Source organism: Dromaius novaehollandiae, chromosome 5, assembly GCF_036370855.1.
Source record: "Dromaius novaehollandiae isolate bDroNov1 chromosome 5, bDroNov1.hap1, whole genome shotgun sequence".
Taxonomy (NCBI): Eukaryota; Metazoa; Chordata; class Aves; order Casuariiformes; family Dromaiidae; genus Dromaius; species Dromaius novaehollandiae.
In genome coordinates this window covers 51,650,075-52,143,304 of record NC_088102.1, presented here as the reverse complement: position 1 = coordinate 52,143,304, position 493,230 = coordinate 51,650,075, and the positions used below count along the sequence as shown (strand labels likewise).

Genomic DNA, 493,230 nt, shown 5'->3' with positions numbered 1-493,230 from the left:
AATGTTAGCTGGGAGGCTTAGGTTCAAAGGCTGAGCTTTTTTTCCACCCCACATTCGCCTTCAGCCAGCTTGACCAGCTTTCTGTGTTACCCCCCCAGGGATTTTCTGGAAGCCATGTCGCTGCTTGGCAGGAACCGAGCCCGTGACAGGGAGGGGGAGACCTCAGAGGGAAGGAGGAATTGCACCATGCAGACTCAGTCCGGGCTCTTGTGTGCCATGTGTAAGCTTAATAAACAGCATTGTGGGGAAAAAAAAAATATACTGCAGTACTTCTGTGTCGAGGTATAAAATTGTGAGAAATTGTGTTACTGAAAGGATAAATTAGGTGACACTATCAGAAATGTTACGGGTACATTAAGTCTTGGGAGCTTATTCATGTATTGCCCCACATAATGGAGAAAGTTTCTTCTCTAATTTAAACTCCTAAGCTCTTCAGTGTAACCGTGTGGCAAGATGTTCCACATTAGATTGATTCGATATTTTGTCAAGTATATTCAGGTAACAGTGTTATGGCTGTATGATTGCTACTATGAGATTAGGTGTATTCAGGCTGTGAAGTTTTAAGATCACTCTTACTCATCAGCAGTACTTGCTAAAGTTACCTGAAACCCATACGCCTGGCCAAAAAAAAAAAAAGAAAACAACAAAAAAACCCACCACACCAAAGCAGCTGAATTTATCATCAGAATGGCTGGCTCAGCCTGCCTTGTGGGCCATAACGAGCACAGAAAGCAAAAACCATTAATTTCTGTTCCCGGATGTCTTACTGATCTGCGATCTAATTTGGGGTGAGCCACGTACTTTCCTGGCACCTTGAATTCCTCCTGCTCCAGCCCAGCGCGAGGTGTGTCACTCAGGAGCATGCTCAGGGCAGCCCGGGGGGGGGCACGATAGATTCATCTCATCTGATGAGTTTAAGCTTCCAAATGTTAGTCTTCTAAGTGGATTATAATTAAGCATAGAGTAAGAACCCTCCATAAAAATATATATTTTTGCATGTTTCTGTAACATTGCTAATGACAATAATGAGAGAAGAACATATAGTTTGAAAAGCAGTTATGATGTGGGAGGCAGAGAAATATTCTCACAGAAGCGCGTTATCCGTTATTTTCCTGCATTGGTATGCTGGTACAGCAGAAACGGGGATTACTGTCCACATTGTGCAGCTCCTTTCCCAGCATGGCACACTGGTTTGAAACACCAGCTACTTGTAACTGTGATAGAGTGGAGAGAAGTTTCATGTCATACAATCATGGTCTTTCACTATGTGCCTACATCAGTCCTACTTTGTGCCTGAGGATCTTCTCATGTTAATAGTAGGTAGCTAACTGTCTCCTTTTTACTCACTGAATAAATGGTCTGAATTATATCTGCTTTTCATGCCAGTTTGGCAACAACTTTGCTATCACAGAGAAAGAGCGAGAGCTCTTACCTAATGCAAAGTCTCTAGCCAGGCTATCTCTGACAGTTATGAGATTGCCCTGCACATCAAGCAGGGCCTGTATGGCCTGTGTGAATCAAGAGGCCGATGCAATGTGCTGTGAGCAGCATTAGCCTCTCAGAGTTGTTTTAAGAACCTGGCAGAGCTTTACCAATGCATTTCTCGGTTGCATTTTTATCAAACCTTTCCTTAAGCTGCTGCTTATTTTTAGTCCGCACAGATGGCAGGCCTAAGAGGATGGTGAAGAATGCTCTTGCATCCAATTTATTTTGTATAAAGCCTTGAAGCCGTGAAATATTGTGCTAGGTTTTTGTGTGCAATGAGCTATTTCCAATTTGTTAATTTGGGTAGGATTTTCAATATTGAGAATCAGCCTAACCAGTTTTTGACTTTTAACCAAGGCAGGGGAGCAGGAAGCAGGGGACATTACAATCTGAAGCGCAGAGAAGTTGCTCTGAAGAGGGGTTTTGGCTTAGATAAGGTGCATAAAAGAAGTATGACTATGCATACCAGTAAAATTTTATATTGCATGTGGTCTGTGTGTCATCTTCAGTCTTTCCTGATCCTAGAGGGTTGACTGTAGCAGTAATCTCAGCATTTTCCAGTTTCTAAGTCCCTTTTCTAGGGACTTTCAGGGAGTCACTTCCTTGTGATACAAAGTTCGAGAACTGCTGCCATTTCATATAGGTAGTATGTACCTTGTTGCAGACTTCATATGTTACACAGAAATGTGGCGCTTTCAAGATTCAGGCTGCAATAATCTACATGTGTTACTGCACGCTTGTGTATATCTACTTAGCAATGGCAGGCTGAAGACATGTTACTTAACTTTGCTAAATCTGAAGAAGCTTCCTTGGATTCTTGTCATGTTGAGCACAATGCTTTTAGTGTGATTTATGGACACTGCTATAACGTTAGTTGATGGAAGGGAAATTAATACATTAATTTGTGTAAAGGCAAAAAGAACAAAAAATCGATCTCAACTGTGTAATGCTAAGTGTACAGAGTAGTGTCTTGGATGTCTTCCAGACAAAGAATTTGAACTGATTAAAATAGCTTTCCCTGCCATGTTTGTCCCTGGGTCTGGAAAGTTCTGACAGAAAAGGGGCAATGCCTCTTTGACTGCCTGGAAATCGCCTTGCATGCAATGAGGGAACCTTTAACAGAGTTGCATAGTGGTATATTAAAGCTTTCCACAAAATCGGATTTTAATGGCCAATTTCTAAAGGTCATATGGAGTCAGGCAAAATTAATTTAGCAGTTACTGTTACTTAAGTAGCCAAAAAATCTAGCAGTTTCAGCTGTTCCCATTATCTAAGACCACTAAAAATGAAAAGTAAGTGTGTGTGTGTGTGTGTGTTTTTTGGGGGGGGGGGGGGGGGGGGGTGTCTGCCAGAAGGGAAAGAGATCTGACAGTTAGCACTTGCATTCAAGTTAACTGTTCGCACAGCAGTTATCTATACTCTTACCCGAAGCGAAACAGACAGTGACACTTCAAAGTTAAAAATACAGGCCTGCCAGCCTTCAAAGGAGGCATGGTGACAATTTTTGCTCCATAGATTTTCATTCTGAAGCACTGGCGATGAGGTAGCTGTGCAGTTAGAGACACATTTCCCCGTTTTCTTTTTGCGTGTGGCTGAGGAACACCCGACTGCCATACGAGTGGCAGTGCTGAAGCCTGGCCTTGGGTGTCCTTTCTGTCTCCTCCCAGCTGTGAGAGCTGCTGCTCCTGCTCAGCCCAAAGCCCAGAGGACTGCTGCACTGGTTTTGGCTAACCTTAAACTACTAGCGGAATTTCCTTCCTAAAAAGAAAGCGAGTCTTGTGAAGTTGGGCTTACTAGGTCAATGTTTTTTAGTGTTATGTATAAACTTCTGGTTTGTAGCTGTTTTATGCAGGGTGGCAAAAATACAAGGTGTCAAAGAAACTAAAAATTAAAAGCTAAACAAGATTAATGGATTAGCTAGATGGCCTGCTCCACTGAAACATCAGGCTAATGATATGGCTAATACCAAGTCAGGAGCCGGGGCACTGCTAAGAATCTGATTTAACTGATTTTCTTCTAAAGAGTTTGTGAGGCCTATACCTGCAAAAGCTATAGACAAATTTTGCTATCTGATCTGGTTGCCGAAAGGGGCCAGAAAGCAAAGAGGCTGACTAGTATTACTTTTGCCCACACTAGCTGTAAAAAATGTCAAGGAAAAAGCCTTATTGTTTATATTAATAGCACTTTTCCTCACTGTTTGATGACTAGTAAAGCTGTCATTGACTAACTATTAAAACTTTTTAATTGTATAAAGAAATACTTTGCTTCAGTAACAGTAGTGATGAGTGAGCAAGCCAGGAAGCAGTCAAATACATGCGCTTACCCTGGAGGCATGGGACCAAGCGTGATGCCAGGCTCTCTTTTCGTGCCTGAGTCGCCTGCTATCCTGGGGCTACTTAGTTCACCCATCTCTAAAATAGGGATGCTAAAAGTGCTTTGGGAGCCTCACACCGAAGCTGCTGTGTCACCAAAGCAAGTGCGTTTGCTCGGTAGCTTCTGTCACTTCCTCATCCCACCAAGCGCTGTCGTTGCTGTCACTGCGTTGCCAGCGTGCCGCCTGTTCTGAAGGTGGTGATTTTCTGTGGGATGGCTCGTTTGTTGGTGTGGTGCAGGGTATAGTCTGTGCTGGTTAATGTAAGTCATGATTCAGAGCCGGGCTGACAGGTCTCGCATACATACTAGTCTTTGAGCAGCTGTTTCACGTGACTCGGTGGGCATGTCTCAGCTGTTTCTCCTCTGCAGCCTGTACTAGCTGGACTCTCTTTTATGTTTAGAAGAAAATGATTTATTTTAAAGGTTTCAGCTGCATGTTTTCCATATCAGGCTTGTTTGGCCATTGTGGTTCTGAACGAGAAGCTCTGTGGTGGTGGCAGTGGCAATATACAGCTCTGTGGCTTCTCCGAGGAACCGCTTGGGCTTCCTCTTCTGGTGCTGGTAACTCATTGCACAAGCGGCAAGGCCATGCATACAACTGTCAGTCACTGCCAGCTGCTCTCTCTCCCCACCCCCTTCCTGGGTAATAAATCTGTGCTGAGGGATTCAGGGCAGCCTCAGAAACGGGAACAGAGCTTCCTTGGGGGGTCCGAGTTCAGCATTTCCTTTGTAGTCTGAACAAAGCGCATTCTTTTCTTGGTGCTAAGTAAAGCTACTTCTGTATTCTTCATAAATTGTAAAATAACCTTCTTTGGCATCAGAATACATTCATGTGCTGGGGGGGGGGGGGCAATTTCAGACCTCATAAAAGAACTTGGCATTTGCCTGAAACTGCTAATAATAGATGATGTTAGACAGTTGCTTGCATTTTTCTTAAGCAAGGGTATGTGGGTTACTTCTCTCAAAGCACCATTTTATTTTATAAAGACAACACTTTTTGAATGACCTACAAAATGTTAATTTAAAAAGCTACATTCTTTGGAGAATTAATGCCCAAAGCCTGAAAATCACAGGATGATGCTGGCCTAAAAGGAGTCCTGGGTAATGTTGTCGTCCTTCCTTGGTAATTTTATAGTTCTCTGAAGTAATTTATTAGTGTTCCTCAGGTTCAGCATAAATTATTACATGAGCAAATTGCTCTACAGCATTGTAAAAGGCTGCTCACTGATTCAGTGACATCAGCGCTATGTGCAAGGAAGAGTGGGACTGTGCCGTCACATAAGTAGACTGCAGTTCATGATCTGCAGCAAAGCTTCTTTACCATATTACAGTAGGGGAGGGAGCACCTGCTACAGCTGCGGAATGGCTTCTAGTGCCAGAAGCCTTCAGACATTCAAACTTGGAAATCTGTGTAGCTCTTGGACTGCCTATGAGCCTTTGCTAGGGTGTGATAGTTAAGGTAGGACTATAAATTGTGTCAGAAAGAATTTCTTCCTCTTTAGAACAAACGCATAGCTTATCCTTTCATGGCAGGTGCTGTCTGATCCCATACGCTTAATGCCCTTAGGTGTTTTTGCCAGCGAGGGTGTGCATGATGCCACCCTGCTATGCGGTCACTCCTGCCACCACGGTGGGTTCGGCGGCCGAGATGGGTGAGAGTCCCTTGTCCAGCCCATGTGGCTGTGGGTGCTGCACCTGCATGGGCACCCAGAGGGTCAGCCCTGGCCCGCGTCTGCTACCATCAGGGTGTTACTGCTGCGGCCCCTGGTGCTGCTGATATGGCGAGGCACTGAAGGCAAAGCACTGCGCTTATCAATTTGACTTGTTTTTGTATTTTGAACAGCTGGACCGCATAGCTTGCTTTTGATACAATAAAAGCCAGTGATGGTCAAAATGGTTTGACCTTTGTTTGCTCAGCATATATGTACTGAAACTTTGCCATAATTTCTGTGAATTATCAGCCATAGCTGGAGTGCAGTGTCCTTCCTTGGCAAGATGAGATCATGATGCAAGTATGCTTTAGACCAGCAGTGCTGGCAGCTAACAGAGGGTTGATACAAAATACTTGGGTAGCACCATAAGAGCCAGAGATTTCTGTCTTTCAGGATGGCTAGACCACCGCTAGATAATATCACTATGAGAGAAAAGTTGAGCTGGCCAAGTCTACTTGCGACTACTCAAATTCATTTTAATTTTTCTAAGCACTATTGGCAAGCCTTGCAGTTGATATCGAAGAAATATTTTGGATCCTGTTTAGATCTTTCTACAGTGATATGACAAGTATTTGCTGAAAGTATAAATGCTGTTATGCTGATGATGTAAGGAATGTCCAGAGTCTAGCATTTTTACATAAAAGACCTTTAAATTAAAGGACTGGCTTTTCTGGGATAAAGTGCACCAGTCTAATACAAGTAAGTAATATTCCTTTTTTTTTTTTTTTTTTTTTTTTTTTTTTTTAAGGAAGAAAAGTATGTGATAAACTAAAATTTAGGTAGGTCAGTAGAAATACAAAGACATTCTTAGCACACCTGTGAGGGAATATGGATGCACTTACATCAAGAAATAAGATAGGTTCACTTATACTAAGGCTCCAGCTAGGTACTTTCATCCTTCTTTTCAATAGAAATAAAGCACTTCTACACATTGACTGGAGCACTTTATTTAGGAGTTGATGGCAGACATCTAAAAAGCTCCAATGCGATGTGCGTGCTTAAACTTGGCTGCATACTTCTTTCTCCTGCAGCTTAGGTTGCTTCACAGGCCAGAGGAAAGCTATTACAGGAAGGAATTGTTCTGTGGAAGTTCAGACAAATAAGGCAGAAATATTAGGTATTATAGCAAATCTTGGATAGGAATAACTCTTTGCTAAAACTTAGGAAAAGGAAAGGGAGCTGTTACCTCTGGAGTACAGAGCAGGGTCAGAGCCAAGGAACCAGTACTTGTTTGTATTGGAGCTCTTGTATTTCACAGTAGAAACCCAGAAGAGCCAAGTTACTGTCTCTTACTAAAACAAAGGCACGCACTCCTACATGCAAAACCTGCTAATGTTCTTTTGCCTGCCATACTGAGAAATAACAAAAGAGAGTAGTGCTTTCCCCTGTGGGGTATTTCTCACCTCCGTTGGCCATCTCATCCTTAAGCACGCTGTTCCATGTCCTAGCTCAACTACTTACTCATTTTCTTCAATGGTAAATGTTCCTTTAACCCATACATTACTAAATAAATACGTGCTCATATACATTTGTATCACTTCTACTCTAACTTTATTATTAATGTTGTTATAAGTAAGTCAAACTTGTGTTCATCTGTGTCACACAGCCCTGGACACCATTAGCCTACACAAATTCCAACCTAGTAAGTGTTGGTAGCTTTATGCTGTAATACAAAAATCAATTACTTCTCCCAAGAACAGGGAGTTCTAGTACCCTTTCTGGTTAAACGTAAACTACTGCATCTATTGTCTTACCCTGAATTCATCTATTTGTTCCAGGAAGAAAAATTCCTAATTAACTAAGCCTTTTGGGGGTTTGGTTCTCTTATGCCTGCACTGTTAGAAACCTTAGCAGGGGTCAACGATCAAAATCTTGCTTAAGGTACCAATATAAGAACTCAAATATGGTCTGGTAGTACTCTAAATTTATAGTAGCATTTCCCTACTACATGTTGGGGTTATTGCCATGGCAAATCCTGGACAAAGATGCTCCAAAGAGCTGATTCTACTGCTTTTTAAATTGCATTACTGCTAATTTGCACTTGAATAACCTTTTCCTTCTGTAAACCCTGGATGTTAGTTTTGGCCTTTGGCTTTTATAGATGAAAGCCAGAAACATGCCAATTCAAATATTCTTACAGTGACGCTGCAAGTATCCATATTATAAAGAAACTGCTATTTGTATTGAAGGACTCTAAACATATTGGGAATGGTTGATTAAATCTTGCCCTTTATTATCCCTGTGCATAGATACTGTTGTTCTAATACTTGTCTCTGATTTTAAAATTTAGGCATACATGACATTTTCTGGAGAGTTTACTCATGCAGTCCACTTTCAGCAGCTCCTCTTTCCTCTAATTCTTCCTCTTTCAGCCAATTTCTGTGAAAAGAAATACCATAGAGCAAGGACGAATAAGGGCTTAGGAGGGAGAGCAACTGTCCTGAGTAGAAGAGGAACAGCGCTAGCTGACCAGCTCGTGTCGTGCTGGTTTTCCGTTTGCAGCGTTTCCACTTGTCCCTTCATTAGGCCCAGGAAGCAAGGGAGCGTAAACAGCTGTCAGCTGCCTGTCTGCCTCTTTGCATGCCTCAATGCCCCTGTAAATCTGGAAAAACTCATTCAAGTGCTTCTGGAATTGTTACTCAGATCTTTAACTAGTCTTGATGCACTGTCATTCTTACTGCGCTATAGAAAAATGTGCTCCAACAAGCTGAAATTTGTCTCCTCTCAGCTGCAGGTTGTCCTGGGTGGGTGTTAGGTACTGGAAACGATGAAGCTGATTGTTCTTCTGGGCTAAGTTGCACTTTTCTGCACCTCCCTTCCAGCTCCCCCCACTCAGCTCCCAGCCCCATGCCGTCTTCTCTGCTATGCTCTCCCGTCTATTTCCCGCTCCCGCGTTCCCGGTGCGCAAGCGTCTATCTGCAGTTCGGGGATAAAAGTTCCTCTCATAATAAACTCAAGATTCTAGAATAATTAAGGTACTGAAAGCACAGATTTTATGTACGTGAGCAAACACTATGAAATATTGGTGCTATCCAACTGTATGGCAACACTGACATCCGTATTAGCAGGTAACCCTCTCCCCCTTTGGAGATAAGCGAATCACCCACAATCTGTTCTTGATTTCTGTTTGTTTTCCTGTTTTGGGGTTTTTTTTTGCCTTTCAAATCTTTGAAAAACATTCTTTATAGGATTTGGTATTGTAGCTAAATAGGCAGGATTTTTCCCTATCCTGCCCCGGCTAGCGGGGCTGGCCCACTGTGTGCGCGCCCAGCCACCTGGTGCCCTTGCAGCAAGTCCGGCCTGTGGCCTCTGTATAGCGCTTTTCACAGCGGCCCTTGCTCCCTGGGTGAACAGCATGCTGCGAGTCACAACCACGGGGATTTTACAGACTCGGGGTGTTGGCGATCACGAATGCCCCCGCCATGCCCAGGAGGAGACTATTCCACAGCCCCACTCTTTCCTCCTGAAAACTGCCAAGTGTCTTGAGGGAATCACTGCACCTATCCTTGTTTCAGGTGTTCTCTGTAATGCAGAAAATTAGCATTATTATTAGCAATTTCAAGTATCCTCAGGTGACATGTACAACGTGTAAACTACTACTGTTTCTTTGTAAAGTCTCACAGGTGAATTAAACAGACTTGCAGAACGCACCCGTGTTAAACGTAATGGCCTTCGCCTTGTACAGAAAGAAACTGCAGAGATGGAGTGAAAGGAGAATAGGAGATACAACATTTCCTGAAGTAAGAAACACTCTAATCGCATTACTATATTACACATGACTGGACACAGCTCAAATTTGACTATTGTGTTCAGATTTCTAAGAATTTATTTTTATTTTTTTTCACACTGAATTTAGACTAGTGACTAAACAATACTTTGTATTCTGTTTTATCCACCTTTCTGTTGGTTCTCCTCTAATGGCAGATTTAGAGCTATCACCTGGACTTTGTCATGATACATCTTAAAAACCATGATATTAGCTTGAAATTAGACCCCAAGAAGCACCAACAAGGTCAAAACAAAACAAAAGATTAATGACGTGATCACAATAGTTTCTCACTAAATATGTTCCAGGGGGCAGGTTAAATGAAATTCGGTATGGAGTAGCATGCTTGACAGTTTTCAGAATTCATTATGGACAAATATGAGCCCACTTAAGGAGCTGTGAAGTAATTCTTTACATCCTCATAAGGAGGCTGTGTTTTCCTCAGGGTTGTTCGTGAAGAACATCCTCAAGAGGATGAATCTCAGGTTTCTGAAGTCTGTGGAGCAGAGAGGTTATCATCTCCCCAAAAATGCCGTTTCAGCTATCCCAACCTATTCTTTCAGAAATTATAAGGAATTGCTTTAAATTACTTTTAAGTAAATAAGAAAGCCAGGAGATTAGAGACAATTAGATAATGCAAAAATATCAGTGGAAAATAACCCACTAAAACATGAATTATATTTTGAGATTTCTGTATATTGTATTCTCTTCAGATTTTCAAAGCAAAAAGTACATAGCAACATTTATTCCAATACATTTTTAAGCACATGCAACACTGGTCTCCTATTTGTACATTAATTTCTAAGGCTGTCCAGGAACCTTTACATTAAAAGTATACAAGAGCTCACACACACGTGCATGTATTTCTTCTAGCATTAGTCCTGAGGAAAACTTAGATTTTACTTCAAAAATCAAACTTCAGTTCTGCATGTAAATCTGAGAAATAATCTACCAGCTATACTGAACTAATTCCTAATCTAAATACCTTTCACTCATCTGCAATTTGGATCTGAAATACCTGCTGCAAATCACATTGCAGTTGTTCAGATTGTTCAAAACAGTCCAAGATTTGCAGCAGTGGAGACAAAAACTATGTTCTCATAAAAACATGCTTGATGCAGATGAAAGCTAATGGGGATGGTAACATTTAAAACATAAAATTAATAAAACATAATCACATATAAACTAGAAAGCACCTTACAGTTCTTTAAAGATTTCTCATTCATTATCTAGTTTGTACAATTACACAGTCAGCCTTGCTTTCTGGCTTAAATATTCAGGCCAACTTGCAATAGTAAAAAGTTTGCTAAAATGACCTCTTGTAGAAAGAATGCTTATCATTTAAAATAAATACATATTTTCAAAGATCTTGTATTGCTCTGCGACTATGCCCACCAACTTCCACTAGATGTCAGCATTAGAAAACAAGTTCATTAAATGCGTGAGTCAGCTTGGTTTATCACTGTTACCTTGTCTTTGAAATATAGTGCATGTCAACTAAATAACTGAGCATATACTTATGGTGGTAAATTTAACAAAAAAATAACAGTCTCATCTAATTTTTCCCTTATTTATTTTACTTGATTTGAATAAATCACTTCAAATCAGTCTTATGATGCAGAAAGTGTTTCGAAATAATATGCAAGTAATTTCAGTTTTTAGAACCATTTTTGCTAATGCTGTGATATGGACTACTCACTTCAAAAAAAAGCACTACAAACTCTTTGCCAGGTACTGTAACAATACCCTGAAGATAAAGCTCTTTGTGTTACAGTATAGTTGTATCCAGGTTGAAAATTTTAAGGCACATTTTTTTTAACCACATGTTCTGAAGTATTGTTACAATCGTGCTATTCTGGATGTCCCATCATAGCTACTCTTTTTTTCATGGTTTTGTACAAAAAGAATGAAAGACCATGAAATGCAAGAAACACACAGAAAAATACAGAAAAACACGAACAAGACACAACGCAACATATTGATACAATGTACACTACAACAGCAATGATCAAATCTTCTGATTTCCTTGAAGAGCATTGACAATGGCAAAGCATTCTTTGTTTTGCACTGTAAATACCTGACTTACTTACTTAGACACCCAGATGTTAATCACTGCATTACCACAACACCTGAACAAAAATGAAGACTGCTTTTTTCTGATATCTTTCTTATCAAAACAAAGCTGCCAAGTAATTGTTATTGGAAAAATATGAGAGAAATAAAAGGTGACTACAGAAAGCATGAGCTAAAACATCTGAGAAAGAGAATAATAGTTAAGGAACATATGAAACCAAATGGCAACAGTTCCAGGCATTTATTCCAGTATCTTAAAAAATATATTTTTAAAAAAAAAAACTTACTCATTTCATCACCATTGTGAGATAGAAAAACAAATTTTTAGATTAAGCCAAAGATGATGTGAAATGTTTCCTTTCTTTTTCTCTTCATTTTAAGCCTCTTTTATTCACAGTACAAATACACCTTGCTGGTACATTTTTAGTCACAAGATGCACAAGTTCTGATAAGGAGTGCTGGTTTCTTCTCTCTGTAAAGCTGCTCTTTCCTACAAAAACCCCACACACCCCCCCCCCCACAACTTCTCAGTGCCTCATTAAATTGCAGAGTAAATCCACAACTGAGTGCTTTATATGATCAGTAATAGTTGTAATTTGAGAGCATGCATTCTCCCCACACACACACTCAGCCAAGGAAAAAAACCCGATGATTATTTGAAATCCACCTCAAGGCAAATAGAAACATATTTTCTACCTCTTGGCTCATTTTTTTTCTTTTCAGATTTCACACATGAGTCTGAAATTCAGTAAATGAACTAATGTTCAGCATAAAGAATGCTTTAATCAAAAAGAATAAATAAGAAGCATATATATTTTTTTCCCAATAAATCAATTATTTTGCCTTAATTCTATCTATGTTTTGTTAAAGCATTTTATGCTCTTTCATACATTAGATTGCAAGTTTGGCAACTTTTTTTTTTTTTTAATAAAAATTCAGACAGTGTTCTCTGTTTGCAATCAGAACCACAACCTTAGTGCAATATTATATTTATTTCTTACAGTAATTTTGGTTGCCATACAAGAGTATTAAGGATTGGGGAAAAGTGCAAGTTACAGGAGCTTGATTTTTAATCAGTTGAAATAAGAGGAATTAAAGCACAAAAATTACAGCAACATAGATAACGTGAACACAAGTTGTTACACAAACTATAGCGAGAAACATATTAATATCTAGAAAAAAAAGAAAAAATGTAATGGAAAAATTATCAATATTTGTGGCTCACACACATAATCATCGCCAGATCAACTGGGTAATGCTTTTTAAGAACTAAGAAAAAAAAAATCACTATTCTTATTAACTTAAGTACCACAAATAATTAACTTTTGTGATATGTAAATTCTGTAAATCAACAGTCACATCTAGTCATTTTATAATATATGAATCAAACTTAAAATGTTCTCAGACACCCAGGGAAAGGAGTCTGTGCAGTTATACACAATTTACATCTTGTAAGATTTTGGTATTGTATACACAAATATTACAGAAACTAGGCATGTAAATGCAATTTATTTAAATTACAGTATATAAACAAAAGTTGATCCTAAAACCCAGAATATCATAACGTATTTCATAGATCTCTAACAACGTGTTTTTTCACTATCATACTAGCATGAAATTATAGGGTCTTCTCTCCTCCCCCCTCCCCAACATTTCCAGACTGATGAAAATACTCGGAGGCAATGTTGTATCTGTTACTATTGCTTTCTGTAGCAAAATCAGCAAACAAAGCTAGAGACCAATTCATCTTGGCAGAGGTGCATTTTATTGGTAAAAGTAGGTCCTTTCAGGTCTCACTATGTTTAGTTTGTAAGACACAATGTAAAAATAAACTATTTCATTAGCTCTTTAATGTTTTAAATCTCTTTTCTACTAATTGTATAGTACCTATTCTTTCAGTACCTGAAAAGATACATGAGCAAGAAACACACCTGTTCAAGAAAGGGGTTACCATCAACTGTAATTTACTGTGTATGTCAGCACTCGTTAAACTTAAATTCAACAATAAGGTTGTGATTAAAAAGCAGCTTAAATGTCAACTTCTACATTTTCTTTTACTACCATGTTTTCTAATGTATTTTCTGGCACATATTATAGAGGTAATATCAACCGTACCCAAAGAAACAAACAAAAAAAAGAAAGAAAAAAAAAGAGCATGGCATTAGTGGTTTATTTACTGAATTCTGTCATATCACCAAATGGAAGACAATGATGGCTAAATTACCATTTTTACACTTCTTAAAGTATTTGATGGCCTCAAGTTGCCTGTATTGACTATCTGAATGAGACTGTCATTTTCTACAATAACTATGGAAAAATTCAGTACTCTTAAAAGTAGAATGCCTTACTACTTGGTTTTTATTACAAGGTTACTTGGAGCTTTCAAGTACAAATACAGCGTAGTAACAGATGTTAAGTCAAAAGATCTGTTGTTCCATAAAGGGGGCAGGAGGCTAAATACGTTGCTTTTTATAAGTATCCAATGCATTGGTAACTATAACCGCTTTTGAAGAAATATTCATCCTCCTTTGTAGAAGTTCTAGCAAAGATAGAAAATATAACACAGCTCTGCTGGTTCAGATGCATCCAAATGAGGTTGGTTTTTAAAAAGGTCAAGACTTTATAATTATTCCACAGAAATAGTATTAAACCACAAAAGTTTTTGTTGTTTTTAACTTTCTAGCACTGAAGTGGCACAAAGGCTGCCCAGTAGACCAGCCACTTATTTTCTTAAAATATTGTGCTTATAAACTATCTGTACAACTATTTAAACTTGCAGTAAAGAAAGATATTTAAAATGCTAAACTTTATGTACTCATACTAGGGCTGTTGCAGACCTAATTAGACACTTGTTTGTGAGCAAAAATAATCACAATAAAAAAATTAGAGATAGGCTGGACCATATCAAGGACCATAGCAAGGAAAGAAAGTTCAGGTACCTTGCAAAATGTAAGAGAACCTGAAAGTATGGTAGGTAGGCAGTCTAGCCATCCACGCACCACGTACCCACCTGGAACGTGTTGAATATTATGTTAATAAAGACCTACAAAACTCACAGATATTAAGAGGTGTTAATTACAAGGGGAGGTCAAACATGCAGAGAGAGACTTGTTAACTTAAAAAAAAAAAAAGAAAGAAAAAAAAAGTCAGATTAAACAAATCTGTGTGTTTCCCCCTGCTGGCTTGAAGTCTCCAGGAAAGGACAGGCTCTGGCAGCTGGCTACAGCACAGCCGGGTCCGTGCGGAGCCCCGTCTGCCCGGTCCGTCTGCCCGGTCCGTCTGCCCGGTCCGTGGCAGCGCGGGCACACCGCTCCCCGCACCTCGCCGCAGCTATGCAAAGAAATCACAGGAGGCCGGGGCGAAGCTGCCAGCTCCCTGGCGAGTGCTCAGTCTGCTGGCCTTGTCAAGAAGCCAGTACAGGTTAAAAATGACAAAAATGAGAAACTGGATACCTACCCAATTCTCCTGGCCCTTGGCACACTTACATTCTGAGACACTACGGCCCTCTTTCCAGCTTCGTATTAGCTTCTTTTACCTTTTTCTTTAACAAGCTGAAACATTTCCATTTCTACTAATGGGCCAGAATCCCTCTCTTACTGAAAATACTGGCAACCTTCCCACTGACTTCAATGGGAACATTCATCTTTCTTTATTTTTCTTTTCTCTTGACCTGATGTTCAAAATGGCCAGGCTCTTATGACTCACTGAATTAAACAGTATCTGTCTCTCAGGGTTCCGCATATTTGAGTATCTGACTGTGAAGTCTAAAAGAGGCGTCTGTACATAAACCCAAATTGTTTCTGGCTTGTAGAGTTCACGTTGCGCCTTAGCAGTAGTTCAGCTGGTTGAAAACTGGGGGTCTCAGGTTCAAACTAGCTTCATTTTGTTGTACCTCTAAGGGAGCGTCCTTTCTCAGTGCTTACACAACTTCTGCATCGTCTTACAGGTCAAGTCAATGGAGCATGTATTGAACTTGTTCTGCCACCTTGGAAGAGCACTAAATATAACTGCAGAAATAAAGAAATACCAAGTAAAACAGAGCAAGGTTACCTTTGAACTAATTCCAGCAGAACAACCAGCTTCACTGCTAATAAATTAGAGAGCTAAACTAGTTAAAAACAGTAATGTCCACTTTTGTACCTGGCTTAAAATTGTGCCTCTAATACTAACAAAAATGGTTTAAAAAGGTAATGAACCATGTGTCTCTCCTCCTAAAATGAATTAAAGGTTTGGGAAGGAAACCTGTTAGGAGACTGACTGAATGAATGTCAAGAAGTGAATATAATGCTTTTTAATTAAAAAAGTGAAACACTTGCAATTATAAATTGAAAGAAAACAACTAGTATGTAATGATTCCAGCAGAATGGCATTATCAATAGATTATAATATTTTTGAAGTTAACAATTTTCTCTCTCTCTCTCTCTCTCTCTCTCTCCCTCTCATATCTCCCCACAACTTTGAAACAGAATAGCCCCACTCATGTAACATGTTTAGATTTATGTTTGGGCATGTAGCGTACAGTCTGCGTTACCTGAGTACCAGGAATTAAACATTTCTCCCCCTCCCGCCCCAATTTGGCTGGCACTCGCAGACAGACAAGGCATTTGGGGTATTTCAGTACCAGCCCATCTCTAGTTATCAACAGAAGTTTATGAGGCAAAATAGCTATTCTTATCTGTCCAGCAGCTGCTTCAAAGCTCTTTCTATGTTCATTCTGTGCCCAACTCTAGTCACTCCAAGGTCTATCAGATCTTCCTTTTGTAGATTTGGTAAATGAGTGCCATCTATTTCATTGTCCATAAATGTTTCTTTATGTTCACCTAAGTTTAGACTTTCCAACCAATCTGCCACATCTGGTTTAGTCCACAGGTGGACAGGCTTAGTTGTAAAAGGCTTATTTGAGATTGGCTGTTGTAATATTGAGGGAGAAGGAGACCTGCTGCGCCCTGTGGTCAAGCCAAATAAGTCCCCAGAGGGGGGCTGGCTGGGTAGGCTAAATACATCAGACAGAGTTGGAGAAGGAGATGAAGCTGAAGCAGTCAGAGGAGCAGGCATGATGTCTTTATTAATCTCTGTAGGTGAAACCACAGGGCTTGGAGCATGCCTTGCTCCTGAGGTCCTACTGTCATAGTCTGGGGACCTGCTCTGCAGTGTGATCGGCTGGCTGGCTCCGGGGCGGACAGTGAAAGTGATTGTTGTACTTCGGGTACCTGAGACAGTACTCATGACTTCTGTGCTCCTGAAATCGTAAACAGATGAGAAAAATTAGATACATCTGCGACCAGCTGAAAGGTCTTCCATATCTACACATGGTAAACATGGTTTTGGAATGACCCTTTTTTTTTTCCTCATATGGACAGTATCAGGTTAAAACTACTCAGACGTCATTAAATCTCTCCCATAAAACAATCATCAATGGTAAGCCATGATTAAAAACGAAACCTTTGTTTATAAGCAGGTTAGAAAAACACCTTCCAGAGCATATTCTTCCTTTGACAGGCTACAATAAATTAGCTCATAGTTACATGAGAAACGCGGTGTATAATAAGCACAGAGGCTCTTTATGTTGCCAAGGAAGCACAAACAGGAGTTGATCTTCCTTTCACTGAATGGAGGGGTGGGATCCTTCCTTTCAGCTTTGGCCTATTGGTTTTACACACTGTAAGATAATGTAGCTAATAATACTCTAGTTATGGAAAACATTTGAAGAGTGTTATTAACTTGAATTTCAGATACTTAGGCATCTACTTCTTTGTGAATTTTAGGGTATATTTGAATTCCTATTCATTCACCAAACATGCTCCAGAGTGCTTCCTATTTCCTTTTCTGTTCAGCAGGCCTTCTCATGCTTTAAAAATGAAACAGTCCTTCTGACTAGGGTTTATAAAAGGACTCTCATGTTGCTTTTTACACAGAAATTATACTTTGGTAGCTTCACTACAAAAGTTGGGAGACAAAATTTTTGTTACTGTGCATGCCCAGAGGTGCTGTAGTTGTGATCAAGCCACTGGGATCTCTCTTGCCTAAAGGAAATTTGAGATTACAAACTCGGCAGGCACAAGACTTCCTGCGAAGCTAGTGCTGATGCTGAGACTGACAGTGGGTGAAGGAGCGGACAACTCTACTTTTGTGTAGTGGTTGTAGAACAGATTTAGAAGCAGAAGATCCAGATTTGAGTATGCTCAAAATGCCTAATCCCACAGCCTCTACTTCTCAGGGGAAACACTGCCAGTTTGTGTGTGCAGTTCAGGATCTCCAGCTGAACCTTCGGGTGCCTTAAACTCCAGAGTTTTTTACTTTTAAAATACCCTACCAACTAGAAACCTTCAACCAACTACTTTAGTGAAATACCAAAAATGGTCCACGCAGCAGGAGTCAGACTTACAGCAGCTCTCCCTGAGGTGTGTCCCTCACCACTAGATAGACTTTGTAAATCATACCACCCCCCATGCTCCCCTTTCCTAGGGGATTATGAAGCCCTGCTCAATCCTCCTGTGACCCCCCGGGAAGCAGGACATTGCGTGTAGGGTCTCTCCCATCTCACTGAATGGGGGCCCCAACGCAATGTAACTGGGAACTCCCACAGGTAGGGGAGTGACTTGAATTTGGTCTTCCACTTCCCGAACGGAGTAGTGGTTAAGACTTTAATTAAAAAAAGGGTAGTACCCACTTCCTCATCAGCTGGCCTAACCTGTACCCCCTAATCCTCCATTGCCAAAAAGAGAAAAACGTAGGCAAGGAACCCAAGGCGATGCTAATGAGCTATTAACCCCTCTCTCTCACAGCAACTTTACTGCAGCCACAGCTACTCTCCAGAGCCCTGGTAGTACAGAGCTGGAGGCCTCCCTCAGTGTTTCCTTGGTTTGCTGCTGGCTGTCGTGAATCCTATTCCCACCTGCTCCACAAACCATGCTTGGGGCTTCAGCACATAATTAAGGGTAGAGAAATCAAGAAGCTACAAACCTAGGCATCAGGAAACTTAGAGCACTGCTACGCTGAGATTTCAGAGCACGTTCATATCATAGTCCATATCTTTCAAATAAAACTCCAATACTCTGTTATTAGAAAAGCACCAAGAATAGCTCTCCGGAGAATATACATGCTAGCTATTCACACAAACAATCCCACCGACTTCCCACAAACTGTGCCATATATTTCAATGGGAACAGGGGGATCCTTTTGAGGGTTGAAATACCAGTACTTCACTTAAAACACAGTAGGAGCAATACTTTTAGCACTTATGTCATTGCAATTTTATAAAGAAAGGAAACACTTGGCAAGGTTTCAAGAGCTTCCTGCTATTTGTTTGGAGCTTAATGGCTCCCATTGTCTTTCAGGATGGGAGCTAAACATTCTTAAAAATAAGTCTGTGCAAGAAACTATTAAATTCTCCTAACCACGGGGGGCAAATTATTTCTACCTACTTTAACTTAGCCTTAGGAGTCTCACATACCTTAATAAGGCAGGATATCATTTCAAATTAAAAAAAAGTGCTTTGAAAGAGGTTGGGATAATGCTCCCTTAGTGATTATAAGAAGGGCAGGAAGAGTTCTGTATAAATGTGGGTCTCTCCCTATCTCTTTATTTGCAGTGAACCTTTTATTTAACTTTCCTGTATTGCAAGTATCAGAAATTACAGTTTTGTATTCATATCCATTGTGGCAATATCAAATGGATGATGAAAATTCATCCTCTATTATGCTGGACACTGGCAGATCACTTCTGTTACTTGACTGACAGCTCCGGGTTCAGTGTCCACCTCCCACTTAGCAACTTACTTTTGTGCTTCTTCTGTGTATTGTTCCTTTCACAGACTCCCTGTATACCCTTGTTCAGGAAACCATTGTCCCTGTTCCTTTAAACAAGTTACACTAAGCCACCAACACAAAATCCCAAAAAGCAAACTGTGCGCTGTCATTTTAAGCATTCCTCAGACTAGTGTTATCTAACCTCCTCAGTCCCATAGGCAATGACACCGGGTGAGCAATGCAATACAGGCAACATCGTACTTTGCTCTTCCTGTCAACCTGGATCACAGTAATAACTTCTTGTGGCTACAAGCAATATTGAAAGATCTGTGGGCATCTTGCTTTTTTCAAGCCATGGGTTCAGGACCATGTAGTAGTAAAATACAACTCTAAAATTAGGATAAGAAAAATGCTTGTTTTAGTTGATGAACGAGGTTGCAACACCAGCTCAGTTTATAGACACATCGGTACTCAAGGTATTATAAATATTAACCCTTTTATGGTGCCCTCATTGCAGAAAGCTCAGAGCACTTCACTAACAATACCAAACGTAATCCTACAGCAACACGGCTTCTCCGAGAAAGTCGTTAATGCAACTGCACACTTGGGAACACAGACACGGACCGAACCACAGATGTGTCCCCACTAAAGTCACTGCTGCAACAGCAGGGCTATTTAGGCCTGACTTTAAAGTAAGGAGCTGGAAGATGAGGGCCGATCTAACCACAGCAGTCTGGGGTCACTGCTGCCTGCAGCACTATCCAGCAACCTGGATGAGCAAGTGTGTGCTGAGCTCTACGGTGCCGTGCTTCAGCTGGCACTGGCACCAGCTCCAGCTGCGCATGCCTGTGCCGTACAGACACGGCCCTCCTGAAGGTCACAGAAGTCTGCCAAAACCAACAGCATTTCCAGATTTCCAGTCCAAAGTCCAAGACTCATTTTTCCCTTCTTTTTTCCCTTTTTTCCCTTCTTTTACTTGTCATGTCAACTCCAGTGTTACACAGACCGCTGTACTGTGATCGTAATTCATGAAAAAATACACACCCTTATGTAACTCCTATCCGTCCTAATTACAATTTCTGATATCTACAATACGATCTGCGATGCAGATACATCCTTGACACCAAGAGCTGTCTAGGATTTCATGGTTGATCAGTATCCTGTTCAATAAGGGGGCAAGTACATGCCAGCTGGAGAGCAGACATGTTTCTCTTAGGCTGTGGGTTTTTCAATTTTTTAGTAAGAGCAAATTTTTATGCCTTATTTGTTCATCTGTTATACTAAACATATTAAATCCAAGTTAAACCTGCCTAAACCTAAATTTCATTTTGAACTGTATAATTAAAAAGGTTAAAAGTATGATAATTATTTTAAATAAAATCTGTCTTAGTAGAATCAGCATATGGTAGTAATTTATAAACATTCACTGCTGTAAGACAGTATTGATTACAATGTCCATTATGTTGTCTCACATTAAAATCACAACATGTAATTCCTATGTCACAACGATGCCCTCTCCAAGTATAAAAGCCATCAACATGGTTTGGATGCAAGAAATTCTTTTAAATTCTAAATTAGATTTGCAGGATCAAAATTTACTGTTAACTTAATATCCAAAGCAACTCAGTGAAAGAAGGCATGCTGCAACAGCTCCTAGGAGCTTCCCATGTAAAACTCAAAAAACATTATGCTCTTCTCATGAGGGCTGTTCTACCCTGCAACTTGCCAACACTTGCTGTCTCTGACAAAGCTCTTCCACTGTCTTAGAGAAAAAAAACTTAACAAAAAAGACAACTAATGAATATACACACAGCTATAGTGTGATATTAGGTTTTTGCAGATTTCTGGGGACATACAAAACCAAAATTTTGTCTTTATCTCCTATAATAGTTGTATTGTATTTCTGTTTTTTTTTACAGTAGGAAAGGGCGGAAGGCAGTAAGTTGTCTGTTTTGGGGGGGAAGACCGAAAACAAGGGTTGATGTGATGACTGGCAGGATACAGCATTTCTTGTAATGGAGATATTTTAGTGAGAAGAACTGAGAAATGGTTAGTGTCTCTTGCAAGAAATACCGTATCAGCTGGAGCAAAGAATAACCATTAAAGGTCTGTGGGAGTCTGTTCAAGAACAGCAGTTTCAATGTGGATGGAGGAAAGACCTGGCAGCAGGCGGTAAGAGACTCAGCCCAGTGGGGGAGCGGACCCGGCGGCGGCCTCGGCAGGCTGGACAGTCTGCGCTCGGAGAGCTGAAGCTGCATGCTGGGAGTAGAAAGGGAAAAACCTCACAGTCTAAAATGAGGAGAGACTCGACAGCTACAACTACAGCAGAGCCTGATTATCTAGAGGGCTAGTTTGCCTTTACTTTTAACCTCATAAAAGTACATACAACTGCACTAATCATACCCCCTTTCAAAAACCCTGCAGAATTTGGGCACACTGGAAAAATGAACCTCCTTATTTAGGTGCCCAGTCTAGTTCAGGAATCCAGTCTTAGGTGCCTGTGTTATAAAAGTCTTTGCTGAATACCTCTCTGATAAAAGTGACTTTTATTTCCGTTTGAGATTACATGCTATTTCTGGTTTTTAGAATGGCTACCATTTCTGGATTAGGGCGAGCTAATCCACATAGCACTTTGTAACAAAGTCAAATCATTAAAATGCAATAACAATGAGTGAGCATTAAAAAAAAGCAGAATGCACAACATAGAATATTCTGTGCTTTATGGTCGTCACTTACTTCATGGCACTTCAGCACGACCCTCTTCTGACAACAGCAGTCATGAGAGCAAATAAAAATGACAAAATGGAATGACTGAAACACTGCAGAAATTACTTCCAAAGCAAGCAATCCTGTGAAATTGGCTGACAAACAATTAGCGAAATGAAATGAATCTAATGGACACAATAGTAAACTGAAAAACCAAGGCGTTAGAATTATCCCACAAGAGATGTGTTTCATAGTCTGTAAAATCCAGGGATTCCTTACAATAAACCAAATGCAGGATCAGTCACTACACAGGACTCACTACCAAGTTCAGTTCTGCCTTACCTGGTTGTGGAAAAATAGGAACTTTCCAGATACTTATTAAAAAAAAAATTCAGACATTCATAAAAACCTTTACCATAGGCAGTTTGACTTTTAAAACTATATAAGATATATCAACACAATACAAATTATTTTTCCTAAAGGACTTAATCCTGTGTGGTTAAGCATCCTCCGCAACTCCTTATATATAATAACTCCATTCATAATGAGCATTTACCACGAGTAAGAACGATGCCCAACCTGCCACAAAGGACACTAGAGCAGTCTGCAAACACAGCCAGAGAAACACCAGCACCATTCAAAATTTAAGTTGCTTCTTCCTATGGCAAAGCTACAGATAATTGTGGTATGCTGACAGTGAGACCAGTTCATTATTCCTTGTTAGTACACTGAATCAAGCAAAGTCATGGCAGAAAGATGATGTTTTCACTGGGGGCTGTGTTGCTTCTCCTTCACAGCCACTCGGTTTATTCTGTGTTAATCACGCTGACATTATTCAGTCGATCTTCCAGGTTGCACTGATCATTACGTTGCTAAGCAACTCCGTGGTTCACAGACAGAGTAAGCGCTAATCTGTTAGCCTGATAAAAACCTTGCATTAGTCTTCTCCCTCTTTCTTTTATCAGCTCCATATAAAAGCCAGTGGCTTTTTAAGTGAATTTATAGCACTGCTATATTTATACCATAATAGTCGATACTGTCATTACACTTCCCATGCCTTCCGTCCCCCTCTCCGACAACAGAGAGTCACCTTCCAAACAACTGGGTTTCTGTTCGTTTTTTTTTTCCTTCTCCTTTTAGCTCTGCACCTGGGCACATCCACATGCAGATATGGAAACCATGACCAGGATTCCCCATTAGAGGGAATTCAGCTCTTGGCTCCCAGAGGACACCATGCCCAAACGCACGGGGCCTCTCCTGCAAGGAAGCCTGGGCAAAAAGGGAGGAGGTGAGCAAGTGACACTTGCATATTGTGGCCTCTGATTCAAAACCGAGATTATACAGAGAAACTAGATCAAAATTTTACAGTCAAGACTGACCCCCCCCCCCCCAAATTTCTTAAAGTAAATGATGGTCAAGATTAGGAATGTGATTAACCTATGCCAGTTCAAAAGCTGCAGTCCGGTACCTTCTGATTAAATGCTTTGATTATGCTTTCACTAGTATTAAGTTAAGCAAGCACATCCTTTTGCTTTTTCCTCTTTTTCCTTCCCCTTCCATCCTCCTCTCTCCTTCCCCCCAGCTGGTCACTGCTGCTGAGAAGCAGATGGTTTCTAGCCAAATGTTTCCACACTCTATTTGAAATCTTTAAACTCAGTGTTTCCATAAGAACAATGGAAAATTATAAATACACAATATAGAATTCTTACTAAAACAACAGATGAAGAAAAAAAGCAGGTCTCAGTCTTTTCTAACTTAATAATTGAGAGAGAATTGCTGCTCAGGACTATAGAACAACCTCTTCATAGTCCTCATTTATCAAAAACATACAAAGATATACTTGGTGGTTTTCTGTAGCGAGCCATTACGCAACTATCTACAGTTTAATTCACCTCTAGGCTACCTTAACAGTACAACTGCCATGACTGAACTACAATTGTATGATTACTAGCTGTGCAAAAATAACTTCTAGTGGTATTCAGAAATGCTATCTGGGCTATAACTTCATACCTTCCACAATGAACAAATATATATTTTTAATTTCATCAGGCTGTTAGTGCTGAACGTTGCGAACATAACCCAAGTGAGCTTGTGAATAGCGTTACTATTTATAACTCTTCCCATTACCTCTCTTTGGCTGAAAGATAAGAACAGGCCTACTCATTTTCTATCTCTTTCCCTTTAGCAGAGCTAACAAGTGGCTCTTTAATCCAGCAGAATTCCTGCATCCTGTAAGCTAATTCCTGCATTCTGCCTCACAGAAAAGGGGGTCACAAGCTCTGCACTCGCTTCTCCTAGGTTTTAGTGTTAGAAAGAACTCTCTAAACTTTCTGTAAAATATAACATGTATGGGATTACTCTTGTTTCCATGATAGGTTGCTTTCCTCCAAAAAAGTGATTTAACAGTTCTTTAAAAGTTTTTTCCAGCCTTTATACCTGTTTAAGTTTCTCTTCCCCCCAAAAATTCATCTCCATTTGCTTCTACATTTGATTTTCCTCTCAGAAATGCAGCACTTTGACATATTTACAGTACCTTGTGGTTACTTGCCTCACAGTTATTTCCTAATAAAACAGGGATGAGAAGGATCTCTACTGTAACCTGGAAATAACAGTCTAACATATAAGCAATAGATAATACTATACATAATGAAGTCAGAGGCAACATTCATATGGCTTAACAAGATGACCAAGCTTAAGTAAAACTAGTATTCTTAAAGACATAAGAAAAATAGCATGGAATGAAACTGTCAGATTCATCTACAAGACAAGTCATATGTACAGTAAAGCTTAGTACATGAGAATCGAGGATTTTACAATTGCCCAAGGTAGTCTCAAAGGTACAGGGTTCGACTGCTGTGCTAACTTCTGTTTAAAGACTGTCTTCATCAAATGGCCAGTACGTATTATTTTTCTTACACAGTTTGCATTGTATCCGCTTTTCATGTATTAAGGCTTTTTCCTGTACAGGCAACTCAATTTCTGCTCCATTTAGGAAGCCCCACTGATGGGAATTCCAGAATTTTGGTCCTTTTCCTCTCTCTCTTCATTCCAAAAATTTTATATGAACCATCATACCTTCCTGTTACCAGCTTAACAACTTATACGTGGCAGGAAATAATACATCTACCTGACTGTGAGGCTTTTGATCACAACGCTGTGTGATCAATCTGAATGAAGTATCATTTGCAATTAACAGAGCCACGCTCTCCATAAAACCAAATCATCTTCTTTATGCATGCTTTTCAAAGACTGGGTTATTTACCATCCAGCAGAATAATTCTGAGAAAATTTACTTAAATGGTATATTTAAAACAGCCCTCCAAACAGTGCTATGTTTCAGCAAAAAATGCATTTCTGTGGAGCAGGCCACAGCAAACAATTTGCAATACTGCAGTGAACGATACTAACTTTCTGCTGTGTGTAAGGCCAAACCACTCCATGCCACAAAAAGAAATACCTCAGTCTCGCAAAAAACTAACAAAATCACTTTTCTTTTTTTCCCTTTTTTTTAAAAAAACAAGTGTGGATTTCAGGATATTATTGCACATCAATGTGACTACACAATTACTTGTACATTTACCTCAGGGGGTCTGAATATTTCACCACTGTTAGTTACATTTGTTTTCCCAAGTGTAGCTTTTGCTGTTCTAGTAAAAGCCGCTGTGTTTCGCACAGGACAATGCAGCTGCTCCTCTGTAGCAGGACATGGCGGCTCTCTGCAATCCCCTCACTTCTGTAAACACCTTTTGGAAACCAAGTCTACAAGGATGTGTTGCACTAAATTACCAGTGATGGTGCTGCTGGTAGAAATTAACCCCATCCTTCAACCTGTAAACATCATAGCCTATTCACTAAACGAACACATACAATACAAAACAAAAACTTAAAACCCATAATATTAAGGGGTAGAGATGATGAATTAACATTTTAGTAATCATATGAACAGTGCAAAGTGATTTCAGCAAATGATTAGCTGATAATCACAGATAAGTAGCTTTATAGTTCATAGTTCTGCAGATTATCTGAGATGTCTGCATGAATTAAACAATATCATGCAGTGAATGTGAAATAAGCCTCTACAAATATACTTTTTTACCTGTTTGTAGGCAAAATAACTTAAGGAACTGAAGAAAATTTAAATTACCACTACATTTTAAAAGAAAAAATATTAGAGAAAAGAGTGCTACTTAAACATAAATCTAAGTAATTCACATTGAAACAACTGAATAGTTTGTGGAAATCATCCTCAAAGTTGGAAAAGACTGAGAGCTGCTACCCACATAAGGGCAACCATTCTTGATTCAATTCCATCAAAAAAAAAAAAAAAAAAAAAAAAAAAGGCAATGTAGACTACAGACACACTGGTGATGTAGGAAATTCTTCCTCTCTGTGAAACTGTTTGTCACAGACTATTCATTAAGCAAATATGTACAATAAAAGGTACATTCTTGTTTAATCTATGAAATTTGCAGGGAAAATTAGGGGACTAAATCAACTTTTTATCAGTAAATTATGCTGTTAATTACAGTTACCTTGTACTGAGACTTGCAGTTTTTGTTCCAGTAGGTGACTCCAATCCTTCCCCTGGCTTTGAGGATTTCTCTCTGTTCATTTGCTGCAGTATTGAGTTCAACTCACTAATAACATTAGCCTTTGGGCCTGAGAGAATTGGGCTTTTCACCTCCGTCACATCACCCCATAGCTTAGATGTCCTTTGGGGAACAACTTTAGCCATGTTGGGCTGTGCACTGATTGGAGGTGGGGGTGGAGCGGGAGGAGGGATAACAAAGCTGTCTACAGTTTCTTCAATTAGCGCATCTTTGTAAAGTGCATTGCTTTTGCTGATTATGGGCTTCATTTTTGGCTTAGGAGGTACTGGGGGTTTGTCCACCAGAAATGTTTGCCCATCTGCATAGACTGTACAAGTATCCAAGTTCTCGCCACCTTCCGAGGACAAGGTAGAGATGCTGGACACTGTTGAGATAGTGCTGGTTGTCTCTAAGTGATGGTCACTACTACTTCGACTGTCTACCTCCTCAATCCCAGAGTCAGTGACGTTATCAAAGCTTTCGGGGGGTGGCAGGAAGGAGGCAGGCAAACAGTTTGAAAGACCCACTTGCTTTTTACTGTCCAAGGAGTTGGTTGACTGGCTGGGGGTAAATGGCGCAGGTGAAGGTGTTCCATTTTTCCTTTGCTTCATCAAGTCTGTCAGAGCAGAAGCGGGAGCCAAGCGGTCGTCGGGGATATCAAAGCTGTTAGCGAACTCCAAGGGGGGTGGTAGTGGCTCAGTAAACATAAAATCTTCATCAATATCGACTGATGCTAAGGGTGGGGGAGGGATGCGGAAGGGCAAGATGACAGGGTCATCGACGGAGCTCGCTGCGACGATGGTTTTGCAGGGAGACGCTGGTGGCTCCGGCGCCGCGGATACACTCAGCTCGCCCTCCGCATCCTCACTCCCTTCCGGTCTCTCTGGTGGGGAGTTTTCAGGGTTCGGTTCCATTTCCGCTCTCTTCTCCTCTTCATCTTCAGGTGTGTCGTCCGACTTTGCTGTGTCCACTGTGTGAACCATTAACAAACCAGCTGACTTCTGCTGTGAAGTATCCACAATGTTTATCAACATGTTCTTCTTCTCCTCAGCCTTCTTTTCTTTCCCCGCATCTGTTTCGTACTTGTTCTCAGTCTCCTGCCTTCTCAGCGGACCACGGGTGTTTTGCCTAGTGACAGTAGCAGTAACAGGAAACGTTGTTTCAATATTGGGTCGCAGCTTTGTATCGATGTAAAGTGGTTTGTTAAGGTCTGCTTTACCAGCTTCTCCTTTGCCTGGGATTTGCTGTGTTTGTTCTTTCATGGCTCTGTCCCTGGCAGAGAGAGCGAGGGCTAGCGGTGAGTTTGGGTCTAATAGCTTTCCTGTGACCGGGTGGACGTAGTTATCTGAGCTGGATGCATTTGAGGACTTAGCTGCCACCGTACTGTTTTCAGTACCTTTTGTTTTGGATGAAGCGTTTAATGTCCTTGAATCACTTTGATTGCTGGGTTCACTACTATTAAAAAGACTTTCAGACTCTCTGGGTGCGGGGATCGGAGATGGCGACATAAGCTGCCGAAAACCATCTTCACTACTAAACATTCCTTCATCAGTAAATTTAGATTGCCTCATACGTGGTGTTGGTGGTGTTAGCCCAACATCCTCGTCTCCTAAGTCCGTTGAAAGGAAGGCTGGAGAATTGCGCCTCGCTTCCAACCGCTTCTCCCGGTCCCTCACTGCTCCAGCAATAGCTGCTGCAAATGGGCTGCTGACGCCTAAATTATCATCAGGTCTGAGTTGCCCAGGTTGCTCTGAAGACTGAGGATCGATTTCCATGCTGCTGCCTTGGCTGCTCTTCCCACTACTGCTGGTAGATGGTTCTTTCACAATGATGGTTGGAATTGGAATAGAGCAGGTCTTCTCCGGACTGTCTTCAACATTAGACTGCTTCACCAGCATCCCCTTCCGCCGTGCTGGTTTGGCTGGCACGTAAACGGCTTTGCTTGCGATCTTCCCAACTTCAGAATATGGGTTTTCTGGCATCTGACCTCTCTTGTTCCTGAAATTTGCCTGAGATGTGGCACTCCTACTGTACAAGTCCTCCGAATCCAGTGAATAACGGTCCAGTTCTCGTCTGTAATAGATCCCTTTGTCCCGTATCATCGTTCCCACGTTTTCAGGCCTAATCAAAGAAATTTTTGAACCTGAATTCTGATTAAATGCAGGTTTAATTGTTCCATAGCTCCTTGATGTTGGGGACTTGGGAGAGTTGTACAGAGATGGAGAAGGTGGTGGTGGTGAAGGGGGTAAGGACTGTGGTGGTGGTGGGATATCTTCAGAGGTGTCAGGCATCGAAAGACTTCTGGTAAATTTCAACATAGGAGGAGCCAAAAACTGCCGTTCTTCCTCCGTTATTCCTAAAAATCAGAAAGTATATTTAAAACACTGTCTTCCACTGGTTTCCCTCATATTGTATTATTTCTGTATACAACCTAAATTGCTACAGTACATTTCACGTGGCATGAAGCATATGTGAAATTATGAAAGAGCTCTTTTGGCTGATTCCTACCATAAACATTTTTTCTCGTTGATCTTCCAGAGACCTAGTTGCCAGAATTTAAAAGAATGCTACAGAATTTTAATTAAACTGATCACTAATGTGTAGGCAAATGTTTTGGTTTTATGTATCATCAAGGTAGCTGTAGAGAAGGGCATTTTTTTTGAAAATTATCAAGCAGGGAAGACATTCTGTGCAGAAGAGTAGCTCATGACTGGTTCTCGCACTCTGAATGCATAACTTAATGCAACTCAGAAACATAACGAATTTTTAAGATGCACTGGAAGCTTAGCAAAGGGACTCAGAAGATTATGTTGGGGAAAAATCATAACGTTTTATTTAAGAAGATAGTATTATATTATTACAATATGGCTTTTAACATAAATAAACTTAAAAATATCCAGCTATTTTAGATGACCAATTTTATAAAAGCACAATGTGTTCTTAATTTGATAAATATCACTGCTAAGGAAGATTACTACCAAGAGGAAAACAAGCCCAAGTTTGGTCTGTTTTTTTCCCTCTTGTGTAAAATCATCTTTTGTCATCACTTGGAATGGAAAAAAGCTGCTTTTTATTCCATTTGATCAAGAAGGATTCCTTTGTAAACTGCACCTCAATAACAAGGAATAAAGAGAACAACATTTTGATCCCTAGGTAATTCATTACAATGGACTTGAACTGATCTTTTTTCCCTCTTCTCACTGGCTTTCCTCGTTAAAGGGAACTTTATAAAGAAAGGAATTAAATTATAATTCCATAATATTTGCCCAATGTCATCAAAGCAGAATGTGAAAATTATAGTATCTTAAATGCTTTTTTTTCCCCCGTGAACTGTGTAAAAAAATGAAGCAATCATTTACTGAGATAAAGATGTTGGAGACATAAGCTTTAAGAAAGAAGCAAAGTTACTATAAGTATGTAATTAATGCACAAGTAGACTAGGCATGAGAAGCATTTTACCTATAGATTTTTGTCTTCTCATTGTACCCCGAGGTATACCCAGAAAAGGACCTTGAGGACTCCCTGGTACAGTGGGCGTCATCACAGCAATACCCTGTCTCTCATACATGGACTACAAAAAAACAAACAAAAAACCCCACAAGCATTAGAGCATGCAAGTCTCTCTCTCACATGTAAATAACTTCCATTATAGTTTACTATCCCTCCTTCTTAGTTAAAATTCTTGTGGAAAATGACAAATCTGGTATCTTTTTTGGGAGGAGATGAGGAGAAAGGGAAGGTTGGGCTTTATTTATATATTAATAAAATGACAAGAGCTGTAAGTGGAGTTAGTTGAAATTGTTTACCAGGCAATATGTTAAATTTCTAGCACGTTTCATGCACTGTGAGAAAAAGCAAACATAAGCAATTGCATTTTCTTTCATTCACTTCCCAAAACCTCACCACACGCAGCACAGGTATTAAAGTTCACCAAGCTGGCTACTCTCTTCACCTTGAAGGACAGACCTACTCGTGGTCTCTTGCACAGAGCCAAGGTGTCTGGCATGAGGCTGCACAGGAAGGCAGCATTGCAGCTAGGAATGGAGTAAAGTCCCCTGAATCCCACTGCACTAGACCATCCTTCTTTCTTCTAGGCAATCAAAAGAATTTCTTACATCCTAGAATAGTCTCAGTTCATGCCTGAAAGCCCCCTTCCACACCAAGCTGCTGAGAACAGCAAAGTGCTTATATCAGGACTGGTGCTATTTTAGAGAAGCAGGCAGTGGAAAAATAAAATCTAGACTGTAGGAAAAACAATTATTTTTCCACATGTAAAGTTCTGCAGAAGCAAATTCTGCAATTGAGGAATCCAATTTTCAGAGTTTTGGTGTTTAAATTTTTAATACTTGCTATAGTATTAATGTCAATTCTTCCCTTACACGTCATCATATATTATTTAATCAAGATATTTTATATGCCATTAGGAATAATAAAAACCTGCAGCAGGAGAAGCCTTCGCATTAGTGGAAATCGTGTGGCTGCATGAATTGAACTAGCGCACCTTGATTTTTCAGCAAAGAATTTTAGCTTGGGTTTAGTGTCATACCAACACCTCCACGTTCAGATCTTACTGGTGCCTCACCAGCTCAGATTACAGGCAAATCAATTCACATCTGTTTGAATAACGCTAAGGCAGTAATGTTGTAGATGTGATAGTCTCAGGATAAATATAAAGATATAATAAGAAAAGGTACATAGGGGTACCTTCATGGTATCATAAAGTACATAGTATCTTCTGTTAAAAAAATTATTATTAGGAATACTGATAGACCATACCTTAAATTTACAAGATAATAAAAGCAGAATAAGTGCATGAGCCAAAGTTTTTAAATAAATTTCTCTTGTACGCCCAGCAGATTGCCAAAGTGCCCCCTCAAATCAAAGTTTCAGAAGCAAAAGCAGTATTTCATAGTTACCACTCACATTCATATCTGTAGCTGAGGGAAAACATCTACTAGAAGGCCGCTGTTTAATAGTTGCCACTCTTGAGTCCACAGTTGCATTGTCTGCAATTCTTGATGGCTTGGAAACTGGTACTATTTCATCCACCTTATCTGTAATATAAAAGTATTCAGTAAAATAAATATCATTTGTCCAAAAACTGAAAATCTAAGTATTGCAAGGTCAAAGGAAGAGATTTACTTTTCAAAAAAATGCAAAGAAAAAGTTTTTTTGGCATTTTAACAAGGCAACGCTTGAGCATCATAAGTCGTGCAAGCCGAGCACTTTTTATTGCTGCTACATAACATGCATGCTTTAGTTTTAAGCCTGCATGCATTTAATGTTTACTTAGTGTGACTCGAAAAACAATCCTCTTCTTCAAACCTTCAAAATGTGAAGGGAGAATATCTATATAGAAATGGAAAGAAGACCTTTAGAAATAATGAATCTGTACAGCACTGTTTCAAATAGAGATAAGCAGACTGTACTTAGTCATCAGAATTTCAGTGATATTTTGGACAATAACAAGTACTCCAGAAGTGCTCTTTTATGCCTATTCTCCTCAGGTAACTGCATTCTAATCTCTTCATGTTCTCAGATTATTAAATTAGCATTATTGGTAACCGCATCATTTGTTAAATGGAACTTTTATATGTACCTTATATTTTAAGAAGGGCACAATCTGGGATAATCCTAAATATATTTAGTTGTGGTCAGAAACAGACTGAATAGGCAAAGTCCAGATCTAAACGAGAACTTCGACATTTGGATTTGGGATTCTGATCTAGCATATAACGTGATGGTAAAATACAAGGGAAAATTTTAATCAAGATCTTCCAAGGTTTTGAGTGTTTGTTTTAGCCCCATCACCAATTCTGATCACAGACAAGATTAATAAGTATTTAATATATCACGTTACTCCCTCAGACTGAGGGCCTCAAAGTGCCCTCAACAATCAACTCATTATAGCCTGACAGCTCCTTTACTGCCACTCTCCTATTAGGATGAAACTAAGGCATGGAGAAATTAAATGAGTAGCTTAAGCCAAGAGAGTAATTCAGTTTCTGAACCTGTACTAGAGTCCAACTCGTATTGCACCCAACAGGATTCCTTACTACCCCTTTCATCGCTTTTGCTTTCCTAAGAAAGCACAGACTGCAGACTGGCACCACATCAACTATTCTACAGGTAGTGATCGTGTTAATTTAGTGTCTTTTTCTCTTGAAGCTTCACCAAAGGAAGGATTCTTTACATAGCCTATAGGTACCTCTGAGAGTACACCACCACTAGGAGTGAGTCCTTAGCCTGGCGCCTGGCTTCCACAGCCTGACTCAGAGCAACTGCTACTGCTCAGCAATTAGATTTCTCCCAATTGTTTATTTGCCTCAGCAGAAAAGCGTAGCTTCTTCATTAGCTTACTACAGACTTAAGAAAACAGGTCTCTGGTGGTCTAAAGATGGTGTTAGTATGCAAAGTATGGGATTTGGGGATTTTGGCTTTACCTCTCAACTGGAAAGCAGCAGCCCTGGAAATGGATATGGATGGGAATAAGGCAGGAAGAAAAGAGCTTTTGATCTCTCTAAGCAGTAGATCTGGCTGATGCAAGAGTGATTTTTTTAAACGGGAGCAGGTGGAGAGGGAAGAACTTGCAGCCTTGTGATTAGGAAGAAGGTTGTCCTAGCAGTAGATATTTTAGTGTCACAGAGGGTCAAGGAGCAGGCAGGAAAGGGAAAGTTGAGTGGAGTCAGTGAGCTGAACACTGTCAAAAGCTGTCTCACAAAAGTAGCGTTGCTGTTCCTTTTCAATGGAAGTTAGCATTCAGTATTTTCATTGGTCTACTTTATTTTTGTGTGTTTTAAATCATCCAGTGGAAGGAGAAAAGGAAAAAAAAAAATCTTAAAACCATCACATGTATTCAAAAATAAAACACTTCAAATCACATTTCATAAGACTTTGTAATACAAACTGTGAACTTCTAAAAGAAAAATATCTGCACTTCTGCTCAGCAAAAGGCATCAGAAAACAATGGTGTAACCATAAACATTTGAACTATACAGCAAAAATATGGCTAGACTGTAGAATCATACTCAGGGGAATCTATCACCAGGAGCTTCAAGGGTGCAGAGATTTCACGTTAAGTCTCTCCAACCCTTTTTATCATCCCAGAAGACCAAACAACTGGTCTTTGGGATACAGAGAGAAGGAAGCTTGGGAAACTGAAGCACTAGGTACTCAAAATCTGTAAATAAGAAATATAAATATACCATTTAAGAACTGATCCCCTTTATTTTTAACAGACACATGTAACCATACACCCATTCAGACAACAAAAAGCTACAGGGAAAGAGTGATGAGGCTATGACAGACACTTGAAAAGCATGAAGATATTTGTTCAGGGGATGAAACACACACACCCTCCAACTGCACTGATTTTGCTTGACAATACTAGAAGTCAGATCCTAATTTTGGATCTGACCAAAATATCAGTTGGTACCAATATCATCTGCTATCTCCACTTGGGAAAGCTTTCATTCTGCACGAGTTTATTGCAGGTTTCTGGTCTGTAGACAGGTTCTCAGTCCTTCTTACCCTATAGCTGCTCTCATTCAAGTGGTGCTTTGTGCCTTTCCAAATCTAGCTAAAGCACTTCGAAATGGGAGAGGAGATCAGGTTAAAAGCTTAAGGTGTTTCGCAGGAAACGCTTTAGGGGTTCCTTGCATATTATTTCCAACGGCAGCACTGCTACATCTGCACAGCTTGTTCCTCTGCTCTACTGTCTTTGATCAGAATGCAAAGGTAGGCTGGAGGGTGGCTTTCTAAAACTGCAACAAAAAAATTTGAAGCTACCAAAGCGGCCACTCTGTGGAGTAAGATTTATCCTAAATGGCAGCAGCTACATGGCGGGTCCTGCGGAATACATCAAAATCTTAGTATCTGGCCACAACTGCACCACACTTTTGAAGTGAAAGCACTATGTAAAATAAAAACATTCTCATTGTGTTATCATACATGTGCTAATTAGGCCAAGAAAATTAACTGGCTGACTTGTATTTAGCTTCATTCAAACTCATCCCAAAGAAATAAGGCGTAAGCATATTGGGACAAACTTTCACTTGCCTTTGCCTTTAACTAGGCTGTTCATATCCACAGTACCAGTGTGCAACCCATGTATGCACCAGAAACACATGTTCAGAAGGCGGCACATGCTGGAATAATTTGTCAGCCTTGCTAATGGACTTCTCCCCCAACCTTCTTGTGATCTTAAATATTTTGCAGCATAGGTTTCTTGTACCAGTGAGAGGGGAATCTCACAAGCTTGTATTGGAAATTCTCTGAGGATACCTTTACAAACAGCTTTAACAAAAGAGAGAGAAAAAAGCCACAGAAAGGGTGCAAAAATTTTGCACCTGGTCTGAGGTGTATTGACAGTGGCCAAAGCAGCACGCCTCCAATGACATTCTTCAAGAGGACGCAGCTGGATGTAGGTGGTAGGGAAGAAATGCCCTGTACGGGGAAGAGCCTACACTGGCGGTTGGCCATACCAGCTGCATTTCATGTTAAACTGGTCATTTAGCAAAGTACAGCCACAAGCACACACGCACACACACTTATACGGGAGCAATTTGTGGCTGACTAGTAGAATAACAAAATGTTATCTGCTTTATTTTGATTAACTCCAGTCTCAGAGAAAGACAGGGAAGAAGAGGCTACATGGCTCACTGGAGAGCGAGCGAGAGAGAGAGCGCAGCTCAACTGTAATCATAGAAGAGGATTTTTAGGCCTACAATTATTTGCTAAGATTTGCCAGAGGAGGAATTCATTACTGTTTTGCCATACAAACTCTTCTGAACCTTTACGAAAAGTTACAAAGGGACGTTGAGAGTCAAACACAGGAGCCATGCTACACCTGTGATAAGTAGTTACCACCACTCAAGGGGCTCCTGGTAACAGCGTCCTTTCAGAGAACTGTCAGGGATACCACATGTATAAGCCAGTCTGATGCCTCTGCATGCATACAGCAATTTGAGTGCCACTATATTAAATTCCCCCGAGAGAGGCAGCACCAATAGATATAAAATAATTTATTGCAAAGTGCACTTCCATCTGTCCTGTGGGTTACCAATTGCACCCAAGTTCTGCTCAGGGTGCCAGCCCTCAGGAAATGAGATGGCCTAAAGGCACAGAAAGTAGTTGCATTTTTTCAACATGTAGGTCATCTCTGATGAAAAGCTCTTAATCACAGACATAGTAGCAGAGTACCCAACAGCATGTCATGACTTTTACATTCTCCAGAGGTCTGGCTGCTAGGTAAGTTGCTTTTTTTTTTTTCTTTTTTTTTGCTGAAGTAATTAATATCTGATAATTATAGGGGACAGTCTCCTCGTAACAGATTTGTTGCAGGAGTGGTTCTTATCCCCATAAAATACATTGCTTAGTGACTCCTATTTCCAATCCCCAGACTCTCTCAGAGGAAAAATTATAATGCTGCCCATCAAACCACCAGATCCATCATAAAAGGAACTTTGAAAATGAGAGTCAGGTGCCTAGATAGATCTGGTGGCACGTTACTATACAGGCCCCCAAAGTTATATATGAGATATGATCCTGGCAACATTACTGATTATACGACATAGCCAAGACATGTGGATTAGCTCCACCAAGGGTCTTAGAAAGTGAGCTGGTGAGACCCACAGAGGGTAAGAATGATCATGGTCCGGTACAGGCTAACCCCAACACCTCAGGCTGGCATGCCAGAAACACCAGGCAAAGACTGATCGAACACAGTTTTGGAGGCGAGTATTGCCAAGACCTGTATACTTACCACCAAGTCCAGAATGCTTGCTCAGAGGGGATGGGATAATGGAGAAAGAAAACTCAAAAAACAGCTGCCTCAAGAAATGACTTGTATTTGTAAGAAAAGCAATGAAGGCCTGGCACAGAGTAAAAAAATGCTCTTATGAAGTTAAAGAACAGAGGCAAATGTTCTTCAAATACCAGCAGCACACATTGTTAACAGTGCAAATATAAACTACAAAATGTTAGACTAATCTAGTCAGCCAGAATACAATGTTAGCCAACGTGGAAATGGTTGAAATCTGCCAGTGATGGCCTTATGGCTAAGAATTAAAAGGACAGGCACATTAAAAAAAAAAAAAAAAAAAAACTAAAAATCCTATGGTGTGGTTATTTTTTCTTCCCTCCCCCTTTTGCCTGGCGTGTAGGCATGGGCAATGAGGCCCTCTCAGTTATGGCTCTCTGCAGCCGGCCACTGCGACAAGGCAGAGTGGCCTGCGGTGGTTCTCGAGAGTCGCTAGTCCCTTCACCCCCTGGTAAGCACACAGTGGAGGCTGCCACTGCATCCTCACCAGTCCATGTCGAGGCACAGGTTAACTCGACATGGGGAGTGGCTCTTTGGGAGATACGTGTCTCAAGGACCTGTGTCCTTGGCTGTTTGAGGAAAGCTAAAATCTCTGACAGGTAGTTATGGATGGCTCTTGTGGAGGTAGCCACAATGCCGAGCTGCAGCTCCATACGGCCCATGGACTGCGACATGAGACCCATGGACTGTGCATGCTCCCTCTTGATATTTTCCAGCAGCTGCACAATCCTACTGTTGGTTTCCATCAACAGCTTCTCTCCCTCTGTTAGCTGGGGCTGCCCTCTCCAACCCCGATCCCTAGGGACAGGCTCAACACCGCGGTGCTCTTCATTCATTTCATCATTTCCCTCCTCCTCCTCAGGAGAGTCACTTTCAAACTGAGGAGTCCTACTGAGTGACTGATCCCCAGGAGACTGTATGTCCATGGTACACTCCGGAGTCCGCGCTGGTGTTTGAAATCCCTCAAAATCTTCCCCAACGTTGCTGTGCGTTTCAGACGAGGACAATGGCCACTGCCAGCTCTCTGTGGTCCTGGCTGGCGAGTCTTCGTCAGAGGCGGGCACCGAGGATTCCTGTTCTTCTGCCGGCGTGGACGGCGAGCTCCCTCTGTGATGGCCGGCTTGCCCCGAGGATCCAGGAACCTCCCCATCTTGTTCCCCAGTGACATCTGGCAATCAAATAGAGGAGCAACAACCACTGTATCTGAGGCCAGGTAGATGGAGGTATCTACATGCATTGGACAACACACAGAAAGAAGCCAGTTGGGAAGCCAGAGTGTATGTGTTTGGGCAAACAGAAGGGTGGACTAAAGTTTAGTGACTGAATTGGGCACGTGGCAGTTGAAGTTATTAACTGCTCTTTTTTATATAAATGCACACTGTCCTGTACCCATAACACACACAGCCATGCTGCATCCCAAGGCAGGAACTACCAATTCACCTCATTGTGACTGTAACAGGAAATGTCAGTGAACCTATCGAGAAGCTCACCTATGCACTGCAGTGGTGTCAGTCAGACATCCCTGGGACGAGCTCAGGGCCAAGTGTCCAGTGGAGCTTCCTGTGGTGCCAGATGTGCTCCACCACTGGCCTGAGTGGCAGCCCTTTGTTGTTCTGCAGCTCTGCTGGCTATCTTCTCTTTTGTCCGACGTCTCACGTCACCCCCACCCCCAGTGCTTTCTCTCCCAAATCACTGCTGCAGAGCAATGGTGGCTGTCCACAGCACTTATCCTGTGAGCAATGCCCTCCCCAACATTGGCACGATTTTTCCTGTTGTTCTCTCCAAACAATAGTAATGCTTTCTGAGGGCATTGCTCACCAGGATGTCATTGGCTTCTGAAAATACACTTAGTTTTGCCCTCTCCTGGCTACCTCTTCCCTTGCCTGAGGGCATACGGTGGAAATGTGGGTGCAAGTGCTTCTCTGTGACAGCTTAGTGTGCAAAGAGGCATTGTTATTAATGAGGAGGATATTATGTATGTGCTTACTCTAAATCCTCCCCTATATAAAATGCACTCCCAAAGGCTAGAAATGGCTAAGCTTTTTGCACCCACAGCAATCATCGGCTCATCTTGGAGCATGATCTGCCCAGCACCACTCTTGATTACATGAATCAGTGGCCGTAACGCTCACCCTTTCCAGACTTGAATTAAAAAAATGAGTCCGCCTTGTTTTTTCGGGGGACAATTTGGTCATCAGAAATTAATCTGGGGCGGTCCAGCTAAAACGTGCAATACTGTAGCCTGCATTGCTCACTCTCAGGCAAGGGATATGTGAGAGAGGTGCTGTTGTAAGTAGTCAGTAAGACTATTATCTGAACAACAGCTGTTGACTGTCACTACCTGGCTGTGTTGTTTGCACTATGGTGTTCTGAATGCCAGGTCAGTGGCATAGCTGCTCTCTGGCATCCCAGTCTTGAAAAAATGTTATTTTTAAGGATTAATTTCTGCTCTTTGAAAATACTTATATGCTGCTCTTCAGAACTTAATTTGAAGTTATGAGCTTCTATCTGGAAGGTACTGCTGAGGTCAGGTTAAAATGATACTTTTTCTAGTTTTGTTTATGAATCAGGGTTTTTTTTTGATTTTATATATTGCTTTAAAGCTCCTTCTGACAGACCCAAGGATCCCTCTTTCTATGTATCGGTCCTCGTCTACCCTAATTCTAATATGGCACTCATTATTTCTATACCTCAGTGCCTCAAATATTAAACTGCTCCAAAAGGGATTCTCTCTGGTTTAATTATGATTTTTTTAATGCTAAAATCATGGATACTATTTGCGCATTTAGCATGTTCACTACTTCAAAGTATTCACATTCAAAGTATTCACATTCTGTCTGTGTCTGGCTGGACTGTCCAGTTGCATGTTTTATGGAAAGTGAGGATGAGATTGTATTTGTAAAAAGGCATGAGCTCCTTATGAAAATGAATTTTAGGGACAAACTGTCATGCAATCATTGGCTCTTCCACTCCATGGAGATTTGAAAGGGACTGTATATCAACCTAATTGCAATAACTGCTTCTTCCTTGCAATTCTATTCCCTCTTTGCCTTACTAATACAGCCATAGCTGCAATCCTCCATTAACAAATCTCTCTTAGCAACTATAGTGTAGGACCATGAAATTAAGTTTCAGCATTTCCCTACTTGAGTACACATGAAAAAAAAACCCAAAAAACAGGGGACCTATTTTTACCACACATAGCAAACACACATTTCAGTTAAATTCTATGGAATCGGAAAAGGATAAGGGATTATATATATTCATTCTGGTAGAGCCACTGGTCATACAAAAGATCTTTGTAATTCTTTTAACATGTCATCAGAAAATTCTCCATATTTGAAAACTCCATTTTCCTGACAAATGTTCTAAACAGAGCCCATCTAGCAATGGTAAGTAATAGAACCAAACTAAATTAATAGTCAAAAACTGAAACAAAAGAAAATGAAAAACTCCAAACCCCGCATTAATTTATGAATACTTCTGTAAATAGTATCACTGAGTTTAGTTTTTCAGATTCAGGGGGATCGTATCACTTTTGTTATTTGTGCTTGTTTACACACTTGCCAGAGGCCTGTGGAAATATGTTGTTCTGAAAAAAGCATAATAAATTTTTGCAGAAGTTCCTCATTCTCTAAGCAAATTTACCATTTGCTAAGCTCCTAATCAATATTTTCAGCCTCCCGATCAAAGAGCTGAAAGAACAGCATCTGGCATACGTGACCAATGACACAAATGACAAATAGTCTAAGCAAACAGTCTCTGAAAACCAATGGGCAGAAAGTTAATTGTGGAAACTATTGGCGAATACTTATGAATAATGAATACAGTCACAGGTATTGGGACAGGTTTGTTAACTTGTCTACTAATGAAAAGGAGGTATATTCATTCGCTGGTACTATTCATAGTGAAATGTTCAACAATTCTAGCAACTCCGGCCTATGGAAGCTTTTTGAAGCATTGACGTGGGCATGGGAAAAGCAAGGGTGCATTACAGGCATGGCCTTACACAAACTTTCGTTCGCTGCAGAGCAATCATGGGAGCTCTGCCTCAAGGTCAATGGCTGACACCGCAGTGATGATGTGTCAGTCTCTGCCCAATAAATCCATTCCTTGATGACCAAAGGTCGCCCTAAATTCAGACCAGATCTTGTTAAGATGATGGCACCAGCTGCTGGGCTGGTGCTGTGGAAAAGGTGTGCCAGTTACAGTGGGGGCACTGGAAAACTTGGTTTGGCAAGAAACTGTGTTGATCAGCCAGAGAACAGATGGGCTGATTTGGAAGGCTACTCTGGCAGCTGCCAACAGCAGCGTTAAAGCTAGCTGAAACAGTTACCTGAAGTAGCAGCCTTTACCTCATTTCTGTGGCAAAGGGGTGGCTTCCTAAAAAGAAAAAAAAAAGGCAAAAAAAAAGCACTAAGAGTGCCAAGCCAAAATTGGCTATATACCAAGCTATGTATCAACATGGTTGATTTTAGTTGGTTGTTAGCTGGCTTTAAAAAAATCTCTCTCTTTTTAAACCAAGTTTTAAATACAGTGGGTACAAAGAAGCACAGCTAGCTTCCTTCGGTGTGAAGCAAAGGGAAGAGGTCAGATTCTCTCATCTTTCTAGTTGTTTCCACCTTATACACCATTCCTACATGCAGCAGCTTGCTCACAGTGATATATACAACTTGCATGCAAAATAGGTCACTTGTGTCTTTTTATATATACCTTTATATTTAAACCTACTGATATCAGCCAACAAACTCTGGCAGTCTCCAAAGTCATGACTTCATGTTCCTGACTTCATGTCCCTTGCTCTAACAGGGCATGATTCCCATTTTGCTCCCAAAATGACCAAATAAGTGAACCAGAAAGGAGCATGCATATGGGCTAAAGGAAACATAAACATCTGGAAGTCAGTGACCCACTTCACTGAGTACTGTGCAGCTATTTCCAAAAGTCCCATGGGACTTTCAGGTCTCTAAAGACTGCTTTCTCGTTTACCTCACTCTTCCTAATACGTTTAAAAAAAAAAAGTGAGATCTGTTATTAAAGTGGTCCATGTGATAGCTGTCCTCCATTCTTTCCTGTTGTCAGACAAGTCCTCTGTTTCTGCAGCAAAGGCTGTAGCTGGCTGCCTGTACGGGTGTTTGTGTTGGGCTGACACAGAGCTTTGCCTAATGTGGCAGATCAGTGTTGGAATTTCTTCTGGCGGCCACAGCAAAACTGTTGTGTCTTTTGTGCCTGTGAGGTGGATTTGTGGTTGGCCCACTGCTCTCCTGAACACTGTGACTAGAAGCCAGGATTATGTCAGCCCTTCAGGTTCATGAATATGTACATCACTTTGGAGCACTACTATACTGTGCTGTCTCCTTGCACCATGACATTCATTATCCCACTTCCTTGGTGACAGTCCTTCAAGTTTGTCATCAGCCATGTTTAGGAGTCTAGAAATTATCAACAGTGCTTCACCCAAAGAACTGAACGGTCAATTCAGCCACAGGGATAGAGGACCAAGACAGAGGCCAAGAACAGAGCACAGGCTACAGTGGGCTTTGGATAAAGACAAACTTTAGAGACATCAGAGGTATTTCTTTAACTTTTGTTCACTGAAGAACATTTGAGACTTATGCCTGCATTGTGCCTTACCTGCCACTTGGACTGGCAGTTGATCCCTCCCCTGAGATGTGCTGCTCTTTAAGAATCCCTCCTTTTGAAATCCCACCATTTCTGTTTCACCTCTGCTACTGGATCGTTGCCTTTTCCATTATCTTTCCTTTTCAGATTGCCCACCAGTGGAGCTGGACTTGAGGGGTGGGGTAACGTCTTCCTGCTGACAGGTAGGTGGAGTTGTTCCTTGGCCACAACAAATGGGCCAGGAGCTCAACAACAGCGGTACCACAGTTGGGGAGCTTCCTGGGACCTGCCTCTGCTGCTCTGGACCTGGGCCTCTGCCTGTATCTGCATCATGCCTCCTGTGGTGGGTGCATTTTTCAAACTGCTTAGGTACCAAGGTGATAGATGCCTTGTAAATACCTAAGATAGATACAGACAGAAACTGTACCAGGCACAATCAGTTATGCAAAACTTAATACAATGCCAATTGCACCTATATGCTGTAGTATCACCCACCTTGTCTAGCATCTGCAGTCAATCACAGTCAAATATTTGGCACATGTATTTTTCCTTTTGAAAAGTGATGGGAACACAGTACATTCATCCTTCCTTGCTGCCAAAAGGTCTGGGAACTTAGCCCTCAATGTTAGATGCTGCATATGCACGTGCTTTGTTTCATCACCTGCCCTAGTATCAGTTTGCAAGTTTAGTTTAAGTTCTTTCATTTGCTGGTATAATTTGTGCTTGTCAATAATCTGCAAAAATCAGTTAGATAAGCAATACTAAAATTACAGGGGTAGTATTTATGTGTGATTATGCATAGAGATTTATTAAAACTACATAAAAATATGGCTTTGACGCTGCTTCTGTCTTAAGAATTTTTTTTTATTTTATGTATAGGTGGATTGTTTCTAGCATAAAGATCAGAAACTAATTTGAGTATAATTGATATTGCTCTTTACAAATTTGCATGAGTGAATGAAAGTAAGCACCTAGCAGAAGTGGGCGGACTTATTTCCATTGTACTCCTTTTGGATTTTTGTCACTTTCCATACAGAGGCAAAAGACCTTGCCCTGCTTAGTTTGTGAAAGGATGGCTGGGAAGAAACTTGATAAATATACCTCAGGGTGAATGTGTGTGTGTGGGGGGAGCTATTTTAAAGGGCAATTTGGGCAAACAGTAGGTATGGGAATCTGGATGAAGTTTTCAAAATTCTAGGACAGCTTTCCAACGGCAGTGGGAGGGGGTAATAGAAAGAAAAAAACTAACCGATTTCAAAAGAAAGCTTGATGAGAATACAGAAGTTCATATGATGGTGTTGCTTGTGATAGAAGCAATTCTGCTCAATGAATAGATCTCTAGGATCTTGGGGAAAAACAGGTGACTGATTTGTAGATGGTTAAAGAGGGATCTTTGTTACATTAGTTATGCCTACTGAAAACTAATGCTTTCGTTAGCTAGTCAAACATGAATAGACATACAAAAATTATTCAAAGATCAAAAGTAGGTAAGGTATAACTAGGTCTAATACTGCTAATAATTTAAAAATTAAACTTAGCTAAAGCATTGTTTCAGAGTAAGAATTTTAAAGGTTAAGATTTAAATTCATATTTGTTGTTTATGATCATATTTAGAGGTAAGAAACAACAAGTTGAGCCTACAATAACATCATGTAAATATTATAGTTAAAATACACAGAAATAGAATGATTTTGAGTTTTCATTTACAAAATTAGGCTAATCCTCACAAATCTGCCACCATGAGCACATCTTAATCTGGAATTAACTTGTTCCAGGAGCCCAACCCCAAATGAGCAGTTTGCAGGATTGTGCTTAAGTCACAGTGCCAAAATCATGTATTTACTACCATCCTTGCAAACAACAGGCAGAGATTATTACTTTAGCAATTAGCATAAGGAGGAAATAACAAAAGTGCTTTCCAATACAGTCAAAAACATAAGCCATTTGAAACACCTTCCTTTCATAAAAATTTAGTAAAAATACGTGTGTATTGCCTGGGTCATTGTAAACTATACAAAGCGCACTAAAATCCAAAAAAGGGAAAAATACATAAAATAAATCGGTAAAACATAAAAGCTGTTTAGTGACAAATTAAGCATTTAACATCTAATATCTATAAATATCATTACATGATTTATAAGAATGACTTGTATGTATTCACAATAAGGAAGAATCAAAACTTTCTCATAAGAAAGTCTTATTTGTGTTTCTAGGGTTGAAAATATCTTCACATCAGTACATATAAGTGACATTTACATATTATAATCACACCATCAAAAGATAATTTTAAGGAAGGCAGAAAACCGGCATGTTCAAATTCTTGCTTCAGATGCAATTTTCAAGTACCAGCTCTTTAACAGTACGTTCAATTATGAAATAATTATACAGGTATTTAAAATGCACCTGCAATCCTGAAGCCTTACAATTCAGCCTACCTTGAAAGAGGAATGGTCATTGTTTAACACTGGTTTCTGTTTAAGAACAAAAACAAAGCAGAGAATATAGTCAATACCCACTCCTATCCTGCAAGCCAGGTGGAATTTAAGTGGCAGTTTGATGTTCTGTTTAAGAGACAGCATTTGAAAATTGGGCCTAGTCACAAAAGAAGCACAATCGACCAAAACAAACCAAAAAGAAGAGGGGAATGACCTAGGACACTTGCAACCTTCGCTGTTCTGACACTTACTCTCACACTTCACACCGAGGGGAAAAAACAAGCAAACTATAATGAATTATCTAAAAACATTTATTTTTAATTATGTAAGAAGTTAATTAACATGGATATATGAACATCTGAAGGAAAAGAAAAAAGAGAAATAGCAGCAAAGGGAGTTTTGAGATGAGGGAGATAAGACCTTCATCTCCCTGGCTCCTGAAAAAGAGAGAGAACACATTAAAAGTGTTGAAAAGTCTTCCATTGACCTAATTGTACCACGTTGGGGAAAACATGCAATTTTTACTGTTCCTCAAGCACTCATGATTTTCAATATGTTGTTTGATATTCAATTAATATCTGAGTATAACCAGTGACACTCACATATGCCAACGTATTTCATTCATCTGGCTCCAAATGCTACAAAACCACGTTTCCCTTAACACTTACAATTCCTTTTCCAACTTCTTTTATACCATTGTCTTGTTTGACTGGCGTGGAAAGGCCTTTGAAAACCTTTTCAATTACTGTCCTGTAGTAAAGAAAAACAAGTATCATGAAAGGGCACTTCGTACTTGAGAATAATCTGCTAAACTCAGAATAATACTAGTGTAAATGAGGAGAATACCCACATAGAGCCTCAACTGCCTTCTGCTCAGGATTCCCAGGGTTTTCTGAATGTCAGTTAAAGCTGCTCTTCTTGAGCAATACAAACTCTGGTTTGAAGAAGTGTTCAATACTGAGAGTTACCCGTTAATTTAAGAATCTATGCCCAAAGTTGCTAAAAATCAGCCCATCTCCAGGTAGGTGCCAATTTTTTTTCAGTGGAAAACATAGGGTTAGCATTTTTCTCCTTGAAACATGCTAACTTTCAATACTTCTCTGTTTGAATGTGTTTTAAAAGCACATATGTCATAGGCGTGGTCCATATCCTATACCTTCTTACACCGGTGAGAGCTCCCCACACTTAGACTGCAAGTCATAAAACCTGTACCTTGCTACATCAACACAAATATGGGGCCCATATTTTGTCACACACATAATCAAAACTCATCCCAGAGTCACTGCTTCATGTTGTGAAAATGACAACTTGATGACAACCTTTATCTTATTACTACATTGCTATCTCATTAGAATTTCAAATATGTAATGCAAATCAATTACTTACAAGGACACCCTTCAAGAATTCTTCATTAAGCCTGATGCCTTTTGCTCTCATCTTCTAAAATACAGTGTCTGGTGAAGATCAGAAAACCTTCTTCCTATATACAATACTGGAAACTATCAAAGGAGTCGAAGTTGCGCGTGCTGTAAGAGTTGCTTTGATGGTACTTCCATTTTTTCCTGCAGACAAATCTCCATCATCAACTCCACCATATTGAAATACAAAAATGACTTTTGAACCCAGACGTCTCTGTGAGTGGTTTCTTCAAATACAATGTAACACTTTAAGCTAGACCACTGTTTGGCATTCATTTATATGTATTTGCTCTGCAATTTCATTGTTTCAGATGCCATTAGAAAGTGCCACCTTTGAAACAATGGACAACAGAAATGGGATGAAGTGTGAATGCTTACTGGAGACAGAGCTAATAATATTTCTTTTGAATGCCATCAACTGATATTTTTCTTTTAAACTGCTGCTAAAACTTGATGCCAGGTAACAATATTCTGTGTCGATGATTTCACAGTTATTCTGCATCTGAGAGGTGGTACTAACATCCAGAGTATGCAAAGCAGGGGAAAATCCTACATCTATATTTGATACTTTTGCCCACATCAAAACCTGAAGGTAAGTATCAACACAAATACTGGGATTATTTTACTTTGAATACCATACCAAATTTAAAAACAAACAAAAAAAACCCCACAGCTCAGAACTGATATTTCTTTTAACATCTTAAAAGGTCTTAATAAAATTTTTACCTTAGCTTTTTTTTAAGTTAAGCACTTTGTCCACTTAAGCTTTTCATACTTGTCCACAGTATTAACCCAGCACTGATTTCTCCAGATTCACTGAAAATCCCAAATTGCTCAATAAATCAAACCCACTTCCTGGCAGTAAAAGCTTGGGAGCATGAACCTTTTGAATCTTGCATCTAGACGTTTACAGATCTGTTTATGGATCTCTTCCTTAAGAATCATATCATTATAAAGTTGTCCATTCACACAAAATTATCCATAAACAAGTTAAAATAAAAACCAAAGGAAAAACCCTTCAAACACAAGATTTTCACAAGCCACATAAACTTTATAAGACCCGAGTTAAAATTATTATTTTAAAATATTAATTTTGAAACTCTAATGATAGTTGTTTTCTATAGTGATGATGAAAATTATGACTGAAACAAATGCATCAGGAGTTTCATGCATTTTAATGTCTTATTTTTAGAGTATTTTCAAATCTTCACTTTAATTTGCTGCATGAATATTTTGATTATTCTTTAGTATTAATGGGATAACTACACATTACCTAGTATTATGTTGTAGGTGCTGTCTCAAAAAAATTGGTGCAACAACTAATGGTTAGTTTGTGTTGCTACAGCTCACTCATTCTTGAAAACCTGCAAGTCACAAAAGAAGAAGAAGAAGAAAAAAAAAGGCCTCTCCCCCCCACCCCAACACCCCGCAAAAGCCAGAAAGTAGCTTTACTACTAAAAACACATCCCCTCCAAGCATGCATTCTGAAGTTGGATGCTCTCCCTCTGAGACAGGCAACTGCAGTAACCAGAAAAAGTCAGTGGCACAGATGAAGTACAGTCTACATTTTAGTAATTTGTGCTATGAAACTACAATAAAGTCCTAACGCTGCCCAAGTCATACTGCTGTGAATGTTCTGTGACCTAAAGATTTCACTGCCTATCTGCACTATTTAGACACAAATAGCATGTTATATCTTCTATCCTGAACAGACAAATGCGAGCCTATGCTCTTCCCTTCTCCTACCCTCCCGCCCAACCAGGAGCTGCCCCCCAGAAGACAAGCAGCAAAACCAGCCAAACGAAACCGCAAAACACGTATTTTCCTCATAATGCCTCTCTCACCTCTAACCCAGAAAACTCTCTTTTTGGTTAACAGAAAACTACAATAACAATGTAAACACTTTTGATATGCTGCCAAAACATATTTTTCAGAAGAATATGAGAAGCAATGGGGTTTACTCTGTCATGGTCTCCAAATGGAGAGAAAATATCACTAGCTGGAACCTCTGTTAGTGACCTGAAATGAGGTCAGGAAAGAACAGAAAAATAGAGAGGAGAAAATAACAAATTGGTCCTGTTTTACACTAAAAAGATGCAACCAAAAACTTCACTGCTGAGCGAAGCCACTGCCTGCAACCTGGCTTCCCTTTCAGTGACACTCAACTTCTTCTAGGAGCAGGACGTAAGCGTCCCGCTGGCTCTCAGCCAGGGCCCAGCGGGGTTTGTGGCTCATCCGCCACGAAAACAGGCACAGCGACACAGGCCCTGCTCAAGGGAGCTTACAATCTAAGGAAGCAAAATGACATACAAGGGTATGGAAAAAATGCAGCTAAACACAAACAAAATTTGTATACATATATATACAGTTACACTTTTAAAAACTACCAGAACAGCGTAACTATTTCTACCTGTCCCTCCACCTAACCATCAGCACTTAGATGATAACTCAATAGGGATCACGGGGGATGTGGATCTTAAGGAGAGATTTCAAGGAGAAGGTAGTGGCCATATGAACCAGTCCGGGGAGGGCTTTCCATGCATACGGGACAGTGTGGAAGATGTTATATCGGAAACTTAAAATTGTGCAGAGCAGCATTTCTCCAGGGCAAAAATTCAAGGTGTTGTGTGCAAGATCTCTATTTCCTGAGACAGAGACAGTGTGGTCGTGTGAGTAACGTCTGGCCATTAAAAAGACAAGCGAATCACTAATGCAGGACTACACTGAGGCTATGTTTCTTGCCACATAGTCTCCGTGGCCACCAGTTAGCACAGTAACTGCGAGGAGATGATATGGAAGGGTTTTCAAAAGAGTTGGATACAAAGAAGGAAAAAAAGGTAAGATGAAGGAAAGGAGACAAAAGGAAGAAATGGGGGGGAATATTTTCGAATGTAGTCTTCTGCTTTAGTTCTTAGTGTGTTTGCAATTCATTAACTAAGTAACTAAAAAACATATACAATAACTAATGTACATTTGACACCATAAAATAAACTGGACCGTATGTCAACATTTACAATTATGTCATTATCCTTCACTATGGAAAGGTGAGAAACAGGTTAAACAAGAGACAAAATGCTTCCCCTTACCCTTCTTCTTCCGTACTGAAGCTTGGAAACAGAAAGGGAATGAACTGTGAATCAATTCTGAAGGTAATTTTTTTATGCTATATCCTTGTCTGTTATTTTGAACATAAACATTTTTCTTCCAGCTCTAAGAAGTCAGTCTCTCCCCGCTAACCTGTACTAAGCATGTATCCATCCAACCACTGAAGATATACAGCTTGGCATAAGCCCAGTTTATCAGGGCTTATACCTCGACTATAGGAAATTGCTCCACTGCAGATATGAGAGACATATACAATTTATTTCTAAATTCTTTTTAAAATGCATTAATTTGGGCAACTTATTGATGCTAGGGCACTGAAATGGATTACGATGGTAGGGCAATTTCACGTCTTTGCAGATCCAAGTGGAAAGGAATTGTTAACACAGTATCTGCCATATTTTGTGTTAACTCATTTGAAAGAGAACGCCTAAGATGGTCTGATATAGCACTCAATATTATGGAGAACAGAGTAGCTAAAAGTATGTCAATAAAACCACAAATACAGTTCAGAGCCAGGCAAAAGAAGTGACTGGAAAGACTGCAAGATGTATACATTTTTTAAAAACTGGTATTATTTAGCTTAGCTAGGAGAAATGACAAAAATACATACTCTAAAAGAAAACAAATAGGGAATTTCTGTTTATCTTTTTCTTATACTACATAACAAGGGACATTCAATAAAATTAAAAAGCATCACATTTAGAACCAATAAAAAGGAAATACATTTGTACACAGCACATGATTAGCCTGTGGTATTCTTTGCCACGAGACATTATTGAGACTATGAACTTCTTCAATTCAGAAAAGATTACACATATATCGATGAGAACATCCACAGCGTTCATCCATAAACACCTCCTATTTTATACATATATTTTATGAAACAAATGCATATTCATTAAACAAAATAGTTTAACAGATATCAAAAATGTGGGTGTTCTCATAGTTTATACAGATGTCCAATATATACACATATACATATATAGATATATAAATTGTATGTATATATATACACACACACACAATCTGCATTTTATGTCAGAAGACAACTTTTAACTTATGATAGTGAGAACATTTTCTCCTTGGGAGCTTGTTCAATTGTTGTGCAATTTAAGAACTGTTTTTTCTTCTGATATTAGTCCCTTTACATGACAAGTATTAAAATAGGTAGACTACAGATGTTATTTATAACAGTAGTCATATTGTTTGCTAGGGTGGCAAATGTCCAGCGTATCATGGAACTGGTGCTCACAGGCCTGTTTAGGAAGAAGAAAAATTTGTGCCATGCTCTAGCACTATTACAGCTTTATTAGAGGACATATACTTCTGGAGCTGGCTTCAGTACTAGTCATCAGCTCAGTAAAGTCTTGCCATCGTAACATTTGCCCCATCTGGATAAAGATAAGGAGGAGGAACGTGCTTAAGGACTCAAGGACATCCCATGGCTGCTAGTCACAAGAGCTGCAATGGTTCCTGAGAGCGGATGAGAACAAATAGCAGACCAGGTACTATACCATGAACGAGGGGGAAAGTAAGCCCAACTATGATGCTCTTCATTGCAGAGGTAGCTTTACTATTATTAAGCTATTTTTCCCTAGGAAAAGAGTGTTGCTCCTCTCTGCTTTAAGAATGGCATCTACTATGTAAGACTGAAAAGTAAGAGAAATACAAGAATATCCTCAAGGACTTGCAGAAGGGGATAATGAAGGGGGAAAAATGGTGCCTACATTTTTCCCTCCCCCTGGGCCCTTTAGAACTGTTTGTTGATAAACCAGCAAGACTCTTAACGCTCCATGACAGGAAAACAAAACACTCCAAACCAAAAAATGGGGCACAGGAGAAAATTCTGTGTTTTAATCCTGGAAGAAAAATATGGAGCATTCATAAACCGTAGAAACCTTTAGTCAGGCTCCTGAAGTTCACGGCACAAAATAATCAAATTTTATGAGATGTTAGATCTAAACAATCAAAATGCTTCGTTTTGGTCTTCCTGTGGTTGTTAGCCCATACAAGAGACAGTAACTGGTTCAGCACCCCTTTCTTTGTCAGAACTCCCACCGCAGCTACGTGAGTTTTGACTCACTAAAGGATGGATGGGGTCCATCTGCCCCAGAAAACATTGATGTCTAGGGGGAAAAAGTGGCCATTTATCCACGGAGCTTTGATTCCATCCAGTTGGCCTTCATATGAGTCTATGTCAAAAATTAAAATGATTAAAAAATATAAGTATTTAAATCAATGTAGGATTACAGTGATGGGAAAAAGAGCTTTGTTGTATGATAAACTGTATTTTTCTGCAATGAGGGATACGGTTTGTTTTTATACCCAACATCACTTACTAAACACTCTATTCTAGGGGAATAGCTATACATAAATATGCATTGGGGTTTTGCCTTTGCATATATGGTCCCCTTCATAACATATTTGTTAGTCTAGCTGAAGAAAAACTGTCTTTTAATGACCTAACAGATAAACACCAAAAAGAAAAGAACTATTACTTCCTTTACTTCTATAAAATAAATCAAAACTCCTGAGGAATTATAAATATCTAGAATGCAGATGATCACACAAAGGAATCTATAACCACATTTCTTAAAATTAGCAAATAAAAGACTGAATGCTCAATACTTTTTTATTACGAATAGTGAGAAGAATTATGTTTATATCATGCACAGAAGTCAAAGCGATATCATAATAAGCACTTTTTCAGATCAGAGAGTCTAATGAAAACAAGTTGAAGTTGAAGCTGCTTTAACACTGTCAGCTTTTTAACAACAGCTTCTGGCAGCTTACCTTTATCCACTAATGAGAGGCCACAGAAATTTAAAATAAAACAATATTAGATGAACTGAAAATTTAGAAAGCAAAGCTAATAAAATATGATACGGCATTACTTCTTAGAAGATATGCCAAACTTTGATGATGCACAAAAAAGTATAAACATTCTCTTGCATAGCAGTAAAGGCACAAGTTTAAAAAAAAATTACTCATGCGAATCATGCATATTTGAACTCTCCAAAGATGCAGCATTCTTGAAACCTTTTCTGTCCTACTTGGTGTACACAGAGCAGATCCTTCTAATCAATTTAACATATATTTATATTTTTAAATTTCCATTATCCCAGCATGCTTGTCAAAAAACATTTTCTTACCAAGCTCTTCAAGCTCTGAGGTCATTGACTTAGACCGCAAGGTCAGTGCAGTGGTTGGAGCTCGCTTAGGAGGTGGTGGGGCTTTGCATTAAACAGAAGGATATAAAATATAAGTAAACATACATCTCAAACACTATATATTTGCAAACACAATTTCATATTTGGTCAAAAGAATATGTCACACTAAATAAGGTAATATTAAATCAATACATGCAGAAGAAAAAACCTCAGATGCTTTTCATGTATTGAATTTCTGCACCATTCTACTTTTAGCGTAGGTTGTTTGACACATCAGTAAGCTTTTATGTAACAGGATACACAGAAACATTTAAAGCTAAATAATTCTGCACTTCTATTTTTCACTAGGAAGAAGACCTTCTAGAGAAAGCACCTCGTAGCACTTATGCCCCTCCTTCTAAGAAGTGTACATAGTTCAAAATCTCTTGGAGACCAGCTAAGTCTCTGCCAGATTAATTTCATCTTTGAAGAAACTTTGCCTGCTGTTAAATCTGGGAAACATAAGAAAGAAGATTCAAAGTGATCTTAATAGTCATGGTGAAACTTAGGAAAACAGGTGATCGTCAGAATAAATAACACTTTAAGTTGATCTTGAAATATCAAGGCAATCATTGAGCACTGAACCTAAAATCCAGCATGTTTCTTGGGTGTCCTGATATATAATGTTTCCTGCTAGCTTCAAAGATAGCCAAGCCAGACAATATGTTACTGGAGGTAACATTTCTGGAGGCAGACATGTGAGTAACATCAGAGAAGAATCCACCTGCCATTAAGCCAATGTTGGTAGGAAAATATGGTCTCCAGGAAGCAGAAGCTGCTGGGACACCAGGAAAAATTAAGGATTCTGAAGCATTTTGGTCAATAATATACATCAGAATACTCCATCTAGAAAGCATGTTGGCAAACCAATTTAAGGATGAGAAAGAGGAAAGAAATAAACACCGTTTTCCCATAGCAACTACCCACTAGGTCAGCGCCATTTTCTCTGTTAGGCTCCATCCCCTACTTACAGAGGCTTGAATGCCTGTCATGAGAAGGCAAAAATGTAACTCGGGTTCAGTGCCAGATACAGAGCCGCATGGGTCCCACATTTACTAACTCCACTTTGAGTTCTGTCCTTGCCCAACAAGAGGGGTGACAACAAATTTGTGAAGGACACCGCACAAACTGGTAAATGGGCATGGTTGTCTGACACTTGCCGTCACCGTAAAGGAGACTGATGGGAACGAAATCCCTCCGCGCAATTCCCAAGTTAAAATGGCAACTGACAGGAAATAAGAAAAGCTACAAAATTGCATCAAAAAAGGAGAAGACTTCGAAAGTGAACGTTTTTGGGAAACGACACATTATCAAGAGAAGGCTCTGGAAAGATGACAAAGAGCGGGTGTTTGTTTTTATAGCAGCACTTTATCCTTCCCTTTGAGTTGTGTACCAAGGCTCCCTTATGCAAAGCCAGTAGGACACATCCCAACCAACCGAGGGGAAAGGTTTCCTCAGAATGTGCAAACAGTAGTTCTATCAAACTAAAAACAACACAAGACCCTCTTTGGATATGATTTACTTTAAGACTTTTTTCTTTTTTTTAAGCAGTAGATGTCAAGAACTCTGACTGTATAGACAGAGAGTTTTACTCATGGACAAAGAAGGAGCCCTTGGGTGCCAGTTTCTAGCCCCTCTTGTGTTGAAGAACGAGGCGACTGTGATTAACACGGAGCAACTGGCAGGAGAAACAGGACTCTCCAAAAATGTGATGCTGCTCTCTTGAACATCAGCAAGCAGCAGCAGCTATCTTTTCTGCTTAATGATAACGATGAGGATCTAACGACCTCTCAGGGTACCTTTTAACTGAGCAAACTCAGAAGCACCTAAGACAAAGAAAATAGTTCTAAATCCATTTCTGGAAGTATTTTTTGCATGAAGTTTTTTTTGGTGGGGAGGAGTTGGTGGGAAAAAGCAGACTACAATTCTTAAGGGACTAGTACAGTCTTATTATATAGGTTATCCCATAAACTCCATTAAAATTAATATAAAAAAGCCCTAATCTTTTAAATTGGGAAAAAACGTTTCCCTGGTTGCATCCGGACAATTCCTTCTCAAAGTCTTTGTGGCACATGATGCTGCACTGAACTTTCTTGGAGTAGCTGCTTTCTTACTAGGGGCCACGTGTCAGGAAGAAAGCTGTGCGTCTTTTCTACTAACAGCAAGAGGAGGGGATTTTCCCTGGTTGGTACGGTGATTTGCCCACTGAAAGGTATTATTTTTCTACTAGAACGTTAGTCTACATAATTTGGTTACTTTTCTTATTTTTACAGGTGTCCTTTCTAAAAGATTTGTTTTGCAAAATTTTAAGTTCTCAATGACTTCAAGAGGAGTCAAACTAACCCCATTTCAAGTACATTTGAAAATCCTATCCTTCTGCATATAATTTTCATTAATAAAAAGATATTCTGTTCTTTGTGATTTTTCTCTCTACTGCAAGACACTCATGTCAAAAAGTCTGGTTACAAGAACTTCAAACATCACTGCCTAAATGTCCACAAAGATGAAATTTTAAACATGACAAGAGAATGCTACCCTTCTCATCACAGGATTGCAAATTTAAAAAAGGAAACTTGTAAATCATAAGTTTTAAGGCAGCAACTTCTTGTCCATATCCTGCTTTCTGTGGAGCAACACCAAAATGACTGTTAGGAAAAGAGAAAAAAGTACCTTTCTTTCTAGCTGTGTCGTCTGGATCAAGATTCCTGGTTACTGTGACAACCTTAAGAACTAGGTGATTGCCCCCTTGTCGAATCATGTTCACCACCTGCCTGTGTCCGACTTTCACCACGTTCTCATTATTAACCTACAAAGAAAGAAAAGATTCTTTCAGCTCAAAATTCAGAAAAATTCTAGTCTTTCAGTTTTAAAAGCAGAAGTCGGAAAGAATGGGAAGCTACAGAATTTCTGATTACTGTCTTTTAATAGAAATGTATTTCTAAGAAACAGCAGATAGCTGACATGTTAACAGGAAAGAAAAAGCTAGCTCTTCATGAAATATGTATCTCATTTCTTTATAATTGCTAGTTTAAAAAAACACTGAATGACTTTGACCAAGTTTTTCCCTTTACATATTATTTATTTCCTACAATTAGTGCGCTACAATTCTATAATTCACACAGTAAAACTACTTTCTTAAATTACAGCCATTATTCACCACTGCACTCTTCACAAATGTTTATATGCATTCTTTTCTTTAATATGACCAATGAGATATTTAGAAGGTTTTTTTTTCCCCCCAGATCACCCAGGAACTAACATTTTCACTCCAGAGGCATTCTTTTATTCCAGGCACTCCTCCCCTTGTTTCCCAACATTTCCATTCTGCATGTTTCTAGACAGTGGTGCAGGATAATCTTCATGGAAAAAGATGAGTTAACTCATGAAACTGTGACCAGCTGTTACGGTCATACCAATGTTAAGTTCTGTAACATTAAACTTTAAAATGTATACTCTCCCCAGTAATTCCTCGTGCTATATCATCATTTCTGCTGTATACATCTTTCCGTAATATTAATTCATAGGCATAAAAGAAAGTGATATTAATAAAATCTGTAACTAACAATGTGCATAACAGTAATTTATTTATTCAATATGTAAGGAGTCACTGAAAGTTATTTCAAATGTAACCAGTAGCCGTACATAAGACTGAAGTGCCGCATGCATTATTTGAACATAAAAGATATTAAGGAATTGGAATCAGTGAAGAAGAGATACTGCCAGATTACATGTAGGGAATTTGATCTTTATCCAAAATTCAAGTTCTGACTCAGTTATATTGCATTGAGATCACTCTGTGCCTTCCAAAATGAACAGTCGTTTTCAAAGTAAATGTTTTTACCCTCCTCTATATATGCTGACAGGAACGGCATCTCACACTAAAGAATTTACAGTTTAGAGCAAAATCTCTCATTAAATATTATTGCTATTTAGCAAAGCAACAAGCATGAGGAGACTCATTCCAACTTGAAATCGTTTTTTCGTCCACTGTATCAAAGGAAAATCTTGACTTTTTTCAAGCTTTAGATGAGACAAGATGCATTACAATGAAATTACCTCTCTGTAAACTGTATTTTCAATATACCGCTGCAGTCAAATGTTTCAAAGCACCACCCATGTGCTATGTCTGCAAGTGTGAGATGCTTTTTAAGAGGCTTTTTTAGTTTCACATAAAATGATGTAGGTGTAACACATTAACACATGCTGAACATCCAGACCTGTTGAGCAGGCAAATATGAAGTTCTCTCATTCTGGAGGTGGAAGATATAAAAAAAATGTTGGTTTGAATAGGACTCTTGCTGCTTTATTATGCACCTTCTTAGCGTCTGGTATTTAATTCCAAGACATGATATTTATTTAGCTGGGCCAATGGCATGTACATGTAACATGCCTAAAATATTTTAGCAAACAGAATTATCATTTTACTTTCTAAATTTCTGCCAGTATTAAAACCTCAACAAGGTAACACTTTTCCACAGGGAAAAAGTATCCAAATAAAAACTACTGACTGGATCTACTATATTTTTACTGGAGTTAAATTTTAAGGGTTGAAGTCAGTATGGATTAGAATGTATCCCCTAATGTTTTCCAAAAAATAAATGGAGACCTGCAAATAAATCAACAGTTAATATTAATCAAACACATGTACACTTTACTAAAGTGATACATGTATAAAATGATAAACAGCCTATGCAGCATACCATCTGTTCGCATCGTTATGTGCAATGATGATATTTAACATTTAGAGCAAGAGCAAATATATATGACACATTTTTTAAAACCGTCTCAGAAACAGAACCTCTAATTGACTGTTTATAGCAGTTTTGTTTAAAAGGCATCGTTACAAAGCTGGTATCAAAAAGATTTCTATTACAAAAATAAAAATATTGATAAGAGATCTGAAGATTATTTGACTTAAAGAATTTACAGAAATATTTGTTAACAAAAGAATCATGAAGTCAGCAAAGTGGTACCTCATCTTTATCCTCTTTAGCACCTCAGTGGGTAAAACTGCAGCATGATTACAGAGAAATGATAATAACAGAAGTGTCACCAGCTTTTAAGGAGCAAGGATTTCAGTGACAGATTCTCTATTTCTCTTAGCCTTCTTCAATCCTCTATACTTAAGACGAATGACTGTAGAACTGGGTGTTAAATAGTACCATACCGGGGCTCTGGCAGCTTTGTCTGGTAGTTTTAGTCTGACATTATTGTGCGACACTTTTGCAGGTATGAATAATGTGATGATACTGGGTCTCTGCTTCCCCTCCAAGCCTTGGCAGTGGAGAGGTGACTACCACATCTCATGTAGGCTTTGTAAACAAGCGCAAGCAGGTAAGTTTTTATAATCAGTGAAATACTTAAGATACCTATTTCACCTGTACCAATTCCTTTAACAATAGCATGTGTTTGGTATTGAACGCGATCACATTCTTTGAAATACTATAAAAATAGTTTTGCTTTTATTTGTCAAGCGTTTAGAAAGATGTTCCATAAAGAGTTAAACTGGCAAAGTCAGTCTGAAGGCACAAATTTCTCTCTCTCTTCCTCTGCTTCAATAACTCACCTCCTTCTATGTGTTTTCTGTGATATGTCCCTGCTAAGCCTCAAGTTCCTCTTTTCCTTCCACACCTCCCCAAAACTTTCCTTCACAGAACTTTAAGCTTTCCCATGTCTTTCAAAAACAGGCAAGAATATAGAAACGGACTATACAGAAACAGGCACGTGCTGCGGCTGGTTCCACGCTACATCCATGCCAGCTGGTCATCCATCCAGCTGCAAAGCAGCTGTTTTCTTCACATTTGTCTTGATGGATATTAGGATTTTTCACCTATATGCCTCAGTATTCCTTTCCACCTTGCATACTCAACGTACACAGGTATCCCCGCACTGCCCCAGACCCCTGCGAGCACAGCAGATGCCCTCTGCTCTCTCCAGCAACCTGTCAGAGAATGCTGGAAACAGTGCAGTGCTGTAAAGCTTGCATTCGACATCCCTCCCAGTCCGGGCCTGCGACTTCTTAAAACTCCGGGAGCGAGACTGTGGTCAACAGTAATGTGCCTCTTGGACAAAGAGCTTTGAGCACCAACGATAAAGAGTTCTCCCTCCAACATGGGCATTTTCTCAAGAGATAATACAAAACTGTGGTATAAACCAGAGTCAAAGACATCTGACCATCAAAAATTTCAGTATCTTCAAAATCCAGGTCCATCACGCTGACTTTGTGTTATTGAGGATTAATGCATAGCAGTATCTAAAACCCATAAACCCACTGAAAAGATCATGAGACTTAAGTCAAGTATAGAAAATTATGTGAAAACAGAGTGGTTTCTAAGAAGAAAATATCAATCAAGTAATTAATCTTTTTCTGTGTGAAACACCTCCTACATGCAAGAGTCTTATATACAAATGATGATATATGAACACCCATGACATCCATAATGCCACAGATTTCTCCTGAACTTTACAAAGAAAAAGATGCTCCTGTTCAGGTAAATTTACAGTCCCGCAAACATGAGAGACAAGCACAGAGGACTGAGAATGACAACAGCCTCTGAAATGCAGGTAGTTTAGAAAAGGACGGGATGCAAACAGAAGCAAGGATGGAAGGCAGAAGTAGTAATTAAAGTGAGATGACGGATAAGAGAATAGAGGTGGGGAAGCAGTTATCTTTCCTTCCAGCCTGTCTTTACAACGATGACATCCTAGATAATCCCCAAAGCAACAAAGAGCTTAAATATGATGCAGTAAGAGAGAGGACCCCAGTTGGATCCACGACAGCGTAGCCAGAGAGGTGTTAATGAGAGGCATAGACAATCATAAATTGGTTACCTCATTTCTAATCATCATATTCACACACCACTAAATGATCACTATACTGCCTGCAGGGCAGTGTAGTGCTTGCTTTAGAAGCAAGATTGGAGATAGAATTACCTTGGAATTTGTTCAGGACTTTCCTGAAGATTAAACTTACATGCACACACAAAACAAAAAACATGTACTTCCACGTCTTTAAGAAAATGGTGGATTATTTTTCATAGAACATCACTGCACACATAAGCTGGATCCCCATTTTTTCGCCACACCCCAGCACTATGCAATATTTTGTTGCAAACAGACTCTTCACAGTATAAATACATGTATTTGGTTTACACATATGGCATAATTAGCACAGGAAAGAACGAATACAGTTATTTTAAAATGTGGATTTTCTGGAAAACAATGCATTAAAGGGTGTCCTACAGATGCAGGGGTAGATTTTCTGGATACCAGGCTGGGCTACATAAAAGGGCTTTGTTCTGGAATGTATAACCATGCAATGGGTTGCAAAAGAAAGTAAGATTAACCTGCACATTGTAGGATAGCAGATGCATGAGTTGGAACATATCCACCATAGCAGCCTTCCCGTAGGAAGGTGCAAAAGAAAAAACACTACCAGAGAAAGAGACCTTTGCAGATTTTGTTCTATTAATAAAAAAAATCTTAATTTCTTCAATGTATCATGCAGCAGCCTAATCCCTTCCATTATCTAAACATTCTCTCAGGGAAAAATGTAGTCAATCATTTTCAACAGTAATTAAAACGACAAAACTCAGTCACTGCGCATGATGGTCACTGCAACAGTGCAGCGGGGAATACATTCACCTTGCAGTTGTAAATATACATTTTCTCAGAATAAACTTCTCAGAAGCTCTTCCCATCCTTTCAACTAACTGAAAACCCCCCAAACCTGTTACACATGCTTACAAACCCCTGCCTACACACTTTTTAAAAATCCACCATTTTTGTAAACACTTGACACATGCTAACCCAATTACAAGTTGTACCAGCAAAATCAATAGCGCACAAACAGTTCTGTAGGCTCAGAACATACTTCTGCGTTTCAAGCAACTACATAATTGTGTGCATGACATTGTCTGTGCACCTCACAAACCTGTATGAATTTACCATCTGCGAAGTATTCTCACTGTAGACTAAAAAGTGAGACAACGAAAGACACAGTGACCTACCTAGACGATCTTTGGGAAGCTATTCAGTCATTTATTATAACTTCAGGGCCAATCTTGGATTCAGCTACAAGATTTATCTACTGAAAACCAGCAACTGGTTTTGGGGCCTATGGTTGTGCTGCTCTTAATGCTGGGCTGAACCAATACTTAGCACAACCTTAGCCTATGTCCAAAATTTGCACTCTGCAAGTATATTTAGTGTCTGAAATCCTATTATTTGCTTCATGTTTGAAAACCCTAAATTCAGCCTGGAATGCTGAAGGCTTTTACCAGTGAAGCTTTTCCTGTTTTCTGTTATCAGTATTGTAACCAGCATCATCGACAGGCACATTCACAGCGCTAAGGTGAATAGCCTCCCCAAGAAAGTTTCTGCATGAAGCAAATTTTCACACATTCTGTAGTCAGCATATTTTTCCCTGAGTATTACAGGAAAACACTGAACAAGTACATTTGCTGATAAGAGTCTGGGGATCCAAATGACAAGGAAAGTCAAAAGGGTCCAAATCCAGTGTTGAGGATTTATATGGTATTTTAAGTACCTATAATATTCATTAAACCTCAGAGAATTTCAAGATTCATTACTCAACAAGATGGCACATGAGTTTAATCTGTCTTATATTAAAATAGAAAGTAATAATACAGTATATAAATCAGTATCATAAGGAAAATTAATTCCTGAATTTGTATCTGGAAACCCAGTTATTCACACCATATTATAGAAGCTTAAACAAACAGAGCAGATAGCTTCAGTCCATTGGCTTCAACTGTTAATTTATTTAAACAAGTCCTGAAATAGGCCTTGAGCATCCTCTGGGACACTCCTGAAAAGTACCTAATACCAGTAGATAAGTTTCTGGAGATGCTGATCTCCAGCATAAACATCTTTGAGTGTTATCAGCGTTTGAACGTACCCTATTTAATCTAATCTAATGCAAAAGATGATTCTAAGTTTCCATGCACTCTGTCAACCTGTGAAGGCACTATCGACATTTTTTTTGGTAATATAAATTAGCTTCACAGGGCCAACAATACAAGCCTGTGGAAATGCCAACTGAAATCTTGCTTTAAATAGATTTTTTATACTAATCCACTTGCTCACAGGTTTGCCTGGATTGATGGCTTTAATACATGGGAGGGTGTAAAAAAGAGGGAGCCAGACTCTTCTCAGGGACTGGACAAGAGGCAATGGGCACAAACTGAAATACAGAAAATTTCATCTGAACCTAAGAAAACACTTTTTACTGTGCAAGTGGTTGAACACTGGAACAGGTTGCCCAGAGAGGCTGTGGAGTCTCCATCCTTGGAGATATTGAGAACCTGACTGGACACAGTCCTCAGCAACCTGCTCCAGCTGACCCTGCTTTGGGGAAGGGGCCAGACTAGGTGATCGCTAGAGGTCCCTTCCAAACTCAACTATTCTGTGATTCTCTGGGATTTCTTCAGAAGAAAAAATATCACAGTGAAGTACCTACAATCTTTCAGAAAAAGACATACATACAAATTACAGGAAAAGTATCAAATTCATTAGTAGTGCTACCACAACATAAATTTCTTTGCACAAGCTTAAATGCTATACTAAACAGACACAAGATACAAGACATTTAAAAAAAACACCCTAGAGGGATATTATTTCTTGGGGTTTTATATTTCATCCTGTCACCACAGCCTCAGGACACAAACGTGAGAATCCTGTGCCCTTGCCCTTGCAGCTCCCGTGGCAGGAGAAGGTGTGCTGCCCGGTGCCCACACTCGGCAAGGGTAGGACAGGCTCAAGTGCAGCCTCCCTGGTGAAACCCAGGATCTGCAGGGCTCCTCCAGCCAGGTGCCAGACTCTTCCTGGACTAGCAGGGGTAAAACTGTTGCTTTCTGAACTACAGCATGAATCTGGTCTCTGCCTAGAGAAAACTGAGCTACTCTGATTCACTAAAGCTAGTGAGGGAGGCTTTAGCCTGCATCTCTTCATCCCGTAGTGTAGTGCCAGTACTGCAAATCTTCAGCTGAGCTTAGGAACATCTATTTCTGTTAGAAGCATGGGAATGAAGAGACATCTCAGATCATAAACTCCAGATGCCTTTGTTGCCATGGCAACTGCATCACATAGTTTGTTTCTTAACATATAACCAAGCTACATCTTGTAACTACTTCAATTTCTTCTCCCCATTATTCCTGTTAGGCCCAGAACCTCTTGCAAGGACCGTTTTTCTAACTTCCATCCTGGGTCTAACTGTGGCTAATTCATACACATTGTGTTTTTCCTGTGCCAAACGGCCAATAGCCTGAATAACTACTTGCTCTCTACTGCCCATGTGTCGTATACATAGCTGGGTGGCAGCAGCGTCCTGCCTGAGCACCCCTTTTGCTAGGCTAAGCAAACATTTTTAATCACCTATTATATAAGGAGCCTAACGCCTGGATGGAGTACAACGGCTGCCCAGCACTTCAAAGCCAGCCAGCTATTTTTACATGCCTAACTTCAGTCAAGCGAGTTTAGAAAGACAAACTTTTGTTCGCTTGTATTTCGCCCAACTTGCACTGCGCTCGTGTCGGCACCTGACCTCCCTGAAAACAGGTGTACAAGTATTTTCTTCTTATCACCTCTTACATTACCCTCCTCGTCACAGTCATTGACCATGAGCATAGACACTTTTGAGCGTGTCAGAGAGCTACTTAAACATTGGCAATGGGACTAAGTTCTGCAACAAAACAAAACTCTTAACAATAGCAACAAATACTTAACATTTGATTTAACCTTGCTTAAAAACTGTTAAAGCACTGGCCTTTTTCCTTAAGAGTCATGAATTTTGCTCAAATAAGCATGTATGAACATATACAAACAATACAGCATTAAAAAAACCACAACTGAATATTTTAAAGGAGCTTCTCTTATTCTACAGCTTACTTAAAATGAGAGCACTCATTAATAATCCCTCCTTATTAGAAAAATTAATACAATAATATATCGAAATGATTTCTCAATAGACTCCTATTTTGTCCCATTAAAAGCACTGCTGAGTGACACAAAATGATAGCATTGCTGCTGCGCAGAACTCACTGGTTATATTATGTTAGGGATCAGGGTTGAAAGAATATACTATAAGAAGAGCAGGAGAGTTGCAGGTTGCTGTTTATCTATTACCCATGCCATAGATTGACAGGTGGAACTAAACTGGAGAAAGAGCTCATGTAAAACTAGCAATTTAATCTAAAATTTTGCATTTTGTGTATCTATACTTAAACTGAAAGCTGCTGACAGCAAGTAAATACTGTCCTCATGAGACGACGCTATACAGAGCATCTAAGCATCACTCAGTTACCTGGACCCATCCCTATTAAAAATAATTGTCTCCATTAATCATTAACTGTTGCTATTTTGAATCATTTGGCTTAAGTCACATTTCTTAGGAGAGGCTCAATTAACTTTATTGCAGTTGATTGAACTGCAATGTACTGCAATCAATTAAATTACACTTAGGATGAATTTGTCCAATGGCTTTCAGGTGTGAGAGATGGCATTTTTTCAAATGACAACTTCTCTTAGGAGAAAAAACAAGCGAAATGCGCACATCTGTTTTGCTCTCACACACACACCTGAAAAGTTTTCCATTTCTGAGAACTCTTCAGAATAGTACTACGCTCAGTTGGTATATACTGATACAAAGCAGTACGAGATGACCTATACTTGATATTTTAACCTACTTTAAAGAATGTGACTTACATTTACTATTTAATGGTTTATGAATGTGTAAGCCTGACAAAAAAAGTTCAGGGGTTTCTGGACAGGTCCCTGAGCAGGCCAGTACAAGGGTCAACATTAGCGACTGTCTTCCTAACAACGGATGGGTGGGTTGGACCAAGAACGTCGAGCTGAAGGCGTCTCCCTGGCTTCTGGGTGCGCGTGGATATTTCCTCAGTCACTGCATTAGAGCTGTGAAGCTGGCTGAAAAACTGACCGCAACACGGAGAAGTCAGAATCCGGGCTGATGGGAAGACCAGGTACGTGGACTGGGCCTAAGAAGAAATGGTTGGTGTGTGTAGGCTCTGCAGTGAAAAAGCCTGTGGGTTACTGTTTTCCTTCAACAGCTGTCTCTCTGGTATGCCTCGAGCATGAAGGAATGGGGACGGAAACAGGTCCTTTTGTGGTGAGCTGGGACTTTCTTTTCTTACACAGGAGGTCACATTATGCATTTGAGGTGGCAGGCAACAACCTTCGGCCTCCTAAGTTTCCGTGCCCAAAGAACAGTTTCCAGGCAGGAGGTTTGCACCTGGGGACACACCTCAGCAGTGCGCAGCTAGAAACGGCGACCGGGCACAGGTCAAGCTTCCACCCTTCTCTCTGCTGAATCTTTCTTTTCTCCCTTCCCCTCTGCCCTGATACCTCAGGAGCATGCGAGTGCCAAACATTTTACGTGGCTGGCTCTCAATATTCCTTAGGATGGGGATGGCCAAATTTGCTATTCCTCTTGTGTTTTCAGCGTATGCTTAATACTTATTTCTGAGTTCCATTAGTACCTGATGGCTTGTTTGCTTCTGTTTTTGTGCAAAATAAACTACATGAAGGTAAGTAGATAACTAAATTTTTTTTGCAAATTCTCATGCCTTTTAAAAATATTCTCCAATTTAAAATTCAGTAAAACTAGAATGAAGTTAGAAGCACAACAGAGTATCTTAATACTGACTTCATAAATATGCATCTTTCATTTCATTTGTTCCCGGATGCTATATATCCTATAAATTATGCAACACAGCCAGCTGTGTACTGTTCTGAGTACTAACACCAGCACACTAGAGGTCACCTATACACTAATGAAACACCTCTAGCATATCTGTCCTTCACAAAAGAAAACATGCATGAAAATCTAAAACTGCTTAACCATTGCAACCAGGAGCTGCTTTCACCTCATTTCTCTGACATATCCACACCACAGTCAGTCACCTCTTCTGAGGTTGCTTCTGAGGTCAAGAATACACCTTTTTTGCAGGGGAGAGCAAATACAATCCCAGCTGCACACTGAGGCTGCAGTTTTGTGGTGGGAAAGCAAGTTTAACCCCTCCTCTCTCCCCCGCTGTCCTCCCATCCCCACACCGGCTTGCCCTGCCCTCAGCCGAGTCACGACGGTGCTTTGTAGGCCCTTCTGTGGCCAAGAAAGTGTGGTGGGGGTGGAGGGATAATTTTGATGTGGACTCTTACGAGGGGCTGGCAGTCGGCGGTGCCGGGGGAGGACTGGGTGTCCAAGGGCAGCTTCTGCAGGGAGGATGGTCCTGGACGCCAGCGCGCTGCAGAAACGCGGCTCAGCAGGGCGATGGGGCAGCACGCGTGGTGGCTGCAAGGGGGAGAGCTGAAAAGATCTGGTCCTATGGCAAGCTTTATCCCTATGATGTATTTCATTAAGAGAAAAAAAAAGAAACGGAAAGAAAAGAAAATCCTTCTCTAGTCCTCGGCAGCCACAGTTTGACAAGCAGCACTAGCCTAAGCCCACGCAGTGCCCCTCAGCCCTCCCGGGACACCTCCTTGCAGGGCCACGTGCAGAGCAGGGGTCATTTCTCTCCCAAGGCTCCCAGGCCTGCTGCCGGAGCAGCTCCACGACCGGCTACCTGCGCCGCGGAGCAGGAGCCACTGGCTGAGGAAGCCTAAGGCGGCATCGCTGCTCTAAGAAGTGCTCGTGAAGCTGCACCCTGAGGACAGCATTCAGCTGCCGTGCTCTGGCCTATGAAGCAATTAAACACTTCAGACCCCAGTTACGCAATTCCCAACTTAACACCTGATAAAAACACGAAGCTATGTTCAAACTAAAAATGTACCCTTTCAAAAATGAGGAATACGGTGGAATTATGCAAGCGCAGAGAAGACAATAGATCTTTGTCTGAATTCTGAATGAACCACTTGATAAGTATTTACAATAGCTAGAAGATAGCGGGCTGACTCCTTCTATTTTTAAAACTGTACATACCTCTATTAAAGGCCTTTATGCAGAGAATTCTAAAATATGTATCAAAATATAGATCACTTTATGAATATTAATAATACAGTCCAATATTCTTTTTCATTAGGTAAATACACATTAGTCAGGATAACACAATTTGAAACTAAACATTATACATGTAATAGAAAATAGCCAGTTCTGTATGTTCTGATGATTTTCAGATAAGACCTTTACACAGATTACACAGATATATAGACAGATTGTGTTGTCATCAAGTACAGATAATCTGTATTTCCTCCTCCCACATACAGTCACTTTCCAGAAAATGCATCTGCACTAGCAACAATAAAAAATATATTGCTCATGTATTTCTCTTTATGTAGGAAAACCAAATCTTAGAGCATGCAGAGATAATCCTTTCTTAAAGTCATGTTAGTTTTATTACACCCTGCCTTCAACACAGAATCACTTACACTTTTTTTTTTTTTTTGAAGGCCATGTGCCATGTTGTTAAAACTCACAGAATAGTTAGTTTAGGATGTATATAATGGCATTTGCCATAGAAGCCTAGAAGAAAAAATAGTAAAACATTTATGTCTTAAAATGAAACATGTAGACAATTATTTTGTTCTTTAGAGATATGCACTGCAAAGAGATAAGAGCTACATAAGACAACTTTAAATATGGACAAGAAATCTAAGCCAATATATCTTATTCAGATATGCAATACAGTGTCTTTATGAAGGAACACAAATAGGACTGCTTCCAGAAAAAGAAACCTGAAAAGGAACAGCTCTAATTTGATTTTTCAATCACACAGACTCTGTGCCTCACAATAAAGTCCTTTTTCCTTGAAGTCTGTCTTCAGTGATTAATGCTGGGAAGGAGCATTTTCGTATTTTAATACTTACTACTACATTACTATCTCTGTGGGCAGGTCTTGTAATTTGTCACCCGTCAGACTCACCAAGCTCACGTGCAAGCCACAGTTTTGCAGTTTGTTGTTCTAAGATTACTGGATCATTTGACTGCTGTTTGCACAGTGAAGTCACACAGCTGACCTCTACTACAAAACCAGCATCCTTTAAATCAACAAAGCTCGGATTTAATTAACCTTATCCAAATGCTCACTGACTTCAGTAGCACTACTGGCTGAAGCAACGCTAAACGTGCGCCTGTGGACCATTTTGGCCCACCTGTGCCTGAGAACAAGAATGAATGAAGACTGAAGGCTAGGCCCGAGCAATGCACATACAGGAGCACACACAGAATTAGCAATCTCACATAAAAAGTTTTCTGTATTACATTAGCAGGTAGCTATACATATCTGTCAACTGAATCAGGAATTCTGTGATGCTAGGAATGCCGCACCTGAATTAAAAAAATTGCTAATTGCAATCATCAAACTGCAGTTTAATATTAACTGCCAAAAGAATGTGTTTGTTTTATGCAAGACTTGAAACTCAAATTAAAGGAAAAAGAGCTCTCAGTCATAGAATCATGGCACGTCAGGGTTACAAACATAAAAATGTTTAGCTTAAATTAACCAACCAGAATAACCTACAAGTAAATTTGAACTACCTATAAGCAAAGAATAGATTGGAAGAACCAAGGCAAAAAAAATCCACTCCGGTTGTAGCAGTTTGTCTACAGAAAGAGATCTTCCTCCATCTCAGATTAATGTCTGCCAGAACTCTAATGTATATCCTGCTGCGTAAAACTCAGCTACTCAAATGTGCTTGCATAGCAGATACTGTTTGTTCCTACTAATTCTTAACTACTTATATTCCATCTAGTCTTGATAACTCTGGTTCCTTGTTTAACAAGACCATAATTCCATCATTTTGTTTCAAATTACTCTTCCCTTAACACCTCTAAATGCTTTTAAATTAAATTGAGAGAGTCCTGTCAACTCAGCAGTGGGTATGAGCATCCTATCTGCCTGAAATGTTCCAAGTGATGCACATTAAACCTGCAAATTACTTGGTTAAGGTCTGAATGAATGAAACTCCTTAGGGGTCTGGATAGACTGGAAAAGAGCAGCCAAGATGATCTCTGCTCCAGTTCCCTACTTGTATGCTATTTGAGCAACAACATGATGGTTCTAGCAGTCTGCCTGCTATTAAATATAAAATTAATATGCCCTAAAAGCTTTCAATAGTAATTAAAAGAATTTCAGCTGCTTTATATTTGTACAGAAGCTTAGGTTCAAAGCCTTATTAGAATATGAAAAAAATTAGTAAAATATCTGTATCTTTGTTCTCTTTCATCAAAGCAAAAGTTTATTGCACGTGAATGAACTTGGCAGATTACTTAATATAAATACGTGAAGTTGCATCAGAATTGCACTATAATTCCAATACTAACTGAGACTGACTTTGTGACCTTTCACATCTGTGCTTTGGTTCATCAGCCTTGAAAAGGGAAAATAGCCCACTAATCCACTGTGACATAACTAATCAACCATCGTATACTAAGGCCTAAGCAATGGAGGTGCAAAGCTCTGATAGATTTGATTAGGAAGCACAACGCATCTCAAAAACCAGGAAGGGACAAGCCTGCAGTCCCTCTGCTTGGGCTGAAGCGTCCCACTTGCCAACGAGAACATCAGAATTCATCAGACGCATTCACAAGGACAACAACGAGAAATCCTGCTCCCTTTGTATGAGAATATTAGAATATTTACCCATAATTATAATGTAATGTAGACACTACCCACAAAGATACTGTGTTAAACAACATCAACAAGAACTCAAAAGCAACAAAATAAAAGACAAATTTTGCAGTTTTCTTTAAAGAAAAAGCTTGTTTATATAAACGACTCTGTTGATTCATGAGTCTTTCTGTTACTACTTCAAAGCAGCAAACTTTACTTACGATCCACAGAGAATGACATCTCATCTCAAGCAACACTATAAACGCAAAAAATTTTTCTGTTATAAAGGAGTGATTTAGTCTGGTTAGTGAACAACCACCTTAGAAGTATGAGCAGCATAATCCTCACAGCATTTTGTCACAGTGAATAAGAATCATACACAAACCTTTCATTATGTTCGATTTTATTTGTAAATAGTCAGAAGTAAAAATCTATTTTTGTGTGATCTGATGACTCATGGAGCACGAGGAAATTTTCTGGCCTTTAAAGTGGCTCCATCTAGCCTACACAGAACGCGAGTCCTGAGGCAATATCCTTGCAAGCAAAACCAAAGCCGGTTGAGCAATGTTTTTGCCTCGTGCACTGCTCCGAGTCTGTGGGTGCCTGCAGTGGCCATGAGACGATGCAGCTTGTCCTTCCAAACATTTGCTCCACAGCTACATGTTCGAACTATGCATCAAAACGAGCCTGAAACACTTCTTTCCTTTCAGCCTGGCCAAAAGGAACCAAAACCTGCCCTCCCCTTCCTTTCAACACCTAAAGTTAGCAACAAAATTGCCTGCTTCACAAACAGAAGTCGGCTGTGCAATGCACTGGATGAATCAGTGCTGTTACGCACTGACATTTCAGGAACACGCTGAGTATCGACAAGACCATATAAAAATGGAGCAACGTATCAGAAGCTTATTATTGAAATAAACATGCCACACAGGCACTGTGAAGAGGGAGAGGAAGCACAGGTGAAAATAAGCTTTTCTATTAGAAAACAGCGGTCTCATTTGTAGCAACAACAACTTTGCAGACTTGTTATCCTGCCTCTTTCATTTTCTGTGCATTAAATAACAAAACCCCAAAGATGAACCCAGAACATTCACAGATTGCAAACCCCAAGCTTGGTTCTATATGAAATCTTTGGAATTTGCGTTAATATTGAAGCAAGCAAGGAACGATCAGAAAAGGAACCTACAAAATACATATGACGAACGAAGAATAGAAAGGGATGAGGTGCCATACACTGAAGGGCAGAATTGCTAGGTGCTTTGAGAAGTAAGCAAAAGCAGCCTGGATTTAAACACCAAATATTATGCAAATCCCTTATAATTTAAATTAAATCACTTTGTAACTGAAGTGCTGTGGAACTTAAATGTCAACCAATGAGTTCTTATGCAAAGGTTTAAAACTTAAAGGCACTGGGGAAAGAGCCAATAAAAACCAAAAGTATTTTATTTCCCAGAAAGATACAATTTTCAAAAGCTTTTAGGTGCCTGGATGACTTGCGTACTACTTTTGAAAGTGCGACGGCCACCTTCAGTGAGACTTAGGAGCTCAAATTCCTTAAGCACTTAGGAATCTACATCCTGTCCGAACGAAGATACGACTGTAGCCGAGGTGTTGGGACGACTGCTGCGAGCACTTCACGTGCCAAAGCTTCATCCTAGCTCACCATCATCAGCAAAGGGCCAGTCGAATGCTCGCACCCTCACGGCCTTCCTGAGCGCTGGAAACCCTGCCGAACCGCCGAGCTCGGCCCCCAGCACCCCTGCTTCGCCTGCCCCGGCGAGGGCGCTCCCAGCCACCTCCCTGGATGAGGATTTGGGAATCGGCAGGGGCCCAGGACCATTTCCAGGAGGCCCCAGGAGGGCACTCCGAGCCACATCCACTGGAGGGTCTGGGAACCAGCATGGGCCAAGGACCACTTCCAGGAGGCACTTGGGATGCAGCTACCTCGCTTTGGAGGCAACTTCGACCAGTACCTGTACCAGTGACTTGTGCCATGTCAGCGGCCACCCATGCCAGAAAGCTTTTAACACCTTAATTGACTAGTGGAAATGATTTTTATATGCCAGATATGTGTCTGGGAAAAAGCTAAAGAACTTTAAACTTCCTCCCATAGCTAGTCATAACAATTTCTGCAGTGGCATACTGCTCCCACGATTTTGCACTGCGATACGCTCACACAGAAGCAGAACAGTCTGTAAGAAACAGGTACACTTACTTACAAATCAAATATGAAAAGTTTAGATAACTTTCGGGTAGTAATTGATTCTCTTTGAATGCTACCTTATTTATCCCAGCCTCTGAGCTCTTTGCTTAACTGCCAAAATTACAGTAGCATCACAACAGATTTTTCTCCAAATATCTTGACCTTAATCCGTTTTGTCCTAGTTACTGACATTGACCTGACAATTTTGAAGGGACAATTTCAGAATATCCTAATGTCTTTTGTTGATTTACATTTCTTTTTAACCCACATGGAAGATGGGCATGAAAGACCTAATTTAGATCCTGAAATGTGATTACGCTGACACCAAAGCTTCAGTTTAGGAAACCTGCTGTAAAAAGTAACCTTAATGTGCATTACTCACTCAGTAATACTAACGTGTACCCCAAATCCACCATGGGCAGCATTGATGGAATTGCTGAGAGGAAATATCTTCTGCCATTGAGTTTCATTATTCCATGTATGTCAATTTTTATAGTGTCTTCCTATAGAACATAAAAAATGCCTGATCCATAATTGAGGCTCCTGAGAGCTTCTGGAATTAAAAATATTTTTAGACATTCCAAATATATGTTCTTATTCCTGCCTGAAATAATTAAGTGATCAATTTTTATTAATACAGTTCCTTTTGCATGCATATATCATATATGCTTACCAGTAAAAGTACATTTCTTTCAGAGGAAGCACAATTTTGGCCAGAGAAATGGAGAAAAATGTAGGTGTGCATTTGACAATGTATGCATCTACTAGAAATAACTCAACTAATAGGCATCAGTTCAGTAAAAACTGTGTTGTGCTTAGAGGCAGCAATGTAAAAATAAATACATACATTCATACATCAGACAAAATATGCTATCAGTCCTTAATGTTTTCTAAGCAACAAAGAACAGCTATATTTTGATACAGCCTTTTTTTGATACTCGTTCCATCAAATGGCTAATCTCCGTACAACAAACATGGGCTACATAAAAATAACACAAAAGGACAATGGATTGGGAAAACAATTCAGTCTTCTCAACAAGATATTGACTCCAATTTTAGCATAGTCTCAACAGAAAGCTTTAAAGCAATTTTGGTCATATTTCCTTGGCAGTTCTTTCTCAGTGTTGTTGCTCAAAAAGAAAGGTTTGGAAATTTTACCCTCCTGGAGAGACTAAATTTTGGTATTTAATTCAGAAACAGATTTTATCCAACTCTGGAAAAAAGAAGTTGTAGAATTCACTGCTTTTGCATGCCAAGGTCAGGGTGAATACTGAGGGTTTCCTGAATTTCTGCACTGTTCCCTATGAGCTCGAGCATCCTCTCTTTGAGGACCCCCGCGATCCCCTTTTAATGTGCTAATGCTCCTGAGTATTTTTTCCATGCACCATTCTCTCCATGATGAATGTCCCTGTTCCTCTCCCTTCTCTGATGTTACAGCATAGTGTGCCCTTCATCCTTTCCCTCATTACAATTTATTTTCAGGACACGTCTAGGACACAGAGAACGATTCCCAAGGTGTCCAACACAATGCCGTGGCAGAAGCACCTGGGCGAGCTCTGAGCAATCTGGCAGGTCTAAAGGATGCAGTGTGACGCCATGCAGAGACACGAGCTCAGATCCTGGAAGAAATGCCGGTATACCAGCATGGTGCTGCCCTCAGGCTAATTAGCACCGCATCAACACATTTTTGTCACTTCTGGTTTCAGAGCTAGTACATTCAATGCCAGCTCAAGGCTCTCGCTATCGCAGGCCATTCACAGTGTTAATTTGCACACAGACTGTTAACGTTCAGTGCACCAGGACAATGGTCAGGGATGATATATGGAGGCTGCTGTTGAAGGTGCTAACTGTAATTTTCCAAATTTAATCAAAATCAATACGATTCTGTGCACTAACGGCAACAGTATTCTCCAAACATAAGGGATTAACTGGATAAGGCATTCAGAAGTTATCCCTCAGCAGTGGAAAGATGCAGATAAAAGTGACCACCTGGCTGCAAAGACTTCTCCTCACCCTGTCCCACTTCCTCAGAATTTGGATTTTGCAGCGAGAGAAAGAAGGGCTGAGGCTGTCTTTCTGTGGCCAGAATTTTCCTTAACTTTAGAGAAAAATATTTATGCTACTGATATATTGAAGAGCCTCTGGACTGCTCAGAAAATGTAGAGTTATCAAAATCCACTTCTATTCTTTCCCAGTATACTCACATTTTGGGAAAAGAAGTCGAAGATATCATCAGATATGTAGTTCATAGTCACTAATGAGGTAAAATCACTTTCCGTCCCTACAATCTGCATTTCAGAGTTAAAAGAAGCTTATACTATGATTCTAAATGTGAAAAAAGAGATCACAGACTAGGCTTTAACTTAGCCAGCACATGCACATTTAGCTGTTTTCAGCTGTATATAAGCAGTGAATATTCTTTCTGCTACAATAAACTATAATATAGATGGGCCACTATAATGTCATTTTACATATTTGGTTTCCACTTTGTCTTCACCGTAGTATTATTTCTATCTTCTCAGTTTCTTCAGACTGTTACAATATCTTGGATGTACTTCCTTCCTAGAAAGTGATAATTTTCCGTGCAAAAGACTCAAAATTTGCATTTGTTTCACTTGCTTTTTACAGTGCTCACTATTTAAAGTGCTCACTATTTAAAGTGCTCACCTTTCCTTTTTTTCCTTTTTTTTTTCTTTTTTTGTTAAGTAGTACCTTAGTTCTCCTTCACTTTGTCAGGGCAATTACTTGGGAAACCATGGTATGATTTAAATATAACAAGGGATGACTACATCAAATCTATAGCATATATATTCTGTTTCCTATACCAGAATTAGCAAATCATTTTTAGGAAGTCAGACTTGGAATAGGGAGCAATTCTTTACTGCAAATGAAAAAAAAAAACCTTCTCAAAGCCCAGGGATTTCCATTCATTCTTAACACTGACTTGCAGGTTGAAAGGTCACTGTAAGGAGAAAGACAGTGCAGTGATGTCTTAAAGAGTTGAGGTTCTGTATTCATTACAGAAAGATTAAGAATAAATATTTTTCTGGCTACATTTATTTTCAAAGAGAAGAAAAAAGAGACAGTAAGAGTATCGCACAGAAACTGAGGATATGGGAGAAAATAGCAAAAAGCTCTCTTGAAAGATGTCCTGCCTATGGAATAAGCAGCCGATTGACATAGTTGCGATTGACACAGCTGACCCCCAAAAGCAGGTGTTGTAGCATCCTGGCTATACATCAAGCACCCTCCCCAAATCATCAGATTCTCAATTTACCTTCTAGCATGTTTCCAACACTGCTCCACATCTCCTCCCATACACCCAGACCACATACCTTAGGATACAGAAAAACATACGGGCTTGTGGCAAGTAAAATAAAACAAATAAGTTGAATCTAAGAAACAAACTAAGCCAGAATTAGAATGGTATTGTTACTTAGTTGCACAAAGATTAAGCTGTTAATATCTCCTAATTAGTGAGGATCTTCTCGCTAGCTTTTTAGCAATTGAAATTTCTCTCTTTCAGAAGGTGAAGGAGGCTTAAGAGTAGGCTAACTTTTTCTGATTACTTATAACTTAAGGATTTCCAACATGTAAGTATAATTATGTTATTAGTTACAAATCAATCAGCTAAGATTTTACTCTATTTTGGGGAGGTGACTCCTGCTACGCCTGGGAAATATATGCCTGTTCAACAACAAACCTGGGTGAGTCTTTGTGAATTCTGAAATATAAGAGTATTTCATTAAAGCTTTACGCTGGTGCCATTAGAGTCTATCACCATTGAAGATGGCTCAGTTCTCTGCACTGCAACAATGGACTTCACAAATTCCAGATCCTTCTTACTGAGCAGGAATATTGTATTAAAGTATTGTAAATACTAATTCTTTTCCACTATTGTTACCCCATTCACTTCAATAAAATCAACTAATTAATCAGGGTAACAGGAGTGAATTAGGATCAAAGTTTGTCCTCTAATCACGGCCACGGTTTCTCCTAGCACTCAGGAGTTACACCACTAGCTAACGAAGGAGCGTAACTGATGAGTATGTACAACACAGTCGTCGTCTTGAGACAGAAAGATATATTCCCAAGGAAAAGGGTGAAATGGAAAATTTTTAAAAGTCAAAAATAGAAAGGAAGGATGGATCTCGTAGACTGTGATAAAAATGAAGGTTAGCTTCCTCCATCTGGAAAAGAGGAAGCAATCTTTCACTTTTCAAACCAGTATTAGGAAAGACAAATATTTTACTTTTTTGCCCGACGCTTTGCCTTCTAAATGGGAAACACGGACGTATTTTTTTTAATTCTTGAATTTTGCATTCATCACAGCTCCAACTGAAAAATTTGCACAGTTCGACTACTGCTTTCCATTAGGGGATCACGGTTATCAACTGCAACTTAAGGGTTTATCAGTTACCTTCTCTGCTCCTCTGGCTTTGCTTTTTGTTTTCGCTGGAGCAGTTATAATCACTGTAGCTTAAAAACACTGTGCTCTATGTGCTACTTATACTTTTTTCCTCTTCATGCTTTTTTAAACGAGTACTACCTGTTTAAAAAGCTACCTGGGCAGCCTCTCACGTGGAGCACGAGGGCAGCTTGCTGCCGAAGCCTTTCCGAGGCGCCCGCCCACCCGGCAGTCCCACCGCTGGCCCACAGGGAGAGAACGAACACCCTCGCTCAACTGCGTCTAACTGGAGTTATTCATTCTTTTGTCCCACCCCAGGGTTATCACATAATTTATCAAGGAGAGATGAAGAATTTTGTTTGACGTAACTGTAGCCCATCTGGAGATCTAACATGGCCGAAAGTTGTATTTTAATACAGTATCATGACAGCTAGTAAAAAGCAACGAACAACAAAAACCTCACTGAACATTATATAGTTTCAGAACTGTTTCACTGTAGATGCTGTATTAGCTAAAAGCTTCCTGTCTACTACATATTTACAGAAACCATCAACTGTAGTTGCTCATTTTCCTTTCCATTGTCATACGGCAAGAAACAGATTAAAAAGGCAGAATTATTCATCTCGAAGGAAGCACGGACTTTGAGGTTCTGCCAGTATTATGGTTAGTGGCCAAAGTCAGTGAACTGCACTTCGTCTTGTCTTTTATGTAAGAAAAAGGATGAGTCATGCAAGGCTAAAATAAACACTGTTTTAGAGGCAGTTGCGCTAATAATAGCTGTTACATCTTCGCAGAGCCTTCCTCGCTTGGAAGTAGTCCATTGCTAATATAGTAGTATGGACCACAGTACACTCATAACTGAATTTTACCTCAGCTGATTTTACCTTAGAGATTTGTTTCCATGTTGATACCAAAGCTGGTAATTCACACTAGGCGATGGAGCACAGCAGTTTTGGAAATGTGCTAGCACAGAAACATTCCTACCATCCATTCATCCTTCATGACAGCTAGTGATACCAAAAGGAAGCGGGATTTCTGACTGCAATACTAGCCTCAAACAAAGACATAGTGCCTATTCCTAGAACATAAATCACACTTGTGAGCTGTTCTATATGAAAAGAGGTATTTTCAGAATATACATTCCATGATACACACAGGAATTATATTTCAATGCTTTAAGAAAACTATTCAACCACTATATGTCCTTCACGTCTCATTTGCTAAGAACGAATATAACCAGCTCCAATGTTTGTTATACACCAAATTCAAATATTAAATATATGTAAAGTGCACAATACTACACAGCTAACATTACCTAAGGATAAAAACTCTCACATCACAGCAGAGCTCAATAAATAAAGTGAAAAAAAACCTTTCCGAGTTACTACTGGACCATGAAAAATTATTAGTGCTTACCCCAACAGACAAACTCTTCCAGCTTGGAAGTGCATTAGACAACTGTATTTGGATTTCTGTATATTGGGATTTGTGCTTCTCTGGATTTACATAGATACTGTCAAGCTCTCCATCCTCTCCATAACAACAACACACTTCCTCCTGCTTCGGAGGGAACACAACAGCTAACAACTGACCCCTGATATATCAGGGCTATCCTCAAAACAGCCTAGTCTGTTATCTGAGCAAGCATCATGTTTCCTGGGTTCTCCCAGCCTTCTGGATAGGCAAAGGCTTCTCTTAGTTACAGCTTACCACCGTGTCAGACCTATTTTATTTAAATATAGCCAGAATGCTAATATCAGAAGCCCAGTAGTTTTAAAAACATATTTTATAACTGTTCAAGGGGGAAAAACATTTTGTAGAAAAACAAGAAAATGCCCTGCAGGTTCAGCACTCCGCCCATCTTTCATCACAAGCCTCTGAAAGAGTTGCTGCCAGGTCACTGAGTTCTGTCCTCCAAAACGGACAACCACAACCGGCTTAGAGAAGCACTGTCAATGCCTTTCTCTAAGATTTAGATGCCTCAGTGAGCTACTAATTTCCTCGATAAAAAATCTTTTAATTATGTAGCCAGACTTGGAAAAGTACAGTAACAACAGAATCATTCACGGCTCTCATGGCCCCTGTCATATCATGGGCATATGCCATTTGCATTGTATCAGACACACCAAAACAATTTAATCTTCCCACACCTTGTTTCCTGGGCAATTCCAAATTGTTTCTGGCCAGGAGAGCTATTGGGACTACAGAAATGAGTTGGCCTGGCAGCAACAGCAGCGTGTTCCTAGCCTTTTTTGTATGTGTGTGTATATGTATACACACACACACATATATATATATTTATATTTTTATATATATGTGTGTGTTCCTAGCCTTTTATATATATTATATATATAATATATAAAAATTAATATACTATAATACATATAATATATAAAAATAATATATAGTATAAAAATATAACAACACAATATATTTTTATATATAATTATAATATATATATAAAAACTTGGAATACTTCCCACCCACACTCATCGTGCTACACGAGTAACAAACACAATTCATCTGGGAAGTTAGCAAGCATGTTGTTCACAGGCAGAGTGCTTTACCTGTGCAGCTGCAGTAAGACTGGGATGTCTGGTCACGTAGTGCAGGAAGAGGCACAGGACACCCCTCTTAGTACTGGCAGAACTGCGCACTCCACCTCGTTGCGAGGCTTGATTTATATCTTTGCATCACTGACTTATATTTTCATCTTTCTTTCTTTTGTTTCATAGAAACTTTAAGATCAAGCATGGTTGTCAAATTCTTCCTTCTTGGCTCTAACATACTGTGTTAGAGAGGTTTCTTCCAAAAGACGCATCTTCCAAATGAGTTAGGAAAAGATGATTTGGCACATTTTTTCTCACAAAGCAAAAGCAAAGTGTTTGCAGTAACCAGCAGGTTACTACACAAACTGCTAGCAGAGAATGCAGGTAAACAGACTAAACCACTGACATCTGCGAGAAACATGCACTGCACACTGCCCTTACTAGTAACACTCATGCAAAAATGGCTTGGTTGGTAAAACACAGCACTAGCACTGAAGTTATCTCTGAACTTCTACTTTTCCTCAGTAAAACACAAAAACATGCATCAAGCTGCCCTAGCATCAAGAGTGACAGAAATAGAAGCCTAGTTTATCTCATTTCTGCTAGCAAAGCAAATGGAAATACACAGACTCTGTATTTCAGGTTACTACGAGGAATAAGGTTCATTCGAGCACAGACTCACTCCCTACGTACTGCGTCAGGTTGAGGCTACATGTACAATCTTATGAATGTCTGCTGATGTAGAACACATTTCACTTGGTTCAGAGCAAAAAAGGACAAGTCTGCAAATCTCAGATGCCACAATATATTGCCAAAATACCAGATAATTTTGTTTGGGCCGAAAATTAGAAAATTTTGAAATAAGAGATGAATGGGATCCTGGAAACACTTGCTTCAAGACATGTGGCCAAACCCTAACAGCATTTAAGATGGAGCTTGAGAAGATTATGATGCAAGTCGTGCAATGTGCAGCGCCCAGCGTGGAAGAACTACCAAGTGACTCCCAGATCTTTCAGTCTTCAGCTACACATTCCTCCCATAAATTATACACTACAGACCTTACTTCCTCTACATAGCCTAATATCTATCAAAACATTAGGATAATCTATCAAAGGCTGGTGCCAACGCTCAGCAACAGTTTAACCATGTTACATCTTAAGTCCTCCCTCCTAGTGGTTCAGCTGCCTTTCCTCTGAGCTGCAAAACCTGCTCTGAACATAACTGTCCATCAAAGGAGCTGCCGAGAAAGAGATGTTTAGGTCCAGTGCGCTGAGGAACCCGGACAAGGAACCAGACATCTGTCTGGCTTCCGACACAGAGGCCTGATCTGGTCATTTCTGCCGTGAAAAGGGGATAATCAGAATCTGTGGAGCAGAAAGGTGAGGGAAGAAGAGGAGACACAAGTTTGGAGAAGATCCAGAACAGCAGATGAAAGAAAAAGTTAGGGGAATAGTGAGACAAGAAGGGGAGGAGGGAAATGGAAGAGTAGGGAACAGAAAGGTGTGAAGGGTATTCGTGAAGGACACAGACACATTAGGAGGAAGGAAAAGTCCATGGTAGTCAGCAGTAGTCAGACTACTGAGGGCACAGAGGACCACAAGACAAATTAACGTTTTTCATGACATAAGCTTCCAGACCTACTTTGGTGCAAAAAAAACCAACCAACCAACCAAACAAGCAAACAAAAAACCCTAAACACATCTACTGCAAGGGCTTAAAAAAAACAAAAAATAATTGCCAGAGATGGAAAAAGCTTTTGCAATTGCATTAACCACCCTTTGGGAATCTCTGCCATTCTTCAACAGAGCTTCACCCAGTATCAATAGGCAAATAAAAACCTCTACTTGCTATTGAGGCAGGAGGAAAACATAAAGCTTCAGTGCTTAAAAAGGTAAGAGTTTCCTCTGATGGACATCACCACAGAGACCACAGAAGAATCTACAGTGTGTTTTACGCAAGTTAATTGAATGCTGTGCTACAGCAAAAGCATGCAAAAATACAATCTTTGGAACATGCAAAAAATCTGGTTGGCAGATATCAAAAAACCTCCAGTAAAATTTGTAATAAGGACTTATGCATCCTTCTGCTGTCCACTAAGATTTCTCGCTGATACCATTTGACATTTTTTCCAGCTCTTTTCTGCAGGATCAGACATAAGTGAAGTGAATAACATGGAAAGGAATAGAAAAATCCTATGACTCTCTAAGAAGACCACACAAGCTGTAGAAACACATACTTTTTCTCTTCTTAGCAGTGATTTTTTACTGGAAGTTTTCTCAGACATACCCCTTTTCCACCACAGTCTCTATGATTGATAAACTGATGAAGGCAGCTTCCATCACTAAAACATTTCTAAATTCCTTCAGGGTTTTTTTCTGTCACTGGCATCATAAAGTGCTCTGACGTCTTACAGTGCCCTTTGAGAAAAGGCACAAATCACCTATAATCAATTTTTAACATTTATCTCAGCAACCTCTAGACAATTATTCATAAAATAAGAAAGTACTCATTGAAAGCTATCCATATTAGAAGCTTTTATAGCTAAAGAAATATTAGCATATATGCAGTCCATAAAAAAAAAAGAACAACAGTGAGGTATCTATTTGGAATTTCGTTAGTCAGTGGCTCGGATGAACAATTGATGATGGACAATTTAAGAAAGGACACTAATTCCAGAAGTGGCATCTCTCAGCTTTCATTGTACCTACAAACCAAGAAATGTGGCTGTCACGTGTATACTATCATCTTAGGTGTCAGTGGTGGTACTAGCTTCGGGGAGGCCACGCTAAAGCAGGATTCAGCTTGGACCAGCTGCAGCCCTAGTACTTACATAGGCAACTATCTTACGCAAATGCCTGAGTTGCCGTACGCTCGCTGTTCTGGTGCCTGGACTTTCTATAATCTAATCTTCATAATCTTACTGCTACCTTGTGTGTGTACGCACATATATATACATACGTACATGTCACACATACCTGCTGCAATAACATGATCAGCTGCAGCAGAGCTAGTCCAGCTGCATATCCAAGAGACATGATTAGGAGCTACAAATACATCCCCTTGACTAAGATATCTGCCACGTGACAAAGTAGAGCATGACACCGTCTTCCGTAGCACACGGCCCTGAGCTGTTGATCATCCAGGACTTCGGAAAACAAAGTACACTTAGTCCCAGAAAGGAAGATGAAACCAGTGCGGGGAGTAGATAACTGCTGTTCGTGCATACATACAGATTTGCTGTCTATGCAGTCTGAAGAGATTTCAGAGATAACCCCAGAATTCATTGGACTGGTCTAGTGACAAAACAGGAGACAACTGCTGCCAGCCCACACTAAAGAGAAGCGGCAAGAGGCTCCTGCGCGGCCCCAGAGAGCAGAGGACAGGAGGCCACTGCTGATGGAGGAAAGCGCCAAGACGGCTGCGGATCTAGCGGGATGTATTAGCATTTCGTATCTGCAAACTTGGCTTGTACTTCTCATTCTGTCTTGCATGTAATCATCTTATCACAATGTTTAGCTACTTCTGACCTAATTTTCTTGATGATCCTCTCTGCCCTAATAATGTTACTTGTGATACTCCTTTCATCTGAAGCATCCAGATAACTTAGTGAATAACTAGGCAATAATGTTACCCCTCTATCCCCTATCCCTAGTCCTTCCCACCTGCATGTTTTCAGATCCTCTTGATCTGACATTCCTTCTAGATGTGGCCCTCATTTTCACCTGTTTGAGAAAAGCATCTTGAAAAGAGAGAGTTTTAAAGAGTTTTTGGCTCCTCAAACCTTGAGGTGGAGGTGGCTACAGGGGACTGAAAAAGTTACTGATTTTCCTGAGACTCAGGAATCTGGCCCTTAAACTGTATCTAGTCTGGCCTTCCTGTTTATTGTGCGGGGGAAAAAAGCATATTTGCATCATTATGTCTTGATCAAAACTAAAATCTGTTAATCCACGTAGAGTAATGAATGGAAGTCCAGCAGTTTCTGTAGATCAGCATGAACAATTGTATAGAAAAATAGATCCTCTAAAAGTTTAAGAGACTCATCTGATTTTGACTGCTATCATGTCAAGAGGAGATATGAATAAGAAAACATATCTCTGTTTAAGGGTGTCTGTGAACAAATGCTGTTGCTGTAAGGAGTGTGTAGGTGAAGATGCTGGGATCTTTTTGGGATCAACTACTGTGCTATCATACACTGAACTAACACTACTGAAGTAAGTCCACAAATCATAAAATATGGTTTATTTATTTATGATCCTATCTATTAAATGGTATTAGACTTCAGTATTTGCTTCCCCCCTAAATAGCATTTTTGTGTCTATTAAACCCACTTCAATAAGAAACGAATAACAACAGCTACAACAAAACATATCACATCCATTTGGTTATCAAAACTTTTCGCTAAAGTCCTTGTGGTATGGTGATTATGATGTGGTAATTATGAAGTAACTGAAATAATTTCAAGTTTTTTTCATCTTCTTTCAAGCTATTACTTAATCTGCTTCACATATAATGCCCCACCTACCAAGCACAAAAATTTTGAGATGGCTACTGAAGACCAGCATTATCAAACATGTGCCTTGACCTACAACAGCTTTGACTTTTTGACTTTCAAAATGTTTGAGACAACCCAGACTTTAATGGAAGTACACAAAATGTGCAGGTTAGAACTTTTTTGGTGGGAGGAAAGTTAATAGACCTAAATAACTAATTACAGACATGTTCATTTGCAAACATGAGCTCAAAAATCTGCTAGCCAATTAAGTTTAGTAGTAAGTTTGATACTCAAAAGAATAAGTTAATTACCATTTTTATTACTTAAGAAAGGAAGCCTCTCTTTAAAAGACAGATGTTGATATTGTCAACAGTTACTGGAAATGACAAAATTATATAATATATATAATATTTATAATAATATATATAATTGTCATATATATATCTGTACCTAAATAGATACATGTAATATATATGTAACAAAATTGTATAGATTGGCTATGTCCAATATACGTATTAGAGAAAGGAAGAAAAAAAATCCTTTTATATACTCACATATAAGCAGCAATATTTGTTAATTATTCTTTTGTTAATCCTTTTAGCATTCAGGAAAAAGTTAAAACTATTACTGAGAACTAATGCTAACTGGATGAATAAGGCCTTAAAGCAACTACTTATTAGTTAATGCTGGAAGCAAAATAATCCTCTGTAGAATTTAATTTAAAGTCCTTGCTTTTAAGTTAGAGCAAACATATCAAGAAGCAAAGCAGAAAAATGAAAGTACACATCTTTGCTAAGAGTAGTAGTATATGGGTATGGAATGACATTGCAACACCTCACCATTTACTGTTTTCCAGGAGGGTCTTTAATGTGAGGGGGACCAAAGCAGACATACCCAGAAGCGGATTCCCTGCACCCCAATGATTCCCACCATCTCCAGTGGGGCAGTGACCCACACCCACAAATTCCAGTGACAAAGGTAAAGGCATCTAAAACTTCCATTCAAACGCATGAGAGGTCAACGGCATAAACCTTTGCATACCTATATGCAGAGGTTTGAAATTCTTCCTCACCTGCGCTAGCACTGTCATTTGATACACACACTTGAAAAAAATGGCCATCATCTAAGGAATACTCGTTTTCATAAACAGAAGAGCTCTGAGGCAATAAAACCAGCCTGAGGAGGAGTCTGGTTGCTGCAGTTCTGCTGTGAACACGCTTTAAAAGAAATGCTGGGAAGCAGCAGATTTGCGAGAGAAAACAGGGGTCATTCAGAAAAAGGAAGGCAGCCAGCATAAGAGACAGTATGCAAAACCACAGATGATTCCTAGAGAAAAAACAGCAAAGGCATCGATAAAAAGTGAAGGTTGCTTAGAGAGTAAAGCCAAGAGCGTCCGGATCTACAAAAGCCTTGCAGCGACACAGCATTTCGGCCCCGTGCAGGCCCCGCAGAGCAGAGCAACACCGCCCAGGTCCCCAGGTGGGGAAACGATGCTGAGCACAGAAATTTGTCAGGGAGATAGAGGGCAAAGAAATAAATAACTTCTGAAAAGGATGTAAAGCGAGAATGAAGGCTAGATGTCTGTTAAGGACTATACGAGAAGCAAAGCCAAGTAAGTTACTAAGCTTGTGAAAGTCAAGATAATGGAAAAAGACTAGAACATTTGGAGGTGATGAGGAAGGGGGGCTTGGCGAGATGTGAAGTATACTTCAGTGAAACAACGGAGCTTGCAGGACAAAAATACAGACAACACTACTTAAAGAAACTGGGCCACAAACATACGAGTTTGCAACACGAAGCTTATTTCATCTTCCGATGCAAGGATTTGATTCAAACAACAAAGACAAAGCTATACGCTATTCTGTAATTACAGAATGTGAATTATTTTAGATACAGCAATAAAGGAGAGCACAAGTACCAGATGAGAACACTGGAGTAGCAAGGATACACTGAATCGGCAGGGGATTCAAGCACCAAGAGTCTTTTCCTTTTTTATTTTGCTTTTTTGCTGAATATTATAAAATGAATTCTGTTTAGCACATGAACATTGATCTTTCTTTGGAATCTAAGCAACAAAAGCTTAAAGAGTCCACGCAAAATACTGAGCGGTACAGTATGCATTTTTCAAAAGCGTATGGAACACATTTCAAATTGCATTAGATTATTAAATGGATTAAATTCCACTTTTGCCAAGATATAAGTTGAGTTAAAATATCAGTGAACTGCAAAGTAATGCTTTAGCAATATTTTTGCAGGAACTCAGCCCTAGCCCATCGAATTCACTCTACAAGGCACTGAGGCACTTAGAGTAGCAGCACAATTTTAAAGCTCTATCCAATGCAGATACGTTTAAGAACGAATGATTATTCCTTTTAACATTATGCGGAATAAAATTCCAAAGAATTTCTGGCCTCTTGCATCTCTGCATCCCTGCTCAATGGCACAGATATATGTTACTACGGCTGGGAACGTGTTTGTGACAGCAACGCTTACGATCACACCGTGTCAGAACTAACACAGAACAGAAAGAGTGTTACCAAAAAAGTCAGCAACTTGGAGTTTTGTCTTCAGAAACAACCTGCTCTCTACAGCAGACAGTGGAGCCTACAATTAACCATGTGCCCATCTTTTAGACAAAACCACTAGAGGTACAACATAGCTTCCCATAAACTTCCATTTGTAACAGTACAGGCAAATTCTGCAAACGGGCATTACAACGTGAGTCTGTGGTGCTAATCCCTGCATCGTCTATGCATCTTTTCCCTCTGTACAAACACGTTAAGTTCATTTAAACAATAGCCTTTTTCTTTCCTCCTCTCCAAAGAGGCAAAAAGATAGGGCGATCAAAGCCTTTTTATTTTGGAGAGGAGCAATCTAATTTAAAAACTGTAATGCTGTCTCCTAAATTTAATGATTTTGCTATTTAGAATCATCTCATTATAGTCTGGGGAGCATTTAAATTTCACTTACATGTAAATGAACAATATTTGAAGGTGAGTTTCTTCTTTCAGATCAGTCCTCTCAATTGTCTAAATTTAATATTCTGTGCAAAGAGGTACAGACCACTATACCTCTCATCTCCCTGGCTACTGCATTTTGCATTGCTGTGTCTGATCACCAGAGTCTGCTAGCTGAGATGCATTTAGACAAAGAGATCATATGTTAACAAAAAGTCTGATGCACAAGACCGGTTTTCGTAAGTAATGCTTGCACCTAGATAGGCACAACCATAATCATTGCCATTGCTCTCTATACCTGTGAAGACTGAGACTTCATCCCATTTAAGTCCGGCTTATGTTTGCGTTTGAGGAACTCACGAAAGAACGTACGCACAACTCTGTCGCGCCCTCTCGCCCACTTGCGCTGGAAGGCACCTTGATGAAGATACTGCGGTAATATATTTGGGGCCCTATCTTCCTCTCCAAATGCTCTTGAGAAAAGGTAGTTAATATTCCTGTTGCATGTATCTCGACCTCCATCAAAGAGGAATTGAAGTGTTTATTCATGCTGAGATTCATGTCTGGTACGTGAAAATTCTGCAGTCTACCAGAAAAGATTTTTTTAAAAGTTTCAAACATCAGATCCTTAAAAAGCATCTGATGTTTGGAACAAATGAAAAATATCCTGGTCTCGTTTCCTGAAAAACGACGAACTTTACAAATGGCTACAGCTCACCACTGGCGCCGTGCTGCCATCTAAGGACAGTATTAACAGTCGAAACATTTCATCCTTCTTCTCCAAGCTGCTTATCCCCATAACTTGCTGCCATTCAGAACTGCTTGGTCACTAGGAGCAAATCATGGTGACTTTCTAAAAATTACCAATAAAAATGCCACAAGCAGTACGCCAGAAAGTCAGCAAGCATTTAAAATTATCTGCTGTAATCACAAAAAAAGTTCAGAATAGCTTTCACATCTTTATCACTCCTGAAATTATTAGCCTGCCTGAGGATCACTTTAAACTTAAGAAGGTAAATGCTGATGGAAATCACTTTCTCCTGGCAAAAATATGGCAACTGCGTGTGGTCATTTTTAGAATTAGTTTTCAGTAAAAATAAATAAATAAATAAACAAAAGGCCAACTTTTACAATCCCAATCTTGGGATATTTATAGGTTTATTTAATTGTGAGTAGAAAAATAATGCTTCTAATGCTTCAAAGAAAACCAGAGATACAAGCCATAAAGTACCTTAAAAATGAAGCTGTGAATTCATCTTCTATTGAAATGGAAAAAGCTCAGCTATTTGTCCCAGCCAAAGAGATTTTCTTAACAGCAGGGAACTGGCGCTTATCCTCGTGATTCCTACTTATCGCTAGCACCAACTGAACCATCTTTTCTAGGACTATTCAATAAAAACACTCCTCCACCTCCCATTATTTATTGATTAAAATTAATGTTATACACTATGTATTGCTACATAAAGGAGAAAGTTCATTTCTATGAACTTATTTTTATGCAAATGCATAATCCCCTGAACATAAATGCTGAGGTCACTGCAAGCCGTCCTGGGAGCGATAGTTTCCCTAGTGCAGTTTGCACCCGACAGCGCTGACAAGTGCTCAGAGCTCCCCAACCGTTCCCTCAACAACCTGTGCAGCAGGTTACACATCGCTTGCTGATACGCTCCTATTGTATGACGCTATTGTACGACAAACTGTACCTTCTAAATCCTGATGCACTTATGCAGATTAGATACCATTTTTTCAAACCAGTTTGATTGCTAATATTTTAGTATCTTGCAACACCCACAATAGCACAGACCTCCAGGATGCCCTGGCTCGACCGCATCCAATATACAGTGTTACTGGATACTGTATATACATATACAACCTCGCTAGTTTATATGAGCTCAAGCATTGCTGCATCATACTTTAATTCCTTCCATGACTGCAGAATCGACATACCAGCGATTACTTATCTGGTGTGGGACTTTGGAATGAACAAAGTCAGAGAAACAAATCAAGGATCTACCAGTATCGGTGGCTCGACTAGAAATAAATGTGGAGAAGCAGTTAATGATTGTGATTAAAGTCATTAGAGTGCATCTCCTGTTTACAGGAATGATACCTGCCCAAAATATATCTCAGATACATTAAATCTGTGCTAGGCTCCAGCACCCCAATCATAACATTGGCATTAGATTTTTATAAATAGATCAGCATTCAAAGAAATAATACCAAATAGGTTTCTTTAGTTTGTGCTACTGTTAATGGTGCAATTCCTAAAAAGTGCAGCTAAAGCATAGTAGTTAAAACATTGTGGAGATGACATCATTGAAACATGTCTGAATTTTTTTATAAGGATATAAAGTCAGAACTGCAAACCAAGCTGGGAATTTCAGGTCAAAGTTAATTTTGTATGTGTAACTGTATAAAGAGCATGAAATATGCTAGCAAGGAAGGTTTCTGAAAGCGCCTGAAAAAACGTGGATAAACTGCGAGTTAGTTATAAAAGCTATTGGAGAATGCAGGCATTCAAATGAAGAACTAAATGCTTAGCACAAATTATTTGTCTGAATACTCGTTTCCTTTCCTTCTCCCTCTTGGGGGTACATCTAGCTAGCCTTCGCAGAACGTACACTTTGAATCACAGACCGCACCTCTGATTTTGTAATGCAGGCACTTTCTGCTGTAATACCTCAGACCCAAGTACTCACCATTCGGAAAAAAAAATTACATTTGTGACACTTCCATGATGCAGGATGGATATTCTGACAACTTTGAACAGTACTGTGATTTCAATCAAGATCTCAAAATTTTGCTCTCCCAAATTTGACAAAAAAACAGATTACAATAACAATCCTGTTCCTGTTCATTTACAACCATGGCAAAAAATGAACAGTTGACTGCTGATCAAGAGCAAGAAAATATTTTCAGTTCTGTTTCATATCTTGTGCTTCTCTCTACTTCTCCACCTCAGCCTTCCATCTCCACGATAGTCATTACACACATCGCATCAGTCTGTAGCCCACACAGGCAGTTAACAATCCATCCCCCCCTTGTCTCAATCATAAGCACTTATGGAAATGGCAATCATTCTTGCTTTAAGATTCTGATAAGTGAACATGAATAATTAATTTTGTCCCTGAAGCCTCAACATTAGTTTCTACTGTCCTCTTAATTACTTGGACAAACAGGTTGGGATCATCATTCGTGTGCCTATTAAGCAATAAATCTTTTAGCATGATCAAAGAAACAGTCTTAATATCTTTGATCTCCCTATAAAATGTAAGCTAGCACTGAATCATGTCACAATCTTCCTCACAGTACGCTGCATTTATGAAATTTCAGGCATGCGTCAGCTCCTTCCGCTGCATCTGTTGAATCTACAACCAAGCTGACTCCACACCTGATGATTAGCTGTACAGTTATCCATATTAAAAACTCTGCTGTTCTTGTTCAGCCTGTATTGCTTTTACAGAGGTGAAATCTCGCTCTCACAATTAAGAAAAAGCCCATGCAGTAGACAGGAAGCTTCAACAACCAGAAAAATCAACCTAGCTTTTGTGTGAATTCAACTTGGATCTTTGTTCCTTTCAGTAGAAAGGTTTAAGTTGTTACTCAGATCCCTCTCAAATACCAAAATGCCAACTGTCACTAAAGATTTTGTCTGGCTTTTGCACTGACACTAGGATTTCTTTCAAGCTGGGGACCATATGAGATATCAAATGGCCCACCTTCACAAAAAGATAAAATATTCTGCGCCTGGCTTAGTCAGCATCTCCAAACGGGAGCACAGATGAAAACCAGCAACTGTATTATCATTGTACACTTAAGAAGTAATGGGATCCAGCCTTAGGATAAGGGGTTCGAAGTGGAATTTCAGCGTATGCAAGCAACTTCTGATCGTGATCATTTGACTGTGCCTACATGCGGCACCATGAATAGCAGAGTCTCATTAGTTCAAGCTCCTCTCATGACATTACTATTTAATCTGAAAATTCACTGAAATCCACAGCAACTTCAAAAGGGATAGATTCATCTTGGAAAGAATCAACGTATGAGCTGTCTCTTTGTTATTTATAGAAAAAGCCAAAACATTCCACTATTAGCTCATTTATCAGCATTAGCCAATATAAACCATGATGCATCCTTAGAGATTTCTAAAAGATTCAAAGCAGGTGAGAGAACTGAAGGGTTTTTTTTAACTCCATTACGCCTTCCAAGTGCACAAAAACTGCAAGTACTATGCATGCCCACATCGCATCACCAAAGCTTAATCCCAGCTTCAGCGGACACAGCTTGTTTTAGCAGTTCCACACTGAAAATGGAATACCATTTGTCCCAAAGCACTCATTTTATATGAACTATATATCTGCTTGGTATTAGAGAACAAATTACTGTCTTGCAGAAGGCGATTCTCATTTTTTAAAAATCTTATTTAATGGCTGAGGACTGTGCACTAAAAAACAGGACATCGCTGCTATATGGGATACCAACAGCTAATTAGACTGCTGAAGTTAACGTCATGGTTTAACACTGCTGGTGGTGGAGGACGCGGCCAAGCCCGTGACGTGGCTCCGGCGAGGCGTGCCGGAGAGCAGCCGTGTACCACGCTGCTCCGAGCCACAGCAGACTTTCGCCCCCCATTTCCCTGCGCCCGGCTCCCTTGGTGCTGGCGCTATTCCTCTGCCTCCCCACTCCAAGAGGAATATTCCCACCTCGGCCCGTGCCACGCGCGGCCGTCCAGCTGTGCGCACCAGCCAGCTCTGCAGCTTGGTCAATGGAAAAAAGTGCATCTAAATGCTGAGGCTGCAGAAAAGAGAAATCAAAAGTTCCTCCCCCCGCCCCGCCCTTTTGGTATAAGTAACTGGAACATTTTTAAACTTTTTGCATGTAAACTTGTCATCACAATTTATTTTAGGAATCTGGATGAGCATACCAGTATTAAGATTAATTATGTAAAACAGATAACAAGACAGGCTCCCCGGAGTTTCTGAAACACATGGTCAATCTGTGCAAACATCATCTCAGATCCTTCAGTGCGATGTACTGTTTTGATTTTCTGCTAATAACTGTATGGATTCAAGACAAATTAAGTGCATAAAGGGGACAGTGAATTACAAAGGTGTTAATTTACTTAATTTGATTATCTAAATATGATCATACAAATATCTAAGAACAAGAAAAAAACGATTATATTAAATGGAAAAATTAAGGAACATGTGAATTCACTCTTTCTATCACACACGGACTTTAGTAAGCCAGGATCCTACCTTCAGATTTTCAGGGACATGCATTAACCAAAGACACATGGATCTACTTCAGTAAGGAACCATTAAATTGTGCTGAACTAAGCTCAACTGGTAAAGAGAAAGATGGTTTGTCTTGTTACATAGTAGCAAACAGTCACTGATAAGAATGCAAAATTTTAAATAAGTTACTCGTTCTTACCAAAAATTTCCTTTAAGCCTGTAATCAACTCTATGCAATTAGGATATGTTCACTAAATGAATGAAGGAAGAACCAGAAATGGATGACAATGTCCTTGAAAACATCACTGATTGTATTATCTGTCCTTCCGGGACAAAAACTCTGGCTTTATAAGAAAGGTACACAACAAAAAAGGCTAGTGTTTACATGCATGGGCACACAATGCCTGTGAAACAGGGAAAATCATCTCACAGACTTACCTACTGTGCCATAACTGGCAGAAGAGAGGCAAAGAAACTCAGAAAAAAATCATTTATACAGAAAGCAGTCTACAAAGAAGCTACATTTGATTGATTTCGAAGTACCCACTAGGCAAGTTTTTGAAGTAGAATAAAGCAATACATTAAGAGGAATTACTATAGACTTAGGGATGCCCTTCATAGGCCTGAAAAACCATAACTTTTTCTGAAATGTCTTATAAGAGTTTAAGGAATCTATAAAAATACTTCTAATAAAGCTAAATAGGCAAGTTTACATTCAATGAGCCAAAATAATTTTTGTGTGCATGTAAATGCACAATGCAGAAGTCCAAGCCATCACCACCATAAACACCTTTTCTCTGTTTTGCTAGGTTAATAATTCAGCTAACTATATTTATACACTCACCATAATTTATCCCAGAGTATCAAAGCACAAACAAATTGCATATTATTATTCCCTTACAGTATCAATGGTCAGGTTCAGGAAAAACTGTTGTGAGACGGAGGCGAAAAGGTGAAAAGATAACTAGGCCAGTGACGACCCTCATTGCTGTACCTGAGTAGAAACACCTGTCCATACTGTACTGGTAAAAATAAAATCTATTCAGGATACTGAGATAGACCAGAGCATTAGATACTTAACTTAAAAATGAAGAAAAAAGGATGAAGAATTCTCACTGACTTTGGTTAAAAAGTCATGACAAAAATCAGATTTAGCTCTTTCATGAATGGACAGTGATTGGCACAAATCGAAACGTGGGTTTTGTGAGGAATTACCTCAATAACTTTTTCCCCAAACTGTTTTGAGGATTAGGATTCACCAGTTAACCTGTGGTTCATGATTTAGGATGGGGGGATGTCTTGTGAAAAAGCCAGGAAGCTGCACCTCAGCCTCCATATTGCCTATTATTGGAGTAGAGCAGAGCTTCAATCAAGAAGGCAAGAATTTCCTAGAGATGAAAAGATGAGGACCTACTACTAGTCTTCAGTGAAATAAGTTGCACAGTTTCTTAAAGAAATGGCTATATACTTGCCAAGAGAAGCAGAAGCAAGGAGAAGTCCCAATTTTTTTGATAATACTATCTTATTTTGCTTCCTTGTCATACCTATGATCACTCAATTATCATTTTTTGCCGGGGGAAGGAAAAAAAAACAAAAAACAGACTCACTTGGAAAGAAAATTTTAGTCAAAGATGACTTGCTTCATATGAAATCTTATAAGCACTTTTTCATTAATCTAGCTTAATTTATTCTTTGAAGGACCTATCAGGAACAGCAATAATAAGATGTTGAAGACCACCATCAAAACAAAATTTTAAAACCTGATACAGTATTGTTCTTACCATAAAGAAGATTAAAAAGATAGGATCTTGGCAGTCCACAAAAACAATATTCAACTAAAAAATGATTTTTAAAAATAAACTGAATCCCAATGCATTGAAGTCTGTCCACTTTAACTTCCACCTCTGTAATACTTTCTTTATATTGCATATTTCATTTAAGAAGACTACTGTGCAAGAAACAAAATAGTCTGTGGCTGCAGTAACTGCTCTCTCTTTTGCCCTTGCTGTGTGTCAGCCTTAACAAGTTAAGCCACGCGTTAAATGGCCAACTGGTTGCTGCCAAGCAGAGGTTCTGCCTATCTTTCCCTCAAAGTGGAAGGACTACTTTGGTTCTTTACCATCAAACCAACCACCAGATTTTATTAAATTTGTAGGAACAATGATCTTATGACTAATGAATTGCACTTAATGACTAGATCTTATGACTAATGACTAGATCTAATGACTTCTGGCTCTTTGTCGAATTTGCATGAAATTGGCCAACATGTTGAAAAATTGGGAGGAGGCTGGGTGGTGATAGATGGCTGAACAGGCAGATATGAAGTTTGCAAAGGTTGTTCCTTAGGAAGCCAGACTAAAAAAAATAATTAAAAAAAATCTGTGAGTGACCCATCAATTTTAAATTTCTTTAACAACCATTTCATCAAAAGAAGAGTCAGCTCTGCAATCAAAGTGTGCTAGAAAGCAAGGGTCAATTTAAAGCAGTTTCACACCAGCAGGAACTCACCCAACCTGATATCCATGAAATTTTCCACTCTTCCTCATTGTAGGGAGAATTAGAATACACTTTTAAAGAAAGTGTATAATAATCTTCTCTATAAATCTAAACCTTCTTCTGAGTGCATATCCCAACGAAGTAGGACATAGATGGAAACAGGAAATTTGTAGCTTGCTGAAGAGAGTCTGTAGCTGAATTGTGCTTGGAGTTCCAAAATTCCTTCCACAGGCCCTCTGAGACCCCGCTTCCAGAGCGCAGTAAGCAGTAGGTAGCCTCAAAACTTCTCCAGCCCATGCACAGAGCTACTTAGAAATGAAGTCTCCTGCTGAGCCTTGGCTGAAGGCCTTTCCACAGAGTTACTGGTCAGCAATGGTTGACCATGCACTAACCTGAGCCTTAAGCTGAGTTGCTGCATGCAGCTCCCTCCACTGCTCATGCACCTGTGCTTACCCTGCAGCCCATCGAGGATGCTGGCAGGCGTACGAGGATGCTAAGTTTAGCCTGGGTTTCCGGTGGAGAGACGGGCTTAGGGCTTGCTGGGGACAGCGAGGAAGACCAGACGGTAGGAGGAGGGGACTGCAGAAGTCCCCAGGCTGGCGCGAGACTAGTACGCCCCGTGTCCCTGCTCCCCGTATGCGAAGCCCCTGCCAAGAGCAGTAGCAAAGCCAACGGGGCCTGGGAACCAAGCCCAGGACACGGCTGCTGGGGGCTTCCCAAAATTCTTCTTAGTAATGGCAGCCACCATCTTATAGTACTAGGTTTGCAAAATAAGATGTTTATAACAAGATATGTGGCTACTAAACAACCTGAACAACACTCCCTCCCCCTCAACACAAAAAACATGCAGTGTACTTAACTGGTCAAATCACTCCAATGCTTACAAACAGCTAAAACAGGCTAGGTGCTCTTTTAAATACACAGGAAAACAAAACCCAGCACATTAACTTTGTAGTAAGATTATGATAAAATATCTTCTACTTGCCAACAAGCTCTGGATATGTATTTTCTTAAACAAGCTTAATAAGAATAATTATATATTTTACCCTCCATTGCATTTTATTCATTCATTTTCCCTCAATCTCTACAACTAAAATTTGATGTAACCTAAGTCAATTCCAACCTAGACACTTAAATAAAAGCAAAACACAGTAGTGAAAGAATATAGCTTTAAAAAATACTCAGTAGGCATCTTCAGTTAGATATAATAAAAAGCAGATTCTCTGTTCGCACGATGAAACTATGGCATCAGAGACATGGCAGAATTTAGATGGGCGGCACAGCAAGAGAATTTCTGCAAAGAGAGCTGGAAGCTGAATCCAACTATTTCTCCTAGCTGACAGCTGCTTTGTTAACCAAACATACTTTTGTAGCATAAGGATGTTTTCCTAGACCTCTAAAGACTCAGAAGATGTGACAAATGCAATACTGGGTTCATGAAGAAAACTATTTCCAATGCAGACATTTTGCTGTTTCTTTTGAATCTACGAAATATGCTACGTATTCTTGCCTGGCATTTATTAACACAACAGAAGAGACTTAGGGGACAGACAAATTGGGGAAGCAAGGCAGTGGAGGAAAACTGGGAGAAAGAAGGCAAATGCTGGGGACAAATCACATGAAACACGTGGAGGAGCTGATGACATTGTTGACACCAAATTAAATGTAGTTTTAATGAGCACTTCCCCCACAGGAGACATGGCTGTACAAAACAGCCATAGTTGTAGGAAAGTAGTAACTAGATGTAGATTTGGTTAGACAGACTTTTCTGAATCTAAATGCCATAATATAAATGTGCAACATTTTATAACGTGCCATATTTGCCATCACCCATAAACATCGCTTTTTATCTGAATCTGTCCCACAGGATAAGATGTGATGTAGCTGGGAAAAATAAATAACCGGGACCTATGAGTACACATTCAAAACTGGTTTGAAAACTGTCTTTGGATTATGTAGCTCAGGTGTTTGATTATTTTTTTTACCATCATTATTTTCAAAACACACCAGTTTCTTCTCAGAAGCTAAACGCCTCAACACCACAGGGTGCTTACTCAGCTACCTGACCCGCAGCCTAAAAGGAGGTCACTGAATTAAAGAAATCTCTCCCCACAACTGGTGATAAAATCCCCATTCATTCAATTGAATGGGGGAAGAGAGGGCGAAATCCCTGCTGGACTTTAAACCAAACGTAAGTAGACCATGGTCTATTGCATACTGAGTAAATAAATAATGTTAACCTCGCCATCCAAAACACTAAAGAAATGCTCATCTAAACGGAGTCTTCAAATTAAGTCAAGGCCTGGAGCAATTTCAGATGGGAGAAGTCAAGCGACACCGTGAGGGCAACTTTTTTTTGTTGCTGTTCCAAGATGTCCCACCCGTCAGAGCAGGCAGGTCCATGCTGGGAAACGAAACACACCCGCAGGGAAGGGAGAAGGGGAGAAGGCATCCGGAGGCACGTTTGCTCTTGACCCTATGAACACTTCAGGATATAGCCCTTACAGACAGAAAGCTGGCTAAAGCAAAGCATACATCGTGAGGCTTTCTGATCAGCCAAGACTGAGACAGAAAATCTTAAGACCGTCTATTCTTAGCAACCAAAAGGGATTTATGTAGTGTTTTGAAGCCAAAGACGTAAAAGGTACCAACAGAGTAGTGGCCAAAAATAGTACCTTCGTAGATTGTATTAAGCACTTGGCTCTGTCTATACAGTCCTTCTATTAACTTTCTTCAAAATTGAATTTACACTTTGACAGATTAGATTTCCATGTTGCCATTTTAGCACAGTTAAAATTTCCAATATTAATGGTCATAAATTAAATCTAGTTCAGCTCAAAATCTAGTTATGGATTTAATTCCATTAACTTGCTGGCATAGAGATTTTAGCCAGACAATTATGCGCTCTGTACACTTCTAAGCAACTATATTATTTATAAAAAAAAAAAATGTTGTTTTCTAGTAAATTCATGTCTCTGTTTCACAAAATCATTCAAGTTTCATAGCTTGTCCCAATAACCTTCTCTGTTTAACTCTGTGTGATTCATTAGCAACCACAAAGTTTAAAGACCAGAGACGGTGCAAACCTGACTGTGTTTTTTAGGTTTGTCTTTCAGCCACTCTCTCATTTCTATTCCGCCTGTGCGGGTGAACTAAGCTACATCTCCTAGGTAAAGATGGATGTTATATAACACAAAAGTGCTGAATGATGTGCAGTTGAATAAAAGCCAAATCATGTTTTATGTATGCTGCATTGTAAATTATGAATTCTTATGATTTATTAATGTATAATCAACTCAGCATTCTTTAGATGCTCAGTAGATAGGCTATACCCAAACAAGATTTTAAATATTTCTTTTCTTTAAAGGCAAAGCAAAAAGCATAGGTTATATGTAGTATAGTGGGCATGGCAAAATAGTAATGGCCTCTTTTTATTTATCTAGTTGTTATAGCATCATATATCCAGTCAACCTAGAAAAAAACATCACAGGACTATTTCTTTTGTGTATTCAAAATACATAATTAATCTATGAATCAAATAAAATCAACAAACCCAAGGCACTAGATAAGTCAAAACTTTGCCCCATAGCTCACCAGGTAACTGCTACTTTTTTGAAAGCAAACACACCAAATTTGAGCCTAGCACTTCCATTCTTACTTGGGATGCTCACGACTTTCACAGGACAGCACTCTTATCCTCAAGGCTGTTTTGTTCAGAATAATTAGATTTATTGAGAAATCCTACTGAAGTTTAAAAATTCACAAGTAGAGAAAAATTTCACAGGGATCTATATAACATTTCAACAGTGTCTTTTGCTAATTTTTTCAAGAAACAGTAACTACCTTTCAGAATCAAATAGGTTTTACCTCATATTTAATAAAAATCCATATGTTCACCTCTGGGTTTAACCCTGCTGTTACACCACATGCATAGTATTTCAACTTTTAAAAAAGTAATTTAAAGCAATTCCAAATTGTATCAGTAGATAACAGAGAACGTGGCAAGAGAAATAGGTGGTATGAATGTGGTAGAGAAAAAGGTCACGTTGCTTCGGATAGGGATGAAGAATACACACATACCTCTCCAAACGTACATTGTTTGTTGTCATTGTGAAAGAATAAATGAATCAACAAATAAAGCAGTACCAGGGACAGGACAGATGTTGTCAAACAGAAAAAAGACAGATGGCAGCTGCTGCTGATTGAAGAAATATGATGCAGGTGTGTTTTAGATAAAATCCTAACAGTGGAACCAACCTTCTTTGTGACTTTTTTTTTTAATCTGTAAAAGTCCTGACTCAAGGTGCTCAGGATCTGTGTCTGTACAGAGACACCTCATGCTAACACAGCCACTCGGCTGTGCTGTTGATACAACTGTCTGTGAAACGGATCTTCCAAATGGAGCCCTGAAGTGAATTTGGTTTAAAAACAGGATGTTTGCAGATGGACTATCAAAAACTGCAACAATAAATTTTACTGTAACTGCTAGGCTTAAACCAAGGTAGCAAAGACAAATGAAAGGCTCCGTTCGCAGCCTTCCCTTTACAGTCTCGTCACAGATGTGGCAGCTTTATACCCTGAAGTCTTGTGGGTTCAGCTCTTCCAGAGTAATTTCACTTATGCAAGTGTGGGACGCTGCCGAGCTCTGGCGGCTGCACGGCAAGGCTCTGTTAGCGCTCCTTACCGGGATCCGGGCTGATAACCTCAACTGAGGGGCTTTCCCAAGGTATCGCAGGGCGCCTGTAACGCCAAAAGGGTGGACACCTCTAAGACAGAGTGCTTACGTCTGCTCCTCCTGTTTCGAAAACTTGTTCAGACTTTAGCAAAAGTAAAAATGAGCACAAACTTCCATAAACCTGAAATTATGTTAAGAAGGGGACTCTGGATTCAGTATTTTACCGGTAGCAAGTGGCACACACTTTTACTTCTGCTTACATAATACATGAATTACATACATACTTCCAGCAGGAAGAGAAGAGAAAGGTTAGTTATTAAGGCGAAAACTGGGAAGCAGAATGGATTATTCGTCATTTAACAAGATGCAACAAACACTGCAGTTACTGTTCCTGAGTCTTTTCTACTTTCAAATACGGAGAACTGTTGGTACATTATACTCTTCCTTCCTCCCAAATGTTACTTTGAAGTTCTACTACAGTATTCCTAGTGTATTAATACATCAACATATTTAAGACCCTCATCATCAAATCTTCCTTCCAGGCTTTCAGTTCAATTTCATGCCGACCATTTCTTAAAACATTATGTATAGTTTTGTCTTTCCTTCCGGCAAGAGAATAAGGCTGCATGACCTCTTTGACATAAACTCCCTCCCCCCCCAAAAAAAAGTCTGAAAGGATTCTGTGATTCTTTCTTACCTTTTGGGTTAGAAATTACCATCATGGAATTAAGTAATATTGGCTCTGCTTTTCAACTAATAATTAAATCAGTTAGTAACAGAAGTAGCTTTAATTCTCTATGTATTAACGATATATATACACGTATCAAATATATATATAATATATACTACTGTGAGCACCCTGTCAGGGGCATTGTGTCCTTTAAGACAATTTTCCTGTATTCACAAGGAAATTTCTTAACATACATTGTGATCCTGTGTCAGAAGGGATTATTAACTCAAAGCATACCTCATAAGAAATGATTTGGTACAAAGATATATCTGATGACTTATTTAAAGCTATTCTGTTAATAACCTAATCTAGTAGATCAGTAAATATTTAAGCAGATAAATATAATACAGCACACTTTTTTCTCTTTGTCATCCTGTTTAAGTAACCAAGCACTATAAGATACGCTTGCCCTTTAAATACTGACAATATTTAACAGCACTTGGTCATACGTTTATTGAAGCTAACTTAATACTGGGCTGAGATTTACTCAGCAGAATATATAAAAATTAGAATGCAATTTACATGATTTTTAATTTCATGATATGCAAAGTACACCATTGCACTTACATAACTTACAACTAAGAGACTGATATTTAATTGCACAAAGATTTCTGCAGCTTGCACTTCACTGCACAAGCCAGAACATGTGCTTTGACATTCAAATGTCGATCCCCTCACAAAACCAGGAAGCAATTAATTCCATTTCTTCCTTTCAATAACGCACTTGCATCTACATAATACAGCTGCATTATGGATTACAGTACAGTGTGGATTATTTTGATTTTTTTAAACACAGCATTACTAAGCATACACACCAGCTTGGGCTCCGTGTCTCCTCTTGATCCTATATGCTTACTAGCTGCAGAGGCAGAAAAGGTTCTGTAATTACCCTCCTAGGGAGACACCAGAAATCTTTAAAATTTCCCTTTCCATGCTAATAACTATGATCTTTCTATTTCACTACAGGCTATTCAGACTGCTGTAGACCTCAACAGACTGTATCAGTCCTGAGAGAGTCTATCTGCACAAAATTCAGCAGATCACTCCAAGCAGTAAGGAGACAAACAGGCAGGAAAAAAGTCTTCCACCTTTTGTAGGGATACCCTAATTTTGGTCCTCTATGATCTGTTAAAATTAATCACCATATAGAGCAATTTCATTAAGACATGGCTTTAGAAGCAGATTTTCAATGTGGCTTGATAATCAGCTCTTAATTGAACCTCAGCTAGAACACACATTTTGCTCTTTCTCATCTTTTGATTTACACTGGATTTTCTCTGTTAGAGAAACCAATGTTTAATAGCTCTGTCTCCTTATAAAATGTCCTAGATACACTTTTTACTTCCCAAAGTTCCTAGAAGAAACAAATATTTTTAAAAGACATTTCTATAGTATAGTAAGACATACGCTGAATTCCATTAGTATCTTACCCTAAAGATCTGATCAGAAAAAGGCAATTTCAAAAGGAAATGGACTTTGACAGTGGAGCCTTCCCAAAGCTATACCCTTCACCTCCCAAGCTGATGAAAAAAGATGACAACAAAACAAAGAAAAGTAAACATGCAGGTCTCAGGAAAACATCACTGAGCCTTCAAAGTATGTTCGTTTTTTCCTTTTAATATTTCATTGCCCAAGAGGTGCTTTCTGCAAGGTTACTAAAAATGAATTAGGATCTTCTTGCCCTTCTTCAGGCAAACCTTTGTGAAAAAAATTACTCTATCCTACTTTGCTAGAAGACTAGAGTAAGTGTATATTAAAAACGCCTTCTTACAATTAGCCCACAAAATGAATAAGAAATCTCATGGTATTTACACATTTTTAAAGAAATGCACAGAAGAATTTATTTGAGGCTACGGCAACCATATCCAGCAGCCAAACAAAAACATCTGAAAGGAGCTATACTATTAAATTTTTAGGCAAAACCCACAAATGCCAAAACAATAGCATTCCAATCAGAAAGCTTACTGGAAATTAGCATTCCGTTTGGGATATTTAGCTAGCTTTTTATAAGCCTATAGCTCATTTTGTGGTAGGATTTTCAAAATTAAAAACGGTGAAGAGAACATTTAAGATACTACAACTGAAATAATTCTTAAGCATGCTGTTGTTGATTTAGCAGTGTACTGGATTACTGCCAAGACTAGAAGCTATATTCAATTAGTTTATGAACATATGTCTTAACGTGTTTAGAAGAACCAGGGTGCAATTAAATCCACTCATATTATTTAGCAGATGGAATCAAATTAATGTATTCATGTCTCATGTTCATATATTTGTGTTTTATTTTATTTTTGCTTACAAAAACCCTAACATTTCCATAAATCTAAAAAGAGATATAAAAATTATGAGTTTACTCTGCTGAGATGGAAAGATGGATATTAGAAGTTCTCTTGAACTCAAGGAACAGATCTGTATGATCTGGGTTTCCTCAATTACCATATATACAGTGTAGAACATTGTAGCTATGATAGCAACACCCTAACTGTACCATGATAGTATTTATATATGCTCTTTAGAGGTGCAAGAACGACTAATAGAGATATGCACTATGAAAATTTAGCACCATTCTAGAAGAAGGTAGCCAACTTGAAGAATTTGTGGCAACCCTGAGAAGACAATTCAGTTCACCTGTGACAGGAAAAATGATTAAAATTAAGAGTAAAACTATAAAATGACTGCATATTAGGAAGGAAAAGCTGTAAGATCAACCCTACAATGTGTCTGCTCTAATTCTAGAGTGTGCCAGAAGAACAAAATGTAAAAAAAGTTGAGCCCCCCCCAACAGTTTACTCAGATTTCCAAAGCCCTTTTGACAAGTTCCTTACAAAAGACGAATCAAACATGAGGTAAAGCCATGAAGTAGAACCTGGTTAAGAAACAGCTGAAGGAGGAGGATGGAGTCACGCCTCGTAGCACCTTGGAGGAGATGGAAGTGCAATGTCCCACAGCTCCACAGTGGAAACGGACACGGAGGCTGGGCAGCAGAGAGGCAAACACACGGAGCAGACGACGGTTCTTAGTCAGGGACAGAGCTTACGGGGATTTTTAAATCAAACTAGCAAGAGGAAGCAAACAGGTGGTCTAATACCAGAGAAAATTTAATCTACAGGTAACAGACGACATTCAGCGCTGACAGTAAGAGACCTGTGTGATAAAGCACATTTTCCAGTAAACGACAACTGAACTTGATCCTAAATGAGACGGAAATGCACTTCAAAGTGCCCATGCTTATTGCCAACAGGTAAGTGGATAGTAACCAGAGGCAAACGTGCCCAGTATTGAGCTCTAGGCTGTGTGGAGGCCTCGGCTGTCATCAGGATGGACACAAAAGCTCTACGGAGAATGCAGCAGCGTTCTGAGAGTTATTGGTATTAGTGTGGCTTAAACAGAAGGATATGTTAAGGAAAAAAAAATCATTTATTTACGGCACAGATCAAGGCAACTCATCTACCCTTTTAAGGAAGTCAGGCTGAGAAAAAGTTGGCATCAAGCAGGGCAGAAACCAAGTTGTTGCTACATGAAATTAATGCTTCCCTGTTTCTACTAAACATACCTCACGCAGTGCTGCTTAGAAATGCAGTGATCTTTCTGTGCTGCATAACTCCTGCAGCTGCAGTTACCCTTCAACACATCTCTGGCTTCCATGCCTCCTCACTACCTCCAATGTACAGCGTACGTTCTCAGCACTGGTGCACAACTTTGGTATTTGCCCTGTCACTTTTCCATATCCAACAACTCAGCTGACAGCTTCTTTGAATTTGTCCTGCGTGATGAGTTTTCCTCTGCTTCACCAAGTCCTCCTAGTTCTACATGAGCCAAAATGTAATGGGCAAACATCTACGAATACCTTCTAACCATTGCATAAAATCACTAATAATTGCTTTTCATCCTGAAAACCATATAAAATAAAAACAGATGCAATTTACTTGCTGCATCTTTTTCATGACACTCGCAAATGTCGAATTTCTTTTCTTGCATTCTTATGCACCTGCCTCATTTCAGTGTCTCTATATATTCATACTGTACAGAGTTTCCAAGCCTCTTCCAGCTTTCTCCACTAACTTCTCAACTGCGCTATATATACTTAGTCTTGATGATAAACTAATATTCCTTCAGTTATCTAGGTGATACTCATCCTCTAAGAAAAGCGACCATCTACAAGTATCTCCCATCAGCCAAACATCCCAAGACTCTCCTGGTAATATCGTTCCCTTCAGACTATTTTCAAAAACATATCATGATTCTGAATTATTTCTCTAAACCTCAAGTAAAGTTCACCATAGTTGCCATGACTTTGAACATTTTTCACAGCCTGGCATACCTGCTTCTGCGAGACTCTCGCTGTACTGTTTGTTCCAGCGTTAATAACAAAAAATTGCCACTTTTCCTTTCCTCAAACACAAATTTATGTTGCTTCACTTTGCTGTCAACATTTTTTTTCTAGATTTTCTCTTAACAGATCTGCCTCCTCTATTTATGATGAAGATCTCTTACAGGTGGTGCATTTTGGATAGCTATAACGTTCTGTAAAGTTACCCTCACATTTCATCCCTCAAAGCATTCCTAAACTTTCTGTGACTCTGACTCTGGACTCATTTCATTATTTCTTTTTTCTGATCTTGGTAGATTGGTCTTTCTTTTCCTCTACACAGTAGCTGCTTCTGGCTTTTGCCTCTCATTTTCTAAAAGAGCAGAACTATTCCAGTTCTCCTTCTCCTCACTTCTTTTGCCTTATTCTCATTAGTCATACCTTTCTTGCACTGATGAGCTTCTTTATATAGATGTTTACATTTGGAGACTTTAATATAGCTTCAGGCATGTTCTTGTATTGCAGATGCATACAAATTCTCAGTTATATCCGATTGCCTTGTTTATCCTTATTGCATTCTCAAAATCTCACCTGACGTCCATCTTAGTCTTCAGTTACATTTTGGTCCATCGATCTTCTCATCCAGAAGCTACATTATCACTATTGCTTGCATAATTTTGGCACTTCCTACATTACTTTTCACATTTGTCTTCTAAGGGAAATGGATAAAAAACTCCAAACCTTACCAGTTCCTCTACAAATTTTCCTGTAAACTCCCCTATTTGCTACCCTATTCACTGGCTATTACTTACTCTAGCTTAGCTTTTTAAAACCTGCTGCTTCAGCCAGCTCTGTTGCCTAGGTGCTGGAACCACACCTCAACCTTCACAGTCATAAGTCAGTGAGGCCTTACTCATGAAAAACCCCCAAAACAACACAAATTACCACCTGCCGCCAAGCAATGTGATCTCTTGGGAAAAACCACGCTCTACGCACCAAACACGTGCAGCAGCAGCTCTTCTGTTCTTACACAGAGGCACTTCTCTGCACCATACGGTCTTCACACGAGTGTTTATCCCTGACCAGGAGGAAGGAGAAAATGGAGGAACCCTTTCTTTGTGCACGTCACAGTCTGTCAAAACAGTTGCTCTGGCTGCCAGCACTCGCCACCTCCACAACTGGCATATCCAGCTGGTGTTAGCAATACCCAGAGCCATCAGCCACTTGAGAAAAATAATTTGAGTATGGATGAAAATGAAGGTTCACAAAACCAAGACAAATTCTTGTATTTTGCCACCACATTGAGGCCCATGAAGGTAATCCATAGGGTTGGTCTTGTCTCACCCTAGGACCACTCTCTCCTCAGACCCATTTGCCTCATCCACTCATCCCTGTTCCTTTTTCTTGGTTATTTAGCCATTCACCTCTCCTACCCACCGCGACCCATCACATTTTTCTCTTTGCCCACTCTTAGTTTGTCCTTTCTTTCCCCAGTTCCTCCTTTCTCTCTCCCATATCATCTCCCATCCATATACACATGGTTTCCAGGTTCTGTCCCCACTTCTGTCTAGGTCCCAGTCTCTCCTCCACCGCAGTTTCCAGACTCACTGCTCAATCAAGTCTTTCTTACTCCCCTTACTCACAGCCTTCTAACCAGGTGCAGCCACGATTCATGTCAGCATGCCAACCCTTCGCTTAACACGGCCCCACGGTGCCTAGCAGCTCCCCCGTCCCCTGCAGATTTCTGCCTCTACCTTCCTCCAAAGCTGCCTTTGTCCTCTCCGCTTTCAAATCAGAAGGTCTCCTTCTCTGTTTTGCTTAGACATCAGCAGAAAGAAATCATTGGAAATACAGGGGGAAGAAAAGGAAAGAAAAACATGCTCCTTTTTGCAGTCCAACCCAATCCTCAATCCTGGAGAAGCTACTGTGGCTTTGCTACCATACCCCTGCACTGGAGCACACATTTCTTCCAAGAAAGTAGGACATGCACAGCCTTATTAGCACTAGGGGAAAAAAGAAATCTGAGCTTTCCACCAGATTCTGAAAGGTCAACTGAGGAAACAAGGTGCAATTAAATAACTGACAAACACAACCAAATAATTTGAGTAGATTTTCAAGAGAAAACTTATTATCAAAAGCATAAGAACACAATAAATTTTTCCAGTCACAGTTCACCAGAATTTTTTTAAAAATAAAGAAATCATCCAACAAAAATTAAGCAATAACTAAAATAGAAAATATCAACTCAATTACAGTTTCAGCAAAAACTTAGTAACTTTAATAAAGTTTCTAATACTGGGAAGTATCTGAAAATCTTTATCATTAGCAGTATAACCAATCTTATCTTTTAATAAGACATAAATAAATGTCAGCAGTGATTATACAACACGCCAGAGCTGTGTTAGTGCATGCGAACTTCAATGTCAAATATATTCGGAAATGAGAAGTTAGGAAAGTGCGAGTTGACTCTTTTCTGCATCCAAAGCACAAAAACAAATAAATTGTCTGAGAGTGTTAGCTAAATTCCTACTTAAACTGGATAACATAATTACCTGAAGAATATAATTCCATCATGTAATTTACTTTAAATGTGTATTTGTAAAGCCGTGAGTACATTCTTCTTAAAACATAATCTAACCTGTCATTTCTCTTTAGAAAAAGGTTTATAATTTTGGGGGTTATGCATAGATCTTCAATGGAAGCAGATTCAATATTTAGTGTTTTCATTTTACCCCCAATTTATTTAGCATGTGTTACTCTCATGATTTAATTTGGACAAGAAAGCTGCATGGCTGCTCAAGCAGTAAATTTAAAGTGTAAATGGATTCTTGGCTGCTGATGGCCCAGTTTCTGCTTCTGTTTCCATAGAAACCCATGTAGGAGTGGTAAGAAGACATAACTTAAAATGTGAACTTAAGGGTTTACTTCCCCCTTCCTCCTCCCTCTCATTCTAACCTCCATCTCCAAGTAAATGGGGTGCAGTTTAACCCCCCCCCCCGCCTTCTTTCTCATCCCTTGATTTTACTCATGTAAGCATATAAAGCAAAAATTGCGCTGGACAGTAATTTCCTCTCCTAAACTAGAAAATCTGGGCTGTGAAAAGCGAGTCCTTAAACACGAGGCAGAAGTTCACACTCTTGCACACATGCGCTTGGTGCCATGTCCGAAGCCGCAGCTGCCCGGTGGGATTCTTACCTTGCTTCTCCTACTGATGAACGCAGGCAAACATGGATGGCAGAAAAATCACCTTTAATACAAGATGTCCCTCCCCCAGATGTGTAGGAGGAAGCGCTGCAAAGCCTCTGCACAGGTATTTAATATAGCTAAATGAGCCAGTTAGGCTAATTATAATTCCTTTATTTATTAAACATCACTCTCACAATATCTTCAGCCTTAAGATCCATTTCATAAATATTTATGATGACACCCAAGTATGGTGTATTTCCTACGATATGTCCTGTAACAAAATAGCACTTCATGGATGTAAAATCGAGGGAGTTTGGTCATTAGAAATGGTTCAGCCCTCAGACGTGACTAAGCAGTTCTGCAGAACTACTGACTGGGATAAACTAGACCTTGACTAAGATTTCATATGAAGTAACAGACAAAAAACCAAATCAAAACAAACAAACAAAACAAACAAAAAGACCCGCACACCTTGGAAAGAACATTAAAGTACTGGTTTGCAATCTCTAAAGAATCAGAAAAAACATTCTTTGGTAACTTACAGGCTCTTAAAATTTCTTCCTTTAGTTAATCAGACTTGAGAAGCTGGAAAACATACCTCTAAATGACTTGTGTGAAAGGTGAGATCAAATTAGCTGAAGAGCGACGCTAAATCCAAGACACTGCTGCTCGATGTACGCTGCTCTCGGGACCGTGGAGCCATATACCATATCTCAGCAACACCCAGAGCTGTGATGGCCGCTTGAACCATACCTGAGCCCAACCTTCACCAATGCCTTCTCTTAAAACCTCCAAAGTCAACAACCTTGCAACCTCTTTAGGCAATTTATTCCAATGCTTATTGTTAACACAGCAGATTTTTTTTTCTTTAACATATAACCTACACTTTTCTCCATATGATTTAAGCCCATTATAGCTTCTTCTAACATCAGCAAATGTGAAGAACAATGCAGGACCTTTCACACAGGCAGCAATCCTGTTTCTCTCTCCTCTCTCTTCTAAGGAAAATCCAACTATTTCAGATTTTTCTGGGCTTTCTGATCATTCTTCCTGGCTCCTCTGGACTTTCTTTATATAATCCACATCTTTTCTGAAATCCCACATCCCTAACTAGACTTGTTTCTCCAATTCAGGAATTACCATGCTTATTGCCCTAAACAGAGTAGAGAGGTTGCTATACCTGTCTGCACATAAAAAAGAAAAAAAAAGGAAAAAAGAATTCTTAGCTGTATTTCCTAATATTATTCAGGCTTTTCTTGAAATAACGTGGTATTTTTGATTTACAGAATCATAATATCATAAAACAGCCAGGATCTTATGCTAAGACTAAAATTTCTCACAGCATTTTGCCTGAAAATTCCAAGACACCTAGATCATGTGCATATGTTTTAAGGTAGAGATGTATTTATAGAGAGGATTGCCTTTGGATATTTATTTTTATTTATACAGTGCCTCTGGTACTTTGCAATTAAAGCAAATGAGATGTTAAAACCTATGGGGGGATGAGGGAATAATTAGGCATCAGAATATAAGGAAACCAATTAGAGCAGCAAGCATCCTACAGAAAAAAAACCAAAAACAAAAAAACCCACTAATGTTTCCAGACAATCAGGCTTTTTCCATATTTGTACAACATGAATTGGACAAATAGTTCCTGGGAAAAATCTTTGAGAATCTATTGCATGTAATATCTAGCACAGAGTGACGATTCAAAATGGAAATCACTTTCTAAAATATTTGGTATCCTCTAGGTGCTATTTATTTGTTTTGTTGCTCAGTGCTAAGATAGTGACTGTAACAAATATTGTTTCTTGCACCATTAGTCCTAAACAGAAATGTAAAAAATCTTTCAAATAAATACATGCTACACTTACTGAAGGCCTGGCCATACCTATATACAAAGGCAGTACTTTTTTATGGTAGCATCTTAAAGACTCAAGAGACTGAAAAGAATTAAAGTTGGGTTTGGAAAGACCATGATATTTTCTTTGAATGTTGTGTGTGATACAGGGAAAAATGTCCTCTGAATATAGAAAGGAAAGCTGTAAAATATCTCATGAAAAAGTAATATAAAAATCTTTATAGCTGATTTCCAAAACATGCAAAGAAATTGTATGCGTTCAACACTATATTAAATATTTAACAAAAACCACTAAGAATTTAGATTTTTTTTTGCTGTGTTATATGTAAGCATTCAAACAGCTTCCCCCCGCCCTAAGCTCAGTTTTTGATACTAAAAATACAGCAGGGGATACAATAAAATGACAATTATAATTTTGGTGCTATTATACAAAGGTTATGACTCATTCACTAAAATATCTAAATTAGCAAGCCTACTGCTAGCTAAAATGGAAGATGTTAATATAACCAAAGACTTAACACCTTGCATTATACATTACTAACAAATCTTTGTGCAGAATGATGCGTAAATGTTTCATACCAGGCAAGTAAGCTTTGTAAAAGGTAGCACGACCTGAAACAGACTGTAGTAAGCCAGAGCACAGCCGATGTGTATTCAAGATACGTTGGATTATGTATGGCATTGCAAGCAGAAAAGAGTGAGCATACATGCTGAGCTCAATTCAACAAAAATCCTGCTTTTGGCCATCAAATGGGACTGGCAATTTAGCTTTTATATGAAAATATATATATATATATATATATATCTTTTTTCCTTTCATCTTAAATTCTGAAGTAAACAATCTCTACTGTCACTTTCCCTTTTGAAAATATATCAAGTAGTACCACATGACCAGTAAGTCAGTGGAGAACTTTAAATGTCCTTAGAGATTAATAGTTCAGATCCAGGCCCTTTTCTTGTTTATTTTAACCAGGTCTCTGAGCACTGGCCATCGAACTGGTGGGAACACTACGGGCTGGAAGCGGGCTGGAAGCTCAAAAAGCCAACTAACACGATGCAAACGCCTTTAGGAAAGTCCTTCTCCTTAGAAAGGAAGAAATCGTGTACTGCCAGAGGAACAGGCTCATTCTCTCCCAAAACAGATAGTGGAAATAAAACAGGTAAATAAATCTGCAACAGCCATTTTCAGCACAGTAGCATTAATGACTCCCAGCTGTCCCTCCTCGGAGCTCAGGACAAGCTCAGTGAATGTTTTTAATTAGGAGGAACAGAATATATATGCCGTTAGTGAGACAGGACCAGGAAGATCTAATTCCAGGCGTGGTACAGCCTTCTTGCTTACTCTTAAGCACCTCACTGAACACCTCGTCAGTTTGTACCTGGGTCGTCTACTTTTATATAAGCACAGATATGAAACTGCCTGGGATTTTTTATTCTGATAGCGTTCCTGCACCGCGTTTCCCGTCAGAGTTAAACAAATAGCTGAGGCAGCGCAGGCCTGGCCACCCATCTCTCCTGCAAAGGCTGAAAAACCTCCAAGAGTTTGTTTTAAGCTCCCCCTTCCCTCCCGCAACGGCAGCAGTCCTCGAGGTGGCTGCTACTGAGCCGGCGAGGGACCTCTCCACCTGCAGGCCTAACTAACGCGTGCGTACACGAAACCAAAGGAGCAGTCTTCCAACAAAGCATAGCAAAAATCAGCTCAGGACCAAACTGTGAAGCGAGTCTGAAATGATCCTTTTATTCGTATCCTTTATGGTAAGGCCATACAGACTGCTGCATGTGAACACTTCAGATTTCACGTTTGGCTCCTACATTTTTAAGCTTTTCCTTCCCTCCCCCTTTGCAAACAAAAGGGTTAAAAATTCGGTGAAGCCTTGCCTGTGTGTATGCCCTATTCGCCTCTATTACTCATGTGGAGGAATAAGAAGAAATACAAGCCTCTATTAAAACCCAACAGAAGAGCAGCACAAGCAGACTTGGATCGGCAGCTTATTTACTGCTCAGCTCTACCTTCGCTAGTACTTCCTCATTATTCTCAGAATTTTAGCTTAACTTTGCACGTATTTATTTCATCTCACGGAGTCTGCGGCACCAGCGCTGTGTCAGCAGAGTCCCCTTAGCAAAGAGGCGGCCAACGCGGACAAGAGAAGCGTTGCTGCCACCACCAGAGCACCGTCTCCTCGCGCAAACCGCACAGCCGGGCAAAGCCAACGAAAGCTCCTCCATGTCGGCAAAGGTGCAGCCGCACCACGGCTTTCACCAGCAGTCTTTTAGCAACGTCAACCAAGGGCCACAGTTTCTCGCATCGAGCTGACATAAACACATCAAGAAAATGCTGTAGTACAGACCTGGCCCTAGAGATGAGAAAATTCCTAAAGTTACTTTGGGATGGATGTATTTCACCCCAAAAGGGGGAAAACCTCCCAGACTGCATCAGGAATTTTCCACTCAAATTTCATTTTCGACCAAGTAGGGGTGCTAGCAATTCTATGTACCTCACGCCCCTCACTAAATAGCAAGACTCTAACATCAATTTAATGAAATAGTGACGGCTTTACAAATGTCTTTGATACATGGAAGCAGAATCTGGTGTTCTAACATGACCAGTCCAAACCTCAACCACATACGAACCCTTTTTTCCAAAAACAAGGTTTTAGCTATTCTTTTTAACTACTACACTAGTCACTGTACCAAAGCCAAAAATGCAATCATATACAGACTGCTTCTGTTATCCATAAATGATCTAATCCATTAGCAGAGGTGTGTTCCACCCATTTTTTCCTACCTCTCCATTTCCCACAAATTGACAAATCTAGCACAAGATAATTGCAAGAAATTTAAAATATATTAAATTCCTCATGAAAAGCTCATGAAAAAATGTAGAGAGATATTAAATGCCATCCACAGGATGTAAGCAAAAGACTGTGAAGCATTTTCCTATGAAAAATTATTCTAGAAGTAGCCATTTAAAAAGTTTTTGCAACTTTCGTGTACTCTATTGGCTCCTGACTGAAATCAGCATGTTAATGTATTTGGACTCATGGATTTGATTCCATAGAAAAACATTTCTGTTCCTAAGAAATGATTTATACCAGTCTACCTATTTAAAACCTATTACCAAACTGGAGCAAAAGAACTCTTAAATTCAAAACCAAGGACATAGCAGTACCAAAAAGCCTCGAAAGCATCCAGATCTCAGGACACAAAACTTTTTCAGAAATATGGCAAACCTTTTTTGGACGTGAGTTGTACCTCGTATTGGCTGTACGCCTGCCTCCTTTCTACCAATGAGGCTATAACAAACCCTGCAAAGTTGCCTTCAGCCCAGTAGCTCTTCTCCAAGGGAAGAGAAACTTTATTTTCCTTCACAAGCTGATAAAAGAAACTTCTCACAGAGGCCTCAATTTCTTCCATCCTCCCCTTTTCACACAGTCATCCAGCTCCAGGACCCAGACACATACTGTTTTTTCCACCTACTTGGAAAAATGTTAGAAAAGGAAAGCTCACTGGATACAGACCAAATCTGCCTCACAGGATATTTAAACCAACCAAACAAAAAAAGCTCCAGTAAGATTCAAGCCTGCCTCCGGCTACTGAAAGTAGGAGGTGCTGACTTCAGACTTTGCAACAGAAGCTACAGAAAAACATGCTCCTCCAAAGCTGAAATTAAAACAAAACCCCGCAACGTGCTATAAAGATTAGAAGAACAAAAGAAGAAACTATCAAAGAGAGACCAATATCCTGATATTCCCTGTTGCTGGTGCGTAAGGTGATGCGCAAAATCAAAAGCTGCCAAGTGGGTGGCATCTTTGTAACAAAGATTATATTGAATTATATTTTGTATATGTTAAATTACATTTATAATACGTACACACACACACAGAGAATATTTTTCAGTCTTTCCTGATGAGTTTGTTACTGATCTTAGCTAAATTTTTGTTTCTTTAAATAGAAAGGCTGGTCTTCTCACCTATTTAAAGAGACTGTTCCAAACTAAAATAGGATCTCCCCAAGCCAAAATCATCTGATAGCCTTTACAGTACATTCTAGACCCACACAGAATATATTACAAGAAATATAAATCCAGACAGTCTGATGAGATACCTTTAAGTCAGAAAATCAAAGCAACTATCAAGATGATCTAGCAATGCAGACGGAGTAAGAGCGGATGCTGTCCAAGTTAATTTTTCAAGTTTTATATAGATGCTTTTGTATTTATCAGTCTAAATTAAGACCAATTCCACATTCCGTTTGCAAATCAAAGATTGTTTTTTTATAAGGAATGACAAAATAAACATTTCAATACCTTCATATCTGAAATACTCTTTGCCTGACCAGAATGTAAACCCTTCTCTACAAATAACGCATCACAAATAAAAGTACATAATTTGGTCCAGTATCTAATCTGTTCCATCTTTTTTTCTGAATTCTACATTATTTAGTTATATATAACTATGGAAGGGTTTAGCTTTTTTAAAAAAAAGTGGTTTTGCTCCAGTAGCTCTCAGCAAGAAACATGATACTTTCAGTAAGCTTGAGATAGATATAGGAGAAATAAAAGGTTGCCTCCTGTACATGTCCACATTTTTTCTCTCTACTGCACACCAGGCTTTTTCAAAAGGAAAACTACACTTCTGAAACTGGACTGCAAAGATTTTATTTCTCAGCTTGAGAACCCATTTTTTCAGTGTACCCATATATATAGTACATGATTATTTACATAAATATAGAATTATATTCATGATTATATAATGATTTCTACTGATGATACAGAAACTGAAGTCAAGTTACATCACGAGTACACTTATGGCAATGGTAGTATCATCAAGTGAAAACATGAATGGTAAGGATAATTGTCTGCTCACATTAGTGCAAAATGACAACACTTTCAGAAGTAGTGTGCCTAATTGTAGTGCTTTATTTTGGAGCTTGCTAGCCTTCTTTTATTCATTATTAACTTCAGCTTTATAATGGGCATCTGTGTACTAAGTTAGTACAAATTTCTTCATTTATGTTAAATTATTTAACAAATATTTCATCTGCTGTATGGACATTTGTTTAGCTAGTATTTAGAAAACACTAAAAGCAGGAAGAAAGGAAGAAAAATCTTTGCTGCTGTTGCTGAAATTTGTGCAGTTCACCTCCACTCAGCGTCTTCTTGCTCCTCCAAACGGCTAATAATCTGAAGTGTCTCCCCTCTTTGGGGAGCTGCACATTCAAATCTCCAGCAGCATTTAATAAGTGAGTTCACAGGATTAGTTCTTTTCATCCCTAGATAGTTAATATCACCTATTTTAGTCAGATATCTATATCTCCTCATGTTTAATATGTCTGAAACTCTAGTATAAATTACTGACAAGAATTTCTTAAGAACCAAGCCAACTATGTCTTCCAAAACACATGGAACTCTTTAGTATCCATACAGTTAGTTTAAAAATGTAATTAAGGCCATGCTTTTAAACACCATGATCTCTGTAAAACTGTAAAAAATTAGGCACTCAACAACATTTCAGTTTAGAATAGCCCCAGTCATTGGCAAAACTAGAGAGGAGGAGAACATAATAATCACCTTTTTAACTGTAAAACAGTAACGTGAGCACGAACTGCCTTCAGTATCAGAATGCTTAAAAGTCAATTACAGCCTATAAATGCTAATCAAAATAAACGAAGACAACAGTTAAGTAGATGCAGATAAGTTTTACTCCTCAAACTTTATTAGCTTCTACCAGCTGTCTCAAAAACATGTACATTCTCCTGTGGTAACTTGACATCCTGAAGGCAAGGATGCGCCCTATCACAAGCAAAAACCAAAAACGCCTTCCTACAATGCTGCTGTGCTAGAAGAATATAAACCCTGCTACTTCCACATGTATAAAACCTGCTACTTTGTCTGATATATATGCTTGCATATGTGTGCGTGTGTGTGCACGTGCACATGCATACACCCATGCATACTTCATAACAACATCTCTGGGCAACAGCTTATAGGAAAGATGTATTTAAAAGCTTGAGAGAAGAAAATTCAGTGCTCTTCCCAGCAGGTAGTGAATTAAATGCAAGAATTATAATACTAGTCTAAGGTCATAAATGGCATTCAGAAGACTCTCCCTTTTCCTGCCAAGCAAGCCAGCAAAAACAAATGAGTTCCTCCCATTTTGAAGCACATGACATACAAGATTTAGCATTATATGATTATCTTTGGTATGAAAAACCTATGAAACATAATATTTTTTATGGAATTAAAACTCTTTTGTCACAGGGTCTTTAAAGATGACATTTTGAAGGGCAGTTACTCCTTAAATACAGACACAATGTCAAAATTGAGGTCTAACAACTATGAAAATCACAAGTTAAAACTGTTTTTACATTTGTGATGTCTAAGGGTGACACATTTCATCTCCACTTTTATCAATTTCCCAGTAGATTAGCATAAGGTCAGTGACTATTCTCAGTAAAAGAACCCAATCCACTGTAAGTGTGGGAATTTATTCTTTATGGTACATACTGTTTTTGGATACAGAAAGTCACATTAAATGCCAAAGTTAGATAATATGTTTTTAGTCAAGGATAAGTCATTAAAAAGAAGTCAAGATCTTTAAGAAGATATCAATTCAAGGCACAGACAGCAGCTCACAGTAATATTTATGGAAACAAGTTACAAATGAGATTTCCTTAACCACCTATTTAATTATGTTCTTAATATTTGTATGCAGTAAGGGGTAGCCTTAATATTCTTTTGAGTGTAACAACTTTATTTTTGTACGTGTATGCATTGTAGATTTGTAATCACAAAGATGTTACAGCCAGAGTTGATAAATTATGAGCAGACCAAGAACAATGCAGGAAAGAATAAACTGCTACTTCTGTACATTTTTGTATGGAAAGGCAATTAAGGTCACATAAAATGCTGAAACCCTCTGTTTAGGTCTGAGTTAATGTCATAACTGATGAACTCAATATTGTGGAAAGCCTGTGCCATCTCACTGAAATTGACCTAAAAAGCTTAATTTAACAATAACAGATCTAACCAGCTGTCATGTTACATAAATTAACAGAATAAGCAAAAGCATCTGCAACAATAACAACGTACCCCAATTTGTGGTCAGAAAAACCAGATCATCAGGAAAACTGAAGGGAAGTCTGTGCCTCTCTAGAGACTATGGCCTACCTATCCTATTCGAGCTAAAAATGAGTTAGCAAAATTTGCAGGAATTGCCATACAGAGTCAAACCAAAAGCCCATCTCACTTAGCCCTCTGATGTTTTGAATAGTATCCAGCAAGTAACTCCCATAACGACTTAGGTAAACGAATCCCAGATGCAGTGCAAGTCTGTAGTCCTTCCCTCCTGTGCCCCTACTGATTTGCTTTGCAGCCTTGGACAAAGGAGGGTCCAGGAAAAAAACAAAGTCCCTTGACTCCCATTTTTTTATTTAAGCCATTTGAGAAAACACAGTGTTTAGAGTTCACCAAGAATCAAAGCCTTTGTAATATCAGAACCAGAAAGACAGCTGAGGCCTAGCTTGTGAACCTGAACTGAACCTGAAAATTTACCTTCCTTAGTTATTACGAGTCAGATGCATAAGACTTCCAAGTACAAATGTCAGCATGAGCATCTCTACCTAGTCTTTAAGTGGTCTTAAGCCACATATAGATAGAGAGACTAAAAATTCTGCCAAGTAAGAGCAAAAAGAGCAGCAAAAAGGTAACTGAGCAACTGTATGCTATTTCTCCCCTTTCTCCTCTTTTGGAGGGCGATGATACAGTGTTGGTGTCCTGGCAAAGGCAAATCCATTAGAAACATTACACCTTTAGCAGTTCTGCTGCATATTGTGCGATATAAGCACAAAAGTCCCTTTGGAATCCCAGCTTGCTCCTTTGCAAAAATTTAATCGGGGGAGAGAGGAGCAGCAAAAATACATTTCTCTACCTTCCATTTTATGTTCTGTAAAAATGCAAAGATCTGAAAACTACCAAGGACTGTAACACATTATTCAACTGTTGTAATGTGAACAATGACAAAAAAAGACAAAATAATGAGTTAAGAAAGAATTCTTGCAATTAGTCAGCAGCACTCTGTCTACGTTCTGTGAAAGAAGGGTTTTTGTTTTTAACTAAGCAAGCATAGGCCTGGTGTTTTAGAACTTTCCTGGGCCATGGTTCAGGTGCAAAATGCCTATGTTTTAGGACCACAGAAGTACCCACCCCTACTGATGGCACCTACGCTGTCTGAAGTCATCTTTCCACTAGTGCCGTGGAACGCCTAAGGCCCATCCGTCTGCTGAAGCGGCTAGCCGGTATTTAGGGCCTTGGAACGCTATCTGCGTTAGGATATCAATTATACGTGTCAGCTATGCTATCTGGAATAATTATTTGCTATGATCCTGCTTATTTACAAAAATATTGAGTTGAGCTGCATTTCCTGGGAACACAGTAGAAACAAACAGCAGGTAGTTTCCTTACGCAGAAGTCCCCAACTGTGCCACAGGCTGCAAAATGATATTTGAGTCTATATATCCATAAGAAAGTCGAAACAGAACCCAACAATAGACTGTCTCAAGATATTCTTGCCCCGCTGACCTCCTTTCCCTCCTTCTCACCTCTTTCCTTTCCTACGGCAGTATGGCACCCATACATTACTCTGCCTTCAGAGTTGAGCTACGAGCCTGGTGGACCTCCTCCCCACACACACTTATCTGGCTTTATTACTCCATATATTTTTTTTCTTTTAAAAAATGCTTGATCAGTTCCCTGCTGAGCTGTGGGGTGGGACTACCTCAAACTTATATCAGACGGCAGCTATGTCCCCTTGCTACATCTGCCTTGTTATGCAGCCTATTACCATGACTGGCTGGGGGCATCTTTATTGAGTGAAGATGCTGAATTGCTTGCTCCACTGAGACTGAAAGAAGGAAACTGGCCTGCCTCCAAGCTTGCTTTAGGAGCTCCTTCCTTAAAACCACTGCTCTATACCAGCAGCAATTACTGTCTTTCAAGAATAATTCTGGGAAAAAACTGATTTGATTTGGTGGGAGAACTACGTTCCAGGTTTAATTACTTTGGCAACAGCCTTACATAGATAACCATCCATCCAGTACATTTAATGACCAGAAAGAACTGTCTTGTTCAATGATGACAGGGAGAACTAGAGAGAGAATTTTCTAAAAAGTAAATCTCTCCTTATGCAAATTATTACATTTCAAGCATTATCAGTAAGCAAATATGGAAAACAGCCAGAGTATCTGGGTCATTACTACAGTTAGGCAAGAACAACAACAAAAAAGCCCAAGAACCATCCAAAACTAGTTGCATTTGAGGAGGGCATGATGTACTGGGGCATGTGGATGATGTACTGGGGCAGTGAGCAAAGTGAAAGAGCACAGGAATGGGGCTGGGGGGTGGGAACGGGGTGGGGGAAGAGCCACCAGGGAAATGCTGCAACCCATACGAGCTCATTGGCAAGAAGAGGGACCCCAGATCTCTCCTGACACTTGGAGCTCTATTGCAGGAAGAACATGGCTGAGATACAACTACACTATGTTTATCCCTTTTCTCCCCCCACTTGCTTTAACAGAGTAGAGCAGTAGCTGCACGTATGGATGAGAGACAGCAGCCTGCCATACTTCAGCTTTTCTGCCCCATAGCCCCAAACAGATTAGGCAGTGGAGCCTCCTGACCATTTTTACCTGTTTCTCCTCTCAGTACTCCCAGGAAAATCCACCACACCCGTATCTGAGGAACACGCACCCAGGTAAAATGAGACACCGCAGAATGACATCCACTTTGCCGCACACTGAATGAGGATCTACCCTGGATAAGAGGAAAGGCTCAAGAGGAGAGAGAGTATGGCTACTACCGTGCGCTTCTCCAAGCAGAGCTACCTTTGTCCATTTATGGGGGTTTAGGCTTCAGCAATCTGAATGTGGAAGCCTTAAATCTTCCCTCAGAAACAAGCAAGTGAGTATTCTTCAAGATAAGCAAGATTTTCCCTTTAATCTAATTCAGAATATGACTTGAATCATATTCTGAAGAGCCCCCTTTGCTCCAAACCTCTATCTCAGCAAATATTAATGCAAAATGCATTAAAAAAGAGCAGGAATGGGAACACAGGCATTCTCCCATCCAAACCACAGACCTACTGGATAAAGCTGTGGCCTGTTTTGGAAGGGAAAAATAACGGCACGATTCTGTGTTCCAGATCCTCACATAAAACCAAATTCCTGAGGCAACAAAAGCAGAACACCATTTCGTTGAACCTGGTGAGGGTTAGGAATGGGTTTTGTCCCTGACTTCACTGCCTTCCAGGCCTGGCAATCATGTGCACTCCCCGAACTGTATGACTGTTTGGAGGTGGAATCTGAGCCCTGGGAAACTCCAAATATTCACAGATTAGGTGGCAAATGAGTGGGGTTTGAAGCATGTAATTGTGGGCTTTAGCAGCTAATGCAAGTATCAGGTAAGATACTTTAGATCTACCCTCTATGCCTACGGCTGTGGTTCAAGGGTCGCCAACACTGATGTGTGCATTAGCAGGAATACATCTTGATCATGATTAATGAGGACGCGCGACTGCGCTTCTGGCAGCTCACCCAGCACGCGTGATCTCAAATTCCTGTCAGCTTTATGCCTCTCTGTGAACTCTGTGCCAGCTGACGGAGGCTGGACAACACCTGATCCAGCATAAAACCTGCCAGTACAAAGTTAGGTCATCAAAAAAATGTTCTAATAAATTTGAGCCACAGCAGCAAGTTTGTGCTGGATCAATACTTTGTGTCATCTAGCTGTGGCAGTTCTGAGCTGGTACGAGGAACTCTGACAGTGGGTTATCAGTCCACCTTCCTGGGATTAAAAAAGAAAGGAAAAAGCTTATTCAAAACCTTAAATCTGTTCGTAGAAGAGTTTTGACGTGCCTTTTGAAAGGGCACATCTGGCCTTAAAAACAGATAAATCCAGGAATTAGAGGTTAGCTCAAATAGAGAGAAACTCTAGAGAGAACAAAATACTTTTTGTTATTTCAGAAAATCAGTAAGTGTGAGAAGGTGGCTAGAAGTTGCACTGTGTCTTTAAACAGGGAAACTGAACCCAACACAATCGGAAACTAAAAATTACAGGTGCATAAAACTGTACTCAGCAACACATTTATTTGGGAAAAAAACAAACCATGTAAAATTTGAAATAATTACAGTCCATGACAGCTGGATGTATCAATCACAGATTAAAAATAATATCTAACACTATTTCCAGTTACCACCTTTTACCTAAGAGCCAGAAGGCCACTGCTTGCGACTTCTGACTGCTTCATCTGATCTTCCCAAAATCCCTCCCTGTCTAAAGGTTTTTTTTCTGCATGCATTTTGAAGCCTAACAAAAATTATTTAGTATTTATGAGGAAAAAAAATCAGTCAGATCAAAATTTTAACTCAACTATTTTCCTTCATCTCATTGATAACTTTTATATAATGCAATAACCACACGGAGTTCTTTTGACTAAAATAGACAGTATTATGATACAACTAAAATGATTTCAGCATTACCAATCAGCAGAATGAAATTAAACTCCAGGATATTTAAGAATATGGTCATTTGATCAGATTACTAGAACCAAAAGGCAGTTAAACCTCTTCCCGATAGCATCTATCTGAGTTTATTCCTAACTATTATGATGGATATTAATTGTATAGGCACAAGAAGCATAAGCATGAGAAGTATGGATGAGATTTAGTATTATACTAAATGTATGTTATAAATAATTCATATCACCATGCAAAGAGTGTATCTCGTATCACGCATATCTCAAACATTTATTTTTACACAGCATTCGATACACAGTAATATCCGGCAACTACTTTGCACTATGAGAAGTTCAAATTATGAAATAAGTGTCTTACAAGATATAGTGTCTTCAGTTTCACAACAAGCAATATGACTGACACAGTCTTTATGAGGGAGTTTTAGAGAAGGTCTTGGGCAAGGTCTTGGGTGCCCTCACAAGTCTACAGTGTTTTGGAGGGGGCTAGCGAGGGAGAGAAGACAACATTGTTACTATCACATTTAAGTCCTACTGAACCAAAACACAAAGAGAAAGGTACAAAATTCAGAGATGTTACTAGTGTGGGAGGGAAATTTTCTTAAAACTAAGATACTGGATGGAGAAACTTACTGGACGCAAGTAACACATGGAAAATATAAAACAATGAATAAATCCAAAGTTGTCCACTAAGTATGGACTTTAATTTAGAGCTATCACAAGCAAACAGAGGACTTTGGATTGATTTCTTTAGCTGTGCTGGACTATCAACATTTTTCAAATGCCTTAGAGTTTGTCTTTAACTTCAGGCTACAGTTAGGTTTGGGTCAAAGATACCACGCGCGATATACTGTAATCCTCTTCTAAAATCTTTGATGGCTATGGGCATCCAGTAACTTTATTTTTAGCAGTTTCCACTTCACTTGCTGTTGACTGAGAAGTTAAAAATATCCAGATGTATTTTGATAAAATAAAGCTTTCAAAATATATAAACAACATTAAACTTCTGTGAACTTTGCCTCTTAAGATACACGTATACGAAAACGTAGCTTCTATTAGGTAATTTCTATTTTATAATCTTATAAGAATAGAAGTTGTATACAAGGTAAAATACAGGCTAAAATACAGAAAGCCATTACTAGAATGCGTACCTTTAATACTAGTTGTACGTATGGTTCACCTAAAAAATTGTTATTGAACTATGAAGTCCTGCTGATGACTAAGTATAGGAACAGTGGTGTGATCCTTTCCTGCCAAGCCACAATATTCTCACAAGATCAAAAAACGAACAAACTTCAGAGTTCCGTAATATCAATAGTAACATCGACAACTTGTCCAGACTAAATCTGCAGTGAATGGTATCTTCTTTTTCGCTTTCCACCATTTCTTTTACATGGAAAATCACACAAGAAAAGCCTCATAGCAAGTCCCAGACGTACTTTACTTTTAAATTTTTCTGCTGAAAGAACATAAGTAGAGAAAGCATACGCATGTAAGTAAACTTCAAATGAGTTACCTACATCACTCACTTTTGTACAGTGAGGAGGCTTAACTAATTTAATGGGACAACTTTGCTTTTCAAATATTTAATTTTATATTGAAGCAGCACCTCTACCTGAAAGTTTACTGTGTAAGACTGGAAAAGATGGAAATCAAACTAATCAACTCAAATGCCACAATACAAACATTTCCAGATTCACTATTACCTATGAAAACGAAAAACAAAAAAAAACTATGCACGCATTACCACCAGTAATTGTACTAAAACTGGAAAGAAAAAAAAAGCTCTCAGATAAAAAATACTTGAAAATAGAACAGATCAAAGTGGCACAATAGGCAAATACTAACCTTTATTTCTAAGTTTGGAAACATTCGTAAGCATTCACACGTTTTGAGGAATATTCAGTATGTTGCCCTCACCAAAATATGTAATACAGCAACAAATTATACAAAAACAGCTATTTCAATTTTATTACAGTCCATACTGATTACAGAGTAAAAACTGTAGAATAATTTTTCTGATCTATTTCTGTAATAATTACACTTTAATCCATACCATGTGGATTTCAAAGTAAGCATGAAATGCCACAGTGATTCATGCTTTATTTTAATATAAGCAATTTTTTCCCCCATAAACCAAGCTATTATATTACCAGCTATTTTATTTACTTTCAGCGACTGCTTGCCAGTCAATAATGGATTTCCCATACTTACACTCACTAGTTTGCCAGAGATGATGATGATAGTTTCTGGAATAGTCAAACTATCGGTCAAAGTAGAGAGTAGAGATACCTCTGAAAAGTACTGTCCTCACTGGGGGCCAGAGCCCATCCAGTCTATGACTAGGGAATAAGGGACGGCTAAGTTACTTAACACTTTTTCCATACAATATACTCCTGAGAAGTAGCATGAAATTTAACATTAGAAGAGTTACCACCTGGTGGGCATTTATCAATGCAAGAAAACAAATATGTTATTGAGCCTTAAAAATCTGTTTGAAATGCGATTTCAGCAGTTACTTATAATAAGAGTACTCTTGTCAGCCCTAGAAGTCAACAGGTCCCTTGCTATTATCCTTAATGATTTAGGATACTGCTTATAAAGTAAGTTTACTCATTTTTATAAGCCTTTTTTTTTAATCAGGACAAAGTAGGATTTCACAAAGCCATTACTTTAAATGCACCCAATTAAAAATAGTATCTTCACGGGTAACAAAATGTTAGTAATAACACTGCTTCCTGCATTTTGTATTTTTAACTAATCGAAAAACGGATACTCTTTCAATAGATTTCTAGCTATTATGGTCTTTTTAAAACAAAATGGGAAAAGTTAGATGATAACAAGAAAACGGATTTGATATTTATCCATTTTATGAAAAATTACATTGAAATAAATTTAGTATCTGATCCTCTCATATAAGCCTACCTTTTAAGACACTAATTTTTTTTGAAAAGTGAAATTTAATTTCATAAATGATAAAAAGAGGAGATATCAAGAATGTAATAGGAAAAAACAGACAAAGAAAGCAAAAATCCTAGCTCTGAAGAGCAGAGAAACTTACATTAATAAATAGATAATCAGTTAAGGGAACAGCAAAAAAATCTAGATTTGATCCATCAGGTAGCATTAAAATAAGATGCCTGTATGTAAAAACTAATGTTTTCTAAGAAACTGAATGCTGAGAACGTACAACTGAATATTAATTGAGGGAAAATAATAAATACTTTCAGTTTAAGAGATAATTAAAGCTACGTAAAACACATACAGGAAGAAAGAAGGACAAACCCAGGATCACCAGCAAGGTTTAGGAGCTGGACTGCAGCAGTGTGGGGGGGTTTTCCCCCTGTTCCCTACATCTCCCCTAAAACAGAGGACACAACCCTTGCAGGCAGTTTGAGTGCACGTTCCCTCCTCTTCCCAGCATCACAAGGCAGCACCAGGCAATTGCTTCCACTCACTCCCCTTTGCTTTCAGTGGTCTATCCCAAAACCATTAGCCACCTTTGCTTCTAGGACATTTATTTATTTGTTGACAGATTTAATAAAAGCCACAACGCCCGGGCGGAGTGGGAGGCGGAGAAGAAAGGAAGGAGTGGGCAGCAGGAGTAGCAGATTGCCAGCACATTTTGCGTTTCTCCGGCGGGGAAGCAGCCGGGCAGGCGAGCCACGTGCCCGAGCGGCATTGCTGCTCGCTGCCGAGCCGCCCCGAGCCTCGGGCACCCCGGAAAGCTCAGCCGTTCCCTTAGCAACCCCGCGGCAAGGTTTGGGGCACCTTGGGCCTCCAGCTAGCTCACTAGTAGGCAGCTTTCCCTTTCTTGCTGCTACCTTGATCTAACGAGAATGAACTGTCTCTCTTCCCCGGAAAATGCAGAAAAATATTCTAGACGAAGAAAAGCTGGGAAAAAAAAAGAAAAAACAACGGAGCAGCCTAATCTATATTCAGAGAAACAGATTATATATATCTTATATTCTCAGGATGGAGATCTAATCGTGGAAGGGGTGGGATGGAGCGCTAATCTCTTGCTCAAGCAGAACGCAACATATATACAGCAAGCTACCAAACCATCCTTCAGAGACTAATACAAGGTAATGGCATCCTTAAGCCCTATTGGCAGAAACATGTTATTCATATCATGAAGTTTAGAAAAAAGTTTTGAACTCGGATAAACCTTTTCAAGGACTGCAAACAAAGCATGGCTTGCAAAAAACCTCTGGCTTGTAACTGGCTCTATTTAGCTACTTCACAACAGTCGTAAAGGGGAGAAAGGAAATCGATGGTATCAGCCTGAGAACGCAGACAGCTGTAATGCCATTTACGTTACCAATAAAAATGAACCACACGTACACACACAAAAGCGAACAGGGAAGAAAAGAAATCCAGCAGCTTACAGTGTTTAGCAACGCAACCTTTTGATGCCGCAGACCAGAAAGCATTTGGGAGAAAGGCCAGTCCTAGCCAGTTCAAAGCCCGCGGCCGCACGCCACGCGGTGTGCGGTCACCTGCTATCCCTGCACCGCAGCCTCTCCTCCGGCTGAAACAGCACAGCGTGAGCACAACGTGCAACTTCACAGCTCCTCCACTTGCCGAGCAGCCTGTCCGGCAGCACCCACGCCGAATCCCAAGCTCCTTGCGCTTCTGAGGCCACTCTTACAGCCATTCCTGCCCAGGAGGTAGAAATCCATTGTCTGAACCTCAAATTCGGATACCACTTAAGTAAGGATTAATTATGGGCTGAAAGAGACTAATCATAGAAGCTAGTACTCGTGAAGGCCTGACAGCGGGTGATGTGTTCCTGCAGCATAATATGCCATATTCTCTCACCTAGAAGCTTTTACTTTCTTTTAAACAATTACAGCTGAAGAAGGCATTTAATTTGTGATATAAAAACGTTTCAGCAGGCTTTTTGGATTGAGATATTAAGATCAGTAAAATAGTACCTTTGGATTGAAGAGCATTAATGAATGTCAAAACAATACAGAAAGCATCTACAGAATGAGTACGTGGCTACCCGCCATTAATGTATGGCCATTTACAGAGCTCATTTACTATGGACCTTTCACAACTTTGCTGCAAGCGCCAATAGCGAATAACACGTCTGCAGAAACAGGGAAAAGCAAGTCGAGCCTTCCCGCACATCTGCAGGCCTCACCCACAGGCCTGCTGACCTGGCTGCGGGGGGAAAGGACGGCAAGGCAACTTAAACAAAAAGCAGATCTAGCCTGACTTTTTTTTCATTCAAACCTATTGCACCAGGAAACGCATAGAACAGAAAAACAGAACTGCTGCTACCTGCGGTTCAGCAATAGAAATCCTGGTAGGAAGCACGATGTAGACAGGTTTCTCATCACTTGCAGTGGCTGAGGACTAGCACATTCGCAGGAACATGCTGGTGCAGCTGAACTGCAATTACTGCTGCTGGAAATGTTTTGGCCAAAGTCTTAACATCAGCACTGATAACAAAAGCGTAATATTGAAACAAACTTGCATTTGCTCCCATTCCGGGAAGAGTTCTTCCATCTTCTTTCCCCTTTTTCTATCTATTCATCCCTCTAAGCAAAGGATAAAGCTTTCAATCTTCTGAACTGTCCCCAGTGTTTTGTCACAAAATGGAGTTTCCAAGAAATATAACCCCCCAAATCAATCACCACATGATTTTAAAAGACTATATAAGCTATACCATAAAAAGGAAAAATCATCTTTAATTACTAGCTTTGGTAGCAAATTATTTCATAGCTTACAATTCCCTACTAAAAAGAATCTAAAACATTACACTGGAACCACACTCCCATAGAGGTGAACTGCTAGAGTCCCGTAGCTTATTTAACAGCTGGGGTGGGTCCTAAATGAAACATAATACAACAAATGGTACAGTAACAGGATTTATGGGAAGGACAAGGACAAAAAAGTATATTATTATCCAAAAGAAAGAAAAAGATTTCATACATGTATTGCTAGTTTTGCTTTTAGATAAGCCAGATGGGGAGAAATGAAATTAGACACATAGAATTTCTCTCTATGATGCATATTGGCTTTAGTAAATTAGACTAAATCTACACAAATAGTTATCTTCAGCTGGGCTTGCAAATGCATTGCTTTAGTCTTGAGAGCTCATTCAGATTCAGTTAGATGCAAAATAATGTTTTAACTAGCTCTGCTGATACAGATGAGAATGTGGAATTGATTAACATGTTAGGGTTATTTCGGCAAAAAGACTGACGTGGGCACCTGATGACCCAATCATATTTTTCACCTGCAGGAATAGCTGGAACTGAGCTCGCTAAAAAGGGCTATTCTGAATGCAGTCGAAGTCTGTCTATTTTTCCGCACAAGAAACAATCTGAAGACTCAGCGGCGAGCGATAAACACTGTAACAGCTGTCTGGATCCCCCCGCTCACGCCGGCGGTGCACGCACAGGTTGTACCTCCCAGCTAGTTACGCTGTCGCTAGGAGACAGTTGCTGAGTTACAACTCAACTAGCACTGTAAAACAGCTCTGCAAGCATAGAATATTTGTTAGACTCTATTAAAGATGACGTTTTTTACTCGTTGACCAGTTGCAGCTTTATTTCCTCGCTCTTGCAGATTTAGCTATTTAGGAGTAAATGATTTAGAAACTTTCCTGTCCTAACTGATACATTTTCTGATCCATACTTGGATCCACACCTTTTGAAACTGCACTGATTGTTTATCAGTGTTGAATTCTGTCCACTGTATTTTTCTATTAGAGTAGTTAACACAAAAATAGTGAAAGCTGTCATTACGTAAGACAAGAGAAGTATTTAATTTGCTCTTGATCAATAAATAAAACCGTATTTTACAAAATTAGTAGCTGTATTTTGTTCCTGTAAAATATTGGGATACAAAAGTTATTCTTCTCTATCTCATGAATATATATCTATAGATGTGTCAGTGCTACCTGATGCAAAACATGAAGAATTCAGTTTACTGCCACTCTTTGTCCCCTGTGGTACCCCATGTATCTCTGACATTTTTGCAGTTTGCATACATGCACACACACAATATTTTAGTTCAGCCATGAAATATAGCCACAAATGTATTTGAAGAATTAAAAGAACAGGAAATAGGAAGCAAAAGTGACCAGCTTTCATTTTCATCTGAACAGTGAGTTCGAAACTAGCTGGGTCTTAGGTGGCTGTCCATTCAGATTTCATATTCATGGTTCCCACTTCAGCTACCTAAACATTGGTATTTAATGTCATTTTAGGTGCCCATGGTTATCAGAGATCAGATCATGACCAGCAGATAAGACACAGGACCTCCAGGATACCTAAAGCCTTCTGGAAAAAAAGACGAAAGGATACGCTTGGACATCTAAAATGGTGCTAGACACCTGCATTTAGTCAACCGAACAGTGCCTTCAGTGACTAAAGCAGCTGCTCATCTACTTGGAAGAGGACATACAATCCTATCAAAGACATTTGTAGGCCAATCGCTACTAAAATTACCATCTTTGCATGCAGTACATTCTAGGGTGGAGCTTCCACCTAGGTGTGAGGACTGAACTCCACGTTGCTTGTTTGGAAGATATAAAACAGGAGAGTAGACTGTAGGCATGCTGTGCAGCTGCTCTGATACAAGCGAGAGGCGATTCTTTCCCGACTAAAACTGATGAATTTCCTTTTAGATAACTTCTGAGAGGATACTGATTGGTATTTGACCTACTTAAGAATGCCACTAAGTAGCCACGTGACTTTCCAGGAGATTTTTTTGCAGTGTAGATTTTTTCAGAACATCCCATTTTTAAGTAAAGACAAGATGTATTTGGTGAGATAATTAACAGGGGCAGCTTCATTTTCCTCATTTTAGAAAGAGGTTTGAGAAATAATTCAGAGACACAATGAGATCAATCTGTACACAATTTGGAAATCTCTTTCAGCGGGAGTTTCAGCTAAAGATGATCATCTGGGCTAAGTATGGGAGAGCTGCAACTGGGGCCTGAAATTTTCCTACCCTTTAAGCTGAAGACACAACCACCCAGCATGCTGTTTTTGTTGATGATCAGCAAAACCAGGACATGGAGATGGAATCACCAGTTCATCTAGATTTATTTTATGGTCTGAAAAAGAGGCGGAAAGGGAGAATAAGACAGGCTTCTTAGCAACATTTTGAATGTATGCAAATCTATGCTGAATGTGGCTTTTGATGAGAACTGAAGGACAATCAAATCCACTCTGTCCTTCATGTTTCTGGCAATCAAAGTCGATGTGAAAAGGCACACGGCAAGTGAGAGAGCATAATGTTCTAAGCTCCTAGAAGTGAAAGAGCTGTCAAGTAGCAAGTGATTCACAAAAGCATGCCGAATTCTTTGCGTACTCTTAAATTAGTTTGCCAGTGGTCTTGATGAAGAACCAGGCTGGAGATCGTAGTGAATCTTTCTATGATTTAGTATTTTATAAAGTACTGTAACGATGCTTGATAATTCGGTAACACACTTGGGTAAGCTCTGAATGCTTTATTTTCCTTGAGTATTGCCTAGGATTAAGGTGTTAAGATCATTTATGTACAAATTTAACAGGACAGTTCACAACATAGAGCCCTGTAAGACTGCACTCCTGTTCCTTCTATTTTCAAAACTATTTATTTCTACCCTACATTTATTATCTTTTAAGTTAACGCACGAGAAGTCATTTTCTCTTACTACATGACAGCCTGTTTTCTAAAGAAATCTTTCTTTTTGAAAATCCAAATCAAAGCTGACAGAGTCAATGCAATTATCCATATAACCACTAACTCTTTCAAAAACACGATTTCCCTTTATAAATACTATTTTGACTCTTTGAGATGCATCTTATTATCACATTTTTAGGGATTTGACTCTGCTGTGGTAGTACCAGCTCTCCAATACCAGAAACAAGCTCCCTAGTTTAGTTGTCAAGGTCATTTCTACAGCTCTAAGACCAGCAATACATTTGCTACTTCCCATTCCTCTGCTAGCAAGGCCAATATAAAAAACAGATTACTTCTAGTCAAAAATTTCATATCTGAGTTTCCCTTGGAATATCACCTTGTTCTGGTGATTTGTTACTGTTCATTTTGTCAGTTAGTTATGAAACCTTCCTATGAACAACCAAATCATCAGACTTTGTTCCTCAAGGTAGGCTTATGCTTAAACTGATCTAACAGTAAACTGCTATTCCTGTGCTGGGACTAGCAGTCATTCGACTTTCTAGGTGATTCTTGATGGTTAAGCTGATCACTGACCCTACAGTTTTTAATACTTTTACTTTCTAGCTGCACCAGCAAGATTATCACATAGTCCTATGACTGGTAGCACTAACCCAAGGGAGAAGGTGGGGACCCATATCTCGGGACACAGGTATGGTAAGGTAGCCCCCAGGACCTATTCTTCAGCAGCAGCCCAGACTGGCCTAAGCAAAATGCAGAAATACATCCTCAATCTCTGTCTTCAGTATCCTGAGATAGCAGGCATACCCCAAGTTCCCCCATAGTTAACACTAACGCTAAGAATTCACTGAAGTTTTCATCGAAGACATTATCCTTTGTGAGTGTTCACTTTTATAGCTCCATCATCTCTCAGGTTCACTGACGTCTGTCAGACCTTCTTATTTCTGGTATATTTGAAAGAAAAATCTATGGTAAGTTTTTATGCCTTTAGCCAGTTCTTCCTCAAAATCTGTTTTGGCCAGCTGTACTGCAGCTTCAAATTGCAGGATTTACACTCTTTTCTCCCTTCCTTGTTCACATTTCCACTTTTTGAAAAATCTTTTTAATTCTAATGACACTGTATAGAAGCCAGTTCAACTATGCTGCCTTTTTTGCCTTTTGTTTTGAAAGGTCTTCAAGATAGGCCAACCTGTGTAGAAGGATGTTAAGTTTCCAGTTCCACAAGCAAAACAAAGTACTTGAACAGCTGAAGAGGAGTACTGCTTAGTTGAATTCAGAATGTTGTCTTATTGCTTTTTATTTTTAACTGATTATAATTTAGCAAACAAGGTATTAGTCTTCTGCTTAGCAAGAACAGAATTCATTCTTCACCTTTAAACTTGTCGTATCGAGAGTTAGTCAGCAACCTGCTGTACTACCCTCTCTGCAGAGCCATTAATCTACATAAAGTGTACGCAGACAGCTCCTCGAGCAGCAACTCAGGACAATTTTATGACTCTCAGGACCTGGTCTATGTCTCTCTCAATAAATTGAAGAGTCAGTTGGTCCCTGGTGAATCCAATTTTCCTACAGAACTATTTCTCTTTTTTCTAGATTCTTCATTACTGTTCTGCAGATCAGAGACCACTAACTTGGCCTTCTTAGAACTCATGGCTTGAAACAGCCACAGTTCTTCTTAGACTAAGTAATGGCACTGTTAAGAGTAAAAAAAACAATATCCACTCAGAGAATCTTACCCAAAAAGACCACTGATGAAATTAATATATTTTAGTGATTGAGTCACAAATACATGATTCCCAACCCTTAATTATTAGGTCATATAACAGTGAAAGAATCTGATCATAACATTATAACACAGCTGTTTTATTTCAGATGTGATTTGAGTCCAAGTATTTGATAATCATGCTGCTTTGATCAGAGAGGTATTTAACAGGTATTGTTTGCTCCTAGGCAGGAAGCCTGGGTAACCTCACAAACAAGTGTGAGGATGTGCAGGTCTACTGAGCTGATACGCAAGGCTGCAGCCTATCAACAGTACGTACCTTGCTGTGCACAGTGCATACAACTAATAATTGTTAAGCACCAAAACGTACATCTTCCAGTAAAAGCGTGAGGAAGGAAGGAATAAGAGGAAGAAAGTTGTTGGATGGAAGAAAAGTGGCACTACCCTAAGCAGAGAAGAACAGTAAAGGATATCTGGCAAAGATGTCTGGGCATTCGTAGAAATCCCACATACTTGATGAAGGCTTTCATAATGAGATAGAGCTGACTACCAGATCAGCATATTAACAACATAGAGGTATTTGAGGTCTTCTATTTTTCTTGGAAATTCAAATGATTTTTTCCCTAGGATTCATTTCATCATATTAAAAAAATGACAGGTTATTCATGCCTATTCTCTCCTGGTTTTAACAAAATACAGTTGCCTTAAACTTAAGGCAGTGACATGCTGTCAATATTTTAATAATGTTATCACAGCTCAATCTTTTCTAGTCTGCAGCTTCCAGTACAGGATTAGTGACCTCTGATGATTTGGAAACCATGAAGAGCATCAGCTTTGAGTCCATCCAGGAAAAAGCCTACGTTATAGTGCTACAGCAAATTTTTCACTTCTGTAAGAGAGACAAGGATGGAGAAAGGTTGTCAGCATTAACCACTGTGCTTGCCATTCAGATTTGCCCTTGGCAGTGCAGTAGAACAAGGGAAAACACAGAATCACACTTATCTTTCCAAATTGCTAGAAAAAATACAGCAGGAGAATCATATTATCTTCCTTTTCTACACTATTACTTTCCTAGACTGCTTATCCATATTCAGCCCTATTATTTAACAATAGGAACTGTAATTCCAACTTCACATATGATTTACTGTCACCTATCTGTTTGGAAGTTATCACCTCAGACAACAGCAACAGCACAATTTGTGAACTTTGATAGGACAGTAAAGCCATTTTATAACATAAATGGTAATTTAATACTGTTTTCAGAAGGCAGCAGCCACTTCTATATTTAAGTTACCTAACACATACTGTTCTGTGACATTTTGGGGGGCGCAGAAGAGGAGAAAGCGTGAGCAGGGGAGGTTACAAAGCTGTCTTCTCCACAGAAGAATTCTGCTTGCGTTTGGCTAAGTTACAAAGGGGTTAAAATTACTATCCCCCATCATTTGTTTTACTCAGAAAAATGCTGGCAGACTGCCCTAACTGTCATATAACACAGTCTAAAGAGATGGATACGTATCATAACTGAAGCAGCTACAACCAGCTGATGCTACCACTAATATTAATAACACTGAGAGAAAAGCGATGTGGATTACGTGTCTCCATCATGCCCCAGGAACACCCATCAGCGCACATATGGGAGGTACTCTGCTCCCTCTACAGCAGCAGACTGCTCCTACCACTCCTTTTGGAGGCAGGAGCCAGAGGGGAGGAAAGACGAGATGTGGACTGACTCCTCCAAAGCTCCACAAACTCAGGATATGCTCAAAAAGAGCCAGGAACCCTTACCATTTAAGAAACATGGAAGCATTTCTCACAAATAGAAAACAGTAGCATAACTGGACACCCATTTTCCAACACCAGCTCTCCCAACACTGCCAAATTCTGAAGTCTAATTTTGACTGTGAGCTATGGGTCCCTCACCTGGCCTATCACTGCTTGAGCTACAGGATTAACTATACTAACGGGCAGGAGAAGCAGTTGGTACAGTACTAATATTAAGAGCACAAATCTTCCGACAAGACTCAACATGATGAAAGGAAAGTATGGTTTCTAACAAATACAGTTGCTGGTTTTACCCGTTTACTATTTTATTTTGACTTGGATGGCTCTCTAATGCAGGCTGATTCCGAAAGTTTCATCTACTGAAGATTTCTTAAAGCTAAGTCCCAGTCAGCCTTTCTTCAGTGTTCATTCTTGTTTGAAATAAGAATAATTGATATGTAATTTCTGCATGACATAATAGGTTCAGTAAATGCAACATTTTACATTCTTTTGTGTAATTCTAGATCTAAGACCCTAGATCTAGACCCCTTTTTTTTTTTTATTAACCCATGCCCGATTCAGATCCTAAAAATCCAACAGACCCATTCGGTCAAGTTGGTCATTCGAAAATAAAAAGTTGATCCTCAGACTGACATCTTGAAACTTTATACTCCATCACAAAGCATATCACAGTCTGTTAAAGCAGAGGATCAAAATGTCTTGATATACTGATGAGAATCATAATCATTCTTTCCCAGTTTTCTGTTTCCTCTCTACTTCTTTCAACATTTTGGATTATATTTATGTTTTTTTCCTGAATTTCTTTTCCATTTATCAAAAAGACTGAAAAAAGAAGCTGATAGCAGTTCATCTACTGTTTGGTGGATATTACTCAAAAACAAAGCACATTACTCAATGCTTAACTTAGTGAAGATGAGTAGAAGGAAGCGGGACATTTCTAGATATTACAAAAACTCATAATAACAGATTATACATATTAAAAGTTCAAATAAAACCAAATCCTCCTTGTGCTGGAAATGGATGGGGCTGGCAGAGACCAGGAGAATACTCTAGTAATAGGTTTACTAAGACTAACATAAGTTTTAGTCACTTCTGCTGATCCAGGCAAACTCATAATCAGAAAAGGTTCAACTCTACAGGTCTTGCCAACTAAATAAATACAATTGCAAAGACAGGGAAAACAGGAGTACAGTCACTTTATAGTTAGGATACAGAGGAACAGATGGGCACGAACCTTCGCTATAACCATGCAGACAGAGTCAGCATTTGAACTCAGTTCCTTCCTCCCAGTTCCAGTTTGCAGCATCAGCCTCAAGAGGGACACACCGTTAACCGAAGGAGAGGCAGCTGGGCTGCCCTTTTGTGACAGCATGTCCCATACAAGACAGATTTTCACAATACCCTACTCTATTTGCACAGAATAGCCTCAAGAGGACCTAATCTCTTTAAAAAAGAAAAAAAAAAGTCTAAAGTTCCAATGGGGCAGGTTTTGGAGTGAACTTTGTTGCAAGACAGTTCTCTGTATGCACAGGAGAGAACAACAACCACACAATAACGAAAGAGGCACTTCAGCCAAGGAGATTATTACAGAGCAATAAGAGAAGATGCTGTGCAAACACAGTAAATTTTATTGAATGCAGTTTTTTCACTCCGTTCAGAACCCTATGGACTGGAAATCAAAATCAGACGGGGGCAAAAAAGAGTGTTTTAATCTACAGAAAATGATGAAACTTAAATATTAGAAGGAAAAAAAATCCCAAAAGACAAAACAACACACTATTGGTAGTTTCCCATGAAGGCCTTGTGAAGACAGAAATGCCAGACAACTGTCAAACACCTTCTGCAATCTAATCACAGCTTTCCAGCTGTGAAACCAGTCCATAGGAGAAGGTAGCCAGTAAGACTGACAGACTCCAATAAGGCAGTCTGAAAAAAGAAAAGGATAACACAGAGCCACTTCTCAGTGCCTACTCAAAACATGAACACAGTTCAGCACCAGGCTAAGCACTACATATATTACTGCGTATTGCTAGGATCCAGCCAACAAAAACAAGATTTAAATAGAAAATGCAATCATGAGATTTGAATAAAAAGTTGAAAAACACAGAGAACTATATATTTTCTACTTAGTTTACAAAGTGATAGCAATGTTTAAAGATAAGAAGTTTTATATTTAAGTATGATATTTATACGATAATGACAATAAATCTGGGAATTTAAAAAAACCCATGAAGACTGGAAGTATAAAAATGCAAGAATTACAAATTAAAAAGTTGGTAGCACTAGAAACACCACCAAAAGATGCATAGCAACCCAACATGCCTGTTTAAAAGTCAAGTTACAAGTGTGGAAAGTAGTTCCATCTAGGCTGCTGGAGAAGTGCTTAACATCCAAACTATATTAACCATTTTGGAAAAAACATTCTGGCTATATTATTCTCCCTGAAGCTGTAGGCCACATTTTTTAAACAAAGCCACTCCTGCCTATTAGCTTAGATTACTATTTAACATGAAAAAATTAAGAAATTAAGCAATGGACTAAACTAGCTCTGACACCCATCTGCTCTGTATTTTGGCGAAGAATTAAAAAACAAAACAAACCCATCTATTAGTAGATGCCTAAATCTCAGCCTGGATAGTTCATCTGCAGTTACATGCCTGTCCTAAGTTAGACTATGTTAACTTATGAAGTGACTTTCAAACCTAAAAGCTTACTGCTTTTCTTTTCCAATCTCCATTTTCCAAAGCAGAGCAATGTGGAAATAAGACTGCATAATTATGCGAATTATCCTCACTCACCTTCCTAGACAAGCCTTAATTATCAGTCAAAATAGTATGTCGTGCATTTATTAGCGTGGCCATCGCTGATCCAGCTGTAGCTGTTCAAGGTGCTCCTGCTTACCCTCAGAAGTGCCCATCACTGCTCCGCTACAGCTCCACCGTGGCAACTGATAGCACAAGCTTCCTTCATCTGCTTGTGGATCAACTGGTTGAACTCAAACTCATTTCCCCCACAGCTTAAACTCAACCATATAACATCTGACTGAAGAAAGCCACCCTCTCATTCTGCTCTGCTGACTGACTTATGCAAGTGGTACCCAGGGAAAAAGGTTCACCTTAATTCAAGCATCTTCCTTCACCTAGTTCTATATATTTATGTTCCATAAACAGACTTGGATTTGCACAATCGTGTCAGTTTGAAAGTCAATACATAGAATGGGACCACTCATCTACCAAAAATTGTCATTCCACCACTGATCTGGTGTTTACTTTGAGTAACTGGGTTGAATGCTCTCTGGGCTGATAATTGCCTAGCAGCATCATTTTTGCACCTCTATGCATATTAGATCATTGCTAAAACAATAATTAAACAACTTTCACACCCTACTATATGACAAGGTCATTAGGGCAATATGCAAGACATTTAAAACGGGATCAATGACATTTGTTAGTATAATAAAAGCAGCAAAACAGACTATATATAGCTAGTTAAAATAACAATTTTTTTAAATAAATGAGGAGGCAACCTGATGTTTGAATAATAATCTAGCACTTAAATATGGATTACTATGCAAATTAAGGGAGAATTTCACTTATTCATAACTTCTCTGTTAAAATAAACAGGGAATTATGGGAATCAAATACCTACTCACAGGCAAAACACATCTTGAATTCAATTGCCAACCAGTATCTTATTTCTAATAGGCAGCATCATAATAGGCCCAGCCAGTGAAGAATATTCAGACACAAAACAATAACAATGAACTTTATGAAAATGCTTACAGAGAACATTTTGCTGGTCATTTAGAAGCAGTTTGCTCTTTAATTTAGCAGTTAAAGTGAGTCATAATAACTCTCAGCGTAAATAAATACACTAAATGCACTGTTAACTTACAAATCTGTCAACAGTGACTACTGCCTCACATGAATCTTTACAATGCCAAAAAGCCAAGCCACAGGTTGACTCTTCTAAGTGCAAGAACAGTTGCTTGAAGCCTGTCAGCAAAACAATTTTAAAAGTTAAGGATTGTAATAAAAATACTAGAGAGATTTATTTTGTGAATTAAAATAAGGATTCTTCAATTCTGAAGAGTTTCTATGTCTTTAAAAGAAAACACAACATAGTTAATGCAGGCCTTCTGCACTCTGCCTCACAGATTTTGTGCTCCTGTTTGGGAGCACAAAACAGGAACTTTACATATATCTTGACCTATACTTAACATGTAGGCTGCCATCAAAAATATGTATAACCACAAAGTTTTGTCACATGACATCAGTGCAAATCCAGTCCAGGTCTTTATGAAATGGCTTTCCTGCCATCTTTAATGACAAATTTTTTAGCAAGCAGTAAACTAGTAAATCACAGGTATTTCATGATGAAGTTTCTCTCTACAATGACTTACCCTCTCTTCTTTATTCTAATGACACTACAGAAGAACCAGATTTGTCCAGAATCGATGCTTTTTTTTTCCAGGTTGTAAACCAACTCTTACATGACTCCATCTTTACAAACATACATGTTTTTAATGTTCTCTTCACCAGCAGATAAAGATACATTTAGCTACCTAATGCTACCCTAACAGAAGTTTGTTCTTGAAATATTCCATTAAGCCTTTGATCTATTTGCTAGGACAGTCTTCCGTGCTCTGAGCCAGCAAAGCCTTCAGAGATACCTTCACGTCCAACTACATCCAGCATCACGAAGGAGGAAAGTTGCCACCTGCCAGGAAGACTGTCCAGGTTCTCCTACTATTTTGAGAACAGGCAAAACTCCTGCTGTGAGCCAGTAATGTTTTTGTAACAAGTGAAAACTTCAATACCATGAGGCAAAGAGAACTAGAAATCCTGGACCCCAAGTTACTGCTAAAATATATGAAGTAAAAATGAAGTGAGCATTAAGGATTATTCTTCTGTATTGCTATGCACAAGAGCCTCTGAGAAGATTGATATCAGTGTTATAACAGGATATAAAATATTATTTCTACTCTGATAGATTTAAAGTATATTTCAATTTTTTATTAGATAAATTTGCTGAGTCCCACAGTTACAAGCTGTAACAAATGCTTCGGATGTAACACAACACAACTAGGAGATTATTCTTTGAAAAGCTATCTTCTGTCAATACTTTATTTCTCACTGTCCTCTTAAAACTCATCTTCTCCATAGTTCTACAATAACTTTGGAGGAGCACAGTAACTCATGGAGGGATGACCACATGTTTACTGTAACAAAACTTAGCATACCTCCAACACTGAATGTTTTCATGCGCTAGAATCAGCAAGAAACTTTTTACTGGGTCATTTGGCAAACTATTTTGCCTGGCGTGTCCCCTTTTTGACCACTTCCATGGTCTATTATAGATGACAGAGCCATATATTATTCATACCTACCCTAATACTGTGCAAGAACCCTAATTAGACTGAGAGGTAGGTCAGAAATTTGTGATATTTTAATATCTACAGCTACAGTAGCGTGAGAAAAGGAATAGGGAAGGAAACCTTGTCCTGCTTTTTAATTAATTAATTGATTAAAGCTGAACCCATGTCCACCCTTCTATTGAGGACATGCACTAGAAATTAAATGCAAAAGAAATAATAATTAACTGAATTCAGAGCTTTCGCTACAAGAGCAAACTGAAAAATTCAGCATTTCCCTAAATGATGAGTGCTTCTGCGTTTACTAGAACCCACACAAAACCAGTGGGGAGTTTGTTCTGTATACCAACATGAAATGATTTATCTAACCCCTCCGAAACATCTAAAACAGTTTAGGAACACATTCAACAGTATTGTTAAAACATTACAATTAACAGGAAAACCTACCAAGAAAACCAAATGAATAGAATATACATGAAGTTCTAAAGTTTTCACTTGTTTGCTTTTTCAGATTTGGGGATGATAGCAAAGATATATTTGGATAGTTTGAGACTGCATATATTGGGAGCTATTTCTTCAGACAAACATAGAAGTTTTGGGTGGGGAGAAGAAACGGGGGAGGAGAGGGTAATGGTACTGCTCATGAAGCACGTGATCATCAGATGTCAAGCAACTTCCTGCTAACCTTTGGGCAGACTGCTGGTTCATAAAACACGACTCGCAGCTGTACTTGGTTCTTCAGCATCACACATGTGATTGCCAGTCTCAGAATAAAAAAAAAAGGAAAATTGGCCATAAATAAATTTTTAAAAAGTACATACAGGCAACTCCAACTTATAGCATTTCTCTTGCTTGTAAAATGGGAGAGGCTTAACCTAAAATACTTACAGCTCCTGAAAAAAGGAAAAAGAAAGATTCCAAACATTAGATTAGTTCTGCTGCAGCATTCACCAGCAGAAATTCTCCACCATTCAATACAACTTACGTGGTTTCTTCTGCCTATAACTTTGCAGGTTAGTAGCAATATCCCCTGATTAAAAGAAATTGTATTTTCTCCCTTAAAATACCAGGCACAAGTACCATTTTTCATATAGCTCCATTCCAGCAGCCAGGTTTCCATAGTATCAAGAGACGTAAAAAAAGGAAACAGGCTTCAGAGAAACTAATTTTAATATAACGTCTTCTGGAAATCTCAGAACTATACCTTAAAAACTGTATTTGCCTATATGGAGTCATTATTCTTATTAGCTAACCTCAGCACTGAAAAGCCAGAAATGAAAGAGCTATATTATTGTTATACGATTTGAATGGAGGATGCACAGATGCTGCAAGAGTGAAGACTATCCATAGCCGTGATTTCTGTGAAACACTGGATAGCCACTGTGGCTGGATGCCACTGGCTCCTAGGTGGCCAAGAGCTGGCTATTTATAATGAGCTTGTCTTTAAACAGATTGGCCATTTTTACAGGAAGTCAGAGAAATGTTGATTTTCACATTCACAAGAAATCTAAGAGCTCCCTGTGAGGAGCTCCAACTCCAAGATATTTCGCTTCAGCGGAATAGAAATGGTAACAAACATCCCTTAAAAATACTGTGCCATCTAGGTCAAGATGTGCCTTTAAAACTCTGATCATGCAGACCTGACTGGACACTGCCAGTTCTGGTTGCTGCTACCATAAACCCTGAAATTCCTTCCAAATCTTCCCCTCAAAGAAAGATGATAAAAAACAGTTCTCAGTATCAAATGGATACTTGCTACATCTCTGGCAAATCAGGTAAAATACTACCACTTCTCTTGCACCTTGGGACTACGAGCTCAACATAAACCTACTGTATAATCAAGGCTACTGGAAAACGCTCGCCAGTTCTGCTTGCACTCAGTTTTTGTATGACTGACAACAGCAAAGTGATTTCATTTTTGTCTGCCTTTCAGTCTTATCTTAAAGCATATTGTTTGCTTAGGCGTGAATAACTGAGCTCTTGTAAGAACCAGATTTTTTTCTGTCTGCCCATTTCCATCTGTGTCAAGAAAGCTAAGTTTTATTAAAGTATTTTTAGAGTTAAACAAGACTGGTTCATCTTTTTTATGATCACACTGAGCACATTTGGAATACCATCACTTCCTGCAGGTTAGAGGTTTTGTCTGCATTTAAATAGATAAAAAGAAAGATCCCAAATAGTTGTCATTTTTCTACAGGGCCTTTGTGCAGATCCAAAGAGCTTTGAAGGAACAATAGTTTCATTCAGCTGCTATCACCCATTAAAAAATAAATCAAAAAACTCCAAACCGAAAACCTCACTCAGTGAGTTTAAGTGGAAAGAAAGCAAAATACTTTTCCATCAAGTGAAAAAATGATCTGCTTCATCAGAGTCTGCTCAGCTACACCACTGTTCAACACTGGTACAAAAACCATTCTTCTTCCAAGGCCCCACTGTCCCACTTCTCCCATACAGCAGAAGAGTTTCAAAACTAAAACTTAGGAAGAAAATTTCCTTTGGACTCTGACAACTTCCATCTTAAAAAGGGTCAGCAGTTTGCTTGCGTTCAGTAAACATCATTTACACAATTCACCAAGAGGATTATGACTAACTGGTAAATGGAAGTTACCTTCATCCTCGAACTGGTGGTCAGATCAAACTCTGCATCAACTCCTTTTGTATCCAGGCTTAAGAAAAACAGGTGCCTGGTCCAGATGTGCAGGAATCCGCTGCACCTCAGAGCAGTGGGTTAGCAAAGGACCTGCTGCCCTCATGGTAACTATGTGCTTTTAGGGCTACGCAACAGACACTAGTACCAGGACTCAAGGCCCTCAAAAAAGCCCTGCCCTTATTTATTTATTTATATTTATGGCATTATATATATTTATGGCACTATATATATATATGCATGCATGCACTGAAAGCATTGCAGTGCTGCTGCAGTAATGGTAAATCGCTCATCATTAGCAAGATGCAAGACTACCACTTGCACAGTGGAGGCAAACCCAGGGTGTCTAGGAAGCGAGGAGCTGCGAGCTGCATGGAGGGAGAGCCTCCCTGCAGGGCAGCAGAAGCAGCCAAGCTGGCAGCAGCGGCAGGACCCGCTGAAAACCACCGAGCCAGGGTGGCCCTGCCGCCTCCCTCCACCAAAATACAGAAGTGTGACAGGTAACGAGAGCATACAAATGGGTCGGAATACGCTCTTTCTTTCTTTCCTCCTCCTACACACGATATTAGGGAGGCTATAACTAAAATACTGCATCAAGCTGGTGGCCACACTTTTCAGTGGATACGAACAAACTTACAGAAAACAACTACAAAAAAACTGCAACGTGAGAAGACATGTTATTATGAAGATGCTAACAAAAACTCTGTTTCTTTCAGAGAGAGAGAGAAAAAAAATAAATCATGTAGCTTTCAAATTTTCATCTATGTAGCTACCTGAAAAATATTATTTAGATAAAAGTACAAAAAGATCTGGTGGCAGAAGCTAGAGAGGTTCACACCAGAAATAAAATTCAGCCACAGGGTAATTAATGAAGCTTACCTAGGGATGGGAAGGTTTCTCTTACTAAAAGGATTTAAATCAGTATCAGATGGCCCTGTAAAACTCCAGCATTTCATCCAGTCAGCAATTGAATAAAGATGCAAGATACAACATTGCTATACTTGCCAAAAAGATTCATGACTACAGTATAAATTATAACAACAAAGTCGAAAGCTTGCTGTTCAGATCAGTTTTGAAGTTTGTATGAAGTCTTTACTGGAATAAAACAAAAACCTAGCCTGCTGCTAAATTTGAATCTAAAGTTACTCGTGTGTGTGTGTCTGTGTGCGCACACACGTGCATGTGTATGTGATTTTTTTTATTATTATTATTTCCAGCTATTTTAAAAGTCTGCCTAAGTGTTTTACTGCTACTTCCTACATGTAGTCAGAGGACAGATATCTTTATCTGATACAATGATAAAATAATGCTGTACATAATAAAATGATGCCTCTTTCTCACTTGGTACTTAGAAGAAAGGTTGTACTAGTAAATCCTATTAGCACTTGAGGAAAAAGATACTTAGGCAGTTATCCTACAGACCATGTTGTCTGTTTCAGCACACGTACCAACTGAATTGCACTGCAGTAAAATGGTATCTTCTGGTAACATCTCTGGTTTTGACTGTCAAATCAGAATTTTGTTTTCTTCTTTCTTACTAATAGTATACTGGTTTTATCTAGTTTACATTTTAACTGAATGTAAATAAACAGCCATCCTACTCTGGTAACAACAATAACAACAACACTTGAATCTATCTGTAAAAATAAATGATTATTTATAGGATGGTAACGCCAACTGCAATGCCTGACTTAGCGAACAAATGCGTTATACCGGTAAACATTACAGAATTAGTGTCACTTCTGAAGTAGGGATATTATGACATTATCTCTTGATATTAGATGTGCATTGTTGCAAAGGAAAAAACCCACATATCACATCACGCAACACCTGTAAAACAAGCTGGACAAGTATAGTTATGACAATAACAAATACTTATTGAATTAAAGCTCAGTGAATCAGTAAGATAGTCTATACTCTACCACATTAAAAAAAAAACCAAACAAAAAAGGATTCTGAGATAAAAAGCCCTCTTCCAGTTAAATGGATCTATTTTTACATAAGAGGGCTCTAGCTGTATACTTTATCAAAGCAAATCTCCAAAAAGGAAGTCTACCAGATTTCTCCTGGTGCAGCTGCAAGGCAGCACTGCTTGAACAGAAGTATTCAGTGATTCCTCTGGGTTTATGCTTAGCTGGACTTCAGCCCTAAATAAAGTTAACAAAGTGCTAGGTGCCTTAAGATCATTCATAAATAAGAGGTTCAGAGTCAGAGACAATACACCTTTTTCCTGCAAATGTTTCAACTAACAACTCAGATAAACTTGCTGTTTAATTTTTTTCTGATCAAGCATTTACAAATTTTAAAGAAGTGTACTACCAAAATCCAGTCACACTGATAACTTTACAGTGGCTTACAAAGGCTGTATAGTTTAATGATCGTCATAATTTTTGAAAACTCCTTCTAATGGAAACCATAATCTTTTAGCTTGGATAGCACTTGCACTAATATCTTGCTTTATTTTTTATCTGCCTTTTTAATTGGGTAGATACTAAACTTCAACAACACATCAACTCAAAAAGCAAAAAGGAACAAATAGGACAAGCTATGCAGTATCTCTCAGTTAGGACAATCAAGTCAAGCCCATACTCCTTTTCTGATCATGCATTAAAGCTAAGAAAAAGATCACATGAATTCTAAACTAGGGAGTTGCTTATGAATACGTACGTATCATGGCAGCTGCCTCTAGCTACCTCTTTCAGCCTTAAACCTACTCATGCACTTTTCCAATACATTTTATTTGTGCTCTATTAGGAAAAAGTCATTAAACACATTATAATTTTTACCAGAAAAAAATATGATCAAGTCAGAAATAAGAAGAGAGAACAGGTACTACCAGACACTTTAATGAAGAGTCAGTTAACACTGTACCTCCACAGGCAAGTTTAATATTAAACTCTGAAGCCTCATGTCAAAGCCAGCTGTATAGGTTGGACAAATCAGCATCACGCGGCTTCTCAAAAAAAGTGCAAACTTGCCAAAACAAGAAAAAAAGAACAAAAAAAAAAAAAAAAAGAAAGAAAAGAAGCAGCAAAAACAACCCTCAGTCAGATGGAAGGAATCGTGCCAACCCCAGTCCAGTTGATCGCCTCTCTGCATACCCCCTGAAGCAAGACGGTACCTTGTCTCCCCTTTTCGCTACATATCCTTTATCCGTTCTGCTCGACATAGGTTGCCTTCAACACCGAACTATTTCAGCACGCTCACGAGTGCTGTTGAAGTTTTACCCCTCAGAAGCGCCCTTCGGAGACCGTCATGACACGTGAAGGACCGTGCCCTCTCTCCACCTACCCTTGTGGCCTCCTCCACTTCCAAGGAGGGCCCCATCTTCCCGCCCGGCTTCCCTTCCCCGGTGAGGAGCAAGGGAAGGGGTCCCCACGCCACCCAGCCTCCGACAGCGGCAGCCAGCCGTCAGCCCCCCGGCAGCGTGCCCTCCGCCGAACCCCACTCCCGCTTCTCCAAAGCCTGACGCTGCCCCAGGTGTTACTCACGGGCCTAATAAGGATCCTAGGTGCCCATTAACTCCTCTGTTATTCATGTGACATTTATGATTAATGATTACTTCAGAATGGTTGAGGTGGCACTTACACACAGCAGCAGCATAAACTTTTGAGTCATGGAAGAAATCACTTGACAGTAAGACACATTAAATACACCAGTTATGATAACCATACACTGCAATATAAAGCACATTTAGTTCTTATTAATTCAACATAAGAAATAAAGTACTGTAGTTTGTTATTCCTAGAAGTGCAGATGTAGCTGACTGTATACCCATCATTTATATTTCAACAGTGGTATCTTTTTGCATCCATATCTTCAAAGATGGCTCTCTACTGCAACACAGTACTGTGCACTACATGTGTAGTTCAAAACATAGAAAAACCCTGCATTTTCTCTGACATAAAAGTCTTCCAAACAGCAAAGTTGTGATTTTTCAGGATTGTTATATCTCATTAATTAAAAGTTGCAAAATTCAGAACAGAATAACCCCGATCATCAGAAATCACACAGAAATGGATTTGATTTGCATGTAACAACTGCTTCTTTCAGAACTGGTCACAAATAAGCTGCACTGCATAAAGTATGGATTAACGCCCTGATTCAGCAGTCTTTCAGGTTCTGAAGAAGCACCAAGGTGCATAAGGCTAGCAGTCAATATATTGTCTGGGCAATTAATTATAATTCTTCTCTTATTTGCAAGAAAGCTAGTAAATCTTTGTTCAGAATTAGTTATGCAAGACTTTTTGGACCCTTTCAGGGACCTTAAAAATCCATATACGTAGTAATCAGCCCGTAATCTTCTCCTTAAGGTACACATTATCTGCCATCAAATGTATCTGTGAAATCAGCCAGTATGGACTATTCATGTTTCCTACAGGTTAAAAACCTAAGAGAAAAATCAACTTCTGGGGGGGGAAAAAAAAAAAGAAAAGAAAAAAAAAAAAGAAAAAAAAGATTTTTAAAAAGAATACCTAACATGTCAATAATGACATTTTTGAAAGCATCCGTGCACAAAGGGTACAAATTAGTACAGTTTTAAGTTACTGGCTAACAGACTACAAGACGTTCATTCTCAAGTAAACAAAGAGTATGAAAAACATACTTTGAAGGCTCAGACAAAAAAGCACATCTCTCTACTTTAAAAGCCTATGAAGCCTATTCTTTCATTGCGACAAAGTGAAGAAGCTGTGCAACTATTTTAACTCAATCATCGTGGGAGTTGAATGCACACAATAAATGAAAGCTGTACAGTTCTCTCCTCTCCTGAATGCAAAAGCCAGCTCTGCAGAAATAAACCTTACAGTACCAGTAAACATCTTAACCAAATGCATATGCACCTGAAGAAAAATCAACAGATCTTACAATCGAGACCTCGACTGTGTCGATCCATCCTGAAAGACGTATATTCAAATAGTTTCACAGAATCACAACATCACTTTATTAGTCATGGAAGGGTTGTGGAGGGAAGATGAAAAAAATCTCATATCATGATCATGTTGCAAGCCACCCAATAACACTAGAAGGAGTACCAACTATTTCATAACAGAACCTAAATGCCAATCAAAAAATCCACCAAAATATAAAATGTGAAGATACTTTTGATAGAAATGAAAAGAAAAGATAATTTAATTTACATTTTGCATAAAGTAATGTATATAGCAATAACATCCTTCCCTTATTTTTATGACTGACTTTACAACACACTGTTGCAAATATTTTATTTCAAGCCAAAGTCATTTGTTTTATTTTCTGTGGTTTCTCACCTGCACTACATTACTGATACTTCTGACTGCAGAAGTAGTTGCACAAGAAGTCATTAATTTTGGCGAGTCCCTCAAAAATAATTAGAAGGTAATTGGTAGCCCATGATAAATATTTGAATTAAATTAAATCTGAATTCAATAATGCAAAGTAGAATCGAGCCCTCCATGTTTCTCTGATAGTGTATACCCAAATACTAAAAGGAATAAACACGAACTTCCCAACTAATCTGAATGTTGTTCTTTTTACTGCTTTCCCAAATGCTGTATTTAAAAAATAAATAAATGAAGTGAAGTACATTATTGGTGTTAGTCCTCTGAACTTGCTATGAAGAAGCACCATATGCTTTTTCCAGAGTAAATTTTGCAAAGGGAGTGTCACTTTTTCCCCAACAGAGCATTCATAATCAAACTGCAGGATGTCCTACCTCGATCAAAAAGTCTCCAGTTCTCAAGCCAGCTTGCCATGCTACTCCCCCTTCGTCCACCGATTCCAAGTACTGCAAAGCAGGAAAGGCTGGAGTTGGGGTGAATTCTTCAATTGGTGTGTCAGCTTTAAAAATAAATACCACATTAAAAAAGAAAATTATGGAATGCTCACAAATACCCCTTGGCTTAGGCCTATTACTGGCCATTCACGTTTTTAGCTAAAAAATGGTGGGTGCTGAAAGTGAGAGGACTTTGCCTCAGAGAGTACCAAGATGCTGGGAAGAGAGTGCAATCTCTCTGCAATAGCAATCCACAGGTCGTCCATTCAGAGAGAAAAATACATGCTTCTTTATTGACACAGACAAATCAGGCTGCATGAGGCAGTAGCTGGAGTCTGATTATTTCAGCATATTCAGTATTACTTCACTATTACTTCCAGTAAACCTTTGATAAGCCTAGCAATATGCTTGTAACCCTGGAAACATCCAACTAAAAATGAATTATGTGCAGCCAAATGGGAGCCTCTGGGCAAAAAATGGGCGGGTGGGGAGTGTAATTAAAAAAAAAAAACTAAACTAAATTTCTCTTCTAGATTTAGATGCATATTACAAAGAAGATAACAGAAGAAACCACCTTTTTACAGAAAGAAGGCATAGCAGGCCTTGTAACAGCCCCCTCTCTCTGTCACATACACAGAGAAGCAGGAAAGTCCTTGGCTCTTTCACCTGAGGTGCCCTCACTGTCACAGAAAAATTAGGGGAAAATGCTTGGGTTCACACAGAGGGATTAACTTCCGCTTGATGCATACACAAAACTCTTGCCAACTGCTAACCTCAAAGGTAGAGCTATCGGCTTTCCTAGGAAAGCTGCAAAAATATTTATTTAGCTACAACTAGGCCAGCTTTTACAACACTGAAAATCCACGGTGTCATTGCCGGGGGGAGGCGGGCTGGTAAGGCAAAAATGATGTCCCAGGAATGAAGGCATGGAATATTTTTCATGCTTAAGCAAAGCAAGGGAGAACCCATGGAGAAATGAGGGGGAGCAAGAGATGGGACATACCATCATATTTATATTATTAAATACAAAAGAGCAAACTAGACTGAAAGTTAAAAAACAAAGCATTAAATAGAATGCTTTTTTTAACTCTTAAGAATGCCATTAATGTGGGTTTTAGTCCACAGAAAAGTAACATGCAGTTTAACACATGAACAGCTTTTAAAATGAGCACACTACAGGCCATGCAACATACGTGCAGCTTCTGAAGATACAAAAAAAGATCATATTTTCATACTAAAACTGCACCAATGTCACCTTGCAGAAGATCCACACCTATTTTAAACAAAACATCACTCTCTTGTCTATTCCTATTCATAGACCTATTTAAATAGACTGACTTTGAAATAAAGAAGCAGGTTTTATACGAGAAGCAGGTTTCCCATACTTAGGTAAACTGCATAACAAAACAGATAAACGACAAAATATTACATATGCCAATGCAGTAAAAATGCAAATAAAACTTTCTCTCCCCCAAACGATTATACAGTGCTTCTGCCGTGCAAAAAGGCAAACTGCTTCAGACAGAAGCCCCTAAAATCCACCCGAGTAGTACAGCATACAGAGAACCCTGTTGTCTAGCAACCAAGTGCACCAAGAATAATTCCTGCTTATATTCAGAGATGTATAAATTTCTTCATGCCAGCGCACATCACACACACACACACACACCCCGAGGCACCTACCTTTTGCCCCTCTGAGCACAAATCCGAATCCTTCATTGTCCTTTTTCTGCAGGACCACTGCCTTTTCTTCTATGATGCAGTCACTGTAGAGAGAATTCCGAGGATAGCGACCATTATTACATCCCTTCATCACCACTGTAGTAGCTGCTCCTCCAGTGTGCAGGTTCATCATCATCACAGCCAGTTAATCAAATAATATCGCAGTAACCAAGCATGGGAAAATATAGAACAAATAGCGAGGGGGGGAGACAAAGACTGAGCTTAAGGATGAAAGAGAACATGACAATGCAACTTAAAGGAAATAAAAAAGGCAGAGAGAAAAAAGAAAGAAGAAGAAATCATGCATGGTGGTTTGTGTTCTATATGAATGACTGCATGAACATGTGATCATGTAATCTGTGGGCTAGCCAGGACTCTAAAAGGAAAAAAAGTAAGTGAACTGAATGACAGTATCATTAATAAACTCCTCAATCGTGGATGTACCAGATGCATCTTCTAGTGAAGCCAAAATGAAACCAACCAGAAGAAAAATGAGGCAGCATTTTAAATTTAAAGATAATATGTTTTTATATTAGCTAACTAAAAGGCACAAATATATTCTGAAAGCTATGCCTTGCATCAAAAGCCCTTTTTCAATCCTATTGAATGTTGCATGCTGCAAGAATCCCACATGATCATCTGACAGCCTACAATGCTAACAACGTGCAGCTGCCTTGGCGTCATCAAGCACAAATTTCCACAGCATCGAGAATCTGCATAATCGAAATAGTAACAGGGCATGTGCAATCAGGAAAACACATTTCTAAGGAATATTTCACATCTCCTGATAAACAATTAATATTATAAAGCAAGGAGACGATTTAAAGGAATATTTATGTAAGCAGTATGCCCTTAAAGAGAAAGTAGCTTTAGGAATCTTACTCTCATTGGCTCAGAAAAAAGTAGACAGTGGAGGAAGAAAATGCATAAGAAACACATTAAAATGGAACCTTTCGTGTACAGGACACAATCTATAAAAGCCTTAAGTTGTTTAGTGTCTTGTCTTTCATTAAAGCTAACATTAGGTTACTAAAAATAAGTTAAAAAAAGATTCTGAAGTCTTTTAGGTATAAAATCATTACACAGTACAAGTTTCAAGGCATTCTTTGAGTAAAGACAGTGTCACAGGTTAAGTATTCATGAATCCTAAACAATGTAAAACACAGTGGTGAGATGGCTTTAGAACACCTACAAAAACTGTTTAAGACAGAAAGAAGTATAAGCAAGTTTTATTTTCTTAATTTTGTACTAGCCAACTAACGTTGCCACTGGTCACGCAGAGAACCTAGTCACTAAAGCATTCAGTACAAAAAGAGACAGGAACTGCTTTGGTGACACTAATAATCCAGAATGGAAGGAGGAAACTAATTAAAGAAAAATTGGTGTGACCCTTTTATTTGAAGCTCTGAACTGAGACAAGGATGATGATATCAGGACACCAATGGACAGCCTCCAAACTTCAGACCTTTCCTCTATTACAAACAATTCTTTTGGTGTTTTTCCAACTCTGAGGGATGCAGCTTCATGCTACTGCTGAAGTGATAATAAAATTACGTCTTCCAAACTACAAAATGTTTAAAGATTATTAAATAGAATAACACGTGAGCTAAAGCCACCGCAGTGGTGACCTTCTTTAGCTTTCTGACCAACAAATGAGCTGCGCAAATGTGAACAGCTTTTGAATGCTGTCTCTCAAATCACTGCTATTTAACCATATAATTCAGACATTAGCTTTTCTTACAATGTATACCCCTGCTATGGAAAGAATATAATATGAAAACTTATATTGCTTCAGAATGCTGAACACGCTCCTGCTCAGGGATATCGGGGTGGGATGGAACAGACAGCTCAGAAGTCATCTTACGTTGCAGCGCCGAGACCCTCCACCAACGGCTAACGTTACAGGAATTGCCTGAACGTACAAGCATGCTGACTTATTTTCTTCAAACTCCTAGTAACCCTTCTGTGATACACTGCCATCACATGCACACTTCCACAGTGGGGCTCCGTACTGGTCCACTGAAGAGTCAACAGGAAAGCTGTCTCCAGCATTTGGCTTAATACTGGACAAACTCAGAAGAACCATTTCCTTCAGCTGTCCTTGGAAACAATTGACAGCATAATAAAAGTTAGGAGAGTACTTTTGTGAACCTAATCATAAAAAGTCTTCAGTTCCTAGGAGAAAAAAACAACCTAAATCCTCATCTCGTCTAAATCCCTTAACATAAAGAATTCACAAGCCTATTGTCTAGGCACCTCATCAAACTTTGCTTTGATTCTCTCATTTTTGTCAAAACAAAACAAACTAACCCACAATCTCTCTCCTTAAAAAGCTGAAGGCTGAATTTCCAAAAGCTGTGCTTGGAAACCTTCTCGGGTGCCATCCATCTCATCAATATTAGGCATCTATACCTAACAAAATCATCCAGGGTCCCTTCACAATCAGTGAAGGAAATGAGCAGGCAATTTCGAGGTATGCTCATTTTATCCTAACACAGAGGTCTAGGATTGTTTCGATGAAAACGGTGAAACCCACCCGTTATTTTCTTTTCATGTACCCTACAGACTTACTGTATGCAGTTCTGTACCTCAGTTTACACATTGCAAGTAGGAATACTAAACCATCCAAATGTTAAGGAGTTCTGTGTATTGCATGAGAGGGAGAGGGGAAAGGGAAGGGAAGGAGAAGTAGAAAAAGAATTTTTGGTGAGAAAATGTACACAGTGATCCCTATTACTTGACAAATACAGCTTACTAATACATTGTTTCAGTGCTGTACTGCATAAGGAAAATTCCATCACAACCTGTAAAGCAAAAATGTAGGTTTAAAGAAATCAGATGTGTAACCATTCCTTCTCATTTATGCAGTAGGAGAAGGGGAGCTGCAATAGTCTTATGGCAAGAGCAGTTTAGAGTTGTTCAAACCGATCACAGAAGGCATAAATTGATTCCCTGCTCCAATGTCAGAAAGCTAAGAACCGGCAGCAGAAAAAGCATGGAAAACACACACACACACAAAAAAAATCCCCCACAGTCTCTCTGCCCCTTCTCCAGGCAAGCTTCCTTTGCAACCTCAAGAGAGAAGAGGCAAGAAAAAGTTTAACTTCTGCCTGTTTGCAATATTTGCTTTGCCATAACAGGGTTCCCTCATCTCAATGTCAGCCCGCGTGTCTTCACTGAAGATGCGCTGAAGGTCTGTTCACAGTCTACCTGGTCCTGGCAGGCTAAGAGGTGCCAAATGCAAAGTAGGTCAAATTTTCTCACAAGGAACCTTCTTGGCAGCATTTCTCTCATCCTGAAGGTGTTGTAAATACATAGCAACGGAATGAATGCAGGGTTTAGCTCCCAGTGACAAGTAAACGAGACGTTATGTCACAACCCTGTTCAGAGGTCTGATCTCAAACGAGAGGAAGCAGCGTTTCATCATGGATACTCTGAGTGCAGTACACGGCTCTGCGCAAGGCTGAATGGTCCCCGGCATTTGTGATATGACCTTACGCCAAATTTCAATAGGCAAAACCCTTGAAGTCCATTTCTGTCCCATCTCAAACTGAAATTAAGTAGTGTATATTTCAGAGATGAGTTTTCAGAATAATACTAGTTCTATATTACAGTAATAAAATGAGTAATTTCAAAATCAATAGCTCATTACTTACATAGGGCCCTCATTACTTTGACTTTGGGCTGATTAAGTCCAAGATACGCTGCATATAAAGTTGAATGCACAATACATCCTGTCAAGTACAGGATACTTCTGCATTAAATTCTGTGAAAAATCTTAAATACAAAAATATCAGGCAAAAAAAGTCAATCCAAAACCACTTTTGCTTTATCCAAACACTAAACAATAGAAAATATGCTTGTTCATCTGAATGTAGCTTCTCTAACACTAAAGTGTTTGAGAATTGCTTGAGAATTGGGCTTCCATAATTTTACAGACCTGCAAATGGTGAAAGGGAGATAAAGAGATTTACCATGGGCAGGCAGACACCGGAGGTTAGAACTCAGAACTCATTCAACATAATATCCATCATTTGTGTAGACTTTTCAAGACAGCAAGAGTTTCTACTACTTCTCTAACAGTCCATTAAAACAATACTTGAGGAAAGAGGCAGAAGTGCTAAATTCTTTATAAACACCTTTATGAAGAAAACATCAGAGGTTGAAGGACAGGTTCCCAATGGAGGCAAAACCATGAAACCTAGCTTGTTTCACAGCTAGAACAACCACACCCTATCTTAAAGCACAAATTACTCCAAAACAAAAGTTAAAACACTAAATTATGAAGACGGAAGCCATCAGGACCATATAATACACTTAGGTAAGTTTGTATTGCAGGTATCATAGCTGATTTCAATCTGAAAAATGGCATGTAGATTACCCCCCACTGAACTGATCATCTTTATGTGGAAACAAAAATGGCTATTTGGTATATTGTCAATCTTTCCCCATGGTAGAGGGAAAAAAAGAATTTAAAATGGGAAGTATTTTCCCCCTTCTCTCCAATCATGTATGCCCTAGATACACGATTTAGGTCTAACCCCTTCAGCTTTAACAAGCTGGACTGCAACCTGCCAAGGCAGAAAACTAACATGAGATTCAGACAACCAAAATTACAACCAAATGATTAGCCTTCTCAGCTCACAATCCCTTCAGTCAGATGGCTTGCTCTGTCCACGAGTGAAGAACTACCCTGCACAAGTTCGGTTCTTTCAGTAGCTCAAGTAAATCCAAATCTTTTCATCGAAACTATTTTTTTTTATATATATCTTCTCCTCAGTACTCCTGGAATTTCAGGTTTTTTTGAAAGATCTACTGAATACGTAGTTAGCACCCTGTTACAACAATCAAACCACAGACCAACAAACAAAAACTCTTTTTTAATCTTTGCCAGACACACACACACACACAAGAAATACCTAAACCCCTCCCTAAATTTACATACAATGTCTGAAAGCAATTGCACAAGTCCTTTCTTGCTATGACAGTCAATTTATGGTAGTTAGGCTGAGGTTCAAGCCCACAGAAGGGCATTCTGGAAGGATGTTCAAGAGGAGCTCTTGCTTCATATTCCAACTTTTAAAGCCCGTTAAAAGCTCATAAAGAATGCTTTCTCTGAAGGCTTTTCCTATTTCAGGAAGTTACCTGTCCTGATAGCATAGAAAATTGAAGTGACATTTAAAGCAAATCTTTTTGTAAGATATAAGAAACTTCCAGTGAAAAAACTTTTCCTGTCATTGCTGGAAGGGATCAACCTTACTATTTATAGTCATCTACAGTAATGATTCAGGAAAAGTGGTTAATCCTAGTAATTAAAGCCTTCAAGATTAATGAAGGCTCTGTATTTGATTGCTCAAGTTTTCTAGGCATTGATCACCCAGCTGAGGCCCTTACAGAAAAGCTTCACAACTCTTCTGTAAAATGTAGAACAGGAATCACTCATTCAAGAGGTATTAACTACAACACCAATTATGGCACTTTGCACAGCAAATGGGAAAATACACAGATGGTCCCTACCCAACCTGCTTACAGCCCAAACAGGAGCAGCAAGAGGTAGTCAACCTTATCTTCAGACTCATAGTAACCTCTCTGTAATACACTGCCATCACATGCAGAGGTTCACTTATGTGATGACACCTTTCATCACGCTACAATGCGATTTGTATTAAAAATGTGCTTTTTTTGGTAAATATATGATGCAGCTTTGAACAACTGGTTACTATGCTAAAGAATTATTTACAACCACCTACTGCTGCCTTTGATAGAATCTTTTTGTACTTTCTCATAATAAGATCTTAAGTAACCAATAATAATTTTTAGCTTTTTTGGTGAAAATGTTTTACCATTTTTGAAAATGTGTGTTTACTTTCTATATTTTGCTTTTCTCAGCTACTCATTCCCACCTTCTAATGGTGCTTTCTGTAAGCACAATATATTCTTAAGAAGACATTCAGTAAAAATATAATTACATATTTTGTCCTGCCTTGGATCAAAAACACATGCACAGTGCTTAAGCTGTACAACTGCGTAATCCTGCCACAATCGTTTCAGTTTCAGAAACAATTCTAAATTTCATCAATTTTCCTTTTCATACAGAAGAACCTATGTTCCTCTGGGATTTTATAGCAAGGTGTATTTGGGAGGAGGGCAGTAAGAAAATATTTTCAGGCAGGGGGTTAGTAATTACCTCAACAACATTACACTCAAGGAAGATTCAACCTGTCAGTAGAACAGAAGTACTGGGGAACACTTTAAGTTGATAAATCCTTTAGGTAACTGACAGAAGTCCAAGGAACATAATGATTCAGAATCTGGTGGTACAATAACTAAAATGTATGTGAGGGAACAGATAAACAGAATCACATAGAAGAAATAAAAACAAAACGGTTGTCCTTTCTGCTTTGCTATATCTAAGGCCAAGAGATTCTCAAAATAGGGCACATAAGTAAAAAATTGTCACCTTTCTTTGCAGGCATTCACTTTCCCCTTCCTTCTCCTTACACCAAAAATCATCAGATTTGTTTCTAGGAACGAACAGATATAACTGTATTCCATTTGTTTAGTTTGGATATTAGGGCACATCCTACACTTTCTTCCATGGAACTACTGCACATGAAGTGGAGTTATATTGAAGTTCAGCTGTTCCCCAAAACAATGTTCTCATTATCATTCAGCATTCTCAGACCAGTACAATGTTTATTGCTAAAACTAAATTAGAGGAACAGGTTATATTTGGAGATAACAAAACTGCCCATCCATAAAAGCTAATACCTTCCTTAAAATACTATTTAGTAGCTTCAAAATAGTTACACTGGAGAACAAGCATTATTTCAGTCAGGGATTCATGATGACTGGGACTTTAAGTTATGGTGCTATTTCACCAAAAAACAATTACAAAACCAGGTTTGCATATGGACATGCACATATATATTTTCAGTTGAAAAGAGAAAAATAAAACATTGTCTTATGGTGCTATTTCACCAAAAAACAATTACAAAACCAGGTTTGCATATGGACATGCATATATATATTTTCAGTTGAAAAGAGAAAAATAAAACATTGTCTTAAATTTATAATGGATAAATGCATCAAAAAAACAATTTCCAAAGATAATGGAATAATATACTTACACCTATAGATTCCAGCTTGACAGGTGCTCTCAGAGCAACTGCAGCATCCAGTGTCTTTAATGGCACTTCAAATGGTTGGCTGTGTGTCATGGCCTTACTGGCACACTTAGCACCCAAACAGAAGACAAGAGAAGGAAAAAAAGGCCAACAGCACCACCCTTACATGATTGTTTTCTCTTGCTCTACTATTTGCAGCGAATAACTTCAAATTGCAATAGAAAGGATATACCGTAGTTTATTCTAAGCTAACTTCACATTTCTCCATGAGGGAATGGCTAACTCAGCATACCTGTATCATCCTCAGCTGGCTATGCTGGGATCAAGTAAAGGAACGGGAAAAGAAAAGAGGATATTTCAGTGATATTCAACATATTTTGTATATCCACATACAGTCCATATATGATCTTTAGTATCTCCTGTACCAGTGCTGTTTCTACAGACTTCATTAAATGTCAAGTAAAAATCTCTGATCATGAGAAAAGCAAGGCTGCGCATTTTCCACTGAAATCCGTTTGTTGCCTAAAGAGGTACATGCCAAACTGTAAGATGCCATGACAGACATGCAGTCGTACCCGAACTCCTACACTGCCTGGGTCTCCATTGCATTGCGCAGAAATTACAGACAACTGTAAAACCTGACAAGGAACATAATTTCTTTCACTTAAAAAGGTGTTCCACACTTTTGAACAAGTAATACAGCCCACTTTATTGGACTTCGATTACTTGATGCCGCTGGTAAAAATGGACAGCTCTTCACCAAGTTACCAGAAAGAACAAATATCTGTCATAAAGTGATTTGATTAGAAAGTAGGGGAGATTATGCTACTTTTTCCAGCCCTATGATTGATAGAGTTGCCCAAAAGATTAACCATAGTTATAGAGGATAAAAAGCAATCTATTATAAAGAAAACAACAAATACTATATACTATTAACTTTATCCCATTGTAATATTACAAAGAAATACAGGTTTTAAATGAGAAACGTATCCTATTTTATGACACAAATAAAAACAAGTTACAAAATTTTTCTCTATGAAAAACACAGAAGAAATTCACACACACTATATATTTGTCCACACCGTTTTAGTCACCATTAATTACACTTAATATTGTATTCTTTAGTGTGTAAAACAAGGGATTAGGTAATCTAAAAATACACCCAAGTCAGTCAATTTGGCTGGTACTACTTTTGGTTTTTTCCCATTTTCACCTTAAGTTGCTGAAACCGTAACCAGTAAAGTAACATATATAGCAAAACAGGAAGTCAAAGTCAACTTCTTGGAAGTATAAATCATCCAGTAAAAGTCTGATTTTACATTATGGAGAAATCTCAGGATCACAAAGGAAAAAAAGTCAATGATAAGATCATGGTCCTGTTGAAATACACAATGTAAAGAGTACATTAGTCATCTTTAAGAGAAATGACATCATTCTCTGGAATCTGTACTGGGAGGGAGAAAACAAAAAAGCATGGGGAGGGTGGTGGTGAGGCGAGATTAAAAAAAGGAAGGCTTAATTCCCCTATTAATTTCAATTGTATTTAAAAATAAATAGTCAACTCTAATACCACACATGACAGAGTAAAAAGTAAACATGAAACATTTAGGTAGGTGTCCTTCAAGTACACAACATGAGGGTTTTGTAATGCAAAGTCCTTCAAACCATTTCATACAGATGTTCCAACAGTCACATTAGTATTTTGGGCTGCAGCACACTCCACTTATACTTGATACTTACTGGCAATTTTCAGTTGTAATTCTCAAGCCTTTGAGCAAGCTAAGCTTGTACTATGAAAATATTAATATTGATTGCTCATACTTTGTACCTTGAACAAATAAACAGACTGTACAAACACATACATATATTTAAGTAACTAGAACATTTATCCACCATGTTTTTTAGGCTTGTATTTGTCTATCTAAAAGCAGCTGCATTTTTAGCTCATGCTATTGTTGCCACCAAACCACATGGAAAGACGAATTTTCTCCCTAATCATCTTAATGCACAAAGTAATTACACAAAAGGAATACTAATAATAGCTATTATTATCAACACCACTTTTCTACATATGTTTTTTAAATCAATTATTTTGCTAAAAGTGGTCAGTATTATTACAGACAACCACAGTAACAGAAAGAAATTAACTTGTTCAAGGTTACCACACAGGACAGGCAACAGATGCAGAACCAAGGGAGTAAATCTAGGTTTATTCAGATTTCAGATAATGGTATGAATGGACAAAAACATAATTATATGGAACAATAAAGACTTTCCTCAGATGATGCAGCATCTTGGCTAGTTCATAAAGCCTGCTCATCAATCTCTATGCTTATCTCAGAGCTGGCATATATCAGACAGGATTTTGCATATCTCAGAGCTGGCATATATCAGACAGGATTTTGCACCTTTTTCCTTCCATTTTCAAAGAGAGCTATTCGAAGGTGAGAACAGCCACGCTGGGTCAGACCCGGGTCCGTGGAGCCCAGCGTCTGGCCTCCGTCATAGGCCAGGAGCACGCGTGCCAGAGACGGGCATGCAAGAAGGACAAGCGTATGTGGTGCTTCCCCAGAGTACTCCACCAGCCTCCAACGAAGCTGGGCTGCTTGCTCCATGTCTTACTGAAAAATATGATACACCTTTTCTCTTCTACTTGTACTATTTCTGTCATCATGCTCAGGCGTTCATGGTAATGCAGGGAATTATATCAGCCCTCCTCAGGATTTCTTGATCGATGTTTCTATAATACACTTCAGTCAACGTATTCCTGACTTCAGTTTTAAACTTTTAAAGATGCATTACAAGCCCTTTAAGGTAGCAATTTGACTTTGCAAGTTTTTATAACAATTATTAAACTTGCATTTCAGTATCATAACTTGCTTTGCTCATTCAGCAGTTGAAAGAGTCCAAACATACTAGTGGTTAAACATAAATAAATCATGAAACAGGGGAGAGGGACTGGCGTTAACTCTGAGTTTCAAATTAGTTTTCAGGGCTCCCTCAGGGGCTCCATCTGACCCTGTTCTCTATCATGAACAGGAGAAATTATCTTCCTCCTGTCTTGGACTCCTTGGAAACTAAGTACAGCTCTAACCATAAGACGCTCGAGTAACCCTGATTGTTCATTTCAACTTTATAGACCCAAGGATTTCACTTAAAATTCTACACTGTATGGAATTGTACAGTGTTTTAATTATCCATATTAAAATTCCTGTAAAATTTTATGACACTTGAGTATAAGTCATCTGTCCCAAACAATTTTGGACTCAAATTCTGTCCCAAAATGAGCAAGGTATTGTCAAAATGGGTAGAGCATAATTTTTCCAAAAACGTTTTCCCACTTTTTTTTTTCTCGTGCAAGAACTTTTAAAAGATAGTATAGGGTGGGAAAGTTGTACTATCTAGGGTTTTACTGTAAAGAAGTTATAGGGGCTTCAATTAGAGTTTAATTTGCACACATCCCTTTAAAAATCCTGACTAATCACCATATGATTTTGCAACCTCATGAATGGCAAAAAGGAGACTGCATCTCTCTACCTTTCTTCTGAAAGATATTCTTGCCTCTCTCCATTTCCCTAATTACACTATATCCTAGATTTATTTTAAGCCTACTCCAAATTGTATTTATGTATCTGCAGACAGCTTCAGAAATGTACATCTTAACAGTTTTCCTGACTAACGGTATCATAATTTTCATCAGTTCTGTCAAAGCATGGCCAGTGTCTACAAATCTTCAGCTTAGCCCACAACTTTGGTAGTAACAGTGAAAAAACACTGACTTTATAGATCCCAGCTGCTGAAGAGAAAGAGGTCTGCTTCATTCAAATTGGCAGTTACTTTCCTTAATTAAGTGAATGCTGAACTGGAATCACTCCATACTGCCCTCTTTCCTTTCACATACGACTATAGCTCACTGGTTGGATCAAAGCATTATTTCTGAACATGTGCAGCTTTTACAGGGTAAGTAGTGGAGACAGCACAAATTTTGATTTATCATTTCAACTAACCCTGGGTGACTAACTTAAGATGCATAGAGCTTAAGTGTATTTCCAAATTTACAATTTTGAAATGTTTACAGCAGAAATACAAACCACCGCTCAAAACAGTTATAACTGTTTTACAGATCACATAATGTTGCAGGTCAGGTAATTTGGCAAGTAATAAATCCACGCAGGCAGTATTTGGAAATGTTGGTTGAACTGACTTTCCCCAGGATCACACAAACTACTTGATGATATTGGTCTTAGTTTTCAGTGGCGGCATTAAACTGTTTTAATTCTGAGACCCGTTATCTGTGCCCAACATGTTTGCTTTCTTTAAAAAACAAAGAAAGCAGAAGATACACATATAACAGTCTTTTTCCTAAACTAGCCAGTTACCACTACTTCCTAGTGCATGTATTTAACTTAATCTTTGTTATTCTTCTGTTGGCAATTTTGCTGTGAAAGCAGTTTTAGGAAAATGCTTATTTGTTAAAACAAATCTTTTGTGGGTACATTTTAGTCTAAATTTAGCCTTCATTAGGGATTATTTCTCCAGAACAGATCAAGTGTTATGTCAAGTGTTACACAGCCAGCAGTATCACCAGCCGTTCAAACAGTATACCTGCCAGTCATTCAAATCTGACATCCCCACCGGCATGTCACAGCCTCTGAGGACAACACCAGGATCTATCTCCTGGCTCAGTGAAATAATAATAGTTTCAAACGACTTGATTAAAGAGGAAACTCTCTGTAGCTCATGCAGCCCTTGGCATTCATCAACAATACCTGTGGTACAGGTTTCAGTCAAAGCAGTCTCACAGGGACCTCAAACCCAGAACTTCTTCATCCCGGGTGAATAACCTGACACCAACTACTGCCATTTCTTTAGCAGGTCACTCTGTGTAGGTGTTCTCTCCCCTGCCCCAAACTTATAAAGAAACACAACTCCAAAAGCTCTATTCTGTCCCAAGACAAAACAAGACATCCTCCTCCCACCAAGCCTTCCAGTGACCAGCTCCACCTAGAGCATGGAAGTCAACCTCTCTGTGGCTTTTTGATAGCTTCTTCTTCAAGAGGAAAACAGACATACATTGCCTGCTAGTCACCCTTAGAAGTTGCCTTGTTGGTCAAATTCTGCAAATGCAACAAGTATTTGTGAAACTGTGGCTGGAGGGAAGAAAAAAAGTGATTTAAATGAGTGCTCCCACCAGAGGAAAGCCCACAGTGTGAGCTCAACAGTTATTTGTTCTTCGTGGCCTGCCAAAACTTAAACATGCAAAACGTACAATCAGAGGCACCATATGCTGGCTTTTGCTTATCTAGGTGTGAGGAAAACAGCCAAAGGTGTAGTGGGGCAGGGAATTAAAGGTCCTATACAGAAAGTCAAGTCATCGCAGTGGAAGCTACAACATGGGAATGTAGAACACTAATTGTTAGAAACTCATTTGTTCTCTTTTTCCCAGAAAAACTTTTTAATCTCTTGTTCTCCTCTGCTTTACCCTTTTATCTACTTACATGGCTCCTGCTTCTAATCAGCCTAGTACCATACCCTCAAAATCTTTTTTTCGCTGTCCTTACCTATTATCATTTCCACTCCCTTTTCCTATTTTTTACTGTCCTCTGTTGTAACTTGGAAAGGTTTCTTCCTCTCCATGCACAGGACAAAGGCTTCTGCTTTCAGTTCCAACATCTAAATCCATCCTGTCATCCAGCAGCTGATAGCAGGATTACAGAGAAAACACAGTTGATCTTGAGCAGATCAGCTGCTCTACAGGAATGGCACATGCACCAAATCACAGCCTTTGCAAACAGGATCTTCTATACACATAGTTAAATATTAGGTCTTCATTAGCATTGAAGAGAGATCCTTAAAGTTTTTCAGCAGGACCATCTTAGTTTTAAATTTGGAAAGGGATATATGTTTTTCTTTAACTTCGCTCTTGGAAACTCTTGGTCTCTCTTTGCTAAAGCTTTACCTCTAAAAACTTACACAACATCTAGCCCAGAAAATCTCTGACAAACCAATCATTTCTGCAAAATCATTAGCTGCTAAAAGCAAGACCTGAATGAAATACTTCAAACAAACTTCACTATTGGTAAAAAGGCAGCAAACAAATTAAAAGGGCACTTACGAATTCGTGGAAACTACCACCAATCACTGAACAGTTTTGCATCTTACTGTAATTGTTTTAGACTTTAATATGCATCTTTATACAATTATACTACAGATTTGAACAAAGAGACACTACAGTGCAGATCAGCAGAATTACAGTTCAGCCTTTTCATCTCCTATTTTAGCAATTAGTTTAAATGCCTTCTGTAGTCACCAACATAAAAAGCTCAGTCATGGCAGCATAAAATAGTGTGGGGGGGGGGGGCGCGATACTCTGGAAGGCATGATGTTGTTTACGAGAAGGTAAAATCATTTTCATTAGAAATTTGATAACTGTAAATGAAACCCCCACATCTCCTGTTCTACAAAATGCTATGATGCCTTATTTAGTGCTTATGCCTATATGTAAGTTCCTAAATTGTATTAAATTATATTCTTTAAGTTGATGAGGCACAGCGCAGTAAAAGTGAGGTGCGCTCACCTTGCTGCCTCACCCATGAGTAGAGTCGTCCAGCACTATCAGAGCAGTGTACCCAAAGCAGCAATTCAGAACAGGCATCAGGCACTAAATACCAGGCACTTCCACTAAAGAGAAGGAAAGCAGAGATACCGTCTAAAACCTATGACTGCAGCTAAGAACTGTAAATCACTTTCAGCTTCTTATCAATGTATGAGTCCCAGAAGAGAAGTAACAGAAATTACTAATTTATTTCAAAAAGTGAACAGCAGCCATTTTAACAGCTTTTCTCCAATTTCTGCAAGAAAAAAAAAAAAAAAAGAAGAAAGAAAGAAAAAGAAGGCAGCAAGCAGCACTTGGTTAAGCCTATGCTAGATTCACCACGATGTAAAGACACTGTACCACTGCTCAGCCTGAGCCAGGAAAAGGTTCCTTAGCTACCCGTCTAGCATTAAATACCTCATCACTTGCAATAGGAGGCAGAAACAGAATTCTTCAAAAGATACCAATCAATTTTAAATATATAGTGATGTATACATATGATATGTATGTGAGAACTGCATTTTTCCAAGAAGATTATAACATTTATATAAAATTTCCACATGAAACCAGATATCAAGCTACGTAAAGTATTTCTGCATCAAATTGACAGCTTGCACGAAAAACTAGTGCAATTATTGTGTAGCACACATAACATTTAAAGTATTTACACAGCACCAATTACATCACAGCTTTGGGACAAGGATCAAGCTATTCAGCCAGTAGATTCTGCGGGTTAAAAAAATAAAATAAAACAAAGACAAAAAACACTACATAGCATGCTGAATTACAGGGCTGAATAGTTCCCAGTGTCCCGAAGAACCTCTCGGAGCTGTGCAGGACTGAAGCTCTCACAGCTCTGCTGCACAATGCGGACGGCAACATCAACAGGCAATTGCTGGGATACACAACGGAGAAGCAGCTCTCATTTTTGGTATGTGTTTGTATGCAAATCGGCTTTTGAGGAATTCCCTCTGTCAGTTTCTACACTCCTAAGCTATGGATGCTGCCACCCAACTCTGAGCAGGGACAGCAGGGTTAATGAATTAAACTTTCATCTAAGCTTTCTTACACGTACCTTCCCAAATGACACAATCCAGTTTTCCTTCTTCTCCTTCATTCAAAAAAAGACAACTAAAACCAGAAGGCAAATCAGTTGGTCCCACCATTAACTTTGTGGCAGCAAGCCTTTGAACAGGATTACGTGGGCGCTTCATAAACTGCCATAGCCAAAGTCATATCATGAGGAGGCAGCAAGAAAACTTCTCTCGTACAGCAATGACTAGCAGTTAAAGCAGTTAGAAGAAAGACATGAAAGTTGACTGTATTATGACCAAAAGTTGGGAAGACGCAAAAAAGACAAAAAACCTTGCAGTTCCATGGTACACCTCATATTTGTATTCCATCTGGCAAGAACTTTTGCTATTTCACTATCTGGGGAGGGGGGAAGATGATATGGTTATAATGCTGTAGTAAAAGCGTCCACATTTGTGCTCTAAAGTTTCCCAATCCATGAGGGTAACTGAATCACATTTTTTTCCATCAAATCCAGTTTATGATCTACATATACTAACAAAATTGCTCGTATTTGTTATGCCTCCAGAATTTTAAAAGTAACAGTTAACACTATCATCAATCACATCATCTTTAAAAAAGTGCTAACACCTTACACCTGAAATAAAAAAAAATATATATATATTTCAGGCAACTTGATTTGATAACTTCATTTCTTGTACACACATTGGGAAAGATTTTATTTGCATTCTCTCTGGTTTTCTTGGCTCAACCATTCACTATCTCGTCTTGACAGAATTAATCAATTCCCTCACGTCAATTGAAAATGCAGGTAAAAATAATAATTTGTAAGAGTATTCCAACATCCGGCCTATGGCCTAACAGTAATTCCTGTTACTACAATACAATCCATCCATGACAAAATGTAACTTCATGAAAAAAGTGATTTAAGGCCTATAAATATTTTTCTTTGAATTTTGACTAGCCCTCTGAAGAATACTCACGACTCTTTGGAAGTTTTTGCTCCACCAGTGTGTGATAATGGCCATCGAGCCTAGTCAAGGCAGACCCAAACATTTTGCAAACAAGACACAATAGGTTTTTTCCTGCTGGAAAACACTCAAAAACAATGTCCCATGGTTGTCAGAACAACTGCTGACCACAAATGCAGGGAAGATATAAAACTCTAGAGACATGATGGAGCACTCCTGTGACATCTCCCTGCAACTTTGCTGGTGTGCCTAGTCCTCTGTGTCCAACAACGGCTCCCGCTAGGATACGGTATCCCACTAGGACGCCCTCTCTCCATGTGTGCCACTGCAACAAAGCCTGTCTTCTCCTTCATCACATGTGCATCAGATTAAAGGAAAGTCATTAAAAGCAAACTGTTTTTTAAAAAGTTCCATTAATATAGTAGAGGAATTTCTGCAGAGGAATTTTAGCCATAGCAGCACATGACAGCTGCAAAACCCAACATTTTTGCAGAAGAGAATTAATGCATCACTTCAGCATTTAAATCAGATAATACATTTGACCTGGTAGCTTCAAATACTACATTTGCATTGTATTTAATGATTATTTGTACTGGCAAACAACTCTCACTGCTTTTCTTCATGTTAGTAAGAGTACTATTCATTTTCCTGAAGTATTAATGTATGGATAAACCAACTCCTTATGCAAAGCAGAAACAGGGTTTAATGAACCTCCATTATGCAAGCTACACATTTTCCTAAAGACAAAAAATGCCATGTACAATGTATTATCCTGCATGTGAATAAACCCATTAATATAAATTTCTAAACATATTTCGGCTCAGTGGTTTTTGTTCTCTAGGAGGGGGAGAGGAGAGAGCGAGGGGAGCACACACTCCCTTCAAGGACACAAACACCCATCACCTCTGAAAAGGAACTGCACCAGATTTGTTAGTACTTTGGTTTCAAAACTCTTCTTAGTACACAGGCATGATTGCCTTGTAACAAATGTTTATTATAACTCAGTTGCAATCAGTTTACTATATTCTTTCCTTAATTTGATAGGACACTAACAGAAAAAATAATCAAAGCAGTGCAGAAATCGGGAAATATCTTACTGAGAATTGCAGTTAGTTTGACATCATTTGCCTCTTAACAGTCCCCCTCCCTAAAGAAGCCCATGTTAGGAATTAAATCTACTGTGCATGCAACCAAGACAAGTCGGATTTTTAACGTAAGTTCCCTTTCTTAAAGGCAATACACAAGCACCAGTAAAATTACCATTTAGATGTACAAAAAGCTCATCTGCAGCCTCAGTCAGTATTTGAAACTCAACTTTGCGTGCTACTGGAGTTTTAAGAAAGCAAGGCCTTCCACTCCATTTTGTTCAGGAAAAAAAAAGTATCTGAACAGCGTTTTGCTATATGGTATTCTTGTAAAGGATGAAAAAAGAGGTTTATCTTCATGCTATACCTCATCTGTAAATCCATCATTACAATAAATTATTACATGTGTCTCAGATAAACAATTTTCTTCCATTCCAGCAACTAGCTAGATGTGGAAACTCAGTGACTAGAAAACATTGTTTAGTTTTACTAGCATTATTTTATGTAAATTCTAAAATTACCACATTTTCTCTACATAAAAGCATGGTAAGCAAGCCTACCTTTCAGCTGGGTTTCTTAGAATTTCCTATTAATTCTACCCTTTCCTACCTCCCCCGCTCCATTTCCACTTGCACAGCGGGACTGTCATTACTCTTCCAGATGTGTCTGTGCTGGGCTTCAGATTCTCTCTGGAAACAACCCTTCAGTTCTCCTCACTGTTTTGTTTCCCTCGGAAGCTATCGGGAGAACTCTGCTGCTTTCCCGCTTGGGTCTTGGACAATTGCTACTGATGCCAGGACCAGGAACAACCCCAGACATACCCCCATTATCTCATTTCTCAGTTATTAAGCTGTATGAAACTTTTCAATGTATTTGATAAACCTCCTTGCACAGCTAAAGTCCTGAATGTGTTAACATGAATTTTTGCAAGCTTTGCTGTTGCACTACACAAGCCAAATACCTTAAAAAAGAAAAAAAAAAAAAGCAGCAACCCCAGCACACACACATTTCCTATGCTTTCCATTATGAATTAAAAGCAGACACTATAATCCATTCATCTCCAACAGCTTGTCTCAGTAAAGAGATATTTTTGATCACCACTGAGATGAAGTTCAAGCCCTTAGTCTGCATATAGCTTTTGGCTTCCCACTTTCCAAATAACCCATCTAAATAATGATAGGATACTGCCTATTTCAGAAAGGCAGATAGTCTTGCTCCCTCTCTGTAACGGACCCGAAGTTTCTTGGGAAAAAGACAACAAAAAATTCACATGCTTTAGAACCGATACACCCCCAAAGAGGACAGGGCAGGCATCCTGGATATACAAACTACATCTGTCAGCTTGAACTCTATCCTCTCTCCCCAAATTGTTCAGCCGCCATAGAGAGGAATTTATGAATCGTAGGACTATGCGTAACCCTCAGAACAAGGACTAAGAAGATCACATACTAAAAATAACAGTTGCCACATTTTCAGTATTTTTTTTAAAAGACAGCGTGCTACATGAAACTCTGCCATCATCGCTTTACACATTTCAGAATTCTTCTCTTACAAAAAAGGTGTTTTTCTTGAAAACCAAAAAAACCCAAGCTGTAATTAGACAGTCAGGAGAAAAGTGCAAGAGATTCCAGTATGCCACCACAATTTTCTCAAGACGATAGCAACAGCTAACTGAGATTCTGTGCTTTAAAAAAAATCATCCTTCCTACCAGAAGTTGGCTATACATCCAACGTATATGTGTGGGGGAGAAGAACCAGCTTAAAAATCAAGAATGCTCAGCAGAAACTGCAAATAAATAATTTAAGCATAGCCTAATTTCTACTTAGGATATAAGATACCGTTTAGAACAACAAATCACAAAATTTTATTTTGTTTTTCTTGTCAGCAAGTGTGATTCTTTGAACAGATTAAAAAAGTCTGATCTTCTGAAGTACCCAACAACGCAAATGCCTCCCGACTGCGGAAGCGGCAGGCGCACACAGCTCCCAGGGAATGCTGATCTCTGTCCTCACTCACAAAAACAAGATAGTGACAGTCATTATTAACTTCATTTTGTAGGCCCCTCCCATACAAAAAGAATAGTCTATGATAAAAAACAATTTAGCTATAGAATGACATCTTGAGAAGCTCAGCTTAACAATCTCCTTCCCTCTTCCCCTCAAAAGCCTAAACCAAAAGCAACAAGTAAATAAAACCCCAGAAGGTTTTGTAAACAGAGTGCGATCAAATGGAAAAATTCTTACCTTGAAGCATCAAAGCTGTCATAGGATCCAACTGTGTAGTGTCTAAACAGTTTCTTTGTTCTATCTGTTCGTGTTTCTGCACAAAGAAAAGGGAACTTTTAATAATACTTCATTTAGGAAAAGAAGACTAAATCAAGTGCTGCTTTTTTGCAATTTCAAAGCAGATTTTCTGCTGTGCATCAGTAAAGGCCAAATTACAGTACTTACAATGAATTAACATGGTCTCAAGTAGTTTTGATGAAAGTTTTGATTTTGCAATTGAGATATTCTTGTATACAGCACACAAGAAGTGAGAAAGGAGAACTTCTTGTAGATGATATATTACATCATTTACAAGCTTTAAAGTCCCACCCACATTCTCAGTGGCAAAACCTTTCAAGTCCAATCTTAACTGGTTATTTTCTAGCCTGGACTAAGAGACAAAATAAGAGAAGAAAGAAGAAAAACCAGCAACTCATTTCAGAAAGGTTAGGAAAATAGCCAAAGAATGCAAAACAGCTTTTTTTTGTTTTGACACATGCACAAAAAACTAAAGCTATTTCTACGGTTTTATTAGGCATACAGAGAATAGGATAGGGGGAAAAGTAAGTGCCCACGTTCATTGCCGCCTATCAAATCTCACAGAAGACATTGCCATGAAACTTGTACTCCCACGATATAAGCAGAAGCAAACAATCCAACCAACCAGAAATAAAAACACAAAAAAGATAAAGAGAACCCACTTTTGGGAATCATGTATACCCAAAGGAATAAAATTCAACACATCTGCTGAAAAAGCATTTATAACCTCAAATACATAAAAAATTTATATTTATGCCTTTTTTTAAGAAGAAAACAATCCATCCCATTGAAGGAACCCCCACACCCCACTGGTTTCAGCATTAATTTATAGAACCATAAACTTTATGTTCAAAAAAAAATCTATTTCCATGATCAAATTCACCAAGATTAATGCTGGTTTAGTATGCATATAACAGGTGAAGCACACAGTTTAGAACCATATGTGGAGAATAACAGACAACAAAGCTAAACATCTCTCTTTCTCTTGGATCAGAAAGAAGCTCTCAACACTCACTGCTTTGAATGGATATCTATAAGAGCATCAGTAAATTGAGCAAGAAGAGACTATAATCTAAAACTACACCAAAGGGCTATCACAAAAAAGTTATAAATTACACTTTTGGGGAAGAAGAAAAAAATTGTACGGTAAGTAGGTAATTCATTGTCACATTCTTCTGCAGAATAACATACAAACACATACAAGTTTACTCCAAAGGGGAATTCAAATAAAGTAAAACTTTAACAAAAGAAAGGGAGTGAGAAACCTTCTTTGGTAGCTTTATATATTACAATAACTGTTGTTAAAAAAAAGTGTCAGTTTTCTGAGCCTCATCCAACTTGGATTTTAGTACAATAATATTAGGTTATTTGTTTTTTCTCAGACAGTGATCTTTAGTACGGCCCCTTTTTATATGGCTTCTTCATTCAAAGGAAGATATGCTGTAACTAGAGTTTTTGACACACACAAAAGTCTTGCCTAAGTACAAGTTGGTCCTCAAGTGCCATCACATTAAGCTGGCTGAACAGTCATCAAAAATCAAATTGAAATACTTCTGGTTTAGCTTGTGACCATGAAATCCTCATCTGCATGGCTGAGGAATTTTTCGCTGAAGGCCAGACTGGCTCTACGCAAAAGGTTTTTATTAAGTCTCCAAGTGAGACATAGCCCTCAAGGTACACTGTCTCTATGTCACGGCTCTTCAGGATGTTAAAAATTCCTCTGAGAAAGGATGCAGTGCTGTCAGAAGACCAAGTGCTAGTCTGCAGAGAGAAAAAAACACATCGGTGCTGGGTGTCTGGCTTTGAAGATGGCTGAGGAGCATTTGCAGGACAAAGTACTGGGATTCGGACTTTGGGAAGAAGGCATGGACAAAGTGATTACTTCCTTGCTTCGGCTAGCATGGGTTGCAGCTGGCTGGCAGAGTAGACAGGTGACTTTGTCATGGTGCTGCACCAATTTCAAAGACACAAGAAAAGTAGGACTAAAATTAAAAAAATAAAAAAACATTTTGTGAAGACCAGCCAGCCTCCTTCCTACACGATGGCCAGAGAGGGAGAAAACCCCTATTACCATTCGAGCCCCACTACACAGTTTTGTTCAGGGTTATTTTGTCCCCCCTATATTTTGTGCCAGAGACACCTCACCTTTACCCCTTTGCTTGCCGCAGCAGCTGGGTACCTCCTGCCTGCCCTCACCCCGTCCCTTTCTGGAACACCCCGCAGAGACCCAGCCTGCACCCGCGATCACCAGCACCTACGCCTAAAGGCAGCCAAAGGTGAGCCAGCCGGCACGCGAGCCGCAGGACTGCGTGCCGCCTTTCACAGAACCGCAGCCATAGGCACGGCGAGCAGCAGCGTCACCCATGGCTGCGTGACAGCTCTGCAAGGAGATCTGGTTTCGAAGCCACTGTGTCACTGTGTGCCTGTGCCTCTGAATGCATTGCAGAGGGGTCAGCGAGTTTTACGGGTCACACCTTTGCTGCTAAGTTTATAAGTCTGGCTACAAAAATCCGATGACCTGCTGTGCCCTGGAGTAAAGCGACCTGCCTGAATTGCAGTCTACTCACCACTGAGCAAAATTCTTTTTCACATCATCCTAAAAATCATAGTTTAATATCAAGAGATATAACCAGAATGAAAATATAAATCTGGATTCCATTTACAGTTTACCACCGGCCTGTTTTCAGAAGTCAGTTAAAAAAATAATTAGAAGAACAAGATATGACGGAGGATATTTTGGAGATCTTAAAGCCATTGCATGAGCCTTTAAGGAGCCAGATGTTTCTTCTGCAGAAACTGTTTTCTATAGCATGATATTTCAGTGCTATTAATGAATACAAAGTGGGTGGGAAGAAAGGAAAGACGCAGTAAGACAGATAGCTTTGTTCAGCTACTTAGTACCGCACAGCCAGCGTTCGCTAGCAGCAGTTTGTATCTGCTCCCCGTCTCTCCCACCCCTCCGCCTTCCCTCACTCCTTTGTGCGCAATCACACAGTCACAGGGGTTGTTTGGGAGACCATCAGCCTTACAATCCCTCAACTCGAGGATAAACGGTACGTTTCTCAGGTTGCTGTGTAAGCCCTGCAGTTCTTTAATTACCGTCCTTCCCTAAACCCTGACTCAGATTCCAGTCTGTCCTATTATACAGCACAAATACAGACATCCATAAGTAGGGAAGGCTCAGGAGTCAGTCACCATAACGAACCCACATCAAGCTGTGGGCCACTTATATGTTCCCTTCTCTAACTTGACTAAGAATACAAAGAAACTATAGACAATTGTTTAAAAAATAATTTTGCTGAATTCAAGCCAGAATTACAAAGGAAACAGGTTTAATAGTACCAGTTGGTTACTTCCAGTTTCTAATAAGTTTTTATCTATTGCTATGGCCCCAGATTTTCTGAAGATCAACACTTCTAATCAGAGTGCTTTGGAGCAAGTCCTGACTGCCTGAGACTGCTCACCCCAGGATCATCGCTACAAGCATTACCATTGTGTCAAGATGAACATCATCAGTTCAAAAGTTATTTCAGAAGGTAGGAAAAAACATCAGTGTTTGCGAAAATGATCACTTCCTTTAAATTGACAGAAAAGAGGAACACTAGTACATCATTTGAGATGTCAACATTTCTTGCAGACCCAATATATTTTACTAGAGTAGTTCCACTACATTTTTTTCTACTACCTCTAGTTGCCTGGAAGGCTTTCTCTCTACAGGTCTCTATCCACTTCTAGGCTACAACAATAGGACATAGCTGGGCACGAAGCTTGAAGCATCAGCATAAAGGTCACGGATGACAACTCTGCTCTTGAAGTACTGCACTGCTGTTCACAGAGATCATTTATGCAAAAAGCAAAGCTTTCTCTACAGCTACAGAAACAATCTTCCATAAGAACATAAGATCACCATACTTCTCCCCACTTTCTGCTACAAAAAAAATCAGTAAACCACGTAAGAGGCTTTATCCACACCAATTAATAAGGCACCTAGGAGCAATTTCAGTACCAGTGTGATGGGAGCCACAGAAGGGCCTGGAAGGAGCAAAACAACATGGCAAGTTTTTTCTTGGTCATCAGCCACTGAAGCCAGAGTAGCAGCAGAAATAAGGTATTTGCACTGTGCAATAGGGGTAATACAAATCATACAACCCTAGCTTTGACCCTGTGTTTTTTTTTTATAAGAAATGTCTGATGTCTGCAGACACCTCAGTAAGCAACAGACTAAAACTGAGACACGCTAGAGTGTAGGGTTCAAAGAGCATTTAAAAGATGTGGGAGTAAAACACCTTCTCCTTTTCTTCTTCCACCTCAGGAGGAATGATGGTTTTCCTCAACTGAAAAAAACACATATGGCTTCCCTGCAGCATCACTCTGTTGGCCTCATAACTGACCACAGGACTCCAACGGCGCCTGCTGACAGCATCATCAAAAGCCGAAAATCTCTGGCAGGAAAAGCAAGGAATAAAATCCGGTCTCATATCCGCAAAGACTGGTAACTCGTTCTTGCCTTATTTCAACGGTGACTAGCACCTAACTACTGCAGACATGTTACAACAGACAACCTTACTCGTAGCAGATCGCTTATGCGTTCGATATTGTTCGGAAGAGTTCAGAATGAGGGGGAAAAATTCCCAGAGCAACCACCTTCCTTCCTCCCGTTTGTGCTCCGGCTCTTCACCAGGCACCTCGGCAGCCGCGTGCTTGTCACCCGAGGAAGCGGCGCGCGCGGAACACGGAAAGTACAAGTGCCACTGCCTGATCTGCGTGCGAGGTTGCAGAGGCACCACAGAGCATTAGACAACTTTCAAATGCCGCAGCTGGATTGTTAAATTCAGGTTATACTGCTGCTCCAACCAATTTATTGCACTTGTCACACGAGCAAACTTTAAGAAACAATTTCAGGCTGTTCTAAGGCAACCCCCAGGGAGGGGAGTAAGTCTGCACACTAAAAAATGGTTTTCCAACACATACGTAACAAAAAACATTCAAAAGTTACAGTGATTCACAGCCCTTCACTTTGTTGTTCAGCTGGCCACAGTAAATTCAGCAACTTAGCACAATGCCAAAACATGAAGCTTTTCTTTCCTCCCTCTTCCTCACCGATATCTGAGAGATATTTCATTACGGCAATACCTAGGTGCAGATGTTCTTTACTAAGAGAGGTTTGGGCACAGCAATCTGCGCACGCTGATCAAAAGCAATACCGAACAGTGGCAGGAGTCCAAGGCTTTCACTGCGTACCTCCCACAATCCTTGTCAAAAAAATGCTTTCACAACTATTCATGTTGAAGGCCAGGCCAAAAGTTATTCAAAGCTGAGGACAGCAGTCTAAAATTCTTTGTTAATACCAGGTACACAAATAATATGTAAGGTTAATAGGAATGCACAACCCATGAGTACTTGTGCTATACACTTATTTTCTGACAAGAGAATGCACCTACCTTATGAGCCTTTCCTAAAACTGATCCAACAGAATCACAAAAAAAATTTCACTCTACAAAAAATGTGGAGAAAGAGTATAAGGGATTGAAAATGTCACTAGGCATAGCACTTATGTTGCTATCTCAAGTACACACAAATTCAAAATATTTGCCATACTAAATGAAGCTGAACTACCTCTACTGTAAGGGAAGCAACAAGTAAAAAGAGGCAGCAGCTTTGTTAGACAGCAAGACCACGTCTCAAAAGAACTAACTTAGAGTGGATGGTCTTATCCTAAAACCTCATTGCTAGCAGCTGTGTTGAGTTTTTCCCATCTGTTAAACACAAGCAGATCACTGCACCACAAGCCCATGCTGCTGCAGGACAGCACACACTGCACCGTGTGCTGCTCAAAACAGCGCTATTTTATGCGATCAGATTAATGAAAGACAGATACCATAATTTAAGTACCCGCTTGCTTCACAAAGGCCAAAGACTATAAATTGTACCCACAACGTCACTACGTAATCACAACATAACTAAAGCCTTTATAAATCCCAGATTTAGGCGATAATGTAAAACATAGTATGTGCATGAAATCTCTCTCTCTCGCCTGCCCTCAACTATATATTACTATTCCTTCCTTCCTTCCTTGGTGTTATAAGCACAGCTTTTGTATTTTTACTGATTTTTTTCTGACTTTTTTGTATTTCTATTGATTTTTAGTGCTTACTGATTACTAGTAAAGTATGCATTTTACTTTCCAATAAAAAGTGATTTTCTTGATTACAGACACGCTATGAACATTGCTCCAGAAAAGAACCAAAAAACCTTCTTCACACTACATAGTGTGTAAAATCTCCGTAAGTTTTCCAGTAAAACCTCCCTTTTCCCTGTCCCCTTTCTCCTCCTTGGAATTGAGATTCATCAAATTTGAGATTTTCCATGATATTTGGTACAATTTTGGTGACTAAGAAGAATTTTCAGGCCCACGACACAATTAATCTTTTTCTTTGAGTAGTCATTTGAGTCACAGAAAACACAAGTTCATGGATCTTTCTCCAAATCAAGCAGAGTGGAGTCTAACCACCTGTACAAACTGTAAAACTGTGACCAAGAAAGGTAGACTGAATTTGACTCTAAATATTTGATATGATCCTTCTTATTTAAGGAGAAGTTGCTGCATTGAAGGGATCAGAGCATTAACAAGAAAACACAAGAGGGACTAAACTCGGGACCAGGACTTCTGTCTCTTGAGTATCAGTATGTACAATTTAGAGCTGGGATGAATAAGGAACTCATCAGGACTATAAGCAATTCATGCAAATACAGCCTGCCCCTGTTTAAGGGGTATTAAAACTCTTAAGACTGAAATCTGCAGTTACGTACCACTCAAGAATTCAGAAGAAACTAGAATTACCTTTTTCATGTCTTTGCAAATTTGTAGTAGCATTGGTGCTTCACTAGAATAGGCAAACTATGATTATCAAGAAAAGAGATAATTTATGAAGGCATTATAAATTGTAATCTCATGAAAAACTTTAAGTCAGAATTTGGTAATATGTTTTTTAACTTGTATATGATTTTTCAAATTCCCAGGGTTCAGTTCATGTGGTGCTCTCAGACAATTTTTCTTCAGATTGAAACTGAGAAATATCAAATCTTACATGGCATTTGAATTTTTTTAGATTTGCAAATAGGCATAAAAATGTCTCAAGGACAACTCCTTGACTGGAATAGCAATTCCTTGGTTGTCCGCCCCCCTGGCTTTTTCTTTGCTACTAAAAAAAAAGGAAGCAAAGTCTGATGTTGATTCCCTCCTGCATCCTTAGAAAAAGATTAGCTGGAATACAGTGAATTAGCTTATTCACAAAGGATGCTGAAATGGCTGATCAACGTAGCGAATCAGCAAGTTTGTTTGCAAGAGAAACCTTAATAACTGAAATATGCAAGTTAGATCTATTGGAGAGGGAGTTATGGAAGAACAGCGGTTGCCCATATCATTGCTTCTCCCTGTAATTACATGAGAAAGCTCACTTACATAGAAAAAACATCAAGCAGTTGCTGAAGCATTTACTTCTTATTCTCTAACACTGAATAATGCTTACAGAGCTTAATATGGGGAATCAGTATTCTTGTAACGAGGTTAAGCTATATATACAGTTCTACTGCTGAAATATAAATCTGACTGGAAACGTAACTTCATCTGCCTGTATTTACTTCTTATGAAGAAGCAAAGTTATACATACATCAAAACCGAGACAAATCTCTAAGGTAGATTTTATTTCAGAACTAGGTCTTTCCTTTATTAGGTATTAATCTGTCTGCAAAACACAGGCACAGTAGACAGAGCTTACTCTTGCATGGCTCTTCCTTCATTTTGCACAATATTTCCCCAAAGTGGCAGTGATCCCTTGATCTTCCCCTAAGCAGCATCTCCTGTTGGGTTGCTACAGGACCTCATTCCCTCCGCCCCTCATTTCCGACACACCTGCAGCAGCATAGTTAATCAGCCTCAGGCAGATGCCGAAAGACAGCCTTGCGCCCATGGCCCCCGCTGAAATGGCAGATTAAGTTATTCCATGTCTGGCAGGGACACAGACATAGGTCTGGGTCATGTCATCAAAGAGAACTAGTTGGGAGGGGAAATTTCTTCTCCCTTTGCCCCAAGATTTATTAGGCTTTTCAGGCTTTGTTGCTTGTAAAGAGGTGGATGCTGACCTGGCCTAGTAACAGACCTCTAAGATTCTAGCAATCAAGTGTGGAGTCGATTCATTTGCCTAGGTTTAGACCATTGCTGAAACAAAATCAGGTCCAAAATGAAGCGACTTAAATGCATTTTTCTTAATCCTTTTACTGTGGATAGCCAATATGTACTCTATAATTTATCCAAAACCATTTTCATAGTCTATGCCAAATGGCACCTGAGCACCTAATAAAGGTGTCTTATTTTTCCAGGTTACATAGAACAAAGAAATCTTGATTTATTGCTTTCTGGCAATATCATCTGCTGCAAATATTACCTATTCTGAAGATAAGGATGCTTTGTTTAGCTCCAAAGCTCAGGTGGTGTGATGCTGCAGTTCCTTGGAACTGATTTATGGTACAGAAGTTTGTAATTTTAACACCTTATTTCATATTTTCATTCCTTCCTGCAAATAATCTTGTGAGTGATGTTAATGATCTCACTAACAGCAACATAATCCAAGATGAAGGCTTGTAACAAAAGACAGGAGTCAAGATAAACTTGATTTAACAGCTTGTGCAAGCCTCAAGTATAATTTTAAAAATCTATTTGTGAGATTTTATTCTTTGCACTGAATGGAGGCAAATTTTGCAGCCCCAATCTTGCAATGCTTATGCACATGCTTAGCCTTATGCAAACACTAACTTCCCATATTTCAGCAAATTTCACTCATTTTAAGTCAGGAATACATGTCTATGAGCACTAAGGGCCATCTAAAGTCCTGATTCAGCATACTGAAAACAGAGACAACTTGTTTACACGTTCACAAGAAGTCAAGCCTTTGCAGGATTCATTGTTGACACACTAACACAAAATTCAGCCTATGTTTCTCCTAATCGCTTCCAAAAAAAAAAAAAAAAAAAAATCCAAGTAACATTCTAAAACTTCACATCTATCTCATTCCTTAATTAAATGTTGTTTTTCTAATGGTTACCACACTACCCTTTAAACTGGTTGCTGATTTTGTTTGCTTTTGTTAAAGAGATGAAGTTCTGTGGCTTCAGGCCAACGCAGAGCCACGTGAAACTGGATCGGCATAGTCAACCATTCAAAAGGCGCCAGACGCTGCTCTGTGGAACGTTTCCCGCAATCCCTGAAGAAGTGAGAGGAAGTGCCACCTTCCCTATGCCAGATAGGCTCAGATTCATAGAAATACAAAGACACGAACCAATAAAACAAAGCATCAGAATAGCCTTCTAATTCTGGTCAGTTACAATTATTGTAGTGTCAGCCTCAATATTTATTTTCTGATGAGGAATGACACTAGAGGAATGCCATTTTAGCAATCCGTTTTCAAGTGGCTATAAATCTGCCACAAGAACCTGAAGTGCATTCTGGCAGAAATAGCATTCATTTCTAATATTATTACAGCTATTGCACTAAAGAGCAGCAGATAACAATTTTCAGTGATTTTGCTCAAAATCAGAAAAACTCCTTTTATAAGTTCGTGAAGGAGCATTTGCTTGTGTGGTAGAAGCTGTGCTCTCGCCTACAGAACACAGATTATTCCTTTCTGATACCTGTCTACAATCATGCAAGCAAAAATAGCCAACTGCTTTGAAGAAGGTCATCCTAAGGAGGAAAGACCAGACTGAGAACTATCTTGGGCCAGATGAGGAAAAACAGGCCCTGAAAAGCCATTCTTCAATATCAGAAATCACTGATTTTCACATAGAGCAACTTTCAGCAAGAGTTATTACGGACTTTTATCGTTAACAGCGATACAAATGTTTCCCCTCAATTTCCTCCCTTATGGAAGCCTCACTCCAGTCTAAATCTTTGCCAGCTCCATTCAGGATCAATGGTCTGTCAAAGCCTCACACTTCAATAATAGATAAGATCTGGAATACCTAAGAAGCAGTCATCTGCCGTGCACAGGGGACACACGAGAAGTCCAAGGTCCCTCCGAACGTTTTTCCCCACAGCGCTCCCTGGCATACACAGTAGTTTCAACCCTGCCTTTTGGCCAGGTTTGCAGTAAGCTGGCAACTCGAACTTGGTGTAATCCTACTCTTCTTGCCACCGAACCGGCCTCAGGCCGCAGGGAGAGGCCAGCGGGGATGCCTGGGGAGCGTTTTTCATACCTCCTGCCACGTCAGCCATCTGGCAAACTCATCTGCCTGGTGCTGCAGCTCACTGATTCCCTCTCCCCTCACAGAGGGGCACAACAGGCACCGAGATGGAGTGCTTCGTCTTCATTCCTCCCCCCGATCCACTTGGAATATATTGGACTTCAGTAAAATTGTTTCAAAATACAACCTTCTCATTCTGTCCTGCATAAACAGATTTCACTTTTTCTTATCCTCCTTCCCAAATCTTGCCAAAATTAGTCACCCTAACATCATAAAAAAAATAGCATGGATGTTAAAATAGACTGCCAGGTATTTAAAAGATTAAAAAACAAGTATGACTTTAAAGAACAAGACAACACTAAACTAAATAAAATACAAGTAGAAGCCAAAACTTTAAGCCTTTGCTCAGTATCTTTTTCTTTCTCTACTTTGTGCCCATGTGCTTTCCAGTCTGAATTTCACTAATGATAAAATATACCATTAAAAAAACCCAAGAGACACACAGACAGATACTCTGCAACTTCTTCTGTAAGCGCCTCAGAGTAACTTCTAGTTTAATACTATGATCTTAGTCAGGGCGAACAAACAGCTCGGACGAACACAGCCAAATGTTGCTAAGCAATGTGGCACAGTAGTTCACCCAGGACAGGGAGGAGCAGAAGAGGGTGGACCGAGGAGAAGCAGAGACGTGCATGGTTCTCTGCTCACCAGGGACAACTCTTCCCTTGCCCAGCTACTCAACTCCTATGAAGTACAAAGGTATCAAAACAATAAATTACTTAAGAGCGCTACACTGCTTTTAAGGAAAATAGAGCACAAAACATTACATACTGAATTTGTGGTGCTTTATCAGAACATACAGAAAGAATTAAATAAAATACTTCAGTAAACAAGTTTCAGAGTCAGCCAACAGGGTAATTAATTTTCCCAAAAGGAACAACTACCACATCCAAAATTGAAACTTGACCATCGCTTTGAAAGCCTAGAGTTACGGACTTAGAAAAGCTATACTGGTATTCAAAATAGTTAGGACGACTGGAGTTTGAAATCAGAAAAATCTGAAAATATTTCTACATTTTAAAACGGCTAGAGGGTACTTGTCCTTTCAGCAATGTGAAAACAGATACTAGTAATTACCAGAACGCATTCTAACTTCTGTGACCTGTTGCAACCTTAAACATTGCCAAGTTAGAAACTTTCTATGCATCTCTGCTGAGAATAAATTTAAGCTTTTAGAGCATTCTTAAGAAAGCACCAAAAATTAGATTACTACAGAGATGCTGCAGGGTAGGCACTGCATGTAAAGAATGTACCAGATATTGAGAAAAACACTACAGCATGGTATAAAGTTTTAAAACAGGACCCATATTTTCCAAGCACTTTACTGACTGAGCTCACTATCTCCTTACACAAATCCTTTCTATTTCCCTCCACTTCAATAAACAATCAGTCATTCTTCATTAAAGTTATAGACAATACCTCCAAAGTGAACTCTCTTCTTGGATCTTGACTTTTCAGCCATAGCTGTTAGTCATCTTACTTGAGTTTTGCGTGCTTCTGCATCTTCATGAAGAAAAACATCCCAGGCATTTAATCTCAAAGTGTACTATTTTAACTACATAAGAAGTTAAGCCCTTTCAAGAAAAGTAGGATTTGAGAAGTGTTCTAAATTTTTATACAAAATGCTGCTGAAAACAAATTCTTACTTTTTAAGAGTACAGCAACAATAAAAATCCCAAATCAAGATGACCACAAACAAGAAGTCTTATTTTATACAAGTTAGAGACTCAAAGCCCACATCCCTTCAATTCCACACTGTACCAAGAGATTTTTTTTCCCCTGATGCAGGTTTCCATGGAAATGCATCAGTCAGTAATCTAAATAAGTGCGGGTGAAGGACGCCTGAAAACCTAGAGCAATTACACATGCCATCAGAGGAAAAGAATACGATTCAACCAGCTATCAGAAGTGCGGCACAGCTATCACTTCTACGTATTGTTGTAGTGTTCTAAAAACAAAACTGCTCCTCTATGTTTTTAAACCCACTCTTTTACTGCCTATAAGAGGGAGGAAAAAAAAAAAGAAAAAATTACAAATACTTCTCACATAACAAGCACACAGTGAAGTCAGACCACATTAGTTGCAAAACACAAATAGAATTAAATAACGCACAGTTGTTTTGCCATGCAAAACCATTGTACATGAATACTTGTCTTTCCATTACTGGTCAAAGATACTTCACTTCAGTTATTCTGATAAGCAATATGAGACTGAATATTTTGATCTGTACTAAAATAGTAATGATTGAAAAGTAAATATAAAATCTGATTAATGCATTACCAAACACCTGGTAGTAACCAGAGCGCACATATCAGCCCCAGGTGTGTCTGTATTTACAAGGATAACTCCAATTCGGCGCCCATATTAACTTGGTGTAATATGTAACAGAATGGGCACAAGTTCTCCTCTCTTTGGGCGCAAGCTCTTACAGCTCTGTTCCACCACACAGGCTCAACTCCAGAGACCCCCTCATGAAGTCTCACCTCTCTCGTGTGCCATATACTCCTCAGTCACTTCACGCAGCAGCCACACTAGCAGTTTCGTATACAGGTCAGCTGGTTTTCGTGTCCTTCTGCCTGCTTTACACTCAACCTGTTATTACCTCTCATCACACAGGAAAAAGTTTTAGAGATCTGGAGCAGGGACTGTGCTGTTGCATACGAACAAGTGTTTTGCCAAAAGGACAGAGCATCTAATCAGCTTTCTGGACTATCTGAATTGTGTTGCTGTCCAGTCGTCCCTCCCTTCCCTCACCCTTGGAGGGATGCGCTGTTACAGGACTACCTAGAAAACCCTGAGCAGTCTTGACAAGATCCAGTTTTAGTATCTTAATGACAATTTTGTCAAGTTCTCTGTGTCTGTATCAGGTTTTACAGAAAATGTCTTCCAAGCTGTTGTAACTATATGTAAGAAAGAGGCTAATAAGTAAATAGCGCTGCAGCTTCCAGATTCCGGAGCACAGATGTGAGGTGCAGCATCTATACTACCCGCATGCATGCCAGCAACGCGCTCCTTGGAGTCCCCTTGACAATCTACTTGAAATGGGTGAGATTTTGGCTGTTAAACATTGCAGTTAGGACATGAGCATCTGAGCAGGAGGAAGCACACTTACTGAGGAAAGGACATCTTAAATTTTGATTTGCTTTTAAGTCTCTGTTCTGCACAAGTACCATTTCCAGACCACAGCTAAGCACTCTCCACCTACCCCCAAGTGCTGGGAACACCTAGCGAAGCAAGCACGTGGGTGGTGGAGAACCCATCTTCCCTACGCGTCCAGGGCTCTCCTTGCCGACACCTAGGGACCGCTGGGAATAAATCCTCAGGAGCTCAACTCCAATTCATAGCACACAGCCGCTAGAAGAAGGGGACGGAAAGACAGCTTGGAGTAAAGCTGACAGAGACAGGAGCATGAAACAAGACAAGAAAAGCTGCAACAGAAGAAGCTACAGGGGAGAAGAAAGAAGAAGAAATACTAGCTCTATGGAAAAGCTATGTATGCCACCCTGAAATTATAGGAGATTGTGTATTCAAAGTGATGTGCTTTAAAACATGATTAATAAACATGAATATTAATGAATATTTGACTAGTAAAGAGTAGGAGACCAGAGAATATCCAAACACTGCAGTTAAAGACAAATATCAAATTGAACTCCTGGTGCTGCCAGTGACAGGAGCTTGAGCTTGCAGGTAACATACAGTTGAAGTAATTCATCAGTTTAAAAAAAAAATAGACTGCAAGATACACTGTTATCACTTTCCTACTGGCTAAGAAGCTGGTGAAGCGTACAGAAAGGGAGCACTAGACTTGGACTTGGGTTGCTGTGCAGGTCAGACTTGTGGTGTTTGCAAAAGCCAGTATTAAAACTGCTCTTGGGGTTACAAGACCAGCCCTGAACTAGCTAAGAGAAGGTTCCTGAAATGCCAGAGCGGGCAATGCGAAAGGCACAACGTGGGGAAGGAGCATCTGATTTCTGTTAGTTGCTTCTATTTCAGTATTTCCAGAGTTCGTTATTCCTCATTCAGGATAGACCTTTAAAAGGTGCAGTTAAGACATTAAAACAAGGAATTGGAAAAGAGGCAGATAATTTGTCTTTGCTGCTTCTGGTTTCATTATCTGAATGATAGTGAGTATGATTTTTACAAAGAGAAGGGTTATAGAGATGCATGGAAAAACTACATCAAGTAGCTTATGCGCTATGTTAACAGAACTGAATGCATTGCCTGGATATACAGTGAACGACAGTTCTAATGCTGATGGCCGAGTCTGCACATACACCTCTGAAATGGAAAAGAAATGTACAGCCATAGAAAGAACTACCATGAAATATTTTCCATAGTCAATGTATTTAATCATTTTTCTCAGAGTATATTTATTATTAATGATCTTCCCTTGCTGACTCCATTGCCTAAGAATCTTTTTCTTTTTTAATCTGCCAATAAAAAGCACTAATCTTACTGTATTTACTATTTCACTGCTTGCAGGAACAGCAGGAAATATATTTTAATTATGAAATCTAAAAACAAGATGAAAGAATATAGTTTTTTATTGCATAGAGGAGACTTTCACATTTGCGTTTTCTCCTACAATTTAATTTTCAAACCGAAGAGCAAAGTTTATGAAGATTTCACTACTAAATCCATATATTGTATTATAGGTATAACAGAGTTATTGTTCAGTTTGAAAATTCTATGTTTTTGCAGAAAATTTGACACTGGTTTTCTGAACCTCCAAATTCCTTCATATGCAAACACACTTAAAATCTACATAATGAGAAGACTGACATGATGAGAAAATGGTCACTGTTCACTGTCCAAAAAGAACTGAACACGACTCTCCTCTGTACTCTGTATGATTGTCAGACAAAGAAATAAAGTTTCTATTGGTACAAACTTCACCATTTCAATTTTAAAAAAGGAAAAAATACATGCACAGGTTAAGAACTCTAAAAGATCATACTCCAAATCAGCTTAAACATATATTAGCCTTTAAGTTTTCAGTTTTAGTTCTGTCATTCACACTTAAATGCCTTTTCTTCATCTGCTGAAGTCTTCAAAAAAGCAGCAGAAAGTAGGTCTTCCTTTTCAAATCTGACATTCTGTTACTTACAACTCATGCTAGATCCTTTCAAGTTTTATTTTCTAACATTTAGTCCAAACTAGATTAAGATTTTTTTAAAGTGATAGTAAATCACATTTCGAAACAAACATTTTAGATCTTTATGATGACAAAAGGCATATCCTTTAAAAGTTTTATTTATAAGACTCTTTGAAACTCTTAGTAAACACAGTGCCCTGAACAGATCACTAGAAAGTTACATGGCTTTAAACTGTATGCTGATTAAATTTGATAGTGATTTGTCCACTTCAGTGATCACAATCCAGTCTCACTTAAATGAAGAATAAAACAAACAGTGTATTACTGTATTCAGATTTGGACTCATACTCGAACGTGCAATTATAAGAATACATATTACAAAAAATAAAAATCCTTTACCTCAAGTAATGACTTTCACATGATACTGTTTGCATTTAAGTGAAGATCATCACTGGACTGATCACCATGAACAGCAAAAGCCAAGGTGATCAGTGTGATCAGCATTCCTGAAGTCACTGTGACCAGCTAAATCTCCAGGGTACTTCTCAGAATAGCACCGCAATCTAGAGATTAGGTAACCGCGGGACAGGGAGCATAAACAGCCTGCCAAAGACTACAGCGAAAGGCAAAAGCAAGGCAACAAACCTGTTTTAAAGTTGAAAAGGCATTTGAGATTTAACAAGTCTAATGATACAGATGTGCAATCTCTAAAAATTTTGAAATGTCAATACTTATTTTTTAAAGATATCTGAAGGTTAAAAAAGCAGGAATGGCAAGAAATTGTTAACAGCTCCAGAATTTTTTTTAAGTCTAAATAACTATTTCTTGGAAGCGAGTAGCACCATGGAAAGGAATTCTCTTAAGAGTGATACACTCTAGAAACACCATCATGCATCACGCTTAATGCCTATGAACTAATAACAAAAAAACTAATTATGCTGCATCTTCATAATGAGTTATGAGATTTGTAAAATACTGTAACTAAGGAAATCAAACACTCTGAGTATATTAGTCATGTGAAGAAAAAAAACAAACCAAACCCCCAACCTTCAGGAGGCTGGCTGACAAGGACGGGTGGAGACGGGAGGAAACGGGAATTCAAAGGCATTGCACACAGCCCCACCGCCAAGGGCTGCGCTGGCTGCTCGCCCTGCTGCTCCGTTCTGCAACACACAGCTAAAACAAGAAGAGTTTCTCCCCTGCAAAACGAAGGGGGGAAAAAAAGCTGGAGAGGTAAATGTAAAGGCTATCAACCCATCATGATTCATGAGGGTTTCTACCACCGAAATGCATTCCCCTCCCGCCCCCATCTTACAGAAGAATACTTTAACAGGCATGACTTAGTGAACCTCCCAAAACCACTTTACAACTTGTAACGCTTACTGAAAAGGTAGCCTTGACCTAATCACAACTATCATATTGTGGATTTTGTGACATCTAAAATTTGATTGGAAAAAAAAAGAAAAAAAAAAAGAAGCTGAAGAGATTTTGAATTTGTGAATTGTTGTTTTGTAGTGGTGTCTCAAATACAGGATGCACTTAATTGAGATACATACTTAACAGGTTTATTCCAGTCTAAAACCGTAATTGAGTGCATGAAGCCAACCTGGATTAGCCATCTCTCTATACCTCATAACCACGTTCCCCCCCCTCACCATTCTCTCTCATGCCTATCTCCTTCTTGCATATAAATTGTATCTCAGCATACTCAAAATTAATCCTCAGAGAGACCATGCAAATCTAATCCTCAAAATAAATCATCAAAAAAAAAAAAAGAAACCTTGCTTCATTCTATTTATGGGACCCAGCACACAGATAGCACAAGGATTAATCACATAGCAGTGATAAAGATTTGCACAGCTTGAGGAGTTCTTTTGACACTCAGAATGATCTAACTGGTTGAACAAGTATGCTTTAATACAGCACTGTCTACCTACCCTTTACGGAAGTGGTAGGGCACTACCAGTCTTTGCCCTACATAAAACATCCCAATCATTTTAGGGGAGAAAGGGCGTGCTTTTAGAACGACTTTTAAATAAGCTTCTTCCCCACCACATGCCACCACAATTGTAGAACACTATTGTTTGTAAGAAAAAGTCTCCTCTAGCAAAGGGTAACAGAATGAGATGGCTAAAGATAGACTTGCTATTCACAGTAAACTATTTAAATTCAGTTCTGTTAGATTTAAATGCATTTTGTTACCAGACACCGATGTGGAACGCTGGGACCGTAACCCAGGGTACTAACAAGACACTGCGTACCTCCACAGATGCTCAGACCTCTGCGGATGCTTGTGAAAGCCGCCACAGATTCAGGGGGATTTGTTCAAATCTGAAGTTCTTACTCATCTTGACTTACAATCACAAAATCAATAGAGGGCTGTTAAATATCGACGGCACTAACCCAACTCCGCTGAGATGTTTTCAGGACTGATCAGCAGGGTGTTCCTCGCAGGCCTACAGCAGCAGTGACATTTCTTGTTCAAAGCTTTTTAATCAAAGAAAAGTCAGAAACAGAAACGCTAGTTATGCATAACTGTATCTAATCCTGTTTGTAAACACAAAACACTCAAAACAGGTAGCAACTAAAACAACCTCCCTTCAACTCTGATATTCTGATTAAAGCAATTAATTTATGCTTTCACATTAGCAATGTTTATTTTACTAACTAAGCCTTGGAGATCTGACTTTTTTTCCCCCAAATGTGCTGGAAGTCATCTGTTTTATTCCAAAAGTAATAGGAGCCATCATATATTTCACTCTGAGAGCAAGCAGAGCAGAATGAAAAATCCTTTTTGACTAACTAAGTAAAAAACAAACTCCGGAAAGTAGTTTCCTGAACACATAACGAGAGATCCGATGAAATGGACTTCTTCAGCCAGATGGGCAGAGGAGCAAAAGTTAGCAGGAAGAGACCAAAGGGCTCATCAGCTTTGTGGAAAACACATTATAGAGAGGAGAAAGTTCCTGTAGATTTTATAAATCACTTTAAATATGCATTTACCAGAGATATTTGGAATATGCTGGAAAACAGGGGTGACCCAGAAGGACAAAGTTCTCTGGTTTACTTTGATTCTACTTTAAGACATATACTAACAGATTTATTCTCTTTCCATCTGTTATTATAGGTAATAAAGGACACCCCAGACTAAATTCTGCTCAAATTTTTTTTTTAGTTGAGTTCTACCATTGGGTATACTAAAAACACTTGAAACACCATTCGAATCCGTATATCGGTTAGGTGCTACAAAATGAAACTTAAGTATTGCATAGGAAGATAAAGGAATACTAAATATGATTTTTTGAGTTTTAAATACTGTGTATTATATTCATAGTAGCTTTCAGGATTTTGGGTTTGTTTTGCTGTCAATATGTAACAGTAAATCAACTCACAAATGAGAATAATTTCTGACTAAGAATTCAGAAGGAAATTCAAATTCCTCCTCACATTGACAATACTTGAACTTTAATGTCATTGACGGAAAATACTGCTATCATTTCCCTCTGAGGATCCATCCTTGCTTAAATGAACACAAGTTTACTACTATTTATATTGCTCATACTATTGAGGTGACACTATTACTCCAATAATATGCATTTGCATTCTTGCAAATTTTGAATGTATGCTCAAATCTTCATTTATTCAGTCATATGCATGCAGCTATTTGGAAAGAGAATTTCTCTAAAGATTTATTCAGCTATGCAATTTATAGCCACAGCTAGAAACAAAGAACACCAGGATCTACTTTCTCCACTTATCAAGAACAAGGCTATGGGCACTGGGAAGTCTAAGATTAGGCCTTTGATCACTGGAGATTTCAAAGATACTCATCAGGAGTAGGTGATGTGCAAGGTTCAGCAATTAGCTTGGTTCTAGAAGAAACGCAAAACTCCATTTTTAAGCAGTTTAGCAGCCTACAGGATTCTCAGGCCATTCCAGATGTAGCTCCGGAAATGATTTCTTTACAGCAATACCAGTATTTAAAAGAAAAGTGGCTCTTACTTTGCCAAATATACAAAATCTGTGTAGAACTGCACTACTAAGAGCTAACTGTTGCGCACGCTGTAGTTACACTCACTAATAGCTGTACAGAGGGAATAACATGGAATGGGAATTTGCACCAGTTCAAAGATATTTCCCCATGGAAATCAGCAAGGGCAACCAAGAGGAAGGGACTATACAGAAACAGCTGTCTGTTAAGTACCCAGCTCACACAAACACACAACTAAAAAAATCACTTTAGCAGACTTCCACATTAAGAAGTTTCTTGCTACAGACGCTATCTGTAGTGATCCTCAGCCAGAATGGGGCGGGGGTGAACCAGATGGTCTTAAGGTTCTTGTCAGCCCATATTTTTACAATTTTTATGTTCACAACAATATTAGTGAGAAAATATTAAAATGCCCAGTTCATAAATTTTTTAGAAGAAACGCAGGCATGTCACTCAACCATTTTCCCTCCCTTTACATGGTTCATATAATGTCCTGCCTTCACGCATGGGTTTGTTTTTGTGAATTTTTTCAGTGTCTTGACCCTACTGGAAAAACAAAAAAAAAAGCAAGTGACTTTATCTCAATGGCTGAAAGAGCAAAGTGGTCATAAGATTATAGCACATTTCACCTTATTTATAGCATCTACAGTAAAAACTTATGTCACTGCCTCACATGTTTTTTCAAAAGAATACCATTTATTCATTTGCAGAGTTATTTTCCCACTGCATAATGTCCTGCATGATCATTAAGTAGCTATTAGTATTGCATATTTTACTTTGGCATTTATGTTGCATAAAAAAGATTACAGAATCAACAACCATGTTTTTTTCATCGAATGATTTCTATTTCATTAACTGTACTTCCAGTAAATTATGCAGTAATGAAATTTTATCCTTTATAACAATTGCACTTATTACTAGTGGACAAGATAATCAAAAACAACACATATTTATTCAGGTGTGACAACTACAGTGCAGACAGGAATGTATTGTTTCTGCCACGCACTAACAACCTGTAATCCTCTATGAAGGACTAAAGGGCACAAGAGACCCACACTGACGAGGGTTTTTTGCAAGATATGCTTTTTTCCCCAGGAACTTTCTCAAACAAAATGAATATACAGCAATATCTATCACAAGCAAAGCCAGAAAATTGAAGAAGCACAACTAAATAATCCTCTGATATATATATTTTCCCTTCCCTGACTTTTTCTATTACAACATGATCATTTTTTTTTTAAATCCTACTATCACAAGAGTTACAGTATTTTTCAAACGAGAAACCATGGATCCCTTTCCTAAGTGACTCTGGTTGTGATTTTAAAGACAGACTTTCTTTATTCATATTTTGGGCATTACAGTAGTATCCAATGATCCAAAGAGCACTAGCTGAACAGCGAAGCTGAAGGCAGAAAAATGAAGGAAATAGGAAACGGTAGATTCTACTCACAAAAATGGAGCTAATAAAAAAAAAAATAGAACTTTATGAAAAAAATAAAATGGAAACAATGAAAGGGTTTTTTTTATTTCTGAAGATGATGCCCACAGGAATCCAGAACCCACCAATGCACAACCAGCAACACAAGAGCTACGGCCTGATCTAACATGGCCACTTCCAAACCTATCCGAACCTTGGCAAGGACACAGGTTCTTCCCAATCCCTCCCCTCCAGGCTCACAGTTATGTCAAGTTGCTCATATTAAAAAAAAAAAAAAAAAAAAAAAAAAAAACCACATCACCCTCACTCACAAGCCGCAGTACCAGGATCTGTGAAGGATTAAGAAAGTAATCGTTTGTAACTTAGTAACTCACGGCTCATTTAGTCCCAGAGTGTTCAGAGCACATCAGTGTTTTTCACAAGACACGAGTTTCCTCTCTCTTGTACACAATTTAACGCAAGTCATCATCAAGATGAATGATTTAAACCTGTTAAAAAACAAACAATCACCTCTCCCTGCCCCCAAACATATTGTATTTAAAGTAAATGCAGTAACACACAGGCAGACAGTGGAGCAAGAACCCTAAGTTTACGTGGGTTTTCACCTTTATATCCTCAAAGTGGTCTCCCTTTGAACATTTACTCCCTCAAACATCGCCTAGCGACCCTTTGGTCTAGGCTTTCAGTGACTTCCTGGAGACATTTTTATTTTTGCCACATTCTTTCCTGCAGTCACAGACCCTCCACGTGGCCTTCCAAGTGCGAGACAGACAAGACAAACTCACTGCCAAATATTACCAAAACCCTCCCTTCTACCTTTTATATCTGACTTTCCCCTGTGTTTCTACATCTCTTGACCAATTCTATTTGAGCAGCGTAAGCAAGTGATCAGAGCTTTTTGCCTCTAACACCCACATTTTCCATGATACATGAAAATAAGCAACTTTGGCTTTATTTTAAGATATCTATTTTATGAGCGTACTCCTTTCATGCAGAGGAGGAGTGGTTGTAGCCTGCTTAAAAGAGACCGGGAGTCAAGCAAGCACACAGCGGGATGAAGGCAATATGAATTATATTTAACATATTTAGAGCACTTACCTTTTTAAACTGGTAATGCTTTTGCTTATATTTTGAGGTGAGTGCATTCTAACATTATTAGTTTTCAAACAGTTTGCATACTGGGGGCACAAACTTATCAACTAATTAAGATAATCAAAAGTATCTAGTCTCTCCCTGAGTAACCAAGAGAAGCCTGAATCACAGAGAGGTCTCACGCACTGTCCATGACGAACACTAGCTGGAAGGAAACTGCTTGTGAAAACAATGCCACAGCGTAATCACAGCTACACGGAAAAGTTTTCTTGAGAGTAAGCCTGAAAGTTTGCTAGAAGAGCATAAAGGTCCGAATAGAATAGATCTGAGAGGAGAGAGGGGGAGAAAAAGCCTGACAGCAGAGCCTGGGACAGGCAGCTAGTACTGGAAACCAGTAAGGTGCGAGTGCCTTTGGGCCACCTGAAGTGATGAACTCGGCAGGTATGAGAAGAGCTACAGGAAATATATGGATTGATCAGAAGAATGCCAAACATGGATGTATTATGACTGTTGCAATTAATTTTACAAACAAATTGTCTTCTGAGAATGGTATAAAATAGTGCTTAGGAATGGTATTCAGGAATTAAGCTCAAATACTGAAAAATTAGGCGGAAAAATATGTAAACTCACTTAATAAGCAGGTTTTTTCATCTTGTACGGCATAGCTCCTCAACCACATAGAGGCTTATTATCACAATTTGACAGAACAGTTTGAGATTAAAAAGAAAAAAAAGAAACAACAGGGAGGACAGGAGGAATCCAAATAAAGGATGCAAGCAACCCTGACTTCAGATGACACAGAAATACTTAATAAAGAGTTTACACTACTTGAATTACAGCGCCTTACACTCACACTATTTCTTCTTTGGCTTAAGAGGACTGCCACCTACCGAGTTACCCACATCTTTATATGTTATTAGGAAAGAGAATACCATTACCTTCAAATAATGAGAGTTTTCATAACAGCTTTTACTTTCTCTTATTTACACATAAAGACCCCAAAATGTATTCAAATCTTGAAGGTTGAGAGTGCAGAACATCACTTTTCTTTGCTGCAGAAGTAGTTGTAGTATTAAACTGGAAAGCCTTGCTTGTAACTGGTTCAAAACTATACAGTCCTTTGGTTATGATGGGGACATGCTGGAGATTAGCCCAGAGAAAGCCAGCAACTTTACAACCTTGTATTTGAAGCTAGCTTGGTAACCAAACTCCCCCCAGCTGTACAGAAAAAATGTTCAAGTAGCGTAGACAGCAGGTAAAGCACAGCGTCCCACCTTCCCAGCCCCTCTCCCCAGTACAACCGAGGCAGGACACCAGCCAGCGAGGAAGCCCGGAGAACGCCACCCTCGATATACCGACGCTAACCAACGGCAATCCCCGAACAGCGACTGCCGCCACCTGACATACCTCAGCTCTCATTTTCAATTAGAACAAAGCAGATGATTCAGATCTGAAACTCAGCTTAAAAAAAAAAAAAAGAAAAAAAACAATCGGTGACAACTGCTTTTCTTCATCCTAAAATACGGCACTGACTGAGGAACAGCACCAGCCTGGTAGCTGGTTAGCACGTACACGTTTTACTAGAACTGCACAGTTGAATTGCTCCATGTATTCTGCAATACCACGATAGTTTTGCCGCAGTTTTTATAGAGAAGCGGTCCTCAGCACCAGACGGGATTTCTGCTTAGCTTCTGCGAGACAGCCACCAGAGCATGAAAATGCACTACTTTTCCTGACCCTAAAAAGACTTATCCGTAAGGATCCCTACTCACTCTCCGATTACCAGAGCTTTCCTGCTGCACAAGGAAAGCTTGGCTTGCTGGGTAGTTGGTTTCAGTTCCATACACAGGCAAGACGGGATCTTCTCTGGAAGATTTCCTAGTGATTGGTTACGTTACTGCCTCTAAGGAGTGTGAACAAACGGACACACAACAGATTTATAAATCTGCGTTAATCTATAATCCAGCAACCATTTCCCCTGTCTACTAAGAGAGTCTTCACAAACTTGTACGCAGTATGAGAGTTCAAGACAAACCACGCTGCTTGAAGTGCAGCCTCCGATTTAACACAATATAACAGTGCGCCTCCTTTCCCCCTCTCTCCCGCTGCCCTGGCAAGTCCTTTCTTAGGTCCTCATAGCCGAGCATGACGAGCAGCGGACTGAAAGGCGGCTGAATACGAGTTAAGCATTAGGGATTGTGCACCAAAGAATGCCATCTAGTGACCATCGCCCGGATACGGCACCGGGATCAGCAGCGCGGCCGGCTCCGACTGTTAAGATAATGCATTACAGATTACGTGTGCGCACTTATTTTGTTACCTTTTTCTGTGCGGATGAGGACGAGAAGGGATAAGATCTCAGCCAGAGTATTTTTAACCTGTACGGAAGAGAGCTCGTAGCGGACGAGGAGACATCGGACCTCCCTCTGCAAGTTTTAGTCACCTCCTCCGTGCTCCAAGCGCTCCATCCAGAAGGGGCTTCTGTCTCACACAATGCTTTTAAGGTAACTGCCTCCATGTGGGTCCATAAACAGCCCCAAATTAGGTCATGTATTGTTTCCCAGCACTCTGGAAACAGGAACAAACCCATTTTCTCTTGCTACCCCACTTTTCTCCTTTTTTTTTTTCTTTCTTGAAGAAAAAAACTGAGATTACTCTAGTACGTTCCTTATCTAAGGTATTTTGCATAGTGATCTCTCTTATACAGCACATTGTTATAAAAAACAGATGATACGCTATGTCTTGCCTGCACAGAAGCATGCAACACAGTATTTTACATAAATCTGAAAAAAAAAATTTTTTTTCAACGCAGAGGAGAAAAAGAAGGCCTAGTATCATAATAATAAGGATTATAACATGCTTTGATCTTGCAAAACAAGACTTTGTCTCAAGTACTAACTTGAAAGAAACATATTAGCATCCTAGCTGCCCACCTCCTGGTAAGGGCATATTTTGTGCTGCTACTGAAGACTGTCATATTTGATTGTTTTGACGGTTCTCTTGTTGGTCTTTACTTCCCTCCTTTAGAAGATCAGAAGCACGTCCTGCCGAGTGGTTAACGCTCACAATAATATCAAGTGTGATATACAAAATTATGCAGCATGCTGCTAAATAAAATAAGTTATGAAAAACAGAATGGGTTCACCCAAACCATTTCCTATTTCAAAAATATTCCTGTTTTTTACTCCTGCTTCTGTCTTGCTATTGGATACCAGATTTAGCTTTTGATTAACTTAGAAACGTACACTACTCTTTTCAGCTCAGTTTTGCCTTCACTTCAAACAGTAACCTTTAGGTAGCAGGTAACAGGAACAGTGAGGAGCAGCTGCCGCCATCAACCTCAGCAGCCCTCAGAACAGACTGCACCAGCATGATCGTAATCGTAAACTTTGCAAGCAATATACAGAGAGTCTCAAATCTCAGCTGTTCGCAAGAAAACCTAATCTCACCAGGGATGTCTCATAAGACAATTAAAGTGAGGTTATGTACTATATAGAGTTAGATAGCAAATATGAACTCTTTTACAGCCATCACAGTCTTGATGAAATTGCCTATTAGCAAACATAAAAAAAGGCTTTTGCATAATCAGATGGAAAATTGCAAGCTATGCCAACTTACAATTAATAATTACTATTAAAAGCTCTGCATTAAAGTTAGATGGTTCCAGAAGAACATGTATAGACAAAACCTCAATGCCACCCTTTTTGACACCTCACACAAAGTAGGACTATCTACACAGGGACTGACCTTCCTCCACACAGATATGATATAAACCACCTGTTAAAAGCGTATCAAACAATTCTGCACTCAATTTTATTAATATCTCTCCATTCACAGAAATTCACAGTTCGGTGGTTTTACTGCTTTGTAAGCTAATCAAGATACTACACTGAACACAAATAACAGTTGCAGTACTCTTTGGACAAAAATTATAAGGGATGCTACGAGAGATCTCGGAGAAAGAAGCACCTCCTTGTACTCATCTTTTTGCAATAGGGCAGAACACGAGGAATCTTTTCTGAAGCCCAAAGGGAATTTAAACAGAAGCACAAATGAGCCATGTACACACACAGCAACCAAAAGTTAAATTAGAGAACAGAATTCAAGCTTTGATTGTATCTTTTTAAAATTCTGCTACTGTAGTTTAGAGTAATTGATTTTCTGTAAGGAAAAGATGCAATCAGCAAGTTAAGAAAGTAGGAACATTTTTGAATATTGATATTCCACGTGAAGATACTAGAACAGTCAGATTTATTGAGGAATATGTTTCTAAACAGATGTTTGAGATTTTATGTATTAATGAAGTTAGCTTACTTGTGTAATACAATCTTTGAATTCCAAGAAGACTTAACTTACATGCTCAAACACATATGACAATTCAAAATATGTTATTGTTCCTAAGATGTTAAAAATATGCAAAGTAGGTATGTTAATGTATCGTCATAGTTAACTAGGGTTGTAGGACTATCTGAAGAGTGTTTTTTTCTTTTTGTACTCTAGAATAGCTTGCCAAAAAAGTAGGGGAACGGCTTCAGAAATGTCTCTGCATTCAGCCTTGATTAATAACAAGGCAGAGAAAAATCAATAGAAATCAGTGGCACATACATACGCACATAAAAGCATATCTGACCACATAAGCAAAAAGAATATTGCAAAGCCACTGCTAAAACATGACTTATGGCATCATGAACAAGCTATTAAAATACATACGGCATATGTAGGTTTCTTAGGAGGGGAAAGCACAGTGTTTTATTGCACTATTTTTATGAAAACATTTAAAATGTCATAGAGGTTAAAATTATGCTAGACTAAAATGCAGTTACGTGAACACCAACTAAAACCTAGAACTAGTCCATTTATCTATCTGCAGCCGATTGACTCGCACCTGGAAGGAAGCTGCAAGCTGCAGATGGAACTTCCTTCGCAGCGGTGACACCTACAGAACTTCTCTGCTTTGTTCTCTACTCTGGGAAAACTCTCTCTTCTCTACTCAATTGCTTATTTCATAAATCTTATTTAAAAAATCCCTTGAGTTATCTTTAAGAGGAATAACTCACTGTCAAAATGAACGAATAGGTTAGAAAACTAAATCCAGACATACTGATGCAATAATCACTTCAGCCTTGTTGCCCAGTACAGTTTGTGAATAGTTTAAATTGTCAGAATGTCTCATTTTTTATATATCCTCAAACAAAAATTTTTAAATTAAAAAGTTGCAAACTGTCAAGCCACTTCCTATTCATGCCTACATAAAACAAATTTAGGAATAAAGCTGGATAACTTCAGTTTTCTTTTTGACCTTAAGGCATTAACCTTCTATTAGAAAAGAAAGTAGGTATAACCTGTCTGGGTACCTGAGACACATTAAGTGAGATTAAAACATTTAGAAAGTCCAACTTAAAAAAAATAAAAAAGAAACAGCAGACTTGCACACAAACACTCATTCTTATAAGGTGTGGGCAGGTAGCTTTTACGCCTGTTGTCACACAGTAGCACGTTATTTTACTGCTCTTCAGGACACACGGGTGAAATAATGGCTGTGCAACAGGCAGAAAGAATGAAGCCGCATCCACGACAGCACGGGAGGCTCTGCCCTTGCCTGCTTCCTCCCCTCCTCGCCTCCCCTCATGCTGACAGCACACCAGAGATTGCTTCTCTTTGCTGCGGAGAGAGAGCACTAATCCGAGGCTTTTCCCTCTACCCAGTTTCAGTAACATTAGCGAGATGCAGGAATTTAGTTATTTGACACTTCTACTGTTATGTCAAATTTGATTTTAAGAAACTCGCCACGTGTTACAAAGTTATGGTGGGAAGGAACCAACGCATGAACAGACTGCAAGAACACGTGAGCCCTGCTTCTTTGGAAAAACTGAAGAAACGGAAAAGCTGCGCTTTCTTCTTTGTACCCTGAAGTCTTTTATTAAAAAAACCAAAAAACAAAAAAAAACCCTCTGCAATAGGCTACTTTTAAAATTAGAGCCTTAAAAATATCTTAAAGATGACAGCAATGATATTTTCAAATGCTCTAATGCTTGCTATCAGCCATATTCCAAGCAAAATGCTTTAGCGCTGGGCAATATGGTTCCCAGGAAGTCACTGGTCTCTCAGATTTATGAATAGCAGTAACTTTCATGTTTTCACACCCATGTATGCATTAAAGCTACTCCTTGCTGTTTCAGGGGTGAGGTGAACTGTGTTCCTTAGTATCATGCTCCTTAAATTAATGTATTTATAATCCTTATTTTAAGACTTGAGTATAAGCGGCTATGGGCTAAGAAGCATAAAATGAGAATGGATTAAGACTATTTTAATTCAAAGTGACATTTGCCAATACAGAGATTTATGGCAATTTTAATTCACACCTTCATTTCAGACTACTTTTCATCATATCCACAATCTTTTTGTAAGTCAAATACTCCTTGAGGTCCTAGCTGGACCACAGACTGGCCCAAGTCTGGACTGATGACAGTGCTGCGACCACACGCTGTGGATGTGGAACACACCAGCTTGTCAATTAAGTAATATTTGAACAATAACCATTTCAATGTTATTTATTTTCATTAAAAGCAATTAGCCGGTTAACAGGCTAGTATGTTTAGTATGCTTTGAAACAGTAGCTGCAAGTCAAACCATAAATCTGTCGCTTAATGCGGCTCAGTGACGGACTCCATGGTCCAGAGCCTGCACTGGAAAGGTCCTTCCAGAGGTTAATCTGAAAGTGTTGCTTTAAAAAAACAAAACAAATCCCCCACCACCATACACACACACACACACACAAAAACACAACTCCTTTCCAGAGCGAGATTCCAGCAATCAAAGATACATGGTATTTTAAGCCCACACGTTTAAGTAGTCAAGTAATCTGTTTAAGCTATCTGAAGCACGAGGATTAAGGCAGAATGGGAGCTTTGTCACAGGTGACTCTTATCGGAAAGCCCAGATCCTCTTCCCAGCGCTACACAGCCTCCCTGTGGTGCTGCTGGCAAGTGCCTGATTGCTGCCCATTCTGCCATCAGCTTGGCCGAAACACGGATGATGGTAGCCTATTCCACACGGGGGCCCGAGACACTAATTAATGAGCTGAAAACTGGAATTCAAACAGGCTGCATTACGTACAGATAATGTATTTCACTGCACTAATTCAAAGCAAATAGTGGTAGCACAAGAAGAGCAAAAAAAAAAAAAAAAATCCGTAAATGGATTTTTATAAAAGTTACTTACTAGCACTGTTGCTATAACTGTATCCAAATCACCGTGAGCTGACCTGCTAGTTACATTTGCATCATTTCTAATGCTTTTCGTGCATGCCGAGAGGCTGGGGTAACTGTGTGAGCCGAAGGGGCGCTGCGGGCAGAACCTCTCGCAGCTGCCCCCCAGAGCAGGTGCAACACATCCGCAGGGATGTGAACTACCCTGCCAGGAACTAGCTCTTCTGGTGCGGCTTCCCCCTCTCTCCTTGCATATTTTTACCTCATTTTAGGCAGAAATAACCAGAGTTTCCATGAATGCAAGTTAAAAATCCATCAAAATGTCTCATCCATACCTAGAAGCCAGGCGCTACGGGACAGAAAGGCAGACTGGGGCACAGGATACCAGGAACAAGAGGAGTGCACCTAACCTAGACTGTTTAGCCTAGCAGTGTATCAGTCCCAGCCATTTACTGTGTGCCTCAGACAATAAATAATTGCTGCACCTTTGCAATGATCCTACCTGAAAGTTTCCAAGTGATTTAAGAGATGTCCAGGTACACCCAACGGTGGATTTGACAGCAATACAAACTGACCTAACCATTGAATTAGAAAGCATCTTCCAGAGACATCTCTAGAGCAAAAACTGTGTATTTCCTCATATCCGGTTAGCAAAACAAGATGCTATCACCAGAAGAAAACCTGTTCATAACTGTATGTTCACTTGAGAAACTTCTATCAAGACTATCAGCAAGTAATATTTTTAGTCACTGAGCTTATAGCATATACACTCTTAAGCCGACATTACTGCTTCTGTGCATAACCTGTGATATTTTATTATTTACTTACTTTTTAAAAAATACCTTGCTCTGTCTGTTTGGTTCAAGAGAATATTCTATTTCTGCTTGCTAGCCCACACTATCACCGCAGTAGATCATTTCTCAATGAAAAGCCCTAGTTTTTGCATGCCAAGCTGTTGGTGTGGAGCTGCGGATACAGGCAGACACAACTCCTGGCTTTTGGCCTGTTGATATACACACCCTTCTCCCCAAAATTAACAAAGAAGTGCCCATAAGTACCTGTTACGTGGTTGCTGGAGCGCCTTCCTCCTCATCCTCCCTTCTAAAACTCTGCTTTTTTAGCTCTGTATAAACAGGCTCAGCTGCTTCCAAAAATCAAGCCTGGGGCTAACTTCTCTGACTTCCCCACTTCCTCTCAGCTTCATTTTCAAAAAATATTAAAAATTTTTTCCAGATACAGCTTCGGTTTGTCAGAGAGGTCACTCACTGCCGTCAGGCTCTCAGGACCAGCCCCCCTGCCCCTGCGGTAATCATCTGCTTCACCTGCAGCCCGGCCTCCTGCCCACCCGCCCCTCCCGGGCAGGTGCCGGCACCGTCCTCAGCCAGCCTCCAGCCTCCAGCCTCCTCCCCCAAAGGGCCGCCCCAGCCTTTTCTATGGGGAACGGCCTGGCCCAGCCGGCGGCACCTCCGCGGACAGCCCACACCCCACAGCTTTCTAGCTCTGCTGTGCTTTTAATGATTTTGCACAGGCTCGCGTATTTTTCCGTTAGGGCCACAACAGAAATCAGGACTTTCCTTTCCAAGCTTCTGTGCAGAATTAAAGTTCCTCCTAATGTTTAGTTAAATGCAGGATGAGGTATATGTAAACCTCACCTGTAAAAAGAGGGATACCAATGCATGTTATTTACAGAATTGCAATTTACTTATCAAGCGTTAGAGTCCATTCCAAATTGAGAAGAAGACATGGTGCAACGCATGCTCAGGAAGAAGATACACGCATTTTCATATTGGTATAATCTCTAGGTAGGTTATCACTAGAAGAGTACAAAAGCCTAAAACTCAAGTGTGATTTGAACTTTTTTTTTTTAAATGATAAACTGTTAATTGCCTTTGGGCTCTCAAAAGAGCATCCCATGTTGGTGTCTCAAAGAAAAAAGAAAAAAAAAAAGAGAAAAAAATCCACACATCACAGATTCCAGGGATGGGAATATCTTCTGCATAAGAACAGGTAGGAAGAAACGGTAGGGAATCAAGAGAAACACTATACTTTTCCTTATTTGTTGCTTTTTGTGTACTTGCAAAGTTAGAACACAAATATTACACCACTTCTGAGAATAACAAAAGTTACAAGAATCAAGGGGTAGAAATAAGTCTACATGTACCTTTATAATTACACAGTATATGTCAGAATAGCTCTCAGATGCTTTTGTCTTCAACAAGGTTCGAGTTTGTTGCTCTCATAAATAACATGTGCTAACTGGAAAAGTATTCATGTTTATAACTGTACTTCCAACACAGGGAGAATCCAGAGAATATTTATGCTTAATGACACTCTGGAAGAGCACTCATAGTCCTTCAATATTGTTTTAATATATTGCAACCTACGCAATTAGAAACTGTTTTTAAAGAAGAATTCTTTGATATTTTATTCTAAGCAGGTCTGGTAGTTTTAACTTTCTGCCTTACCTATTATTCAGATCAGTCTAGGAGAAGGACAATCAACTATTTACTGAATTTTTGCTTTTAAAAAGTTCAGTAATAAAAACAGATCAAAGCAGCAGGAAGAATCTCTGCATGCTGCTGTGATTTAAAAATCTAGCTACGTAAGAACTCAAGATGATTTCCAGTGTCCATTTCCCGACTAACTGAAACCAGAAACTAAGCATACTGCAGAGCAGCTGGTTGTGATATGTTGGAATTATGCATAAAAATACTTACATTAGGTCTACATTTTATAGAAAAGACTCAAATTCTGTGTGGTCTAAAAAAAATACTTCCCCCCCCCCCCATCTAATTGATCAAAACTGCTTTGCAGGAACCTCGTAAAGGTTCCTTTCATTTAAACTTCAAAAGTGATGGAGAAGTTGCAACATCCTACAAAGCCGGTTTAAGACTTCGTAAAACTCTACTGATTCACTTTTGAAGAAGAATATTTACAATGTATTTGAAACTTCCAGCTCTATGTACACAGTGAAACCTTACTGAGCACCCAGAAATGCAGCAACTAGGGTGTACCTCACAAATATCATTACAGGTCACCTTTCGGTTTATGTATTTTAAATGCCTGTCTTTTCAGAACTGAACCCTTGAACATCTAACTGAAAAAATATCTGGTTAGAGGTGAGGTTTCTGATTAAATAATCAGTATTACCTGTACTTCTTGGATAGCTGAGAAAATACATGCTAAAAAACTGAACTCTTGTTCAACGATGAAAAGAAAGTAACATTACACAGTGACATTTCCATAAGAACAGAAGCAAAACTAAGCACAAACTTGATTTCAAGATTACTTAAACTTTGGAAACGTCAACCATTACGTTAGAAATGACCTGCATAGAGTTTTACACATAGATTAACATAAAAACAAAATATATTTCATGGGTTAGTGCCACTTACAGCTAAAATCACTAAATGTACGGTTCAATATACACACAAAACAGACGGGAAGCTGGAGGTAGTGGTGCACACTGAAACACACAGAACTAACAGCACTTGCAACCACGTTAGCTCTTTTGCTTCCCAGGTGTATATTTTTCCCTACTTATCAGTCTTAGAAACACTTCCCACTGCAAGCACCTTGGAGTCATTAAGCCCTTGCGTCAAGGTCTGGGACTGCATCTCTAAGTCCTGCTAAGCGTCTGTACTTTTTAACAGTACTGCAATATGTTTTGGGGGAGTGGGGACCTGAGCACATCAATTCCTAAGAATAGTATCTTCTACACCAAAATGTAGAGGAGATCCTTGGGAGATAGCATCTGGCACAGAGAGAAAATAAGCACTGGTCTGTTCATAGGGCTAAGTTAGAAAAGATAACACATGTTGGGGATTACCTATTCTGAATCGCAGAGCAAGAATGTGTGATCCTTATGGCAATAATTTCCATCCTCCTGTTTTTCTGTGGACTCAACCATTGTCCCCATTAAGCAAGATAAGACAGTTGTGAGAAACGCAACTCTTCCTCTTTCATCTGTCCGTCTGCTGCCCAGAAAGGAGGTAATACACCTCACCATGTTGGTAGCATACTTCATGATCTTAAAGAAAATGGTATTTATTCATCATGAAAGAATTAAACCAAATGAGTGAGAACACCATAAATATTTCAAATGCTCCTAGGAAAACAAACAAAAACCTTTTTTCTTTTTTCTGAAAATGAAGCAAGAATGAGAGGGGAACAAGCAAAAGTTCACCTGATTTATCCATTTTCCTAACTAATTAGCAACATTTCTTCTTTTTTTGTTTCCTTGTAATTAAGAGCATATTGCAGGACGCACTTCCTCAAATATAGCACGCCTTGTCAAGACTTCTCACTGTTACTTAGCTTCGGGTACTGCTATATTTCTAAAAGATCTTTCACTTTATTTCCTTATTTGGGTAAACAAAAACAGGAAAACAGTAGAAAGAATATATTATTTTGTGTCCTAGTATCTGTAATAATGATGTCTGGATGTTTGGTAACTATCTTAAATAGGTGAATAAGGCTTAGGTGTTTAAGAGCTAAGTGCCACTCAACAGCTGGTTAAGGGAATGGGGGGAGAGTGAAGAATGATTCTCAATTAGTTCTGCGTTGGTTTTGATTAAAAAAGAGCAAAGCACCATAGAAGAAATGGCAGAAAGCTTAGCTGTATGGCAATTAAAGGAATAGAGGGAGTAATGACTAGAAATGACCTGAGCTCCAGGAGCCTTGTTCATTTAGAAACAAAAATTGATCTTTATTTTATAGCTATATACCGTTGAACAGAGATTCCTAGAGATACAGTTTTAGCTGTTTAAAATTAAACTAGATATTGAGATACTGTCACCAAAGAACTACAGCAACACCACAAGTCCCTCTTCCAGACTTATCTTGAAAGACCCACTTTCCTTTTCACTCTTTAGCCAGATTTTTCTTCCGTCTGTGAACGTTATTTTATCAGCAGCTAATATCCTACATCTAGGATCATAACCCTACTTGCAGGTAAATAGAAAAATTCAAAGGATTACATTTCTACTCTTATTTTGCCTTATACCTTTTATCTGTTTTTTATCAGCTTTTCTACTTGCAGCACTAATCTGTGCACTTATCTACTATTTGCCCTTCTGTTTTCTGGGGCAACCACTTAGCGAAAATCTCCATTATTTCCATTATCTTTTAAACCATCCTCTGGTTCTTACAAATAAATAAATCCTGGCATGGCTTTTTCTCACAGTCTTTCATTCACTGCATACAACTTTATCCTGTCTTCGGATGATAGTCTTATCAAGACAGATTTGTGATTTTTGTAGAAGTGCCTTGAACAATTCCTGTACGTATAGGCATTTCCTCTCATCCAAGGCCTAAGAAGTTGAATTCACTTCAAGACTTTATACAAGACCTAAGCAACATACAGGTTTTGTGCTGTGAAATAAACAGAGAAGTTTAATCTATTGCGATTTACAGACAGAAGCGTAACTGTTTCTTTCCTGTTTTTTAAGGGTTGATTAACAAATGCTAATATAAAATATAATGGAAATTGCTTTTCTAATTTTTTTTGAGAGGGAAAGCATGTAAAATGGAAATAGTAGCTGCAATTCAAAAAGTCTTTTTTTTTCCTCTAGAAGAGTTTTACCACAGAGACTAATTCTCGTAGCAAATAAATAACATCGTGAAGATTCCAGTCCTTCCTCCTGCTTCTTCATTTTCATTTGTTAAATCTGAATTGCAAAGGATTGGCTTGCAGCCCTAAATCTAGGTGCGAGTTGAATGTCTGAAGCATAATACAGACATAGTAAAACTTAGGTCAAGAACTGAGTAAAGCTAATTTATGCACAATGAGGACGTAGCAACCGACAGTATTGTGCAAACAATTTATCAGTATGCATCACTGTGAGTTTTCTATGTTCATTCAACATGTTTTTTTTCCTTTCAGAGAAACAACTGTGTAAGCTTTTAAATTATGGGTAGTTAGGATGTTTTCTGTATTATGTCTGTGAGTAGTTTCATACCACATGCGAGTCCAAAGCTTTGACCTGCTAAATTATTTTATCTGCATCTAAGTTAGACTCTTTTCACAACCAATAAAAAAGAATTAGTTGTCATCCTGAAGTATTTTTGGAAGGTGGGTCAGACGAATCACTCTCTTTAGGTGCCTATCTCTCTGTCTTAAGTTGAAAGGGAGCCGAAGGTGACTAGCTCAGGTGGAGATGTTTATACCATAGATGTTTACAGTTAGGTGAGATGAAGCTTGCCCACTGCAGCTTGGTGGTCTAACATTCAATCAAGAAAACTGCATGCATACTACAAAAGCATGATGGATCAGGCTGTTTTTAAATGCCTTATAACTGCCATCAGCTATTTGTTGCAAAGTAACTAGTGCTTGCTAGCCCCTGCTCTTCAGCAATTGCTGTGTCACCGGACCGCTAACTCAGGCCATGGTTTTATGCAATACCAGCTGATGGGACTCCTGTCCTTCCTTTAATCATTGGTTGTTTTACCAACTGAGTCTATTTACAGGACAGCCTTACAAATTAAAAACTTTTTTTTAAGCACTCTGTTTTTCCCTTTCAGTCCACAGTGCAGCCATACAAAACATTGTGCCAGTACAATTGTGGGGAAGAAAATAGGCAGTGGAAAAATAAAATTACAATTGTCAAAGAAAATATTGTCTCAAAAAACTTGCGCCCAAAAAGGATGCGATTACAGCGTTATCGAGAGGGAGATGTAAGCTTTTTAGCTCACTTTGCAGTTGATAAAGTGATTAATCTCATTGTCTTTCACATAACCACATGTAGGCATGCTTGCACTAATTTTAACTTAAAGCTTTACAGAAGTCTTGGATTATTCTTGTGCTTAGGTACTTTCCAACAGATAACTTGTAAACTGCAGATGTGCTAAAGCATGAAACCTCTTCCTTTCCCTTCCCTCCTGCAGATATATTCTGGCAAATGAAAGACTGGAGGCATTCAACCATTTTTTAAACACATCTTGTTTTCCCCTGCCAAAAACTTTTAAGTGATATCTGTTTCTCAGTGTTGCTGGTATCTGACTGGATTGTTTTGGCAATCCATTTTTGTTTTGACCATGCATATCTTTCATAAAGGAGACAAACATTTCCAGTGCATATTGAAACACCACCACTTTCATCTAGAGGAATTTTTCATTATAATGTGGTAGCAAAGACTCCTCCAGTTTTCCATCTCCTTGGTACATTATTAGACACAAATCAATCCAACAGAGTAGTACTTTTCTTAACTCATGCGCATTTACATGAGTATATAATCTAACATTTTAACTACTCAGCTGAAAGGTGATGTTATAGCTTCTAGTGGTTTCTTGTTAATCTTTAAAAAATTTGTGGAGTAATATAAAGAATTTTTTGATAAATGAAACATGGATACCTTATATTTAATTTCCTTAAACCACTGATGTGTTGTACAGGGAATTCAATAGAATTCCTTTTATTCTTTTCAGGAGGGCAGCCAAAATCTGCAACTTATTTAAATTTCTCTCTGGATAATGTTAAACTAGTGCTTGATATGTGTATAATGTATCTAGAAACACGAGCTAAAGACTCTGTGGCTTCCTGGGATTTTCCTGTAATCAGCAGAACTTTTTGCTACACAAAAGGCCCAAATAATACCCTGAAGTCCTTTCTATTTGTAAATCATCCACTAAATTATCTTGACTAGTGCAGCCTCATTTGGTAGTTGTGGAAGTAAGTCATTCTTTAAGCTGTTTACAAATTTCTCCCTTTACACAGCTCTGTAGTTTCTGACTGCATTCGTGAGAAAATCACAACAGCTTCCTCAACAGGACAACAGCAAACGACAAATACTCCATTGTCTAAACCTGAGTGTTTCCACCCCAGGACAGCCGACAATACAGGGCCTGGATCAAAGCTTAAGAAAGTTGGTGGGCATCTTTTGCTTCAAATCAGCAAGCAGACCCGAATTTCCAAACTCTTTTCCAAATTCAAACATGCTTTTATAAATAATGTAGCTAAGCTCAATTATTTAAAATTCAATACATTTTTGTGAGTGCACAATTAGAAACATTTACTCAGGTTTGTCTTTTCTTAACTGAAAGCAAATAATTTGTGCATGGCTTAAAAAACAAGACTATCAGTATTGATGTGATATTCTCCCGGTTAGCCCTAGCGAGATAAGTCTCAGCGGGGGCATAACCTTTAAAACCATGGCCACAGAAAACTGTTGCAGCTATGCTGATGGCTCCCTTTCAACACTGTCCTGCAGGCAGAAAACCGACAGTGGCAGCTACCTAAGAAGAAACACATTTGGAGATGGAGAAAGCCACCAAACAGAGGGAAAGGAGGGGACGCGAAGTCCCCAGCAGAATAACTTCCCTCTGCAAACTGTGGCCGTATTCAGGGCCACCTGGGGAACTGGTCAGGTCTGAGACTTGCCACCTAGAGCTGACCCAGCCCAAGAAAGGGCATGTCAAGAGAAAAAAGATCTCCGGGTGAAGGAATGAGACTTTACCTCACCAGTCTGGGTTACCGGCTCATGAGGCAAGGCGAGACTCCAGAGCTCCCCTTTGACGCTGATTCGACACCGACCCTAGCAGAGCTTTGTGGCAGGGGAGGCACTCCACGTACAGGGTTCTCCCTGCAGAAGGAAAGCTGCAAGTGGCATATACTGTAACAACTGTTTGAGGTTTCTAATGAATCAAAATAACATGTTTTCCTGCTACTTCTGCTATGATCAGTTACTGTCATCAAGCAGCATACTATCAAGTAGTTTTCTTGCCATCAGCCGTTTGTTGATCTCTTAGCAAGCTGGAAAAAAACCCACTTTCCATCCTCTTTTGTTGCAGGCAGGCGTGGATGCAGAAAGCAGCGACATAATTTACAACTTGAAATCCTGGCCAAAGAGTCAGAGTATGGATTCATCTACCAGCCACTCCTATTTAGGCCCCATTTTCTTGATCACTTGCAGCATGGCCATTACTGTAAGTAGATGCTCTATCATCTTCCATAAATTAGTATGAAATTTGATCTCAAACAACTGGGGAGACTTTCAGGAGAGTTTTGCAGGCTCTCTTGTCAAGCCTTTTATCTGAACCATTAAAAATAAGAGAGAAAACCCCCCCCACAAATGTTCAGTTAATACAGGAAACTACGTAAGACAAAGGTGATTTATTAACACTTTAGAATATGCATAGCTCTAGGATTTGCCTTATGTGAATTTGTGTCAGCCATTTTAAGTAAATGGGTGTTCAAAAAAAGTGTTAGGTTATAGAATTAAATGAAATATGGCACCGTATTTAATCCTGATATATATGTATTCAGAATGATTTTAACAGAATTTGTACTCTGATATAAATAATATTTGCCTAGGTGCATTGGTCAAACCTGATTAAGCAAAATCACTCAAAAAAATAAATGTAGAATACAAATAAAAGCTAAAACCTATTACCACTATAAAGCAAGATATTAATAGAAAGAACAAGATCAAATATATTTGATCATAAGATCATAATATATTATGAAGTGCCTCTAATCAAGAAAAAAGAACTACAGGTAGAGATGCTAATATCAAAATATATATTCTTAAGGAAGTTTGAAAATGCTCCAAAATTTCAGAAGGTGAATGCAAAGGATTTTCCTCACTAGCAGTCATGGAGATGTGTCAAGTAAATGGTTAAAATACAAGTAATTTGAGCCCAGACTTACTTTGATAGGTTGAAAAAATGTATTAGTATGTGTAGTTTTTACAAGAACAATGAGGAATCCCAAACGACTTAAGACAGGACAGAACAAATGGGACAACATACTTCAGGAAAAATCTAGCGCATAAAAGGGGATACACCAGGTAATAAAAAAGAGCATAATTGGGAATCATCTACTACATCAGTGTTTAATTATCAATTATCTAATAGGAAAACAAATGTGCACACAGTCTATTGTCAACTTTCAAGCGAAGATCTTGTAACGGCCACTGCTGACTGCCACACTGCTTGTTTTAATACTTCATACTCATTTTTTCATATGTCATAATCGTAAAACCAAAAAAAGCTATTTCATATTTCATTTACCATTTGAAATAACAAAAATTCAGTGAAACATTTTTAAAGGCTTGTGTAAGTGATTAACTATGCATAAGCAGTAGTCAGCTGACTGCGCTAGATCCGTACTCAAGGAAGACACTCGACTGGTGTCACTGCCACAGTATTACTCTCTGCAGTGGTATTGCCTCAAAGCCAGTCTTATCTCAAAGTGTGTCAAGACAAACCTGTGTACAAGTCTTTGCAGAACAGAGGCCTTACGCTGCCAGAATAATAATTTCCTAATTATCTTCAAGATTCTCCCATTTACAATGAGGTGTCTCCACTGAGAATAGGAGGTTAACAAGCTGCTTTTGCTGCTAGTTTGTGATGGAATAGGTTAGCCAGACACATTCTTCCTCAAAGCTATTTTTGCACTCCTTTTGCATCGTGGCAGTCAAGATGTGAGAGAAATGATCAATTAGTACTTTAAAATTTATTGTAGTCACTGCAGACTGTGGTTATGGCTTTCTTGATTTTAAATAATTTTTGATATAGTGCTTTAAAGACATAAAAGTTAAGTATTATCTCTAGATTACCTAACAGTGCTGCTCAAATTCTGCCACAGGCTGAAGTATTCTGTCCTGAGCCAAAAGCTGGGCTTAAATCCCTTAGAAGTTTGGACCACTTTAAAAACCATTCCTTTTATACCTGATTCTTTTCACACTTCTAAAGTAATTTATAACATTAAGAATTTTTGTTAGCTATATATGGTCTTATGCTTTAAAAGTTATTGTGTGAAGTTAGATGGACTGGGGGATTTGAATGGAAAACGTGAAGGCATCAGTGGAGGAAAAAGGAAGATGCTGTAATGATAATTGCATTCTTCTTGAGACACTACAAAGAGTTTATATCTTTTTATCCTGTATGGTTTCATGGGCACAGTTTTAGCTACTGGAAAAGATGCAGAAAGAGTCAGAAAAGGAAAAATTTGCACTTGTATGTCTGATTTCACACAGGAGCAATCCCAGATGCATTTGAAATGTTGAGTTTCCTACCGTATCAGTTTAATTTTATATTGCTGTGCAATTTATTTTTAGCCTATTTGGATGCTTTAGAGAATTGTGTTGCTCCTTTTCAGCTGATTAGAGTTATTCCCAAGTGGCTCTTAGCAAGCATGAGAATCAGAGTGAAAGGGCTGAAGTGCATGTCAGCCAAGGAACAGAGACTGTAAAATATTATGATTAAAAAACTACTTATTCAGAGGTAAAGACGCAGACAGGTTTACCATCATTTACAAGCTCTAGACCAAAAGATCTAGGCTTGTGTTTTCTTTCTTTCTGAAAAACTGTTTAATGTTTTTGCTTTACACTGTTCACAAAAACTGGATAAACGATGAAATTATAATATGGAATATTTTATTTTACTCCTTCTTCAAACCAACCTTAGATCATTAGCAGAAGAAAAGCACTAAAATTTGAAGCTGATTAGGTGATCAGAGAGATTAGTTGGTAGACTCAGTCTTCCCTTGGACAGATATCCTTCTTACAAATACTACTATTATAGCAAGAAACTTTTATTACAGCTTGGTCAGAAGACCAGTGACTGAAAGAACCCAATGTCTTTCAAGACCCTCTCGGGCAGCATCAGGATGCGTAGGAAGCACATTACCCCATCCTATAGCCTGACAAAAAAACAGCTCTCAGGTTACCTCTACTTCTATATTAGCATTGTTATTGAGTGATGGTTCATTTAAAAGTCCTTTCCCAAACTTCTGTTTATCATTACCGAGAGAGCAAATGCTTTGCTCAGCAAAGCTACGGTGCAGAAACTTGCTGTGGTTCATTCTTTAGATTTCCACCACTTGAGGCAAAAACTGCAGCTGATCTGCAGCCTCAGCTACAGGGAGTTGTCAGGACTAGTTGAATATGAGTGCAACAAGCTGCTACATCAGCTGTTTTTTCTGGACTGGTTTGCCAGTACTTCAGATCTAGTTCCTCACATTGACTTTTTCTTTCTACCCAGGATAGACTATTTTTTTCCCACTGTTTGATGGAAGGGAATGCAGCTTGTGCAGAAATACGGTGCGTAGCATATTGCTGAACCTTCTAAGTCACAGAACGGAACACAGTATCCTTGCAGATTATCAGTGGGCTGAGTTTTGTAAGCTATTCACACTTTTTTAAAACTATCAGTTTGTACACAGGAAACCTGTTTTGTAAAAGAAAATCACTTATCAACAGATAAACAGTTTTCAGAATCGTCTGAGCCATGTGCTTTGTTGCAGAAAATACAGAAGTGGAAAGAGTTGCAGAAGAGAGTATTTTGGCAGGTACAGCTGTGGACAGTACACTTCAAGGCAGCAGGACTTACTGACTGGTGTTTGATCTGCCAGTTTGAGGTCTGGGTACAAAGCTTTGATAGCTGGACAATGTTTCTCAAACAGGCATGGATAAATATAGCATTTTGACTGTAAGTCCCGTGTTCAGGACCCTGGCTGGGATTAGAAGATATGGCACAAATCCCTTGAGCTTGCTATCCATTTTCAAATGGCTGAATTTATATCTACATCATCTCACCACTTACAGTGATAAGCCCTCTTACATGTGAGATAATTATCTTGCACTTTCATTTTTTTTTTTTCTTTTTACCCAGTTTCCATCTCTGTGTCATACTAAGTCCAGCCATTGTCTCTGTCAGGAGTCAGAAAATGTCTCCACAGGTATAAGACTTCTTAGCTCTTTACACAGCTTGCTTCAGAAGGTTTGTGATTAACTGTGTTTAAAATGTAAAGTGACCTTTCCTTTTTTATATGTAAATTATTTTTATACTGCCTCCATTTAGCCCCTCTACCTGCAGGAACGCTTTGTAACTGATGCTGTTCACGTCAAACAGTCCGAGCTGTGCAACACTCGTGTCACAAACACACGGATATCTTCTACTCGAGGCAAAATCATCCAAAAGGAGCATTTGTCAAAGCTTATATTGCAATGCTCGTCTGATCAGATAGCATCTCTTACTTACAGACCCTGCTGTCCTGGTGAAACCCCCCCCTTCCTTCCAGAGGTTTTCAGAGTTCTAATAATCTCCAAAATATCTATTCTTGCAGTTCTCCCTAGTGAAATAATTACCCAGAACTGATCCTACCAAAACACAGAAAAGTTATAAAAAAAGATTTTGTTAATTTGAATCACTTATAAAAGGTGGGTAATTAAGGAAAGAGGCTGGATGAAAAGATCTTTTCTAATTTGGTCTTCTAGTGCTGACTTTTACATGCATAATTATATGTGATTAGGGAGCGCTCTTGCTGATGATTAAGTCCTGGCTATCTATTACGCCAAAAAGGGCAGATCTAGCAAACCAAGACTCCTGTCTGAAGCTCTGGACTGATCTTCCAGAAGGAACAGAGCTACAGCTTTGAAATCCAAGTTTTACATGTGCAAGAGGACCAGTATTTTGATAGAAACTCAGCAAAACCTCATCAGAGACTTTAAAAGCAATTTAAACAGTCCTTCTATGTAAATGTAGCCCCTGGCTGCCAAAGATCAAGTGACTCATAACTCACAGGAAGGAAAACGGTGATGGCTTTATCCAAGCACTCCAATCCCCCTATGTCATTTTACACAGACCTTGTTGAGACTTCAAAATTAAGGAAATCAGAAAAAGCATTCTTTCAAGAAACTATGATAGAACAGTGTGCTTCCTTCCTGGGAAAACGTGTATCTAAGACTGAAAGTTTCTTAAATAGAAATATAAAGATTCGCTGCCTCTAGTATGAATCGGCAGTAACAACGAAGTCTAGGCTGAGCAACAGGTTTATTCCACAACGAGTCCTCAGTCCAAACCCTTGAAGGCACGTACAAGCTGTGCTCTACCTGCACGTCACGACGGTTGGGTGCACCATATTCTATTTGTGAAAGAAACCCATATACGTGAACACGTGCTCCATCGTGTCCTCTAGTCCTGATGATTTGAGGATTGGGACTTACAGGCTCACCATATTAATTTCTGCTTCATGCTGGGATACCATGGCGTGCACGCACAGAGAGACCAAGTTTCTGGGGGATGCTTAGAGTTCCCCTGCCTCATAGCATACACCCAGCTAATGATGCTGCTGTGTAAAATACCACATCAATATCATGTAATCCATAAAAAAGCAGAAAAAAAGAACATCAAAATGTAATTTTTGGACAGCTGTCCTTCTCATGAAAGGTTAAACAGGATGTCTTTGGAATTACCTATTAGGTATGTAACAGCATAAGATGGAGGATTTCCATTTTTTAGAACTTCAGCCAGTCTGAACACATCCGTACAGGACTCCAGCAAGGCTAGAACTTGTGCTCTGGCATGTAAGCATCCATACGGTTCAACCCTTAGTGTGATCCCTGGCACAGCTTCCACTTATGCCAACTACTGTTCTCCCAGACAGTACCCAGATAGGTTTCAGGGGGAAAAAAGTGTTTGGGATAGCTCCTAAAGGCAGTGTGGAAAAGATCCTCCCTGATTTGGGAGGCAAGGGTAAGAAAACTTTCAGACATGATCTGTGTCAAGCCGCTTGTCCCTTGTGGACAGAAAACAGATCCTCCTCTGTTTTAGCTACTAGGACAGATGTAGCGCCTCAATCAACAGCAAAGCAAGTTCCATTTTGCAAGAAGGCAGATCAATTTTCCAGCAGTTGGACTAAATAGACTGTCTGGGAAAGTGTTGTGCTAATTATAAAAGGGGATGATGGAAATGGGAACAAATATGTTTTTACTGAATGCACAAGGCATTAAAAATAAGAATGTGTAATAAAGATAATTCTATGCTTCAGTAATCACAATCTGTTTAATAATTTTATTAACACAAATTTGACCTGTTTGGTAACTTCTGAAATTTAGAGGGCATGTGGGATAAGGAATGCAACAATTACTGCCTACAGCATCTGTGTAAGATTAAGTAGGTAAAAAGAAACAGGTATGGGAACTGTACTATTACTGTAAAATCTGTCACTGTATTCTCAAGTTGCTGGAAAGTCAGGAGCAAGCTACACTCAACGTTTGAGCACTGATGTTCTGAGAAGGAAATCACAGCTTTGACAGTAGGTAGCGTCTGCTGCAGAGCACCAGTGACACTAGAGGTCAGCACGGCTGCGTCTACATTAGCATCTCAGCGTGGGCCAGGAGGATGCTTTGCAGGGGCTGCAAACGGTGCTGTAGCCCACATGATGGAGCAGCCTCAGTGTTTGCAAAGTAGGGTCTTCCTGGAGGAAACTAAATGAAAAGATGCTATTACGCTAACCTGTTGCTAACGGTTGTTCAGGCCACAGGCCCTGAGTAGACCTAGTCTGAAATAAACTCCCAAGACTCATATGGTATCGACGCTGGGTCTCACCATCAACTGTTTCACTCTGCTGATTTGCTTCTGTCCTTCAGCATTTACTAATTTACTATCCTGTATTTACTAATAGCGATCAGAGTCACGGACAGCATGTAAAAAGTATACAGAAAAACACTGCTTTGTCAGGTGAGAAATTTCAGTCTAGCTTCCATTATATATAAGCATATGCAAAGACAGTATTGTAAAGGACAACCTGACAAAACTGAAAACTGCCTAGAGCCAAATGAGCAGAAATATTGTGAGCATAAAGACACAGATGATGGTCGGTAATCATTTGAGAACACTTTGCCAGGTGTCTAAAAACCACCAAAACACAAGCCTGCAAAAACTTAAAAGTATTTATAAAACTATGACAAAGGCAAAATGCTCAACCTCGTTTAGTGAAACAGCTTAAAATTAAGGAAATTGGATAGAAAATTGGGAAGCTGAGCAGTAAGTATAAATTAGAAATAAATTTTTGTAGAAAATTAGTAGGAGAAGTAAAAGGGCATTTGGAGAAGCTTGTGTGTTAAACTGAAAGGAAAGGTAACTAAAAGATTTGGATTTGCAAAGGAAAAATTTTGATAAATCAAGTAAACTAGCTAAAAAATCAGCTGAAATATAAAGCATGAAGATTTGAAATGTCGCATTTTCTCTTCCTTCTTTGAGTCAGACATACTACAAATACTGATAACGTACCCCCAAGGCCACAGGACAGAAAAATGCATGGAGGATGTGACCCAATGAAAAATCACCCCAAAGAGGATATTAAAAATGAGCATAGATCTCAAGGAAGAGTACACTGAGAAGGCCAAGGCTTGAAGAAAAGCGAGAATCACTAAAAGACAGGCTGGGTTTGCCTTCATTTTAGTACCATTTGTAAAGTCTGAAAGTTCTTCAGGCACATAAACAGGGAAAGAACAAGGAAGATATGAATAATACATGGTAAAGACAGAATGTAATTAAAGATAACTTGTAGCTTGAAAACTAAACGAACAGTTCACCTCAGTTTTTGGCAAAGAGGTAATAAGCATCTCTGAGTTCTGAAGGACATGGAGTATAAAATCACAAATCCAATAAAAAGTATTTTTGTAGAAAATCTCCCCAGTCAGAGTAATACCCTATGATGGAGGAAAAACAAATGGAAGTACCTATATTTAAGTAGGGTGAAGAAAATTATATTGTCCATTGCTGGGGCAGTTGATTTTATGGACAATGGATTTTTCTGTACTTCGTTTCCCATTGGAAGGTATTACATATGAGTTTTTATTATTTTAAGACGGACGATCAATTTTGATGAGGAGAATAAACTGATAAAAGGAAAAGCCTTGCACTTTTATAGGCAGAAAAATTTAACAAAGCTATGTCACATAGTGTATTCTCAGCAGATGCAAACTCTTGCTGCCAAAGATTCAGGATGACCTGTGATTCTCTGAGCAGCATCAATAGCACTTACCTAATAAGTCCTGTTAAGATGTCTATTAACCATAGTGCCTCACATTTGCATAGCTCTCAGTTACCTTCAATTTTATACCTATCAAGCTTGTCCGGCACAGAATACTTTTCTACCCAGAATATTTTGTCATGAAAACACAGTATTTTCACATATTTAGGAATAAAAAGAAACTTAACAATGTAGCTGGTTCATTAGTAAGTAAAATAGGAATACTGTCAATGCAGAAAGAAGAAATATATATATATTCTCTGTTTGTGTAGGGAAAAAAAACCAAGATGGTATACTAAGCTCACCTGAAGAAATACTTTCCATTCTAACAATAAGTTTGGAGAGTGTTAAAAGCTGACCACTAAAGCTATGCTTTTTAAAATGAGATGGTACAAAGATTTTGTATCTAGAGATTTTATTAAAAGTAGGCAATGGAGCTTAGTGGAGCACTAATAATGATTTTATTTATCATTATTCTTTTTTCATTAGATCTTGGACTACTGAGGAAACTGAGACTGAAAGACTGAAAGAAAGCAGGTGCTGTGCCAGTACTGCTAAAGGCTAAATGAGACAACCTGGATAATTGAGAGCCTGTAAGCCTGGCATCAGTCCTAGCAAAATAATGGAATAGTTCCTACAAGACTCAATTAATGAAGTATTAAAGAAGGGATATAGAATTAACGTCATTCAACATGATTTTTTTTTTGGAAAGCAGGACTTGCCAAGCTAGCATGATATCTTTGAGAAGTTCACAGGAACCAGGTGCCTTTCTGTACTGCCTACCTCTACAGAATACTCTGGATGGCAATGAAGTTTCCAGAAAATTCAACTTGTCGTAAGAGATGAGATTATACATCAGCACGACATGAAGCACCTGCTCGCCAGTTTTACTGGGCATGTAGTGTTTAATTGTGGTTTGTTTTTTCCAAGAACTATTTCTCTTTCTTTCATTCATGGCATGCAAATGACAAGCTACTATTAAACACAATTATTCAAACTTAATAGTGAAGGCAAGCTGCTTGAAGAAATGTTCCTAAATCTCATTTATAGGAAAGAATTGTTACTGCCCTGCTGGTCTGAAAAAGGCTGTGTTTGAGATTCATTTCCTACACATTAAGATGATCTACTTCCTAAATCATTATCAGAAGTTCTGCTGCTTTGCAAAGTCCATGATGCAAATTCTTGCAACTTGTACAAGTTTGTGATGTTTCTCAGCTAACATCCTTTCAACAATCCCAGTAGACCTAATTTAATTTCTAATCATTTCACCATGCTTAACACATTTTTTCTAAATTACTTTTGCATTTGCACTCAGAGGGAGTACTGACTGATTTTTCGCTTATAAAGTTCTCACCTTCCACTCCATTGTTTCCTATGCAAAAGGGAGAAAACTAACTCCAAAGAGCAACTCAGTGATGGGCTGCTTCCAGTCCATACCATAGTTCAATAATAATATGGCATTCATTATGGATTTCATATACTTCATATTCATATCTCCAACCTCTATCACATTACACAGAGAAGTACTGTACCTCATTTGTGCCTTCTGGATGGAGGACCGAATGCCAGATTGTGCACAACCCACAAAACAAATATGCAAATGAACAAGTTCACAGGTATTATAGAAAATGTGCCCATTTTCTGTTTATCTAATTATATTTTCTTCTCCTTTGGAGTGGAAAAATGGAATATTTAAAGACTTTAGTCTAGTGTTAACATTATTATTCACAATGTACAATATACATATAGAAAAACAGCCTGAAAGCCAATAAGATGCAATAGGCATAAATTAGAATAAAAGCTCTGCTATTTTGCCAAACACATGGTATAAGTTTTCATAATTTCATGTCACTAAGTCTGTAAGATGTTTCAGTTGATATTCTTTTAACATCTCCAGCTGTGGTAATCCTTTTGCTATGCTTGCAACAATTTTTTCTTAATTTTCATTTTCCGTAGAATGATCAAAGAATTACTTTTTTGCTTGAAAACAATCTTGTCATATACGAAAACAATCTTGTCATATACTGAATTTCTTGGAAATATCTTTAAGGATCTGTGACAACTAGATTTGATTACCTTCTTTTTTCAAAACCATTCTATTTATCTAAAGAAGACAAAAACTCCTTTTGTATTTTAGAACTTCACTTAATGCCTCTCCCCAGTATTTTCTTCAGATTTGGACACAAATACCCAGCTCAGATTTAATGCACAGTTGCAATCCTAGACTGAAGAGAGGTGTTTGTGCTGACTTACTTTATCTAGGCCTACGGCTTTCTGAAGAAGCAACGACAAGGTTTTATTGAAAAATCTTCAAAACAGTTCACACGCGGCTCTTCAGTAGCTCATGTTCCCTACTTTCTGACCAAATTCTTATTCACCTTCCACAATGTCTCCAACAAATGAAATCACACTAGAACTCAAACTCATTATTCTCTTTTTTTGTCTAGTTTTTGATAGCTGCACTGCTGCTAGGTTTGCCACTTCCACTTTCAGGATGAGACTTCTCCACACCTTTAAATTCTGCTTTGCTTTTTAGCCTTCCAAAGAGCTACACAATTATTATCTCTCTATGTTAGAGCCTAAATCCATTCTCTCCAAATATTGGACTTGTTTTTGTCCCTTTTTCTAGCTCAAAAGGCAAGTGGAAGAGGAAGTATAACATTTTCACACAGTGTTCAGTTATCCAGAATAGTGTCCCTAACGTCTCATGCACTCATTCTTTCATCAAGTTTTCATATCATAAAAGCTACCTTTTTGCCTCCTCTTTTGCTCATCCCTTAAATTCTATCCCAGTTCACCACAACCTCCTTTGTAACCAAAGAAATCAAAATAATCATCGAGTCTTTTATCTCCACTTTCTTACTACTGGAGCTATTATCTTGTCCCTTGCCTTCTAATCCATTCTACCCTGTTTATACAGCGCGTATACCAAAAATATATATATATACACACACCTGTGAAGTTTATAATGACATACATAAAATAATAATGTTCATGAATGAATGATACTACACATAAATTATAATGTGTTGTCTGTGCAGCCCCAGGAAGTTGTTAATCGATAACTCGGATATCCCAAACATATCAACAGTTAATTTAAAACTGCACACATTTTTGAAGAATTTTAATTATATTCTTGGAGTTCATTTATAATGAGCTTTTAATTACAGAGAATGTCCTCATATCTTAATTCTTAAATGCAGAGAAAACATGAGATGTTAGATAATTCTTAAAATAACATGCTTCAATTTACATATTTTTTCCTTTTATTATACCAGAACTGTAAAGACTGCTTGCTTTACTTCAGTCTTGCTTTACTTACTTATGGCAGTACAAATGTACGATAAAGGAAAATTCTGTTTCCTCTGTCATCGTTAATGACAGCAAAGGCTGTCATTCCACTCATGCATGCCTCCTCTAAAATTTAGTAGAGGGAACGTTACAGAGAGAACAGAAGGAACGTTATTGCTGTGAACAACCATTTAACACAGTCCGTGACTATCTCAGTTTGGGAGATCACTGACCAGTTTTCCTTCCATTGCTTAATTGTTTAATCAGCCATTCTCCTCTACTGTAAGAAAATAAACCGCAGCATAGTGCTTTACGCAATGTCTGCACGCATTTGTCTGCAAGAGCTTTAGCATTACTTCACAGCACAGCCCCTCATGAGAAAGACTGTTTGCTTGGAGAGCATCCAGTAAAATCTGATCAATAAACCCATCTTTATTTTTTTATTCAGCAGCTCAGCTTTATTTAATTCTTCAATTTCTAGTGTTGCACAAAAGCACTGCTGTATAATGCATTACAATCCAGGCTGCCGTTTTGCTTATCCAGATACATTGCATTTGTCATTGTGAGAACTCACCAAGAACTTGATCTGATTACCTGGTTTGCTTTCATTTGGTTTACACTGAACTTCTTCAACACAGTCTGCAGGAAACCATCCAATATGTCCCCGGGTACTGCCTTCCCAGAATCCACCTTCACCGATGCTTAAAACTAAATAAAGACAGACACAGGCAGCATTAGGGTTTTTCTCTTCCCATGTAAATACCAAAATTATTTACATAGTAGGTCAAATTAACATGTTGGTAAAAGCAAACACAGTACAATAACCCAAATTCTAGTTCCCCAAATACAGGCACAGAATAACCTGTAAATGTGACTCTTCCTGATCAGTCTTTGGATTCCCTTCTGAAATTATTTTTGGTCAAAAGTTTCCTTAGCCCTTACATAATTCTTTCTGTTTTCAGTGTTCTCATTCTTGCTTTTATCAAGGATAAATGCATGGTCATATTAAGACCAAAAATTTGTCTTGCCTGTTTGACTGAAGTTGAACTGCTGAGTCCACATAAAACTGAACCCACACTGAAACTGTTTTTCAGTTAATATTAATAAATATTAAAAATATATATATAAATATCTTGAATGTTTTGTACTTCCTAAGGAAACATGCTATTTTATTTAATGGCTAGCTCCAGAGATTTGAAATGTAGGTCAAGTAATATGAATTTAATGGTGTGAGCATACAGCAAATACTTGAATATCCCAATAGGTGCGTTACACGATGTAGATGCCTTCTGAAATATTTCAATGATTTCTCACAGTAGAATATAATGACAACGGGGAGGAGAAAGATCTACCAACAGGAGAAAAAGCTGTATATTGCACTTCTGATTATCTTGATATTAATCTTATGACTTAACAAGGATTGTGAAAAAGACTTGAAGAATAACAATGTATGATTTTACTATTAAGCAATTGGAGATGAATTACCATAATGAAAGCTTCCTAAATATTTTGTAAGTACTACGTTTAAATAAGTTTTATAGAAGTTCTTACAAATCACAGTATGTTCAATATATATTAAAAGAACATAAACGTACTATGATACACATACTATATATATTTAGTATTTAAATAAATGCAACGTTATACATTTTAAAAAACATAGTTATCACTTCTAAATAGGTTGATTGGGATTGTAGTTCAGTCATACACAGATCCTCAAAGTACATCTGTAAAAAACACAATGTTCAGTGCAGAGGTCCCCGGGCTACCAAAATAAAGCCAGTGACACTGGAGTGGCACAGCATATCAGCTGTGCGCTAGCTGAGCCAGCCAAGCTAACGGGCCCTGCTGAAAATCAAGGCTAATTAGGCCAGGCACATCTCTTTGCTAACGTATGCATCTGGTTTTCCAGACCTGGGATAATCTCTCTGCAGGGTATTGCAATATGTAGGCATAGTCGCTTGCTCAGAGCTACCTTGGTGATCTCCAAAGCAAGCACTCTTTGCACTTTTAAAACATACCTTACCAGGCTTTACAGTCATGGTCCCGGAGCCTGACTGCAATTGAATTCTGTAGCTGTGGCACAGCTGCGTCTCAGTGGCTTTGAATTTGAACTTTATTTGCGCTACGGTAGAGCAAGATGAAAATCAAATCTGTGATAGGCCAAAAAATACCCCTGCTAATACGAAAGGAATTGTAAAATATCTGGATTGACACACCAGGACCTGTAAAATTGCATCTGAAATTAAATGTTTGCCTACTTTGTCAAAAATGCAATCTTAAGCTATTTGTAATATTACTTACTAAGCTTGTAATATTATTGTCATTACCTGTGATATTACTTACCATTACGTACTATGTCTATTAGCATAAATTTTTAACAGAAAAATCCTTTTTTAATTTTAAGTCCTTTACTATAGTAAATTTAGATGTACAGATTCTATGAACTGCGTATTTACAAGTCATTTTCAGTAAGAAGCACACGTTAAGCCTTGGCACACAAATCCATTACGGCAAAATCCTACACCCGGCAATCCAGACCCGGATGGGTCTCACAATGCACAATTTATCAACGACCTTTCTGACTTTATGTATATGAGCAAACTCATACCTGCCTAGGTGGTTATGGGATAATGGTGGAGGGCACCATTAGAAGACACCAACTCCACAGTGACAGCTAAGCTGCATAAAAAATTTTTAGCATGTCTTTGCTTTTAGCCACCCAATACCTATTGATACTGTTTAGTTAAGCAGAAGCTATTGCAGCTCTACATTTAAATGACAGCAAAAATGAAGAAATCGTATCTGTGCTCTAATGATATCAAAAAAATAAATAACATGTAAATCAAAGTGTTAATAAATATAAATTTGGGGCATAATTAATGAAAAACATGTTGATAAACTCCAGTTATTCTTGCAAATATTTAAAGCTTGTGCACAGTCACTCACAAAGTCAATCTGATTACTCCATGCTACGTAAAAGAGAAGGTAATCACCAGCACCCGATACATTCCTAAGAATGTACCCTCCATTCATGTAACAACAGAGTGCATTTCTTCATATATCAGATAAGGAAGTAGTAAAACTTAGTTAATAACATATACAGATATTATAACTATTGTAGGATCCTACTGTACACTGACTTAACTTAAAATACTAAAAGCAAGTCTGGGATGCCATTCAGCTGAAAGAAATTGTGAAATGTGAGACAGTGAAAGACTCCTGTTGCAAGTAACTAGTTTTGTTGAGGAGAGTTTTGAGCACTGAATCTCAGTTCTGATTTCACTCCTCAGACTCACAAGATAGGGAGAATACAGACTACTACGCAACTGAGAAAGGCTTCCCTAATTCAGTAGTTTATTAATCTGTCATATCTGCTATTTTGATGCTCTGAATCACATAGGAAATCCAATGTCTAAAAAGCATTTGCACTGTAAGAAGGTACTTGGGTACTTCACACCCACAGAATAATTCGATGTGTTTATGGTAGTTGAAGCTGATAAAACATCCAAATCAAGATGAGAAATGTGCTTTGTAAGCATATATGTGAGTTCAAGATGAAAAGTGATTACTTCACAGCAAAAACATTCCCACTTTAGATCACTTTTACATGAATTACTAAAATGTTACCAATTACTAATAGCAGGAGCAAAGCAGAATTACACTTAGACCTGCCTAAAAGCATAGTGTCTATAGAAAAGAAGTAGGAGGAGAAATGAGGTATTACCAGAATGCAGATAGCCTTCACAATTCTGGTTCAAGCCTGTCTACATGTCACATGTACAAATAAAATGATGGAACTTTTGGACTTACTGTCATGGCAATTATGGGCATTATGGGTTCCAAGAAAGGTGGGAAAAAGATGGAGCTGCAAGAGGCACATGGATGACACAGGAGGCAAACGTGGGGAGGCCAGGAATAAAGTTGATGTACAGAGACAGAGATTAATTGTTGATGAGATGGAGAATAAGCAAATATGACATAAGACTCAGAACGTAAAGGTCGAGATGAAGATGTAGGTTCTGAACGAGTAAGAAATTTCATAAAATCTTTGTCATGCACCTCAGGTGGTGTTATTAATAAGAAATTCTGCAGCAGAAGGCAAAACCATAATAATCTATGTATCTATAAAAATGGGGCACATTTCATGTATTCCAATGTGGGTAATTGAGAGCTTACAAGATAAATCAAAAATATAATTTATCTTTCCTACCCATGGATGCTTTTCAGATTGAGGCCTTAATTTCTGTCTTTTCCCTCTCACAACAGTGCTTAAGAGACATGCTATGATGGATAATTTGGTACCAGCAAGAGATTTTCTAATCAACATCTTCCCTTCTGAAGGGCATAACAATAGTAAATCAAAGGATAACTTTCCCAAAATAAATAATTAGGCTTTATCATTTGAAGTATTTTTTTCCTTTTGCTTTTAATAAAAAGAAAAGATGTGGTTGCTATGGCAAGAGCAGGCCAGAGTCTCTTTACACACAATATGAATTACAATAAGGAATCTGATGTTGTAAGAGTAAAAATAAGGCTCTAATAACATCCTGAAGCCTGATGTGTCTTTTCACAACATAAGGATAGCTTAAAACAAGAATTATGTTTAATTATATGAACAAAACTGCAAATCAAAATTGGACAATTACCAAACAATTGAATAACATGAAAATATGTATAAGCAGATGCCTAACAAGACCTTATTTTTCACGTCTTGAAAGTATTATATTTAATGACAGCCAGATTCTGCTTTGCCAGAAGTCCGTCCCCCGTTCCCCCCCCAAAAAAAGAAAATCATTTGTAGTGCCAATTTAGTAGATGATGTTTTGTCTCTTGCAACTCTTGTAACTTCTAGAGGGTTTTTTTGCAATGTATATAACTAATTTAATATACTCATCTCTAACAGCTTAATTACTCAATATACTTTCAAAAATTCACTTTAATCAAAAACAAAAATATTTAGTTTTATTCATTCCCATTACAACTCCCTTCAATATCCAACAATAAAGAAACAGGGTATAAGAATGTACTTCCATCAGCCAATGTTGCATACTATTTCTAAATTTCTTGCAATAGTTTAGCATTGTAAGCTGAAATTTCAAACAGTGAATTTTTCCAGGTGTCTTTATTTGCAAAAATTTCAGTGAAAATTAGAACTAAATACGGGCCACTGTTTTTACAGTTGTTAAAGGACATTATCTGAAACAACTTTGTGTAAACTGCACTCTCAGTCCATCTCTGAGAAAGGGGAAAAGAAGTAGTGATACCAATTGGGAAAGACATCACCCTTCTGAAAAAAGAACACTCTTATAAATTGGAGGGAAAAAAACCAAACATAATACTAAAAAAATTGAAAATATGTTGAAAAATCTAGCAACTGAACTAGCTGACCCTGATGTAAGAACTGTCAGAGCTAAAAGAAAGTTATATCTGCTAAGTGAGAGAAGCTGAAGATTTCAATACTTGTAGTGAGAGGTGGGGTTACATAAACTGAAAGCCCTCTAAAACACAGAGTAGAAAGCAGAATTTTCAGAATTTTATTCTTAAGTTGAAAGGAAGAGTGATAAAGTATCCCTTCCATCAGAACTGCAATCAGAATGTTACTTGATTTGATTCCGCAGTTTGGTTATTGACAAAAAATGTCATTTCCCTAATGAAATATAAAGAGTTTTCATTTGTGTTTTAGCTATCAGGGTTCAGTGCAAATACAAACCACTTTTGTCTCTTGATGTAACAATCTATCTCCTGGATTTCACTTTTCTAGTACATTAAACTATATTTTAAAGTTTCCAATGGACAGAGACCTGATTTCTCTGTCTCAGGACTATTTAATATTATAATTTAGACTTCGCTCTTGTAGAAAAGTCTGCTGTCTAATGTAAATTCTCAAAATTATTAGGCCTTTGGAAGGACAGTCTATGGAAGGACAGCTTCCAAATGACAAATAAACTATACAAGAGCATCTGCTTCAATGAGGAAAAAAATTTTGCCTAAAACACTCCCTAAAAAAGATACAACTTAAAAATGCATGTCCTTAACCTTGAGTTGTAATGGCAACTTCTTTTCCCAAGCATGTATTTCAATACTTACATAAGGTCAATGTTTAATCTACTTTTGTATATAACCAAGTAAATAGAAAAGGATATTAATGGGCAGGTAGAGTGCAGAGTGACAGTTCTCTGTATCTGAAGCGCCGCTTCAAACTTTACACAAGTTACAATTTAATCTCGTTCTACCTCTTTTCTTAAAATTGAGGTTTAGTTTTAATTTTACTCCACATCTTTTTCTATCCCTACTTGTTCCTGAGAGATATGCCTCCCTCCCTGCCATTAATGATGAACAGGATCTGTCTGTTCTGCCTTATGGGCAGATCCTTTTTGGCTTTAAAATACATAATCGAGAGAGACAGTGATGCAACTTGAGATCAGTGCAACAAGACTGGAAAGGAAGTAATTGTCTATAGCCCTGATGACAACCACAATAAGGCCACCAGCACGCAAACAAGCGACTGTGCCCCAGCTGCCATGTAGAAAATGTTCTTGTGCAGTCCACGTACAATCTGGAAGGAAAGCTTGTGTATCTGCACATAATGATTTTGTATGATTGACCTGAGCCATCAGATTCAACTGTGTCTCCAAAGATTTCTTTTAGTGGAGAAGCAAATTCAGCAATTCTTTCCCATGTCTGGCTTCCTGTCTCCAGCTCCTTAACTGAGTGAAGACAGCTGTTTGTGGCAATTCACAGAGAGCTGAAATTCAGGAAATAACAAGGGCACCTCATTCCCCTCCTCTTTTTTCTTCCCCCCCAAACTTACTTTTGACTTCCAGTTTTGCCAAGTCCAAGTGACGACACTTCTCCAGAAAGCTACCTTACCTAACTGTAATTCAGTATTAAATTGTCTGACTTGCCTTAACAGTCTAACTGCTATACCCTGAGCTTACTTCATGTCTCACTGGTTGTGTCCCATGGCACTATGGCATCCAGACTGATGAGGCTTAGCTTGCAGTTTTGGGTGCCCATCATGGCCACAACCAATGTCAGGCTAGATGCAGACTCCAACCAACTTTCTTCCTTTATCACCTGTATTTTTTCAGGAAGGAAACTAGGGCAAAGAAGCAGTGTTTAGGAAAAGGACCTTGGGATGAGAAGAAGATAACAGCGATGGCCTGTTGATAGAGCAACCACTCAGCAAGTCAAAATCTGCAAATACAATAATTTGTCCATAATTCTCTAAATTGGAGGAAGGAAGGGTCAACTGAAATGGAGCTCGGCTGTTCAAGTTTGGCTCTGCATATCTTTTCCTTCCTTTTTTACCTTTGCATTTGGAACAACTTTCTATGAAGTCAGTCTTTTTCCTCTTGTTTTGGGAGTCTCTTAATTAGTTTGAGGGAAGCAAAGGAGAGAAAAAACACTGTAAGAAACAAATGTTCTGAGTTGACTTGAATTTTGGATAGAAATTCCAATCAAGCATTGCAAAATCTGTTGGTTCGTAACTTTTAGCACTGTCTCTTTTAAAGAAGGCTCAGAGTAAAGTTTGCTGTTCTCTGCACTAATCCCCCAAAGTGTAGGTTAAGGGAAGGCAAAGCAGAATTAAGCTGCGACCAGGTCCCAAACCAACTTAGATCCGGGAGCTGTACCACTATGCTGGACTATGCCAGTGTGCTTGTCTGCAGTTCATAGCTCCCACCACTCTTCCGCTATCCCATGTCTCCCGAATATTTCAGGCCAGCTCCTGACCACTGAAGGAAGGCTGGCTTTAAGTAGTCGACAGCGAAGACGATGCCTTGCACATAGGAATTTGTAGATGGTCTTATGTCCTAAACACCTCCTTGCAGCCTCCACAGCACTTACTTCCCGCTGGGGCGGGGGGAAGCAAGGTGCTGTGTTTGTTACAACACTCTGAAAGAGCAGCTGGGAGCCCAATTCTCTCTCCTGTTCTTCAAATGCAAGTGAGTTGAAGAAATGAATTAGATTATTATCTGTGATGAGTCATAATTATTTGTGTTAGGAATTTAAATCAAACTGATAAGTCAGGAGGCAGTAAGGAAGCTAAATAGACCAACAGATCTGAGAAAGATTAATATTTCACATTATTTTCATCTATAGAATAAAAGAGTAGCAAAAAAATGCTTCTGCAAGCCTCTTGCATTAAATTCTGCTTCCAAACTTATTCACACAAGGTACAAAATGCTGTTAAAAAAACAGAACAGCATTTCTGTAGCTCTTCCCTTTCCAGTATTTTATTTACTAAGTGCAAAAGCCTAGGAGACCAACTTGCTTCTGCCCAGAAGCACTGTCTGTTGGCAATATCTTCAGGCACAGCAGGGGTTTAATAGTCTTTCTTTTTCAAAATGACTTACAAGTAGGTTTCATAAGAAATGAAAATGTAAGCAATATATTTGGATTGCCCTACTGGCTCAAATCACACTAAAATAAAAGCAGCTTTGTAAGGGTCAGTATTTCTAATGCTGAGAATTGCTGACTTTCTGACCAGAACAGATGCTGGAATTACTACGGCTTCTCTAACACCAGTTCCCAGAGAATTTAGCTGAGAACAGACCTGGGTTGTGGTGAACTCTTTTCAGAGGTGCAGACTGTGCCGGAACAGGGTGTCCCTGAGAAGATTCACCAAAAAGTCTATGTTGGAGCATATTTGAGATACTGAAATATTTTTCCCAATTTTTCCAAATGCCAAACACTAGAAAATTTCTTTAATCTCAGTAGGAATCCTAGAAACTTAGCACTTTCCAGAACCGACCCACAAACCTGTTTGCCTTCCAGGTGAAATAGAGAGATAATGATATCACGACAGGCAATGAAAATAAAGAGAGGAATATAAAAATTTACTGCTAGAGGCCACCTATAAGGACAAACTAGATTATAATCTGGGACCTGAAAATTAGAAGGAATTAATAGAAATTATGTGGCAAAGAGAAACACTAGTAAAAAACATAGTAATAGAAAGACTAGAACAGAAAGAGCAAAACTGTGAGCAGGTGAGACTTCAAATATTCTCTAAGTATTTGCATTAGGCAAGCATGATTTTTCTCCTTCTAGGTCACCAGTAAGGGATAATTCACGTCCATTTCAGATAAGCTTTAATCTAATGTAGTTTCTGAAAATAACCTTTGATTATTTTGTTTCTAAGTGACAAGAGATTATCTGCATCATACTGAGTGGTACCAAGAACTAATATGTCTTACCATGTGTAATGAGGTACGCACATCTGCATCATGGGTAATCTGCTCAGGGACACACACCTACTTCTGTATTGCTTTATCTTCACGATATTCGCAAAGCACTTTGAAACACTATGTCCTCTTAAAAGCTCTGAGTTTTGTTATAAAGAAGCTGTTTGATTTCTTATTTGAGAACTAAATCTAGCGATGCAGAAGATAAAACACATTTCACAGATACATTACAGCACATGTATAAATGTTTGGACAGTGCCAGATTTATTACTATGGACTTTTAGGTGTAGAATGAACAAAGAAACAAAATATGTTAAAAATATTTCTGTGAGGAATGAAGCTCGTTCTTTTTCACTTGTTTTCAGTAAGATCAGGCAGGTTTATTTAGATTAAATAAAAATAACAGGTTTATTTTTACACCAGCCATGGCCCTTCTCTCATGAGTGGCAGACATAAATGATGTCAGTGTGTATGACTAACCAGTAAAAATAAGGTAGATATTTTTGTATAGGCTGTGTAATATCCTATTAATACAAGACCATTTTGTTTAGTTTACATTTTCTTTGGACCTGGTCCATTCACAGCTTTCTCTGAGCAATTTCCTTGTATCATAAACTTTGATCTATTGTCACTCACGCAGTTTTGAACAACTGCTTACAGCAAGACACACCTACTTAACTGCTGGCATCCTGTAACAATAAGAAAGCATCCTAAAAATGTATTTTATAATTACAAAGTGTAGGCAGAAGACCCTTTGTGCTTTTGCTTTTGGCTGGAGATGACTGGGCTCACGCTAAAAGAACGGAAGTCTTCCTAATTTGCTTCATTGCCACATCAGCTAAGTATCGCTAAACCACAGCTGTCTCCAAAGTGAGCACCCGAGGCACAGGAAAGTTAAGTAATTTGCTCATGATCAGACTGTAGAGTCAAGGGAAGAGTTGGGAACAGAACCCAGTTCTTCCGGTCATCTCCTCCTGTGCAGCTCCATGTTTCGTCCCTCATCAAATTATTGAGAATCATTCAGTTGAATGAGTACGTAGGTAGGTAGGTAGGTAGGGGTTAGGCAGGTAGGAAGGAAGGAAGGAAGGAAGGAAGGATCTAACACACTCTTCTTCATCCGATAAAAGCTCTTTTCATCAAGAATTTAGAAATTCGTCTCTGTGTCCCATCTTCCTCTATCAAGTTAAAAAAAAAAAAAAAGAAAACCTTCCTAAAAACATTTTTGAACTAATCCCTTTCTCTAATACGTTGTTCTGGGTTTTTGTCCCTGTGATGAATGTCTTGCTACATCTTTACTGTGATTATTCTCATGGGATATAAAGAGATGAGATAATAATCCCATCGCGAATTCCAGTATATGTTTGAATCCTCCTGAAGAATCCAAGAATCTGTTTTATACAGAACAGCAGCAATCAAATTGGCAGATGAATGGGGCTAAGACAGAGTTTCTTCATTTTTTAAATGTGAAGCTAGGGTGTTTCCAAAGTGAGGAAAAAATGAATTCCATGGGGGATTCAGTGTTGCCTCATTTCCTCCAAACACCACATACAGTGTTGCCTCATTTCCTCCAAACACCACATACAGTGAGTCCCTAAACTTTAAACAGGCAGGTGTAGCCTCAGAAAATCAAAACCTCAGTGCTGACTGGATCATGGTCTTGCTAGGCAAGTCTCAAGAGAACTTCCTTGTAGCCAGTGGTTCTGGCACTCACCTAGCATACAAGATATACTGAGGCTTAAAAGAGCTCCAATGCCTGTGCTTTTGGATGATGGAGAGGGAGTCTATCAATCTCTCCCACTGCAGCTATTTTTCATTCTGTATAAATAATTACATTTTCACTGAAACAGGGATGTGAATCCAGACTCAAGCTTCTGTTTCAATGAATGAAATCCTATGAGAATATGGAAGAGGTCTGGGTAGGGGATCCAGACTGGTACTCTCTTTTTTATGTCTGTGAGAATACATTCTTTGGAGGGAAACACTTACTGTTTTGGGTTGAGTTTTTTTCTTTTCGAAATGAACCTGGATTTTTGGCAAACATGTAAGTTGGAATGGCTTCCTCAATATTGTTATGCATCTGAGACCTTTCTAAAGCATCACTGGCTTTTTACCTAGCTTCTTCAATCTCTAAATGACCTTGATACGTTCCTTTTGACATATTTTTTGTGACATCTGAGGAAACAACGACATGGTAACATAAAATAAGATTTGATCTTGTTCTGAAAGTTTTTGCTTTGATTAACAATGAGAGTCTATGATATGCTGTCCCAGCCTTCCTGTGTCAACAGCCTTAATTTATTCTCTGCAAGATTTTGTCCTAAGTAGTAGTACTGGCAATTGCTATATACACTTTTTTTTTATCCAGATTAGGTCGTTTTTTGTTTTTTTTTAATAAGACTGACAAGTATAAAAATCTCTCAGTAGACTTTGCCACACCAAAGTTCTATCAAGTGCTCTAAAACAACTACATCTGCAAATACTAGATCTGTGCCATATTTTAATTCAGTGTGCAAATTATATATGTGGAAAAAAGTCATACCTGTTGAGATGACCTGATTTTGGATGGGCACATCCCTTTTGCTAACAAAAATAACTAATTTATAGCCAGTTTCAGTAAATACAGGTTTTCCCACAAATAAAGATGCAAAACTTACAGAGCAGACAAGATATTTTCTATTTCAGCTTTTTGGCATCCATTTGTTAGTGTCCTCTACACAAATCATTGGTCTCAAGTTCTGATCGTACTGCTTCAAGGAGATTTGAAAAGTGGACTAACCTATTCTTCCAGTTACCATCACAGTAACTTAGAACCTGAATTAATTTTTTTGGCTCCTGAACTAATTTTTTTGATATCTTACAGTAGACATTTTGGAATAAAATGGTCTCAAATTCCATTTAGACATGCAGGCTAGGAATGAATTTCCCTACAAACTTCAGCATCTCAGGCAGTCTGTCATACCATTTCCTCATTTGTCAGGGGAAACATTTTCTGCCTATGTCTTTCTCCAGAACCAGCTGGGGCCTCTACTGTTTTATCCTGGTGACAAGAGAAGGTCTATATTGATCTTATATCCTTTACATAAACAAAAATATTGTTTCATCTTCAAATCCAACAGCTCAGTTGAACACAATTGTCTAGGGATACAACGTACCCCCCATAGATTTGATGATGGTGCTCAACTACATTCATTCATTCATTCTCCTGCCAGCACCCTTTTAATTCACCCAGTGTAGAAAGTTACTTAGCATTACCCAAGCCCCCAGAATTTCATCATTTGTAGGTACTGGCAGTTCTTCTTGGTGCTGTTAAAAATTCTTTGGAGTTTATGCATTTGGCACTGTTCTTATGTTCACTGTTTTTATTACCATTCACGTTCCACTACATGCAACATTTCTTTCTCATTTTCTTATAATACACTGACATTCACCTTTCTCAATTGTTTTCATCCTCCACACTTTCAGTGAGGAAAAACTCCACACAAGACCCCAGGCCTTCACACTTTAACCCAAAGGCCATAAAAGAAAAGTTTTGTAAAACTATAAAAAGATCACATTTGCTTTCAATTGGCTTTACATCTTGCATGACAACTGTTCATAATGTAACTTTACATTTCTCTAGGTCATACCCATTCTTCTGGCACTTCAAGGCTTTTGTGAAGTGATATTATCCATTACTTCTCTTGCATTTATTTCCATATACTGGATGCTTGCATAGCTGATTCTCAAACCATGCAAAGCTCTATGTCGTCAGAACCTGAAGCTGAGTTCTGCTTTTTATTTTCATTTTAGTCGATATTTGGCATTCCCCAAAAATTCTATAAACCTGAGAACCTTGCTTGCCTGCTATTAATTTTACTCTAGTCTAGGTAACTTCCATTACTTGGTAAATTTTAAATGTTTTTTTCAAGTGTTTGTATTGACTCTTCCCAAAGTTCTTGAGCACTATTTTGTTTAGATGATAATCACTGCTTCCTATCTGATCAGAGCTCACTCTCCCAGAACTGTACAATTATCTGTTCAGTCCTACAGCAATCACAGCCTCTGCTAAGTTTTACCTTCCTCATTCATCCTGTGTTTAAAATGAATCTTGCATATGTTTCAACTTTAAGTACAGCATTCTTTGGCTTTCTGTACTACACCTTCAGAACGCCTGAGTTAACAAAAACTATTAAAACCCACAAATGTTTCAGAATCAGCCATGGCCAAAAATATAGCTACCTTCTAATGGCTCCCCATTGTTCCCACCTACTGTCTGCAGGCGCGGAAGGAGGTGCTACTTGAACTTTTCCATTTTTAAGATAAGTAGTTTCAGTTGCAGGGAAGTTTTCATCTGTTACACAGTTTTATTTAGAGTATTGAATTTACTTCTTTTCATTCTCTTTCTGTAAGTGGTATTTAGTTTGTATGGATTGAGCAGAAATGAGAACCATGACCAGTTTTAACTGGATGTGCAAAACCACGGCTGGAACTACAAAACAACCCACTCAGCCTCTTAGGAAGTTCAAGCCTGAAAGCCATGTCTCCCGCTCTCTCCTCTACGTGTACTTATTGTCTTCAAAGGAATAACACAAAGTCTGACCTTGATTTTAGCATATTCTTGGTTATAAAGTACATCAGTGGCCAGAAATTATACGTGCACCACTGTATTTTCTCCCCAAAATATTTCTAGTAGATTCCATCTACTCCTCCTACTTGTCCTAAATTGCACAAGGGGGTCTTTTTTTGTTTAACCAATAAATTGTTCCTTGAGGCAAGAGCTTGAAACAGATTTGACCACAGCAATGTTTTCCTCCTGAGCGGCTTAGATAGCTGATACGTCTATAAACTTTTTAAAGCTCTGGAGTTGTCCTTCTATAATGACTGCAGGCGCAAACTACATGCTCTGTGTAGAAGACAAGTGCACGTATTTTCAAATGTTAGTGGTACTTTGAAATTAGGTAAAATAGTACCTGAATATGCTTTGGTTACAAAATAGACCTGTAAATATTCTGTATGGAAATTCAAAATATTCTGTAATGGAACAAATGCATAAAAGCAGTTCTATTGAACATATAAAACAGACTTTCTTCTTCCTAAAATAGAAGATAATCTTAAAATGAAATTTCCCTCTAGCAGAAGAAAATGGTTATTCAAAATTAATTACATACTCACCTTTTACTCTGTCACCTTTGTGCAGATGAATTTCCCCTTCTCCTTGAGGTTGATATGGCTTTACGACAATAAAAAGTCTTCCAGGTACAGCACTGTAAAGTTTGCGCTTTGGACCCTGATAATCCAAGACAGAGAGAGTATCCTTGTTGGCACTAGGACTGTAACCGGCACTGGAAATTGAAATTAAGAAACATTAATTCATTATTGAAAATAGACAAAGTTGTTGTTTTATCATCACTTTGATAGGATTAAATTCAGCAGTGAAAGAATAATTATCTTCTGGTAAGACACTTAACACTGTAGAAGAAATACCAGTTTTTCATCTTACACATGCTCTTTTAATTTTTGAAGATCTTTTAGTATGAAACATGGTCAATATTCATCTGACCATAAAAAGACTAAAGTTTTTAGTTCTTCTACAAATTAAACTTGCACATTCACAGACCCAGATGAATTTTAAATTTACATACAAACCATAATTACAAGCATCACAATGTGTCAGAAAGACTTTAAAACTATAGTATTTGCAATTACTGTTGTGAATGGAGAACTTTGCAATATTGCAGTATTAACTGAACAATCAATTTAACTGAATTATTAACTGAATGGACTGAACAATCAAGTTACTTCATCACTCTGAGACCTGGAGCTAAATTTTAGGTCTGAATGTGCACAAAGCATGATTCTTATGGTTAACAGTCTTCAAAAGATCTTTTTTTTATTGATGGCAATCAACAACTCTCTCAATGACTTGAGAGCATATACTCGCATAAGTTGTAGGTCATCAAACAACACAGAATCTACCTAGGGTGAATAGAGAAAAAGTTATTGAAAACTGGTGAATAATATATGAAGAACTGAATGAAATGTTAAAAATACAATGTGAAGAAAAGGCATATATAATGCATTGCCTAATGCAAAATATAAAAGAGGGGGGAAAAATTATAGGAGATACCATAACAGACTTGCAATATGCTACTATTCAGCTATTAAGAAAAATGGAAAAGCTTCAGGTTTTATACTGAAAGTCTAGAAACAAAATATTCCTGAGAAAGAAGAATATTCTTAAATATTTTAGGAAAAAGATAAAGTACCAAAAAAAAATGAGTTAATGATGGTCTAGCATTGCAACACTCTACTTACTTTCTAGTAAGGGGAAAGAAATAATGCAAAACTATTACAAACAAAACAAATGACAAAGGGTGGAGTTCACTGTTTGTTTGTCCTTTTCTAACCAGTCTCCTACCAAAATAGGAGTCAATGAAGCTCTCAGTATAGATAAAGAGGAGGTTGTCTGGTTAAAAAAAAAAACAAAAAAAACCCAAAACAAACATAATGGATCTTTCTTACAAGGAACACTTCCATTTGGCTGCAGTAACTTCTTTATCATTTGGAATTGTGTCTTCCTTTCATCTTGTTCTACTCTTTTATTACTGTGAACAGGTGCTAATAAAGATAAGCAGTCCTTAGTGTTTAAAAACGAACATGGTTGCACGTCTCTGATGGCATTTGAATACAAAACCTCAGCTGACTAGCAATTGTTTAGAGGAAGACAGGAAACGATGACGGTAACTTTTCAATTCCTTTTGTCCATTCCTTTTTCCTTATAAGTGAAGAAGAAGCAATAACCGTAAACAAGCCAGATACATAAACTATTACTACACATCCAATTTCCACCTGTATCAAGCTGCATTTTCTGCCTAATCTGTTAGCAACCAGGCAGCAGCTGTACATGATGTTATGTCCCAGCATCTTATTTAACTCTCATCACAGCAGATTCAATCATTTTCTCTCTCACTGAAAGAGGAGGGGGGAATGGCACATTTAACCTTTACACTGAATGGATCATTTCTCAGGAGACAGACTTACGAATCGAAATCAGGGCTTCAACATGGCATGGATGACTTCTTAAAAACCGTCTTCCCTCTCCCCTTTGTCCCTAACACGGGCTCCCAGCCCAGCAAGGCCCTGCCGTGAGGGGCAGGAGGAGAAGGGGATTTCAGGAGATGTGGGCAGATGGCAGGAGTCCTCTCCCTCTCACTCAGGAGAACGTGGCCATCCTTGATGGCTCAGTGCTGACCGAGTCCATGCTAGCACGGCCTTTCGCTAATCACTGGGAACAAATCCCACAGAAATGGTGCCATCGCCCTGCGTCTCCAGCCCCCAGCAGATCAGTTTGGCTATGGAAAGCAGCAGTCTAGTGAGATGATAAAGAGAGAGGAACAGGCTGAGCCACAGGCTGCAAAGATCACAGGAAAAGTCCTCCCCGGCATAACTTTCCAGCCCTCCCCTTTGCACCAAACAACCCCCATGCACAAGATTAAAATGGAAGCTCATCGATGCCTCCGGTGAAGCTAACCCCTTCTGTGTACGCTCACCTCCTCCAGTGACCAAACCCCTTCTCACTGCGGCTGCTCCAGAAGCCACCACTGCGCTTCACCTACTCCAGAACCTACTGCTACAACAAAAGGGGCTTTTTTAATTTAAGGGGAAGAACAGTTTCATAGGAATGGATCATCTGCAAACAATAAGCAGCAATAACAACAACTACTACGATTAGCTGATAGTAAGTAGGTGGTCATACAGTTAAAATAAACAAAAACTGTAAGGAAAGTCCCATGTAAGGTGCCACTCGCGACTGCAAAAAACATGCCTGTGGCAAGAAAAGGCATTGCTTGCAGGAAAAATATATAAAAATGCTCTTATTTGTCTTTAAATTTAGAAGCCGGAAGTTAGAGACTCCAGCTCTTTTGAGTATTCGTATAAACTCTGGCAATCTCTAGAAGAAAATCACAGTGATTTTTCTACTCTGCAGACAGATAACAGTTTACACAGCTGTGATACTGATGCATTAGCAGAAAGAATAAAATTTTGTTTCCACAGTATTTCAGGCATGAAATTTTGTTTCTGTTATCACTTGTGCTGGTTTTCAAAAGCATGTGCTCCCAGAAAGGGCAGAGGCAAGTCATTTGAATAAAGCAAAAGCAAATAAAATAAATATTTGCTTTTTCAAAAAGTTTCAGAACTCAATGAACTGTTTATATTTTAAGATCTCACAATGCATTATCCCAGGAAAGTCAACAAAAAGCCACTTTTTATCACTTTGAGCTAAACAAGTCTTTGAATGGAAGGTAAAACCTCCCACTTTGGTAGCACCAGCAGTAGCCAGTAGGATATGAGGGCACCCACTGAAAAGCACCACGCAGGTGGACTTCCTCACCTAAGTGGAGCCTCATTATAGACAACACGATTTTATGCTGATATGGTTCTCTCTGAGGAAGTGTGATCCAAAGTTATTGATTTTTCACGATTACTGTAACACATGCCAATGTGACAGTAGTTTGCTAGTAGTAGTTCTACTGAGTGAAACCACTAGCCTAAGAAATTCAGAGTCCTGTTTCCTGCAATGATTCTTACAGTTCAGACAACTTTTTTTTTTCTTCTTTTTACAATGCAGTACATTCCAATATCCAGCACTATTGTTACTATCTCAAATAATGACTGTCAGTTTGGGTGCCTACAGCTAAAGAGGGAAGAAGAATGTGCAAAGTAACAGCAGATAGCTTTAGCTGACGGGAAAACTGAAGTAAAGATCCAGCATGCCTACGAACGATGAAAAAGAAAACCAACAGCTGCATTTCTTAACGATACTCTTTTCTTTTTCTACACTGAACAATAGATGTTCTTTTGGTATTAGGAAACTGGACAGACAAAGCCCGGTATTTTAAATGACCACTGACTGAAACGTGTTTGATCAAAACACTTCAGCTCCAGTTTATTCAGCTCTGCCTCCCTTCTCTTCTTCTCTGTAGCCCTGCCCTTCAACCCCTCTGGCTTATCATCCTGGTGCAGTTTCATTGCTTGCCTGCCTGACAGAAGCTGTTCGCAAGTCCTCCTCAAAGTGAAGCTGTAATTATCTATTCACAGGACAGTGGTTTCATAAAGCTGAAGCCTCCATTTGTGATCAAAACACAGACACAATCATCTGCTTTATTATATTACCTACAAAACCTACATCACTCTAATTAGTCAGGATTTGTTATCCAGTGGGATGTAGCTGCAGGATATTTGCAGAGCGCCTGCTAAATTGCATTTGTGATTTAAGAGGAAAAAAAGAGCAGCAAAGTCATAGGGAATGCAAAACCCTGCAAGGATGATCATAGAAGGAGCTCATTACATCTATCACCATCATCTCAAGAAGCCACCTTTGCCCTCAGTCAGCCTCCTATACTACGCAGCACAGCTACACAGCACTTCGTCATCATTCCCTCCCTTCTCTCTGATTCAGAACTCATCTGCAGAAGGGGGAAATGAAGCGGTCTCTACTTCATCTCCCATATGCAGCTCCAGCACAGATTTCAGGCGCGACAGATGCAGGCACAAAGTATCTCAGAAGTGTTTTACTTTGCTATTAAATACAATAGTTGCTTTAACTATTAGACTCAAGAACTAGCACCTGGATTCACTTCAGAGGGGCACACTTAGTGATAAGTCACTACCTAACTTTGCTCAACGTTAAAGTCTGCCTCACTGCTCTAGCTCCAGGTTGAAACAGCTGGCATTGACTGCAGTTTCCAAAAACCAGAGATCGGAGGGATTAAAATATTAAGCTTTGGACATGTTCCACTATGCTGAGATTTTATTACCTATATGTTATACGGAGTGCCAAACAGGCATATATAAGTAACGCTATGGAACGTGGTAGTCCACATGGGGATGTTAGGAGTACTTCACACTGTGCAAATATTCAAAAAGTCACCTGATGTGCCTGTGTTGCTGCCTTTTCGCATCCTCTCCCAGCCTGTTTAAGGATGGCGACCGGCTCCGAGAGGACGGAGTGTAACTCCCAACAGTTTTTACAGTTCCATTAGGATTATTCTGCATCTGTTGAAGTAGATGAGGTGAAAGGCTGCGGTGGGAAGAAGCAGAAGAGGAGGCTGACCAGTCAGGGAGGTTGTTGATGTTGAGATTGTTATCGCTGTTGGAACGGAGCAAGACGCGAGGTGCCGCCAAGGTGCTCGGCGGCCTCCGCCTTCTGTTTGAATAGGTAGGAGCCTCTCTGAAGGGCACTGCGTAAAGAAAAACATCCAGGGTAATCACAGATGATTTTACCATTTATATGCGTTTATCACCCCATAAAAAGATACAGCAACATATGGCATTACTTTTCCCGCAGAGAGAGACAGTCACTCTACCTTGCCTGCACAGCTAGGCAATGTCTTTATCTTTAAAACATCATTAGAACTGAAAACAACGGGGCAGCATTAAACTGTTTGCTGGCTTTAACAAATAGTTAGGCAACATTGATAGCATGAATCTGCCAAACTAGGGTCTAGGAAAAGGGAAACACCTATTCCTTGCTAAATTTGAGCCTCAGTTTGTTTGACTTCTGTTAAGATTTCCTCACATCCAACCAGAAAGTTATGGAACAGGGCCGAGCAGCAGAATTTGTGAAGCATGCTCTCCGTTCCTCCCCTGTTGGCATCCAAACTGGGAGAATTTTATTCCATCGCAAGTTCAGGCCTAACTTGAAATCTTTAATGTTAACAGTCACCTTATCCACTTCTTCCAGGTTAAAAATTGAGGACATAGATTTTTCTCCTGGCAGAACTCTATTACACTGCTAAAATCCCTTGGTATATCTCTCTTTCTAATCTAGGCGTTTCTACCGCAGCTATCGCTATTGTATATAGAACATATTACCCAAGGGTAATGCACTCACTTCATCCCGTGCTGTGTCCCACAGAGACCACAACTGCATCTAAAGGCTGTAATATACTGGTTAATGAAATAGACACAACAGAAAACAAAAGCAAGGGCAATAAAAATCTAATATAAACCAGAGGACTTATCCTTCCATCAGTGTTATTGCTGCACTCATTGGAGAATTTGTGTAAACAGACACTACGTTTCCCGAATCTCCATTTCTCACCGTAGAGGGTCACTCAGTTCCAACAACTTAGAAAAGCTCCTCATAAAGGGCAGTCGACTCACACTAGCTGTGATGACACTTCCTACTCATTTTATAAGGTAAGAAAGGATCTGACCCTGAAAACTCAGGTTTACCTCAGTCCCCACTCATGCAAAGTACTCCTATTAATTTCAGTGGAGCTCATCGCGTTGCAGGACTTGATCCAAAGCACACATATTTACATTTGCAAAGGGACAGTAGTATTACTAACAAAAGGCAGCCAGGCATTATTCTGAGGACTTTACTGAGCCGTTGTAATTTTCAAAAGTTGTATTTTAGTAGGGAAATAAGCCCCACATACCTGAAGTGCCACTAGGAGCCATTCATAAAGTGACATAAATGTCTACACATTCGATACCGTTCAAAAATGAAAAAGCAAAACTGAATTAAAACATGTCCACCATACTGTGCAAACAAATAAATTCATATAAATACAAATATACATAGGAAGCATTCTGTCCTGCCTTGAAATATAGCCCTTTATTGGCTGAACATAGCAAAATTTAAGATCCCAGAGCAAAACTGAAAAATGACATAAAACAAAGGTGTAACTGCAAGGAAAATAATGGTTTATAGCATTTTCACCAGAATCAATTCATTAACTGTGATCCTGAATATCTTAAAATGACATCTTCCTATTCCCAGTGAATTGAAACTTGCTGTGCAGGCACACTTGCTGTGCGGGCACACTTGCTCTGGTAAGTAGCTCAGCAGCCTCAGAACAACAAAACAAAAGAGGACAGCGTGCACAGGGAGGAAGAGCTTTAAATTCAGGTCCATGACATTTCACTTCAAACCAGGCTGAAATAAAGGAAGTAGTCTTTAAAGCTGTTAAAAGGGATAAGACTCTTTATGCTAGAAACTGCCAGAAAGTCTGTACAGTTTTCAGGATACTCCAATTTTTCATATTTCATTTTTTTTAAGGTTTCCAAAGAGGAAAGTACATCAGTGAAAGTGCCTTACTGCTTCAGGCATCACAGTGAAAGCCACGGTTAGTTCTAACTTAAAGAAAACTCACAGCACGTATTTCCAAAATTAACATATCCAGATCCTCTCAATTTATATATATGACCCTGATGTGCTGTTTGCATATTCCTGTATTTCTGACATTGAGACTACGGCTCTAGGAAGGATTCAGTTGAAGACAGGGACGTCTCCCAGGTACACTAAGGCAACATAGTTATTGCAATCACTGTAATAAGGAAGAGGACATACAAGGCAGCACTGCAGCAGCAGACCTGCTGTCTGAGAGGCTAACCTTGCTCTCTGGGGTCACAGGAGCTTGCCTCAGACTTCAGTAAAAATGGGGTCTGACCCTTCCGTTTTAATTTTTCATGAGCTTAAAATTGTGACCATTCGAAGCCAGACTCTCGAGGCTTCAACCCCTAGATTTAAAAAACTAAACACTACCAATATTTTTGAATGTTTACCGTAAGTTTTGAGAGGCTGTGGGAGATCTTTTGGCGGGAGTGGGAGGGAGCACGAGGGGCACGTTGCCCAGATGCGCTGACAGGATGGACAGAGAATTGCCGAGCACACTTATACCGACAGGTTTTAGAAACCACAAAACTGCCCATTCATTCCCAATGAAAGGTAGCATATCCGTGTGCATGCATACATGCTTTCCCTGTATCAGCCTGAATTGATTCTTTGTCCATTGCATGTCCAAAAAGGATTTTAAAGGATCACTGAGGAGTTAGCTCCTGATCTGCGATTATTGTGCTACTCTTAGGGAGAGAGCTACGAGCAAAATTAACCTTTACTATACAAAAAAAAGCGATAAAAGGGGGCAGCTAATTGCACAAATTGATGGGTGTCTAACACAAATCTTTTATAGAAAGAGTTAAAAATAAGCATTTTCATGCCTAAAAATGATTAATATTCCACCCAACTGTTTCTTTTCCCCAGCAATCTGCAAACCGTAAGTGGGTGGATATTTTTTTAGCTGCTTCTTAGGCATTATTTATATTATTTTCACAATAAAAAAAACTACAACCCAAAATGATGAAGTGCAAATGTACGTGCTTTGAACTCTGTTGGACACTGTTTTTCCCTAATGCTTCACTATGTTCAAAACTGTAAGAATGACTGTTGCAAAACTTGTTTGGGAAAAACAGACGATACAAAGTGACATGAAAATGTCTCAACTGATTTCACGCTTCTAAAGTTCAGAATTAGCACCCCTAAAAGCATACCTGAAAGCATCAGCTCCTCTTCCAGCTCTCAGTTTCTATTCCTAGTACCTCACACATCTGAAGGGGCAATCAAGCAGCATTCACTGATAAAATGCACCTAGCAAATTCCTCATGTGCTTTCAAATGCATTTCTCGGGGAACAAAATATTTTCAAAACTACCTGACCTTTCAGAGAAAACCTAAAATGCATAAAATCAGCCACGTCCAGCTTTCATAATCAGTTGCCTAACTGGACCGTCTAGCAGAAAATCCCGTTGGAAAAGAAACTGCAGGAATTGGTTAATTACAGAGTAACTAAGCCCACCGGATCAACTACGAGCAAGAAAACAGCAGCCTGCAACGTCAAAGCGGTCGGCTTGCATCGCTTACCTTCTTTCTTTGTGAAGGCATTTAACAAAGACTTCATTTTCCCTGTTACTTTAGCAGCAGTCCCCTCATTATAATACCACCTTGGCTGGGAAGGAGAAGAGGAAGGAGGGAAAAAAAAAAGAAAAAAAAAAGGAGAGGAGCAGCCAGCTACCCAGCGTGCGGGAGGTGGCTGCGGGCGCGGCGGCAGCGCGCAGCCCCGCGCAGCCCCCGCCGCTCACGGCGCCCCGGCCGGCAGCATCAGCCCTGCGGACGCCGCCGCTCCCGCAGTGGTCGCATCCGTGCGCCGCCGGCGCGGGGCAGCACCGGCTCCGGCTCCGGCTCCGGCTCCGGCTCCGGCTCCGGGGCGGGCGGGCGGGCGGGCGGGGGGCGCCGGCTGCAGCCGGGCTGGGCTGGGCTGGGCTGGGCTGGGCTGCGCGGAGCGGGATGCTGCTGCCCGCGCCGGCGGCTTCGCAACTTGCGCCGCTGGCGCTGCGCGCTCAGAGGCGGGCTGGGCTTTTCGCTGTTTATTCCCGTGCTTTTTGCAATGCTGCGGAGTCAGTCCGAGGGCAAGTATGAATCAAAGTGAAAACAAGCCAGCTTCGCAGCATGCCTACGTTAATTGAGGCAAAACTGCCACTAAACGGAGTATCTTAGCACGGCCTATATGCCGGCGTGAAAAAGACGAACATACCAGCACCAATTATTTTTCCGCTCCCCCTCCATGCAGTGATCACACTGAAATAAAAAAAAAAAATTCTTCCTGTACGGGGGAAAAGTATTAAAATTCAGCCAAGCTGTTTTACTAAATTCAGCACAGATGACAAAAAATAAATGTTGCCAGTGCAGCTTTTTAAAGTCCTAATCCTGAAAAATTCTACAGATAGCTATGCCAGTCAGTGCAAACGCCTTCCCAGAGGAAGAGCGCATAACTGAAATAGGCAGATATCTGTGTTTTAAAAATACCGCAAATAGGAAGCGGGGCGGGGGGGAGGGGATGTGCTAACACTCACAAAAATTTATATCTTTACTAGTTACACGTACAACATAGAGACTCTGAAGAACGGAATTCACAGTTTATAAAAAAGGAGTAACCTAAATTTACAATTAGTACACAAATAGTAGAAATTATATAACTATTAATAAAGACTTATTCCATTTCAGAAGTCTCTGCTGACTAATGCATCTGTTGTTGAAAATTAGGTCTTCTCCTCACTGAGAAAACTGCTTCAAGAAAGACAGAAAATAAATGACTTAACTGGATTTAATCTCCATATGCATAAATGATATCTATAACACAGCAGCGAAAGGAATTAGTATGGATAAATAAGTAAATTCAAGAGTTTAAACATCATTTAACATTCCAGTGTTGATATAGGTCTTAATTTTTAATGAAAGGAATACTTCTCTAGACTACTATAATTTTAGGCTTTGGTTCAGCTTATTCATTTAAAAGAAACTTTTCTGATCAAGTGGAAATCTCACCAGAGGAAATTTTTGATACAGCATATGCACAAAATTAAACAACTGTATTTGACAAGAATTATTTTTTCATCTTTTAAATGATGCAAAGCTTCCAAAGAATAACTTCAAAATGATGTTCGCCAACTTATAAATATGTGCATTTATTAGCTCCTCAGGAGGAGAACCAATATTGTTTCCAGAACATGAACTGCAACACCAGACCAACCACGCCACTAATTTGAACCATAAGCTTCTGTGCGTTACTCTTTCTAATATCTTTGTTCAATCTCCGTGATTATTTTTGGAGCTGTAAATGATAAAGAAGCCATAACTATTAATAATCTTTTACATTTCTGCAGTGCTTTCTGACTAAACTTAGTCAATAGTGATGCAAGTGCTCCTGCATTCTCCATCAAAACCTGAGTATCTCGTAGCACTCCTCTTTTGATAGCCAGAGAGAGGGAAAGCGAGGAGTTACATGGCAGTAGTTCCCCAGATGCTCTGGGAAGAGACTGAAGTCTGGATTTCTGTTTACTGACAGGGCTGGGATAGTCCTTTGTGGGAGTCAGGGAGGCGCTTGGTGGCGATCCCACTTCTGGCAACAGCACCATCACCTAAGAGCTGCGCCACTGCACAGAGCCTCCCCAGCTCCACGCATGGCTGTAATGCCCCCGTTTCCTAGGGAGAGCATCTTAAATCAGTTTTACACAGTGTAGGGGAGTCTGCTTTATTGGCTATACGGAAGATGAGCATAGGTTGATCCCCATGTGCCTTAAAAGGTGAATTACCCAACATGCCCACAGGAAAGGAACAAAATCACTGCCCCCTGTGTTCGGTTCTGTGCTTTAATAACCAGAACATCAATCTCAAAGTAACATACAGACCCCACGTGAACTGTATCCACAAAGAGACGGGATCTCGGCATTGCTCACGCTTCCCCAGGGAGGAAGGCCTGGGCCTTTCACTGAGAAGGTGACGCTGGTATCCAAATCTGGGAGTCTAATCCTCAAACCGCGTTTCCCCTAACAGGGGTATCAGCGTTCCAAATTAAAGACATACTCAACACCTCATCGTACCAGCTAGCCCAGGAAAGTGTTAACTCGACTGCGCTTATTCACGTCTGTTCATATACAGTAAAATAAAAACAGACAGGCAACTGTAGTCAATCAAAATCAATCCCAGGGGGTATTTTTATTAGATTCTTGCTGGAGCTGTAGCATTTCAGCATCTAGGGGTTTCTAATCAGTGTTATAAAAACATAAAAAAATTAAAGTCACTTAAAATTATTGAGTTTCATGGAAATTGTGGCAACACTTTCCTGTCTACACCATCAGATACATCACCTGACGAGTGATCATTTTATTCCATTTAACTGTCTTTCTTCTCCCATCACCGGAAATATAATTTCTTCCTACATGGCAGAGCCGACTGCAATAAAGACTATTGTACAACTGGAAAATATGACAATCAAGGAAGTCAGTGAACTATTTGCAGCTGCAGTTTTTCATGTTTTCTAATTTTCACTAATAGCTTATTAGAATGTTTGTTTTAACTGAAGTCCTAAAATCAGTAGTGCTCAGAAGTGAAAGAAGGAACTCTTCCAGCAACTTCCACCTTTTCCAGAAAGATTTCACTGCCTTACAATAGTCCCTTGATGTTATCAGCTCAGGATACAGAAAGCTAGTAATTTGGCTACACTAGCACACAATAGGGAGAGAACCGCCAAGCCAGTAGCATCCATAACCTAGAAATCAGGAAGAACCTTACAAATGCAAATGAGCAAGCCCTACTTGTCCAGCTTTCCCCGCTTCTTCTAGAGGTGCTCAAGGAAATGGCTATGATAGCTCTGCAGGGGAATGCCCCTGAGCAGAAAAAGCCCCCTATGCAGAAATCAAAACGTGGCCTCTTATGCTACATTTTGCTTCGCAATTTTTTGTGTGTTTGTAACATCGCATTGCCAGATTTTCATAGGTACTTTGCTCCCTAGCTCCCATTAGAAATCTACGGGAATTAGTAACTCAGGTATTTTTGAGGATCTATTTTTAGGTACTTAAATGCCTTTAAGAAAAGCAAAAACCGATCTGTCTGACCAAATCTGTGCTGTTGCTTAATCTTCCCACCAACACACCTCTAAAAGCAGGGGCTTCTCAGATAATAGAACAAAGTTATAGTTACAGATGCTTTTTTTTCTTTTAATCTTGTCCATCTTGAAGTTATTGCTAGAAAAATCTTTGTAGTCTGTTTACACATCTAAATTTTTGTTACAAATACAGTTTTTTGCATGTATAAATACATTTCTCTTTGCTATAAAATGGGCTCCCTGTATGCTAAACCACCGCTAGACAAGAAAAGGCAGATTCAAATACAGACTGTAAAGTACAAAAAGATTCCTGAAAAAACCCTAGGTACAGTGTTTCTAGACTTCTTATTCCACAAAGCCACAAGGTGGTTAGGAACACGGGCAGTGGTGACAGATTCAGAAGGAATCCATCTCAGGGATGGATATAATCCTATTTCATAGAACAAAGTTGCTTTATTTTTCTGAAAAAAACCTGGGGAGTTTGCTCAGGAAACTGCAGTCAGATGAGCACTGAGACAGAAGCACATGAGCCCGCTCAAACAATGCTCGAAGACCCCAACCTTAGCTAACGCAGCATTAGGTTCCCTGACACCACTGGTAGCATCTCCCTGCCACACAGACACTACCGGCTTCAGTCAGCTCCTGTCGCTTGTCTTCAAGCAGTCAGTCCAAGTCTGAAGAGTAGAATGGGGGCAGGAGACTGTGTGTAGGAAAGGACAGCAGAGGGATGGATCAGGAACAGATGGCAAGAGTTATCAATTAGGAGGAGAAAGAAAAAAAAATAGCAGTGCAAGATACATAGCCATGTGCCAGACTTTCCTTCCGTCACCTGGCACTTCTATTATATTGATGCCCCCAAACTTTGCTCTATTTGACAAGGGCCAGGCTCACTCTACCCTCCTGAGGAACCCAACACATTTGCAGAACTTGATTAAAAACAACAACAAATTAATTGGAAAGGTTCTCAAATATCCAGTAAAATCCACAGCTATGTGGAAGGCTTGCCTGCAGAGCCAGTTCTTTGTGCGGTAAGGAGAACTCGCCCTTGCCAGGGTCTCCAATTCTGCGGAAAACACTTCATTCAATTCCTGATATTAGAAGAATTTTAATAACTAAGCATTCAAAGTGTATGTGGGTACATTTCAAAGGAATTTGGAAGTTGATGAATATACAGTTGCCACACTTAGATGAGCTTAAAATCATGGGAAATTAAAATCAATCACTTTCTTACCATACTCATACCATACATGATTATAAATAAGCCTTTACTAAGAACCTGTGAGGCTACATCAGTAATGCAGGAATAACATCCAAAGAGCTAGCTTCTTCTGCACAAAGGAGGCATGCTCATCCTAAGCCTTTCCTTCCAGATGCTTACACAACATGGAGAAGATACTGAGAATTTTCTATTTAGATCACATAAAAGTGCTAAGTATTGCTTAAAGCTTGCTATGTGTCAGAACAAATGTCTGAAATCTCTTTGATAGGTTAGAAGATAATGGGTTTAGAAATTATGATCCAAAAGAGCTTGAAAATCATGGGTTTTCACTTTTTTTTTTCCACAAATCACCAAGCTCAAGACTTGCAAATATCTGAAGCTCTGACTACAGCGATATAGATACACACATCAGAATTTACCTTAAAACTGAAATGAAGTCTTTGTCCCAAAGCCTAAGAGAATGCTTTGTATCCTGGTATTGTATGAGGAATTTAGGTCAGAGGTGGGGGGGGGGGGGGGAAGCAGAACAATGAAAGGTTAAGAGGTGTGAAAATTAAATGCTGGTATTTCATCGGAGCTGCTGAAAGGGAGATGGAAACAACAGCCAGTGATGAGGGAGGATGCCTTAGAGGTAGTAGCATAAAAAGAAAGAAAAATAAGTGCAGTGAGAGAAAGCTGCAATAGATGAAGCAGAATGATTGACACCTATTGGCAATGTCAAAGAAAACAGTTGAAAATATTTGAGATATGTATAGTCCACTTTCATTTTAACAGGTAAGCTGGTACAAAGAAAAGGCACTTATCTAAAGAGCTGTATTTTATTTAATTCCATTTCTGCAGGATATTCCCTTTCTGTCAGAGGTGTGGAATGGAAAGGACAACCGAGCAGCCAGCTGACAAGGTCTGCTAAAGGTTTTAACCTGCTGGAGCAGTCATAGCTATAACAGTAATCGAGCTTCTCATTTCTATTATGCACTCTTCGGTTAAAAACAATATCTAACCTTACTCTGAATAAAACAAATAACTACAATAAATATTTGCATCTGATTTCTATACATTTGCACATCCAACTAACACCTGCCACTGTGTACACCCACAGTGAGTTTCCTTTGCTGTTTGTGAAGGCCTTTCCACTGTAATACGATCAAGGAAAAAGATCCCTTAAGTAAATAGCTAGTGTAAATCCTTTCCAAAAAAGAAAAAAAGAAAAAGAAAAAAGGAAGGGGCAGTTTGGAATAGATAATATAGGAAACTACTTATTATTTTAATTGAATTGATTCCTTTTTGATAGTATTTCTTTAAATGAGGACTTGCAGTCCTAACTTCAAAGTGTGTTTCCATCAGGCAGTAGAACTCACCTAGCGTTGCTCCCTTCACCTTTATGCAGTGGTGGACAGTCAGCACCCAGCTAGATAGGAGCGTCCAAAAGAGGACTGCGTGTCACGGCTGGTAGCTCCTGCAAGCAAACGTGCCCGAGTCTGCTTTTAGTGGCTGCAGCTGATGGGCCTTGGATTCGGTATACAAATTGGTGGGTTGCAGTCTCATGTTGCAGGCGAGAACAAAGACCAATGAAACTACACAAGATGCTTAGAAAAACAAACGCACCAATATTGGATTGCACACTGCTTCTGTGTTCTGGTGTTGTACAGAAAACAATCTAATTTCGCCTTTGTGTAACTTTCCCCCTACCAGAAGCTCTTAACAAATTCCTTAAATCATTATGTTGTTGCAGGTTTTATTCAGTGATTTGATTTCACTGCTTTAATCTAAGTGTGAACCTCTTTAGTAAATAGTGGGACAAAGCATCTGTGCTTCCAAAAGTGTTGGTGGATCATGTCAGTTTTATTTAGAATAACACCATTTTCATAACTGAAAGTGTATAATGCACTCAATGGGAAAAAAAATTGCTCTCTCGTAGAAGCTACAGAGCATATAACTAGCCAAAATGGTCAAATGGTCTGCCACATTATGCTAGTATAATTTATATAGACAACTGTAATTATGTTGGGGGAGCAGAGTGTCAGTTAGATAAATGTACAATTTTAGGTGGTGGTCACCTAGGTGTGATTCTCCAGGCTTGCTATGTTTTGTAACTATTCCCCTGGCACAGCAGATATGAAATGCATCGACTCTGCTGTTTTACAGTATCTTTGCACAAGTCTAAACAATAACACAAGGTGCATAAGGATGAAGAAGCTGGCCCTACTATGAATGCCAGGTTTATAGCCTATCTCTGACTCGACTCTTAAAGGCTAAACTAAACATGCAGTTACTCCTAATTTACTGCAGGGGAAATGACAGAAGAAACCCAGCCATGACATTAAATTCATGCATGACTGTGAGTTAGACCAAGGCAGGAATTACGAGAAAATAGCAAAGAAACCAACGCACGACATCCTCTTTTAGCTGCAGCTCCCTTTCCTTCAACTTTGAGATCTTGGTGTCCGTCACTGCCATTTTTCAGCCTCGTTTTCCCTTCTCCTCATGGCTACTCCTGCCTTCTGCCGCTTCCGCCGCCCGCTCCTTCGGGACAACCTGCCTGCCACGCAGAGCCAACGGGAAAGAAACGGCACGCAACGGCGCACCAGCGAGAGGGAGCTTCTGGCAGCTGCCACCTGCAGACCTGTGCAGACTCGCAGTGACTTAGCAAGGAGCACAAACGGCAGGGGACAGAAAGGCTGGGGGCACGCAAGGGGCAGGCGGGCAGCACAGGAGGCAGCTCACCGAGAGCGGAACGATTTCCAGGCAGCTGCGTCACCCAAACGTCTAACCGCAGCACAACAAATCACCCCGTCTCCATACGCAGAAGTTTAACTGTGAAACAGCAGAGGGAACAATCTAGCAGTTAATGCCATACATTTATACATCTTCTTAATACCATATTGCACAATTTTTGATGGTAGTATCTTAACTGAAAAAAGAACACCTTGTTTTACTGAGGAGACGCAGCCGGGCTCGAGCTGACAACACAGAGACTAGAAAACTCAGAAAACTTTTCACCCCGTTGGTTGGCTTCCCACAGGTGCATGTTCCTTTCTAGTGAATTTAATGACAGAAACCTGCATTATTGCTTTCATTCTCATTTTGCAGTAGAGAGGCAAAAAGAGACCACTTTTATTCTAGCACAGCTGTTTTCAACACAACCGTAAACTAAATGCTAAGAGAGGAACTAGCGTTGACTCTGCAGGCTCCCAGAGCCAAGAGGCCTGTAAGCAGCGAGCGCAGAAGGCGAGCAGAGGATACTGCTGGGGTCGCGAGTGCTGAAGAGGCCAGCAGGACCTCCACATCCCACAAGCCGGCACTGCCAAACCTAGAAGCCCAAGGAAGCATTTACATCATTGCCGATGCAGCTTCTCAAATGTGGAGCTAGTGAGAACCATCGTTATGGTGCCCTACTACATCCTCTGCACACTTTTTTTTTCTTCTCAGTTTGAGAGATCTCTAAGAATTCCTCATTTACTCTTAGTCTCATCATTTCAGTTCTGAACTGGACCTAGCACTATGAACACCAAGTAAATTGTATTTATTCTTTTGAAAGGATACACATTTGCAGTAGAGCGCCTCTCACCGCAAATTTCCTACGGTCTTTTAGCTGCAGTAGACATGCTATGTAACCATTCAACCTAAAAAAATCTTCTCTTCTAAATAGAGGAAGGCACGCTAAAATCATTTTTATCAAGTAGGATCTTTAAAAAATAAAAACCAATCATTTAAGCTAATAATTGCCTCACTATCCTTTACTTTCATTTAGATGTACTGTGTTAGAAGGAAACTAAAACATTGATGACTTATTCATTTAAATAACAGCATTTTAAATTATATTAGTAGCCTACATTTCTACATCTCAAAAATAACTGTTAATGAATCATGCTGGTAAAATAAGAAAGGATAAAAAAAGAATATATCCGCTGTAACAGGGGGTTATCTTTGTACAAATATGTAGGTGTTTGTAGCATTTGTAATGTTCTCAGCGGTTAGTTAATCCCATTGAGAAAGGAAGGCTTGCTCACTGCGGAGTTTTTGAGGTAGATTAATTATTAAAGTAATATTAGCAATACTATGCCTACTTCTAGTTCAGGACATTATCATTTGCATTTTACAGTGTTTGAAAATGTTGAGGGAAGACTTTTTTTGTTGTTGTTTAAATGTAGCCTGTCTTTTGATTTGGCCTGCAGATGAAGGTTTGACATGGTGCACTGATAGCCAAGTTAGGAGATTACTTCCTGTAAAAACAACATGAAGAAAAGACTCTCTCATTTATACAGGTGAGTAAGTCAGAGTAGGTAGGTATGATCAGTTAATAGAATAAAGAAGGTGTAAGTTTAAAACCCATTATCAAAAACTGATCTTGTGTACATACTATTTCAGAAATATTACCATTTATTCTTACATGTTTCTGGCAGCAGTGGTAGATTTAGCCACATGACATTCATTAATTCAGCGGAAACTGCATGGCTGACATCCAAGACGTTACTATGAAAATAGAACTGTTCTGGATATTATTTGGCAGTCACGCCCCCGGACATCATGAATACTACAATAAAATTTGACTTCCGTGTTCAAGTTGCAAAATAACTCTGTTTTCTTCTGGACCAGAAATGTGATGCAAATAAAGTTATTAAGAAAAGACAATGTATGTCCAGAAAAAAGAAGAGGACCAGAGAAAGGAGAGTAATTAAGCATTTTATATATATTGTTCTCTACTAAACCATGGCATCTCAGATGCATATTTTTGATGCTTTAGAATAATTTCAGAGTGTGTGTATAGGAGAGAAGTCATTTTTCATGCTGGTATTATTTATTAACCTGTAGAACTATTATATGTACCCAGAAGGAGTTTCCTTAGAGGAAGGATCAGGCACTTAACATCTAGGATCCAGCCTGTCCTCATTCACATAAATACATCCAAATTAAGTTAATGAAGATTGTACTGATACATTTAAGGGCACAGTTTCAGGTATGAGAACCATGATTAATAAATAGTATGTCTTTATAAGCAAGTACATAAGGAACACCCTATGTTTTGAAAGAAAATAGACTAAGAACCAATAAAAGAGACAAGGAAATAAAATGTACTTCAGATATTACCTTAGAAAGCTTCAGTTGAAAAGTGAATTCAAATTACTTGCAATAGTTATCTGCTTACTAACATTTGTAATAGGCAGCTAAAATGAGAACTCAGGAAAGGAATCACGTGGCCTAAGACCCCTCCCTCGGTTGGCCTATGACCAGTAGACGGGTAGTAGAATGGAACAAGAAAAACAGGAATGCATGAATTTAGGGGAAGATTTTACCGGAGCACTGCAAGCGTAAATCTTCTCTTAACTCTTAATACCTTTCTTCTGGACTAGAATTTGACAAGAAATTTCGAAACAACTCACCCTAAGTCCCCATGAGTAAGACCATGCTTTCCTTCATGCTAGGAAGCTGCATGCAATACCAAAGGAATTATCAACAGCAAAGAAGATGGAAATAAATGGGGCTCACAGGACCCGTTTGAGGTCAAGAAATAAAGTATGAATGGAAATGGAAGGACTGGAAGATAGGAAGAAAATACAGTGAAATGAAAATCTGGAAGATGCAATCTGAAACAGATCTTCAGTGAAGAAACTGAAAATGGATTAATGCTTCAAGACACTTCGGAATGGTAGTAGTCAACAGCTCAGGAAAGGGCATGCAGTGCACTATATAACCAAGAAAGCAATGTCACTTCGGATGCTGAACATCACGTGGAGGAGTAAGGTGATAATATGCAATTCCTACCCACCCTTTTCAAACCTTATCTGGAATATCAGTTTATGAATACCAGACACCGGTTTAACACAAAAATTTATCACACCACACAGTAACCAAGAGCAATACAGTAAATAATTAAGATGCAGGAGTGACTAACTAGTGATCTGAATTTATGTAGGAAATTATAAAAAGCAAATGCTCTGAATGAGATCCTAGACCATTCAAAGAATCACAGTTTTGACACTGACTTTTCTTGGAAAAAGTACAGGTCTCATTCTACTGTTTGTTAAGGAATGAATAAATGAGAAAGACACAGCTGACTAAATTGTTACCCCAGTAACGGTGGTACAGCTTCTGCTATGGATTTTAAGGGGACCGGAATTTCACTCAAGAAGTAAAGGAACATTTGAATGATGAAAGAGAGAGAACTATTACAGAGCAACAGGAAAGGACCTCTGTAGGATAAGTGGAAGAACAGAAGAGTATAAAAGCATAAAAAGTACTCAAAGGTAAGAAAGAAGGTATAAACTTTCTCCTCTCCCCCTACCATCCCTTTGTACAATCAGAGTTCATAGATTTTCCTAAGCACAGAACTGGAAGAAGCAAATAGGAGGCAGTCCTAATTCACAGCAGCCAGCTACGCTGAGGAGCTTTCCATAGCTCATCATCTTCACAAGTCACATTTTAATAGGAAACGAGTATGGTGCAGTGCAGTTTATCCAAACCTCTAATGCTGCCTGGTATTCTTGTGCAACCTAGACTTAACAAAATTAATGGAGAAAACCAATTTGGTTTTTTTCATCTATCAAGGAAGCAGAATAACCTGTGGAGCAAAAGCGATGAGAGGTTTTACAACTGGTGCAAGGGAAATCTCTGCAAAGCACGCTCTCCAGGGTAACACTGCAGCAGCAGACCAACCCAGGAAGCCTTCCATTTCATTATTCAAGCGTCATCGATACTTCAACAGGTGAGGTTAAAAATCGTAACTAGGAACTTATTTTTAACTAATACTCCAGTGTCCCATTATCTAAAAGGCTGAGCAGGATTTACATTTGCATAGTACTATTTTCTACTTATGCAACCGAGATATTTAGCATTTAAGGGTTTGGGGTTTTTTTCAAAGCCACTATATGAAAATTTCTGGTCATTAACTGACAGGAATGAATAGCCTTTTCTTGAAATAAGTGTTGTTAGTGGTAAATAATATTATAAATGAAATACATGAATGAATGAATGAATACATGAATGAATGAAATGAAATATATAAATGAAATGATTATCTCGCCTTATCATCATCTTACTCTCAGTGCAGATTTTATTATAGGATTTTACTAGATAAGCCTTACCATTTGATTTTAACCTTCATCTGCATTACTTATAGGGCTAAGCTGTCAGGGCTATGGTTGCTGTACACCATTATGACTGTGAAAAAGTTTGTGAATGCAAATGATCTTTCTCATCTATTCTGTCACTCTCTTTCACAGAAAAAAAAGAATAAGAAAGAAGAACAAACTATCACCTCACTAAAGTTATGTGGCTCATAGTTTTGGGTGCTTTTACAACCTATTACTTCACATCTATCAATATTCCACATTTTCAGTACCTACCTACTATGAGTAGCAACTAGATTTGCTACTAGACAGAACAAATGGGGAAAAAAAAATCCCTAGCAGACAACTGTTAACCTCAGATATGAAACAAATCTTCACTAACAGGAAGTTCTGTAAAGAAGACATCCAAACACACAAAGAAAAAAAAAAGAGGAGAGAAAATAATAAGGTCTAGAGATTGGATTTGCAGCGATGAACAGATTCAAGAGAACAAAAGGTAAGTAAGAGTGGGCAGTTGCAGATACCAGCTGGCAGAGAGCATCATCACAGCTTCTAGAGATGCTTGCTTATGAATGAACTATAGTAAGGAGATTGTGAAAGATGACTGAAGTGATTAAACAGGAATATATAAAGATTAATAAGAGGTAAAATTTAGGCAACAGAGTTCTAAACTGTATGAAAAATTATGAAAAAGGGACAGGAATAGTGAAACAAAGCAGAAATTTAGTACTTATAGCAATAACCACAGACGGGTATTTCTGAGTAAGTTGAGGTACAAGCAGCCACTGAGGACAGAATTCTTGAGCTCTCGGCATTCATAAAAGTTATTAAATAGCATAACTAAGAGTTACCTACCTTGATACTACATGCTATCAATACTCAGAGAATTTAGGAGGATACGAGAATGCTAATCATATTGCAAGACCATATTTCAGAGAACTATTCATGCCAACAGCAGGGTCACCTAGCGCAGCAATTTTCACATGCGTTCACGCGGGCCACACTCAACTATCATGAATTCCAAGCATGAGCACAGCAGAAATTTCTTTGGAGAACTAAGACCTCTGAAGCCCTCAGGCTTGTCAGGAGAATAAAGTTACGAAAGGAACAGAAAACAAATAGTATAAAACAATTTTATTTTTTGTTTCATTCAAGAAGCGGCCAATTTTTCTCAAGTATTACTAGGAGCTTATTCATTCCTAATTTACAGGCATTAAAAATTAGTTTTCACAACAAGCTAAGAAGGATATTAAAATCATTTTTTAAAAGAGCACAGGTGCTACTGGTAATAATTCACGTATGTGACATAACCAGTTGAGTGCAGTAAGCGCAGGGCAAAAGCCAGTAAGCACCCTCAGGCTCAGGTACTTCTGCACCATATTCCCTGACCGAAGAGCAAACGGGACCAAGGTTCACCCGTGTGTTTCACGGCTCCAAGAGCGTCTGGCAGGGCAGGTGCTGAGCCAGAGCTAGCAAGCCACGCTTTACGCCAAATACCCCAGGCACAACTACCTGAGAAGCCTCTACGAGGTTTCTGGGTACGTCCTGTTGTCATTACTCCAAACAGTGCGAAGGAACAGGACGCGGGTGGACTGCTGCTAAGTCATAGTGGATTTACCACCAAGCACATTTTCTAGGTTCATTTCGTTGAATTCTAAAATATATATTTCAGTGGGATACAGGCCCACAACCAGTTCAAAAAATATCCTGTAAAGATCTAGCCTTTTTTATGACCTTAGTTACATGATATCTAATTTATCTAACATAAGTAGTTTTACCAGTCTCCATGTATATCCACTCGGGGTGGAACTGTGGCCCATCCATATGGGGGAGGCTCAGGGACTGTTACAAAGCTGCTGTTCACAGAAAGTCTCGTAGGAAAGGAGTACGAGAAAAGACAGAACCATAGCTCTTACACATGCAATATCAGGTATGATCATTCATTAGAAGGTTTTTAATGTGTCACAGTGCATTTCACACTGCCAACCAGCTCCCAGACAGCACAACTGGATTTAAGTTAATAATTCTGTTTGGTTAGTAAAAAAAAAAAAAAAAAAAAAAAAAAAAAAAAAAAAGAAAAGTTGCTGAAAGCATTCTTAGAACTGGACACAAAGCATCTCAGACAATATTTTTCCCTCATTTAAAAATACCATTTAAGAGGATTATTATTAAATTCTTTGAATAGTTTTGAGTTATGGATTAATTTATAGTTATATTACTACTTAAAATATCATTGCATTGTACTGATACCTTAAAAATCATCATTCGATATTCAAAAAACTTCACTTTTCTTCACTGGTACTTAAAAGCTTGCTTGGCTAAACAAATATGCTTCATTTGCACAGTGTTCTAGGACCAGACAGAAAAAACACAATTTAATTGTAATACACAGAAAAATGCCTGCTTCTTTATTTTTCCTGAAAGTATCTTGATCTATGCTAAAAAAAAAAAAAAAAAAGACTATCAAGAATAAATCCTAGAAAATTAATATTTTTGCTGACTGTAGTATGAATATTCTAATTCTGTCCAGTGATGTATCTTTGAAAAGGTAAGATCAGATAATTTTCTGTCCCATAGCAACCACTTTGTTTTCTTAAGGAAATAAAATACTTTTATATCCTTAAGCAATACCTTTCTCTGCATGGTTTCCTAAATGAAGCCCTTTGTAATCTAAAGTTAATGACACAATCTACACGACTTCATAGAGATTTAATATAGCTACATATATGGGAAACAAAATACTAGCCATAGGCTTTTCTAACTATATATATGTGCGCATGTGTGTGTATGCAGAGAGAGCATTTCACATAAAAGCCTGAGAGAGGTAATGTTTTAACAATCTGAACTTGTAATGCTAACTTAGATCTGAACTTGCAAGGTGATAAGAAAGCAAATAAGGCCATTCACTTTGCATCTTCACATGCTTGGGGATCACAGTAAATAGTTGTCAAATACAGTCTCCTAGAAACATGAAAAGATCATATCTGCAATATTTTATTCATTTTTGGACTTCTCACTCTCAGAAAATTGCCCCAAAATGACTATTTTATTTTTAAAATCACTGCTTAAAAAAAAAAGAGGGACAGATTTCTGAAGTTTATCTAAACCAAGGGTCCCCGCACTCTGGTCCACAAGTCAGAATGCAGATTCATGTTAAACATTTAATATAAACACCACTCTTCAAAAAGCCAACAATCAGCTCAAGACGATCTTCTCCTGTCACAGTTGATAATTTTACAGTAATGCAGAAGCTTTAGGACTGCAGGTCAAAGCTGCTGGTTCTCAAATGGTGGTTCTCAATACTTTACCAAAGGTCTCTGCAGAGCTGGCTTTTTCTTTAAAGGGTTTTTTAATTATTAAATCACACCAATGTGACTATAACTATTCTAAATAATTTACTGAAGCTGTCTTAGTGTGCAAGTCACTGCTGAAGTTCCCTCCGGACACTACACAATAGCAAATGCAAAGAGAGCAAAGTATGCTGTGTGGTAGGGTTGCCACCAAAATAATGGCAAAAAAGCCACAGAAGCAGACCTCGTGCTACAAATCTGACTTAACTGTAATCATGTGAGAGCTTTGGGGCTGACCTGAATGTTGTCTCCCTTCAAGCTCAGAAGGACTATCAGGAAAGCAGAATTCTGAACTTTTTTTTTTAATTTAGCTATCTTAACGTGGCTTTTCATGACATCAAAACATTACTAATTTAAACTTTGACAATGAGGGGCATTAAAATGTTAAAAAAAACTCCTGGGGAAATTGTGGAAATGTCTGAGATATGGAAAGCTAAACAGGATACAAACACACACAAAAAATGCTGCAGAAAGACAGTAAAGTTGAAAAACAACATTCAACCAGCTGTTGTACTACACCAGATCTTTACCAAAACTCACTTCCGCAGTTAAATATTTTAAAAATAAAATATCTAGGAAATCAGAAAGGGCAAAGCTTTGAATCTTCACAAATGTTTACTAGAATTGCTGATTTCAGCAAAGACAAAATTCTTCCATCTCAGTTTAGCCCAGTTTTTGAAACTGAATCCAGAAAGACGACTGGTAGGAATGCATTTGTTCTCAAGTACAATTTAAATTCTTTGTTGTTAAGCTTTTACGGAAGGAAGAGAAATGATCAGAACAGTGTTTATTTCAATGATGATGCAATGTGATGGGTGCACTGTATAATGTCAGATGATATCAAAAGATGTGTCCTGGTGTAACCTTCCTACTCATAATGAGAAGTCACCGAAAATACAGAAGGCAGCTAACAGCTTCGAAGCAGTTACTGGAAACTTGTCGCTTGCCCTTAATAATTCAGGAAGATTTGTGATTAGCTAGCTTTAGTGTGCCAAGTTGCTCAGATGATTAGTTATAAAGCTATGTCCTCCTCAGCTCCGGAGAGGCCCATCTTTCTTATTTAATTTATTAAGATTTTTGTCCTATGAGCTACATTGAAAAGAACTGCGCAAAACCGACTGTAGGCAAGTTTTGTGCTCCTTCCTTTTAGGGCTACCTCAAAACTGGTCTAATTTATCTAATTTTCATTCCATCAGTCAAGGGGGACTGGATTATGGGGCTAGGTTATGCACACTTTTCCTCTAGCTGTGCCTCCTAAACCAGGAAGGATTGACACCAGAACTGCTATCCAGAGAGCTGACTGGGCTTAGGAACTGCTAAACAGTCAGTTAAGTTGAGCCTGGATCAGTTCAAAGCTGCTAAAGAGACAGAAATCAGAAGAAGCAGGACTAGTAGTTTTGCTGCGTATCTGGGCACTCTCTTTTTAAAAGTATACTCCCCCAAAATACACTGGATAAATTTCTGTTCTTAATGAAATCAGCCCCCAGTGTGTTTTTTAGAGATGTAAGATGTATTGTGTGTTTATGAACATTTTATCAGATAAAGATGAAAGAGACTTAGGAACTCAAGAGGTTTTTAAATCCCTTGTTAAGCAATTGTCATGGCAGATTCTGACAAGAACAGAAAATGTCATAAAATTAAACAGTTCAAGACAATTTCCAGGTGCTAATAAAAACAGAACACGGTACATCTATACATTTCATTACAAAGGCTGTAACCATGGTAGAAAATGCAGCATAATTTAGATTCTGACAACCTGTAATCCTAGTTATACGCCAAAACCCCACAACTCTGAAGCCACTACAGTTTAACTTTACATGAAGAAAAACTAAACCTAATGAAACTGCATTGAAGAGTTCCTGTATTTTAGCTAGGGCTGGATGGAAAAAAAGCTCAAAACAGTCGTATTATGGCACAACACACCACCACTTCGGCTAAACTAACATAAAATGCATTTGAATAGGTATCTGACTGCAGGAAAAAGTACGAAGTGGAAATATGAGCAAAGGATGAAAGGAGATTAACTATCAATTTTCCAGGCATAGATAAGAACTTGCTACACTGGACACAGAGGAGAAGAGCCACTGCAGAATACTTTAGAAGTTCATCAATACTGAACTTTTTTCATGAAAACTTTGGTTTCATTGAAATGAAACTCTCCTCCAAAACCAAACAAATATTCATTAGAAATTTCTAACTAGCTGTAATTGGGGCACCACTATTCAGCCAGACTTAAAGACTGTCAGCCCTACCACTATTGTAGTTACCAAGCACTGGTCTTTGTAAACGCCAATCTAACAGAAACCAAGTCACGACTTTTTCTTACAGCAATGAGCAACTACATGTTGAGTAAAAATACATCTTTTTTCGTTGAGACATACTAATGATAACTGATTGTCATGAGATTTACACTAACTGAATGTCTCTCACCAGGAGTTTAACTGACCTTTCTTCAAACTTTCTCCATAACGTAGAGGAAAATTTCTGTCATAACACAAAGGCTACCCCAGTGCTTTATTCCTCCAAAATGTACTGTGAAATCATTTAAGAAAACAACCTATCTGGAATTATGCGTTACTTTCATAATGCAAAAAGTACTGCTTACTTCATCCCTACCAACTTTAAAAGAAGCTTATTCTGTTCTTAGAAAACTGCAACCATGGCTATTGTTGCTGCAAAGTGTATTTAAATTCTGAAAATACTTCTTTTGATCCAGCATCAAACTATTAGTCACACTCATTTCTGAAACTCAGATCCACAAAGTGATGAAGTAAAGAACAGAAAAGTACAGTCAAAATACAACTAAGGTAACAGTAATGTAAAGTGCATGCTTAACTTTTCCTTTATATTGTACTTCTGATAATATGAAGGGCACAGCAAAATCTAATATTGCTTCATTTTATTTATTATTATCTATTTATTATTATATGAAGCATTTAATTTTAAAATTTTGAGAATTTAATTACACTGATCTGGCTTCTTTCTTTCACCCACTGCATCATAAATAATGGATATGTATGTACCCATGCGTGTACACATGTCCACAGACAAGTGGGCATGCTGTACGCATACTGCAAGAGCTCTTTACGTAAGCCTTCCCTGACTAAACAGTTCTTTAATAAACATTTTACATTAATAAATATTGTAAGATTAAGTTCATATATTCTACAAGCATGCTCCTACTTTGCAGAGTCCCTGGAGTTCTGCATGGCTCTGTACAGACACCTCCCAGATCCCCGAGTAGCATCGCAGCCACTGTCCCAAATAAATTCCAGAGCTGGGATGCTCAAAAGAACCTTTAAGCCAAAATCCTGTTTGCTTTCAATAAAAGTTAAGCAGCTGTTCCTTTTCAACTTTGAAAAAAAAAATCTACCTTAAATTGCTAGATGAAATTTGTAGTCTTCCCATTAATTGAATTCTAAGCCACATTAAAATATCAATGTACTAACACAAAGTAATATATCAATATAGATATATATAAAGCATTTATCATCCTCTTAAAAGACCTCTGTAGAGAAATGATATATATTCATAGAAATATTTATAGATTATTAGTATTCTAATTACTATACATCAAAAATACTAAAATAAATAATGTGTTTTAATGTCCTCATGAAAAACAAAGTGTATCAAAATTAAATGGATGACACTCAATAGTAGATGGAAGACAAATACACTAAGTTCTCCAAGGGAGACTGCCCCATTTCTTGCAATGTACATCTTAATCTGCAGTTAGAAGGTTTAAGAAATCTTAATGTACATTAGTCTTTCTTTTGATCTACTGTTCTGACATCTTACATTTATAACTTGCTAATGTGGTATACATAACAACCATTTATTTTTTATGCAGTTTTCCTAATCAAAAGTTCTCTCTTTTCTGCTGCGTGCTTACTAGCTTTGCCAGGAAAAAGCTAGGTAGGACCACGTACAGTAAGCTCCCTATATGCAGAATCCTTGCTGAAATGTCTTTTGCAAGACTGTGAGATCAGGCGCAGAATTGCATTATTTTTCCTTGACAATATAAATATCACAGTGTTCCTTGCAGTAACATCATTCGTAAATTAAATTTGTTAGTCTAAACATATTTCCACATCTACTAATTGTTTAAATTTGTTACAGAAGCTTTCGCTGGTCTTCACATAAAATGTTGCTTGTAATTAAGTAAAGCTTTTCACATCAGGTCCTGAATGAGTTAGGCTTTGTCCATCAAGTACAACCTTTCTATGACATAGAAATATAAGTAATATAACAATTACTACAAAAAGCCACCCAAAGGCTGTGCTTTGTCCATCTTGCTGTTAATCATTGGCTTCCTTCACTGTCTTTCCTGGGAACTAAGTACAAGGGCATTAAGCTCTTCAGAGCCTCCTGGTGATGTCTGCATTGGCCCATTAGATTACTTACTTTCCATGAAAGTACATCAGGCTCTTGAAAGATTAAGCCTCGTTCTAGCCTACATGGTAGGGGTCCTCGATGGCATATCCTAAAGTCCTGATGCCCCAATAGCTCAGGGTGGGATGCTCAGAGCAGGCTGGAGCCTGAGGACACTGCAGTTCTTTTCTGGCCCGTGGAGCCAAGCTTTCTAGCCATGGAAACCCAAGCAGGAGAGTGAAGGAGAGAAAAGGGGGCTCGTACCTGCCTGTGCCCCCGGGGACAGAGTTGAGAGGAATCAAGACAGTGCATCTATGCGGTTTAAGTGTAGCCCCTTTCTGTGGCAGGTCAAGCAGCCTAATTAAATAAACCCCCCTCTAGCTTTCTGCTTTGAAATATTGAGATAATACAACATTTAATCACTATTTTTACATATATAATTTCATATGCATTACTGTAGTGTAAACCATACTAAGGACAGATTACCCTATTAGTCACAATGAATAGCATCTTACAATAAAAATACTCTCTCATTTCATTTTTTCAATGTTCTAAAACCCAAATCAGGGTATTTAGACACCAATGAAGTGCTCAAAGTAATTCTGATCCAACATGCTTCATAGATATCCTCTTTATTTATAGTCAATTTAAAGTCTCAGGAAAATAGAACATGTGTTTGTGAAGCTTTTCTCATGAGGAATACTAAAATACTTTTGTATGTTGTTGATTTTCCTTCACCAGGAATAAGAGCACCAAAATCAGACCTCAAACCATAGTTTTCTACCACTGCCCCCAAACAGAAAAATTACTATGGTTTAACCCTTACCTGCCAGCAACAGATTCCAGGGACTTCTACTTGGAAATGGGAAGCAGGATCCTTTAAGGGCAAGGAATGAAGGCAACATTGAAAAGTTAGGTGTCAGAATTTGATTTTAGGGGGAATTCGAAAGCAGAAGTTCAAATGAAGTAGAAATGAAGCTCTTGTCATGGTATGACTTGAAAGATGGAGAAATGAGCAAAATAAACATTTAGAGGAGATGAGGGAGCAAACTGTTCTTTCTCTAGTCTGCTGTCCTGGTCACTTTACAGATGAAACGAGGTAATGAAAATAAATTAATGATAAAGATAATGAAAGTGATAATAAGTAGTGTTAAGACTGATGAAGGATCACAGAGCAAGATGATAAAGGGTTTAGGAAGGCTGGAGTGACTTAGTGATACAATCGGAACAACAAGAGAGACTGCTTTAACTGCAGTGTTTTGAGCTACATGCGTGACAGTCAAGACCCACTTTCTGTAGTGGTGAACAAGACACAAATAATTCCCCCCCCACTAGCAATGGAATTACAGATTTTGTCTCGATTGCTGTCACAAAAAGATCACTTATCTTGCTGGAAAATTGCTTTCATAGTGTGTTCTGTAATTATTTCAGTCTCATCTTATTTAAGTCTCATCTCCTCAAAATATTTCTCTTAACAGTGGCTTTTACCTCTCCAATATTCTTTTACTATATTTTGAGTACTCATATCATACACTCATACTACTAAAACTAACATTTCTAAGAATGTGCATTTATGCGAATCTTTTCACTGCAATTTTCAACATCTCTACCTCAAATACTATAAAAAATCTGCAAGATACTCACAGGAATATTTATGGAATTCTGTTATCATAGTTATTAAATTATATATTTCATTTTAAAACATTTGTATAACTGTATGCTGTGTTTACTATGCAACCTCTACAACTTCACAGGGTTTCAATCTCTTATCTTACTAAATGTCAGACCAAGTTTAGTTTAAAAGCATTATTTTAGAATACGCTCATCTACAGTTCATCTCTGGATGTCTGTAATTCAAGTGATACTGTTAGGTTTGGGGAGTTTGCAAGATTTGTATTCTATGAGACTGTTTTGTTTAGTAGTATGATTCCATATTTTAAGTAGTTCTTTCTAACTACACTCCTACAGGACTCGTACATCAAACATGCCTTTTCAAAATATTTAAGAATACTATGCAATTTATGTCAGCCCACAGATACATCCCGGGAAGTTTTCACGGTTCACATTTGACCATCCCATTCAAAATATTTTGTTTAGAAGGGCCCATGACGTAAGCTTTACACTTTCAATATTACAGGGATCAGATTACAATCTTGCCTAGATGCCACACAGATATGAGGCTCATCTCAAGCACACGAGTGGAATAATGGTTGTGCTTTAATTTTCTAGCATTCTGGAATAGAAAGGGATGTTGTCTAATTAGCTGTTGAACACTGTCCAGAGCGTGATGTTTTCTACTCACTTCAGGGAGAGAGACAAGTGTATGTTAAGACACCTAAGTGCCTCTTAGTAAATTAATACGGTAAAAGTTCTTAGAAGTTTTCCTACTAAGTGAACCACAGGTGGTTTTAAGTGTCGCTTCAATTATTACTGCATTCATTATGTTTAGATCTGCCTATATTAAATATTGGACATACTATAAACAAAAACGGCACGTTTCTGTGCTCATCGAGGCTGCTCAGAGGGAAAAGGATACCCCCATTATCCCTTTGGGACATACTAAAAAACAAGAGGAGGTGCAAGAAGGATTCAGTGAAAAGTACTTTGCTTAAGTAGGTAAAAGAAATTAACCTCAGTGGCAGCAAAATAAAGAAATCCCTGTTCCTGTCAGTTTTCAGGAAGCTTAAGCAGCAGGTACAGCAGTGCAACATTGAAATCTTGAAGAGGAGTCCTAAGGCAAACAAACTCTTAATCAAAAATCAGCAACAGACATCTTTCACTGTAATAACAGGTATTCAAACAGAAAAGAAGAGAAAAAGCAAACGTTGCTAATATTTTGGCATTTGTAGGAGTTATCCAAAAAAAGCCTATCTACATTCCCTACAGCTTTAACCTGAGAAAAAATGCACATTAATGCTGCAAAGGAGCTGACACTTTTCATCTGCAGCCCACTCAGCCAAGGAACATCCACTTATATCCCCTCATACATTATTCAGCAGTGGTTAAGTAGCTCAGAAGCGCATGCAAATCAAGGAAGAGTAATTAAGAGCGCGGCTCATTCACAACCCGAACTCCTGACACTCCTCCGCGTCTCCAACCGGGAGCCTCCTGCAGCAGCCGGCCAAGCCACGGCAATGCCATTCGTGGCCGCAGGCCTTCCGGGCCACTTTACCTGCAAACTGGCCCATTTCTGTAACGGCGCCAAAAGCACCGGCCTGCGCCCACCTCCCGACAAGGCGCCTGCTCTTGGGGACATCTGCCCCGAAGCAGGTTCTCGCGCCCCGAGCGGTCAGTAAAGGTGGGCTCTTTGGCATGGGCACGAGAAAACGTGACCTTCCTCTGCTCACTGTAGCACTGACTATAATTCGGAGTTTGTTTTCGTTCTTTATCTGACTATGGAGCCTTGTACATCTACTAGCTAAACACAAAAAGAAGCCTAAAGTTAGGAAACTCCAGTTAGGGAAGGAGGTATTGTCGTCACAATCAATGGGATTACCTTAAATCATGATTTATCACAGTTATTTTAGTACGTCTCTTTAAGCATATGCAAAAGTAAACATTAAAATCAAAAAGAGTAAATTAATTTTTAAATTACAATGAGAAACTAAAGGGCCCAGTAAGCTGTTTAAAAGGTATACAACACGACTTTGGGAACAAGCTAATGTAAACAGTAGAGGAACACATAATTTTTGCATGTTTATGCAAATTACTCTGGACAAATTTTCCATGAAATCTACATCAACTGTACATTATGAAATATTTCCATGCATCTGAATTTATTATCTTCTATGCGTACTCAAGAGGTTGCAAACTTCATGCATTAATGTTCTTTATCAGAATTTAATAGCTTTAACTCTTCTGTTTTTAAGGACAATCATTATACTGTTTATATTTATGCAGCACAATTTTTCCCCATAGATTGTACACAGCAATAGAGCTGTTCAATGGGAACTGATGTTTACATATCAGACAGGATGTTTTCAGGAAAAAAAAGGAGCTAATTTTAATCAACTATTTATATTCACAACTGGTTGAACTCCAAAGTTCTATTAGCAGCCCTAGACCTGATCTCACTAAATTACAGAATGCTAAATTACAATAGAAAACATTTTTGTCATAACTGTAAAGTGATAAAGTGTAAAACAATGAATAAAAATATAAACATGCCTCACTCTAGGTGGCAAAAAATTCTATTAAGGTCATACATTCTTGCAGTCCTTCCAGACACACATTTTCATGTCAGAAAGACTGAGGGAAAAAAAAAAATCCTAAATGGCAAATGTTCCAGGTACTATGAGAAAAATATGATGTTGACAAAAAAAGAAAATCAGATCCATAACAAACCCCACCTAGAATTTAAGATGAAATACCGGTTCAGTAAGAATTTCGCTAGTATCTTAGGATATTCACATACTTTTTACTTGGTTGGAAACACTACTTACCCAAAACACCATACCAACAGCTCATTTTCCTCCAGCTCAATTGTATTTCCCTTCACTGATTTTCAGTTAAAGTCATTATTTTAGATGTGCTGGAGTATAGTTTGGTATCGAGTACCACTAACACAGCTAGCAGCCATCCATGAGCACACCACTTAATTAAGGGAAACAGGAATCAGCCAGGGTTAGGCGCTCACTTTATGGAAATTTTCAATAGATTTCCAATGTTTGCATAATCTAGACTGAAACTCTACTTTTGTGGTGCTTTCTTAAAAATTTCCACAGAAGGATCTATTCCTTTCCCTAAGACCGAACATGACTACACCCTAAAAAAAATGTTAAGCTCTAGCTCTCAAGATCCTAGTTACTTTAAATGTGATGCTTTCACTATAAAGCTTTATTGCATTTTACACAGATTGTTTGGAGGCATTTCTTTGCCAAAAATCCCTGGAGTTGAAATCAACTGAAATAAAAGAAAATCCTTTAAATTCTATTATTTTAGTATCATTAGTACACTGCACACACATACTCAGGATCCTTAATACAACTTGATTATTCACTTAGGTTGAATAAATGAGATTTCCTATGCTTCTATTGCTGATCCAAGATAGAAAGCATAACATTCTAGGAAAAAAAAGATGAAATATATATCCAAATATTTTGCCAAATACTTCAGAAGCGGCATCTCTTTTCATATATGAACTCTATCGACCTTATCCCAAATCTACATGATGTGTTAAAAGAGAAAATCTTAAGTATTATCCAACATACAGACCTGATTTTGATTTCAAGCTGGTCTGGGATCAGTGCTAATTCCACTGATTGCAGTGGAATTATTTATTTACATGTCTGTAGAAAAAAAAGATAGGCCCTGATGGCTTTATTTTATTCATGTATAACTCTTGAATATGTATGTTCAGTTTTATGCAATTAAAAGGTATTCAGCTGCGCAGAAAATATTCTTTGTCTAATGAAAAAGGAGTTTAACTAACTGGGCTAGAATTTTTTGTCTTAAAGACATCCATTCACATCCCATCATCTCAGGAGAAAGCAACCCATAAAACGCTGTTTAACACATAACGATGAAAGCTGTTTGCAAAGGACACCCTACACCTTTTATGAGATGCACATAAATTTAACAGTTCCATCATAAAACAAAAATGGTCTAAGAGTATACATTTGAAGTGTCATGACTGAAACCCATTTCTTGCAATTTCACATCTGAAGAACTTGATCAGTAAGTTAAGTCACAGCCTGTTACTTATTTGATAACGATCTCTTCGTGACCATTTCCCTACGCTAGTCTGACATGCCAGGAAACAAGTTCTGCAACTGAACATTTGGCCCCTTTAAATAGCTCCACTCATGCTAACAGCCAGTAAAACACTGATCTCCAGCGACAAGGACTTACACATGACTTAAGAAACATGCCTTATTCCAGCACTGATGTTCAAATGACTTGAAACTACACCAGTGCCACCCAGCATCATTGTGTCCCACTTACCCAGCCTCTTACACAGCAGAGGCGACTTTGGTATTCCCAAAGCCAGATTTCAGGTGTGTTTATCAACAGAAAAGGGAGGAAAGTTGAGACTTTTTTAACAGACACGAGGATACTGCGTTGGCTTTTCCTTATTGCCTAGAAGCAATTCAACCAGAATAGAGAATCGAATCCCCTACAACATGTATTTTAATGACTCACTGTTTTCCTATTTCTTGCTAGTTTGCACAAAGCTTAATGGACTCAAGCATGATTATTAAAACAAGGCAAACGAAAAAAACTTCACTTTTCTTAAAAAAAAAAAGAAGTATATTATGAAAAAATTTAGCTGTAACCAATTAAGGACATTCTAAAATTCGAGCCTGTTGTGTTAGAGATGGTAACAAAGTGTCTCAACCATATGCTGGTGTAATCTGTAAGAGCTAGATTCAAAGCTTCTGTCATTGTAATTTACTGTTTCAGAAACCAGCATAACCGCTATTGCATATAAACCCAGTATTATCAAATAATTTTAGATTTTAATTTGCATGTAGCACTGGATTGGTACAAACATTTGGATTTCAGATCTACATGACAGTTTTATCTTCAAATGTTAAAAACTTCTCTTTACCAAAAAGCAAATATAACTAAATAGGGAATCTAACGTTTTGAACTACTCTACTCCCTATTTATTCCATTTTATCACTTACAAGGAAGATGCAAGTCAAAAGATAAGCAGATTTTCATTGACTACATTTCACAACACCAATATTTATACGATTGCATAAGACACAGTCCATTAGCTGTCAGAAACAGACTTAATAGACTTTGCCTTTTTTCCTTTTCAAGAGAAAACTGAAAAACACTCCAAGATAAGGCACTAGCCTAAATTCAGATAAGTTTTGTGAATTTTATCCAAATTTATATTTCTGTAATACAGAACACAATTTGTCACTTCCATAACAGAATTTCGATACCAGAAAATTTCTCTCACCAGTTGAACTATTTCGCTCATCAGCTGACATAGAATAACCTCTAATGGATGATTATTTAGACATAGCCATAGGTGGAAAGCAGAAACGCGGATGTTTTTGCCAAAAGGAAAGTACAAATGGCACATAAATTCTGGGGTACCTGTAGTATAAACACTGGTCATTTGTAGCCTACAGGATGTTATTTTACAGTGTTCAAAACAAAGAGCTGCTACCATAGTAACTGGTGCATCACATAGCATAGAGATACTGCTCTTAGAAATACTGTTCAACATTATAGATTTTAAAAATAAAATGTGCTCTATCCTTTTAGGTTTCAATTGTTTGCATCGAAGAGGAAGCACGTACTTCAAAAGCGAGGGACACATAAATTGTCTTTGGGATAATTCCATAATTTTTTTTTCAAAATAAGAAAGTGAAAATACTTTAATAAATGAATTCTAAATTCTGTTATTCTCTGTTTGCAGTTAATGCCACTATATGATCAAAAAGCTCTTATTCTATACTAGTCCCTCCAAATCTCTGCGTAACACATGCCAAATATATCAAATTGGCTTAACTGCATGAAATTCCTGTCAGTAAATCTCTTTTGAAAGGTGCTTGCTAAGGTCAATCTGAAACTCCCAGCTAGCCAAGATGACAATCCGTACTCTGCAGAAGGATGGGACGCAGCGGAAACCCACTGGGATTTCGACTCAATTGGCTCTCCTTTGCCAGAGGGGCACACGGAGAGAAGCCTCCACCAGCTTTGGAGGCGGACTGGCTCCAAGCTTTGGCTTTTGGCAATGAAGAAGATAAAGGGAGATCGATCCTACCCAGAGTATGAAAACGCTTGTTCTCCCATTATGCACAATCAAGCTAGCAAAAAAGTTAACGCTGATTTCAGTGGATTTTAGACTTACCACATGCACAGAGGTCAGGCAGAATCAGGAACTAGTTTAGTAAACACTACACTAGTGAAGTTATTGGAATGGATTTTGATGTGCATGAATCTTAGGTTTTTGTGAAGTGAAAGATTTTTTCAGCTCTTTCTGTTTTGAGGTTCTTAAGAAAAAGAAAGATTTTTTTTTTTACAGTCTATTTTGATTCATAAATTATGGACGTCTTCAGAATAACACTGCCCTCATTCTGTAATATTTACATATAAATACATGATTTAAATTCCAAATACATATTTTTAGAAGCTTATATTACACTGTCCTTTTCAACGCATTTCAGGTGAATTGCAGGAAAAAAAGACTACTGCATTATTTACTGTAAGGAGAAAAATACAGTCCTGTTTTAGAAAGTCCAAAGCATTTTGTGTATTAGGAATCCAGCTAATGCATGTTTCCTTTCATTTAGTTGAAATAATGTTAGATCAGTTCTTACATTTTTTGTCTCTTCTGAATAACTTCACACCAGTAATATTGCACCTCTATTGATTTACTTAGACTTCTAAATAAACACTGTTAATATTCGATCAATGGGTCAAAAAGAAAAATAAATCTGTCCTAAGCACAGATTAGAAAGCAAGCATGTCAACACTCTTGGGATTGCCTTTGGCTATTTTTAGTTCCTAAACTCCAAAACAAATGTTGCAGAACTTCTAAAACATAGAAGTTCATGGATCCAATCAACATATATTACAACTGCTTGTAATTTGTTATTTGTCCTAATGTAATCTTTTCTTGGACTCAGGTTAAACTATTAATCCACTGCTAGCAGCCCAATGCTATTATAAAACATGGCCGTAACATCTGCCAGCAGCTGCAACACAGCAGCACGCAAGATGCTACAGTACTCACTATGTTGAAACTCGAGTATCTCATATATCACTTTGAGAATTTACTGCCACTTAATGCAACTGCTGCACGTACTGTGGCATGATAAACATAAACAGGGGCACAGGTTCCTATCAGACAGATTCTGAAAAGGTGCTGAAGCTTACCCTGCACAGGACTGCAATTCCTCCTCCTCGCCTTTCAGGACAGGGGCCAAAGGGAAATTTTCTTTATTCCTATAACCCTGCAGTTCTGTGCAAAATTGCTGAGGGAAAGGAGGAGTCAAAAATGCAGAAATCTCAGTGACAGCCTCAGATACAGGGAAGGGTCCCGTTTTATATGGGAACAGAATTTGAATGACCGAGGCAAAAACTGGAAGACCACAGAGTTACAATACTCAAAAGAACAGAAAAGATGCAGACGCTGGCAAAAGGAGAAGAAAAATGAAGAAAGGTGAGAACAAAGGCAAACCAGGACGATTAAATGGAGATGCGATCTGCAACAGACAAGACGCAATTCAGACGAAACAACTGAAAAATGCTTATTAGGTTTTGAATTAGCAGTCAGACAAATCCAACATGGGATATGAGCGACTTGGTAGCAGTGTTGAAGGAAAGGATCTAGCTGTTACAGCAGATCACAAACTAATTACCAAATTTTTGGGGGCTGCAAAATGAGCTCATTCTAGCCATTCTGCAAGCCAGAGTGACACTGTATCGTTGCATTAGTGCGGCGCCAAGCTAATGTAGCCTGCTTGCTTAGAGGCTTCCAACATTAAACGCAATCCAGCACTAACCATAGCTCGCTGCCTTTCAGTTTAAGTGGTTCCCCAGTTTTGCTGGCTCTGAATGCATATGGAATACATCTGCGTTTGCCTTTTAAAGACACAGGTATACCCAGAGCCACACTGCTCTGAAAAAAGCCAATACCACACTCAGGTGCATACAGAGCACTGCCTTAGGTACTCAGCATGAGGTGCTCTACCACATTATTGGATATGGATCAACATGAGAGTGTCTAGGGGTGAAAATGCGTGTCCAGAGGTCTTAGAAGGACCTACAGGGAATGAAAAAAAGTGGTTAGCTTAGTTGTAAGAACTTACCCTTGCTTAGGGACCACTGGTCGCTATACTGCAAAGGCCTGAAAATTCACCCTAAGTGATTCTCAGCTACTTTTCTGATTTTCATCTAGTGAGCACCAAATGCGCAGAAACCATCTGCAGAGCAGAATCTCCGTCCTCTCCCTCCCCAGCCGAGTGCCCTTGCCGCCAGGGTAGCGGAGCCCCTTCGTTAGCCCGCGGCCTCTGCACAAAGGAACAGAGCGCTTCCCTCTCTCCCTCCCTCCCTCCCTCCCAGGTCCCTACGGCCCAGGGATCTGAGCACTTTTAAGACAAGGGACCACGGGGTTTCAACACCCACCCCACTCCCCAAGTTAAGGCAGACGTAGAGCCAACACCTCCTCCTTTAGGGAGCAGGCGCAGCACGTTCCTGAACACCCGCTCTGCCTGCAGCCGGGGCCGCTGGGTGCTCACCCTGTGAACGCCCCGCAGGCACGGGTGCCCGAGTCGGGCACTCGGGCTGCAGAACGAGGACAAAGTTCAGGGACTGGCTTGCACTTAGCACTGCCTTTTGGTTAACTCTGGAAAGCTTCCTGCTCATCCTACAGGCATGCTGGGGCTTTCTGCACAGATGCCTGCCTCGTCATTCGGATTGTGTTGGGAGTTCACACACCTATAGCGTGAATATTTTCCCGTTAGTGGAACACAGGCACTTTTTTGATGCTGAGCACCTCACGTTAGGCATCTCACTTCAGGCTGCCCGGATTGTATTCTCAGGAAGGTGGCTCTTACCTTGGCTTTTTTCAGAACAGTTTTAACATTTTTTTTTTTTAAACGATGGATTCGACCAACTGCATTGAGCCAATAACAACATTTAGTAACCTTCATATTTGCCAAGCTCCTGATCGTCAAAAGGACCTGATTCTGCCTAAGCCGTAAGTCAGAACAGCCACAGAGTACGTGAGGTAGCAAAAAATACAGCCCTGGCCAGGTGAGCTGTCCTTCAGCCTGCACAGGAGAACTACAGGCTCCAACTCTGTCTCCTGTAACACACCACATACAATTTTGGCTGAATTTACAAGAAGATCTTTCTTCCACAGAGGAATTAGTATCGGTCAGTGTGAGCTCACTTTGCTCTACATTTCTGGGGAGAGGACTGGGAGACTCGGAAGACCATTTTAGTCATTTCTGTGCAATCCCATTTTAGTAATCTCGTAAATTCTGCAATAGTTTTTTTGAGGTATTGAACACGGAATCATTATTGAAGTAGTTTCTGAATCAATTCAGATAACTGCTGAATATTGAATACTGAATAAAGAATGTCCTGGAATACTGGTGGACAAAGGAGTAAACTTCTGAGCCCCTAGTGCTTTACAATCCTTTACTCAAAGACCTAAAATATTTTTCATAAAGTCATTTCACTGATGAAATATAGCTGGCAAAATGCATTATTCCAATTTTTATTTTTTATTTATATCATTTCCTACCTTTAGTTTTAATACCATGCACTCTCAATAATGGAGTCTCACAAATACATTCTTCCCTTTATTTTCCTGTAATAATATCATAGCAGTTTTCTCTCGCTCTTCTCAGTCTCTTTGTTCTCTTCACAGCTTTTCCTAGTCACAGAATGAAGAAATGTGTAAAAATAGGCCACAAGAAACCAGCCACACTTGATCTGCGCAGCAAAAATAGAGCTCTTTCGCACCTGGCATTCTCAAGAGTGTTAATGAAGCAGACAAGACAAGCCATGCTTTGACCCAAAATAAGACGACTAACCCCCCAAAAGAGGGGCAAAGACAGATTTGAACCAACACAAAAAAATCCCATGAACTCATAGCCTCTTTTGATTTCTTGCAAGATGTGACTCAAGAAGTCTGGACAAGCGCTATTTTGACAAGACAGAGTCAGGTTTCCCTTTGAAGGTAAAGGCAGCGAGCTGGGAGCGGGCTGCACAACGCAGCATCTCTCTGCGGCCCTACCGGGGGTCTCACCTCTGCAGGGGCATCCCCACAGGCGAGACATGCGAAAACAAGTCCAGAAAGCATCACAGATGAAAGCATTAATTTTAGTCTGCTAAAATCCCTCACGTCAAGATAAAGATGTATCCTGGTGCCTGCAACCCCAGAAATGCCAGAAGTAGTAGCGGCTGGATGATGGACCAGAAAAAAGGAAAGACGGATTCAAGGGCAAGGCAGCAAGTTGACGGCCTGCACTTAGAAGACTTTTACAGGAGCAATGAGTAATTTCTTCAGGACATAAATAATTTGTGACAAATGAAAGATTTGAGAAGGTAGATTTAAGAGTGAAAACACATCGCAGAATTCATGCTTAATTTTGCTATCTCAAATGTTACAAAGAGATACAAAGGGCAGTTTCCCAAACAGGAAATGTTATAATACAAAAGATTATATATAAAGAAATGCAATTTATCAAGTAATTTTTTTTTTTTTTTTTTTTTTTTTTTTTGGTAAGGGAGCAGTTTTAGAGGAGGAATAAGATTTGGGCATTTCACTTTCACAATTTATTTCTGAAGACTAAACAGCTAGGATGATAGTTTTAGGACAGTACCTTTACTAGGTTACCAAAGTCTTGATCTACGAGAGTAGAAATATATTTCTACGAAGTATATAACTAGCAGGGAGACAGAGACACTCACACACTTACACATATAATACTGTCTTAATTCTGTCCTTTCTGCCTCTTCAACTCAATAAATCTTTTGTTGTTTTCTTTCAGCGTGGATTTCCAATTACAGCCACTCTCCTGGATAAAATCTACCCTGCAACCTCTTCGGAATCAAGATGGTACCACAATTTTGCCTTTTATGGAAAATTCAGGAGGTTTTTTTCAAGATACTCTATAGAAAATGGAGCAGACATTAGTCTTTTGACTCAAGTGTGTGAAAAACTGTGTATGAAATTACACAGATGCCATACAAAGGGTAATAAAACAAAAATTTGTAACAGATTATTGATTCTCTGGGAAAGAAGCTTATTGCACATCAGTTGGATGTGCCAGGCTATGCAGGGCAGGTAAGCTACACTGCCTGGGACGGACAGCAGGAGACTGGACCGCCCAGCATGTTCTGGTACTTGCAGCTCTCCAGAGGGAGGATGTCCTTCTAGGGGTCAAGGGATGAGCAGAGAGAGGTGCACCACAGAGAGGGGGGCAAAACAATAAGCCCACTCCCTAGTGGGCCTTTATATATGTATGTATGTGTACACACGTAGAATTACTTTACATGGATACACACACGCACACATATAAATACACACATACATATACATCTATACCTATACCCAAGTACTAACATACCTATAGACAGACTTGCAATTAAAACTTTAAATCTAACTGGTTAACTTGGAAAAATCAAGAAATTGAAACAGAGCTTCCTTAACAACATGTGCCACCCATACATTCCATCTTACGTAACTATATTAAAAATAATAAATATTTTCAGCTATTTCTGAAAACACACAAAGCCAGACAGCACCAAAACAATTCCTCCCCTGACATCCTTAAGAAACGTTATAGTAACAAATAACACGTACATCCTTTAGGATCGCTATTTGAGACTGGAGAGAACCATGGAAATCAGTAAACAAGACATCCTACTGATTCAGCAGTGCTTAGAACTGCAAAATAAAGAAAAATCATGTAAAACATTTCCTGTCAGTGAAATGAACATCTGGCAATGAAACAAAACAGTAAAGAAACATGTCCAAACAGCAGCTCATTAAAATAGAAGGGGGAAAAAAATAAAAGGTTCAAGTAGTTTCAACTGCCTTATTCACTGGAAACTCTGCCCAAGATCCTAAGGAGATCTGAGTTAAACATTCAGAAAGTGTTTACTCTGAACATATCTTCCACAATGTGACAAAGCCTTGACTGCTAAAGATACAGCTTATCCTGAACATCATGTGAAAGACTGTCAACTCAGACATAGGAAAAGCAACCTGGAAGATTGATGAGCTATGAGACTGAATGGCAGCAACAGTGTGAAAGAGTACACTCATTTCAAAGCAGTACACATGAAAAGGCTATTTCTTTATCAAGCTTGATCTATGATTTGACAACAAATGGTCTTGTATGAGGATACTATTTCCTTTTAAAGAGATCACATATTACAAGATAATTTTCACTAAAATTTTAACAGTAATACCCAAGGGTTGTTATTAAAATCAGAATATTCATAAAATATTAAAACAAATTTCTTCAATGAATTAAGTGACAAGTAAATTGTCAAGCCATTGTATATTCAATGGAAAACTATCTGATCTACCTAATTTTGATAAATAATCTAATTTGGAAGAAAACCAGGATGTTTGGCTGTTAAAAATGAAGGTAAAATCATGCAAGATTAACATAACATAAAGAAGAGGTCCAAGTAAGGAAGTGAGTCACTGAAAAAGTGTAATAAAATGTGTTCAAAATGAAGGATATTAGCCTAACTTAAAAAGGTTATTTGAACCTATCTAAAAGAAAAATACTATCCTTGCCAATCATTAATCTGATACAAATACCTTATGTGATGTTTTGCATGACTGGCAATGTAACCATGTTGCTTCTGTATTTAAAAGGCTAATCTCATCCAAATCCAATTAGACAATTAACAATCCTTTCCCCAAATGGGAGTTATATTGAACCTAATTATTTTCAATAATGCAACCATTAAGATACACATTGGCACATGAAAATCTAGCTACAAATTCAGGAGTTACAAATCCGTCCTCTTTCCCATAGCCTTAACTTTGTATTCAGTAGGTAGTCCCATTAGATAAAGAAAATCACGAGGTATGTAAAAATGCTTATTAACAAGTCTTCAGTATAAGGACCTATATAATCCTGAGTTTCTCTATTTTTCCTCCTCCCACAAGTTTATTTTTTTAGTCCATCTCTGTATTTATTTCAGGATACAGGAATTTTCTTCAGGAGACATCCCTGACTATTCTTACCAATACCTATTTTTCCTCATTGTTTTATCTGGCATTTATTTCCTGTTCTTTCATCTCTTGTTTCTGTGTTCATACCACCGTAAATGGGAGAAATAGAAAGCCACAGAGTTCTGCACACATTTATTTCCCCATTTGTCCTGCATCTATTTTTGACCTAGCTTCATTGTCTGGCAAAGAAGTTCTGAACAGTGTTTGACAGAATGTTAGAGAGAGATTAAGGTTTGTGCTGAAAAACAACCTAAAGGAAATATATTAACTCTTCAGGAATACTAGAATTCTCTGCAAAACATCTTCAAACAATTTTCCTTCTGCACTATCCCTTGTCAGGCTGCCTCATACTTTACAACTGTACTGACAATTCCCTTATCTTGATAGGTCCACACCTCTAGCACAGGTCCAAACACTCCGATTCTGTTAGAGACCTGTATATAAGAATTGAAATGCATTGATAACGTAGCCTCAAGAGGCATACCCTCTTAAGACAAATGCAATTATAGAAGGCCTGGGGATACAGCTTTTAGTTGGCACTACGACAATAGTTAGCGCTAAGATAGTTAAAATTAAGATATTACTGACGAAACGGCAATAGAAAAAACACCAAGTCCATGCTAGTTCTTTGTGTTCGGTTTAGACTTTCGCTCAAGTTTTACATGTCCTACTCATACAGAGTTTTTTGGGGGTCAGACTTCTCTAACAGTTTAGATCAGCTCCCTGATGCTAAGAAAGGAGTGCCTTTATAACAGTCTCTTTAAAAAACTCCAGGCGTACAGAAATTTGGACACAGAACACAACCATAGCATCTAGAAGAAGACTAAGCTATAATCAAGATCCAAATTTATATTGGATTTATATTTATTTATATTAGAAACAAGATACATCTGCTTAATAAAGGGGTAAGCGACTCCAGAACAATTTTCAAATGGACCCAAAACGATCAGATCACAAGACTCGGATACAATTTTCTGAATCCCATTTATCCATTATTGCAGGTTTCAAACAAGACAAAATGTTTGTCCTAGTTATGTTCCTGTTCAAGCAGCAAATTAGTTAATGTAAGTTCTGTAAACTGCACTATGGAGAAGGTCAGACTACACGATGACACTAATCTCTTCCAGTTCTATGACCTACAATCTATAAAATTGAATCAAAGACTGCTGAATTAATTCAAAAATACTATTTTCTCTTTATATGCCCTGAATTAAAGGCATCCTATGTGGAAGGCTGGACCTGAAAGGCAGCCTCCCATGGGACAGGCTGCCTGCTTTCCATTTCTGGTGACTCGGGTGGGAGCTAAGGATGTTCAGCACTCTGCGCAATCAGACGTCAGGCTGGACAACGCTTGAGCCCTCAAAGCTGTACTTCAGTGAAAACAGAACTGCAATAGCCATTTATACGGAGGTGAATTTCACTCACAGAGAGTAACCGCAAATCTTTACCAGAAGTTCCAGTTTAGCTAACACATTTCCAAATCCCAGCTTTCGAGGGTTCTGGGGTCTTTGCATTGCTGTCTGCTCACAGCATGACCTTTCATCTGCCTGTTTAGTTGAACAGCATTATCCTTTTCTGTATCTCACTGGAATTTTTGAGGATAGTATAATCCACTCAATTACTTTATTTTTGGAAAACACAAAATTAATCTTATCCATTTAGCAGCTTGATATACAAAAACACATTTCATTTTTGTCTCTGGTCATAGAGTCCATCATTTTTCCTACTGACCATACTTTAAGCCTTTACTTCTTTTTTCCCTAATGTAATGGTAGCAACACTTTTTGTTTGTTTTCTAATTCAGCAATCTGCATTAGTTCTATGTACCTGACCTCAGATTTTATTCCCCTGTATGTTACTTCAGAGGTCTTAAGCCAGTAAAAGCTACTAAAACAACAACGAAAGAAATCCCCCAAACTACTGCACTCCGTTTTGGTGAAAGGACAAAAAGGACCATGCAGTAGAGCATACATACCCTTTAGGGATTTGGGAAGGTAGCTGACTCTATGCGATGATGAAATAGCTCGCTGATGACTGGAACAGTTTAAAAAAGCACAGTTCAGCTGCTGGATATAATGGTCCCAGCCGAGAGGGTGCAGAGAAGGTGAGATGTGTTCCTCCCAAGTAGGAGCTAAGTAGAAGCCAAATTTGGGGGAAGCGTAAGCTGGGGGACCAAGAAACACTTCCAGCCATTTGGGTCTGATTGTGAAGAATGGGGCAAGATCCAAACACGTACCAATTTTCCCCTTTGCTTTCCACCCTTCCAAGCACGCAACCTGGCTTCTCCAGGACAAAGATGGGGACATGCCAGGGAAGACAGGGTGTGATGAGCACCCGCTGCTCGGACCACAAAGTCTCTCCCTAGACCAAAAGTAACTCAAGTCCATTAAGATGGCCTGGGTTTATTGGGCAAGATGTGTTTGTGGGTAAGATAGCCCACAGGTTTTTTTTCTGCTCAGTTAGGAGGTGGTTCTTGTTCAATGTGTAAAATAAAATCCAACAGGAGTGGCCAAGGCAAGCGTTGCCTGCCTGGCAGGTAGCAGGACACGCTGCAAACTGGTTTACAAGAGTAGGCCATATCGTTCTGAAAACTACTTAACGATTACATATGTCATCATTTCCTTCCTTACTTTCCTGCTTAGAATTAAGCATAACATTAAAAAGACACAGGCAATGACTATGTACTGCATAACCTGCAATACGCTGCATCTAGTTTCACCTTAGATAGTTCGGAAGCTACGATTTCCTGTCCGTATGATCTCCTAATACATGAACATGCACAGAACTACGCTAAAGTTCAAAGGTCAACAAAAAAATGAATCAAATTCTGAAAATGAAGTTTAAACTTTGAGATACTACTCCATAGCTACTGCACAATTTTGTACTAATACATACGCAGATACAATTTACTTCTGATCAAAGGGAAAAACAGAACCACTGTCCTACATTTCAGTAGATAATTACACTAACAGATAGCAATACCCTTTTTCCAGTTTGTTTGCCACTGCATACCAAGATGGAGCACATGACGCGCTTTTCCTTGGAACACTTTGGACGGTAACAGGAAAATAACAACAACAAATTTATTTCATACCAATGAATATTTGTTTGACTCAGCTTAAAAGTCATTGATGTGAAGTTTTCCTACGGTCATTAGAAGTAATTATTAGTTCAGGATAGGTATTTAAAACATAAACTAGATAAGGTAACGTAGGATTATGACAATGTGATGAGAATGAATATGTATTTAAAAAGCTGACAGTGAAGATCTCAGCATCATTGCCCTTCTCATTACACTAATATTATCCTTTTTCCATTTTAAAATGCCTCATAGCATACAAAACAAGTTAAGTTACCCACATAACTCAAACGACAAATACACAAGGTTATAACACACGCTTATGTCTCTTTTGCTTCTATTAAGTAACATGAGGTAAAAATAGAACAAGTTATTGCATGCTGATGACAGCTTTGTGGATTTCAAAGTCTTTTGATTTACTGCCCTTTCTTGTTTCTGCTTCTACCATTTTAAATAAGGTTTCTTCTAACTTAAAAAAATATATATTCTGCAGGCATTTGAGGTATGAAAATCAAATTGCTAAATGATTCTCAAGAAACCAAATAAATAAATAGATAAATAAACAGAATATTCATTGGGCTGGATAGCATTTAATAAAAATACTTGCAGCTGAAAAAGCAAGAAAGCTGACCTCAATCACTCTGATCTAATTAAAGAAAATAGGTTAGAAAAGCAAGCTTACCACAAACCTGCTAATATCCTTGTCTTTTAAAAGACTTGTTTTGCTTATTCTATAAAAAAAGGCCTGTTTCTTAAGGTGTTTACAGCCACAGTTCCAATAGAAATAAATACTTTTACTCATGCTTGAAATGTATTTTATTTAAAAGCAATTGCCCAGTACAGAATATGTATATTTTAAGGATAAGCCTACTATGTTAGCAGACTTTCAATACCAAAAATCTGTGTGAAAGCACAGACAAATCATCACATACACATATCTCTGCATAATTATAGAGGAACACAGGAACTCTGACTTGAAGCCTAGCAACAGTATCCAAGTATTAGTTAGTCTGCTAATCAACTACCAAAAACTCACACACCAGCTCAATGTGTTTCATTTTGCAAAAGCAAAAAACAAACAAAAATAAAGCAAAAAATCTATTGCTTCTAGCTTCAGAGCTGCTGAAGGACAACATGTACAATATAAAACAAACCTTGTTCACTTGAAGAAGAACAACCCATGTCATTTAATCCATCTGAAAATTCATCTCATCACAGAAAACCAAGGCAAAAGAGATTCAAAAATAGGTTATCCAAGTCAAAAGATTACCAGTTTGCAGCATACTTAATGTCTGCATATCTGTATCTAATTAAAGCTTCAATATTCTTATATGTATAATTGTTTTTTGTACCTCCGTCCTATAGAAGCCATAGTAAATTCTGTATAGCAAATGCTTCCTAAATCTGCTGTGCTCATTTACTCAGAGACAGCTGCAGAGTGGATGAAAACAATCAGGGATTAACTTTTCTATTCATCACATCTTTTAATCCATTACTTTCTCTTACTTTGCAATAAATAAATGCATAGTTATACAAATGAATAATATGCTGTCACTAGTTTAAAAAAAGAAGTTTACAAAGGGATGTTAGGGTTTTTTTTTTTTTTTTAACAATGTGTAACTGCTGTGCTGTACATTAGGAGCATATATAATGTCTTCCTCAAAGCAGGAAAGAAGATGGAACAATATAGTGACAAAGCTGCAAGATACTTCTGGGTTCCAAGGACTCCCCAAAATAAGTAATAATTACAATAAGCTGCTCTGATGTTGTTGTTATTCCTAAAAAAAACTAATTTGGGGCATGATGAATTCCAATAATCTGAGGGGCTGCACTGAGCATTTCATACTCTTGTAGGACAAGCTTCTAAGTATCTTATGGTAATAGCTTTTCTTGCTTTATAAAAAATATTATTTTAATTTGTTTCAATAGGATTACTTTAAAAATGATAATAGTAATTTTCTTTCACCTTTTGAACATCTGTCAAGAAAACAATAGGGATTCCCTGATGTTTAAAACCTTATTTAAAAAAATAAATACAATGAAATGTGGATCTTATGTTGTAATCCCTTACTGATATCCTTTTTGCTCTCCTCTGGATCCATCATCTCTTACACATTATTTGGTCTTCCAAATCTGCACCATCCCTGTTAGAAATATGAGCAATGTGAACTTTCCCTATCAGTGACAGCAAGGTTTCCTTTATTGTACTAAGCCACAGAAATCATTTGTAAGGCTTTATTTTTTTTTAATCTTGTTTCTGAAAAAATGGCAGCACCAACTCCAAAAGCAATACTCTCCTGTGAATAGTTATCATGCCACAGTTTCAATGGACTAGTTACTCAGATACATACTACGCTACCTGAGATGGAAAGATTAATTGGCAATAGATGTGGGAAAAGCAGCAAGGTAAGGAGGAAACGATTTCTGACGTAAAAAGTGAAAGCATGTGTTAGAGAACCCACGCAATTTTGAACGATCAGAGGAAAAGGTCAAATTTTTTAATAGCTAACAGATTTTACGCTGGTATCATGGATAGGAGGAAGCAGGTTCTGTGAAACTCCAGTTAGCTGGGGAGACCAGGGCTTACAGCCAAAAAGGAATACAAGTGCTTCAAGAGCTACTTGCCCGAACATGTACGCACTGTGAGCCAAAGAGCCATGAAAATAGTGCGCAGGTTTGGATTCAAGGTCTCCCCCGCCACGGATCGCCCTTCACTTCGGCGTGCGCGTGCTCTGCCACAGTTTCCAAGAAGGCAGATGGTTGAACCCAAGCAGACGGGGGCTTCCCCAGAGCGCAGAAATGACGGGGAGGTGGGATGGCCGTAGTACCCACTTGGCAGGGGAAGCGCTGCTGCTCAGTGCTGTCTCAGGGCACACCTACCAGACCTAACCTCTCAGGATACTTTTGAACCCTGAAGAACATCATGTGTCTTGAAATCCACTCAGCTTCCCCAGCAGAGTGGCCTCTGCAGCCCGATTTTAGGTAGCTGAGGAGCTTTACTGGCAAACTCCTCTGTTTTTCCAGGCGACTAGACAGGGACTCTTTGGATCGCTCAGGTTGCCAACGGCACCTACAGCTTTGTCTTTTGGATTCGATCCTGATTTCATTTTGCTGCTGTTAAAGGGAAACAGACAGAATTTGGCTCTCTGGCTGAAGATACACCCTCTCACCAGCCCTAAGCAGAGGCTCTAATCTGCTAAGATCTGCGTGCAATGAGCAGACATTGCACACTTTAGAGAACATCCCCCTTTCCTCAGTCAGATGTCACATTGCTCCGACAAATGAAACATAGGTCATCTTTTTGGCCTGTTTTGACTCCAAAATAATTATTTTTACATTTTCTACAATCTGCAATATAGACATTAAGTCTTATGATTATTGCCGAGAAGCTTACTTTATATATGCCTAGTTTTCAGTTTTTCAGCAAATCTGCCCAATACAATTGCTTCAGGAATAATAGTTAGGAGCTTATTCAATAATGTTACATCTATCAATATAAGAAAAGATCCTATCACTATGAAAAATCTGTACTGAGCAACAAGATGGAGCTTTCCTGACTGCTGTACGAAAGTACCTCATTTTCATAGGAGATCTGGCCAAGCTAAGGTAAGCAATGCTGCTCTGTAATTAAAAAGTACGAAGAGCAAGCAGGGGGATGGGATCCATAGAGTTTTGTATTTCTAGAGAAACAAAGATTTAGTAGTTCTGCTGCAAATTAGCTTTTTCTACTGCTAGACAGCTGACACCTTGGTCATTTTCCACTTGAGATGCTTCTCCATCATCTTTAACAATAGTTTAAAAAAAAAAAAAAAGGGCTCCTTACTAAAGCGCAGAATTGGGCCTCTTAACAGTGTTGGACTTTGCGCACAGCTTTAAATGGTGTCCTACTCTAAAAGCCTATGAAATATAATTGGCAGGCAAAGATGGAATGGATAATAAGTGATATAACCAGCACTTCAGCATGTATGTTTATTTATCTAGAGCTCTTGTGGACTACTGCATTGAGACTTACTGTTTTTGTTGTTGGCACATTGCGGACTCATCCCATTACTGCCTAGGCAGCGATACCCTCGTTGTGCGGGAAGGTCGAGCTGTAATCGCTACCACCAAACGCGGCGGTTCATTCACGGCAACGCATGGCACAGGACCATGACTCACAAGCATTACATTAGTGCTGTTAGATCCTCATAATTGCAGTTTTGGCAACATTACTTGAAACAGCTTTGTGACTACTGACAAACTGGAAGACACCCACATAATACCTTCTGCATTGAAAGTACAAGTGACTTCCTACTGCAATAGTTTGGGACAACAACATTATCTAAGAATAAGGTTAATTAGCACATGTCAAAACAGATGGACTCTGATAGTGTAGTTCCTCACTATGTAAGACCACAGATCTTAAGCAAATATTCATTTCCATATTTCACATACTTCAGTTTGAGAAATGCAAAAACTAGTTTCTGTTACCAGATAAAAAACTGCTCTTGAAATTACTAAGTTAGGTACAGCCTCCCACTGCTATCACCAATTAAAACTTTCCCATTCTTAGGATGACACACCCAGGGAAGAATAGGTAGAGTCTTTCTTTTGGGGGGGGGGGGGAAGGAGTAGGGGGGAAGCACTTAGGTGCATATTAGGCTTGTGTTTTTAAAGTATCTAGCTGAAGATATTGAATCAAGATCACTACAAGTGAGAACATTAGGTCTGAAACCTTTCAAGAACAATGCGGATTTTTTTCCAGCACATTTGTAACAGCTGGAGAACCCTGCCAAATGCACACGTATCTGACATTTTCAACTCGCCTGACATGGTTAGTGAAAGTCATGTATTTAAGCGACAGCTCAAAAATACACTAAATCTAAATTCTAGATGGATAAATCTGAACCTGTTCTCCCTGTAAAAAAAATATTATTTTTCTCCCTGTGCTCTGCTGTAATTCAAAGAGAATGCGTACATACCTTTTTCTTACTCTGTAAAATCAAACACCTCATAAAAAATACAAACACCTTTTTCTCATGATAAAAATGAGTTAAAAATCTCTCCAACACCATCCCCTCCTGACAGTGAACACTATTGTGAATAATTGTGAAAATCATTGCCAAGCTGACTATCAAACCATTGAATAGCTTGTCATCTACTAGTTAAAATCTGCAAGGGGGATCCCTCTGCCCCCCAAAGTTGCATATATTCCACAGAATTTCCCAGAGTTGTAAATCATTAAATAGGTCTAAAATAATTACAAAATACAAAATAATTACAATTATTACATGAATCTAAATTAATAATAACAAGGTTTAATAAACCAGTTCAAAACCGAAGTCTTCTCGAACAGAAAATAGTCTCTAACATTTTCTGAGGGATGAAAGATGAAATATTCCTCAAGAGACTTCCTAACATGATCTATCCTCCTTATCTTCGTGAGGAGGCTACTCTAGCTCTTTACTCTTCTTTCCCACTATATTGCCTCTGGGGTCTGAGAAGGTGCATTACTGAAACGATGTATGCTGGAACACATCCAAAACTACATGAATATAGCACATAACCAGAGAAGCACAATAGGTAAAAGCCAAGTTGTTAAACTTTAAATGCCGACATTGTTCTGCATGTTCATCACGACACTAGCCACCACGATTTCTGCTCAGGATACTGATTTTTTTTTTTTTTTTTTTTAAATTCGGGAGACATTCCAGAAATAAACATTTTGATGTCTTTACTTTTCTTTAAATAAGAAATGTTATGGGACAAATGCCCTTCTCAATTTAATTAGCTGTGAAGACATTACATCAGGTAATGCTTACTCTTTAAAACCAACCTACCAATTTAATTAGTTATGTTTAATCAAACACCACAGCGTCACAAATCTATCTTGCAAAAATGCAAGCAAATCATGGAAGCACCAATATCTCCATTTTTTCAGTGGAAAAATGAAGGCATCAGGAAAATTTGGAGAATCTTTCCAGAGAAGATATTTTCTCATCATTTTTCCAGAAATCACTAAATCATGCAGAAACTTTGTATGATAGCCAGGATTACCAAGTTCTGCATAATGCCTCAGCCACAAGGCTATCATTTCTTTCTGGGACTGATTCTCAGCCATTTACTTTTTAACCACATTCCAGTTTCACACCTTGATGTGACTTGGAAACAACACGGTTCATGGGGGAACGATAAATAGCACAGAACTAGTCAGTCAAAAAATTAATGACATTAATGTCAATGTGCTTCCAGGCAAGTGTCCACTTCCAGTTCTGAGGCTACTGTGTGTAAGCGTACCGTAAGCGCTCTTATACTTCCCTGTTACTTACAGCATAAGCGTACGTACAGTCAATACTAGCAAGTCATTCCTTTACTAGCCTTTTTCCTTTCATCGTTCACAACCACTTTTAAGAAAACAAAACCCATGCAGAAAAACGTAATACTGTGCATTGTGCTGCATGCAATACTTGTTCTGCACTAGTGCTACATGCAAGCCAAAATATCTCGCATGGCATGAATAAAGGCGAACATTTGAATCTACTCGATCATTTCCTTTCATTCCAACATCTTCACCCTTAGCTATACACAAATATAAACAGTAGTAAGATGCTTGCCATATTACAAAAAGCTGGTTCATTTTAGTTAACTTTTTACATCAGAATTGTTTATAGACACAGAAGGAAGACATATTACGTAGAACATATCTATTCCACCACGTTAAGTAGAAACCTTCCACACTCACTATGAACTTCTATGCAAACGTGTGAACTTTTATGCCAGACTTTCACGCCATGTCCTCAGCTTTGTCCACACATATATGACATGAGAATTCACACTACCTCGCAGAACTTTTACCTATACCCCTGCAGAGCATATACAATTAGGAAGGGAAAGGGAAAGGAGGCCTTAATCCAGAGCAATTCTTCTACAGTCTTGGGTTCTAGGTGAGCTGGGATAGCTAAATTAAGCATTATCAAGTCACAGACATGCACCACTGAGTTAAATCAGTGTATATGACTATATGGACCCTCCTATTTCAGAAAGAGTGCTTCTTTAGTTCAACTTAAGGACGTTCCTGCAGAACTTCAGGTAATTTGAATTAAAGCATTTTAATTAGTTGTAATTAAATTGTTTAGAAATCACTTTATCAATTTTTTTTTTAATGGCCAAACACTCCATGTAAAAAGATCTTTAAAAAGCCTTAAGGTTTTTTCTCAAAGGCCCTTTAATGCCTGTCACAGAGAACCGCTCTAGACTTCATCTCAGCCCCTCCCACAAACCTCAGTGAGAGGATATTGTTTTATGGATATGGATAGGCAGTTTCTGCCATACCTGAATTCAATTCCACAACAACATCTTTCTTTAGGATCTTCTTCTGACCAATTATACTTACTTGAGAGCTGCTTTGGGCCGATGCCACAATGCAAAACAGTCTGCAGGAGCAGCCAATTCAGCTCTTTTGCGTGTACGTGTGTGATCTGTTACAAACTGGCATATTCATACTCATAAAACATCCATAACTCTGTTGCATTACTTATCAAATTTTCTTTTTCAAAGTATATTCTGAAAACAATTCAGCTCTTTCCCTTATCTTCCTTTTTAAATAAGAATTACTTTAAAATACTTCCTGTAACAATAGTGCCATCAGCCCCATTGTCATATCTCACATGAAATCAGATTTAACTTATCTTTGTAAAATCATGGTTTAAACATGTATTCCAATTTATTTTCAGTGTTTGTAAATATTTTGCTTACCAATATCAGCTTCCCTGTGATTCTTGATATATTCGGCGAGCTCAAAATTTCCTGCTATTATAGCCACCTGAAAGATTGTAAAATGGTTACAATTAAAATATTGCCATCATTTATTAATCAGGAAAATATGTATGTTACCTCACTGACAAGTATCATACAAATGTACTTTCATTAAGCAAAACAGAGTAACAGTTTATTTCTTGCACATTCCCACTTCTATTCAGCAACTACTCCATACTTGCAATATTTTCTGAAACATATTATTATGTATATATAATACAATCCATCAGTAAGAAGCACTGTGAGTCCCCCAATTACTTGTTTACTGAGAACAGTCTGAAAAGGATCAGGATGTCTTAGGAGACTGTGCAGAACGGTAGAGCCTTTCACGCTGTGGCAGTCCCAATCAGTGCTGAACATTAAATCTGCCATCCCCGAAGCTCCCAGGGCTGTGCTGCTGCACGCCGAGTGCTCCAGGAGCAGACTCTGCCAGGTACCCAACTCCCACATCTAGGAGATTATCTCCCATTAATTGCTGCTGTCCTGCCCTGACCTGAACAAGGAACCAAGAACTGCAATGCCAGAGATAACCAAAATAACCAGAGAAGTACTACCAAAATCCACAAGTGTACTCAGATACCACTAAGACATCAAAAGGGACTAAGAAAGAGGAACTGGGAATAGTTATGTGCTTGTCTATAGTTTAAAATTATATTTATGAAAATACTTTAAAATAATTTTCTTCTTTGTTTCCTAATTGTTGAACACAGACATAAAACAATCTATTCTGAATTCTAACCTAAGTGCATCTAAAACAAGAAACTTCTCCATTAGCTATGAGGAAAGAGATTTGCTTATATGCTGGATGTGTCTGTCCTTTTCTCCTTCTCCTAATATGGCCATGAATATTCACCAATTCCCTTTTCTAGGTCCATTTTACAGCTTTATATTTCTGACAGCAGTTCTTCCCCCAGGTGGAAACTGCGGCTTTCCTAACATTGGGAAAAGTGAGAGGCTGGACCTGCCTTTCTCACAGAAAATTCTACATATACTGGATGCCAGCAAAAACGATAATTCAATTAAGGACCCCCCACCCCCCCGCCTTGGTACAGGGCTACTGTCGAACATGAGAAATGGCAGCCAGTTTGAAAACTCAGGGAACTTTCTGAGCTGATAATCAAGAAAGAAGAATCTATCAGCTGGTTCGTACTACTCCACAAATCTCAGGGATGAAAAATAATGAAAACAAAGACTGAAGTGATTAAATACTCTCAGGGAGGGATATAAAGTACAGTGCTAATATAACAATTCTTTGAAGAAACATTCATGAAACCTTATTTTTTCACTCACCACAGTAAATTTCTTTAAATGGTCCTATTAACACGGAAAAATCTCAAAAAAATGAAGACTTTCTACATGAGTGGCAAGCTACAGATATAAAACCTTGAGTATTATCTGTGTAAAACAAAAAGTATTAAATTCTGCTCTAAATGGTAGACTCAGAGAAGGCTTAAATATTGAGTCATGACCATTTCATCAATTTTCTCTAAAAATAAAATAATTACATTTATTTTCTGTGCTTTTAGTTCAGCCTAGATTATTTACATCTTGCTTCAATTTGCTACTAGTGTTCACATGGGACTCAAAGCGGACTGTGATACCATATACCCTATCGCAGCAGTGGAAGAGTCTCATTAAAACACAGGCCTATGAGGAGTGAGTTGCTGCAGGGATGGGTGAGCTGTCTTAGAAAAAAGAACTTACTGCAATACTCCTAAACAAAATTAGATGGGGTTTTTTGAAAGTCAGATTATCACATTCTTTTCCTGACTCTACAGTCCTCCTGGTGACTTCATTTTAAAGCATTTCTTTAGACCTGAGACACTCTTCATACTAGTCCTCATGCTTCAAGCCATAACTCATGAAGCCTTTCTGAAAGCAGCCCTGAAAAGCTTTGCAGTAGGCCCCAGATTTAAGCAGGTGATTTCAATCACAGTGAAGTAGTCTCCATTTTATCTTTTAGTCCTAAGCCAGCAACAGTTGGTTTAAAGAGAGACAGGCTGATTTAGTTTAGGCTGTAAAGTCTACCAGCTAGTAAAATACAAGCCTTCTTTTAAACTACTATCTTTTAAGCATAATACAGTATCAGAATGACCTTCCTAGATTACCTAGTAAAGCTTAAAGCAAATAGCTGAACATAGCATTTATCATGTTTATACCCTGCACCCAAGTTTTCCTCAAATATTTGTTTTTACTGTTTTTCAGGCTCTTTTCTTTGAAATTGTTTCCAATTTCATTACAAAATTCCATCCAACATAAACTATTCAGTAATCGCTTGCTTCTTATTTCAAGTGAATATACATCATGACAGAAACTGTTCCATGTTTGTACAGCATCCAGCAGTTATACTCAACACCTATATATTTGTTTTAAAATGATCTTCAGCAGACAGCTACGGGCATGGCATGTGCAATATAAACATTTTTGTCCTCAAAATAATTGAGCCAAATTTAGTATCACCATACTTACTGGTGATATTCGTGTAATTAGTCTTCTCATTACAATATTAAAAGTAAAGAGATCCTTTGCTTTGGGCATTTCTTACTTGTTTAATGTCAAAGGTTGATGGATACTTATGAGCAAAGTGCATAACTATGAGTCAATAATACTGATTCAAATCAATCCCCACTTCTGCTTTTAGACTGCAGTTCAAAAAAGTAAAGAAGAGTGTGCCTTCTCAGATCTATCACAAGACTTCTGGATGCTACAAGAAATTTGCTCTGCAAAAATCAGGGAGGTCAGGGACAGCGGCAGAGTGATACAGACACTGCCATCCCATCACCAACGGAGGCAATAATCCATCTGACAATTACTGCTTTAATCATTAGTCAGAATACCTTTATTCCAGGAACTACTCATGAAACAAGCTGCTTCTCAGCACGGATGCATGGATGAGAATTTAGCCCCTAGCTTCCAGTGTACAACTTTGAAGTGTAACTCAGGATCTCCCTGGCCAGAGGGGCAATGAAAGTAACAGGCAAGCTGTACAAACACGGTTCCAGTTCACTTTCTGCAGACTGGCTTGATTTGTTCAGGTTCATAACTGTGACACTGGTATATAGATCAGAGGCTTTCTTTACCATAAAAAACAAGCAATACCACTTTTCTTCAGCATTACCCCTAATCAGCATGCGTAATTCAAAGAGAGAATTCAGAAGTGATAAGCAACTTGCTGGAGAGTGGCCACGTTACTCAAATGAAAGATATTTGATACAGAGAAGTAAATTTTAAAACTCAAGTATAAACACGCTGTTCAACTGATAAACATGTTTTATTACTTGAAAAAAGATACTATCAGATAGTGAAAAGACAGCTTGACAGAAAATTGCTTCTGTATTTGCTTCTGAATCAAGCACTAGATTCAACACATTAAAGGTATCATTTCTTTCAATTTAATTCAATTTAATTGGAGGAAAACATTCTGTAAAACTTTAACAGCAAAAATTAAGAAAAAATGTCGAGATTGAAAGAGAGCAAGAAATGGTAAAAACGAAGTATGAATATTTCTTGGCATAATGACAATGTACTTCACTTGAATTTGATGGGTGAAGAGTGTGGGAGAAAGTGGATTCAGAGACAAATCTGAAGGACTCAAAGATACAAAATTACATTCATTCAATTTTTACAGTTGTAAACTACTCAGCACAGTAACCACAACCTGTTTTCTATCAAAACTTAACTTCAACCAAAGTTATAGTGTGTTCTCAAAAGCCCAGATGATAAAGAAAAAGACTGCAGGGAGACTATGACCAGAGCCATCATACATAAATCTACCAGTTTGAATCTGTGCAGGACAAGTGAATGGTCTTTACAAGGTCAGAACAAACGGCTTGAAGCAGTTCAAATTTAATCTAAGGTGGTGTAAAATCTCCCCTCGATTAAAATGAAAACTAGATCGGAAACTAAGCACAATTCTATAACTCTATTTAATTTATTTGTACTTGTGAAAAAGTAGCACAACTAGCAAAACCATATACAGCCTAATTTTCAGAGGTATTAAGGCAAAGCTTCATCAAAAATACCTGTAGTGGGAGTTTCTTCCAGTATCAGTAGGAATTGGATTCCAGTCATCAAAATGCACCACATGCATGTTTACAGTTATGAAATATTACCCCAAAAGGCTAGAGCCAGCACTCTACAACTAGAGGCAATTTACAGTCTCTTATGCAGAAGCATCAAAAAAGTGTCTTTTTAAAAACTGTGTATACAGCAGAAAGTAAAATTCACATGGTTCATTCATTCCTGCAGTAAATGTCTTTTCATTAGTCTTTTTGGCACATGCAAGATCTTATCTTTAAAAGTCTCCATGTCATTTGTCAAATTACTCTGTAAAACTTGATAAAGCTTGTTTATCATATCATCCAAATTTCTATTAAAACCTGTAATTTTTTGCCCTATTTTTAAAGGATGCATTTACTTTGCTATTGACTCCAGAATCAAAAAAAATGCGCCTGTATTTTCACAGCACTGTGTCAAAGAAGTCCAGCTGACTATGTCGAACAGTTATGGTACCTTCAGACCCACGCTAAGATCTTTATCTGCTACCCTGATGCTGGTTTCAGATCTCTGTCCTATACTCTACTGTACCATACAGACAGCAGTAACTCTCTTATCTTTCATAGTATCATTAAAGGTATCTTATATGAACAATCGTAACGAAAGTGAACCACCTCTCAGCTCCCTCCCTCCAAGATTGGCTTATCCCACTAAGGGTGTTAATATGGACACCTAATCATTTTCAGATGACATCCGATGACTCACATGACTAACCCAACTGTGAATGTGAGGTAAAGAATAATTTCAAAATTCTGTCCTGTATGTTTTTAAAATAGAAGTAAAAGGCTTTTTACAGAAGGTATTTGTTTTTTTCCTACCAACAGCTATAGACCTCCCCTTTGCACATACCTTAATTTAACAAATACAAACCCTTACAAAGGGGAAGTGAGCAGAAAGTAAAGCCAAGCAAGATGACATATCTTTGGAGGAGGTAACTCAGACCAAGCAGAAAGAATGAATGGTAAATCCATGCAGATGGAATGACAGCAGCATCACCTTCTTCCGTGGTACTCTGTCATCATCATAACAAAATGTCAGTGGGTTCACTGAAAGGGGTCGGATGGGATACTGCCACCGGCACTGTGCGCCAAGTACCCAGCCATGGGGCCATGACTCGCTGCTAAGGCAGTTAAGTGCAGATGTGAGTGGATTGCTACTGCCCCGGTATACAGTGCAGAGCGTGCTCAGAAGCCATGTGTTGATGGGGATATTTGCTTTGCTTTGTTCAAAGCAAAGCTCGCTACCGTCACCCCATCGTCTCATGAGCTGTCTCACAGACAGATGTTTCTTCCACGTGCAGCTGGTTCAATGGCTTGCGATTCATCATGCCAGGCAATCCCAGACAGACTGTCACCAATTTAGTGAAGAAGGGAATGATTTTAATTGACACGTGGGAGTTGCTGCGGATGGTAACTAAGTGACAGCTCAGTGAAGTAGAAATGTGAATGAATGAAGTAGCTATGACGCATAGACTGGGGAGGAGAGGTGCGCGGGGGGAACGATGGGGTATCCTGGCAAGGGGTACCAGACCAGGAATGAATGACTGTAATTGGTGATGCACCTGCAGAAGGGATTTTTCTCCTGGCATAGCATTATTCTAGTGTTCTCGTTTTCTGATATTTACAGTGAGAAATGTTCCCTCTGGATATAGGAAGCTTTTAAGATGTCTTTCAGAAGTCAATTCAGAAATTATGCATTTGAAGTATCTGGTTAGTTGCTTTCCTGAATTTTGTTCTCCAAAGAAACTCAGTTTAAATAATGGCAAGAAAGACTACTTTGTGTGTACAGTGAAACCTAACAAAAGTCCCGTGAGAGGCTGCTGTGTGACAAGGGATTCATAAATGTTTTCAGATTTACATATCAATATCATCTCACAAATGTCTCTCTTCAGCCTCATAAATATAGCTGGCAATATATCAGTTACTTATATTCAAGCATTTAGACCTTTTGGATTATGATTAATACAGTGTTTTGTTCCTTTTGGGAAATTGGAAATTATATGTACTTTACCTGTCACTAACCTCCTGCAACTGATTTTTTTCTGCTCTTGAAATGCATCACAGGTAGAGATTATATTAAATTAGAGTAAGATCTTTGTAGCCTGCTAGCAAACACGATTTTGGAACTTCATACGTTGTCCCTGAAAGGCAAGCACCAAGACTAAATCACATTATCGCTCTTTGGAACAAGCTGCTCCACACAGTAAGAAACACCACCAAAAAGACAGAAATTGAGGTTGTTCCCTCTTAAATCCGGCCAATGAACTTTGACAAACTTTCTCAACAGGAGTGAGGAAAGCATCTCACAGTTCATCTATGTTTCGCTCTCAGTCAAGGCAGCTGCACTTTTCTGCTGCACATGCTTCAATTTGAGACCAGGTGAGGCATAAAGCTTTAAAAGGCTGTGTCTAAATGGAAACGGCGAGGAGGCTGGTTGGGCTGCAGCTAGCTGTAGCTGCAGTTCACAGCAAGGAGTAGATGATAAAACTAGCCAGCACTAATATAGCAGGCTAAAACTCCCCACCTGTTTTTTCGCCTCTTCTCTCCCCCCAACAATTTCACTCTCCTGATGAAAGGAAACCGCATTAGTCTTGCCTTCAGTGCTGATGTTTCACCCCTCCGTTGCCTCTGCTCTCCAGCAGCACTCACTAAAACGATGGTCTTTCCAGAGAGCTTAAAATAGCAATGACTTCAGGTATGCCACTAGACATTAAAAAAGATGGTCCTATCCCAGGACAAAAGTGCAACTTTGGTCTTGACTTGCTTAGTCTAAGCCAAACAACTGAAAAGCAGGTGGAACGTATGTGGTAGTCTGAGGTACATCTACCCTATTTGTTTCTCTCCCACCTTCACATGGAACGAGAAGAAAGAGATGCTGCAATCCTGCAACCGAGGAGACACTGAAACCATAAGACACTCAAGAAACTGCCTTCAAGTCAAATCATAAACTTACAATTATTTTGCCTCTAAGGAATATATTATGCTAACAATGAAGAAACACCATTCAGGCGGCCACAACTGTTATGCAATAGCTTTCACAATCGCTAGAGACTCATGAGGAATTAATTATCACAAGTGATTTTAGAAGGAATGTTTAGGGTCACTTTATTAAGAAAGAGACCATCTGGAAAACTTTTCTGTGTGTCATAATTAGGACACGTGTTTTCTTAATATTAAAAGATCAGAAATGTTATTGTATTTAATAAACATAAATTAATTTATAAAAAAAATTAACAATTCACCTAATAGCTGAAATATCAAGAACTATGTAATAATCTAAGAGTAAGGTCATCTGTAAATTCCATTCCATTATAATGGTGTCTGGGCACGCAAACTTTTAAAATTTGATACAGAAATATAATAGTGCTTACTGTGAGGCAAAGAAAAAGCAATGCAGTTCAATTCCAACGTATTTCTACCATGGCCTCCCATAGTAAAAGCTCTCCCTAATAAAATGAAGTTCAAGATAGTCCTCCCCATGAGCATAATTTTTCTTATGTGCTGAGCTGCTATTTTTGCTCCTAAGATACCTCTTCTTCCCAGGGAAAGATGGAGGTGAAGACTCGTCAGAGTCTAAAGCCGCTTCAAAGTTTGTCATTGTGTACCACCATGTACGCAATTCTGTAGCCATCCACACAGACATTAGAAGGTGCAGCACAAAATGCAAAACAGAAGAATCTGGATTGAGGCATCACGAAATAATTCTGCATGCGTGTGGCTGGAATTTAACTGCAGCATTCCTGCAAATGGTTCACTTAATGAAGGGCCAGTGTAGTCTTAGGAACAAAGTTGTTATTATTCTGAATATGCAATGTGTCAAACAGGCTTCTTAGGATAGCACGCTGAGTAATAATTTACATGAGACAACACTAAATGTTTTCTGAAATGCAATTTAAGCCACTCAAAGTTAAATTTTAGGTTCTTAAGAGCCAAGACAATAGTGTCATGTACGACTGTGCACGCCTGTGCAGCCCATCGCACAATGAGGTTCTCTGCCTGAGAGAGTGACACAAAAGCATGAAGCACACCCTGCAGACTCAAAAAAAATCTTAAATTGATATCCATTACTTGCTCTCATATAAGAACAGCATGTAGATTTTAAGACTCTTCAGTGGTACAGATGGAACTAGGTTTGGAATAGCAAGAAGCGATCTGCATTCCTGATTTCTTTTCCATTGATGGGGGAGAAAAAAGTACTTATCAAATACATCTCGTCTCTTATGCAACTTCAGGAAGCTTTTATAAGGTATGCTTATTTATTCAATAAATACAGAAACAGATCCAGAACTCAATTTCCTTTGGAAATAAATTCTTTTGTAATATTTTAAGCAAAATGTGACAATTTGACAAGCATTGTTCTGAGCTCAAAGCACAACATAAACTTTAGCTGTTTTCAATTAAAGTAGACACTATGAATTTAGTAAATATAGCAAGATGAATTTTTTTCTGAACCAGTATGAGAATTCCATGCAGTTACAGTAACTAGGTAATCTAAAATATAAATGTTGGATGATCATGAATTCTGTACTTTACTTTCTAAAATGAAAGAGAACAGCATCATCCCACATTTTGTAGTTGCATTGATTACAGTTTATACTTGGCTTTGAGGCTGTAATGCTGTAAAAGAAAACTATAGGAAGCTTTGTAGTTCATCTCATTACTGTAAAATAAAATCAAATGCTTGATTAATATCATTATTAATATCACTAATTCACTTTTTTTTTCCTAACAGCGCTCCTGAAGGCATATGATATGTATGAAATGCGATACATATGACCCCAAAGAGATACATCTGTTTACATTATGGAGACACAAATGTTTACATTTACACCCCAGAATTTTTAATAAAAAGTAAACGGTTGCTAAGTCAAGATATATTATATCTAATTAGAAATCAGAAGCAAATTATTATTTAGAGAAGTTTATAGTTGTGTACATGATAAGGTAATAATATTTTTCTTGAAAAGAGACAGATTTAAAAGAATATTTAGGAGTTTAAAGTTTTATATGAGGTATAACATTCTTTACAAATTTAGGTAAAGCTTATAAAGTAAGCTTTATATAGAATAAAGACAAGCACTAAATTTGTACTTTTTTCTTTCATATAGTAGTCAGTAGATATTTATATTAAGTGCAGAAATAATCTCTATTATCTGCCAGGACAATAAAGTGTTGGCAATTTTTCTAAAATTGCTCAACATTAATATTACTAAAGAATACAGCTAAAAATTGTACTCAGTATTTTCATGTACGCTTATTTCCTGGACAGAAAATAATTCTTAACCATTCTAATTATATAATGTAATACAAGCCTAATAATATGCATTTTGAAAGGAACTGACTTTGTACTATTGTCTAGTAGATGGCAAAATATCAGCAGTCACCTTTAATTTTTCTTGAAACTTGCTTATCTTTAAACCCCAAACTATATTATTTTTTCTTTTTCCTTCTACTCGCTGCTCTCTATTTCATTGGATAGCACGATTACCTTTACCTTTTGGATGTTTTCTGTATATTATCTGCTTGAAAGACAATTTCATCTTCATCGGTTCTTGATACAACAAAGCACAATAATGTTACTTTCCTTTAAATAGTCCTTTGAAGACAGTTTCCTTACCACCGCATTTTTTTTCTCCAAAAGCATGCTGCTGCTACTGCTCCCAAATTTACCAGCACATGTTAGCATACTGTGTACAAAAATCTCTTAGCAACAATATCTTAGTGTCTAACATTTTCCTTCTTCCAACTATGATTCATGGAGCCATCTGTAGTCAGACATTGACATGCAGTATCTTAAAATAGTCACCTTACATTTGCTCAACAACTAGTTTTAGCATCTGAAAATATAAATTATGGGAAAGGGCCAATATTTCTTTGAGGCTTTTCATAATTCCCTTGATCATTTTAGCACTGTTTAAACAAAAGCTTGCCATGATCACTTTGCCTTATTATTAAGGTCAAAGTATTCACGCTTTCTATACTGCCGTAGTATGAAAGATCTGTTGTGCTAGATGCAACCTGTAACGTCAGATCTGTAAGAACTACAACTCTCCCTAGAGCTTAACAGCGAGGGCCACACCCGGGTAGCCTGTCTATTTTCTAATGGTAATCTAGGGCTAGATTTTTAAATTTCAAGTATTGCTACATGCAGCAGTGTAAGATCTAAGCATGGCACCCCTGGACCTCAAAGCTCATGGAAAGCTTCCTGTGCCAGGGTGGAAGGGCTAAGTGCCTCAGCTGGGCAATAAAAAAAAAAAAAAAAAAAAAAGGCTTTGCAGCAGTGGCTACTGCAGGGAACGTAAAGGTGTCCTGACTGCTCTTCGAGGAATGGGGGAAAAGTTATAAACTTAACCTTCCAAGTACTGTTGTTGCCTCCTAAAACTCTCATAACATCTTTGTTCAGAAGAGAAGGAACATCTTGATTTCAGCTACAGCAAGTTACATGAATTATCTATTAATAGCTAAAGATTTTGTAGAACATAGCAGTTATTTGTTGCAATGTAGGGTGCAAATTTAACTGTTTGAAGACAACAATGGTGCAAAACTTAGGTAATGCTAATAGAATTAAATGAAGTAGAATAGATTATATGGAAAGACGGAAATCAAGAAGGCAGCATGGCTTTAAAAGAGTCTGAAGTGAAGTCTGAGGAACATATTTCCACCCCCATTGAAGTCAAACCAAATTTTATCGACCTCAAAGCAACTAGGATTTTACCTTAATTGTTTATCTATAATATCTTTTTTTTTTTTAAAAAAAGGCAAATATACAATGACACAATGATGTCCAAATACATGATATATTTTTAGCTGGCTTTTATCAAAAAGTACACTGCAAGCGTAATACAGTGTTACTTACCTCACTTTGTTTGCTAAAACGCTGGTTTTACTTGCAACAGATTTTACAGCCCCTATTGGGTCTTCTGTAATACACTCAGGAGCCATGAAACAGTGCCAGATTTGACAAACGTAGTGAATTCAAATCAAAATTAAGGGAAGGTTATTGTACTGAACAACCTCATTTTAGTCTCTCTATGTCCTGCAGTGCTGTCTTAGCAGGACTCTCTGCTGGACAGACACCTTAAAACACCTTTTGGCAGACATGCTCATCTTCCAGCAATCTTGATATGATTAAAAAGTAGAAACTGTATTTTATTTTACACTGTCCTTTTATAAAAGCATACAACTATGCTGTTAAAACTTAACTACTCTTATTCATGAATAAACTATGACCGAATACCTTCAGACTAAACTAAGCTTGCATGGACACCAAGATAAAAAATGTGAGTCCTTTCCTCACAACATGCAAGCAAATGACTTCTAAACCATCTCACTCTCTTGGCTTTGAACTGCAAACTTAACTCCTATGACAAAAGGATCTGGCGTTATGCAAGAACCAGCTTGCCAGAAACTGCTGAACTGAATACATGGACAAGTTGATTAAAGTTACCCATGAAACATGTCAGGAAGCAAAAAAGGAACAAGCAGACAAATTCTTCCCCAACACAACTTAACTGCTTTATGTCATTCTTTTATTTCCCTCTTTAAGAAAAAAAAAAAAAGAAAGATAAGAATTTTTTTTAGGTTACTTTGCTTTATACAGGGTGCGTGCGTGTGTGTGTGTGTGTGTGTATATACACATATATATATACACACACATATATATAGTATTAAGCCTCTCCCTCAGTCACTTCAAGTATTAAGAAATCTAATGTCTATTTCCACTCCAAAAAATAGAAAAAAAAGAAATATACATTTCTCTGCTTCTCAGCTAGTTTAAAATGCCACGTAGCAAGTCATTCTCAAGCAAGATGCATTTTTGCACAGTTGTATTTTAATAATTAACATGAGAAGGAAAAGCAAACAGTGTGATACACACACGTAGAATTACAGACTCGTTCCATGGGAAAATCTAGCTCAAACGGGAAAGACCTATCAAAAGCTAGCTATTACATAATCCTTATTACTGCTACATGGGTGAGCAGTAATTTCAAGAGAGTATTTATTGAAAGCAGACAAAGCCAGGTTGCAGCATCAGATGAATCAGACAAGACAAAGCCAGTAATAAAATTGACTTAATTTTCTCTTTTCTCCCCACAATAATATGCTAAATCAGAAAGCCATGAAATGCAATCTTCTTCAGCAGAACTCTTTTAGAAAAAGAATGACAGAGTTTGTGCTATATTTTGCTTTCCCTGAAATTACAGTAACCACTAGATTATACAGAAAATTTAGCTAAAGCGTGTACCGGTATGTGCTGCTGTAGGGTACAAAACTTTAGCCTCTCAGTCCAGCCTTACCTCATAAAAAAGCCAAAAGCCACTATACTTTCAGAAGCAGCTTCTCCCCAAAATATTTTCAGAAAAATGTTTTCCTAGTCACAGCAGGCAATAGCTACTGCCCACTATTTCACAGTAAAAGCTGTTTATGGGATCCAATTCCGCAAACACTTAATAACACAGTGCTGCTTGAACTGCTACCACAAATGGCTTTAAAAGCTTTTGAAAACCCTTAGGATGAAAAGCATCTGGTTAATAAAATACTATGATTTTTTTTATCAAATACATTTGGTGGATTCATTCCAAACTCCAGGAGTTAACCATAATAAAACCTTTGGACAGAGCAGTCTAGTAAAAGTCAATACCAATAAAACAGGATGCTTAGTTTATGTTAGAGGCATAAATCCTTCACTTTTGTGAGAAACAAGAACTCACTCAAATATTGCCAGAAATTAACACTGAGTAGCCTGTATATTCATGCAAAAGCAAGAGATCACGCACCACATCACCTCTCAACCATAACTACAATTGTTAATCGTTATCTGCAGGCCTCAAGCGCCCGGGAGTCCCAACCACGGCTTGTGCTCGGCACTGCACAGACACGAAATACAAAGATCATCATTGCTCAGAAATGAAAGCGTAAGTTGTGACGATCCCGTTGGATACAAGCAGAGGAATACAGGAAAACAACAGGACGGAGCTCGTGATCCCGGTCATCACAAGAGAAGCAGCCCCAGCACAAGAGATGCTCTTTCAAATAGTATTAACATCTCTAAATAACACCGTATGTTTCTCTGCAGTTTGAGAGATCAATTTTCCATACAGTTTCACCCTCTTACAAGCACAGGAATCAAGAGGCTATACAAGAAACACATCTTCCTTCTCTCCTGCGGTTAAGCTCGGAACAGAATCTGATATAATACATTATTCTATGGGAACACTGAGGAAAAAAAACAACAGATATTTGTGACTGGACATTTATCCTGTGCCCATCACTACCATTTCAATACCTGTAAAATCTTGGCAATGATGTAATACAAATAAGTGGCTATTTTATATTAATGTGGTTTGTATAGCTCCTGTCTTATACACTAATGGGGGTTTTTGATAACTTGGAGACATGATATTTATTCACCCCAAATCTGTTATAAACCAATAAAACCACAAGAACTTCCTTTTAAAGACACAACTGTGAAAGAAAATATTTCCAATTACAATTCTAAGAAAATTTACACTGTTCTCTATAACTACAGAAAAAGAGACATGCAGCGTTGTCACAGCTGACCTTTTCACAAGGATAAAATATGCTATGTGCGGCTGTTCAGTCACAATCAGGCTATTTAAGAACTTATCCATGTTCTCTTCTAGGATATACAACAAGTAAAATAATAGGAGCAATATTCAATTTTGCTATCACAACACTATAATTAAGATTACAGAAATCTGCGCTGCCTGGTGCGGTCTCACCCACGACACCCAATCTCTTCTGTCTGCATCGCACACAAGCCTCGCTTTCTTTGAGGCAAGAACTGGTAGTGACCCTTACAATTTAGTTTGCTTAATTTGTTCCCATTTATAACCTAGTTTCGGTTGCTTCTAAGGGTTTTAAAGTTTATCCGTTTGGTGGAAAAACAGGCTTCCAGCTACCTCAGAGACGCTCTGTTTGCCCGAGAAATGCTGCTGTACGCAAGAACACCTGAGGCACTTCTGCTGGACTCTCCTGTCTTAACGGGGGAAGCAAAAATGATCTCAGATCATATACAGAGAACATAAAATAAAAGACGGTCTCATGGACATACCTCCAGAAGTTTACAGCCACAGAACAACTGTGCAGTAATAAGAGATTCAAAAAATAATAATAATAATAATAATATGTTGCCTTTCTCAATAAAAGATTTTTTACTACCACCTCAATTTGTCTGTTTTTCTAAAAAACGACAAAGGCTAAGACTGCGTGGCCAGCCAGCCCTCTAGAAACCATTGCTCGATCAAGGCGAATGGATTTTACCCCCATTATTTATCCACACACATTTTCCTGCTCCTCTCTCATTATATCCTGCCCTTAGCAGGCTGTAAGAGTCGGGCACACGCGTGCCGGCTCGGTGGCTGGCGAGCCCCGGGGAGAAGGAGAAGGAGAAGGAGAAGGCTCGTGGGATTCCCCCGTGCAGAACTGCAACTCCCGTCCCGAAAAAGCTGGGAAACGCAGAGAGGCTCGGGATAAAAGTGGGGCTGGAGCGCGACAATGGCTGCTGCTCACAGTGGCTGAAGCCTGAATTTTCCGAAGCCGCTGCTATGCCTTCAGAGGTAGTTGGGACAGAAGCACTTTTGCTGTCACATGTTTCCAGCGAGAGTATTACATTCTGCTTCATCATCTTCTGGTCCCCAAGTGTATAATGAACCAAATGTTGACCTTTGCTAATTGTACTTTACACGCCAGTACGGGGAAGCATCTGCCCAACAGTTTGTCAATACTTCAAAATTGGCAATGGCCAGAAAGCTACCGACAACAGAGGCGGCCTCAAACTTGCTGCCAAGCGCTTTTCTCTTGGAAGTGTTACTTGAAAACTAGCAGCATCTCACATCTCCTCTTTGAAGCCCTACTACATTCTCAGGAGTATTGCCATTTAGCAACATTTTCCCTAGCACCCTAGTAGATGCCATATCAGCATAACAATGGCATAAATACAGCCAGGGTGACGCGCAGGATTCCCAGAAAGCTTTTTTCTCAAACAAGAATACCCGTCCCTCTACATAAATAGCACTTCCAGGGAAGTGATTAGAAAACACCTCATAGCTATGCATTATTTGCATCTGGATATATCAGCAAGATTTTTTTTCTTTTTTCTTTTTTTTTACTAAGCTCTTTTTAAGAAAATAATGGGGGGGGAGGTGTTTGTGTGTGTTTACATATATAGATACCCATTCGCATTTTTATTTTTAAAGAGAAAAAAAAAATCTGTAATTTGTTCTGGTATGGCCAGCGGCAAAGAGTTAAAAACACTAAATGCAGCTGCTGTTGATGCCCCTATGTCCAAGCTTTAAGAAGGCATTCTCTGTAATTTTTATTATAACTATTGCTAATACTTTTCTTATTACATGGTTAAACCTTTTCATATTGATATTTATGTCGAATCACAAACAATGAGTAAGCGTAAATTAGATTTTAAACTCTTTCAAGGCAAATTGTCTTTTAGCTTTTATTTGTACACTGCAAAACACACAGCTCATAACATAAGCAGTGACCTAACATTTAAAAATAAAAATAAAAGAACCAAAATGAGTATGAATAAATTCCACGATTTGACTCAGATCAGGACAAAAGCTGGAAAAACTTGCAAGTCTGACTAAAGGCAGTACGCATCATGAGAAAACAATTGTACTTTTTGCCAATAATACGCATGATATTCAATGATAGATTGTTTACACAGGTGCTTTAGGAAAGTGTTGTCTGAAAAGCGGATTCGTTGCCCGGTGTGCAATAAGCCAATAATTACACACTCAGGAGAGACATTTGTTTATTTATTTCAGACCTGCGCAAGCCTGGGTGCTCGGTGGTTTCCCACAAATTGAGCATACCCCCCCAACTTTTCAAGTAGCATTTATACAAACAAATTGCCAGATTAGCGACTTTCCCTTTTACACTGATTGGTTAGTGATTTCTTCATTCCCTGGGTCCCACCCCTGCTTCTCAAGGTCCTGATCAATTAACACTGCCCCAGCTGGGTCAGTAGATGTTATCTCCCAAGGTCCTGAGGAAGAGGACATAATCCAGACCCCTTAATTAACACTGTTTCAACAGTGAGAGGAGGCTTTGCTTCCCAAGGTCCTGGCGCCCAAACAGGCCTTATTTCACAGCCTTGACATCCTCCCTTTCGGAGAGTGGGGCACAGGAATGCAGACTGCTTGTAACTCCCTTATCTTTCCAGCCTGCACCAGCTCTGGGGCCCTTTCTTACCGAACTAGGAGCGTGGCCTAAGGCTTCAGCAAATTTAGCTACTCATGCTAAGCAAGTGTGCGGCTACTCATGCTAAGCAAATTCTATCTAAGATAGAAGTTCTCCAAATCTACCTACTTCAAACATTCTTTCTGAGCTTCTCAGGGTTGTCTTGTAACAAAAGGAGTTGGGATGAAAATAAATACTTGGCAAAAACACAAATCCCTTATGTAAAGCTGATATGCTCCATTAATACAACAATTACATAATTTTACATCAAGAGAGAAAACATTTCTACTTTCTATCTGTAAAGATGCCTTCTTAACGCACTGGATAGAGATTTTGGGGGTTAAAATTAGCTTTATCCAAGTTTTACACCTTCAAAAGGAAGTCAGAGGCAAAAAACACCCGGGAATAATTTCTTGTCCTTTGCCTACACATTCCGTCAAAAAGAGACGTTGCAAAATGCAGGATGATAATAAAATAAATAAAAATTGGGCTTTGGGAAGCCATACCAGTGACATGCTGGGTAACAGAGATGATGTTTCTTTTACAGACCATTACCTGGCGGGGAGCCTTGCACGCGCCTCTGCTCTGTTACCTCCCCCTCTCCCGGCTTCCCACCACCAGAGGCTTCCTACTCTTTTTGTCCCGGCAGTCCCTGTTTCCCCCCAATCTGATTTTCTTTCTCTTCTGTCCTTGGCGATTAGAAATCTCCCCACGACCCTCATCAGCCCTGGTCTTCCTCCATCCCCTCGGCTCTGTGGCTGGCTCCCAGCCGCAGTCTCAGCCGGTCTTGCATTTTCCCCTACTGCGAGCCCCGTTCTGCCTACCTGCATCCCCCCAGCTAGCCTCCAAATCCCTCCCTTACCCGTGCAGTCTCCTTTCGGAGGCCCTGCATTCGAGGCAGGCTGCAAACCGCTTCATACTGTCGTGGTATTATCATGCAGATCACTGACAGCATGCCGGGCAATTAAAGAAAACAAAACTAAACAAAACAACATAACACAACAGGGGAAAAGACAGGAGGAGAGGTGGGTCAACAGAGTTTTTCAGTATGAGCAAAACAGCACATGTTTCCCCTCACCCGTACTCCAAATAGCTGAATCATTTTGTTTTTCCAAACAATGCAGCCTGAGACACCAGGCATGGAAAATTTCATTTTGAATGATTCAAATCTGGCACAAATACAAGCGAGTGAAAGCAAGTGTACTGCCAACACAGTGAAAGGAACAACCTTACCTGCAACGGAAGGGGAAGATCACTGTTCCTACTGGTTCCTATATCATATAAGCACATCAAGAACCTATGTTGATCAGGGACAGCAATGGTCCGTAATAAGTACATCTTAGAGACAAAGCTTTCTCAGGTACAGCTCTGCCATTAAATGCTGTCAGCTAAATGCAACCTCAGGATAGTTATTCTGTATACTTGAACATTTATGTTTTAAACATGCTGATTAATTAATATCTCTATTAGCTCTAAGCCTCAAGGTGCTTATAGCCCATATGAGAACGTATGAATTATTCATACAGAGCTTCTGTTCATTAAAAAAAAAGAAAAAAAGAAAAAACATGACAGACAAGGTGTATTTTTCTTCTGAATTTGCACAAGAAAATTTCAATAGCTTACAAACACCGCAAAACTCAGATTCTTGAATTACTGGATTAATATTTGCCAGATAGGGAAGAAATTATTTTAAATTAATATAGTAGCACACAAGGTGTGGGGAAAACTAAGTAGTTATGGCTGTTGGTAGGACATCATGCATTTTCTGAAAGGACATCTTGGGACGTTTTTAGTTCATCTCTTTGCTGATGCTACAAGACCAAGAAACAAGCTTCCACCCATGTTTCTAGTAATTAGAAATTGTAATAGAAAAAAAGTCTAAAAACCACTGGGAACTTAAAAGCTAAGGTACACCTGGAACTGAAGCTACAGTTCCATAGGCCAGTTTACGAGAGCTGTAACTTAGCTACTGTATGTTGGTGGCAAACTGTGTTTCAGCAAGCTCTGCAATAGCAGCAGACTAGTCCTTCTGGCAGACGTGGCAAGAAGCTCAGTGATGTGAATGAAAGCACTGACCTGCTCTAATTATAGCTACTTCAAAAAAATAGTCAAGCACGATTTATATCACAGACAATACATTATTAGCTAGCACCTCCAGCTCTGTAATGCTGTTTTTTTTCTTTCCATCTGTTAGCCCAGAATAATTAGCATGCAAGATACTTGATTACCTGGCCACCTTGGGATGAATAAATGGAGTGATTAATAAGCAGTATTGGCAATACCATATAATGAAGCGGTACAGGTTTTATCTCAACTCTAACTGGTAGTTCAGCTTACTACAGAAATGCACGTACACAAAAAAATCTCCCATTTATATCGAGGACAGTGATGCAGCAACAGCCCTAATCTACTTGGAACAAAAATGGAAAGGACAGAATGAGAAGATCCACGCCATGTCCATACAAGTGTTAATACACATTAGAAAAAACCATACGGAGAGATTTCTGCTGAGCCATATTCTGTTATTGCAGAGTACTTTCTATCAGCAAAACCTGTTACGGTCTCCACTCCCAGACAGACTTTAGGCTAGATGTAACATCAATTGTATCAATACTAATTACTGACTTACAGAGACCAGTAATTGGTCAGGATGAAACATATCCCTTCAAAGGTAGCTAACAAAAGCCTATATGCTTAATCAGGAAACACATAACAGCTTTTTCATGGCCTTGATACCTGAGCAAATGCCATTCTAATACTAATTCTGCTAGGCAACAAAAAGGTAAAAAGAAGGATAGCCAGATCCCGGGCAGAGATGTGCACACGGTGCCGTGCAGGATATCTGAATCAAACGGCAGAGAGATCAGCCCGGACTGGTTGTCCTTCTTCATAATCCTGCAAACCCATACTTTATGAGCATCATTCTTTAGGATAGACTTGGCAAAAAGTACTTTCTTTCGCTTTCGTAAAATTACACTACATTCACTGGACACTAACACTAGATGCAAAATGAAACTTCGGTCCCCATTTTCATTAAAATAATTTTTTTGGCAGACCTTGAAAGCCACACACAAATTTCTCCATGTTTGGAAACTTCTAACTTTACAGAAAAGCCTAGTTTTCACACCACGAGTTTTGTAAGCAGCAATTTTAAAAGAACGATTCATTTAGATTTCTGAAGAAAGAGCATAACGGACGTTACTCAAAGGAATCGATGGCGCAGCTACAGCAGTCCCCATTACGTACGTATGAGATGCTTCAATGTTCCTTGCTACTGATTACATGAGTAAACATTTTTAGTTTGCAAAATCCTATTAACTCAAGGGGGTTTTGCATAATTTTATAACAGCTCCATTTGTGATGTCTGATCGCCTAGGTCAGCAAAATAAAGACAGATGGCAAAGAATTAATTCTGATGCTGCTTTATTGCAATGCTGCCACTATAATTTTCTCTACCCACTGCATTTGTAAAAACTAGAACTTTTCCTACATTCCCTATACCTAACAGTAAGACACCATACAGTAAAAAGATAGAAAGGTTTTTTTGTTTGTTTTTTGTTTTTAAGTATGTCAATCTAGAAAACAAAGCCAGCCTAATTGTCAATACTAGGAGGAGAGGAGCCAATACTAGAACTCCAAACATTAGCAGTGTTAACACATAATAAATGATAATGAACAGAAAGACTTTATTCTACAGTGGCAGGACACAGGCCACTGGTAGGTGCACTTCCACAGCTAAACCCTTCTCCCGAGATTATTTTTTTCTGCCTCCTATGCTTACTTTCTATCCTGCTTTTATCTAGTTTGGGCCAGTCATCTTGCATTTCATGAAGCCTTAAAACCATCAGCAATAGCTGTTACAAAGATCTTCTTTTCTGCCTTCCCTGTATTTTCCTGTTCCAAGAGGAACAGCAAGAATGGTGCCGCAGTCAGTACAAAGAGGAAGACGAATGGAAATTATTCAGCTTTTCACATACCCTCCCCACATAAAATCCCAAAGCAAACGGGAGTCACCAAGAAACAAAGGAATAAAATAATCTAATTCTCAAAAGAAAGAGACGATACTGGAACCTATCTGTCCAATTAATCAGTGGTTTCTCTTCTTCATTTTTTAATCAATCAATTCTCAGAAGTCATTTAATATTAGTTTGTGTCAATTATTTCATCCTCCATAATTCTAATGCTCAGAGCTATATATTATCTAGTACTTAGCAAATTTGTGCTTAGTATATTTAGATGGCAAACTATTAGCAGTCTGAAAATGATACCTAAAATTACATTATTAATGCATACTTTCCTTAATTGTGGGAAATGGTCCCAAGAGAGAACAATGAATTTTGGCTGCAGTTTGCAGGCAGAACTCAAACTCTTCAGAGTCACAACTTATGCCCACAAAACTTCCAAAATATGGCACTAATGCAACCGATGGAGAATTATTTGCCTAGCTTTTTAAGAGCCTGAACCTCAGAGATGTTATCTACCCATAAACTTCAAGGAATCAGCTCAGAGACCCACACGGACACAGCTCATATTCTGTTTCACTTGTCAAAGCATGACAGAAAGGACAGGCTTTTTTGAATTCCAGCATTATCCCAAATGGGGCAAGGATGTAATGGAAAAGATATAACAACATGTAAAAGTAACACAGGATTTCTTTTTGTTGAAAGAGTACTCAGTTTTGGGAAATAGTCCCTTCATGTTTCTCAACCAGACAGTTCCTTTATATGGTACTATGCCGCCATTCTCTCAAAAATACTATTTTCTGTAACTAGAGTAGAATTCTTTGTATTACTTTCTCTTAAAGCACTACAGCTTTCACCCCTATTTCTCACACGTCAGTTTGCATTATGAATGTTCCATTGAAATCCAGACCAACTGAGATTGTATCAGAAATAAGAGCTTAAGGTTATCAGAAGCTACCTGACATCTCTTTCAACAATTTTCTTATATTTGAAAAGCTTAATTAAAAATTCAAAAGTACTTTAATATGAGAAAATGGTGAAAAAACATCCAGTAAGTTTTTACTAATGCAAAGAAAGATTTCATATTCTTTTGGTGCTACAGATGATAGCCTCAACTTCCACCACTAGCAATACATTCAATCAGCCCCATCCCTGAAACATACCCCAGATCTCTGGCCTCGCACCTCACGATGAAGTACACAAAGGAAGAGCTGCTTTTTGAATAAGTCAATAGGAACTAAGTAAAACTTAGCTGGTTAGTGACCCTTTGCATATCTGTATTAAACCGGCGATAATCACAAAGCAAGGCATGTACAAGCACAGGACACCAACTATTTCAAGTTTTGTCATCAACAGCTTGCACAATTGTCACACTCGGTGACAGTGTCACCACAGCAGCTAAGGGGGGGCTGAAATTTCCTCTCATTCCTGAAGACGTTCATTCTGGCACAGACTAAGGAAGGTTTTGTCAACAATACTTTATCCTTCCCACCTTAAAAATTAAGTCTGAAACGTTTTTAAAGTGTTCGGTTCAAGGTAAAGAAATGGATTCAAGCCACAAAGTTTGCATTTAACCTAAAGGAATCTAAAATGGGACATCAGGTGCTTATTCCAGGCCATCTCCACTTCTATTATATAGAAGTTGCATTTTTTGCAATGACAGTTATCTTATTCTACAGCTATTTTCGACCTTGTGCAGTATAGCTTCTCCACAAAAAACAAGTCCAGATGTTAAGAAAGAGAAAGAGATTTTCTTGTTATCATCACTGGAGGGAAGAAGGGGAGATATTTGTTTTGTTTTGTTTTTACCTGAAATGGAGACTGACTGTTGTAATTCTTAATCTCCTTGTTGGCTCCCCGGAACAGCAGCACTCTTGCACAGCTCTCCTAAAAATTGTAGGAGGGTAAACCTGTTAATTATTTCAAGAAACTGTTTTATGGAAAATCCATATTTAACAAATCAGATTTTGCAGAAAATGTGTTAGTTCAAAATGCAACTTGACACTCATGTGGTCTCTGTCTGTTTGCAGGGAAAATAGGACTGTTTAAGGTACAGTAAACAGTACCCACAACGAATGAGCCTGTAAGCCTACTTCTAAAAAGTAAACAAAACAGTTTTACCGCTTGTATGCACTTATTTTGATTTTTTCACCTATCTTCAGTGCTAAAGATTTAATGTATGCAACACTGATTCTTTGGGTTTGGGCTTTGTTTTTTGGGTTTTGTTTTCTTTTAAAAGAAGATTTACCTGAAAATATTTGGGCTGGCTATAGATATTGTACGTATTGTATGCGTATTGTACATATTGGACTGTACTGACCAGTCTTGACTTCTCTCTCTTCCCTAAGAAATACTAACAGTTGCACCACAAATCCAATATAGCTTTACTACTTCTAATGATGAGAGGAAAATATGAGTTCAAGTCCTCTGAACTGATAAAACCTGCAAACAAAATCCCTTAAGATCAATTTCTTTTTGGACTGATACATTGTATTGCTCAAGTCACTAATCTGTGCTGTTGTAAAATATGACTGACTATAGTCTGCTAGAAAACCTCTGTAGTTCTAGCATATTTCTCAGAATACTACGCTTTCTCAAGACCCATATATAGCACTATTTCCTGCATGTCACCTTTAATATTCACCTTAGGACCTTATGCAGACCAGTTCACATTTCAAAGTATTTTTGTATTTCCTTGTTATAAACAATTTTATTAATTTTGTTGTGCTTTTCAGATTTTTAGTCGTTATGTTATGAAGTCCCAGCAAATAAGATATTTCAATGTGCTCCCTTTCATTTCTAATAGCAAATGCACAGCCAGAGAAAGTAATCATATAATTTAACTATTTTAGTGACATAACTGAAGTTTATTTACTAGATTCTCAGTCATAAGTGAACATGCGGAGGTTATCATTAAAAATAATTTTCTTCATTGTATTTTCTCATTTATCACGCCAGATTCTTGATCCCATTAAGTCTCCCTCATCACAGGGTTGTTCTAAATATATCTGGGAAGGAGGCCATCCTACCCCTCCACCAAGATTCAATACTCCAAGATGATGTCCTTTTGTCCACCTGCTTCCTATTCTGCGTAACAGACTGAAACAACCGAATGGGTCATATCTCAAGGCAGGATATTAGCAATCATCATAAATACAGTAATTTTTAAATGACGTACAATTAACTGATATATATATAAAAAACGATATAGTCATTTCCTTGCACTGAAATCTGCACGTTAGGCATGTTTTCTCGCCCCCTCTCAGCAGGGGAATATCTAAACTGATGTGTAAAAAGTCATAACGTTTTTCTAAAATTTGTTGTGTTCTATTAGTAATCATTCAAAAGGAGAAGTAAATGTGCTGCAATCAAAATGAAGACCTCCAGGGGAAAAGAATTAAAGTTGTTCTTATTCAGAAAAGAGTCACTTTTCCGAGAACTCTTTCTGACTGACTGTGGAGTGATCCATAATGTACAAACGTACATTATGTTATATTCCATAAGAATCACATTCCACTAGGTGCTGCTTAGTAAACTCACTGGAAATGTTAATAAAGCCTGTTAGTATTAAAATGCACAATTTTGTTTCGATCTAGGACTTGGAGATATAAATGACATTAAGAAACATACTGTATTTTATTGCCTGATTCATTTGGTTATCAGGATAAATGATTCAGTACTGCTAAACCAAAAAAGTTGCACAATTTAAAATTTTGCACTTGATTTACAAATGTAGCTTTAATGGTTGTATGCAGTACAACAAAAACTATGCAAAATCAGGGAGTTAAGGTTCTGTGCTGTTAAGGTTCTTCCAATCAATGCCATAACGCCTGTTCAGTCATAGCACAGCTCTGACAAGTGATTAACTTCTGATGCTGAGAGCTCAGTATTGTTCTTTCAGTATATCATACGTACACTGAATATGCAGCAGCTATTTGGCCTTCATAGGATTAAAAATAATTTTACAAAGTAGTGTGGGCTTGACAGTAGATAAGATTCAATTTCTTGTCCATGAGTGCTAATTAACTGATTTACTAGGACAGCAGTAGTCATATAGCATCCGATCCATTATCTGAAAGAAGGCGTGCTTCATCCCAGCATCTTTATCCACAAAATACAGAGTCATAAAATCTGTCTAGATTTCACTGAGTGACTGGAGGGGCCACAAAGAAAGTGAAAAAACAAGAATTTATTCAGATCAGCATGTAGCTGATATTCATGAAGACAGAATTACTGGCTTAAAAAGTATTCTGAGAAAATTCGCCAGGGAAGAGGGGAAGGCATAATCAAATGGGTAATGACTCCATCTACAGGAATCAAGCGGTAAAAAGGATACCACTGTCCTTCCCATTCTCTCCATCCAGAAAAGGTCAACCCAGTTCCTTCCATGTTGGCTAACAATACCCGTCAAGAAAAGGAACACTGAAAGAGTCAGAAATCATAGTCCACAGCACCCTGAGAAAAATTAGTAACTTTTTATTTTTACATTTCCCTGATTAAAGGAAACAAAATCATGATATTGTGGTCAAAAAGATGTTAAACTTCCAGTCACAAAGTCAAACCTAGCAACTGTAAAAATGCTTGAAAAACCGTAGATGAAATTTCAATGCAAGGCTCTTAAGTGTTGTATAGAATAATTTTTTCCACTGAGGTCAGAAGGAAAACACATTTCTACCTGAAAAACATGGTACTGCACAAGATTATCCCAATTTCTCCATCATACTGCGCAACCCTGGCTAAAAGCATATAACCTTATAAACATCCATAGCCATGAAAATATTGCAATAAAAGTAAAAAATAGAGACGAGCTCAAGTTTTTCAGTTCATATGTAGATTACAGTCCAGACTTGGAAATTCTTACTCAGCAAAAGTAAAGTGTACATTTTTAAGTATTTTTTTCAACAGGAATTACCATGAGCGCATGCTTATAGTTACCTGTGTTAAATTCCTGATGCGAGGCCTACATGAAAAATTTTTGTTGACGTGAAGGTGAACTTCATTTCTCTGCAAAGCTCTCTACGAATTTAGACAACTGCCAACTTACAAAAGCTTTGAATACCTACAGCCACAGAAGTGATCCAAGTTAAGCACAGAGACCCTTGCAAATCTTATCTTAACGTAGATAATTAACAGCCACAGGCCTGTTCAAGTCAGCTGGTACACAGCAAGCAGCCCACAGAGAAACTGCCCCCACTGATATGCTGAGCACTTCAATCAATCATCAGCATTGATGGGAAAGACTTGCAGGACTGGATTCTTATGAATTGATATCAATTATGACACAGACATCAAGTCAACGGTCTTGAAAAACATCAAATTACTCCCAAAATTGTCTTTTCAAAGAAGTTGAGGATATTTTAGATATATTAAAGGAATCTGCTTTCACAAGGCTTTTTCAGCTGAGATGGTAATTAAGAAGCAGATGCTTTAACAGATGTTTCACTAGTTACAATCATATCTCATGACTTGTGTTTTCTTAATTCAATGTAACATTGTATGTGCTGTGTTTTAACATAGTTGTAAAACTCATTCCCTCCCTGTCCCATCCATGCAAAGAGTATAAAATGCTATCAAATCAAAACAGTTCTGCTATTTGTAAATGACTACACAAGCTGTACACACCAGAGAATCAGACATCTGTGTAATATTCAGATATATTTTCACATTATTTTCCAGGTACTTATTTAATTCTAATCTAAGTTTTGGCAAAACAGCAGGAAATTCTGAGCAGGAAGCAAGTATTTAGATATGATAATAAAAAATGTAATCCAGTAATGCATTGTGTTGTTTTATTTTCAAATAAAAAGTATAATCTTGCTATTTACAATAAGCCACTTTATTTGTAATCAGTCACTAAAACACTAACAACATAAAATATTTTTTAATTAGGTCCCTTCTAGTTTTTTTTTTTTTTAATCACCATTTAAAAGCTGTATTAATAGTGAACCACCATTTAAAAGCTGTATTAATAGTGAACCAAATTCTTCTTTAGTGTAACTTGCCTCTGTAGATTCATACCAACAAGAAACCTACCCCAAAATATATTTATTAAAAGTGAGGAAACCACAGCTCAGGAAAATCTAACATCTAACCAGCAAACTTCTTCAATAGAATGAAGAAAGCCATTGTTTGCATGGATTGATATTAAAGATTTCAAGTTGATTGGTACCTCTGTTATGCCTTTTTTCTTGGCTACACGTCGTTCTCTCTCAGCAATGGTTTCCAGTCTCTGATGGACTGGACTCCCTGGACCCACCGTCCCACTGAGGCAAGACACCCCTCCCACTTAACGGCATAGAAAGGAAACTGAGCCTCTGACCCCGGACACCCTTCATGGTGAGGTCTGGCCCGTAGCTGCCACTGGGAACCTTTATGTCACATTACAATCCTCCTGCATTGGATCTGCAGCTAAATTGGTGCGATACAGGTGCAGAAGAGCATCAGCTCACCTGGTTGTAAAGGGCGCAGATATGCAGCGCTGTGTTTCCCGATGCGTTCTGCGCGCCCATGTCGGCTCCATAGAAGAGCAGGTGCTCTAGATGTTGGACGTGCCCATACCGACAAGCCTGTAAAGAGAGGCATTCATACTTTTGGTTATTACACAACCTGGCTGTAGCATGTAAGCGTTCCAGGTAAGCATTTTTTAGCAGAGAAGATTTTAATTTATTTAGGGCTTATTTTTTAGACCCACCCCTAGATTAGATAGAATGCTTAAAGACCAGATCTGTATACTTAACCTGTAGACTTCACGTTCTTCAGGTGCAGCGAGTCTTGTACCTAAGTACAGCATATGCTAAAGTATTTGAGGAAGTGCAATGTAAAATATCAAGAAAATACAAAGTTTGCTACTCTTCATCCATTAAGACTTGTAACTGTTTAATGTGACAAATAAATTGACAGAACGCGAATTTTTTGTCCCACAAATTTGTGAAAAGCTATCCACTAGATGGCACTAAGATGACCAGATTTCTGAAGCTGCTTTTAAGGTGTGAAAACAGTTTGGGGAAATCTGGCCAAAATAGTTCAAATAATAAACTTCCAGCTGCCATGATGTCAGTAGAAGTATGGTATACACAGGCCATTGATCCAAAAGAGGGAAAAATCAAATGACACTGTAAATCACCCAGATAAAATGTCAGACTTTGAATAGTTGGAAATAAACCTTTATGGAATGAGAATCTGCTGAAATTTGAAACTTTCCTGATTAGCAAATAAATTCAAAGAAAATCACAACATTTCCATTCATCAGTCTTATCTACTTGTCTCCTTTCTTCCTTATAGCACACCAAATGAGTATCTCCCAAACTATAATGTTTTTATCTTCATGCCATCTGAGATGAGAATCATTTCTATTTAATAATATGGAATTTAAGCTGAGAGATGCAGACATGCAAAACTATTCACTCTGTTTCAGATACGTACTTACTGCTGACTTCAGCGGGAGTTAGACCACCTACACATCCTTGCGATTTGGATCAAAAGAATTTAAAAACTTAAGTGTACTGCCCAATGTACAAACTAAATTTGAGACACACCTGGAAATGAACTGGATTTTCCAAATCCCAAAGTAGTATCCTAATCACTACATCTTTTCTTCCTCTGATTTTAGATTTCAACACACAGAAAAATAATATTTATGAATTATTTGCCAAAAAATGGAAACATTACGTTAGCTGAGAATAGAACAGGAACATTTTAACACCGGGCACCAGAAAGACATCATCCAACAGGGAGCAAAAAGACTAAGCAGGACCAAACTGTACCTGTGCTCCTGGCTGTGGGGGATATTAAAGCAGATGCACAACTACCAGCCGAGTTACCAATTCTGCCTAGTTTCTGAAAGTCAATCAACAGCTAGATATGAATGCACAGGTGTAATTACTAATATATCTCCTAAAATGCAACAACTTAATGCCAACTTCCTATTCTTACTACAATAAGCTTGAACTAAAAGCAGGACCCTCCCCACTGATTTTCTTCCTTTGCTAGAGCTTACTCAGCTTTCTGAGAGTCACTGGCGACAACCAGCGTGTAGGGGGGACACAGAGGGGGATATATGTCCCCGGCACGTTAGATGAGCTGTCTAACCCATTCGCTGGGGCTCCCCTCGACAGTCTATGGGAGCGGCAGGTATCTCTGCAGGGGGACATTCATCTTATTCCTGTTCTATCACAGCATGACCGCCACCAGAATGCCTTTCCTTTTCTCATTTACTACAAGGGTAACCCATAGCTTTAACTCCTACCGGTAAAGACTGTGCTAGCAAAATGAAACATAAACTTACGACCGAGTGTTTCCTTGCCAGGCAAGATAACTTTACCTTCTTCACACAAACAACAACAGATGGGACCGTAGTGTATCACCATCTTTCACACTTCACTGAGGAACGCTTATACCGTTGACTACTGAGAACAGACTGCCCATAATCCAGATGTAAACTTTGGTGATTTATTTAGGATTACAACCAATAAAATGGTTTTTGGAAAGCTTACTTTCATTATGAGAAGTAATCAGCATAAGCACATTTGGTTCAGTTTTCAAAAGAGGGAATTTTTCTCTGTATTTTCAGGGACTCCACATAATTCTCTGATCCATACTACAGTCACTTCTATTTCTAATAGGATCAAAAGAAACGATGGTAGTAAATTAATTCTTTTCATTTCCTACTAAAGTTGAATCCAAACAACCCAGCTCTGAACACCCTTACACACTTAAAAAGCTCAGATCCACACCCAAACCTCAGTATTAAAGCCATTCACCTTTTTTTCAAAAGAAGAGGGGTTATATATTAACATGACAAAGACATCCAAAGAAGGTGAACCTAGTTATTTGTCAGGTAACCTGAGCAGCCCTGTAAGGATGATTACTCTTATCTGTATTTATCTGATCACACTGTATCAGTTCATTTTTATGAAAACTCAGTAATTCATCTGTACAGAGGAAAGGCAGAAAATAGCTGCAATGACATTAGGACTGCTAGAATTTTCAGACTTTAAACTTATAAGTTACTGAGTTTATCACCATGCACAGACACACTAATAAAGTGTACTTTTATACAAGCATTATATAATATTCATACCTTTCTGGAGAACACCATAGAAAACACTTCAGAGAAAAGTTTTGCTTAGAAAGCTTTTTACCAAATATTACAGGTCTTTTGCAGAGATAAGATTAAGGCCTTTGGCATGGAAGGAAGTTTATCTTCCTGACAGTTACGGAGAAGCTGACCAAGATGCCAGTGCCTGATGAGTTCTAGCACCTCAGCTGACTCAGGATATCTGATAACCACAAACCCCAAAAGATTACTTTTTTTCTGAGTCACTTTTCCTTGTAGAGCACACGTCACCACGTTTATCCACCCCCTGAATTTGCAAGAGAGGGGAGGAAAACCCATGCACAAAGAACAAAATAAAAACCATTAGAATTTGAGTTGGCACCCACATAGGCAATGCAAACTGAACTCAAATTGTGAATTTGTACAAGTTCAACATCCCTCAGTACAACATACTGAAGGATCCTAGCAGCAGGATCCTGAATCCAAATCTTCCCTGTAAAGTTCACCAAAGACCAAGTACATCTAACGAAGGCATGAGAAGCATTAGCAGGGAAACTAAAACTGGCATCTAAAAAAAGACCAACTTACACTTTTCCATTGGAGTGTCACTAAGAGAATGCTAAACTTCAAACTTCCAAGGGCCCATTACATAAATATGTTTAGATGTCAGCTAGAGCTGCAGATTCCGCAGCAAAATCCATAGTAACCATAGGATTTCAGCGTTACAAAACGCCCTGGGAACAGCTTTCTAATTCACCACAGCAGGACACAAAGTAATAAGCAAACAGAAAAAGGAAGTAATTCCATGCGTCTATGTGCATGGACTAAACATATGCAAGGCATGGCCTTTAAAATAGTGTTTAACAATAGAACATACAAAGTACACCTTTTGTACTTATAATGTACAGGAAAAGTACATTTTCTGATATGGCTTCAAGTGACAAAAAGGTCATCTTTCCCACCTGATGAATTTCTTGCCATCCATTTTCATCTTTGCAGCTGACTGTGGCGTGTTCATGAAGTAACAGTTCACAGCAATAAGGATCCCCTCCCACGACAGCAGTGTGGTACAGTGGTGTCAGGCCACAGCTGTCTTTATAGTTAGGAGATGCTCCAAGCTCTAAAAGGGTCTGAAAGCAATTACAGATTGTGAAAAAAATATATTTTGGAGGGATTTCTAGCTGAAAAAGAACTTCTCTAACTGAAAAAGTAGTTACTAGGTTGATATTTCACATTATTATAGTTATTGCTTACTTATTTACAAGCTGATAGAATGGGCTGTGACAGAGATCAAGTTAAGGAATGACCTCAGAAAAATTAGGATTTAAAGGAATCTACAGGGCTAGCAAGGAAAGGATGAATGACGTTGTCCAATTTCCACCCTCCCATTAAGTTCAGGACTGGCATTTTGAAAATGTCACATTACCTTAGGAACACACTTGCCTTTTCAGTCACAGGATGCTTTATCAAAAATGTCATGAAATTTGAATATTTGTCAGAAGAAAATAGGCAAATGCCATAAACACAAGATTTAATCTCTAATATTAAGGTAATTTAAAAACATCAATTAGAATACAAAGAACAGAGAAAAAATGGTGTTAAGATTCAATGTGTAATCCATGCTATTGGCACCTGCTTTCAAAGACAGATAAGCAACAATAACACTATTCCTCTTTCCTCAGAAAGATCTTCCCCAATCTATCAATGAATAAGGTTACATTTCACCACTTTTTCTTCCAACCAAAAAAATCCACTTCAGAAACAAAAAGACCTTTTGTCAAAAGCAAATCCTAAGAGTTGAAAGCCACGAGAAAGCACTAGAACACACACATATTAGAGAATCCATTGGGGACAATAAGAAAATTAGATGAAGGCATTCTTCTCTACATACTTTTCTGTATAAAATAACATATAATCTGCTACTGAAAGCATTTACCTTGAGGGTTACTTGGTTCTTGGCTCTAGCTGCTTTGTGCAGAGCTGTCATTCCATCTTTGGCTCTGAAGTCTAAATGCGCTCCTCCATTTTTCAGAGCTTTTATCACTTCTACAGTATTGTCAAGCTGAACTGCCAAAGTTAGTGGAGTTTCTGAAGAAGAGAAAAGCACGCACAAGGATAAGATGAGTAAATTTATAAAATAAAGACCATTTGCTTTATGAGCTTTAAAAAAAGTTATGTTAAAATGCTGCTTGAAGAAAATCATAAATTATAAATATATCCCCTTGAACAGCAAAATCATGCAGATCCATTACCCTGAGATTACAAAGGCAGCAGAAAGAACAGGTGAGATTTAACCGGTTATATCATTTTATGTTGAAGAAAACCAAGGTATTACTACGCTGCAAGTTTTATTGTTCTGACCTCCACTTTCTAGGTCATGATAGTTGGGGTCCAGTCCTCGGTCTAACATCTTTGTGATTTTTTCCACTGAGAGATGATGGACGTGATCCATAAATTTTCTCAAATTAGCCTGAAAAAAGGAGTGACAAATGAATTATCCTCTGATTGTAGAAAGACATTTTTGAGTAAAAGTGAAATCTTCTGTCAGTATGTATCTATTGCCATTATTGAACAGTGCTAATTTACATTCCTGGAGAGTCTGACTTTATACGGAGAGCGCAAACCCTAGAGTTTGTAATACTCAAAAATCAAATACAGTAGGAAGATTCTGTCATGTCCAGCTTTAAGGAAAAATGACTAAAAGATTCATTCAGTATGAAATCAGGATGGTGTAAGGTAATCATTACTATTCTAACCTGCAAATGAGTCTAACGACAGAGATGAGCATTTTTGCAGCATGCTGAAAACATGTTGTATTAATGTAATAAAGCTCATTTAAAATTGCTTGTATACATATGGAAGAGTCAAACAGGGATATTTTTCTAGGACAGAAGTTTCTACATCATAATGCACAGATCCCTGTTGGTCCTGGGAGCACATGCTGTTTGTCCTTCAGCAATTGGCCCACGTGGTGGTGAACTTCTTACTGCCAGTTTCTCAGACATGTCACTTTACTAAGTAGGCAATCGCTAACTTCCCCAGGAAATTGGGCATACCTTTGTATGAAGCTTAGCCAGCTGCTTTTCATCAAGATTGAACTGTTTGTACACTCTCTTCTTGTACCGAAACTGACAGAGAAACAAACAAAAAAAAATTAAAATGTCATATTTTATTTAAAAAATAATGTTAAAAAAGTCTCAAACCTTACCAGAACGCATCACCCGTTAATGACAACATTCAAGAAAAGCTTAGTATTTCATTTGGAATGTGTACTGATATTCAGCATTATGCTTAACGTAGTGTCATTAAAGTTTTACAGCTCGTATAAGCAAAATTCATATCTTGTATAAATATCCTGAACTCAGTGGAGTTGTACGGGAAATGAATTCAGCCTCTAGAACCTACACAAATTAGCAAGAATTACTGTGAAAAGAGTTTTTCCCTAAGGGTATGCCTACACTTCCATTTCTAGTCTCAAACAGAAAGAAGAACTGGAATGGCATGTTAAATCTTAAAAAAAAAAAAAAAAAAAAAAAAAAAAAAAAGTATTTCAAAATATCAGCTTAGCATGTCTGAATTCAGAGGGCGGAGGGGGAAGGATTCCTGAAAAATCCCTTAATCGACATAGGCACAACTTACAGATGGAAATAGCTCTCCTCTAATCTTTAAGAGAACCAGCCCTGTGAACGAGGTTCATAGGACTGCCTTTTTTCTGGCTGAAACTCATTCAACATGTTATGTTGAGCAGTTTGCTACCCTATTGCTAGAAAAGAAAGATCTATGGTAAATTCATGGGCTTTACAGAGTTATAATTCACTGTTCTCTAATACAGCCCCATTCGCAGCCAATCAGGCAGCTACGGGCTCCTCTCTGATTCCCTGGCTTTGATTTCGCAGAGGCTCCGCCGCGGGCCCGTCCCCGTGCCCTACCCCGGCCGTCTCGCCGCCTCCCGGGGCATCTCCTGCCCCCCGGGACCCCTTCCCGCGCAGCGCAGCGGGGGAGGCAATGCCCAGCTGCAGCACGGGAGGCACGCGCAACGGCGCGTGGGGTACACACGCTGCTCCATCAGAACAAATACAGCAAATAGCTTCTTCGAGGACGCTCGCTCCTCTTCTCTCCTACAGAGAGACGATCTGCTGTGATCCCACCCTCCGGTTACAAACTTTTTCAGTAGGCAGGATGCGCTCCCCAGATCTACAGCGGCTGGCAAAGGGGAGGGGAAGTGCTGCGGGTGCCTCTCAGGACAAAGCCTTCTCACCATTTGGCCCGTAATTCTTTTTACCGACACAAGGAAAAATACGTTAAAATTCCGTTCTTATTGCATCTCTTTTAAAGTATTTGCTTTTACAATATTCCTGTTTACCTAAGAATCTACTGTAGTTGTGAGCACGCTAGAGCTTTCTCTAAGCTAGTAATTATAGGTTATGAACAAAGCCAAAAATAAACCTCTGTTTACTAGGCAGAATTCAAGGAATGCAATGCATTTGGTGGGTAAGGAGACTGCACTGCATGAGGCTTTAGTATCAGCTTTTCAGCAGAACACTTAACCCTTGAATCGCAATCCTTTACGCGCAATGAATGCCGCTAGCCAACAGTGAACACCAGTGAAACTGAATTCTGTAGCAAACATGACAAAAAATAGGGTGGCTATTTAATTTGCTTATGGCTATAATATTGACATCAGTGACTCTCAGAAATAATCTGCTAGATATGCTAGGACTCAAAACTTTCTCTCGACCCTGCTTTTTCTTACTTTAACCTGTGTTATACTGGGGTAAATCTATTAACTGCAGATTATTACTGGGCGATGTACCACCATACAAGCAATACCAAAATTAACTGGTACTAGTCTTGTGCCCAACGTCCTGCTACACCGTGTGGCTCAAAGCGATCTAGCTCTGCTCTGCACCTGCCGAGCGCTACAGGATTTCTGCACAGTTTATGCCCCAGCCGCGCAGCCCCTCTGCTTGCACAGCGAAGAGTACTTCTTTCTTTCTCTCTCACGCACACACGTGCACGCACGCACACACAACAGTCATAGATGGGGGGGGGGGCTTAGCTGAGACAAAAAGTTCTTTTTTGGGAGAAAGTAAAGGTAGTAATTTCTACCCTACTCTTGCAAACCAAGTCAGGGCCCCAAAAGCTCAATTTAGAACATTTCTGTATTAAATCGCTGATTGTTTTGCTGAGATATGCCTCTCTTGCCCTTCAGCAGAGGAAAACCCTAAAATGGTTTCCCAGAGAGTCCAATTCTTTGCAGCCTTCCAACACACGGAATAACTCCACCAAGCAAACACCAGCGCATCTGTGAGCAAGGGTTCGAGTTCAGACTTGCTGATCACTACTTCCCAAATGCAATTCCTGCACATGCAGAAGCCTCAAATACAGCTTACAATATAATTTGTACCAAAAGAATATAAATGTTTCAGATATTAGAGCTAAAAATACCTCTAAGGAAGGAACTCCCTTATTCACTGGCTGTGGGTATTCCCTAAGAAGCCGTTCCTCATCCAAAAATTTTCCATCTCTACCATTGCTTGCAGGCTGGAACAGTCCATAATTCAAGACATCTTTCAAACTCTGATTCAAAGTGCACAAAATTCGTTGCTTTGCAACCCATACTGAAGCTTCAGGGTTAAATCTAATGCATTTCTGCAGAGAGAAATGATAAAAAAAAAACATGTAAAACAATGAAAAAACAATTTAAACAGTATCTTACATTCTAATGTTTACAAATTTAGTATATATTCAATAAATCTACATATTCCATGACAAACATGCATCAACAAAACTACATGTCAGACACTTATTCCTCTATAATAGCCAACGCACAAGCACTATGAAAACAGAGGACATTTCAAGTCCTTCTGCAGGTATCAGAGAGCATATTCTTCCTCAGAGACAGAGTGTCTTTACACTAAACCTCTTAGAAAAGCCAAGTGAAAAGGATGTTACAAGATGCTTACGTAGCCACTTGATTCGAGGCTGTTCTGATGCTCGGCGTGACCTACGACAGCTCCACAAAACAAGTATTCAGGCAAGAGATTAACTCAATTGAAGCTACATTTATCTTAGGATAGGAAAATTATAAGAAAGGAACTACATGATGTGAAGGAGCAGAGGACCTGAAAGCCTAGAAAATTCATTCCAGCCCAGCATTGACAACCTGACAACGTATCATCAGCAGTGAAAAGCACAACCAGATTCTAAAGGACATGAAGGACTTTTGAATTACAACCATTTTTAATTGACCAAACACCGTGGTCAACCAGTCCTGTGTATACATTCACTTTATCAGAAGAGTCGACTAGCCAGTTTTGGATAACATGACATATTCAAGATGAGCAGTCTGGCTCTGTTTCTGTGAATTAATCCTCAGATAGCAGGACTATCAATGGACCCTGATAATGAGATATCCCCTATTCATCGCTACTGCCTAGCAGGAAACCATATCACCGAAGCTGCCAAGATATCATCTCGTGCAGGCTTTTACTGAATAAGTACGGTAGGCTCATGAATATTGGGTCCTGCCCGGCTCTACTATGTCTGGGGCATGAATTATTAAAAATGCAACTCAGTTTGCCTTTCACAGGTTCCTGCATGAACTGCAGTTTTTCTGATACAGCTCAAGTACTGATGTTAAGATATTTGGGGATGTGCAAGGGAAGAGGGAGAGCACCAGGCAGCTGCAGATGCTGAAGAATAAAAGCAGAGACCGTGGCAGCAGACTCCCAGAAACACCCTGCTTGCTCTGCTGCTACGTTTCCTCTTCCTCATCAGGTGGTTTAACTCAGCACTGTGTCACCCTGCCCGCTACCAGCCTCCACTCCGCCAGTGCTCATCATTTCGGCTCCACTCGCAGCCACTCCTTCCTGCCTCTTCTGCCTTTCCTCCCTCCAACGGCCTATTCTTTTCTTCTGTGCTTATATTATAATCTCCTCAATATTCATCTTATTGGCTTCAAACTTTCATTGCAATAGGCTCAGAGATGCTGTGATCTAGGAAACAACAGGTAGCTTTAATCCTTTGTGGTCTTTAATATTAAAGATGTGTTCAAGGGATATATTAGATTCAGCTGTAATTAACGTTGACTAGGAAACAGTTTTCATTCCCATTACATTCCTTAAATTTCAGAGTGTTTTGTGAAAAAGTTTTTTTGTTTGTTTGCTTTGTTTTTTTAACAACAGTAGCGGGAAGGAGAAAGGGAGGCAAAAGGATGCACGGGCAGTCTTCTCAACCCAGAACAGCCTGGCTGTTCAGACACTCACTCAGCAGCGAGGGCAACCAGTTCCAATTCCCCGTGTTACTTCAGTTCCATATCTCACTCGCCACATGGCCCTTACACTGATTCAAATTCCTGTTTATTTTAACAAGCAGTTCTCAGCAACACAAAAAATTGTCAGTTACAAGGTATGTCATGAGATGAACATCCACATGCCACACAGTATGTTATGAAGAGACATCCTGAAAGACTGTAAGAAGTGATATTAAAAAAGGAAAAAAAGCAACAATAATTTTTAAATCACATTTTTTTTTCCAAGTCTTATGTGAAATTATTATGTGAAACAGATTTTTTTTTGGACTGGTTTTGGATTGCTTTGATTTGAACAATACAGAACACTAACTCCTGCTCGCTGTTTGACTAAGTCTAATTCTTTTTAATGAACTTTGAGAATGCAGCACGCTGTACTTTGTTGTTAAACTTGAAATGTTTCAATTTGCACAAGCCTGACATTGCCACATTCATATAACCAGGTCATAATATCTCAGCCACCTTGATCGGACTGAAATCTCAGTGAGGAATTCTTTTTGTGTAGTAGGTCTAAGGCTTGTTTTAAAATCAGCTATCTAATAACAATACCACTATTATATTTCTACCACACTAGCTAAAATATTTTATAGAGTCCTCAGTAGCAATATAAACATGGAAACACTTTGAAACTACAGCTTTTCACATCCCTAGCTTTTCTAGTGATTCACAAGAAACAAAAATGTGCTTATTTTAATAAATGTTGATCCTAATTACCAATGCCTATTGGTAATTTATACTGAATTGATATCACTGAGTTAAAAACAAATCAATTTCTTACCAAAATGCTAAATCAAACTAGTGAGAAAAGTGGTTATTTACACTTTCCGTGAACCCAGACAGGACGTAAAGGGAGGCTCTTACTCTTTCTCACAGGCAGCTGCTGAACAAGAGGATAAGAAGGACCAATGAAATATTGCATAATCTTTTTCAGTTTTTGTTGTTTTCTTTTAAACTAGTTTGCCTCTGGAACACCTCCCCTGTGCTGCTTCTCTGCTGGTCTGGTTTATCAGGCAGATGTCCCAAGAGAGACACCACCACAGTTACGCTCTCCACCATGTAGATTAGTCCTACACCTTCTGCCATGCTCTCTACCATGAGGAAACCTCAGCTGAATCACAGCCGGGTCCATACGCAGATCGCTTCAGTTAAGAAAGAAACAGAACTCACTGGATGCACATCTTTCTACGTCTAATTCTTCACATCCGCATTCCTACAGTCACAAGGACAGAGGACACAAGTGTGTTAAATCATTTACATACCACTCTAGATTTTGCAAAGAGAACGTTAAAAAAGGAAACAGAAACGACTGCAGAAAATGCCAAAACAGAAAAGCAGAATGGGCTGGTCACAAGGCAGACTTACTGTTCCAGGACAGTGGCTCTAGGCAGGTAGATAATATTGGTATTTCTCTGCAATTCCACAAAAAAAGTCATAGCCCTTACTCAGAAGGCATGAGATGTTTGAAAAAGTGGAAACTTGCATTGGACATATCTAAGCTAACAAACTTCTTTCATGTGGAAAAACGTTATTCTGTTTGCTGTTTCTTCATAATCAAGGTTCCTGGCTGCACAGGCAGAGGGATGCAAGAAATCCCAATTTAAGTCATAAAATTCCTTACATCATTCTCCTGTATGATACAGGACAGATATATGGAAGAATTTGCACAGGGTTCACATATTTTTTCCTTTGTGATTTCTCTGCAAATATCTTGCGAATAGTACTACCCGCTTTTATGATGTGCTACTTGCTTTTGTGATGTGACACGTTATGTTCTCAACTTGCAGTCACAAAAGTTATAATAATCTGTATTTTATGTTCCTTTAAGCTAAAAAAATTTCAATTTGATTTTTCTATTAAAAAGTCTCCCATGCAAAGGCATTCCCCAAATTCTGCCATGTTTGTATTTAGGAATACAAAGCAGCTTCTTAATTAAAATAGATTCTAACTAATTTTTATTTACACTAAAACGGTTTTCATTTCCTTTCAAAAGTCAGGCCATTTTCTTATCTGCAATTACTACTCTCCTCCATAAGCAGCCCTCCAAAATAAACTATAGCAGCACTTTGTCTCTTTTGCTACAAACTGGCTTATTTGATGCACTTTTCTTTGCTGTCCAACCTTTGAAAACCTTTTCAGCACAAGGTCCATACCTAATGACTACCTTCAAATTCCAGGCTCTTCTGGCAGCTTTTTCTCTAGTTCTAATTGATGGGCATTGCCTTTCACATCAGAATACAGTTATCCTGCACTCTGTAGAATGACAAAATCCTGCCCTTGCTTTCATACTTACAATCCCAAAATTTTTTCTTTGGGTTTAAAAACAAAACAAAACAAAAAAATCCCCAAAAAACCACTCTTCTCCTCCAAACCTTCTTTGACAAATTATTCTTAAAACACAAAAAAAACCCTTTTTCATCATTAATCCAAAGCTAATATGCTATTATATTCAGCTTAGTACAGGCAAATGCATGTTTTGATTATTTTATCAGTCTAGCACTAATAAACCGACAATCTGATATTCACAATCTGACCAAAATGTCCCTTTTACAGCTGTATGTGTACTTAAAAAGCTATAACAAGGAGACATTCTGCAGTGGGACACAAAGGTTTATACAGCCGGTAAAACCAGAGCAAGCTTCTCGAGGACAGGAGAGGAGTGCCCACAGCCATCATACACCTGCTCCTCCGGTGATGGAGGATTCATGCGGGGGTGGGGGACAAAAGAAACACGTCAGAGGAGGTGCCGGAGCACAGCGGGAAGGATTTTACAAGCACATCTGCTCTATGGAGATTCATTCACACCTAAATAATCTCTGCGTAAAGGAGGAGCCTGCAAATGCAGCCACCAGAGAAGTGAAGTGCACAAGAGAAGGGGATTCACCTCCTTGATACCTCACACGTACCTAATCAGTACTTGGCTGGGCATTAGTTCCTAAACCCTGCTGAAAACTATTTTCAGTAATGCATCAAGATATATTGCCAATAGTGGAATAACAAGAAATCTGACACCAAACTCGAATCTACCTCCTGCCTGAGGGAATCGACGGCTCAGCGGGCAGACGGGAGGGAGCCTGCTCTCCACTCGCTGGCCTGAAACAGCTGCTGCCCTTTCACACGGCCACAGAAAGACGTTAGGCAGCTGGATTACTTTTTCCTTGCATCAGCCTGTTTAAAGGGAACAAAAGGCAAAAAGCCTAGGACCAAAGTTTAATTTCATGACAGAAGTCAAGCTTGACACGTATTCTGAATTGAGTCAAGGCCATTCTTTGGTAAAATTTCTTGGCAGCCCATCTGAGAGAGGGCCATATTTGAACTCTTGAGTACCTCCTCCTTTCTTCAGGATCATTTAGTTGTTCAACTGAGCAGCACAGATCAAGGCAATGGAAGAGACTATCCTCTTGTTAAGGGCAACATCTCCGTAACTGTGGTGACCACAAGCAAATAAGGCAGTAGCTGAGTCAAGAAATGCTAGACAGCTTCTTGCAGCAGGATACCTTCAGTGAGTCATTAATAAAAAACAGAAAAGAGGTCTCGTTTTGTGGCAAAGAAATACATATGAAAATTGAATGAAAACATATCTGGAAATTACAGGTGTGATACCTATTCCACCTTTTTGTTGCATCCCAAGCACAGACAAAATGGGATAGTTTGCCTTTAAGGCTAGCTAGCTACCTACACTATAAAAAATAATGAAACAGACCTATTCAAATAAGAATCAAAAAAAAGAAAAAAAAAAAAGAAAACCTGAGTGGCTCACACAATACTGTCAAAACAACAATAGGCCACTAGGAGTCCAAGTCTAGCAGCAATACATCAACCAACATTGCTTGCTGAAATGTGAGAATGGGGTTTTAAATATGGGCGGTGAGAAACACGGGCAATTATAGTCTTGCATTCCTAGGCACTGGTGAGACTAAGTTGCTAGGTGCAACAGTAACACTGGAAGGAAGGAAAAAATATAGCTCACTCACCCCAGCTAAAGGGAAGATATTAATTCAATGGGAATAACGTTCATGACACAGAATCTCTGAGGAATAACATTTATGCATTCAAAAATCTATCAACAACACATCTTTTTCATCAGGCTCATGAAGATGTCAATCATACAGAACTGCACTGTGACAGGAATCATTGAAAAAACGCTCATACAGATGCCTCCAAAATGCGATCATCAGAATACCAAAATACAAGTGATCCCTTTTGATAGAAGACATCAGTATCAAAGACATGACAAAGAAAAAGTGGAAAATGCAGATGACAGTTGGGTGTCATCAAAAAGGGGGGGGGAGGGCAAAGCATTCATTTTGATTTATGCTTGGTGTTCATCTTAATCCTTGGAGGCGCTACTTTCCTTCATCAAAACATACAGAAAACACTCAATGCATGAGATGACAGGTCAAAAATCTCAGCCTGGCCACGCTGGAATCAGCAGGCAAGTCAGATCACCAACCCAAAGCAGGGCAGCAGAAGAGATGTCAGGAGCACCCACAGTGCTTCCACCGTCAAACTGAGGATAAAGAGAAGGAAGATAACACAAAGCAGCAAAGGACCATCAGTCACACAACCAGACACAGGAGACAACACCTGTGAGAAACTCCAAGGAGACTCTGGAATAGATCTGGGGCAGCGGAGGCAGCACAGACTGGAAACAAATAAAAATGGGGGCTTCCTACGCTAGAACGTGATTCAAGCTGCAGTCGTGACAACGGGGTTGCTATCTTCCTAAAACAAGAATCCCATGAACTAAAGAAGTGCCTTATCTAGGTAAGGAAAGCATGGAAAGGAAAAGATTCTTAATCCTAAAGGCCAATGAATACTGGAAAAAGCAAAGTATTAGAAAAGATACAAAAACATGTATAGCAAACAGTAGAGGAAAATTGAAAAGCAGTTAAAACTGAAGCTACTGCTTTACCACATTGCCAGTTATCAAACAAGATTTTTCAGTCCTGGAAATTCCAATATTAATCAAAAAAATGGCTCAGTAAATGCTCACAAATGAAGTGGAGCAGCAAAACAGATGGGCAGAAAGCATTTCAAAGAAGTCCTCAACAGACCCAATCCCATCTCAACATCAGAATTCAATAAAACATGCGAATCTGAACATGTTGATTTGAAACATAATCCTGAGGAAGCGCCTAAGCACAGGGCAAAACGAAAGAGCAGAGCAACCCCCATGTGTTGATAACAAAACTCTAAAAACATTCCAAATAAAACCTGCCTGACAGATCTGTTCATGATGTGTGGCATTTAGAGAGTTCCTCTAAACATAGAAAATATATCACTGTCAGAATATCATGAAAAGGAGATTTTCTTAACAACAGCTACTGGAGAGGAATCACACTACTTTCAGTTACAGAGGAAATCACTCATAGTATGTTACTACGTGAACTGAGAAAGGACAGGGATACGACTCGGAGAAGACTTATCCTGGACTCAGGCCACACAGATCCTGCGAGGTGTCCGACGCACACTGCACACTTCCCAGAGGACAGTGCCCAACAGCCAGCTCCCCTGGTCCTCCATGCCCAGAAGACATTTGACACCGCGTGCAGAAACAGCGGCCTTTCGGCACATGGTAGGCAGTTGCCTTGGGCAACTGGGGGCTGTCAACTGCCAACTTTGCTTATGGAGGAGGAAAGACCCAAATGGGTCACAAATTGGTTCTGCTGACACCACAACATCAATATTTGCTGCCCCAGACATGGGGCATCCTCCTTCAAAATTCACAATTGAATTTTGCCTACCCTGCCGAGAAACCTCGAACCACCTTGGTGCACAGTCCTATCACCCTTCCGCTCCGCCAACCACCGACGCCGTGTCACCATTGCAGGATTTGGGGATCTTTGGAGATACTGCCTTTTAGATACCACTTCAAGCACAAGATAAAAAGTTATACATCCCACTAGGTGAAGCAAACAGCACACACGCATTTTCCAAATACGAGGGAAGAAAGGTCTCTTTGCTTAGCAGGATTAATTTTGAGCAGGGAGAGTGGTTCAGACCTGCTCACTCCGTATCCTCTGTGCCAACAGAGAGGAGCCACCACTGCTGAGAGAGGATAGACTTGTTACTGTGATTTAACAGCAACGAGTAGGGGCCATTAACAAGTTCGAGGTCTCTGTGCCAGGTATAAGAAATAAGTTTCTGGTTGGAAGAGATTACACTTGTGTCCTGTTTCCATAAAGGATCTATTAATGCTAAGCCTCCTGGCTTAATAAGTCAGGAAATTAAATGCTGCATAACACCACTTTTTTATTCACTGTTCTATGCACATGTGTTTGTGAATATCAGGGGCTTGGTAATTTTTATGATTTCAGGCAATCTTTTAACTGCTTATTAAATATTCTCCTGTGCTAAGGATGACACTTAGCTGAATACAAATGATGAACAAAGGCACTAAGAAATGACTCTTTCCACATAGTATTGTTTTAATACATTGGATTATCATCTGAACTAGAAAGGAGACAAAAAAGAATTGATATAAAAACTGAAAAATAAGTCTTCATAACAGCTTCATATGAGCTTGACAAGGCATATAATTAAGTCATTGCAGGTGATTAACATCTTTAAAGTTTCAGGTCAGAATAAAAGGACAATAAGTCAAGTTTCCTACAATAAATGATACTTTATAAAGTCTTCAATAGCAGCACATTCTACCCTATGATGCTGCGTGTTTGATTTTGTTCATACAACGAAGTAAAGATGATTTACACCATGGTCACTGTAGATGAGCAAACTTCCCTATCAAGTGAGTTTAGCTATACTTACAGCTTCACAGTGTCTAGTTTATTTAGAACCCTGAACTTGCCTTCTTTTGAACTAATATATTCTTGATTAGAATTCCTAAAAACAATAAAGAATGAAAATGTAAAAGTAATTTGATGCAATTTCATTCTCCTTTGATTAAGCAGCCCAGTTTTAAAACACTTCTTATGTTTAATTATACAGCAAATGGGAGTGTACGTTGGATTTGGCTTGTAGCTGTAACATCTCATGAACTACGATCTTCTAGCTTTGCTACACTGCATTTAATCTATCAGTCTTCCTTTTTGTAAAACTGAATCTAGATTTCACTTTTTTGCACAGGAGCTTGTAGACTGATGAATTAGATCAGAAATAGATCATCTGGTATAGAACCATTCTAAACAACTGAGTTACTTTTCATTAAGACTTTACTGAAAAGGAAAAAAAATACTGAAAAGTAAAGCAATAAAAATGAACAAATGAAACCCAAATCCTAAAGTACATGTTTTAATTCATTTCCTGCAGAAAATGAATTTTCACAAAATAATTGTTTCAAGAAGAAATAGAGAAATGAAATGAGAGGTCTTCAGGAAGTTAATATCTCTCCATTTTTAACAGCAGAATAAAACTAGTAAGTAAAGCTCATCCTTCTGTTTTACTGGGTCTGTTCACCGAGCAGTGAACAGAGTCAAAGATGCAGCAGGCTGCTATGATCATCAAGAATACCCTAACCATGTCAAGACAGACCTTGTTTTGACAGAGGACTTCCTTAGAGGCAAAATACTTCTAAATTTAAGATGTACAACAGTGCTCCTTTCAGTCAGCGTTGAAACGTCATCACCCAAGATGATGACTGCTTCAGCCAAGACCTAATAAAAGTCCTCCACGTGGCTCACAGCAACCACAGTCCTGCTCTGCCCTCTGAAGCCCTCCTGTCTGGCTCATGTCCCATATCATCTCTTCCTCATACCACATGAACTAACAGAATGCCACTATAATTTCAGCAGAAACAGGTTCAAGCCTCATCTCAATGAACTTTTAAATATAACAACTGGAAAGATAATACTCCCAGCTTCAGCACAGATATCTGAATTTCTGCAACACCATGCAGATTCAGCTCTAAAAAAGAGCTCTACAACCACACCTGAGGCCACACTGTCAAAACAGCTCTTTCCTGTCAGCCTTTAGACAGGCCATCTCTATCACTCTGAAAATGATTTTAATTAAAAAGAAAGGAAGAGTTTCATCTGAAATAGACCTTCAATGGCAGCACGGTATGATGTAGATCTTAAATGGCAGCGCAAAGGGATGCGGCACACATCCATACACAGAATGGGTTTTTATAATCATCTTTCTAACCAAAAGTCTGATGACTACCATCAACCGCAAATCCAGACAGCAGCATTCAAGAAGGCCCAAGCCAATTCAGATAACTAACCCTAACCTTGGACAATTTGAGTTCTAGATAACATCAGTAAATAATTCTCAAGACATCTTCCAGGATGAGAATGTTATTCCTGTTTTAACATTTGTAGAGAACAATGATTCTTTTACTTACAAAACTACAATACCAAACTTTTTAAACTTTGTTTTCCTTACTTTTCAGATAATGAATTTTACACATTCAACCACAGAGGAAATGCATCTCAATAGCTTCTTGCTAGAGATAGTGAGGAATCTGGACTGTAGATTTCTGCTGCAAAAGGAGCACCAAAGACTTATTTTTATTTAAAAAAAATGTTTTTATTATCATGTACGCCAATTAATCAGACAACTTTAAGCAAACAAAATGTCTGTTTAATTAGTTCCTGTAAGACATGTAAGAGATTAAGTCTTTTGTTGAAAATTCTCCATTTTCATCCAATAGACTTAGGGGTGGGGGATATAGCCATTGGTCCACAAGTTAGCTTGAAAAGGGTTCCTCTAAAGAAAACAGAAAATGTTCACTTTAACATCTCTAAAATATTTCCAATATAAGAGTAAGTGAAGAGTAGGTGGGGAAGAATAAAATCATTTCATAATACAATGCCATGCTTTCTTCTTCCTCCAAACTGTGTGTGTTGATTTCATTGGGTGGCAGCCTGAAAAGTAGCATGGTATAGTACAGGCATAGAGCCAAGAGAGGAAGGAAAGATTTATTTCCAGTTTTCTCTCCTCTTCTTCATGCTTAAAGGTTACCAGCCATCTAACAAGGATATCTTTTTGCAAGTTGATGACAGAGAAGGGGTACCAATGTGGTAAAGGGAGAGAGATTTTGATGACCTCCTCCCAGACCCCAGTTTAGTGTCAATCACAAGCTACATCATGAAAAGAGAAAATAGAAGAGATAAGGGGGTTACACATGTATGAGGCTTTCTCAAAATTTAAATGTGATTTGTGCTTTCAACACTCATCTTCTAATGAGAATTTAGTTCTCAAATTCTCCTTTTCTATCCAGTCAAATGCCTCTGAATACAGATCAGGATACTTAGCTTTACAGTCACAGCTTTCATCAAATTAACATACTAAATACACTCTCTTGGCAATGATGATGCCTTTAATTTAGGGAGTCAGTCTGATGTACCACTGAGGTACAAAATGTAAACACTGAAAGAATACAGGACATTTTTAAAAAAGTTAAAATTCAAGTAAGAAAATAGGACAGATTGATTGCTGATTGAAACCAGCAAAGCTCATCCTTTTAAGACTTTTTTTTTTTTTTTTTTTTTTTTTTTTAATGGTAATGCAATATCCCTTACCGTTTGCTGTAGATCAGGTATTATGATTCGAATCACTAACGTATTGCTCTGACCGTCTTCCATTCTGCTGCTTGGCTTTTCTGCAGTAGCTCTAATTGTATCATAAATAGTTTCTTCTTTGGAGCTGTCTGATTCAGATTCAACAGAATAGTCTGAAAAGCTCTGTGCCATTTCATCTTCACTTGATGTTGGGCTTCGAGGCATGTTCAAGTCTTTTACCCTACCAATAGAAAGCAGAAAAAGATAAATTATAGCTGAAGGTTCAAAAATGAATCCGCTACAAGTTTTGTTTGTTTTCTTGGAAGAAACATGCATTTAACAATGAAGTCATAAGTTTTGTCTTCCTCATATTTCTCCTTGTCATTTGTATGGGTAGGCAGAGTGTAATGAAAATAAATCTGCCTAGCAAGTTACTATAGAAAGGAAGGAGGGGCAAGAGAAGTAAAAAGAGGAATGAAAGGAAAGATGACCTTTCTTCCCAGGCACACCCAACCTTTCAGAGGATCCAGAATAAAATGCAGCATAATTACCAGGTTCTCTCCCAAATAGCACTGTCATAAACTGTACTTAGAACCAGATCTGTCTTTGAAGGGTACTTCTCCCACTGCAGAAAGATGCTTCAGGAGATTCATATACATGCTGAATTAAGATCATTCTGTACACTGAGAAACTAAATAGCTAAGGCCTCAATATAAGATAGTATTTTCATATAGCAGAATCAACAAAAAAAATAATGTACTACAGGCTGCTAGACTGATGCAGATGCTCCTCTGGGGTTTGTGGTTCCTATAACATCCTTTAGCACTGACACTACTGAAAACTCAAATACAAATTTTAGAAATATTTTTTAACCTGTGGTATAGATTAGACTAAAAATAAAGTCATTTTTACTTCCAAAGTAAGGACATTTGAATTCGGATGTCTACTGCATCATATAAGGTCTCACAGTATGAACAGTAGAATATTTTCCTTTTAGGCTTTTCAGCTAAACAGTAAAAGACTTGTCTCACAAATTAAAAGCTTCTCCAAGAATTGAAAGTGATCCATAATATTCTTTGGAAAAATGAAAAAATAAAGAATTTTTAATTGGAAAAATTAAAAGGACCACCATAAACTTTGTAGTGTTTGATAACAAAATACTTTTTCAGTTTTTAGAGACCAGAAAAACATTTAAAAATTTTTTTTTATATTTTCAACAAAAAATCAAAACCTTCCAAAAGAAGGTCTCTGCTAACAAAAAAAAAAAACAAAAAAAAACAAAAAAAAAACCACACAGGTAAAAGTAAAAAAAATACAACCAATTTCACTGTCAACCCACTTCAAAAAGATACTAAAACAGAATTAAAGTACAGAAGGATTAATTGACTTTGCCAAGGTCATTCATATACCAGGCGACTGTACTGAGATCTCTAAATATGTATTTTGCACAATGGTCTCATAACTGGATCCCCAAATGCAGATATACTCAAACAAAAGCAGGGACCAACAGAACACTTTTTACCACTGTTTCATGATTCAGTTTGAGCCAAATAAATATCACAACCAGATTACTCATTCTTCTACATTGTCCAGTCTTTTATACTAAAACGGTTACAAAACAGGCATAAAAGGCTATCACTGCGATTCAGCATTTTAAGGGGGCTATGCGTTGCAGCCAGCGTTCACACCAGATGACAGGCAGCAGCTTCCAAGGGAAGGTCAAAGGCAAGCATTTCCAAAGCACTCGTGCGTCTCCCATCATCAAATCTTATTGTTATTTTTGACGAAGGACAATTCCATTTGTTATCCAGCCTTGGACTTCAGTGTTATTACCCTCAGCTATAATTACTAATGAAGACAAAACTAGTGCATTCAAAAATCTGAGAGCATGCCAGTTCATAGCAGCTTAATGCAAGACTTTATTTACGAAAGAAAACTCTTGAGGGAGTATTTCATTTTCTTACTGCTTCGCTGAACTGTAGATTAATGCAGCTCCCCAAAGTACCTTAAGTCAATAAAAAGCATAAACATTTCAATGGCTTCCTAATTTATCTACCAATGCTAAAACATGAAGCCAGAATACTGTAGGTCGATACACAGTATTTAAGAGTAAAAGAGGTACTGGCCAGTGGGTGCGAGGAAAAAGACATCAAGAACATTACACACTTTGTCTCTCCCTGAAGCTTTTGAGAGCAATATGTTCCAGGGCAATGGATCTAACTCCTCTGACAGAGAGCAGTAAACTGCAATTATACAGCATACAAATAAAGACCTGAATTAGGAAAAAAGTTCCCAAAGTTTTGGCAAGTAGATTTTCATGCAAAAACTTAAAATCTTAAAATATCTCACTGTGGAATAACAAAGGGAATTACTAGCTGAAGTACTGACTCCCAGGTATCAAGCACCTAAATTTCATAACTAGTGGAACAAAGAATTCCTTGGGAAAGCATCAACAATGCATACGTCACCTAATTTTCCGGAATACAGATAGCAAAATGGACAAGTAACTGCAGAAAAGATAATGAAAGACTGTATCAACAATAGCAAAAAAACCCTCAAAACAAAACCCACAAACCTATGCTCCACCAGCGCTCTCTCAGAAACAGATAATTTAAGTGGGGATTTTTTTGAACAAGACAGTCTAACCACTGGGGAAACTAAACCAGCATAGGCCCCAGCGTATGGTGGATCCCGCCAGGGCGCACAGGTCAAGCCTAACCCCCCTCAGGCTGCAAAGACCTTACGGCAGTTTTGTTGTTTGGCTTTTAAGCTGCACAGGAATGGAAGATGCTGCCATTTGTTAACAGGAGATGCTTGATAATATAGCTCCCACAGAGAAGCTCTCTTTTAACAGGATGTTTTACATTTGCTCCAGTTATATTCCAAAGACTGTTCCATAATCAATATTATCAATTGATGAAAATGAAGGCAGGTTGCCTGGATGACCTGCGCTCCTGCAGCTGATAACTAGCAGAAGGAAATACAGCCCCCAGCGCCTAACTCCTAGCCAAAAGAACATGATTCACTGGTTCTAAAGGACGTTATATGGCTGAAACAGGAATTTTTTTTTTTTTGCCGATATGACTGTCTGGAATTCCTTGCTTAATTTTGTTAAAAGCACAATAAAGCCTGACTTCCTGCAGGTAAGTTGACTGCATTTTATAGGAACATAATGATACATCAGTGTCTGTTTTCAGTACAGAGAAGCGCTGGTTTCTCTGTAAATAGTGGAATGAACGAAAGCTGATTTCCAAAGGTTTTTTAAGTCACCTTGCAAGGGTAGTTACAACAAAAAACTCTGCTCCACCTCAGGTCCTCCGTGAGCATTTTCCGCCCTGTAACAGCGCCCGCTGCCGAGCCCCTTCCTCCAGCGCGGTGACCCTGCTTCCCACCCGCAGCCTTCCCAGGCCCTGCTACACCCCTAACCCCGAGCTCTGCCCGATTTAAACACACACCTGTTTGACATAGGAAGGCCATAAAATGGCTGGAAAATGAAACAGTAATAGTATCAGTATATGCTTGCCCTAGTTTTCTCTTTTTCCCCAGGCACCTGCCCTTCGCCACTGCGCGAGGGCCTGGGCCAGCCAGGGGGTCCTCTGCCGCTTTGCCGATCGCCAAGTTACGATGCTGAGGCCGACGGGCCCAAAAGCAGCGAGTCCAGCTCGGACTGCTGCCTTCCCCGCTCCAGTGCTATTTTTAGATCTTTCTTCTCTATCCAGCAACCAACTTGCACAAAGTCTAGGAATTTATCTTGTTATCTGTTACCACCTCACCGTTAAGGGGAGTTGAAAACAGCCTGTGCATAAATAAATAAAAATATACAGGCAAGTACTGTGACCACTGAAATGTCATTTTCTTACCAAAAAAAAAAAAAAAGGGGGGGGGGGCAGGCTAAGAGCACTCTGTAAAAGCATGGAATTAAAATTCTGCACAGATTATCGAAAGGCAAGAAATTCAAAGCCGGAGCTCTGTACCTGTGCGGCCTGCTCAGGCGAATGCACGCTGACGAGGCAGGGAAAAGCAAGAGTAGCAACAGACCGTGCAATGTTTTGGAGCCTTATGGTTGGTTAGCATTATACAGCTAGAATTCATTTAACATACACCTTAAAACTTGTTTTTAATCTATCTTCATTATTATAAACTTGATATTTACCAAAGGGATTACAATATCTTTGATATGGACACATATTGGAAGGGTATCTTAAACAGACGTATATATGATATAAACACTCACACTACAAAAATAATGTAAACAAAAATAATTAAAATCTTCAACTTATGTGTTAGTTTAGTTATCCTGAAAAGTAATGCTCTCTTCTCTTGTTTTCTAATCATAGATATGCAGCAAAGCCAAACACACAGACACAAAAACCTACATAAAAACATCTGTTTCATATAAAGTCCCCTCCCTACTGTACTCTATACCAGCCTTGGCAAATATCATGAACGCAGGTGTGTTTGTCCAGTTTTCACGGAACAACCCCGAGAGTCACGCATCCTAAAAACCAACAAAAGCTAACAGCAAAGTGCACAGAGACTCTGCTTTTTGGAGCACGTCTCCAACCATCCCTGCTGCAGGAGCTCTTTCCTCGGGAGAAGGGGCCATAGCGGAGCGGAGGCTCCCGAGGCCCCGGACCACGCTCCGCGCCATGCGCTCAGCCCCCGCGGCGGCCTGGGAGCTGCCACGGCCCCACAGCCACCTCCGCACCAGACACTGCAGAGCAGAACGATGCTGTGGCTGTACTGAACGCTCCCCCTCGTAGTGGGAAAGTTTAACATACGGAGAGAGAGAAGGAAATGCAGCCCTAACACCAAAACTAAATTTTCACACGGAAATCACCAGAAAGAGCATTTAAGGATTGTATACTTCCTTCCCTGACCTCAGGGAGATTTTGTTTTTGTTACCATGTGAATGTAGGGTCGGGTCTCATGTGAATGTCCATCTCAAACTAGTCGAAATAGTTAATAACCTCCTCAATTGTTTTCCTCTCTCTAAAACACAGTTGAAGCACACACATCAAATGTCTTGGACAAGGCCAGCAGGGCCAGATCTCAGCGCAAGGTTTCAAATTCACAGGTCACTGGCTCCTGGTCACGATAAGAACAATCTATTTTTATATAAACATTCATTTGCACAATAACAGTCCTGTTGCCTGGAGGGAGAAGTCTTCTAGACTGCTATTGTCAGATAGGTTAAAAATGTACCTGTGGGAATTTCTGAGCTACAGAGGCAGCGTTGTTGTTGGGTGGGTAATGCCACCAACCAGGCTGTGAGAAAAGTTTCTTGTTAGAACAATAGGAACTGCTAGAAAGAGGTATTTCATTATTAACTTTGAAGAAAATCTATTCAGAAAAGGGATTTTGGTTTCTGTAAGACCTGCCAGAAGTCCTAACAGTCAGATTCTCCAGCTTTATTCTGGATTATATATATCAGCTCAAGAACCAGCTCTCCATATTACTAAATTAAAATGCTGGAGCAGGTCAAGCATTGCTTTTCAAATAATATCAATATTAAAGCAGAAACACATTTCAGATGGAATTCAAGACACACAATGGGGGTGTAATCCCCTATATCGTGCACTTCGCATCTCTCTACGGTTATGCAGAAAACATCACATGGCAGAAAATCTGAATGGAAGTCCAATTCCAGTGAGTAATTTGCAATTCGATGGATTAAAGCCACATTTTGCAGTGTTACCTTAAAGCTGGCGTTAGCCAGCAGTGCCTCCAAGAGAAATAGTCCTGCCTTGAACCTCTGACCACTTTGCCCTTGCCGCAGCCTGCTTTAATCTTTGCACTCGATCCAGGTTACAGACCAACTTTTTTCTTTTTGTGGGTTACTTTCGGCATCTATCACTCCCTGAACTGGATCACTATGCAAATGTTTGTACAGGCAGAAAGAGGAAGATGGCAGAGGGCCAGAAACCAACAGCCAGGGAGACAAAAAGGGCAGAATCACTTTTTCCAAAGGCAGTATTAATGCTTGCCTGCGTAACGGGAATCTGAGACCACAGCCTAGGTGGCAGGAAAGAAGTCTACATAAATCTGGCAAGCTGATTAACTCCAATTAATATCCACTGATTACTGTACAGAAATATTGTAATTCAGAAGAGGACAGCATACTGAAGCCTACTGTTACAAAATTTATCCAGGAAAATGCAAAAAAATGCAAAAGAATACATCTGCAAGAAGCAGAAGAACGCACACACACCGCGTTAACCAACTCAGAAAAACTCGGCGCCAGGCAATGACAGTTCCTGGTCCTGTTTTACCTAGAAGTACAGATGTAGCTTAGGAGACTGAAAAATAAAGAAAAACAGCACGTTTAAAGTATTGAGGCTTTTGGAAAGTTAATCTATTGTCCTGCTGTTCCCTTGATCAGCCTCTGTAAAATGCCACTGCTAATACTCGATTCTTCTGTAAAGCACTTTTATTCTGTGGGAGAAAATGCTAGAAAACTAGATCACTTGTATGAAATTTGGAAGAAACTACCCTCCATGGTAATTACCTACAAATTTTAATCATAGAGTATTTTGCTATTTATACCCCCAAACATGTTTTTTCCCCTATATGCCACTCCTTCACTTCAATTCTCCTTGGTTACATCATCTGGTAATGCATTTTTGATCTCTGTGTTAAATAACTGAAACACCCAAATAAATATTTTAGGAGAAGATATGTGTGCTGAGGCATAAGTATAACATGCCAAAATGCCAAGCGAAATTCCTCCCTTACTTTTCTCTTAACCCGTTGTTTCTCAGTGTAGCATCTCTTACCCAAAAACTTAAATCTGAAATCAATTTGAACTTAGTTTGAAATCAGTATTGAAAAATCAATGGTTATATGCATCTGTCCCCCCAGGGCCACAAGGAAGATTCTTAATGTCTTGATTTTAGGGCATATTTATGCAGTCCTTGATTTCTCTTGCTAGGTCATCTCCATGGGTAATAGGGACAAATTATTCTGCAAGGGTTTAATACTGACACTTTTTTTTTCTTTTTTTCTTTTTTTTTTTTTAAAGAAAACTGAGTGAAGTAACTCTTGAACCACCTTATTTCTGAGGCTGCTTGTTATCCCTTGCGCATGTATATCTGCACAGTGCAGACTTGCCAGGAAGAGGCTAAGCCCCATTAACTTCTGGTATTTAGAGTGCTAAATACCAACATCATATGATTAAAGTGGGTCTTAAGACCAGACTGTAAGAATGTAATTTGTTCATTACAGATGTACTTCACCATTGGCACTCATAAAACATGCAAAATACACATGCAAACTTTTTCTAAAAGTTTCTAAGTTTCCAAGTAGCTTTGGACGATAAAGTTCTTTGTCCTCATCTGTTCTGCTTCGTGTTTACTTTACTCAAACTATTTAGCCAGTCATGCTGTCTTCACGGGAAGGCTGAAGTTCAATCGGGCAGACGCAAAGGCAGATTTTGGGGAAGGATAGCTACAAAGGATGCACGAAACAAGTGACTTAATGTGCTGTGACACATTAAGACTGGAAGACAGGCAGAGAGGCAGGTGTAGAAAAAGCATAAAAGCATTTTAAGTAGAAGTAACTTTTCAAACTGAGAAAACAGAACCTGTTATTAGAGGAAAGAGGAACCAGGTATAAAGATTTAGCACAGTGGCACATGCAGGATGGTTAAAACGTTAAAAACCTTTAAAAAATTCAAACGCACTACTAGGGGAAATACAGTAAGCATTTATAAATGTTAACCACAGTGCAGTTTACAGTAAAGGCCAACTCCCAGTGGCAATATAATGTCTTAAGTGTCTTCTTTTAAACACCTCCAAGGTTTCCAGTGCAATCCTATCTGACCTTTATTTAAAGGTCATTCACCCAGCCACGGAATTACAGCTAGCCCCTTGAGCCGCAAGGCCAGTAGTTTGCAAGCTTTGTTCATTTTATAAGTTTTCTTTTTAAATATGGCTTCTGATTTTGAGCATTTATTTCCCAATAAACAAACAACAGTATTCATAAGTCATTCTTTAAATACTGCTTGCAATAGATACTAGAGTTTACCTAGGACTAAATCATAAAGCACTTTAAGGTATTAATTAAAAAAATGGATCCCAAAATAATTGCATATATTTATTGGTGAAAAAAAACAACAAAAAAAAACCAAAAACCACCACTTCAATTTGAAAACTCATCTTTTCAGATGTAGTAATCCGGAATTATAAAACGCTTCAAATAGATGTCAAACAAGAGAAGCTAAATAAAGACTAAATGACTAATTTAAATAGATGAAAAACAACAAAGCTTTTTTAAAATAATACATCCAGCAAATTAACCCAGAAACAGAAGTTCACCAGCACACCAAATCTGAGATCTGGCTTCTTGGACTCGTAAGTTCAGATCAACACCCCTTTCTGAGAAACCAGAGCCTATCATAAAACGGATATTGTTGATCATCCTTGGAGAAAAAAAACCAACAAAAAACAAACAAACAAACAAACAAAACAGACAGGGAGCCATCTGAAGTTCCTTCCTGAGCAATTTTACATCTTTCAAGGTGAATTAATCACATATGTAACCACACTGAAATCAACAGAATTACATTAAGGTCATCTCCAACAAGACTTAACCCCTATATATTGCCTATGGATCCAATTTGGCATTTCTTTCTAATTCAAGAGCTTTTCAGTTACGAAGCACCGGGAAAATAAACTAGAGATTCAGCTCTTGTACTGACTCTGCCTCCATTCCAAAATGACTTTGAAGTATGCACTTTCAGTAAGCTCCCTTACATATAGTACCTGCAAATTTCAAAGTTGCAAACTACAGCAATACAAAAAAAATTATTTCCCCTTCAATTATTTAAAGTGAGAATGAAACAAAAAGAATAACTAGCCATGATTTGTTCTTTTTCAGCAACATGGAAGTATTACACCACTTCAATTTTAAAAGGTCATTATCTATTCATAAAAAATGTATACAATTCTTCTTGATTTTCCCAGAACTTTTCCTTACATCACCTGCAGAACAGAAGCATGTAGGGAAAGCAATTTTATCTTCCAGCCTTTCTCTTTCCAGCCTCTGCTTGTACTTCACTATGTAAATATCAAAAAGATTTTAATACGTTGGAAGGGAAAGGACATAAGAGAATTTCAGAAGACTTACAAGAGGAATGGGAAAAAAATTCAGAGCTTGCTGAAAATATTTACCTCAAGCTCAGCTCCCTAGTGGACAAAGTAGCTTAACTGCTTGCTCATTTGCATTTTCTGCTTACCAGCTTTTTTCTTCTTTATCCGTAAGGAAAACATTTTTGTGATAATTCAAATACAAACATAATTAAATGTTACCAGAGAAACATTGTTGCTGTCTTGTTATGTAGATTAGATCAGACATTGAGATTAGATAAAAAAGATTCCCTCTTCTCCCTGCATATGGGTTAGCAAACAAGGTTTTACCTGAATTTTCTTCACATGTGATTCTGATGGGGGTTGTGTTATTTTAATTTATTTGCTCTGTTGCCAAAAATAGTCTCATTATTTACATTGTTTTGGTCCAAGAAATAATGTACCAATTAGGACAAGCAAAGCTTCAAACAGATGCTCTATTTTTCTTGTAAAAGGATTGCAGTTATCTTTGGCTGAGAGCTGGTTGATAAAATTCAGAAAACCTTTCTTGTTGGGCTTTTTCCTCATTTCATATTTTTGTTTTTCATGCTTATTTCATCAACAAATTCCTTTTTATTTCAAATTAGTGGGAAACACCTTCAAGCTTGTAGAGGATACCGGGTACCCAATGTTTTCAGCAACCTGCCAGCTGCTTGAGCCTTGGAGGTGCAAGTCCCAGAGCTTTTAGGGTCTGCAAACCTGGCACAGTTTCCAAATGCCCTGCAGTCAGAGACTTCCAAGTTAAGCAACTCCACTGCAGTTCTCCAGAGAGGACACTGAAATACCAGGTTCTGTTCCAAATCACAATGGAACCAAGTTCTGAAATACAAAAATCCTCCACAAAATAGGGGTTTTTTTCTCCATATGGACCTGCTTAACTAGAGCAGATGCATGCAAGTCATTAAATGATGAGACTAATTTCATCAGTCAGCTTCATTTGAAGTTGGGCTTCATTTGGGTTATTAATATCAGGGTTCAGAAACATCAGACCTGGAGCAGGTGTACAAACATCAGTCAAGTTGTGATTTTTCACTGGCACTGGAAAGTACATGGACAACACGGGAAGCAATATACTAGGAAAACAAACTTCTAGTTCAGTTGCTGACTTGGTTACCGAACAGCTGAGCAGGATTAAGCCCTGGCCTCAGCCACCAGTTAGTATCACTAAACCAACTTAGGTAGCAAGGAGGAAGAGAAAGGCAGAAAGAACCACCCGTGCTCTATCAACTTAATTTCTTTTCTTAACCAAGAGGGAAGCAACAAATTGTGACCTAGAAAGGAGGGGCACAGTGTATAATTAGGGCAGGTGACCAGGACTTGGTTTAGCCAGATTCAGGTGTAAGCAATGCCTCGTGCTGTGTCCTCCCTCGCTATTTCTGTATCCGTCTGTGTACGTCTGCAGCAGATAGCCATGGTTCCCTGTCACAGATGGTCTCTAGGATTCTTTGCTCGTAATTGCAGAAAAACTTCTCTGATTTGTCAAAGGAAATTCTGGAAAAGGAACACTATTGATTTTATCTGCATTTTGTCTGCTTACGTTCCTACCTCAAGGTAAGCATATCTTGGGTTTTAACCTATATTCCAGCCTGTACAAGCCAGCCAGAGTTCATAGTGCAATTAAGAACATTCTTGAGGCTTGTGTATAAGAATGATGATGGTGATGGCAGGCTGGGAAAAAATATCTGCAGGCTCAGAAAGGTTAAGTGATCTGCCAAGATGACCCAGGCAGCAGAGTAATTCTGTAGAAGAACTGAGAAATAAATTATTCTCTTGACCTTTGAGATTTTGATTCAACTCGCTGTGAAGATTAAAGAATTCTTACCAAACTCTATCCAGCCAAAATTTAGGCAATCGAGACACAATAGCATTGATGAAAAGAGTGAGTTTTACTCACTAACTACCAACACTTCATTATTGCACTCAGTAAACAGCTCAAGAAATAAAAGACCACTTCTTTGGCGAGAAGGGAACAGAATAAGATACATGTTTATAATATTACGCAGAAGAAGTAGGGAAAGCAAAAAAATAGAAAGGGTACTAATGTTTAAAAATACAGAAGGATTTGTAAAAAAAACTTTGAGCTTTCGCTGCTTAAATGCCAGCTGTAGTTTGGAATTTAATATTAAAAATAAATAGCAGGCCAAATCACCCCAGGATAACTTCCTACAGTACTTTGAGACCATTCTCCATTCTAAGAGAAATCCCACAAAGGTATCCAACCAAGAACTACAGTCTCTCTCCACATCAAAGCACCACAACTGGTCAGCATCTTACATCTTTGTTTTTTTTGAAGTATCCCTCCTTCAGTGCAGAATCAAGACAAATATTCAGTTAACATAAACACAGTGACTTGGATTCTTTGTTGTGCCTTAGAGTCACAGATGATTCAGGCTGGATGGGACCTTGGGAGGTCTCTAGTCCAACCTCCTTTCAAAGCAGGTCCAGCTGTGAGATCAGATCAGGCTGCCCAGGGCTTTATCCAGTTGGGCCTTGCAAATCTCCAGGAGTGGAGACTGCGCAACCTCTCTGGGCAACCTGTGCTGCTGCCCGACTGTCCTCATCGTGAAAAAAGTTTTCCTCATACCCAGTGTGAACATCTCATTTCAACTTATGCCCCTTGTCTCTTGTCCTCCTGCTGTGCAGAGCCTGGCTCCCTCTTCTCACTAACCTCCCTGCTTATCCAGGCTGGCTGTTGCTTGGTCCCCTTGACGTCGCGTCTTCCCTAGGCTGGACAAGCCCAACTCCCTCAGCCTCTCCTCTCAGGGCAGGAGCTCCAGCACTGACCATCTTGGTGGCCTCTGGTGACCTTACACCAGCTTGTTGACATCCTTCTTGTCTGGGGGGTGAGGGGGGGGCAAAACTGGACCCAGCACTTAAGATGTGGTCTAACAAGTCAAGCAGTATAATCCCATCCCTCGATCTACTGGCTGCGCTCCCACTAATACAGCCCAAGGTGCTGTCAGCTGCCACTGCTGCCAGGCACACTGCAGCCCACGTCCGGCTCATCGCCCACCAGGACCCTCAGGGTGTCCCCATCCACCAACCCTGTCATTTTATCACAGAGGGCAGTCAGGGTGGCCAGGCATGATTTACCCTTACTAAATCCATACTGACTGTTCCCAGTCACCACCTTCTCCTTCACGTGCCAAGAAATGTGATCCGAGAGGACCCACTCGCTGGTTTTCTCTGCAATGGAGATGAGACTGACCAGGCTGCACTTCTCCAAAAGCTGTGATGCAGCTACGGAGCACAGCACAGGAGACAGCCCTATGGAATGGAAGAGCAGCAAGGGCTTATGGTGACCTCTAGATTTTGGGCTCCCCCAAGGAAAATCATCTTTATAATATGCCTGACAGACCAGTCCTGTATACCCTTTTCAATCTCACTAACACGAAACTGCTTTTTTTTTTTTTTTTTTTTTGGATAGCAGGCCAAATTTTCCTTTCTCTTAATTTTACGTACGTGCACCCCAGTCAGAGCTGCCAGCATATATGCAAAGTTGTTATGTGTTCTCAAATACATAAATACACTTTAAATATAGACTGGATTCTGCAATCCTTACTAAGGAAAAAATACCATACAGCTAAGGAAAACACTATAGCCTTTGGTAATTGTGCATTTTGCAAAGTATGGACCAACAAGAGAAGATAATATTTCTTCATTCTCCCTACCCATATACAGCCCTCACACGTTTGTCTTCCATGTACAGTCCTGTAGCATTCCTGTAGCAACACACTGTTTATATGAAGAAAGTAATACTGGTTCAGAAAGTAATTTTACTAGTGCACGTAGCCAAGCGATGACCAAGCCACTCACCAAGAGGGGCAAGGCCAGGACTAAGTTTAGAAACAGTACTGGCAGCCATGCTGGTTGTACGGACACCCAGTCTTACGGAAGCCAATGGCAAAATGCAGCAGTTGCATTTGTATTTTGTGCTTGAATAGAGCTGCAAGGGTTAAGCTACAAAGATTAACCTACAGCTAGGGCTTAGTTCTGTAACTCAGAGTTTTTCCTGAAAGTTATCTAAGCAATCATATGGTCTGCAACTACAGCAGAATCTTACATATTTACATGCCATGAAATATAGGTACAAAGTTTATTCAACCTTACAACTGCATGCTGGCTGTTGAACCTACCATCAATGATATATTCCTTTCTTGTGCTTTTTAAAGCGACATCAAATTAAAAATTATCATTGACTGAACAATTCAATCTATAATTTACAAAAAAAATTCAATTAAATTTCAGTATCACCAGAAGTTCTTGATTTGTTTACATGACTTGCAACGGTTTCCTTACAGAGTATAGTTTCCACCTGTTTAGGCAGGCCTTTAATTCAGTCACAGGTAATGTAAGTCCTAAAATGACAGAGAGCTGGAAAACCAGAAATACTTCACACCAATTTATTTGTAATTGACTAGATTTCATGTTGATTGTACCCCATAAGATCTGATTAAGTGAATTCATTATCATTTATAATTTTGTGATGGCACTTTGGAGATTCCAACCAGGGAAATTATAACAGTCTAATCAAGGAATGCAAACAGAATATAAAAGCACTTAAAAAGAACCAAAAAACAAAAAAACACACTTGATTGAATCATGATGTAAAATATCCCTAATAAAAACCAGTGTCTCTTGAACTCCAGGCATACAACTGTTAGTTTCCACCAGTAGAGCACTTAATAAAAGTTCTTAGTAAATCATCTGAGAGATTCGGGCAGCTGATCATACAAGATTTCACAATCAGGATCCTTTGTTACGGCCACTCACATGGGATTAAGTTTCTCTAGGAATGAAGAGCAGTGATGCCCGGGAACGCAGTCCTCGAAAGGACTTTTATTTTTCTATATAACTGGGAGCTGGGGTGACCACATGAAAACTACCCTTCACTTTACTTAACTTCCATCTATGTTGCTGTTCCACACATATCACGAATCTTGACAGTTTCTATGGAAAGCTCATTTCCTAATACTGCTATTGATGCTGCCAGATCTGCCTGTCCCTCTACCTCAGTGTAAGGGAAGAACAATGTCTAGGCAGCTCTGCTCACTATTTAATGCCGCTCCTCAGAGAAAGAAATGATTAAGCCCATCATGTGAACCAAATCCTTCAGGACATATCCATTAATGAGATTTACTGACCCCACTATCTGCTCCACTGCTTGCAGGAATGAACAAGGCAGCGAGAACGAGCAAAGCCTTCCTCTTCAGCATTAATAAAAAGCTATAAAATTCATAAAAATATTTTGTTCAATTCACACTTTTCAAGGAAGTGAGCATTAAAAACAGATTCACCATTAGGTTTTATGTCTGCCTCAAGTTCTCCCACAGATGATTATCTGGTCTGCCTTACTGTGTTTTTACACTTGCCCTCACAAGCTGCCTCACCTCAAAAATTTTCCCCAAATCTTACTAAATCTAAACTCCTCTTCCACACACTGTTTCTCAGCTGCACATTGAAAGTAACTCTTTCTGGCCCTTTGTGCAGTAGTGGAAGCACATCAGAGTTTAATTTTTTCTTTATATGCTTCAATTTTTACTTTCGAGCTTTGACTTTCCTCCTATCCCTCCCCTGACTCAAGAGAGCCACCAGCTCCTCTCCAGGATTTTGTAAGAGATTTCATGACATCTGCTAACTTTCCACCCAACAGATAAGTTCACAGGGGCTACCACCACAAACCTACAGTTGCCAGGTGCTGTCAATATGCCTGACAGAAATTTCCTGCCATTACAGCTTGCCTCCTGCTGCCAGGCTGGGCTTCCCACCTATGCAGGGCCTGCTCGGTGCCACAGCTGCATCGCCGTCGCCCAGGCAAGAGGAGCAGCCCATCCGACCGTCTCGTCCTCCTTCTGCAACACAGCTCTTACTAACGCGCTAACAAAATACACTCACAACACTATTAAAAGCATACAGAACGGGGATCTTGGGACTCTCATTTCCATAACTACTCAAAGCACGTAAGGAGCAGAGGAATGTTTACAAACTATATCAAACACCACTGTCACGGCTGGCTCTCTCCATGAAACAGCACAGCATGCTCAATCATGAATACCTGCTTTTCACATCTGCACTGATTGTGACTGCCATGAACATAAATGGGAAAGAATGAAAAGAAAAAAACAAAAAAAACAAAATTCTTGCTCTTGGTCTTAAAAGGTAAGCAAACCCAAAGGTGAGCAAGGCCCTTACACTACCGAATCTAAATTTTAAGCTGTGTTCCTATTTTCTTCATGCTTCAGACTTGTTAGAAAGGTAGTTCAGCTATACACTGGTGAGGTCTTTATAGTTCTGATGAACAGTTTAGTAATACTGAGAATAAAATTTCAAATTTGAGAGACAAGGATTTTTTTCCTGCTCTTGAGAATTAGCTAAAATATTTCCTTTCACAAGCCACATTTTCTCAGATCTGTAGCCTACAATCAAATATAGGCAACGCTTATCAGGGAAGTGATAGCTTGGGCTCTGATGAATTATTTTGGTCATGTCATAGACTGATGACCAGCATGTCACCTGCTTGACTCCTGAAAAGCTTGTGATTACAGCTGGTAACTCATTGGCACATTTAAGTTAGTAAAACAATTATTCATATCAACTCATTATATTGTCAACTGCAACTCTTAAAATCCAAATACACACACCTGTTTTTGTATCTTTATCTTTCTCTTCTAATTAGCACTAGTATTTATCTTTGATACCCACTGGCCCTAGTCACAGAAGCAAAGAGTCAACAATTAATGGCTGATAAATTGATAATTTTTGCTGTGCTGGCCTTTGAGGTACAAATCTTGTTTTAATCTTTCTCTCCTTTTTTCTTATTTCCACAGAGAACCACTCCAGATTAAACCACCTAGTGTACCATGGCACTATGGCTTTAAAGTCACCATGCACTTTATGGCAAGCCCTTCCACACTTTTTATATAATTTTAATATTTTCGGTCCCCTTCCAGTGCTCATCCAAAGATACTTCTATGACTCACTATCCTATCTTTGATCTGCATTCGTAATGTGCCTTAACACATGCAGACACTTGTGGCAGCAATGCCAGAAACAGAAAGGTCCACCTTCAGTTTTTCTTATCTCAGATAAAATGAGTTTGCTCATACAGAAATATCAAGCTTTATCAAAGTAAACCTAATTTTATATCATTGCCCTTGTCGTTCTGGTTTCCTGATTTGAGAATTTAAAGTTTCTACACATTCTGTAGTGACTGGACTGTAAGGCAATGAAATAATTCTAGTTTTAACAAACTGTTTTGCATAAAAAAAGGTATAAGAAGTCTCCAGTGAATTCACTAAAAAAAAAAAAAATAATAATTTCAACATGTCTAATATAATAAGTATTTTAACATTAGTTAAAGAAGTATTTTTAACCTTCTAGTTCATATTTAAAGTGTATTCAGTAGGAAGAGCAAGAGAGCTGTAATGCACGATGATGAAAATTAACACGCTCTCCCATCCTTCTTCACAACAGTTAAGGCGCAAATTCTTCTGCTCTGAGATCATTTTTGTAACCCACCCAATACAAAAATGATGTAGATACAATCCACCCAATACAAAAACGCAAAGATGAAAAACCTGCTCTTTGTTAAGATTCAGACAGCTTTTTCAGGAACTTTTGACCACCTATTCGTTAACAAACACCTTAGCAGAATCCAGTAACACGCACAACTGAAGTCACGAGCCATACCCGTACGTCGCCCACTTATTTCAGCAAGAGCAGAAAGCAGCGGGCACCCCTCCCACCACAGCTTCCTCACTGTGTCAGTAGGTTACACCCTCTGACACCCAGCTCAGTTTTACTAATTTCTGTGGCTTAAAAATTCCTATAAACTTACTATAGGAGAAAAGGGAGAAAAGGAGGAGAAGCCAGACATGAGTAACTTAAAAGATTTTTCTACAAAATTAGTTTGGCACGCTTACCTGTCAGAATAAAGAAGAAAGCAACTGTGACAAGGTCACCAGAATCTAGGTATCTTTCATTTCAGATTCCTGTAAAAAGTACAGAAAGACATAAAAAGCTTGACATATGGGGAAAGTGACCTAACAGCCACTCCATTTAAAAATCTATAAAACAGAAATGCTCACAGCACAAAGGGGATTTTGACATGATAGTCTGCACGAGAGGGCAAGTTTATCGCATTACCGATTTACAACATATTCATCATGCTGTAACATAAATATTACGCATAGCTTCACAAAGGGAGAGCTTGATTTAACTATATTCACTTCAACGTGCTTCTAGCAGCATAAAGCCGGTACTAAGGCAAAAGAACAGACTCTCTTGGTTACCAAGACAGACAATTTCAGGCCACATCTGACAGAAGGTGAAAGATGCTGCTCAGCCATTTTGCATGGACACTTTGCTTATTTAAGAATTCTCAAAGCACTGACAGTCCCAGGCGTGTGCATTTGCAGATCAACCCAAATATGAGCAGCAAAATACTTGTTTCTTCCAAATCCAGCTGAGATCCAGCAAGTCCAGCACACTACGTAAAGAATAGCCCAGATCTAGCTAAGAGGAACTGATGAGCACTGAAGTGTGTATGATTAGATTCAAATCTTAATGCCTTCACTGATGGGTAGAAGGTCATTCTGAAGAAAGTCTTGCCTATCTTATACTTCTTTCTTTTACAGATATAAACTGAAGGGAAAATCCACACTTTTTCATTGAGAAAGCAAGTTTGACAAACGTGGTATTCTGGTATTCTTGGTATTGGTGTATGGTATTCTGTCAAAAAAAATACTATACTATGTATCTGTTACAGCTAACACCATTAAGAGGTCTAAAAGGGCCTTCTCCATTAGGCACAAGAGAAGCGTAAACCAGCCACGCAAAGGCACAGAACGTTACTGCAGGTGATAATTCTGTGCACATCACAGGATAGGCACTGCACCATTTACACCAATAAAAATAAAGCCCAAATTCACCCAAAACTCACCTCTTCTCACTCTATGCTTTATTAGATCTTTCCTACTGAGTGCCAAAACATTCATGTACACTCAAATATTTAAATACACTTTCAGCAAACAAAAAGCACATTCTTTAAAGCCAAATGTTGACACATTTTACTAAAAATAAACAAATTTAATCAAAAGGTTTTTAAATCAGAAGAAAGCACTTACAAATCTATCTCCAGCACCTGCATAATTCTGCACAACTATCTTATAGCAAGACCATAAAAAACAGCTTAAGTAAAGAACATTTCCCATACTGAACCACTTAATCTGTACTATGTAGAAGTAAGCTGCATTTCAGATGAAACTTAGTAGATTCTACATTTTTAGAATAGGAAATACATGTGATTTCTGCAATCATGAATTTCATCAGAAAGGTAAATGAGAAAGGATTATTAGCCGTTTCTCACAACACAAAACCAAGAATTCTTATAATGAAATAAGACAGCCGATTAAAAGCAAAGCAAAAGCAAGTGTTTTATCCACATAATACAGCTGAACTGTAGAATTCATCTTTAAAAGATGATGTAGAAGCCAAACTAGAAATGGGATCAAAAGCAATCAAGAAAAAGAGATATTGCTCTTGAGGCTTTTTAGACACAAAGACCCCTAGTTCAGGAAACTCGAAACCAAAGAAGCTGGAAATACATGTACAGTGGAGAGTATCGTAATACTCCTTGCCTAACAATTAATAGCCAGAAAAGCCGCATTGTGCTAGACCGACTTTTGGGTTGACCCAATATAGCCATTCTTTGGTAGGAGAAAATGGAAACTGCCTGTTTCAGGCAGTTTAGTTTACTCTTCTGAGGCAAAAGTCTTCAGAGAATTTTAACCCCCACACAGCCTTGTTCGGTGAGGAGCAGTCTGTGTATATCACCATTAGACAAGAGATTTTGTAAATTCTGTTACAATACTGAGCTTGAAGAGCCTGGTATTAACTGGTAATTTAGCAAAGAGAATCAGAGAGTCAACAGATTTAGGAGAGACACCTAATATTTGTTAATAGCTTACAAACAAAAAAATATTCTGTGGTTCTTCTCCCCTACTTCTACTGCAGTTCCAGCTACCTGGTACATCCACTCTCTGAATTCAAATTCCAAAGTGTTTGAGGATTGCCTTCCTACCCACCAAACCAGTAACATTTTTTAAAGTTGCTTTAAGGAAGAAACAAAGGAGCTTCACAGTTACTGTAGGTGCACAGAGCTTCCCAAAGACGGGGGGGGGGGGGGGGGGGGGGGGGGGGCTGTGCACAAGGAAGAGAGCGTACACCTGACCACAACCTACAAAACCTTGGTTGACACATAGTGACTCTCACTACACCTGAGTCCCAATGCCTTTGTCATATATGGTTTTATAAGCCTGTAGAGTCTCTTTGTCATACATAAATCCTGAATTTCTAATTCTTTAAATGCTGGGTGATAAACATACTACAATACACTGTCCTCAATGCATTAAAAGGAAGTGGTGATCATGAGCAGAGAAGTATGTTTTTTCAAAAAACTGCTGAGATTGAACTGAGAGCACAGCAAGTTCTGAAGCCTTCACAGAAAGGCTGTGGTAAAGAGGTCAAAAGAAAAGATGACAAAAATTGGTATAAACCTGAAATAGGGTTTTGAACTTACAGCAAAAAACAAACAAAAAAACAACCAAAGAAACAAAAAAATCCCACCGTGGACCAGTACCCATACGAGTAGCATCCTTCAAGGATATGCTACCCAGTGGTGAAGAGAAATTCCTCACACTGTTTCTTCCTGCGTAAGCCTCTTTCGTAAGAACACTAAGATGTATTTTTGTGTCAGTTGACTTTACAGTATTTTAGTAGTTACAGGTCAGCTCATTACTGAGATGACTAGGTATCAACTGCAAGTTTGTTAAGATGTTGGTGAGGGAAGGGAGGAGTCATCTTCATTACAGATAGCAACGATAGGTTTGCTATTAACCATGCTTAAGACAGATTTTATACAACACATGTTGTACGTGTGTGCATATTAGGAGATTCAAAGGACAAGCAACTCCAGTTCTGAGAACAAACACATAACAGCTAAAAATAGGAGGGTTAAAACCAAGATGATTCTTTTTTTTTTTTTTTTCTTTGCTATCCTTAACTACTAAAGGCTATGCGGGAGAGACCCGAGTGTTTTTTAAATCGATTTGTGAGAGAAGGGATAAATGGCTACCACCTTCGAACCAGCTCTTCCATACACGCTAGATTTCAGTTTCTAAATGGTTCATAGAAACAGAGGAGGAAGAATCACACAGGACTGGAAAACTGATCTCAAATGCTGACACATATGCTTGACATATTCCAAAAAATAGGCTTTGTTGTTTTTAGGAAAAAGTATATAGCTTGGCCAAAGGTTGGATAGATATTGCTAGGATTTAGTAAAGATACATGTGCAGCAATAGTGTGAACATTACACAAACATTTTGGGATTTTGTTGGCATACACTGCAAATAACAAAAGCAATATTACTGTTAAGTATCCAGCTACTAAATATCTCACACAAATAAAGGCTACAGATATACAATACATAAAATTTTTGCATGTTATATGAAAGAGGCAAGAATTCAAAGATTTTGTTCAGCGTTGAATCCAAATTCTTCTCTTTAGAAAAATTACTTACCAGCAGCATGACTCCATTACTTTTATTTTGGCTGTTAACTTATTTTTCACACTACCCTGCTGAGCTAATTCTAAGAATAAGAAAACACGAAAAGGATAAGGACACATAAAACAGCTGTCTGCAGAGAGTTAGCAAAAGCTCTTTATATGAGAGCACTTGCATGCTGCTTTCATTGAAAACAAATTAAATGGTGCCAATCCTGGAGCCTCTCCATGAGGCTGGGTGAGGCTACAAAGTGGAGAGAGACAATGTCGTTGGAAAAGTGAGCAACTGTCCTGTCTTCTGTGCACATAAAAGTATTCTCTTAATAACATCTGTCTGCAGACAAAAATGACTGAGTTCCCTCCACATCCTGCTTCTCCTCCCCTCAAGCACAGGGTCAGTAAAGCAGAAGCTCCTCTTCATACCCTCGAAGCCTCCAGCTTCCCCATCCCAAAAAATCTCTGTGCCATGAAATCCCAAGTTACTCCCACAGGCCTAACAATTTCCTACTTCAGCATGTTTCTCCTCCCGATGCTCCTTTCACGTGTGGCTGGGCAAGCGAGCTTGTCCGTGCTGCGGCTGCTTCAGAGCTGTCACTGCTTCAGAACATGATTATTCCTCATGCAATGCATAAAATGTGACAGGCAACTGCTGATCTTATGCCTTTGCCTCTGTGGGAGCACGAATTTGGGTCTCTCCTATATCTAATCACTGTTTTTTATAACATTTGCTAGCACATAAAACTTCTGAGATTTCTATTCCTTTATAAAATTGAGCTGAAGCTGAGCAATAAATTCAAAAGCTATTAGAAAGCAGAAGGAGAGAGATAAGGCAGGGAAAAAGGATTGACAGCACAGCCCCATAAGTCATTCTCTTTATCAAAGCAATCTTAAAAAAAAAAAACAAAACAAAAAACACACACAAAACCGTAACTCCTCTGCAAGGCAAAACACTGAGACACACGATAAGGTGAGGTGCAGCTACGTGCTTAAGTGCCGTATAGTGAAGAGATCGGACACTTTTGCATTGTGCAGCGTAGTAACAGTAACGTGGTTCACAGAGCTGTATAGCTGCAGCCATGCAGTGTTTATAGTACTCGCCTCAGCTCCTCAGCGCTGCTCCTTTCCCCGGGGCGGATCAGCCGGGACGCTCTGCCTCCCGCGCGCAGTCCAGGGCAGCTGCTTCCGCTGCGGGAGGAGGTCGCTAGTTTGCACCAGTGTGCTGCAGAACAAACATTCCCAAAAGGACACGGGTCAAGTTTTCCCCCAAATTTGGCAATTTTATAGTCAGACACGTTCCAATATTTGTAAGAATTGTAACTAGTGGAATGCAAACATCGAAATTTTCACAAGTCTTTTTTAGTACGGTAATATGTATATTTAATGAATCATCTATTTGGGAAGATACCTTGTTTGTGGGCATTTCACTGAGGTTATGCAATTACATGCCCGCTCAGGAAAGTTAAAGTTGTTAACTAGTAAGAGCAAAGCTAAAGTAAATTCAGCTACTGAGTAGACAAGGCATTCCCATGAGCTTCTCTGCAGACAAACAAGCATTCATTCTGCCAGTATTCTGAGTCACCCCCAAAAAAAAGTAATTGCACAACCATATTGGCAAACTTGAGTGATTATTTCCGTATAACATGTTCACACGATTTCAGTGCCATAGTAACCCCAGTTTCTGCTTCTGAACTGATTCCCAGATGACCAGCCAGCTTATCTGCACAGCTGTCTGCATGGCCATAGAGAAATACCCAGCCCTTTGAATTTGGGAGGATAGCACAGAAAGTGGATAGACAGAAACACACAAAAATGAAGCATCTGGCAACATTCAACTAAAGGTGACCAATACAATTTAAAATGACACATTTTATTAATTTATCCTAACTTTTCTGAACAAAAACAGCCCTGACAATCTATATATTACCCATTATCGTAGCACCTTAAGTGTTCCCTCACTGTTTTCATGCACACACGAATATCTGCAAGGCCTTTACCCTGAAGGACCTCTTATTTGCACATAAGCAGCTTTTGAAATCAAAGATGATTTATATGCGACTTCAGCAAGTTTTAGTGAAAGTCTATAGAATGGGAAGACCAGAACAGCTCATGTGAATACAGAGTACACTAGCTGCTTTTTAAAAAAGCTAACGCAGTCCAGTTATGCTAGATAAAAGTACTAACTGCTGCTTTAACAGTAACGCTCATGTAATTTAGAGAGAGCTGAAGGCACTCTCCACTGTAAGACTACATGTGATCCACTAGTTTCGTGATACTCAGAGACTCCCAGGCATCTTTAATACCAACAAATCCCAAATATGCACACTGAAGGCTGCAAATGTTTTCTGTGTTAAACTCAGATCTCAAATACTGAGGTAAGTACTAGTACCAAGGCTTGTGTCTCAGGCACACACGTACATGATGGATTCAAATGCTGCTTGAGAGGGACTTAAAAAGCAAACCTGATTTCTTTGATTCTAGCTCAACAAAGGAGGAAGTGACAAGCTGAAAAATGAGTTTAGCAAGGCAAAAGCTGTTAGAGATTTTGTAAGACTACTATCACCCAGTTCTGCCCTTATATAAAGCTAGAGCAAACAAATTGTATTGACAGGGTTGAAATGTGAACGTAAACAGGGAAATTATTCCAAAAAGTGGTATGTAGTTGTAAAAGTGGTAGTTATTTTATTCATCAGGAGAGACCATAGCTGGACATATATTTAAAATTCAGAAGAAAAAGAACTCCACGTGGACCTTTTTAGAACTAAATACAAAGTCTACAGCTGCTTGAACACCTACTGAAGTGAATTCACATATTTGTGATTCTCTTGGTTTTTTGTTATGCTCTACTACTCTCATCTTTTTTCCCCAGTAGTCCAAACATATTGGCTAAAATACTTGGATTTTGTGTGTTAACAGAGAATGTTCTTCAAAATGTCAGATGTTTTGTTTCTTCAGATTATTCACTATTTATAGTGGCAAGCTTGTATCAGCCACAGAAATAGGTTAAATTTCTGTCCAAATACAGGCAAGTGTAAACACATGCTGTTAATTTCATTTACACTTAAGACACAGGGAGAATTTCCACATTCCCACACGTTCTCTCCCTAATCAAAGACAGACACCATATAGGAAAAAGGCAGCATCAGGAATTTAGGGAGCAGAATCTGCTAAAATGAGGCAGGTTAGTGCAAAACTATAGATGTTCCATGCAAGTGTAAACAGATGTTAACAGACTCCTCACTTGCCCCTTCCCACCCAGACACCAAACAGCTTCTTCTAATTCCCTGGACTTGGCCGTGGAGGGAAGAGGGGTCTGGGGTGCAAAGGCACGAGCTGGACATGATCCTACCTGTCTGAGCTGAGCTCGGTCACCTCACGGGCCAGCTGGGCAGGTCCAGACCGTTTCCATGACAAGCTGTGCCTGGGCTATGCAACAGCAAACAGGACTAAAGGAGAGTACCTAATGTTCTGTGCGACATTTCATGACTCTCCACTTGGACCTTCATTACAGGCTTAACTTTCCTGGCCCTTATTAAACCTGTTTTCAAAATACTTAGCAAACTAAACAGTTGTTACCTCACTTAATAGTTTTGACCTGTGCACAAGCCGCAGCTCTCTAACACCTTGTTTTCTAACGCGAGGCCATGCATAATGCAGGACGAGTAGCACCCAGGCTGCAGGGGAAAGATATGCAAATCCCTTGCTGAAGCCCAGGGACACAGCCTGCCTCTGCTCCGCGGCCACAGGGCTGGGCACAGCTGGCTGGCAGACCACCACGGCCCCCCGCACTTGGGAGCCAGACGTGGTCTGTGGTGCCCCAGTGAAAGCGCGAGGTGGAAAGCCTCACCGCGACGGCGTGAGACAGGAACGGATGTCTTGCCTACGGAACTCGATCGGCCTGAGCCAATGCTGAACATACTTCATCTCAAACCCAAAAGTCAACGAGCTGATACAAACATGAATCCATCGGGACCTGAGAAGTTTCAAACTTCACCATCTCTAGCTAAGCCGAATTACTAGTGGACTCTATTTAAGCAGAATTCAGATCTGTCATACAAACTTTCCCCACTTTTAAGTAGAAAACAAATAGGGGCTTTAAGTAAGACGAGCACAGATCCCACCCAAGCTCAAAACGCTTCTGCGCGGCAGCGCTGCTCAGACAGCCGTGCAGCACTGCCCACGCGACGCGTCCTCGTGCTGCTTTACACCAGAGAGTCCCCAAGTACAGGAACTACAGCAGGAACCCTCAAGGCAACAGCTTTCGAGAGTTCCCTCCTCCTCTTCCCCCTACGAACTGGGACAGCCATGAATTTAGAGCATATCACTCCTGGCTGCTGGCTTCTCTAACAGATTACTTAGTATCGTGTAACCTTCATTAAAAAGGCCCCTTTAGGGAAAACACTGGGAGAATTAGGATCATAAGAGCTTGTAGGATACTTGCATAGCAGTCGTATTACATACGAGCAACTGGATTGACAATCACCTGGAGCAGAGCGCTGTTTAACCTCCGTGACGAGGATTCTTGAGACCTCTGAGCACGACATCAGGGAAAAAAAATTCAAATAGGGAGAGACCACATGAAGCCATTTTTTTGACTGGCACTTCCTAAGTGATAGTCCATAGCCACAAAAAAGCAGTAAGACAATGGCAATACACACAATACTCTAGCTGAACATTAAAGTCAATCTGAAGAAGAAAACATGCATACCAACAATTTTTCCATCCCCAAAATATCCGGATGTCTTGCTAACAGTTTCTGTGTAATCTATTCATTGCATGTGTTTCATATTTCTAAAAAATTAAATGTTTCCACTCCAAAATGTAGGTTTATGGAGACTCATAGTACTAGGAAACCTACGATGTATAAATAACTTAATTGCAGGTACTCAAATTCTCAGTTTGTGACAAGGAAACAAAAACTAGAATCTGATCTTGCATTTTTATTGCCCGTTCAAAATAAGTTAAAAAAATGTTCAGCTATGGAAAGAAGAATACCTCATTCCTATGCTTATCCAAACACAAAATGACAAATAAAGTAATAAGTATTACTGCAAATTATAAGCAGTGATGAAAGAAAAATGTCATCCTCAGTTCATGGCTCAATTATTTCATTTCCCAGATACCACAAAATCCCTGACAACTAGTAAGCAACAAAAGCTTTTCAAAAAAACTAGGAGGTGCTCACCTTAGTTGTAATTTTTCGTGCAATCAAATGTGTCCAACTCAAAAGCAATCCTAGATTTTGCACTGCAAAACCTCTACTCCTTTGTTCCATTAGAAGAGGGACTACTTTGAAAGGCTACTGTTATAACGGCATTGTGCAATGAACTTTCATAAACTTAGATCCATAGATGTACTTGCACCCATTTTCTACCTATACCTGTAATTGGACGTTGAATCTAGACCCAAAAGAAAGCTTACGGTTGCACTTACCAAGCAAAAGTGCGGTGTTTGCTTTTTCTAACAAGTCAGACTTCAGCACTTTTAAAAGGCTGTGAATGTTACTAGCTGTTGACCAAAAAAATTTCTTTCAAAAGTCAGTGAAATGCGCACACCATAAGTGTCTAAAAAGAAGTGTCTTTAATCTACTCAATTCAGCACAGCACTGTATTTGCCATGCCTTCAGTAGTCCAGATGGCTCCATTTTATTTACATGTACCGTCTAAACAATCATTACTCAGTTGTGGAATCATTGGTCACAGTTTTGACAACAGGAGAAAGATTCTTCCCCCCTCCACTGACCACGAGGACAGTTACAGCCTTTTTTAAAAGAATATATATATGGGGTGTGTGTGTGTGTGTGTGTGTGTGTGTGTGTGTGTGTGTGTGTGTGTGTGTGTGTAGTTTTAAAGACAGGAATTTTCCTAAAGACAGGACTTTATTAGCTTCCCTGGCTGAGCTAGGGTAAGTAAAGAGAGATGAAATAGCAAGTAGTAAAAGGAACAGAGACCGGAGCCGCGACTGAGCTGTGCAAGGAGAGCAGAGCTAAGCAGGAGTGACCCATTTAGCCGCTAGATCTTGTTTGAACTCCGGGGCACAGACAAACGGGCCCTTCCATTTCCATTCAGCTCGGTTTATTAACAGCAGGCTTAAGTTAGTGTAACAAAAAACAGGATTGTTTATTTGGCGGGGGGGGCCCTATTTGGGGCACTACTGAAAAAAATTGGCATTTTCAGAGAAATAAACCAGTTTATATCACACTAGCAGTATTTAAATGAAATAGAAATATAAGAGATAATGTAACAATACATTTCAAGTAATTTCATCAACCTCTGATGGAAGACTAAACTGTTCTTGCTATAAAATACTACAACAGTCATGTCAATAATAAAAAAAACAGCTGTCTTATAAAATTTTATTGAGGCTTACCAAGTAAATCATCATGAGTATAACAGGCTGCAAAGGTCAAGAAGTACTGCACGAGCTCAAGAAATTCATCAAGCCTAATTAAATTCATGATGCACCATCTCTTTGTGGAGAACACTACAAACAGAACCGAAGTTTGAAATAGAAGTGGAAAAAAAAAAAAATCACACAGAATTTGGAATTTATCTGCGTTGCTTGTCCAAACACAAGTTGTTCAGTCTATAGGAGATCACCAGGGACACATTTTTCCCCTTACACTAACAGGGTTACAAGGCAGGTTGCCCTGTAAATCAGCCGCCTGGGAGCGTTTCCTCGAGGCAGCTTTCAGCAGCACCCAGGAGGGCGTTTGCCTCTCAAGCAGCAATCCCAGTTTAACGGGATCTGGGACTTATCTCCCCAGTCCAGCCTCGGATTTACCTGGGAACCGTGGTGAGCAGGAAGGGCAGCACAAGAGATGACAAAACCCCTCGTGCACCCTCCTCCTGCCCACCAGCACGGGCAGGTTCCCGCGTCCCCCAGCGTGGCGGGGCGTTGTGCCGTCGCCCCACATGGCCCGGGCTGCACCCCTTTTGCTGAAATCTCCGAAAACGGTCACCGTGCCCATCGACACCCCCTCGGGGCCGCCGAGGGGGGACGGCACTGGGCTCCCTTGGGGCGCAGGCTGCGACACAGCCAGGCCAGCTCGGCGTAAGGGAAAGGCTTCTCACCACTTCAGCCCATTTTTGTGAGCTTTAACACAGCAGATAGGCCCTGTGAGAGCAGATTTGAGGCACCTGCACCAACAATAAATTGTCTTGGATAAATAAACTGTCTGTCTGTGGATGCGGCGCCGCCCCGTCGTACTCTAGGGTGGGATGCTCCTCTTGCTCCTGGGAGCAGTCAGCAAACCACCACGGTTCAGTGAAACTGGATCACGACGAAGGAAGGAATAGAAAAGCTTTCTATAACTTGCAAATTCAAACCCCTTTGCACATTTTGGATAGCCACACGTAAGCAATATACTAAGATCAGAGTTTCAGTTCAAAACAACCAGGCATCAGTCCTGAGTCTCAGCAACGACCCGCCGTCCCCAGGGAGGTCACTGGTCCCGGGGCAGGTACATCTCCTCCCCGACCTGGCGGGCGGGAGGAGGTAAAACTGACAGGTCCACACAAATCTCAGCAGAGATCCCAATTAAGAAGGATAAAACACCATATGCCCTTCAACTAATTACCCAATGTTTATTCACTTTTGCTGAACATACACTGAAACTTTCATAGCAAAAGAATTAGAGCAGGAAAAGCGACCCTAAGGAGCCAGCCCCTGACATTTCATGTAAAAGACACTTGACTCTCCAGCTGTCGCCAGTCAGGAGCCCATGAGATGCAGCTGGGCAGCTCCAAGTCCCTCACATAAAACACAGCACATCTGCTAACCAGTTTAGTGTTTACTATATAACACAACCTGTCATTTCCAAAAATCTAGAAAAGAAGTTAATGAGGAAGAAGAACACAGACTGATTATTATGGGTATCCAAAAGCTATTTCTGAAGTTTTAACTAAACATAGGCCAACCCCAGATGGTACAACAAAAACTAACAGAAATCCTTTTATTTTGCTAGCAAATGGAAATACTGTGGAGTCACAAATCGCACCCCTTACAGGACATTGCAGAGACAGTTCTAGCTTTACAGACACCAGCTCCAAGGCTTTGCCTTTGGACTGGCGCGTTAGTGCTGTGCTGTTTTTACCTTTGCAGTACAGCTATTGCAGCGGAGCCGAGTCCTGACAGCCGGCTTTGCACCAGTCTCCCTGCTGAACAGCAGCACCTCCTTGATGTGAAAAGGGCTCTCCCTACTCCAGTGAGCTGCATTTGGCTTCCTGCTAGAGTTACGTGCCCAGGTGCACATGGCTGTGTATACCACGTACGATGATTTGGTTCATTTATCAAAGTATTGCAGGTAAGGTAAGTAAAACATACTGTTACCACAGAGATATTCAGCACACCAGCGGAACTTCATTTATTAACACCAACAAAGTATTTGAGTCATGGGTATAAATTCCTTGCTAATATAATGTATTACAGTAAATGGAGTTAAATCAGACATCAGTTGGGTTCTTGATTTGTTTTTTCCAAGTAACGATCTATGGCAAAGAACATAGCTATTATTATACTTTAGGGGATTTCTTTGGTTCTGTGTCTCCGTTCATAGTATGGATATAATTTAGAGTCTACAATTCTTACACATTCAATCTGTCCAATATAAAAAGCATAAATACAATTAAAGAAAGCATGTACACTTCCTCCTGACTTGGAAATATGGGTCACACTGCCTTTTGTCATGTGTTTATTCTATTCACAGCTTACTCCCTTACCCTCTGGTTATATCTTACAAGGAAAAAGGATTATTTGTGTTCATTGCCTATATGCAGATCAATTATTCTTGCACATTTGAACTAGTTTTGTTATCTCCATAATGTCCGTAAATAATATGAGTAACATAATATTATGAAAATTTTTCAAAAAATAAAGACTAGGTTTAGAAAAAGACCCCTATATCCATAAAAAAAGTGCTGAATTACTGCAGATCACTAAACTAGCAGTACAAATACGTAGACTGCTAAATGGCAAACTGATCTGCCAGGCAGAAAAAAATAAACGTTAATATGCCCCAAAGTAGTATATGACCATGTAGCTTTTTAAGTGAATTCAAATATTCATATACCCAGGATAATTGTAAGCTCTGTTTGAGTGGTATTTATCTCGAGAAACAGAGTATTTTGATTAAAATGCAATCTTGGAAAGAAAAAATCCTTGATTCCCCCCACGAAAATGTAAGGTAGCTGTCAGCAATTAAACAGAGCTAACACTGCACCGAGTCACCCTGACCTAAGCTAGGCTTCCAAGCTGACTTAAAAAGAAAAAAAGTAGTCACAACTTTCAAGGGTGCACTTTTGCGCATGCAAAATACAAACACACTTATTTGCTGGAAGATGCATAGCTCCCATTAAGCAATTCTTTCATCTGTAGACGAATGAGCTGCTTTTTAGGCTACAGGGAAGAAATAAACATGAGCAGGGAGCAGAAAGTAGCTGTAAAGGCCACTGCTGGCAATAACCCACATGGTAAGACCTGAACAACCGCCCTCTCTGCACTTCCCTGGAGGCTTCTCGGGGAGTTTTGCCTTCAGGAAAAAGCTCTGGCTCGTATTTCCTAAAGGGAAGGATTCACTAGTTGTCCACGGAGCTATACCAAATAGCAAAATTTCCACGACTTTCAGAGTGTTTTCAACTGAAAGCTCAATGAGGTCCAGGAGAAATTTGGAGGGGGAAAAGAGCCTGGCTGCAGGGAGCCGCAGGTGAAAGTGATGAGTGGGTAAGAAAATGGCAGATTGAACATGAAGTTGATAAATATGAAGTGACACGGCAAAAACAGCATTACACACATAGCAATGGAAACTGAGCTAGTTACCATCATTCAAGAGAAACAGGACTTTGCAAATGTCTGTTTAATGCTCTGTAGCATTCACAAGAATAACTAGAGTAATAGGAAAGAAATAAAGATCAAAAGAGAAGGTATTAAGTCATGTTATAAATCCACGAAATGCAGGTCCTGGTCCTATTCTCTCCCCACCTTCCTCTGCTTCTCCCCAGTCTTGAGAAGGTCATGGTGGAATTAGAAAAGATAAAGTTGGCAAAGAAAATAAATATATAAAACAGCTACCACTCACATAACAAGAAAATAAATTACAACCTTTCAAGCCTGGGGAAAGTTTACTGAGAGGGATGCACAATGATGAGTGGCCTGGAGAAAGCAAACAGAGTACTTATCTCTTCTAATAAAAGAACTAAGGAACAGCAAGTGAATCTTGCAAGCTCAAAACACACAGAAAAAAGTTGTCCTCCCCGCAACACGCACTGAAGCTATGAACTCACTGCCACGGGATGCTGCAGGTTACAGAAGTTCAGCACATGTTCAAAAGGAACTGAACATGCTCTTGGAGGTAAAGTCCATCACAGGCTCTGAAGATACGACCCCACCATCTCAGTAACCCTATGGGCTACAGCTTCAGCTAGGAGAGATACCACGAGCATTATGGCAAAGCCAGGAATATAATCTACCAATCAATCCAGTGTAATGGAATCAAAATCCTACCATGGTCCAGTTTGGCCACACCTTTGAAAAGCTCACCATCTGCAAAACCTTTTTGGTTGGGGTATTTTTAGTCCTCACACAACACAGTCCTTCATTATCTATAGGATTTCCTGCCTCATCACTTCATCAGTCTGACCAGCAACTTTTTCCCTGAGTGGAGACAGCAAGATCCAGCCAGGAAGCGATGTTTTTAACGCTCGGACTGAGAGTAACATGAGTAGGGGAAGGTATAGTGGAAAACAAAAGGGAAAGCATTTTTTAAAGTCGGAAGATAAAAATTATGCTCTGATAAGTAAAAGAGATCAACCCTTTTTAGAAGAACATACTAAACAAGGGGTAAATACACTGTGGGTGAAGAATTTGCAAGCAAGCCAATAGATAACTAAGGTGTCAGAAGAAAAGACATTTTAAAGTTATGGAAAAAATGAAGACGGAAGAGATTGCGAGTGCCATCAGAGGAAAAGAGGGTAGAAAACAGAATGCAGAACAAAAGCATAGTGTATTTATTTACTAAAGAGAAAAGTGAGTAAAAGGTGCTGAGGGGAAAACAATAAGGACTACGCTTATAGCAATATTTTTCAGATAAATGTTATTCTTCAGAGAATAAATCTCCTGAATACCTTGCATGCCTCATTAGTACCAATAAATGCAAACACAATAGTAAGCAATGCAAATTAAGTATCATCAGTAAGTGCTAGCAGAGTCAGATGGTAATGACATACTAGTATTGCGATTAGCTAATTGGATATTTACACTTGTTATCTATCATTCTATTTGGAAACAATACTTAAATAGCTTTGAAACACAAGATTATCAGTAAAATCTGAAATGTAATGTTTTTAACTAAGAGTTTGCTGAGTTTCACCAAATTACACTAACATTTACCTCTGCAGGGTTTGGAGCACCTCGGTAGATGCTTTGAAACACGTCCTATTGGTCTGTACATTGACACATCCATTCCTTCCATAGAGAGAAAAGTCATCAGATTCTGTTCTGCCCAAATAAACTGCAATCCCTAAGCGTCTTCCCTACAAGAGCCATGCTGGAATAGTCTTATTCCTAGTGTTGGCCAGGTTTCTTTAGCGCGCTGAGCAGAGAGCTGCGAAGATGAGATTGATACACTCCAAGGTTAACAGTATCCAGATTTAGTGTTCTGGTTTTAACCCAGCTCTACCTAAATAGCCTTAGAGGAAATCTTTTGCATTGTTCCAAGAAACGAAGTCTCTTACAGTTGTTAGAAGCTTCATGCACACACTGGACATTTCAGCTGTAAGTTTGTCTAGGTAGTCACAAACTACAAAGTTCACACTATACTGAAAACTTGATACTACCAAATCAGTGATTCAAGTGAAACAGTACCCCAGGATAACCACAGCTATTAGAAAAATGACACTGATGTATTGCTAAACGAATTTATCTACCATGCTTTGATTAAGTCACCTCTTCTAATGAGCCTTAGCAGAACTTGAATTTATATTTATGATGCTCAATTTTTTTTGAAAAGTGCTTTGCAAGTAGCTGTTTAATAGGCATTTTTAATGCTTGCTGTTCTGCACATCTACTGCCATCTGTAATTCAGATTAGTTATTCAGAAACACTCAAACAATCATTGTTCTATTAGGAAAAAGATTCTTGAATGATGAACCCTTACTGAATGTATGGAAGTTGCCGTGAGGCTGAGGCTTACTTTTTCATTCTGTCTTAACTAGTTAGCTGTTTAGTTAACAAACAAGGATAACACCCGATGCTTTAGGTGACAAATCACATAACTCAGTACAGAAATGAGAAGCAATTCATTAACTATCAGATGAAAAAATCAGAATACTTGGATAGGAGTCAGAATGGATTCACAAACAGTTATTATTGAAAGAAGTGAACTTGCTGTGAGAAGTAATGCATCTACTGCTAAATATGCAATATATAATACATATATATGTGCATGTACATATACATGTACATATACACACAAACAGAGCCAGAGTGACTCAAAAACTCCTTTGAACACCTGCCTGCTTGGTACATGATCTTGCATCTAATACGTATCTCAGATCTGATCCAGCAAGTCTTGGCTAATAAAACCAAGCAGGAATTGCATCTCTAGGACATTCATTCTCTGCCCTCCCTATTCAGATCAACGCAACTATATAGAGAGAAAACGACATGAACCTCCGGCCAGCCCAGTATCCCATCTCTGACGCCAATGCTAGGAAGCTCAAGCAAACCTAGTCGCTTCCTGTTGCCCTCCTCTTCCAACTCCCCCAGCACCAGAACTGCAGGACGGATGTTAGGTGGCCTTTCCCTGTCCTGTCCAGTTAGCATCTGTTTAGGGACCTGCTGCCCATGAATTTATCTAATCCCATTTGAACCTGATGGTACTGTCTGCTCCCACAGCTGCCTGTGGCACAAATTTCTGGAAGTTCATTACCCATTGTGCAAAGACATATTTTATCTGTTTTAAACCAACCTACTAATTTTGGTAAGTGCCCTTAGCTCTCATACTGCAGAATTTTGATTTGTTCCACACACACTTAATCCACCACCTTCATGATTCTGTAAATCTCAATCCTTTCTCCCTTCAAACTGAAGTCACAGCTATTTCAGTCACCTTGTACCTTGGCTAACTCCACTACATCCTTCTTGAGGATGCGGAGACATACAGTATTCAAGAAATGGGCACGCTAAGTTTTTACACAGCAGAAAAATGATGTCCTCAATCTCGTTCTCAGGACCTTCTTGTTGATGCTCAACACAACGCAGATGCTTGAAAATTAGAAACAAAGTGTTCTGTGAAACTCCAACTTGTATATCATATTACAGCAGGTATGGGTATGCAATCCAGCCCTCCAGGACACAGATGAAATGCAGACATCTGGGACTAAAATATGCCTTTCATTTACATTTTCCCCAACAACTGAAACAGATTGATTAAGGAAAAAGTATATTAAAAGCTACCAGTAAGGAATTTCTTTGAGTCAGCTAAGCACAGTGAATGGCTAAACATACTGTCCAATGTACAAGATACACTAATGCAGACGTGTATTATCTTCCCACACCTATTCCAGTTAGAGAGCCCAGATTCACAAGCAGAGACAGTATTTAACAGCTTCCCTTCCCTGCCCCTTTCCCTCACAGTATATCCATTATAAGAGCGACTGAACTGCTTGTACAGGCACTGCTGAGCGGGCAGCCTATAACCTCAAGAATTTCTCTGTCACCTCAGTTAGTGCTGGCTTTAGCATGATAGAGATGGCAGCTCACCGAACGGGTTCAGCCGCTGCTGAGCGAGCCCCTGCCCACCCTCAGTGAAAGCAGAGAAACCCCTCGGCCATCGGAAGAGCATCCACCCGTCTGCTCCCCGGCCCCAGAGGAGCATCCGGCCCTCGCTGGTGTCACTGGTCACCACACAGGTGACAGCAACAGCTTCTAATCACAAAGCACTTAAAACCTGACAAGGCATGAAAACAGCGCCATTAAGATCAGTAGGTCCATTCATGGTTAACTCAACATATTTTGACGACTCAGGTTTGAAGGACTTCATCTGGAGACCCTGACAGAACGAAACACCTACCAACTTCAGTCCAGTGGGCAACCATTCTGCCTGGGGGCCAGATGATTGGGCTTTAGATAAATCCCCTAAAACATTCTCAGAGGCCTGAATGGGACATATTGCAGTGTATCTGCCCTATTCTTAGTCTTTCCCTAGGCATCCAATACTCCCCCAAAATAGACTTTTTAAACTTTTACTAATATTGACTATGATTTTATATATACATTATATATAAACCACTTTCAGCAATACCCTCAGCACCCCTGTGAGGCCTTTTGCTGTTGATGGACCACACAGTTGCTCTTGAAAGAAGTAATATGATGATATAATTTGATGCCATAGACATAAAGAAAGATGAGGCTTTTGAGGTTTTGCCTATCCTTCTGTTAAACATTAAGTATTTTATTGTCCTTATCATCTAAAACCTATATATCCTAAAACTGGTTACCAAGATGTCTCTATTAGGAGACTGATTACCACTGCTTAACGTTAAAACAAAATACAGAGTTACAACTGCAGCTTATTAACAGACAGTCAGTGCTCATGGCAATCCCTACAGTCAGGTCTAACGTAAGTGTCCTACAGCTACATACTCCCCCTTCCCTCTGCACAACGTAAGTCAACAGAAAGGTCAGAGGAAGCCTGTGAAGTTCAAAGCATGGTAATATGTGACTCTCAGGATCATCGTTCTGTGGCTCCTCCAGCCCTAGGACTGTTCTGCAGGGAAATTAAGTCGACTCTTTCCACTAGTGTGAGCCCAGAATGATAACTGCCATTTTTCCCTCTTTCCCATACTTGCCCAGATTGAAGGGTTTTTACAGCCTCTGCTTTTAATTGCCTGTTAAATCTCTGTTGAGAGAGGGAAAAGACTCTTCTTGAAGCCGTTGTGGCTGATGCCTGGTAGGTTACATTTCCCTTATCGCACTGCCACCAATGACATTTACAATAGCGATCTCCACAGCAGCTGTGGAATGTAGTAAATAAGAAATAAGAAACAGAGAGGTTAAAGAATTTTTCCTGGTAACAGATAAAGTGGATGTGAATGCTCTGAGTAAGACTACAACTAAAAATCTTACCTGTGTATTTCTTCTACCACAATAATACATACAACTAACATACTTTTGTTTTGTAACTTCTTTTCAGGAGTATGCCAGTAAAACTAAAAGAGCATTTACTTCAGTAGAGCTAAAGGTTCTTCTTTTCCATGCTTCTCTGATCTCGAGTTTAAATGTATTATGCAAAAAAAAGTTGTACCTTACTGATGCCTGATTTTGGGACAGCTGTCATTACCATGGCTTAGGATGCAATAAAGAATTTCTCACTTTAGAAAGATTACCAGTGTTGTTTTATTAGAAAAAGGTTCCTAACTCACATAACTGAGTCAACTGTTTACACATTTTAATTTCACTGGTTTTGAAATCACTTATTTCCAACCTTTTGAAGAAACAGAAAACAACTGTTTTTAGAGCACTGTGTTCTTTTCTGTTTATAGTAGCCAAACCTAAGCATTTTACAGAGCACTGACCACCTTACCACAGTTATGCAGGGGCCAGCCTCACCGGTGGTCCTGGGGGCACCAGTGAGCTTTTTATATTTTCAGAAGTGATAATACCGACAGCAGTCTTTCCATCTACTTCTAAGCAGCTCTAGTCAGTGGATGCACATACTCTGTCGGCATGCATCGTATTAAACAACTGGCCGGTACATCTAAAACATTTCTATAACCAGTACAGTGACTCTATGTAAAATATTGAAGTTTAGCAAAACTGCTGGGAATTTGCCATACTCTGTCCTTTTTAAGAAAGCCTGAATTAAAGGTGTGCCCCCATTACCAGTCAGCCCATTAAATTAAGTTACTGACATTCAGGAACGAGAGCAGGCATTAGCATCCCCGTGGTCCAGACTGCCAGTTCTCCCTGGCTTTGGAGCCAATTCTCACTGGATGTATCCTGTCCCCATGAAGGATGCCAGATGCTATGTGCTCTGTTAGCAGAGTGCTTTACACTAATCAACAATTTTGGTCTTCCTGACACACAGGTGAGTTAATGAAGACATTTTAAAGAAGCAACTGATTATCATCAATACAAAAAAACAGGGGGTAACATTCAGTGAATAAATTTCTTTAGGGAAAAATAAATATTAATATTACACTTATCAGCTACATAAACTATTTTCTAGGAAGATGTTAGCTGACCACTTCAGGCAGATCACAATACCACGTAAGTTGGGGCTGAAAGGACATCAGGAAGGCATTTAGTGCACTCTGCCCCTAAGCAAGAAAAAATAGACCTAGGTATTTGCTAGCAGATACCCATCTTTCTTACAAGTGTTCAGTGATAGAGAGCACAATGTCCCCAAGAAGACCAAAACAAAAATAAGCTAAAACCAAAATATCCTTATATACTCAGGTACAGTAAAAGATGTGGCATGCACTGTACTGGAACAGTGCCTGAAGGCTTCCACATGGCAGAAACATCAAGCATGCAGGAGAGCCAGGAAGCAAAAACATACAAAACATCTATTTTCTGCAGCTAATTGCTCATTTATTTAAATATATACAGTTACTTAATAAACTTGCTTCAGTAGTTACCTAACTGCTTTTCTAAATACATGATAATATTCAAGGATTTCATATGAATGTATTCATGTAGTTTAAAAGAATATTAGCATGATCTACAATGACAAAATCGTGCACATCTTTTAGTACAGCAAGACTGTATATGGTGATTACTCACTCCAGTTCTATCACTTTTTTTTTTCATTCAGTTATTATATTAAGTTTCAACCAAATAGTGAGCTCTGAAGGCAATGTCCTCCCAAGCACCTACACAGCACCCAGCAGGACAAAATGCCACCTGCTTAACACACCTTTAGGTGCAACTGCAACAAACATCTCTGTGTGTATTTGCACCTATCAGTGTAGTATTTGCACACAGTTTGTGCAGAAACCGTTAAAATAAATCTGGGTGATGCACAGGGCCTGAGCACACAGAACTCACATCCACCTATGGGAAACTTAAAGGTGCTCAGGAATCGGGAACTTTTGCACCAGCCTGAGAAGCACCCAGGCCCAAAAGCACCCAGATCAGCCACTGATGCCATTCTGCATATTCTGTGGAAAAATGAGTATCTGTGTAAAGCAGGAATTAAACTCATTTTTGTTCATTTTCATACTGTGTCTCATTTTTATATTGTTTTGCCTCTGTGAATTTGAATCTACAATCACAGAATTTCATTATTACTCCGGGAAAGACACAATATTTACGTGGAAATCTGAAGTCCTTAATCTCTTAGCCAACTGAAATACAAACCAATGTCTAGAAAACTAGTAATCTTGTTCACTCTTTCGGTTGCCAATTGAATTGATGCCTTCCAGAGATGGCACATTTAAAAGTCTATACATGTGATGCTCTTCACTCTACAACAACGTTAACACATTGTTTGTTATTTATAGTTATTTACTAAGAGACTACAATATGCCAAACTGTTTACAAAAGCCGGGGGGGGGGGGGGGGGAAGGTTTCCAAATTGAAAAGCAAAAATTACTATCCAGTTCAAGCAGCAAAAAAAGAAAGATTAAAAAGTAGTTTTGAAAGTGAGATTTGACAGAACTGGAGAGAAGCTAAAATGCTGAACAGTAATGCCATAAATAATTCAGCAACAGCTAAGTGAAAATAATCTGAGTACAGTGAGCTAGATTGGATGGGAGGGAAAAAAACTAATTATAAAATACTTTGCAACAACATTGTGGTACAAGGCTTGGGTTAACAATTACACTGACATGCACCACAAATTATGAAAGGCCATTAATTAGACTATGTTTCATAGGACCATTTTACACTTCTAGATAACCAGTAAGGAATTATGAATATCTGAGAACCTCAGCATATTACTATTTCCAGTTTAGGTTTAAAAATTACAGAATTTTAGGTATCAATAGATATGAAGATACTATTACATGTGTCATTTTATACTGTGCAATATTCTATCACTTCCTGAATAAAAATACTAAGCACGAACAAACCATATAAAACAGTCAATCTGCATTTTCTATTAAAAAACATATTACAGATAAAGTTACACTGATACATTCAGAAAAACTAGGATTGTTTTTTTTTTTTTTTTCCTGTCTGGTTTGGCAGGTATGGGAACTCTGCAAAAAGGGAATCCAGAAGAAGTGTGATGAGTTTAGTTCCAAGGAGTTTTTCTCCTCCTTTTGGAATGTGAAGTAAGTTTCATAATAATCCTCAAACTTTTAGTCCAGCTTATCGACAGAAGTAGCACCAAATAGGCAGATTATCACAATAATAAAGAAAGAATTTCAAGTTGGTGTTTAAGTTTTCAGCTGAACTTTAAAAACAGCTACTCTCTCACTCCTCCCTTCAAAACATGCAGAATGTTTTTACTTCAGGAACTCACTAAAAATGAAGATCACGTCCGTAACAGGAGGGAAGGAGGAAAAACCATCAGACACAAGAACACTGTTGTATATTGGCATTTGGATTTAGAAATATAATCCACTGGAAATCAAAGACACAGTGATACACTATGATCTGACTCTGTGGGATATAATCCATTGCATTCCTATCACACAGCTGTATGGGAGATACCATCCTTCTCAGAAGAAAAATGAAGAACGTGGTGTTATCGGGCTACAACAGGAAGGGTAATAGGAGAAAGGAAAAGCATAAAAAAGGGAAGTGCTACCTCACACTATTTTCTATAGTATGGATCTTTCAGAAACCTCAAGGTATTTTCTTTCAAGTGGCATTTAAAAACTGTTTCACAGTGCCTGCTCTTTACGTTAAGGCTTGTGATTTCGAAGTCAATTCTCAGGTCATGAAAATAACAGACTTCAGCAGAACTGCTGACATCAGCTGAGGATCTCAAACTATATAAAATAAACTCTTCTGTGCCTTAAATGCTTTTCACTGGTTTTGAAGTCTAAAAATGTCATATTGCCTTATTCTGTGCATTCAATTTACAGATGACTGACAAGCTAAAGACCATACATAGTAATATAAAAGCCTTCCTTTCCAAAGCCAACTGTAAAAGTGCAAGGGCCAGAGTAAAAAGCAGAATCTGTCAAAAGCTAAGTTCTTCCATGATAACATTTTCAAATATTTGTTCAGGGGTAATATTTGCTACCAGGTAAAAACTAAGTCGATGGCAAGGTTAAGCACGTTTTTCTGGTTCACTCATCAAGAGCATTAAAAATAAGCTTGTTTTCCTTCAGGAACGTTTTTTTATCAGATGTAAAAATGGTAGGTTCATTTCAGTTTTGCCCGTGGTGCTCATGGTATTTGCAAAGCAGAGGCAACACCTTGACTATAGGCTGGTAAGTTGGCAGGTATCAGAAGACGAGCTCTGTGAATGTGGTAAGCGCTGGCTTACCAGTGGGAGTTGCAGGAATCCTAGAAACTAACGTCAGACGATGTTAGGAAAGGGTCGGGTGCCTCTGTCACAAACTCTCGCCCCTACACAGCCTAACTCCACGGAGGACTGCACCGTGGGAGGGGGAATCTCAGCATGGCTGGAAATGGAAAGAAAGTCCAAAACAGAGTTCATTAGACGCTAGCCAACTTCCGTGGGAGGAAAGGCAGCACGTGTATTCACTGCTGATCCTGAGATGACTCTCCGTCAGCCCAAGTCATGGGAGAAGCCTCTCCCTCGGGTATAATCTCACCTTGCAACCCACAGCAGAGTCACTTGTACCGCGATTCACACCCGCGACGCAGAGCCTGCAGGCTGCTTCTCTGTCCCGCTCAGCTTTAGTCTACTGACAGGGAGCAGAATAAGCAGATGTTACAGGGCTGGAAGTCAGGAAGGGCAGAAGCTTAATGTTTCTGCGGGCTCCACGGTTTCAGACACATTTTAGAGAGGAGCAGAAGGGGAGCGGAGAGACCAGCTTGCTACCTGGAAGTCCTCAGATCTTCACGCACCAGATTCCTAGGAGTGTAAACGCAGACCTTCAAAGGACAAGAGACCTAGGTCTGCCCTACCTGCAGAGCCATCACCACTAAGAGCTCAAACTGAAGAAAGAAACCCGTCCTGATAGAGATGGCTGAGACAGACGGAAAGCAGCGACTTCTGAAAGAACCTCACTCATTCACTTTCTCATTCATTCACTGTTGAAGGCACTTAGAAAACTAAACCACTAAAGTTAGGTGAAACTCAACCAACCCTAAATTAAACGTATTTTAAAGCAGTACAGCCCCATAAATCATTCAGTGCAGGCTACAATTTTGCCTTGCTTCCTGGCCCTGCTTTTTTCCCCCATAGCAAATGGGGTGAAAAAACAGAAAGTTGTCTCTTCACTTGAAGGTCCTCCTCTAGATCCCTCCTCTGAGAAGCCCACAGTTGACACATCTTATTGACCCTAGAAGGAATTAAAGCTTTTTTTATGCTTTGCAATTTTCTATTGATAAGCCCCATCTACCAAAAACTTTCCCAAAGACCAAGGAGGGAGGAAAAAAAAAATAAAAGCTTGTTCAAGCTACTTATAAGACTCAAGTATATCTCCAGTTGAGAAAATTCTTCCAAAAACTAGTGACAAATGTAGTTTTTTCTAACACTACAGCAGGATGCTCCAGGATGGAACAGCTGCACTGAAAAGCAGATCCTGTAATTTTCAATGCAAGTTACAAACACCCACCATGAAATTTTTCTGTTTCCAAACATGAACATATTCTAGCTTGTGGCAGCACATAGCAAATGAAACTTCAGGAAACTTGCTGCTTTATGGAGAGAAAAACTGAACTACAGTAGAAAAAAAGCTTTGAAAGTAATTTCTGAGAATAAATTCTTGCCGTATCATAAAGTTTTCAGCTTTTCTAGGTGTAATATGAATAGAGTATCAGTACATGATAGGAGATGGACAAGTAGTGAGCTGAATTAAGCTCTGTGGATTAACATCAACTTGTATATGAAGGATGTGATTGGATTCCACAGCAATTCCAATTTCTGAGACTCTCCCGCCAAAAAAATATATGAAACAACCAAGAATAAAGTTAAAGAAAATATCAATTGACCAGTCACATTTCATTTGATTATTCCTAGAAACAGTCAATGGGTAAAAAGGGTATGTGACTACCAATAGTAGGAAAGGGTATCATCTTCTTGCTTATGTTTTTCAGGCTATAATAAGCTCCAGGAAATATCTATCTTAATATAGATTAATATATCTTAATATAAAATATCTGCAGAAGACAGAAATTATACAGTCCACTGCACTGATGGCAGGATCATTCTGCAGCCTTATTAAGGTAACGTATAGTAACAAAACCAATAACAATATACTACACCAAAGTCATGTCCTATGAGAACATTGTCTAATTGGATCAATAGCATTTAGGAGACACCTAACTTTTCACATAGCAACAATCATTTATAAAGTACTTAAAGTCTATTTTCATTACTAATGGCTACAAATACGTATACATGCTAGAATAAGCTAATGGCCTAATTAGTGAGCTTGCTACGGTGACTGCATGCTGCAAGGGGAACCTCATTAGGAGCTAGCTGGTCGGAGAGCTGGCGGAAGATTTCCGCAGGTCAGTTACCTCTTAGCCTGAAGCTCGCTCCTCTCACTGTCAGAGCTATGAGGACACGTCCTGGGGGTAACCCCAAGGTATGCGGCACAAGCCGAGTTACACTGTTTTCCATTGAATCAGGTCTTTTCCCTCACCAGAAGTGTCACCAGAAGAGCCAAGAGGTACCGGCAGGCTCCCTGCAGCTCCGCTTCTGCTGTGTCACGCAGGCACAGGTGGGAATCCCTCCAGTTTCACAAGGGTGTTACATGCTGGAGTAACTCAGCTCATCCTTTTTCATTAAATGAAAAAAAAAAAGAAAGTATGTTAGTGGTCAGAAAAACAGTTGAAAATAATGGGAAAAAAACTGACCTACACAAATTTTAACCAAAATGTTACTTTTAACCCAGGTAAAACATGGTTTCCAATAGCATACTCCATACAAACTACTCTCTTTCACTAAAGAAAGTATTTTAAAGATATGTATATGGAGAATGTCAACATAGTTTACTAACATTCTAATGCACACCACAATTTCCATGATCAACCCTCATTCTAAAATAAGTCAACAGGGCACAGGCTCGTCACGACAAAAGCATGCTTTCATACTCATTAATTTCTTATTCTGAATTATTTAATTATATGCCTAGTTTAATTATAGCCTACACTGATTACAAACTAGTGTGAAGCCAGTGTATACTGCAGTATCAGTGACCCCCTAAGCTACCAAGAAATCTGGTCCAGATTTAAAAAAAAAAAAAAAAAAAAAAAAGTTAAAGGAGACATTCAGAATGTTTCCTAAGAAGTGGCAAGTAACTTCAAGTATTTTTTACACCTAAGTCAGCATCATAGACCTTCAGCCTCAGAATTTACTAATTGGGACTTCCATGGTAACAAAGAAGCTGGGCACTAATTCAATTCACTCACAAATGTGGAAAGCCAAAGGGCTTATAAGAAGTATAGCTAAATTTGGGGAAGAATTTTACCTTTCTTATGGGATGGGAAACAGAGGCATTAGTTTTCACCAGCGACAGATTCTTTTACTGGAAGGATTAAATATTTGACATTTTAAGGACTTTTCTTGACATTTCCCTTTTTCACCTTTTTCCACTGATTGAGCTTAATGTAGGAAATCTGGGTAAAAACAAACTGTTTTGCCCAGGTTATGACCAACATAATGCAACCCCAGAACTGTGACTGCCTTCACTCTCTGCCATTTCCCCTTATCTCGGCTGCTCTCCTTTAGTACCTGCCTTCTTTGTTCTTTTTTCTTACCTACCCCTTCTTTCTTTCAGTCTTCAGTTGGGCTTAATCCCAGCCAGTACAACCCAGCTGTGACTGTCCTCCACTGTAAATGACCCAGAAACACATCTCCCCATCTGAGACCTAACAAAGTGAAAGCAAGTTCCACCAGAGTCACAAACTGTTCAAGATACACAGCTGCTTCTTATCCCCAGATAAAAGTCATGATGGTGGGATGGCTGGATTTTTTAAAAATATTCATACTGCAGTGTTAACATAATTTAAAGGAAGGGTTATCTTTAGAATAAGGACTGTTCAACATACCCTCTTTAATATTCTGGTGATTAAACTTCGAGTTTAAACTACTTCTGGTAGTGCCTGCTTCATAGCCTCACAGTCTCGATGTTGAGCATAAAAATACTCTTCAACTGTTTTCTGAGGTTCACTTTCAAAACGCACCCAGAGTAAATATCCTCTACTTGTAATCAAAAGGACTTTAGTCTCAGAAATGTATTTCCATAATGACTGCATCCTCATTATAAATCTCAGATTTTGCAAAGTACTAGCTCTGCTGATTTTTGTCTGTAAAGATTAATTAACAGAAAGCATGCATACGCTATGAACCTAAAATTGCAATGATGAACCTATATGAATGGCTAAATACAACAGTTTTGCCAAGACCTAAATCAGAAACATTCAGAATCCAAATGTAAGAATTAAATACTTGAAATTATACATGACAGCCCTTTTTTTACATGAAAATGCAAGAACAATTTCAAAAAAAGTGATGCCACAGGTCATGAACATTATGGCTATCTTTTTACCAGTAAACCAAATAGGCCGATGATTGTTCACACTGCACGTTTTTGGCCCATTCACTCTCCCAGAAAATCCGGGGGCTCAAACACCCCAGGAGCCGTCCCCAGAGGACAGTCCGGACATTGCCGCTGCTTTGGAAAGGAAGAGAGCTCAGGTGTGCAGAGGGGAGCCGTGCCACGCCGTCTGCCCTCAGGGCCAGGGAACAGCCACTGGCCTATTTTATTTAATTTAAAGCCAGCGTCTATGGTGCCTCTAAGAAGGCGTTGGCACAACATCTTTTTGCTTCATTCAGCATCCCCTCATTAAGCATCCTACTGCTCAACCATGCATATGGTTTCCCCATTCGCTCCAAAGGGCTCTACGCATAAGCAGAATAAATGCTGAAGACTGAACATAAGTACATCTTCTCCAGCACTTCTTTCCATCAAAAAGACATGATAGTCTGGCTGTTTTTCTTCTGACATCTAGAAAAGGAGTGGGTTTTTTTTGGGGGGGGGGGGGGTTGGTTGTTTGTTTGTTTTGTTTTTTTGGTTTTTTTTTTTGGTTTTTTTTTTTTAGTGAAAGATCATGAACAACTTACATGTAACACAGAAATATATTCGAAACAATGCTGAGCATGAAATACAATTACTGTATCTTAAATACCAGGCAAAAGCATATGCTAAATGCTTCATAGTAGAGAAGATTAAAATGCTTTTTCATACGTACACTTGAACTTAAAATCTGATCCACAATTTTCCTTATGTTTTATCTCTTGTGTCCTAAAAGCAGGTCTTCAACTGTACTAAAATAAACACTGGACACTGTTTTTCCCTTATTCCCAGAAGCAAAGACATCTAAAGCTGCTATATTGAATCATCAGTAACTGGGGTATTTTCTGTTTTCATCTAAGTGTGAATTTCTGCTCAAGAGTATAACACGCTCCAATAGCGCATAGCATTTTCAGTACTAATGATAATCCTGTTTTCAAAGACTGTGACCACTTTCAGAGAGGGACAGCCCTTACATGCTATGGCATCTGATCCAAAGTAACCTTGCGCTGCCTTACAGACTCCCTGACTCGAAGGCAGCCTCTTAAAACGAGCATTGAATTCTGTGGAAATGATGCGTATCAAAGGCTCATTTCAGATGCTAGGTTTTTAACATCAGTGAAATCTCATCTATCAAAAGACAGAATGACTGTGTCAAATACACGTACTTAAGCTTCTCTGAGATGTTGGTGACAATCATCTCCAAAACGAAGTGAGAACCCAAGAACTGCAGCTCTCCGTCTCTGTGACTTTAAGCAAAAACACTGGTGTAAACTGCTGGCAAAGTGCCTGTCATATCCTTGCCTACTGACTGCTCCATACGGAGACCAACAGCCTCTCTCAGTTCGTCCACAAAGCTCCGCGCTGCACAACCTGCAGTCCGGGGTCGGCCTCACTGCTGCCTAGCTCCAACAGCGTTATTTTCTCCTCTGCTTTCCCACGTTTCATAAAATCTGTAAGTTCCTGTCCGCTGATACGGAAACTTTCCCTGAAATTCATGGAACATCATTCGTAAATGAACACAATGAAACCAGAGGTAGCAAGGTGAGTATAAGCATTCACCACAAAAAGTTTGTTCATTTTTAAATAAGCGTCCCTCTGCTGTACTTGCTCTCAGAGCAATGAAGCATTATATTGAAGTTTTAAGAGTGAAACTGGTCAGAAAATCACCATAGGCACATTTTAAAATGATGGTTCTTTCCTGGCTGAACTGAAAAATGCAGAAAGTAATCAGCAAAGTGTTGAAAATACTTTACATTTTCAGATTTCTTCATTTTGTGAATTACAGGTGCTACTTCTTAGACAGGCAAGTAGATTAGTTTCCAAAAAAGACTGGTATTTTGCATGACAGTGTTTTTCTGAAGTTAATGACATGCAAATCATTATGTGTATATTTACATTTTTTATTAGTACACGATTGAGAGGTTAAAAAAAAAAAAAAAAAAAAAGCAACAATCCTCCTGTAGATTTTAGCAAGGATGTTTCAGATATGCAAGAGACATGAATAGCTAACACATAAAAAATGAGTAAAAAATGAACATTAGAATGCTAAAGATAAATAACTTGCCTCTGCCATCCTTATCAAAGGCTCAAAACTGCCTAGGATGCATATTTTGTTAATTACTGTAAAAATAGTTTGATGGGAACACCTACGTCACACGGGGGCTCCAAGGGGCTTCTCTGGAAACTTTCGCAGTTCTGTTGCATAGCTAACGCTCGTCAGACTCCCTCACATAATAGCCTGACCTCAGAAGCAATGAAATTGAAGTCTGCCAGTGAAATTTAAGCAAGAAACTTTATCAAGCCAGTAGTGTCTCTTGCATAATTCACTTTCTCTTCTTCAGAGTGCTGTTCACCTGCCCGGAGAAGCAGCATCCTGCCCCTCGCCTCCCGGCCCCCGGCCTTTGCAGCTTCCTTGGATGCGAAGCACCCGGCATGCATACGCCTTACCTGAGGCACACCAGAAAGGGTTAAATCCACAGGACCACTCACTCCAGGAAGGCGTGCAAGGAAGAGAAAAAGTATTTCTGAGAAGCAAACTACTGGAAGAGTGCTGCGACCGCCAGCTGCAAGCAGACAGCAGCGAGGAAGAGCCAGGGCCTCTGCAAGCCAAGCCCGGCCACCTCCCACAGCGCTTGCTCCCCAGCACGGCTGGGTAAGAAGCAAAAGAGAGAGGAGAGGAAAAAATGCAGCAGTGGCAGAAGTTGGAAGGGAGGGGCAGAGGGGAAAAAATAAATCAGCCTAAAGAAATCAAAAATTTACTTTTCTGGACCTAAAGACATGGGAAAGCAGGAGCGCTGTGGATAAGCCAAGGGCCATCAAAAGAGCTAGTAAGAATCAATGCAAAGAAGCTGTCAGATAGCCCTGCCTCTTGGCCGTATCTCGCACGCTTTTTGTTCCAGTTTACAACAAAATACCTGGAAAAGCTGGATGGGAATAACACTACATTTGGCCAGTCTTCAAGCCTGCTTAATTCTTCTAAGCCATCAGACTGACTATGGCTAGAGAAGAAATACCAAAGCTGCACTGTAGTTTGGAGGTGCTGCAGAAAACCAACACAAACACCCAGCTGGTGTTTATTCCTAACAAACAGGAGATCATACACATCCAGCAGATTTGGGATTGGGAAAAGTGTTGCCCCTATTTGGCAAGGACCTTCGAGGCCACTCTGCCTTCTCCTACAGCACCGGGATGGCTTCTTCTAACTGGGATCCTGCCAACCGCCCCCCTGGCACTGCAAGCAACCAAGCATCGATGACATCTCAGTTTCCCCACGCTTTCTCTGTGGCGCACATTTTGATTACTGGGGAATTAATATACTTGGCCTGCCTAGAGTCCTTGGATTTCTAGCATGGGAGATAGGGGCATAACGTCCTGCGATACGCAGGACGAACCAAAAAACCTAACAGTTGAGCCCTTCAGTTCTCTGGAGCTATGAAATACCTGTAGGTGCCCACTTAAACCTCACTGCATTTCAGAGATGCTGAGGACCTGCTAGCATCCATAACATCCATACTCGAAAACTTTTATAACGGTGTCCAGCAATATATGCAGGAATTTAACAGTAGGTATTCTGATCTGCCAATTGTAACTGCAACCTTTAAACAGAACAGAAATCTGCAAAAGAACAGATCTATATTTTAACCATTTTTTTGCTGTCTCCTGCTACATCTAAACTCAGGGGTATCACAGTGCTTCCAGTTTTCCATGTTTAAGTATTCGCGTAGGCCACACACTGACCCAAACTGGGGCAAGGCTCAGGCTCACTCCAGTGCTTCTCCTCACTTCCTCATGGCTGCAGACGGGGCTGGGGCGTTCATCAGCACCCTGCTGAGCCCGAGCACCAGGTTTGCAGCAGGCTGCACTACGGTGACTGCTGCTTATACGCTATTCTCTACATCTGTTCAACAGCGACAAGCAAATTAAGGCCATGCTGCGCTAGGCAATACAAATATATTGCAAGAGGGACATGAGACTAGCAGGGTGACTTGGCTCACCGGGCTCCCACTCGCTCCACCACGGAGCCAGAGCGCTGGCAGACCGCTCTGCTTTGGTGGAGGACCGGAGGTGAATGACTTAGGGTGAAGACCCCAGCTTCGCCGCTTGCTCCTGCCTTCCTGCCCTCTTTCCTCACAGCGCCGTGCCAAAACACGCGCCGGGCTGCTACCGAGCCGCCGGCTCCCCGCTGCCCCAGCGGTCCGGACGCCGGCGAGGCCGGAGGGGTCCCCGGGCCCCCGCGCTCCCGGGTGGGCGCGCCTGCGGCACCCGGCCCCTCGCCCGAGGAGCTGCTGCTCGCGGCGCCTGAGGCGTGCGGACCCCCGGCCGCGCACCCTAAACCGCGCTCCCCGTCCCCAAGCGCCCCCCGACCAGCTCTAACCCCGGCGGGCAGCCAGGGGTGCTCAGCCCACCTAACGCCGCCCACCGCCGCCCCCTGGAAACCAGCTGCTGCTCCCGAGCGACTGAACTTCCCGTGCGGGCGCCTGAACGAGGCCCCCTCGCCGGGGCCCGGGGCTCGCCCGCACCCGGGGGCACCCGGCGCTGCCGGTTTAGTGCCGGCGCCTCCGCGGTTTTTCCGCGCTGCCGCCTCGGCGCGGGGCCCCCGACGACACGGCGCTCGCGTCTGAAACGCGCCCCTCGGGGGGTTAACCGAGGGTCCGGCCCCCCCGGCAGCCGAAGCCCCCCGGGCGCCGCCGCCCCCGGCCACCTTCCTCCGCGGCTGCGGGACGGGACGGCGCGGCCCCCCCCCCGCCCCCGGCCACCTTCCTCCGCGGCTGCGGGACGGCGCGGGCCCCCCCCCCGCCCCCGGCCACCTTCCTCCGCGGCTGCGGGACGGCGCGGGCCCCCCCCCCGCCCCCGGCCACCTTCCTCCGCGGCTGCGGGACGGCGCGGGCCCCCCCCGCGGGGCCGGGCCTGCCCGTGGCGGGAGGGCGCGGGCCGGGGGCAGCGCTGCCCGCAGGCCGAGCCGCCGCGGGCCGGCAGGGACGGGCCCCCCCGGCTCCCCCCCCAGCGCGGACGGAGCTCGGGCCGCCGTCGGGGCCGCCGCGGCACTTACCGGGGGGCCGCTGCCGCGGCGGGCGGTCAGTCCCCACGCCCCGCGGAGAGCGCGGCCGCCCGCATGCCGCAAGTTTCTCCGGTTCTTCCCGTTCTTGTTCCCTCTAAGCCGGCGGCTCCCCGCCCGGCGCCGCAGCCCCGCTCCGCGGCAGCCGGCTGGCAGCGCCCAGCGCCGGGGCGCGACGGGGGCCCAGGCGCCGTCCCCGGGGCGCGGCAGCCGCGTCTGAGCGGAGCCGCCCGGCGCTGCCCGGCCCCGCAGCGGCGAGGAGGCAGCAGCGCGGAGGGGCAGGGACTGCTCTCGGCGCCGAGCGGGCAGGAGGCGCGGAGCGCTCTCCGGGGGGGCCCGAGCGCGGGGAGGGCGCAGGGAGCACCCTGCCCCTCCGGGGAGCGACCGGGATCACAAGCTGGGGGGACTCCCGGACAGAAACGCGGACACGCGTGGGCTGGGGAGCCCCCCGGGCGCCGCGCAGCTCACGGGCGCGCACGCTGCATCCGCCCGCATGGCCGCGGCGCCGCGCACCTGCACCGGGGGCAGCCCTCGCCCCCAGAAGGGCTCAGTGCCGGGGAGCCCGCTCCGGTAAGTGCTCGTGTGCTAACGAGGGTAGATGTCAAACAGCTGGAGGGACTGCGGAGACCCGAGACCACGGTTTGCGGCCGCGGTGGCTGCAACCAAATTAGGACCAACGCTTTGTAAACACTTGTCCTAAAAAGGCAGCGCCTTGGAAGCTTTTTATCCCCAAATGACACCAATTTGAATCATTAATACCACTTAGTGCAAATTCCAAGATACCCCAAGCAAGCATATGGATTTTAGAGCACTTAAAAGAGTCACAATACCAGGCTGAACTTTAACAACAGTTAAGACTCCGTATCGTTTCTATATTAAGCCATTTCAAACTGAAGAGTACAGTATAGTACAGTATAGGCTGGAATAGATAAGTAAATATCTCTAGCAACTCACTTCTGGACTTTCTGAACCACTTTGTACAATTACAAAACCCTTTGCCGTGGTAGCTCCCAAATGACTCTTTTTAAACAAGAAACGTCCTTGAAATGGAGAATATTCTTTAAAACAAGGAGAGCAAATATGCTACCTCATAAATATTAGTTAGCATCGAACTGCATGCCATGAAAACATTTTTTGTGCAAAAAGTCTTAGGCACACTGGCGGAGTTCACACACAAAATTCCCCCTACTGGTGGCCAGTCCTGGGTGATGCCTGGAGCTCTTTCCTGTTAGATATAATCAAGGATGCTGGGAATGCCTAGCTCGCAAAATGTAACATTGTTATAAGAAATTAAAAGCAAACAAAAACAACAAAGCAGGAGGCGAGCAAACAAAATGCAGGCTATTTGATTTGGATGGGAATTTCCTACCTCTTCTAAACTGATTTACCCATCCCTAGATTTTGCTCTTTAAATTTTAAAGCATCTGAACATTTGTTCTGTCAGTCGAGAAAAAATGGACTTACTTAAACTCATCTCAGATCCCTCGGGGATATCATGGGAAAATAGGACAGCAGCACTAAGAAGAAAAACTCCATATATTGCATCTTTTACAATTAATAACTTACAAACATTGATTTAAAAACCCAGCCAAAAGCCCAGGAGTATTTCATTTCTTTTTATATGGTAATTCCAAACTCACTATTGTATACAATGACCAGGGTACAAAGAGTGCAAATGAAAATTACTTAAATCAGTGGCCATAGCTGACAGTTGCTCTGCATGCAGTGCATCACTGAGTATCCACATTCTTGCTGACATCTAATTAATACGTACTATCTTCATCAAATTTCAAATGCAAAATCTTGAAGTATGATCAAATTGGGCTCTATCTATTGCTTTGTCATGCCTAAGATGGAAGAGAAATTTGGGACCCTTCAAATGTTTTGTAAATGCTGATAAAGACAACCTGAAAGCACAAAAGAATTTGTAAATCCCCCAACTTTTAACTGCAATGTTTAAAATTTTGCCTGGATTAATTAAGTCCTTCTAAAACTTTATCTGTCAGTAAATATGTTTTTACTTTCTAAATTTTAGACTTCTTAAAAAATTATGACCACCTTCAGGAGCTTCACCTAACTAAGAGATAAGAAAACGGGGACAATGAAGCTGCACCCCAATATAACCAGTTCCCTGAAAAACACGGTGGTTATCACGTGACATTAGGAAATTTTGTCTGTACCATTTTATCCTTGCAAAAGCATATGAAGCTAAGTACAGCAAGAGCAAACCTCTGTATTTAACAGAATTACACAAGTTCATGAAACTTTCTTGCCTGAGTATGTACGGCTATTACTTTTCTGAAACAGTCTATAACCTTTTATGGACTTTCAGAAATGGAAGGCTATAAAGGTGCAGCAGCAGTTCAGGCTACTGCACTTTTATTTCTGCGCCAGCAAAAGGCGACACCTGGACACTAGGGAGGCGATCTGTTGTGATCCCAGGTATTGGCTAAGCCAGGTGGGACCAACTGCCATCTGGAGCTGCTTATATCCACTGATCATAAAATTACCCTGCGACTAGAAAACTATCACTTTGTAGGATAGCTGGGATGAAACCCATGTGTCTTGTTCACAGCAAAGAAAGGTTCAAGGACTTTTTACCTCTCATCATTTTTGATCTGCTGTAATGAGCTCCTGCTTTCAGTGCATTCTGGTAATTTTGAATGCAAGTTCAGCAGCAGACTTATCCTTACAGTTACCAGATTTTTAGAACTCCCTTGTCAAACAGATCCTACATGTATATGAATTACAGAAATCAAGATGGGATTGGAACAGTAATGGGGCAGACTCCAAACTCAGTTTTTTTGTTTAAGAAGTAAAAAATGAAATATTTCATTTTTTTCAAAACCTTCATATTTCTCATAACTTTTATATAAACTTCCAAATGATCAAATTGTATAAGTTACCTAAAAAAAATTTTTTTTACACATAGTACTAAAACCCATAAAAGCACTTTCATGGTCAAATTAAATTTTTGTAGTAGTTTTAAATAACGTATTGGCTTACAGACAAGATCTCAAAACCCTCACTCTCTCAAATGGTCCTACCCATAAGTTCTTCACCGTTAAATTCCTGATGCTTTTTCTAAGGTCTGTCCAATATTCTCACAGTCAGGCTTCCTAAGCTCCCTTTTTGCACTTTACTTCCATACTTCTTCGGTAACCGTTTTTCCCATTCTGTTCGCAAATGTTCTATCAGCTGGCCTTAATTAAACCAGCTTATTAAGCTTAAGCCAATATAAAGTTAAATAATGCACAAAATATTTCTTGTGCCTGTGAACAGATTTCTCCAACAATTCATTACATTCATGAAGAATAACAAAAGTCATTAAAAACACCAGCTAGACACAGATCTGGAAGCAGTGCAAAATGCATCAACATTTCCTGATACAAGATTACTGTGCCCTTTAAAATAATAAGCCATTTAAATAAAAATACTTTGTGTCAATTTTTATTAGGTTCCTTGGACTCTAAGATAAAATACCTTTTTTAAATTAATGACTGATAAGGAAATTCCTTTTCCATTATAGGTAAATTACTGTGGAATCATGTGATGCACTTTCTCACTGTTTAAAAAAAAAAAAGTGAGAAAAAAAATCTTCTCTAATTTCTCCTCCTTCTCCTATCCATGTTGAAGAACATAAACTCTATGTTACAAAATTAGCATACAAGCAAAAATTAGTATACAGTAAACATTAAATAATAAATTATCTAATTTTCCTGTTTCAAAACCTGGAGTGACTTTCCTTTTTCTTCTGATAAATTTGTCATTTACAATATTCATGTTCTGATTTTAATGGTTAATTCATTTCCTCCCCAAGTTACATGCATAATGGCAGAGTTATACAATAATTTAATTTAAGAACTTTGCTGTACTTGGCCCATCATGAGCCCACCATTATACATCATCCTGAGCTTCCAGATCACATTTTCCATTAGTGCCTCTACAGTTATCACCGTATTGTTCTATCGGCGCTAATCTACCAGAAGCAACAAGCAACAGAAACAGAACTGGCTCAGCGATGGGCAGAAACTGGCCCAGGAATTTCTGCAGGGTTCGGTGTCACCGATGACTTGCTTCATCTGTTCTGAAGCACGGAGGTAAGGCTGCGTCTTAGCACCAAGCACGGCGGGCGAAGCGGGTTGTGGGTGGTCACCCCTCCTTTGCCCTCGAGAGGCGCTTGCTCCAGAAGGCACGTCAGAGTGGCTGCATTGCCTCGCAGCCGTCTCTCCACATCAGCACAGCTTCTTAAAATACATGTATTCAGTACATGTATTTTAAAATAAACCTTTGCAATCAATTGCAGTCTACTGGTTCACAGAAATGGTGAATCTGATTCACCCGTACCTAAGCTAATCTTCCAGCTACAAATACAGTTCCCAAATGAATAACCCTCTCATTTTTTTGACCGTTGGGTGTGAGCAGAAATTGCACATGTGCATCTCTGCTTCAGATTGAGCCCTCATTGACTGAAACATTTTAATCCATCATAGTTAGTGCCTGAACTAATTGAAATAAATGTGAATAATAAAAAATAGAATACAAGAAAGAAAAAATGAAATTTAAACATGATACCTCTTGGTCTCACTGAATGTTCTCCGACTTCTGTGATCACCAGTACTGTTTTGCAGAATTTATTATTTTGTATTCAAATCTATTTTTTAAATTGAGCATTTCCAGTCTCTTAACCTTTTCTCGTGCATGAAGTCTCTCTGTGCTTTCTGTAATTATCATCTATATCTGGATTCTTGCTATCTCTGTATTTTTTTAAGATGGAGTACCAGATCTTAATGTAGAATAAAAAATGAAGACGTGCCATTGTGCTCCGTAGATTGTACATAGCAATCCTTTAAGAACAGATTTGTGCTCTATTCTTTGTCTCTTCTTCCATTTCGTTTGGGGTTTTTTTGGACAATAGATTCAACCAACAAATGTAGTACAGAAAAGGTAAGGCTCTTTATCTGTGTATTATTAAAACTGAAAATCAGATGTTATCTATACACTTTCAGAAAGAATGAGCAAAATAGATAATTTACCACACTTTTTGTGACAGAATAAATGTATGGTCATACCTAAAGTGCTAACAAAAAAGATATATAAATGCAGATGACCTAAGATTAGGAGGTATCTATCAGTCACAAATACTATAGAAACACAAGTCTTTCTTACCTTGTTCAAAAGCATATGCTGTTTACATAGGTTGGCTCACTGTATATATATAAAAATAGGTGTAATTTAAAAATTTTAAGTTATTCTTCTCACAGAAATTTAGCATGTAATTCTCACAAGAACTTTACCAGAATGAGATGTCTCAGGTAATACATAAATTACATTATCAGTGTGAAAACAACTGTGCTTATTCACCCATGAAGGTGGAGAGCATAGACAGGAGCAGCACAAACTTTCTTCATGCTACCTAGCCAGTATAAGGTTACCTTGGACAGGACCATCTGTAGAATATTAAGCAGCCGGCTCTTCGTGGCCTGTTAGGCAGGATCCTGGAGGTGGAGAGGGGCTGAGGGAGGGGAGGCGGCTTTGGGCTGAGAAAGCTGCCTCCCTCCAGCGAGGCGCCCTGCGCTGCCCCCCGGCCGGGCTCAAGGCAGGGTCGCCGCCCTCGTAGCGCCAGCAGAGCCTCGGCGGGCCCTGGAGCTGCGGCTTGCGGTGTCGTCCCAGCCGGCACAACGTGAACTGTGTCACGTCACCTCACAGCAACAGAAGGCCGTTTTCCCTCCCCAGCTGAAAAACGTTAACACAGCCACTGCCATGGGAACACAGGCACGTAAGGCATGTTGCTGCCATGCCATTTGGGAAGATAACATATGGCACCATAAAACAATGTTCTGTATAATGGGCCAAATGCGACATACCTGTACGTATACATTATGCGTTGCCCAAACTTTATTTCTTTTCAGGGAAGAGAGAAATCTTTCAAATAGCCCTCACAGGAACGACAAGTTAAGTAACAGTTTGTCACAGGAGCTCTCTCCGTCAAAACTTCTCCTCCACGCTCGAGTGCAGGGAATCAAGGAAAACGGTGAAACACATTTTGGAGTTTATTCCTGTTTCGAAACGTTAGCATACATCTGTCTTTAAGAACTATCATAACAGGCAGCAAAGGTTGGCTGTGTTGGCATCCAGAATTACCTCACCCTTACTCCAAACCTAACTGTAGCATATCTGAGATTAAAAGATGTTTGAACTGCCCAATCTGCCCTAAATCAGAGATACCCATGCCCGTTTTTTGCAACACGGTTTAGAAAAAAAAACAGGCAATACTTGTTCTGCTCTGAGCAGGTAGTCCCAGAGTTCAGCCTGGCCTCCGAGCTCTCACGATCAGGCCCACAACACAGGCCTAAAGGAACACAAATGCCACAGTCTGGCTGATCTCAGCGTTGTCTCAGCATATGTGGAAATCCCAAATATGTGCTCAAACCTGACTTTGGAACACGTGCTTGATATTTTGCCCGTGTACATGTGCATTTCTGGGTAGGAATGGACAAATATTTACTTAAATAAGATCAAATCATCAGATTTCATGCACATGTATTTTACTTTGCATATGTTATAATATTTAAGCAGTCATTACAGCAGTCTTGCAAGATACCAAGGAAAGAATTAAAAAGAAGAATCAAATATATTGTTCTTAATGCTTTTAGAGTGATTTCAAATAACTCCAAATAACCAGCATTTCTCTCCACTGCACTCCTGTTCTCTTCTCAGGCCATAGCTAATCAGCTGTAGGCTGTCCTGCTGCTAACTCAGGCAACAAACCACTCGTGACTTTAGCAGATGTTCTCCTTTTCATGCCAACAGGAATATTTACTAACATTTTTCATGTTATGGCTTTCTATCTGAAAACTTATTACTCAAGAAAGTGCTACATTTAACCATTTAGCTCCATAACCATTTACTAAGGTTGGTGTTTGCTGTGCAAGTCACAAGACAACGTTTTTTCAGAGTTTAATCAACTGAACTAAGGATTACAAAGAGCATGTCTCTAAAAATACAATTTTATTGTAGTTTGTTGTTAAAGAGAGACTTAACCAAAACAACAAAACCAGGAAGTTTTGCTCCTGTCAAGATGAACATGCATTTTCTAATTTTACCTTATTTGGTTCCTCATGAGGTATCGCTCAACAAAAGGAAGGATGCTCACGGATGAAGTAGTCTTTTTTCATGCAAGAAGATAATCTCTGATTTGTAAGCAAAACAAGGCACTACTCCCTGGTGCTTAGCATTCATTAACCAGTGTGTTGAAGAGAACGGAGCAACCTTTCACAAAGAGGAGCAGATAACTTCTTTTTGTTAGAGTTAACATTTAAACACGTCTTTATTGATCACCCACTGCTTGTTCTTATTTACACAGAATTTTCAAAGCTCACAAATATTAACTTACCTTTAACACTCTCCTATGAAGGTTCGTTTTCCATGTGGATCTGTTAAGGCATAAAGAGGTTAGAAAACTTTCCCAAAGGCATAAGTTAGTCACAGTGAGTGGAGAATTCATGAATCCTGCTACTCATTAACCCCAAATTATGATAGTCTGACGTTCCTGAATTGTGAGTAATGCTACCATATGTTAGGTAAGCTTTGATTTTATTGCCCCTCAGCTTTTTGCAAACTGTAAACCATTTTTAACAAATGAAATACATGTGAATACTGTTTCACGGCTGCCACCTTACAGAGACCCAGGAGAAAGGCACATTTTTTCTCTTTTCTTTGTTTCTTTGTTAGCTAGGCACAACCACTCCTTCCTCTGTGTCAACACCACAGACCACAGTAGACGGTAGCAAGTCACTGGGCAAGAGTGCTGTCTGATGGTTGTAAGAATTAGTGGTTCAAATGAATCCATTTTACTTTGTTTTGCAATACTGCCTGGTAACGGTTATGTTCATGCGTCTAGTCTTTTCTTACGGCGGATACAATAGATTAGCCATAAAAATCCAGTTAGCTTATTTTAATGCATGACTGTCTGGGACTATGCTGACACTTAAGCTCCCAAGCCCTTGTCTGGCTCTGGGGTCTGAGTAAAATTGCCAAAGACCTGCACAAAAATTGCATGACAAAGAAGTCTTCCCAAGGCTTAGGGAACAGCCTTAAACTCTAGACTATCCTGACTGTCGAGTGTTACAATTCCTTAAGACAAAAACAATTTAAACCTAGATTTTCACCATCCTTATATGTAAATGTCATGTCTTTTTTGTGGCCTCATCCTTCTTCTAGATAATACTGAAATATAGTTAAGTAAACTGTTCATTTAAAATAACATACTAACAAACTCAGTATCTGGTTCAACATATAAAACGCTCTCCATATATACTTTCCAAAATGTCTTTGGCTTGGTAATCTTATTTATTTTCCAGTTAATATTTCATGTTCATTATCTTTGATTAATGTGAAAGCAAATCTCAAAGTCTTTGAAATAAATTATTTCCCTAAAATGCATATTTCATTAGATTATTCCATAATTTGACAATATTGACAAGAAAGCATTTTCCTCACAGACAGCAATACAATAAATACAAAATAAAAACACAGCCATCCTGTCTAACAGGTTTACAAATAGCTTGTCACACTGAAAAGTTATAATCACTTTGACGTGAACATTTTAGTTTGGTTTATTATTAAACCATAATTCTACCAAAGGGAGTTCATAGACATGAATTATAAGACCCAAATTGGCTGTTCATTTCCTATAATTTACCCTCGAGGTCTACATCCTTCTTCATTCTTAAGAACAAATGCAAATTCAAAACAATGATGCACTCAACAGTTGGATATAAAAACGCTCCACCTGTAGTTTAGCATCACTCTAAGAAGGCAAACAAAGCAATCTTTTCCAAATTTTGTAATTGCTAGAATCATAAGTAAAATACTGATACATCAGGCTGTTATCCAGCATAATATCCAGTTGATAGCCATCTGACATCTACAAGTTTATGTAAATTTTCCTGCAATCAAGGGGATTTTGTGTAAAAACATTGTTGGTGTTGTGACCTGATTTTCAAAGACAGCGAGTACCCAAACCTCCCTTTGACTTCAAAAAGAGCTGTAGATGTTCATCATGTCTCATATTCACACCATGAGCCTTTCGGCGTTCTAATATTTAAGATCATCTCAATAGATTTACCAAGAGGAAATTACTGTAACTATTAATTTATGTTTGTTTCCTCATATGTAGAGCAAACATATGAAAGTCAAGTCATTTTTGCTGCTGACAGTAAAAGTCCTACACTCAAAGATCAAGTACTTTGTGGTTTTGCTGGCCCAAGCCCTTCATGCCTTGTCAGCTCTCTGTCCTCCCTCCAGAAGACCACCAGTTAATGGATTTAACCTTTACGTCAGCGAAAGATAACAGATCAGCGTGTCAGAGATAAGTTACGCTAAAGTCATGTATGTCCTCTTTCTCCTTCACTTCTTTTCATAGTCATTACATCTAATTTCCTTTGTGATTGCTTTACTTAGTGTCATAGAAAGTACAGTTATTCAAGCAAGTAAAGGCAGTTAAAAAGAGCAAAGTTGGAGCTGGTCACAAGGCTCACTACTCTTTCTGAAATTCAGCTCCCACACATGCAAATGCAAAAATGTCACTATGTTCTTGAGACACTCTAACAATTTCTTCCAGCTCCTGACTCTGGCAAGTTTGGGACAACTGAACATATAATACATTTTTTCAAAGGTAATGAAAAGAAAGAGTCACTTGGTTTTGAAATCATTTAAGTGTATGAAACAAAACTGAAAAAAAAAGGTAACTATTTCACTGGCATTTCATGTATTTCCTGCAAACACAATTACCTGTACATAACATTAACTATGATATAAATACTTGCAGACAACATGGTAGTGTCGGAATGGGACCTGAGATCTACCTTCCCAACCTTCGGCTGGGCATGCACCAGCTACGCAATTTTAGCTTAATTCATGTTTCCACTAGAACACCTGAGATACAGTAGTAGAAAACAAAAAACAAATTATAGACACTGAGAGACAAAGACTTAGGAATTCAAGAACTCAAAATGATGTTATGGCATGCAAAATGCCAACGTGAGATATTTTTACAGATACAGAAAAAAATACGTTGTAGGCGAGGCTGGAAGGACAGAGTGGGTTAAAACTAAAGTAAAGATGAGGACTAGCTCTAACGTTCATTCCATAATATAGTCAAGAAACTTAGCTGTATAAGAATATACACAGAAGGGCAAAATATCAGTGGACTGAACTATTAATCTTTATTTTACAGTTGTGAAGATTGTGAATATTGATTTGCCATTGTAATCACTTTAAAAAACAATAAACAACTGTTTGGTCCTAACTTTCTCAAAACTTTCTCAATGATACTAGATGTGGATTTGTATATATTTGGATTTGGGGGATTTTTTTCTGGATATCTGAAAATATTTAGATATTTCTTGGATATATATTCTTCCAGGATAATCCAGTATGTTATAACAGTCTTTTCATCCATATGACTGGAATGGCTATTCTGTATAACAGAAAAGCAGTCCAGAAGTAGTGAAGGGCTTTATCAGTTCCACTAAAATGTAAAGTAGTATAGAATAAAGATATTCAGAATTTCTTATGCTGTGCTGAGGTCCACAAAAGTGTCAGATTCACCTCTAGTTTGTCTCCATCAGCATTAATTGGACACTCAGAGAGATGCATTTGGTTCAGAAACTTTTACGCTTAGAAACTTTTTTCCCTATTATCATTAAGAGCAATCCTTCAAAACAACCCCTGTCCTTTTAGGATATTTTTCAGTGAAAGGCCTCAAAGTACATTGTGAATACTCATGAATTATAACCAGTCCCCCATACAAGTTATGTAACTATATAACCTCCAAGACAGAGTAAACAGAATGAAATGATACAGTTTAATGGATGGAAGTGCTGAAAGCCCACACATGCTGTTGGCTGTTTAAGTGACTTGCTGATGGTCACAGAGTAACTTATAAACAGCCAAAAAGTGGAAAAAACTTCAGAAATTTGGCCCACAACCTCTTTTATTAGATGATGTGCCTTGAACCTTGTCTAATAGAGCAGAATAAGGCAGGCTGGCAGTGACTGCATTTGCCATACCACACTGCCATTATTGCTTGATAAGAATGAATTAGGGGCAGTTCCTGGAGTCCTTGACTGTGTTTGAACTACTGGAAAATGCATGTACGAGGACAGAATATTTTGCAGAGTGAGAAATTATTGAGAATAAAAAAAAGTAATTTTCAGCTATGAACTGCCCAGTATAAGCTGAATCTGAGATTAACAAAACATCAAAACCAAAATTCAGTACTACACACATTCAAAATATCAGGCACGGACATACTGTAATTGCTGAGCAAAAAAATATGCATCTCATTGAGCCTGGTATCTATGAGGGACCAATAAAGATACAGTACAGATTCAGATCAGAATGAGACTGAATGGAGAGAGGAGGAAACAAAACACTGGATATTGTTTATGCAAAGTGGACACAAAGCTTCTTGGAATTACTATGAGGAAAATAGCTATGCTATTGCTTTACTGTTTTTTTTTTTTTTTTTTTTTTTTTACTCAGTTTTGTCACAGAAGGAAATGATTACAGGCAAACATTGCAAGCTGCAAAGGCTGCATTTAACATAGAATTCAGCACTGATTTGCAGGGGAACACTATTTTTACCAGTTTCACCTTGCAACTCCTCAATTTAATATTATGGAAATATGAAAGCTAGAATAGTTTTTGGAACACATTACTTAGAGTATTTCCTTGCCTTCTCAGTATTACTCTTCGATTATAGAAGATGATTCATTCTACATCTCAGCTGAAGTTAAAGAAATAATACACGGCTTTGCAAAGTTAATTTGAAGAATTTGCCCTTTTTGACATACATTTTAAACAAGATCTCAATTAGAACACCCCATTACACACCAAGACTTTTTCATTTTCACCCTCAGTCACTCATAATGAGCCACACCGGTCTCTGTCATGGTCTTCTGTGCACACGCTCCATATAATCATGCTCGCCAGCCTATTTCAGCCATATAACAGTCACATAATAGTCAGGAAAGAACACGTGCAGTCAATAACACTTAGGAATAATGGGCCAAGTTCATCACTGAAGTCAGCGGGAGGGCATTTGGCCCATTAACTCTAAAATGTAGGAAGTTGCGTTATGGAGTAACCACTTTGCAGAACCAGACTATCTTGGCTCATATATTCTTTTCTCAGTGCCCATACGCTGCGCTCATTAACATCAAATGGAAATCTTAAATCAAGAAGAAAATATTCCCCTTATTAGAATGCAATAGAGAGTTACAGAAAAGCCCAGCCTATCCACATGTTTCACTGTGTATTGAAAAATCACATGCCACTTACTCTACAAGCCACGAACAAATTGCTGCCTCCTCCTGCATTATAATTTCCAGATTAGAAAAATAGAGATTATAATTTTATCTCCCATGATTGAAGATGGATTTATGGTGCTCAGTATAGTAGGGATCTCAACTTCTTTAAAATTTAGCACAGTTTGCCCAAAGCACTGATTCTTTCCCTTTAGCATCTTGATTCTTAGTTCATTTAGTCTACTCCAGCAATCTATCCCTATTCAACAAAGTATTTATGCATATACCTAAATAATAACCGCATTTAAGCAAATTCTTGAATTTAAACATGTCCTTAAATGCTTTACTTAACAGAGAAGGAATTCCAGCTATGTCAAAAATAACCAATAAAGTATTTTCAAATGTTGAAATTAAAATTTTAATGAATACATTTAGAATTTTATCAGCGTGCATTTTTCTAACTAAGGTCAGGTGAAAACACTATTTCTGAGTGGAAAAAAAGACCGCTTTCTCTTTGTTAAAAATGGTGGGAAATGTATCCTTCATTTGGTGCAAAAAACCCTACCTCCCTAAACACTAGCATTTCCTTAGGTTATTTTTAGTTCCAGATTTTTCATTTGAATTTTTTACAAATTACAAATGCAAATATTATTTAGCATTTAAATACTAACTTAAATTCATATCAAATACTAATTAGTATTTAAACTGTATTGTAACTAGTAAAATGATAGAGGAAAGGAAATGACTGCTGTGTTTGTTTCAGAGACAGGGTAAGGTCTCAAGCTCAGTATTCAATTTTCTGTAGCAGATTACTGTAGTGATATGAAACACATTTCCGTCAGTCACAAGGCTGTCTGAGGACAAACTGATCCTCACCTAATTTAGAGGACAAACTAATCCTCAGCTAATTTAGAGCAGCCTAACATTTATAGCTTCATATGGGAATTGACTTACCTAACATAAATCAGAAGATAGCTTCCTTTGAGTCAATGGTGCGGACAGTTCTGAAGGATTTTTTTTTGTCTGTTTTAGACAAACAATCTTGTGATTTTTTGTGGGTTGGAAGGTGGCTTGTTCTTAACTGGTATACATTTTACACGATCTCACAGTCCTTCACTTCTGACTCATCCCTAATTCAAAATGGTTATCTTTTCCTATTACTTTCAAATGCAGCAAAAATATCCCAACTTTAGGAAGGACAGGCAGCAATCTATGCTTTGGAAGACAGAACAATGTAAGCTGGAAGATTTTTGGTCAGCAAAAGACTGCCAGTCTTCCAAAAGTATTAGGAACTGTAAAATTACCTACTTTCAAATTATGTCTACATTTAATAGCAATGGATTGGATTTCCTAATCTAAGAAGCCCATTCCAATCCAACACCTGCTTATAGAAAAAACACGCACAAATGATAGTCAGGCCCCAAAATTTTGCAAGTCACTTTACATTAAAAAAACCCAACAACAACGACAAAAAAAAACCAACCTGTCATTTCTCCTTGGCAATGTTTCTAATTAAAATAAAATGTCCACAGGGATTAAACTTTTTGCTTCTCTACCCCCACACACAGCGGCTATAACATTAACTAGCATAGGTCCATTAATGTCCCTTTATACCATCTAAAGGCTTGTCACTTAGCATTTTCAGAGCTTTATTTTACACTAGTGAAAATTCCACTGTACTGGAAATAAGATGGAGTGGTGCAGTGGTGGAACAAAGCCCAGTGGAGTTAAACCTAGGAAACTCCAGCCTTTGACTTCAGTGAATTACATAAGAAATTGTACTCTGAGTTTCCAGCCTGATTAGAGGATGCAAATGGGAAATGTACTGCATTAACATACATAACCTCCTGCTTGGCAATATTCAGTTTGATTTATAACATTTCCAACCTTCTTACTGCCACTTCATAAATACATAATTGTAGTGCTAACTTTTTTCACTGTGACATTTGCAGAAACTAAAGAACCTCCTGCTTGACTTCACAGGCAATGTGGGCTGAAAGCCGAAAGGATGCTTGTAAGAGTAAAACAATGTAGTTCTACTCTAATGGTTGTTTCTGCTATAAAACATACATAAAGCTTTTGCCATCTCATACAGTTTTTATTGCTCTCTAAAAATTCATTCAGTTATACATAATATTTGCCATTGTAGATCAGACAATGGACTGAGCAGACTGCTTTCTTTCCCTTTAGCAATGTACTTGGTCACCAAAGAAACTCCAGCTAGGAAAAAAATGGTCCTGACTTCTGCATATGATCATTTCGCATGTGCTGCTCGAGATCAATGTCTTTGCTTGCTTGCAACAAACTGCATAAGCCTTGTGACTGCGTTTGGCATTATGCTGCTTTCAACAAGCTTGCTACCCTCTTTGGCCCTATGAATTTCACTGATGAGGTGCTACTTAAAGTAGTATTTCATATTTCTCTTTTGTAATTCAAATAGCTCCGTTAAACATTGGGGAGCCTCAGCCCCATGCTTGTTGCAGCAAGTCAGCCAGGCAGAGCGGATCCCCCGTCAGGGGGCAAAAGCCTGCGAGCCCCACACGTGGGTATCTCTGACCTGCGATGAGCGCAGGACGGGACGACGCTCAGCAGGAGTGGCCGTATCGCCTGCCTCTGCCCTCCAAGGACTGAAGAGACACGGGCAAGTGGGTTCAATACATTCCTAAGTGCAATGTAGAGCAACCTATGGTACCTAAAAATGCATGCATTTTGTAAGTTGTTCTCTGCTGTAAACTCTTAAACTAAATTCCTAGTGCTCTCACGTCGCTCTGGCTTACATAATCCGCGGGTACTTTATTGTTTGCAGATGTGGTGGGGGAAGTAGGGCTAGATTCTTCTATAACTCAAAGGTAAAAATGTAGTCGGCAGACAGACACGCATTCACTAGCCCATTGTGCTGATGTACAAGCTCTTTTCTGCCATACCTGGACATTTCAGCTCATATTTGACTGAATCGGAGGACAGCTTGGTTACCTTACTGGGAAACATGGCAAAGTCTTGCTAAGGATGTTCTTATTTCTTTGTCAGTCTGCTGAGAAACCACATCTTGGAAAAAGATCTAGGGATAAAACAGTGTTAGGAGGATCAGGCAAGTCAGTGAACTTTTCTTTCAGTTATTTTCTCTGTCCCACTACAGTTTGTGCCTATACAACTGAAGTTTTACACAGCATCAAAATATTACAACTGTCACATAAAGTAATAACAAAGCCAGGCTGTCCCTGTTTGGGGTGATCTAGAAAGCCTGTATCAAGAAACAGAGCTAAGCCAACTCCCAAAGCTATTTTGGGGGACAGCAGAAAACCTACAAGACCTGCCCTCCTGCTGGAGGCAATGGCAGTTAGCGGGCAGGAAAACAAACAGCTTCCTGAAGAAAGGATGGAAAATTCACATGGCACCGGTATAAATTAATCCAAGTGTGACTAATGAAATGACAGGTGATCTCCAGTGCCGTTTCACCTCAAGTCCACACATTTGTCTTTATCAGCTCACCCAAGCTGAAATTGCAGCCTTATGCCTAATTCAGAAGCACCAAAGAGGCTGTCACTGCCACCCGGTTTACACTCCCATGGCATGAAATCTGATTTAATGTTAGTGAGACATATATTACAGGGAGCAGCCTGATAGCTAGAAAAAATGATCCCCCCAAATAGCAATGGAAATAAAAAGTAGCTGTGAATCCTCAATATTTTTAAAAAACGGGACCATGAGCTCTGATGGTGAATTTAGGCTACTCCGAACAAGCGTGCAGATGCAGAGTGGGGGACGCCTGGCGGCCCCTCTCAGTCTGAGGCAGCAAGTCCACGCCCAGAGCACCTCTGAGATGCCCCGTACAGATCTCGCCCAGTAGCTTTATCCCACCCATCCTTTGAACAAAAGGGTGTGTGAGCTAGCAATATTCAGCTGAGTTACGGCAGATAACATGACTCTCATTCTTACCACAGATATGGGACATCTGACTGAAGGGCAGTATCCATGTATGCAAAACCAGCATGAGATGTAGGCTGAACTTCATTTTCTGTGGCTTTTCTTGCATTGCCTGGGGAGTCCTAAAGCAGGTGGAAATGACTCTGCCAGATTCTTCATGGGGCACTGAGCTTCTTTCTTCTGTTTTTCCCTTTTGCCTAGGTATGCATCAGCTACCTTCTTGCATAATGTTACAAATTATAAGCTTAAAGGCAAACAAGATGCTATGAACTTGCTTATTAACCACATGCGTGTGATTTAAAAATCTGCTCTCTTTAACTTCATCACTCAGTTATCCTTTAAGGGAACATTATTTCTAATTGAGTATCAAACTATACCATGATTACTAAAGATCAGCGCTCCAGGAAGAATTTCCTGCATACTTAAAAATAGAGTTGCACTCTTACCAATAAGAACTGTAATAAGCTGCTTGAGAAGCAATAGGATTTTGCTGAGTGGCTTTTGCAGTCGAACAGTTCACAGTCATATATAAACACATATATACGTATATATACACACGCATATAGTGTATATAAAACAATAGCTTTTATGAAAGGCATAAAGTGCAGAAAGATCTATCATCAATATTCATACATGTTTTCAAATTAAGACAGTGTGGCTATGTTCACGTCATTATTGAGTGTGCTTTGTGCAAACATCTGAGCAACCAACTTTTCATAAAACAACGTTCAAGAAAAATCATTTAACCTCAAATGCATGGATAATATTTAAAAATAAATGAAAAATGTGTAGATGCAAATATTTGAATGAAGAATTCTTCTGCTTCTCTCCAGTCAAGAAGCAGAAATTGCATGCAGTAATTGCATGTCTGGCCAAATGCATCCAAACAATAACTCAGATTTTGAATATTCATGGCTAGTCATAATGTGGATAATCCCCACGTTGAAAAACTAAGAGAATCTGCTTCATAGCAGGTCTGTAAAACAAAATTCACCAGGGAGAAATTATATACCTTGCTGTAACTATTACTCTCTCAGAACTTCCAGAATTACAGTTTTCTATACCGTAGCACTATTCTGATCTGGTGTTTGCAATATGATTTAACAACTAACTGCTCTTATCCTTACTTCAGGTCCAATCAAGTAAAATCTCCCTATTTCCCATTTGGATCCCCCAGTAATCCCTACCTTAACTTAAACTAACTTACACTATCTTTATAGTACAAGCATGTTAATATATTAGTATATAAAATATATATAGTATACCACATACAGTATACTTTTAACGGCTTTCCACTCTGAAAATTATGAGGATTTGCCTCAAACTGAGTGCAGATTCATAGGGCTTCAGTTTTTCATTACAAAACTATAAACAAGGGTCTAATAAAATGTTGTCTTCTCCTATATTTCATGGCTTTCTTTTATGACAGTCTCTCCAGTATTCATCCTTCAGTGTCAACTTCATCTCTGTGGTAGACCAGCACTAATCTGTCAATAGTTCATACGTGATTGAATAAAGTTAAGATGGAATTATGAGAAAATACTATCTCTGAAGGTAAAACTGACCACGATTCAGGTTAACTACTCTAGAAAGGGCAATTACCACGCAAAAAATATATACTGTTAAACTAGAACAAAGAGTCGATGACCTCCTGGAGTGAGGGGTGCATATATTGGAAATGAAATAAGGCAGTGACTGAAGGGCATTTAACAAGAATCATCCTCTTTTAACCAAAACAACACAGCACAACCTGAAAGGATCTAGGAAATATATAAAGAATATTTTGTAAGACAGCTTCCTTGGGGAGTACATCTGTTTGAACAGTGAGTGGTCACAGGGGACAGAATGAAATCTCTAGAAAATCATCAGTTAGAGAGACAAACATAGATATGAGGTATCTCTGAATTACAGGATCTTATTTTGAAAGGTCCAGAAAAGACTCTTCTTTAAAAACATGTGATTTTGTTCAATCACTTAACTAATCTAAACAATATGCATCATCTGAGTTTTCTGGGTTTCAGACCAGGAAAAAAACTTTTTTTTTTAATGCTTTTTCTCTCTGTTCTTAATCTCTTTTGTATTGTTACTCCTTGCAGGCAGCTTTGAATTGCTTTTAAGGGATATAGAAGATAAAGCAGATTTAGCTGTCTAGATGATGTTGCTTTTGAGACTGGGCCTAAGAGTTTAACTGATTTACATACCCTGACATCTCTACAGGAAGCAGTGAAGAAAGCATGTCTGGACCTAATTTTACTCATGAGTCTTAGCCAAGCCAAGGCACCAGTTCAGCTGCATTCAGAGCTGTGGATCCTTAGGTTTCTAATAACCACAGGAACAAAAAAGTGTAAATGGCATAAAATCACCTCAAAAAAACCCTCTTCCTTATCTTCTCTCACTTTTATTTTCACAGGTTTATATGCCAATGTGGCAGCTCAGACTTCAGCCACCCCGAGTTCTATAAAGTGCCTCATTTTTTTTCAGCTACTCTTCTGACCATTTATCCTTTCCTAGTCTCTTGAATATAATTATATCCCCCCATATATGTGGGTGTGTACACACAAACTAAAAGGTAACTGTACGTTAATTCACTAGAAGGAAAAGCACTTTCAATCCCTCTCATCAACTATTCAGGTGACTGGCTACTACAGACAGCAAAAAAACTCTGATGTAGGTGCGAGACAGACACATGTCTGTCCTTATAAGTTTTCAATCTATTGTCATAATGGATGAAAAATAGAAGAAATCGGGAAAAAAAAGCAGAAGTAAAAATCCTTTTCCAGCTCCTTTTCTAACGTTTTCCTTCTCACTACTTGCCTCTTTGCTTTTCTGTGCTATTTTAAGAAATTTGTCTTCTCGAATTTTCTGCAAAGTGTGATGCACACCTACAGTGTGATAGAAAAAGGTAATGATACAAATGCGTAGTGCTAGAGAATCTGTGCCAATCTGCAAAATCTAACACATTCATATACTATGAAGAAACTATGCTGAGCCCACTGTGCCAAACAGAGTATTTAATGTCACCCTGCATCCATTGTCTTCTAGCTGTTCACCCTCAGCATCATTTTCCTCCTTGAATTTATGTCCAGGCAAATATCTCTGCATCAACAGAGATCAACCACATATTACTCCATCAAAACCAGAGAAGTTTCTTGCCTGCATTCTTTTCAGAGTCTGTCTAAAATCAGTTTTTAAAGACAATTAACAGTTGCCATTTTAAAAAAAAATCATGCTACAGAAAATAGTCTAATGAGATACAGCAATACTCATCATTGGATTTTCAGAACTATTTTCATTTTGTTACCTGCTGTAATTGCCCAAGCAAAATATGACAGTCTTCAGTTGTGTAAAATACTCCATGGCTCATTTTAACCTACCTTTCTTGAAAATTTTCCCTAGTTATACATATTCCCTTATAAATTATGTTGGTATCATCTTTAAAACCTATTTTGTCTAGAAGTGGCAGATATAATTGCAGAAACATAATAATAAATTGAGAGAATTTATGAGGGTGATCAATGCTGGGTCTCAAATTATAAAGCAGCAGTAAAATAGGTCATTTTTATCTTAATCCCATTCTGAAAGGCAGGTAAACTGAGTTTCTCTACAGAAGTCCTCACACAAAATCTCTGGGGAAAAAAAGGTGCATTTGTTTACGATAAGAAAGGTAACTTTCTTATCTTTCACTCATTTATTGAATGTTTATATAATAAGTTGAACAGCAGACTCGTCCTACAGTCCTGGAACAAAGAAAGAATTTTGGCTTCCATGTGGGACCTGTCTTAATTAACTAGATTGCACGAAACAATCATTTACCTTTAACTTCTATGTCAATAGTGAATGCACCATTTGCACCTGAGCCCCAGTGTAACCTCAAATTTAGGTACAGTGTTTCACCAGCTTTCTCAGGAAATGGATGCCTCAATCCACTCTTCCGAAGTAATTAGTGAAGAATTGTTTTCTTAAAGTGCTTTCAGGTTTTGAATCCAGTTTTCTATATATTTTTAAGCAAAGGATTATTTTTAAATGATACTCTAAAGCCAGTTTAGGTCTGTATGGAACTTTTTTTTTGCATGCTGCTTAAAGGATTTATATTTGATAAAAGTTAATAATAGAGAAGTATATTAAATCAAAAAGCTGTAGAATCAAAATATTTCCCAAGTAAATTTCTATAATTCAAAATTTGATGCACAGAACACCAAGTCATTTATTAAATCAAACTGAATTGCTTTTTTGTACAATATTTTACAAATGTGCTCAATCCAGCAACAGGAATATGAAGTTCTACAATTAAATGTGTTAAAGATGGGATTTGCATTTTCATTAAAATAGACCCTAAATTCCTATTATCACCATGTACCACTTAAAACCTTATGAAAATTTCATCCCCATTGTCTTTGTAGTAAATTATCCTGGTAAAAGAAATGCTATCATATGGCTTTTTTTTTCTTAGAAGGCTGAGAATACCTACCTTATTTCAATGCATGTGCAGAGTTTCTTATTTTTTAAGAATAGCTGCACTTACTATTTCAGTAAATGGCTTTCTTCCTTTTAAAAATTGCAGTGGAAAAGGTTAGGGTTTTTTTCCCTATTTGCAATAAAATTTTTACTCACAGTCATGAAGAAATTTTTGAGGCAGCCAGCAAGAATGTTCTAATTCTTATGTCCCCATTTCTCAAAATATCAAAATGATGTTATGTACCTCATTGTCCCAGATTGTCTGTCAGTAGATTGCAAGGCATAATAGATCATTCTGTGGTAACCCAGAAATAAGGAGCTATTGTCTATCCTTGATTATACCCAAGTTACTGGTATCAGCTGTGTTGCGTTATCATGGCACAATGTAGAATTTGGTTTGGATTAGCTCTGCAAGGAAATATGTAAAATACTTGCTGCACCTTTCATATTAATAATGCCCTGAGTGTGCTAAATATCAACCATCAGCCCTACAGATAAAGTGAATTTATGTGACCTGGCACAGAAGTCGCTACATCAGCCGTAACAGATTGGATTACCTCAGGGTCTGACAACATCCAAATCCCATTGTACAAGTACATCATTATATATTATCTGTATTCATGACTGAATGTTCACTGTAGCTACCACTTCTGTCTTAATGTTATAATCTTAAATTAGGATACAGTTTTTTCACTGTTTCAAGTGTCTATCTTCTGTACACAACAATACAGTTTCCAACAGCTTGTACTTACTTAAATGTCACATATATAATCTTTATAAAAGCTATCCTCCTTCGTGAGTAAAATCCTTTCCTTTAAAGGCTGCCAGGAGTCAAGTAGCCAGCTGTGGGAGCTTTTCCTTTAGAAAGCTTCTTGCACATTAGTATGAAATGTAAGGTGTCACATTTCATGATGAGAATGATTAGGAGATCTCCTAGCATCCTCAGTTGATAATAAAACCTCTGTGCTTCTTAGAAAACAAATTCACCATCCATCCAACAGATGACAGCTAATACAGATGCTCAAGTGTAGCTGTGACAGCTGGTAAATAGAAACAAGCATTCGCCTGACTGTTCTTTGCCCATGCTTCCTGGCAAGATCATTACGTCCTATTCATAACAATATTGCCATTGATGGGCAGTGTATGGAAATGGTATATTTACCTATGGATCAAATTATGCAGAAGACATGCGCAAGAGGAACCAAAAATTACGAATGCCCTTAGCCTCTTCCCTATATACTATCCATCTCAGAACAAATAAGGAAAGGTTTTACACTGCTAGTTTAGCTTCCTGGAACACTTTACAACATTAAATAATTAAGGCTCTCAACTTTCACATCCTCTGTAAGAACAGTTATATATGGCTATCAGCTGCTTTATGCACTGCGAAACCTGAATAGCAGAAATAGTGTAGGTGCTCTTAGGTGGAGCACAGACTGCCACACGTCTTCAGGCAAGAACTGAAGATACTGAATTTGACTTAAAGTGAAAGCCATCTCAACTAGATGCAATTTTCTCATACAAATGATTTTGGAAGGTCATGAAGACTAATGAGCATGTTTTTGCACAATGTAAGATTTTTTTAGCCAAAAATGATCACGACTTTAGTTTGAAGTTTCCCTCAGGCATAGGAGCTACAATAGTAGCATAAAGTCATAGGCTTTAAGAGAAAGTGTAATGTAATCTTTTCCTACAACACCTTGAATAAGCCTGCTACTAATGCCCATCTCTGCTAAGTTTGTGACACCTGCAAACATGCCAAGGAGTTACATATTTTAGGCTTTTAAAGAGAATGAGAATTAAGTTAAAAAAAAAATCCTGAGCTTTATTGTCCTGAATTATGTCTACCGATGCCAATGGGATTCCTGCGTCACCTACCCTTCCCAGGAAACAAACGTATAAACAAGGACAAATCGACGGTCACCTCTGAGAGGAGATTAAGTCACTCCAAAGTGTTTTTCAACCAAATTACTAACAGAGTTTTTAAAGATTGCTACGGGCCCTGGCTGTGACTGCCTCTCCTATTGTCACTTTTCCTGTTAAGTGTTATTCTAAGTGAGATATTTTTCCACTCGGCCAGAGCGCCTTATCAGGAAAGTGCTGGAACGCAACTCTGGAGATTCCTTTCCCATCTGTTCACAGCATTTTTATGCCTCTGTGCCGAAAGTGTAGTTGTTCTACTCTGATTTCTGCAAATATTTGTTTAAATGTTTAACTTTACTCCTGTGAGGAGACCTGCTGATTTCAGTGTTACTTATTATGCAGCTATAGAAGTGTTTGTATATCTGTGTGCTTCTATTGCCTATTTATATGAAAGGAATACCACCTCTCTCACTAAGTATTTGAAAACAAATTCATGCACGACAGCAAGTTGCTCAAGTACAATGGTACAAGTACTGTAGATTGCTTGCTTCTCCATTATTAGTAATGTGCCAAATGAACAGATTATCAGCAATGACCTCATAAAATCAAAAAAAAAAAAAAAAGGGGGAATTAGTTACCATTGGTGGCTTTAAATAAAACAAGAGCACAATGCATGAGAATGCGTCATTTTCAAAAGTGTCTCTATATGGCTGTGATAGAGACCAGGGGAAGAGAATACAAATGCGTTTAAATGACTACATCTAAAGCCACTGTTGCTTTGATCTGACTGAAACAACGCAGTATTTTTAAAACCATTCAGATATTAAGGGGCAGGTGTGCACTTCTGTTTCTTATTAGAAAACCCCCAGCTGCTTTCTGTGAATTTAGCTTTGGGAGCAGGAGCGTTCCAGTTTCAGTCTGCATTCTGGGACAGGTAGCACAGACCAATTAATCACTAAGGTGCTCTCAGATGGTCTCACCTTCTTTTGTCTTTGAACAGTTTGATGCAAAATAAAAATGGGTCATCAATGTATTAGCAAGAGATTATGATATCATATCCTTGAAGAGATGTTATACTTGCAGCACAGACATGAGATACAGAGAAAAGCAATCCTTCACTCAATGAAACAGCCTATAATCATGAGGGGTTTTTGGTTGGGGGGTTGGTTTTTTTACAAGTAGCACCACTAAAAATGATTTTTATAAGAAAGATGCTGATAATTTTCCACTCTGTAGATCCCAGGTGAAACGAAAGAAGTATAACAAGCACTCAGGAATAGATTAACTTATTGTTCACCCAAGATGCCCATTTTCATTAGAATCCATGAGAAATAAGGAGATGCTGTCAACAGAGGCGTGGGCCAAATGCTTAGGACATGGGACATGCTCACAAGCTGGGAGCAACAGGTAGACGAAAGAAAAACATTTTTAGAGGAAAAAAAAAGCCCAGAGAGAGAGAGATGGAAGAAAGATGTCATAAGAGGTTTAAAGCTTCATATGAAATGTATCCTTCACTTTGTTTTTCACAAAGAGAGCAAGGATAGACTGCACACAGTAAAAAGGGGCAAGAGGGAAAAAATAAATGATAACTACAATCTCTGACTAGGCAGAAATCAGTCAAATGCTACTAGGGCTTTAATAGCAACAATAGGTCCTTCTGATAGACAGAACAGACAGGATGGACAGAAGTTATATACGTAGTGGAATAAAGTTTGTGTTACATTTATTACGGATATCCAGACAAAATTCATAACTACAAGCCTCTACAAGCATGATTTGAATAATGAGAAAAGCATAAAATAGTTGGCATGAAACATTTAGCAAATTATACCTAAATTGCAGACAGTCAGCGTGCATTTACCCGCAGAGAGCTTGCCTAACAAATCTCGTACTGCCTCATTGAAGAAGCAGCAATAACAGAAAAGACTTTACAGGGAGAGAATCTGTGGGTATAATTACACGGCCTGTAGAAAACACTTTTGATAGAATAACCAGCTGGAAGTTAAACATGAATAGGGGAGCAACCAGAAGGATCAAATTTGAGTCAGTATAATGTTATGATGGAAGAGAAATAGTAAGAAACAGGAATAAATTACAAGAGAGCTTACATTACAGGAAACCAAGGGAGTAAAGGGTCTTGTAGTAATGAATGAGAAAATATCTTCTGCACTGTATCCTGGAAAACACCTGGGAATATGTGTGGGTAAGAATCCCAAGATAGGTGATATTGAGTGTTTTATCAAAAACAAGTTAGCGCAAAATACTGACATCCATGCTACCATGATATGCATTTTCCACACAGCCCCTGCCCCTATAACACACCCAGAAGGAAAAAAGTGAGGTTTTGAGAATATGGGGTTTAGAGTCTAAACTTTAAGGCTGAAAGAGACTGTGATGAATTATTCTGGCTTCATACATAATTCAATACCAAAGAATCTTAACCAGTAATTTCTGGCTGAACAAGTCCATATATGTAGAGAAAATATTCAGTCTCAATTTAAATACTTCAACAAATTCACTATGTCCATAGGTTAATTGTTCTGACAGTTAATTACTCTCAGTGAATCTTAAATCTACTCTGAATTAGTCAGAGTATCTATTTTTCAATTTTTCAAACTCTGGATTTTGGTGCACCTTTGTCTGTTGGATTTCAGAGCTCTTTGTAATAAAATCTCCCAATACTCTCCCTAGAGGTTCTTCAGTCACTTAATTTTATCTTGCAATAGATTCAACTTCTTTAGTTTCTCATTACTGGTCATGATTTCGAGACTCCAAATCATTCTTGGAATCTTTTTTCCATTCTTTCCAAATTTCTGAATTTCTTTCTGAAGTACAGATACCAAAACTGGACATAGTTTACTAGTTAATACCTAACCAGCACACAGTGACAGATCTTAAAATATAGCATAGCAATTGCATATATCGCAGCATCTTGATATGGACCAGAAAGCCTGTTTTGAATTTCTGAGAGAGACCCTATAGTCTGGTTTTCAGTGGAATTAGCCCTGATTCAGCTGCTCCTGATTTTTACACTTAATAAGATGAGAATCTGGGCCAGCTACACAGTTCTGGTTAGGGGAAGAAAAAAAAATGGACAACACAGAAGGTTCAAGAGAGGATAAATGAGATAATAAGTCTTAATGACCCTAAATAATAAGTGAAAGAAGGTTAAACATGCTGTAGAAAAGAGAAGATTAACAAAAGACCTCACTGCAATATAGAATATCTTAAGGGAATAGAAAGGATAAATTTTAGTAGACTAGCAATTTAATGGAGGGATATGCAAGCATGATTAATTAATTAGTTTACATCTGTGTTAGTTAATGAAGATGAAAAGCTCTATTATTAAGTGTTGAGCAGTAGCATGAGAAAAAGAAAAGCAGCAGACAAATTTATACTTTTTAAACACAAATTTATCTTTGACAAAATTACTAGGAAGGATTACTAGGCTATGCAAACATTTGGATTGGTGTAATGCAGGCATGGCTGCAGAGGAGAAGAGAGGGACAGAGGCTGCTTGAGCTAACGAGGCCCCTGAACTATTTTCAAGTCAACTCAGATTTGAGACTCTAAGTTACAGAAGGGAGGTAGGTTCTCAATGGTTATAACGAAATATTCCATATTCTGACTGGACATGAGGGAAGAAAAATTGCTCTGAGGATAATTTAGCATTGGAACAGGTTGCCCACAGCAGTTGTAAAACCGCTGTCCTTGGAGGTTTTTAAGACCTGATTAAACAAAGTTCTGAACAACCTGGTGTGAATTCAGGGTTGACCCTGCTCTGAGCAGGAGGTTGGACTAGAGATCTCCCAAGGTCCCTTCCAACATGAATGAATCTATGATTCTGTGTTGTAGAGGAAGACTTTTATAACTGAAATGATAGAGAAGCTATGATTCCTGATATATTGATAAGGAAAATATTTACATAATTCAGCAAAATAGGAAATACTTAAATACCAAAACACACGTGACAAATAATGAGGATATATTTACCTAGAGAGATCCACACGTTGCAATCTCTGAGGTGTGTTAGTAGACCTTGATGACTATCCTAAAACTTACTAAATCAGATATATTTTTCAAGCAAGAGGCTGAATTATATCACACAGAAGCTATAGATCTCTGTAAAAAGACTGCTTGTTAAATCTGGAGAGGGGAACACACTTTTTAAAAATGAAACTCAATTAAAAAATATATAAATATATATATATATTTGGAGCTTACTTTTCTTTCTCCTTTGATCATGAAGAGAACTTGGAATCAGTGGTTTCCTCTCAGACAGTGAAATTCAAAAACTTGCTTATTAAAATATTTTTGCTAGCCAACTTTCCTGATTAATGGATAGAATTCATTAAATGTTTTATTATTTATAATGTCAAAACATCTACAGCTTGTTGCATTTTCCCCCTTTTGATACAAAACCAAACTGTTAGCCACTTACATTTAGAGCAGAATAGGTTATTGTTATTTTGGCCTGTTCAGGGACCTGTTTGGAAGAATCCTGTGGGATACAGGGGAGGAGGGATCCAAGAGAGCTGGTTGGTATTCAGGGATGACCTCCTCCAAGCTCAAGAATGGTCCATCCCAACAAGCAGGAAACCAAGCAAGGGTGGCAGGAGGCTGGCACAGATGAACAAGGAGCTCCTGACTAAACTCAGACACAAAAAGGAAGTGTATGAGAGGTGGAAGCATGGACAGGTGACCCAGGAGGAATACAGAGACAACGTCAGAGCCTGCAGGAATGGCCTTAGGAGAGCTAAAACCCACCTGGAACTGAAACAGCCCAGGGACATAAAAGGCAGCAAGAAGGGCTTCTACAGGTACCTCAGCAACAAAAGGGAAAATGTGGGCCTGCTGCTAAAGGGGTCAGGAGCCCTGGTGACAAAGGCCATAGAAAAGGCAGAGATCCTGAATGCCTCCTTCACCTCAGTCTTTACTGGTAAGATTGGCCTTCAGGAATCGCAAGCCCACGAGACCCGAGGGGAAGTCTGGAGCAATGACGACTTATCCTTGGTGGAGGAGGATCAGGTCAGGGAACACTTAAACAAGCTGGACATACCAAGCGCACGGTGTTGCAGAATAACTGGAATACAGTGCCCTGCCAGGGGCACTCACGGGTGCTGAGGGAGCTGGCCAGTGTCACTGCAGAGCCACTCTGAAAGGTCCTGACAACTGGGAGAAGTTCCTGAGGACTGTAAGGAAGAAAATGTCACCCCTATCTTCAAGAGTATTTGAGGGCCACAAAAAGTAGCATAAATTCAAAGGTTTGTGGGTTTTTTAATAAAACATAAATGAACAGTAAGACTAGACACTTATATAAAATTTGCATTTTCTTCTTTAAGTCTTAGATTCCCCCATTTCCTTTCTGACACAGCAAAGATTTACAGTCAATGCATATAAAAATCGTTTCTAATCGACAGAATGATAAAGCTGAGTAACATTTTTCATCAGTTCCTAAAAGCATGCAGTGTCTTGAGCTCGATTCTTTTTGTGAGGCTCTATTTGTCATTTTTGAGTGTGCCTATTAAGAGTTATTGAACACTTTATGAACACAGACACATAGTACAAGGTGGGATGGTCTTCACGTAAAATCACATTGCTTGTTTTTCCATTCTTGTCCCTGAAAGATGGTAAATATCCTCAACCCTCAAAAAAGTCCTCTCTCTCAGGCCATCAATTACCAACAACTGTCAGATCATACACCATACTCAGAAAAACAGCAACTGTGGTGAGAAACAACATGCCAGGGAATGGAAGCTATGAACTATGAAACAGGTTCAAAGATAGGTACTTCACCCTGTTTGCAGAAAACCTATTGTCAAGCCAGGATACATATATACTAGGATCAGCGAGGACAAAAAAGACACAGAAGAATAAGTTACATAGGAGTCTATATAACTTAACTCAGTTATATAGTTTTGCTTTCAACATGGAAAAAAACAACACACCAATGTATTATCAGAAGCAAAGTATCATATGTTGAATAATCATTGTTGCTGTTTAGTGAAATTACTGATCAACAAATACAAGAGTGCCCAATTCTTAACTGGCTGTAAATGAAGCCTTGTAGTAATAGTGCCAAAGATCCTCCAAGATTTTTCTCAAAAAGAATGGACAGTCTTTGTACTTTGCTTGTTTGTACAAAAACTTTAGATAATTAGCTAATCAAAAGCATTTGTGTGTTTTTATTGAAAGTACTAGCTTTCAACAAAAACACACAAAGCGACTTTGAGGAATAGTAACTGGTTATACAAAAGGCAAGTAGCTCAGCTCTTGTTTCATGCAAATTAGCAATATAGGTAAAAAGTAACAGCTTTTTATACAGCTCTTCATTTAAAACTAACCTTAGGGCAATCTTCCTGTTTCTTCTATTTATTAATTGACTTTTTTTTCCATCATGTCAAAAAAGTGTCTTGTTATTAGTGCTAGTTGTCTTCCTTACAACTTTTGCCTTCCAAAATGGTTTATACAGAGCTACAGTACATGTAGAAATTTCATTTCCAGTGAATGAAACTCCTCAGTTCCGTCAGCGGTGAAAATGAAGCTTGTTTCTTCCACTCAAATCAGTATGAATAAAATAGGCAACGCATTTCCTATGCGATGAGGATACCTCAGTGCAGAATGGTGTTTATTCACACATCATGCACGAGCACAATTTAGGAATCAGCCTAGGAAGGGCACTGTCGTAATGTTTACATCATCGCTCTTAGCCACAGTCTGCTGGAAGACCTGTGCCAGCAGCTTCTTCATAGCAGCTTGTCTGAGCCAAGAAAAAAAATTAGTTACCTTGGTTCCCCCCCCTTGGGCTGTAATAACAGCAGAATCCCTATCGAGTTGAACCTACCTCAGAATGCCACTGTCACAACATTACACATATGACTAACAAAACTAGAGGTCCCATATAATTTAATCTCTACCCACCTGTCTCTCCCCAAGCGATACGTGGTTGTTTAACCAACCATACCTGGTCTGAACAGATTTTTGGTCTAAATACAGAATTTCTGCCTCCAGGATCACCCATGTAGTATGTTTAATTCCCTTTAAAATCTTGCTAAGGAAACAAATAGAAAAGAAAAAAATAATTTATGTTGCAATGCATTTTAAAGCATCACTGGAAAATGTCATTTTTGCAGCCACTGCCAGCATGACTCTGAAACGTTCCACTTGCGTTCACATTGAGCTCAGATTGCTGAAGGTCCCCTCTTTTCGCCCTCCTCACCTCCTACCATCAAACTCAGCTCCCTGAATTCCTTCCTTTGTATGTCGGTACTGCTAGACAAGTCCCCACCTAATTATCAAGATGGAAAAGGCTTTTTCACCTCAGCCACTATTGTTGTAACAGCTGATAATACAGTTTTTCTATAGAGGATTGTGTCAGCAGGAGATCAGACTCTCTCTTCAGAAAGGAGCACCGTTTAGCTGTGCGGTGCCATATAAATTAGCATCCTTTCTCTTGCTAAACCTCAGGAATCTCAGTATTATACTGCTCCTAATTTTGTAGCTACATATGTATTGCCAAAGCAGGAGGCTTCAGGAATATAACCTATACTCCCTTTCACTAAAGGTGCTGTTATTGTAGTGTGCTCAGTAGTTCATTCCCTGAAGATATTATTCCGTCCTGGAAGAAATAGCCAGTGGCAACAGCAGACAACATAGGACGGTGATGATAATTCTGAGCCTCCCTGAATCCCTTTTCCTAACTAAAGAAGTTCCCTTTAGTTTGCAACCAATGGCCACCCCTTTTCATCACAGGGACAATAATATACACACATATACATACATATACATAGGCATCTGTATACATATACATTAACACATGGTTTCATGCAGTAGTAGTATGAAGGGCACTATTGGAGACATACCCTCCCATAGCTCAAGGGGATGGGACTGAGCCTTCTCCTCTGCCATGCAAGAACCCTTTTCACAGGGAAAAGCTATAGTCAAATGAAACAGATTCAGTGAGAGCTTAACTTGTAAATTTTGTGCAGCAAGCTGGGTTACAATATATCTTGGGCTGATGCATCTTCTAAGCACAGTCCACCAATTTTGTATCTGGGATTTTTCTTCTACCAGTATGGCAGGAATAACACAACCACAATGTAAATGATATACAGTGTAAATGATTATAGTGATACACAGTCATTAGACAGAAACAGTGTCTCATCTGGTCTACCTTCGGAAAGATTAAAGATCAGAGGGCAGACATCGCATTTGTCTCTGCCCTATTCTCCTAGAAAGAGAAAGCCAAAGCCCCAGTCTTCACACTATAAAGGTAAAGAATGCACAAGGGCAAAGGATCCTTTTGAGGATCGCTTTTGAGCTAAGACATAAGGAATATGACAAGGGAAAGGTCGCACCCAGGGCCAATAATACGCCCTGAAACTCTTCATGGTGTTTGAAAATCAATTCATGATTTTGGGGAGTAATCATAAGCCATGCAGAAAAAGTCTAAGTTTTAGTTAGTGCAGACTACCTGCTCTGAGGAGACAAGGCCATTTTACAGTGCTCACGTTAGGCATAAACAGCTTAAGACATCTCTGAATTACAATTCTCTTTCCAGACTGTTGTGTCATGGTGGTTTTCTCTGTTGGTGACTCCTAGACACAGATGTAAAGCAAGAGACAGTATTTTCACTGTCAAATAAGATTCAATTGAAATACCTTATAGATTTTTAGCCTTCAAAAATATTTTAAAATAATATATTGCTAGCCTAAAAAAAATACAGTCCAACTAAACATTGTAATTAACACATCCATGATGCCACTATGATTGATCTATATGATTAGTCAATAACTAACTAGAATTTAACAGGATAATTCTGTAGGAAAGAAAGGCTCCTGCCAACAATTTATTTCTTGCTTCAGTCCCATAGCCCAAGACAAGTCCAAGAGTTTTAAACAGTATGACAGTCTAGTTTTAGTTTCTACTAAGAAACAATTTCAAAGGAAATGTCGTGGCCAGTGAAGTCAAAGGAAATGTTTAGTCACTAATTCTGTTGTAGAGGGCTTTTTTTTTTTTTTTTTTTTTTTTTTTAATCTCTGAGATTTCAACAATGAAACATGAAAAGAAAAATAGCTCTGTATTTCTGGTACTAGCCCAGGAGACCTGGATTTTGATAATGAACTACTAGGCAGTGGAAAGTCGCTTAAGTTTCCTGTGCCTTGGGGAATAGGAATAAGCTCTCCAGTACACAGAGCTGTCTTCATAAGATACTTTCATAAACTGCAGTTTCTGAGTTGAGTACCATTTCAGGTAGTATTTGTTTTTAAATATCTTCACAGACAATCTAATAAAGTCACAGGATAATATTGACACTGCTTTTTTCAGGGAACTGAATCAAAACAGCAGCACATTATTGTTTTGCAATGTCTCTGTCACGACGCCATGCTAAAACAGAATATGTAATGCCACAAGGGCCAGTATTAGGAGGCAATGCCAGGAGACCATTGCTCTGATAATGGAGTAGTGATGAAAATGTTTCTGTTATTGAATTATATGTATTTAGCTGTATTTATAACAGGTTTCACTTGCATAGAAACATTTTACTGATAAAGTTGGGGAGAAAGCTTTTCTCATGAAGAAATTTGATAATTCTTCACATTAAAATTTCTCACACCTTCTAGAAAAGCATCAGTTTGGTTTCATAAATTAGGAAATGCAATCCTAGTTAAATATATAGTCTAGGATGAATCTTGTTGTCTTTCTTCAGGTTAAAGTCCTGCTGAGGTCACAAAGCCTTTCTTGAGGAGAGAAAATGTAAAGATTTAGCGTGCAAACATTTTTAACAAAAGAGGTAGAAATTCAGTTCATCAGTTATGCCATTACTGCATAAGTGTGACATCCACTGGCAAGTAGCGGAGATTAAAATCTATGAAGCAAACAATTCAGTGTTCTGTCTCATAGACGAAGTGTCTGACATCTTTCAGAGCAGTGATCCACTCCAGAAAGGCAGATTCTCTTTCCACTGATGATTGTGATGGTCTTGCTCCTCCTCATGGTAGACAACTGCACAGCCACCTGTGCTTCAGGTCTACGAAAGCAAACGATCCTGCTAACTGTTTTAAAAGGCAGGAAACAAAATTCTGTGCAAGAAAGGGACTATCACAATACACAGTACATTTAAAGAGGGATATTAAATCTCAACTCAAATTGTCTCTGTCACAGCAGCTTTTCTGGTTTAGGAATTGATTCACATTTGATATGGACAAACTGATTAAGCACCTCTGCACAAGTTTTTGAGCCAGTAAAAATCAAGCAAACACTGAATGCCTTTGCAAACACAACATACCTATGAGGCGAGCCTGATACACTCTCCTTATAGGTTCAACATGAAGCTTCTAACAGACCACATATGGTGGTAAGTTGGGAACAGATTAGGCTGTACTGGGAAGAGTGATACCACCAATAAAAGGTATCAGAAACACTACGCGCTGAAGTTAAAACTTTTCCGTTAGAGTCACGCTTACATAATCCACCATTTGGTTAAAGCAACCACAGACAAATTTACAGCACAAATCAAACAAAACACAGTCACTTGAAGAGAGCAGGTCAATGACATGACTTAGATTTGTTAGATAAGAATTACCACATTCTCACAGGAAAAAAAAGGGAATCTTATCATTTTAATAGCAGCTGAATCTAATGTAAAGTATAAATCTCCATAATTTTAGGGAAAGATTTGAACCAGTTTGAAAACTCAAAGCAGATCAACTGTTTTGATTCAGTCACTCAAGCATTTTGAATAAATTTTGATTCTGCGCTGTGGTCATATAGGCCTGAATTTTATCATGACCAAGAGCCTATACAGCAGCTTTTCACATAAATTTAGGCAGCATTACAACATGGGGCAATAAAGCATGATGACTCCAACACCTCCACAAAGAATCATCAGAATGTTTTAGACTTCAGATGCGAAGATCAGTACAGGATTACCTTACTTGGTAGTTCTTGATTTGGATACATAAAAAAACCATTTTGTTTAGTTATCTGCATTACACACTATAGCCTGTTGAGATAGTCTTATACATCCTACCTTTACCGGGTACTTCATGTATTTGACTTGTAATACACAATACGAGACTGAGTCTGCTAACGCTGATATTTATAGTAAGCCAGTGGTAAAGCTACATCAGATATCATAGGCCTTGGAAAATTACTTTCGCAGGTCTATAGGCTTACTGATAATGACATACATATGGACTCCATTCTACGAACTGATTAGTCCTATTAATTCCTATTTGCTGGCATATCAGAAGAATTGTCTACTATAGAACAGCATTAAACAAAATCTGAAGATAAATCCCACCCAATAGTACACTTGACCTGTACAATAAGTATAGCAAACAAATCATATCTGAACTATCGAAAAAAAAGTAACAAAAAATATAATTTTCCCCACAGCTCACACAGTTTTCAGAGAATAGCCCACTTTCCCAAGTAGGGATTTTCCATTTTAAACATATGAAAAATCAGTATGTTTAAAAAATCATAAAAAACAGGTAACATACATAAACAAATGGCAGTGTGTTCTGGTTCACAGTTCTAATACTTCAGATGTAGTCATTCATTATAGCATGTTATGAGTAACACAGGGAAACAATCTCAGACCTCAACCTGGAGGAAATAAACATTTTAACCTCACAGGAACACTGAAGTTAGAGGACCACGTGGCCTGGACAGCAAGCAAAGATGAGCTGGCTAGCTTACGTGAATAACTGAGTACAGATACGTGAGGAGGTGACGCACATATGTTTTAAACTGTATTTCTTTGTTTCTCTGCTTCTGAGACCACCACAGCTGTTGCTCAGACTCAATAGCAGGTCTTCATGAGGAGTTTTATGTCTGATGGGTTTTACATTTTGAAAAAGAACTTTAACGTTGTTATTCAGATTTCTTTCTGAATTGATCCCTACTCTTCATAAACTCCCTTTTCAGCCTTTGTATTTTCTTGCACTTGCACAGTAACATTGGCGGTTGTCGTGGAAACACATCTTGTGTTCTCCCTAGCATCATGGCACTGCTAATGAAAGAAATCTCTTTGCATCTCTGGGTCACATCATGTTAATTCAGCACTCTCTGGGAAAGCCAAGCAACTGATTTACTGTGCAACTTGCAATGCAAAATGCTCTTTACAAGACTACCTGAATGAAAGAGCTACCATAACGCAACGTTCCCCACAAACTCACTCTTACAGTGCTTAGCTGTACAAGGAATCACGTGTATTCAGCAAATTGCATCTTCTCTAACTTACTGAGGGTCAACTGTAAAATACGCAGCAACTAGAACAGGAGTAGAAATAAGCCCACAGTAGTGATATTTTCAAAAGACAAACTCCACAGATCCCCATCAGATTGCTACGCATATGCCTACATAACAAAGCAGCAGAGGATTTTTGATCTTTTGTTGTACAAGCTGAAACCTCAACACTGATTCAATGCTTTTTCACTGCGAAAGTATGGGAAAGTTGTAGCTAATTCATTCATCTATTCCACTGCTGAGGAAAGGAGTAGGTAGATACAGCCAATGACACAGGTAACACTGTGAACCCTGACCCTTAAGTATCATTAGAGTCCTGTAAAACATAATTCTGTCTGGATCGATAAGAGCATAAAAACCACAAAATTCAGACCTGGACCATGAAGTGAACTGTAGAAAACTGGCCAATATCAGCATCACCTTCAGTGTTGCCAACAGCCTATGTGACAAAAGACCTCTATAAAAACTTATCTGTAAGAAAAGTGGACTGATATCCACTTAAGGTAAGGTATTCCCTCAAATACAGTAATGAGCGCACAGTTATAGAAGAACTCCCAGCTGTAACACTGGTTATGAAACTGTATGAGAATTGAGTCTGCACAGTTTTAGAGAAGTGTTACGGAAGTTTTATGAGCTGCTGCAGAGTGATGCACTGAGAGTAAGGAGTCTGCAGTAAAAAGTCATAACCAGATACAGGAGAGAAAAGGGTGGGTTCCAAGCTAATAAATCTCGCTTACTAAGGAACTGAAGGGCCTTCAAGAACAGGTAAGACAGGAAGGTGTGTAGGCCTCCTTGCTCTTTTAAATTTTTATTATTGTCACAATACAATAATACAAATTTAGAGTATGTGACTGTATCAAGACCACTCAGCTTGTTATGTAATCTGGGTAGCAATAAGTTGGGAGCTCAAATGCCTAATCAGAGCGTGTATAGCATGATCCCACCTTGTGGGACAGGATATGGGATACCATACCAAGCAAAAAGGGAGGCATGGACCAGCCACCTGAAAGGCTGCTCTGCGTGAAATGAAAGGGGAAGCACACCCAGGCATTGCAAACAGGTTAAAGATGGGTACTGCTCATTCTAGCCTGTTGTGAAAATGTGAAAAAGTGTGACAACAGCGAGTAGTGAAGGATTTCAAATAGCTGCTCTTTGCTGTTTGTACCTACTGCTAGCTTCTCCATGATTTTTTTATGACACACCACACTTTTGGGCCTTTCCTCCAGGGAAGGCATGCCTGTATTAAAATTAAAAAAGCCATAATCCTGGTGATTTATAGTCTCAAACTGAGTTGTGTAAGTGATCCACTCTTCCCAGAACATTAAAGCTATTTGCCATTCAAACCCAGATCTGAATTTTTCAAAGGGCCTCTCACATTAATTGAAGGTCAGATCAATATCACTATGTCAGGTGTTTGGCATACATGCCAGGAGACCTTTCCATATTAAAATTTAACAAGACATAACACCAACAGACTTATTCTCGCCCCAGGTTAACCTTAAACAGCAAAAAAAAATATTTACTTGTTAATCATATTCTCCTCTATATTAGCTTGTCACGTTCTTGGGCATGGCTTCTGCCTTTGCAAATTTAATTCATGTCAAAGCCTGCAACTTCCATTGCTTCCTGTTGCTGTATTATGCTTCTTGTCTCCTTTCTCTCAGAACTGCTAATTTCTGAAATATCCCTAATAAGACAGTGATATGTAATCTCAATGTTTTTCATCCCTATGGACAGTTCTGAGATAGGAAAGAAAATGAAAATTCTCAGGTTCAGATTTTAAGGGATCTACACTAGGATATTTCTCCTTTCCAAAATATTTTTCCTTTGGTGCCTTTTGAACCAATCCGTCCAGAGTGAAGCTCAGATCAATGAAGAGACCTTTTGCACAATGCTTTGCAAATATCCCACTAAGCATAATTTAAGTAACTTTTCTCAGAATAGGCAGTTCCCTTCCCTCTCGCTGCAAATAGGTCCCTGCCCCCTCCACTCCCATAACACAATGAACATTCGGACATAGGGTCTAGCTTAATACAGTCAATGACTCGGCACCTTTCTCTGGATTTTCCAGCTGTAGATTTGCAATAGAAATCATGATCTTTAACTAAAACTGATGCAAGCAAAACAGGGACAATGAGTTACAGCAATTGCTAACCAATGAATCAGGCCTCAAATCTAGCCCTCACCTTGCCCTTCATTGTACTCCTGTGTGTCTCTCTCATCCATCAATGTAAAGGGAATGGGCAAACTTGCTGAGGAAGGAGACAGAGGGGACAACCTCCGTGATCTTTTCTGTTTCTGTTAACAAGGAAAGCGCAGTGGGAGCTGAATCAGAAATGTGAGTGATGTCCACTGCAAGCCTTTAAGAGTGTCAACTGTATTTCCCACCTCTCTTGTTGGACACGACTGCACAATCAGGAGGCCCAGGTAATGTGATCTGCTGGCAGGACACACAGCTTTTCTTCTCACATGAAATGTTCATCAGTATTTTAGGTCATTAGCCTTTGCAGTAAAAGATCACCAGGTGTTTTTCCTCTTTCAACAAAGTTTTCCATAGAGAAAAAAGGGTCAGTTCATCCATAGGATGATGCCTCCAGTGATGTCAAGGTTTCTAGAAGGATAATTTGGTTTCATCATTATCCATTTTTGTCTCTTCCCTTTCAATTCTGCATACATGAGGTAAAGCAAATATCATTTGCTTTTTGAAAGTAGATTCTGTAGCTCTCATTAAAATAACCAGTAATCATTTGATCAAAGGTTAATGATTAGTTTCAGAATTTTCAATTTCCCTTGTATTACCTTGAAATTTGGAGCTACCCAGGTACTTGCATACCTATTTTATCGCTCCAAAATGTTACTACTTTTTAAAATATATTTTCTTTAAAACATATTTAAAATATTGTCTCTCTGGCTCCTTGAATTCTGCAAGAATTCAGAGCGTTTTAGAGTGTTGGCAAAGCCCTAATACCGAGTTCTCTAGTTTATTGCTTTATAGTTCCAAGAAAATACTACTTCACCAATGATGTAACATCTTATTTTGAAGCAACAGTAACATGGGAAAAAAAGGGGGGGAGGGGGGAGGACAATGAAATAAAAACCTTTAAAATTCTGTTTGTACTTTCTGAGTGAACATCAAGAAGGTCTGTGACATAACTGATGACAAGTATTTCACTTTGGACCCTGTATTATCTTAAGGGACAGAAAAGCACCACTGATGTGGAACACAGAATTGAAATGTAGTGTTGCAAGAGACTTAAGTGTTTAAAATTATTTCTAATATAGCATTTATGTTTAAAAGTTATATGCCAAATATTCAGTGGATTTAATAAATTAAGTCCACAGAAAAAGTTGAAGCTACAGTCGTTCATATGTATTGTAGACTGTACCCTTCAAACGAAAGAATAATTTCCGCTACAAGTTATTCCTCTGTAAAGAAGGTAACTCCCCTTGGAAAACGTGGGAGAGAGAATATCTGCTTTCTTCCTCTTGTGTTGGATGGATTTTCTTTCCTTTAGGAAGAAATAAAACCTAAATGACAGGTAACAAAGTTTTCTTTGTTAAAGGGAATAGGAGAAAAGGGGTTGTTTTGAAGTGACATGTTATTCAGAATGTTTCCAGGAAAACAACTTTGAGAATGTTGATGAAAGCTTATTTTACAATACAGCTATTACAAACGAAAAAAATAAAAAAGGAGCAACTATGAAGTTTAGAAAAACTTGGCAAATCTTAAGGTATGTGAGAGACTGCTTCCTGAACAGCCAGGTATTCGCAACCGCTGAAAGCAGCAGGGTTCTGAGGAGATGAGCCTTGTACAAGGACACTGTGCATCTCTAGTACAGTATCAATCTGAAAAATATCCGCTGGAGAATCCTCACTCTCAAGCTTCGTATTCAACCACAAAGCTTCACACACCCAGCGCTCTTTTATGCTATTAGTCTGTCACGACCTCAAACACCAGGGAAAAAAGGCATAAACTGGCAGCTTTCTTGCTTTGTTAGGTTTATGACAGCTTGGTTCCTATCTGTCCAGAAGAACTGTCAAATGTCACACAGATCAGTTCCTCCAGCTGATCAACAAAGCAGCCTCAAATTTATCAGTGGTGAGCCTACTTTTCATAGCGCAGTATCCTATTTCTATTCTTTGACACAATAAGAGAACAGCATAAACACAAAATATTGAGCTTTTCTCAGATACATGATTGCTTTTTTCTGCATTTCTAGGTTTTCTTTGCAGAAAAACATGCTAACTGTTGAAAGAAGAACAAGAAAAAAAATCTAAGTAGTACATGTCCAAGTAAAAGCTCTCTATGCTTCACTTCTTTTACAGGCTCTGACCTTCCAGAATGCATACCATTTAATTTATGCACATAAACTTGCACAGTTTCATTGTGACTGAGGATGGGAGAATTTGGTGGCCTTACGGTTCAACAAAATATCAATATCCTCTTTTATTTATACAGTGCATTTCTTCACCCAAGGCACTTTGCATACTACAGCCCACACCCTTAGGTGTGCAATCAGCACTCCCACTGCATCTATTAGGTTTTTGCACAAACTGAGAGATGCTTCAAGTATTCTGTCCTTAAAACTGAGACTCCTAAATCTGGCCACTGGACCTTTGAAAGCTAGTCAAGTTACTCCTCTTCATTTCAACTGCTAAAATGCATCAAAATATTTCTAAAAGTATATTAAACATGCTCCTAACTTTCTCTCCCTGGAAACAATTTCTGAAGTTGCTACCAAGAAAAAAGGATAACCCAGTGACTGGGCCTAAGCCCTAGTATTTAAGCTGTCACACAATTCTTGTGTGCTCTTTATCACATCGTTCCCTCAAGCTAGTGCGCCTGTGCCCTAGGTTACTACTCTCTTACCCGGAAGGATTAATATGCTCAGAGCAAAAAGACACTAAGATCCTCTGGAAACCTACATCAACATATCAACAGAGAGGCGATGCTAGTGATAAATGCAAGGCAGATGATCTTCATGTCTAAAAATAGGAGGGAAAAGGCTTATGTGAAATAATCACATTTTTAAAGTGTACTCTGCATGTAAGAAATCTTGAGGATCCCAGGTGTAAACAGAAAAATAATTAAGATTATTCATAAGGGGAACATACAGACAAATGGGAGCCTAAAAACAGCAAGAGTGGAGAAATGAAATACTGCCTAAAGGCACTAGGTACAGAATACTTTTCCTGGCAAATGCATAAGTAATTCACTGATGTTTATACAGAGCAGAGAAAATCTCTATTCTCAAAGCCTCTCTAGAAGAAATACATGAATGTAGACTTCATCATGTTCTATTTAACTCCCAGAAGGACAAGATCCTGACAGGGATCTAGATCCTTTGGCCTGTGCATAATCAAATTCTAACACACCTGTAAGTCAGTCCCTGGGAAAAAGAAAACTAACAGGTAAAAGAATGACACCACTTCAACAAGGTTAGGGAGCACAAAAAGGACAGCCTAAAAATGAATGTAGTAACACTGATACACCTACACAGCACGGCTGCCCAACTAAGGCTAAAAATCTGATTACAAAAGGTGCTGTACAAAGACAAAACCAAAAGCTGGTTTCTGCTCATGAGAACTTTTAATCTAAAAAGAGTGACAACATTTAGGTGCAGAAAGGGTGCATGGTAGAAGGCAGGGAAACACCTGACAATATGATTCTACATTGCAGAATATCACCTGAGCTTCCAATTCTGGTTAGGATTCAGAGGCATCAAGGTCTTGGAAAGTTTTATGGAAGCATTTAGAATTACAGTTATGGAGATGTTTACAGGGACTTGTTCAACAAGAAGCAAAAGCACTACTATGCTTTATTTGAAACAGAAGCTGATCAGAGGCGTAAATCAACAATTTGATAGGGAAAAGAGGGGGAAACAGAATAGACTAAGGCTATGCAGGGCCTTGAAAATGAAGACATACATTTCCTGGATAAAGGAAGGAGAGGACACAGTCAAGGACACAGGTTAGGACAATAATCTTGTAGGGAGCATATTTTGAACAGATAAAAGATATTTGTCAAGGACAAGTAAAAGGAGATTGCATTAACTGAAACATTACGTTGAGACCAGGATAAGAATTTTAGCTTGCAAGTATACCGGAAAAAACGCTGTACCTTCATAGCCACTAGCAAAAGGAGCTGACTCTTGATGAAGAACAGTTTACACCTTCGTAACTAGAAAAACTGGGGAAGAACACTTATCTCCACTGGTACTTCTCTTGCAAGATGCTACTGCCAAGACAGCTGCAAACTCTGCCAAATGCAATACATCTCCTTTGCATTGTATCAGTTTGCATACAGTGAGGAAATGTGACATGTTCTTAGCCTGTACCGAGCAAGCTGCTGAGCTCCCTTTCACCTTGACAGTTTATGACAAGGACACGAACTTTCTGCTGTGAGGATGGAAATATTTTACTGATTTAAGGTAAGCTCTCCTCTAACTAGATGATCTTTGAATGCTTACCTTGAAATCATAGACAGTCACATGAACTCACTTGTTAATAGTTTTCCTGCTCTTTAGAAAAACAAGATTAAATCGTGTAATCATGGGCTGAATAAAGCATATTGCCCTCAGCCATACAAATAATTATTACTAGCCTTTGATTTGCTGTCTTACATTTCTTGAGAAGATAATATTCTACCTTTGGAGTGTCTTATCTGCTAGCTGATATTATTTATATAAAACAATACAATCTAATAAAGGGCAAAAAACTTTTGTCTAAAAGCCTCAATGTAGAAGGCAATCATTTTCTTTCTCTAGCAAGTTCATCTGCTCTTAAAGATAAGAGTTAAAATTTTTGGACTGCTTTTGTCCATGAAATCTATTTGCTGTGATATTGTAGAATCACGATTTTTATCATGAACCTCACGATGCATAGGTTTTGGGTTGGTTTTTTTTGAGGCCTAGCTCCTAAACTTGAGAGAATTTTGGTTTGTTTGATTTTTAAAGAAGGTCTTTATAGCCTACATAGTTGTAGGGAAGAAAACTTGAGTGAATACTAAGCACTCAAACTACTAAATTAGAAAACTGAAATGTTTCAAAGCCAATTTCAGGAACCAGGTGACTTCTGAATGCTTGGCACACCATGGTGGCACTGTTGATATCACAGAAGCTACAAGTCCATAGTAGTTCTTTCAACATTAGACATTTATCATCAGCCAAACTAGTTTTCTGCATGAGATTGAGGATAATTGTTAATACCTCCATGGATTTAGAGATACTGTTAAAGTGAAATGGTAACAGGGGAGTAGTGGGTAACAGTAGGTGAGTGTTTGGAACCAACTGTGAACTACTTCCTTGGCTAGGGGCATTTCCTGCTCTGTGTAGGACCGCTATACTGTTCTGTACTACTGGGTATATAAAAGAAGGACTTACATGGTGGCTATGGCAATTTCCTCTCAGAGAAGCAGAGGTTTGCCAAATCACAGAAACAGCTTAATAGTTTTTCTTATTTTTATCTGTATTTGCTCTTAGCACATAATTAATTCTATTTTCAAAATGCATTTTAATTTTGAATAAGATTCCACATGCAGATTGTTAGGGAGGTATTCAGAGCATAATCAGGCACTTCCACATTGAAAAAGGAATCAGCTGCAGGATGAGAATACATATTCTAACCATTGAGAGCTCAAGTCTCAGCCCCAGCTGTGCCAATAACTATAGATGCCAGCCAAGGATTTGGAATAGGGTTTTGTTCTGGAGAATGAAAGATGGAGACAAGTGGAAGGAAAGGAAGAAAAATACCCCAAAGAACTCTTCCAGCTATGTGCAGAATAATTGCAAATGTCTTGGATATGCACCTATTTTGCTACATCCTTAAAAAATACATGCTTTTAAACATTATCTTCCTTTTTTTCCCTCCCTGGCCAGTCTCAGGCATGGGAATGAAAGAAGTTGAGTGCCAGAGCTTAGGACGAGTCCTGAATATCTAACACCCAAAGAACACTTGTAACAGAGCCTAAACATTCAGAGATAGTTTTGTTTTTACACAAATGATAATCACCAATGTACTGGTATTAATGTCTGTTCTGTGTGGACTCTTAACACTTCATACAGAGGACAGGCAAGGTATAATGGCGGATGAGGAGAAGGAGATTCAATGAGGATGAGAAATGGGCATCTCTTTTCCTCACCTCTCTCCTTTTAGAGGCATACCCTGGGATTTGAGATGACATTGTCACCTTATGCAATGTCCACATCTATTTGGAGTGGCTTATTTTGAGTGTGGCAAACTATAACAACATTTTTATTTTGGGAGAATATAACAAGCCAGTTCACTTCCTGAAGTGAACACTGACTTTGCATTTCCCCACTTAAGCTGTTTACTTTCTCTTTTGCATTAGTTGCATGATAAAAAAAAAAAAATAGCATTTCAATTAATTTCTAATAAACTTTAAGTCAATTTCACTTTCAGATTCTAATTTAGACTAGTAATAAAATTAGCTTACAACTACTGTAAGGAAATTAATAAAAAATTGCTTCTGGGGGAATATTAAGAAATATAAATGGAAATATTTCTATTGTGTTTAAATCAATAACATGTATTTACAAAATCAAAAATTTGGCCTAGATTTTTTACTTAGAGTCACCTTTGACTTTTTCTTATTGATATTTCATTTCACCAGATATTTTTAAAAAGTTTTTAAAAAAATTGTTGTGAGGTCATGTAATGCACTCCATTCTTTTTCTTTGTTTCCACACATGCCAAATAATGCAAAAGAAAGTAATGCAATTTCATACTTTTTAAAAAATATTTATTGCGGTAATACCACAATAATCCAGACCTCTGACCCCACTGCTGGTTTGGAACTCTCAGCCTGTGTCCTTTCCAAAACAGGTGATCAAATTGGCTAATCTAATAGCTCCTGGAGCACTGATTTGTGAGCTGTGAGTACATACTGAAAGGATATGTTAAAAAAATTAAAAATTTAAAGATTCTTAATATTGAAGCCAGGAGAAACTGGTTATGAGCAAACTAGATGGAATTTTGCTTTGATATTATAGGGAACTATAAAAGTAACCGAATTTCAGAGATCCAAGAACATAAGACTATGCTGTTGAACACCACAGCTACGTGAAGTTGAGATTAAAACATAAGGTATGTTGCTTAGATAGGTAATAAGGCAAGTTGACAGTCCTATATGTAGCCAATTTATCAGCAACTTAAGCAGCAAGCAATCACATAAGCTTACACCAAGCTAAAACACCTAAAGTGAAATTAATTCAGATGCTGAGAAATTTGCAGTGATTTACATTTGCTTGAGAACACGTGGATACCGGCAATTTGAATGACTGCCACTCAAAAGTGGGAATGAAATTAAGATCAATCTCTCTTGCTTATTGCTCTCTTCCTCTTACTGTGCTAGATAACATTAGGCCTTTGAAGAATCAGTCCCTTAATGGCCTTCCAGCTCTTACCATTAAGAGACCATTTGGATAAGGAAATGAGATTATCTACAGTTGGAATTAGCAGTAGTCAGAATTGATAAGGTTCTTTAAAACATCCTTAAGGTCCATTTTCAAAAGGCAATAGAAGTTCCTACCTGTGATACAAAACTAATGTGAAGCTATACATGCATTTCATTCATCTTGGAAAGAAAAACCCATTAAATGACAGCTGAGTCAGTTAATAATACCTTCAAGAACAGCAGCTGAGTTATGAACCTTATTCTACCTGAGGAATGTGAGCATATTTGAGTTACAGGTTGGTAACGCAATTCTTAAACGAAGGCGAACACTTGTGGATGAAGAAATGAGAATTCCAAGTCCACAACGCGATTCTGGAATGAAGGCAAAAATCTTTCTGGAATTTCGCATTTATCTCTTTTCCACACAAGACTATGTATGCCTTCATCTTCAAAGCCTCGCTCATTTGCACAGACCTCCACACAAGACTATAACACAAAGACAGCCGATCACGCATCAATCAAATATTCTATCCTAGATTAACAGGGGAACAAGCTGGTAGAGTCAGAGTGTTAGCTAAAGAACAGAGGGGATATGGCTCACAATAACATCAGTTGATTTGAGATAAGTTGATTCCGAGATAAGTTATTGCCCCTAACAGCAGCACTTGGACACTGTCCATTATGCTGTCTCTAAGGATAACCGAAGCTATTTGCAACAGCCTTGGATTCTTCAATGCTTCTGGAATGCTGTGGCCTTTAAACAAGTGCTCTAAACCAAAAAAACTGCAAAAAGAAAAACTTACTTCTGTGAAAGCCAATAAAAATACACTTTTCCTCCCAGTTTAACGCAGGCTATGAGAAACAGAAGTCTGGAAATCCAATTAATATCTTTTCCCCACCTCTGGAAAAGGGTATCTTTTCTGGCAACAGTTATTTCAAGGCCAGGTATGGCAGATTTAGGAGGCATCAATGGGAAACACAGTAAAAAGAGAAAGACTAGGGGAGGGAGAGAAGGAGGGAGGGAGGATGTGTGCACACATTGTCCAGTTAATGGCACAGTTGTCTAGGAGTCAACAATCCTGGATTTCATCCCATTCTCAGCTGAGCACATTATGGTATTTTGGGGTAGTCACTACATCCTTAAGCCTCACAAATATTCATTTATATAAAAGCATACACCTTATCTGCTACTTCACAGTGTAAGAACTTGACAGGTTTGATTTAAATCATGAAACATACATCAAGCCTTACATCACCACCAATTCAGAATCTGAGGCGTGCAGAACCTTGGAGTGCGGAATCATACAGAATGAACATGCCTGATATCTGAAACACTAAAATATGACCTTTACAGCTGGCTCTCACCCTCATACAGAACATTATGAAAATTTCTCGTACAAGCAGATAAAAATTTTACAGAAACTATGAAACAATTCTGTTTTCCTTTAAAAATTGCTAATCTAGAATGCTCAGAGGGAATGAAATAGTTCTCATAATAAAATTAAAACAATAATGGCTAATTTCTGTTTAACAGATAGTATAGTCAGTATGAAATTAATGTAAGCCACATCAGCTTTACACGGATAATTACACTTTTATTGATCCATTAAACCCAGAATATTTTGATAACATTTAAAAGATGATTTACTCAGTAATCATTAGCTTTGCATAGCACAGATATCACAAAAGCAAGTAAATGAAACATCGTTTAACTGCTTAGGAAAGAAGGGAGATGAAGAAGAACAATAACGCATCAAGTAAATTAACCCATTACATGTAAGCACAAAAAACTACTGCAGCTTGTTGAAACTCTTCGTTGATGGGGAGTGGTGGTGAGGGGAAGACAGAGGTCTCCTGCCAAACAATTACAGGATATAAGGGAAAGAAACCCACACAAGTTGTACTGAAGGAACACATGCATACTGGTACCCATCCTCTTAGTAAAATCCTGTGTACCACTGAACTTCATAAAATAAACACACAGTACCTAGATCTTGCATTGTGTTTGGGCTTGAAGGAATTGCCTATTATGTGCATGCTTCAGATTTGCCATCAATTAGCAGATACTCCAGAACAGCAGTACAATACTTAAAAATTCTTGGGGAATAAGGGGTGGGGGGAGTGGGGCTGAAGAAGAGTGTGCTACGTAAATATATAACTACTGTTATTAATCTCGGAACCCCCCCAAGAAACATTAGTCTCATTTTAGCATTAAAAATTAGAAGTAATATACTAATTAGCATGACATCCATGTAGTGCACTTTATAACAGGTGAAAGATAGTAAAACCACGTAGTTCCCTCAGAGATGAATGAGGGCAGGTGATGTGCAGAGAAACAGCACACTTAGCACTGACAATACATGATGGAAGCATTCAAAAGCACTTGCGATGGACAATAGAGGGACCCGCTTCCTCATATTCATCTTTACTGATCCACATTTGCTGAAAGGTGGATAGAGAAGCCAATATTGAACCCCCAATCCAGACAGAGTATTTACGTTCTGGCGGTGCAATCATCTAGAAGAGAAGTGCAATCTGTTGTAAACAAAGTGACAAGTAGATAACGCAGTAACATCTCTTTGGATGAAATAACTAGGTGAAAGTCCTCTCATTACACCAGTGCAAATCCACTGCATTAAAGCTGAATTAAAGCACCTAAAAGGTAAAAAGGCAGCCATATTTTCTATCTTCACCTCAAGTCAACAGAGCTGCTGTGTTACTAAAAGCAGACAAATAATGGCAGCCCATGAGATATATGAAGATGGCCCATAAAATGGGTACCAAAACTAAATATATAAGAAAGAAAAATAAAACTTTAAAAGATTAACTTAATTTGGTCACAGATAAAGACTAGTGGGGCAATACTGAACAAAATGGTCTGCAGATTTTTTTTAAAGGATCAAATAGTTCTTTAAGTAAAAAAAAAAAAAAAAAAAAAAAAAAAAAGAGTTGAGATGCAACGTCCTAGTAAGCTAAGCACTAGATGCAGGGCTAGAAGATCTGCAGCCTATTCCCAGCTTAGCCACTGACTTGTTAAGATACATTGGACATATCACTGCTTCTGTGTGTTCCTGTTTCCATTTCTGCCAGTTGGTGTCATGTCTGTTCAGAAGGCAGGCTGTTGCCTGATAAAAAGAGACTCTGGATTTCACTTAGATTTCACTTTGGGTAGTAAAGTAACATGAAACAGTAACCCTGACTCAAATGACAATTTCGCTGCAGTGTCCACAGACAAATCCTTCCTTCAAGTCAATCAGCACAGACCTGACTTAGTCCTACAGTATGGACACCTACCTGACAGGACCAAAATGCAGGCAATTTTACATTAGGATTCCAGAGCTATTTAACACTAGTACATATGCAGCTAAGTACAGATGAGACAATCATATATAATGTTGGAAACTAAATCATATTAACATTGTTCAATATCCTCCATATTTTGCCCATTTCAAAATGTTCAAACACCAGTGAACAAGAGACTACAGATATACCCATAGTAATAAATTCTGAGGGCAATAGCTGAAATCGCAATTCTGCACTCCACTCTGCTAGATCTGCACTGGCCTGTGTCATTACACAAAGAAAGATGACAAGAAAGGACCACTGAATCCTGTCCCTTTCTCCATTTACCATAACTTCTGTTCATTAATGAAGCAAAGCAATTGTGCAGTTGGAAAACAATAGCATACAGAGAGACTGCTTCTAGACTAGTGCACAAGAGCACTCCAAGCTATACATTGTCTTGCATCCAAGCTGAAAGGGTCCTTTCAAATAGCTAACAAAGTGTATACCTTGCATGCTGCTGGGTTTTTGAATTTATTAGTAAGGAAGAGTTCTCCTGTAACTGCATATGCAATCTACTCCACTGAAACTTCTTTCACCTTTTCCACTAATGAGCTTATAGCTAAGCGCTGAAGTCCCAGTAACTTCTGAAGTTACTCATGCCCCCTTTGGTATTTACAGCTCCATCCTCTCTACTTTTTCCCTACCTCTTTTGTTGTTCCTTCGGTCTCAGTCCTTTTCTCCCTCGTATCCTTGTCTCATTGGAATCTTACAGGACTTTTCTCCTTAACTGCTGTTTCACTTTTCCTTTGAATGACCTCATCAACTCCCATTCCTTCAACAACTCTCTTTACTCCAGTAACTCTCAAATGACTCTTCCAATCTGCTTTGGCAAGTAGGAGGAAAAGAGGTATTAAGCAACTTGTCTGAGGCCTAGCTCTGCTAACTTCAGGACTTCTGATGCAAGTTCTGGATGTTCCCTTATGGACATTTTTTTTAAAAAAAAGAGAATGTGCAAGTGTTAACGTAAGTCCTACCTTAATCTTCATAGTACTTGGAGCCAATGCTGTAATCTCTTTCTGCATACGGTCACCAATACCAGGATACATTGTGGTTCCTCCAGAGAGAACATTATTAGCATAAAGATCCTTACGGATGTCAATATCACATTTCATAATGCTGTTATAAGTGGTTTCATGGACACCTGCAGATTCCATCCCTGCGTGGAAATAAGTTTTCAACATGTTATTTCTGAATAATGAGGAACCTACTTCTCTATAACCCCTTCTTTTTATTACTGTTAAAATGACAGGAAGACTCATTAGTCCAAGCCTGTTTTCTCACCTGTCTCCCTTAACAAGACTCCAGGAAAAAAGCTATATGATACTTGGGAGAGGAAGGAGAAACAGACAGGATGTACTCCCCACCTTCTTTTTCATCTTGGCAGAGGACAAGATTAATAATTATACAAGCAAAATGTACTTGAGAAGAAGAAAGATCCTCACTGTTTTCGTACTGAGTTTTAGACTTCATCAAGTAAAAAAAGAAATGAGATGTTCTGGCAGTTGTTTGCCATTCTTATAACCTTATATCATGCTGTTAGCTAGAAATAGAAGCCCACTTGACATTCCAGTGGGCTACTTTGATTTTGAGGTGTCAGTTTAACTAAAACACCAGTACAGTAAAGATAACTTATGGTAGCATTTTTTGCTAAAGAAGACCAGAAAAGATACAGTACTAGAAGTACAATTTGAACTTTAACTACTATACTTGTAAGTTAACTTAACACACACATTTTGTCAAAGATGTGATCCAAGATGTGACCCAGAAAATTGTGGTTTCTAGAGCCATGTTTCTGATACTGAAACTGATTCTGATACATTGTTTAGCCTCAACTCTGATTCCTGATACACATCTGGTAGCCAAATTCCTTCATCCATTATGGAGAATTTCTGTAAATCTCACTCCTGCTAATGTTCAGATACAGAACTTGGAGCTACATTAACGCTAGAATAGTTTATTTCTACATGCAAACAGAGATGGCTCTGCTATCTTGTTTAATGGAAATAGTGCCAAACTGCCTGTAGCCATTTTGCCCAGACCTGGTGGATGCCATTTCAGCAGGAAGTAGGGGGACAAGTTTGAGGGCAGCATGAGTTGCACATGAAATGTCAGTCATCCACTGAATAAGATGGGAATTTTGACATTACAGATAAAAATGCTGGAAAAGAATATATGATTTGATTTTGTTAAGTTACAGATTAATAAAATAAATTGATATACAGAAGCAGTGTCTAGATACATAACCAACAAAAGTAGCACTGTGCAGCTATAAATCAGCCAGTCAATAGAAAAAGCATGATCTTCTGACAGTACTCTAAACATTACCTTAAAAACTCTATCGCATTAATAAAAGTTGAAGCTGTCTTAGAATTTTGATATTTCTAAACTGACAGGCATCTTTGTTCAGCAGCAGCAGCAGCAGCGATGTTCATAGCTTCTAAAGAGCTAATCTGATTAAGTCAATAGAAGCTGCATGTTTCTTTGGACATTTGAGAATAAATCTCTAAGCCCCTACAGCTGAAGGCTTCCTTTATATTTTAACGAAGTATTCTTTTCATATTCTGTCAAGCCCTTAGAAAGAAAAGTCCTGTCCCACCTATAAAGGATGGCTGGAAGAGAGTTTCTGGGCATCGGAATCGTTCGTTTCCAATGGTGATGACTTGTCCATCAGGAAGCTCATAGCTCTTTTCAAGAGAGGAGGAGGAAGCAGCAGTTGCCATTTCATTTTCAAAATCCAAAGCCACATAACAAAGCTTCTCCTTTATGTCTCTCACAATCTCCCGTTCCGCTGCAGACAAACAAGTCTTATCAAAATACAGTATGACAGCTACGACACACAAACTTTTTCATACATGTTTCTGCATGTGCACAAAGGCCAGATGGCCTGTTAGATTCTGACATTGACCTCTCTGTTGTCTCAACTAAAATACTTTCTACTTCCATCTACTTCCACACAAATAAAATACATACTACTGTACCACAGAATATTGTAGAGATTAGGCCACATTTACATCACAAAACTTTTATCAAATCTCCATCAGTTCATCCATTACTAGTTACTAACTTTGCTCCTCTGTGTGTGAAATAGGTATGATCAAACACAACCATCAGTTAAATTTCTTGATGATGCAAGATTTCCTGATAATGTAGCATCCTCATCCTTGATGCACAACATATCTGCTGAAAGGCTTAGCCAGGAGAATCCCACTAGCTAACATGAACCATTTTTCTCTGGCCTATCTACTGATAAGGATTTTGCTGCATCTTACCAGGTACACACTAGCAGCGTAACAGGACAACTAACAGAGCAAATGCATGCAAGGTGCATACAAAACACAATTTATTACCAGTTGTGACAAAAGAGTAGCCTCTCTCTGTAAGGATTTTCATGAGATAGTCAGTCAGGTCTCTGCCTGCAAGATCCAGTCTCATAATGGCATGAGGCAACGCATAACCCTCATAGATAGGCACGTTGTGTGTGACACCATCCCCAGAATCCAAAACTATTCCTGAAAAGAAAAAAGAAAAAAAGCTGATTATTTTCCACTGATATAGAATCTCTATATTCTCCATATTCTAAATCAAAATATGCAAACAAATAAAGATGCTCGCATGATAATTCCTTCTGTCATTTTTATAACTAGAGATCTGTTCGTGTGAGCTGAAGTTGTTAGCATAAACTAAGCGGCAATTGCTTTTGGGGGAAAAAAAACCCATGAAACATTCAGCAATTTGACTGTATTTTTCTTGCTGAACAGATGCTAACAATAATAATCCTACATGTGTACACAGTATTTCATTTCAGAAGACCCCTAGCATTTTATAGACATAATATAAAAACTGTATATAAAAATCTGTGTACCATTAAAATAAACCACCCCATTAGGGAAAATATAACAATGGTTTATCAGTGCAGAACAATGCTACTTATATACTTGGATAGGTGGTGAAGTATATGTTTTCCACTCAAAATGAATAAAAGTTTCTGATATCAAAAATGCATACAAGCAGTTGAGTTTTAAACATAAAACAATTTATGACAGATCTTTATTCCTGTAAGCCAGTGATCTTTTCATACAAAATTAGATTGTGGCATCAGGCTGCAAAGACAGATGGTATTTTAATTTTTTTTTTTTTTTCCAAAGTGTATCAAGACCCAAGGGTTGCTAGGAAGTAATTTATGGTCTTAATGCTTGATCAGATTCTAAATGGCAATGAGAAAAGATCTCCATGCTAATTCTAATGATCACTTAACAGCCAACATCAAGTTAGGCAACTGAAATTCAACATTTAAACTAAATATTTTCATTTAACTACTAAAGGGTATTTTTCACTGACTGGGAATGGAGCTCAACAATGAAGATAGGTCTGAAGTGAGTAAGAAGAAACTGTGGGCTTGAAACAATCAGTTAAGATAGAGTTTCCTTCTATGCTGGGCAATTAGGGCAGTATTAAACTGTATCATCTTTCAGCAGTACACACACTTTATATTCACAACAGAAATGTTCATATAGTTAAGTAGTAGTGACTTGAACTTTTGGGGCAGAAAGACTTAAGATCTATACCTATAACTGCTATGAAGCTGCAAATAGCTAAGAGGTACTTGTGCAGTATAGTGGGAAGCACTCAGTTTCCAGAGTAATCAGTTCTTTTGAATACATAGCTGGTATGCCCTTATCAACATACATTCATGTATGCATACACGTACACACACACACATACGAGAAAGACGTGGACAATACAACTTCCAGAAAGACTCACCAGTAGTTCTTCCAGATGCATACAGAGACAGCACTGCCTGAATTGCTACATACATGGCTGGCGCATTGAATGTCTCAAACATAATCTGTAATTAAGAGTTTGGGTATCTTTAGGATCTACAGTTAAGAGTATCTGAGGAGATGATAATTCTTTTTTTAATGAGTACTGCCATACAGTTACTAGTCCCGAGTCCTTTCCTGATATGTGGTTCTTTTGTGAACAGTGTACTGTTTTCTTTAAGATTTAATAAAAATCACAACTCAGTGGGTGTCTTTCCATTAACCTCAGACCACCAGGTCAGATTTTTATTGACACTATTAATTGAAGATGACACCTCTCCTTGGGATAACTTTTCTATATTGATGGCAGGATTACGACAACACAGCAGTTTGAAATATTAAAGATTTATTGAATATATAGCTGGAAACCATGAGGAAAAATCTAATCTATTCCTGTCTCAAGAAATAATTAGCCACTCCTGAAAGTTCTTCTTCTGTCTCAAAAATTCCACTGCTGGAGTATTCCCAGATTCCTCCAGCAAACAATTCTAGTGATACACTGTCCGTTCTATTAGAGGGGTGGTCTTATTTTCTAGCTAAAACCTCACTTGCTGTAGTTTAAATCCATTAGAACTCATTTTGTCCCCACCAAATGCAATAGTTTTTTTTTTCTCTCTCTCTTTATGGCAACCTTAACATGTTTTCCATTGTCTTCTCTACTCTAAAAAGCCCCAGTACTTCCCCTCTTCTGCACCAGTCCACTGCAATTTCATCTGAGCAGGTGGAATAACATTTGTTTCCAACTGGACTTCCACTGAAGCTCTGCTAAGTAAAACCATTATGGGCAATGAATTAACATGCTCTGGAGGGGAATATGTGCCCTATCCTTTTTTAAATAAATGCCATCTACTTTCTAGACAGTGTTACCCCATTACTACTGGAACTGCTATGACAACACCTCACCACTGCACCTTTCAAAAGTCTACAAGCAGAGTGATCGAAGTCACTTAGACTTTTGATTTCATAAGCGAATATCTTTACCAATGATGTATGTTTTTGTATGCTTTCAATTAAAGAATACATTCATTATTGATATTTCAAAGTTACTGTAATGAATTTAATGTAAAGTGACAAACAATAAGCCTTTTTTAAAAATCTTGAAATCAGGATTTATCATTACAGTATAAAGACAAAGAAACAGTCACAGACATGTCTGCTGCATAAACCACACTTCCTGGTTATTACAAAGTAGGCTTTTCTTCATTTTTGTTGTTGTTTATCATTTCCCAGTTGTATTATTTCCCGGTAACATGTGCCGTCAACCTCACTACTTAGTTTATTTACACTGCTACTAAATTGATGCATAATCTTCCTATTAGATATATGCCAAAAGTGTGCATAAAGTGCAGAGTCACATTCAATTTTCCCAGGTGATTTTAAACCTCTATCTGTATTTAAATCACATTTACTGGTCATTACATCACCAGTTAAATTTACAATATGGACTTTTGAACAGAAAGTTCCTCTAATGTAATAATACAAACCTCTGAGGTCTACTTTTGGTTCTGATATTAATTTGCTAAATCAGACACTGAGCATGTCACAGGCAGAAATGTTCAGCAAAGCATCATTTAAGACTGAATGCTTTTAGACCAATCTGTTTTCCCAAGTGAGCACAAAGACTCCATTTTTTGGAGCACTCTTCCTGATTCCCAAGGAGATGCTTCAGTTCAGAGTTCTACAAAAATGTACACGGTGGCCTTTAAAAATGTCTTTATTTAACCTCTTCAAAAAACCCACTCTTGATATGATAGCTGGCATTCTGTTGGATGCAAAAGTGTTTGAAGCTACAGTCTTCAGGCTAGAAAGCAGGAGTTTCTACAGCATGAGCTGAGGAGCTGGGCTAGTACAAATGAGCATCCTCTGTAGTCAGAGGCAGGTACATAAAAGGTGTCATGATCTAAACTCACACAAGTGGGATTCAGCCACTTTCCACACTTTCCCCACATAGTGAATTGAGAATATACATACACTTTTCTGGACTTACTTAAACACTAAACATTTCATGGCCATCCAGAGAATTGATATTGCATAAGCAGCAGAAACATCAGCTCTCTCATCGTAGCTTAACCAGTGCATCTTGATACTAACTTTAAGAGATCACCTCCCGGATTAAGAAAAAAGTTGAATATCCAGGACTATTGATATTTTGGATGCTTCTATGCAGAAGTGATCTGCAGGCAAATATTCCCACATGGTAGCAGACAATTACCTGAGTCATTTTTTCACGGTTGGCCTTAGGATTCAACGGAGCCTCAGTCAGCAGTACAGGGTGTTCTTCTGGTGCAACACGAAGTTCATTATAGAAAGAATGATGCCAAATCTAAAATGAAAGGTCGATTTAGAAAAATGTTCTGGAAAAGAATCTGTCCACATAACAGACCTACACAGAACGCTTTTCAGCTTTCAATCTCAGTAAATTTTATATAATTTTACAATTGTATATAATATATATAAAATTTTATATCACATATAAACATATATATGTAAATTCATTAAACACATTAGTAGTTACATATAAACACATTAAAATAGAGAAAAAGCACTGAAGAGTGAACCAGCCAAATTCTGCTCTAATTTAGGGGGAAAAAAAGTTTATAATTGATTGTAATAACAGAATATAATCTACACAATGGAGTCCTTCCAATGAGGATTCCCTAAACAGATTACATATCATCCTCTCTAAATGGGGACACTTGTTAACACTCAAACCCTGTGTTCTGACACAGAAGCTGAGCCAGGCACCGAATTGTTAGATCTGGAAAGATTTCTCCACTGCCAGCTGCTTGGAGACTAAGTTCCAGGAGACTGAGTTTCCCCATGAATGTAAGTTGTAAGTCTCTGCTAAGACAGTCTTTATATATCTAATAATTTCCAAAGAAGTGAAAATCCCTCTTTGCCTCAGACATTTATTTCATTCAGTATATCTTGAATCAAACTCTCACTCACTATAAACTAAATGCATTAGTCACAGTCTATAAAGTACTATAGTATTTTTCATGGTGGAAGGTGCTACCTGCCTCCAACGCTGCTGGCTTTCATTGTTCTTCTGACACAGGGGGGGCCTCACCATCTAAGCACTAGGGCTATGAGGCACTGAAGGGATTTTTTTCTTGATGTCAGCTAAAAGACTCCTTGCCTACCTATTTAATGCTTACCTACATTTCTTTCTTTCTTTCTTTCTTTTCTTTCTTTCTATTTTTAATTCCAGCATTGCCTGAACCAAGGAACTTGTTTCTGAGCACAAAACCTCAGGATATTTTAATGGGTAACTTATTTAATAAATATCCTTGAGACGTTATTATACTCCAGAATGAACTTAAGTGGAAAAAAAGACCTCATCTAAACTGAAGCCTACAGTCTCCAAAGTCTACAGCCATCCAGAGCCGGAATTACACATTAAGAAAATTATCAGCCCTAAAAAAGCAAATCCCTCTCAATCCCCTAAAAATCAGATGTTTCCAGAACTGGGATTTGGGATGGAGGCCACCTCCCATTGGAAGATTTAGAACAAAAGGCAGGGATAAGTTCACTAAAACAGAAAGTAGTAATGCAAAAGTAAAAAAAAAAAAAAAAAAAAAAAAAAAAGAAAATGTATGTTAGATATAAGGGGAAGAAAAAGATCACAATTTCAGACAGGAAAGCAGTGAATGAAGGACAGAAGGAAACCTCTGTGCTCGCATAATTAGAAATTACTGAAGATTTCTACAGTGAGGAACAACCCAGTACTAATAAGGCAGGACTGTGTCAAAACCTTTATCATTTTGCAGGTGTTTCTCAACACCAGGCAGGACGAGGCACTGTGCAGACTATTAGAGCTGATCTAATCATAATTGATATTCCACAAAAAAAAAAAAAAAAAAATCGGTGTTGTTTTTTATAGGTCATAAGAATTAAATTTAAGCAGCAGGTACAAAAGCAAAGAGAAATTGGTGAGGAAGGATTATTCCAACACTTGCTTGAAACATTTATGTAGTCATCAGAGCCAGAAAACGCTCCGTTCTCATGCTTTCCCTCCCATACGTTATCAGTTCAGTTGCTGTGAACAAATTAATAGTGATGTACAGTGCCCTGCACTATTATCCACTGGAAAACAGAGCAGTCCAAATTTGAATATTGTGAACTGAAGCACATGAGAAGAATAATGCTTCGTTTCATTGCCTACACATTCTACTTTTGATTCCCAAGAACGTCTATGCATCCTGCGGCATCCTCGCTCGCTTTCTCTCACACACATGCACACACACACTCATACTTATTCACAGGTCTAATCTTTTGGTGACCCCCTCTTTTTGTAATGTGTAGATGGTTGAGCACTGCACTATTATGTTTTTGTCTCACTTTTGGCACATTGCCCAGTAACTGGTTTCTTCTACATTATGCAGTTTTTTAGTGCTGTTATTTCCAAGCCTTTAAAAGAAATTCGTGGTTCAGGTCAAAGTCATGAAACTGGTTTAAAAATCACAGAAGAATATATATACATACATAAAAGACTTTCCCTTAGCTTCAAACTTTAGGCATTGAATTTGGGAATTGAATTGTGTGTGTGTGTCTGTGTGTGTGATAGAACTTCAATGGAAGTTGAAATTTTCATGTAATCATGTGACTGAACGTATCAGGGAAGCTCATAAGAAAAAACATTTTTTCTATATTTGCAACAAAATTGCAAAAGTTAGCAAAGTTGTTCTACTCTTGCCTCTTTTCTACTGTCTTTGTCTCACATTGCTCCCCTTGTTTCCTATTTCTTGCTCATTGTTTATTTACTTAAAAGCTGCCTTCACTTTCTGTCCCACTCTCCTCCTAGTCTCAGCAAGAAGTCTAAGCACAATTCAGTTTTGCGGCATCTTTGCCAACTACTGCATTTTGCAAGCTAAATGTCAGAAAAAAGTAAGTTTGGCCTAGAGACCAATTTTCACAAGTAGTTCTTCCACCCATTTCAGTGCCAGACTGACAAAAAGAGCGACCTACAAGAACCCATATAATATCTGACAATTATTACCGAATTACAGCACTGCCTGAAATCTCCACCTCTGAACACCCTTGGAAACTCCATGTCTGAAAACAATCAATCTAGCCATTAGGCCACCTCAACACAAAAAAGCACGTGCCACTTTTTTAACCTCTCTGATTCCTTTTTGCTGCCTAGATTTTGGATAGTCTGCTCTAGCATTGAGCATTACCCAGAAAGAGACATACAGTTGTGTTATATTCAGTACAACATTTAGATGTGGAGCCCAATCACTGAGGGAAGAACAGAAAATAGTGTCCTACTGCTTCCCCCCTCAACCCTTTTTTGTTCTGTTAAGAACACACACATTCTTGCTGAATGCAGACAGCAAGATAATTATCAGGAAGAGCAACATAATGGGAAGTATATGGCAGACTTTCTACTCTGCAGAATAGACTTCGGTGTCCTCCCAGGAAGCAGTGAAATACTGAAATGCAAACGCTATGCTTCCATCTAGAGGAGTAGGTGGGCAATTTAATTCCAAACAAAATTGAGGAACTCCCATTGCTTCTGTATTAATTTTAGTCTGTTCACCTGGAACACTCTGGAATAATCAATTGGGTTCATGAACATGACATAGTAACTAATTTATGTGATTTTTAGATATATGTATTACAGCTGTATACACTTCATCTCAGCAAGCATGAACACAAGACAACACAGGCCCTGTGTCTTCCTTTCAGCGACATTTTCCACAGAAATAGAAGGCAATACTATAAGTATTTGCTTGTGAAGTCTTCTTCCCATACCCTTCCACTTGGAGATGACAAAGGACTGAATTGTAAATTTGTCTCTGAAGATAACGTACAATATTTCCACATACAGACTCAGATGCTTGCTCCAAAGATCAGGAAATGTGGGACATCAGAGATATTTTGTAGTGTTATAGTGCCCTTACGGTTTTTGTCTCTCCAGTGTCTGCTAGGACACACCTCATTGCCTGTGCCTGGTTCAGGACATCCTTAAACGGACATTTCACAAAGAGGTCATCATACTGGCAGAATGCCAAAAAATTGTGCTTGATAGGGAATAAATAAGCCTTGTCACCATCAGGACATTAAACGATAACTGGAATTGGCAACAGAAAAACATGCTTCAGGGAAAAATCCTATGCCAGACTCTCAAAGAATTAGTATAGGGATAGAAAGCCAAACTCTGTCTTTTCGTCTTTAATTGACACTGAGAGAATGTCGTATATAAGCACAAGATGTGGGCATCACCTATGACCTCGTCTGCGTATGCAAGAAGTAAGGAGGCAAAAATCATCCCTCATCCACATGGTTTTTGTTCCTGACCTAAGTAACGTATCTTTAATATTTTTCCAGTTCTACTCAGATGAATCTCAACCTGTATTTTTTATTTTAGCCACTTACCATTGTGGCTAATGAGGCTAATGTGGCTAAAGACTGAATAAAATACGTATAAAGCATAAATTATTACCGTATTTTTATAACAGATTGCCAAATCTGATAAATAATAAGCATATTTATATACTTTCTGAAAAAACAACAACTGTAGAATGCCAAGACCCGATCAACACCTGGACTTCTGTAATAGCACACTGTATCTATTCTGAAGTTACAAACTCTTCAAGGATTTGTCCTTTGGTTTGCAGGAAGGCTAATAGCAAATTGTATGTCTTATCTAAGATGATGCGTCAACAAAATTACATCAAAAATAAATACCTACCTTTTCCATATCATCCCAATTAGTGATGATTCCATGTTCAATGGGATACTTCAGTGTTAAGATCCCTCTTTTACTTTGCGCTTCGTCCCCTACATAACTGTCTTTTTGACCCATTCCAACCATAACACCCTGCAAAGTATAATGGTCTAATATTAGCTCTATATTTTTTCGGTTAATACTTCACGTGAAATATTGTATCTGCTATTGTTACTGCCATTTCAGAACATACTTCCACAAAGCCAAAAATGTACACCAAACTAAAACGTGAATTTCCTGATAACCACCTACTCTGTGCCAACTCCCCCTACATACACAGTAGGAAGGGCAAGGCAGCTTCTAAAATGAAGCAAGCTACCTCGCACTTGATGCCACTAATGTCCCTGTGGGAGCCCAGTCAAGGCAGGCATCAGTTAATTCATAGTTTCTCCACAAAAGGTGAGTCCTTTGTCACTGTACAAAGAAATGAAGCAAAGGACTTATAGCTCAAAAAAATATATAAACTCTTTTTACTCCCCAGATTCACTTTATGTATTTGGCTACAAATGTGCCTAGGCAGTTCCATTATTGCCTTTGAACAGTGAGATTCCCCCTTGCTGGAAGACCTGCCTAGAACACAGGCAAAATGAAAAACACTTATTTTGAAAAATACAACACAAGAGCACTCCAGACCCATTAATTTACGTGGAAAAGAGGCAGATTTTTTTTTTTTTTTAAGAAGAAAACTAGTTTATCTAAAAATAGCTTGTTTGCATTAGTGAGTCTATCATGATTGCCCCAAATAATATGACCAACATATTAGGCACAATATTATTCAGCAACTGGCATAGAAATATTTAATTTTTCCATGGATACATTTTAATTCCATGTATTCAATAATACAGCCACTGACCTGTTTAACTGTGTAAAATTACATGCCAGCTCTAATCACTAATAAAAGCCAGTGCACAATTTTACAGGTTAAAGAATGGGCATGTTTTAAAGAACTGACATTTAACTTTAATAACTCATAGAGGTGTTCAAAATACATTTTATAAAATTCTTAGTATTTTATGCCTGTCAAACAAGGCCTATTTATCTCCTCAAAAGAACACAGGGAACTTGAGGGAAGGATTTTTACAGCCCAGAAAATTAAAATCTTAGACATAAATAAATAAATAAAAAAGAAAATCTGCATCTTATGTTTATAAAGGAACTATTAGAAGCAATTAAGCAATAAGACCCTTTTCCAGTTCAAGAAACGCCGCATTTATTCTTTCCAGTCCTGAGCTGATAAAGTGATGTGTTAGAGACCTTTTTTGGGAAACTTAATGGGCCCTGCTGGTGCCTAATGGAACAATAAAAGGAGCTTATCACAATTATTCTTTTGTTGTCTCATGTTAGCAATGCTCTGCCAATCTTATTTCTCCTTTGTATTCCTGGCTTTCTAACAAGTAAAAGCTAATAGAAGGACTACAAGCCAAAGAATCTGGGATCCAAAGTGCAAATGTTCAAAGATTTTTACGACTAGGCACAAACAAAACAGTAACAAAACCTCCTTTCTAATCAGCATAATTTGCAGGATGCTGACACATTGTTGTGGAATTAGGATTTTCTGCTATTGACCAGTATTTACAATGGAGGTTCATGCAATATTAAAAATTTGCATATATGTACTATTACATTTTTCAAAAAGCTAGTGACTATCCCAACCCAATCTGCTATTTAAATATTTTTTCAGTAAGTTTTTTCCCATAAGACATCTCCATATCAGCAAAACAGGCTCATGTTCTTCTGTAGTCAGCACCTTATAGTTGAAGAACACCCTTTCTAAATGATTGAGCAGTTTACCTCTCAGTATTAAAGACCTGCAGCTCAGCCCTCCAGCTCTTAACAAGCTGGATTCCTAAAAAGATTGGTGAGAGTTTTGCCTGGATGAGGACAGTACTGGTGCTTTACCACTGCCATATCTAAGTACCAAAAATAAAAACAGACAGCACTATCACTTTGGTACCAACTGACCTGATGTCGAGGACGTCCAACGATGGATGGAAATACAGCCCTTGGGGCATCATCTCCTGCAAACCCAGCTTTGCAAAGCCCAGAACCATTATCACAAACAAGGGCAGTGGTTTCATCGTCATCACACATAGCGCCTCACAACTTTGGCTGCAAAACAGTAATGTGAGAGAGGGGGGAGGAGCAAATGGAAGGGAACAGGACTCTCCATCATTTAGACAGCAAACTACTAAAAAAAATTTTTTTTTGAAAATAGTAAGCCTAAACAGTGAAGCCTATGCTATAGCCCAAATCTTGCAAAGCATGTTAAGTGCTCACACAAATCTCAACTTGAACAGGTCTTACTGAAGCAAATTAATTCGGACATTCAGCCTTCATCAGCCTTCATTCCCAAAAGGGAAATCTCCTCTAATGCAGCCTCAAGGAGGCCTGTGATAGTCTATGTTAATTGGCTTTGTCACCATGGGACAAATTCAGCTAAAGGATACACATTCACCTCTACTTGGACTTCCATAGGTGAAACCCATCTTTTCCAAGGCTGAATCATCTTCTCGATATTTTGTTAAAAGTAAATTAATTATATACTAACAGTAAATTAATTATATGCCTCTACCAGTTAAAACGTTAGTACTGTAGAACACTAAAAAATTATAATGGAAATAATTGAACAAAAAATCTCCCACAACTTCCCTTCCCTAAATCCTCTTCAAGTTCTCGTTGCAGTCAACTGAAGTACAGGCAAATGAGTTACCTAGAAAGCTGTTTTGGGAGAGGGATTTGTTTCATTGTTGAGGGGGTCTTTTGGCATCAAACAGTAAATAAGAATTATTGAATATTCATTCCTTCAAATACTACATTTGTTCCCTAATGGCATTTTCAAATGCAAGTGTCATCAATCTTAAACAAACAACTAAAAATAGTCCACATAAAAGGTTTCAGGGAAGTGTTTGTTGTGTGTTTTTAATGGCAGCTTCTCCGCTAAGTGCTCACTACAGGATCCATTCCATATTTGTAAGTGGTAAATACCTTATCAAAGTGGCTATTCTGGGAAACAGAACAAGACACGGCTGGCACAACTGACCACAACTAACTGAACTTCAGCAGTTGGCCAGCACATCAGATCAAGTCCTGAACTCACTGAAATTGGTGGCCAAACTCCCATGGAGGGAGAGCCTGAATTTCACTACGACTCCTGCTTCAGATTCCATGTTTATTTTTAGGACTGCATGATCGCCCTTTTAGGCAGTCAAGAAGAGGGAAACATCATCTTTTTCCCTCCCTGGCAACTTCACTCAGTAAGGAAGGGTTTTAGGACTGAATGCTCTGTCCCTAACAATGTAAAAAAGAATTAGACTCCTGATGGCGCTACCTTTCCGACTGAGTGCAATGTACAGGGGCAGGCCATTAGCAGTGGCAGACAGCCACTAGGGTCTTTCTTGTAACCAACTTGTGCTGCCCCATTTGGGGAGTTTGATATTTTCCTCAGGCTTTTCAGAGGATCCTGGCAGTTAATACTGAAGTCTGTGAAGATTCAGAAATAAGATTTTCTCCTAACAAACAACTTAGCAGTTACTGTATACTTTGCCCCAGTGTTCAGTCCTTTTCCATGTGCTTTATGAAGCAAGACCATGACATGACTGATCAACACGCTTTTACACGAAATGGAAGCATAACTCAAAAATATGATACTGAAATATTTTAAAACAAGAATAATAATTTTAATTCTTGTTGATATCCCTGTAACTGAAAGATTAGTTTTCTCAGAAGAAAACAGAATAATTTTATCACCTAAAATTGTTAACACGTTTAATTTAGGAATGTTTTAACTATTAGTGGTAGTAGCTAGTATTCTGAATGTTCATTCAACATTTCCATGCATTGTTCATTATTTCCTTCTAAAACCCTAAGGAAAAGGCTGGAAGAATGCAGTTAGTAATTTACCAGCATTACCTAACATTAGAGAGTTTTTTCCAGCTTCTGACTACCTCAGGGTAAATCTTAACTGAAAGAAATTCAGTTCTTAAAAAAAAATAAAGCAAGAATTATATCAGATAAGATGCTAGAATTTAAAAGCAGAGAAATTCCATCTCTCTCACAAAGCTCTGACAGCACAACATCATTCCTTGGTCCTAAAGAAAACTGGCTAGGACAAAGACATTTAATACTTCCTGCTAAGAAAAAATGTTCCTATTCACATTTATGCATAAATGCTTTATAAATACCTTTGTATGCAAAACCAAGGTCATAGCCATACTGAAAGAAACAAAATTCACAGGGAAACCTCAGTTGACCTTCACAAGTCACACTTCTGAGTGCTGGGAGAGGTTCCGTTTACACTCTCATTTAATATTGGTTAGTTTCCAGAGAAGCCACTTAAACTTACTAATAAAATCAATGGCTGAATTTGTTCAAGTTAAAAAAAAAAAAAAAAAAAAAAAAAAAAAAAAAAAAAAAAAAAAAAAAGCTTTGCTTATTATTACACAATCATAAGGTAAATGAACTGATTGGGAGCGCTATTTCAAAGAGGGAAAAAAAAAAAAAAAGAAAAAAACCAACAAACCCAAACCTCCAAACCCTTCCTGGGGTGAGTCATGTTATGTTTTAAAGTTGCTGAATTGTTAGGCTTAATCGTTTTCACACAGCAGCTGTTTCGACATCTTTTTTTCAGATATTTACTGCATACCAAATTATTATTATGTTTCTGTAGTTTTACCATTCACAAGACTGATATCTGAATTATCTATTTCTAATATAATTATGTATCTAATTCGAAACTTTAAGCCTCTAAGTCTTGCAAAAGTCTGTCCCACAAAAAAATACTCATCCCTCCCTCCCCCCTACAAATTTAGGCAAGTCTAGGTAGCACCAAAATTCACAGGGTCATCCATTTTGAAGACTGCATTCATTCTAAAAAATATGATGTATACAGTCTTCTGGTACAAAATGCTGCAAGAAAACTAAATGTGACAGAATAAATTAAAGTGCACCTGGCGCTCCATCATTACATTTTTCTGCTGTTGCTGCTCGTAACTAGCTGTTCAGTTTACATGCATCGGTTCTTCGAGGTTTTGGATGGATTAAGAAGGTTCCATTGTACACAACTAATCTTTGGCATGATGAGAAAGGTCAGCAACGTTGCACTGCAATATTAAGGACAAACCTGAATCACCTTACATTAGGAGTCCCTTTGGAATTACTTCAATGGCTGAGGCAAGCAACATCCAAGCCCACAATTTAGGAAGAGCAAAAAGTGTATACATCCCTAGGAGATCTCAGACCAAGCTCCGAGTAGAGTGAAGCATTAAAATAATGAACTATAACATGAAAAACCTCTCAGGGTAATACTTACCCAGGAAATGGCGATGATTTGTAAAAGCCTCTTTGTAAATGAAATGATCTCACCTTCCATTACATTTATATCAGCTTCTGGAACGGAGTTCACAGAATATCTACATGTGTCAAGCCATTTTTGGAAACGTTTTTTTTCAGCTTGTGCTTATCACAGTGACAGTATAAATGCCTGGATAAATTAGGGCAGAATTTTTAACAACTCTGGATCCTTTCCCATTCACTAACTTGCTATGCCTCATGACAAGAGGATTTTTTTCTCCCTTGAAGACAAAAATCTCTCATGCTAGATGAGTAACACTGGAAAGATTTGTAGGTCCATCGCTGTCACTGGAGAGCATTCTGCTTCATTGTAACACAAATAGCTAAAAATAGCTCATTATCATTCTGTTAAGAGCCATCTATAAGCTGTTACTAATTACAAAAAGAAAATTCTTACCATGTACAGTATTCCTATTTCAACTGTATATGTTATTTGTTTGTGTGGCACGAAGACTGAAAATAGCTGACTTATCTTAATACTCAGATGACACTATAGCTGAAAACAGAGACTGAATCAGCAATAAGTCATTCAAAAGCGATGAGCAGTAACTATTTCACAACTGAAAGACATCAATTACATAGGAATATATTGGATTTATATAGCAATCCAGACCTTTACTAGACCAAGAAATACTAAAAAGCCAACAAAAGGAGCAAGCTTACAGGACTTATCTGCATTGGTAGCAGAGGCTGGCAGTATTTCCCCATTCCACATGACAAAAGCAAATGATGCAGAACGTCAGGTGCAATTTGGCAAATGTTAACTTTGCAAATGTCAAGGGCCAATCAATCCCTCTTTCCCACCTCTTATATGACTGTGCAGTAGACCTCATACACAAGAAACCTTGAACCTTAAGTGGATAATTTGCTTCATTAACATCCATTCAAACAGTCAACCTTGTATTTGCCCATCAGTGAAACCACTAAACTCCTTTCATTTCCATACTTAATAAATATAGTCCTCATGTTGCATTTCTGAAGACAATTAAGTAAAGAAAACCAATCCAGGTACAGATTTGAAATAAATTTGAAGTTCTACACTGTGTGAAACAATTCTGAATAAACACAGTATTTTAAGAATATTGTTTTTCAATGAGGAGTGTAACAGCAAAGAGCCAAGAAAACTTAAAGATGAGGACTATTATGTAATATAAAAGGCTGAGTCTGACCCTGAATCCTGGGTGTAGTGAAAGTCATACGCTAAATTAAGTTTTGTTGTCATGAGGTGCTACATGTGCTATTGATTAGGACACAACTTTCATTGCACCAAAACATACACGTTCAGTAACCATTCACTCAGATAAGAGGAGAATTAGGGAGTGCTTGACAGTCCATTCTGAAAAAAAAATAGAGAATTTAGTTTAATTTTTTTAGTTATAGCTACACCAGTAATCCCAGGTAAACACAGAAGTTCCATACGGGAAAACATCACAGTAAGGTGCAAGATTCAAAAAGGCTGGAAAAGGAATTGCTAACTAACTTTTAAGTTGTAATAGATAGGACTTATTGGGCAGCATTCCCTTAGGTGTTTGCAAGGCTTTGAGCTTTAGAGGAAATAAAAAAATACTACATTTTATTCTTTTTATACTGACCATCTGAAAAACTAACCTGTCTCTTTTTTATATGAATCACAGTATTTTCTCCTCTTCTTTTTTTGTGACTTTCCAATCAGATACGCATTTATGTATAACACAGCATATGACCTCTGCTAGTTTATTTGCTGGCTTCCTCTGAAACTTCAATCTGAACTGTGTTAAATAAAATATTAAAAACACAATTTGTGTCACTATTCAAGGGGCTCAATACACCAACATTCAGTTCAAGTGCTACTTAAAAGTAATTTCACTTATTTTATATGGTGCAAACAATATAGTATAGCTAATAAACACATTTCGCAAACTCCGAAACAACAAAAAAAGGCATTAAAAAAACATTATTGGTGCAACAATGTGAAAAAGCAGAGAGATGACTGTAGTCAAGAGAACAGTAAAACTGATTTGATAGATTAGGACAGCATATAATATATATATATATATATATATATATATATATATATATATATCTCCCTAGTTATTAACAACACAGTGTGGAATGTTACATTAAAAGACTGTTTGGATCCTAGATAAAGCACCAGCTAATATTAGCCAATTTACATTATCATGAAAAAAAGTTTCTTCCTTGTTGAGAATAGACATGCTTTATAAGAGATAACAGGTAAAGAGCAAAATCATGATTAAAGAACATGACTACTGATTATTCAATAAGTACAGGGTGTAAAACCATCATTCTAGCTGCCAGTCACCACAGTATTCACATGTAAGCTGTTTTTAGAGTCAGACAAATAGTTGTGCAGTTTCAGAGAACTAATGTTCCATTAGGTGTCTACAGAAACTGAAGGCAAATCTTCTGCTTCTTATGGTCTCCATGTTGAAAATGTACCACGTATTCATTTATATTAAAAAGGTATCTTGAAGCTTAGATACGTACAATATGTAAGGTTGTATCTTTATAAGCTTGAATTTCATGTGTTGAGCATATGTGTAACAGTTTTCCCCAAAGATAGGCAGTAACTAAACCTATCAAAACGACAAGAAATGGCTATTATAAATAAAATAAAAACCATAAGAAAAGTTGCAGAAAGTGCAGTTTGAAACAACAGCTTAGGAATGTAAGAAGTTAAGTCATTTCTTCATGTCATCTCAATTTTGTTTCTTTAACTGACGCTTGATCATTGGCCTTCCTCATTAACATATACATAGCTGTGCACCTTGTCAGCATTACAAACGGGAAGAAGTCACACTTCATACAGCCACAGAAGAACACTGACTTCTTAAACTTTTTATTTTCAGTCAAAAGAAAATCCATCAAAAATCCAGTTGTTCTTCCTTTATTGCACTCTGTAAAACTTCTTGTTATAATCAAGAAGCCAATAAACAGTAATAGTTGAATATTCATTTAAAATTTATAGTTTAACTCTTAAAATAAATTTTATGTAGAAAAGATACCATTTACAACCCAATCAGTAGTAACCAATCATTATGTACTCACAGACAATATTAAATAACTTGTATGCAGCAGTTCCTTTATAGGGCAAACAGAGGGGAATATTTTCTTCTTAGCAAATATAATATTCCACTGTTAAAGAGCAATTCAAGTCAACTTTGGAGCAACTGTGATATACACAAATTTCTTATAAGAAGCCCAAGACTCACAGAGTATAACAAGAATATATACAGCTGTGTCCAGTGCATAGCTTAACAGCAGCATGTGAAAACTCTAGTATCTTGAATTGGCACACCATTACCTATAGGAAAATAATTTACCCAGAAAATGCAGTATATTCAGAGAATGCCAGTGAGGCACAATAAAACAATAATATGTAGTGTGACTAAGTATGTAAGGAATAAATAGCGTGATTTTGCTCTGGAGGTCAGCAGCTTAGAACAGTAAAGACTTCGCCCTCGAAGCCATCTTCTGAAGGAAAGGGCTCCTCCTTTCATCTAGTTAGGAAACAAAAAACATCAAATTAGTAATCAGGAAGACAGAGAAGAAGCTCCACTATAACATAGACTTTTGAGGGCACTATAAGCTTTCCAGCCGGGATGCAGTAATGGATGCCACAGCACAGGTCATTAGCACAAAGGATTTAAAGGCAAAAAGAAAATAACATTAATAGAAGTGGGGGAAAAGAGGATACAAGATATTTGTGTACTATGTAATTATATATGCTTACTAGAGATGTAGAAGAATAATTACATTCATACATGTTTTATTTAACATCCACATGTGTAATATATAATATAGTAACTCACATTTTAATATGAACATAGGTAAGGTGTCATGTGGCCACCCAAACAGAAAGAAACCAAGGACATGTTTTCCGTACTAAGTATGCTACTTTGAATGAACCTCTTTATGGCATTCCCACCCCTATGATATCTAGCACTAAAAAAGAATACTTCACATTCAGCTTTTCATGAGCAGAGACAAGGAAGAGTCACACAAGTAGCTGATTCATACCAGTGTTTACATACAAAAAGGACAACCCAAAAATCAATGACTCACAGTAACCAAGAGAAATCTGTGCCCCAAGTATGAATAAGTGTTCAAAGAGACACAGGTGAGGCTGAGGGAAGATGGGGAAAAGGAAGGACTAACACAAAGGAGTTTACATTCTGTGCTGTCTTCAGTCCAATCTGCAATTAGCAGTATACAATGTGCATGCCACTTTCGAATAGCTTATAATTCAGGATTTTTAAAAGCTTCTTATTCTTACTTACCTTTCGCACAATAACATGTTCACTAGGATTGATAATTAAGGCTTCCCTTTCCTCCTCAGATTCCATCTGAACAGTGTATTCTGTAGGTACAGACCTGTAACCACTTACTTCAAATCTAGAGAAAAATTAAAAGGGTACACAGTACTGAATTATCTACTTTTCAAAAGTACCAAATTCCTATCATAAACATTATTTTGCATACTTAAATTACTGGGGAAGATTCCCCACAAAAAAACAGTAGGATCTGGTTTATGCTGCCAGGTCTTTTTCAGTCTCTATTTTTAATCTACTCTCAAGATGTTTTGTTTATTCAGAATAACCTTATCATCTCTAGCTCATTAAATAGTGATTTTCAGATCACTATAGTGGTGGAGATTTTAAATCTACTAAGTTCTACTAACTTGGCAAAAAAAATACCACAGACTGAGTCCAACATCAGAAACAAGAAATTAAATTAAAAAGGAAGAAAAACACAAAACTCTTAATATATTCTTGATCCAAAGACTTAGGTCTACTTATTCAACACAATCACACATGCAGGACCACAGACTTTCATTGCTGCATGTACTCACAAACAGGTTCTATTTGCCTCAGAAAGCTAACATGTTTTCCTATCAGTGATCTCACTAAAAAAAAGGCAAACAAAAAATCTGATGATCAAATTTTCAGTTTTGTAGCATACTTTGCATTTAAAACACCCATAGTGCCTCAGAAAACCTCACCATGCATTCGTCCAAGGGCAAGCAGAAGGGAAAGATGGCTTAAGCTCTCTGAACATGCAAGTTATTTCATACCGATGGAAGGACTTAATGTAGTAGTCTAGCTGCCATATACTTTTTAAAGAAAGAAAAATGTCTTACAAGAATATTTACCTGTTACTTTGCTCTTCAAAGAGTCCAAGAGCCTCTTCTGCAGCTTCTCTTCTCCTCTTCTCCTCTGACAGTGTTTCTGTCAGCTGTGAGAGAGCCTGCTGCACTGAATCATATTGTTGCTCAGTCTCTGCAAGCCTATGACAAAACAGAAGCCAGTATTTTAAGTACTGAAAGAGTTAATTCCTTGTTAATTTTTATTAAAGAATTTATTGTTTGTTATAAAAAAATAAAGAGATAAAGAGAGGTTTTAGATTAGGTATTGAAATAAAGTCACCTGTAAGCATAACTCTTTACAAAAATAAACTTTAAATATCACCAAATAATAATAATTCAAGAATATGACTAGCTTCATTTAATCCACTATAAATCCACTTCTCTCTTTTTTCCCCCCCAAATACCTTAGCGAGATGGAAAAGTATTACTTTTGCTCTTAAAACACAACTGTCAGGAAAACAATATCGCTAATACGTGCTCTCAGTCCTGACCTTTTTCTGAGTTCATTTAGCTCCATATTGTCTATCTCAACAATAACTGCAGATCGTTCCTGCGGTGCTCCTGGGGGAACTTCTGTTCTAGCTTCATCCTGGAAAATATTAAAGGGGAAAAAAGCCAGTCACCATTTTTCTAGTTATAAAAATCTTTATTTCAATTAAAGAAGCCATAAGCACCACAGAGCAGCGGAACAAACCACTGTTGTGCCATTTAATCATTTAATTTCCGGAGTTGCAATTTTCCAAACCTGTTTTCCAATGGAAAGTTGATGAAGAACAATGCCTGTTTATGTTGCAGGACTTGAAGGGCACATGTACGCTACATAATACAGGACTGTGCAGCAATCTCTGAGTTATCCAAAGTGAAAGAAAAGCATCTACACTAATGTAACACTGACCATAGTTTCATAAGTAATGCAGCTATTCTGCTTACAAAATCTGAGACAAACTGTGTGTGGTATCACACTGTGCCACATATGCATGCCAGCTCACACGGAGGTAGTTAAGACGTTCTGCGCAGTACTGTTCTTTATCTTGCATTTGCAGACTTCATTCCAGGCACAGAATTCCCCCATGGTATTTTGAGTCCTCATGATACCCTCTAACTATCCAGACTAGTCATTGCAGCTAGCACAGCATGATCAGGGCAGAAATTCTGGGGCCTGCTGTAGGAAAAGGACAAGTCATGAGCAAGCTGGGATGAGCAGCAGGGGTGGCAGTAATTAACTGTTCGGGAATAGATGGCTTCATGCATGTGAGGAAGAGATGATGTTAGGAATCTGAAATCTCCCTTTTATTGTCTCTCAGATAACCTATGCCTGACATAAAGCTTAAAGTATGCCCATTAGCAATGTCTACCTTCAGAGCTAGTGAGTGAGCTTTAGGCTGTGTGAAATCACTGGAAACTGTGCTCAAAGCAGCCTCATGTTTTGCAATCGACCTGTGACAGATATGGAGTTTGAGGGGTCTGTGAGGTAAGAAGTGGGGATTCATTTCTGTTTCAGTTCATAGTTCTTGTTTGTTTTTATTTCCCTTTCTAGAAAAATAAGTGTTGTTTTGTATATGAATCCATATGGTACGTTAGGGTCTTGTATTAACGGATCATTACTCAATAAGCAATGCAGTCCAGGAGGACCTTTTAGAAATAAAGAGATCACGAAGGAAAAAAGATCATAGATGCTTATGAGAGATTACAAAGGGTACAGAAGTGCTGAATAGGGTGTACAGATCTCACTTCTGAAAAATATTACTCAAACACCTTGCAAAATGAATCACAACTGCTCTGAAATTATCACTAATTCCCTAATAATCTGATTATTAGTGATGACTGAATTATCTGTGCTAGCCGAAGGCCAATTCAAAAAAGAAGACACTTCAGAATGACAAAAGCATCTGTGAACACCCACCTTAACTGAAAAGTCAAGTAAAAATAGCTTTGGAGTAATACAGACAATTATCTTCCTTATAAGTGCTTCACAGGCAAAAGCAAAAGTATCAGTACAAATAAAAACGATTTATTTTGTATTCGGCACAGGAAAACTAGCATATACATAAGCATAGAAGGAAAAAACCTTAAAAATGTTACTCATACTCATACATACATACTCATTTTACCTGAACAGTGCCTTGAAAGGATGTCACTTGCATTGTCTGATATTCCCTCTCCAGTCTTAAATAACGATTTTGTAAATCAGTGTAACGAACTTGGTTATCCCTTAGAGTCTGAGACATAGTCTTCAACTGAGCAGACAAGATGGCATTCTCTTCTGCTGACTGCACAACCTGGAAGAAATTAACATTTAAATAAATAAATTTCAGGAATTATCTCCTCCAGGAAATTATTACAGAACTGAGACTTCTCATCTCAATGACTGAATACTGTTTTCAAAAAGTGCATCAACTTTTTGGCAAGGTCACAGCTTGGTAAGATTCAACTAGTTGTTTAACGAACAGCAGAAATAATGAAACCTGTGTATTTATTTCCTCTACTATCAATAGCCCCAAAACAGAAACTCCAGGTTTTCCCCTGCTACTCCAGGACAATGCATATCAGCCAAGTCAGCTTGACAACATACACATTCATCAGGCAGTCGATGCATGTACAGCAGTCATGTTTTCATCTTTTCAAAAACAGCAAGTCATTTGGGTCTCCTCCCTTTACCTAGACACTCATCTTTGCCTGTAGGAGCTTGAGATTACTATGGCTGTTCCAAAATTTGGTTGAAACTATTACTAGGTGTAAAAAATGTCGGGTGAGGCAGGGAGAACAGACACAATGACAGATAAAGATGACAGCTGAAAGGTCACATAAGCCCAATTTGCTCTGAATACCAGGATACAAAGAGAGAGGTAAGTATTAATAGAAATATTTCCAAAAACGTTTATAAACTTTCGTGAACAAAATTGAACATACGTATTTACCATCTTTACAGTGACAAAATGGTTCATCAAGAAATGGTAAAGAAACATTTCTGAGGCATTTAAAATTTGGTATGAGATAGCTGAGATCTTGTTCCAGCTAAGGAAGACATCTGTTTCTGTCTATAATGAAAAATATTTTACTTTGAACAGAACTTCAGTAGTGCTCCATCAATCTCTTTAGAAAGCAGATTCAGATAAACCTCTCAGTCAAATAACTAGTCACAAAAGCTGCAGCAGAGAGATGTTACTGAGATTTCATTTGCAATTTCTAGTCTGAGCCAACAGAGTTGTTTTGAAGAATCCAAGTTTTAAAGCACTATAAATTTGAAATACAACATACCATCAATTTAGCAGTGAAAACTATTTGTATGTTGATACCAGTTCAGATTCACATTAACCATTTAGGACGCTATTTTAAATTACCTTTGAATTAATCTGCTGAAAATGAAGATCCTTCTGGTGTATCTCCTGAAGACAACGCTGCAGTTCATTTTGAAGCTGATTCTTCTCAGCTAAAACATGCTTGATTTCCTCAGGAACATCTGCACTTCCAGCAAGGGAGGCAGTTTCTAAAATCTTAAAAAGTATTACTATATTCAGGGTCAACGGTGTAAGAGTTTTGTAAACAATTATATATAATTCCAACACTAAATATACATATGGGCTAAATAATGGTTTCCTTTTCAGATCTTTTCAGAAGTTAATCCCACATTTACAATAGATTTTACCTATATACAAATTCAACTACATAGTGTTTTCAACTTAAACACTTCAATAGAAATATAAACATTAAATATTACAAATTTAGTATTATTGTTTATTTTTTTAATATATATTATATATTTAACTAATTCCATAACCCATGGACACTACTGTTCAATACCTTTTATTCATGATTTTATCACAGAAAATGAAGAGCAAATGATAGCCATAAACTTGACTGACTAAAATGTTTTTAATGAAATTAAAGGGAATATAATCTACTTCTGCTTCTCTTGGAACAGAAAAGGCAAATAAGAATAGTATTTTGAAAAAACACTTGCCTTTAACCTTTAATGATAATCTGCAAAAGTAGATGGCAATTGCCAGACTGGGTCTCAGCTGTGGTCTTTCTAAATCAAGTATTTTTGTTCCTGGCAGAAGCCAGCTCCAGCTGCTTCAGAAGTTGTGCAAGAATGCTTCCATTAGGCACATCTCTTCCCCTCTCCCTCTGAACTAGGTCCTATTCTAATGTTCAGTAATTAAGAGATTGATTTAGGCTCTGAAATTTAATAGATTTGTTCTGGAAGCAAAACGCAGGCTCTCAGTTCACCTATTTACACCCTTCACTACTATTAGGTATTCTTGTCTCTCATTTATTTCTTTTTTACTGTAAACAATCCCAACCTTCTCTTACTTTTTTTCCTGTTTTCTGTATCATGCTTTTTACCTCCCTCCTTTGAAACTTTTTTTATATTGTAATGCAATACTTCTGTGAAGCAGCTGAGGTGAAATACACTGCAAATGATTTAGTCAAGAATTGTTTTCTGTGTCACTTTTCCTACCATTTCTTCAGCATCCAAACAATTCACTTAATTTAGATGAGTTTTCTAAAAAGGAGAAATATGAAAGTCATCTTGTTTGTCCATCTGTTCCCATTAACATTTGAATGGGTCAGCCAATTTTGAAACCAAATTTGGGAATGGTCAGTGTCTCAACAAATTACAATGTTTCTATAATTAATATGATAATTAGTGGCTGAGGAAGACAAATCCAACTTGTACTACCTACAGAGAGAGAAAGGTAGAACTCAGCTGTACTACAGGCTGTTTGGCAGCTGATCAAGTCAATCAGCATGCAAGGACTTGGTGGCCCACAAATACATTGTTGGCATACTACAAGTGATAGTAGAGCATCTTATTCTCTTTGAACAAGCATGCTGTAGGAACACACAAGGACACTGCTGTTAGAATGGTGTGAATAATAAGAGACACATGATACATATGAAATTGGCAGAAGAAGACAGAATTAATTAATATTCCTGCTCATGGACATAATGTGTTTCATCTCAGCTTCTAGAAGAGTTCTTCCTTGAGCTGTCTGAAACCTCCCTGTCCTTTTCTTGATTTGATAGAATTAACTGAGAATCCAGTAAACTGCATTAACTCTTTTTTTTTTTCCTTTCCAACATCTGTGTCTGAATTTGGCAGCACCAGGCCTGCTGTTGAGTATTTGCATGTTCCTGCTCATTCATCTAGTTTGAACCATGTCTTGAACCTCTTCATACTGCATTCTGGATTTAACTAACCTATGACAGTAAATTGCAAGATTACTTCAGTAACCTATAAGTAACTCAGTAACAAGCAAATACTGTTACCTTCCCATTTAACCATAGCAAACTGTGACTCCTTTTTGGTTAAGTATCAGTAACAGATTCATGACAGTTCTTCACCTTTTGTTTCACTACCGTTTCATTTCTTTATGAAAGCTCTTTTCAGATTTTTGACCATTAAAATCTATCACATTGGTGAGTTCCCTCTGTTATTTTATTAATATATGAGAAACTCTCAATTCTTTGTTTAAAGCAAGTTATCAGTATTAAGATAATGATTGCAACTCATTTGCTAGGAGTAGTTGTAACTTGCTGGTTTGACCTCAGCGCAGTACTGAAATACATACAGTATCTTGTCATCTCCCCTTCTGCAGTATAATATACTGTACAGTTCTCATTTGGGTAGCAGTTTGCTATTTTAATACAACTAACTGATCAAATTAGATTCATGCCTCCTGCTACATTTTGTTTCTTTACCTTGACTGGGTAATTGCTCCCATCGGAGACTGATTTCTTAACAATCATGTCTTGTTGCAGCTTCTGTAGTTCTGCAATCTGTTCGTCTTTCTCAGCAACTGTGATCTCACATTGATTTCGCAGTGCCTGGGACTCTGAGAGGAGGAGGTTTTTTTCCATTCTGAACATAAAATATTAAACTAGCTGTTAAATTATAATATAGTACATACAAGTCAATGAGAAGAACAAAGCTGTGCTCACTGGTATTTCTGAAATAAATAATGGTAGTTTCTAATCACAGATAACCACAGATAATATACAAATACTGAGCATTATATGAACATTTGCAGTACATACTTCAGTTTAAAGATGTCTGCTAACAACAAACTCAGAAAATAAAGCCTTGAACATGATAATATCATGTATGCTTTCCTGGCTTGGAGACCAGAGCAGCTTATCAACTGTAAAGATCTGTTAATGCAGCATACATACCTGAGCTACCTGAAGAATAAGGTTGGGAAGCAAAGCAGCTCTAGGCTGTAGTAGCATAGAGTGCTGCTCAAGATAGTCTAGCTTATTTCAAGTACGCGAATGTGAAGAGGCATACCCTAGACTCAAAAGACTTTATAAAGTAAATGAACGTGCCACACATCCAGAAAATGCTGCATCACAAAGGGTATAAAAGCAAGTTATATCTTTCTGAATTCAATTTCACATATGCTTTTGAAGTTTGAAAAAAGTTTGAAAAAAGACTGTTCATGCTGTCCACGGCTGAAGTCTACCAGTTTGAATGAGATTTCACAAATTCATGCTTGCCTGTTCATATTTGCAAAGATAGATGTGGGACTGACCTTTTGATCTACGCCCTCCCCCCCCCCCCAAACTTCTAGTATAAAACACATATTATCTGAAGCAGATCTTAATTACAGAAATTGCACTACAGACAATAAAATGCAATAAGACACTACGATACTGCCTACCAAACAAAATTACCACTACTGAGCTGATCGTAACTGCTTTCTCACTTCTAATCATCTGCACAAGTTTAGTTAGAATCTGTCTTAATTTACAAGCTCTAACTAGAACAGCAATCTAAGATAACCAAATTTTGAGGTGCCTCCACTAAGCACCACTTTAAAATGCCTACTGCTGTCTTAGATGTGAAGAACAACCTACAGAGCTCGGGAGGTGTTCACAGGATTAGGCCCAATGTGTGTATTATTCATTTATCACAGATGATACGAGTTGTGGAAAGTGCTGATGGGAACCCCTGAATCTGCAAAAATATTGCTCAAGTGTGAAATGAAGCTGATTTTCAATATTGCAGTTTGCTAAATATGCAACACCTCAGACATCTGTAAAGAGACGGATCTGAGGGAAAAATGTTCAGCCAAATAAATGGTTACTCTTACTGAGAAGAGAATATGATTATCAAGCATAGAAATGAGATTCTCAAACTGCAGTTCCATATATCCTAGTCACTAAGAGGACAGAAACCATCCAATTAAGACTGTTCAAAATTTTATGTTCACAAAGAGACTATTACATAAAAAGACAAAGATAATAGTGAACAAAGAAAACTGTGAAAGTTGACTTAACACATTATAGAAACATTCTTATCCTACTTTCCGGTAAACTAGACATAATTTTATTTCTGTGTCCGTTTCACATCATGTTGTGAAGTCCACTGAAGAGTTCTAAACAAAAGCCACATCCACTATTTGTTAAATTTAACACACGCACCTTAATCCAGCAAGCTCATTCTGGTATGATGCGATCTCTCTCTCAGTTTCTGCTTGGAAGGCCTTTGTCTGATGCAATGCTCTCTCCAAATCATCAACCTTGGTCTTCAGTTTTGATATCTCAATGGCTGCAAGGCTGGCTCCTTCTTTAGCCTACATTTAATAAACAGCATTAGTGAACCAGAATGAAAACCATACTGCTGAAGATTAAGCAGTGCTAGAGTTCTAACTACAGAATTAGCTTTCTCATTTGCTCTTGTTTAACAAGATGATTACCTAAACTCTCAAATTCTAACCATACCTTCCCTAGTCAGATTATATTTTCTTAGCACTCAGGTAGTCTGCAAAGTTAAACTTCAGAGTATCTCTAAACATTCTCTGCATTTTTACAAAAAAACTACAAAGCAATGTAGCTGATTAAAACTTACCAATCTTCCCCTATCGATCTGAGGAGTATCCAAAGTACTTTTAAGAGAATTTATCTCATTGGTGCTGTTGCAAGCAATGGCAAATGAAGCCGTGCCCTGTTCAGTTTCAGAAGCTAGCTTCTGTTCGCAGAGTTCCTGCAGCAATTTGTCTCGGTCATCCTGAAGACTGGCCATAGCCTTGGAAAATGCTTCAATCTGGTGAACAAAATTTCCATGTTCAGATGAGAGCCTACTAATCTCCAACTCACGGCTGGCTAACGTCTTACACAGATTTTCAATTTCTTCAGCAATTTGATCAAGTGTGACCCTATTTGCAGCATCAGAAAGCACCTGATTCAGATGAGCATTTTCTTTGAGTACACTGATAAGCTGCAATTTAAAGCTGTCCAATTCAGCTTTAAGTTCATCTCCCTTCTTTTTTTCAGATTTGAGTTCAGATGCATATTTGCTCTGAAGTACCTTGAAGTCCTCTATTATCCTCTCTCTATCATTCTGCAGAGCAGTCATTGCTTTCCCAAAGGCCTCATTTTGGGATCTTAGTTCTCTGTTCTGAAATTGAATTTCTAATATCATCTTCTGTGCAGAAGCATCAGCTTCAGCTCTGTGTTCACATGTCAAAACAGTTTTATTGTATTTCTCATCTGCACCATTATTATTTTTGCCTACTGATTTCTGGACTTCCTGAATCCTCTTCTGAAGTTTTTCTTCACATTGTTCACTGGATACACATTCCTTTTTCTGAACACTGTCACTAGAGAGCAGTTTCTCTCCAGATTCAGAAACAAGCTTCTCTTTGTTTAATGATGCAATTAAAGATTCTAAGTCTTTTACTTTAGATATTAATTTCTTATTCTCATGTTCCAAAGATACAGCAGTATCCTTCTGCAGTTCATTGGTCAGTTGCATTTCTTTTATTTGTTTTTGAAGACTGTATTTTTCTTGTTCAAGGTTTTTAATAGAATCCAATTTTTGCTTAAGTGAGTCTTTCAGCTGATGCTCTTTCAAAGATAAGACTTGGTTAAGATCTTCCCTATACTTTATCAGCTGTGCACTTAACATTGCATTTTCAGAATGAAGATCGTCTATCTGATTAAGAAGTATCCTTAGCTCTTGTTTCAGAGCACTGTTTTCACTTTCATTGCCAATTATGAGACTGTCTCTCTGATTTAAAACATTTTGGTGAAGATGTTCCAGCTCTTTGTACTTAGAAAAAAGATCATCCCTGTCATTCTGAAGAGATGACATTGATTTTTTAAAGGCATCTATTTCACTGGCAATTGCAGCTTTATCTTGACCTGCTTTGTCTGCTTTCATCTGGAGACATCTCAGTTCACTTTCCATCCTCTGACAGGATTCCTCACGTTGTTGTCTCTCTGTCTGCAAGGACTGTAACTGAAGTTCATATTCTTTGATCTGTTTTCTATGTTGAGTCTGTACCTGAATCAGATAGTCAGAAATTTCATCACCTTTTGAAGAAATGAGTAGGGAAATTTCTTTATCTTTATTATTTAACATTATTTTCATTTGTTCAGAAATGGCAATTTGCTTTTCCAATTCAGCATGAGTCTTTTCCTTTTCAGCTAAAAGTTGTTGCAATTCTTGCTCTTTCCTACTAAAATTACTTTCCAGGACTTTTATCTCTTTTCCTGCACTTCTACTGTTCTCTATGAGGTGATTAAGAGAATTATTTTCTTTAAGGAGTGCTTGCAAAGCTTCTTCTTTTGACTGAAGAACACTCTCCAGCTCCTGCTGCCTGTTGAGAAAAAGCACATTTTCTTCCTTTATTCGGCAGAGCTCTTCATAGCGTTGTGTATCAACAGATTTTTGCCTCAGATACAGTTCATCCTTTGTTTCCTCTGCCACAGAATATTTGATATTCAGTTCTTGAATTTCAGCCATTTTGTCTTTCAGTTCATCTTGTAAAGACAAGATTTTTTTATTACTGTCTTCTATCTGTTTCTCTTTACTTTGAATGGCCTCCTTGAACTGTATTTCCCAGTTTTTCATTTCACCGATTACCCTGTCCCGGTCATTTTGAAGAGAAGACATACACTTTGTAAAAGCAGCTAATCGGGCCAAAGTTGCATTCAGATCTGCTTGAAGTTTCCTGTTTTGTGAGTCCTTGCTGCTTACCTCCTCTTGCAATTCGCAAATCTCACTAACTGCCCTATCTTTTTCTCGCTGAAGGGCACTGTGTCTTTCCTCTAGGTTCAACCATTCTCTTTTGTGAACTGATTTTAATTGTTGAAGATTACGTTCCAAGTCTCTCTCATATTCTCTCTTTTGGATTTGTAGTTGGTCTTCTTTCTTCTTAAGTTCTTTTCTCCAATTTAGATTCTCAGCTGTAAGCCTGTCCAGTTCATTCTTTGACTTATCCAACACGCTCATCTGTGAAGAAAGCTTTTCATTGAGATGATGTATTTCTTCATTTGATTTGGCAAGCTTTTCTGATGTATTACTTAAGTCCTTTTCAAATTTTTCACTTTTTGACTGTGATAGTTTGACAGATCTTTCCAAGTCCAGGATCAGCCCCTGGAGCTTTATTGAATCTTTTTGCAAATGGTTGATTTCCTGCTGTTTCTCCTTTAAGAGTTCTTGTAATTCTTTTGTTTTGGTTTTAGTTCCACTATTATCTCTCTGAGCACATTTCACTTTCTCCTCAAACACTTTTACAAGATGCAACTGCTGTTCTTCTTTTTCTCTAATCACGTTACATTTTTCTGCCTTTAATTCTTCCAGTTGCTCTAACAGTAAGTTATTCTGCACCTGTGCTGATTTCATTCTATCAGTAAGATGATCAACTTTTTTAACGTGGTTCAGCAACTCTGTCTCAAGAAATTCTCTCTCATTCTTTACTTTGTAAGAACTTTCTTGTACATTTTCTAATTCTTCCTGTAACAGACATTTATCATCTTCTAAAATCTTAACTTTTTCATTCAGACTAACAATTTCTTGTGTAAGACTTCTACATTCTGTGTCTAGCTTTGTGAAACAATTATTTTTATGCTCCAAAGATTTTTCAGTTTCTTTTAATTTTTCTGAAATTAGTTTTCTTCCTTGTTCTAGAACAAGCACATCCTGTTCTTTTTCAGAAAGTTTATCCTTTAACAGATTAATGTCCTTTAATAATGATTCATTCTCATATAATGCATCACTGATTTTAGATTGCATATCATTTTGGTACAACTCCATTTGAACTTGGAGATCTCCCAAAGTTGCTTTAGTTACAGTGATATCATTATGGAGGATGTCATTTTCACTCTGAATTTTCTCTAAAGCCTGCTTTAAATTTTCAGAAGTTTGTTTCAGCTGCTCATTTTCCTCCATTAGCTGATGATTCTGATGAGTGAGTTCATGAAGACGATCCTGATGTTCTTCCATCCTTGCCTCTTGCTCTCGTATTTGCCTTTTTGCTTTACTCTGTAATTCATCAACTTCCAATTTTTTGGATTCGCTGAGTTGTTTCAGTTGGTTCTTTATAACTTCATTTTCATCAATGAGCTTTTGAAAATGCTCCTTAAGTACCTCCTTCTCAGATTCTCCTTCTCTGAGTCTTTGAATCGCCTCTTGCTTCTCTTTTCTAGTGAGGTCAATAACTTGCCTCATATCTGCTATTTTACTACTGATATTCTCATATGCCTGAAGAAGTGATTCATACTCTTGCTTTAATTCACTATGTTTAGCCTTCCAACCTGTTAATTCAACTGTCTGAGAATCTTTTAAAGTGTTTAGTTGGAAAGAAAAGGCCTCTTTTTCCTGAACTATAGTCTCCATGGTAGACTTAAGACTATCACATGCAGCAGTCAGGTTTTCATTTTCAGTCAAAAGTCTAGCATTTTCAGAAGCAAGGCTCTCCTCTTCATACAATGGAGAAATGGCATTTGAACTTTGCTTTTCTCTACCAAGCTCTGACACCAAATGTTCAAGCGTACCTGTCTTGTTCACCAGTTCTTCTCTTTCCAAAAGCAGTTTATCAATCTGGTCTTTTAGACATTTGTTTTCTCTCAGGGCTTCCTTACGTGATATTAAAGCTGCTTGTAACTTTCTCTGAAGGCGCTCTCTGGACTTTTCTTCTGCTGTAGTTCTTTGTTCTTGTGGTTTAGAGTCATTTACACTTGCAGGTTTTACCAGTGGCTCTTCAACCATTTGCATTTGTTTCTGGATTTCATATTCTGCGGCTTCTTTTAGTTTAGTTTTTCTGGAGTAATCAGTCTCCGAGAACTGAAAACAGGAGCCTTTATCCTGTAACTTTCCTTGAAGCAAATTAATTTCTGAACAAAACTGTCCCAATTTCTTTTCAGTATCATTTTCTTCCCTAAATTCTTTGCATGATATCACAGGATTGCTTATCTCAGCCTTTTCATGTAGCATCCGTAGCTCTGTCAATAGCTTTTTGTTTTCTTCACTGAAATGTTTTACCTCCCTTTTCATATTAATTAGCTCCAAATTGGACTTTTCTAAACGACTGGTAATTTCCTCTTTCTCACTCTTCATTTCTTCAAATGCTGTTTTGTAATGGCGGGCTGCTTCTTGGCCTTCCTTTACAGCTTCTTTCAATTCTTCCTTCTCCTGATCAAGCTTATCTTTGAAATCCACAAACGAACAACGCAATGCCTCTATTTCCTCGTTTTTTTCTGCAACCTCTTTCTTAGCTTCCTTTCTCAGTCTTTCCAGTTTCTCCTGGCTCATCTTGTTATCCTCTTCATTCTTTTTAATAAGTGCTTCTTTTTCATTATTCACATGTTCAAGTACCATCTTAATGTCTATAGCTTCAGTCTCATACGTTTTCAGCTTTTTCTGTAGCTGACTTATCTCCTCCAACATGCTGCCTTTATGTTGCTCCTGGTCCTGCTCCTGCTGTCTCACAGAGTTGAAGTTGACCATTTCTTCTCTTCTGTCACCAAATTCAACCGATACCTTTCTCAGCTCTTTCTTCAACACTTCTGTTTCTTCCTGAAGTTTTGCATAATTACATCTTAGTTCTTCTAACTCAATGTCTTTACTTGCCATTAAAATTGTTAAGTTTTCTGACTCTTTTAAGGATGCATCCTGAACCTTACTTCTTAGTTTGTTTGATTCCAAATTCCTCAGGTCAGTTTCCTCTTCGTCCAGCACTGCCTTACATGAAGCCAGCTCTTCCTCTGGAGGACACATCTGTAACTGATTGAAGTCAAATTCTTTACATTTCCTCTGAAGAACTTTACAGAGTGCCTTATGTTCCTGTTTGAGATGCTCAAGCTGTTTCTTCTGTTCATCAAAATCTGTTGCAAGTTTAGTGTGCTCTTCCCTTTCTTTCTGAATTTCTTTTATATCTGCTTTGCTGACCAAAAGTTCTCTCTGTAAGGCTTGTTTTTCTTTTTCTAATTGATTCATTACACTAATTTCGTTGCAATGGTCCAGAGACTTCTTCCTGTCCCCGGCACTTACATCAGCCTTGTCAGAACTAGAATTTTTCAACAATTCTTCCTTCTTTGTAATTTCAGACTTAGCATTTTCCAGAGCCAGCAAAAGTTCAAAACGTTCCTCTTCATAGGAACTTGCCCTTTCATCAAGCATAGATTGCATATGTGCAAGTATACAGTCTTTTTCCTCTAAGGATTTGAGGTTCTGATCACATATATTTTGTTTTTCAGTAATGACCTCTCTCAGTTCTGCAACACTGTCCTGAAGTTCCTCTAAATAGGAGGCTTTTGCAGACAAAATTTCATTCAGATTACTTATTTTGGCATCTTTGTCTAAAAGTTGTTGCTTCAAAGTTCCAAGATGAGACTCTAAATCTTTATTTTGCACTTCAGCAAATTTTAGCTTGTCTGTTAATTCATTAACTTTCTTCAACAACTCCTCTGCTTTCTTTTGCTCTTTTTCTATTTCTTCCTGTCCACTCTTTTCTAGCTTTCCAACTTTTTGCATTAGATCTTTTCTTATTATCAACGCTGCTTGAAGTTTCTTTTTCAGGTTCTCTTTTTCCTTGCCAATTTTCTCAAGATTAAACTGCATCTCCTCTTTTTCATTCATTACTTCTTTAAACACAGCTTCTCTACTGCTTAATGCAACCTGACTATGCTCCAGTTCTTTCTTACAATGCTCAAGTTCCTGCAATACTCGATTTAGTTCTCCTACAGAACTATTACGAACAGCTTCAAGATCGTGCAATTTGGCATTTAACATATTTCTCTCTTCAGAAAACTTCAACATTTCATTAGACAACGATTCCATGACCTCGGTAACAGAACAGTCCTTTTCTTTCACTTGCTGACTTAGACCAAAAATTAAATCCTTTTGCTGATTTACCTGGGAAGTTAAGTTTTCTATGAGTTGGTCTTTTTTTCCCATTTCTTCTAGGAGACTTGCTACTTTTTTACCTTCAACATTCAGTTTTTCTTGGCTGGTTCTAACTATTTCTTCTGATTTATTTATCTTCTCCTGAAGAAATTCAACCTGCTTATTCACTTCTGCAAATGATTCTTCTCTTTCTTGCAAAAGAGACTGTTGTTTACATAAGGTTTCCTTAACAGTGACTACTTCTTTTGACAGACATTCAATTTCAGATTTGTAGGTACACTTAATCTTTTCAATATCATTCTGCAGCAAATCCTTCTGGTTTTCGAGTGACCACATATTTTTTAATTCATTTTTTATGACATCCATTTCTTTCTGTTTTTCTGAAAGAATCAGTTGCAATTGTTCTCCTTCTGTTGCTTTGCTCAAAATAGTGGTTATCACGGCGGAGAAGTTTTCCAACTGAATTTTAGTATCAGTTAGCTGCAGTGTGGAATCTGAAGTCTGTGCATTCTTTTCTGTACATAAAAGGCTACTACTAAATAACGCAGATAAACTTTGAGTTAATTCCTTTTTTATAAGATCCAGCTCTTGCTGTAAAGACTCAATTTTACTATCCTTTGATTTCATTTCACTTTCTAAACTGCTCAATTGCTCAGTAAGACTATTATTTTGTAAAGTTGCCCTATCAAGATCTGTCACCCATTTGTTCTCTGACTCAAGTAGACTTTGTTCTAGAGTTTCAAATTTAAGTTCTAATTTAGAGAGTTCTTCACCCTTCACACTAACCTGCATCTGTAACTTCTCTTTTTCTGTCTTCATCTGCAGCTTGACAGCATCTATCTGCATTCTTGAATAACTCTCACTCGTTTCTAGCTTTTCATTAATTTCTTGGAGCTCTTCCAATTTCTTTTGTAAATGATCTTGGGATGCAATGAGTTGTGTGTTTTCAACTGTCAGTTTGTCAGCACCTTCTTGCAACAGCTTTTTTTCTTTCTCTAAAGACTCTAACTGGTGCTGCAGACTAGCTATTAGAAGTGCCTGGTCATGGCAGTCTTGAGATGATTTGGAATTTACATAGTTCAACTCTAACTTTAAACGTTCTATATTTTCAGCCTGTTCAGTGCACTTCACATGCAGAGACTCCACAGCTAATTCTTTTTGCTGTAAATCTTGTTTCCCTGTAGTTAGTTGGTCTAGTGCTTTTTGGTGCTCGTTTTTTATATAATCAAGTTCAACTGTCAAAGAATCAATTTTCTTCTGATTCATATCAAAGTTTTCAGTCTTTTCCTGAAATTCCTTAGTAAGGTTTTTCATGGCTGTACCACTTTTCTCTAATTCTTCTCTGAGAACCTCAATCTCACTAGAAAGAATATTAATGTTGCTATCTGCCAACTGTATACTGGTATCTTTTTCCTTTAAAGAATTTAGTAGTCCAGTAATAACCTCTTCTTTTTCACTAAGAGCTGCATTAAGTTCAGTTCTTTGTTCATACTGTGCTGCAACTTTTTCCTGAAGAGATAAAAAGGCATCTTCTTTCTCATGGACTAATTCTTTTGATTTTTGTAGTTGTTGTGTTAGTTCATGTATCCGACTGTGAAGCTGAGAAATTGAATTTATTTTCTCTTCATCTTTGCTTGCTTTCTCATTCAGAGTTTTGAGGAGACTTTTATTTTCCATAAGTGAAGATTCCTTTTCTAATAAGGACTGGCTGATCTCAATTATTTCACTTTTCTGATCTTGTATTTCTTTTTGTAGATTCATTTTCACTCCCTCCAGCTCCACAACCTGTTTCTTTAAGACCTCACATTCATTCTCTTTTTCTTGAAGTTGCATCTTTAACTTCTCACTGAATAATGAAATATTACTGACAGTCAACTCTTTTTCTGAAACAAGCACTTTTAATTGTTCTGCTTCAGAGGTTAAAAGCTCTAACTGTTTCTGCTGTGTAACGGAAGATGCCTGTATTTCAGAAAGATGTGCTTTCAAACTGACGTATTCATCTAACTTTTGTTTTAAAGATTCATCCTTCTGTATAATTGAATCATTCAATTGGGCTGTTTTTTCTGTCACATTTCGAAGCTGATACTGAAGGTCAGAAATAACCTCCATATTCTCAGACAGTTGAACCCTAAGTACATCAGACTCTTCAGATTTATCTTTAAATAACTTTAATTCTTGGGCTTGCTTCTTAAATTCATTTTCTTTCTCCTGCACTGCTTGTCTAAGCTGGCTGGTTTCAAAACCCAGGGCTTGTATTTGGTTTTGCAGATCTGAAACAATTTGCAAATATTGCACTTCTCCTGCCATTTTACTGTCTTTCATTTGCTGAATCAAAACCTCCTTCAGAGAAACAAGAGTTTCTTTTTCTTCAAGGACAGCTTTTAACTTTTCTTTTTCAATTATTAGGCCATCAATTTGGTCCTTCAAAGCTAAAATATTATGACTTTGTTGGGACAAGTGTGAACTTAAAGCAGCTATTTCATCTGACTTTTTCATTACCGTAGCATTAACTGTTTCAATGTCTGCTTTCAATTTTTCATTTTCTGCAGTTGTTGTATGTACTTGCTGCCTTGCTGAAATAATTTCAGACTGGTGCTGTACCAGCTGTGACTGAAGAGCTTCACATTCATGTGACTTCTCACTCAATAAACTTGAAAGGTCCTCCTTTGCACACTTAAACACCTCCACTTCTTTGCCTAGTAACTGTAACTGATTTTTTAACACTGTACTTTCCTCCATTTTTTCAGAAACTTGCTTATGAAACATCTCAAGTTCTGAACCTTGACTTCTTACAGTCAAGTCTCTTTCTTCTATGTACTGAGACAACTTTGTGTTTTGATCGTTCAGATTTTTAATTTCATCCTGCAACTTTAAAATAGAAAGTTTATTCTCTTCCATTTCCTTATGTAATGAATTATTCTGAAGGACAACTTCTTCTAGAGACCTGTTCTTAGCTTCATAATCCAAAGTTATACTTTGAATTTGTTTCTCCAGTAGTAAATTCTTTTCCTCACTGCGGCTGAGCTCTTGTGTTAGGGTACTGCATTCAGATAACTTACTATTTAACATCTCTTCTTTATTTATTTCTTTGTCTCTAGTATCCTTCAGCTGAATGAGGAGTGATTGAATTTGTCCATGCAACTGTTGTGCCTGTTCCTTGCTTTCAAACAACTGATCGGCTAGCATATTACACTCCTTTGTTTTCTTCTGCAGCTGCTCTGCAACTGAATTTTCTTTTTGCTCGGCAAGTATTGAAAGTTGTTCAATCTCTTTTATCAGCTTGTCTTTATCACAACTTAGTGCTGAAAGAGTTTTTTGGTACTCAGTACTGCTAACAGATAACTTATTCTCTGTTTCTGCCACAGTCTGGATTTTCTCTAACAACTCACGCTCTTTTATATCCAGTAGTTTGGACAAACTCTCATTTTCACTGATAAGCTGCTGCTTCTCTTTTTCCATCATATTTATACTTTTTTTCAGACCTTCATTTGTGTTTATTTGCTCTGCCAGTTTTTCTTCTTTCCCCTCAAGATCTGCCTGTAATTGCTTATTAGCTGAAGCTTTTTCTTGTGTCACCATTTCCAGCTTGTTAACTTGTTTATGTATTTCACTTAATTGGTTATTAAGTTCTTTGCAACATGTCTCCTTGGCTTTCAGATCTCCCATTAATTTAAACTTAGTCTCTTCACTTTCCTGCTCCAACAACCCAAGCTTCTGCTCTAGTGAAATAATGATCTCTTGTTTCTCTTGTAAATCTTTTTCAATTGTTTTCTGATGTTCGGTATGTTCTGTAAGCTGTCTAGATAACTTAGTGAATTCTTCATCTTTTCTAGCATCTTCCAAAACTAGCTTGTTATATGAATCTTTAACTGTTTTTAACTCATTTTCAAGTGTCTGTTCCTTACTCTCTTTCTCTTTAAGCAAACTATTCCATTTTTCCTTCAGAGTATTATTTTCCTCAAGCTGAGTTTTCAAATATTCAGCTTCTTTTCTTTGTTTGTTCTCAGTTTGTTGTAGCTTTTCAGACAATTTACTAATTTGTTCTTTCAGCAAAGTAATCTGTGACTCACACTCCATAAGCTTGTTATGGTACGTGACTTTACTGGCCTTGATTTCAGAACGGAGATCCTTAATAGTAATGCTGTTCTCACTGATTTGTTTTATTAGTTCCTCATTTTCTTTGGCTTTAGCTTCATTCTCAATTCTAACTCTTTCTAGCTCCCGTCCCATTGTATTACTCTGCTCGGAAAGGACAGATATCTTTACGCTTGCATCTCTTACATCAGCTGTTTGTACTTCTTTCAGCAAGTGAGCTTCCCTTTCAGCCTTTAATAAAGCTTCTTCCATCCCTTGTATTTCTTCCTCTTTGCATTGTACCTCACGCTTCAGGATGATAACCTGTTCAGAATATTCTGTCATATTCAAAGACAGGACAGACATTTCCCTGTCTTTTTCTGCCAGTGTCTCCTTAAGATTATCAATTTCTCTTTCACGTCTCTGGAGATCTTGAATAAGTTGAGATCTTTCCTCTAAATGGCTCATATTCAATTTGTCAAGCTCTTCATTTGTCTGGTCCAGATCCAGCTGCATCAATTCTACCACATCATCTTGTTTCAAAGCCTAAACATGAGAAAACAATGTTACAAGAATACTTCAAACATATAGTAGAGGGAGAAAGAAAGCTACTCTCCACATGTAGAATTATCTAAACTAATAAATCTCTCTCAATCCCTGAACAAACTACCTGAGTAACTATATCATCATGAGATAATAATGTGGTATCTCAGGATTGTTTTAGCATTCAAAAATGTTAGTATATGAAATTCTTAGCAACTAACAACGTTTTTTTGCTGACATTTAAATGCAACATGTCAAAAGCAGAACATACTTTTTTTCCTCTTACTTCAGTTTAATGAATTACCTTTTCCTTCAGAGCAGCAACTTTTCCTGTCAGGTCACTGATGGCTGTTTTCTGCTCAGTGTTCTCCACTTCATATGCACTGCATTTCTTTAAGACTTCATTGAGCTTAGTATTAAAAAATAAAGTCAATGCAATAAAATATATCAAATTACATTTAAAATGTAATACAAGTTATAATACCAAGCTTACATAACACTGGAGTTTATGCCTTGGAATTAATACAGAAGGATCACTTACTGGCCCAACAAAATACAAACACTTCCATGTAAACCAAAAAATACTTAATTGTCCAAAGCAACACAGACAGACCTCTGTGTTGGGTGTAAGAAATCTTTACACCCAACTTAAAGTAAAGCACTTACATGAAGTGAACAAAACTGCTTTGAAACAAAAGAGCGAAAGCCTTCAGATAGGGAAAACAGCAATATTACTGCTGGAACAGAAATAAGTTAAATACTATTTAAGAAAAACTAACTTACTTTTTGTTCAGTATGCACCAACTTTTCACCAAGCTCTTTGTTCAGAAGATCCTTTTCTTGAAGCAGTTTCCTCAAAGTTTCGATTTGCTCTAGTTTTTCTGTCGTGCTCAACAGTTTTTGTTCTCTTTCCCCAAGAGAAGTTTCAAGAAAGCTATTTCTGTCATTTAATCTAACAAAAAATATGTATTTAGAGCACTGAGGGTTTTGTTTCGAAAACAAAGCTTGCTTTAAGCTTTCTAGGCTTATTAACCCCAAACTATGTTCCTAAAAAAATATTTATTTATATGCTTTACATTTAAACTTCCAAAAATAGTAAGAACTACAAACAGAAGCAAGAATCAAGTAACTAATTTTCAAGCTTTCTAACAGCTTATACACCCTGTAGCTCACTAGACATTTAATCTTAAAGCAAAGAAAGCTAATCCTGCAGAGTTGTAAAGAACATTTACTTTACCCTTTCAGCTGCTCATTCAAACCAGAGATTAGAATTTGATGCTTTTCGGCATCTCGCATTTGCTGGTTACGTAATTGGGCAAGCTGAGTTTGCAAACGTTCATTTTCATTCTGCAACAAAACAACAAAGAGAATTATTGCTCACAGACATCCAGAATAGCGTAAGAGAACTGGTGTCCTGAAAACCTGCCTCTTTAGGGTACTTACATCCCACACAGTAATAGATGCACATTCTAGCATATTAGCAGGTATCAGTGCAAACATACAACTGTATACCGAAAACAACACACACACACTCATACTGTGTTAAGGCAGCTTACTTATCTTAACAGGGGAAGCTACTGCTTTGAAAAAATACTCTCCACATTGGTTTGAAGACAGTACCAAAACTGCAGTTTTCTTGGCATATTTTTTTTCATGTTGAAGGAATGCAAAAACCTGCAGGAGACTAGAATAATATATGGGCAGTTGTGGAGAAAAAGAAGAAAAAGAAAGCAAGCTTCATTCACACAGCCAGTCTTTTTGCACAGTATAAATCGCCTACTCTACCCAGATTCACCACACCAATTCAAAAGTAAAACCATTAAAAAAATTCAGCAACAACAACCAAAAACCAAAAGCAGAACACACATCTAGAATCAACAGCAAATTCGACAAACATGGCAAACTTGTCACCTCTAGTGAAAAAAAGCTAGCACTTTGGAGGATCAAAACACACCTGTACCGCCCTCAATAGCTGCCCTTCTTCCTCTACACCAAACGTTACCTGTATTGAAAGGCTTTGTTACAAGAGTCTCAAATATTAATTAATACAATGGTGTTTTGCATCTCGATATTAATAAATTCAATTTATATATGCAATTTAACAAAGGACTGCGAGGCATGTATCAACACTGAGGAGTTTGAGAAAGAGATCAATTGTGTCATTTTGTGAAAACTAGGCTTAAATAATATCACACACAATTTATCTGTTCAGCAGTATTAAAAATAACTTCCAATGAACGTTTTGTTTACTGTTCCTTTTGGTGCATTTTATATATGTGTGCGCATATATATGTGTGCATGCATACTTATAAATAAAAGAAACTTCACGGACATAAGAAGAGGCGGATTTATGCCAGCAGCAACAAAACCTTGACCTTCTCATAAGGGCCTTTTCAGACAACGATGAAAATCATGTTGCCTTTCAGCACGTCTCTACAACAAATAAGAAAGCTTTCTTCCAGATTGCTTCACAGTTTCTCTTTGTGTGATGACTTCTACTTTTGCTGAACAAAAGTAACAAGCTTAAGTGACATCACGATACATTATGAATGTATGCTCTTGCAACATAAAGTACAAAACAGGCTTTAGATACTTATGCTAGCTGGAAATTAACACTTTTGCCTTACTGTAGGCCATGATTATAAGAATATAAACAGAGAAGTAAATAATTCTCTTCGCAACAGATTTTACACAACTACAAAAGCTCACCTGAAGAGCTTCCATTCTACCTTGAAGCTGCAATCTATCTTCCAAATCCTGACAACGCTCTTCTAGACACAGAATTTGTTCCTGCAGTTGATTTCTTTCCAATTCCAACTCTTCAACTACAGTCCGCAAACCTACTTAAGTCAAAAGGAAAAACTGGATTTCAAGAAAGGTCTTCAAAAATTCCTGAAGTCTAGAAATGGCTTTCGGCTTTACTTTCTCAATCTCATTGATATTGGGCACATTTAGCTCCCAGCTATTTCCAATGGGTCCTGCACATCCAAAAAGTAGACAACAGAAGTATCCTTCACTTTCCAAAAACTAAAATCAACCTGCATAGCTCAAGAATTCTTAGAGAACTTGGCAAAGGTATCCTAACCAGTACTGTGGCTCAACCAGTAACTTGGCTCATGTCGCTTTAATCACTAGTTAATCGTGTCCTTGTAGGATCAGATTCTAGAGAGGTATTAATAAACAAAGTAAACTGGATTGTATCAAAATTTGCAAGGGAATCCAGTCCATTTTACCAATAAGATGTAATTTCAGCCTTTGTCACAGATATAAAAAAAAATCTGCATTAAAAAACTAGACCTCTGAGATTAAAACTGAACTGATAAAACAATGGAATATAATTCTGCTCTGCAACATACAGTCATATAGGCTGGAAACACATTCACAGAAACAAGACTAATAACTGAAAAACATGTATGATATTGCCAAATAGGATATTTGATGGGCACCAGGGCTCAACTAATCCCAGTGTTTAACCATATTTATATCCTACTTTTGAATCAAAACTAGGCAGTTCATCCAGCACGCACATGCTTCAAAATGAAACAGAAGAAAACGCAAGCCAAAAAAATTCAACAAAGATTAGAATACACCACAAATGGCTTGTTAGTTGAATTTGAAAACAAAAATAGACACAAAATACAGATGCTGTGCATGCTTTAATAAACTGTCTAGTCGCTATCACACCTGCATTAGGTGAAGTGTACTCTGGCCACCAACCTCCCATGTTTTCTCCTTCAGCTGAATCAGTGCTATCCAAGGTGACATTCAACTCTGGAAAGCATTGTTTTCTATCAAAGCTGTATTCTTCCTAAGCACAAAACATGAAAGTGAAGTTTAGTTAAAAGAAGAGAAGAAGCAAGGCTAAAATACACATTCAGTTATTGAAAGGGTATTTTCAATTAAAAATCCTGAAGCCTGGCAAGTGATCCTGGTGCTAAATATAAGCATGTAGTATCATTGTGGACACTAGAGTAATTGCCCAGCAGCCAGTTACTGTTCCAGGAAAGCCACGGTCTCCCACAGGTTTTGTATAATATCTGCCAGGCCTCCAAAGACACTCATCTAAAGGCATCTAAAGGTCAATGGATGGCTACCTCTGGATACCTCAGTTGGACCCCTGATTTCTACAATTAATAGGGTCCTCTGAAACTCAGGGTAAAGTATTAGAGCTAATAAATATAAAATTATTCTTCCAATGAAATATCAATGTGACACTGACACCCTTAATTCTTCTTACAAAAGATTATGATTTTTTCCTTACAAGTAACATCTCCAACTACTTAGAAGACTACCTGAATGACCTGGTACTATTTACAGATTATTCAGTAATGATCTACTGACAAAAAAAAATTATAAAGACTGTATTTAGAACAAAAACAGCCTTTGCATATTAAACATGTACATAGGTTGAAGCATGTGAATTGCCTCATAGGATAGCTCTTCATTATTTCAGTGCAAAATTGAGTAGATTCGTGACTCAAAAAACAGAAAGGTATGATGCCGTTAGAATTTCTCCTCATCTTCCGGCTACATACACAATCACTTATTTTACCACCAAAACCACTTATTTACATCTGTCTACCTTTCAGTTACATGACTGATGTAAACACATTAAGGGGATTAAGAACTTAGGTGTAAAGCACTATATAAATAATAAGACTTTCCATGTTTTTAATTAGCATACAGGTAAAAATAGACTCTCATACTCTCTAACCCACCTGAAGCTTCCTGCTGGTCTGGTTGCTTTTTCTTCTTCCCTGGTGTAGCCTGCCAATTCCTTGAACTGTGGTCAGTTCCTCCTCCAGCTCCTGTTGCCCTGAGACTATGGCTGGATCAGAGCAGCCAGGAAAGAACCAGTCATCCTCAATCAGTTTTGTGCCACAGGAAAGCAATTACATTTATATCAGACACTACTACACAAAAAGAGATCAGGGACAGACCAAAGTCCCTAGGAATGACTGACAGGAACAAGATCATAGAAGCAATCCATTGCATTCACCTTGAGATTTCCCTCCAACAATGCTATGTAGAACATAAGAATAATGTCTGCATATCTCACAAGAAAGAAGCAAACTGAAGTCTAACTTTATTTATTCATCAGCTCTAAAAGAAGACTTTATAGAAGAGACCGGGAGGGGTGAGGTTATGTTGCTACTAGAAGAATACAACCAATTAAAATGCCAAATACACCTCACTTAAATTTACCAGGTTAAAAATACCTAATTTGTATAACAAAGCCATCAGCTGAGACAGCTGTAATTTTTATAAACTGAAAAATCACATGCATTTCTATCAAAATGAGATGTGTCCCTCTCAACTTCAATTTTAGTGTTAGCTACAAAGTCAGATAATCTGAGGAAGTCACAAGCATGTGTTACAGTGCAAACTGGCATGAAATCATCTTATGAGACATTAATACCATCCTTTTCAAGGCAAATACAGAATCATTTGTAAATACACACACTAAATAAATTCAGAACGTGAAAGCTTAAGTATGTAGCCTGTTCATTGTTAGAAATGAATTTTCATTTTAAGTACATTCCCATCTGTTTTGTGATATGACAAAACACGTTTGGGGTGACAGATTAGGAAACAGATGTTTCATGCAAAGCAGACAAAACAGAAAATCCAGTGCAAAGAAATGAAAATAAAGGTGGCTCCATACTTTAACTGAAGAGGTAATACATCTACATGAATTTGATCTTCAATTTAACCATATCAATCCACTGCTGTCCTCACAGCACATAAAATTCAGAAAACTGGTATCTATGCACCAGTGAGGTAAAAAATAAACTATTAAGAGATTCAGTCCTACTGCGAATTCTCAGCTTTCATCCGAGCTGTACCAGGATGACTTGGACCACAAATATCATTAAAACCTACTAGCAGTTCTTCCTATAATATTTTGGAATTTCATACCTAACTGTAAAAAAAGTGGAGGAAAAAAGTTGATGACTTCAAAAAACCTTTTCAATAGGACTGCTAAACTGTATTTTACTTTTTGGTTTTAATTACACTTTGGTTTCTTGCACTGTCACTTTATCGGTGCTTGTTTTGCACATCTTTGTTTTCAAGTATGGATTCTAAAATTATTAATTTTAAAAATCATAATACACATTTCTTTAAAGCTGTAAAAATAAATGTCTTTCTGATCCCATGCCTTAAACCTCTCTTTGCAAGAAGTATCACTGCAATCAGAACAATTCAAGGAGCAAGTGCTATTTCAGATAAGAATTTGATCCCTTCTTTGAAAAAACAAATTTAAATTTCTTAAAGTTGATCTCCATGCAATCTGTTTTTAAGTATAATCATAAAGCATGATACATGGTCCTTTAGTAACCCAAATCATCGAAAACTTGATAGTAAAAAAAAAAAAAAAAAAAAAAAATTACCATTGCCATATCAAAAGTGACAATATCAATGGAGAAAGCATTTTTCTCGGTTGAAGTTATTAGAAATCAGAGCTTTAGAATGATTTAAAACACTTCAGCAAGTGTTAAAATGCCTCCAATTAAATTCAGCATTGCTTTAACAACAATTAGTAAGTAAATGGATTTTCTAATGTTTTATGACAACTTAAGGAGCCTTTGATTTGCAATTATATCTAACATAAAAACTGAAATACTTTCTGGAACGATCTTTTTCTGATACGCACTGTATTGAAATTAACTAATTATGTGTCTACATGTCCTGGTGTGGCTATTCACACCAAACCTCACAATCTAAATTGGTTTGCAGGTGAAACAAGCCAGAGTCTATAAATGTTATCGATACTGACATCCTCTAGGCTTATGTAGCTCCCGACGCATTCATTCTAACACAGACAACTGGCATATATGGCAAATTTCCATTGCCTATTCCATGCATGGAATGAGTAGTAGCATTATAAATTGTTTAAAATATTAGTAATATTAATGCACGCGAAGTTCTGCAATTTATGGGAGGGAATATAATTTTTTTTAAATATCACTGAATTCATGTACTCTTAAAAATATCTAGATAAATTTGATTCTTACTTGGTTACAACTAATGGCAGCAAGCCAAAAAATTTTTCTTTAAATAAAGTTACAACATAAATATGGAGTCAGCTATTACTGTGAAGGAGAATGAAGAAAGATGATTCAGTTAATATAAATGAAGTCATAGGCATTGCAAGGGGGGAAAAAAATCAAGATAAAAACAGCATTTGTTACATGTATTACTAAAAACCACATACCATCAATGACAAATCTTATAAGGTACTGTTGGCAATTTCTTCAGAAAAGGCATCAACAGAAGAAATCAGCAACAGTATATTACAAGTTGCCATTGCTGCAGGAACCTGCATGCACAAAACTGATGGGAAACTATGTTCTCACTGGCTGACCAAATCGCAGTGTAGGGTAGGAGTGGAGGGGGAAGGGACGCTGAGTGCTCATCAGGTGTAACGGCAGGAAAAAAAGAAACAGAAAGGTCATGCTTACCCCAAGGGGAAAAAAAAGCAAAATTAAACACGGACTGACACAGATGAAATTTTACAACGGTTATTAATATTGCATGTGGATCTGTAGTTGCCACAGATGAGATAACAGGTACTTTTAACAAAGGGAATATTATTCTCTTTCAATGCCCAAAGCATTACGTGCATAAATCCCTCAAAAAGAAGAGACGTGATTCTTAAAACATTTATATGCTTACATGCTGAACTTGAAACTGATCACGTAAATGAAAAATAATTCAATCACAGATTAAAAGAGACTACCCAAATTAACTAACTGTATTAATTATAATGGTAGGTTGTGCACATTAAAATTTGCCATTAATCCACATACAGTTAAATAAAAGGAGAAAAGTTATTATGCAGTACTAGATGACATAGAAAATGAACACTATCTGAAATTTAACTTAACTTTTACAGATTTTAATAGGAACTGCTTCATTTTCTCATTAACTGTTTTATTAATAACTGAGGAAAGTATAAAACTTGAGATTACCCGACATATTATTACTTTCTGTAGGTAATTAAAAATTTTTTACCAGTCCCAAATCATTACCAATTACTGTTATTCAAGTGATCTATACAAGTGACACTTATTAACAGATTATTAAATGCTCTAAAAAGGTTTCTATTTAAAGAGACCTATAATGAACTTGCAACTCAGGTGCATTTTATTAAAGCACCATCTTCTATCATCAAGTTCTAAACAACACTATAGTTCCCATTCATATGTAGTCAGCAAGCTTTTGAAGCAAGTTCAAGCAGTCTTAAAGAGCAGCAACTCAGACGGCAAATAGATTAAGCACATCTACTCATAAAAATGATACAAAAAGGATGAATGTATGAAACAGATTCTAGGAAATAGGACAAAGTAGAAATTGCGAGCTTAAGCGATTTCACTAGCTATATACATCTCTGACTACACAAATGGATCATGGTGGAACATCAATTTAATCTGAACTTCTGCAGACACAGATGATACAATCACCTAGTTTTATCGTAAATAAAATAATTCACCTTCTCTCTCCTCTTCAATCTGAGCCATTCTCAAGGCCATAGCAGACTTAACTTCTCTGACTTGATCAGGGGACTCCTCTGACTCTGGTACAATCTCTTGCCATTCCAACAGCTGACTCTGCAATTCATCCACACTACCTGATTCACTGGCCTAACAAGAGAAGTCAGGCATGAAAAATATGTTTACCAAATCCCACTGCAAACATAAAAGACATTGTAAGTTGGCAAACCATTCACAGGGAAAACAACCCATTATAATTCACCACTTTGTATAAACCAAAATCCCATGAAAATCAAGCAGATAATTATCATTGTAGATTACGTAAAAAGCAAGTCTTGCCATTTAGTAATATATGTAGAATACTATTGTTGGTTGCACTTTTAATGTGAAAAAAAAATTAAGCCAAAAATGACTTTTTTAACCAACATATTTTTGTTGCACATTTTCATCTTCAACAATGTCTCATAGTAAAAAAAGAAAATAATAATTCAACTTTATTTATGTGTGGAAAAAAAGTTATTACCTTTTTTCTCAACCAGAATTAGTAAAAAGGTTTCCGTCTTCCCATCAAAATAAAAACTATTTCAAGATTTTAGCCCACAAGAACAAGTCCAACTTCTCTACAAAATTTGGGAAAAAAGATTTTTCTTTTTTTAGCAAAACACATTAATCTGTTTTAAACTAGTTCTGCTGCTAGTACAAAATTACCATGATTAATGTATACATCTAAAGTCTTTCAGTAAAATTTTCTGATTCTTCTCACTTTGTAATCTGGACCTGTACATTTGTTAAGATTTTTGCTGTTATTTGCTTGCTGAAAACTATCCAGATTGCACAGAAAATAATAGCAACGTTTGATAACTTATGTGAAATGCAACTAAATAAATAGTAAACTGTTAAGAAAATGTAATCTAAGGTATGTGACAAAATTGGTAGAAATCGATCTTTAAGTAATTCAAGGCTTGTTATCCAACTAGACAGTTGCTGACATCATGTCAGTTTTGTGTATTAGTAAATTAATTTTTCACTCCAAGATCCAGCTAACACACTTTCACACTTTTGAAAGTATAATTAGCACCCTTTGAGCTAATAAATCATTTATATAAATCAGTTTTAAGCAGTTAACCTGTGAAGGAGCTCTCTTTGTAACTTGGTCAAGATCAGCTTGCAACTTCCTTTGCTGCTCTTCATAGACTTCCAGCTTAGTCAACAATTCTTCTACAAAAACAATATATTAGGTTCATTAGGACACAAATCTAACAGGAAGATCAGTCAAAATTTGAAAGTAACATTCAAAATTAAAATTCAGGTGAGGATTCATTTTAGTTGAAAGACCTCTGCTGGGCTACGATGCTCATCTAACTACTAAATTGATTTCTTGATTATTAAATACAGCTGAATGCTTTAAATCTAAATAGCTAACAAACAAGACTGGTGGACTGAAAATTCCACCATCTTCAGTTTACAGAAAGGGAGCTGGAGAAAATATCACAACATGAAACGAAAAACCCCTCACAGAGCTTCATTTTAAAAATAGTTCCCTCTCTAGGGTTTTAAGCAAAAGTTCTCTCTCAAATACTTGCACAAGGAGAAATATTTGAGATAATTCTTAAATTACTTCAAAGCTCACAACTCTTAGAAGTTTATCGTAATACTCTGTCAAACCTTACAAATACATTTGTTCTTGCTTTTTATCTTAAGAAGGTGCCTTTTCCACTTATGGGAAAAGTTTATGCACATTCTGCCAAAGTCTAAGTCTAAACACATCAAGGGCTGAAGTGTTATGCACAGGCAGATTTAGACAGGAAAAAGTTGACTTGTAACTCTGACTTAAGCACTCTATGCTATTGTTCACATTGGCAGGAAGCTACTTCATAATCTGAAAATAAACAAACAAAAAAACAGAAAAAACACTTTAAAAATTATTCCTGTTAAAATGAACCCCAAAAAATCCATTTATCTTTGTCACTTTACTTTGAATCATCCTCAGTAGAAAACAAAAAACTTTTTTTTTTTCTTTTTACCATTTTGAGTTCTGATTTCATGTAATGACTGAAGTTTTGACTGTAGTTCTTCCTTTTCACTTTCTAATTCTGAGACACGATTGTTTAAGGCAGATATGTCATTATTCTTTGATGAAAACTAAAAAGAGAAAATAGTTAGAAGTTTTTCAAATGCATCAAGATACCAGAAACACAGAAAAGTCCATGCAACTTTTTAAATGATTTTTTTAGTAAGATTTAGAATAGCTGTTTTTCTAGTATTTGAAAGTAAAATAAACTAGTTAGTTGCTAACAGATTTACTCCAAATGCTAGTAATACCAGTTGGTACTATTTTTTGTTGAAACTTTCTCTTGTATCAACATTTAACATCCATGCAAGTTTTATATATTTATTCATATGTAAGGATACTTTGAAGAGATTCTTTTAATATTCTACTCACATTATATTTTACTTTTTTCCAATCAGATCTACAAGCACAGTAGATTCAAAAACAGGCATTTAATATTAAATACAAAATGTTACACATACATTTTTCAGTTCATCCTCCAGTTGTTTGATTCTTGATTTAGACCAAGCCTTCATTTTCAGAAACTTAGCTTCAGATTTGCTGGCTTCTTCTGTTTTCAATTTCACTTGTACTAAGAAACAGATATTTTAAAAAATTATTTTAAACCCTAGAAAGATTATTAATGCAATTGGAGTACTTTTCAAGATCTATGTTTAACTCCATTGCTAACAGTAATTAACATTTTTATGAGACAATTTGCATTTAGAGAAGAAAAACATAACACTAGGAAACGTAGGGTGAAATTTACAGTTCATGAGATTATTTTGTTATGCCTATAGCTTTCATCATCATAGTATTTGAGTACTGATACTTCTTAATTAGTTTGGAGATAACTCTTCCATTGATGAAGTTCTACTTGCAACACTATGGACTTGGCATACAATATGTAACTGTGTGGAAAAGGAACCCTTCGTATGTAATGACTACATTTAGATAGGATACCTTCTAATTCTTCCATCTTTTCTTTGGTTACAGACTCCAGATGTCTAACTTCTTTTGAGTTATTCTGTCCATTACCACTTAATTCTGCCACTTGTTTCTTAAGCTGAAACAGGGCCTGATCTTTCTCTTGCAGCTCAGTTTCATGTTTCTCTTGAATTTCATGCAGTTCAGCATTATATTTCTCCCGAACTTTTGTCATTTCAAGCTCATGTTTCTCCATCATGTCTCTTAACTGGGCTCTCATTACATGTTTCTCAGCATCCAGTTTAGACTGGAGGTTTTCTTTTTCAGACAGAAGACGTTTCAGGTTTTCATTAACCTCCTGTTTAAAAAAAAAAAAATCTCTGTTATATTTTAATGCAATGTTTTTTCAGTACTGCTGTCAAATGTTATATCTGTATTCCTATATACCCCTCCAAATACTATAATCAAAAATCAGTGGTTCTGTTGTTCACCTGGCTCTACCACATGTATCTCAGTTGTGACTCTGCAAGGCATTAGCTGAGAGTCCAATAAAAGGACATCACGATTTGAGTCAAAACTACATTCAACCTCTTCCATAGGTCAAGTGGAATAAAAAAAGAGAGAAGAATGCTTGGTTCTATGCAGTAAAAAAAAAAATGGAAGAAGATCTCTTTTAGTAGTGATACCAAAGATAAAGAATGCTGGCTACAATTCCGTCCAGATGTTGTTACCTGCCTCCTCAAAAATTAAAGTTTGCGAATTGTGATCTAATTCATCTTCATGCTCTGTTGTATTGCTAGTTCTCTCTTAGTGCTTATTCTGTTTTTAATGCCTTCACACTAGTTATTTTTAGATATAAAGAGGCAGAAAAGACTGCAGATCACTGTAATGGAAAAGTCTACTCATATCAGACACGCTGTACAAAACTACTGTCATGATGCATAAAACTTACATATCATAGGAATGTAAACTGTCCAAGTAAAGAAGCTGTGCAGAAAACAAGAGTGAACATTTTCAAAACATGAATAAAACTGCTTATGTAAATAAATAGAGGTTTCCTGCTTTTTCCTTTCTTAATACTAAGGCTGAGGTTGCGTTCCTCTTGAACTGCTTCAAATTGATGCTGCCATAGTCCAGCCTTCCTCCTACCCACAAGGTGTGCATTTCTGTCCCCATGGTGTGCTAGCACTACAGTACCATCTATTCCTGCAGTAACTCTGTATAGAAAGATACATCTAACCCAGACAAAAATCTAACTCAGAAGAAAAAAAAATCCTCAGCATAAGGCAAAGGACAAGAATGAATGGAAAAGACAAATGAAGCACCAATTTATTTAGGCTTAAATTGCCATGGAACTTGACTACCTGAGCAGGACAGTACCAATCACCTCTACCTGACTATGTAGTTGAAACTACTTCTAATAGATTTTGATTCTGACAGCCCTCTTACTAAGATGAGAATTTGTTGAAAAGACTGTAGCTAAAATGCTGGACCTAGCACCTGTCATTTCCTGGACAGGCTATAATGTGTCTGTTTCAGCAAAGAGTCCTAAAATCCTATCTGAGAGATCACAATGTTCATTTTCTACATTGTTGAACTGAAGTAGCAGCATTCAGAGGTTCGTGCTAGGTGCTTAAACACAAAGAACCTTGATAAGCCTGATTGCCTTTGCAATCAGTAGAAACACTTCCTAAGGAAAAGCACGCTGCTAGTGAAACATTCTCTTTGAAAAGTCTCACTTTTGGAGTTCACTCCAGTAGTTAACTAGAGAAACTGAAATCTTTGACAGCAAAAAGCCTTCCTTACATGGTGAGTTCCCAAAATGAATAAAGACAAGCGAAGGGTGTCATCTGACAGTGCTATATTTTATGGGTTTTACTTTTTCTTTAAGTCCATTTCCTACTGGAATTCATATTTGATCGCCCAAATATGGCTGCATTATTAGCACGTCAAAGCCTCCCAGAGCACTGGGTAAACACTTCATGCAAAATTATCTTTTGTACACAACCAAATAGCTTTTTGAACTCATAACTGACCAGACAAGTTGAGTGGTCCATATAAGCTATCTCTTACTTTCAATTGCTGGTCTTTGGCATCCAGTTCTTTTTGTAACATGTCTATGACTTGTGTCCTTCCCAGCATGACTTCTTCCTTTTCATGAAGCTTCTGTTTCAAGGCCTTTAGTAGCTAGCAAAAAAATAAATAAATTATATATTTATAATAATATATATAAAAAAAATCAAGCAATCAATAAAGGAGTTAAAACTTTCACAGAATGACAGAATGTTTGAGGTTGGAAGGGACCTCTTACGATCATCTAGTCCAATCCCCCTGCTCAAGCAGGGTCACCTACAGCACATTTCCAAGGATTGTGTCCAGGCGGCTTCTGAATATCTCCAAGGAAGGAGACTCCACAACCTCTCTTGGTAACCTGTTCCAGTGCTCAGTCACTCTCACAGTAAAGAAGTCTTCCCTCATGTTCAGAAGGAACTTCCTATGTTTCAGTTTGTGCCTGCTGCCTCTCATCCTACCACTGGGCACCACTGAAAAGGGTATGGCCCCATCCTCTTTACACTCTCCCTTCAGATACACATTGACAAGATCCCCCCTCAGTCTTCTCTTCTCCAGGCTGAAGACTCCCAGCTCTCTCAGCCTTACCTCATATGAGAGATGCTCCAGTCCCTTAATAATCTTAGTAACCCCTCACCAGACTCACTCCAATAACTCCATGTCTCTCTTGCATTGGGGAGCCCAGAACTGGACACAGTACTCCAGATGCGGCCTCACCAGGGCTGAGTAGAGAGGGAGGGTCATCTCCCTCAACTTGCTGGCACTGCTGCTCCTAATGCAGGCCAGGATACCATTGGCCTTCTTGGCCACGAGAGCACATTGCTGACTCATGGTCAACTTGTTGTCCACCAGGACCCCCAGATCCTTCTCCTCTCTCTTTCTCTCTCTCTTTCAGAAAAGAAAGAAAAAGACTTACCTTTATTTTTTCCCAACTAGACATCTGAATTGTGCCACAGAACTTATTAATTATATGATTCCAAATTTCCCATGGCTCATTAAGTCAAAGCAAGCTACATTTTTTCCAAGCCAACATACCTGTTCTAGGTCAGCACTTGCATCAGATTTAGCAGCTAATTTAAAGAGCTCCTGCTCATGCTTTTCTCTCTGTGTTTCCAGTTCCTTTTCCTTTTCCTGGATAATATTTTGAAACATACGAACCTGAAAACATATAGAAATTAAATAGGAAACCGGTCCATGAGGACATATTAAAAGTACACTGAATTGTCTAATTAAAAGTACAGTGAGAAAACATTCTATATTATGTCTAAATTTTGCTTCCACTTAACAGTCTGTATAGTGATTCGGAAGTCAGTGGTGCATGTGGATAAACCCTCAACTTCAACGAAATTTGTCTCAATTCCATAGTAGTAAACTTTAAACGAGAACGATAATATTGTTAATCCTTGTTAATACAGCAGATCTCCACTTTCCCCTCTTGGATGCCACTGTTCTGATACTTATTTCATTTCCAGAAGTTCACACAGACCATATCCATTTCTAGCATGCTTCTATGAGCTAATCCCAAATGGCAGCTTTGAAACCTAGTAGTCTCACCTTCGAATACTTGTATTCTTCTTCCAGCATGTCTTTGTTAGCTACCTTATGATTTTTATAAGAACTGGATATAACTTTGAGGAACTTGCTAATGATATTTTGAATAAAAATTCAAGATTCTTTTTCAACATAAGCAGTTTTTCACATAAAGTCCTACCCAGATTTCTATATGAGTGAGTAAGTACACTGTGCTCATCAAGATGGGTTTTAGAGTCTCCACTGTTTCTCTTCCTTTATTTTCTGTATCAAAATTAATACCTATGCAGGGGCAGTCATGTTCAGGATCAAAAGTAGTATTTCTGGTACAGGTAAATAAACTCAAAAATGATGCAGGCAATACTGAGATGAACAGCTTTATACATTGTAGAACTTAAACTCTGAAGTGTCAAGCACATTACACTGAAATCAGAGATCTAACTTTAGAGGGAGCCAGAAGAGCCTCGTAGCACCAATAAATGGATGATGTGTTCCCTAGTTAGAGTTTTTTTTTTTTTTTTAGTATTACTAAAGGAGTGTTGTTTGTCCTGGCCTGTTTACCAGCTGCTGACTTTTCTAGAAAATTCCCCATTAAGTACACCAAACTTTTTCGGCTTTTTTCCCCAAGGTCAATCAGGAGGAAAATACAATTTTTTTAATGCTCCCACGCTCAAAAGTGTGCCAAACAGCTCACAGCACAAGTGAAAGCAATCTGCCAAACGGCCATTTTGTGCTAAGAATAGTTACAATAATCCAAAAACACTAGTAGCCACTGCATGCATGCATTTTTGGCAGCACAACTTCAGATGTAGTGAAATAAGAAAGAGAGGTTTGGAGGTTGTTTGACTAGAACTCTGCACAACTCATTTCACCCTGCTACACGTTAGTTTCTCCATTCCCAGCTGTAAGCCACATCCTTAAAGTCCTTCTTCACACAATGCTTTCAACTTGAATTATCACCAGCACAAAATACCTACTGTTTCATTATTCTCACTTCACCTAATCACCAGTTCAATCTTCACTCAAGAATCCTCCAAAACTAAGTATGGCATTTCTTAGTGAAGGTAGTTCTTGGTGAAGATAGAAGTTCTTGAGAGAGTGACAGCATAGCCAATATACTACTTCTTCCACCAAAGAATGTAAACTTTTTTACAGTAGGTTTACTTACATTTTCCATATATGTAGCTTCTCTTTCTTGGAAACGCTCTCTTTCTTTATTCTGAATATTTTTAAGACTCTCAATCTGTTCCTGGAACAAGCTACACTTTTCTTCATTGTCTCCAACCTTCTTGGTAAGATTCTGAACCAGAATCTGCATGCTTTGCAGTGATGATTCTTTCATGGACAGCTGATTCTTCAGAATGCAAACCACAAAACAATTAGAGGAATGTACCCAGAAAACAGACAAAGCAACCATCATGAAGCCAACTACTAGTGCCCTCTTCACTTAAAGCATTAAAATCTAAATTCAGGCCTGCTTTTGAGTGAAATCTGTCAGCAGATTCCAAAGTTGATACTAATAATACTGCAAAACATTTCAATATTTTCCTATAAATGATTCTGGAAAAGAAGCAAATAAATGCAGATCTATTAATGTAAATGAAAATCATCAATAGAGAGATTTTATTCACATGAATAACTGCAGGGGATTTGTACTTCAGAGTAGGATCCACTGTACAACACATCAGAATTTGCTGATTCCTTGAAACATCTATGGAGATTTTATAATTGAGCTTCTAATACGATACCTTCAGTTCTTCATTGGGCAAGAATATTTCACTGGCAACACCACCTGATCCACAGGCTATCTGTAAATCAATGATATAGGCATCTCTTTCAGCTAACTTCTTTTCCTTTTCTGCTAGCATGGCATCCATTTCAGCCCCTCGACAGCGCTGGGCCTCCAACTCAGCATTCTGAAAATGAAAAGATGGCATTTAACCTATACGCCTATCATCTATGGCATGGAAGACAGGATTGCACTGTTCATCTCCTTACTGCCTATTTTAGGATACTGAAACAATTAAAATCAAATTTACAGCCTGAATCTCTTTTGACTATCATGTTTGATTACTGAGACTCTCTCTGAAGTACTGCAGCATTCACATGCATGCAACTTTCCACAGTCAACAGTAACCTCCACAGACCAGACCACTGCACAGAAGAACTATAAATCATTAAATGATATCATTCCTTGCTTACGTTTCTTCCTGTTATGACTTATTCTTTCCAACAAGAAAAACAGAAGCAAAACAGCATTTTCATTCAAAATGAGAGATTTAAAGCTAACATTAACCCACAAAGTTCACATTTTTGTTTGTCTATTCCATTTATGTTCAGGCTACTATAAAGGCAGACTAGAGGCCTCAGTGTTCAGTGAAGACACAAATGACAGAATTCTCACTGCACTGGCCTAGGTGGGTTGTTCTCTGTCTTCTCAGTAGAAAACCTTCTCAGCAGAGAACATTCTCAGCATATCTGTCTAATCTTTAAATATAATCCTACACCACGAATCCGTAAAAACATACACTTAGCATCATATAAAACACCACCTTTTTTTGCAACTCTTCATTTTTTTGTATGATCTGAGATTCTAGTTCTTCAATTCTCCTTCTCAGCACTAATATTTTCCCACGATTTGCAGCAGCATTTTCCTGGTCGCCATCTCTTGATGCCTGCAAAGACAGGGAGTTTTACATTCCATTACTAGGTAATGACTGACTTCTGCACCTCTACCTATTCAAACAGTACTGGTGAAAAAAAGTAGAGTTTACTCATGGTTCATGTTTCAGTTCTCTCATATTTTAATTATTCCAAGTAGAAATTAGCCAAAGCAGAAACAGTATTTATATCAAGCTTCTAAAAATCTTCAGAATTTAATTACTGATGATAGTCATTGATGCAAAGTGGACTGAAACCTGCAACAAGGGCACACAATTCCTCTGACAAATGTAATCTGTATAATTCAGCCAGAGGAACAAAGGAGTATGGGGGGCGGGGGGGACTCTTCTTTAAGTGTAAACTAAACAGCTCCAAAGCACAATGTTTCTAAACAACATTCAGTAGGTACAAATACTGAGTTACAGAAATTATTTGCCTTTACAAAAAATATCCAAATCCAATTGCTAAGAATATGCTTTACTAGAAAAATAGATTGGAAGCATAAATAATTAGCTACTCCATGCTTTGGAGGACATATTGGGACTCCAACAGACCAAATAGATCTATCCAATAGATCTATCTCTGTCCCATTTCAGCATCTCTTTAAAAAAAAGAAGTGACCTGGAAACATTAAAGCCCCACTGAAGTTATTTTAGAAGTTGTATGAAGTCAAAGTATGTTACTTTAAAGACATACAAGTCTACTCAAACCTCTCCATTACTAAAAACAGATCTGAAAATCTCTGCATCTCTGTTAACAGTAGAACACTGGTCACTTAAATGAGAGATTCTTACACATTTACATTTTGCTACCAATATCATTTTTACATTTCTATTTTCATCTTGGATATTAAAATTAAAAAGTTAGTTTTGTTCTCACTTTATCTCATCAACTTATCTTCCTGTTCACATGTGTTAAGAGTAAAGTTTGAGCTGCAAATATTAAAGACAAAGGTTAGTAAAAAAAAAAAAAAAGTTACTAAAAGATATCAAAAGGAATATACAATTTTCTAAATTACTATAAAAAGATAGAAGAGGAATGAGTTAGAAACACAGAGATGGACAAAGAACACCTGCACACCCTACCTTGATCCTAATTTGACTCAGCTCAAAATTTAGACTTCAGTTCCATGTTTGGGTACAGCACACGGTTCTCTGCAGCATCACAGAAATGATGGCTACTTTCAAATGTAAGAACACTTACTTTTTTTTGTTCTGCTTTTGCCTCTAGGCCTCCTGATGCTGATAACTGTTTCTTAAGTTCTTCCAATTGTGAGGTTAAAGATGCAACCTTGGCTTTGTTTTGCAGCTTTACTTTGGAAAGTTTGGCATCGGCAGATTCCTTTTCCTCCTACAAAAACCAGAGTAATGAAGGAATGAAATTAATATGTGAACAACTGCATCCTTCAATCCTCCCATTAAAAGCAAAACAAAACAGAAATCTAAAATAACTACCAAAAAATCTTTCCTCTGAAGAGACATTACTACATCCTGTGCTACAGGTCTGTGTATATAAAACAATCTCCCTTTCATAATTTAAACTTTTTGCACATGGATATTATTACTGTGTAGAATCCATGGCATTATGATGTAAGAAATTCTTCTGTTTTTTGTTAATAATACAATGTAAAGGCTTAAATTTTTAACAAGAATATTGATTTAGGATTCTTTTATTTTTTGATGCCCTAAGAAAGACACTTTCATAACACTAAAATAGCATATTTAATTTTGTTTAAGGAAGAGCCTTAATTTATAATAAGTTTTAGAAAATTTCGTGTGTTAACACTTGGTTGTTACTTTCCACAGAAGATGATTTCTAAAAAGCATAAAAAACAGTCTTTCTCAGGAACAGACCAGACTTACTGCTGTTTAAAAAGTCACACAGAATGACAAATCCTCAAAAGTCTTCAGGACATTACATATAAATTCCTTCTAGTAACGCCAGTCAAAAGCAGAGGATAATATGTAGTAGCATTAATAATATATGACCATTATAAAACAAAAAAAATTTATAATGGAAGGAGAAATGAAAAAATATCTACGGAAACTCAGTTTGAGGTAAGCTGGCATTCTACTAAACGTCCAGTAATGATCTGGATGGTATTTTTTCCATATATAGCCTAAAATGACCATGAGTTTCTCTGAAAGTCAGTCTGCAATTGGTATTTGTCCCTTGCATGTACTAAATGCACCTGTTCTTACAGGGAACACATGTTGCTTATGTAATATCCAAATCGAGTTACAATTTTAGAAACAGAAGATGCATTGGCAAAAAGCTGTAATGTCCAAGAAACACAACCAACTAATTGTGAACACTGCTTCCTGTTTTCCTGCAGTTGATATACCTGGCTACAAACTTGTATGTAGCAAAACGACTGAAGTCTTTTTCTTATTTTTTCTTCTTTAAACAGTCCTTTTGACAGGACGACACACACAGTACCTTTAACTGCCGGTCTTTATTGCGAAGCTCCACATCCTTCTCCCTGACGAGTTCCTTTAGCTGGGCTACCAGCTGCTCAGTCCTCATCAGCTGCTCAGTGAGATCAGCCACCGACATGCCGCTCGCGTGCTCTGAGCCAGCAGCCTGCAGACATTAAGTTCACTTTGAAGAAACGAAACGGTGCAAACAACACTGTTTGTGCAAAAACTGTCATTAGCTTTTTAGCACGTTCAAATTTTACTGGAGTGCACTATTAAAACTTACACGCACTATCCAGACAGTTCTTAGCTAGTCTGATAGATATAATAGCAGAAGGGCTGATACAGAATCACATTTAAAAGATTTTGTAACATAACCATAATAATCTGATTTTTTCTGTACAAAAAAAAAAAAAAAAACCCTAACAGTTTAGTCAGAAAAATATGCTAGTACATTTGAACATGACGAAGCAATTCCTGTATTCTCCTGCCTTTAGGAATTCCCTTTAGTATCTTCCTTTTCCGCATCTTTATAAACCCATGTCTAGATTATGAATTCTTATGAATAACAACTTTCCCCTCTGTCCTCCTGAAAATCAGCTAAGTCCTGTGTGTATTAACAAACAAAATCTTTCAAGAATATCTGCTTTATCCAGGACTTCTAAAGCAGCTTAAGTTTTTAAGAAAGAAGCAAAAATAAACTTGAAAACAATTACAGTAATAGATCATTTCAGATAAAAAAGGTGGGCAGCCTGATTTTGGACGGTTAAAGAAAACCATACAAATAACAAATAGCTACACTGAATGATGATGATCTTATGTACAAGGACTCCTTTACTCAGGAATACTGCCCCAAGTCTGGCAGAGAACTTCCTTCCAATAACATGAAATTATAAAACTTAGAAGGTGTTAGGAATATTTATTTGGAATACAGCAAAACCATCAAAGCCTGTAGGTATCTAAAACTGAGCTTCCTCATCTACTGGATTTTCATCATAATTTCCAGTAATAGTGTTCTTGAACTTACTGGGGATAAAATACTTATATTGAACATACTATACATGAAAAACATAGTTGCAATAAAGTTTATGCAATTTCTACAGATGTTTTCCTAAAGCAAGATAAACATAGCAAAGAGGAATCAAGCAGCTGTATTACACATGTGGGATTAAACACCAAGCAGACTGGAAGAAAGAAGCCAACTTGACTTGGCATCCTAACGCTGAATCTTGGTAAAACCAGTCAAGCAACTTCCTTACAAAAAGCAAATATGATTAGTTTATCCTCAATTCAAGATTCTCCACTTCATAAGTTTTAAAGAAATTGTCATTTTAATAGTAATTCAATACTTACGACTGGTTTTGAAGGAGAATCATCTCCACTACTCCATTTCCACATAGTGTCAAGATGGCTATGAGAAAATAAACAAAATAATATCACAGTAAATATCAGTGACACTCAGATAACTAGTTAACTTGTACTTCTCTCCACATATATGAATGTAAAATACTTGAAGCTCACTCAAAATGGTTGTTAAATTCTGACAGCAACTCTGATTGCTCCCATTAGTACTTGCTGGGAAAGAATAAAATTAGTATTGTTGTGTATTATGCCTTTTCTAAAAGCTGCAAATCAGTTAAGTGTCAATACTATAAAAAATAATCTGAGAACTAGTCTCAAAAACAAAAATGCCATAAAGTATTATCCAGCATAGGTGCTATTTCCACAGAGAGAGAAGAAAAAAAAAAAAAAAAGAACAAACCATATATAGCTTGCTAATATCTAACCTGACCTTAAACAGACTCTACTTGCCATGGCTGTATGACAGGGATTATATCAATTCATATTTCTATAAAATCATACACAAAGAGTAAAAACACTGAAGAAGTCCATACTGCATTTATTGCTATGTAACTGTTGCATATCTGACATGAGAAACGAAGGTTGCAACCCTTGAGACCATGGACCAACATCTGAAATATCAGCATCTGAAACTCCAGGAACAGCAAGTGTTCGCTGCTTCTTTTTTTCAGAATAGAGCACCACAAATTTCTAAACGGTACCAAAGTATCAGACTTACACATAACTACACTCTTTGATCATGGCAAGCTGTAGTTTCATAATAAACACAAGTAAGTGCCAGAATATGGTTTTAAAAAGCAAAATCCCCCAAAACAAATAGGTGAAAGGCAGCTCAAAGTTCAAGTGAGACCTTTACTGAATAACGATAACAGGCTTGGACGAGAAAAAAAACGGGCAAAGTCTTTAAAACGGCTCATGCAATATTTTCCAAATTGTGTCTTGGAGAGGTATACTAAGGGCAGAATAACATATTTTGCTCTACCTCTGGATTATATTCCAAATAGCAGCATGAAGTGAGAAGCCTGTAACTGTAACTCTCACTCTCGACTAGTAATGCCCAAAGAAAAATAATCTGTCCCTTCTAAACTGCATTACATTCTTTTGAAATATGCATGCACAGGGTATCAGTCAATGCTACCGAATTTGGAAAACAGTTTATAATAAACATTAGCACATAGTTTATCTTAAAAAGTATGCAGAACAATAGCAGAGGCTTCTTTTAAAGCTGTTTATCATTACTAAGCTAAAACCAGGAATCACAGGCTGAAAACTATGGCCTACATTACCTACAAGGTCAAACTAGATTATGCTAAGAATCTCTTCTAATATTAAAATCAACAAACCAGATACAGGCTTGGGGAAGGGAATTACAGAACCTGTAAGTAAACATCCCTCCCATAACTCCTCCAGAGCCATAAGATCAAATCTGCTCTCAGTAAAAAGCTCCATTTCCAGATACATAAAAAGGCTACCTACGTACAAAGAGGACAGAATGACTCACTAAATGTAATGTGGTGGTGCATTTACATTTTACTTACTAATATTTTAGCTCATTTCCAGCTTTGACTGATACAATCACTTTGATTCATTTCATGTACTAGTTTTCCTACCTGAATATCTTATTACTACTTTCTGATGTATTGTTACTTATATTAGGGATTCACTGTTGACAAGTTCTCTAAATCAAGCTGGGAAACAAAACTGAACAAACTTTCTTTACCCAGCATGAAGTCAATCAATAATGGTTTTTGCTTTTCTTCTCGGATACAAACAACAAAAAGCACTGAATCTGCTTAAAAAGCAATCTGAAAGCTGGAATACTTAATTCAATCCCTTCTCCTTGCAGTACATTTAAAGAGAATTTTTTTTTTTTAATCATCATTTTCCCTCCTTTGGAGGCCTATTTCCTCGGCATAGCATTAAGAGAAGCAGTGAGCCTCAATTATCTATGGTTACTTTCTCTGAAGTTTTCTCAGTGATAATTTGCCTTTTCCCAGCAAGTCCAAATTCCTCATCTTCATTTTCATGGTTCCACGCTACCTCGTCACTGCCAGTATCTCATCTTGCTCTTCCTCTTACATATTTCTACCGTATCAATATCATTGATTGCCCTCCACTACGCACTAATTTCCTTTAATCTCTTCCTCGTTAAAGAGCAGGATACTCAAACCTTTCACAATTCGTGGGCAATGTAACAGAAGGCCTGCTTAACTTCAGGAAACAATTCCTCCTAATGCTCCAACTACAACTCAGAACTTTTGGTTCTTCTCACAATAGGATGCTACCAGAAAAAAAGTCCCACGTGCAGCTGTGCTTTCGTATCCCTCTGTTCCCTTGATCCAGCACTAGCCACAGACAAATACAGCTTAAAAAAAGAAAGAAAGGAAAAAAAAAAAAGATCTAATCACATGTTCATCTGGGTAGTTTTCAGCCAGCTTACTTCCCTGACTTGGGCAACACAGGGCCCAGCACAAGGACAATGACGAGGATCACACAACGGTGGACAGACAGGAGAGGCAAGTCACATTCCAGCAGTACCTCAAACTTAAGTGGTCACAGAGCCCCCCAGCTTGAGCATGGATAATCTACATAGCAAGTTACTGGGCCCTGTAACAAACACCTACTCTGGTGACTTTCTAAACCGAGAAAGAGCCCACTGACTTCCACAGAACTACTCACGTGGGCCTAACCTTCCCTCCATCTGTTCAAAATCATTCTGATATAAAAATGGCTTGAATGAGCAATCATTTGAGTTCTCATTATGAAGTTATTGTATGCTAAAGTAAGGTACTGAAACTAAGGGACGACTTTTCCCTTTCTTTTCTAGAAATAAGGACTGAGAGGAAACACTGAGGCAGAGCTCCTCTCCTCTTATTACCAAGAACGATAAGGTTAGGTCCCTTTCTGTCCTCTTCCACGAGACTACGGCAGAAAAAACAAATATTAACAGAGGTGTGTAAAAACTCAGATGAATGTTTTCTTATTTTAAGTCCATTTCCTGGAATAATTTTGTGTTTGAAACACGCAGGTTGAAAGAAAAGCATTTTAATATAATTATTTTCTCATCATATCCGCAGGAGTTTGCATCTATCCATAGATGTCCCTGTTTGATGGCTTGCCAAGATGCTGATTCTTTTGATGAATTAAGCTGAACTTGTTTTCAAATGGTCTGCATAATCTCATTACTTACAAGCTCCTGGATAAGAACTGCACAGACATACAACACATGGCAAAGAAGAACAAACAGTGAAGCCACGTCAATCAGGCTACAAGCAGTATGCAAAATTAATATAAATGTATATTTACAGAGCTGCCTGGTGGCCGGTGTCTCTTATGAGCACTGTATTTTAGAATAGCATTGACTACACTTTCACTTAAAAATAAGGCTTCCCTTGTGTCACGTACTTTTTACAATGCATCAGCAGAGAAAGCAAATATCAGGGCAAAGCCTGCGGTGAAGCACAGCTGCACGCGTGGTGCTCGGAATTACACGTTTCAATCCGAGCAGCCGGAGGAAGTCGGCTCAGACCGGTGCTTCTCCAGGGAAGAAGCCGCACGGCGCTGAAAGCAGGCGGGGAACCAGACGCGCGGGAGGGGGGGCACACGGCCTCCCCTGCCCCCCCCCCTTCCTCCTCGGTCCCGAGGCCGGCGGCAGGTGCAGCCATTGCTTTGTCACCACGGCAGCGTTAACGTGGCGGCCCCGGACCCAAGAAAGGTCCCGGTTCCCACTCCGTAATTTACGGGCGGGAGGAGCCAGCTAAGGCCAGTGTCCCTCTGCCAGATCTGCCCCCCGCAGCAGGGGCGTCACCCGGGCCGCCGCCGAGCGACGCTCCCAGCAACGCTTCACCGCGGCCTCGGCGCACGGGCGCCCCAGCGCCTCCCCCGCGGGAGGCTGCCAGGCTCCGCCGCCCCCGCGGGCCGGGCCCGCCCTGCGAGCGGCCGTGGGCCCTCCGGCCGCCCCCGCCTCGCCCCCCCGGCGGCCCCACTCACCTGCGGGCCGGGCCGGGCCGGGCCGGGCCGGGCCAGGCCGCGGCGCGGGGGAGCCGGGCCCTACGCGGAGCAGCCGCCGCGGCCGGAGCGCCGGCCCCTCCCCGGCGCGGCCCGCGCAGCGCCCCCGGCCATGGCGGCGTCGCCACGCCCCGGCGGAGGCGCGCAGCGGCCGACGGCGCCCCGCGGCGGCACGGAGGAGCGCGGCGCCGGGGCGGGAGGCGCCGCTGGAGCCGAGGCCTCCCTGCCCGCTCCCTCGCAGGGAGGGCGGGAGAGGCCGCCTGTCGAAAAGCCAAATATAGGTCGCCCCCGCCGCGCCTCTGAGGCGGCGAAACCCGGCCCTAACGCTGCCTGCCGGCACGTTGGTGTAGGGTCCCCTGAGGAGGGCCAAAATTGGATGCTGAAAACGAAGACAGCTCCTGTATGCAGACCACCTTCCTGAGAACAGATGCAATCGCATCGTGCTGCAGTAGCACGGGGTTATTCGTGATGCGGCTTTACAGCATTGACCCTAAAGCAGCCTTTCCTTCTCTGGCCTCGGCCCCGGGGACGTTAGCTCTGCCGCTGTTGTGCTGCAACATCTCTTTTACGTATTCAGAGACTCCTTGACGTTGAAGTGGCTGCTTTTATCTTCACATTTATCCTCACAAACCTTCAACTCTGTTTTTGCTTATTTATTCTTTATTCTTGTTTTTATAAATAATAATAATATGCATAATT

The 493,230-nt window shown here is 38.7% G+C and overlaps 4 protein-coding genes and 1 long non-coding RNA gene across 13 annotated transcripts; 1 reads left to right on the top strand and 4 right to left on the bottom strand.

Annotated features, from left to right (window-relative positions):
- Positions 1 to 12,382: 12,382 nt before the first annotated feature.
- Positions 12,383 to 386,955, bottom strand: SHANK2 (SH3 and multiple ankyrin repeat domains 2). 4 transcript variants are annotated; one of them, XM_064512811.1, is made up of 25 exons: positions 384,074 to 386,955; positions 371,648 to 371,781; positions 351,015 to 351,135; positions 346,274 to 346,342; positions 329,248 to 329,467; positions 317,902 to 318,105; positions 315,510 to 315,581; positions 314,815 to 314,923; positions 314,390 to 314,541; positions 313,416 to 313,583; positions 309,848 to 309,964; positions 305,208 to 305,285; positions 283,103 to 283,169; positions 234,310 to 234,619; positions 229,551 to 229,720; positions 215,803 to 215,916; positions 165,976 to 166,051; positions 146,883 to 146,965; positions 145,140 to 145,264; positions 54,732 to 54,867; positions 52,005 to 52,085; positions 31,376 to 31,506; positions 29,912 to 30,023; positions 26,396 to 28,808; positions 12,383 to 16,648 (listed from the first exon to the last, which is right to left on the bottom strand). In XM_064512811.1, the coding sequence occupies exons 5-25, from the start codon at positions 329,449 to 329,451 to the stop codon at positions 16,081 to 16,083; spliced, it is 5,490 nt and encodes a 1,829-aa protein (XP_064368881.1). In that variant the 5' UTR covers positions 329,452 to 329,467; positions 346,274 to 346,342; positions 351,015 to 351,135; positions 371,648 to 371,781; positions 384,074 to 386,955; the 3' UTR covers positions 12,383 to 16,080. The 4 variants fall into 4 exon arrangements, with proteins under 4 accessions (XP_064368881.1, XP_064368879.1, XP_064368880.1 ...); XM_064512809.1 differs by lacking the exon at positions 384,074 to 386,955 and adding an exon at positions 378,633 to 378,996; XM_064512810.1 differs by lacking the exon at positions 384,074 to 386,955 and adding an exon at positions 374,749 to 375,381.
- On the bottom strand, positions 33,216 to 48,823 carry LOC112983089 (uncharacterized). 3 transcript variants are annotated; one of them, XM_064512814.1, is made up of 3 exons: positions 44,998 to 48,823; positions 41,907 to 44,766; positions 33,216 to 37,440 (listed from the first exon to the last, which is right to left on the bottom strand). In XM_064512814.1, exons 2-3 carry the CDS (start codon positions 41,983 to 41,985, stop codon positions 36,578 to 36,580), a joined length of 942 nt encoding a protein of 313 aa, XP_064368884.1. In that variant the 5' UTR covers positions 41,986 to 44,766; positions 44,998 to 48,823; the 3' UTR covers positions 33,216 to 36,577. The 3 variants fall into 3 exon arrangements, with proteins under 3 accessions (XP_064368884.1, XP_064368883.1, XP_064368882.1); XM_064512813.1 differs by having other exon boundaries at positions 41,907 to 45,079; positions 45,716 to 48,823; XM_064512812.1 differs by having other exon boundaries at positions 41,907 to 48,823.
- Positions 386,956 to 415,719: 28,764 nt separating the features above from the next.
- Positions 415,720 to 435,287, top strand: LOC112983092 (uncharacterized). Its single transcript, XR_003259160.2, has 3 exons — positions 415,720 to 415,876; positions 433,759 to 433,855; positions 434,241 to 435,287. It is a non-coding gene; the product is annotated as an uncharacterized LOC112983092 (long non-coding RNA).
- On the bottom strand, positions 424,439 to 443,623 carry LOC112983091 (actin, alpha skeletal muscle B). Of its 2 annotated transcripts, XM_026099944.2 has the most exons (9): positions 443,071 to 443,623; positions 439,725 to 439,871; positions 437,727 to 437,855; positions 433,242 to 433,352; positions 430,971 to 431,055; positions 429,557 to 429,718; positions 428,806 to 428,997; positions 427,184 to 427,365; positions 424,439 to 425,381 (listed from the first exon to the last, which is right to left on the bottom strand). In XM_026099944.2, exons 2-9 carry the CDS (start codon positions 439,851 to 439,853, stop codon positions 425,238 to 425,240), a joined length of 1,134 nt encoding a protein of 377 aa, XP_025955729.1. In that variant the 5' UTR covers positions 439,854 to 439,871; positions 443,071 to 443,623; the 3' UTR covers positions 424,439 to 425,237. The 2 variants fall into 2 exon arrangements, with proteins under 2 accessions (XP_025955729.1, XP_064368878.1); XM_064512808.1 differs by lacking the exon at positions 443,071 to 443,623 and having other exon boundaries at positions 439,725 to 440,243.
- Positions 443,624 to 445,934: 2,311 nt separating this feature from the next.
- Positions 445,935 to 492,687, bottom strand: LOC112983090 (golgin subfamily B member 1-like). 3 transcript variants are annotated; one of them, XM_064512805.1, is made up of 29 exons: positions 492,514 to 492,687; positions 488,515 to 488,572; positions 487,184 to 487,327; positions 485,948 to 486,094; positions 484,636 to 484,758; positions 483,832 to 483,999; positions 483,252 to 483,437; positions 481,589 to 481,711; positions 480,557 to 480,670; positions 478,520 to 478,841; positions 478,039 to 478,148; positions 477,531 to 477,648; positions 476,633 to 476,724; positions 475,506 to 475,656; positions 471,730 to 471,839; positions 470,696 to 470,819; positions 469,721 to 469,851; positions 468,249 to 468,358; positions 467,795 to 467,963; positions 467,316 to 467,420; positions 456,113 to 467,014; positions 455,686 to 455,837; positions 453,964 to 454,123; positions 451,599 to 451,751; positions 450,369 to 450,536; positions 448,749 to 448,846; positions 448,264 to 448,398; positions 447,392 to 447,506; positions 445,935 to 446,611 (listed from the first exon to the last, which is right to left on the bottom strand). In XM_064512805.1, exons 2-29 carry the CDS (start codon positions 488,557 to 488,559, stop codon positions 446,453 to 446,455), a joined length of 14,634 nt encoding a protein of 4,877 aa, XP_064368875.1. In that variant the 5' UTR covers positions 488,560 to 488,572; positions 492,514 to 492,687; the 3' UTR covers positions 445,935 to 446,452. The 3 variants fall into 3 exon arrangements, with proteins under 3 accessions (XP_064368875.1, XP_064368876.1, XP_064368877.1); XM_064512806.1 differs by having other exon boundaries at positions 469,721 to 469,854; positions 470,729 to 470,819; XM_064512807.1 differs by having other exon boundaries at positions 470,729 to 470,819.
- Between the last annotated feature and the right edge of the window lie 543 nt (positions 492,688 to 493,230).

Coding starts and splice junctions, on each gene's coding strand:
- LOC112983089 (XM_064512812.1), bottom strand. CDS start 41,985: ATGGTGGGATTTCAAAAGGAGGGATTCTTAAAGAGCAGCACATCTCAG. Junction 37,441..41,906: donor ACTGCCAGTCCAAGTGGCAG/GTAAGGCACAAT, acceptor TTTGATTGCCAG/ATGTCACTGGGGAACAAGAT.
- LOC112983091 (XM_026099944.2), bottom strand. CDS start 439,853: ATGTGTGATGACGATGAAACCACTGCCCTTGTTTGTGATAATGGTTCT. Junction 433,353..437,726: donor ATTGGGATGATATGGAAAAG/GTAGGTATTTAT, acceptor CTTTCATTTTAG/ATTTGGCATCATTCTTTCTA. Junction 428,998..429,556: donor CTACTCTTTTGTCACAACTG/GTAATAAATTGT, acceptor GTTTGTCTGCAG/CGGAACGGGAGATTGTGAGA.
- LOC112983090 (XM_064512805.1), bottom strand. CDS start 488,559: ATGTGGAAATGGAGTAGTGGAGATGATTCTCCTTCAAAACCAGTC. Junction 481,712..483,251: donor AAGCTACATATATGGAAAAT/GTAAGTAAACCT, acceptor ATATGTTTTCAG/GTTCGTATGTTTCAAAATAT. Junction 475,657..476,632: donor CAAAGAGAGCTCCTTCACAG/GTTAACTGCTTA, acceptor TTCTCTTGTTAG/GCCAGTGAATCAGGTAGTGT.
- SHANK2 (XM_064512811.1), bottom strand. CDS start 329,451: ATGCCTCGAAGCCCAACATCAAGTGAAGATGAAATGGCACAGAGCTTT. Junction 314,542..314,814: donor TCATGACCTAGAAAGTGGAG/GTCAGAACAATA, acceptor TCTCTTCTTCAG/AAACTCCACTAACTTTGGCA. Junction 16,649..26,395: donor ACTGCAAGTCTCAGTACAAG/GTAACTGTAATT, acceptor TTACGATTTCAG/GAGCACAGAAGTCATGAGTA.